Here is a 576716-nt window from a genome sequence, read left to right on the forward strand (position 1 = left end):
CTGGTAGCCAAGGGGCGGTCCAGTAGCCAGCGGGCGGGGTCTAGTGGCTAGGGGGTGGGGGCCAGCAGGCAGTGGGCGGGGTCTGGTGACCAGGAGCGGTCTGTTGCTGGGGGCGATGCCCGGCAGGCAGTGGGCGGGGTCCGGCAGGCAGTGGGCGGGGACTGGTGAGCAGGGGCAGTCTGTTGCTAGGGGCGGTGTCCGGCAGGCAGTGGGCGGGGACTGGTGAGAAGGGGGCGGGGTCTTTTGCCAGGGGCGGGGGTCAGGCAGGCAGTGGGCGGGATCTGGTGACCAGGGATCGGGTTCCGGCAGGAAGGGGGCGGGGTCTTGTAGCCAGGGGCGGGGTTTGGTGGCAATGTCCCCACCTTCTCCAAAAACGACGAGTACCGCCTCTATATCGAGCTCGATTATTGGCTAGAAATTGAGACGGACAGAGATAGTGTTGAACCCGCTGATTGGACAGAAAATGTAATTAGCTGTTCTCCGTGAAGGGCACAAGGAAAATGGCGGCGCTGAGGAATCTTTTTCGTGGTGGGAAGGTAGGAGGGAAACAGTATTGATTCGGGGCGGCGGTCAGCGCGGGTTTTGTCCGGGCAGTAACTCTGAGTTGTCTTTGTTTATGCAGAATGTTTTCGGTGTGTTGTCACGGAGGGAGTTCCATCGATCGGTTCCTGCTGCTGTCCAGGTAAAACAGGGTCACCTTCGGTCACTGCCTTTCCACAGGCGGGTTCCGCCACACGGATCCCTGCTCCTCGTTTAGTTAGGAATTGTGGGACATGTTTATTCAATATAAACATTCACATGTTTATAGACACTGCCATCAATCTGGGCATTCGGGACTCTTGTCCACCGCCGGAAAATTGGAATCGGAAATAATTTGTTGTAGTTTTGTGGCTGTCCTTTTGCTTTTTGCAACCCAATTCTGTCCTAATGGAAAAGTAGTCACATAACTGCTACGATAACTCTCGGGCAGGCTTGTTGCTGCTTTAGCTTTTGCACTGAATTTTAATTATAACCTAGGCCTCAACAAAAGCCACGTCTGAGACGGGCGTCGGCGGAAGTCCGCAAACATCACCAAGGACATTATTTTGGCAAGGAATCTGAAAGCGGTTGTTTTTTGTAGGACTCGGTGTGGATAAGTCTTCCACAGCGGTCAAAATGGATATACAATTGGCTTGATGGTCGTAAGCAGAGGGTAAAGGTGGAAGAAGGATGCTTGTCGGACTGGGGACCTGTGACTAGTGGTGTGCCTCAGGGGTCAGTGCTGGGCCCATTGTTGTTTGTTATCTATGTCAACGATTTGGATGAGAATGTACAAGGCATGATCTGTAAGTTTGCAGATGACACTAAAATAGGTGGTATTGTAGACAGTGAGTAAGGTTTTCAAAAATTGCAGCGGTACCTTGATCAGCTGGGGAAGTGGGCTGAGAAATGGCAAATGTTAATTGTGAGGTGTTGCATTTTGGAAAGTCAAATCAAGGTATGACTTTGACGGTGAACGGTAGGACCTTGGAGAGCACGGTTCTGTAAAGGTGGAGTCACAGGTAGATAGGGTAGTGAAGAAGGCTTTTGGCATGCTATCCTTCATCAGTCAGGGCATTGGGTATAGAAGTTGGGAAGTTATGTTGCAATTGTACAGGGCATTGGTGAGGCCGCACCTGGAGTATTGTGTTCAGTTTTGGTCGCCTTGCTATAGGAAAGATGTTATTAAACTGGAGAGAGTGCAGAAGAGATTTGCAAGGATGTTGCCAGAACTTGAGGCACTGAGCTAAAGGGAGAGATTGGACAGGCTAGGACTTTTTTTTTTAGGAGCGTAGAAAACTGAGGGGTGATTATCATCATAGATTATCATAGAATTTACAGTGCAGAAGGAGGCCATTCAGCCATCGAGACTGCACCGGCTCTTGGAAAGAGCGCCCTACCCAAGGTCAACACCTCTACCCTATCCCCATAACCCAGTAACCCCACCCAACACTAAGGGCAATTTTGGACACTAAGGGCAATTTATCATGGCCAATCCACCTAACCTGCACATCTTGGAAACCCACGCACACACGGGGAGAATGTGCAGACTCCGCACAGACAGTAACCCAAGCCGGAATCGAACCTGGGACCCTGGAGCTGTGAAGCAATTGTGCTATCCACAATGCTACCGTGCTGCCCGTGATCTTAGAGGTGTATAAGGTCACGAGAGGCATGGTTAGGGTGAATGCACTCAGTCTTTTTCTGAGGGTTGGGGAATCAAGAAGTAGAGGGCATAGTTTTTTAAAATTAAATTCAGAGTACTCAATTACTTTTTTCCAATTAATGGGTAATTTTAGAGTGGCCAATCCACCTAACCTGCACATCTTTTGGTTGTGGGGGTGAAACCCACACAGACACTCCGAGAATGTGGAAACTTCATACAGACAGTGACCAGGGGTCGTGGTTTAAGCCAGGTCCTCAGCATTAACTAACCACTGTGCCACAGTGCTGCCCTCGAGGGCATAGGTTTAAGTTAAGAGGGGAAAGAATTAATGGGAACCTGAAGAGCAACATTTTTACACAAAGGGTAGTATATATGTGTAATGAGCTGCCGGTGGAAGTGGTTGAGGTAGGGACATTGACAACATTTAAAAGGCATTTGAACAGATACATGGATAGCAAAGGTTTAGAGGGATATGGGCCAAATGCAGGCAAATGGGGTTAGCTTAGATGGGCTTTTTGGTTGGCATGGACCAGTTTGGGCTGAAGAGCCTGTCTCCGTGCTGTAGATTCTCCCATTTGACGATAATTTAAAACCATTTCCCTTCCAGTAATGTTGCTTTAAAACATGGACTCCCCTAACAGTCAACATAAAGTTACTTCGATTACATGAAAAATTTTCATGTAATCGAAGTTTCATGTAATCGAAGTAACTTTATGTTGACTGTTAGGGGAGTCCATGTTTTAAAAACCGATAATTATTAAAATAATTATTTAAAAAGTAACAAATTGGGAAGTTTGCCTTGGTGTGAAGTATATCCTGCCACTCTAGATTTTGCAAAGCCTCCTTCATGTCGGAGTCAATAGCATTTTTGGTGTGGGATTTAGCACATAGATATAGACAGTTTGTCCCAGGTGTCTGTGCCAATTCGATTTCCCTGCATTCTTCCTATATGTTTTTTTTGCAATTGTTTGCTTTCAATTCCAATTTTCCAGGGATGGGCAGGCGTTCAAAAATGCAGAGATTAATGGCAGCATCTAAAACAATGAATCTTCTTGTGTCATTTCTAGCCTGAAGAGAGAATTTGCATTTGTCCAGTGCTGTTAGTCTGTATTTCAGTCTGCAAAGTTCCACAAAACTGTTTTACCCCATGAGAGAGGCTGATTTTTGATGTACTGTTCATAAAACACAATTATATATGAAAAGGTGTGGAAGGGACTTAACATGGAAAGGGAAGAGTAACTAGCTAAAAAGCACTATCACTTTTACGTACGTGATCCAAAATTTGAACAAATATGAAATGTACCAAGGGATATATTTCCTTGACCTGACACCAGGCAGATGAACAGCAGTTTTCTTTTCCTATCCTGTGTTGCTGTATTTTTAGACTCCTTGGGTACTCTATCCATTGATGACTAAACCAGTTCAAAATTCTACTTACTTGTAACCAGAAAGAATAATTTTTCATACCATTCTAGCTGACCTATCGAGATGCTCTGACCCAGGCCATGGACGAAGAGATTGAAAGAGATGAAACTGTGTTTCTTCTGGGAGAAGAGGTTGCACAGTATGATGGTGCATACAAGGTGAGACCTAGACTATAGGCATTGGAGCAGAAGTAGGTCATTCGGTTCTTCGAGTCTGCTCTGCCATTCAATGCGATCATGACTGATCTGATATAATCCAAACTCCACATTCTCACCTTAACCCTTGATTCCCTTACTGATTAAAAATCTGTCTAACTCCGCTTCGTCCCAGCCTCTAAAGACCTCTGCGGAAAAGAATTCTGCAGTTTCGCCACCCTCTGAGCAGAGAGATTTTTCCTCTTCATGTCCTAAATGGGCGTCTGTAGATGTCATAGACATTCCCACAATGGGACACAACCTCTCAGCATTCACTCTTGTCAAGTCCCCAGTGAATCGTATAAGTCTCAATAAGGTCACCTCTCATTCTTCTGAACTCCAATGAGTACAGGCCCAACTTACTCCACCTTTCCTCATAAGGAAATCACTCTTTATCTGGGATCAAGCTAGTGAATCTTCTCTGGACTGTCTACAATGCCACTATATCTTTCATTAGATAAGGGGACCAAATCTGTTCACCGTATTCCAAATGCGGCTTAACTAGTGCTTTGTATAGTTTTTGCATGACCTTTTATTATTTTTATACTCCATTCATTTGCCTTCTCAATTACCCGCTGAGCTTGCATGCTAGCTTTTTATGATTTATGCATGAGGACCCCCAAATCCCTCTTGTGCTGCAGCTTTCTGCAACCTTTTTCCATTTAAATAATATTCGGTTCCTTTATTCTTCTCAACCAAAGTGCATCACTTCACATTTTCCTCCATTATATTCCATCTGCCAAGTTTTTGCCCACTCACTTAACTTGTCTATATCCTTCTGTAGACTGTATCAGCCTCGCCTATTGCTGCGGGTGATGAATCCGTAACTCTTCAAAACTTTAGCATTGAAATTAGCTGTACATATTCATGGTTTTGTTTTATTGCAGGTGAGCCGTGGATTGTGGAAGAAATGGGGAGACAAGAGAATCATAGACACTCCTATTTCAGAGGTATGTTTCATTAGGCAACACTCCGTCTAATTTGTGATTCATAACTTCAAATGTTAAAATCACTTTGCCTTTCTTTCAGATGGGTTTTGCAGGAATTGCAGTTGGTGCTGCCATGGTATGTACTTTGGATTTATTTGTGTAACTTGCTGTGTCAAGTGTATGGAATTAATATATGGAACAGCGAATATTCTTCTTAAACAGGTTTGTTTACCATTAAAATGATCACATGCATTCATTCTTGCAACAGCAAGAACATTATTAGAGCTTCATCATTATGATAAAGGGAAAAATTATAAATTACTCATCAATAAAATAATGCTGTAAACATAAAAGATTGAAACATTACCAGGCATGTTAGAGTAAAGATTAAAAATTCAAAATATTGCATATTCTATAGATCTCAAAACTAGTGCATGTGAACATGCCTTGTTGTGATATGCCCATGGGAAAATAAGGTCAGATTCTTAATAACTCTTCACTAACTTCTTAGGCTGGCTTGAGGCCCATCTGTGAATTCATGACCTTCAATTTCTCACTGCAAGCCATTGACCAAGTTATAAATTCTGCTGCCAAAACATACTACATGTCGGCAGGTGCAGTTCCTGTTCCTATTGTCTTCAGAGGTCCAAATGGTTCTTCAGCTGGCGTGGCAGCTCAGCATTCACAGTGCTTCGCAGCATGGTATAGCCACTGTCCTGGGCTAAAAGTGCTGAGTCCTTGGAGTGCTGAAGATGCTAAAGGGTTGCTGAAATCTGCTATCCGAGATGATAACCCCGGTAAGTTTCAAATAAAAATATATTTTAAAAGCAGGTAGTTTTTCAGATATGTTGTTGACATATATTAAATTACCTGCAATTGCCATTCTGTTGGTCAATGAACAGACTCTACTTCTAATATGGCACTATCCGATCTGATTTTATTGCCTTTTAGTTCATTTTTTAAAATGGAAATATTAGATGCAAATACTTTGAATGTTAAAAGAGAAATTAAAAATGGGGGTAGAAATTTTTCTGATCTCCACTAACTGACCTGTCAGATCAGCAGCGGCAGAGCCCACCATTATTTGTTATCCTCTACGGTCCTGAATGTTGATTAATCCAAGGTTGAACACTTTCTGATCAATACTGACTTAATACACAGCAGTAGTCACTGTTATTTTACTCCACTTGAGGCCTGTAAGTAGTTCATGGACGTGCTTCATTTTTTTTCAGCCAAGAGACCATTAGCTTTGTACTTTGATTTTCTCTCAAACTTGTTTTAATTTCTCGCCCCCCCCCTCCCCTCCCTTTGGAATTTGATAAATATGATTTTTAACCTGTAATCATGTTGGAAAACAGTTTAAGGTGCACCTTTTGTTTTGTACATGTAAAGAAAACAATACTCACAATATCCATTAATCCTGCAGTTATTTTTTTGGAAAATGAACTGATGTATGGTGTGCCTTTTGAAGTCTCTGAGGAAGTCCAGTCAAAGGACTTTGTTATTCCAATAGGAAAAGCCAAAGTAGAAAAAGAAGGTAAGAAATTGCTAAAAAGCTTCTCTTTGAATGTTAACATTAATGTAAACTTGCTTTTATATTTTCATTCTAAATCAGTTCAATAACTTTGTATTCTAACAATGAAAGCTTCCTCTCACTGCAGGATAGAATCCTGTTCTTTCCTTCAGCCATCACATCTATACTCTGATATTCTTTCAAAATGCCTCTGGCTTAATACTGCTCTTCCCCACCGTCAAAATAATTCTCCCTCCATGTCTTCAGTCATCTCTGACTTCATGGTTTAGTAGATGTTTATATTTTGGAGGTGATTATTTCTTTTTTTTTTTAAATAATATTTTATTGAAAATTTTTGGTCAACCAACACAGTACATTGTGCATCCTTTACACAACATTGTAACAATACAGATAATAATGACCTTTTTTATTTAAACAAAAACACCAACAAATAAATAAATATTAAATAACAAAAAATAAAAACTAGCCCTAATTGGCAACTGCCTTGTCTCAGGCCACCCCCCCCCCCCAATCCCTCTCTTCCCCCCCCCCCCCCCCCCCCCATCCCTCTCCCCCCCCCCCCCCCCCCCCCCAAAGTCCTGGGCCGCTGCTGCTGCCTTCTTTGTTCTCCCCCATCTATCTTTCCGCAAGATATTCGACGAACGGTTGCCACCGCCTAGTAAACCCTTGAGCCGACCCCCTTAGGACGAACTTAATCCGCTCTAACTTTATGAACCCCGCCATATCATTTATCCAGGTCTCCACCCCCGGGGGCTTGGCTTCTTTCCACATTAGCAATATTCTGCGCCGGGCTACTAGGGACGCAAAGGCCAAAACATCGGCCTCTTTCGCCTCCTGCACTCCCGGCTCTTGTGCAACCCCAAATATAGCCAACCCCCAGCTTGGTTCGACCCGGACTCCTACTACTTTCGAAAGCACCTTTGTCACCCCCATCCAAAACCCCTGTAGTGCCGGGCATGACCAAAACATATGGGTATGATTCGCTGGGCTTCTCGAGCACCTCGCACACCTATCCTCCACCCCAAAAAATTTACTGAGCCGTGTTCCAGTCATATGTGCCCTGTGTAATACCTTAAACTGAATCAGGCTTAGCCTGGCGCACGAGGACGACGAGTTTACCCTGTTTAGGGCATCTGCCCACATCCCCTCCTCAATCTCCTCCCCTAGCTCTTCTTCCCATTTCCCTTTTAGTTCGTCCATCATAGTCTCCCCTTCGTCTCTCATTTCCCTATATATATCCGACACCTTACCGTCCCCCACCCATTTCTTTGAGATGACTCTGTCCTGCACCTCTTGTGTCGGGAGCTGCGGGAATTCCCTCACCTGTTGCCTCGCAAAAGCCCTCAATTGCATGTACCTGAATGCATTCCCTTGGGGCAACCCATATTTCTCGGTCAGCGCTCCCAGACTCGCAAACTTCCCATCCACAAATAGATCTTTCAATTGCGTTATACCTGCTCTTTGCCACATTCCATATCCCCCATCCATTCCCCCCGGGGCAAACCTATGGTTGTTTCTTATCGGGGACCCCCCCAGTGCTCCGGTCTTTCCCCTATGTCGTCTCCACTGTCCCCAAATCTTCAGTGTAGCTACCACCACCGGACTCGTGGTATAGTTCCTTGGTGAGAACGGCAATGGGGCTGTCACCATAGCCTGCAGGCTGGTCCCCCTACAGGACGCCCTCTCTAATCTCTTCCACGCCGCTCCTTCCTCCTCTCCCATCCACTTACTCACCATTGAAATATTAGCGGCCCAATAATACTCACTTAGGCTCGGTAGTGCCAGCCCCCCTCTATCCCTACTACGCTGTAAGAATCCCTTCCTCACTCTCGGAGTCTTCCCGGCCCAAACAAAACCCATGATACTCTTTTCTATCCTTTTGAAAAAAGCCTTCGTGATCACCACCGGGAGGCACTGAAACACAAAGAGGAATCTCGGGAGGACCACCATCTTAACCGCCTGCACCCTCCCTGCCATTGACAATGCTACCATATCCCATCTCTTGAAATCTTCCTCCATCTGTTCCACCAACCGCGTCAAATTTAGCCTGTGCAATGTGCCCCAATTCTTAGCTATCTGGATCCCCAGGTAACGAAAGTCTCTTGTTACCTTCCTCAACTGTAGGTCTTCTATTTCTCTACTCTGCTCCCCTGGATGCACCACAAACAGCTCACTCTTCCCCATGTTCAATTTATACCCTGAAAAATCCCCAAACTCCCCAAGTATCCGCATTATTTCTGGCATCCCCTCCGCTGGATCCGCCACATATAGTAGCAGATCATCCGCATATAAAGATACCCAGTGTTCTTCTCCTCCCCTAAGTATTCCCCTCCATCTCTTGGAACCTCTCAGCGCTATCGCCAGGGGCTCAATCGCCAGTGCAAACAGTAATGGGGACAGAGGACATCCCTGCCTTGTCCCTCTATGGAGCCGAAAATATGCCGATCCCCGTCCATTCGTGACCACACTCGCCACTGGGGCCCTATACAACAGCTGCACCCATCTAACATACCCCTCTCCGAACCCAAATCTCCTCAACACCTCCCACAGATAATCCCACTCCACTCTATCAAATGCTTTCTCGGCATCCATCGCCACTACTATCTCCGTTTCACCCTCTGGTGGGGCCATCATCATTACCCCTAACAACCTCCGTATGTTCGTGTTCAGCTGTCTCCCCTTCACAAACCCAGTTTGGTCCTCATGAACCACCCCCGGGACACATTCCTCTATTCTCATTGCCATTACCTTGGCCAGGACCTTGGCATCTACATTGAGGAGGGAGATTGGTCTGTAGGACCCGCATTGTAGCGGATCCTTTTCCTTCTTTAAAAGAAGCGATATCGTTGCTTCTGACATAGTCGGGGGCAGTTGTCCCCTTTCCTTTGCCTCGTTAAAGGTCCTCGTCAGTAGCGGGGCGAGCAAGTCCAAATATTTTCTGTAAAATTCAACTGGGAATCCGTCCGGTCCCGGGGCCTTTCCCGTCTGCATGTTCCTAATTCCTTTCACCACTTCTTCTACCGTGATCTGTGCTCCCAATCCCATCCTTTCCTGCTCTTCCACCTTGGGAATTTCCAGCCGATCCAAAAACTCCATCATTCTCTCCCTCCCATCCGGGGGTTGAGCTTCATACAATTTTTTATAAAATGTCTTGAACACTCTCTCCGCTCCCCGCTCCGTCTCTCCATCTTCGTCTCTCACCCCCCCTATTTCCCTCGCTGCTCCCCTTTTCCTCAATTGGTGTGCCAGCAATCTGCTCGCCTTCTCTCCATATTCATACTGTACACCCTGCGCCTTCCTCCATTGTGCCTCTGCAGTGCCTGTGGTCAGCAAGTCAAATTCCACATGCAGCCTTTGCCTTTCCCTATACAGTCCCTCCTCCGGTGCTTCCGCATACTGTCTGTCCACCCTCAAAAGTTCTTGCAGCAACCGCTCCCGTTCCTTACACTCCTGCTTCCCTTTATGTGTCCTTATTGATATCAGCTCCCCCCTAACCACCGCCTTCAACGCCTCCCAGACCACTCCCACCTGAACCTCCCCATTGTCATTGAGTTCCAAGTACTTTTCAATGCATCCCCTCACCCTTAAGCACACCCCCTCATCCGCCATTAGTCCCATGTCCATTCTCCAGGGTGGACGCCCTCTCGTTTCCTCCCCTATCTCCAAGTCTACCCAGTGTGGGGCATGATCCGAAATGGCTATAGCCGTATATTCCGTTCCCCTCACCCTCGGGATCAATGCCCTACCCAACACAAAAAAGTCTATGCGTGAATAGACTTTATGGACATAGGATAAAAACGAGAACTCCTTACTCCTAGGTCTACTGAATCTCCACTGGTCCACCCCTCCCATCTGCTCCATAAAATCCTTAAGCACCTTGGCTGCTGCCGGCCTCCTACCAGTCCTGGACTTCGACCTATCCAGCCTTGGTTCCAACACCGTGTTGAAGTCTCCCCCCATTATCAACTTTCCGGTCTCTAGGTCTGGGATGCGTCCTAGCATTCGCCTCATAAAATTGGCATCGTCCCAATTCGGGGCATACACGTTTACCAACACCACTATCTCTCCCTGTAATTTGCCACTCACCATCACGTATCTGCCCCCGTTATCCGCCACTATAGTCTTTGCCTCGAACATTACCCGCTTCCCCACTAATATAGCCACCCCCCTGTTTTTCGCATCCAGCCCCGAATGGAACACCTGCCCTACCCATCCTTTGCGCAACCTAACCTGATCTATCAGTTTCAGGTGCGTTTCCTGTAACATGACCACATCTGCTTTAAGTTTCTTAAGGTGTGCGAGTACTCGTGCCCTCTTTATCGGCCCGTTAAGCCCCCTCACGTTCCACGTGATCAGCCGAGTTGGGGGGCTTCCCACCCCCCCCCCTTGCCGGTTAGCCATCATCTTTTTCCAGCTTCTCACCCAGTTCCCACGCAGCTGTATTTCTCCCAGACGGTGCCCCCCGCCCATCCTTTCCCGTACCCACTCCCCCCTTTCCCCAGCAGCAGCAACCCAGTAATTCCCCCCTCCCCCCCCCCCCCCGCTAGACCCCCCGCTAGCGTAATTACTCCCCCCATGTTGCTCCCAGAAGTCAGCAAACTCTGGCTGACCTCGGCTTCCCCCCGTGATCACGGCTCGCCCCGTGCGGCGCCCCCTCCTTCCTGCTTCTCTATTCCCGCCATAATTATCATAGCGCGGGAACCAAGCCCGCGCCTCTCCCTCGGCCCCGCCTCCCATGGCCAACGCCCCATCTCCTCTCCCTCCCCACCTCCCCCCATCACCACCTGTGGGAGAAAGAAAAGTTACCATACCGCAGGATTAATCGTACAATCCCTCTTCGCCCCCCCCCCCCCCCCCCCACTCGTCCCACCACTTTGTCCAAACGTTCATTTTCGTAGTCCAATCATTCCAATTTTTCTTCTACAATAAAAGTCCACGCTTCATCCGCCGTCTCAAAGTAGTGGTGCCTCCCTTGATATGTGACCCACAGTCTTGCCGGTTGCAGCATTCCAAATTTTATCTTCTTTTTGTGAAGTACCGCTTTGGCCCGATTAAAGCTCGCCCTCCTTCTCGCCACCTCCGCACTCCAATCTTGATAGACGCGGATCACCGCGTTCTCCCATTTACTACACCGAGTTTTCTTCGCCCATCTAAGGACCATTTCTCTATCCTTAAAACGGAGAAATCTCACCACTATGGCTCTGGGAGCTTCTCCTGCTCTCGATCCTCGCACCATAACTCGGTATGCTCCCTCCACCTCCAACGGACCCGTCGGGGCCTCCACTCCCATTAACGAGTGCAGCATCGTGCTCACATATGCCCCGACGTCCGCCCCCTCCACACCTTCAGGAAGGCCAAGAATCCTCAAGTTGTTCCTCCTTGCGTTGTTTTCCAGTGCCTCCAACCTCTCCACAGATCGTTTCTGGTGTGCCTCCTGTATCTCCGACTTCACCACCAGGCCCTGTATATCGTTTTCATTCTCTGCTGCTTTCGCCTTCACGACCCGAAGCTCCTGCTCCTGGGTCTTTTGTTCCTCTTTCAGCCCTTCAATCGCCTGTCATATCGGGGCCAACAACTCTTTCTTCATTTCCTTTTTTATCTCCTCCACGCAGCGTTTCAAAAACTCTTGTTGTTCAGGGCCCCATATGAAACTGCCACCTTCCGACGCCATCTTGGTTTCTGCTTGCCTTCCTTGCCGTTGTTCCAAAGGATCCGCTGCAATCCGGCCACTTTCCTCTCCTTTTTCCATCCGTGTCCAGGGGGAACACCCTTCTGGTTTACCGCACGGTGTTTTTAGCCGTTAAAATTGCCGTTGGGGCTCCTATCAAGAGCCCAAAAGTCCGTTCCACCGGGAGCTGCCGAAACGTGCGACTTAGCTGGTCATCGCCGCACCCGGAAGTCCCCCGAGGTGATTATTTCTGGGACGATTAACCTGTCACTGTAGAAAATGGGATAAATGCAATTAATAGCAGCTTGGGGTGTATTACACTAAAAACATTGGGCCCAAGTTGACTTAAGGAGTTAACAGCTAGAAAGTTAAGAGCCATAAAACAGCAGATGGGCTGACTTGGCTGGGGATGAGGTGTCTACACTGCTTGCAAAGAAGTGCAGTCCAAAAAGTGGTTTTGGGAGTTAGAGCTAACATAGCCGTTCAGGGTTCACTGAATGCTTTGTCCTGGAGTTGGGTGGAGCTTAAGTTTCTCTGGTTTCCATTTATCTGTGTTTCTTGGGAGAGTGAATGTTCTGCAGCAGGGCAAGAGATTAGATGCTGAAAAGGTGCTGCTGTTGGCAGGCTCCCAATAGTTAAGGTTCAGAGAAGTCCTGGGGACCCGAGAAGGTGGCAAAAGGTACCCGGTTCCATGCTGGAGGCGGTTAGGGTTCAGCAGAAGCCATTTATAGTTCAGTTCAGCCTAGAGACTGAGTTGAAGAAACCTGGGGGGCAGTGCCAGCTTAGTGAAGGTAGCAACCTGCAAAAGAACTGGAATTGTGCTGGTAGAGGTGAGTGCGGCTTTGTCAATCTCACGGAATGCAGACTCAGAACAGCTGAACCATCTGAGTTGTGCAGTCGTTGATATAGTCCAGACTTTCTAGGGACTTCAAGGGATCGATCTTTGAAAGCGAGTTTGAAATCCCTTGAAGACTAGCGTTTTAACAAGAATTTGTGACTTGTCACTGACGCTGGGTTGGTCGCTGAGAAATCTGTGGGATGTGTCTTGGCCACATCTGTCATGTGCACTGTGGTGTGTTTTGATCACAGTTCATCTATCAATTCACATTTACCTTGCGTTAATTCTGAATGTTGATGTATCAGCTAATTAGTGTAACTTGTTTTACTTTTATGACTTTTGTGTAGCAATAATACAATAAAAGTATTGTTTTACTTTTATGATCATAATAACTCCTGAGTGGCTTCTCAACTTCAGCATGGTGTCCATTTATATTTTTGCTTCAAGTGATAATGTAATATATCTATAATATTAGGAAGCTGATTGAATGAAAATGTTGGTCAACTTTTTTCAATTTGCAAGTGCAACTTGTATAGGGCTCCTGTTAGTAGCAAAGATAAATGGACACCAGTTGGAGAAATGAAGGAGAAGATTTGAGGAGGCTCGGTAGATAGGAAGAGAATTATTAGAGGATTGCAAAGGGTGGGAACGGAATGGCTGGATGATTAACTACCACAGCAGAAGAGATGAGAAATCTGATATTAAAAGGATGTATGACGGGTTGGGGAGGGTGTGGAGAGAGTTCCTAGGAGTGTAAGATGGGGGGAGACGATCATTAGGTGTGTCAGTCAGTGGGATTGGGGGGGGGGAGAAAGACCATTGGGAGTGATATTCAGAGGTGAGACAGCAAGGAGTATAAAGCAGGGGGGCGGTTGAGTAAGGTCATGGATAGATTCTGGGAAATATAAAAAGGGATGAACATTTTGAAATCTGCACTTCTACCTGAAACAAAATGTCCCTTATAACAGTGATAGACATTGGAAGCATTTGATGAGGGGCTTTATTTAGCACTCTGGCTAAATGAACTACACTGACATTCTTCAAATGTTGGTCAGTGTAGTATAATCCCTGATTGGGAGTAACTGATTCCTGCCCAAGACCTCTTGGATAGCTTCCGTTACAATTTCTGCCCTTCTAAATTGAGCCAAAGGTTCTGACCTTTGAACTAGCATCCCCATGTATGTATATCTCCAGATATTGTGTAACATGCAACATTGCATGTACTCTGCATTCCATCCTTACCTTAAAAAAATGTCAGGTTTTGTGTACGCAACGTAAAATTGTTTTGGAGGAAAAGTACTCAATTTAAGGATTTAAAAACTCAGTTAAAACCCCAAGGCTGACAGTAGAAGTTCTAAAATATTTTAAAAGGATAAGAGAGATTAATTTTGAGGTCAGTCAGGTGAACAACATTGTCTTTTTCGGTCTTCAACTTAGTGACAAATAATGAATAGGTGTGACAAATAATGACTTGGTTAAAGCCAATCTGTTCTGTAAGTGCCCATAGTGCAAGAGGAATGATCTGGACTTGACCAATGTCACAATTTGCAGTTACCAAATTGTTAGTATAACTAACCCTGATCACGATGCAAGATAAACATTAGCAAACTTGTGTGTTGTTGCAATAGTAATCCTGCTCAGTACGAGAGGAACCGCAGGTTGACATTTGGTGAATGTGCTTGATTGAGGAGCCAAAGGTGCAAAGCTACCACTTGTGGGATTATGACTGAAAGCCTCGAAGTTGGAATCCTCCCTAAAAGTGAATTTTGATGGGTAAATATGAGGTGAATCACTTTGTTAGAAAAAGTAGAAACACCATCTACTACACTGTAGAAAATAAGAAACTAGAAGAGTAAAATTTAAAAATGAGCAAAAACAAATGTGGGTCCATTACAAATGGAAACAGGATAATTTATAATGAGAAACAATGAAATGGTAGAGGCACTAAACAACTACTTAATCTGTCTTTTCAGAGGAAACCTCCCAGAAATAATGGAGAATCAATGGACTAAGTGTAAATGAGGAACTACAAGATATTAATGAGTTTAAAAAAAAAAATAGTACTAAAGAAACTAATGGAGCTTAAAAGTAACTGAATCCCTAGACCTGATCATCTACGTTCCAGAATGTTGAAAGAGGTAGCAGCTGAGATAGATGCATTAGTGAACATCTTTCAATGCTAGAGTATGTAATAAAGGATGTGATAATAGGACACTTAGATTGAGCAGAGTCGATATGAATTTATAAAAGGGAAATAATATTTAACAAACCTGTTTGAGTTTTGAGATTGTAACGAGCAAAATCAATAAGGAGGAACCAATGGATATGATATGTTTAGATTTTCAGAGTTTTTGATAAGGTCCCACATAAGAGGTTAATAAGCAAAATTTAGAGCCTGTGTGCAGGAGGGTTTCCTGACAGAGTATGTAGATAGGCCAACGAGAGGCGAGGCCGTATTGGATTTGGTACTGGGTAATGAACCAGGACAGGTGTTAGATTTGGAGGTAGGTGAGCACTTTGGTGATAGTGACCACAATTCGATTATGTTTACTTTAGTGATGGAAAGGGATAGGTATATACCGCAGGGCAAGAGTTATATCTGGGGGAAAGGCAATTATGATGCGATGAGGCCAGACTTAGGATGCATCGGATGGAGAGGAAAACTGCAGGGGATGGGCACAATGGAAATGTGGAGCTTGTTCAAGGAACAGCTACTGCGTGTCCTTGATAAGTATGTACCTGTCAGGCAGGGAGGAAGTGGTCGAGCAAGGGAACCGTGGTTTACTAAGGCAGTCAAAACACTTGTCAAGAGGAAGAAGGAGGCTTATGTAAAGATGAGACATGAAGGTTCAGTTCGGGTGCTCGAGAGTTACAAGTTGGCTAGGAAGGACCTAAAGAGAGAGCTAAGACGAGCCAGGAGGGGACATGAGAAGCCTTTGGCAGGTAGGATCAAGGATAACCCTAAAGCTTTCTATAGATATGTCAGGAATAAACGAATGACTAGGGTAAGAGTAGGGCCAGTCAAGGACAGGAGTGGGAAGTTGTGCTTGGAGTCCGAGGAGATAGGAAAGGTGCTAAATGAATATTTTTCGTCAGTATTCACAAAGGAAAAAGACAATGTTGTCGAGAATACTGAGATTCAGGCTACTAGACTAGAAGGGCTTGAGGTTCATAAGGAGGAGGTGTTAACAATTCTGGAAAGTGTGAAAATAGATAAGTGACCTGGGCCGGATGGGATTTATCCTAGGATTCTCTGGGAAGCTAGGGAGGAGATTGCTGAGCCTTTGGCTACAGGAATAGTGCCAGAAGACTGGAGGATAGCAAATGTTGTCCCCTTGTTCAAGAAGGGGAGTAGAGACAACCCTGGTAACTATAGACCAGTGAGCCTTACTTCTGTTGTGGGCAAAATCTTGGAAAGGTTTGTAAGAGATAGGGTGTATAATCATCTGGAAAGGAATAATTTGATTAGAGATAGTCAATACGGTTTTGTGAAGGGTAGGTCGTGCCTCACAAACCTTATTGAGTTATTTGAGAAGGTGACCAAACAGGTGGATGAGGGTAAAGCAGTTGATGTGGTGTATATGGATTTCAGTAAAGCGTTTGAGAAGGTTCCCCACGGTAGGCTACTGCAGAAAATACGGAGGCATAGGATTCAGGGTGATTTAGCAGTTTGGATCAGAAATTGGCTAGCTGGAAGAAGACAAAGGGTGGTGGTTGATGGGAAATGCTCAGACTGGAGTCTAGTTACTAGTGATGTACCATAAAGATCTGTTTTGGGGCCACTGCTGTTTGTCATTTTTATAAATGACCTGGAGGAGGACGTAGAAGGATGGGTGAGTAAATTTGCAGATGACACTAAAGTCGGTGGAGTTGTGGACCATGCGGAAGGATGTTACAAGTTACAGTGGGACATAGATAAGCTGCAGCGCTGGGCTGAGAGGTGGCAAATGGAGTTTAATGCAGAAAAGTGAGAGGTGATTCATTTTGGAAGGAATAACAGGAAGACAGAGTACTGGGCTAATGGTAAGATTCTTGGTAGTGTGGATGAGCAGAGAGATCTCGGTGGAATGCCCTGCCTGCAACAGTAGTGGACTCGCCAACACTAAGGGCATTCAAATGGTCATTGGATAGACATATGGACGATAAGGGAATAGTGTAGATGGGCTTTAGAGTGGTTTCACAGGTCGGCGCAACATAGAGGGCCGAAGGGCCTGTACTGCGCTGTAATGTTCTATTATTAGTTTGAGAATGTTACATTCACTTTTGTCACTAATCTTAGTATGCTGGAAAAGGGATTGGTGCAACGTAGGTACACTATCGAGATGTGGAATAATTTTGGGGATATTCATGAAGCCATCTTCTTCAATGCTAAATCACAATTACATTGTTTTCTGCACTGTTTCCAAGCAGTAACTATAAACAGGCGACAAAACAGATTATCTGAACATAATTGTCAATTGGCATTGAGAAAATTGGTAAATATCTCTTTATTCTTTTTTCCCCTCCGCTCTTACACCATCATGCACCCTTGCCACTAAAATGAAACAGACTTTAATCGCACCAGGGAATGATGATTCCATTTGAACATGGTGACTCATGGTGTCCTTTTCTGTAATTGTTTATGAATTCCAATTAACTTTAGTAGTGCTCTACATAACAGGTACACTAGAATTATTTTTGATAAAACTCAGCAGCTGTTTCTTTGCTGCCTACTTATTAACATGACGACAGAATTTTTGATGAATCCATGTATCCATTGCTAAGCTCATGCTTTGTAATTTTAGATTCAGACTTCAACTTTCTCCTATTTGGCTCCTGTTTATTGCACCTGATTTTGAAACTAACTTGATCTATATTGTTTTTATAGAATAATCATAGTTAATTTTACTTTTTTGTAGGAATGAATATTACTTTAGTTGCACACTCCAAAAGTGTAGGGCATTGCCTGGATGCAGCTGCTGCTCTTGCAAAGGAAGGGATTGATTGTGAGGTAGGTGACTGGGGAGAAAATAAGACTACTATACAAAAACTGAAATGGAAGGAAGTATTTATAGCAAACATAAATTGTGAATATAAATTATTAAAATATTGAATTTAAACATTATTTTCAGCTGATTTTTAGTGCACATTCCAGTCACTTCAGTTGATTAAATAATCAAAGCCAAGAATAGTCTAGTTTTTAAAAAATTCCTCTGCCCAGCCAATTCTTGTACATTCCTTTGGAGACAATACTCAAGATATTTTTGTCTATTTATGTTTTGGGCATTCTATTAAATGACGCATCTGTCTTTCAACTCTGGTCACAGATCTGGAGGAATAAGCGTAGTACAATACCTTTCAAGGATTTGATTTTTCTTTAAGTGCTTGCTTCAAATGACCTAAATTAAATACTAACTAGTTTTGTGCAGATGGATGGGTGAACTAACTTGGAAATTATTGTGTGGCAGTGTGAAGAGTGGAGATACAAAGTAGCTGGAACATCCTAATCAAATGATTACCTGCAATAATGATCAGCTCCCTCAAGTGTTTATACTGGTATCACTAGTAATTAAAATGAGTCTTGCAAATATTCAAATCAAAATTAGGATGATAAAGGGAAGAGAAATTGCTCAAAGTGGTTTCACAAATATTTTGAGGAATTTGCATCAAGGTGCTAACATCTCAATAAAACCCAAGACGTTTGACTAAATAAATTAACTCAACAGGACCTGGCATACATACTTTTGAAAATGCAGATTAAAATTTGTTTGAACAGTGTTCTCATCTAAATACAGTTTGAACTTAAATTTGCAGGTCTGCTTCATGGCTGGTAATATTCCACCAAACAATTGTCCAAACCGTTGAGCGCATCCTATGTTACTAAATTTAATTTATTCCTCAGCAGCTTGCCCAGATTTATTTTATATTTAATAGCTATAATTTCATTTTTAAAACATTGAGTCTCGAGCTTTTTCATCCAAGGAAGTTGCTTTGTATAAGAGTACTTTTGAATTTCAGGTGCTAATTCTCAGAAGATAATGTCACAATTTGTATTATTTCAGGTCATTAATATGCGTACCATCAGACCCCTGGATATTGAAACAATTGAAGCTAGTGTGATGAAGACCAATCACCTGGTAACAGTTGAGGGTGGTTGGCCCCAGTTTGGAGTAGGTGCTGAAGTCTGTGCTAGAATTATGGAAGGTAAAACACTGGAAAAGTAATAATGTGCAAGACATTAGTTTTCTAACTTTTTTCACATCCGTTAAAATTTTAAAAATAATTTAGAGTACCCAATTTTTCTCTCTCTCCCCCGCCCAATTAAGGGGCAATTTACTTACCCTGCACATCTTTTTGGGTTGTGGGGGCGAGACCCAAGCAAAATTTATTTTTGTAGACTGTTGAAATGGTTTTAATGTTAGTGAAGCCAATTTGCAACATTTAATGAATTATATGATAAAATACTTGCTTGCAGTCTTGCTGAAATAAGATTTCTTTACAGGACCTGCATTTAACTACTTGGATGCCCCAGCTGTCCGTGTCACAGGTGCTGATATCCCTATGCCTTATGCGAAGATCTTGGAAGACAACTGCGTACCTCAGATTAAAGATATAATTTTTTCAGTCAAGAAAGTGCTCAATGTGTAATTGCACTTGCTGCTGTTTCCCCCCACTCCACGTCATTTAAATCCTTTCACTGATGGTGTATATATATATATATATATATATATATATATACTTAATAGCTGCTGTATCATCCTACAGGAAGGGCAGGACATCCAAAATATTTTGTAGCATAAACGTTGTTGGGGAAATTGTCCTACGGTCAAAATAATCTGGGCAGAACATCCAAAATGTTTTGTAGCATAAATGTTGTTGGGGAAATTGTCTACGGTCAAAATAATCTGTGGGAAAGCTTATTTTGAGTGGAAATTTCTACTGCTGGTCTGGAGACAGTACTCAGTGCTGCAAATAATAAGCATATCTAATTTAATGCCATGTTCAAGTGTTAAAAATAATTTGGATGCCTTTTAAAAAAAAAAAAAGATCATGCGGCTGCATGTTTCTTAATGGGTAGGTCCAGCTAGGAACGCAGGCAGTCTGAACCAGCACCTTTTATTTAAGCAATATTATGCCCATCTGTAAAGTGATTGTTATAAAAACTTGTATATTATTTGATGCTCAGTTGATGGGTCCTGCTGAGTTTTAAAACATTCAAATTTCTGTAACTGGTCACTTGAGAGTTTTATGGAAATGCCACAGCATTAATGCTCTCAACTATTTATAAACTTTTATTTTGGTTATTTTACAAATAGATTAACCTCATGCTATGTTTTTTTTTTTGTATGCCAGTGTCAATTACAGTAAACTTTCCTTAAGGCATTCTTTGAAAGATTGTGTATAACCAGCAAACCTAATTGAATGAAATTAAAGTTTAAACAAACCAAGTCTATTTGGAAAGTGACTCTTCCTGCCTTTTAGCAACTACTACTGGACAATTCTTGTTGCCCCGTAGAGCAGGATCTAAACATAAAGGACATGTAGTTTGACTTGAGACAAAGATAGTTCAAATCGCATAATCTTTACAATGCAGGAGGCTATTTCGCCCATTTTTGAGTCTGAACTGGCACTTTGAAAGAGCATTCTATGTAGTCCCACTCCCCTGCCTTATTCCCATAACCATGCACACTTTCAGTTAGCAATGAGTATCTCTATCGAAACTGCCTCCACTACCCTCTTGGGATGTTTGTTTCTGACTCCAACCACCTTTTGGGTGAAACAATATTTCCTCAACACTTTTCCTTTTGCCATTTTTGAATCTGTGCTTTCTAGTTCTTGGTGTATTCTTCAAAGGAACTGTTTCTCACTATTTACCCCTGTCCCTTACCCTCAAATCCTTAATTCTAGCATGTCTCCACTCTAGCCTCATAGCCACAATTTATTTCTGGAATCATTCTTGTGAATCTCCTCTGTCCTTTCCAATACCTTCTAGTATGGGGCCAAGAGCTTGATGCAGTACTCCAGTTGAGGTCTTACATCACATGATCTACTTTTGTTAATGGTTCAGAGTAATGAGTTTAAAACAGATTATTTTTGTTGCCTAGTTATTGATTCAGTGACCGTTATTAATATTCAGCAGGAAGTGTCACTAGATTAGTGTGTGCATTTTAATTAGTAGAGCTTCTGACACTGGGCAGAAATCAGATTGTGGGTTTACGTATCAGATTATGGATCATACTACCATTGAGTCAACTCTGGCTGGCTACCAAATTTCAATGGCTATATAGTCATTACAAGTGTTTTCACATTTAAAAAAAAAAAATGAGCGGTAGCAGTTCAGTACCATAAACGCAAGTTTTTAAGCAAAATACTCAGCATATATTACATTCCAAAGAGGGCTTTGAAACTTTTAAAAGGCTTGGCTTAAATTAGGAGGAGGTTGGAGAATTGCTACTAAGATGTCCCAGTGTACCTCACTAGTATCAGGTGTGGTGAAACCCACAGTGTTATTTTTTATTCTGCACCGGGTCACTATCCATGTGGAGTTTGCCCATTCTCAGTGTCTGCAACCCAAAGATGAGAGGTTTAGTAGACTGGGACTGTACTCGTTGGAATTTAGAAGGATGAGGGGGGATCTTATAGAAACATATAAAATTATGAAGGGAATAGATAGGATAGATGCGGGCAGGTTGTTTCCACTGGCGGGTGAAAGCAGAACTAGGGGAAGTAGATTTAGGACTGAGTTTAGGAGGAACTTCTTCACCCAAAGGGTTGTGAATCTATGGAATTCCTTGCCCAGTGAAGTAGAGACTCCTTCATTAATTGTTTTTAAGATTAAGGGTTATGATGTTCGGGCCGGAAAGTGGAGCTGAGTCCACAAGATCAGCCATGATCTCATTGAATGGTGGAGCAGGCTTGAGGGGCCAGATAGCCTACTCCTGTGCAGGGTAGGTGGATTGGCTATGCTAAATTGCCCCTTAATTGGAATTTTAAAAAACTTTTACTCTGCATCAAGAACTGTGACACTCTGGAGGAATAGAAACTTGAAATGAATGTGCAACAATAATAAGTAAATCTCATGTATTCACAGTAAAAGTAAATATTGTCTAAGGGATAAGTGATTCCTGGGCATTGTTCAGCATTCTTAATGGAATTAAAGTAGATACACAAGATTTTGAGTTTGCATTTTCAGAGATACCCAAAATGGTGAACAGAACAATTATTTTAATAAAAATATTAAAACAATATCTAGTCATTGTTTACAAGAAAATTTGTACAGATATTACATGAAATTTTTTCTGCATAGAAACCGCTGTTTCTTAAGGTAAAACACAATGGTATCTTTAAAGTGCACTTTCTTCAGAATTTCAAGATTATTAGGGGATTATGGTCAAACTATATCTAGTTCTTTTAAGATACATTATTGCAAACAGACATTTGCCATTTTTGTACTGCCTCAAATATAAAATTATTGCAGAACATTGGCTCCACAGGTAAGTTTACAGACAAATGCTAAATGAAAATAAGTCTACTTTAGAATCAGCCATATCCTTGAGGGGCACAGCAGGCCCATAAGTAAACCAATAACATTGGCTGCAACACATGGTAGATTTGTGAAAAGCAAATGCTTAAAAAAAAAAAGGAATGATTGTCCTGTACAAGAGCTCCACAAAAAATACATAGATGACGTACAATTTCCTTTACTCATCAGTATTTCATGTTTGGTATTCAAAACTGTTCAGTAAACATTTTGTATTATTTGATTGTAGGGGTGCTGCGGTCATTTGCAAGTGCAGGCTTCAAATGTCCTTTTTTAAAGCTTTGAATTGAGCTGAGTAAGGCTCCTCTACCTGCCCCATTGGCAGTAGCAATGGATTGTGATGGAACATCAATCTCTGACTTTGGAGGTGGGGGTGCAGCTGGTGGAGGAACTGGTGAAACCCCTGCAAGTAAGAAAGGAAAAAAAACTTTAATGAAGAGATTTCTTTCTCTTTCCTCACCTGCACCCCACCCCCCCCAACTTATGCAATGTTGAAAATACACACGAGCCAGCCTCTATAAAGAAAAATAGTTAACATGCCGGGTGTCACTTCAACAGAACTGTATGAATTTTAGCTGATTTTTTTTTTTTTTGTTGCAGATACTGACATTCTTCCAGCATTTTGTATTTTTGTATCACATTTGACAAAATATTCACAAACTTCAATATTCACATTTTCTTAATAACTACTCTCGGCTCCAATATGTTCAACTGATCAGAAAGCATTTCTGCACTCTCTTTAATCCAATGCCTTAAAATGGATTGCTGCCCCCCACTCCTGACCCATCAGTATGCATACTAAGTAACTATATTTTAAGTTTAATAACATGTTATAAAAACAATTTGACAAGGAATCATACAAAGTTCCATACCATTCAGTGACAGCACTTGTTTGGTATTCTAGTTTACAGTAGAGGACCTGGGATTTGGTTTACTAGCCAGACAAATGGAGTTGAACAAGGATTCCAATTACACTTTTTGCCTTGGAGATTGAACTCAAATATGGGTCTACAGTATAAAGCAAAAACACCTGTTTTTGCACTACCATTTTCAGTCAGAAGACATGGATATGGCCAGTGCAAGAAATGGAATAATGAAAATAGTGCAATTGGTTGTGCTTCGGAGGTTTTGCCTAGGATAAATTATTGGCACAGTGCAATATGGAACCACAGAATACACAGGTTGCAAAATTGGGAAAACGTTCCATTCCCTATTGGTGGTATCTCACTTGAATGATGATGAAAATTCACAAAGCAAAAAGCAGTTCTTGGTTTCCCATAGCTGCCTTTTTCAATTTGTCTATGCAGAAGCATCAGATACAGCCAGAAGCAGACATGAAGAAAAAGTGTAATCTTTGTCAGCAAAGGCTGTGTTCTTTATATGAGTAATGGCTGTTTGTGTGCCTAACAACCATCATAGTAACCAATAAAAGAATGTTTATGGTACAGCCTGAAACAGGTTTCACATTAAAACATATGACCGTGTTCATTCATGCACCATTCCTATACAAGAAAACAGATTTAGTGGTCACAGCCTGAACAAGGTAAATAAGAAACTCTATCCCCACATAAGAGGATAATTTTAGTTTTAAGATTGGATATGAATTTACCCACCCCATTAGGTATCAACATTTTAATAAGCAAGAGAAAACCTGATGAGAATGCTTTATGCTAGTATTTTATCGTGTTAAAAAAAAAACTATTGTACCAACACATTTCACAAAATGTTTCACAGAATTGTAGTCTTTATGAATTTCACCCTACTCAGTACTAAGGTCATAGGGATATTTGACTAGATTTACAATTTAATCACCGCATTTAAAATAAATTTCAGAATACCAAAAATCCTAACCGCAGTAATAGTACTGAGACATTTATACGTATTTTGATATGTGGTATTACTGCTTGCACAATGTTCAACTAGAAACACTCATTTGCAAAATATAATGAAGGCAAAGATGCAAACAGCTCATAATTAAACACAGAGGGTGGGATTTTCCAGCACTGCCAGCTGCCAGGATATCTGGTCATGCCGAATGTCAGTGGACTTTTGGCTGGGCTGCCACATTCCCTCCCCCAACCGTGCAGGTCCAGAAGGGCAGTATGGCAGCACAGTGGTTAGCACTATTGCTTTACAGCGCCAAGGACCCGGGTTCGATTCCTAGCTTGGGTCACTGTGTGGAGACTGCACGTTCTCCCTGTGTCTGCGTGGGTTTCCTCCCACACGGCCCGAAAGGCGTGCTGTTAGGTAATTTCGACATTATGATTTCTCCCTCGGTACCCGAACAGGTGCCATAGTGTGGCTTTTCACAGTAACTTCATTGCAGTGTTAATGTAAGCCTACTTGTAACACTAATAAAGATTATTATTAAAGTCCCAGCTATAGCTTGTAGAATAGACTAATCTTTGATGACTTGTCTTCACCTCCGCTCTCCTTGCCCTCTCTTATCAACTCAACTGTAAGATAGGACTGTTAATAATACTACAGTATGGACGAGTTCTTGAACAACATGGGAGAGACATTTCAAATGAACAAAATTAGAAGGGCTCAATCTGGTTCTTGCAGAATGCATCACAGAATTCCTGATCAGGGTCAGAGCGGAGAAACAATCCAAGTGTTTCTCCCAGAGAAATACATTTCAGAATTCACTCCAGTCTATTCTCATAGAAGTCCTAATAATTGATTATGCTATCAGTGATTTAGAAGCTGTATTCACAGGTATAAAACATCCAATTAGTAATATTGTAAATGTTCTTTAGATAACATATGATCCATTGTGCAAACAATGTTTGAAGCATTCAAGGAAAAACACAACAGAAGTGACTATACAGAAAAACAGGAAATATAATGCTGCTCAGTTGGATGCTGTCACAGGATGGTCTTTCCAGACCATGTCTCATCCTTACCTATTATCATAGAATTAACAGTGCAGTAGGAGGCTATTTGGCCCATCGAGTCTGCACCGGCCCTTGGAAAGAGCACCCTACTTAAGCCCACGCCTCCACCCTACCCCCATAATCCAGCAACACCAGTTAACCTTTTGGACACTAAGGGGCAATTTAGCATAGCCAATCCCACCTAACCTGCAGAGGATCAATATACTGTATTGTAGCACTCAGCCATGTAGACAAGAGTCCCAAGTTTGAAGTAGGGTCTGTGCTGAATTAGCCATTGTGGGATGTTGCAATGATCCTATAGCCAGCCAGAAATTGCCACCATTCAGTCACTACTACTGGAAGTACTCAAGTGGATGTTGGCTGAAAATGAAATCAGGTTGTGAACCAAGTTCATTCCTTCTCTTTTTTTTCCTTCCTCCCTCAAATGCCACCCAAACATATTTTTCATTACTCCTCTGCCTTCCTTCTCTGCAGTTTTCCCACCCCTGTATAGAGTGCCCATGGTTAATTCAAGAGTTCCCTTTTTGCCATTCTCCAACAAACCAAATTGCTGCAGTGGCAATTCAGCTCTTGCCATGTGGCATCTTTTTTTGATCATTCACCTTATTTCATCCTCTCATTGTGCCATTAAAATCCTGGTTGTCTACTGCCCCATTCCCAAATTTCTTCAAGATATTCTTCCTGTCCTCCATTAAATTCTGCAAAATAGACTAATCTTTGATGACTTGTCTTCACCTCAGCTCTCCTTGCCCTCTCCACTTCTACCCATAGCCACAGCTACCACCTTGAAGCTCAGATTAGTTATATTCTGTCAATTCCCGTGATTTTGATTAACAAGGCCATATCAGATCATTTCCTTATATCCATCTCTACTCGTGTCTCCCACCCGGTTTCAAAACTATTTGTGATTTGCCTATTGAAAAACATTCATCTCCAATTCATTTAACCGTCAACTGCTTCTGGCCTTCTATTCAATACAATACTACAGCAGTTTTTGGTTTGCTCAATCACTTCTGCAACATCCCAAGCAAAATCCTTACTTCTCATCTCAGATGTTCCCCTGGTATGGTCCTGATCTTATTTCAAGGCACACAACCATCTACCCTTAGACTGGTTGGGCATCAATCTTTACCAAGCCACATTATTCCCTGTCAAAATCACACACTACTCAAAAATTATGCTGGAATGTAAAGTTAACCCTGGGTTCCACTTCAGTGCCAACCGCTTTATAAAATCCCACTTCCCTGTCCCCTCTGCCAAATGAAGGAGCTCATAGATTTACTTGCTACCTTCTCCAATCCAGCCAACCTAATGCTGAACACCATCTTTCTTGTTCTCTTTGCTCATGCTTTCTCCAAGCCCATATTGTGCTTGGGACCAGCTTCTAACCCCCCACCCCCCCAATAAACTGAAAATTCTAAATTCCTTCCTGGTCCCATGCTAGCTTACCATTGTTAATAGTTCTTTCACATGGTCGTTCATCCTTTCAAAACTATTGTCATCACCCAACCCCTCCAAACATAAACCCTCAATCTCTCGGTCCTTGGAACTAACCATGCCAGCCTCCCTCTCCAAAATTACATCCGATTCCACACCAAGTTCTGCTTGCTCTTCTCTGTTCCTGCTGATTTATATTGGCTCCTAACCCACAAAGTTTAAATCTTATGCTGAAATCTTTCCATGGTCTCACTCTCTCCTATCTTTACTATTGCCCCCCAGCCTACAAACCTCTCCAATCCACTGTTCCTTTGATTCCTACCTCCTATGCAGTTTCCTACCCTCCATCACAGCACGGTGGCTATGGTTTCAGACACCTGGGCATCACATTATGGAATTCCCTTTCTAGTCTCCATCCATTTCTCTACCCCACTCACTTCCTTAAGTCCCATCTCCACTCCAATCCTTTATCAGCAACCGCCCATTTTTTCACTTACACATCTGAAGAACCCTGGGACATTTTCTCTGTTAAAGCTGCTACATTATTGCATGTTACTGTTAGTACTCCGTGTAAACTCAAACTAAGAACTGCTACTCAGGAAGTGCCTCAGGAACGTTGAGAAACCCTTGCAAGTGTATCTGAGCATGGGTTATTGCTTTCAAAACAATGGGTAAAGGCAAGAAAATCAACTGGAAAAATAGAACAGATATTAAAAAGAATCTCGTAGCCAGGAATTCCAATTATATAAATTATCTGCTTAGAAAAGAATCACCCCCACACACCCCATTCTTTTCCTTCCCCCACCAAAAGTGATTGCAATTGTTAAGAGCAAACTGATTCACCTTGATGACTGTGACCTCTTTCTGCAACCTTAAGTTTTAGGGTGGTCTACATTACCCCAAAGTCAGGCTCAAAATGGTGTGTGCTCTACAGCAAAGACAGCATAGAAAGAAAGAAGCAATAAGTCATTACCAAAAGGCATTCTGGACAAAGTACAAAATAAAAGTCATGACTTTCAGACAACTGATAGACACATTAAAGATAAAAGATACACAGTTACTTATTAAATGAAATGTCATACAGTTCTGATGTCTCTTCCTATCACATTTTACCACAACATTAAAAACATTAAGTGTTCTTAAAGGCAGACAACATAATTTGAAGCAAGACATTATGGATGGTGGAACTCTGAAATAAAAATAGTGGATATTGGAAACACTCAGCAAGTTGAGTTAACATTTTAGGTCGATAACCTTTTGTTCTGATTAAAGTTTTTTTTACCTGAAACATTAACTCTATTTCTCTCTCCACACATACTACCAGACCTGCCGAGTATTACCACGATTTTGTTTTTATCCCAGCAAGTAATGTCACTTTTAGAAAAGAAATGAAGAAAACCAGAAGAAAAAGGACATACAAAACATTTCCCCACACACACAAAAACAAACACAAGTTATCATAATGATGCAATAGGCTGTCATATACAATTCCTCACAACACTACCATAATCTCAACTCCAGCGCATCAAGATTAACAGCGGAGAACATACTAAAAAAACTGCTCTTCCCCCAGCCCATAGGCTCCGATATCTCTATGCTATGATGCTCCATGTAGAACTTTAAATTCACAAAACTTCCACTCCCCCCTGCAAAAATCCTTCTGGTCACTTTAATCTTTTTCTTGCCAAACCTGCACATCTTTGGCAACCGGAACATCCAGGGGAAACCCACGCAGGCATGGGGAGAACGTGCAAACTCCACACAATCACTCAGCGCCAGAATTGAACCCAGGTCCCTGGCGCTGAGGCAGCAGATCTAACCACTGTGCCACCATGCCGCCCATTCTTCGAAACTCTAGAGAAAACAGGCCCAGTTTCCCCAATCTCCCTTCGTAGGACAGTCCTGCCATCCGGGAACAAGTCTGGTGAACCTTCGTTGCACCCACTCTATGACAATAAGACGACCAAAACTGCATACAGTAGTCAAGTGCAGTCTAACCAAGGTTCTATACAATTGAAGTAAGACTTCACTATCTCCTGTACTCAAATCCTCTTACAATAAAGGCTAGAGTACCATTAGTCTTCCCAAGTGTCTGCTGCACCTGCATGTTATCCTTCATTGACTTGATGAGGACACCCAGATCTTTTGGTACACCTACACTTTAATCTCTTATCATTGAAGAAATACTCTGCGCATCTGTTCCTCCTACCAAAGTTGATAACCTCATATTTTTCCACATTATATTCTACTGTCATGTTCTTTCCCATTCACTAGGTCTGTCCAAATCTTCTTGAAGCCGATTCCCATCTTCCTCACACCACGCATTCCTACCTAGCTTTGTGTCCTTTGCAAACTTGGAAATATTACATTTGGACTCCACATTCAAATCATTGATATATTTTGTGAACAGCCTGAGGACTGATCCATACGGTATCCCATTAGTCGCAATCTGCCAAAGCAAGAATGACCTCTTTATTCCTATTCTTTGTTTTCTGCCTGTTAACCAATCCTTAATCCATGCCAGTATATTACCTCCCTTCCGATGTGCTTTAATTCTGCAAACCAAGCTTCTGAGGGGGACTTATCAAAAGCCCAATTCTGTTAGTAACATCCCCCAAAATACCCCTACAGGTCCGTCAAACAGGATTTCCCATTCATAATCCTTGTTGACTATGCCCAATCAGAACATTATTATCCGGGCAGCACAGTGGCGCAGTGGGTTAGTCCTGCTGCCTCACCGTGCTGAGGTCCCAGGTTCGATCCCAGCTCTGTCTGTGTGGAGTTTGCACATTCTCCCCGTGCTTGCGTGGGTTTCGCCCCCACAACCCAAAGATGTGCAGGGTAGGTGGATTGGCCATGCTAAATTGCCCCTTAATTGGAAAAAATGAATTGGGCACTCTAAATTTAAAAAAAAAAGATTATTATCCAAGTGCCCATTTATCACATCCTTTATAATAGATTCAAACATTTTCCCTACTACTGATGTACGGCTAACAGGTCTGTAGTTCCCTGATTTTTCTCTCTCCCTTTTTAAGTAGTGCAGTGACATTTGTCAACTTCCAATCTGCAGATACCATTTCAGAATCTGTAGAATTTTGGAAGATGATCGCCAATGCATCCCCTATCTCCATAGCTACCTCTTTCAATGTTCTGGGATGTAGGCCATCAGGTCCTGGGGACTTAGCAACATTTAGTCCCATTAGCTTTTCCAATACAACCTTCTCCATTATAAATTTCCATCAATTCCTAATTCTCTATTCGTAGTCCATTTACACATTACAGAACTAACGTAAAATATAATTAGATTGAAGAAACACGATACGAACAATGGGATGGGACGTATCCTATTACTAAACTGTCTGCTAACCCAAGAACAATAAGTTGCATGGTTATTAAATTATAGAACACTTTAGTTTTCTCATTTTTAATATTGCTTGTCGAGATTCCTGCTAAGCCAAAGTGATCAAAGAGCCACTAGAAAGGAAAAGCAATTAGAAGAGGGGAAAAAGGAAGCAAATGCATTGTTTAAAATTTGCTACGGTCAGATTTTCGGAAGTATTTGGTTTGCTGAAGGAATTATGCCATTAGGGTTACATGAAGCCAAATCTTATCGTTTACCATGAACAATGAAGGTCATAAAATGCAACTGCAGTAATTGCAATTATGGTGATTCCAACATGACTTTGAAAATTACAGTAAACCCTAAGGACTATATCAATGCTTTAACACGAGTATTATAGGAGAGTGACCAATAAAATTAATCATTTGAGCACCAACACAAACTGTGTTTTCAGTGGGGCAATGTGTGGTGGATTTGTGCAGTAACAGGCTTTGTGAAATGGTGGGATAATGCACCTATTCACACCATACTCTGCACACAACATGTTCCCTAATCAAGCTTGGTCATAAAACAGACACAGAAGAGACATACTCACCCTGGGCTATTCTCAATAGCAACGTCCTTTATTATAGAACAACATCCCAAGGTTTTTCAAGCAGGCATAGTCACAAATTCTGATGCCAAACCAGAGGAGCAGGGATGACAAAAGCTTAGTCAAAAAGGCGGATTTTGAATAGAGGAATAAAAGGCGGAGGTATTCAAGGCTGAATAGGATGCAAAGATTGCAAAGCATGGTTCAAAGTTAGCTGGGGAGGAATCAGTGGCAAAAATATTGTATTTGCGCCAAGAGCTGAAGACTATAGCCCAGTGTTCCCAATGTTTAATTTGAGAAAGTCACAGCTCATCCAATATTGAATGTTAAACAAGCAATCTGGCAGCATAGAGGCAGCGGAGGGGTCAAGAGGGGTGGTGGAAAGGTAAAACTGGGTGTTGTCAGAACGTACGTGGAAGCTGACCCAGGTTTTCAGATGATGTTGCCGGGGTAGCACGCCAATGAGAAAAAGAGCGGTGCAAGGTTCCGAGAAGGTTAAAAGTAAAAGTCATGGAAGTGAGATAAGCAGCCGCTAACAATGAAACCAAGCAAAGGCAGACCAACTAAGCATGACAACGGAGGAGAGCCATTGCAGAACCGGTGTTTAATTTTATGTTAGACTGCATCACAGTCAAACAGTATGTCATTTGATTAGGACCATTTCAGTGTAATAGCAAGAGACAGAAACCTGATCGGAGAGATTCAAACATAATGGGTGGAATCTTCCGGTCTCGTTACACTCACGCTCGAGCCAAACGAGGCCAGTGAATAGCAGTAGGGGCCAAAAATGAGAAACGCGCCAGGCACCAAACAGTTTGCGATGCAACCGGTCCGCTCCCGTAGGCAAAATCGGAATCTCGCCGTAGCGAGGCGAGAAACCAATAATCATCACTTAAGACCAATTTCCATACAATTAACAAGAGCCACCCCTTATCCAACAGCCTCCTGTCATTCAGCGACCCCCCAAGTGCTCATGCTGGCACAGATTAGTACACCTTTTGAAAAACGTGAACCTGACAGAAGGGCTTTTGTAGGTAGCCGAGAAGGTGTGCAGCCATCTTTGCTCACAGGCAAAGAGCCCAGGGGTGCTGGGATTGCCGCCTCAGTGGGAGGTGGGGGACCCTCCGCAGGGGTGGGGAGGGTCCTGGTTGGCAACTGGGGGTCGACCACTCATGGCACCAGCATGCCAACCCTTGGATTGTTTACCTGTTCTGGGGGCAACCCTTGTCGCTGCCCGTCTGCCCCACTGACCACCCATAACCCCCGTCGACTGCCGAGGCCTCTGGCTGTGCGGCTGAAGGCTATTGCTGATAGGGAATTGGCAATCGTAGTTAAGTGAGCACTTCACACATCCCAAGTGGATTCCTGTGGGTGGGCGGGCCATGTAACATGTGGGAGTCATTGCCTAGAATCCCAATCACACCTTGTTGCCTGGACACTGTGGTTGAACACTGCAGGAGGAAACACCACACACGCAGCAGCCAACATCCGAACACACAGGGGATGGGACACAGCTCCGAGGTCTTGTCGGAGGGTGGGTCGGCGGCACGGGGAGGGGGGATACTTGGCGAGAAGGGCCAAACGTTCGGCGGTCAGCTCGCATTGCGGAAGAACGTGGCAGAGGCACAATAATGGTTGTGCACAAAGGTGTTTAATGTGTGATACAATCATTCACTCTCCCGATGGTGCAGCGTTATCAGAGGGGGCCAGCAACTCAATTCAACATTAAATGGTCCTCTTAACGAGGCCTCACAGGCCTCGCGCCGCAAATGAAGCCTCGGCAGCTGACGCTGGGACCGCACACGCCAGCCCCCCGCTAACAGGGTCAAGCAGCACTTAAGCGGACTCGGTCAGCCAACCCCAGCCATTTCACATCACTGGCGTCCCTTCACACCCCCCTCCCCAAGGGAGCATTCAACCCCAACTCCCGATGTGACCCCCAACCCTCCCTCCAGCCCCTCCCCTTTCAAACCTCTCTCCCCAACACCACTGTGAACCACGCGTGTGGCTAACAATGCCCTCTCTGTGTCTCCTCCGGAAAAGCTGTCCCATAATTGTCAGAAGAGGGCCCAGTCTGGCGGAGGGGTGCCGGACTAAAAAATCCTCACCTCTTTCAAGGACCAGGCCCTGGAGGTGACTGGGGTGGCCGAGGACAGATCGCTCACCCAAGCGGAGACTGGCAGACGCCGCTGAGGTGAGAAACCACCCAGGAGACCTATCGAACACGAGTTCTTATTGCCTTACTGACTGACCCACCCCTCTCACTGGCCACATATCCATTCCCCCGCAGATTCTCCAGCCGACAGCGCCGGCCCATCCCAAACTCGGAGTGGCGGCTGCGGACTCTGTCCAGCGCTGCCACAGTCAGTGGAGGGCCGATCCGCGGGTGGGGGGACATTATTCAGGGCTGGGGGCACTGTGGGGGTTGGTTCGGGGCGTGCCAGCTGGCCAAAGGGGGACTATTTCGCAGACCGGATCCGCAAGCGGCTGGCGCCAGATAGCCCAAGAATCGGAGATCTGTCCTCGGCCACCCCAGTCACCTCCAGGGCCTGGTCCTTGAAAGAGGTGAGGATTTGTTAGTCCGGCACCCCTCCACCAGACTGAGCCCTCTTCTGACAATTATGGGACAGCTTTTCCGGAGGAGACACAGAGAGGGCATTGTTAGCCACACGCGTGGTTCACAGTGGTGTTGGGGAGAGAGGTTTGAAAGGGGAGGGGCTGGAGGGAGGGTTGGGGGTCACATCGGGAGTTGGGGTTGAATGCTCCCTTGGGGAGGGGGCGTGAAGGGACGCCATTGGTGCGAAATGGCTGGGGTTGGCTGACCAAGTCAGCGTCAGTGCTGCTCGACCTTGTTAGCGGGGGGTGGGCGTGTGCGGTCCCAGCGTCAGCTGCCGAGGCTTCATTTGCGTCGAGAGGCCTGTGAGGCCTCGTTAAGAGGACCATTTAATGTTGAATTGAGTTGCCGACCTCGCTGGGCCAAGTACCGGGAAGCTTGCGGCAATTCCCGCTCGCTGCCACACTTAGAAATGTTTCCGGAGGATTGCGCCCAATATGGGAAAAATGAACACAGGAGGTGCAACATGTTAAAGGACTTGAAAGAAAGGTGAACTTGGAAAAACTGTTTCTGAGTTTCATTAAACATATACTTATCTTTGTCAGTCCAACCCAAGCAATGACATTTACTTCTCTGACTGCCACTGCAATAGCAGACGGCTTGTTAGCAATTAAGTAGTCATAATTTATTTTAAAGTTCAGAGGTCCTGATATTGTTTTATATTTGTAAACAGTAATGCCTAACCAGTAAGCATGATTTGGTGCAATTGTAACAAAATTGACCTCTAGTGACTACAGTAAGCTCATGATGACTTAGAGAATTTGTATCAGGGGGCTGGATTCTCTGGTCGCCGATGCAGAAATTGCATTCGGCGATCGGTCGGAGTACCTTGAGTTCCCGCCTCCTCCAAACCGACTAGGAGTACGCCGCGCCACGTATCGACGGCCTCAGGACGTTGCCCGAGGCCCGTCCCCCGATCCTCTGCCCCCGACCAACCGAGTTCACGACGGCGTGGGAGTGGCGGCTGCGGACTCTGTCCAGCGCTGCCACAGTCAGTGGAGGACCGATCCGTGGGCGGGGGGGGGGACATTATTCAGGGCTGGGGGCACTGTGGGGGTTGGTTCGGGGGGTGCCAGCTGGCCAAAGGGGGACTATTTTGCAGACCGGATCCGCAAGCGGCTGGCGCCAGGTAGCCCCAGAATCGGAGAATCCAGTCCCAGGTTCCCATCAAGTTTTTTATCATGACAGAATACATGTTGTAACAGCTAATTCAGTAACTACTTGTTAACGCAACATCACCTCTGTGTCCAAGGTACTAAAGTTTTAGAGACGGGAAAAGCAGTGCAAAATGTTGTTGCTGGTCTTCCATTAGTATGGGAAGTTTTTTTTTAAATTTCAAGTATCCAATTTATTTTTCCCAATTAAGGGGCAATTTAGCATGGCCAATCCAGCTACCCAGCACATCTTTGGGTTGTGGGGCGAAACCCACGCAAACAGGGGGAGAATGTGCAAATTCCACATGGACAGTGACCCAGAGCTGGGATCGAACCTGGGACCTCGGCGCCATGAGGCACCAGTGCTAACCACTGCGCCACCGTGCTGCCCTATTAGTATAGGAAGTATAGCAGCTTATTATGTTCCTGACATAAATGTGTAGTTCTGGTTCAACAGAATGTCTACAGCAATGAAGAAGCAATGATTTTTCAAACTGCTTCCACAGTCTGAACAGCTCCAGTTTAGTTAAAAACCTGTCAACAGAAAAATAATTACCCAGATTTACTCAACTAAGCTGAAAGTGCGGAATTCTGCAAAGTTGGTGTGTTTGATTGGCAGAAGTGGTGTCCTTAAAATTGTTCACTCAATGGTGAACTTAGGATATATCCACCAATGAGAATGTAGTGCTGAAATTAGGCCTTTGCAGATAAAAACTGCCCCTTCCCACCTAATATAGGAACAGAAGTAGGCTATTCAGCATATTATGGGCCAGGGTTTAGAGAACACCAAAGTATATCATGGAGTTCACCTGATCCACAACTTTGAATAAAATTTGATTATGGGGAGCACAAGGGCCCACTTTACAGGTGTGATGGAACAGAGAACTAAAGTATTTTTAAACAAAAACAATTTTTATTCTATGAATCCAGTTAACATTTTATAAACACCCAGTAAACATCTTATCAACTACCAACACTGATAACCCCCCCTAAAAAGATACTGTACTCTATAAGTAACCCTTAGGAACCCACCAAAAAGATACAGTACTCTATAAGTAACCCGTAGTAACTTTCCTAACAACATATAAGCCAAAACACTTTTTAACAAAGCCGGGGGGGGGGGGGGGGGGGGTTGAATTCTCTACATAAACAGGTATTACTTTGAAATTATCAAATGATTTGGAGACATTCTTCAGAGAGATATATACGCCTTCTTGCTTGAATGCAGCTCTCCAACTACAAGCGAAACTAAAACGCGGAGCCAAAAAGAGCTTCCAGCTCAAAAACAAAAGTAAAAAGCAGAATCACATTCCAGCTCCATCCACACAATGACATCACTGCAGCCATTTGATAAAACACACTTTTCTTAAAGGGACTCTCGCCTGACAAGCCTCACAAGAATGTCGCACCATTCAGTTAGATCATGCCTGATCTGTACTTTAACTTAATTTATCCATCTTTGTCATATCTCCCGGAATACACTTACTGAACAAAAAAAATCAATCTCAAGTCTTGAAAAATTCAATTTACCCAGCCTTTAAAGGAAGGGGTTCCAGATTTTCACTCCTTGCGTGAGTAAATGCTTCATCACTTCACTCATAAATTCACTCCTTTTGTCCCAAAATCTTTACCAGAGGAAGTAGATTCTCTTAACTGAACACCATTATCATTCCAACACTTTGATTAGGTCACTCCTCAAACATTCTAAACTAAAGGGCGTACAAACAAAGTTTAAGCAACCAGTGATGAATATAGAAATAGTTATATATATTTTACATTCTGTATTATATATTGCTGGAGATTCCCTGGAGAGGTAAATAATTTATGAGCGATTGTATTTAGTCCTAGCAGGCCATGGAACTTAGTGGGATATAGATGATGTAATTAATGGGAGGAGCCAGATCTGTCTGTAGCTTTGTAGTCTGTTACAGGATTTTATGTTGAACAGCAGTTTTACCAAATGCTGCTAGGTTGAGCAGAAGTGTGTTGGATTTGTTCTTGAAAGGATCTCTCTCCAAAAGTCTCTACACAGATGAGTAAGTTACCTGTTTTCTTAACTTTATTTATAAGAGGCATATGGGTTGCTTAATTGGAATTTGTGGCAGGTGTAGCTAACAAGTTCAAGTTTTTCCTTTTATTTAAGAACTGTTTAACTGTTAATTGTGAACCTATTTATTTGCCGTTAATGTGGTTAAGTTGGTGCTTAAATTTAATTTTGTTTAAACATAAAAGATACCTATTGGTCAGAATCATTACTCCTCGGGTGAAGTATCCTTTCCTCACAGTTTCACAAATTAAAAAAATTGTTTGAAGTTCTTGTCTGGTGTCCGAACAAAGTTGGTGTCTGTGCTGGTACCTAACAAACCTGTTCTCATCCTTTAAACCCTGGTTTCATTCTGGTAAATCTGCATTGTATCAGTTTCCATTCAATACTGATTAATCCTGAATAAAACCATATATGCAGAAAGATGAGAAAGAGTGGGAGCGAAAGAGAGCATGAATGAGTACCAGAACCCAGCTCCCAATTCCACAGGTTCGCCTTTAAACTCTACTTAGTGTCCAGTGAGACAACCATTGCATAATAGATTGAGCTTCAATAAGTTCACTATTTAGACTGGATGCATTCTCTAAGCTGGCACGGTAATTTGGCAGATGCTTCTGAGCTACCCTTGAAGGCAATTATGATCCCAAAACAACTTCCTTTCAACTTAGTAATGTCAATATTAAACATTCGCAAAGATTACCATACTGATTATTCACAATTATTTATACAACAAAAAGAAAAATCATTTATGTAACATGCTTATGCTCTAGGTGGAGAAATTCTACTATAATTTTATAACTGTAAACATTGAAACAACATTTCAATGTCTTTCGAGTCATAATATTGAACTGATGATATTGAGCTGCGCTTTTCAATTAAAAAGTTCATATCTTGCTAAATGCATGGTTGTAGCAGACAGTAACTATTAACAACACGATTATACTTGTCACTTTCATGTTAAGAAACACATTTACTTACCAGTTGATGGAGGAGTAGGCGAAGATGGTGATGTTAAAGGAGAACTAGCGCCAGAGCCTGAAGGGAAAATCATGTTGTAAAGGGGTGAGTAAAACGGTTTTGTTTACAAAGCAATTTGATAAAGTGAATATTTTGATCTGTAATAAATTTCCAACATGCTGAAGGAACAATCCACATTTCTCCCCGTACTTCACAATGCCACAATTCAGTATAATGGTGAATTTTGTCTGAGGAGGTACTATTTTATATGTTGTGCCCCTTGCAGTTCATTGCATCTTGTTCATAGCATGTGCAAGGCTGAATTCTGTACAGGTAAAATACTTGACTACATATCGGCTGATGTTTGTAAAAATCTTTTTGATTGGCAATGAAAAATGGACCACAAAAAAGTTTAATTCATTACCAACAAAAAGCAGAACAAAAGCTTTATTCAATGGTCGGTGCCTCTATTGTCATCAAATGACCTTCTTTAGATCAGCATCATGTACCCTTCCTACGCCACCATGTGCTGCACATATTAACTTCTGGACAATAATTAATCTACAAAAATAAAGATGACCATTAATTGCTTTTTTGACTCTTTGCCTTTCAGAAAAATATTTAGAAGTCAAAGTTTTGGTTTCATAAGTAAAAGTATGGACTTCAAATTAGAACTAAAACTCATTCTTGGACTTTTAAGATGGAGTGTTTTTATTTTTTTGCTCCTTCTTAAAATAAATCATTTTTAAAGATGTACTGAAGAAAAAAGTTTTTAAAAACCCTCAAAGAATACTTTAAATGTCAATACCTCAATTGTCAGCTGTGGCACACTTGCTAGCATTCTCACCTCAGAAGATGGTCAGATCAAATCCCACTCTGGGATTTGAGCACAAAATTAAATGCTGACTGAGCAGTACTGAGGGAGTGCTGAACAGACAGACTTTGATGTAATCTTTCAGATTAGATGTTATACCATGGCCCGGTCTATCTCACAGGTGGACATAAAAGATCCCTCAGAACTATTTTGAAGAGAGGCTGACATTTTGGCCTTTGCCTCCTTTGTAGCTCGGAGACGGATCTTATTAGCGTGGAGGGACTCGGAGCCCCTGAAATCGGTGGTACAGGTTAGTGACATGGCAGGGTTTCTCAGGCTTGAGAAAATTAAGTTCGCCCTGAGAGGATCAATGTTAGGGTTCATCCGGAGGTGGCAGCCGTTTATCGACTTCTTCGGGGATAACTAAACTATTGGCAGATACAATAACAAAAAGTTAGTGAATGAGGGGGGTAGAGGGAGTTAGTTTAGTTTAGGTGGGATCAGCGAGAGGAGATGGAGGGACTTGGGAGTTGTGTATATAATCTATGTTGGCGAGGTATGGTTGTTGGTTGGGGGGGGGGGTTACGCACTGAATTATGTTTACATTTTATTGGTATATTTTGTTGTTATAAAACCATAACTGCCATAATAAAATATTGGTTTAAAAAAAGCTATTTTGAAGAGGAGTGTGTGCCACGGTGTCCAGGACACTATCCATCCTTCAATTAAAATCACTAACATAGGTTTATCTGATCATGATCACATTTCTGTTTGGGCTGGGTGGGGGGGGTTGGTGTGCGAAAATTGCCTGCTCCTACATTCACAACAACGACTACACTTCTTAATGATAATCTTTATTGTCACAAGTAGGCTTACATTAACACTGCAGTGAGGTTACGGTGAAAAGTCCTAGTCGCCACATTCTGGCACCTGTTCGGGTAAACAGAGGGTGAATTCAGAATGTCCAAATTACCTAACAGCACGTCTTTCGGGACTTGTGGGAGGAAACCAGAGCACCCGGAGGAAACCCACGCAGACAAGGGGAGGACGTACAGACTCCACACAGACAGCGACCCAAGCCGGGAATCGAACCTGGGACCCTGAAACTGTGAAGCAACAGTGCTACCCACTGTGCTACCGTGCGCCCTCCCAAAGTGTTGAAAAGCACTCGAGACACCCGGAGGTCATGAAAGGCAGTATAGAATTGCAAGTCCTTCTTTAAATTAATGAAGCATTTGAAATACTTTCTTCAATTTTACTGAAGTAAACTTTACTACTATTCACGCAAGTTGGTTAACAAAGGAATGGTAACAACTATTAACGTTGGCACGAACTATGCTGATATCGCCGCGGGTACCCCAACACTTCTGTCAATGGAGATGTATAGTTTTGCTTTTGGAATGGTGTGAGGATTCAAGTGAAACTCCAGTGAGAATAAACAGCCCAGTCATCATGTCACAATTTATTAAAATTTAGTGTACCAAATTCTTTTTTTTCCAATTAAAGGGCAGTTTAGCATGGCCCATCCACATACCCTGCACATCTTTGGGTTGTGGGGGTGAGACCAAGGCGGACACGGCGAGAATGTGCAAACCCCACAATGACCTGCACGCCTAGATCCCTCTGCATGTTAATGTTCCCAAGGGTTCTGTCATTTACAGTATAATTCATACCTAGATTTGATCCTCCAAAATGCATCACCTCGTATTTGCCAGATTAAACTCCACCTGCCATTTCTGTGCCCAAGTCCCCAATCTATCAATATCCTATTGTATCCTCTGACAATCGTCGGCACTATCAGTAACTCCGCCAATCTTCATATCATCCACAAACTTATTAATCAGACCATCCAGTTTTTCTCCAGATCATTTATATATACTACAAACAACAGAGGTCCCAGCACTGATTGCTGTGGAACACCACTAGTTACAGATCTCCATTCTGAAAAACAGTCTTCCACCGTTACTCTGTCTTCTATAGCCAAGCCAGTTCTGCATCCATCTAGTCAGCCCACCCCAAATCCCACGTGATTTTAATTTTTGTACCAGTCTGCCATGTGGGACCTTGTCAAATGCCTTACCAAAGTCCATATAAACTACATCCAAAACCTTTCCCTCATCAGTTTTCTTTGTCACCTCTTCAAAAAACTCAATCAAGTTGGTGAGACATGACCTTCCCTGTACAAAACCATGCTGCCTGTCACTAACTAGTCCAATTTCCTCCAAATGTGCATATATCCTGTCCCTCAGTATATTACTAGGCATACCTTTGTTCCTCTTTGATTCTGCCTTCTGTGTATTTGGCTGTCTGTCCCGATCAAATTCCTTGACTCTAGACATTAACACAACCTCATTGATCTCCCAATCATCAAGGTTTCTACGAATAAGCTATTCACATCTGATTCTATCTATGCCTTTTAATCCCATTACTGGGAGAGGCGCATCTCATACTGCCTTTTGAATATGGCTACCGCTGTCGCTAGGCAGATTCCTACTGGTTGCTGGACAGGTTGCATCTTATTATCTCTTGTTAAATTCGTGTTCCAGCTATTACTAGGCAAATCAAAGACAATATAAGAAATGTTGGGAGAGGAGTAGATCACATGGCCCATCAAGCATGCTCCACCATTCAATACAATCATGGCTGATCTTGGGCCTCAACTCATTTTTCCGTCTGCTCCCCAGATCCCTTAATTCCGAGTCACCAGAAATCTGTGTACCCCAGCCTTAAATCTAATCCTCCATGAAGCATCTACAACCCTCCGGCGTAGACAATTCCTAGGATTCATATCTCATTGAGTGAAGTAATTTATCCGCATCTCAGTCCTAAATGTTTTGCCACTTATTCTGAGACAGTGCACGTGTTTTAGGTTCTCTGACCAATGTAAACAATCTCTGTGTCCAACCTATCAAGTCCCTTCAGAACTTTGTATGTTTCAATGAGATCACCTGTCACTCTTCTAAACACCAAAGAAAATAAGCCCAATTTATTCAGCCTCTGATCATAGGACAAACCTCTCACCCCAGGGACTAATTTGGTGACAAATCACTGACTCCAATCCAGGCATACCCTTTCTTAAATGTGGAGACCAAAATTGCACACACTACTCCAGATACGGTCTCACCGAAGCCCTGTACAACTGCAAAAAGACCACTTTGTTCTTGTATTCCAATCCTTTTGCAAAGACCAAAATGCTATTTGCCTTCCTGCAACTTGCTTGCTGCAACTGCATGCCGCATGGCGGCACAGTGGTTAACACTGCTGCCTCACAGCACCAGGGACCCGGTTTAATTCTGGTCTTGGGTGATTGTGTGGAGTTTGCACCTACTCCCAGCGTCTGTGTGGGTTTCCTCCGGGTGCTTTGGTTTCCTCCCACAGTCCAAAGATGAGCAGGTTAGGTGGATTGGCCATGCTAAATTTACCCCTTGGTGTTCGGGGATGTGCAGTTTAGGTTATGGGGATAGGGTGGGGTTGGGTGGGCAGGAGAGTGTACCTGGGTAGAGTGTTCCTATGGAGGGTTGGTGCAGACTCAATGGGTTGAATGGCCTGCTTCTACACTGTAGAAATTCCATGACTGTGTTCCTTGTAAAACACATCCAAATCCCTTTGAACATGGACACTTCTAAGTTTCTCACCTTGTAAATAATATTCTGCTTTCCTATTCTTAAGACCAAAGTGAATAACTTCACACTTACCTATAGTATATATTCCATCTACCATCCTGTTGCCCACTCTCCCACCTGTCTCCATCTCTTTGCAGCCTCTGTGTCCTCCCTGCAGCTTACCTTTCCACCTAGCTTGGTACTACGGATTGAGCATCCCTTATTCAAAATGCTTGGGGCCGAGAGTTTCTCAGAGTCTGGAATTTTTGAATATGAAGCTGCAAAGACGCTCGTACACTGCTCAGAGACACCAGTCGGTGCTGTGTTTGACGGGTGGGGTGGGAGTCCGCGACTTCCCTCCCGACAGGGAATCAGGTTCCGGGTTCAACTCTTTTGGTGCAACATACTTGTGCCGTCAATTGGAAGGATACACACACGCATGTGTGTTCGGACACAGTGCAAGGAAAACTAGGCGCTCAAAACATGATTTCAGCGCTCGAGAAAAAGTGTGGGGTTCAGAGCTTTTTGATTTTCGAATAAGGGCTACTCAACCTGTATCATCAAATATAAATACATTACTCTGTTTCTTCATCTAAGTCATTAATGGAGATCATAAATGGCTGATGTCCTAGCACTGATATGTGTGACACTCCACTATTCATTGCCTGCCAGTGGAAAATCCCCATTTAAAGTCTGTTTTCTATCCGTAAACTAATCCTCAATCCATTAAACAAAAAGAGGCAGCACAGTAGCACAGTGGTTAGCACAGTTGCTTCACAGCTCCAGGGTCCCAGGTTCAATTCCCGGTTTGGGTCACTGTCTGTGAGGAGTCTGCACGTTCTCCCGTGTCTGCGTGGGTTTCCTCCCACAGTCCAAAGGTGTGCAGGTTAGGTGGATTGGCGATGCTAAATTGTCCTTAGTGCCATGAAAGGTTAAGTGGGGTTACTGTGGGCTTAATTGGGCTGCTCTTTCCAAGGGCCAATGCAGACTCGATGGGCCACATGGCTTCCATCTGTACTGTAAATTCTATGATTCCATGAAAGATTTTGGTCCAATACAAGAAGCACATAACAGGAACCAGGGCAACTGTATTTTAATGACTGGTCACTTCAATACTTACACAACGCATTTGGTATTTGAACTTGAAAGTGGGAATCTCCCATGGAGCTAAAACATAATGAAAAAATTCTGATGGTTCAAACAAATGTAGCCAATGACCTTTTGAGAACTGTGTTCAGAGAAAACATTTGCAGCAAGAAATATTCAGTTCTTCGAGATTTCTTTCTGCCAATATTGCTTCCTCTTAAAGACAGGACAGTGAGAAAAGTTGGCTCACAACAGATTTCTCCTTTTCATTCAGAAATGACTGGCAAACGGTCAGGACTGGCACGAACAATATTTTCTCCTTCCCGGCATGGGACATTTCAATGATGTATTTTACACATCAAAAGCCATGACAAAACAAAAAATCTACCCAGTCAGGGAGGAGGAGTCCAAATCAGCAGAATGTGAGTGTTACATTGACCAAATCAGCAGAATGTGAGTGTTACATTGACCTATCATTCAAATCCCTGCACCTCTTATGATCCGAGTTAGAATCTAGCCCAGATTGATGACATGAAGACTTCCTCTGACTGCTTGAGAATGAGGGAACCAACACAACGTGAAATTGTGTTGTCTCATCTAAATTCCTTGTGGATGTGGTCATAGCACAAAATTTCCCTTAAATTGACAAAAGTAATGGAAACTTGACATTAATATATGGCTTGTTATTGAGTGCACAACTAATGCAGAGTATGAGGAAAATAAGGACAGCTTTATTATGCTGCTGGCCAGGCTATAACTGACTTGTAATGCTTAAAATGGGAAAGTTTTCCATGGTTCACACCCTTATCCTTTAAGTTGATGCCCAAGAAAGCCCCCTGCCTCCCTCCCAACACCACATAAAGCTAGCTACAATTTTAATGTGAGCATCCATGTTCTTCCTCACTTAAAATTTTGCAAGAAGCAGTGCAAAGGTGTATGTTAATTTTCTATTTACTTATACTGCCCAAGGCACCAAATGGTGCCATCTGACAATTGTCATGTAACATTAAATGAATATACTGGTGCTTAAGATCTCAGACGAACCCCAACACATCTTGTCTACATGGTCCATATAACCTGGCATCATTCCCTTAACTCTATTCAACAAGTCACCAGTTTGGAAAACCTATTTCTTCTTTTGGTAAATAAAATTTCACCATTCACTAAAATTCTGGCACATTATTTCACTTGTGGATGTTATATTGCATTGCCAATCTCTACCTTTTGAGAAAGGATTCTCATTTAGGTTAGTAGACAATATGCATTGAGAATGATCTGTTCTGTAAAAATTTTTTGCATTTAATTAAAGCCAATATGGTCAGTAACTCCATTTAAACATTATCCTAAGAGGTTGAAGAATTCTTCAGTGTTTTAACTGTTGAAAATAACTCCTGAACAGAGATCTTTCTTGACTGAACTTGAATTGATTACCAATGTAATTTCAGTTAAGGCGGCACAATGGCGCAGTGGTTAGCACTGCTGCCTCACGGCGCCGAGGACCCGGGTTCGATCCGGACCTGAGTCACTGTCCATGTGGAGTTTGCGTGAGTCTCACCTCCACAACCCAAAGATGTGTAGGGTAGGTGGATTGGCCATGCTAAGTTGCATGGAAAAAAATGATAATTGGGTATTCTAAATTTAAAGAGTAAAAGAAAAAGTAATTTCAATTAAAATAAATCTTACCAGAGTTTACATTGTTTGAGTTGCTGCTTTTAGCTGAGATATCCACTTCACTCTCAGTTACAGACTGTTTTGACTTCTGCTTGTAAGAAAAGCATTTATTTAAAACAAATGCAAAACACCTATGTAGAACTATACCATACTTCATTCATGCAACCAAAGAAACAGCAAGCTTCAATGTATCGTGCAATGCTCATTAAAAATGAACATGCAGTAAAGCAGATGAAAATATAAAGTACAGATAGCTGCAACTTAATTCAAAAAGCTTTCAAAGAACAAGAAAAGCAATGTAACTAGACCTCTCTTGAACCAATTTTTGTTACCTTCGCTTGCTACAATAAAAGAACAGAAGAGTTTCATTATTTAATAGACAAAGCCATAGCTTCATAGGACTAAGACTGATATAATTATTTAATTATATTGTGCAAGCAAAATATTAAATATAATCATAATTGAAGAATGACATCATTGCCTTATTTATAATTCTAGTAAACAGAGCATAAATTCTAAAATTTATCTTAGCAAGATGTTCAGTTCTAATTATATTTTTACTAAATCATACATATGTATCTTAGATATGTACAATTCTGTAACAGAGACAGTAATCAAAACCTCACGAAATATAATTTACCTTTCGTGCTAAAATCTTCCTCCTCTTCTTCTCTTCCTCTGATCCATGATGAGACTGTGCCCGTGCCAGCCTTTTATGCCGATGAATCTTTTGGAATAAAGACAAATGGAAAATTTAGTTCTTGGTGGCATTAAAGGGCAGCACAGTAGCACAGTGGGTAGCATAGTTGCTTCACAGCCCCAGGGTCCCAGGTTCGATTCCCGGCTTGGCTCACTGTCTGTGTGGAGTCTGCATGTTCTCCGTGTCTGCGTGGGTTTCTTCCAGGTGCTCCAATTTCTCTCCACAAACCATAACCCTAACTTTCCCGAAAGACATGCTGTTAGATCAGTTGGACATTCTGAATTCTTTCTCCGTGTGCCCGAACAGGCGCCGGAATGTGGCGACTAGGGGCTTTTCATAGTGGCTTTGTTGCAGTGTTAAAGGAATGCTTGCCTTGATACTTTATCACTTTAGATATGGATTGTAATATCAGAGATTTAGATGAGGCTGTTACACACAGCATGATGCAAATATAATCTGACCTAGTCATATGGTACTCAGGCAAAGACCAAGCACATCATTGATAACCTGATGCCCTTTAACATTGCTCCCAAAAACACAATCTAAAAACGGAAAGAAAAGTGCAGATACAATCAAAATTATACTTCTAAATATTATGAGTAACTTTCGACAGTAGGTTCCAAGGTAGACATGCACTTTAGGTTTGAAATGACAATTGCTCTTGTAGTCGTGGCATAATTGAGATTTCTGGACATATTATTGATTTGTAACATTATAGTTTGTGTTGTTTTATTTAAAACGTGGAGATGCCGGCGTTGGACTGGGGTGGGCACAGGAAGAAGTCTTATAACACCAGGTTAAAGTCCAACAGGTTTGTTTTGAATCACTAGCTTTCGGAGTGCAGCTCCTTCCTCAGGTGAATGAAGAGGTGGTTTCCACAAACACATATACAGACAAATTCAATGATGCAAGATGATACTTTGAATAAAACAAAGTAAGGGCTTGCTTAACTCACAGCTTTCTGTTCTTCATTTAGCCTTTTCTCCATGCACTCTTTTGCTGCTTTTAAAGCCTCCTTCAGCTTAGTAGGCATCTGCCACAAAAAATAACATTTCTAAATAAGTGGTCTGGTTCCTTTATCAGCCTTTACATATATAAATGACATCAATTTAAGCTGCTTTCCTGGGGAAAAACCTATTTCCCCAAAAATAAATAAATAAAAATTAAGTTACTCTTTTGACCATTTTTGTAACTCATTAACTGAAATTGAATTGTTTCACATCCACATGCTTTTTAAAAGCAAAAAGCATAGGAACAGGAACATGCCATTCTTTCCCTCGAGCTTCAATTAAGTAATGGTAGATCTGTACATAAACTCCATTCATAATGTAAATTGAATGTTTAGTAGCGGCTTCATAAGATTTATACAGAACCCTGCAACCAATATGAGGAACATGGCTCCATGCGATAATTATGAGCAATGTTAAAAAAGTTGATAAGTTTTACTGCATGCAAGGAAATATTATTGGAAACTGAAGCAATCTTTGAATATTATATACTACATGGATAGCCATTCAAAATTAGTGCTTCAATTTTCCTGAAAGTAATATTAGAACAAAGATAATTAGAGGAGATCCTCTGAACTTATTTTCTGCAAAATATGAGCAATTGCCAAGAAAAAGTCATTCCTAGTACATAGTGAGAGCTCAAATTGCCTTTAAGTTAAATTATTTTACTAGAGTGTACCAGAAACATATTAAATCTCATAAAGAATTAAAAGCAACAAATGTACCAACATAGAAATGATTCAAACAAAACAACAGCTAGCAATTATGAAAAGCAATGATGCCTCAAACTTACAGGCTCATCTTCAAGCACTTATACGTCTGACCTTGACTTCATAATACTTGGGATACTATTTCAGCAGGAAACAGCACAGCAAGAGTAACAGAGAATTCACCATACATGCATCTACCTCTTTAATAATTTCTAACCTGCCTTCATTTCTATGGGGAGAACAAGGGAACTAAAATGCAAGAAATAAAAATAAAAATGCTGCAAATACTCAGCAGGTCAGGCAGCATCTATGGAAAAAGAGCGTTAACATTTCAGCTCGAGATGACCTTATATTAGAACTGAAGAAAAATAGAAATGTAACAATTTTTAAGCCATTGGTAGTGGGGAGGGAACAAGAAGAACAAAAGAAAAGGTATGAGATAGGGTGGCGGGTAGGAGAGAATTTTACAAAAGATTGCATGATGAAAAAGCCAGAGAGTGATAATGGGTATAGAAAAGAAACAAAGGCTGTGTTCAAATGAGGCATCAATGGCTATATAACAATAATCTGAATGCAACATGAAGGGATAATGAAACAAGACAAGGCCAACCCCAGCAAAACAAAGAGAAAACAACACATGGAACAAGATGGAGGCCGAGTTGTTCTATCTAAAGTTGTTGAATGTGTGGAGTTCAGAAGGATGTAGGGTGCCAAGCCAAAAGAGAAGATGGCGTTCCTCGTGAGCTTGTGTTGGCTTCACTGAAACACCGTTCATGCAGGACATGGATAGAAAGATCAGAGTAGGAGCAAGATGGAGAATTAAAACAAAATGAAGAAATTAGAAATGCAAGAAAGAATGCAAAAGAGAATGCTTTCCAAAGGGAAGTGGAAATGCAGAAGTTAGCAATGGCAGAGAGAGAGAGAGAGAGAGAGGGTAAGAGAGAGAGAGAGAGAGAGAGAGAGGGATCAAACTAAAATGCAATGAATTGCAGCCAGGACAACAGAACTGGATGAGGAGGAAAGTAGTGGGGAGATGTTTAGATTTGTAAAGGCATTTCAAAATTTAATGAAAAGGACGCCAAGGCATTTTTTAATGCCTTGGGAAAATAGTTCAACAGATGAAATGGTCATAAGATATTTGGATACTGCTCTTACAAGGTAAATTTGTAGGTAGGGCTAGTGAAGTAATTCCATGTCGATAGATTAGAACGGGGAAAGATATTAGAGATACAGGCATGAGTCAATTTCTAATGATGTGGGATAAAGATATTTGTTGTCCAGAAAGGAAATTGAAGGAAGAGGTTCTGATCAGCAGTATTCATGGTGAAACAATAAAAATTCCTTTGATAAAAATAAACTGGAGTAGCTTGAAGATGGGCGTCCATTGCAGGGATTCATTTCAATCTAGGGAATGGTATAACAGGATCACAGATAGTGCAAAGATGTGCAGGTTAGGTGGATTGGCCATGATCAATGCGCGGGGTTATGGGAATTGGGCAGTGGAGTGGGCCTGGGTACAGTGCTCTTTCGGAGGTTTGGTGCAGACTCATTGGGCCAAATAACCTCCTTCTGCACTGTAGAGACTCTATGGATCCAAAGTAGTGGTGTCTACTGTGTTTGAACAGCCGATAGAAAACTAAACTATAGAGAAATTGCAAACTAACGGGGGGTTTTCCTGACTGTGGAGTGAAGAGATCACAGGCTCATAAGACAAAAGAGGGTGGAGTTGCGAGCACAGGATGAGACAAATGAGATCAGGGTATGGAATGGAATGGAAACAGACAACGGGAAAGAGACAGATGTGTTTAATTCAAAGAGACTGATCGAATTACATCAGGGTGATTCCAAATTAAAACAAATCTATCAGACAGCTTACTCATTGGAAGTTCAGTGTATTCCTGAATGTAAAGTTGTCCAGGAACAAATACTAATGAGAATATGGCGCCCACCTCATGTTAGTGCAGAGGACAAATGGGCAGAAATACACCAAATTGTATTACCTCCTGAATATAGGAAAGAGACTCGAAGGATAGCTCATGAAATTCCATCTTGGGATAAAGAAAACACAAAGATCCAAAAAAAGTTTTACTAGCCCGGACTACATAAAGATGCTGAATTACATAAAGATGTTGAACCGGTGACACTTAGCAAGTAATAGGGAAACCAAGCTGAAATATAACCAGCACATATGATCCTTACCAGTTTTTGAAGAACCTTTTACAAGAGTTTCTAATCGACTGCGTATGACCGTTGCTGGGATTGCGAGGTATAAATCGATACTGGTTAACTATTGTGGACATATTCACTAGGTTTCTTGAAGCCATGCCATTAAGAACCATTACAGCCAGGAAAGTGGTAGAGGAATTAACCAAGTTCTTTACTAGATACGGCTTACCAAAGGAGATACAAATTTAATGTCATGATTATTTTTCAAAGGCCATGATGAGCCTGGAGGTAAACAGTACAAATGTCATCCAGAGTCACAGGGAGCATTAGAGAGGTGGCATCAAACTTTGAAAACTATGATGAGAGTGTAAAGCCTAGATTACTCTAATAATTGGGACAAACGGATTTCATTTTTATAATTTTTTATTATGGATGCACTGAATGATTCTACCAAAGTTAGTCCTTTTGAATTGGTCTACAGACATGAAGTTAGAAAACCACTGAAATAAATCCAAGAAAAATTCTTAAACAAGTCATAGACTACGCTTATTAACTATGTCTCGAATTTCAGAGAAAGACTGAATGGAGCTTGTGACCGGGCACGGAAATATTTAAAGACATCACAGCAGGGAACGAAAGCAATGGCTGATAGGAAAGCACAGATTATTCAAATTTGCGTGCAACAGCCACAGCAGCGCTTTGTAGTTTTGTAGCAGGAGAAAAAGTGCTTGTGTTTGAACCCATGTCAGGCAAACCACTGACAGCCAGATCTAGTGGGCCATGTCAAATCAAGAGAAAGTTGAGCGGGGTAAATTATCTTGCACGCATACCAGATAGACTTAAATTGCACAGACTTAAATAGCATAGACTGTGTCATATCAACATGCTTAAGTAATATTGGGATAGAGATGAGGACAAGCATGAGGTCCTGATAATAATGAAACAGGGAGAAACATGGTGACACATTGGTTAGCACTGCTGCCTCACAGTGCCAAGGACCCGGGTTCAATTCCGGCCTTGGGTGACTGTGTGGAATTTGCACATTTCCCCCATGTCTGCATGGGTTTCCTCCGGTTTCCTTCCACAGCCCAAAGATGTGCAGGTTAGGTGAATTGGCCATGCTAAATTGTGTCCAAAGGTTAGGTGGAGTTACGGGGATGGGGGTGGGCCTGGGTGGGGTGCTCTTTCGAAGGGTCATTGCAGACTTGGTGGGCACTGCAGGGATTCTATGATTCAACGAAGAAGAGGATTAAATTTTGACAATGACCTCCCTAAAATTCATTTTAAACTTTTAAACTAAGACTTGAAAAATTTAAACAACTGGTTAAGTTATCTTCCAAAGACCAATGTGAATTGAAAGCGTTACTGCAGTTCTATAAATATATTGTGGGGAAAATTAGGTAGAATGGAGGGAGCAATGCATGATGTAGATGTGGGGGGCACAGTTCCGATAAAGCAACATCCATATAGGTTAAATACAGAAGTGCAGTGGTTAGCACTGCAGTCCCATGGCGTCTAGGCCCCAGGTTCGATCCCAGCTCTAGGTCACTGTCCATGTGGAGTTTGCGTGGGTTTCGCCCCCACAACACAAAGATGTGCAAGATAGGTGGATTGGCCACGCTAAATTGCCCCTTAATTGGAAAAAATGAATTGAGTATTCTAAATTTAAAACAAAAAAATCCAGAAGTACAGGAGAATGAATACCATTACCAAGAGGGACTTGTTTCCTATTCCACAATCACAAAGATAGACTTGCTAAAGGGTTATGGGCAAGTATCTTTGACCAAGTGAACAAAGGAGATCTCCACATTTGAGACACTGAATGGGCTTTATCAATTCAAAGTTATGCCATTCAGGATGAAGAGCATTCCTGCAACTTTTCAGAGACTCACAAATAAAGTTATTCAAGGTCTGAGTCACTGTCGTATATGTTAAGTCAATGTTGGGAAGAACATCTGCACCACTTAAAAGAAGCCAATCTCGTCATGAATCTAGCAAATTTGCTGGAGCCCAAATTTCAAATCTGGGACACATCATGGGACATGGTCAAACGACCACACAAGATGCAAAAATACTGGCCGTTTGGAATTTTCCGGAACCCGCCACAAGAAAAGAAATATTACGGTCTGTGGATTGAGTTCCTGCCGAACCTTAACAGTGTGGTAGCACCACTTGGAGCTCTTAAAGAGGAGCAAGCTCTCTAAATGGGCGGAGGACAGCAAAACAGCATTCAAACATTTAACAAAACAAGTGTTTGCTGTACCAAATTACAAGCAATTAAAATGGCTGTGGATGCTAGCAACATTGGTATGGGAGCCGTATTGTGGCAAAAGGCGAATTTGGTATTGAGAAATCTGGAGGCCGTTTTTCGAGGAAATTAAATCGTCACCAACAAAAATATTCCATCATTGAAAAGGAGACTTTAAGCTGGGTACTGGCATTACAACATTGAGATTAACGTTGCCAGTAATCCTGCAGAAACAATCATATATACAGGACATAACCCCCTAACGTTTCTGGAAAAATTTCAAGATCGGAATACAAGATTATTCCAATGGAACCTGTTGTTTAAACAATTTCATTTCAAAATCATTAATGTGGCCGGGAGAGCGAACATCATTGCAGACACTTTATCACAAGGATAAGAGAGACTTTTGGGAACATTGGGGAAAATTTTCTCTGCAGTATAATTTTATTCTTAACTCATGCTCTTAAATCTTTGTAATGATTATGAGATAGAACGGCCAAGAAATAATTGAGAAATGAAAGCATCTTCCAAATTAAAACATTTTATTTTTAAAAAGAGAGGATGTGAGGTTAGCAGTGAACGCAAGATGCAAACAAAATAACAGACCAGTAACAAGACTAGCAGGTGTCCAGACAAAATACGAGATGCAAAATGCCCAGTAACTAGAGTCTAGAGACACTGGGCGCGATTCTCTGAAATGGAGACAGAGTGTTTGCGCCGTCGTGAATGCCGTCGAGGTTCACGACGGCGCAAAACGGCCCCTATCCCGACCGATTCAGGGCCCGATAATGGGCTAGGAGCGGCACCGCGTCATTTACGCGCGCCAGGCCTTGGCGCCGCGTAAAGGCAGCGGCACATACATGACATGGCCGGCGCTGCATAACTGGCGTCACCCGCGCATGCGTGGTTGCCATCCTTTCCGAGTCTGCCCCGCAAGAAGATGTCCGACGGATCTTGCGGGGCTGCGGAAGAAAGGAGGTCCTCTTTCAGAGAGGCCGGTCCGACGATCGGTGGGCACCGATCACGGGCCAGACCCCATTTGAGGCCCCCCCCCCCCGGTGCTGGATCCCCCCTCCTCCCCCCGCAGGCCACCCCCCCCCCCAGCGTTCCTGCGCTGTTCCCACCGGCAGCGACCACGTGTGGACGCCGCCGGGGGGAACCCGCCGTTTTGGGCAGGCCGCTCGGCCCATCCGGCACTGAGCATTGCGGGGATACCGGTGAATCGCCATTTTGGCTGTCTCGGGCGATTCACTGGACCGCGCTGCGCAAAACACAATTGTGCCGATCTGGCCGCTGGAGTGCATCGGACCGGCGTGGTGGGAAAATTTGGTGACCCAGGCGATTCTCCCAACCGGCGCGGGAGCGGAGAATCGCGCCCACTGAGTATTGAATGGCCATATCAGAAACAATGTTTACCAGAGATCAATGGGGCTATATAAATGGCAACTTTTAACGGCAAGGAATTTGAGAGAGGTAGTCAGCCGAATCCATAGCATGGGATATCAAAGACACTGAACAGTATAACTGCTAGCACCCTCATTGGGCAAGGTGGTTAGTTCTTCATGCAACAGTCAGTTTTACCTATTATCCGAACCACGGAGGCCTATTCCATCTAACATTTAGAGCCATGGCAGATTGGAGATATTCTCTTGAAAAGATGCAGTTTTGTGCCTTCGCTGAATCAAGAAGAGGCATATTTTCCCAGACTTGGTCACCTAAGTGTGGCAACTATTAGCTGGATTTGACCCTATGGAGCTACTAAAATAAATATACATAGAACATAGAAAAATACAGCACAGAACAGGCCCTTCGGCCCACGATGTTGTGCCGAACCTTTGTCCTAGATTAATCATAGATTATTATTGAATCTACAGTGCAGAAGGAGGCCATTTGGCCCATTGAGTCTGCACCGGCTCTTGGAAAGAGCACCCTACCCAAAGTCAACACCTCCACCCAACACTAAGGGCAATTTTGGACACTAAGGGCAATTTTATTATGGCCAATCCACCTAACCTGCACATCTTTGGACTGTGGGAGGAAACCGGAGCACCTGGGAGGAAACCCACGCAGACACGGGGAGGATGTGCAGACTCCGCACAGACAGTGACCCAAGCCGGAATCGAACCTGGGACCCTGGAGCTGTGAAGCAATTGTGCTATCCACAATGCTACCGTGCTGCCCTTAAGAACAAATAAATCTACACTATATCATTTTACCGTAATCCATGTACCTATCCAATAGCTGCTTGAAGGTTCCTATTGTTTCCGACTCAACCAATTCCACAGGCAGTGCATTCCATGCCCCCACTACTCTCTGGGTAAAGAACCTACCTCTGACATCCCCCCATATCTTCCACCATTCACCTTAAATTTATGTCCCCTTGTAATGGTTTGTTCCACCGGGGGAAAAAGTCTCTGACTGTCTCCTCTATCTATTCCCCATATCATCTTATAAACCTCTATCAAGTCGCCCCTCATCCTTCTCCGTTCTAATGAGAAAAGGCCTAGCACCCTCAACCTTTCCTCGTAAGACCTACTCTCCATTCCAGGCAACATCCTGGTAAATCTCCATTGCACCTTTTCCAAAGCTTCCACATCCTTCCAAAAATGAGGCGACCAGAACTGTACACAGTACTCCAAATGTGGCCTTACCAAAGTTTTGTACAGCTGCATCATCACCTTACGGCTCTTAAATTCAATCCCTCTGTTAATGAACGCTAGCACACCATAGGCCTTCTTCACAGCTCTATCCGCTTGAGTGGCAACTTTCAAAGATGTATGAACATACGTAACAGCCTCCCCGAACAGGCGCCGGAATGTGGCGACTAGGGACTTTTCACAGTAACTTCATTTGAAGCCTACTTGTGACAATAAGCGATTTTCATTTTTCATTTTCAACATAGACCCCAAGATCTCTCTGCTCCTCCACATTGCAAAGAACTCTACCGTTAACCCTGTATTCCACATTCATATTTGTCCTTCCAAAATGGACAACCTCACACTTTTCAGGGTTAAACTCCATCTGCCACTTCTCAGCCCAGCTCTGCATCCTATCTATGTCTCTTTGCAGCTGACAACAGCCCTCCTCACTATCCACAACTCCACCAATCTTCTTATCGTCTGCAAATTTACTGACCCACCCTTCAACTCCCTCATCCAAGTCATTAATGAAAATCACAAACACCAGAGGACCCAGAACTGATCCCTGCGGTACGCCACTGGTAACTGGGATCCAGGCTGAATATTTGCCATCCACCACCACTCTCTGACTTCTATCGGTTAGCCAGTTTGTTATCCAACTGGCCAAATTTCCCACTATCCAATGCCTCCTTACTTTCTGCAGAAGCCTACCATGGGGAACCTTATCAAATGCCTTACTAAAATCCATGTACACTACATCCACTGCTTTACCTTCATCCACATGCTTGGTCACCTCCTCAAAGAATTCAATAAGACCTACCCCTCACAAATCCGTGCTGACTATCCCTAATCAAGCAGTGTCTTTCCAGATGCTCAGAAATCCTATCCTTCAGTACCCTTTCCATGACTTTGCCTACCACCGAAGTAAGACTAACTGGCCTGTAATTCCCAGGGTTATCCCTAGTCCCTTTTTTGAACAGGGGCACGACATTCGCCACTCTCCAATCCCCTGGTACCACCCCTGTTGACAGTGAGGACGAAAAGATCATTGCCAACGGCTCTGCAATTTCATCTCTTACTTCCCATAGAATCCTTGGATACACCACTAAGAACCAGTGTTTCAAGTTATCCTTCAGGGTTTTGAGATACCCTCGGAGGCAACATCAGCGGGGTTCTTAGTATTAAGGAAGGAAGTAACAAAGATTTCTAATGCCTTTACACTGGATCAATCGTTATTATATTTACATTTAAAAAAGTCACAGCTAGCACGTCTTTCCCAATGTCCTAGCAGATAATTTTAAACTTGTAAAGAACCTAGAATGTATAGGAAGTGGAATATACTACGACAAGGAATAGTTGAGGCAAATAGTATAGATTCAAATAAATGCTGGCACAACCTGAGATGTCCACATCCCATGAACAAATAAAACATTTTTTAAGGGGAAATAAGGTAAGCACAAGGGAAAACGGAATAGACGGTTATGATTATAGGGTTTGAATAAGAGGGACTACAGGAGCTTCGTCTGAAGCATAAGAACTGGTGTAGTGCAGTTGGGCCAAAAGGCCTGCTTCAGGGTTGCAGACTTGATGTAACTTGTCAAAACTGATTGGAAAACAATCCATCAAAGTGTTTAAGAGGGGGCACTTAGATTTGATTCAATTCTACCTAAAAATGTTGCATTCAGCAAATAATGTCACATTATAGTATTTAACAACATTGAAACAGTTTCTTTATTAAACTTGTATCGATTTTTTTTTCTATTTTCCTATATTCTCAAACAGACATTTCTTCAGTAAAGTGTATAATGGCCCTACCTTAAATTGGGGCTTCTCAGCATTAAGCAGCAGAACATCAGAAAATAACCTGAAAGATGGGAATAACATCAGTTGTTAAACGACAACAAATAGGTAATGAGTTTCATTACGAAGATTTACATCAGTTCTGCATTAAGTGATTGCTGCTATTCCTTGGCTCAATAAGACCAAACATTGGGGCAGCACGGTAGCCTTGTGGATAGCACAATTGCTTCACAGCTCCAGGGTCCCAGGTTCGATTCCAGCTTGGGTCACTGTCTGTGCGGAGTCTGCACATCCTCCCCGTGTGTGCGTGGGTTTCCTCCGGGTGCTCCGGTTTCCTCCCACAGTCCAAAGATGTGCGGGTTAGGTGGATTGGCCATGATAAATTGCCCTTAGTGTCCAAAATTGCCCTTAGTGTTGGGTGGGGTTATTGGGTTATGGGGATAGGGTGGCGGTGTTGACCTTGGGTAGGGTGCTCTTTCCAAGAGCCGGTGCAGACTCGATGGGCCGAATGGCCTCCTTCTGCACTGTAAATTCTATGATACCTAGAGTATGCAAGTATTTAAAGAAAAATATTGCAATGGTTTCCTTTAAAATGTAAAGGAGTAAGCACATTATTACTTACTTCCAACACATGTTTAATCTTAAACACCTAGTACTCCTTTATGATTTCCCCAAAGGGAGGGGCAGTTATCCTCATTGCTTGGCTGCAGAGTTTAATACAATCATGCTGGGATACTGATGGATGAAATCACTTCAGTTATGGGCACAGGAGCATTCAATGCGATGCTACAGTGTTGCCCAACTGCTGTGCCTCAACCCCAACTGTCCTGTAGCCAATGAGTGATGACCTAGAGGTGATGCCGATGGGGAGAGTCAATCACCTTACTCATGGCAAGGGCATGCATAACCCAGTTTTGGGGGGGGGGGGGGGGGGGGGGGGGGGGCCTCCCTTCCAATTACACACTGAGAAAGTAAAGGTGGGCATCTGGAAGGAGATACTTGTTCAAAGCTCTTCCAAGTATGTTGAAATTGTATAAAGGGACTTCCGGGTGCGGCGATGACCAGCTGAGTCGCACGTTTCGGCAGCTCCCGGTGGAACGGACTTTTGGGCTCTTAATAAGAGCCCCAACGGCAATTTTAACGGCTAAAAGTACTGTGCGGTGAACCAGAAGGGAATCCCCCCTGGATACGGATGAAAAAAGGAGAGGAAGGTGGCCGGATTGCGGTGGATCCTTTAGAGCAGCGGCAAGGAAGGCAACCAAAAACCAAGATGGCGTCGGAAGGTGGCAGTTTAATATGGGGCCCTGAACAACACGAGTTTTTGAAACGCTGCGTGGAAGAACTCAAAAAGGAAATGAAGAAGGAGCTGTTGGCCCCGATATTACAGGCGATCGAAGGGCTAAAGGAGGAGCAAAAGACCCAGGAGCGGGAGCTTCAGGTCGTGAAGGCAAAGGCTGCCGAGAATGAGGACGACATACAGGGCCTGGTGGTGAAGACGGAGATGCACGAGGCACACCATAAACGATGTGTGGAAAGGCTGGAGGCGCTGGAGAACAACGCGAGGAGGAACAACCTAAGGATTCTTGCTCTTCCTGAAGGTGCGGAGGGAGCGGACGTCGGGGCATATGTGAGCACGATGCTGCACTCGTTAATGGGAGCGGAGGCCCCGGCGGGTCCGCTGGAGGTGGAGGGAGCATACCGAGTGATGGCGCGAGGACCGAGAGCAGGAGAAATTCCTAGAGCCATAGTGGTGAGATTCCTCCGTTTTAAGGACAGAGAGATGGTCCTTAGATGGGCAAAGAAAACTCGGAGCAGTAAGTGGGAGAACGCGGTGATCCGCGTATACCAAGACTGGAGTGCGGAGGTGGCGAGAAGGAGGGCGAGCTTTAATCGGGCCAAGGCGGTGCTTCACAAAAAGAAGATAAAATTCGGAATGCTGCAACCGGCAAGACTGTGGGTCACATATCAAGGGAGGCACCACTACTTTGAGACGGCGGATGAGGCGTGGACTTTTATCGTGGAAGAAAAATTGGAATGAGCGGGTTATTAAACAAAAAAAGAACGTTTGAAACAAAGTGGTGGGGCGAGTATGGGGGGCGAAGAGGGGGGTAAAAAGGGGGGAAAGAGGAGTTTTATGTTATTAATCCTGCGATGTGGTAACTTTTCTCTCTTCCACAGGAGGTGGTGGGGGGAGGAAAGGAGGTGGAAAAGATGGGGCGTTGGCCATTGGGGGCGGGGCCAAGGGGGAAGCGCGGGCTCGGTTCCTGCGCTATGATAATCATGGCGGGAATAGGGAAGCAGGAAGGAGGGGGCGTCGCACGGTGCGAGCCGAGGTCACGGGGGGAAGCCGAGGTCGGCCAGTGTTTGCTGACTTCTGGGAGCAACATGGGGGGTGTAACTACACTAGTGGGGGATCTAGCGGGGGGGGTGGGAGGGGGGAATTATTGGGCTGCTGCTGCTGGGGAGAGGGGGGAGCTGGTATGGGGTGGGATGGGTGGGGGGGGCACCGCCTGGGGGGGACACAGCTGCGTGGTAACCGGGTGAGGAGCTGGAAAAAGGGGATGGCTAATCGACAAGGGGGGGGGTAGGAAGCCCCCCAACCCGGCTGATCACGTGGAACGCGAGAGGGCTGAACGGGCCGATAAAGAGGGCACGGGTACTCGCACACCTTAAGAAACTTAAGGCAGACGTGGTTATGTTACAGGAAACGCACTTGAAACTGATAGACCAGGTGAGACTACGCAAAGGTTGGGTGGGGCAGGTGTTCCATTCGGGGCTAGATGCGAAAAACAGGGGGGTGGCTATATTAGTGGGGAAGCGGGTAATGTTTGAGGCAAAGACTATAGTGGCGGATAGCGGGGGCAGATACGTGATGGTGAGTGGCAAACTACAGGGGGAGACGGTGGTTTTGGTAAACATATATGCCCCGAACTGGGATGATGCCAATTTTATGAGGCGTATGCTGGGACGCATCCCTGACCTAGAGGTGGGAAAGTTGGTAATGGGGGGAGATTTCAATACGGTGTTGGAACCAGGGCTGGACAGGTCGAGGTCCAGGACTGGAAGGAGGCCGGCAGCAGCCAAGGTGCTTAAAGATTTTATGGAGCAGATGGGAGGAGTAGACCCGTGGAGATTTAGCAGACCTAGGAGTAAGGAGTTTTTGTTTTTCTCCTATGTCCACAAAGTCTATTCGCGAATAGACTTTTTTGTTTTGGGAAGGGCGTTGATCCCGAAGGTGAGGGGAACGGAGTATACGGCTATAGCCATTTCGGATCACGCTCCACATTGGGTGGACTTGGAGATAGGGGAGGAAACAGAAGGGCGCCCACCCTGGAGAATGGACATGGGACTAATGGCAGATGAGGGGGGGGGTGTCTAAGGGTGAGGGGGTGCATTGAAAAGTACTTGGAACTCAATGATAATGGGGAGGTCCAGGTGAGAGTGGTCTGGGAGGCGCTGAAGGCAGTGGTTAGAGGGGAGCTGATATCAATAAGGGCACATAAAGGAAAGCAGGAGAGTAGGGAACGGGAACGGTTGCTGCAAGAACTTCTGAAGGTGGACAGGCAATATGCGGAGGCACCGGAGGAGGGACTGTACAGGGAAAGGCAAAGGCTACACGTAGAATTTGACTTGCTGACAACAGGTACTGCAGAGGCACAGTGGAGGAAGGCACAGGGTGTACAGTACGAATATGGGGAGAAGGCGAGCAGGTGCTGGCCCACCAATTAAGGAAAAGGGGAGCAGCGAGGGAAATAGGGGGAGTGAGGGATGAGGAAGGAGAGATGGAGCGGGGAGCGGAGAGAGTGAATGGAGTGTTCAAGGCATTTTACAAAAAATTATACGAAGCTCAACCCCCGGATGGGAGGGAGAGAATGATGGGCTTTCTGGACCGGCTGGAATTTCCCACGGTGGAGGAGCAGGAAAGGGTGGGACTGGGAGCACAGATTGAAATAGAGGAAGTAGTGAAAGGAATTAGGAGCATGCAAGCGGGGAAGGCTCCGGGACCGGATGGATTCCCAGTTGAATTTTACAGGAAATATGTGGACTTGCTCGCCCCGCTACTGATGAGGACCTTTAATGAGGCAAAGGAAAGGGGACAGCTGGCCCCGACTATGTCTGAGGCAATTATATCGTTTCTCCTAAAGAAGGAAAAGGACCCGCTGCAATGCGGGTCCCATAGGCCTATTTCCCTCCTAAATGTAGACGCTAAGATTCTGGCCAAGGTAATGGCAATGATGATAGAGGATTGTGTCCCGAGGGTGGTCCATGAGGACCAAACTGGGTTTGTGAAGGGGAGACAGCTGAATACGAATATACGGAGGCTGCTAGGGGTAATGATGATGCCCCCACCAGAGGGGGAAGCGGAGATAGTGGTGGCGATGGATGCCGAGAAAGCATTTGATAGAGTGGAGTGGGATTATTTGTGGGAGGTGCTGAGGAGATTTGATTTTGGAGATGAGTATGTTGGATGGGTGCAGCTGTTGTATAGGGCCCCAGTGGCGAGTGTGGTCACGAATGGACGGGGATCTGCATACTTTCGGCTCCATAGAGGGACAAGGCAGGGATGCCCTCTGTCCCCGTTACTGTTTGCACTGGCGATTGAGCCCCTGGCAATAGCATTGAGGGGTTCCAAGAAGTGGAGGGGTGTACTTAGAGGAGGAGAAGAACACCGGGTATCTCTGTATGCGGATGATTTGTTGTTATATGTAGCGGACCCGGCGGAGGGGATGCCAGAGATAATGCGGACACTTCGGGAGTTTGGAGAATTCTCAGGATATAAACTGAACATGGGGAAAAGTGAGTTGTTTGTGGTGCATCCAGGGGAGCAGAGCAGAGAAATAGAGGACTTTCCGCTGAGGAAGGTAACAAGGGACTTTCGTTACTTGGGGATCCAGATAGCCAAGAATTGGGGTACATTGCATAGGTTAAATTTAACGCGATTGGTGGAACAAATGGAGGAGGACTTCAAGAGATGGGACATGGTATCCCTGTCACTGGCAGGGAGGGTGCAGGCGGTTAAAATGGTAGTCCTCCCGAGATTCCTCTTTGTGTTTCAGTGCCTCCCGGTGGTGATTACGAAGGCTTTTTTCAAAAGGATCGAAAAGAGTATCATGAGTTTTGTGTGGGCCGGGAAGACCCCGAGAGTGAGGAAGGGATTCTTACAGCGTAGTAGGGATGGGGGGGGCTGGCACTACCAAGCCTAAGTGAGTACTACTGGGCCGCCAATATCTCAATGGTGAGTAAGTGGATGGGAGAAGAGGAGGGAGCGGCGTGGAAGAGATTGGAGAGGGCGTCCTGTAGGGGGACTAGCCTACAAGCTATGGTGACGGCCCCACTGCCGTTCTCACCGAAGAAATACACCACAAGCCCGGTGGTGGTGGCGACTTTGAAAATTTGGGGACAGTGGAGACGGCATAGGGGAAAGACGGGAGCCTTGGTGGGGTCCCCGATAAGAAATAACCATAGGTTTGCCCCGGGGAGAATGGATGGGGGATTTGGAATATGGCAAAGAGCAGGAGTAACGCAACTGAAAGATCTGTTTGTGGATGGGAAGTTCGCAAGTCTGGGAACGCTGACCGAGAAATATGGGTTGCCCCAAGGGAATGCATTCCGGTATATGCAACTGAGGGCTTTTGCGAGGCAGCAGGTGAGGGAATTCCCGCAGCTCCTGACGCATGAGGTGCAGGACAGAGTAATCTCAAAGACATGGGTGGGGGACGGTAAGGTGTCAGATATATATAGGGAAATGAGGGACGAGGGGGAGATTATGGCAGATGAGCTGAAAGGGAAATGGGAAGAAGAGCTGGGGGAGGAGATTGAGGAGGGGCTGTGGGTGGATGCCCTAAGTAGGGTAAACCCATCGTCCTCGTGTGCCAGGCTAAGCCTGATTCAATTTAAGGTGTTACACAGGGCGCATATGACTGAAGCACGGCTCAGTAAATTTTTTGGGGTAGAGGATAGGTGTGCGAGATGCTCGAGTAGCCCAGCGAATCACACCCACATGTTCTGGTCATGTCCGGCACTACAGGGGTTCTGGGTGGGGGTGACAAAGGTGCTTTCGAAAGTAGTGGGGGTCCAGGTCGAACCAAGCTGGGGGTTGGCTGTATTTGGGGTTGCACAAGAGCCGGGAGTGCAGGAGGCGAGAGAGGCCGATGTTTTGGCCTTTGCGTCCCTAGTAGCCCGGCGCAGGATACTGTTGATGTGGAAGGAAGCCAAGCCCCCGGGGGTGGAGACCTGGATAAATGACATGGCAGGGTTTATAAAGCTGGAACGGATTAAGTTCGTCCTAAGGGGATCGGCTCAAGGGTTCACCAGGCGGTGGCAACCGTTCGTCGAATACCTCACAGAAAGATAGAGGGAATGGAAAAGAAGGCAGCAGCAGCAGCAGCCCGGGGGGGGGGGGGGGGGGGGGAGGAGGAACCAGAAGGAGTCTCAGGGTTATTAATATATATGTATAATATGTATAGGTCGTTGCTATAAATAATTGTATATTGGACTGTTAAATCATATTTTTGGAGAGTGTTTGTCTGAGACAAGGCAGTTGCCATTTAGTTTTAGTTTTAGTTTTTGTTACATATTACTTATTCTTTGTTTATAAAACAGGTCATTGTTATCTATACTGTTATATTATTGTGTAAAGGATACACAATGTACTGTGATGGTTGACCAAAAATTTTCAATAAAATATTTTTAAAAAAAAAAGAAATTGTATAAAGGAATAATTTGGAGATTGGTGCTGCAACCTCCATAGCCACAGTTTTAGTATTCACGGTGGATGTTCCCATCTGTCACGTGATTTGTAGCAGCCATCTTGTTGGGTACAGCAGAAAGTCCATTTTAAAAATAGCAACAACAAAAAAGCCTGGTGTCCACAGCTTAGTTTTATTTTATGTATTATTGGCGTAATATAAGAAAAGCCTCAGAATCTGAATCTATAGGTCCTGTAGGGCAGGTTTTATGTTGAACCTCTGCCTGGTACAAATGTATGGTCTTTTGTCCATACACATAGTTTTCACCTGTACTTCTTCATCTAATTCACTACCTTGGCTGTTCGTATCTGGCTATCACCATGTTGGTACTGGGCTGTGGCAGTCTAGGAGGCAATTGCAGTGGCTTCACCCAGTTTCTTTATTTGTGCAGGGAAGTATTAGTACTCAAAATTATGGTGGCATACTGGAGTCACTACACAGTGTTTGTCATATAACAGGCTAGTCTGTCACAAGATGTGCTACAATATCTTACATTAAATGTAAAGTATGAAGGTCCTAGCCATTAACTCTTCAGTGGCCTACTATTTCACCATTTCTTATGTATTCTCATTTAAAATTAACTCCTTTAAGGGGTTGATATTCTCTTGGTCATCCCCCTGCAAAGGTTTCTTTCCCTCTACTGACTGCAGTCCCTACATGTTATAGAAGATGACATTCAGGAAAGGGTTCAAAGAACATAAATAATTCACCATTTCAGGAAGGCGCATAATTGGTGTAGCACTCCATCATATGGCTGGGGAAGCAGTTACAGTTCAACGTCAAGGTTAACAATCCATTCAATGACTTCAACTGTCGCAAGTTGCAATGGTTCCTTTGCCACCAGCAGTCGATCTCTCATGTGTTGGTAATGGTCTGCTACAGTCACTATTTGAGTGTTTGTATTGCCAATACAATGCTTGATAAAGTGTCCAACTGGAAAGTGCCTGGTTACATAGAGTATTTCAAGTGTACTTACAAGTTGCTTCTTTCTGAAACACTGCTCGCTGCATTCAAGGAATTCTAGCAGTGTCCCAATGTTAATATCAGCACTGCAATGGTTAAAGTCAAAATAGATTACTGCATGGCTAAGCAGCAAAAGGTAAGAGGCTGGGCTGGATAATTTTTACTCATACTCATGATAAATGCTGAGCATAGATAGAAATCCTTTAGACAAGCTTTGGTCAATCACTTTAGAGCTGTCATTTTCTGCAGATTCCGGAAATTCCATTCATCATGAAAATGTTTTCCCGCTCTCAGAAAACGAGTTAATTCTAGGACAGGGATGGTGCCCTCTCAGCTATGTATGGTTTTGCTTTGTTCTCTCACTCTCTGAACCAGTGTCGAGTCAATTGCTTTTTTACTGCTTTCTAGGCTCAGTATCCATTCCGAAAACTCTGGCCGTAATCACACGCTTTTGTATGCGTTTTCAACGAATGTCAAAACTCAGTACGGCCCTTGAAATGAAGATAAAGCACAGACTGCACACGGCACTGAAGTGCATTGACTGACAAGCACTGCTAAAATAGGAAGATCACAAGTTCAGACACATGCTCAGCATCACACAAAAGCAAAATTTATGCAGTTAAGTATCTTGGTTGCCACCAAGCTAGCTGGGCGGGCTAGCTCACGGAAGCACAGTGGGGGGGGGTGCATATGTTCGGTTTATCACAAGGGTTGGGTTACAGAGTGTTGTTACTGGCGGGGGGGGGGGGGGGGGGAAGAAATGTTCTGCTGACGAGGGAGGGACTTGGGCCAAAAAAGGGGGATGGCTGATCGGCGGGGGGGGGGGGGGGGGGGGGGGCAATGAGCCCTCCAACTAGGCTGATCACCTGGAATGTTCGAGGGTTAAATCGGCCGGTCAAGAGGGCACGTGTGTTCGTGCATCTTAAGGGACTTAAGGCGGACGTGATAATGTTGCAGGAGACGCACCTTACAGTAACTGACCAGATCAGATTGAGGAAAGGCTTGGTCAGTCAGGTTTTTCACTCGGATCTGGATTCAAAGACTAGAGGGGTCGCGATCCTGATCAATAAGCGGGTGGTGTTTGAGGCGGGTAGATAGTTTCGGATGTGGGAGGTCGGTACATTATGGTCAGTGGGAAACTGGAGGGGGTGCAGGTGGTATTCGTAAATGTGTATGCGCCAAATTGGGATGATGTGGAGTTTATAAAAAGGATGCTGGGGAAGATACCGGACCTGGACTCGCACAGGTTGGTCATGGGAAGGGACTTCAACACAGTTATTGACCCTGGCTTGGACCGGTCAAGCTCAAAAATAGGCAGGTTGCCAGCAATGGCAAAGAAACTAAAAGGGTTCATGGAGCAGATGGGGTTGGGGGGGGGGGGGGACGACGACCCATGGAGATTTGGGCAGCCGAGGGTGAAGGAGTTCTCCTTCTACACACATGTGCATAAAGTGTACTCCCGGATCGATTTTGAGCAGGGCCTTACTGGCAGGTGTGGTGGACACGGGGTACTCGGCGATCACAATCTTAGACCATGCTCCGCACTGGAGGTTAGATGTGGGACTTTTGGCTGACGAAGCTGCTGAGGAAATGTATTCAGAACTATCTGCAGGTCAACGACACGGGGGAAATTTCAGCAGCGATGGTCTGGGAAGCACTGAAGGCGGTGGTCAGAGGGGAGCTGATCTAGATATGGGCCCATAGGGAGAAGGTGGACAGGGCAGAGACGGACCGACTGGTTAAGGAGATACTACAGATAAATAGGAGGTATGCGGAGACCCCAGAGGCAGAGCTTTTAAGGGAATGGCGGAGGCTACAGGCGGAGTTCGGCTTGTTAACCACAGGGAGGGCGGTGGAGCAGCTGAGAAAGGCGAGGGGGGCAATCTATGAGTATGGAGAGAAGGCCAACAGAATGTTTGCACAGCAGCTTAGAAAGAGGGAGGCAGCCAGGGAGATAGGGAAAGTAAATGACGGAGATGGGAACCTGGTTGGAGATTCAGCAGGGGTGAATAAGACGTTTAGGGATTTCTACAATAGGCTATACAGGTCGGAACCCCCTACGGGGCCGGAAGGGATGAGGCACTTCTTGGGGGGCTGAATTTCCCAAACGTGGATGGGGAGCTGGAAGAAGGGCTGGGGGCTCCAGTTGGGTTGGAAGAGTTAATGGAGGGTCTGAAGACCATGCAGGCAGGTAAAGCCCTGGGGCCGGCCGGGTACCCAGTGGAGTTTTATAAAAACTTCTCTGGGATATTGGGGATGGTGTTGTTGAGGATGATCAATGAGGCAAAGGAGAGAGGGGTGCTGCCCCCAATGATGTCACTGGCCACGATTTCGCTGATTCTGAAACGGGACAAGAACCCAGAGCTTTGTGGGTCCTACAGGCCGATATCCCTGTTGAATGTGGACGCCAAACTGCTGGCCAAAGTTTTGTCCTCCAGTATTGAGGATTGTGTTCCGGGAGTGTGTGGAGCACAAGAGTCTCGCTCTATGCAGGCGACCTGCTTCTGTATGTGTCGGACCCGTCAGAGGTGATGGAAGAAATCATGAGGATTCTAGGGGGATTTGGCCGGTTTTCGGGGTATAAGCTAAATATGGGGAAAAGTGAGATGTTTGCAGTCCAGGCGAGGGGACAGGAGAGGCGATGGGGGGAGCTGCCGTTTATATTAGTATGGGGAAGCTTTAGGTACCTCAGCATTCAAGTGGTGTGGGAATGGGACCGGCTGCATAAATTAAATCTGGCCCGGATGGTAGACCAAATGAAGGATGATTTTCGGAGATGGGACGCGCTCCCGTTGTCATTAGCTGGGAGGGTGCAGACGGTGAAGATGACGGTCCTCCCGAGATTCCTGTTCATGTTTCAATGTCTCCCCATCTTTATCCTGCGGTCCTTTTTTAAACGGGTCAACAAAGTAACTGGCTTAGTTTGGGTGGACATGACCCTGCGGGTAAGGAAGGTAATGCTTGAGCGGTGTCAGGGAGAGGGCAGGCTGGCGCTGCCAAATTTTAGTAACTATTACTGGGTGGCGAATAGAGTCATGATCAGGAAGTGGGTGGTGGGGGAGGGGTCGGAATAGGAGCGTATGGAGGCGGCTTCATGCAAGGGCACCAGTTTGGGGGCGTTGGTAACTGCGCCTCTGACGTTTCCGCGAGCACGGTACTCCACCAGCCCCGTGGTGGTGGTGGCCGTGAGCGTCTGGGGGCAATGGAGGAGACATGTGGGAGCAGAGGGAGCCTCGGTCTGGTCCCCAATCTGTAATAATCACCGGTTTGCCCTGGGAAGTATGGATGGGGGGTTCCGGATATGGCGGAGAGCAGGGATGAGAGGATGGGGGATATGTTTATAGAGGGGTGCTTTCCGAGTATGAGGGCGCCGGGTGAGAAGTTTGGGTTGGCGAGGGGAAACAAATTTAAATATCTGCAGGTGCGGGACTTCCTACGTAAACAAGTGTTAACCTTCCCGCTCCTACCGCTAAGGGGGATTCAGGACAGGATAGTTTCCAGTGGGTGGGTAGGAGAAGGGAGTGTCTCGGACATTTACAAGGAACGTATGGGGTCAGAGGAGACGCAGACCGAGGAGCTGAAGCACAAGTGGGAGGGGGAGCTGGGAGGTGAGATAGAGGATGGTCTATGGGCGGACGCATTGAGTAGTGTCAACGCGTCCGCAACATGTGCCAGGCTCAGCCTGATACAATTTAAGGTCGTTCATCGGGCTCACATGACAGTGGCCCGGATGAGCAGATTCTTTGGGATGGAAGACAAGTGTGCAAAATGTGCAGGAGGACCAGCGAACCATGTCAACATGTTCTGGGCATGTCCGAAACTTGGGGGACTTTGGCAGGGGTTTGCAGATGTCATGTCCACAGTGTTAAAAACAAAGGTGGCACTGAGTCCAGAGGTGGCGATTTCCGGGGTGTCGGAAAACCCGGGAATCCAGGAGAAAGAGGCAGACGTTCTGGCCTTTTGCTTCCCTGGTAGCCCGGAGACGGATACTATTAGCTTGGAGGGACTCAAAGCCCCCGAAGTCAGAGACCTGGCTATCGGACATGGCTAGCTTTCGCTGTTTGGAGAAAATCAAGTTCGCCTTGAGAGGGTCACTGTTGGGGTTCGCCCGGAGGTGGCAACCGTTCGTCGACTTCTTCGCGGAAAATTAATCGTCAGCACAAGGGGGAAGGGGTTAGTTTAGCTTAGAGTAGGGGGTTAATAAAGGTGGGGAGGGAGGCGGCTTTTGCACTATGTTTATAGTTTCATGTACATTGTTTATTGTGTTGTTGTTATACCAAAAAATACCTCAATAAAATGTTTATTTAAAAAAAAGTATCTTGGTTGCATACAAATAGTAACTCACACTAATACTTTTTGGAAATCAACTCCACCACAAAAATATTAAAATCAAAAGAACAGAGTGAAATATAAAAAAGCAACATAATTAGTGCAACTTTATGTTATGTTGAAGAGATAGTACCAAATTTGTTTGCCTTTTCTAATTACATTGTTTAAAGAAAAGCAATAAAACAAACATGTCAAATATTGTAAAATGTCAATGAAAATAAATTGCACCTTAAAGTTTAGTACAACCGCACAGACCTTGTGGAGACCAAGTCCGGTCTTCACATTGAAGATACTCTCCATCGTGTTGTGTAGCACTACCATCATGTTAAATGAGAAAGATTTCAAATAGATCTAGCAACCTAAAACGGGTGATCCGTGGGGTGCCACGGGCCATCAGCAGCAGCAGAATTGCATACAACCACAATCATAACCTGTAACTTCATGGCCAGATATATCGCACACTCTACCATTACCTTACAGCTGGGAGATCAACCCTGGCTCAATGAAAAGTGCAGGAAGGCATGCCAGGAGCAACACTAGACATACTTAAAAATGTGGTGTCAACCTTGTGAACCCACAACACAGGACTATTTCCATGTAACAGAAGCAGCATGTGATTGACAGAGCAAAGTGATCACAACCAACAGAAGAGATCTAAGCTCTGCAGTCCTGCTACATCCAGTCATTAATGGTGGTGGACAATTAAACAACTGGAGGAGTAGGCTCCACAAAAAATCCATCAGGAATCCAGCACGAGGCTGAAGAAGCAGTTGCAACAATCTTCAGCCAGAAATGTTGCGTGGATGATCCATCTTGGCCTCCTCCCAAGGTCCTCAGAATCACAGATACCGTCTTCACCCAATTTGATTCATTTCACACAACATCAGGGAACAGTTGAAGGCACTGGTTACTGCAAAGGCTATGAACCCTGACAACATTCCAGCAACTTGTACTCCACAATTAGCTGCACCCCTAGTCATGCTGTTCCAGTACATCTACAGTAGAAAATTACTTCTCCACAAAAAGCAGGACAAATCCAACCCATTCAATTACCACCTCATCAGTCGACCCGCGATCATCAGTAAGTGATGGAAAGTGTCGTCGACAGTGATAACAAGCGGCACTTATTCAGCAACAACCTGCTCTCTGACACCCAGTTTAGGTTCCACCAGGGCCACTCAGCTCCATAACTCTTTACTTGTCCACGTTTTGCCGAGGCTGTAGAACTGAACTCGAGGAGAAGTGAGAGTGACAGCCCTTGACATCAAGGCAGCATTTGACCAAGTGTGGCATCAAGGAGCCCTAGCAAAACTGGAGTCAATGGAAATCGGGGGGGGAAACTCTCTGCTGGTTGAAAACATACCTCGCACAAAGGTAGATGATTATGGCTGTTGGAGGTCAATCATCTCAGCCCTGGGACATTGCTGCAGGAGTTCCTGCAGGTGGTGTACTAAGCCTAGCCATCTTCAGCTGCTTCATCAATGACCTTCCCTCCATCAGAAGTGGGGATGTTCGCATATACTGCACAAAGTTTCAGCACCATTCACAACTCCTCAGACACTAAAGCAGTCCATGTCCATATGCAGCAGGACCTGAACAATATCCAGGCTTGGGCTTATAAGTGACAAAAAACATTTGCACCACACAAGTGCCAGGTAATGACCATCTCCAACATAAGAGAATCTAACCGCTCCTTGACATTCAATGGCATTACCATTGCTGAATCGTCCCCACTAACAACATCCTGGGGGTTACCATTGACCAGAAACTGAACTAGACCAGCCGTATAAATGCGTTTGACTATCAGAGCAGGTCAGAGGCTAGAAATTCTGCAGAGACTAACACATCCTGACTCCCCAAATCCTGTCGACATCTACAAGACAAAAGTCTGGAGCATGATGGAATACTCTCCACTTGTCTGGATGAGTGCAGCTCCAACAACACTCAAGAGCTTCAGCACCATCCAGAACAAAGCAGCCTGCTTGATTGGCACCCTCACTCCCTCCACCAAAGTACAGTATCAGCAGTGTACACCATCTACAAGATGCACTGCATCAACTCACCAAGGTTTCTTCAACAGCACCTTTCAAATCTGCGACCTCTTATCACCTAGAAGGACAAGGGCAGCAGATGTGTGGGAACACCATCACCTACAAGTTCCTCTCCAAGCCCCACACTATATCATTGTTCCTTCACTGTCCTTGGATCAAACTCCTGGAACTCCCTTCCCAATAGCACTGTGGGTGTTCCTTCATCACGAGGATTGCAGCAGTTCAAGACGGCAGTTCACACCACCTTTTCAAGAGCAATTAGAGATGGACAACAAATGCTGGCCGGGCCAGTAACACCCACATCCCATGGACGAATTAACACTTGCAATTAATCCCAAGCAGTTTGGCCCAGGGCCAAACACTCAGGAGTACAGGGTAGATCCATGTCCATAATTTCTCATATTGTGAGTTCCTCACTTTGATCATGTGCAACCACTTCACTGCAGTCCTTTGAATTCGGTTGACAGCAATGCTGACTCTCAACTTGACAGCTAGGAAGGCTATGAATTAAGGTCCAGGGGCATATTGATCAGGTGTCTGTCAAAGGCAGTGGTACCACATCATATTGATGCAATATATTGTGCATTTGAGTGTTAGTTTGAGAGTGTGCATTTTGTTTTAAGAGCAGTACAGCTTATATTTCCGTTATTATTTTGCGCTGAGATCATCATAGAACCAACAGTGCCGAAGGAGGCCATTCGGCCCATCGAGTCTGCACCGACCCACATAACCCCTCCAAACCTTTTTGGACACCAAGGGCAATTTAGCATGGCCAATCCACCTAACCTGCATGTCTTTGGGCTGTGGGAGGAAACCGGAGCAACTGGAGGAAACCCACGCAGACATGGGGAGAACGTGCAGACTCCACACAGACAGTGATTCAGTGGGGAATCAAACCTGGGACCCTGGCGCTGTGAAGCCACAGTGCTAGCCACTTGTGCTACCGTGCTGCCCATCATACTGATCTACACATGGTTTGTACTTGCTTCTTTTGTAAATCCAGTAAGAAGTCTTATAACAGCAGGTTAAAGTCCAACAGGTTTGTTTCGAATCACTAGCTTTCAGAGCACCGCTCCATCCTCAGGTGAATTATTCGCCTGAGGAAGGAGCAGTGCTCCGAAAGCTAGCGAATCGAAACAAACCTGTTGGAACTTTAACCTGGTGTTGTAAGACTTCTTAGTGCTCACCCCAGTCCAACGCCGGCATCTCCACATAATGGCTACTTCTGTAAATATACAGACAATCCCCAAGTTCAGAACAGTACATTGCTTAAATCTTCCAAAACAACATTAACCAACAAAACAAATCCTTGTCCAAACAACTCTCATTTTATCATGCACTTATAAAAATAATTGCTGCATTTCTACGAAATTTCCTAAAACAGGACGACTAAATCAAGTGGTTTTCCACTTACGGTGTCTCCAGTAGCTGGGCAACTGTTGGCATGCTTGTTTTCCAGGCATCTGCAGAAAGGATAGACTGCAACACAGATACTGTAAAAAAAAAAAAGAAAGAAAATTCAGGTCCCATTGTTTAGAATCAGCCTACTTCCTGTGCACTTTTTATTTAGTCAAAGCAACCAACAAAACTTGAGTATGCAACTGAAAAACTGTACATCATGTAAATCAATAAAAAAGGAAATTGAAAAAGTAATCAGCAAAAGCTGATAATTCAGTAACTTGCATCTGGCTAATACAGAATTGTAGAAATCACAGTACAGAAAGAAAAAGCCATTTCGCCCATCACATCTGTGTTGGTGCTCACTTTTCAAATGCTGTTTCTTATCCTGCCTTCAAAAGGATTAGAGGCGCTTGCTGGAAAGATATGAATATCCAGCTTTGTGCAGGGTAGGTGAATTGGCCACGCTAAATTGTTCCTCAATTGCAAAAAAAGAATTGGATACTCTAAATTTATTTTTAAAAAAGAATATGCAGCTCAAGGGGTATAAGCAGATACTGGACGATAAAAGTCTAATCTAGCATACATGAAAAGACACAACCGTACGCAATATGGTTTCAACAGCAGACCCAAATGTACAACACCCTTACACACATCGATCCAGTATTGAACTAACACTAACATTTGAACAATTGGTCAGTGGATAAATGCATTGTACAGCCCTGGGCCCTAAAACCAATAATTCCCAAGTAAAGTTGTGTTAGATAGCTACTGGAGTAGTAGCTAAACTGGTACAATACACTACAGTTTTCTCAAGCCGGGGAGGAGGAAGTAATTGATAGTGACTTTGCTTTTGATGATTACCTAAGGATTCTCCAGTTCAAATTGGCTGTGAATATCAGATGAATACAAGATCCGAATCAACAGTTAAATAGCTTTCTGATATTCACTGTATAATGATACAAATGAACACAGGCTGTGCCCCTGAATAAGTCACAGGCTCTAGGAATGTGGCAGTATGGGGAAAAAGGACAAGGAAAAAATATCTTTATTTTTATCAATATAAATTTAGAGTACCCAATTATTGTTTTCCAATTAAAGGGCAATTTAGCGTGGCCAATCCACCAAGCCTGCGCATCTTTGGGTTGTGGGGGCGAAACTCATGCAAACACGGGGAGAACGTGCAAACTTCACACGGACAGTGACCCAGAGCCGGGATCGAACCTGGGACCTCGGCACCGTGAGGCTGCAGGGCTAACCCATTGCGCCACCGTGCTGCCCTAAGGAAAAAATATTTAATTCAAATACTTATGGAAACTCCCAAATTACAGTACGAAGTCTTACAACACCAGGTTAAAGTCCAACAGGTTTGTTTCGATGTCACTAGCTTTCGGAGCGCTGCTCCTTCCTCAGGTGAATGAAGAGGTATGTTCCAGGAACATATATATATATATATAGAGACAGATTCAAAGATGCCAGACAATGCTTGGAATGCGAGCATTAGCAGGTGATTAAATCTTTACAGATCCAGAGATGGGGTAACCCCAGGTTAAAGAGGTGTGAATTGTGTCAAGCCAGGACAGTTGGTAGGATTTCGCAGGCCAGATGGTGGGGGATGAGTGTAATGCGACATGAATCCCAGGTCCCGATTGAGGCCGCACTCATGTGCGGAACTTAGGCTGAGGAAAGATTTTTCCGGGCTCTAAAGGTAATGATTCCAGAGCAGGAAAAGCAAAACGATTTGGATAGGTAGGAGTGGATTTTGGCGCGGAGAATCCCAGCCTTTGAGTTCACAATGACTGCCTACATACAGAAGTGAATCCAAAATAAGTGTTATTTGTGGTTGCTTTCCCCCCCAAAACCCTGCTTTAAGAATAACAAAATTGCTAAATCAAGATATCCCGGCAGAAAACAAATATGAAATGTTCCAAAATTAAATCTCATTTAGTTCATTATTCAGACTACAACTAGTTAATAACATTTAGAATGGGAAATTGTCCCAGTTGCCACACCCCAACAAATAAACACAGAGTACCATGTGGGCAGATATCTGGCATCCTATGTAAATACAAAATGTACTCAGCCCTATAAGATGGAGGTGTGGGCTTAGGTAGGGTGCTCTTTCCAAGGGCTGGTGCAGACTTGATGGACCGAATGGACTCCTTCCCCACTGTAAATTCTATGAAACATCAAAATTGGATTTTGACCTAGCAACTATAAAGTAATGGCAATATATGCCCAAGTCATGAAGGTCTTTACTTGGAGCGGAACTCCCATGCATTGGCTGCCCTGATCTTTCTGGGCAATGGCGGCTACAGGATTGGGAAAAGTAGCCAAAGAAGCATTGGCAAGTTACCATAGTGCATCTTGTAGACAGTACACATGGCAGTCATGATGTATTAATGGTTAAAGGGGGGGAATTTATAACTGGAAAGAGTTTGCAAATCACACCCTCACCATCCCCAATATCCACTGACTTCAGTTTCACTGGGCCTCCTTCGTGCCAAACTTAGGGAAAATGATTATTACATAAATATGTAAAACTAGCCTGTATGCAATTTGCATTGCTCCTCAGGCTGGACTGCCACTAGCAAAAGTGGAAAATTCATTTTAGGACGTTTAGATTCCTCTGGGGCAATAATACTACCCGAGTTGTCAAATGGTATTGCACTAGAGTGAGGGTTGCCTTGCAGCAATAGTCTTATGAGATATATACAAATCTTGAACTACTCATGTTACAACCTCATCAGCTTGTAAGTTTTGCAAGTTAAGAACTGAATTTAATTAATTAATCCCAGTCATCAGGAAAAAGCAATATTCAAATACTTTGATAATTCAAACAAGTGATCTGCATCCTGTCAAGGTCAAAAGACTCCTTGTACTAGGATAATGGAAGCAAGACAAATGAATGCAGAACCTGGAGCAGCAGTCTTTCTTCTCCACATGCATATGCCCGAGAACAGTGACAAGGTCAATAAAATCACAAAAGCTCATGGTATAATTGAACTCGGAAAGAATCAAAATTCAAGATTGTAAGAGAAAAATATGCACAGGCACATCAACATAACCATATTAACCAGGTTTGTAAACATACCAGTAATAGTCAATAAATAAAGGTGAGATATTTTAAAATTCTAACCTAAATCTGACGAGGGAGCAGATGGAAAGCTGTCCACTGGCACAGAATCTGGAGGCCTCCCATATGTAATTTCATATAGTAAATGGCCGAAGGAATATACATCAATAGCTTCTGTAGTCTATAAAGTACACAACAATACAGAACAAATTTATTATACATAATCCAATATGAAAACTAAACATTTTTCTACTTTCTGAAAGTTTTGTGCCAAGGACGGAACAAAGATGCATCACACAGTCGACTGGCCCCTTCTGTTTCCCCTTTTTCCTTATTTCTCAGGAAACAACTTCACCTCTCTTTCTTCCCCAAACCCCTACCCACCACTGCTCCATGGACCGACATCTTCACCAGAAAACAAGAGCTTCAGATGTAGAGAACTAAAACTTGAACGCAAATCCTGCTGCTCTATGGGAATCAACCACCAGCCCACCTTCACACAGGAATTCTTAGGTGTGTTTGAGAATTATTTCCACAAATATGAACGATTAAGTGATTACTTCGCTTTTTCAAACATCAACTGTGAAACCAACTAAATAATTTGCAATTGTTATTCAATATGACAAATTACTGAGGCAAAATTCCACCTTGCTGAAAATGTAAAATGGGCGGTAGCAAATCAGTCACCTATTACACACCCACCCAGTTCTCCTATTCGTTAATGGAATGATGGGGTGTGTAGCTGACTTGTTACTGCACAACTTACGCACCTCCTGAAGTTAAATTTTACCCCATATCCACCAGAAGCAATAATGTTTCAACAAATTACTTGGGAAACTATCTTAACTATCTTGAGAAACATATAAGATTATGAAGGGAATAGATAGGATAGATGCGGGCAGGTTGTTTCCACTGGCGGGTGAAAGCAGAACTAGGGGGCATAGCCTCAAAATAAGGGGAAGTAGATTTAGGACTGAGTTTAGGAGGAACTTCTCCACCCAAAGGGTTGTGAATCTATGGAATTCCTTGCCCAGTGAAGCAGTAGAGGCTCCTTCATTAAATGTTTTTAAGATAAAGATAGATAGTTTTTTGAAGAATAAAGGGATTAAGGGTTATTGTGTTCGGGCTGGAAAGTGGAGCTGAGTCCACAAAAGATCAGCCATGATCTCATTGAATGGTGGAGCAGGCTCGAGGGGCCAGATGGCCTACTCCTGCTCCTAGTTCTTATGTTCTAATGAGTCTCAGAATAGTTACCTGGTATTGCACTTCATAGAATCATTGAATTTACAGGGCAGAAGGAGGCCATCAAGTCTGCACCGGCTCTTGGAAAGAGCACCCCACTTAAGCCCACACTTCCACCCTATCCCTATAACCCCATCTAACCTAAGGCCAATCCATCAAACCTGCACATCTTTGGACTGTGTGAAGAAACCGCAGCTCCCGGAGGAAACCTACGCAGACACGGGGAAAACGTGCAGACTCTGCACAGACAGTGGCCCAAGCCGGGAATTGAACCTGGGACTGTGGAGCAACTGTGCTAACCACTGTGCTATCGTGCCTCCCTGAACTGAGCTTGTGAGCTTGGGTTGGATACTTGTGCGGGTGAACATAAAAGAATCCAGTCTTCATAACAATAGTAGTATTTTTAGGTTTAACCTACCATTATGAACTCTGAACATTAAATTTATTCCAATTTCTATTCCGCAACATTGTAATTTCTATGTAGCCAACCCAAAGGGTTAAAAAAAACAAATCTCAGCCTTAATTGGCATTCAATTAACCTAGCCTGAGTGAATTGCACCTGTTCTAACTAGGGACCGCTAGATAAGGTACTTCCTTTCCTAAGAGAGGAATAACGAAGGCTATAAAAGTTCATTCTTTAGATCATCTAAATAGCATTAAGCAGGTTATCATAGCTCTTCAACTGCAAGCAAAAGTGATGCAACACAAACCAATGAAAGATTACATGAAGCAAAAACAATAAAGGATAACAACTTTGAACGAATCAAAACATTATTTACATTGATTTTCCTGGATTGGGTATAATAAGATCTATAATAGCTGGGCAATCCTAGTAATGCATTTTCTAAATCCAGTAATTTACATGTATCTCCATCAAGCATCACATTTGAAGGGTGAAGATGTCCATATGGAATTCTTTTCTCGTGAAGAAACTTCAATACCTGGAATTAAAACCAAACTGATCATTATGGTGTGTACTTACCAAAACAGAACAAAATATGTACACAAAAGTCATTTGAAATTGTTTAAAAAATAAAACAAGTTTTAGAGAGCAAGAGCAAAGACGATTTACCTCAAGTATTTGTCTTCCAAAAGTTTTTATCTGTTGAAGGTCAAGCCCTTGAATTTTCTTTGGGCTGCAGTATTTCTTCATAAAAGGATCTTTTGGTTTAGCCTTTATGCAAAATAAATCACTACTTTTAGCAAAATTACTATTTCTCAGTGATTAATTATCACATTTTGGAATGTTCTGTAAGTGATCCAAAGAACAGACACATTACTAGTTTGTATTTGGCAGCATTCTTAGCAAGGTAGCGATTAAGGACAGACTTGCCACAAGAGCCAAAACAGTTAATATTGGATATTCTTTGTAACCATATATAAACTGAATTAGATTGCAACTACTTCAAAAGGTTTGGTCTAGCAGGACTGAAGATGCAAAAAAAAAAAAGCTTTAGTCTATATTCACAATTATCTAAAATCCCAACTAAATTTTTTGTGCAAATACATTTCCAAATAAATTTATTAAGCCGGTTACAAGAGTATGCAACAGAACATTCAAGTGCCTATAAATCAACCAATGGGTAACATTTGAAGAAGTATATGATTCATGGCTTTTAGCTTTCACTAATCTGACTGAATCGCCAATTCACAGCTTCACCAATAGACAACGAATGTATAATACTGCTCACAATATAATCCAAATGAACTGCAAAATGGATTCTTGTTTAGTGAGGTCCTCAACTTAGAATGGTGAATTATTTACATAATACTTTTGTACATTATTTTCAGCATGACATTTCTTGTTTCTAAAGGTGTCCTCATCAATCTTCTGGCTCTCCAGTGGTTAACGGATTAATGTGGCTTTACTTTCAACTACATTTAGTTGATTAATATGAAAATATCTGGTTGACACACCAGCTCAGTTATTGATTGCCTTTACAGTTGAGCAGAACTTCAAATGTGAGCTTGATCATAGTTTTCTGAAGAAACAAAACAGACTGAAAGCAATTTATATGCCAATACACTGCAATATTTGATACCCGTAGCCTGTCAGAGACAAGTTAGAACTATCAACATTGAGACAAGATCAAATCCTGTCAGAAAATTCTACCAGAAAAGATTTTAAAAACTGCAAAATAGCTTGTCTAATTTAATATTTGTATTTGATAGGGTGTACCTTGCAGATATAATCTCTTAGTGTTCCTTTTTCATTATACATTCGAATTACAAGTCCTGAAGATTCACTAGCTGTGGCAAAGGTGACAGGATAGATGTACGGATGCTAGAGGTTAAAACAAAACAGTCTTTCTCAGCCAAGAATTCAACTTACACTTAAAGTTTACCAGCAGCTGTGTAGTAATAAAAATATCCACTACTGACACCTGCCCACAATGGTTTAAGGGTCAAATCCGTGTTGGACCATACAGAATAAGTATCCCCAATCTGATGATACTTTATCCTACAATCTACCTCAGCAGAGTGCCAGAAAAATGGTGAGAACTAGATTCACGCTTGATGAGAACATCACCTGGGAGAATTTAGAAAGTTAAACCAGAGCTTCACCTATTTGGTTTTGAAGAAGTGAAACCTTTTTGTCTCAAATAGTTTATCCAAAGAATTTTCAAAAGGGCAATCTTAAATGAGGCACTGATCAAATTCACATCTGTGTGTATACAAAACAAAAAAGACTGCCTGGAAAGTGTTGGTGGTGTGAGAATAAAGATGATGACCATTCAAGCCCAGGCTCTTCAGCATAGAAGAAGCAGTATTCCCTTAAAATGTCAGGAAACATGGCCTCAGAACTGCATTATTTTAATTTGGTAATAAAATGGGCAGCCAAGATCAGGAGAAATTGAAATCAGGATCGAACTTAGTAATAGCTTTAATAATATATCTTTCTTCTTCAGACAAGTAATTTTTCATCAAAAAAAACATGATATGGTGGGGCCACGGGGAACAGCATTAATTTTGTAAATGTGCATCTTTACTTTATCCATACCTTGCTTGCCAAAAGGAATTGCACAATATTAAACACTGCAACTTGTAGGCTTTGGTATTAATTGATCAAATTATTCAGTAAAACATATTTATAAAACAATGGTAACACTTTTTTAAAAAATCTTATAAACCATAGGGAATTCTCTTCTGCCGGATTGATTTCCTTTAGCTGGAAGAACTTTGCTCTTTCCTTCACTTCTCCATCAATTTCTCGGAAGCAACAGGGAGATTTTGTTTAAAATAGCCAGATCTTCGAGTGAAATTTGTTCTCAAACCTCATGGTTTTCCTTTTTCCCCAACTACCTAGTTTGTTAACAAGTATTTCATTTAAAATTCACAAGAGTTTTCCACTTAGCACTGCAGCCAAGTTATGGTGGAATTTTAGCCACTGAAGGCAGTACAAAAATCTCCTCACTGCAGAGATGCATGTATGACAGTTTGATTCTAATGTCTGCTGGTTAGGTACAACACTAGTTACACTATCGTACATTAACTGCAAATGTTCAGCAAATTCCCAAACCTTTTGGACTCTGTTTTGCATTGAATTCATTCTAAATGATTACTTACAGACCAAGAAGGTAGAAGCTTCATCGCTAATTGAAGATCTTTATCAGAGAGAAACATATCAGGACCAAGGTCAGCCTGTAAAGCAGATCACAAAACAAATAAAAGTAAAGACCATGGAATCTACCCGAGCTCATCCATCTAGAAAGACCCAACGGGTCCCTAGTCATTAGCCAATGCAGTCAGCTAGCTCTCAAATGTTTCCATTATTCCTCCAATTGTAACCAATAAGTTCAAACTTTAATACTCTACATTAAATTCCACCATAAAAATCAACCTACTGAATAGACCCATAAGTATGTCAATATTTTAATATGTATTAGCATTGAAACCATGGGCTGGATTCTCCGTTTTTGAGGCTAAGCGCCAGTGCGAACGGAGAATCCGCAGGAGGTTTACGATAGGAAAATCGGCGCGAAGCCCTCACCGATTCCGGTACCGGTGAGGGGCTAGCACCAGCGCTGAGTAAAACTCCCGCGGATCGCAACAAAAACAGCCAGAGAATGGCCAGATCCCGGGCCGCGCATGAGCACGGCTGATGACCTGCGTCGCGGGTGGGCCAACCGATGACACGGCAACGGCGTTGAAACGGCGCGTGGCACGATGATGTCAGTTTGGAGGGGGCGGAGCATGGCGGACTGGCGTCAAACCGGCACTGCCCCAGATTCTGGCATCGGAATCTATTCTCTGCCCGATCAGCAATCACGATTTTGTCATTGGGCTACGGAGAATCCCTTCCCATATGTCTGGAGTGCACTTCAACGTGAACATTTCTAAAATACATTCTTTATTTTAAAAAATTAGTGTATCCAATTTTTTCCCCCCAATTAAGGGGCAATTTGGCGTGGCCAATTCACCTACCTTGCGCATCTTTTTGGGTTGTGGGGGTGAGACATGGGGAGAATGTGCAAACTCCACATGGACAGTGATGTCCACATTTTCACTAGAAATGGATTATGCCAACTTGCCACGCTGTAATTAAACTGTCAAAAATGAATTTGAAAAGGCGGCGTGCAGCGCAGTGGTTATCACTGGGACTGCGGCGCCGAGGACCCGGGTTCGAATCCAGGCCCTGGGTCACTGTCCGATTGGAGTTTGCACATTCTCCCCATGTCTGCATGGGTTTCACCCCCACAACCCAAAGATGTGCAGATAGGGTGGATGGGCCATGCTAAATTGCCCCTTAATTGAAAAATAAATAATTGGGTACTCTAAATTTATAATTTAAAAATGAATTTTAATTGTTGTTTTGAAATCTTATAAAGACAGTGCAGAGATTGCCAATAAAATAGCGAAATGTCTGAGCAATTTTTAATTATTGTTATAACCCTCACAAAGACCACTGGGGATCGTGGATTGATCTCCCTGTGGGCTTCGTAGAATATGTTCCCACGTTGAGCGAGCGACCTGCCCAATAGGGGCTCACCAACAGGGTCTTAAAGAGCGACCTGGACTGGCAGTTCCCAATAGTCCTGGGCTGGGACATTTGTTTTGTATGCCATAGCTGCAACTTTGTGTTGGAGAATAAACCCGCTTTGTCGTTAGGCTCATGCCTCCTAGAATTATTATATTGTCAATGAGGATCAAGCATGGGATTCTGAGCAGTTTTTTATAACTTCAGAAGACAACTCCAATATAAAAAAAAACCCGAAATGCCTTTCTTTGGAAGACTTGAACCGTATGATGCAAACGTAGAGGACTGGGGTCAGGATGCTGAGCGCATGTGCTTTTTTTTTTATGCCACCGGCATTGAAGGAGATGAGAGACAAAAGGTAATCCTCCTAACAGCATGCAGAGCCCCGACATTTAGCATGATCAGAAGCTTAACCGATCCAGGGGCCCCTAAAACATTCAATGAGCTTGTGGACCTGGTGCGAACCAATATGACCCAAAGCAGTCCATAATCCTCCAAAGCTACCGGTTTAACACAGCTGGGAGGACCCTGGGGAACCAGTTGCAATCTTGCTAGATTGCGGAAGTTGGCAGTGTATTGCGATTTTGGCCCGTCCCTATCGGAGATGCTATGCGATAGGCTAGTGTGTGGGATTAACAATGTTACAACCCAGAAAAAGTTACTGGTGGAACCCAACCTAGACCGCAAAAAGGCTAATAAATATCTTTGTCCCTGGAGAAGGGACACATGAACTTCAAGGGATGACAGATTGTAGTTTCCTCAGATTGGACGGAGGGTCCTTGCATAGAGAAGTCAGCATATCCAGTGAAGGCACCTACATGTCTCGCCCACCATCAACCCAACATTCCGAAAGGGCAGTCTGGTCCTTTAAAAAAATGGCCAGGTAATCCCAGAAGTACCTGAGGAACCTCCCCGGGGGATCACAAATGTCAACCACAGGGCTCCTATAGGTGCTGTTAAAGGGCACGACGCAGGCAAGGCTGTTGAGTGGGCCAAGTCCCGTCCAATGGCGGCTCATCAATGGGGCCTTAAATATCGATCCCCAGTCCCAGACTAACAATGTCCGTTAGTTCCGCGCGAGGACTGTATGCTGTGGATTTGTGTGTATTCGAGAATAAACCTGCTTTGCCTGTTAACCTGCGCCTCCTGGAATTATTACAATTATTTTTAAAAAGCCTTTACCATTACTTGACCAGACAACAGAAAGTTAAGCTCAGCAGTGCAATTTTCACACTGTAAGCCCTTTATACCTTATGTTTAAATCAGGGCGAACTTACATACAAATAAGGAGCAGTAGACCATTCAGCCTTCGAGCCTGCTTCGCCATTCAATAAGATCATGACTTATCTGCCAGCAGCCTCAATTCTGAAATCTGTTTACTCCCGATACCCTATCACCCCCTTTCTTACCAAGAATCTATCTACCTCTGTCTTAATAATATTCAAAGACTCCGCTTCCACAACCTTTACAGCAAGAGAGTGCCAAAGACTCACGATCTTCTCCATGAAAGAAATTCACCTCATCTCAGTTTCAATTGGGCAACAGCTTATTTATAACAGTGACTCCTAACTCTAGATTCTCCCACAAGAGGAAACATTCTCTCCACATCCACCCTGTCAAGACCCCTGGGGATCTGATATGTTACAATCAAGTCGCCTCTTACTCTTCTAAACTCCAGCAGATACAATCCTGGCCTGTCTAACTTTCCCTAATAAGACAACCAATCCATTCCAGATATTAGTCTGCTAATGCTTCCGTGAATTGCTTCCAATGCATTTATATCTTTCTTTAAATAAGGTGACAAATACTGGACACAGTGCTCCAAATGTGGTCTCACGTGTGCCCTGTACAATTGAAGCATAACCTCCCTACTCTTGTATTCAATTCCCCTCACAATAAATGATAACATTCTATTAACTTTCTTAATTACTTGCTTTGCATGCATACTAGCTTTTGTGATTCACGCACAAGGACACCTAGATTCCTCTGCACCTCCAAGCTTTGAAATCTCGCACCATTTAGATAATGCTTTTTAAAAATTCTTCCTCCAAAATGGACAATTTCACATTTTCCGACATTATACTCCATTTGCTAGATCTTTGCCCATTCACTTACCAACTGTATATTTTTGAGGCCTCCAATGTCCTCTTCACAACTTCCTTTCTTACCTATCTTTGTGTCATCAGCAAATTTGGCAACCATCTCATCAATCCCTTCATCCAAGTCATTTATATAAATTGTAAAAAGTTGATATCCCAGGACTGATCCCTGTGGCACACCACTCATTACATTTCACCAACCTGAAAAAGACCCATTTATGCCTACTCTTTGCTTCCTGTCAACCAACTAATCTTCTATCCATGCCAATATCTTACCCCCTGTAATATGAGCTTTTATTTTCCACAATAGCCTTTGACGTTGCACTTTATCCAATGCCTTCTGAAAATTCACTGGTTCCCCTTTATCCATAGCTCAGGTTACTTTCTCAAAGAACTCCAATAAGTTGTTTAAACATGATTTATCTCTCAGAAAACCATGTTTACTCGCCTGATTACCGTTGCTTTATCCAAATGCCCTGCCAGGACTTCTTATTATAGCTTCTAACATTTTCCCTATGAATGTTAAGGCAACTGGTCTATAGTTTCCCGCTTTCTGTCTCCTTCCCTTTTTGAATAATGGAGTTACATTTGCTATTTTCCAATCTAACAGGAGCTTCCCCGAATCTAGGGAATTTTGGAAAATTAACCAATGCATCAACTATCTCACAATACATTTTGATTAAGGCTCTAGGATGAAGTCCATCAGGACCCAGGCTCTTATCAGTCCCAGATCCAACAATTTACGCAGTACTATGTAGCCATCTGGGATGGCCGCTTCCAGAATACAAACTGGACGCTCGCAAAGAATGTAGGGAACTGTGGACAATGTTAAGAAAACAAGCAGGCACAGAGCCTGTATGCATATTGGAGAAACAGCTCCCAGACGGAATTGAAACTATAGGGCTGTTTAGCACAGGGCTAAATCGCTGGCTTTGAAAGCAGACCAAGACAGGCCAGCAGCACGGTTCAATTCCCGTAACAGCCTCCCCGTACAGGCGTGGAATGTGGCGACTAGGGGCTTTTCACAGTAACTTCATTGAAGCCTACTTGTGACAATAAGCGATTTTCATTTCATTTCATTTCATATAGGTCAATTAGCATACCGATGGCCCATCTCCGGGAACAAAGGAAAGACACTCAAGCAACCGATACTGTTTCAGACATCCCGGCGCCAGTTCCCCAACTGAAAGCACAAACAAGCAAGGTCAACGGCAACCAAAGACACGCCCAGCCATCAGGGCACTCACCCCTTTATTGGTCAAGATCAATACCAGTGATCGAGAAGCGGCCCAATTAATTGGGGCCAAAGTTTAAGGCCCGCCCAAAAGCCCCTCCGGGTATAAGAAGAAACCTCCGAGAATCGCTCTCTTGGATTTGGCTCTCAAAGCGGAGAGACCCATCCACCAGCTGCACCAGAAGCAAGTAAGTCCAAGGTCAAAGCTCGCTACCAGACGGATGACCTTAGCTGTTCTCCTGTACCATTTCGAACCCAACAACCTCAGATCCGAACAACGGCCATTGTTCCTCTGACTGAGTGGGCATCCGAAGCTAAGTATAGGCGTTGACGGTAGAGATAGTTTAGTTTGTAGTACTTTGTGCATGTGTAGATCTTACTGTGTGTATAAATAAATAGTATTGACTTTGAACTAACTGGTGTATTGACTCTTTGATCAGTATTCGGGTTTGAACCTTGTGGCAGTATCGGGAGATACATGGCGACTCTAAAGCAAACATAATTAGGATTAAGGAAGACGACCATATTGACCGCCATATTCATAACCAGAGAAACAGAGCAACAACTACATCTCTGGTGATTGTAAGTTTCCTGAGTTTCTACCTGCCTTCCATTTCCTAATTTTTAGCTGCTTCTGGAATGCTACTTGTATACTCTATAGTGTACACAGATGCAAAATCCCCATTGAATTCATCTGCCATCACCTTGTTTCTTCCATTATCAATTCTCCAGACTCACTTTCCATCGGGCCAATGCTCTTTTCTAAAAATATTTAGAAAAACTCCTACTAGCTGTTTTTTCTGGCTAGCTTTCTCTCGGGCTTTAATTGTTCTCTCATTATTAATGTTTTAGTCATCCTTTGCTCTCTTCCTTAGACTCGGTCCAACCTTCTGACTCGTCACCTGTCTTTGCACAATTATATGCTTTTTCTCTAACTTTGATACCATCTTTAACCTTACTAGTTAACCATGGATAGTGGATCCATCCCTTGGGACTTTTTCTTACTCGTTGGAATGCATCAATTCCCTGCTTTCTAAAATACCTCCTTAAACGTTTGCCATTGTATCCTTATTGCCCCACCCCTTAACTTAATTTTCCAATTCACTTTTGCCAGTTCAGCTTTCATGCCCTCATAATTGCCCTTATTTAAGTCTAAAAACATAGTCTCATATCGACTCCTCTCTCCCTCAAACTAAATAGAAAATCCCATCACATTATGGTCACTGCTACCAAGGGGCGCCTTCACTATGAGTAATCATTGATTACTCCCATCGCGTTGTACAATACCAGGTTTTGTACAGCATGAAGAAGCTTTTTGAATTATTGGCCAATTGTTCAATGAAAGACTTTAAAAGTGAAAAAGCCAGGGAATAACAATCCACAACTTGCAACACTTTAGCGGTCTCAAACAGAGGAATTTTGCGAATGAATCCTATATGAGCATTCTGCTCAAACTCCAGTTCCTTTGCATGTTGTGTTCCATTACCCCAAATAGGCCAAAATGGAGTGAAATTAATAAAATTAATATGAGGTAGGTATCTCAGTAATTTGAAATCAGACTTACCCAACTTAATACTTGCCGCTCTTTGGGCTGATCCTTACTTTTAATTAAAAGATGCCGTTTTCTTAATCTCCAACCTTGGAGGGAAAAAACAATGAATGCTCTAGATTTGCAATAAATCAGCTACAAAAGACTGGTGTTATCATCTTGTTTACAGTACAATACATTTTAAAAACTGCACAGTCATAATGGAAAAGTATCACATTTTAAACCTTTCTTCAGAACTACAGTATTTTCCAGAACTACATTCCCCGAAATTAATTCCATTCAATCACATGACGGACAAAAATGGAAAAGTATATCTAACAAAACATTTGGCATGGCAGCACAATGGTTAGCACTGTTGATTTTCAGCGCCAGAATCCCTGGTTTGATTCCTGGCTTGGGTCACTGTCTATGCGGAGTCTGTCTGCACGTTCTCCAAGTGTTTGCGTGCGTTTCCTTCCAGGAGCTCCGGTTTCCCCCATAAGTCCCGAAAGACGTGCTGTTAGGTGAATTGGAAATTCTGAATTCTTCCTGTGTTTACGAACAGGTGCTGGAATGTGGCAACTACAGGATTTTCACAGTAACTTCATTGCTGTGTTAATATAAGCCTACGTGTGGCAATAAAGATTATTATTATAAGGTTCAAACCGAGTGTCCTTTATTAAATATGTTTTCTGAAGCAGGGAATCAATGTGTGCTGTTTGATATAAAATGATGGAGAGATTATCTGCAAAGCCCGAGTTTCAAATCCAAGCATAACTGTTTATATAATCACTCAAGAATTGGTCAACACCAGTCACAAATGTATTGCTAGCAATCATCAGTACATGTTATACAAAGGGTTGCCAGTAAAGATAGGACGAAGCACTTCTTCTGAACCAGGGAAATTTTTGCAATCCTGTTAAAATTCTCTTAGGATATTTACAATAAGAAAATAGAACTCCTATTAATCTTACATACATTCTTAAGCTATATCCCTAATTATTGAGCTCAGGTGGTAATTCAAAAACCCTCTAAATATTAATATTGGTGGTTCTGCTGCATTGTCCACAAGCTGAAAATTAAGTTGGCCTGCATGTCTCATGCAGCTAGAAGAATGAAAGTTAGTGTGAAACTTGAGAGTAAAAATAGAAGATGCAGAGATTTGCACTGTATGGGTAATGGGGCCAGGTTTTATGGGCAAAGTTGCTACAAGTAAACTTAATTAAATAACATGAAATTTGAGAATGGAGCACAGGTGTTAGTAGCAGAGAAGGGTATGAGTGTGGACTCTAGTCAATTCCAAGACATGTAGAAGAAGCCCAAGCAAATGTACACAGTGTGTTAGCGAAGATTTGCCAGGTCTTTTCAGGTTGTGTTTTTTCTAGTTTATGCCAAAGGGCATATAAATCCATTCACCTCAGATTGTGCATTTAATGAGGGCAGCTCGGTGGCGCAGTATTAGCATTGCTGCTCGTGTGAGTCTTACCCCCCCAACGCAAAGTTGTGCAGGGTAGGTGAATTGGCCACGCTAAATTGCCCCTTAATTGGAAAAAAAAAATTGGTACTCTATAAATTTATTTTTAAAAATAAACAACTGACGAAAATTCACAATTCGTATTAAGCTTATGCACAGGGTACATACGATAAGCACAAAGCAAGATTTTAAAAATGATCAATGGGGATATTTACCATCACCAGGGCTCATCTGCCTGAATGATGAGATAAAAGTTTTCTTTTTGCAGCTGTTAATGCCCCGTTTCTTTTTTGCAGCTGTTAAGGCCCTATGTAAACAAACTGGGGAAGTCTCGACCTACAACTATAATAAAAAAACTACTTTCAATTTAGTACTAGTCAGAAAGGCTACAAGCAAAATAAAAATGTCATTGCAGCTGGGGATAAGAATATTGCCAGGAAAGAACAGAGATGCTGACACCAAATCTGCAGAGCTATCTGGATATACTAGAGACAAGAGGAACCTTAACTGTGACACATCTCTCCTCAACAAGCAGAACTATTCACAAAATATATGCATAGACTACACTGTAGATTTTACTCACCTATTTCCTTTAGTGGTTCTACCACCTCCCAGTTAGGTTCAGAACGGAAGAACATCGACACCTGCTGTAAGGCTATTTCTGTTTAGTAAGTTAAAGAGAGGGAAAAATAGACTGTAAACTATTGCATATAAATGTTCAATTCGGAACATTGAAAAATAAGAAACTCATATAAAACAGATAAATTAACAAACAATAACTTTTTAAAATGTCTTCCAGCAATTAGTCTGCCATACCGGACAGGAATATGGGACATGTAGTAATTAACAACTTTGATGTCATGGTTACTATTTATGGAAACATTTTTGCAAACTTCTTGTTTTGATAATTGATTCAGCTGCAAGAGCCTAAAATACTTCACATATTCTCTTAATTCCACTCAATTGTAAGCAGTAAATAGAATCATAGAATTTACAGTGCAGAAGGAGACCATTTGGCCCATCAAGTCTGCACCAGCCCTTGGAAAGAGCACCCCTTGAAAAGGTAATTTTGACTGGATCGATGAAAATAACTTTTGTAACCTGTACTGCTCAGATAGAACATATTTAATAATTTCAAATTTGATCCTTGTGTGTGCTGGATTAACCAATCTCAGCTAGGATAACAGAGGAGGCATGGGGCTACAATTGGACTTGGGTTCCCAATCTAGTTACGAGCCAAAGTTCTTGAGCTTCTGATTGCCCTCTAGAAATCTGTTGGTGACAGATGTGAACAGACGATATGACAGCATTGCCCAAGGCTCAGTCAGTGGTGACTGCTTCACAGACATTTAAGTTCTCCAGTTCAAATACAAATAACTGTCACTTGCACAAAGTACTGGATGGCTGTTGCCATTTGCGAGATCAAAGTCCAGAATGAATCATCGTCTTTACTAGAGGAGCCTTTGAACAGAGAAACTTAAATCGAAAAAAGGAAAAAAGACCATTTAAAAAATGAAATCTTTTACTGTTTTCACCTTAATTTTAAACATGATAGACATTCGTAACGGTGATGTTGCTGTGTGCAGGTTAATTAGTTACTAATATTTTTGAACCATATTTACATTTTGAGAGTTTTGCTATTTTGCTACATACTATTTTGTAGAAGATGCAATTTGCAATAAACAAACTTATTAAACCATATATCTGTAAAGCACAAAAGTATGTTTCTACGGTACTGACCAGTATAGTTAGATGAGTAGTTGATGGGATCAAGAAATTTTTTAACCAGTTCACAGTTGGATAGCATATGCTGTGTTGTGATGAAATTCAGGTAATTCTGAAGTCCTCGTTGTCTTTCTGCTATGAACTCACGATCCATATTTCCAATTAGTTTTTTGGGAGGTAGAGGTAGGGCCAGACCTGAGATCTGCAATAAACTCAAATTTAGTGTAACTGTAAGCATATTGATCACTTGACATACTTACTTTATTCTATGTTTATGATTTTTTAAAACAAGTTTGAAACAAATTTGACTTTGTTGTATGCTTTCCAACAGCTCATAACTTAATAGTCTTTAAAAACTCACCGTTGTAAGATTTTGAAATTGGAATATATTTCTAGGGGTTTTGTATAGGGGGGACTAATAGTTACGAACTTGAGTTAGCCACTTTTAAAATAAGTTAATTTTAATTTCCGTTAAGACAATTAACAATCAAGATAATTGGGGAACAGGAAAGCAGCTGCTTGTGAGAGACTATACTTGATGAATTTGTGACCTCAATGGTGCCGCTAAGTCTGAATTCCAGGGGTTTTCTGCTTTGAAAGAAAAGTTAACAGTATTGAGTTCAAAGTTTGAACTTAGGATGACACCTTATGTTTAAACAAACCATGCATTATTTTAACTGACCTGCACCAGAAGGAGGCCTTTATTTTCTGGTATTATGATAGGATGTGTTCTTAACTTTTGATCTTAATGGCTTTAGTATCAGTTGGGTTGAGGTTAAGATATGTTGACAAGACAATATGACTTTATTTATGACTGCACTGTGTCGAAAGGAAATGCATCATTTATTTGCAATGAATGTAAACTTCTGGGGTCTAAGGAAGTAAGAGATACAGCTGTGCCTCAGTTTATGACTCACAAAGCAGGGGTTGCAAAGGTAGGGTATCACAAAATGTCTTCAACCCAATGGCCAATAGAAGTGAACCAGACTATTTCTAAAATAAATCCCAGAATAATGAATTGTGGGGACAAAAGTTGGAGAATTACTGTCTTTGTTGGCATAGTTTGTACCATCACTTCAATGGTAGATTTATTCTGAGACATAATAATAATCTTTATTATTATCGCAAGTAGGCTTACGTTAACACTGCAATGAAGTTACTGTGAAAATCCCCTAGTCACCAAACTCCAGCACCTGTTCGGATGCTGAGGGAGAATTCAGAATGTCCAAATTACCTAACAGTACTTCTTTCAGGACTTGTGGGAGGAAACTGGAGCACCCCGAGGAATCCCACTCAAACACGGGGAGAACATGCAGACTCCGCACAGACAGTGACCCAAGCGGGAATTGAACCTGGGACCCTGGCGCTATGCAGCAACTGTGCTACCGTGCCGCATAGATCATCATTACCTCTGAGATAGAAGATAACAGACCTTGGCTGTGCTGTCAGGTAAGGAATTTACAGGCTGTCTTCACTGCTTCTTGTTAAGTATATTTACATGTTATTTAATAAATTCTGCTCAACTCACAAATACCAGTTGTCCATACCTTGTTAGGTCAAGCACAGCTGAGGACCCTAGTACTAGAAATTACAAATTCGCACCTTGGAGATTTAATTAGAAGAGTTTTATACATCGGAATCATCAAATGTTTACCTTGTCACATCATTTACATTTTAACTAACTCCTTTTTAATTTCTAACCACTGTCACTGCTGTAATGAACAACATTCTCAACTTTATATTTTATTAAAGTGCTTTATGTCTACCAAAGCAAATGACAAACATCCGATCAATGAATTCAAACAAAACCCTAAAATGTAGCAACATTAGAGAACTGCAGCATGTGTCAAAGACCAGGACAATTGTGAGCTCTTAAAAAGTTTTTTTTAAAATATTTTATTCCAAACACAGTCAAATACAGACAACAAATAACACATCAAAATAAACATGTCACAGTTTGTCAAATCCCCCCCAGGTGATGAACAGGTCTTCAAAGACAGACAGAAATGGTTTCCACTGTGCGTAAAACTCCTCTTTCAACCCCCGAAAGGCAAACTTAATCTTTTCCAACCTCAAGAATTCATACAGATCCCCCAACCTTGCCACGACCTTCGGCAGCACTGCTGACCTCCAACTCAGCAATACCCGTCGCCGGGCAATCAGAGAGGCGATGGCCACAACATCGGTCCCCTTCCTCTCCAGCAGCCCTGGCAATTTCGATACCCCAAAAATTCCCACCAAAGGGCACAGCATCATCCTAACCTCTATTCTCGACACAAAATATTGCCTCCCAGAAAATGTACAGCTTTCCACACCCCCAGAACATATGGTCATGGTTCACCGGCCCCCTCCCACCTCTCACAGACATCCTCCACTCCCAGGAAAAACCCATTCATCCAGGTCCGTGTTATATGGACCCTGTGCACCAACTTGCATTGTAGAAGGCTCATCCTCGCACAAGAGGAGGAGGCTGAGTTGACCCGATGCATTATTTCAATCAAGGCCCCGAAGCTCATCCTTCCACTTCCGCTTAATCCCTTCAACTAGTACCTTCTCCTTCCTCCTCCCCCACCCCCCCCCCCACCCATAGGTATCCCCGATCATTCAATCCCCCCACTCATCCGAATCCAACAACATATACTCCAGTAACTGTGGAAACAAAGGTAACTCCTTCCATGCAAAGTCCCGCACCTGCAAATATCTAAACTTGCTCCCCCTCGGCAACTCAAACCTCTCCTGCAGTGCCTCCAACCATACAAACGTACCCTCCACTAGCAGGTCCCTTACCCACTTCTAAATCTTCACCATGCCATCTCCCATACTTCGCATCTATCCTTCCAGGTATAAATCTGCGGTTCCCGCATAGTGGGGCCAATACTGACATATGTCCTAGCTTAAAATGCCTCCTCAACTGGTTCTAAATGTTGATCAATGACACCACCATGGGATTACTAGTACAGTCCCTCAGAGAAAACGGGAGCAGAGGCATTGCCAGGACCATCAAACCCATCCCCCTGCACGAAGCACCCACCATCTGCACCCATTCTGACTCACCTTCTCGGCGCTTGCCACCCAATAATAATGCAACAGGTTTAGGAGTGCCAGCCTCCCCCCACCGCCCCCCAAACCCACCTGCCCTCCCTCTGCAAAAAAGCCCTACTAGATCGGTGCAGACTCGATGAACCGAATGCCCTCCTTCTGCACTGTAAATTCTATGATTTTATGAATCCTCTGCATCTTGCCAGCCCAAACATATTCAGAGATCAATTTATTCACCCTCCGGAAAAACGCCTGAGGAAGGAAAATTGGAAGAGATTGAAAGATAAACGATTCGCACTTCTCCACTTGGCATTCATGGCAAGACCTCGCTTTTTCCCACATTTAATTTATACCCAGAAAATGCTCCAAATTTCCAGCAAGTCCAGAATTCTCTCATACTCTCCAATTGATTTGCAACATACAACAATAAATCATCGGTGTACAACGAGACCCCATGCTCTCGGTCCCCACCTCACAATCCCCTGCCACTCAGTCGAGGCTCGGAGTGCAATCACCAAAAGCTCAACAGCTGACACAAATAACAGAGACAACAGGCATCCCTGCCTTGTCCCCCTATGCAACCTAAATTACCCCAAAATTTATTGCATTCGTCTTCACACTCGCCATGGGGGATACATATAATAACCATATCCATTCAACGAATGTCAGCCCAAACCCAAACATCCTAAGAATCTTGAACAAGTACCACCACTCAACTCGATCAAAGACCTTCTCCGCATCCATTGAAACGATCACCTCTGGTACTTTACTCGGCGACAGGATCATAACCGCATTCAATAGTCTCCTGATATTACTGGACCAACTGCCGGCCCTTAACAAACCCTGTCTGATCTTCTAGGACCACATCCAACACACATCCCTCCAACTGCCTCGCCAACAGCTTGGCCAGAACCTTCATATTCAATAACGAAACGGGCATGTAGGACCCACACGCAGGGTGGCCTGTGGTGCAGTGAATAGCACTGGGACTGCGGCGCTGAGGACCCGGGTTCGAATCCCGGCCCCTGGGTCACTGTCCGTGTGGAGTTTGCACATTCTCCCCATGTCTGCATGGGTTTCACCCCCACAACCCAAAGATGGGTAGGTTAGGTGGATTGGCCACGCTAAATTGACCCTTAAATTGGAAAAAAAAAATAATTGGGTACTCTAAATTTATGAGGGCAGGCGGGTCCTTATCCTTCTTGAGGATGAAAGAGATAGAAGCCTATGCCTGTGATTCATTAAACACACTCAAAGATGAGGTGCCAACTCCACCAAAAACTGCTAATAAAATTTAACCGAGAAGCCATCCGGTCCCGGCGCCTTCCCCGATTGCATCAGGCCCACATATTCCATTATGCCCTGCACCCCAATGGTGCCTCCAATGCCTGATGCTTCTCCTCCTTCACCTCTGGAAATATCCAAAAAGTGCTCCATATCTGCGCCCTACCTCCTGGCTTCAGATCTATACAGCCCCTGGTAAAAGGCCTCAAGCGCCTCATTGATTTTCTCTGGTGCTATCACCAACCTCCCTCCCTGCCGCCCTCACTTGCACAATTTCCTGTACTACTGCCTGTTGCCTCAGCTGGTGGGCTAGCAGGCGACTAGCCTTTTCCACATACTCATACTGAACCCCACTTAACCGGAGAAGCTGACCCACCGCCTTCCCCGTTGTCAATCAATCAAACTGCTCCTGAAATGTATTTATTTCCACCAACAACTCCCTAGTAAGGGGCACCAAATACCTACGATCCACATCCACGTAACTTCCAACAACCTCTGCCTCTCCTCCCTTTCAACTTTATCCCTGTAGGCCTTATAAGAAATAACCTCCCCCGAACTACTGCCTTCAGAACCTCCCTGAGGCCGCAGAGCCCGCCACGTAATACTTTATCGCCAATGCCACCTTATGACAAAACATTTTATCTTCCAAAAGCATTGAATCAAAACTTCACCCCGATCTCTGCACCTGGCCCATCTCAAACCTCACGGCCACCCAATGCGGCTCATGGTCCAAAATAACGATCCTTGTGTACAACTCCGCCTCCACGACACTCACCTTCCTCACCACAAAGAAATCGATGTGGGAGTATACCCGACGCAATTGCAAGGAGTATTCCCTCTCCTCCAAGTGCCTAAACCTCCAAAAAGGTCCAAATAACACCCCCCCCTCTGATTCATAATTACTCCCAACGCTCTCGTCATCCCCGTTCTAGCCATTGACTTTGGGACTTGATCTATCCACCCTAGGGTCCAATACACTATCAAAATCGCTCCCCATAATCAACTGATGGGAATCCAAGTCCGGGATGGACACAAACGACTTCTTAAAATAAAGTCCGTGTTGTCCCAGCTGATCGCGTATATATTCACTAGAACCACTGATGCCCCCACTAAAACCCCATGCACCATCACAAACCTACTGCTCCTTCAATCGCACTAGACCAGCATCTCCTTACGCTGTTAACAAAATTCCCCCTCAATAAAGTCCATCAACTGCTCTAATAGCAGCGTGGCAGACAACGACGACCCTCCCCCCTCCGCCATTTTTCATTAAGGTCCTGCGCCACCAGCGTCCTCCAACTCCTGAACGAAGGCTCTCACCGACTTTTGCCAGATCTGGAACCCGGCCGACTTTCCACTCTGGGGGGAGAAACCCTCCTCTCACGTCACACTTTATCCACAACAGTCACCCATTAAATGGACAGAAAGGTCCAAAACCAACACCTCCAAGCGAGAGCCACTGTGTGTGTGACCAATCAGATCATGGCTGCCACCGGAAGTAAAAAAGATTGTTTTTAAATCCATTGCAGCAAGCTAGCAACTTATTTATTTGAAAACGAAACAATTCAAATATGGTTGGAACATCAATAGGCTGACTTTACACAGTAGTAGATAGATTTCTTTGATGCCATATTATAATGACACCCTTTAAGCTTGTACGGAAATCAGCATTCAAAATATTCGTAAGCAATTAAATCCTTATGACAAAATATGACTTCAAATATGCAGCTTTGTGACAATATTTATTCTGCAGTTTCAAGATATGAAATTAGTGTAAAACTTATGACAATTTGGATCTCTGTCCAATAAACTGTAATAACTCCTTTTGGGAGTCACATTCTAAATTTTACAAGCATTTTATTTCCATAATCTGGGCAGTATTTAAGATTTGATTTCAATGTCTTTCCTGAATAGGTCTCCATTTTTTCAAATTCCATAAAACAGTTTTGCTCCTACAACACATTGAAAAGAAAGGCAAAAGCAATACTTGAGATACCTGTAAACTAGTATTCAGGACATCAAAGTCACTGTATCTTCTGATAATCTGCAAAATATAAAACAATGTCTTCACTATATGTCAGTAATTTGTAGCTTCTAAAGTTCTACAACTAGATTGCAGAGATATTTAATAATAATCTTTATTATTATCACAACTAGCCTTACATTAACACTGCAATGAAGTTACTGTGAAAATCTCCTTGCTGCCACATTCCGGCACCTGTGCACGGAGGGCGAATTCAGAATGTCCAATTCACCTAATAGCACATTTTTCGGGACTTGTGGGAACACCCTGAGGAAACCCACACAGGCACAGGGAGAACATGCAGATTCCGCACAGACAGTGACCCAAGCCAGGAATTGAACCTGGGTCCCTGGCGCTGTGAAGCAACAGTGCTAACCACTGTGCTACCGTGCCACCCTTCATAATTAAGATAAAAATTGTTAGGTTCAATAAATGATTGCTTTTCTGATTTTTTTGAAAGAAAAATCTACATTTCACCTCAATGATAAACTACTATGCTGGTAATGATATTCCCAGGAGTGAAAATGGCACCAACTCTAATATCTGCCCAGGAAATGGGTGATGCAGTGGACTGATGGGGCAAAAAACCTATCTCTGCCCAGTAGACATGCCAGGACCAAACTGCCCTCAATTTGGCACTAATTGGTATCCAAATACTACAGCACATTTAGTGTGGGAAATGGAAAATGCCACACTGACACAACAGGAGGTGTTTATGGGACAAAGGCATATTGTTACAGAAGAGTATGAACAGTGTTTGATTCTGAAAATGATTGCCTTAAATGGAAAGTGTTCCATTTCCAGCATTAACATCCCTCATCTTGATCACAATTCAAAAAAGACATCAATCATCAATGGTTAGTTAACAGTGCTAGTTTTATTATGCAAAATATTCTGGGTTATATAAACGAACATACACATGTATCAAGACAGTTACATCTGTCTCTGGCAGCATGTCTGAAATTCCAAAAGCTATTTCCTGCACACGTCAAAATGATAGTAACAGTAATGTGTAAAATCTCTTATACTTCAAATTTATAGTGAGGCAGGAAGTAAAAATGGTTACTGAAAAGGTACTATTTTTAGTCACTTGTAATAAGTAAAGCTGATAGTGTATGATAACTAACAGATATCCACAAATGGCAGAGCTACAAAAACTCGCAGAGCTCTACAAGAGTCTGTCGAAATTATTTTTGTGAATATATGTGCAGTGGGTTGCTTTGTTCATGGACAAAAATTGAATAACGTTAATTAGAACACAGACCAATTGATTAGTAACTATGAACCAAATAAGTCTAATTTCATTATATGCATTTTATATATGGTGGAGGTGGTGATGTAGTGATAATGTCACTGGGTTGGCAATCCAGAGGCCTAGACTATTGCTCTGGGGACACCATTGTAGCTGGTGAAATTTAAATACAACTGTTTTTTAAAATCTGGAATTGAAAGCTGGTGACTATAAAACTATTACCATTGTCATAAACACTCATCGAGGGCAGCACGATGGCCCAGTGGGTTAGCCCTGCTGCCTCACCGCGCCAAGGTCCCTGGTTTGATCCCGGCTCTGGGTCACTGTCCGTGTGGAATTTGCACATTCTCCCCGTGTTTGCGTGGGTTTCGCCCCCACATCCCAAAGATGTGCAGGCTAGGTGGATTGGCCACGGTAAATTGCTTCTTAATTGGAAAAATGAATTTTGTACTCTAAATGTAAAAAATAATAATAAATAAATACCCATCTAGTTCACTCATGTCCTTTAGGGAAGGAAATCTGCCATCCTTCCCTAGTTCGGCCTACATAGGACTCCAGACCTACAGCACTCTTAACTGCCCTCTGAAATGGCCCAGCAAACTACTCAGTTCAAGGAATTAAGGATGGGCAACAAATGCTGGCCTTGCCAGTGATGTCTACATTCCATGGACAAAGATATAAACTACCAGCAAAGTCAATATAATTATTTGAGCCTGTAAAGAAACATTATTCTCACATGCAGAAACACAATCATTTGTTTTTTCAAGCTGTGCGCATCTGTAAAAGCCTCATAGTGCGAACAATATTACATTGGTGACCATAAATGGTCAGCACAACATCATGCCTGTACTGTGCTGGAATGTTCTATGTAACTACAAGAGTGTCATAAAAACCCATTTGCATCATAAATGTGATTGAGGGAAGGAAATCTGCCATCTTTACCCTGCCTGGTCCACAAGTGGCTCCAGATCCATATATCTCTCTTAACTCTCAAGTGCCTTCAGAAATTTCCAGCTCAGTTGTACTAAACTGTTATGATACAGTATGATCACAAGATCTGCAGCAGTTTAGGATGGCAGCTCACAGCTGTCTCAAGGAGTTGCGATAAATGCTGGTCTTTCCAACAATACCCCATGAATGAACAAAAATTCCAACCTCTTTTACCAATTTCTCTTTAAGGGATTTTTAGAGCAGCAGCTAGAAAGGGATGGATGAAAATGGCTTAGAGTGTTATTAGACCAAGCTCTGTTATTCTTTAATTGATTATTGTTCAAGGGGCTAAAAGGTATATATCATAATAATCGCTTATTGTAACTTCAATGAAGTTACTGTGAAAAGTCCCTAGTCGCCTGTTCGGGGAGGCCGGTACGGCACTGCTGGTCTTGTTCTGCATTACAAGCCAGCTGTTTAGCCTACTGTGCTAAACCAGCCCTCAATAGAATAAAGGAAGAAAGAAGAAAGAATTTGCACTTCTATAGCAACATCATCGAATGCCTTGGAATGGCCCAAGAGCTTTATAGCTGCTGGCTCAATTGCCCTTGAGAAAGTTGTGGTGAGCCAACTTCTTGAGCACTGCAATCCACATGGTATAGGTACCCCGCAGTGTGTCTTTCTGTAGTGGTTTGATACAACTGACTAGCTTGTTAGGCTACTTCAGAGGACTGTCAAGAGTCAACCGCATTGCTGGCGGTGTGGAGGCACATGTAATCCAGACCAGGCAAGAATGGCAAATTTTCTCCCTGAAAAATATTGGTTAAACCAAATGGGTTTTTAAATGACAATCCGATGATTTCATGATCGTTGTTGAGACTAGCATTTTCTTTCAGATTTATCAGTTAGTTGATATTATACCCCTCAGTTGCCATGGTAGAATTGGAACTCGGGTCCAAAAGCATTAGTCTAGGTCTCTGGTCTACTAATCCAGTGACAATAATACTTTGCTACCACCCTCACTGTGCAGAAAATGCATCCTCAGAATACAGCACATGAAACACCTTTAATGTAAAAGAAATGTTTGCAAAGTGCTTTGCAGTGCCAATAGCAAAAATGCAGATATAATTCAACCCTGGGCAAAAAGAAAACTTCACATAGAATGTTTTTATAGAAAGAAAATTTCATTCAGAAAACCCATCACATGATTTGAACTTAATTTCTAGAAGCAAGGTGGCTAATGAGACATCCGAGGTATGGTAGTTCAGTGGTTATATTACTGGATTAGCAGTGCAGAGAGCTAGACCAATGATCAAGGGCATGAGTTCAAATCCCACTATGTAATTGAGAAATTTAAATTTAATTAGTTAAATCAAATCTGGATTTATGGTTGACTAGATTGTCATTTAACGGGCGGCACGGCAGTTAGCATGGCTTTCTCAACAGTGCCAGGAACCCAGGTTCGATTCCATCCTTGGGTGACTGATGTGGAGTTTGCATATTCTTCCCATGTCTGCGTGGGTTTCCTCTGGTGCTATGGTTTCCTCCCATAGTCCAAAGATGTATAGATTAGGTGGATTGGCCATAATCTATGCAGGGGTTACGGGGATAGAGCAGGGGAGTGGGCCTAGACAGAGTGCTGTTTAGGAGGGTCGGTGCAGACCTGATGGGCCGAATAGTCTCCTTCTGCACTGTAGGGGTTCTATGGGCTTTATCATTCATAAGTGACAAGACTGTCTTTACTTGTTTTTTTTTGCTCCTCTATGTGAAGCAACCCATTTGGGATCAGAGAAAATAAATCAATTCAGAATTCAGCTGCATTTCAATACCTGCTGTATAGAAAAATACCCAACAAACATTCCAAGAGTGCAATTGTTTTACAACAATTAGCACATTAGATCATTTATCCTCTTGTTGTCAAGTACACATATATTAATATATCAACTCAGTACTGTCCTTGTATTCATCTAGTAAGGCTGACATAAATAAAGAGCAATTATTGTTCTTGGGTGACTGTTCTTCACAAGGAGATAACAGATGATTAGTTTTATTTAATTTTACCAATTATGGGGCAATTTAGCAGACATGGGGAGAATGTGTAAACTCCACACGGACACTGACCCGGGGCGCGATCAAACCCATGTCCTTGACGCCGTGAGATAGCAGTGCTAACCACTTCGCCACCATGCCGCCCAATTAGTTGCCTTTTAAGTCCTGCACAGAGTTAACTGATAAAACATAACAGGTTAGAAAAAAATTACACTGAAATAGTATACCTGCCAACTGTTTTCTGCTGAAACTCCACGTTGTACACGAATAATATATTCCTATAAAAGTAAAGAAGACACTTGAATTAGAGCAACATCAGAACAGAATACCTCATACCTTTAACCAACTCAGCACAATAGCCTGAAACAATTAGAATTTCAGTTAGAACTGCAGATTTATTTTTAAATTGGTCTGGTGATTAAAGGCACCGTTTGGTGTAGTATTTAAGTCATATTGACAAGAAGGTTACAAGTTCAAATTCCAATTCCAGTCTTTTGAGTTAGCAGTTGGGCCACTACAATTGGCTTTTATACCTCGGGAAAAGGAGAGAATAAAAATCAGCCAGGCTTTTAACTTCTGATTACTATCAAGGCAAGACACTCAACTGGATTTTTCCTGAAGGAATGACAACAAAGGCCAACTGCATCATCAACATTATGGTGTAAATCAGCTTCTAGCATCTACACGTACACAGTCAATCAAAGAAATTAAGAAGCTGCTGCACAGTTTTCCCTCCTCAAGCTTCATCACAGAGGTATCTCACCGATACGTTCAGTGTTAAAATCCATGATATATGCGAGGTTGTAGTACTTACTCAGTATGGTAGAAGACTTTGAGGCTGATTCATTTAGGGAAAAGTGATTTTTTTTTTTTTTACCAGCGTAATGTATCTTAATTATTGCTATCTTTCTGGCCCTGAAGTTATTTTGCATATGTGGAGATTTATTCCTTCAGAATGTAATTATTTCTAGACACCTAAAAATGTTTTTACTTTTTATTTGTCTCTTCGGTCTCTTTCGATCCGAGCTTTCTTTTCCTCTCTATTTTCACTCTAAATTAAATATTCTAATCTATACCTCCTCATTTAGACTATATGTCTCAGTGAGGATTTCAGTCTAACTGGTGGAACAGATACACTGCTGTATGCCCTGGTCAAACAGATTCCAGACTACCTGTAGGACCATAAGTTACCATTCAAAAATCCACAAAGGTCTGTGTGAAGCTCTAAACATAGTAAAAGGCACCAGTCCTTAGCTGCTGACCACAAAATCAAGGCCATTCAATTTTGAAAAGTCTGAATGCTATGTTGTTTGTCAGCATTGGGCATCCTAATTTAGTTGATTTCACAGCAGATATAAAGTCTAGTTGTATCTCAACACTGATTCAACATGAAGCTTAAAATCATTCTTCTGTGCACCACTATGATCTTTCCATGTCAGCAATCATAGCTACATCGTAAAAAGAGATCTGCACTGCGGACATGTATCTATTAAGAAGCAGGTGGAGATTATCCTTGCAAACAGCAGAAAATTGTGACTCTCATCCCATCATTCTGGCCTTCATCAGGCCCCAAGGCGAATGTAACTGTTTTTCTAGCTCACTGAGGAACTCATTCTCCCTACTGCACAGTTAACAATCAAGCATAGTGCAATGTTGCCCTGTAATCCAACAAATTCAACAATTAAGTTCATTTTGTCAAAGACTGAGACAAAGGAGAGAAATATAATGCATTCATAGAAAATTAAGACAATAAATTGAACTTAATAGGTCAATACTCCAAGAAAATATATTGTCAAAAAGATCTTAAAATATTCAGAAATCAATTTATCCCAAATAAAAGAATTCTGTTCCAAGTCTAAAAAGAATACCACTGGTGAAAGATGATAAAAAAATAAACAAAAAGGTTGAATAATCCAGTGGAGTGGGTGATGTTAATATGAAGCATCCAACAGGAGAGTTTGGTTATTTTGTGCATGAAGGAAATTCTTGTAAACTTGGAGGGAACTTTTAAACTTTCCCGATGTCAATGAACTGGTCTGATGTGTTGCCACACTCCTCTATCTTGAAAACTCCCAAACAATAATTAAGTCCACAATGAGGCATGGGGCTAACAAAAATTGCTGAGATTGCAAGATACACTGAAAATTGTAAGATTTTAAAATTAGACTTCCACATGAAATGTAGCTCCTATATTTCAGTTCCATACACTAAATGGTATCAATGCAATCTGGATGAATATGCCAAAATCATAACAGTGGTACTCTATTTATAGGATATGCCAGAGAAAATATGTCTCTCCTCCCCATATAGTAGTTACGAATATTCAATTTTAGTGTAGTTCATCTGTGTACCACTGCTTTCTTTTGTCTTTTTGCCAATTTACTCTTTCAACTTCTCTTGTCCTCGTTTGATGTTCACTAGGGAGTTAGAGAGTGAGATGAAGCAGAAAAAAACAGAAGTCAGGTTGATAACAAAAATATTGAATATAAAAAGTTCAGAAGGAAAATGAGAAAGGAAATCAGGGAGGTAAAAAAAAGATTATATTCTTGATATATATTTATATATATTTTTTAATGACTGAGACTTGGATAAGCAGGGTACAATCTCAAAATTTGTAAATAACATAAAATTAGAAGTACTCTGAGCGGTGAGGAGCATAGTCATAGACTTCAAAAGGGCCTAGATAGGCTGACGGAATGGACAGACACGTGGCAAGCGAAACATTTAATCAGAGAGGTGTTAAGTGATACATTGCAGCAGGAAGGACAAAGGAAGGAAATACAAGATAAAGGGTACAATTCTAAAGTGAATGTAGGTACAGAGAGATCTGGGGGTATATAAATCATTGAAGATGTCAGAGTAGGTTGAGGAAGTGGTTGAAAAAGCATACTGGACCCTGGGCTGTATATTGGTAAAGGATACAAATGTATGGAACTTATTTTGAACCTTTATAAAGCTTCAACTTTGGTTTCAACTGGAGCACTGGACCCAATTCTGGGTCCACACTTTAAGGAGGAAGTGAAGGCAATAGAGAGGGTGCAGAAATGGTTTACGAGAATGGCCCCATGGACAAGGGAATGATATTTACAATGTGTAAGATTCAAACTACAATTACTCTATTTTACCTCTGATGTATTTGTGCAATTTCTCAGCTTTAAAATATTTGTGTTAATGAATTGATAACCGGCTAAAAGCAGGTGCTAAGTTTGGTAGTGAAATTTGCTAAAGATAAAAACAGGGCATGTTACATTTTACACGATAACCCCTGAAATGAAAATGTTTTCCCGGAAACATTTCAATAGAAGGCTTTTTTTACTCGCACATGTGGCATTTTCGCCCAATTTTCTTTTTGAGTTTAGCATAAACACAAACATATCGAATGAGAGTAAACAGTGCAGGAGAAAAGGAAAAGAAAAACACACAATGAATATAGAAAGTTGGTAAACAGGAAACAAAATTCAACTGGCTGCTTGACAGATGATGCTGCCCAACAACAAAATCACATGGAATACTCCCTCTGATGACTGGGAGGTAAAATTACTCTACATTAAACAATTACTTTAGGGTGCATCACAGGATGAACTATCAACAAAATATGACATCAAACCACATAAGGAAATAATAGGACAGGGTAGGTTTTAGGAAGGCTGTCTTCAACGAGGGGTAGCACGGTGGAATAGTGATTAGCACTGCTGTCTCACAGCTCCAGGGACCCGGGTTCAATTCCAGTCTTGGGTGACTGTCTGTGTGGAGTTTGCACGTTCTCCCCATGTCTACGGGGCTTTCTTCGGGCGCTCCGGTTTCCTCCTACAATCTAAGGATGTGCAGAATTGGCCATGCTAAGTTGCCCCTTAGGTATCCAGGGATGTGCAGGTGAGGTTACGGGGATAGGGCTGGGCAGTGGACCTGGGTAGTGTGCTCTTTCGGAGGATCGGTGCAGACCTTATAGGCCGAATGGCCTCCTTCTGCACTATAGGGATTCTACAAGAGGTAAAGAGGCAGAGTGGTTAAGGGAGGGAATTCAGAACTTACGACCTAACAGATTTGGACACAAGTAAAGACAAAACACATGTAGTGAAAAATACAAAACAAAATTAAAAAAGGGTGCAAGAGTTTTCACATGGAACATAGAAGCAAAATACTCTTATGCTTGTTTCAGGTTTTGAAGGCTACTTTCAAACAGGAACTTATAAATCTTGCCCCGAGTTCCTGAGGATTCCTTAGGCAATGATGTGGTGCATATAGAGCAACTTGATTGATTTTTATTAAAAATTTCAAATTACATTCCCACAAATAAACTTTTTGAAATGTTTTCTATTACTTCAGTAACTTTTGGCTCCGGAGACCAATATTTCAGAAAACACCTAGATGGTGCAAAATTGCAACCTGGCATGGGATAAAGGAACACAAAACAAGTCACATGTCAAGAGGTCACTAAAGAAAATGTGTAGATTGTGTGCCCAACCAGTTCCATTGTAGAGAACAGGCACATTTCATAGTCAGAAACCTCTAGTTCTAGTTCATATCCAACAATAGATAGGAAACTGAAAATGACTTGAGTCAGTTGAACAGGACACAATAGCCTCCTTCTATGCTGTAACCATTCTGCGATTCTTCCTCCTTTTCATACTATAAATAACATCTTAAAAGAGGAAGTTCATTTTTAAAAACTTTATTAATAGAATAATCTAGAAACCAAAATAATGCATATGATGAACGTGGTGATTAATTTATAGCAAGGTTGGTGGGTGAGTGCTTCATTGGGATGGTGCGAGAAGACTGAGTCGCGTGGGGTAATGTCTATTTAATTGTTATTATATATTCTCTTTTTGCACTATGTCAATGGTCACTCTATTTTGTTTTGTTATTATTGTTACGACTGTTTTATGAAAACTTCTGCAAAACCTTAATAAAAATATATATATTTTTTTTATAGCAAGGTTAAAAATATTGGGTGGCATGCTCTGCAGTAGCATAATTAAAAGCAGTCAGGATGTTTCTCAAGGAAAAGATGTGGCCATGAGTGTCATGAAACTGAGAATCATTCACATGAACTCCAGTAATCCAGCCAACAAATATGGTAATAGAAGAATCTTAAGTCACGTCTAAAATGGAACTTTGTTTGCTGTAAGAAAAGCTAAAAGTTGGTTGTTCACCTCAATTCTTTGCTCTTACTGGTCAAGCACTGATTCAGTGTCAAATACTGTGCCAAGTCTCACTCAAACCCATTTTTTGGCATCAAACTTCAACCCTCCTTAGATGGACTATATTTCATAGAACCACAGTATGGTTACAACATAGAGGGCCACTGTGTCTGTGCTGACTCTACAAATGCACTTTACCCGGAACAAATCGGTGATGGTTTTCCTTAAATAATCCACACTTGTTCAGATAGCAATAATAGTTAATAGCATTTCAGCACCAAAACACTTTGCTAATTGTGGGCACAGGTTCATGTTTGCAATTTACTTCACAAGAGTTGGGGACAGGTCACTATCTACACAGTTGCCAAGTCACCCAGGTCATTCTTACAAGTTTCCTAGAGATCACCTCAACGGAAACACTGACTGGGGTCTTAAAGCAGATCATTTGGTCACCCCACCAGTGTGGTAGCATGGGTAACTCAAAGTTGAGAAAAGGGTGGAGGAAGAAATTAAATACTTGACGTCATTTTTGCTTCCTTAGACATGTACACTGAATACAAATTTATTGATAAACAGAAACAATGTTTTGAAAAGGCAGTTTAGCATTCAGGTGAATGAAGTTCAAATTTCAGAAGAATTCTCCATACTTATATGGAACTAACTGGTTAGAATCATTCTGACCACTTATTTTATGTTTTTCATTCGGTCTTATTGGTAAATGCCTGTTTCACTTTCAATTCTGCAACACTTCTGCAGCTCACATTGAAGCAGAACAGAACGGAAATGCCTTGGGCAACTATATCATGATACATACGATGCAGTGCCTAATATTCCATTTTGTGTGGTTTAAGAAAGGCATGAGAAACTGAATTTTCACCGCAAAGTAATACAACCTAGTTGTTAATTCCGTATAGCAACCTTTTAGTGATTTTTAAGGTATTTCTGTACTCTAGCACCCAAGCATTGATGTAAAGCTCATTTTGCCAAGTCTCCAAAACACATAACACCCCCCCCCCCCAACTTTGTCAGCACATACATGAAATTTGATCCCGTATCTTTGGAAGTGTTGATGTGGAGATGCCAGCGTTGGACTGGGGTGAGCACAATAAGAAGTATAACAACACCAGGTTAAAGTCCAACAGGTTTGTTTCGATGTCACTAGCTTTCGGAGCGCTGCTCCTTCCTCAGGTGAATGAAGAGGTATGTTCCAGGAACATATATATACATATATAGACAGATTCAAAGATGCCAGACAATGCTTGGAATGCGAGCATTAGCAGGTGATTAAATCTTTACAGATCCAGAGATGGGGTAACCCCAGGTTAAAGAGGTGTGAATTGTGTCAAGCCAGGACAGTTGGTAGGATTTCGCAGGCCAGATGGTGGGGGATGAGTGTAATGCGACATGAATCCCAGGTCCCGATTGAGGCCGCACTCATGTGCGGAACTTGGGCTGAGGAAAGATTTTTCCGGGCTCTAAAGGTAATGATTCCAGAGCAGGAAAAGCAAAACGATTTGGATAGGTAGGAGTGGAACCAGAAGAGGTCAAACTGGACAACGAAGGAGAAGTGTTTTGGGGAGAATGGTGTGATCAACAATATCAAAGATTGTAAATGCCCCACTTCAGCAGTGGTGTTTTTATTGCTGTGCATGTGAAATTATACACTCCTTATACAACCGAAGTTACTATGACTACTCAACAGCTTTTGTGATATCTGTTTTTATCCAGTAAGAAGCCGATGGCAAAACTACAAATGTCTGAATAAACACATAGCGGTTGGCGTGACTCTAATAATGAACGGAGTGTGTTAAATTATACCAGTGGATGTTGTAACCCTTTGGCAGTGTCAGTCCAGGGATTGTGCAACGCGGTGAGACAGCAGTTACTGATCACCGAGAGCAATTCCCCAGTAACCCAGACTCAGGCTGCTCTCCCGGGGGGGAAGCGGGCCCGGTAACCGCCCAGGGGACAATCCCCGTCCCTGCGCCACCGCCTTCTCAATCACCTCGCAACCGGCATCACCCCCGGGCTGCCAGCCCGGCGCCGCGGCCTAACCACCTCCCCCATCCCCGGAGCAGCTCTCCGCACTCACCGTGTGCGACTGCAGGTTTTGACTGGCTTCGATCATGCACGACAGCGGCACCGTGTCGTCCAGCAGCACTTTGCCCGGGCTCTTCTTCTCCATGAACGCCATTGCAGGGGCGGGGAGGCTGGGTGCTCGGCGGGCATGTGAGGGAAGAGCGGCCACCGCCTGGGAGCTGCTTCACCGGAGCCTCCAGCCGGCACGGCACGGCACGCAGAGTCCGCGGGGTCCTACACTCCACTGCTTCCAAGCCCTGAGACAGCTGCCGCTGGCTGGCACCTTCCAGCCGCCGGGGCACCGCTGCTGGCACCTTCCAGCCGCCGGGTTAGCGCTGCCGCTTTGTGAAACAGACAGATACACAGTGGAAAGTTGCCAAGTCACGCTGCAGAGTTGCCGCAATGACCCAGGGAGAATTCTGCGTACATCATTAAAATACGTGTTTGAAAGTACTTGAGAAGTAACACCCGAAGTTACGCCCAGATCATGTGCCATCTTGCTGAACTGTCAATGTACTGTCAGTGTACTGCTAATTTCAATAGCATACAGTAATAAAAAAAAATGTAAACAAGCAGAAATCACCTGAACGACCAGGACCAAAGAAAGCTGTTCCCACACATCGAACCATCATTCATGCATATTAAGCACAGCATGTTGAAGAACAGGAGAACGTGGAATCTTTTAATCTTTTCAATGCTTAATGTAACTCATTCTGATGACATAATAATCTATGATAATCTATGATAATAGGCATTCTAATGCAACAAAATGAAATGACAAATACACTAGTGAGACTCCATGGATGAATGAAGACATAAGGGAACAATTGAAGGTGAAGAAAGAGGCATTCGTATAGTACACAAACAGTGGAGAGCATGATAAGAGAGAATACCAAACCAGTCGAAGAGAAGTAAAACAAAAGAATTAGAAAGGCAAAGAAATTAGGTTATCAAGGAACATAAAACAAAATAGTAAAATATTTTGCAAACACATGGATACAAAAGGAAGGCTGTGATGAAATGCGACCATTAAGGGGTAGACTGGATAATACCACAGGTAACAATAGAGCGATGGCTGAATTATTAAAATAATTATTTCATTTTGGTATTTACCAGGGGAATAAAACAGGTTCAAATGGCATTGACTGATGAGATGAGCAATGAGGTTAAGTGTATTTAAAATTAAAATGGGGATGTAGTGAATAAAATAAAACTCAGAGGATAAAATCCCCTGATCCAGATGGATTGAATAACATATTTTGAAATAATTTAGAGGGGCAACACGGTGGGGGTTAGCATTGCTGCCTCACAGTGCCAGGGATCCTGGTTCAATTCCGGCCTTGGGATGACTGTGTGGATCACTGTGTGGAGTTTGCACATTCTCCCTGTGTCTGCGTGAGTTTCTTCCGGGTGCTCTTGTTTCCTTCCACAGTCCAAATATGAGCCAGTTAGGTGGACTGGCCATGCTAACTTGCCCCTTAGTGTCCAAAGATTAGGTGGGGTTATGGGTTTGTGGGGGAGTTTGTAGGGTGCTCTTTAAGCAGGCCAGTGCAGGCCTGATGGGCCAAATGGCCTCCTTCTGCACTATAGGGATTCTATGATGAGAGAAAGCAGAGGCATTATTATTCGTTTTAATAATTTGCTGGAATAAGATTTAATGCCAGAGGACCGAAGGGTAGCCAATGTAATTTCTGTATTTAAGGCGGAGAACAATTACGAAAAATAATGGAATCCTTACTGTAGGAGAGCAGAAGAATATCTAGAATTGAGAAGTATAATAATGAATAGTCAGCATTGATTTAGAGTAGGAAAACCATGCTTGACCAACTTTATTGAAGACTTTGAAGAGGTAACATAGAGTGTAGTTGATGGTAATGCTGTAGGTGTGCTTTAGCTAGAATTTCAAAAGGCTTTTGATAAGGTACACCATATATACTAATGAATAAAGTTAGAGAATGTGGCATTCCGGACAAGCAGTAAAATGGATTCAAGACAGAAAGAAGAGGGTGGAAATAAAGGGTAATTATTTAGAGTGGCAGAAGATGGGAAGTGGTATTTCACAAGGATCAGAACTAGGACCACTGCTGTTCACAATTTATATCAATGATTTGGAACCAAAAACACAATTTCTAAATTTGCAAAAAGCCTCAAATTGGAGGGCTGAATACTCAATCTTTAGGAGGACTGTAGCAAGCTGGGAGTTACAATGGTGTAATGGTAATGTCACTAAACTAATAACCCATAAGCTCTAGTGACATGGGTACAAAAAAAAACTGGAATCGAAAGCTAGTTTCAGTAATAGTGACAATGAGACTAACATGAATTGTTGTAAAAACCCATATAATTCACAAATCTCCTTTGGGAACAAAATCTGCAATACTTACTTATCAGTCACTAAACGTTGTACCATAGGTTAACAAGGCGATGAAAAGGCAAACCAAGCACTAGACTTTATATCTAAGGGGATAGGATTGAAAAGTGGGGAAGTTATGATAAACATACTTGGAGTATTGCAGCATTTCTGGGTCACCATATCATAAAAAGCACTGATGAGGGGGCAGTGAAGATTTGCAAGGATGATATCAGAAATGCGTGAGCATACATGTCAGGATTCATAGGCCGGGTCTCTTTTCTCTCAAAAAAAGAAGGCTGAGGGGGTAACCTATTAAGAGGACTTTAAAATTATGAAGTTTTGACTGAGTGGATATAAAGAAAATATTCCCTCTTGATGGGGAAGAGCACAACAAGGCCATTAATACAAGATAGTCACAAAGAAATCCAATAAGGAATTCAGAAGAAACTTTTTTACCCAAACAGTGATGAGAATGCAGAACCTGCTCCTGCGGGAGCTGTTGAAGCAAATAATATAGACGCATTTAAGAGGAAGCTAGACAAGCATTTGAGGGAGAAGGGACTGGATGATTACAATGATAGATTTAGATGAGGAAAAATGGGAGGATACGATTGAAGCAAAAACACCAGAGTGGATTGGTCGGGGCTGATTAGTCCATTTCTACACCATATATCCTGTGTAATATAATCCTATGCAAAAATGAATGTCTCAATGAAGAAATATATGTTCAATAGCTTCAAATCAATAAAACACCTGAACATTACTTTGCTTCTTCCTGCACCTAAAACTCAAAGTCATTTTACACTTCTTTTGAACTGTTTTCACTTTCTTACAGAAGCACAATTGTTACAACACAGGTTTAAGATGCAAGGGGAAAAGTTTAGAAATGTGCGAGGCAAGTTTTTTTTTTTACACAGAGGGTAGAGAGTGCCTGGAATGCACTGCCGGGTCAGGTGGTTGAAGCAGAGACGATAGCGACGTTCAAGAGGCATCTTGACGAATACATGAATAGGATGGGAATAGAGGGATCAGGACCCCAGAAGTGCAGAAGGTTTTAGTTCAGACAGGCATCATGATCGACGTAGGGCCTGTTCCTGTGCTGTTCTGTGTTCTTCAGAAGGAGATCACCTGGCCCATCACATTTGCACTGGCCCCCTGAATGAGCAATTCACCTAGTGCCCTTCCATAGCCTTCTCCCCGTAATCTTGTGCATTCTTATATTTCAGATGTCTAATTCCATTGAATGCCTCGATTGAACGTGCCTCCTGTAAGATTTTGATAATAGTATTTTATTTCTAGAGATTTTTGTCTAGGATCGACTAATGTTTCCTAATGTTTAAGTTAGTCACTTTTAAAATAGGTTAGTTTGAATTTCTGTTAGACCTTTAACAATCAAGGTAATTGCAGAACAGGAGGGCAGTTGCTTGTGAGAACCCATACTTAATATATTTATGACCTCAATGGTGCTGCTAAGTCTGAATTTAAAGAGTTTCTGCTTTGCAAAAAGTGTTTTTAAAATCATTTTTCCAATTATGGGGCAATTTAACATGGCCAATCCACCTACCCTACACATCTTTGGAGTGTGGGGGTGAGACTCATGCAATATGGGGAGAATGTGCAAACTTTTCAGTGGCCCGGGGCTGGGATCAAACTCGGGTCCTTGGTGCTGTGAGGCAATAGTGCTAACCACTTGAAAAAATAGTTAACAGTATTGAGTTCAATGGTTTGAACTTAGGATGACACCTTATGGTTCAATAAACCATGCATTATTTTAATTAATATGTACCAGGAGGCCTTTATTTTCTGATATTATGGTAGGACGTGTTCTTGGGAACTTCCGGTGATGGTGGGCGGGAGGCAGCTGCACACTGGAGGGCTCCCGCTCGGGAATAGAAACTTCAGGGTTTAATGCCCGGTCCCAGGGGCAACAGAGGCTGAAAAAGCTGTAAGAGGGCACAAGGAGGAGACATATCCAAGTTTGGGAGAAAAACGGCCGTGAAAAAGGGGGTTAATGAAAGTCTGCCGGTGAGTGGAAAAGTCAGCGCAGGAACTGTAAGGAAAGCGGAGGCTGGGGCACCAGGGGAGGCCGCATTGCTCACAGCAGAAGAAATGACCAGGTAGATGGCTGTGGAACTTGAAAAAAAGTTCACAAAGCACATGGAAATGATGAAGGAGGAGATGGGGCGGTATCGAAAGTGCTGGTGGAGGAGGCGATTACCCCGCTGAGGGCGGCGGTATTGAGCGCAGCGGCGGAGGTGCGGGAGCAAGGTGAGACACTGAAGGAAGTGGAAGAGGCATTATTGCAGCAAAGTGATCAACTCACCTCGATGGGTGTGGGCAAGTAAGACCCCGAGGGTAACGATATATCGTTTAGTAGTGAGGACAGTTTTCTCTTAGCCACTCTGTCCAGATCCCTTATGATCTTAAATACCCCTATCAAATCTCCTTTCGGCCTTCTCTTCTCCATGGGAAATAGTCTCAACTTCTTCAATCTATCTTCAAAACTGAAGTTCCTCATTCCTTCAAGCAAAGCTATTATAATGATCCAACATGCGTTCAGACCTGGATCATGAGGTTGGCATTAAAGAACATAAATGGAAAGTCTGCATAATACAATGCTTATCATATTTTCCACAAGTTTCATGCCAAGCATCTGCTTCAAGTCTGTCTATGGGCAGAAATACACCGGAATCACAAGAATATATAAAAATTAGTGCCAATTGTATTCAGAATTACTGTTTCTAGCAAGAACTTATGGAGTCCAGTCATGAGACAAAAACCTTCTTGGATCATTGATCTGCAATTTTATGCTACCAGTATCATCCACCAAGAAAGCATCAGAATAATCAATGCTGAATCATTGTTCAGCAAAGAACCATCAATGCAAAATTTGAGAACCAAAACAAGACTATTTACAAAGTATTCAGTACTAAACAGTACATGGGTAGGGAGTAAGTGCATTGTTATTGGAATGGAATTCATGTGTTTCATACCGTATAACTGGAGCAAGTTATTTGTCCTTTAAACCCTACAACAAGGCTGAAATTAAAATAGAAGTCATTGGTTTGTCATGAACTTCAAGAACTATACATTATTCCCACTGCAAGGATCAGTGAAAATGTTCAGTCTTATCCAGTTGGGACTAACAGAGTTTTTAAACAGTATTAAGTCGTAACTAATGTGGAACAGTCTCTGGCCCCTTACATCTATTTTACAAGTATGCTGCATTATTGAAGTTGTTTTATTGTTTTAAATTTGCATTCTGGCATATATATTTCTCCTTTAACTTCATATGTATGTTCCAATTTGTATTTCATTTTCTATACAGTAATTTAATGTGGTTCACATTCTGTTTTTACTTCCTGCTTGCCATTCATAAGATTTCTTCAATCTGATTGGCTAGTCATCCTGTCTGCTGTATGCCCTGTTGCTCGATGCCACAGATTCCTTGTAGAAGTCGGCAAATTAAGAGCAACTTTGCAATAAAGGAAGGACATGCACTCGATTCCACAAAAACTTTGTGGTCAGTTTTTTCAATATCAGTGGCAAACACTATACCTTCATCGCTGACTGAACAATCCTGGCCATGTAGGGTACAATTTGTAAGCCAATTCAGGAACTGATAACGTGTTGTTCACAATGAACAAATCCATTAGAAAGATAAGAAGAAATATCCTTACTCAGAGTGGTTACAGTACAGACCATGGAACAATAGAAAATATTCAAGACAATGTCCCAGATGCTTTCAGAAGGAAATTAGATGAGTGCACAAGAGAAAAGGGAATAGAACGATGTGTTAGAACAAAGATCAAAGAAAAGTACAGCACAGGAACAGGCCCTTCGGCCCTCCAAGCCCGTGCCGACCATGCTGCCCGTCTAAACTAAAATCTTCTACACTTCCTGGGTCTGTATCCCTCTATTCCCATCCTATTCATGTATTTGTCAAGATGCCCCTTAAATGTCCCTGCTTCCACCACTTCCTCCGGCAGCGAGTTCCAGGCACCCACTACCCTCTGTGTAAAAAAACTTGCCTTGTACATCTCCACTAAACCTTGCCCCTCGCACCTTAAACCTATGCCCCCCCATAATTGGCCCCTCTACCCTGGGAAAAAGCCTCTGACTATCCACTCTGTCTATGCCCCGCATAATTCTGTAGACCTCTATCAGGTCGCCCCTCAACCTCTGTCGTTCCAGTGAGAACAAACCAAGTTTATTCAACCGCTCCTCACAGCTAATGCCCTCCATACCAGGCAACATCTTGGTAAATCTCTTCTGCACCCTCTCTAAAGCCTCCACATCCTTCTGGTAGTGTGACGACCAGAATTGAACACTATACTCCAAGTGTGGCCTAACTAAGGTTCTATACAGCTGCAATATGTGTTGCCAATTCTTATACTCAATGCCCCAGCCAATGAAGGCAAGCATGCCGTATGCCTTCTTGACTACCTTCTCCACCTGTGTTGCCACTTTCAGTGACCTGTGGACCATGAGGTTTTAACGTGTTAAAATGTAGCCGAATGAATAGGATATTTATGTAGAGCATATACACCAGCAGAGTAGTTGGCCTCATTAACCTGTGTTGTATATGCTATATAATTCTATGTACACTATCATTCCAATGCAGAAGTACTATGAAATTAGGCAGCACGGTGGCGCTGTGGTTAACACTGCTGCCTACAGCACTGAAAAATGAAATGAAATGGAGGACCCGGTTTCGATCCTGGCCCTGAGTCACTGTCTGTGTCTCCCCGTGTCTGCGTGGATTTCACCCCCACAACCCAAGATGTGCAGGGTAGGTGGATTGGTCACGCTAAATTGCCCCTTAATGGGAAAAAATAATTAGGTACTCTAATTTATTTTTTAAAAGTACTATGAAATCATGACACAAGCCAAGAACAAAGCCACAAAGTCAAGACCTCTGGCAGGGACGAAGGGCCTCAGGATAAAATGGGGGCCGGCCAAGGCCAAACCACCTGGTACAGGTAGGTGCACCAACTCCCACACTCAGGCAGAAAGGTCCATACCAACGGGCAGACCAATAGAGCCAGCTACGGGACCTAGAGCCCGGATGAGGCGGGTACAAGCAAAGTAAACAAAATAGAACAAGACCCTAAAGGAACACCAAAAACATGGGGGGAACGACTATACACGTATAAATACATGACAATCACGTTTTGTAGACTTTTTGTATCCCAATAAAAATATTTCAAAATAACATAAAAAGGAAAGGGGGGTTAGGGTTTTGGGGTGAGAAGGGGGGTATTTCCATTGTTGGGCTTTTGTAAATTGTACCTGGTCCACATAGATTTATTTATTTTGTATTGTTTAAAATGAAAAACTTTAATAAAAACATTTTAAAAATAAATTATGACAAATTAATTTTCCTAGATTTTACACAACACCAACATTTTCTGACCTATTAGTGCCACATCATCAAAACTCTCATTGCAACAGGTATAAGTTAATTATAATGAGTCTTAATTTGCGGTCAATATGACAGTTAAACAAATGGCACTCGCCATTATTTATGCACAAATATGCAGTAACTACAAGAGGCAGGTTACAAAAATCTGGTAGCTGTTAATCCTAACTGAGCCACTCTGCCATTAGCTTTACAAAGATGGCATTCTTTTCTTCCAAGTTGCTGTATTTGCACAGTAGACACAAACTAAACTCTTCACAGATTTTCATATCCATTTCAGACAACTTACTTTTTTTAAACAGTGCAATAAATGCTAACTACTGCCATTCAACAAGAATTATGACTTAATTAGGTATATTTAGCCATACTTAATTAAGCCTGGATTAGCATCAGAGATCCTTTCAACAATGTGCTGAGTAGTAATTTTTATGAATGAACTGGCATAAAAAATTAGCTGTTATAAATATGGAGTCTAATTTCTTCAAGTTTTGATTTTTAAAATGTTAGGAATTTTTAAATGATGAAATTCCTTGATTCAAATTTGTTTTCTCAATGAGTGTAGGGCCCATATGCTTCAATCATCGAAACAGATCGTCAAGGTTGGAACTGACCTATCCAATTGGGAAATGGAAGCGGCTTTCCATTCTTGCAATGTTTTTATAGCAGCTCGAGTGAAGAATTAAATTCCCATTTGGTCAGCTGGTCATTGTAGAATTGTCAGTGAAATAATGTTCCACTAGTACTAGTACAGAATAGCAGCTGAGCATGCAATATTGTATCTACAGATAATATGTTGGCAGATTCAATATTAGTAATGCCGTTGAATATTAATGGGGGATGGTTAGATTCTCTCTTGCGGGAGAGGGTGATTACCTGGCACTAATGTGGCATGAATTTGCCACTTATCAGTCCAAGTCTGACTGTTTTCCAGGTCATGTTGCATGCGGGCATTGATTGCCTCATTGCTTTATCTGACAAATAATCTGATCGTTTGCTGATCAACATTAGTCATGCTAACTTTTTATTTAATAGCTATGAAAATGTATGTTATTTTTCCTTAATCATATGAAGTTTTCTTCTGTCGCCTCTTCCCCAAAGAAAGACAATGGGCATGATCGAGGAGGCCCATTACCATTGGGCACCAATCCCGTCATGGCCACTAAATATCATGAGAAGCCAAAAATGGGATTCGCGCCGGCGAGATTTCAAAACACAATTGTTCCAGACCCTGCCCAATGATGTGATGAGGTTCATGCCCAGGGAGGGCTGAAATCTGATCAGCATGAATTCAAATCTATTAGCATTTGGGGGGATGGGGGGGGGGGGGGGGGGGGTGGGAAAGAGTCCAGGTAAGTGAGAGAAAGAAGAGGGTCGCTGTCTCTGGCATAAGTCTCTACTCGAGGGGCGGGTTGGGGGTCACGGTATGTGTACGTGGTCTTGGACTGCTTTCAGTGCTGTGCAAGTCTCCTGTGAGTTTGCTGTCTGTGGCATGGGAGTCTGAAGTGGGGGCAGCTGCGAGGCGCTTGATGAGAGCCATGGAGCCAGGCCCAATGGGCTGGGTGGATGAGATCCTGAAAGAGAAAGCAACCCGGTTCTCACCCAGTGGACAGGGGCACAGCCTATGGATTAACTGTCCAGGAGGCTTAAGTGTTGACGCATGACGATAAAAGCTCTCAGAATTACGCAGCCTCACTAAGAAGAGTGCCTATAGCAGAATCTCCCTGGAGGAGAAAGCAATTGTGCTTGACTACATATTGCCAAAATAGCTCAGTTGGGAAAGCGGTAGATTAAGATCTAAAGGTTCTTGATTCAATCCCGGGTTTTGTCATCAGCCATTCGCAGGCTTTCCTCGCTATCTGTGAAATTCCTGAGACTCATGCCTGTGACACGAATTGACCATCAAGAGTTAAACTTTCGTAATGTCAGCTCCCCACAGTATTAAAGTCAAGGAATAGGATGATCCTCCGGTTTCAGGGCTTAAAGCTTGGTGGCACAGGATTAAGAAGCAATGGGGTTACTTCTCTGCCGGGATCCCAACACCTGCCAGTCAGGATCCCTCATGCTCACCTCCTACCAAGGCAACCATAACCATCCAGTTGACCGTGGCCAGTTGGGATGAGCAAGCACATAACCCTCCTTCAAGAACCCCCAGTAGTAGCGAGCTTAAGGGAGGGGAAACCCAGACTGAAGGTTCAGGCGAGTTTAATGGGCATGGACCTATGCCGGGGCCAGCCTTATTCTGGAGATGGGAGGGCACCCAAGCGGAGTATGCGCAATTGCTGCTAGCGAAGCTCTGGGCCTGGCTATTTTCAGGTCAGGAAATCCATTGGGTCATCGGAAATATTGGCCAGAGGCTGTGATCCCAACCTGACTCTCTCTCACTCCTATCCCTCAAGATTCGGATCGATATCGGGATGGACCCATGTCTTACTTAGCACAGTGCTGGAAGAGCACAGACTCCAGCAGCAACGTGTGGCAGCTTTGAGTAAAGACCTTGCAGAACAAGACCAGGACGCTGCAAGGAAGGATCAAGGGCTAGAGGCTGCACAAGCCAAGCAGGAAGCATGAAAAGGCTGAAGAGGACCATCTACCAGACTCATGCGTCCTTCGTGGAGCTGTCCGACACTATGTGCCGTCGAAACCTCCGCCTTATGAAGGAGACTGTGCAGCACCTATCACATGTCCAAGTGGACTTGGCGCAACGTGGTGGCGGAGGACACCCCACTTCTTGTGGCCATCAAGGACATGACAGCTCTCAACTTCTGTGCCACGGAGTCCCTCCAAGGTTCCACAGGAGAATCTCTGTGGCATTTCACAAGCATCTGCCCATCAGGTGGCTGATGTACTGTATGCACGGGCTCTGGACTGCACCCAGTTTAACCTGGACCAGGCCTGGCAGCATGAGAGGGCTAAGGGATTTGGGCACATAGCTGGTCTGCCACAGGTGCAGGGGGCAATTGACTGCACCCATATCACTCTCCGCATAGCCACTTCAACAACCGGAAGGAGTTCCACTCCCTCAATGTCTAACTGGTGTGCCACCACCAGATGCATTTCATGCACATATATGGCCATTTTCCAGAGTGTGCACGATAGCTACATATTCGGCCAGTTGCAGATCCCGAGGGACATCCCAGGCTACAGGGATAGCTTCTTTGGGACAAGGGGTGTCCCCTCATGTCGTGGCTGATGACGCCACTGCGGAGGCCACAGACCACTGCAGATACCAGGTACAATGAGGTGCACAGTGCAACATAAGCTGCCATCGAGCAGTGCATTGGCCTGTTAAAGATACCTTGACAGGTCCAGCGGGGCCGTATAAACAGCCCCCCACATTGTTGTGGTCTACTGTGCCTCCACAGCCTGGCTCTGCAGCAGGGCGATCAGCTTCCTGACGACGACCTCAAAGAGTGGCATCTACAAGCAACAATCCTGGACTGTGATTAATTACTTTTCAATGCCCTGGATAGGTGCAGCTGTAACAACACAAGAAACAAAATGTCAGCCAGGCCAGAGTTGTCCAACTGCAGGGCATTTCATTAACCAGCCTAAACATTCACTTGTTCAATACCAGCATTCTGTGGCTGCACAGGAACATAGGACTTAGGAGCAGGGATAAAAGTAGGCCATTTGGCCCTTCAAGTCTGCTCTACTATTTGATAAGATCATGGTCTCAACTCCATTTTCCGTCTGCTCCTTAACTCCATTATCGATCAAACATTTATCTACCTCAGCCTTGAATAAATTAAATGACACAGCCTCTACTGCTTTCTGGGGAAGACAATTTCACAGATTAATGACCCTCAGAGAAAAGGTTTTTCTTATCTCCAACTTAAAAGGGAGATCTCTTATACTGTGTCCCCTAGTTCTTAGTCTCCCCACACAAGAGGGGATTCCCTCTTAGCATCTAACCTGTTGAGTCTGCTCAGGATCTTGCATTTCAATAAGGTCACCTCTCATTTTCCAAACTCCAACGGATATAGGCTCAAACGGTTTAACTTTTCTTCATAATACCCTCATCCCAGGAATGACCGAATGGCTTTTAACGGTTATATCCTTTTTCAAATAAGGAGACCAAATATGTACATAGTACTCCAGATGTGGACTCACTAAGGCTCTTCGACCCAACGAGTCTGCACCGATGCATCACTTGGCCCATAGCCTTGAATATTATGACGTGCCAAGTACTCATCCAGGTACTTTTTAAAGGATGAGGCAACCCGCCTCTACCACCCTCCCAGACAGTGCGTTCCAGACCATCACCATCCTCGGGTAAAAATGTTTTTCCTCAAATTCCCCCTAAACCTCCTGACCCTCACCTTGAACTGTTCCCTAGAAACTGACCCTTCAACTAAGGTAAACAGATGCTCCCTATCCACCCTGTCCATGCGCCTCATAATATTGTACACCTTGATCAGGTCACCTCCCCCCCCCCCCCCCCAAACCCCCCAGTCTTCTCTAATCCAGCGAAAACAAACCAAGCCTATCCAACCTCTCTTCACAACTAAAATGTTCCATCCCAGACAACATCCTGGTGAATCGCCTCTGCACCCACTCCAGTGCAACCACATCCTTCCAATAATGTGGTGACCAAAATTGCAAATACTCCAGCTGTGGCCTCACCAAAGTTCTATACAACTTGAGCAAGACTTCATTGCTTTTGTAATCTATGCCTCAATTGATAAATGCAAGTGTCCCATATGTCTTTTTCACCACCCTATTAACCTGCCCTTCTGCCTTCAGAGATTTATGGACAAACCGGCCAAGGTCCCTTTGTTCCTCGGAACTTACCAGTGTCATGCCATACATTGAATACTTCCTGGTCACATTACTCCTTCCAAAATTTTCTATAAATGACAAACAATGGGGGACCCCAGCACAGATCCCTGTGGTATACTGGTTTCCAGTCATTAAAGCGGCCGTCTGTCATCACCCTCCGTCTCCTACAGCTAAGTAGATTTTGAATCCACCGTATCAAGTTATTCTGTATCCCACTTCTTTATAAATCTTCCATATGGGACCTTGTCAAAGGCTTTGCTGAAATCCATGTAAACTGCATCAACTGCACTACCCTCATCTACATAACTGGTCACGTGCTCAAAAACATCTGTTATGCATGAACTCCCTCTGACAAAGCCATGCTGACTATTCCTGATCAAACCTTGCCTCTCCAAGTGGAGATAGATTCTCTCCTTCAGAATTTTCTACAACAATTTCCCTACTACTAATACGAGACTCACCGGTCTGTATCTCTCTGGTTTATCTCTACAACCTTTCTTAAAAAGTGGGGGATTAGCTATTCGCCAGTCCTCTGGCATCTCCCCCGAGGCCAGAGAGGAATAAAAAATTTGGGTCAGAGTCCCTGCAATCTCCCCCCTCGCTTCCCATAGCATCCTAGGACACAATTCATCGAGACTTGGAGATGTGCCCACTTTTAAGCCTGCCAACTGCTCCAATACCTTGTCACTCCCTATGACAATTTGCTCAATAATCGCACAGTCTCTCTCTGGCTTCTATATCTACCTCCTCCTTCTCTTGGGTGAAGACAGATAGGAGGCTGGATTCTCCGCCCCGCCGTATTTCTGCCTAGACCCGCTGGCGGGATTCTTCATTACACCGGCCGGTCAATGGGGTTTCCCATTGTGGGGCAGCCCCATGCCATCGGGAAACCCCTGGGCGCCAGCAAAACGGAGAATCCCACCCATGAAGTATTTGCTCAACACCCTACCAATGTCTTCTGGCTCCACCCACAGATTTCCCTGTTGGTCCCTAATAGATCCTATTCTTTCCCTGGTTACCCTTTTCCAATTGATACACTTGGCACTTCCCCTACTTTTACCAGCCAGAGCTTTCTCATTACCCCTCTTTGCACTAATTGCTTTCTTACAGCTGTAGTAAAACTTCCCTGCTGTTATATTCCATTCCCCTTGCAATAAATGCCAACATTCCACTTACTGTACCCACTCACTAAATCTTTATGGTTCATGTGCCGGGACACTGAAATCCCTTTGTACTAATAGGTTTTGTACTAATAGTATACTGCTTTTCCATTCTTCCTACCAAAGTGGACAAGTTCACATTTTACCCCATTATACTCCAGTTGCCAATTTTTGCCCACTCACTTAACTTACCTATATCCCATTGTAGACTTTTTACTTCCTCTTGCCAATTTTCCTACCTACCTTGGTATCATTGGCAAATTTAGCTATCATACATGTGGCTCCTTTTTCTAGTTACTGATATAGTTTGCAAATAGTTGACACCCGAACACGGATCCTTGCGGCACTCCATTAGGTACAGCTTGCTAACTCAAAAACTCATTTAATCCTCTGCTTCCTGTTAACTAACCAATCCTTTATCCATGCTAATATGTTACGCCCAACACCCTGAGCTCCTATTTGTGTAATAGCCTTTGATGTGGCACCTTATCAAGTGCCTTTTGGAAATCCAAATACAGCACATCTACTGGTTCCCCTTTATCTACGTTACTTGTTACTTCCTCAAAGAACTCAATTTCCCTTGCACGAAACTATGCTAACTCTGTCTGATCTACAATATGCATTGCAGTAAGTTGTCAAGACCTTTTCAGAATCTCCCAAACCAGTAGCCTCTACCACCAAGTAGGTCGAGAGCAGCAGATGCACTGGAACATCACCTCCAAGTCGCATATCACCCTGACTTTTACACTCACAATTTCAAGGATGATAAGCTTAAGAATATCTGCTGCAAGTATCCATTATGACATCTGGCTAGGCCACATGAAGCAGTCTCAAGCACACCATGCTTTGCCTAAATCAGGTACTATTCCAGAATCAGCCTGGACTTAAATGTCCCCATTTACTTCACCAGAAGTCTCTTTAACCCTTCATCTGCCCTCACCTCCAAAAGACAAGGAGTTCATAATTCTTTGCCTAAAAATACCATCCGTTCAGCTTTCTCTGCTGCTTTCCAATACAGAGACAAAGTCAATACTCTCCACCAACTATGAGACTACTCTAGCCTCATGTCCATATCCAGTTTCTCTCCATTACTCATGTATACTCTCCAAGCTCGTCTTGTGTGCAAAGCCCATCCTGCTCTTTTAAATCTTCCTACTGAACTGCTGACTAACCTCCTTTCCTATGCTACCTGACATTTTATGATTCCCTCTCCTCATGTACTATCACACTTTCCTTCGAATCCTGTCTGTACCACCCTGAGAAAATCCATCCTTTGTTCCTCTGTCCAGGAACTACCTCATTTCCACACTCCCTCTTCTCTTAGTTTTTGAAGGTCGTCACTTCCCATATCTGTTCCAATCTTTCCCATTCATCCATGTTTCAATCTTTCCAATCAGATTTGTGTCAATGGCACAACACTGAAATGGCTCTTATCAAAATCGCAAACACTATTTTCAGTAGCTGTGACAGCAATGCATTTCCCTTCTCCTCTCTGGTCTTTGACACACTCAACATCAGTCGCCAATGCATTTCCTCAGTATCCAGCTCAGTGGAATTGGCCTCATTTAACCGTCTAATTATAATCCGAACATCTCAAGCCTCTCCACCCCTTTTCCCTCCCACCAACAGCAAATGTGGTTTCCCTCCCACCAACAGCAAATGTGGGATCAGCATCCACGTGAACACTAACAATACACATCTCTATTTCTGCAGTTGGTTAGGATTTATATTTTAAATTTCTGGCTGTGAACCTTCTTTGATATTGATGATAATGGGTTTGCAGCCTCCAAAGGTCAAACTTCAAGTTACATTTAATGAGAAAAATGCATTCCTTTATAGTCAAGTGAAACGTTTTGGAGTGCTGCTCTAGTGTTGAAAGCTGCAGTGAAATCCAACCCGTCTTTCAACATATACTGAAAATTATACGGGGAAACAAAGTATTTGAATTCTCAAACTGCAGGCTACATTGCAACCTAACCAGCATTTTATTCAATTTATAACATACAAAATCTGAAACTTCAGTGATCCTTAGTGCCATCATGTTTTATGTATTACAATGACCAAAAAATACATTTTCTATTTAAAAACCATTGCAAATAATGTTATTGCGCACTGGCCTGTTTGTAGTTTTCCATTTCACATTATAGACTAGGAGCACTGAAACCTTAAAACAAAGAGTAGTAGTAAACTAAGAATGCTTGATAAACTGTAACAAGCATTTGGAACAAAATTTCACTTTAAATAATTTCAGCTGGAATTAATGTGGAATGGAGCAGTACAGTGGGTTATATTTTGGATTTAACAACCCTGGGAGCTAGGTTCAAAATCATTCAATTGAAAAAAAACATTTCTGAAAGGGGCCTTTGTGAAATAAATTGGGCCATCTCACTCCAATTTTTAGTATGCAGAGGAGCACAATGCAAATTGCCTTCCCCTTTTTTAAAGCTAATCTGATGCAAGTCACAAAATAGCCAATGTGTAGAATAGAAAAATGTCACAAGTATAATAGGAGGTGCTCCCGTACGGTTGGGGCTGAGGCACTATCTTGGACCAAAGTACATGAATTCTGACTATATCACCATGCTGTACCTGACTTTACTTGCCTCAAAATCAGTAGGTTCTGGGCTCAAGTACCATTCCAGAAATGTGATCATCGTGCTGTACTGTTAGGGGCTCCATCTCCAGGTAAGGTGTTAAATGAAAGTCTTCTCAGATGCCACAACAGACCCCATTGCATTATTTAAGGATTGGCAGGGGAGTCCTATTGGTGTTCTGGCCAATATATATCCCGCAAACAACATAACTGAAAACAGGTGATCTGATCACTAATTTTTGCAAGGAATTCTAATTTGTGTAAACTGGCTACATAACACTCCTACATTACACCAGTGGCAACACTTCATTGGCAGTAAAGAAGTTTTGAATATCCTGAAACCGTGAAAGGTATGATACAAATGCAAGTTCCTTTCTTTGACGTTGACACTGGATGGTAAAAGTGGGAAATGTTTAATACCCCAGCATGAACACCATTCACATTGACGAGGACCAAGTTGAAAGAAAAATATTTCTGAATAACAAAAGCAGAGACACTCCTTTGAAACAAAAGTTTATCAAATAAAATTCTGTGCTGTCATTACAAGGGAGCCTTTATAGTCACAGAGATCTGTTATTACAAACATACCAGTCAAACAATATTGTTTGAAAACATAGCATTCATTTTCAAAATATTTTACGAGTTTTTCAGTAGTTTCCATAAAACATGCACTTAAAAAATGGCAGTATCCGATGAAAACGTTTTCCAAGTTATTTTCCAGTTTCAATGATAAGAATCATACATTTTGATTTCTACCTTCTGGCAGCATAATCTTCACTTCTCCTTTCATTATAACCTTCTCAGTTTCTTTGACAATACATGAAACAGCAATCCAAGCTATGGACCTCCTTACTTTAATAACATCCGCAATTGCTGAGACCCGCTCACCTATATACAAAGGTGCTAGATAACGGAGGTCCTGGGACAGAAGAACACATCCAGGCATCTTGGTTCCCAGAACTGCAGACATTAATCCACAAACCAGTACACCGTGTACAACTGGCTTTCCAAACTTGTTGGCTTTGGCAAAATCTTCACTGAAATGTAGTGGGTTCATATCACCTGTTAATTCTGAAAAGGCGAATACATCATTTTGGGTAAAAGCTTTGGTAAGCTCAAGTCTCTCGCCAACCTGAAGATGCATTGACCGAAGAAAAGCATTCTGTAGCGTCAAGATGCTGCCTGCGTGCCACTGACTCATTTTTAAAGGGCTCTGAAAGATACTACGGATAACTCTTTGAGCACCAAAAGGCATTTTCTCTAATTTTACAATCCAGTTTTTCCAAGAAGAGTAGTGGGTCACTTTAAACACCTGTGATTTGTCAGGGATTTCAGTTCAACACCAATTCTCTACTGTTGCCCGATAGTGCAAGAAGAAATGGGGAGACCTATACAATAGAAAGATAAAAAGGCAATTAATTTACACATGAAACAAACAAGCTGAATGTTTCAGAATCAGTTTGATACATTTGAAGATCAAGAATACAACCAAAAATTAGTTCCCATCAAGGGTGACATTTTCATGGGTTTTGACCTCAATTACAGAATCCATAGAAACCCTACAGTGTGGAAGGAGGCCATTCAGTCCATCAAGTCTGCACCAACAAACAGCACTCCACCCAGGCCCACTCCCTTGCCCTATCCCTACAACCCCATGCATGATCATGGCCAAGCCACCTAACCTGCACATCTCTGGACTGTGGGAGGAAACCGGAGCACCCGGAGGAAACTCTCACAGACACGGGGAGAACGTGCAAACTCCACAAAGATGTCAACCAAGGCCGGAATCGAACTCGGGTCCCTTGCACTGAGGCAGTAGTGCTAACTGTGCCACCCTCTAACTGGGAGGTACAAAGTTAAAATCAACATCGAAGGGCCTCCATATCAATGCACCTTTCTGCAAGATCTGCTCCAGTGATCGATCCAACAGGATGTATCTCCAGATAAGAGTTTTGTCCTACTTCTCCTGCTCAGTCCATAGACATTGTGCTTCATTCGGTCACAGGATGCTGTGAGAAGGCGGACTGTCACCAGCCTTACCTCAGCTTTGAAACCAGTATATTGTCTATAGTGAAATGGAATAAGTAGAGTGGCAGGACAGTCTAGGTTATTTTTATGAGAGTAACAAGATCTATTTGCCGAGATAGGCTTGGTTAGAGAGAGACACTGAGATGAGAGTAAAAGCAAATAATATCAAGCATCGTAGAAAGGGGGAAATTATAGGTAGATTAATTAAATAGCCACGGTACAGCAAAGACCAGCTCAAGCTAGTTTCCTTAATTAACTATTTCAGCTGATGGCCAGTGGATAGCTGCTCTCCCTGCTTAGGACCCTGGATGAGACTTGGTACTTGGAGCTAAATGTAAAATACAAACAATATTTAAGTTTCCCTCACTCAACAAACTCTCATGGTCCATTGAGGTTGCTCAACCATTAGATAACTGATGAATCTACAGTTTTCTAATTAAAAAATAAATTGAAAAGGTTAACTATTATTTTATAGCAACTACATACAATACCTGTGTCACTCTGAAAGCACATTTCTGATTTTGATAGGATCCCAGAAGGGTCAATGCACTCCATAGCTTCACAAGGCCACTGTAAACAGAGACATTCTCAACAAATCTTTTAAGAGTATGCAGTGACATTTATTTTACTATTCATTTACAGCATCTTGAATTTACATAGCAGCCTTAAAAATACGATTCCCAAGTACTTCAGCGACAGAATCAAACAAAAATGCTGACAAAAAGGAGCTTTTTTGGTGATGACCTGATGTTTTGCTGAAGAGTTGAGTTTTACAGAAAGGATTTAAAGCAAGGGAGGTGTAAAGCCGAGAGATTTAGCAAGGGAATTCTAGCGTATATGTCAAGATTTGGGTGGGTGGGGAATGCACAAGAGGCAGGAGTCAGAGGAACAGGCAGTTCAATGCAGGCTTGTTGTAAGGTTAAAGAAGGTAACAGAGAAGGGAAAAGTTATAACAGAATTTAAACATAAAGATAATAATTTAAAATTTGGGGGAATTTGGTGACCTGGAGCCAATATAGGTCAGTGAAGGCATGGAATATGTGAGAGCACAACTGGGTGCCGATAGGATACTGGCAGCAGTTTTGGATGAGCTGAACTTTGCAGTGGATAGAGAATGGAGCTAGCCAGAAGAGCATTGGAATAATCAAAGCTGGAGGTGACAAAGGTATAGATCAGGTCTTTCATCTTTTGGATGGGACATTAAACCGAGACCCCCATCTGCCTGCTCATATGGATTACACGGTTCTACTTTGAAGAGGAGGAGGTTAGTTATCCTGTGTCCTGGCTAACATTAAACCACATGGACTGCAGTGGTTCAAGAAGATGGATACCAACCACCTTCTCAAAGATAATTAGAGAGAGGCATTAAATGCTAGCCTTGCCAGTGATGCCCACATCCCAAGAGTATAGATGTTTTTAAAAAATCAGGTTCTAGCAGATGGATTGAGGCAGGGATCTAGGTGGGAGGCATTAAAGAGTGAGATTAGATGGTTTCTATGATGGAGACACCATTTTTATTTGTTCATGGGATGTGAGTGTCACTGGCAAAGCCAACATTTATACTCCAGAGTTTTGACCCAGCGACAGTGAAGGAACATCAATATAGTTCCAAGTCAGGATTGTGTGTGGTTGGTGGTGTTTGCATGCATCCGCTGCCCTGAGTCTTCTAGGTGGTAGAGGTTGTGTGTTTGGACCAGTTCAGTTTCTAGTTAATAGCAGCCCCAAGATATTGATGGTGATTGAAACTTTGTTCAGCATCAAAATAGCTCACTGAAATTGCAAACAATCTGGTTCAACCTGAAAGAATAGCCAGAGAAGAGTTTGGGATCACTGGCAAGGGCCGAATGACAATGGCTTATATCAGGCTTGTTGAAGGTAATACCCGTGGGCCAGGCTGCCCCAATCCAGTTTTTAAAATTCTTGTCAAAGAGGCAGGTTTCAATGAAAGAATCCACTGGGATCTGTTCCTCCAATCACTGACCAGTTCTCTCCCACATTTGTTACTAATAGACAGTAGCATTGGTGAGTGTTTAGAGAGCTGCTAGGCTAAAAGAAGCAAAGGTATGGTAAGCCCAGGGAGGGTAAGGCCACGGTGGGCCTAGGGAAGGCAAGTAGTGCGGGAGTGAGTGAGTGTGACTGAATGAATGTGCGCATGGGAATGAGTGTGATTGGCTATGTGTGGGAGTGAGTGAGTGACAGAATATGCGCGCCCTGCTCCACCATTTAATAAGATCGTGGCTGATCTGATAGTAACCTCAAATCTGCGTCATGTCAAACCCTGACAACCTATCTCCCGCTTGCTTACCAAGAATCTATCCACTGCTGTCTTAAAAATATTCAAACTTTTCTTCCACCGTCTTTTCAGGAAGAAAGTTCCAAAGATGCATGACCCTCGAGTGAAAAAATTTTGCCTCATCTGTTTTAAATGAGCACCCCGTTATTTTTAAACAGTTATCCCTAGTTCTAGATTCTCTCACAAGAGGAACTATCCTCTGCAAATCCACCTTGTCAAGGCTTCCAAGATCTTGTATGTTTCAATCAAGTCACCTCTTAATCTTCTAAACTCCAGCTGACACAAGCCTAGCTTGTCCAATCTTTCCTCAAAAGATAATCCGCCCATTTCAGATATTAGTCTGGTAAACCCCCTGAATTACTTCCAACGCATTTACATTCTTCCTTAAATAGGATGACCAACACTGCACACAGCACTCCAAATGTGGTCTCACCAATGTCCCGTGCAACTGAAACATAACCTCCCTACTTCTGCATTCAATTTCCCTCGTAATAAATTATAATATTCTATTTCTTAGCTTTCCTAATTACTTGCTGGAACAGCAGAGAAAGCGGATCGAATAATGTCAACCTTCATGACAAAGCTGTCCATGAGCTTCACACTGGTTGGAAATGAGGGTGGTGATGAGGGGGCAAGGAGGCAGGGGGAGAGAAGCGATTAAAGAGAGGGTTGATATTGCAGAAAATAAATTAGGAATTATTGTTTCTCTCATGATATCAGAGAATTTACAGTGAAGGAGGCCATTAAGCCCATCAAGGCTACACCGGCCCTTGGAAAGAGCACCCTACTTCAGCCCACACCTCCACCCTGTCCTCGTAACCCAGTGACCCCACCTAACCTTTAGGATACTAAGGGCCAATCCACCTAACCTGTACATCTTTGAACTGTGGGAGGAAACCAGAGCACCCGGAGGAAACCCACAAGACATGGGAAGTACAAACTCCACACAGACAGTCGCCCGAGGCCGGAATTGAACCCGGGTCCCTGGAGCTGTGAGGAAGCAGTGCTAACCACTGTGCCACCCACATCAGAATAATATCTGATTCTGGCTGAGGATAGTGCAGGCAGATAGCACTTGATCTGGTGATGGATGTGAAAACTAGTTCTGCACTAGTAATGTCCTACCTGTATTATGGCCCTGTAACATGCAAATGACTCTGTTATTTAGCTTATATGTTTGAAAAGGCTTTTAAAAAATAAAATGCACTACCAATGTTTAAAAAAAATTAAATTCTCCATACTGTATTATGAAGTGCCTTTAAATTGTTAATATGCACACCTACTTGCTTTTAACTCTCAATATAGATGTCAATGTTTCTCCTTCAAATCTCAATACATCAACAGGCAAGGCAGCTCCAATCTGCAAAATTAACATTTTCAGAACATGTGTGTCAGGTGTGAATTTTGAAGGTATATCCAAGCACACTTTCAAAAGGCAAAAGAGTAATAATGGCTACATGATTAATAAATTCCACCTGGGGGCCGTCACGAGCAGCCAGCGGGGCCGGTTTAAAAACCAGCGAAGAACCTCGCGCGGGTGTCGGGCGGCAGGCTGAGGCGCTGGGCCCGGCGTTGAGGTCAGAGCAGCGGGGGCGGAGCTACGAGGAGGCCGAGGCGGCAGGCCCGAGGCCAGGGCACCATGTAGGGAGGGTGCTCCACGTCGGATGGCTCCCACCTAGGAGGAAGAAAGAAGGCTGTAGCCTGATCCCAGGGGAGCTCTGGGAGAATGCAGAGGAGAAAGAAAGAAGGTTTAAGGAAGTTTGGTAAAAGTTTTTTTTTCTCTCCCCTTTTTTTTCAAAAAAAGAATAAGTCAGATTGATGAAGGACAGGAGGGTGAAGGGGAGAGAGGAGAAAAGAAAGAAGATAAAAAACAATAAGCCGTTAAAGGATGCGAAGAGCAGCGTCGAAGAAAGGAGGAAACGCGGGTTCGCCACTGAAGGAGAAGACGAGCAAAAGTGTTGACAGGATGGCGGAAGCCGAACTGCAAGGCGGGGCCGCACTACTTTTGGTGGAGAAGATGACCGAGGTGATGGCGGTGGAGCTGGCAAAACAGTTTGTGAGGCACATGGAGGCCTTGAGGAAGGAGACGGCGGTCGTGTAGAAGTCATTGGTGGAGGAGGCAATCGGCCCGATGAGGGTGGAGGTGGCAAAGGCATCGGCCGAGGTGAGAGAGCAGGGCGAGAAGATGAAGGAGGTGGAGGGGGCCGTGTCACGACACAGCGACCAGGTCACCTCGATGGGGTACGAGCTGCGGAGGGTGGTGGAGGTTAACAGAGGACTCCGAACAAAGCTGGAAGACTTGGAAAACCACTCAAGGCGGCACAATTTGAGAATTGTGGGCTTGCTCGAAGGGACAGAGGGCCCAAGGCCAACGCAATACTTCGCTAAGAAGTTGGCAGAGCTGATGGGGGAGGGGGAGAGCCCCCACCATGTACGAGCTAGACCAAGCTCATCGGTCATTAAGGCCGAAGCCCAAAGTGAACGAGCCGCCAAGGGCAGTAATTATCTGCTTCCATAAGTTTTGCATGAAGAAGAAGGTATTAAGCTGGGCGAAGCAGAAGCGTGAGGTGCTGTGGGATGGTACTGCGGTTCGGATCTACCAGGACTGGACGGTGGAGTTGGCAAAAAGACGAGCGGCGTTTGAGCGCGTGAAGGCGGTTTTGTACAAGAAGGGGGTGCGATTTGGTGTGGTGTACCCGGCGAAGTTGAGAGTAAAATATAACGCCAAAGACTTTTATTTTGAGACAGCGAAGGCGGCTGAGGCGTTCGTGAGGGCAGAAGGCTTGGGACAGACATGAAGAGCGGAACTGGAAGAGAGACTGTGGACTGTGTTTGAGCAGCTGGAAAATGTATAAATGTTACAACTTTCTTTTTACTGATTTGTATTGAAATTTACTTCTCTTTGCATTGTTACAGTGTTCAAGTTAATGGCGTTCTTTGTTGCGACGGTTAAATGTTATGTTAGTGAATTGTAGGGGTTGGATTGTTGGGTTTGTTTTGGTGCTTCTTTCTCTGGAACTGGGTGGAAGGGGGGCGAGAGGTCCTGGCGGGGGGAGCCACTAAGTCAGTTAGTGAACGGGGGTGAGGTGAGAGGAGGGCGTTGGAGCCTGGATAGCAGGCTTTAATGGGCCTATGAGGCGTGCGGGGTGGGGGGGGGGGGGCGGGGGGAGAAGGGATGGATGTTGGGGGAAGCTTTTGTAGGGGGGAGGGGTTCTTGGGAGGGGGGGGGGGGGGAGGGGTTCGATGTTAACAATGGACAGGGGCGGGTCAGGCTTATGGGGCAGGGCCCGGTGGTATGGTGATGGTGGATAAGAAAGTTGGGGGGGGGGGGGGGGGTGAGAGACCCCCAGTAAGGATAGTCACGTGGAACGTGAGAGGGCTAGGAGGTCCAGTCAAGAGGTCAAGGGTGCTTGCACATCTTAAACGTTTGAAAGCCGATGTAGCAATGCTGCAGGAGACTCACTTGAGGGTGAAGGACCAGGTGAGACTTAAAAAAGGGCTGGGTTAGCCAAGTGTTTCACTCCGGATTTGATGGAAGGGCTCGAGGGGTAGCGGTGCTGGTCAGCAAAAGGGTACGCTTCCAGATGGAGAAGGTGGTGGCAGATCAGGGGGGTAGATATGTGATTGTGGCAGGGGAGCTGGAGGGGAGATTAGTGGCGCTGTTAAGTGTATACGGTCCCAATTGGGACGATGTGGGATTCGCGAGGAACGTGTTTGGGGCCATTCCCGACTTGGACACGCATGAGCTGATTGTGGGGGGGGGGGGGGAGACTGGAACTTGGTGCAGGAGCCAAGTTTGGACAGATCACGGCCGTGCTCGCTGGTCCCATCAGGGGGGATGAAGGCACTGGCTGGGCTAATGGTGGAAATGGGAGGGGTGGACCCTTGAAGGTTCCTGCACCCAAGGGAACGGGAGTACTCGTTTTTCTCAGCGGTCCATAAGGTATACTCGCGGATTGACTTTTTTGTGGTAGGGAAGGCTTTGCTGGCTACAGTCAAGGGGTCGGAATACTCTGCAATTGCAGTGTCAGATCACGCTCCTCACTGGGTGGATATGGTGCTGGAGAAGGGGGTAGCGCAGAGACCGGGGTGGAAACTGGATGTGGGGCTTTTGGGGAACCAAGTGTTCTGTAAGGAAATTGAAAAGGTAATTAAGGAATATGCAGGTTTTCAATTGTACGGGTGAGGTGTCGAAGGCAGTCGTCTGGGAGGCTCTAAAGGCGGTGGTGAGGGGAGAGGTCATTTTGTTTAAGGCCAGGGTGGACAAAGAAGCGAGGTTGGAGAGGCAGAGGGTAATAGATGTTGGAGGTAGATAGGAGGTATGCAGAGGATGGGGACCCGACGAAGCTGGAAAAGAGGAAGGAACTACAGGCGAGCTTCGACCGACTGTCCACCAGGAAGGCGGTGCACCAACTGAGACGAGGAAGGGGTGCAGTTTATGACCATGGAGATAAGGGGGTATATGTTAGCAGGTCAGCTCTGGAGGGAGGCAGCAGCAAGGGAAATTCTTCAGGTGAGGGATAGGGCAGGGAAGTTGGTGGTGGCTCCAGTGCTGATTAACAAGGTTTTTGAGGAGTTTTATGAGAGGTTGTACAAGTCAGAGCCACCCGGGGGAGACCGTGAGGTGCAGGAATCTCTAGACGGGTTGGAGTACCCGAGGCTAGGGGAGGGGGACAGGGCTACATTAGAAGGAGCAATAGTGGAGCAGGAGATAAAGGATGCGATTGGGAGGATGCAGTCGGGGAAGGTGGCAGGGCCGGATGGGTTTCTGGTGGAATATTATAAAAAATGCAAGATAGGTTGGCACCCCTTATGGTGGGGATGTTTGAGGAGGCGATAGGGAAGGGGGTGTTGCCACAAACCTTGGGGCAGGCATCAATTTAACTGTTGCTAAAAAAAGATAAGGATCCGACGGAGTGTGGGTCGTATCGGCCCATATCACTTCTGAATGTGGACGCAAAAGTGTTGGCGAAGGTACTGGCGGGTAGGCTGGAGGAGTGCCTCCCGAAGGTGATAGGGGAGGATCAGACGGGGTTCGTGAAAGGGAGGCAGCTGTTTTCGAACATTAGGAGGGTTTTGAACTTCGTTATGACACCGGCGGAAGGGAAGGAAACAAGAGGTAGTTGTGGCATTGGACGCGGTTTGGGATTGGACCAAGATTTGTGAACTGGGTAAAGCTATTATATAAGGCGCCGAAGGCGAGTGTCCGCACAAATAATATCAGTTTGAGATACTTTTCTCTCCACCGTGGGACGAGACAGGGATGTCCTATGTCCCCCCTGCTGTTTGCACGTGTGATTGAGCCATTGGCCATCGCATTGAGAAGTTCGGGAGCATAGAAAGGAATAGTGCGGGGGGGATAGAGCATAGGGTGTCCTTATATGCCGACGACTTGCTGCTGTATGTGTCGGAACCGAGTGCGTCGATAGGAGGAATATTGGAGCTACTGCGGGTATTTGGGTTTTTCTCGGGGTACAAGCTGAACCCGGACAAGAGTGAGTATTTTGTGGTGTCTCGGCCGGGGATGGGGGGCAGGGGTGGGGGGGCTGCCATTCCGTAGGGCAGGGACTGATTTTAGGTATCTGGGGGTGCATGTTGCCCGGGAGTGGGGGAGGCTTCGCAGGTACAACATCACTAGTTTGGTGGGGAGATTGAAAGCCGATCTGGCAAGGTGGGATGGCCTGCCTCTGTCACTGGCGGGTCGGGTACAGGCGGTTAAAATGAATGTGTTGCCACAATTCCTGTTTATTTTTCAATGCCTACAGATTTTCCTGCCAAAGTCTTTTTTTAGGGAGATTGAGGGGAGGATTACCTCATTCATATGGGGAGGGAAGGTGGCCAGAGTGAGAAAGGTGCTGCTACAGAGGGGAAGGCAGGCAGGGGGTTTGGGTCTCCCGAACCTGTTGTACTACTACTGGGCGGCGAATGTGGGAGAGGTGCGGAGCTGGATCAGAGGGGTTGATTCTCAGTGGGTCAGAATGGAGGAGAGTTTGTGCAGGGGGTCGGGGCTGAAGGCACCAGCAACAGCGCCGCTCCCGATAGCTCCAGGGAAATATTCAGGGAGTCCGGTAATAATAGCTTCATTGAAAATCTGGAGGCAGTTTCGCCAACACTTCGGGTTGGGGGTAGGGTCAAGGGAAATGCCGATTCGGGGGAACCACAGATTTGAGCCAGGGAGGTGGGATGGAAGTTTTCGGAAATGGGAAGAGAAGGGGATTAAGACGCTAAAAAATGTGTTTCTTCGGGGTCGGTTTGCAGGATTGAGGGATCTGGAAGCGAAGTATGGGCTAGAGCAGGGAGAAGTCTTTAGGTACATGCAGGTTCGGGATTTTGCCAGGAAGGAGACACAGAGCTTCCCAGAGGAACCGGGCCTCCACATTGCTGGAGGTGGTGACGACGACAGGGGACTGGAGAAGGGGGCAGTGTCAGCGGTGTACGGAGCTATTTTGGAAGAGGATAAGGCACCACTGGAAGGGATCAAAGCAAAGTGGGAGGAAGAACTGGGAGAAGTTATAGAGGAGGGGGTCTGGTGTGAGGTGCTCCGGAGAGTGAATGCCTCTACCTCACATGCGAGGTTGGGGCTGATACAGCTGAAGGTGGTATATAGAGCGCACCTAACGAGGGCGAGGATGAGCTGATTTTTTGAAGGAGTAGAGGATGTGCGGAGCGCGTTGCGGGGGGAGGGGCTGCTCATCACATTCATATGTTTTGGTCCTGTCCAAAGCTAGGGGAGTACTGGAAGGAGGTGTTTAGGGTAATTTCCAAGGTGGTGCGCCTGAAACCATATTCGGGGTGTCGGACCAGCCAGGGTTGGAAACGGGTGCAGAGGCAGATATCATAGCCTTCGCCTCGTTGATCGCCCTGAGGCGAATCCTGCTGGGATGGAGAGCAGCCTCTCCACCCAGTGTGTGTGTGTGTGTGTGTGTGTGTGGGGTGTGGAGACCTGTTGGAATACTTGACCCTTGAGAAGGTTAAGTTCGAACACGGTTAAGGGGAAGCGCGGAGGGGTTCTACAAATCATGGGCACTATTTATTATGCACTGTCAAGAACTGGATAACATTGAACATTAGTTGGGGCGGGTTGGGTGGGACGGTTGGGGGATGGGAGGGGGGCTGTGTAGATGAAGGGTGACTATGGGTAATCCCTGATTCCTTTTTGTCATTTGTTTATGTAAACATGCGGGCTGATGTTTGGGGGGCTGGTGGGAGGATGGGATCGTTGTTATTGTTATGGGGATTGACATATCTTGCTGATTATTGTTTATTGTTGATGGGTGTAAATGTGGGAGAAAATGTGAAAAAGGAGAATAAAAATATTTTTTTAAAAATAAAAATTCCACCTTAGATTTGTTTGCGCTGCCACTTAATGGATGTTTCTGGCTCATGTTTAAAAGTAATTCAAAAGTCTCATGTACAGCAAACCATCAAAGTTTTTAGTTTGAAAATATCAACTCTGATTTTGGATGCCTCAGGGTTAAAAAAAAAAAAATTTTTTTTAAATCGATGTTGCCTCAAACAACATAAACATAAACAATCTACTTGACAGGATCCGACGCTGCATGAAGGGAGCTGAGAGGACTTCCGGTTGCGGCTATGCCTAGGTAGGTCACATGTTCGGCAGCTCCCGCCAAGAACTGACTTTTGGGCCCTTTTGAGGAGCCCCAGCGGCACTTGTACGACGGTTCCCAGTGTGGGAAGGTGATAGTAAGGTTCCCCCAGCACTGTATGGAGTGGACCAGGAGTGGAGCGATCAAAAAAGTGGTTTTGGAGCAGCGAAGAGAGCTGGGGAGGAAAAGCAAGATGGCGGCGGGTGGCGATCAAGCAGCGTGGGCGCAGTGGTCGCGGGAGCAGCAAGAGTTCCTTAAAAACTGCTTTGCGGAGCTGAGAGCAGAAATGCTGGTGTCAATGAAGGCGTCGATCGAAAGGCTGGTGCAGACCTAGAAGGCCCAAGGGGCGGCGATTCGAGAGGTGCGGCAGAGGGCCTCAGAGAACGAGGATGAGATTTGGGGCCTGGCGGTAAAGGTGGAGGCGCACGAGGCGCTACACAAGTGGCCGGAGAGGTTTGAGGACCTGGAGAACAGGTTGAGGAGGAAGAATCTTCGGAGTCTGGGTGTCCCTGAAGGAGTGGAGAGGTCCGACGCTGGGGCATATGTAGCTACAATGCTGAACACGCTGATGAGTGCGGGAGCTTTCCCGAAGCCCCTGGAGCTGGATGGGGCTGATCGAGTCCTGGCAAGGAGGCCTAAAGCCAACGAGCCGCCAAGGCTGTAGTGGTGAGGTTCCACCGCTTTATGGACAAAGAGTGCATCCTGAGATGGGCGAAGAAAGAACGGAGCAGCAGGTGGGAGAATACGGAGATCCGTGTCTACTAGGACTGGAGTGCGGAGGTGGCCAAGAAGAGGGCTGATTTTAATCGGGCCAAGGCGGTTCTCCATCGGAAGGGGGTGACGTTTGGAATGCTGCAGCCAGCGCGATTGTGGGTCACGTTTCATGACCGTCACCACTACTTTGAGACGCCAGATAAGGCGTGGACCTTTATTCAGACTGAAAAGCTGGACTCGAACTGTGGTGGGGTGTTTACTGTATTTTGGGGGTGTTCTTCTTATGGTTTCAGGTTGGGAAGAGGGGAAATGGGAAGGGGTGAGTGGATATGATGTGGGGGTGGTGTGGGAGTGTGGGTGCCGGTACTTTAGGGGCAGGTCCTCGCTGATGAAGGGGGGGGGGGGGGGGTGGAAGCCCGGGGATGGGGAGCTGGGGCGAGGTCACAGAAAAAGGAGCTGCGCCGTAGGAGGCGGGGCCAGCTCAGATGGAAAGCGTGGGCTTTTTCCCGTGCTATGGGAGGGGCAGGGCCTTGGGGGAAGGGTGGTGCTGGAGGAGAACGCACATTGATCGACGGGGGGTGGGGGGGATTCCCACACTGGGGGGTCGTTGGTATGGCGGGAGTGGCCGGGGTCAGCAGGAGTCAGCTGACTTACGGGAGTGTAATGGGGGGAGCAAAATGGCTGGACAGGTGATCTGGCTGGGGGTGGGTGTGGGGGGGGAACTGGGTTGCTGCTGTATTGGCCAAAGGGGAGCTGGAGGTAGTAGAGGGAGTCGGGGCGGGGGTCCGCCGCCTGGGGAACTGGAGAATGCGGGAGGCGCGGGCGCGTGGCTGGCCTAAAAAAGGGGATGGCTAGTCGGCGGGGGGGGGGGGCGAGTAACCTGCTGATTCGGCTGATAACATGGAATGTGAGGGGCCTGAATGGGCCGGTCAAGAGGGCCCGGGTGTTCGCGCACTTAAAGGGACAGAAGGCAGACGTGGTCATGCTCCAGGAGACACACTTGAAGGTGGCAGATCAGGTCAGGCTGAGAAAGGGATGGGTAGGGCAGGTCTTTCACTCGGGGCTGGATGCGAAGAATAGAGGGGTTGCGATACTGGTGGGGAAGCGGATGTCGTTTGTGGCGATGAATATTGTGGCGGATAATGGAGGTCGATACGTGATGGTGAGTGGTAGGTTGCAGGGGACGCGGGTGGTACTGGTGAACGTATATGCCCCGAATTGGGATGATGCCGGATTTATGAAACGTAGCCTCCAAATAGAATTTGATCTATTGACCACGGGAAAAGCAGAGGTGCAGTGGAGGGAAATGCAGGGTGCGGTATAGGAGTATGGGGAGAAGGCGAGCCGGATGCTGGCACATTAGCTTCGTAAGAGGGAGGCAGCAAGGGAGATTGGTGGAATTAGAGATAGAGGGGGGGGAAATACGGTGCAGAGTGCGGTGAGAATAAACGAGGTATTTAGGGACTTCTATGGGGATCTATATAGGTCTGAGCCCCCGGAGTGGGGGTAGGGGGATGCGGCGATGCGGCGATTCTTGGATCAACTGAGGTTCCCGAGGGTGGAGGAGGAGCAGGTGGCTGGTTTGGGGGCGCTGATTGGGCTGGAGGAGCTGGTTAAAGGATTGGGGAGCATGCAGGCAGGGATGGCCCCGGGACCGGATGGGTTCCCGGTTGAATTTTACAGAAAGTATGGGGACCTGCTGGGCCCGTTGCTGGTGAGAACTTTCAATGAGGCGAGGGAGGAGGGGACGCTGCCCCCGACAATGTCCCGGGCGCTGATCTCGCTGATTTTGAAGTGGGATAAGGATCCATTGCAATGTGGATCGCATAGGCCGATTTCGCTCCTCAATGTAGACGGTTTGGGTTCGGGGAAGGGTTTATAAGATGGGTCAGGCTCTTATATAGGGCCCCAGTAGCGAGTGTGGCTACGAACCGGCGGAGGTGGGAGTACTTTAGGTTGTACTGTGGGACGAGGCAGGGGTGTCCCTAATGCCCCTTGTTGTTTGCACAGGGAATTGAGCCGCTGGCCATGGCACTGAGGGAGTCTAGGAGTTGAAGGGCATTGGTCCGGGGGGGGGGGGGGGGGGGGAGAGAGAGACGGACGGACACCGGGTGTCGTTATATGCTGATGATCTGTTGTTATATGTTACAGACCCAGTGGAGGGGATGGCGGAGATTATGCGGATCCTTAGGGAGTTTGGGGATTTCTCGGGCTATAAACTCAACGTGGGGAAAAGTGAGCTCTTTGTGGTGCATGCGGGGGACCAGGGAAGGGGGATAGACGAGCTACCGCTGAAGTGGGCGGAGAGGAGCTTCTAATACATGGGGATCCAGGTAGCTAGGAGGTGGGGGGCCCCGCACAAGCTCAATTTGACACGGTTGGTGGAGCAGATGGAGGGGGACTTCAAGAGATGGGATATGCTGCCACTCTCTCTGGCGGGTAGGGTGCAGTCGGTCAAGATGACGGTCCTCCCGAGGTTCCTGTTTGTGTTCCAGTGCCTGCCCATCCTAATCCCCAAGGCTTTTTTTAAACAGGGAAGCAGGAGTATTATGGGATTCGTATGGGCGAATAAGACCCTGAGGGTGAAGAGGGTGTTTTGGGAGTGTAGCAGGGACAGGGGGGGGGGGGGGGGCCTGGCACTGCCGAGTCTATGTGGCTATTATTGGGCAGCTAATGTGGCGATGATCCATAAGTGGGTAATGGAGGGAGAGGGGGTGACGTGGGAGAGGCTAGAGGTGGCGTCTTGTGTGGGTACGGGTCTGGGGGCGCTTGTGACGGCACCATTGCTGCTTCCGCCGACAAGGTACACCACGAGTCCGGTGGTGGTGGCGACTCTGAAGATCTGGGGGCAGTGGAGGCGACATAGGGGCGAGGTGGGGGCCTCAGTCTGGTCCCCGATACGAGAGAACCACAGGTGAATTCCGGGTAGGATGGATGGGGGGGATTCTGAGCTGGCATCGGGCTGGGATTAAAAGAATGGGGGACCTATTCATCAATGGCACTTTTGCGAGCCTCGGGGCGCTAGAGGAGAAATTTGGGTTACCTCCCGGGAATGTTTTTAGGTACATGCAAGTGAGAGCTTTTGTGAGACGGCATGTGAGGGACTTTCCGCTGCTCCCAGCACGAAGGATTCAGGACAGGGTGATCTCAGGTGTATGGGTTGGAGAAGGCAAGGTCTCGGCGATCTAACAGGAGCTGCAGGAGGCGGAGGAGGCCTCGGTGGAGGAGTTAAAGGGTAAGTGGGAGGAGGAGCTGGGGGAGGAGCTGGATGAAGATCTGTGGACTGATGCCCTGAGTAGGGTTCATTCTTCCTCCCCCTGCGCCAGGCTCAGTCTAATACAGTTCAAAGTTGTCCATAGGGCGCATATGACAGGGGCGAGGATGAGTGGGTTTTTGGGGGGGGGGGGGGGGGAGAGAGGACAGGTGTGTGAGGTGCTCGGGGAGCCCAGCAAATCACGCCCATATGTTCTGGGGCGTGCCCGACGCTGGAGGGGGTTCTGGAGGGGCTTTGCGAGGACTATGTCCAAAGTGGTGAACACCCGGGTCAAGCCGAGCTGGGGGATAGCATTATTTGGGGTATCGGACGAGCCAGGAGTGCAGGAGCCGAAAGAGGTTGGTGTTCTGGCCTTTGCGTCCCTGGTAGCCCGGCGAAGGATCCTGCTAATGTGGAGGGATGCGAAGCCCCAAGCGTGGAAGCTTGGATTAACGATATGGCAGGGTTCATCAAGCTGGAAAGGATAAAGTTTGCCTTGCGAGGGTCTGTGCAGGGGTCCTCCAGGCGGTGGCAACCGTTCCTAGATTTTCTCGCGGAACGTTAGGTGGAGGTCAACAGCAGCAGCAACCCAGAGGGGGGAGGGGGGTGGGGGGGTTTCTGTTTTGTTTAGGTTACAGTGGGGCGTTTTTCCTTACTGGCGTGTTTATTTGTTAAATGGGGGTTATTGTATTTTGTTGGAAATCTCATGTATAATCTTTGCTTGTTTTGTGCTTTATTCTTTTTTTCTCTGGTTGGAGTGTTTTGTTGAAAATCGTTGAAAATTTGAATAAATATATATTTTTTTGAAAAATGAATGGGGCTGATATGCATTGTGCAATGATGCGTAGAAGATCTTTTTTGATGTGCAGGGGGAGGCAAATTCCTTTGTAAAGAAGAATGGTCTGACGCGGGGTGATTGAGGGCTTTGAGGTTTTTGGATATTGGAGTTGGGCATGTTGATATGTGGATTTGCTGGGATTGAATGTTTTGCAAGTTGGGCTTTGGATAGGGGATTTAGTTTTGTCAGTTTGTGTTCCATTTATTCTTTTGTGAAATTATATAGTTCCTTGCTGTAACACTATGTTTTTAAAAAATATTTTTATTCTCCTTTTTTCACATTTTCTCCCGCATTTACACCGATCAACAATAAACAATAATCAGCAAGATATGTCAATCCCCATAACAATTACAACGATCCCATCCGCCCACCAACCCCCAAACATCAGCCCGCATGTTTACATAAACAAATGACAAAAAGGAATCAGGGATTACCCATAGTCACCCTTCATCTACACAGCCCCCCTCCCACCCCCCAACCGTCCCACCCAACCCGCCCCAACTAATGTTCGATGTTATCCAGTTCTTGACAGTGCATAATAAATAGTGCCCATGATTTGTAGTACCCCCTCCGTGCTTCCCCTCAGTTCGAACTTAACCTTCTCAAGGGTCAAGTATTCCAACAGATCCCCCTGCCACGCCAGGGCACTGGGTGGAGAGGCTGCTCTCCATCCCATCAGGATCCGCCTTAGGGCAATCAACGAGGCTAAGGCTATGATATCTGCCTCCGCACCCGTTTCCAACCCTGGCTGGTCCGACACCCCGAATATGGCCTCCTGGGTCCAGTTTCAGACGCACCACCTTGGAAATTACCCGAAACACCTCCTTCCAGTACTCCCCTAGCTTTGGACAGGACCAAAACATATGAATGTGATGAGCAACCCCTCCCCCCGCAACGCGCTCACACATCCTCTACTCCTTCAAAAAATCAGCTCATCCTCGCCCTCGTTAGGTGCGCTCTATATACCACCTTCAGCTGTATCAGCCCCAACCTCGCATGTGAGGTAGAGGCATTCACTCTCCGGAGCACCTCACACCAGACCCCCTCCTCTATAACTTCTCCCAGTTCTTCCTCCCACTTTGCTTTGATCCCTTCCAGTGGTGCCCTATCCTCTTCCAAAATAGCTCCATAAACCGCTGACACTGCCCTCTTCTCCAGTCCCCTGTCGTCATCACCACCTCCAGCAATGTGGAGGCCGGTTCCTCTGGGAAGCTCTGTATCTCCTTCCTGGCAAAATCCCGAACCTGCATGTACCTAAAGACTTCTCCCTGCTCTAGCCCATACTTCGCTTCCAGCTCCCTCAATCCTGCAAACCGACCCCGAAGAAACAAATCTTTTAGCGTCTTAATCCCCTTCTCTTCCCATTTCCGAAAACTTCCATCCCACCTCCCTGGCTCAAATCTGTGGTTCCCCCGAATCGGCATTTCTCTTGACCCAACCCCCAACCCGAAGTGTTGGCGAAACTACCTCCAGATTTTCAATGAAGCTATTATTACCGGACTCCCTGAATATTTCCCTGGAGCTATCAGGAGCGGCGCTGTTGCTAGTCCGACCCCCTGCACAAACTCTCCTCCATTCTGACCCACTGAGAATCAACCCCTCTGACCCAGCTCGTAACACTATGTTTTAAGGATTTTTATATTGTGTTTTTTTTCTGTACACACTTTTCTTTGCTCCGACAAAGATTTAGAAAATCGGAATGGTGCTGCGTGGTTGATTGCAGCTCATGACATTATTTCTCTTTTATATAATGAGCTTAGTGTTTTTGTTTGGTTTAGCATTAAGCTTATCAGAAGTAGGTTTTCATGGTTTATGTTCACCGTACTATGTTCTGTATGTGTATTTGGGTGTATTAGCGTCCGAGTGTGGGGTTGAGGGGGAAAAGGGTAGTTTGCTGATGGTGATTACAGATTTCTCTCTGTTTAATCTTGTTAGTGGGTTTGCCAGCCATCTTGGGTGGGCCTGGTTGCTGTACTTTCTAAATAACTGTTGGATAATCCTTCTTGGTGGAAATGGCTGACTCCAGATCCTGGAGGGGGGTGTAGGCCTCCAATTAATTTTGTCAGCTGGAATGTCAGGGGGTTGAATCCCAGTGAGAAGGTTGAGGGTATTTATTCATCTTAAAGGTTTAAATGCCGATGTGGTGTTTCTGCAAGAGGCTTATTTGTGTGTCAGAGACCAGATAAGGTTGCAGAATAGGTGGGTGGGACAAGCTTTTCATTCGGGCCTTGATAGTAGGTCCCGGGGTGCAGCAATTTCAATAAATAAACAGGTTACGTTTTCTGCGAAGATTTTGGCTGACCCCAATGGTAGACATGTTATTGCCTGTGGGCACCTCGGTACCGGGTCCTGGGTAATGTCTATGCTATAAACTGGAATGTTACGGATTTTATTAACAAGCTGCTGGCCTCCATCCCTAATTTGCATTCACATCAGCTTATTTTGGGGGTGACTTAAACTGTGTTCTGAACCCCAAAATGAATCGGTCCAGGGCCAAACCTCTGACTCAATCCGGGGTGGCCAGGGCTTTGTTGGTTTTTATGAACAGATGGGAAGGTGGGCAGATCCATGGTGGTTCTTGCACCCGAGTGATAAGGATTCTTCCTTTTTCTCCCATGTGCACCAGGTATACTCGCGTATCAACTTTTGTGGTGAATAGGCCTCTCCTCTCTTTGGTGGCTGGGGGGGGGTTACTTGCCATTGTGATTTCAGACCATGCCACACATTTTGTTGATTTGGCACTAGAGTCAGGTCCCTCCCAGCCTCTGCCATGAAGATTGGATATGGCATTATTAGAGGACAAGAGATTTTGTGAACATATGTCCCCCGCCCTTGGGGAATATCTTAAATTTAATAAAAGTGACTTTACCTCATCTTCCAGCCCTTAAGGTGGTTATGGGGGTGGGAAAGAGATAATCACCTACAACGTGCACATGGAAAAGACAGCAAGGGCGGAGCGCCAGAAGCTGGTGGATTGCATCCTCGAGGTGGACTATCAGTACTCACATGCCCCAACCCCGGAATTGTTGGCAAGTAGGAAAATGCTGCAGACACAATTTGAATTATCAACAAATAAGGGGGTAGGCCAGCTGTGACGTTTGAGGGTGTATTTTATGAACATGGGGAGAAGGCCAGTCACCTCTTCGCTCACCAGCTAAGACAGCAGGCGGCTTCCTGGGAGATTATGCAAGTATGGTACTCAAAGTGGCAGCCTGATTTCTGCCCCGCCTCAGTCAATGTGGATTTTGAAACATTTTACCAGGATCACTATAGATTGGAGCCCCGGATAGATCGATCATGACTGATTTTTAGGGCAGCACGGTAGAACGGTGGTTAGCACTGTTGCTTCACAGCACCCGGGTCCTGGGTTCGATTCACGGCTTTGTCACTGTCTGTGTGGAGTCTGCACATTCTCCCTCTTTCTGCATGGGTTTCCTCTGGGTGCTCCGGTTTCCCCCCACAAGTCCCGAAAGACGTGCTTATTAGGTGAATTGGACATTCTGAATTCTCCCTCTGTGTACCCGAACAGGCGCCGGAATGTGGCGACTAGGGGCTTTTCACAATAAGTTCATTGCAGTGTTAATTTAAGCCTACTTGTGACACTAATAAAGATTATTATAATTATTAACCATCTCAGTGGCAGAGAGGGAGAGGCGTGAAGAGTTGGAACCCCTGTTGGGTCCAGAGGAAATGCACTTAGGTTGATGCAGACGGGGTAAAGCCCCTGCCCCTTTCCCATTGAGATTTATAAGACGTTTGCAGAGCAATTGGCACATCCAATTTTAGATATGTTTAACGACTCCCTGACCCGCGGTTCGTTGCCCGTTGCACTTGCACAGGCCTCTATTTCCTTGATCCTTAAGAAAGTCAAGGACCCTACAAAGTGTGGATTGTACCGACCTATTTCACTTGATGCGAAGTTACTTGCAAAAGTGCTGGCGCTGCGGTTGGAGCCCTGCCTCCCAGAGGTGAGCTCGGAAGACCAGGCAGCCTTCGTCAGTGGTCGTCAATTGTCGGCCAATATACGGTTTCTATTAAATGTTGTCGTCTCCCCCTCTTCGGTGCCCGAACCGGAGGTGATTGTTTCCCTAGATGCTTAAAAGCCATTTGATAGGGTAGAGTGGGAGATTTTTGGGAGGTTTTGATTTGGACAAAAGTTTATATTCTGGATTTGTTTATTGTGTAAGGCCTCCACTGCAAGGGTTAGCACGGATGTTTTGAATTTTGGTTACTTTCCGCTGAATAGGAGCACAAGGCAAGGATTTCCATTGTCTCCACTCCGGTTTGCTCTGGCAATAGAACCACTTGCCACCGTGCTGCTGTACCCAAACAGGCGCCATCGTGTCGCGACCATGGGATTTTCACAGTAACTTCATTGCAGTGTAATGTAAGCCTACTTGTGACACTAATAAAGAGCATTATGATTATTATCTTCCAGTAAGTCGAAGAAGAATGGAAAATAGGGTGTCCTTCTACGCAGATGACCTGCTTCTTTATATTACGGACCCAGTATCTACTATGTATGGATGAGATAATGAGGCTGCTTGGGAGTTTTGGCTTCTTTTCGGGTATAATTTGATTTTGGAGAAGAACAAATACTTCCCAGTTAACTCATCTGGGTATATTACCTTTTTACCTTGCCAGATCTACCTTTCGTTATCTGGGAATTCAGGTGTCCTACGATTGGGCCTCACTTCTTAAATTAAATTATGCTAGTCTGGTTACTGGGGTCAAATCGGACTTGCAGAAATGGGATTGCTTCCCACAGTCCTTGGCGGGCACGGTTCAGACTATCAAGATGAATGTGCTCCTGAGATTTTTACTTCTTTTTCAATGTCTCCCCACTTTTATCCCTAAGCCTTTCTTTGTCAAAATTAATAAATTAGTGTCCTCATTTATTTGGGCAGGTAAGACCCGCGTTCCTCCAGAGAGATAAGAAAATCAGGAGGCTAGGCTTTACGTAATTTATTCTTTTACTATTGGGCAGCCAATATTCAGAAGATACTGGGATGGTTTAGTGATCCGGGTTCCATATGGGGGCAAATGGAGGCGAGTTCTTGTAAGGGTTCCAGCCGTGGTACATTAGTAACCACACCGTTGCCGTTCTCTCCGGCAAGATTTTCTTAGAATTCGGTAGTGGTGTCCACGCTGAGAGAGTCTGGAATCAGTTCAGACAGCATTTTAAACATAGATCCATGTCTTTGCTGTCCTGATCTGCAATAATCACCTTTTTTTTGCCAGCGGGTTTCGACTTGGATTTAGGTCATGGGAGGGGAAGGATTTGGAGACTTGTTCATGGAGGGATAGTTTGCCAGCTCTAAGGAAATGTCGGAGAAATTTCAAGCCCCCGGTTCCAATCTGTTTAGATACTTTGAGATTCGTGATCTTCATGCAAGGCTTTTCCCTCTTTCCCTTGGCTCCACCCTCCTCCCTGAAGAGGATTCTGTCTTGGGCCAGTTCTGGTGGTAGTGGTTTTGTGGGGGGGGGGGTATATCGTGCGTATACAGCCAGATCTTATCAGTGGAGTCAGCTCCGTTAAATAAGGTAAAGGTGAAATGGTTTGGGGGGAGTGGGGGGGGGGGGGGGGGGGGTTGGTAAAAGAGTTCTACCCAAGATAGCAGCCATTAATTTCCTTTTGTAAAGAGCTAGACACTGTCAGTTGTTAAGGAGTTTGGGGGGTGGGGTTAAGTTTTTTTTTTAAATAAATATATTTTATTAAAGTTTTCAAACACAATTTTTTCCCTTACAAATCAAAGAAATAAAGATAAAAGTAACATGATAACTGCAATATAACATTTTGTAACTAACATGGTAAACTAACCAAATAACACGAAGTAATACTCCCCCGCCCCCTCCAAAAACCCAAACAATTTACCCCCCCTCCCCCTGGGTTGCTGCTGCTGGTCATCTATCTTCCCTCTAACGTTCCGCTAGGTAGTCGAGGAACGGTTGCCACCGCCTGGTGAACCCTTGAGCCGATCCTCTCAGCGCAAACTTCATCTGCTCCAGTTTTATGAACCCCGCCATATCGTTTATCCAGGCCTCCAGCCCGGGGGGGGGGGGGGTTTTCGCTTCCTTCCACGAGTAAAATCCTACGCCGGGCTACTAGGGACGCAAAGGCCACGACATCGGCCTCTTTCGCCTCCTGCACTCCCGGCTCATCCGCAACTCCAAATAAAGCTAACCCCCAACCTGGCTTGACCCGGACCTTCACCACCTTCGAGATCACCCCCGTCACTCCCCTCCAATACCCCTCCAGTGCCGGACACAACCAAAACATATGTGTGTGGTTCGCCGGGCTTCCCCCGCACCTCCCACACTTGTCCTCCACTCCGAAGAACCTGCTCAACCTTGTTCCCGTTATGTGTGCTCTACGCAGCACCTTAAATTGGATCAGGCTAAGCCTGGCACACGAGGAAGAGGAATTTACCCTGCTTAGGGCATCAGCCCACAAACCCTCCTCAGTTTCCTTCCTGAGCTCTTCTTCCCATTTTCCCTTCAGTTCGCCCACCAACTCCTCCCCCTCTTCTCTCATCTCCCGGTATATCTCTGACACTTTGCCCTCCCCAACCCCCCCCCCCCCCCCGAAAGCACCCTGTCCTGGATCCCTTGTGTCGGGAGCAGCGGAAATTCCCTCACCAGTTGTTTTGTGAACGCTCTCACCTGCATATGTCGAAATACATTTCCCCGGGGCAGCTTATACTTTTCCTCAAGCGCTCCCAAGCTCGCAAACGTCCCGTCTATAAATAAATCTCCCACTCTCCTGATTCCTACCCAGTGCCAGCTCTGGAATCCTCCGTCCAGCCTCCCTAGGGCAAACCTATGGTTGTTCCTGATCAGGGACCACACCGAGGCTCCCAGCACACCCCTCTGTCACCTCCATTGCCCCCAGATACTTAATGTTGCCGCCACCACTGGGTTCGTGGTAAATCTTTTTGGTGAGAGCGGTAGTGGCGCCGTCACCAGCGCTTTTAAACGCGTCCCTTTGCAGGACTTCATCTCCAATCTTTTCCACGCCGCTCCCTCTCCCTCTATCATCCATTTACGAATCATTGGCGGCCCAGTAGTAGTCTCCCAAATTCGGCAACGCCAGTCCCCCTCTGTCTCTACTACGTTGTAGGAACCCCCTCCTTACCCTCGGGACCTACCCTGCCCACACGAAGCTCGTGATGCTCCTATCTATTTTTTAAAAAAAGGCCTTAGTGATCAGTATAGGGAGACATTGGAACACAAATAGGAACCTCGGGAGAACCATCATCTTAATTGCCTGCACTCTGCCCACCAGTGACAGCGGCTGCATGTCCCACCTTTTGAAATCCTCTTCCATTTGTTCCACCAGTCGTGTCAGATTAAGTCTGTGTAAGGTTCCCCAGCTCCTGGCTATCTGAATCCCCAGGTATCGGAAGTTTCTTTCCACTCTCCTTAGCGGTAGGCCATCTATCCCTCTACTCTGGTCCCCAGGGTGTATCACAAAAAGCTCACTCTTTCCCATGTTAAGCCTATATCCCGAGAAATCTCCAAACTCCCTCAATATCTGCATGACCTCTGTCATCCCCCCCACTGGGTCCGTCACATACAGCAGCAGGTCATCTGCGTAGAGTGACACTCGGTGTTCCTCTCCCCCTCTAATCACCCCTCTCCATTTTCTGGAGTCTCTCAGCGCTATGGCCAGTGGTTCAATTGCCAACGCGAACAGTAATGGGGACAACGGGCATCCCTGTCTTGTTCCCCTGTATAGTCGAAAATACTCCAACCTTTGCCGACCTGTGACCACACTTGCCGTTGGGGCCCCATAGAGGAGTTTAACCCAGCTGACAAACCCGTCCCCGAACCTCCTCAGCACCTCCCATAGATACTCCCACTCCACCCTATCAAATGCCTTCTCTGCATCCATTGCCGCCACTATCTCTGCCTCCCCCTCAACTGGGGGCATAATTATCACCCCTAATAGCCGTCGCACGTTGACATTTAGTTGCCTCCCCTTTACGAACCCTGTCTGGTCTTCGTGCACCACCCCCGGGACACAATCCTCTATCCTCGTTGCCAGCACCTTTGCTAGCAACTTGCCGTCCACATTTAGCAGTGAGATAGGCCTATAGGACCCACACTGCAGCGGATCTTTATCCCGCTTCAAGATTAGCGATATCGTCGCCTCCGACATTGTCGGGGGTAGGGTCCCACCTTCTCTGGCCTCGTTAAAGTTCCTTACCAGCAGCGGGGCCAACAAGTCCACATATTTTCTATAGAATTCCACCGGGAACCCATCTGGTCCCGGGGCCTTCCCTGCCTGCATGTTCCCCAGCCCCTTGGTAACCTCGTCCACCCCAATCGGCGCCCCCAGGTCTTCCACCTCCTGCTCCTCCACTCTCGGGAACCTTAATTGGTCCAAAAACTGCCGCATCTCCTCTTTTCCCTCCAGGGGTTGGGACCTATAAAGTCTCTCGTAAAAGGTCTTAAACACCTCGTTTATCTTCCCTGCTCTCCGCACCGTAGCTTCCTTTTTATCCCTAATTCCCCCTATCTCCCTCGCCGCTGTCCTCTTTCGCAGCTGATGGGCCAACAGGCGACTCGCCTTTTCCCCATATTCATATCTCATCCACTGTGCCTCCGCCCTCCTCGTGGTCAACAGGTCGAACTCCGTCTGGAGTCGTCGCCTCTCCCTGTATAATCCTTCCTCCGGGGCCTCCGCGTATTCTTTATCTACCCTCAAAATCTCCCCCCGTAGTCTTTCCCTTTCCTTCGCCTCTATTTTCCCCTTGTGGGCCCTGATGGAGATCAGCTCTCCTCTGACCACCCCCTTTAGTGCTTCCCATACTACTCCCACTCAGACCTCCCCGTCGTCATTGGCCTCCAGGTATCTCTCGATACATCCCCGCACCCTTCCGCAGACTCCCTCATCCGCCAGTAATCCCACATCCAGTCGCCAGAGTGAACGCTGCTCCCTCTCCTCTCCTAGTTCCAGGTCCACCCAGTGTGGGGCATGATCTGAAACAGCTATGGCTGAGTACTCAGTTCCTTCCACCCTTGAGATCAGTGACCTTCCCAAAACAAAGAAATCTATCCGGGAATACACCTTGTGAACATGGGAGAAGAAGGAGAACTCTTTGGCCTTACAAATCGCCACGGATCCACTCCCCCCATTTGGTCCATAAACCCCCTAAGCACCTTGGCCGCTGCCGGCCTTCTTCCGGTCCTAGATCTAGATCTATCTAACCCTGGGTCCAACACGGTGTTGAAGACCCCCCCATTATCAGGTTTCCTACCTCCAGGTCCGGGATACATCCCAGCATCCGCTTCATAAATCCCGCATCATCCCAATTCGGGGCATATACATTAACCAACACGACCTCCATTCCCTCCAGTCTGCCACTCACCATCACATATCTGCCTCCGCTGTCTGTTACAATGTTCCTAGCTTCGAATGACACCCGTTTTCCCACCAGTATGGCCACCCCTCTATTCTTTGCATCCAGCCCGGAGTGGAACACCTGTCCCACCCATCCTTTCCTTAACCTAACTTGGTCCGCCACCTTCAAGTGCGTCTCCTGAAGCATGGCCACGTCTGCCCTCAGTCCTTTCAAGTGCACTCGGGCCCTTTAGGCCTCTCACGTTCCACGTGATCACCCGAACTGGGGGGGCTGCCTGCCCCCCTCCCCTGTCGACTAGCCATCACCCTCTCTAGGCCAGTCCCACGTCCTGATTCCGCGCACCCACCCGTTCCCCAGGTGGCGCATTCCCGCCCCGACCACCATTTCTTTTGGGCGGGGTTGTTAAATAGTCATTTGATTGTTGTCATGTTCTTTGTCATTGTAACTTGAATTAATTGTTTTACGCTATTTTGCTTATAATGAAATATTTTAAATAAACATATTAAAAATAATTAAATTTTGTCTCGGATGGTCTAAGACAATGCCTTAGCAGTTTTCCAAACTTTCTCCATAGCCTCAGCTTTGATGAAAGTCTGTATCCCTGCAAGTAAAGCACCATTTTGTTGCATGAACTGCCCATGTCAAGGTGGTCATGAACTTGAAGTCCGGTTTTACCAGCTAAGTTTTATGCACTATTTCATGATCACCACATGATTCCTTTCATAAAGTCCAATGCTGAAAGACTTCCAGCTGTGGTATTCATGAACACAAAGTTAATCTTTTCATAGGTCTCTGAACTCAGTATTGGTTAATTCCTTTCCATTATTAATCAAATATTTGCTGGTGTCCCAAGTTCCGATACATTGCTCCATGATTTTGTCTAAAATAAACCTTATGTCCTTACTATGTATTATGGAGAAAGGCTTTATCTGGTTGTCAGGTCTACAAAATATAGAATGGAAATATTTCCATCACTGTCCCATACCTTTACACCAACTACTTCATTAGTCTTATGAAGATGGAAGGTTTGCAATCAAACCTGGTGGCATTCTCCAATACATTTTACAAATTTCACACTTATTACTAATCTTTTATTCACCTTATATACTCATCTAAACCACAGCTGAATCTTTTAGGTGGATTTTTAATCAACAGGCTCACCCTCTCAGAGAATCGAATACCAGTTAGAACCAGGACCCTGACCAAATGAGACAATTCGGCAATTTAAATGCTAATCCAGGGATACCCAAATTAAATTGTCAGTCATTTTTATAATATACTGAAGTCTATGATTTAGCTCTCCATGGAATGACCGTTTAGATTCTGAAATTTGTCAAAGTCCAGTCATGCTTTCTTTTTAGTTTCATCTAAGAATTTTAAGGGGTGCCTAAACTGTGGGTCGCAACCCCCATTGGGGTCACAAGCAGCAATGCCATAATGAGTGTAGTGGAATGGAAACACTGTCAGGAAAGTCCGGGGGCTGATTCCAAGGCCACATGACACCTGTGTCTGATATTTTTTGATTCACTGCTTGCTGAAGAGGAAGGGAGTGAACAAGTTTTGCAGAAGCAGCCTCAGTGTTTATCTTGAGCACGCCCGATTTATTTTCCTCTGGTCGAAGTTTGCTGGGAAACGAGGGGAGCTATCAGATTGCACAAGCCATGACGCCTCAGCTGCAATCAAAATGCCTAACATAAGGTTTGGGGAGGCAGAGGTAAATAGGCTTGAAATTGATTATTCTCCCTGTGTCTGCGTGGGTCTCACCCCCACAACCCAAAGATGTGCAGGGTAGGTGAATTGGCCATATTAAATTGCCCCCTTAATTGGAAAATAAGAATTGGGTAAAGCTGTTTTGCTTTATTCTGGAACCCCATATCTTGCTGAAGGCCACCCCACCCCACACACAAATTTTCATTCTTGTGTCACATCAGGTGTGGGACATTAAAATGGGTTCACATCAGCATGTTTTGGGGAGTACTGATCTAACAGAAGGTCCAAGCCTTCATCACCATCTAACTGGCAGACATCCAGTTCAGAAAATCTTTCTCTTCTAATTTTACTTCATGTAAGACGTGACAATGCCCAGGCTTTATCTTGTTTCCTCTTTGATTGGGACATAGCATATCCATAAATTCTTCTACTGTTCATATAGCTCAGACTCCGAGAACAGTAAAAGGTAATCATATCCTGACAACTTACATTTGCTTTTTGTCATATTCAAAGAACAAAGAAAAGTACAGCACAGGAACAGGCCCTTCGGCCCTCCAAGCCTGCGCCGACCATGCTGCCAGTCTATCAGCTCATCTATGTTTTCTTAAATCGGGGCTCAAGTGCATGCCTCCCACTTGCATACAATTGCAAGGAGCACACTGCACATAATTTTCCTCTATCCTTTTTGCCATTGTCTACCAAGTCCCTCCACAATATTCTAAACATAGTTCTGCTCTTACAAGCCAAAAACAGAAAACTTGAAATTCTTGCATTCATGCAATTTCTGAACATGTTTTTGGTGCAGAATGACTCAAAGCCTCAGTAGAATCATAGAGGTTTACAGCATGGAAACAGGCCCTTCGGTCCAACCAGTCCATGCCGCCCAGTTTTTACCATTAAGCTAGTCCCAGTTGCCCGCACTTGGCCCATAACCCTCTATAGAATCATAGAAGTTTACAGCATGGAAACATTATTCTTAGTGCTTTCCCTCTGTCATTTTTTTAGTTCTCTTCACTAAGACCACTGTATTTTACGTATGAGAATACAGTTTCATAACAGAGTGAGTGACATTTAAAAAAAAGCTTCCACTATTGCATTTGCTTCAACCTGCCATGTCCAATTGTTTGAACTTTGAGTCATTTTGTGCGTATGATAATTACAAAGGGGACAGAGCTTACATTTCACAATGCTCTCCTCTTGATTATTTAAGTGGATTTTTGCTGTCTCCATTGGTTTTCACATTCTGGCCTACCACAGAATGGTCCTGGTACAGGAGACCATTTGACCCATCATGCCCTTTCCAATTCTCGGCAAGAGCCACTCAGCTAGTCCCACTCCCCTTTCCCGTCAACCTGTAATATTTTCCCCTCCAGGGACTTCTCAAATGCCCTTTCAAAAGCTGACTGAACCTGCCTCCAGCAAACTCTCAAGACAGTGCATTCCAGATCCTACCATTTGCCATGTAAAAAAAATGTCCCTCATGTCACTATTGGTTCATTTGCCATTCGTTTTAAATCGGGATCCTCTGGTTCAGAATCCTTGTGCCAATGAGATAGTTTCTCTCGATCTATTGGTTTCCATGTCTCATGATTTTGAACACTTCAACCAAATCTTCTGTAAGAAGAATAACCCCATCTTCTCAAATATATCCATACAAGTCCTTCATCGCTGGAGTTCTCAATTTTTTTCTGCACCATCCCTCAAAGCTTTCGCACCGTTCCGAAGTTTGGTGTCCAGAATTGGACCCAATAATTCAAAATGACCCAAATAATAATGAAGCTAATAATATTCCCATACAATCTTAGTGTAAATTGTCAAATTGCACAAATTTGGACAAAACTTGAATATTATACCATTTCATTAACTCCGGCCCAATTTGTTGGAAACCTAAAACTGCATACCCCGCCTTAACGAAAACTTCCTAACTAATCCACCTATAACGCCATTGCGGTCATGTGTTTACTAAATCACTTCAGTTTTCAGTGAATTCATATCCCGTTTCACTTCAAAATCGTCTTTCTAATTCGAGCTTTAATGTGGCAGCGTGTCCGTCCCTTCGTTGCTAAACGGCTGCTTGCTGCATCCTGTCCGTTTTGAAAGTTTACTCCTTGATTTAATCATCAGCTGCCGAGAGCACGGTGACATTGCTCGGATAGCGGCAACGATTTGGAATGGAAGCGGCTGTGAGTGTCACCCCGAGATACCGCACTCCTACCTCTCCGTGCAAATCCTTCAGCGCCGAAACGATCAGCTGTTTAAAGTGGGCAGCGTTCAGCCTGAACCCAGGCCTCGTTTCCTCGAATGCGCTGTTTGACAAAAGAGAACCAGAACTGAGTGAGCGAGCCGAGCAGGAGGAGCTCAAAAAGAACGCTCTGTTAACGGGGAATCTGCTTTTCACTCACAGGCCGACCTTCAGGTAGTGATAGTCGCAGGTGTTTCTGGAAACGTGCCGTTCGTAGGCTGCGTCCTCCCCTGGGTGGATCATACCGATGAGCGGCGACAAACTGACAGCAGGCGTGAAGCCCCGAGCAAACGGCAGGCGACTCACTTCCGGCCGCCGTCGCCGGGTAACCGATGATCACGTGATCGTCACTTCCGGTCACTTCCTCAACCGTCCCCGTTTTCTCCCCTGCGACTGTCAGTTCCGTTTCCTCGTCACCTGGCAACCGCTGCTCACCCATCGTTAAGGCGCATGCGCTACGCCTCTTGGACCGCGCTGTCGAACCTAAACATGAGGGACATCCTTTTTACATGGCAATTGGAAGGATCTGGAATGCACTGTCTGGTAGACTGGAGGCCATTATTGAACCTGTAACAGTAGTGAGAAGGGAATTATTGAACTAGCAAAAGCATATCGCTCTGTTTTAGTAAGATTTAAAAAAAATGTTTTTAGAGTATTCAATTCATTTTTTCCAATTTAGGGGCAATTTCGCGTGGCCATCTACCTAGCCTGCACATCTTTGGGTTGTGGGGGCAAAACACACGGAAAAACGGGAAGAATGTGCAAACATCACCCGGACAGTGACCCAGGGCCGGGATTCGAACCCGGGTCCTCAGCGCCGTATCCCTTCAGGGGTGCCACAACCCCTTTGATGGCCTTTGAGCAATCCTCCTGCATCTCCTTCCTCTGTTGGCGTAATTCTTGATGAAGGGCATCAACTGTTTCACCTGGGGCTGTGCTACTTGCGCTGGCCCTTCCCCCTTCGCCATCCTTCCACTGGCTGCTGTGCCACAGGTCCCTTCCAACTCCTTGGCCAAGTCCTTCACCTTCTTCTGCCGGTTTGATAACTAGCAAATATACCATTCCCCGGAGGGAACTTCTCCTCCAACCTTCAGTTACACTTTTCCGTCGAAGTTGCACCTGATTTCAGGTAAAAAGAGCTCTTTTCTAAGCCTTCAAGCAGGAGCTGCCCTGTGTTCAACTACTCACAGCATGGCCGCCATCGGAAGTGACAGAGAAGATTGATAAGGGTGATGCTGTTGATGTGATGTGCGTGGACTTCCAGAAGGCATTTGAAAAAGGAGCACTTAGCAGGCTTATGAGCAAAGGTATAGCTCAAGAAATAAAAGAGATAGTGGGTGCGTGGATATGAAATAAAAAAAGAAAATGCTGGAAATACTCAACAAATCAAGTGACAGTTGTGGAGAGAGACAGTTAACATACCCACAATTAACTAATTCTGGAACTACACTGTTGGAAGAATGTGAAGACATTGGAAAGGGTCTAGAAGATTTGAGAATGGTTCTGGGGATTATAGACGTCAGTTATGTGAATAGATTGGAGAAGTTTGGTTTGTCCTCCTTTGAGGAGAGAAAGTTAAAAGATTTGATGGTGGTGTTCAAAATCATGAGGGGCCCCCAGAGAGTGGACAGGGAGAACCTTCTCATTGGTGGAAGGGTCAAGAACAAGATGACATAGATTTAAAGTGATTGACAAAAGCTTTTTGGTTAGAATCTGAAATGTCCTGCCTGAATGCGATGGAGGCATGGCTTTCACAAGGGAACTGGATAATTATCTGAAGAAAAAAAGATTTGCAGGTCTAGGGAGAAATGACAACTCCTGGGGATGGGGGTGGGTGGGATTAGCTGAACTGCTCTCACAAAGCAACCTCTGCTGCAGATTGCACCTTTCCCAACTTCAACTTAATTCTGGTGCTAGAGTAATCAGATCAAGCAGGATAACCAGTCAATTATATTGAAAACCTTTCAGACACCAAACCAAGTAAAACTAATTATGCTTCCCTTTTTAATCATTTTACAGCCAGAGGGTGGTGAATCTGTGGAACACTTTGTCACAGAAGGCTGTGGAGGCCAAATCACTGAGTGTCTTTAAGACAGCGATAGATAGGGGCAGCACGGTGGCGCAGTGGTTAGCACTGGGATTACAGCACTGAGGACCCGGGTTCGAATCCCGGCCCTGGGTCACTGTCCATGTGGAGTTTGCACATTCTCCCCATGTCTGCGTGGGTCTCACCCCCACAACCCAAAGATGTGCAGGTTAGGTGGATTGGCCATGCTAAATTGTCCCTTAATTGGAAAAGAAATAATTGGGTACTCTAAATTTATTTTAAAAAAGACAGAGATGGATAGGTTCCTGATTAATAAGGGGATCAAGGGTTATGGGGAGAAGGCAAGAGAATGGGGATGAGAAAAATATCAGCCATGATTGAATTGCAGAGCAGACTCGATGGGCCGAGTGGCTTAATTCTGCTCCTATGTCTTATGTAAAGGTGAAGGTCAGAAACCAGCTGAGGAGGCACTTTTGGATAGAGGGGATGTCGGTGTTAATGCCATTGTGGGAAAACACGGTTTGGAGCCGGGGAGGTGGTTGGGGGGAATAGATGCCATGTAAAGGAGGTGAAGAGAAGTGGGGCTGGTTAAGATGAGGGATTTGTACCTGTAAGAAGGGTTTGCCAGTAAAGAGGAACTGAAAGAGAGGGTGCAGCTTCCGAGAAGAAGTGAGTTTAGGTACCCGTAAGTAAGGGGCTTCGCGCGGAAGGTTTGGAAAGAGTTCCCCAGGTTGTCGAGGTACACTCTGTTGGAGCGACTGCTGCTTCCAGATGTGGAAGTGGAGGCCAGGATCATAGACGTATACGGGTGGCTGGGAGAGCAGGGAGGTGAACAGGTGGTGAAGATTAGGAGAAGTGGGAGGGGAGATAAACTGGGGAGAATGGAGTGAGGTGCTACGAAGGGTAAATGCGACATTCTCATGCGCAAGGATGAGCCTGATACAGTTCAAGGTGGTACACAGGGTACATATGACTCAGGCAAAAATGAGTGATTCTTCCAGGGAGTGACAGCCGAGTGGTGAGTATGAATGGTGTGGGCGGGAACTAGCGAATCATGCACATATGTTCTGGGGTAGCGAAAAGTTGGGGAGATTTTTGGCGGCGCGAATAAGCATCGTGGAGGTTGAGCCAGACCCATTGGTGGCGATATTTGGGATATCGGAGAAGTCGGAGCTGATGGAGGGCAGGAAGGCCGATATTGTGGCCTTTCCCTCTCTGATTGCCCGGCGAAGAATTCTGCTGGAGTGGTGGTCAGCAGCGCCTTTGGTGGTGGCGGCTTGGCTGGGGGACTTACATGACTTTCTTCGGCTGGAAAAGATTAAGTACGAATTAAGGGGTTCAGCGGAGGGCAATGTTCGTTGTCGTGTTTGAGGAGCTGTTCATCGTGCAGGGGGGTGAGGGAGGAGGGGGAGAAAAAGGGGAAAATTTGTGCAAACTATATAGTTGTGTGTTGGGGAGTTTGTTCCCCAAGGTAATCTTTTATATACGTTTGGAATAAAAAACATTAAAAAAAAAACAATCTTCTCTGTTACCCCATCAAATAACTCGATCAAGTTAGTTGAACATAATGTACCCGTACCACATCTGTGCTGGCTTTCCTTATCAATCCACGTTTGTCCAAGTGACTGTTAATTCCCACTAAAGTTAAATTGACTATCCTGCAGTTTCTAGGCTTATCCTCACATTCATTTTGAATAAGAATGTAACATTTCCAATTTTCAAGTGCTCTGCACAATCTCTGTATCTAAGGAGGATTGAAAGATTATGGCCGGTGCCTCTGCAGTTTCCTCAGTCTCCTGGGATGTATCTGATCCAATCCTCGTACTTACAAAATTTAAGTACAGCCAACCTTTCAAATACCTTCTCTTTTCAACTATTAGCTCATGACTCAACTACCACTTCTTTCACTGAGCCTTTGACAGCATCTTCCTCCTTGGTGTAGACAGATGCTCTCTGCTGTCCTGCATAAATTCTCCTTTTTGGTCCCTAATCACCTCTATCCCTCCTTGGGTCACCAATTTACTATTTATATGCTCAGAGAAAACGTTTAGATTTTTTACTAGTGATTGCAGTTATTCTGGTACTTAAAAATGAACAGCCATACTGCAAACGTGTAGGCTTATCAATATCTTTACCTACTTAAGATGGTTGATGAAAAGCAACGTTAATGCATCCTGACACCCTGGCACACATATTCTTTAAACATCTCCTGAAATAGCATACTTAGTGAATCTCTCCATGGTTCAATAATCTGCTAAGAACATGCAGGGCTGGATTCTTGTGCCCCGCCAGTCGCAAGATCGCCATGGGTGGGACGCGGACCATATAAAGGTCCAGTGACATCGGACGGGAATTTCCAGTCGCCGGGCATGGCTGGAGAATCCCGCCCGTAGAGTATTAGACTGCATAGCTACTATTGTCACGAAGCACACTGATGTTATTTGCTAGGGTATCCCAACCTGGAACACCCGTTCATGGAGTGTATAAGTTTTGTTTAGTTGTTGAGGAGACAAGTGAAATCCCAGTGAGAATAAACAGCCCAGTCATCGTGTAACAATTATTAAACACTATTTATTAAAGTAAAGACAAATACACACAAATCGGACTACTCTCAAGCAATTAAATACAGTTTCTATAGAAATGACCCATGTTACAAAATATATCTATGATACCTGAACTCGGTAAGACTTCCCCTATTCCCCCAAACAACATTCAAATTGAATAGCAAGCTACAGTTACCACACAATACAGGGATGCTACTACAGTCTGGGAACCGTTTGTTTCTTGGTCCAGCGAAGATATTTTAAAACTGCTGTTCCAAAGGTTTTCTGCACTGCTTTGGCTCTGAGACTTAGAAGCTTGTCCGCTGTAAACTTGGCCTTTTGGTGACTGGAAACTGGCCTGTCCACTTTCTGAGACTGCTAGATGATAACTGCCTCCCTTCCTTCTTAAGGTCTGGGAAATTATCCCTTTGTTGTTCTTTGATTATGCCTTCTGAGTATTCGCAGATCTGCCCCATCAACATCCTTGCCTAAAGATTAACATGTATATATATATATATATATACATATATATATATATATACATATCTCAGGGCCCTTTCCCAATCATCTATAATCTGTTTCTCCTCCATAAACTATTCAAAATTAATTATTATGTAAACTGCTGTTCTAAACTGATTACTGGGAGAGATACATATCAGTTGAGGTCCTTTGAATACTATGTACTGCTGTCTCCAGGCAGATTCATGATACCCCCCTTTTTTTAAATGAAATGTCTTAATTTGAGACACGCTTCATTTCTCTTTTTAGTTCCACCTTATCAAATATTACAAAATTTAAAAGCTTTCATTAAGAGAAAAATACCCTATAAAGTTTCTCACTGTTCCGAAAAGATTATTTTGCACTCGAGATAAAGCATCAGCATTGACTTTTTCTCTCCTGGCTAGATGAAAGATTTTTGAGTTACATGGTTGCAATAGCAAACTCCATCAGAATAACTCAATGATCCAGTCATGAAATTTCTCCAGAAAGTTTGGAAGGGTTGTGGTCCATATACATGATTGCAGGGTTGCTGGCAATATAAATTTCAATGCTGTAATGCCAGTTCTGGCCTTAAAGTCTCTTTTCTGGTGGTGGGTTCCAGGAAGTCCCACATGGCCTGTATTTTTGCATCTTGTGGTGCCGCCTGACCTCTACGTGTCATAGATATGACTGTTTGGAACTTGGCAAATTTGCTTTTTGCTTGGTTCCTCACAAAATTGGTTTTGTCTTAAGCAGTCAAATAGTTCCTTTATGTAATGTAGGTGATCTTCCCGCTTCTGGCTGAACACCACTAAGTCATTACTGTATATGGAACAGTGACTCCATCCTCCAATAACTCTGTGTGCCTTTGAACAGTTCTGGGGGCATTCTTCCTTGGGGCTACAGCATTTCCCCACCTGTAGTCCACACCCAGTCTCTGGTTTCCATCCAGTTCAAGCACAATGGCAAACGAGTCCAGGTCAGTCCTGCATTAAACTGTACATGTGATAACGTAGTTGGATTGAACCTAGATGGATGTTGTTTAATTGGAACCACGTTCCCCCACATCTATGGCATGCATTGCTAACCCTGTTCTACCTAGGTTATTCCCGGCAATACGTTTCTGGAATTGCAGTAACTGTCAGTTTGCTCTGGCTCTTATTTGGAAGATGACTTAACCATTGGTTTAAATGTTCCAATCTTCATCATTGTCCAAATGAATTGTAGGGAAGCTAGTCAGAATTTGACCCCTCGTTTTCTCCCTGCTTCATTACGAACAAGACCTCCTGCTTGTTCTCATCTCCTCTAACCCACCCCTTTTTTTAATGTGTTCACTTGACACACACTGTGAGATTTGGGTCTATCTGGGGTATGTACCAGATAGTTTTCACTCACTTTCCTTTCAATGTACCAAGGCCCACTGAATCTAGCTTTCAGGGGTTCACCTGATGCAGTTAACAATGCAAGCACTCCCTCACCTGTTAGAAAACTCTTGGAGTCTGGGCCTTTGTATTAGCCTTTGGTTTTACTCCGTGTTGGGATGTCTTTAAATGTGTCAACCTCTTTGAATTGCCTAATTCCCTGGGCTGGATTCTCTGATTCTGGGGCTATGTCCCCATGCCGGCTTGAGAACGGTGAGGAACTGGCGCAAAACGGCCCCGTGCGGCTTTCTCCATTTCCCTTTTAAACTCTCTCTCTCTTCGCATTCCCGTTGAAACGCGCTCTCCCACTCTTTTTCCTGCATCTCTAACTTCTTAATTTCTACATCTCTTTGTAATTGAAGCTTCGCCAATTTAAAATCCTCAGTCCTTGAAATTTTGGGTCTGGATAGCCCCCCTCGTATATTTAAATGTGTTGCTAGCCTTTCAATTATTTCAGCCTTCTTGGCTCCTGTAGATAAGACTGCATCCAATTTATCTGCCAATTCTCTCAATTTGGTTTTAGACACACTTTTCAAACATGCTTCGGTTACACTGTCTACACCCAGATAAGACTGAGCTAGATCAAGAGCCATTCTCTGCAGCCTTCTTACTTAATAGAACACATTCTTACTTGGTTCCACTTGTCTCTCACTCTCGTTACACTCAAAAGTCACAAATTCCCTACAGCCAAATAATTAAGCCCTTTCAAAACCACAGACAAGAAACCCCAATTTTCTGTCCCAATACAAGCTATGTTATTTGCGAGGGTATCCCAACTTGGAACACCGGTTTGTGGGGGTGTATAGTTTTGTTTAGGTGTGAGGAGACAAGTGAAACCGCAATGAAAATAAACAGCCCAGTTGTTGTGTAACAATTATTAAAGGCTATTTATTGAAGTAAAAAGACACATACATACAAATCAGACTACTCTCATGCAATTAAGATGTATGAATTATTAAACACTGTTTGTATGGAATGTACCCCTTCTTACAAAATATAACTACAATACGTGAACAATCTGCGTATTCAGCTGTCTGCCCTCTCAACTTCCTTGACTATACATTAAAATATGTATATCTCAGGGACTTTCCCAATCATCTATAATCTGGTTCTCCTCCATAAGCTATTCACACCAATGATCTAAACTGCTGTTCTAAAGTTGTTACCAAGAGAGACTCATACCAATTGAAGCCCTTTGAATACTGTTTACTGCTGTCTCCAGGCAGATTCATGATACTCTGAACAGTTCATTAACAGATTTTATGAGCAGCTCTGAGCACAAATAACCAAAACAGACAAATATGAATATTGAAACCCCTGAAAGTTAGTTTGAAGGTGGAAATGGGAGTTTTAGAGGGAGCTGTGGAACTGATTAAGGAGAAGAGCATTGGATGAGATAAGGGAAGTTGATATAAAGGCCTGGTTGATCAAAGTCTGAAGCAAAGGCAAAATAACTTAAAGTCCTATTGGAAGTTTTATATTAAGAACTTTTACAGGCCAGTTAAGTTCTGTCAATATAACACCCAGGTCCACTCCAAAAAAAAGTATATAGGATTAGTTTTTGAAAGAAGCCGCTGCAGAGGGTGGTGGAGAGATATTCCTAAGGTTACATCCATGCTAACAATCTTTCGCAGTTTGAGAAGACATGAAGATGTGAGGCATCGGGAAGAAAAGAGAACAATAAAGAGCACAGGAATAAAGTCATTTGTTAGGACAGGACTTGAGTATTTCTGAAAAGGTTACATGCTGTCAAAGCTTTTTATCTTGCATTCATCAGGATAGATTCACAAGAATACCAGTTCTAAAGGAAACAACAATTTGTACTACATGAGAAGAGTGCGCGGATTGGTTGGCAAGTAGGCAATCAGTATTCTCTTCTCGTTCCCTTTTGAATTGGTACCCTTGCAAATCTGTCCTGAGAGTGCAGGAGAAAAGCTTCGACAACATGTATCTTTTTGCTGCAATACCCAAGAACAGAATTGCTAGGGTCTAAAGATACTTGAAATTGAATGAAAATGAAGTGCAAGGAGTGCATGATAGCGAGCAACAACATTGGTCAGAAGATTTATTTTATTTTTATCCTATAACATGCATATTTTAGATTCTTACTTTACATTAATCTGTATTGGATGTAGTCAAAATGGAAGAGGTTTAAAAAAAAAAGTTTATTTTCATCCCTCTTTACAATCAGCTTCTTTACTCTATGACAGCATTTATTTGCTCATGTATCTAAATAATACAAATGTCAGCCAGGGGACCAAAATACTTGCTGCAACCACAACATATTTGAATTATTAGGTTGAACAATTACCTTTTCAAAGAAACCATATTAATCAAATCTGCTCTTGTGAAAATTAACTAATTTTCCCCCCCATTAGATTCCAGCAGGCATGGTGATTTGAATAAGTCTATTGGAATTTTTTTTTCAGTTTTACCTTTGCCTTACTCACGATCTACAATAAATAGAGGCTACTTAATTATACGCAGGCTGGATTCTTCACTTAATGGTCCAATACTATTTATACTTTTTTTCAGTATTTTCAGCCAGAAAAATGTTTTAAAAATGAAGGATATTAATCATTTTATTATATTTTGCACCTATGCTGAGAAAGATAAGTAAAACCAAGAAATGACACATGCACTCACTTTATAGGTAGTAACACAATTTAACATGTCCAAGGTTAAACAGAACAAACTTTGAAAATGCAAAACTTACCCAATTCACCCAAATAGATGCATTAGCTCCAGAAAATCATCCCCATTGGATGCATTCTTTTCCATGATGTATAAATCTTCATGGACTGTAAGTGAGCCTGCCCATTATATCACATTTGAAAGCAGTTTGCTGTTGCAAAGTCATATTACTGATCAATTAACTAAGCCTACTTCAATTCATTACACTGAGATCCCTTAACAGCGAGAGAAAGGGAGACAAAAACAGATAGAGGAATAAGAAGGAAACTATTTTTCTGACAGTTTTGTATTTAACCCCTGGTCATAGAGATGGAAGGATATTGTTGAATCCAATCCTGGAGAATAATGTCAATATTAACATATTTACAATGCTTTCAGTGAAATAATTTTCTTGGTAAAATGGATATCAGGCTGTGGATGGTTACCTTGGTCTTAAAATATCCACTAACAAGACACTTCCGGCTCAGCCATAAGTAACAGTATCCACAGTAAACCATACTATCTCTCTTCATCCACTAACACTATCATCCAGCAGGGTTCAGTACCATAAACGTCTCCACAGACATCAACCTCTGAGCAGAAGCATGCTCGAATGGAGCAGAATGGATGCTGCTTTTTTACCTCTCTTTAGAGATGGAACACTCCATATTTATAATCTGAGAGTTCAAGAGTTAGTGCAACTTGTTGAATGGCTGTAGGCAAACTGAACTGACAGTTAAGAGTACGATTAAAATCTGGGTGTTTCCTTTTGAACCCCAATGGGATTCCTGCACTTGACTGATAGAATAATTAAACTTCAAACTTCCAGAATTAAAAAAAAAATTGTCTATCATCGGAATACTTATGCATTACCAATATTTCATCAAGTATAATTATTACATTAACAATAGAATTCACAGAATTCATTAATCAGAATAAAGAAATAATAGCCAGGACATCATCATCATTTCTAAAAACAGCTTTAGCCTATTTATGTAGTGATCTACAATCATCACAGTTGAGCTTGATAATGGGGAGGGGGGAACAAAGAAAAGACTAGACAATGAACTGAACCAGTGTGGATAAAGCAACATCTTACTTATTGGTAACATTCTTCACAAAGATTTATCTATAAAATTAAAACTTAATATGAGAGTCTTGCATTTTTGAAATGTCTTGATTGAATTTTTTTCATTGTTTAATCCACTTATTTATTTAAATCTCTTTGCCCAGCTCTAATTTATTTTTAAAATATTAAATTGAACCAATGTGTTCCACTTCAAATAAATGTTCCAAAGTTAATATTCCTTATTTATTTCTGTTATCTCTGTCAAAGCAGATGATATTGTGCAGAATTGTGTTCACAATGGTTATTATTGTAGTGGCTTTTAGCAACTGTTTTATAGATACATTTTTAGAATGGTACATTGTTACAATTAGCCACACAAGTGCAATTCCCTTATCAAAACTACAAGAAAATCTCCACTAAACAGTATTGATAGCAACTGTACTTTCCCTACAACATAATTGTTGAAAGAGTTACTACTGACCACAAAAGCTTTGGAACCACCTTCCACAGATTTAAATGTAAGAACTGAGCAATCAAAAAGAAAAAAAATGCAATCACTTTAACTTCAAAAATATAAATTATACATTTAATAAATTATGTTAATAATTTCTGCATTTTATGAATCTAGCCTTGAACTGAAAATGGGAATGTATTGCATTGCTAATGCCATTAAATGGCACAACATAAATTGCCAAAATGAAGATTTGACTAGTGTGGGAAATCTGGTAGAGAATAGTGCTTTTATGTTAATTTTCCTTTTTATATACTGCATGCGTTTATGTGCTGGCAATATTCTGTGTCTTTCAAAATCTTGTTTATGTAATTTGAAAGCATCACCAAAAATTGTTAACTAATGCTCTTAATAGATGTAATTGGGGCATCAGCATTCAGTCAAGTCATATTGTTTCCTGGGAAATTATCACAGCATCTCATTTTATTTGCAATCCAAAGCAATACAGCTTTCATTTATAAATGTTAGGCTAATTTCTTATTGCTTTCTGATCTTGTGTTTTGCAGAGAACTTGAAAATTCCAGGATAATTTTAGCACTTTTGCGGGGCCGCTCCATGACCACAGAATGGCCACAATTTTCCAACAGATCCACTCGACAGCCGGGAATACCATCAGCAAGGACTCCAGCTCCAGAAACATCCAGTACCTAGGCACAAGAAGGGAAATTAACAGAAATATTTAGATCAGCACTGTTACAATCCCAGTGTAGGAAAAATATAATCAAAATAACTACATCTACTGAATGACATCCAGATGAAGAAATTACCAACATTACAGTTTTTGTACCTTTTACATGAATGTGAATCAAAACCATTGCAATTAAACATGAATCCATGGGCAAATGATACAAATAGTTGATACAACAAAGATACGTCTTATGCAACCACGCACCACTTCCTGGTACTAGGTAGCTATATAGTTCCACTGTCTGCTGTTCTTTATTCCTGAAGGGTAAGTCAGGAGTCCTATCCGACAACAGCTTTCACCTCTGTGTTGTCGACAACGATTACCATCAGTAAAGCATACATGTATGAAACCACTCTTCCTCGGATCGCAACAATCTTGGAGTACGTTTCCAGAGTTCCTTTTCAACCGACCAACCAACAACACCCCGGTTCACGGTTTGGTCACTTCAGGGAAAACATCCAGGTTTTCAGCGACTCTGAGCTATTCTATTCACACAGCTTTCCAGGTTCTTGACCATTTTAGCCAATTTGCACAGTACCTCCAAGAACTCTTTTCTCCTTTTCTGCCAGAAAAAGAACTAACCTCTTCCTGAGAGTGATTCTCACAAGAATTCTATCTCTTCATGTCTTTGTCTGCTTCCTCTCTGTCTGCATTTCACACTACAGCTCCTTTTCTTTGTTTGTCTCAGCCACTTTCTTAGCTTGCTTCTTGTTAGTACTGCTTCCAGGTTAAGGGTCGCCAGCAGTCACATGGATCAATAATTTCTCATTCAAGAAAATTAATCCCATCACAATTGATGCAAACTCTCAAAAATCCTTTTCAAACATTCTTAAAAACTCTTACTTAAGACTTCCGGGTGCGGCTATGCAGAGCTAGGTCGCATATTCGGTAGCTCCCGCTTGGAACGGACTTTTGGGCTCTTTTGCAGGGCTCCCACGGCATTTGTTTGACATTTCCCGGTGCGGCAATAGGACTGCAACACTCCCCTGACGGTGTCCCCCAGGAGTGTTGTGTCTTTTGGCTGCCAGGCCCGGCAGAAGCAGTGGAAGATTTGGCTGCAACAGGATAAACAGGGCCCCTTCCAGCATGCAAGCGGGGGAAGGGCAAGCTTAAAGCTGCAAACTGACCTGAGGACCTTTATCAAAAGTGAATTCTAACAGCAGAGGGAACAACTGTGAAAAGATCTCACCAGGGCCACTGAAGAAGCGGGGACGAGGCTTCCGGTGGCTGCCATGGAGGAGTAGGTCACGCATTCGGCAGCTCCCGCCTGGAGCCGACTCTCAGACCTTTTTCAGGAGTTTCCACGGACATTTTGGGGCAGATTGGTGAAGCGAATACTGCTAAAAGGATTCCCTCTCGAGACTTTTGGGCTCTTTTCAGGGCCCCCAAGGGCACTTTTTCGACGTTTCCCGGTGTGGGAAGGAGTTAATAATAGTTCCCCGTCAGTATATGGCTTTAACTAGGAGCGGGGTGACAAAAAAAGGTGGTGGTGGACCAGAAGAAGGGAGGGAAGAAGGACAAAATGGCGGCGGGCGGAGACCAGGCAGCATGGAGGCAGTGGGCGGAGGAGCAACAGGAGGGTATCCAGCGCTGCCTCAGAGAGATTAAAAAGGACCTGCTAGAGCCGATGAAGGCTTCTATTGATAAGCTGCTGGAGACACAGACGGCCCAGGGGGTGGCGATCCGAGAGGCTCAACAAAAGATATCTGACACTGAGGACGAGATCTTAGTCCTGGCGGTAAAGGTGGAGGCGCACGAGGCGCTCCACAAGAAATGGCAGGAGCGGTTCGAGGAGATGGAGAATCGGTCGAGGCAGAAGAATCTGCGGATTCTGGGCCTCCCGGAGGGGCTGGAGGGGCCGGACGTGGGGGCCTATGTGGTCACCGTGTTAAACTCGCTGATGGGAGCGGGGTCCTTCCAGGGGCCCCTGGAGCTGGAAGGGACCCATAGAGTGTTGGCGAGGAGGCCCAAGGCTAACAAGCCTCCGCGGGCGGTGCTGGTGCGGTTCCATCGGTTCGTCGAGCGGGAGTGTGTGCTCAGGTGGGCCAAGAAGGAGAGGAGCAACAGGTGGGAGAACGCGGAGGTTCGGATATATCAGGACTGGAGTGCGGAGGTGGCGAAGAGGAGGGCCGGGTACAATCGAGCGAAGGCGGTGCTGCACAGGAGGGGGGTGAAGTTTGGCATGTTGCAGCCGGCGTGATTGTGGGTTACCTACAAGGACCGACACCATTATTTTGAGTCTCCGGAGGAGGCGTGGGCCTTTGTTCAGGCCGAGAAGCTGGACACAGACTGAGGGTCGGGCTGGGCGATTGGGGACTGCGGTGGATATGTTATGCCTATTTTTGGTTCGGGGGGGTGGGGGGCCTTTGCATTGTTTTGGGTTTCTTTTTCTCTGTGTTTTTCTCTTTCGGGTTGGGGAGGGTGGATGGGGCGGGTTGGGCACTGTTTTGGTTGGTGGCGGGGCCTGGTAGGTGGAGAGCGCGGGATTTTTTTCCCCGCGCCAAAGACTGGGGGGGGGGGGGGGGGTGGGACCGGGGCGGGGAAGCAAGGATTGTTTCCCGCGCTGAGAACGGAGGGGGAGAGCCTGTGAATGGGGAGCGGGAGAGGAGGGTGTGCCACACAATGGGAGGAGTCGAATGGGAGGCGGGAGTGGCCGGGGTCAGCAGGAGTCAGCTGACTTGCGGAAGTGCAATGGGGGGAGTAAACCAGCTAGGATGGGTCCTAGCCGGGGGGGGGGGGGGGGGGATCGAGTTGCTGCTGCTAAGATCAAGGAGGAGCTGGAGTGCGTGGGGTGGGTCAAGACGGGGGTATGCCGCTGTGGGGAACGGGTGTGGGGTGCGGGCGCGTGGCTGGCCGAGGAGGGGTCATGGCTAGTCGGCGGGGGAGGGGGGCGGGTAGCCCCCTAATCCGGCTGATAACCTGGAATGTAAGGGGACTGAATGGGCCGGTTAAGCGGGCCCGCGTGTTCGCGCACCTGAAGGGGCTCAAGGCGGATGTGGTTATGCTCCAGGAGACACACCTGAAGGTGGCAGACCAGGTAAGACTGAGGAAAGGGTGGGTAGGTCAGGTGTTTCACTCGGGGCTAGATGCCAAAAATCGAGGGGTGGCGATCTTGGTGGGAAAGAAGGTGTTATTCGAGGCGTCGAGCATTGTGGCAGATAATGGCGGTAGGTACATAATGGTAAGTGGTAAGTTGCAGGGATAGAGGGTGGTACTGGTCAATGTGTATGCTCCGAACTGGGACGATGTGGGTTTTATGCGGCGTATGTTGAGTCGGATCCCAGACTTGGAAGTGGGGGGCCTGATAATGGGGGGAGACTTTAACACGGTGTTGGATCCTGCACTGGATCGCTCCAGGTCTAGGACAGGTAGGAAGCCGGCGGCGGCTAGAGTGTTGAGGGGATTTATGGACCAAATGGGAGGGGTGGACCCTTGGAGATTTGCAAGGCCGGGGGCTAGAGAATTTTCATTCTTCTCACATGTCCATAAGGCTTATTCTCGAATCGACTTTTTCATTTTGAGTAGGGCGCTGATAGCGAGAGTAGAGGATACCGAGTATTCGGCAATAGCCATTTCGGACCACGCCCCGCATTGGGTGGACTTGGAGATGGGGGAGGAGAGGGACCAGCGCCCGCTGTGGCGCTTGGAGGTGGGGCTCTTGGCGGACAAGGAAGTGAGCGAGCGGGTCCAAGGAAGTATAGAGAGGTACTTGGAGACCAACGACAACGGGCAGGTCCGAGTGGGGATGGTATGGGAGGCACTGAAGGCGGTGGTGAGGGGAGAGCTGATCTCCATCAGGGCCCACAAGGAGCGGGGGGAGAGGGAGAGGCTGGTGGGGGAGATGGTGAGGGTAGACAGAAGGTATGCGGAAGAACCTGAGGAAGGATTGTTGAGGAAGAGGCGCAGCCTCCAGGCCGAATTCGACCTGGTGACCACCAGGAAGGCGGAGGTGCAGTGGAGCAAGGCCCAGGGGGCGGTCTACGAGTATGGGGAAAAGTCAAGCCGGATGCTGGGGCATCTGCTTCGGAAGCGGGACGCTGCTAGGGAGATCGGGGGAGTTAAGGACAGGGGAGGGAGCGTGGTGCGGAGTGGGGTTGGCATCAATGGGGTCTTCAGGGACTTCTACGAGGAATTGTACCGATCCGAGCCCCCACGGGAGGAGGGAGGGATGGGCCGTTTCCTGGACCAATTGAGGTTTCCAAAGGTGGAAGAGGGACTGGTGGTGGGACTGGGAGTCCCGATTGGGCTGGAGGAGCTGATCAAATGGATAGGAAGCATGTAGGCGGGGAAGGCACCGGGGCCGGACGGTTTCCCGGTCGTGTTGTATAAAAAATATATGGACCTGTTGGGCACGCTGTTAGTTAGGACCTTTAATGAGGCAAGGGAGGGGGGGGCTTTACCCCCGACGATGTCCCGGGCACTGATCTCCTTGATCCTGAAGCGGGACAAGGATCCCCTGCAATGTGGGTCTTACAGACCGATTTCCTTGCTAAATGTAGATGCCAAGGTGCTGGTGAAGGTCTTAGCCACGAGGATTGAGGATTGTGTGCCGCAGATCATCCATGAAGACCAGACGGGGTTTGTGAAGGGGAGACAGTTGAACGCGAATGTGCGGAGGCTTTTGAACGTTATCATGATGCCGGCGAGGGAGGGGGAGGCGGAGATAGTGGTGGCGATGGACGCTGAGAAAGCCTTCGATAGGGTAGAGTGGGGGTACCTGTGGGAGGTGTTGAAGAGGTTTGGGTTTGGGGAGGGGTTTGTCAGGTGGGTTAGGCTGTTGTACGAGGTCCCGATGGCGAGTGTGACCACAAATAGGAGGAGGTCCGAGTACTTTCGGTTGCACCGAGGGACGAGACAGGGGTGTCCCCTGTCCCCCCTGCTCTTCGCACTGGCGATTGAACCCCTGGCTATGGCACTGAGAGAGTGAAGGAACTGGAGGGTGTTGGTGCGGGGTGGGGAGGAGCATAGGGTGTCGCTTTATGCGGACGACCTGCTGCTGTATGTGGCGGACCCGGTGGGAGGAATGCCAGAGGTAATGAGGATGCTTAGGGAATTCGGGGACTTTTCGGGGTACAAGCTCAATATGGGGAAGAGCGAGCTGTTCGTAGTTCAGCTAGGGGACCAGGAGAGGGGGATTGGCAAGCTCCCACTAAAAAGGGCGGAGAGGTGTGTGGTAGTATGTATTGGGGGTCATGTGGGACTGGAAGCCCTAATGTCATTGGCTGACAGATCCCGGGTCCTGGTTGGCCGTTGACCTCTAGCTCCGCCCTGAAGGCGGAGTATAAGAAGCCGGAGTCTTCCCCCGCAGGCCAGTTTACTATCGAGCTGCGGGGGAACAGACACGCTTAATAAAGCCTCATCGACTTCACTCTATTCGTCTCACGGAGTCTTTGTGCGCTACAATTTATTAAGCGTGCCTAAAAAGGACTATGGAGCTCAGGATCATTCCGGAATGCCTGAGGATCAGCCCCCACGCAGTGAACGCGGCAGTAGCCTTCAAGCACTGGCAGACTTGCTTCGAGGCCTACCTCAGAACGACCACCGGCCGGGTCACAGAAGACCAAAAACTGCAGGTCCTGCACTCGAGGGTGAGCATGGAGATTTTCTCCCTCATCGAAGACTCGGAGGATTTCCAGACGGCGTTCGCAGCACTGAAAAGTCTCTATGTCCGCCCAGTTAACCAAATCTACGCTCGCTACCAGCTCGCGACGAGACGGCAAGCTCCCGGAGAATCGATGGACGAATTCTACGCCGCGCTGCTGATTTTGGGACGAGCCTGCAGCTGCCCGTCGGTGAACGCAAACGAACACACGGACATGTTAATGCGCGATGCTTTTGTGGCAGGTATGCAATCCTCCCAAATCCGCCAAACACTTCTGGACAAAAGAGTTGCTAGGACTCTCAGAGGCACGGGCCCTAGCAGCCTCCCAAGACGTGGCCGCGCGTAATATCCGCGCCTACGGCCCCGACCGCGCGGCAACCCATTGGGCCCCGTACGTACCCGTCGCGGCAAACCCCCTACCCCCCCCCCCCGGACACCCCACAAGCTTGCGCGGTCCAAACGCCGAGTCGCACCGGGGGCGCCCGCTGTTATTTCTGCGGCCAGGCGAAACACCCCCGACAGCGCTGCCCGGCCCGCGCAGCTATCTGCAAAAGCGGCGGGAAAAAGGGCCATTATGCGGTTGTGTGCCGGTCCCGTGAGGTCGCCGCTGTCCCGGGAGCACAGGGAGCCCTGCAAGCAGTTTACGCGCCCCAACCCCCCCAGCACACCATGTACGACCCGCAGGCGCAGCCGCTCTGGGTCCCAACCACCGCGGTCCCGGGAGAACTGGGAGCTCTGCACGCCGCTCACGCTCCCCAACCCCCCTCCCCGCAGCCCATGTATGACCCGCCGCCGGCGTTACCGCTTTGGGTCCCGGCCAACACTCTCCACGGAGAGGAGGGAGTTTTGCGCGTCCCTAACGCCACCCTAACCCCCACCCCACGCCTGACCCGCCGGCGCCACCTACTTGGGCCCTGACCACCGCTGTCCCCGGTGAGGGAGCTCCGCGCGGTCCTAGCGCTCGCGGTCCTAGCGCTCGCGGTCCTAGCGCTCCCCAGCCCCCCCAGCACACCATGTGCGACCCGCAGATGCCGCCATTTTGGGCCCCGGCCACCACGAGGGGAGGAGGGGCGCCGATGTGCGACCCGCAGACGCCGCCATTTTGGGTCCCGGCCACCACGAGGGGAGGAGGGGCGCCGCCATCTTGGACCGCCCCAGACCTGTACGACGCGTGGGGGTGGCCATTTTGTCCACCCCCGCCGCCATCTTGTGACCCCCAGCCACGTGCGATGTATGGGGCGGCCATTTTGTCCATCCCCGACGCCATCTTGGACGGCAACAACGGACCCCACTCCATTACTACAACCACGTCTCGCTTCAATCACGCTCGATCAAGCTCGGCCCCGGACACTCCAGACGACGACGGCAACGGTGCTAATAAATGGCCACGAGATGCCATGCCTAGTAGACTCCGGGAGCACGGAGAGCTTTATACACCCCGACACGGTAAGACGCTGTTCCTTGACCACCTATCCCAGCGCACAAAAGATTTCCCTAGCTGCAGGATCCCACTCCGTACAGATCCAGGGATTCTGCATAGTTACCCTAACGGTGCAGGGGAGGGAGTTCAAAAACTACAAACTAAACGTCCTTCCCCAACTCTGTGCCCCCACCTTGCTGGGATTAGATTTCCAATGCAATCTACAGAGCCTTACGTTCAAATTCGGCGGCCCAATACCCCCACTTACTATCTGCGGCCTCGCAACCCTCAAGGTGCAACCCCCGTCCTTGTTTGCGAACCTCACCCCGGATTGCAAACCCGTCGCCACTAGGAGCAGACGGTACAGCGCCCAGGACCGGACCTTCATTCGGTCCGAAGTCCAGCGGCTACTAAAGGAGGGCATAATCCAGGCCAGCAATAGTCCCTGGAGAGCGCAGGTGGTAGTAGTGAAGACAGGGGAGAAACAAAGGATGGTCATTGACTATAGCCAGACCATCAACAGGTACACACAACTAGACGCGTACCCTCTCCCCCGCATATCCGACATGGTCAACCGGATTGCCCAATATAAAGTCTTCTCCACCGTGGACCTCAAGTCCGCCTACCATCAGCTCCCCATCCGCCCAAGTGACCGCAAGTACACAGCCTGCGAGGCAGACGGGCGATTATACCATTTCCTACGGGTCCCTTTTGGCGTCACAAACGGGGTCTCGGTCTTCCAATGGGAGATGGACCGAATGGTTGATCAACATGGGTTGCGGGCCACGTTCCCGTATCTCGACAATGTAACCATCTGCGGCCACGATCAGCAGGACCGCGACGCCAACCTCCAAAAATTCCTCCAGACTGCCAAAGCCTTGAACCTCGCGTACAACGAGGACAAGTGCGTTTTTAGCACCAATCGGCTAGCCATTCTGGGCTACGTAGTGCGCAATGGGATAATAGGCCCCGACCCCGAACGTATGCGCGCACTCATGGAATTTCCCCTCCCGCACTGCCCAAAAGCCCTGAAACGCTGCTTGGGGTTCTTTTCATACTACGCCCAGTGGGTCCCCCAGTACGCAGACAAGGACCGCCCCCTAATACAGACCACGACCTTCCCTCTGTCGACAGAGGCTTGCCAGGCCTTCAGCCGCATCAAAGCGGATATCGCAAAGGCCACGATGCGCGCCATCGACGAGTCCCTCCCCTTCCAGGTCGAGAGCGACGCCTCCGACGTAGCTCTAGCGGCCACCCTTAACCAAGCGGGCAGACCCGTGGCCTTTTTCTCCCGGACCCTCCACGCCTCAGAAATCCGCCACTCTTCAGTAGAAAAGGAAGCCCAAGCCATAGTGGAAGCTGTGCGACATTGGAGGCATTACCTGGCCGGCAGGAGATTCACTCTCCTCACGGACCAACGGTCGGTAGCCTTCATGTTCGATAATGCACAGCGGGGCAAAATCAAAAACGACAAGATCTTAAGGTGGAGGATCGAGCTCTCCACCTTCAACTATGAGATTTTGTATCGTCCCGGAAAGCTGAACGAGCCGTCCGATGCCCTATCCCGCGGCACATGTGCCAACGCACAAATTAACCGCCTCCAAACCCTCCACGAGGACCTCTGCCACCCGGGGGTCACTCGGTTTTACCACTTCATCAAGTCCCGCAATCTCCCATACTCTTTAGAGGAGGTCCGTACAGTCACAAGGGACTGCCACATCTGCGCGGAATGCAAGCCGCATTTTTTCAGGCCAGATGGAGCGCACCTGATTAAGGCTTCCCGCCCCTTTGAACGCCTCAGTCTCGATTTCAAAGGGCCCCTCCCCTCCACCGGCCGCAACGCATATTTTCTTAATGTGGTGGACGAATACTCCCGCTTCCCTTTTGCCATTCCCTGTTCTGACATGACCGCGGCCACAGTCAATAAAGCCCTGAACAGCATCTTCACACTGTTCGGTTACCCCGCTTACGTCCACAGCGACAGGGGGTCCTCTTTCATGAGTGACGAGCTGCGCCAGTTCCTGCTCAGCAAGGGCATAGCCTCAAGCAGGACGACCAGCTACAACCCCCGGGGGAACGGGCAAGTAGAGAGGGAGAACGGCACGGTCTGGAAGGCCGTCCTACTGGCCCTACGGTCCAGGGACCTCCCAGTTTCACGGTGGCAGGAGGTCCTCCCGGACGCTCTCCACTCCATCCGGTCGTTATTATGTACAAGCACTAATCAAACGCCTCATGAGCGTCTCCTTGTTTTCCCTAGGAGGTCCTCCTCTGGAACGTCGCTGCCGACCTGGCTGGCGGCCCCAGGACCCATCCTGCTCCGAAAGCATGTGCGGGCACATAAGGCGGACCCGATGGTCGAAAGGGTTCACCTCCTCCATGCGAGCCCCAGTACGCCTACGTGGAGTACCCCGACGGCAGACAGGACACGGTCTCCCTGCGCGATCTGGCGCCCGCCGGCAACAAGCACACCCCCCCGACACCATCAACCCAACCCCCCCCCTTCCTGCCCCCACCGCACCCCGCGACCGCCCCCTTCCCAGGAGGATCGGTTCCCCTCCCCTCAGCACCGACCAAGAATAAAGCCCAAGCTGAAACCGTAAGGCTCCTGGAGGCGACAACACCGGTACAAGCACCACCACCACCGGGGCCGAGGCGATCGACACGGACGACCAGACCGCCCGACCGACTCGTGGCGTCGATCTAACAGTACAATATGGACTTTTCACAAGAACATTTTGCTTTTCTTCCCATACCCTCTGTAAATAGTTGCAACAGGACAAAATTGTACAATACTGTATTGCCTTGTGAATGTTTTTTTCCTCCCAGGACCAGCCCTGTAAACCCTTACCACCATACGAAGCGTCACCCCGCCGGGTTCATTTTTGACAAGGGGTGAATGTGGTAGTATGTATTGGGGGTCATGTGGGACTGGAAGCCCTAATGTCATTGGCTGACAGATCCCGGGTCCTGGTTGGCCGTTGACCTCTAGCTCCGCCCTGAAGGCGGAGTATAAGAAGCCGGAGTCTTCCCCCGCAGGCCAGTTTACTATCGAGCTGCGGGGGAACAGACAAGCTTAATAAAGCCTCATCGACTTCACTCTATTCGTCTCACGGAGTCTTTGTGCGCTACAAGGTGTTTCAGATATTTGGGGGTCCAGGTGGCCAGGAGCTGGGGGGCCCAGCATAGGCTTAACTTTACAAGGCTGGTGGAGCAAATGGAGGAGGAGTTCAAGAGGTGGGACGCGTTGCCGCTGTCCCTGGCGGGTAGGGTGCAGTCAATCAAAATGACGGTGCTCCCAAGGTTTTTGTTCCTGTTCCAGTGCCTCCCCGTGTTTATCCCGAAGGCTTTTTTCAGGCGGGTTAACAGGAGTATAATGGGGTTTGTGTGGGCACGAGGGACTCCGAGGGTGAGAAGGGTGTTCCTGGAGCGGAGTAGAGATGGGGGGGGCTGGCGCTGCCTAACCTCTGTGGGTACTACTGGGCCGCCAATGCGACAATGGTGCGCAAGTGGGTGATGAAGGGGGAGGGGGCTGCATGGAAGAGGCTGGAGACGGCGTCCTGTGTGGGTACGAGTCTGGGGGCGCTGGCAACGGCACCGCTGCCGCTCCCTCCAAGGAGGTATACCACGAGCCCGGTGGTGGTGGCAGCCCTCAGAATTTGGGGGCAGTGGAGATGGCATAGGGGGGAAGCTAGGGCCTCGGCGTGGACCCCATTAGGGGGAACCACCGGTTCGCCCCAGGAAGAACAGGTGGAGGGTTTTCGGGGTGGCACAGGGCAGGCATACGAAAGTTGGGGGACCTGTTTGTGGACGGGAAGTTCGCGAGCTTGGGTGAGCTGGAGGAGAAGTACGGGCTCCCCCCGGGGAACACCTTCAGGTACTTACAGGTAAGGGCGTTTGCCAGGCGGCAGGTGGTGGAATTCCCACGGCTACTGCCACACACAGTACAGGACAGGGTGCTCTCGGGGGGGTGGGTGGGAGTGGGGAAGATCTCGGAAACTTACCAGGTGATGCAGGAGGAGGAGGAGGCCTCGGTGGTGGAGTTGAAAGGTAAGTGGGAGGAGGAGTTGGGAGAGGAGATCGAAGAGGGGATGTGGGCAGATGCCCTAGGGAGGGTGAACTCTTCCTCTTCATGCGCGAGGCTCAGCCTCATACAGTTTAAGGTGCTGCACAGGGCACACATGACCGGGACAAGGATGAGCAGGTTCTTTGGGGGTGAGGACAGGTGTGTTAGGTGCTCAGGGAGCCCAGCAAATCACACCCATATGTTCTGGGCATGCCCAGCGCTGGAGGACCTTTGGAAGGGCAGAGCGAGGACGGTGTCGAGGGTGGTAGGATCCAGGATCAAACCGGGCTGAGGGCTCGCAATATTTGGGGTGGCAGAGGAGCCGGGAGTGGAGGAGGCGAAAGAGGCCGGAATTCTGGCCTTTGCGTCCCTGGTAGCCCGGCGGAGGATTCTCCTTCAGTGGAAAGATACGAGGCCCCCAAGCGTGGAATCCTGGATCAGCGATATGGCAGGGTTCATTAAATTGGAGAGGGTGAAATTCGCCTTGAGAGGGTCGGTACAAGGGTTCTTTAGGCGGTGGCAACCATTCTTAGACTTTCTGGCAGAACGCTAGACATTGGTCAATGGCAGCAGCAGCTCGGGGGGGGGGGGGGTTTACTTTATTTTTGTTTATGTTATTTACACTGGAAGGGTCTGAGGGGGTGTATACACCTGTTGTCTTAAGTCGGGGTATTAATGTTAATTTATTATTGAGGTACGGGGGGAGGGGTTTGGGGGTTGCTTTTTTAGATTGTGTTTTGTACTTACCCCTGTTGGGTTCTTTTTTCTTTCTCATTTTGTTATTGATATTTTATGAAAACCTTTAATAACAATTATTTTTTTTTTAAAACTCTTACTTACTCCTCAAGCCATTTCAGGTATATTAAATTAATCCAAATCTAAATTATGAAAAATTATAGATCTGTTATTTAAATATCTACACATTCTCAATTCTTAAAAATGTACCTTTGATTTTACTTTCAAATTTATGCTGCTCCAATTACTTTTAATTGATTCTACCACAAGGTCCTACTCCACCAGATTATCTCGGATCATAATGATAGCATGAGCACTTGGCTACAATACTTACAGAATTGTACCCCAACAGGATTCAATTTATTCAGGAGAACAGGAGAGAAAAATTGGAGGAAAAAAAATGATTAATCCATTAATTATGTCATGATTGGGCTCTGGATAATGTTCCTCATCATAATTTTGTTTGAGCGTTGGTATTATCAAGTGATGTCAGCTTTGGCTTAGTGGTAGCATTCTCACCTCATGAACCATTAAAGTTATAGGTTCAAGCCCTACTCCAAGACTTGAACTTGTAATCCAGGCCGCTATTTCAGTGCAGTACTGAGGAAGTATTCCCATCTGCTTTCTAAGGTGGATGTAAAAGTTCTCTGGCATTATTTGGGGAATAGGGGAATTCTCCCAGTGTTCTGGCCAACGTTTATTCATCAATAAACATTATTTCACCGATTGGCTGTCTTTCTATCTCGTTGCTGTTTCTGAGACCTAGCTGTGCATAAATTGGTTGCCAGGCTTTCCTTTTGAACACCCTAGGGTTGTGAAGACGACTGTAAAGAAGTGAATGTATTCCTTCTAAGAAAAACATTGCCAATAATTTCTGCATTAGAATTAAAGTTATAAATTTAGGTAGCCGAAAAGTGCGTTTCAACAAGAGACTCATATCCTATTAGATCAGTGATATAGCTGCAAAAGAATATAAAAATAATATTTTCAGATTTTTACCTGATCTTGTTTTCCCCAAATGACCTGAGTTGGAGATCTGATTCGTTTCATGTTTTCCTGCAAAGTGTGTCTTGAGTTTTCTCCAACTATTTCCAGGAACACTATCCAGTCATAGGAGAAAGAATTAAACAGGTCACAAAGTTAAAAACTTAACTGTGAGGTTTTTGACCCAAGCCAAGGGCTTTTTAAAAATCATAGATAAAAATACTTCTTGGTGGCAGCATTCAAAAGTATTTGAACTTCATCTAATAACGAAGCCCGTTCCAAAAATTCTAGTGTATGATATAAAAAGCAGTAAACCATGATGTGACAAAATAGCTGCGAGGCTAACAGGGCTCACAAATGATAGAGCAACTTCAGGTGAGGGGCAAATGCTTGGTTAAAAGCAGAAATACAAAAGTTGCTGCTCGAGATGCCTGCTGGAGTGTTAGCTTTGCGAAAACACCATCTTGCTGTTTGGCTCACTATTGAAATGTATTGAATAGTGTGAAATTGTTGGGCAATAGATACAAACTAAACTTGTACCAGAAAGGTAGAGCGGGCTGGTCTAAAGTGATGCAAAAGTGCCATTTTTGGAGCCATTTAAGATCACTTCATATATAATTAAGTTTGGATTATCAAAGATTCTTTTAACAATGTGTTCAGTGTTAAATACTGCCTAGACACTTCACTGCTACGGAAAATTAACTACTTGTAGTGTCAAGTCTTATTGTTTCAGGTTTTAATTGACGAGAGATTTGAAAATGTTTTTTCTACTTTCCCTTAGTCTCTTTTCTCGCTCTTTTTCTAATTTATCTTGCCCTCTTTACTTTTCTTTACCGGATTTGGGGCGCAATCTAACCAAAAAAAAAAATCTGTTCTTGGCGGGATTAGAGGGGTCATTCCCAGCGCTTGTAGCACAGAGAACGACCCTGTTTTTTTTCCCGGGCCTCAAAGGAGAACGCCCCCCAAGGCAGGCCGCACATAGGGTCATTCATGCTCTCAGGAGCTCCAATGAGCAGAGCTCCTCAGTGCCGGAAGAGATCGGCCGCCACTTTGGATTTCTCAAACCCCCCACCAGCGTAACCCCCAGACCCAACACCCCAACTCACCTGTCCTCAAGCCCCCTGCACCCCACCTCATACAGACAGGGCACCCAAGGGCCTGATCCGTGACATGGGCAAATTCCACCAGGTCCAGTTTGTGGGACCAGTGATAAACGGCACCCAGCTGGAGTCTCTTCAGCGAGGCCAGTAGATCCCAGGAGCCGATTCGATCTGGTGTCGACAGAGTTTCTGAACTCACTTAACTCTGTAAGTCTGGGTCCCACCCGTTGTGTGTGGGATCCAGATCATGACGTCTCACAAGATCTTGTTAGATCTCGCGAGGCCTAATGACCCTCGGGAATCCTGGAAGAGGCCTCTCCCGGGATCTACTGGCTGCTTCCAGTCTGATTTCAGTGGGAGGCGGCCAGTAAATCATGCCTTTGATGTTGAATTCATCCACTCTAATTTACACTTCCTTCTCAGTTATTGCATTGTTAATTTCACAATCCTTCAAATCTTATTTGTTATTATAGTTGCTTTTCCTATTCACTCAGGTTCCAGGTGCCCAGTTTCCTTCACCACCATGTTATCAACTCACACAGTTTATCAACTTGCCATGCAAAAAAAGTGGGAAAAAAACATAAGTGGAGCAAGTCTAAATAATGGCAGACGCCAAGAGTTGCCCTGCCACAGAAAACTATGAACCAATGTAGCAGTATCAATGGAAAGCTGGTTTATGTACAAAATAAAAAACATTAGGGTTAATAGATATTGCCAGATTGAAGAAGGGTCCGACGTAATCTACCCCACGGTCTACTTTGGTTCTCAATAGGATGGACTTGGATATAAAAAGCAAAATGTCCAAATTTGCTCATGACATAAACACAGGGGCGAAATTCTCCGGAAACGGCGCGATGTCCGCCGACTGGCGCCCAAAACGGCGCAAATCAGACGGGCATCGCGCCGCCCCAAAGGTGCGGAATGCTCTGCATCTTTGGGGGCCGAGCCCCAACCTTAAGGGGCTAGGTCGGCGCCGGACGAATTTCCGCCCCGCCAGCTGGCGGAAAAGGCCTTTGGTGCCCCGCCAGCTGGCGCGGAAATGACATCTCCGGGCTGCGCATGCACGGGAGCGTTAGCGGCCGCTGACGGCATTCCCGCGCATGCGCAGTGGAGGGAGTCTCTTCTGCCTCCGCCATGGTGGAGACCGTGGCGGAGGCGGAAGGGAAAGAGTGCCCCTACGGCACAGGCCCGCCCGCAGATCGGTGGGCCCCGATCGCGGGCCAGGCCACCGTGGGGGCACCCCCCGGGGCCAGATCGCCCCGCACCCCCTCCAGGACCCCGGAGCCCGCCCGCGCCACCTTGTCCCGCTGGTAAGGTAGGTGGTTTAATTTACGCCTGCGGGACAGGAATTTTAGCGGCGGGTCTTCGGCCCATTCGGGCCGGAGAATCGAGCGGGGGGGCCCGCCAACCGGCGCGATTCTCGCCCCCGCCGAATATCCGGTGCCGGAGACTTCGGCAACCATCGGGGGCGGGATTCATGCCAGCCCCCGCCGATTCTCCGACCCGGCGGGGGGTCGGAGAATTTCGCCCAGGGTTTGGCAAATGGCAAGGTGATGAAACAATTCAGGAAGAACTAGACTTGTTAATAGAATGGTCAGGTAAACTGCAGGTATAATTAACTTGGGGAAATAGGAGGCAGTGCACTTTGGGAGGAAAGATTAAGAATGAAAGTATATACTCAACGAAAAGACGCTGCAAGGTGCAGAGGAACAAGAACAACTCGGGGTTTAAGTAAGTAATTGGCTTAAAAAAAGACTGCAGCTGGATAAAGCCATAAAAAATGCTGAAAGAGCAAACAGGCAATAATATGGAAATAAGTCATAGTTTAAAAGTTGTTTATTTTTGGGGATGTGGTGATTTTTTTGGAAAGAGTGGCATTTATTGTCTGTTCCTTGCTGCACTTTGAGAATGTGGTGATGGACGTTCTTGAACTTCTGCAGTCCAGGTGGTGAAGGTGCTTCCACAATACTGTTACAACAGGGAACTCCAGGTTTGTGAGCTCGTTTGTGGGTCACCTATGAGGGTCAGGAGCATTATTTTCTTCTGTGTGTTGGGAACTGTGCTGTTTTGAATATGTATGTTCGAGTGGGGATGGGGAGGAAGAACAATAGTGGGTAGGATGTTTGGCGCCATGGGCGATGGCTACCAGGCGAGCTGGGCGGGCTAGCTCACGGAAGCGCAGCGGGGGACGAGCAGGTGATAAATTTGTTGAAGGAAGTTGCGATTATTGAGCTGTTAATAGGGGAGGAGAGGATGGGCGGGGGGGAATTGCTCTGCTGACAGGAGAGGGATTGTTGTAGACAAATTGGAGGTCGAGGACGGTGGGTGCCTGAGGAAGGGTCTGCGGAGGCGTGGGACGCGGGTTGGAGGTTGGCTGAAGAAGGGTGATGGTTAATCGGCATGGGGGCGGCGGGATGCCTCCCGCCCAGGCTGATCACATGGAACGTTAGACGGCTGAATGGGCTGGTTAATGGCCGTGTTCGCGCATTTGAGGGGATTGAAGGCGGATGTGGCAATGCTGCAGGAGACACACCAGAGGGTAATAGATCAAACCAGATTGACGAAGGGGTGGGTCCAGCACGTATTTCACTCGGGGTTGGATTCTGAGACTCGGGGGGGGGGTCACGATCCTGATCAATAGGCGGGTGTCATTTGTGACAGTTAATATAGTTGCGGATGCGGGGGTTAGGTATATCATGAAGGGGATGCTGGTGGTGTTCGTGAATATTTACCCACCTAACTGGGACGATGCGGGGTTTCTGAGGCGGGTGTTAGGGAAGATCCCGGACCTGGACTCGCATAAGTTGATCATGGGGGGGGGGGGACTTTAATACGGTCATTGATCCAAGGTTGGGCTGGTCGAGGTCAAAGACAGGGAGGGTGCCAGCAGTGGCGAAGGAACTAAAGGGGTTCATGGAGCAGCTGGGAGGGGAGGGAGGGGGGGTAGACCCATGGAGGTTCGGACAGCCAAGTGCGAAGGAGTTTTCTTTCTTTTTCCATGGCCACAAAGTATATTCCCGGATCGATTTTTAAAATCTTGAACCGGGCCTTATTGGGGGGGTGGTTGACACCGAGTATTCGCCGATTGCTTTGTCGGACCATGCTCCACATTAGGTGGATCTGCGGGTGAGCAAGGAGGATGGTCAGCGCCCGCAATGGAGATTGGACGTGGACTGTTAGCGGACGAGGGTGTGTGTGGGTGTGTGAGGGAGGCCATCCAGAGCTATCTGGAAATAAATGGCACGGGCCAAGTTTCGGCAGCAACGATTTGGGAAGTGTGGAACCGCTGAAGGCAGTGGTTAGGAGGGAGGTAATATCGATACGGGCCCATAGGGAGAAGGTGGAGCGAGCAGAGATAGATAGGTTGGTTGGGGAAATACTCCAGGTAGATAGGAGATATTCGGAGGCAGGGTTATTGAGGAGTGGCAGAAGCTACAGATGGAGTTTGGTCTGTTGTCTACAAGGAAAGAGGTGGAGCAGTTGAGGAAGGCGAGGGGGGCGATATACGAGTATGGAGAGAAGGCCAGTAGGATGCTTGCACACCAGGAAAAGGGAGGCGGCCAGGGAGATAAGAAGAGTGAAGGACAGAGGAGGGAACTTGGTCTTGGGTGGGGTGTAGGCCTGCAGTCGGGTAAGGCCCCGGGACCGGACGGCTACCCTGTGGAATTATATAAAACCTTTTCTGAGATGCTGGGCCCGCTGATGGTGAGGGCATTTAATGAGGCAAGGGCGCACGGTGTTCTTCCCCCAACAATGTTACAAGCCTCAATCTCACTGATCCTGAAACGGGAGAAGGACCCAGAGCTATGCGGGTCGTACAGGCCAACCTCCCTATTAAATGTTGACGCCAAACTGTTGGCTAAAATCTTGGCCTCAAGGATAGAAGATTGTGTCTCTAAAGGGAAGACCAGAGGGGGCAGGCAGCCAACGGCCAACGTTAGAAGGCTCTTAAATGTGATCACGATGCCCTCGGAGGGAAGGGAGGTGGAGGTAGAGGTTGCGATGGGACGCAGAAAGGGCCTTCAACCGGGTGGAGTGGAACTATTTGTGGGAGGTGTTAGGGCGGGGCTTCATTGATTGGGTTCGGTTGTTGTACCAGGCACCGGTGGTGAGTGTACGAATGAAACGGCTGACGTCGGGCTATTTTAAACTGCACTGAGGAACAAGGCAAGTTTGTCTCCTCTCCCCGCTGCTGTTTGCTTTGGCGATAGAGCCACTGGCGATGTCGCTAAGAGCATCAAGGGACTGGAAGGGGCTGATCCGGGGGGCGGGTTGATACGCTGATGACCTGCTCCTGTATATCTCCGACCCGTTAGGGGGGATGGGGGAGATTATGCGGATCTTACGGGAATTTGGCCGGTTTGTGGGGTACAAATTGAATATGGGAAATGTGAGATGTTTGCGATCCAGGCAAGGGGGCAGGAGAGAAGACTGGGGGAGCTGCCGTTCAGAGTGGCGGGATGGAGTTTCTGCTATTTGCGAATCCAGGTGGCACAGGAATGGGAACTGTTACATAAACTAAATTTGACCCGGCTAGTGGAACAAACGAAGGAGGACGTTTGAAGGTGGGACATGCTCCCGCTGTCACTGGCGGGGAAGGTACAGACCGTGAAAATGACGGTCCACCTGAGATTTCTGTTTGTTTTCCAGTGCCTCCCCATCTTTATCCCAAAGACCTTTTTTTAAATGGGTAAATACGGTGATTTCTGGTTATGTGTGGGCAGGTAAAACCCCGCGAGTGAAGAAAGTGCTGCTGGAGCGTAGTTGGGGGAGGGGGGGGTTTGGCGCTGCCGAACTTTAGCAACTATTACTGGGCGGCAAACATAGCCATGATTAGGAAGTGGGGGAGGGGGGTGGGGGGGTGTGTCAGTGTGGGAGCGAGTGGAGGTGGGATCGTGTAAGGACACATGTCTGGGGGCATTGATAACGGCACCTCTGCCTGGTGGTAGTGGCAGCCCTGAGAGTCTGGGGGCAGTGGAGGAAGCATACGAGAGTGGAGGGAGCATCGGCCTGTGCTCCAATTTGTAAGAATCATCGGTTTGTTCCTGGGAGGCTAGATGGAGTGTTTCGGAGATGGCAGAGAGCAGGGATCGAGAGGATGGGAGATTTATTCATCGATGGGAGCTTTCCCTGTTTGGAGGATTTAGAGGAGAAATTTGAATTGCTGAGAGGGAATGGGTTTAGATATCTGCAGACACGGGATTTTTGCGAAGGCAGATTTTGACCTTTCCGCTCCTACCGCCATGGGGGATACAGGACAGGGTGGTTTCTAGAGCGGGGGTGGGAGAGGGGAAGGTCTTGGATATCTATAAAGAACTCATGGAGTCGGAGGTAACTCAGATACAGGAGCTAAAGTGCAAATGGGAAGAAGAGCTGGGGGGGGGAGAGATAGAGGCGGGTCTGTGGGCGGATGCTTTGAGCAGAGTCAACACATCCTTATCATGTTCTAGGCTTAGCCTGATACAATTTAAGGTCGTTCACCGGGCACACATGACGGTGGCCCGGATGAGCAAGTGTTTTGGGTTGGAGGACAGGTGTGCGATGTGTGCGGGAGAGCAAGCAAACCATGTCCATATGTTCTGGGCATGTCCGAAGCTTAGGGGATTCTGACAGGGATTTGCAGAGGTCATATCCAGGGTGCTAAAAACAAGGGTGTTGCCAAGACGTGGTGATTTTTGGAGTGTCGTAAGATCCGGGAGTCCAGGTGGCGAGAGAGGCTGACCTTTTGGCCTTTGCCTCCTTGGTAGCCCGGAGACGGATATTGCTAGCGTGGAGGGACTCGAAACCCCCAAAATCAGAGATCTGGGTTAGCGACATGGCCGGGTTTCTCAGACTTGAGAAAATAAAGTTTGCCTTGAGAGGGTCAATGCTAGGGTTCGTCTGGAGGTGGCAGCCGTTTGTCGACTTCTTCGGGGGAAACTAAATGTCAGCAGAGGCAATAAGAAAAAGAGGGTGGGGGGGGGGAGTTAGGTTATTTTCTGTTTAGGGTAGGTGGTTTTTGTTCAGGATGGAGATGGTTTATGCACTATGTTTATATTTGTATTTGTACTGTTTACTGTTATTATTATAAAATTATAAATACCTCAATAAAATGTTATACAAAAAAAAGTAAAGGAAAATGAGCCAGGGTGTATGAGTGGCCAATCCAATGTCACCCCTTTTTATACCTCTGCCAAAACTGAAAATTCCACTCAACAAATAAAAACTGAATGAAGTAAGAGAGAAGAACAGACTTGAAGAGAGAGAGACAGTGAGAGAAATACATCAGCAACCAGGGTTAGTGCTTTTCCACACACCAGCCACCAGATGGAGTAAGTGGATAAATTGCATATAAAAGCAAGATATTCTTCCCTGGTTTGACTTAGTTTTCATTCAGTTAATAATCTCATATAGGTTGGAAATGCAGACATTACAGCCGGTTTCAACAATTCCACTGCATTCTTTCTCCTGATTGCTATCCGACGATCCATAGCCAATGCAGAAATCAAGTGAGTACAGGATCAGACACAGTTGTGGTACCCCACGCAATCAAATAGCATAACACAATACCATGCTTACACACAAAGGCTGGGCACGAGTGAGGTATTTGTCACATACCATCATTGCCCATTATTTTACACGAAAACTGTAAATAGGACAGAGAGAGGATTACTACAGTACATCAATTCAATAATCATGTGTTATTAATGAAAGATTATTCACTTGTTTAATGACAGGAAATTCAGCACAAAGATTAATTTGACATTTTCCAATTTCTTTCCAATTAACATGTTACTCGTAGTTTAGTGGTAGCTCAGTGCTTTTATCACCGATCTGAATTGTTGTGGGTTTGTGCCTTACCCACACAACATAAATCTGTGAAAAACACCACCAACAAAATCTACAGAGAATTCCTCGAAAATTAGAGGGATATTATGCAAATTCACTTTGATAACAGCACCACAAGGAGCCAGCAATGCAACATTTGGAAATCTTATTCCACATCAGCAACTTTAAGTGACATCAAAAATGACCCACTTTCTATTGGAACTAAACTATTTTCCAGACTGATATCTGGTAATGGCAATTTTTATGGGTGTTCATCAGGCTCTTAAAAAGATGCATCTACAATAATGGAGGATATATTAACAGTTGGTGCAGTAGTGATGATTAGCATGAATGATCTGCTGACACTCACCACCCACGCTCATTGCCATATGGACAACGCACAGCAAACTATGTCCTAACATGAATCACAGGCAAGAGTGGAGTAAGAGTACGGACAGGAAATTAGAGAAATATTGGAGAGAAAAAGAACTAAAAATGTTGTCACATAGTGTAATAATCTTGAGAGCCAGGACTGTAAGAAAGTGGGGATATAACTCTTACCCCTATGTACAAGGTAAAAGCTGGCAAGTTTAGTCAGAAGAAAGAAATAAACCTGTGGCATGTTTCTTACCTGTCCATGGTTATCATTTATTCTAAAAACATACTCTTACGTATGCAACTCTTCATTGGGTTTGTTTAGAAAATGTTGAAGATTTTAAAAGATTCTGGTTTATTGCAGGTGCGCCAAACTAAATTTTCTTTTTAGCTCCAAAGAAGTCATATGGACTCAAAATGTTAACTCTATTTCTCTCTCCACAGATGCTGCCAGACCCACTAAGTCTTTCCCGCATTTTCTGTTTTTGTTTTACAATCTTCCAAACTACTCGGAATTTGGAAACCATTCCTTTAAATTGCAAAACTGTGCGTGATATTCTGTTATCTAGGATAGGCAGGAGAGGGAAATCTGGGAATTATAGACCTGTTAACCCCAACTCCCTGTTGTTGGGAAATTATTAAAGTCTATATTTACGGCTAGGATGATTGAACACATTGAAGAATTTGATCTGGTGAGAGAAAACCAGCATGGCTTTCTAAAGGGTAGGTTATGCCTAACGAATTTGGTGGCATCATTTGAAGTAGTAATTAAAATAGTGGTTAGGAGAATATCTGCGGATGTTATTTATACGAATGTCCAGAAGGCATTGTTAGATACACGCAAAAGAGACAGCTAGATAAGCTTGAAGCTCAAAATTGAAGGCAAATTTTTGACCTAGTTAAGAAATTTGCTGAATGGAATATAGCGAAGGGATAATATGAAGGTACTCTAATTGACCGATGCTCTAATTGGAAGCATGTCCCTCGTGGTGTCTAATAAGGATCTGTTTTGGAGCCTCAACTATTCACTATATTTAATACCAGCTTAAATGAAAGGATAGGAAGCCACATATTCAAGTTTGCTGATGGCACAAAGATACGTGGCATTGAAAACAATCCAGATGGAAGGGGTGGTGGAAGGGTAACATTATAAATAGCCCTTGGTGGATTTAGTGAATGAAAAAAACTAGCAAATGAATTTCAATTTGTGCAAATATGAGATCATCCAGAATAGAGGTTCAAAGTAGCTTTAAAATGTCATGGACAAATACTGAAATGAATGAAAAAGGTTAATAGAATGCGAGCCTCTTTGTCTAGAGGACTAGGATATGAGGAGGTAGAAGTCATACTTCAGCTGATACAAAGCCTACATTCAGCCACACCTGGTGCATTCAGAGTAGTTTGGGGCACAACACCTTAGGAAGGAAATAGTAGCCTTTGAGGGAGCGCAGTGTAGATTTACCATATTGATAATTGGACTCCAAGGGAAAATTTTAAGGAGTGATTAGACAAAGTAGGATTGTATATCCTGGAATTTAGAAGGCTAAGGGATGATTTGTTCAATGTTTTGGATGTAGTATGGGGATAGATGGTACATACAGAGAGAAGCCACTTCCTCTGATTGGGGAGTCTAGCATCAGAGGACATATCTAATAATTAAAGTCAGACCTTTCAAGGTGAAATTAGGAAACACTTGCACACAAATATGGCAATTGATGCTAGATCAATTGTTAAATTTAAAACTGAGATAAGATTGATAGATTTTATTCACTAAAGATGCACTAAATGACTTGTAAACTTGTATCTATGTGCCTAAGGTTCCACTTTGTGATGCTAATACATGAACCAACAGACTGATCTGCAAAATAGCATTGAAGAAGAGTTATGGGTCTGTAATCGCCCAATGGTGTATTCTTCATGCATCACAACTGTCCATTGTGTAATAAATATTTACACTTTTAAACTTAAGGGAGAGGACAGTTTTCTCCATTAGAATTAATGGAACACTGGTATTTTTTATGTAAGTCTATTCAGCTTCCATTTATAACTAGTCACACAAAAATTACTTCATGGACTTCCGGGTGCGGTGATGACCAACTAAGCCGCACGTTTCGGCAGCTCCCGTTGGAACGGACTTTTGGGCTCTTGATAAGAGCCCCAACGGCAATTTTAAACGGCCAAAATCACTGTGCGGTGAAATAGAAGGGAATCCCCCCGGACGTTGATGGACAAAGGAGAGGATAGCGGCAGGATTGCAGTGGATCCTTCAGAGCAGCGGCAAGGAAGGGAAGCTCGAAGCAAGATGGCGTCGGAAGGTGGCAGTTCAATATGGGGCCCGGAGCAACAAGAGTTCCTGCGGCGCTGTGTGGAAGAGCTGAAGAAGGAGGTGTTGGCCCCGATGCTACAGGCGATTGAAGGGCTAAAGGAGGCGCAGAGGACCCAGGAGCTGGAGCTTCGGGTCATGAAGGCAAAGGCTGCTGAAAATGAAGATGAAATTCAGGGCCTGGTGGTGAAGACAGAGATGCACGAGGCGCAGCACAAGAGGTGTGTGGAGAGGTTGGAAGCCCTGGAGAATAATTCGAGGAGGAAGAATCTAAGAGTCTTAGGTCTTCCCGAGGGCGCAGAGGGGGCGGACGTCGGGGCATATGTGAGCACGATGCTTCACTCGCTAATGGGATCGGAGGCCCCGACGGGCCCTTTGGAGGTGGAGGGAGCTTATCGAGTTATGGCGCGAAGACCAAGGGCAGGAGAAATACCTCGAGCCATAGTGGTGAGGTTTCACCGCTATAATAACAGAGAGATGGTCCTAAGATGGGCGAAGAAAACTCGGAGCTGCTGGTGGGAGAACGCGGTGATCCGCGTATACCAGGATTGGAGTGCGGAGGTGGCGAGAAGGAGGGCAAGTTTCAATCGGGCTAAGGCGGTGCTTCACAAAAAGGTGAAATTTGGAATGCTGCAACCGGCGAGACTGTGGGTCACATATCAAGGGAAGCACCACTACTTTGAGACGGCAGAAGAGGCGTGGACATTTATAGTGGACGAGAAGCTGGAATAGTCTGGCGAGAGAAAGAGCTTCTTGGGCAAAGTGGTGGGGTGACTATGTGGGACGAGGAAGGGGGGGGGGATGATTTTTCAATTGTTAATTCTTTAATCCTGTAAATTTTCTCTCGTCCCCTCGTTTGGAGGTGGGGGGGGGGGGGGGAGTATGAGGAACTGTGGGCGCCGATGGGTAGGAAAGCGGGGCTGAGTGGGAAACACAGGCCTCGTTCCCGCGCTATGGTAAATAAGGCGGGAACAGGGACGCAGGAAGGTGGGGGCCTCGCACAGTGAGAGGCCGAGGGCAAACGGGGAAGCCGAGGTCAGCCAGAGTTCGCTGACTTCTGGGAGCAACATGGGGGGTGTAATTACACTCGAGGGGGATCTAGCGGAGGGGGGGGGGATGGAGCTAACTGGGTTGCTGCTGCTAAGGGGAAGGGGGAGCTGTTATGGGGCGGGGTGGTCGAGGCGGGAGGGCACCGTCGGTGGGATATACGGGTACGTGGGAACCGGGTGAGGAGCTGGGGTAAAAAAGGGGATGGCTAGTCGACAAGGGGGGGGTAAAGAGCCCCCCAACCCGGTTGATCACGTGGAACCTGAGAGGGCTGAATGGGCCGATTAAAAGGGCGCGGGTACTCGCACACCTAAAGAAATTAAAGGCAGATGTGGTTATGTTGCAGGAGACGCACCTGAAATTGACAGATCAGGTCAGACTACGTAAAGGATGGGTGGGACAGGTGTTTCATTCGGGTTTGGATGCGAAGAATAGGGGGGTGGCTATTTTAGTGGGGAAACGGGTACTGTTTGAGGCAAAGACCATAGCGGCGGACAGTGGGGGTAGATACGTGATGGTGAGTGGCAGACTGCAAGGGGAGGCGGTGGTTCTGGTGAACATGTACGCCCCGAACTGGGATGATGCCAACTTCATGAGGTGTATGTTGGGGTGTATCCCAGACCTGGAGGCGGGAAAGTTGATAATGGGGGGAGATTTCAATACAGTGCTTGATCCAGGGCTGGACCGGTCGAGGTCCAGGACCGGGAGGAGGCCGGCAGCGGCCAAGGTGCTTAAGGGCTTCATGGAGCAGATGGGAGGAGTAGATCCTTGGAGATTTATCAGACCTAGGAGTAAGGAGTTATCATTCTTCTCCCATGTTCACAAGGTATATTCACGGATAGACTTTTTTGTCCTGGGAAGAGCACTGATTCCGAAGGTGACAGGGATGGAGTACACGGCCATAGCCATCTCGGACCATGCTCCACACTGGGTAGATCTGGAGGTAGGAGAGGAAAAGGAACAGCACCCACTCTGGAGAATGGATATGGGCCTGTTGGCGGATGAGGGGATATGTCTAAGGGTGAGGGGGTGTATCGAAAGGTACTTGGAGCTTAATGACAATGGAGAGGTCCAGGTGGGAGTGGCCTGGGAGGCGTTGAAGGCGGTGGTCAGAGGGGAACTGATATCCATAAGGGCACATAAAGGGAAGCAAGAGAGTAAAGAAAGGGAGCGATTGCTGAGAGAACGTCTGAGGGTGGACAGGCAATATGCAGAGGCACCGGAGGAGGGACTGTACAGGGAAAGACAAAGGTTACATGTGGAATTTGATCTGCTGACCACGGGTAAGGCAGAGGCACAGTGGGGAGGGCACAGGGAGTGCAGTATGAGTATGGAGAGAAGGCGAGTCGGTTACTGGCCCAACAATTGAGGAAGAGGGGAGCGGCGAGGGAGATAGGTGGGGTGAGGGATGAGGAGGGAGAGATGGAACGGGGAGCGGAGAGAGTGAATGGGGTGTTTAAGACAGTCTATGAGAGGTTGTATAAGGCTCAGCCCCAGGAAGGGAAGGAGGGAATGATGCATTTCCTGGATCAGCTGGAAATCCCGAAGGTGGAGGAACAGGAGAGGGCGGGACTGGGAGCACAGATGGATGTGGAGGAAGTGGTAAAGGGGATTGGGAGCATGCAGGCGGGATAGGCCCCGGGACCGGATGGGTTCCCGGTGGAATTTTATAGGAAATATATAGACCTACTGGCCCCGCTCTTGACGAGAACCTTTAATGAGGCCAGGGAAAGGGGGAAGTTGCCCCCGACTATGTCGGAGGCGACAATATCGTTACTCTTGAAGAAGGATAAAGACCCGCTACAGTGTGGGTCCTACAGGCCCATTTCCCTTTTGAATGTAGATGCTAAGCTCCTGGCTAAGGTAATGGCGACGAGGATAGAGGATTGTGTCCCGGGGGTGGTCCATGAGGATCAAACTGGGTTCGTTAAGGGGAGACAGCTGAACATGAACATACGGAGGCTGCTAGGGGTGATGATGATGCCCCACCAGAGGGGGAGGCGGAGATAGTGGTGGCGATGGATGCCGAGAAAGCATTTGACAGGGTGGAGTGGGACTACCTGTGGGAAGTGTTGAGGAGATTTGGTTTTGGTGAAGGGTTCATTGGATGGGTACAGCTGCTATATAGGGCCCCGGTGGCAAGTGTGATCACGAACAGGCAGAGGTCTGACTACTTCCGTCTTTATAGAGGGACGAGGCAGGGGTGTCCCCTGTCTCCGTTACTTTGCATTGGTAATTGAGCCCCTGGCCATAGCACTGAGGGGCTCCAGGAAGTGGAGGGGAGTACTCAGGGGAGGAGAAGAACACCGGGAATCATTGTATGCAGATGATTTACTGTTGTTTGTTGCGGACCCGGTGGAGGGGATGCCTGAGATAATGCAGACGCTCGGGGAGTTTGGGGAATTCTCGGGGTACAAATTGAACATGGAGAAGAGTGAGTTGTTTGTGGTACATCCGGGGGAGCAGAGCAGGGGAATAGAGGATTTACCGCTGAGGAGGGTAACAAGGGATTTCCGGTACTTGGGGATCCAGATAGCCAGGAGTTGGGGAACCTTACATAGGCTTAATTTAACACGATTGGTGGAACAGATGGAGGAGGATTTTAAGAGATGGGACATGGTGCCCCTGTCACTGGTGGGGAGGGTGCAGGCGGTCAAAATGGTAGTCCTCCCGAGATTCCTTTTTGTGTTCCAGTGCCTCCCGGTGATGGTCACAAAGGCTTTTTTCAAGAAGATCGAGAAAAGCGTCATGAGTTTTGTGTGGGCTGGGAAGACCCCGAGAGTGAGGAGGGGGTTCTTGCAGCGTAGCAGGGAGAGGGGGGGACTGGCACTACCGAGCTTAAGTGAGTACTATTGGGCCGCCAATATTTCAATGGTGTGTAAGTGGATGGGAGAAGGGGAGGGAGCGGCGTGGAAGAGATTGGAGATGGCGTCCTGCAAAGGAACCAGCCTATAAGCACTGGTGACAGCACCCGCTGCCGTTCTCCCCGAAGAAATACACCACAAGTCCAGTGGTGGTGGCAACACTGAAAATTTGGGGGCAGTGGAGACGACATAGGGGAAGGACGGGAGCCTCGGTGCGGTCCCCGATAAGAAATAATCATAGGTTTGTCCCGGGGAGAATAGATGGGGGATTTGGAGCATGGCAGAGAGTTGGGATTGTGCAACTGAGGGATCTGTTCCTGGACGGGACGTTTGCAAGTCTGGGAGCGCTGACGGAAAAATATGGGTTGCCCCAAGGGAATGAATTTCGATACATGCAACTGAGGGCTTTTGCGAGGCAACAGGTGAGGGAATTCCCGCAGCTCCCGACGCAGGAGATTCTGGATAGAGTGATCTCAGGGACATGGGTGGGGGATGGTAGGGTGTCAGATATATACAGGGAAATGAGAGATGAGGGGGAGAACATGGTGGATGAGCTGAAGGGAAAATGGGAGGAAGAGCTGGGGGAAGAGATTGAAGAGGGGCTGTGGGCAGACGCCCTACGTAGGGTAAACTCTTCGTCCTCGTGCGCCAGGCTTAGCCTGATACAATTTAAGGTTTTGCACAGGGCACATATGACCGGAGCAAGGCTCAGTAAATTTTTCGGGGTAGAGGATAGGTGTGGGAGATGCTCGAGAAGCCCAGCAAACCACACCCACACATTTTGGTCAACCCGGCACTGCAGGGGTTCTGGGTGGGGGTGGCGAAGGTGCTTTCAAAGGTGGTGAGGGTCCGGGTCGAGCCAGGCTGGGGGCTGGCTATATTCGGGGTTGCAGAAGAGCCGGGAGTGCAGGAGGCGAGAGAGGCTGATGTTTTGGCCTTTGCGTCCCTAGTAGCCCGGCGAAGGATACTGCTTATGTGGAAGGAAGCCAAGCCTCCGGGCGTGGAGACCTGGATAAACGACATGGCAGGGTTTATAAAACTGGAACGGATAAAGTTTGCACTAAGGGGTTCGGCTCAGGGGTTCACCAGGCGGTGGCAACCGTTCATTAACTACCTCGCAGAACGATAAAGGAAATGGGAAGGTAACAGCAGCAACCCAGGGGGGAGGGGGGGGGGAGAGGAGGGGTGGGGGGTGGGGGGCCCAGGTGGGTCCTCAGGGGTGTTTTTGTAAAGATATTGGTACTTGGTTATGTATATCGAATTGCTGATTTTATTATTTGGAAGAGTTATTATTTTTGTTATGGCAGTTGCCATTTAGTTTATATATTATTTATTTATTTGTTAAAATACGGTCACGGTTATTTATATTGTTTTGCTGTTGTAAAAAGGGGAAAAACCTTTGTACTGTTTTGTTTGGCCGAAAAAGTTGAATAAAATATATTATATAAATTTTTTTTAAAAATTACTTCATGAATTATGTATATGCACAATGAAACCAAGAATTAGAAGAGAAGGTAAAGCCAGATGAGGGAGAAAAAGTATAGGCCATGCTGATAGGGTTAGAGAAGAAGGAAGTAAATCATAAACACTAGCCGGGAACATTTGGACCAAGTGCCTGTGCTGCAAATCAATGTAATTCTTTGTAAGAACTCTGCTTTTACTTTTGGCTTGTATTTAGACAAAAATCATCTTGAATGATGCGGCAGATAAACTTTATTGAAGTATGCTGCTTCCAAGTGTGTGGCGGATAATAATTTGAGTTCCTATTAATTAAATGCTAAAGCACAATGTTGCTGAACTCTTTGGACATTGAAGACATGGAAAGCTGTCCTGAAGGAGAAGCGGGCACACACAGGCACTAATTACCAAGAATCAGAAACAGCACCAGTGTCCTAATTAGTATCCCCCATAGAAAACTGCCACAGAACCACATCGTCTCCACTATCTTAAGCAGTTGTAGATTTAAATGAACTAATTTATGGCAAAGACTGACACACATATTAAATAAAAGTGTCTTACATTCACGGTAAAAGTCATTGTGAGGCAGTCGAACATCCACAAGGCCCTGAAGAATCTAAGAAAGTCACACGGTTAGTAGGGTTAGACACATTCGACAGAATGCACATTCTACAGTTATGTTTGTATCCTAGTGGAGATCCAATTTACTTATAGTTTTATATTTAAACAAGTTATTAAATGCGTGTCCATTTATAACCTGGCAATTGTAAATCTAAAGGTTTCAGAAACTGGCCATTATTTAGATAGCTTCATAATTTTCAATGAGTGGGTTGTTGGCATCATGTAAACTAACTGAGATACAGGTTGGATAAATGAATCTGAGGTCGGATAGAAGAGAAGGATACAAGTGTGCTGGCATGTATTATCGCATAATGATGGACTGTAGGTTTGAACTACCATTCCCCCACAAAGCATAGTTGCAAATTTTAGAGGAGAGTATGAAATAAAGTTGAATTACTATCGTGCTTTCAGCATGCATAAGACATATCAAATCATTTCATAGCCTAAGATCATAAGAAATAAGAGCAAGAGTAGACCATTTGGCCCATCGAGCTGCTCCACCATTCAATTAGTTCATGGCTGATTTGATTGTGGCCTTAATGGCACATTCTTGCCTGTCCCACGTAATCCTTGACTTATTGGGTGCAATTCTCCGACCCCCCACCGGTCGGAGAATCGTCGGGAGCCGGCGTGAATCCTGCCCCCGCCGTGTCGCAAATTCTCCGCTACCGGATATTCAGCGGGGGCGGGAATCGCGCCGTGCTGGTCAGCGGGCATCCCCCGGCGATTCTCCGGTCCGCGATGGGCTGAAGTCCCGCCGCTGTCAACCCACGCCAGCCGGTGTGGATTGAACCACCTTTGGGACGGCAGGACACGGCGGCGTGGGCGGGGCTCCGGGGTTCTGGGGGGGGGGCGCGGGGCGATCTGGCCCCGGGGGAGCCCCCACGGTGGCCTGGCCCGCGATCGGGGCCCACCGATCCGCGGGCGGGCCTGTGCCGTGGGGACACTCTTTTCCTTCCACCTTCGCCATGATCTCCACTATAGCGGAGGCAGAAGCGACCCCCTCCACTGCGCATGCGCGGGGATGCTGTGAGCGGCCGCTGACGCTCCAGCGCATACGCCGCCCGGCAACGTCATTTCCACGCCGGCTGGCGGGGCACCAAAGGCCTTTCCCGCCAGCTGGCGGGGCGGAAATCAGTCCGGCGCGGGCCTAGCCCCTCAAGGTAAGGGCTCGGCCCCTCCGATTACGGAGAATCCCGCCCATTATTTTTTATCATGTATTCGATATTCCGTGGGCAGGACTTTTCGGATATCAGTGTTTCCAACTGACGAGTCGGTGAGGAATGCATCCCCGCCATCCACAGCAACTCCATAGCCATTGGCTGGAGACGAGACTTCCATGCCCCCATCCGGGCAGAGGTCTGGTCACAGAGAGCTACTGGCCAATCTGATTGACCAAAAACTCTGTATTCCAAGCACCAGTGACCAGGAGTGGGATAACGAGCAATCCACAGATTACAAGTCATATGTGAGTGGGGGGGGGGGGGGTCTCACGGCAGGGAGGGGAGGTGAGACCAGGGGTGGGGGTCTGATGGAGAGGGGAGGAGGGAGCACCATGAGGTGACAGACCTGAGGACATGTGCCCAATGTGGAAAGGGGGCTCTTGAGGGAAGCGCACTCTCTTCCAGCTCAAGGCCCAAGCAGGGCACCCTGCCCCTGAACTACTCCCACCAGCCTCAAAATTGGGGCCAGGTGGGGTGGCTTTAGTAAAGGGCCCCATTGAGGCGAGGTGGACTGTCCTAGACCTTGCCCACCTCATGTAAAAATGTGGACAGATCAGGATGGATGGGAGGGTGGCAGGAAGGCCACTGATGAACTTTACAGGTCAGCCTACCAGTAAATCTGCCAGCAGGGCACCTCTCTGAACTTTAAGAGAAGGAAAGGTGATCTCATTGAAGCAGTCACGATTCTGAAGAGGCTTGGCTAGTTAAACCCTGACATTGGGTCGGTTTCTCCGCCGCCCACTGCCAGTTCCGGAGGTCCTGATGCGGCGGAGAATCCAGTTTGGTCCAAAAATTGGAGATGCTCCAATCCCTGTTGGTGGCGGAAATTAGGTTCACGCCCTGCGGCAGCTGGGACCAGATTCTCCACGCCCGCGGTAATCTCCGATCCTGTGGACCGGGATTCACATGGGTGAGAATTGGTTCAGGTATTTTTCAGCATGGCCCGAGCATGGTGGACCTTGTGATGGGCCGAGGGGGTAACTCTTTTAGGAAGTTGCCCCCAAACTCCATTGGGAGGGCTCCCCCACATTTGGAATCCTGCCCACCCCACCCCCACAATTCCCCCCATAAGACCCCCACCATCATAAGAGAAACCCCCATCAAAGAACCCCCGCCTCTCACGTCCTCTTTTTCTCCACAGAAAGCACTTAACTGCCTTTGATGTAGACTAAGAGCTATGAATCATAGTTAGATGCTTATAAACATAAAATCAATTTCACATTGCAGTGAATGAAAGCCTTCCAGATCAAAGATCTGAGGGGGGGATAAAAGCCAGCTGATGTGGGTTTTCCTTTCTGGGAATTTACAGGTGGTGTTTTCTCTGCCTGAGCCAGCAAGTATATTGCACAGCTGAATTTTAAGCGGTAATTTTTTTCACTGTCCCTGTTTGGACTGTTCTCTAGCTTCCAGGCAGGGGTCTCTCTAATTGCGAGCTTCCAGGCACGGGTCCCTGTAATGGGGGCTTCCAGACAGGGGTCCTTGTAATGGGGGCTTTCGGATCAGGGGTCCTTGTAATGGGGGGCTTCCAGTCAAGGGTCTCTGTAATGGGGGGCTTCCACGTGGGCATCTCTGTAATGGGGGGCCTCCAGTTGGCAGCTCTGTAATGGGGGAATTCAGGCAGTGGTCTCTGTTTGGAGGGGGGGGATCGCTGGTGGAAAAGGTCTCGCTTATGGGGATCTCGCGTATGGGTGGTCCAGTCACTCTTGCACTGTGGGGGTGGGGGGTGACCCAGAAAATCCTGTGGTGGGGGGGCGGGGTGGAATTGTGTTGCTGGGGAGGGGCATGGCAAGGGGTAGCGAATCACCTCTGATTTGCACTTCCAGCGCTAGCTCAAATCAGAGGCGATTCATCTCCAGCGGGAGAACATCGGGTGGGATTCTCTGGCTGCGTCTGCTTGGTGACCGGAGAATCCCGGCCCGAGGTCATGGAGTTCTCCCGTAGCTCGCCCGTGGCGTTCTTGCGGTGGGAGGGGCGGGAGAATTCAGCCCAAAGTCTCTCAAACAGAGAATTCCAGCCATTATTTCCCCTGGCTGGGGAATCTAAAACACGAGGGCGCAGCTTCAAGATAATGGCCGATCATTTGGAGCTGCGATGAAGAGAAATTTCTTCACTCAAAGTGTTGTGATTCACCTCCAACTCCATGATAAGCAACCAGATTGTTTTTGGTGTTCAGTCGGACCCCCTACGTCAGCAGCTCCTCAAAATAAAGCAACTCACTCTAGCGACCGCCATCGAGACCTGTGTCCTACATGAAAATGCCACCAGTCGCTACTCCCATATACAAGCGGCTGAAACGGGGCGGCAAGGTCCCCACGAGGCGGACTGGGTCCAAGTGATTGAACACCTCCAGGGCTTCAGCCTGGATGGGGGGGGGGGCCATTTCACGTGGTTTTCACAGACTCCCGCGCTTGTACGCACCAAACGAGGGGACGGCGACATGGTGGAACGTAATGCGCAGGACCGCACCACGCAGGACCGCACCGCGCATGCGTGGTGGTGCAGCGAACGTGCTGACGTCACGACGTGCGGCAACTGTGGCTCCGCCCATTTAAAGTGGCAATGCCCCGCAAAATCTCGACAATGGCTACGATGTGGAAGGATTGGCCACTATGCTGCCTGCTGTCGAGCAGCTCAGCCTTCCAATTCATATCGCTTCAGCCAGCCTCGCAGGAATGTTCGGGCAATTCAACCCACGGTCACCGAGTCCGATTCCGACCTCCCACACAGCAGTGACACCGAGGACCCGAAGGCGCCTTTTCGAGTCGGTGTCGTAACGATAAACAGGTTGTCCCCAAAGCAAAGACACCAGCCGCTGTCGGTATACAGCATCGATCCAGATGATGAGTGGTGTGCCACCTTGACGGTCAACCGGTCCCAAATACGATTCCGCCTGGACACTGGCGCCTCCGCCAATTTCATGGCATGGTCTGCTTTCCAAAGCCTCTGTGTCAAACCAACCATTCTCCCATCGGCCTGCCAGCTATTGGACTACAATGGCAACATCATTCCTGCTACCGGCTCATGCCAACTCGAAGTGACGCACAAGTCACGAAAAGCCATCCTTCCTTTCGAGATCGTGGGCTCCTCGAACGACAATTTGCGCACAGGCATGCAAATTGCTAAACCTCGTTCAAAGAGTTCACTCTCTCTCCTGATGGCACGTCTGCCTTCCAGGATGCTGACTTCAGGGCGCAACTCAACACCATCATCGACCAGCACCGCGATGTCTTCGAAGGCATGGGCACGCTCCCATATACTTACAAGATCATACTCAAACAGAACGCCACGCCTGTGGTGCATGCACCTCGCAGAGTCCCAGCACCCCTCAAGGACCGCCTCAAGCAGCAGCTGCAGGACCTCCAGGACCAAGGAGTGCTCTCCAGAGTTACGGAACCAACCGACTGGGTCAGTTCCATGTTGTGCGTAAAGAAGCCTTCCTGCGAGCTCAGAATCTGCATTGATCCAAAGGATCTGAATCGCAACATAATGAGGGAGCATTACCCAATCCCCAAGTGCGAAGAGATCACATGCGAGATGGCTTGGGCCAAGCTCTTCACCAAACATGACGCCTCGAAAGGATTCTGGCAAATTCAACTAGACAGATCCAGCAGGAAACTGTGTACCTTTAACACCCCTTTTGGCAGATATTGTTACAACATGATGCCGGTTGGGATCATATCGGCGTCAGAAGTATTCCACAGGATCATGGAACAAATGATGGAAGGCATTAAAGGTGTTCGCGTCTATGTTGACGACATAATCATTTGGTCCACCACCCCGCAGGAGCATATCAGTCGCCTCCAGCGCGTGTTCAAACGCATACGGGAGCAGGGCCTACGCCTCAACAGAGCAAAATGCTCCTTCGGCCAGACGGAACTCAAGTTCCTAGGGGACCACATCTCCCAGTTGGGTGTGCGGCCGGATGCGGACAATGTGGCTGCCATCACAGCCATGAAAAAGCCAGAGGACAAGAAGGCGGTCTTCCGATTTCTGGGCATGGTCAACTTCCTAGGGAAGTTCATCCCTAACCTCGCCTCTCATACCACAGCTCTCAGGAACCTGGTCAGGAAGACGACAGACTTCCAATGGCTTCCTGCCCACGAGCGCGAATGGACAGAACTTAAAACCAAACTTACCACGGCCCCGGTATTGGCCTTTTTTGATCCAGCGAAAGAGACAAGAAATTTGACCGATGCCAGCCAATCTGGCATTGGGGCAGTGCTCCTGCAACGCGATGAAGCCTCATCATGGGCCCCCGTTGCATATGCGTCACGCGCCATGACCCCTGCGGAACAGCGCTACGCGCAGATAGAAAAGGAGTGCCTGGGCCTGTTGACCGGTGTCGTCAAATTTCATGATTGTGTGTATGGCCTTCCCCAATTCACCGTCGAAACCGACCATCGCCCGCTGGTCAATATAATACAAAAATACTTGAACGACATGACGCCTCACCTCCAGCGTATTCTGCTCAAACTCCGGCGATACGACTTCCAGCTCGTATACACCCCGGGCAAAGACCGGATCATAGCCGACGCTCTGTCCAGGGCAGTCAACACCCCGTGTGACCCAGCGGGATTCGTCTCCCAGGTTGACGCCCATGTGGCCTTCGTGGCCTCCAATCTACCGGCCACGGATGAACACCTCGTCCAAATTCGCCGCCAGACTGCGACTGACCCCCTGTTACAGCGTGTCATGCGCCACCTAACAGACGGGTGGCTCAAGGGCCAATGCCCGCAGTTCTACAACATCAGAGACGATCTGGCGGTAGTCGATGGTGTCCTCCTGAAGCTGGACCGCATTGTTAACCCGCACAGCATGCGCCAGCTCGTTTTGGAACAGCTACACGAGGGCCATCGTGGCGTAGAGAAGTGCCGCCGACGGGCCCGAGAGGTAGTGTACTGGCCCGGCATCAATGACGACATCGCCGACACAGTGCTCAACTGCCCCACCTGTCAGCGGTTCCAACCAGCACAACCACGTGAGACCCTACAGCCCCATGAGTTGGTCACGTCCCCTTGGTCCAAGGCCGGCATCGACCTGTTCCATGCGCTGGGCAGGGACTATGTTTTGATTGTAGACTATTTTTCAAACTACCCGGAGGTGGTACGTTTCATAGATTATCATAGATTATCGTAGAATTTACAGTGCAGGAGGCCATTCAGCCCATCGAGTCTGCACCGGCTCTTGGAAAGAGCACCCTACCCAAGGTCAACACCTCCACCCTATCCCCATAACCCAGTAACCCCACCCAGCACTAAGGGCAATTTTGGACACTGAGGGCAATTTATCATGGCCAATCCACCTAACCTGCGCATCTTTGGACTGTGGGAGGAAACCGGAGCACCCGGAGGAAACCCACGCACACACGGGGAGGATGTGCAGACTCCGCACAGACAGTGACCCAAGCTGGAATTGAACCTGGGACCCTGGAGCTGTGAAGCAATTGTGCTATCCACAATGCTACCGTACTGCCCGACATCGGGCAGCATGTGATGACGTTTGCACAACATCACATCGTCTGCAGTCATCCGTGCCTGTAAGGACACCTTTGCTCGTCACGGCATCCCACTCACTGTGATGTCGGACAATGGCCCCTGCTTCGCAAGCCAGGAATGGTCCAACTTTGCCAGGAGGTACAACATTGTGCATGTGACATCCAGTCCCCTGTACCCCCAATCCAATGGCAAAGCAGAGATGGGCGTCCACATAGTCAAACGGCTCCTCTGCAAGGCTGCCGATGCAGGATCCGACTTCTACCTCGCCTTACTGGTCTATCGCTCGGCCCCACTGTCCACTGGCCTGTCGCCAGCCCAGCTGCTCATGGGTCGCACCCGGAGGACGACGGTGCCGTCCATTCACGTCCCAGACCTTGACCACGTTCGGGTCCTTCAACAAATGCAACTGTCTCGTGCACAGCACAAGGCGGCTCATGACACCCGTGCAGCTGATCTCCCTGCTCTGGCTCCAGATGACAACGTCCGCATCCATCTTCCGGATGGTGGCTGGTCTGCAACTCCTGTGGTTCTTCGGCAGGTGGCTCCCTGCTCGTTCCTGGTCAACCTCTTGAAGCACTTCATTACAACTGAAGTCAGGGCCACCGGACAGTAGTCATTGAGGCCCGTTGCCTGGTTCTTCTTTGGTACCGGTATGATGGTGGTCTTCTTGAGGCAGGTGGGGACCCCGGAGTGGAGTAGGGACAGGTTAAAGATGTCCGCGAATACCGCTGCCAGCTGGTCCGCGCAGGCTCTGAGTGCACGACCAGGGATCCCGTCCGGGCTCATCGCCTTCCGAGGGTTCACTTTCAGGAAGGCCGATCTGACTTCGGAAGCTGTGATGGTGGGTATGGGTGAATTATGGGCTGCTGGGGCACTCGACAGCGGATTGTTGGTTACCTGCTCGAACCGAGCATAGAATGCATTGAGTTCATCGGAGAGGGGTGCGCTGCTGCCAGAGATACTGTTCGTAGAATGTGTGTGCCAATTAAATGTTTCACTTAACATGTAGGTAAAAATGAAGAAACATTTTCTGTCTACCGCACATCAGTGACACTGCAAACGTCAGACTTAATAGTCTTATTCGTAAATTTGTTTTGAAAACGTTTCCTGCTGTCTTTCTGACCTTGATGTTATGGCCTCACCCCACGTCCAGGTGCCAGTCAGGAATTTATAACCAGCTGATATGTACAGACACTTCCCTCCCAATCAGCCTCGAGGTAATCTCAGGGTATGCTATCTATTGAGCACTAACTTTAAAAAGGGCAGGCCTGATTAAACACAACATCCTTTCAACCCCTAAACATCACCACAATGTTCCAGATCCAAAGTGACCGTCAACAACACCATTGAAGACTGTAGCATTTGAAGTATAAATCAAAAGCAAATTTTTAAAAACCATTACAATGCAATATCAATTCGAAGCCTTATTTTCTCTCGCAAAATGTTTATTTTTAATTCCTAGTTACAAATAAAGCTATTTGGTGTCCTTTGTGGCACACTCAGCTGAGTCACAACACTCCAGGTTCCCACTCCAGGACTTGAGCACAAGAATCAAGGCTGATGTTTCAGTGGGGTATTGAGAGTACTGTTGGAGGCGACGTCTTTCGGATGAGAAATTAAACGGAGGCCTTGTCTGCCTGAGCTGTTAGGTTTATTGGATGCCATGGCACTACTTCAGAGAAGAGTTGAAGAGTTATCCCTAGTGTCCTGGCCCATATTTATCCCTCAAATGATTTTCTGATCATTATCACATTGCTGTTTCGGGGGAGTTTGCTGAAGGCAAATTGGCTCCTGTGTTTCCTGCATTACAACAGCAACTACTGTTCAATTCAAGAAGTACTTCATTGGCTGTGCAGAACAGATTGAGCCATCTGGGGTCATGGAAAGTCTGCTATAAATGTAAGTCTTTCTTTTATTCCTGTTTGCGGTGTAGCGGATGGGTCAGATTGCTTCATGGCACAAGAGATACATCGGCAACATGTCCAGTCAGAATGGATGATGCCGGTTCAGCCTCTTTACAGAAGGAAATCAGGTAAGCTGTGTTTTTAAAAAATATTTCATTTTTCGCCTCCTTTTTCGCATTTTCTCCCAAATTTACACCCACCAACAATAAACAATAATCAGTAATAAACAATAATCAGTAACAAATATGTCAATCCCCATATTGATAACAACGATCCCATGCTCCCACCAAACCCAAAGCATTCGCCCACATGTTCACATAAACAAATGACAAAAAGGAATCACCCATGGCCACCATTAACACCCACCGCCCCCTCCCCCCAACCCTCCCACCCACCCACCACCAACTAATGTTCGATGTTATCCAGTTCTTGAAAGTGCATAATGAATAATGCCCATGAATTGTAGAACCCTTCTGTCCTTCCCCTCAGTTCAAACTTAACCATCTCAAGAGTCAAGAATTCCAACAGATCCCCACCGCCACGCCAGGGCACAGGGTGGAGAGGATCCATCAGGATCCGCCTTTGGGCGATCAACGAGCCGAAGGCTACAACATCTGCCTCCGCAACCGTTTCCAACCCTGGCTGGTACGACACCACGAATATGGCCTCCTGGGGGCCCGGGTCCAGTTTCATGTGCACCACTTTAGAAATTATCCTAAAAACCTCCTTCCAGTAATCCTCTAGCTTTGGACAGGACCAAAACATATGAGCGTGGTTAGCGGGGGCCCCCCTGCAACATTCACACACATCTTCTATTCCTTCAAAGAATCGGCTCATCCTCGCCCTCGTGAGGTGTGCTCTGTATACCACCTTCAGCTGTATCAGCCCCAACCTCGCGCACGAGGTGGAGGCGTTCACTCTCCGGAGCACCTCACACCAGAACCTCTCCTCCATATCCTCTCCCAACTCTTCCTCCCACTTTGCTTTGATCCCTTCCAGCGGTGCCTTCTCCTCCTCCAAAATAGCTCCGTAAACCGCTGACACTACCCCTTCTCCAGTCCCCCTGTAGTCAGCACCTCCTCCTGCAATGTGGAGGCCGGCTCCTCCGGGAAGTTCTGTAGCTCCTTTCTGGCAAAATCTCGAACCTGCATGTATCTATAAACATTTCCTCCCTGCTCCATCCCATACTTCGCTTCCAGCTCCTTCAATCCTGCAAACCGACCCCTAAGACACAAATCCTTCAGTGTCTTAATCCCCTTCTCCTCCCATTTCCGAAAATTTCCATCCCACCTCCCTGGCTCAAATCTGTGGTTCCCCCGAATCGGCATTTCCCTTGACCCTGCCCCAACCCGAAGTGTTGGCGAAACTGCCTCCAAATTTTCAATGAAGCTGTTATTACCGGACTCCCTGAGTACTTCCCCGGGACTATCGGGAGCGGCGCTGTTGCCAGTGCTTTCAATCCCGACCCCCTGCACAAACTCTTCTCCATTCTGACCCACTGGGAATCAACCCCTCTTACCCAGCTCCGCACCTTCTCCACATTCACCGCCCAGTAGTAATACATCAGGTTCGGAAGACCCAAACCCCCTGCCTGCCTTCCCCTCTGTAGTAGCACCTTTCTAACTCTGGCCACCTTCCCTCCCCATATGAACGACCTAATCCTTCCCTCAATCTCTCTGAAAAAAGCCTTTGGCAGGAAAATCGGCAGGCATTGAAAAATAAACCGAAATCGTGGCAACACGTTCATTTTAATCGCCTGTACCCGACACGCCAGTGACAGAGGGAGACCATCCCACCTTGCCAGATCAGCTTTCACTCTCCCCACCAAACTAGAAATGTTGTACCTGCGGAGCCCCCCCCAACTCCCGGGCAACCTGCACCCCCAGGTACCTAAAGTGAGTCCCTGCCTTACGGAATGGCAGCCTCCCCACCCCTGCCCCCACACCCGGCCGAGATACCACAAAATACTCACTCTTGTCTAGATTCTCTTGTACCCAGAGAAAGACCCAAACACTCGAAGCAGCTCCAATATTCCCCCTATCGACACACTCGGTTCCGACACGCACAACAGCAAGTCATCGGCATATAAGGACACCCTGTGCTCTATCCCCCCCCCCCCGCCCGCACTATTCCTTTCCATACCCCTGAACTTCTTAATGCGATGGCCAACGGCTCAATCGCAAGTGCAAGCATCAGGGGGGGACAAGGACATCCCTGCCTAGTCCCACGGTGGAGAGAAAAGTATCTCGAGCTGATGTTGTTTGTGCGGACACTCGCCCTCGGCCCCTTATATAGTAGCTTTACCCAATTCACAAATCGTGGTCCAATAGGTTAGCCGTGTTACTCCAGCTTTCTGTCAAGCAATTGCTTTCCTGCTGATTATATTTTTAAAAATAAAACCGCAGCAAGGACAAATGATGCCAGGCATCAAGATGTGACTTATGAACAGTGCACTAATTCCAGAGATCAAATCTGCAAGGATGCAACAATATTAAAACTTTAACTGAGATGGTTAATTATTTTGAGAACCCTTTGAGAACAACTTCAGGATGGTAAATATGTGCAGTTGAAAGCTGGAGATCTGTACTCAGCTGGCATTGAGGAATAGAAAGGATATCAAACTGCGTTCTCAATGGAAACATTTGTTGGGAAAGAGAACATATGGTTGATGTCAGCTGACCGTATGTCGGAAGCTTCACCTCACATGAAATGTCTGTTCTCATCTCGAGTACAGAATAGTGCTGGTTAAAAAAAAGGTTTCTCAACACAGAGATTTTCATTGTTGAAGCAGGAAGCATTTTGTAACAAATGCACTTTCTTTTGGCCACCTCCATTGCAAGTTGCTAACTTTGAAACAAGGTCACATACCTGCTGAGGTACTTTGAAGCGGACATAGGAACAAAGCTTCAGCATCTTCTCCATCTCCTCAGGGGTAGATGGAATTAGGGAAACTTTACTAACATCTCCCGTTTGTTCCAATGACTTTAGTTCTTTCACAAATTTGCTTTCGTTGGGATACTGCAGCCCTGCACCAAGAATTAAAAATTTCACCTGATTAAAATCAAACAGTGACATTACAGATAAACATTCTGAGCTTGTGCTCCAGTTGAGCTTTGCATGCTCTGTCCCTAGTCAATCATCAGTTAATGTCCTGTAAATGTGGATTCGCCAAAGCTTTGGACCCTCCATGGAGGAAAATACAATTGCAGTCAACAAGAGGACATCAATATTTTAATGCCTGTTTCATTCAGCTTGATTGCTCCCAATCTGTTGTAGTATTGGCCTGAGGCAAAGTCAGATGAAATGAACCATGTGAACTGGATTCATGTGAACTACAATAACCTTCATCAAATCTCAGGTGTCACATTAAATTTTAAATCATTTAAAATTAGTTTCCACGTACATAAAAAGCAAGAGGGTAGCCAGGGAAAGGGTTGGCCCACTGAAGGACAGGCAAGGAAATCTATGTGTGGAGTCAGCGGAAATGAGCGAGGTACTAAATGAATACTTTGCATCAGTATTCACCAAAGAGAAGGAATTGGTGGATGTTGAGTCTGGAGAAGGGTGTGGAGATAGCCTGGGTCACATTGAGATCCAAAAAGACGAGGGGCGCGATTCTCCACTCCCGTGCAGGTTGGGAGAATCGCCTGGGCCGCCAAAATTTCCCGCGACGCCGGTCCGACGCCCTCCCGCAATTCTCCCAAGCGGCGGGAATGGCCCCGTCGAGTTCTGCGGGCCGCAGGCCGGAGAATCGCCCGAGACACCCAAAATGGCGATTCTCCGGCACCCCTGCTATTCTCAGGCCCGGATGGGCCGAGTGGCCAGCCCAAAATGGTGGGATCCCCCGGCGCCGTCCACACCTGGTCACTGCCGTCAGGAACAGCGCGGGAACGCTGGAGGGGGCGGCCTGCGGGAGGTTGAGGGGGGATCCTGCACCGGGGGGTACCTCAAATGTGGGGTGGCCCGCGATCGGTGCCCACCGATCGTCGGGCCATCCTCTCTGAAGTACCTTCCTTCCGCAGCCCCGCAAGATCCGTCCGCCATCTTCTTGCGGGGCGGACTCGGAGAGGACAGCAACCACGCATGCGCGGGTGACGCCAGTTATGCAGCGCCGGCCGCGTCATGTATGCGGCGCCGCCTTTACCCGGCGACAAGGCCTGGCCTGGTGTAGATGACGCGGCCCCGCTCCTAGCCCATTATCGGGCCCTGAATCGGTCGGGATAGGGTCCGTTTCACGCCGTCGTGAATCTCGACGGCGTTCACGCCGGCGTGGGCACATCGCCGCGGGAATGGAGAATCCCGCCCGAGGTGTTGGGCGTCTTGAAAAATATTAAGGTAGATTAGTCACCAGGGTCTGATGGGATCTACCCCAGAATACTGAAGGACGCTGGAGAGGAAATTGCTGAGGCCTTGACAGAAATCTTTGGATCCTCACTGTCTTCAGGTGATGTCCCGGAGGACTGGAGAATAGCCAATGTTGTTCCTCTGTTTAAGAAGGGTAGCAAGGATAATCCAGGGAACTACAGGCCGGTGAGCCTTACGTCAGTGGTCGGGAAATTACTGGAGAGAATTCTTCGAGACAGGATTTACTCCCATTTGGAAGCAAATGGACATATTAGTGAGAGGGAGCACGGTTTGTGATGGGGAGGTCGAGTCTCACTAACTTGACAGAGTTTTTCGAAGAGGTCACAAAGGTGATTGATGCAGGTAGGGCAGAGGATGTTATCTATATGGACTTCAGTAAGGCCTTTGACAAGGTCCCTCATGGCAGACTGGTACAAATGTGGGCAGCACGGTAGCATTGTGGATAGCACAACTGCTTCACAGCTCCAGAGTCCCAGGTTCGATTCCGGCTTGGGTCACTGTCTGTGCGGAGTCTACACATCCTCCCCGTGTGTGCGTGGGTTTCCTCCGGGTGCTCCGGTTTCCTCCCACAGTCCAAAGATGTGCAGGTTAGGTGGATTGGCCATGATAAATTGCCCTTAGTGTCCAAAATTGCCCTTAGCGTTTGGTGGGGTTAAAGGGTTATGGGGGATAGGGTGGAGGTGTTGACCTTGGGTAGGGTGCTCTGTCCAAGAGCCGGTGCAGACTCGATGGGCCGAATGGCCTCCTTCTGCACTGTAAATTCTATGAAAAGTTGGAAGTCACATGGGATCAGGGGTGAGCTGGCAAGATGGATACGGAACTGGTTAGGTCATAGAAGGCAGAGAGTAACAATGGAAGGGTGCTTTTCTGATTGGAGGGCTGTGACTAGTGGTGTTCCACAGGGATCAGTGCTGGAACCTTTGCTGTTCGTAGTATATATAAATGATTTGGAGGAAAATGTAACTGGTCTGATTAGTAAGTTTGCAGACGACACAAAGGTTGGTGGAATTGCGGATAGCGATGAGGACTGTCAGAGGATACAGCAGGATTTAGATCATTTGGAGACTTGGGCGGAGAGATGGCAGATGGAGTTTAATCCGGACAAATGTGAGGTAATGCATTTTGGAAGGTCTAATGCAGGTAGGGAATATACAGTGAATGGTAGAACCCTCAAGAGTATTGACAGTCAGAGAGATCTAGGTGTACAGGTTCACAGGTCACTGAAAGGGGCAACACAGGCGGAGAAGGTAGTCAAGAATGCTTACTGCATGCTTGCCTTCATTGGCTGGGGCATTGAGTGTAAGAATTGGCAAGTCATGTTGCAGCTGTATAGAACCTTAGTTAGGCCACACTTGGAGTATAGTGTTCAATTCTGGTCGCCACACTACCAGAAGGATGTGGAGGCTTTAGAGAGGGTGCAGAAGAGATTTACCAAGATGTTGCCTGGTATGGAGGGCATTAGCTATAAGGAGCGGTTGAATAAACTCGGTTTGTTCTCACTGGAACGGCGGAGGTTGAGGGGCGACCTGATAGAGGTCTACAGAATTATGAGGGGCATAGACAGAGTGGATAGTCAGAGGCTTTTCCCCAGGGTAGAGGGGTCAATTACTAGGGGGCATAGGTTTAAGGTGAGAGGGGCAAGGTTTAGAGGAGATGTACGAGGCAAGTTTTTTATACAGAGGGTAGTGGGTGCCTGGAACTCGCTGCCGGAGGAGGTGGTGGAAGCAGGGACGATAGTGACATTTAAGGGGCATCTTGACAAATACATGAATAGGATGGGAATAGAGGGATACGGACCCAGGAAGTGTAGATGATTTTAGTTTAGACGGGCAGCATGGTCGGAACAGGCTTGAAGGGCCGAAGGGCCTGTTCCTGTGCTGTACTTTTCTTTGTTTTCTTTTGTTCTTTATCTGTTTGCTCTCTTACAATATTGTGGTGAACGTATTACTGCTACCATTCACCATTGTATTGCATTACATTGTATTGTATCATGTTGATGCCCTTGTGGATGTCTCCACCCCCTCGGGGGAGGTATATAGATCTGCAGCCTGTAGGCAGCACTCAGTACAGAGCAGTCGCAGGCAGGCACTGTTCTAGCTGATTAAAACCACTGTTCACTTCTACTCATCGTCTCGTGTGAATTGATGTTCGCATCAATTTAATCAGCTAAGATATCGCTATGGAAGCCGCCCTCAAACCTGTTCAACTGGAACTCGACCCACAGGCAGCTGAAGCCAAAGGAATCTTTTCGCACTGCCTTCGCTGCTTTGAGGCCTACCTCGCCACCTCCTCCTCGCCCGCTGTCACCGAGGCACAGAAGCTGAGTCTCCTCCAAGCCCGGGTGAGCCACCGACTCTCTGTATTAATCGAGGAAGCGACCACGTACGCAGGCGCAGTCGCGATCCTGAAAAGACACTACGTGAGGCCAGTGAACGAAGTGTTCGTGCGGCATCTCCTCACCACTCGTCGTCAATGCCCCGGGGAATCGCTGGAGGAATACCTATGTGACCTGAGGGTACTCACTCGAAACTGCAACTAAAAGGACGTCACGGCCTCGCAGCATCTGGAACTCGCCATCCGGGACACCTATGTGGCTGGAGTCCGATCCAACTATGTCAGACAGCGCCTGCTCGAAAAGGCCGCCTTCGACCTAGAAGAGAGGGTAAAACTATCCACCTCCTTAGAAGTAGCTTTCCAGGGCCTAAATGCTTTCCCCTCCAACCACGCGAGTCCCCCGTGGTCACCCGACCCGAGGGTGTCTCAGGTCTGTGCCGCGCGCCTGCCCGCCCAACCCGGGGCGCCGCCATGCTGTTTTTATTGCCAGAACCAGTACCTCAGGCAGCGTTGCCCGGCCTGGAACGCGACCTGCAGCGACTGTGGCAAGAAAGGACATTTTGCCAAAGTCTGCTTGGCCCTACTCAAAGCTCCTAAATCGCAGGCCCGAATCACAGACTCACAGGCTCGCAGACCCCGCAGCGTGGCTGTGTGCCTGCCGGTATGCCCCCTTCCAAGGCGTCATCCGCCTCGTGCTATCCTTGGGGGCCGCCATCTTTAACTACGCCCAACACGTGTGACTCATGGGGGCCGCAACCTTGGCCGCCATCGTGAACCCAGCCCACCATGTGCGACTCATGGGGGCCGCCATCTTGGCCGTCATCTTCAACGCCGCCCGACACGTGCGACCGATGGGGGCCGCCATCTTGGGACCACCCCACTACCTCCGACCCAGCCGGCTACCCGCAACCCAGCGCTGTCATCCTCGATCAGTCACGAACCTCGCGATACAGGGTGCCGAGTACGCCGATTTTAAACTCTATGTCCTCCCCTATCTCTGCGCTCCCCTCTTGTTAGGACTGGATTTCCAGTGCAACCTCCGAAGCCTGACCCTGAAGTTCGGCGGTCCCCTACCCCCTCTCACCGTATGCAACCTCAGCTCCGACTGTAAACCCGTCGCCACCAGGAGCAGGCGGTACAGTGTCCAGGACAGGACTTTGATCAAGTCGGAGGTCCAGCGGCTCTTGAGGGAGGGGATTATCAAGGCCAGTAATAGCCCCTGGGGAGCCCAAGTCCGTCAAGTCCGGGGAAAAGAACCGGATGGTTGTAGACTACAGCCAGACCATAAATCATTACACGCAACTCGATGAGTACCCCCTCCCCCGCATAGCGGCATGGTTAATCGGATTGCACACTACCGAGTTTTCTCCACGGTAGACCTGAAGTCCGCATACCATTAGCTCCTGATCCGCCCGGAAGACCAACACTACACTGCCTTTGAGGCAGACGGCCACCTCTTCCAATTCCTCAGGGTCCCCTTCGGCGTCACCAATGGGGTCTCGGTGTTCCAAAGAACGATGGACCGAATGGTTGACCAGTACGGGCTGCGGGCCACGTTCCCGTACTTGGATAACGTCACCATCTGCGGCCATGATCAGCAGGACCACGACGCTAACCTTCAGAAGTTTCTCCAAACCGCCCAAGCCCTCAATCTCACCTACAACAAGGAGAAATGCATTTTCCGCACAACCCGACTAGCCATCCTCGGCTATGTCGTGGAAAACGCGGAGTCCTAGGCCTCGACCCCGACCTCATGCGCCCCCTCCTGCAACTCCCCCTTCCCCACTGCCCCAAGGCCCTGAAGCGATGCCTCGGGTTCTTTTCCTATTATGCCCAGTGGGTACCCTACTATGCGGACAAAGCCCACCCACTTATCAAAGCCACCATCTTTCCCCTGATGACTGAGGCCCGCCTGGCCTTCAGCCGCATCAAGGCAGACATCACCAAAGCCGCGATGCACGCGGTGGATGAGTCCATCCCCTTCCATGTGGAGAGCGGCGCGTCAGATGTCGCCCTGGCCGCTATCCTTAACCAGGCAGGCAGGCCCGTGGCCTTTTTTTCCCCGTACCCTCAACGGCTCCGAGATTCGACACTCCTCGGTCGAAAAAGAAGCTCAAGTCATTGTGGAAACTGTGCGGCATTGGAGGCACTACCTGGCTGGTAGGAGGTTCACCCTCGTCACCGACCAACGGTCGGTAGCCTTTATGTTCAACAACACACAGCGGGGCAAGATCAAGAATGATAAAATCTTGAGGTGGAGAATCGAACTCTCCACCTATAATTACGATATCGTGTATCGTCTGGGGAAGCTCAACAAATCCCCAGATGCCCTGTCCCGCGGCACATGTGCCAGCGTGCAAGATGACCGACTCCGGGCCATCCACAATTACCTCTGTCACCCGGGGGTCACCCGGCTTCTCCACTTCATCAAGGCCCGCAACCTGCCCTACTCCACCGAGGAGGTCAGGGCCATGACCAGGGACTGCCAAGTCTGCGCGGAGTGCAAGCCGCACTTCTATCGGCCAGACAAGGCCCACCAGGTGAAGGCATCCCCCACTTTGAACGCCTCAGTGTCGATTTCAAAGGGCCCCTCCCCTCCACTGACCGCAACGTGTATTTTCTTAACGTCGTTGACGAGTACTCCCGTTTCCCCTTTGCCATCCCATGCCCCGACATGACCACGGCCACCGTCATTAAGGCCCTACATAGTATCTTCACCCTGTTCGGTTTCCCCACTTACGTCCACAGTGACCGGGACTCCTCGTTTATGAGCGACGAACTGCATCAGTACTTGCTCGGTAAGAGCATTGCCTCGAGCAGGACTACCAGTTACAACCCTCGTGGAAACGGACAGGTGGAGGAGGGAGAATGCGACGTTATGGAAGGCCGTCCTTCTGGCCCTACGGTCTAGAAGTCTCCCAGTTTCCCGCTGCAGGAGGTCCTCCCCAACGCGCTCCACTCAATTAGGTTTCTCCTCTGCACAGCCACGGACGAGACCCTCATGATCGCCTATTTGTCTTCCCCAGGAAATCCACCTCCGGGGTCTCGTTTCCATCCTGGCTGACAACACTGGGGCCTGTCCTCCTCTGAAAGCACGTGAGGAGCCATAAGTCCTGCGCCCTGGTCGAGAGTGTCCAGCTCCTTCACGCCAACCCTCAGTATGCCTACGTGGCGCACCACGACGGCCAACAAGATACAGTCTCCCTTCGGGATCTGGCACCCGCCCGTTCCCCTGCGACCATCACCTACCCCCCCATCCTACACCGAACACCGCCCCCGCCCCTACATGGCCTACACCCCCTTCCCCCCACCCACCCCCACCCCCTCGGGGGAGGTATATAGATCTGCAGCCTGTAGGCAGCACTCAGTACAGAGCAGTCGCAGGCAGGCACAGTTCTAGCTGATTAAAACCACTGTTCACTTCTACTCATCGTCTCGTGTGAATTGATGGTCCCATCAAATATTGGTCAGAATCCCCCCCCCGCACTGGTAGGCAGAGGGGTAGGGTGGGAGGGGGAGTGCGATTGAACCTCTGTGGGGAAGCCAGGATTACAACAATGCTACATCTCAGGTGGGGATGGAAGGGAACTGGTGCCTCCCCTCTAAGATCTGGTGGTCTCTTCCCAGCCCCACCTTCTACTACAAGATCCTTCATTTCTCTCTCGCAGCAACCCCCCCTTCCCCCCCTCCAACACACGCACACACACACACACAGGCTTTCCCTACCCTCGCCGCCTACAGGCTACATTCCCCCCTCCCCCCCCGGGCCTTCTGCTCTCAGACTTTGTCTGCGACATCTTCTGTCGACTGCAGCGCTGTGGAGAGGACTGGAGAGCTGCTGGCTAATCAACGGGGGACTTCCCCTGAGCGAGGGGTGGAATTCCCACCTGCAGCCAATCACCAAACACTGGATTGACTCTTCGGATCACAGGAAACAAGAGTCTGCCATCTGAAAAATCAGGCTATTGTTTTCTTTTCACTAAAATAAAAGCATACTACTGCTTAATACTGTGGATTAACTACCTGCAAACTCTCTCTGCCTAGTATAGTGGAACTACAGCAAAGGTAATAGAGGAACCTCTCTCACAGGCAGCCTTTTGCTAGAATTAAGCACTTCAGATATACAGTTAACCATTGCCTTTAAATAATCCTGTGAGAATTAGGTCATGAATCATGAAAATGACAAAACATCATGGGTGGGATTCTCCGACCCCCTGACGGGTCGGAGAATTGCCGGGGCGGCGGCGTGAATCTCGCCCCTGCCGGCCGCCAAATTCTCCGGCACCGAAAATTTGGTGGGGGCGGGAATCACGCTGCGCCGGTCGGCGGGCCCCTCCCCCCCGGCGATTCTCCGGCCCGCGATGGGCCGAAGTCCCGCTGCTGTCATGCCAGTCCCATGAGCAAGAGTCAAACCACCTACCTTACCGGCAGGACTGGCGGCGCGGGCAGGCTCTGGGGTGCTGGGGGGGGGGGGCGATCTGGCCCACGATCGGGGGCCCACTGAGCCGCGGGCGGGCCTGTGCCGTGGGAGCACTCTTTTCCTTCTGCCTCGGCCATAGCCTCCGCGATGGCCGGTGTGGAAGTAACCCCCCCCCCCCCTGCGCATGCGCGGGGGGGGGAATGATGTCAGCAGTCGCTGTCGCTCCCGTGCATGCGTGGACTTCCGCTGGCTGGCGGAGTCCCTTCGGCCCCAGCTAGCATGGCGCCAAAGGCCTTTCCCGCCGGCCGAAGGCGCACCAACCACTCCGGCGAGGGCCTAGCCCCTCAAGGTGAGGGCTTGGCCCCTAAAGGTGCGGAGAAATCAGCACCTTTGGGCGGCCCGACGACAGAGTGCTTCCCGCAACTCCATCCCGCCGGGACCCCCCCGCCCCACCGGGTAGGAGAGAATCCCGGCCCATAAGTCAGTGCTCTGATAAAAGGGGCTGGACTCTCCCCTAACCGGCAGGGCAGTCTGTGCCGGCGCCGAAGAGTGGCGTGAACCACTTCGGCTTTGGGCCGCCCGGAAGGTGCGGAATCTGGTGCCGAAGGGCTTGGCTCGGCGCCGAAGGGCCTCCGCCGGCCGGCGCGATTTGGCGCATGTGCGGGAGCGCCAGCATGTGCTGGCGTCATCCCAGCGCATGCGCAGGGTGGTTCTTCTCAGCCCTGGCCATGGCGGACCATTACATCGGCCGGGGCAGAGGGAATGAGTGCCCCCACGGCACAGGCCCGCCCGTGGATCGGTGGGACCCGATCGCGGGACAGGCCACCGTGGGGGACACCCCCGGGGCCAGATCCCCACGTGCCCCCCCGAGGACTCCGCAGGCCGCCCACAGAGCCAGGCCCCGCCGGTAAGGACCTGGTGTATTTCACGCCGATGGGATCCGCCGAAACCGGGCGGCCTCTCGGCCCATCGCCGGGGGTGGGCCGCAGCCAACAGCCCCCGACCGGCGCGCCGCGATTCCTGCCAAAAAGCCGGCGCAGGAGAATCCGGCAGCCAGCATCGGGATGGGATTCACGCCGCCCCCCCCCCCCCCCCCCCCCCCCCCCCCCCGCCCCCCGCCAATTCTCCAGCCCGGCAGGTCTTTGACCTGAAATTTTAACTTGGTTTTCTGTCTCCAATGATGCTGCTTGGCTTGCTGAGTGAACCCCACAATGTTACCAGATGCACCATAGAAAGTGTCCTATCTGGCTGCATCATAGCCTGGTACGACAATTGCTCAGCACAAGACTGTAAGAAACTACAGAGAGTCATGAACACAGCCCAGTCCATTAAGCAAAACTCCCTCCCACCCACTGACTCTGTCTACACCTCCCGCTGCCTTGTCCTTCCCACCCGGGTCATTCTCTCTTCCAACCTCTTCCACCAGGCAAAAGTTTGAGAACATGCACTAACAGTTTCAAAAACAGCTTCTTCCCCGCTGTTACCGGACTCCAGAATGACCCTCTTATGGACTGAACTGATCTCTCGGCACATCTTCTCTACTGAGTAGTACGACACTCCGTATGCTTCACCTGATGCCTGTGCCTATGTATTCACTTTGTGTATTTATGTGTGTCTTATGTTTTTTCATGTATGGAACGATCAGTCTGGACTGTACGCAGAACAATACTTTACACTGTACCCTCGGTACACATGACAATAAACCCAAATATTTTTGTTTTTATTTCAGAGTTACAGCATCCACAGCATTTTGCTTTTGTACAGATCAGTGTTCCATTGTTTTAAACCAAAGTTGTGGTTCAGTAATAATTTACCTGCAGGGCAGATGAGAGTTAGGCCACAGATGTCTGTTGGGTGGCGAGCAGCATAAACACCAGCAACATTACCACCCATTGATGTACCAATTAGATGAAATGGCTTCCGATTTAACCCGATGCATTCAACAAACTGGAGAGAGAGAGGAGAAAAGACATTCAAGCTTTACAGATCAACTCAACTAAGTTGACCTAGATCCTCATGCTCTGTCTTCAGAAACAAGTGTGTTACTTGAAGCATAGTTTCTAAACAGACAAACATGCTTTTGTTTTTACATTCCAAAGATGTGCAGGTTAGGTGCATTGGTCATGCTAAGTTGCCCCTTAGTGTTCAAAGGTTAGGTGGGGTTAGGCCGGGGAAATGGGCCGAGGATTCTATGGAGTCTATCTATGAAATAAATAGGAGCGTGGTTTTGCTTTTGCAAATAAGAGTCAATGAACAAACCCCTCTGGCAAAGTAAATTTGCACAATTTCTAAGCCAAAATATTCAAAAATAAGAATCTGAAGGATTGCAGAATATACAAGGTCGCATGGAAATCCAATCCATTTCCTTTGTGATTTACTGTGAGCTTCCAAGATATTGTGTGTTTTGGAAAATTCATCACATGACTACGAATCAAGGATTATCCTTTTGAAATTTTACTGAAAGGAGAGGTCAGCGTATCAATTTAATCAGCTTCCGAGAGCAGTCGGTTGCTGAGGTTGATGTCCAATTATAAAAAATGTAAGCATTTTGGAGACGTCACCATATTATGCGCGCTTTTTGGTTCCAGTAGTAGTCTCTTAATTAAAAAGTTCACAGGAATAACTGCAACATCTGAAAAGATTATTGTAGCAATTAATTGTATTGATGAAGCCAAAACATGCTCGATTCTGTCAAAGGGAAGATACAAGTTATCATGGCAATAAGCTCATTTACCATGAGCGATTATGTTTGTTTATTCAGAATGTTAATTAAAATCCCATGTCATCAAGCATGAAGAGCTCAAATCAAGAAATAAGTTTCTGTTGAGAATCATTAAGAATATTAGGCAGTGACTGCAGCTTTATAAAATCTGGCAGCTGAGATATGGAGATAGCTCAGAACAGCACAAAAGTGGGTCTTGTATTAATCCATTTAAGGAAAGTACCTTCAGTAACACAAAACCGGAATTAGTATTAAAAATTCTGGCAGGTTCAATCCAACTACTCGACTTCCATTTCTATTTTCAGGAAGCAACCTACCTCATTTGCAGCTGGGACATCATTAACCCATAGAATCTCTACAGTGCAGAAGGAGGCCATTTAGCCCATCAAGTCTGCACCTACCTTCTGAAAGAGCACTCTACCGAGACCTACCCCGCTGTCCCATCCCCGCAACCATACACAACTTGCACATCTCTGGAAACCAAGGGGCCATTTGGCGTGGCCAATCCATCTATCCTGCACATCTTTGGACTGCGGGAGGAAACTGGAGCCCCCAGAGGAAACTCATACAGACACGGGTAGAATGTGCAAACTCCACACAGGCAGTCACCCAAAGACAGATTCGAACATGTCGCTGTAAGGCAGCAATGCTAACCATTGTGCCCCCTAATGTTTGTCATAAGGAGTTTCTAATTCTCCCTCGACTTTGATACTCATAGCGGAGTGCCATTATGACTTTCAATGGGTTTGCAGAGTTATATAGAGACTACTTGTGCTGTACAGGCCAGGAGGGCCCTTGGTGTGATCCTCAGTCAGCACCAAGTTACCTGATCTCATAATAAAATTTATTCAACAGCAACTGTTAGTAGGCTATTTGATCACAGCAATATCACACCTGACCAAGGCATTGACCTCATTCGAGATCCAGCAAGAGATGCAGGATAATGTTTAGGAACAGCAACCTTGGTTGGATTATCTTTCTCTAATCCATGAGTACTCAAACTAAGCCTCAGCATCCCTGGGTTAGAGAAATCTGCCAACATTCGCTGTCAAAGCTCAGGGATGAATAATCAATACTTGGCCTTTGAGGCAACTTAGTGGTTGTGGAACTGTACCCCATTAAGGAATTTACATAGACAAGGAGGGGATAAAACTAGGGAGAAACATTTTTGAAAAAGATTCAAGTTAAGTGGCATTTAAATTATCAAGCTTTCCTTATATCCCTAAGGCTCTTTATACAACAAAGAATTCTAGATGTGGTTGATCTGCCCAATCATCCAGCTTTCTGGATCTGCATTTAAATTTTGAGCAACAGTGTAAGTGCAAATCTTGTTGCAGTCACCATGTCGGAGACACAATATAAAAGGAACACGATCAATACCAAGGGAACAAATAGAAATACTCAAGAATCATAAAGCCATACAGTACAAAAGAGACACTTCAGCGAATCGAGTCTGCACCGACAAAACAACTAAATCTCCACAAATCCCACTTTCCAGCACTTGGCCCATAGCCTTGAATGTTATGACATTTCAAGTGCTCATCCACATACTTTTTAAAGGCTGTGAGGTTTCCTGTCTCTACTACCCTCCAAGGCAGTGCACTCCAGACTCCCACTACTTGCTGGGTGAAAAGACTTTTCCTCACACCCTCCTAAACCTCACAACCCTCACCTTAAAATTGTGCCTCATCATTATTGACCATTCAACTAAGGAGAACAGTTGCTTCCTATCCACCCTGCCCATACCCCTCATAATCATGAACACGTCAATCAGGTCACCCTTCAGCCTTCTCTGCTCAAAAGAAAATAACCTGAGCCTATCCAACCTCCCTTCGTAGCTCAAATGCTCCATCCAAAGCAACATCCTGGTGAATCTCTTCTGCACGCTCGCCAGTGCAATCACTTCCTTCCTATAATATAGCGACCAGAATTGCACACAGAACTCCAGCTGTGGCCTAACCAAAGTACTGTACAGCTTCAACATAACCTCCCTGCTCTTATAATCTGTGCCACAAGTGATAAAGGCAAATGCCTCGTATGCCTTCTTGACCACCTTGGTTCTGAACCTGTCCTGCTGTCTTCAGGGATCTGTGGGTAAGCACCCTGACCCGAGATCCCTCTGTTCCTCTGAACTTCCTAGTGTCCTGCCATTCATTGAGTAATCCCTTGTCTTGTTACTCCTTCCTAAGTGCATCATGTCGCACTTTTCAGGGTTAAATTCCGTCTGCCATTGATCTGCCCATCTGACCAACCTGTCTATTTCTACCTGCAACCCAAGACCTTCTTCCTCACTATTAAACACCCTGCCAATATTTGCGTTATCCCCTTGTCAAAGGCTTTGCTCAAATCTAAATAAATGACATCAACTGCATGACCCTCATCTACACACCTGATCACCTCATCAGAAAATGTAATCAAATTTGTTTGGCATGACCTCTCTCTGACAAAGCTATGCTGACTATCTCTGATCAAACCTTGCCTCTCCATGTGAAGATTAATTCTCTCCTTCAAAACTTTCCCCAATAGTTTCCTATATGAGACTCACTAGTCTGTAATTCCCTCGTTTATCTTTACCACCCACATTAGCTGTCCTCCAATCCTCTGGCACCTCCCATATGGCCAGAGTCTAATGAAAAATTTAGGTGAGAGCCCCTGTAATTCTCTACTCCACTAAGGCCCCCGCTGATTTGTACTTGCTAAAAGCACCTCTTTTCTTTCTTATCCAGTCCAATACTACACTAGCACAGAAAGAACATAAATTTAGGAATGCAGGAAATTGCCCATTCAGTCCCTCAAACCTGGTCTGCCAGTGATTTAGATCATGACTGATCGGTACTCCATTAATCCATCTTAGCTCTATATCCCATTACATCCTATGAAATAAAAATCTTTTGCAGTCTGTCTTGGGAGTTTTGATTATTTCAGCATGCACAGCACATTTGGGAGTCAAAATTCCAGGTTTGTATTTCACTTGGTGTGAAAAAGCGCTTCCTGATTTCCTTTGAAACAGCCTGGCTGTATTTGAAAATTAGAGCCCCTTGTTCTTGATTTCCCCACCAAAGGAATATGTTCTCTATATCAACCTTATAAAATCTTTTTAATATTTTAAGCACCTCAACATAGATTACTCCTCAAGGGAATGCCAGCCATGTTTATGGAAGCTGTCCTTGTAATTTAACCTTCTGAGCTCCAGTAATATTCTGAAATTTTTGAAAGAAACTCTAATTTTGACCTTCAATACCTTGTAAAGCACCACCTGCCCTCTTTTGTGAAAGATCCTGTGGCACTATTCATGGAAGAGTGGGAGCGTTTCCTGATGTCCTGACCAATAATTAACCCTTAACCACATTAACCCATCACCAATATCGATTATCTGGTAATTTATCTATTTTGTTCAAGGGACTTTGCTGTGTGCAAATTGGCTACCATTTAACTATACTTCAAAAGTGTTTAACAGACTGTTAAGCACATTAGGGGATCCTAAAGTCGTGAAATGCACTATCTAAATGTAAGTCCTTCCCTCTCTCTATAAACTGTGTCTGAATTCTGTCCTTAGATTAATTATAAAGCTGAATATTTCTCATTGAACTTAAAGGAATCTCAGTCCAAATACATGAATATGTCTTGACTTGCCGTCTGTCTTATACAGCGCCAACTAATAGAAACAAACCGTAATATTCTTGTAAATAGATAACCGAGCTGACAGAAATCACAGATCAGTAATGTTTGCATGTAAATACTTCCCATATTGGAGACATTCAATCAGATCTGTGCAACAAAGGCTTGCAACAAGAGATAAATGACAATACTCTTCATCTATCACGGACAGCCAATGGTTCTTGAAAGATTCAGGAATAAAAGGTCTTCACGGAAAAGCTGGCATTTCAGCGAAGCCACACTGATTTGATGAAATTCTAATTTCAGTCTCATAACTAATTACATGTTCAAAGCAACAGTAAATGCGCCACTCACCTGGTGAATCCTGTTTACTTGTCCTTCTATGGAATAATCGTCTATAGAAGTACGGGTTGTGCCCTCGTGGCCTGGCATATCAACACAGATCAGGTGCAGGTTCTTAGGCAAAAACTGTTTAAAAGAACAATGCATAATCTAAGCTACTTTTGTTCACGAAACAGAGTGCTATTTGCCATTCAATCATTTCCAGTTGCCTATTGGCTCTTTATGTTGTTTAGTGGTTCTTACAGTACCTATGGCCCAAATTTTCCGATCAGCTTCGGAACTGATCAGACAGAAAACCACCCACTTCCCCGGAGACTTTTCCAGGCCAAATGTCCGATCCACGATGCAGAAGAATTCCCTCAGTGCTAAAATCCACAAAGAAAACAGCGAAGAGAATCATCCCAGAAACTAAACCTCCCTTTTTACACTACTGGCTGCTGTATTCTGGTAGGTGTTTAAAGTTAGTGAATGAGTGCATGACTGAACGGGTGAGTCTGGAAGTGGGTAGAGTGGCAGGTGGGTGAGGTGATAGGGTGACAGGTGGGTAAACGCAACACCATCCAGGACAAAGAAGCTCACTTGATTGACACCCCACCCACTATTTTCAACATACACTCCTTCTACCACCCATGCACAGTGGCAGCATTGCATACCATCTACAGGTTGCACTGCCACTGTGCATCAGGTTGCACTGTGGAAATTCACCAAGGCTCCTTTGATACCACCTTCCAAACCCATAATATGTGCCATCTAGAAGGACAAAGGCAGGGGATGGATGGGAACATCACCATCTGCAAGTTCCCCTCCAAGCCACACACCATCCTGACTTTCCATTCCTTCACTGTTGCTGGGTCAAAATCATGGAAACCCGTCCTTAACAGCACTGTGGGTTTCCGTACAGCACATGGACTGCAGCAGTTCAAGAAGGTGGCTCACCATCATCTTTGAAGCACAATAATGGATGGGCAATAAAAACACTGGCCCAGCCTGCAACACCTACATCCTGGTAAAAGAATTACAAAAAGGGTTGGCTAATTTGAGAGCTGATTTATTTTCCTGTACTCTAAGGTAATCACATAAAAAGGAGTGCACATAGGGAACAACAAATCTGCATCTGAGAAGGAGGAATTTTATCTTTTTCCCCCGCAGAGTGTTGCACCATTTGTGACTTTCTCTGCGGTATTGTTCAGAACATGGTGCAAACAACGTGTCAAGGAGCGGGCCCCACAATGTCACGCAAACTGAAGATCGAGGCACCACTTTTAAAAGATGCCCCGGTGCACAAAAGTTTAAAATCCCAAGAGTATTTCAAGTGCAAAATAAGGAAATCTGGGGCGCTGCTGATCTAACTCTCACTCTAATAAACGCTAAATAGGTGCAGGGGGTGCAGTAGCAGATCACAGCAAGGGCAACATGGCACAAGAATTAGGGTGGATGGGGAAAGATGATTACAGGGCCCAAAGCCAGCAGGAATGGTTTGATGCCCAATATTCCCCCTTTCACATTGCAAGCCCAGCAGGAAGAAATTGCAATGGCTATTGATTCTGAAACAGTGAGCTGTTTCCTAAGATTATACAAGGCAATACATGATGTCGACACCACCACCCAAATGATGCCAAATTTGCACACTGCTCCTTCCTGCATCAACCTTTTAAAAAATCAATTATATTTATTTAACTTTTGCTATAAACCGTCATTTTTGTTGATTAATTCCAATGGAAAGTTGAAAACATTGTTTTGTACTCATGTGTGTAAGTCCACGTGTGGTGTAACATGAAATTTGAATGTTTATCTATGTTGCACTAGCTGTTTTCACCTGCAACAGTTCAGTTGGTTTTACCGTCCCTGGGTAGGTAAAGGGAAGCACATACTCTCATTTGCTAGAATGATAGAATGGTTACAGCCCAGGAGATGGTCATTCGGCCCACCATGTCTGTACCAAGTGCCATTCCCCAACCTTTTCCCCAAAGCCCTGAAAAGTTTTCTTCCTGACCCACTGATCCATTTACTTTTTAAATGTTTGAATCTGCCTCCACCAGTCTCAAGCAGTGCATCATAGATCCCAACCACTCGCTGTGAAACGTGTTCATCTTCAAGTTCCTGCTGCTTCTTTTGCCAATCGACTTAAAATTGGCATCCTCGGGTTCTGGATCTAGATCCTTCCACCAATGAGAACTGTTTCTCTCGATCTACTCTTGTCTTAACCCTTCATGATTTTTAATATCTCTATCAAATCCCCTCTCAATTTTCTCTCCTCTAAGGAGAACAAAGGCAGTTTCTGCACACCCACGTAATTGAAGTACCTCATCCCTGAAACTATTTTTGTGAATCTTGCCTTCACGCCCTTCCAAAAGCATGGTGCCTGATCCTGGCATTGAAACAGGATTGCAACATGGTGCTTCATTCAGTATATTGCAGTTCAACACATTATAACTTCCACAGAGCAAAGCCATTATTTTTGTGCAAATTAATTTGACGATTAGTTTGAATTTGAACAACGTAGTATGATAGTTACTCCGTTTTGATGTGGTGGTCACCCCAAGTAATTCTTGATCTGTAATACCACCCATAAGTCTGAAATATGTATCTTCTTTGTACATTTATCTATCAGATGGGTTAAATTAAGTCTATGCACCATCAAAACATTATGTGATGCTAATCCCTATGGTTGAGAAGCACGGGAAAAAAATCAGACTTGCACAAAGAAGATCAAACCTAAAAGCTCTCTTAAGCTGCTTTTGCATTTATGCTAGCAGAGTACTTGCATTGCTGGTTCCTGTAGCACTTGTGTAGTTAGCAGTAATACCCACCTCCAATCCTCCAGCCCATGTAAACCTGCAAAATCCACAAACACTTAACAGTTCGGGAAACTGCAATGCAAGTACCCCTCTGATATAAATAAAAAACACAGTTTTATTTGTATTTGTGGCAATGTGAGGGTCAGGACTAGACAATGCTCTCACACCTCAGGTGGATCTCAATGTTTTGGGGATTGGGCAAATCTCGCAAATGATGTTTGTTGTGGTGGGCCTCTTTCAACTAACCACAGGAGACTCAGGGGCGGGTTACAGTCATTTATTTGTGATTCAAGCCTGGAGGGAACTACCCCAGATAAGCCAATGGAGCAGCACTCTCTCCTAATACAGCCCTAACACAGCTCTCATAAGGAGAACATTCTAATACGACTCTCTCCTCTAAGTCACAGATATAAACTGCTTATACAATTAGTCAGTGCACAGAACATTGTTTCATTTCCAATCTTGTATTATTAAACCTCTTAGCCAAAAGCCTGGCTGTCATCTCCTAGCTAGAGACTGTCTGTTCTTCTAACAAGTAAAAACAACATGGCTTGCGAGTTCTGCTGATCTTAGATCCTTGAGGTAGAGCATGTGCTCTTTACTCTAATGCAAGGGTATTAGATCTATCCCTCCCCTTTTACTAAATCTATTCATTTACTCATTCAATTTGGAAAAGTGCAGCATTACACAAATGGACAGGGGATATGTTTAACATGCATACACCCTTGAAGGTAAAGCATTAAAGATGGTGGACAGAGAAAGTTACCTGGGCATTTTTGTGCATACATTTCTGAATGTTGATGAGCAATGCCATGAGGCAATAGCTAAGGTGTTGGCTGCATTCATAGGACAACTGATTCTAAGGTAAAGCATACTATTTTGCCCTTGTACAAAATCTTGGCCAGGCCTCAATTGTGATATTGAGAGGAGAGGTGCAAATGAGGGCCATATGCTAGAATCCCAGTTTAAGGCATCTTCGTAAATGGCGGCACGGTGGTTAGCACTGCTGCCTTACAGCGCCAGGGGCCCGGGTTTGGTTGGGGGTGGGTTCTCCCTGTGTCTGCGTGGGTTTCCTCCGGGTGCTCCGGTTTCCTCCCACAGTCCAAAGATGTGCAGATAAGGTGAATTGGCCATGGTAATATTGCTCAAAAATGTTAGGTGGGGTTACAGCGATAGGAGCGAGAATAGGTAGAGTGCTCTATCGGAGCATGGGCTCGATGGGCCAAATGGCCTCCTTCTGCATTGTAGGGATTCTATGATTCTATGAATATGTTGAGCTCCAGTGAATGGCTTGTCCCAATTAATTAGTTTAGGGAGGATCAGAAGTCACAAATATCAGTTGTAACAGTTAAATCTTTGTTCGTTGGTTGGTTGGAGTTTTCTCCCACAGAGATTAATGAATCTCTAGAGCAAGCTGCAGCTTAACAATGGAAATCATATGTATTCCTACACGTGAGAGCTGGATCTGTGTCTGGCTTGGGTGGAGATTATTAGGTACTACAGTGAATCCTATGATCTCCTAGAACAATTTCAATCACCCAGAGAGGTCAGAGAGTAATTGCCTAGAATTGTCCTCTCAAACTGGCCTGGAGTTTTAATAAGTTATTGCCTCTCATAAGATCACATGGCTTTTGTGTGGGGTGGAGACCGTGTTATTTATTGTGATGCACAAGGTATCAATGAATCAGAGGATTTTTTCTTTGAGAAAATGTGGAAGTAATGAAATGAGGAAAGACGCTGCATATATAAACACAGTGGTCACTCGTATTAATTAAAAGGTATTTTCATAATTTTTTAGATATCTTGTAAAATTGAAAAATAAATTTGTGGTTGGAGCCGAGACTAACCTTCACCACAGACAGCCACATGTCCTTGTGAGCTGAAAATCCATGCAACATCAAAATAGAAGGTTTACCACCAAGTTTCCCACGGCATGAATAGCAGAATCGATAGTTGCCATAGTCAGCATATTTAATTTGCATACCTAATGTCGTTCGCCAGTACCTGTGCAAAAAACACAACAGTACAGTATACCTACAAGTCTACCGCACACAATTGAACTGAGATTTTCTGCTACTTTTTGCAAGTTTTTCAATGTGTTCTTGTCAGAAATGACGGAAGAGAATGAGTCTTCATGGGACTACCACAGGACTTCACGTAAGACATGGGTCGCACAGAAAGAAACTGCTTCCTACAGCGAGGTGGAAACTGCAGTAATTGCTCTGTAGTCTAAAGATGTTTGCTATACAGGAGTAATCATGGAGGAATATTCTCAAGTGCAGGGGGAGGTGGCAGAACATTCCGCCCATTCACTCTGTTTCTCATAACAGATGCTGCCTGACCTGCTGAGCGCATTTATTTTTTTGTTTTTTACTTGACATTTCCAGCACCTGCAATATTTTGTTTTTGTATTTCGATTTATAGTCAGTGAGTGAAGCACATGCTAAATTCACTATGATTTTATTCCCGGTGCTCAGTCTCATACAACATCACATGTTCTAAATAACAGTTAGAATTAAATGTTCTTTCTTTTTTTTAAAATAAATTTAGAGTGCCCAATTAATTTTTTCCAATTAAGGGGCAATTTAGCGTGGCCAATCCACCTACCCTGCACATCTTTGCGTTGTGGGGGCGAAACCCACGCAAACACGGGGAGAATGTGCAAACTCCACACGGACAGTGACCCAGAGCCGGGATCGAACCTGGGACCTCGTGGCCGTGAGATAGCAGTTCTAACCACTTTAAATGTTATTTCTATTCACTCGATTTTCCCCATTCCCAATATCTCCTCTTTCATTTTATTTCTAATTATTCAGTCTATTCGGAGAATCCCGCCCTCTTTCCTTAATTTTATCCTGTCTTTTGAGAATTGTGCCCCACCTTGAAAAACTAGGGCTGGATTCTCCATTGCTGAGCCTAAATGTTGATGCCGGGGCAGGATTCCTGGACTTCCACGACAGCAAAACTGCCGCCGCACCTGGTCCAATTCAGCGACCGTGGAGGGGCTGGCACTGGCGCCATGTGGAACACAATCGATTCTAATTGAAAATGGTGCAGGATTCACCGGATCCGTGACTGACACTCAGGAGGCTGACAAGCTGCAGCCACATATACACATTACACTCCCCACAAACACTCATGCCAGTCAACATGATGGAGCACGCCCATCCTGCTGATGGGTTGGCTGGGGCCAGAAGGCACCTAGAGGGGTGGCCTAAGGGGACACCCATACAACCCGTGGCCCTACATTCAGTGGGCAGTCAGGGGTGTGTGCAGCCGCGGCAATGGTGCTCTGTGCCGGTCCACACTGACCCCACAACCCACCTCCTGGCCACCCCCCACCTCCCCCCTCCCTGCACTCCTCCCCCCGGCCCTGGTAGAAGCTTCCCGGCCAGGGGCACAACAGTCAGCAAACTATGGCGATGTTGGACAATTCCCGTACCCCGTCTCTCCCTCAGCAGCCACGGCGCCTATTTCATAATTTTTAAAAGCACAAGTGAACCTCGCCGTACGGAATTCGCCCCAGTGGAGACGGAGAGTCACGGAGGCCCCGGAGAATACCAGGTCAGGCAGGCTAATTATATGCCAACACTATCGAGGCACCAGAAAATTGTGATTTGCTGTGAATCCATCGCTGGTCACGATTTTGGTGTCAAAACCGATTCTCCGCCCAATCGCGTTTCCCGATTCCAGCATCAGCCGACGGAGAAACCCGCCCCCTGGTCTCTGCTTGGCTGAAAACCGCCTGTAAATAATTGTCGATTGAAAATTGATATGCCTATTGGTGTGAACACACCAACCTTTAATGCCTTTTAACTATGATGTATGTGGCTGCAAGTAACATTATGTTCCCCTTCTCCACTCCCATATTATTAATGAAAACATTGACTCGTGACTCCCTGCTGGCAAAGGTGCTGGCTACCGTCTGATCCTTCGCTTAAGTGGCTACAGTGTGCAAGGTGTGAGAGAGTGACTTCCATTAAGAATTCAATCTTAGGCTATGGGCTCGGGGTGGGGGAGAAAAACAGCCAGTATTTATCCTGTCATCACTCAATGTTCATACAATTTAACACTTTTAACAAGAGCTGTGTAGCAATCTAAAGAATAGGAAACATGCCTAATTTTCCCCTCCATATTCAAGTAGGTCACCGGTAGCACCCTTGCTTACTGCCCTGAGATCACCTAACTCAACACAGGCCATAGGTTGACGTGTGATGTAGCATTCACCCTCACCCCCAAATTCCGATCTGCACCATTCACTATTACCTGACGGAGAAGAACGGTGTGCCCTTGCCAAAGTGCACTATGCTTAAAAGAAGAGTGCACCACCAGCTCCAATGAACACTTCTTAATACATTTACAGTTTTTGAATACCTGGGTGTGGTGAAGTATTCCGGCCTCTCCTCACTATTTCTCCTGGGATAGGTCACCCGACAGACCTCCAAAAATGAGCCTTTCTAATGAATTCCCAAATCATCTTCTCTCCCCTTCAAGTCTGACAAAAGTGCAGTGGACTGGCGACAAACTGGCCTGTACTCTTATACGTCCTGTCCTAGTCTTAAATGTGAGTCTGCAGTACAGCCTTACTGGGCAGCATGGTAGCACAACTGGACAGCACTGTGGCTTCACTGCACCAGGGTCCCAGGTTCGATTCCCCACTGGGTCATTGTCTGAGCTGAGTCTCCCCGTGTCTGCGTGGGTTTCCTCCGGGTGCTCCGGTTTCCGGCCACAGTCGAAAGACGTGCAGGTTAGGTGGATAAATTGCCCTTAGTGTCCAAAAAGGTTAGGAGGGGTTATTGGGTTACGAGGATAGGGTGGAAGTGAGGGCTTAAGTGGGTCGGTGCAGACTCGATGGGCCGAATGGCCTCCTTCTGCACTGTATATACTATGTTCTATGAGGTGGACGTATGAGCAGAACAAGGACTTCCTAAATTTGGAGGATTGCAAGGAGTTGGGACCTAGTGCAGTACCAGCACAGATTAGTTTGGTCTCATCAGGCATAGCTGGTTAGTAACGGCAGAAGTTAAATCCCTTAAAGACTGAGGCCAGAGTCATGACCTGGACACTTGAAGACTGGGATGAGTTGGAGGGAGCATGGGGTGAGGAATTTTATTTTACATCTTAAATAGGCTCCATAAATCAGTTGGCCCTGGGGTAACCAGGGGCACGATTCTCTGACCCCCCACCGGGTCGGAGAATCGCCGGGGGCTGGCGTGAATTCCACCCCTGCCGTGTCCCGAATTCTCCGCCACCGGAGATTCGGAGGGGACGGGAATCGCGCCGCGCCGGTCGGCGGAAATCGCGCCGGTCGGCGGGCCCACCCCCGGCGCTTCTCCGGTCCGCGATGAGCCAAAGTCCCGCCGCTGTCAACCCACGCCAGCCGGTGTGCATTGAACCATCTTTCGAACGGCGGGACAAGGCGGCACGGGCGGGCTCCGTGGCCCCGGGGAGTGCCCCCACGGTGGCCTGGCCCGTGATCGGGGCCCACCGATCCGCGGGCGGGCCTGTGCCGTGGGGGCACCCTTTTCCTTCCGCCTTCGCCATGGTCTTCACTATGGCGGAGGCGGAAGAGACCCCCTCCACTGCGCATGCGCGAGGATGCCGTGAGCGGCCGCTGACGCGCCCGCGCATGCGTCGCCCAGCGAAGTCATTTCCGTGCCAGCTGGTGGGGCGGAAATCAGTCCGGCTCGGGCCTAGCCCCTCAAGGTGAGGGCTCGGCCCCTCAAATGTGGAGAATTCCGCACCTTTGGGGTGGTGCGATGCCGGACTGATTCCCGCCGTTTTTGGCACCGGGCGGCGGACATCGGGCTGATTGTGGAGAATCCCGCCCCAGATTCCTCATCTATGGAAGGAAGCCTAACTTCAGTAACTACTTTATGTTGGCAGTTCTGGGGTTCTAAATGTGAAGATGCACCGTCCCCAAAGGTCACTGATAGAGACCCCTCCGCAGGACCTGTAAACCTCTGCACAATCAGCATTACCAACCCTCTGTACCTCTAGGCCTTTGTACATTTTACAGCAATGATAACCAAGTAGCTTATTCTGTGCGAATTAATAAATACAGTTACCTTCACAATATAATCATCACTAAAGCTGAACGAATGTACACTTACCAGTAATAGAATCTGATGAGTGCTGCAGGGCACAGTAGAAATGAAGCTACAAAAGCTAGAATGGGTATAGCAAGTGTACCTCCTGCTAGGACACACATGTTCATTAAATCCAAATCCATTTTCCCACTGTGGCTCCTGAAAGAATGAAGATTAAAAGAAGAAAAACAAGAGTGAAATGCACAGAAAGGAGTTGTTTGCTCTGCATCTACTTTGATCTCTGGGTGTGCTAATATATTTTATCTGGATTATAAGCAGCCGCCTGTCTCAGACATAATTACTGGAACCAAATGCAATAAGAGCACAAAAGCATAACTTTTTGGAACTGATTGTATCTGCTCTTCTTAAAAAAAAAATCACCAATGGGGACACTTAAGTGTGGAACAAATTAACACGCTGGTAGTATAACAGTTCACTGCAACTACTAACAGCAGGGTGATAATATATCAACCAGGGGCCGGTTTAGCTCAGTTGGCTAGACAGCTGGTTCGTGATGCAGAGCTACGTTAACAGCACGGATTCATTTCCTGTACACCCTGAGATTATTCATGAAGGTCCTGTCATGATATGCAGACACACACATAATGATATACAGACAAGCAGCTAATGGACACAGAGAACAGGACATGACCAATAAGCAGGCAGGACACTCAGGGGTGGGATCTGACTAAAGAAGACACGAGGCACTCACACTCCGCCTCTTTCCACTGATGAATATCTAGAGAGTCAGTCAAGGGTGTTGTTACAATCTCACACCTCCACCACGTGGCTAAGAGCTAGTCTGGTTCAGTCAGACAGAGTAACCACACTTAAGTTAGCAGAGAGTCGAACTCACAGAGAACTGTGCTAACTGTGCTATTAGTTCAATAAACCTGATTGAACTAACTTCAAGGCCTGGAGTATCTTTCTGATCTAAGCTGCATCCAGTTGCAGCCAGTGTTAGGCCAGTGTACCTAACACAACACGATACCAGGAGACTACTAATTTTACTAATTTAAGGTGGCTTACCGCAGACCGTTCCGTGACGACCAGCAAATGTATCCTGGCACCATGGAGAAGATTCAGGCTCCTCACCAGCTCAGGACCTCCGGCAATCTCAGTGCCAACTGGCGGACATTCAAGCAAAAGTTTCTGCTGTACATAGCAGCCTCAGACCTCGAGGGTGCAAATGATGCAAGAAAGATCGCGCTTCCCCTCTCAACAACGGGTGATCAAGCCATCGAACTCTTCAACTCGTTTAACTTCACCGAAGGCCAAGACAAGACAAAGTTTCTGACCATCCTGGACAAGTTCGATAGTCACTGTGAAGTGGACACCAATGAAATCTTCGAGCACTACATATTCAAACAACGTCTTCAAGGTAAAGATGAATCTTTCAATGCCTTCTTAACTAGCCTCCGCCTGCTAGCGCTGTCCTGCAACTTTGGCGATATTGGTGACTCCATGATCAGAGACCAAATCGTGTTTGGAGTTCACTCTGATCCTCTGAGAGAGCAGCTCTTAAAAATCAAGCATATGACCCTGCCAGTTGCGATTGAAACATGCACAGTGCATGAGCACGCAACAAATCGGTATTCCCAATACAAATCGGCTGAAAATGAGAAACTTGCCTCCCACGAGGCAGTGAGTGCGCAGGTCATCTACCGGATGCAGCGCCTCCCGGATGCAGCGCCTCAGCATTGTAGACAGCAGACATCTCGCGCGATTTTCCTGGAGCCCCACGCAAGCGCGATGCGAACGGGATAACGAAGCAGCCGACACCCACACTGCGCAGGTGCAGATGTCTGCTGACTGCACTGCACATGTGTGACGACGTACACCGCGTCACGATGCCGACGTCAATATGTGCCCGAACTGTGGCAACGCCCACTTAAAGGGACACTGCCCTGCAACAGCCATGCAATGTTTAAACTGCGGGAAGCCTGGACACTATGCAGCCTTGTGCAGGTCTGCACCACCAGTCAGGCTTCAATCCCGCCCATCAAGGTGCTGTCGTCCCCATCACCACCTCTCCGGCGGTCGATCAGGATCAGACGCAAGCCACAGAGACTGGACTTATGAACATTTGTTCTGTTTGCTATGTTGTGTTTTCGCATTAGACAGCTGTTTTCACATGTACATATGTTCACATCCACTGCATGTATATATGTTAATATTGGCCTATTCTTGTAAATATGTTCACATATGTTATCCAAACATAAAAAAAGGGGAGATGTCATGATATGCAGACATACACATAATGATATACAGACAAGCAGCTAATGGATACAGAGAACAGGACATGACCAATAAGCAGGCAGGACACTCAGGGGTGGGATCTGACTAAAGAAGACACGAGGCACTCACACTCCGCCTCTTTCCACTGATGAATATCTAGAGAGTCAGTCAAGGGTGTTGTTACAATCTCACACCTCCACCACGTGGCTAAGAACTAGTCTGGTTCAGTCAGACAGAGTAACCACACTTAAGTTAGCAGAGAGCTGAACTCACAGAGAACTGTGCTAACTGTGCTATTAGTTCAAAAAACCTGATTGAACTAACTTCAAGGTCTGGAGTATCTTTCTGATCTAAGCTGCATCCAGTTGCAGCCAACGTTAGACCAGTGTACCTAACACGACAGGCCCCGCTTTCTCAATCTTGCCCCTCACCTGAGGTGTGGTAATCCTCAGGTTAAATCACTACCAGTCAGTTCTCCCCCTCAAAGGGGAAAGCAGCCTACGGTCATCTGGGACAATTGCAACTTTACTTACTTACTGAAAATATATAGCATAGGTTTAATGTCACATACTACTCATCCTTTTTAGTAACTAAATGACTAGCATATTGTACTAAAGGTGGCCTCAGAGGCATAAGACCATATGACATAGGAGCAGAATTAGGCCATGCGGCCCATCAGGTCTGCTCCACTATTCAATCATGGCTGATATGTTTCTTAACCCCATTCTCCTGCCTTCTCCCTATAATCCCTGATCCCCTTAGTAATCAAGAACCTATCCATCTCTGACTTAAAGACATGCAGTGATTTGGCCTCCACAGCCTTCTGAGGCAAAAAGTTCCACAGATTCACCAACGTCTGGCTAAAGAAATCCCTCCTCATCTCTGTTTTAAAGGACCGTCCCTTAAGTCTGAGGCTGTGCCCTTGGGTTCTAGTTTTTACTGCTAGTGGAAACATCCTCTCCAGGTCCACTCTACCTAGGCCTCTCAGTATCCTGTAAGCATGATTCTATCCAACAACCTAAACACTTCTTTTTGGGAATATAAGCTCCTTTCAGGTATTTTTACAGCTTAAGCGTTCATATCCTTCAGGAAACCAAACAGAAATGTACATAGGAGCTTGTTGTTATTTTATTGACACATTTGGCCTCATGAGGGCTCACTAATTTGAAAATAATTTGAAAGGAGGAGGAGTCACTTGAAGAGGGCATACTCAGAGATACTTACCTGAGAGAAATCCCAGCCAGTTTAGTAAAATCAAACAGATACATTAATCATCATGAAAAATGCAGTCTGTTTACAGAACTCCTCAGTGGAGTCCTGTGTTCAACCTTTCATCATTAATAGTTGTGCAAAAGTTCTGGGGAGATGCAACTCGAGGAAATGTGCTGCAAACAGGTCCACGCATCACCAGTTCTACTCCAGTGCTTTATCGCGGATTGTTTTTAAAAATAGACGTTTAACAAAAAAACAAACTGTGCAACTGCTGAGGTGCTGCATATTTAACAGTGCAGTGCTTTGTTCTAGAACCTTCTAAATTTGAAACACTGTAATAATTATTACATCACAATGAAGGAAGCTTTAAAAACTGCCCAGAACCATAGCAATACAGCAAGCTTGTGACAGGAGTGAGATATCACAGTGAGCATCTTGCCAGGCTGGATGGGGCCACCACGTGTTTTGAGATACATTAATATTTTATGAAAACGGGCTGAGCTTTCATCTCGAGCTGTAATTTTATAGTGTCCTTTCTCAGTTCTTGCTTAGATACTCTTTGCAGTTGAGCGCAAAGTATGTTTTACTCTGTTTGTAAAACTATTGTACTGAATTCTGACCGATGATCGGGAATTTTTACATAGCCTTTATACAGAGCAAAACGTACCTCACAATCCATTTGCTGCTACCAGACACACAAATGTGAGCGGTGTTTCTCACACAAACAACAAAGAATAGATGACCTCTCACATACAAGTGCTCGCCAGTGGAGTCAAAGGCATTTCAGCCAAATTGCTCGGGAATGGCACAGAGGAAGTGCTTTAATATCCGACCTCATGAATTCAAATGAACAAAAGCAGGGTAATGGTAAACAATGCAAATACCAGAATGATATCTCAGCTCCCTCACACATTAAAGACACAGAAAATACCACGATACACTTTGACCAGGTGATCTCATACTAGGTTCAGACAAATCAGCATGGGAATTTACCCAATTGTTTTCTGCTGTAACAAATTGGGTTACAATGATTTTCTGTAACATGCATTTCATAACTTCAGAACTTTTAATCTGCAACGGTGAACCCCCAGTTGGTTCACACTTCTTCAAAAAGAAGAATAAAAGTTGCATTTATATAGCGCCTACCAGGACCTCAGGAAGCCAAAGCTATTGGCCAATGAAGTGGCTTTGAAAGTGTAGTCATTGTTGTAAATGGAAATGTGGCAATTTCACACAACAATGTCCCATAAAGAGCAATGTGATAATGACCAAATAGTCTGTTAGTTGAGTGATTAATATTGGGACAACTTTGAAATAATGTCCAGGGATATTTTATGCCCACCCAAAAGGGCAGGCAAGGAAAGTGGAGGTGACACCACAACCGGATCAGCCTGCTCCCAAGTCCTATGTTCCCATCTCACTCATAAGATAGCATATCTGGGAGTGTAGCACTCTCTCAATACTGCACTGAAGTATTAGCCTGGATTATACACACAATTCTCCTGAGTGGGGCTTTAACCCACAACATTCTCATTCAGAGCTGACGGTTACACTTTTGGGCTGCTGCAAAGCAGTTCTGTGTGATCAGCAATAGAAAAGGGACAGTGTACCTTGGAGTTAAGATAACGATCTGACTCAGAGCCTCTAAGCATTGCCCCTGCTGCACGAATGCAAAAGGAGTGGTTCTGCAGGAGTCCGATTGCAAACTAGTGCCAATTCAGCTTGCTGCACAGCCAGTCTTTTCAAAATGTTCACAGGATCCTTCCGAACTCTTAACTTACATCTGACATTTTTAATGTCACAAAACAAACATTGCTCCGACCATCTCTTTCAACATAAAAAATCCACCACCCAGGGAGCTGCACAGGCAATGGTCCTGTGTGATTGGACTCAGTGTGAACTGTCTAATTCAGGCCTGCTGGTTGAACACTGTGAAAAACTGGTATCTGCAGCAAAATTGCAACTTCAGGACATTTTTGAAAAGACTCACCCCGCCACTACCAACTATTAACCATTATAATAATAATAACCTTTTATTGTCACAAGTATGAAGTTACTGTGAAAAGCCCCTAGTCGCCACATTCCGGCGCCTGTTCGGGTAAGCTGGTACGGGAATTGAACCCACGCTGCTGGCCTTGTTCTGCATCATAAACCAGCCGTCTAGCCCACTGAGCTAAACCAGCTCACAACAATCGACTATGGGCGCGATCCTCCAGCCACACTGCGCCGGAAAAGCAGCTCGCCGCGCACAGCACAGCATAGCCAGTGAAAGCCAGGAGACACTGCTCCCGGGATCTACCTGGCTCGCAACGCCTCGCAAGAGTCAACGCAATCTCCTGAAACCTTGCAAGGCGAATCCCGCCCACAATGGGCGGGATCACTTTTTAGCAAATCTGCATATTGGAGCGAGACAGTAAGCCTCACTCTAATGTACAGATTCCCGAGGTATTTGAGGCTTTGGGATTCAATCCCTTTACCTCGGGGGCCGTGGGCGAGCATTGTTTAGTACTGGTCCCCACAAATGGGGACCAGACAGAATGGCACTCGTGGGGTCTCCAAGGGGACCAGAGGCCCCCAGCTGCATGCCCTTTGGGAAAGTTGGTGCTCTGGCACTGCTGGTGCCAACAGGTTATGTACCCTGGCACTGTCAGCCTGGTACCCTGGCAGTGCCATCTCGATTCCTGCCTGCCACTGCCATGGTGCCAAGCTGGCATTTTCTGCATGCACGCTATCAGGCTGGGGTTGCCCGGTGTCGGTGTTGGGCGGGCGGGGGACCCTCCCATGTTGCGTTCGGACTGGAGGAGGTCGGGGATTCTTTTCGGTGCCTCGGAGATTGGGATGCCATTTTTAAATGGCGTCCCGATCTCTTGCTACAACGGGAAGTTCCGGTGAGCGGAGCTCCCCATTGGAAAAAATGTGCAACGTGCGGCCTTGGCCGTGCGTTCCCTGTTCAGGCCCCTTATTCAAAGCGATGCGCATTGAATAGCCATGTGTTTCTCGGCACAACAAGTGCCAGGAAACCCACGGCTAAACGCGCTCGCTCGGAAACTTTGTCCCCTTTTACGCCCTTTGTTTTGTTTACCTATTTTCCATTCTATGGAAATAAAATTAACTGCAGGTTAGGTGGGGTTACGGGGATAGGGTGGGGGATTGGGACTGGGTGGAGTGCTCTTTCAGAGGATCGGTGAAGACTCAATGGGTTGAATGACCTCCTTCTGCACTGCATGGATTCTATATCTATGAAATATCAGCCACAAAACCAACAAAATTAACTAAACTCTGTTACAAATTTGAACAACCAGTCTGTAAAGTTTCAGGCAAGCGACCACTCAGAAGCGACGGCTTTAGAAAAAGTTCGCTTTATTTCCTTATATATTTACACCTCCTACTCCCCAAAGGAACTCCCACACCCGGCCTTATTTATATCCCAGCAGTCTTTGGTTTAAAGGGGTAGCTCCGTCCCCCTGGTCTGGTTAGATCGTACTCAGGTGAGGCCATAGGGACTCTGCGGTTGCAGTTCCTCGGGCTTCCTGTAGGGTCATAACACAGTCAAAGGTAAATAATTCCATTTCTAATTTATCACCAAGATTAGCAACACTGGAGATCAAACACATTGACAGCAAAATCCCAATGAGTCGAATCCAAGGCGGTCTATCGAGTAAAGGGTTAACATCAAAAGCACATGATGCTGATTTAACATCACATGATTGAGAAACAGAGATCTGGAGGGAGAAGAGGTTCTAACCTCGTGCATAGGTCCAATATGAATATAGTAGCTGAATAAAAGAGTAATCGCCAACCAGATTGGCCGGCAGATCTCTGAGGTGGTGTTTTCTCCCAAGTGGCCTCCAGCCAATTAACGTTTCAGGGAGAGTGCGGGGCAACCAACAAGTGTGCCGATCTTTTTGGTGGTGGGAACGAAATCCCACTTTCTGTAAAACCCTGAACACTGGATCTACTCTCGAGGAATCCCTGTTAAACACTTCTATCTGCTCCGCCTTTAAGAACCCTCTTAAAACCTCTCTTTAAGACCAAGCTTTCAATCACCTCTCATAATTCTCCCACTTATTTGTATCCATTATTAAATTTTCCTCTGGAAGGAACCCTGGGGAATGTTTTGATATGTTAACGGCAATATATAAATGCAAGTTATCCTCGCCACAAAGATTTATACATAATTTGCTCCATTATGTATGACACCAGTACCTGGGTGGTAAATTGTAATCTTACAAATGGATAACAATACATATATCATTAAAAAAACATGCTCCACAATTGCTTATTCTTGTTAAATGGCTTATAAACTGCTAGATAAGTGTTGAAGGATTATTATCGCAGGCTCATTGTAATTGGCTTCTCAGGAATCATGTCCTCAATCTGTTAATTGCATGTTTCTATTTGTGGCTCATATATTTTGATGAAAAATATATATTATTTATTTCCATTTTCCTTCAATTGAGGAATGTATGGTCCTTGGGATCTTGAGTAACGGAAAGCGAGCAATAAAATTTAAACAATGGAGGTTGGAAGGTTGAATAAACATTCTGGAGATTTGCACGTTTAACCTCTGCAGAACTGAGAAAACTTTACAGAACCTTTTCCCAGGAGACTAAATATATTGGGCAGAATCCATGAAACCAAATTGTACGTAGAACGGCCTTATTATGTACTCAATAATATCACCAATTTTCTCTGTGCTTTTGCTCTCTCCTCCTGGAAAGGTAGGTACAGTGCCAACAGTTACTGCTCTCCTTACCCAATTAGCCATTTTGTAGCAGTAAGCTCAGAAAAGTGAGTGTTTAATCGGCGAGCCATCATAGTCAACTACCAACGTGTTACCTCTCCCGACGTGTATACCTTTACTTCTGAGATGAGAGTGATGAGGAACGCAGCCAGTTATTCCCTTTCCTAACCTTTTTCTTAAACTTCCTGACCAAAGTTGCTGAGACTTCATTGCTATCCTCCCAATTCCACCCTGAATGAGATCAGCCTGGGCACAAACTGATCTTTTTGCACTCCCTGCCCCTCCCCCCCCCCCCCCCACCCCTACCTTGTTACCAGTTCACCTTCTTTTGCAATGGGACATGGACAACCAAATTGGTGATCCATTCCAGACCGACTTTGCTGAATATCTGAGGAAATATATTTAAAAGCTCCACAAGCCTGACTTTCAATTTTAAATTTTACTCTAATCATATTGACATATTTCTCTAATTCCACAATAACATCCTGGAGATGCCTGCAGGTTTTCCTTTACGATATCCATAAAACAGCCGCGGGTTTGCTTTCAGTTGAGTACAATCTATGTTTAGTAAAACAAATTTCAGCAAAAATACCACTCGCTGGAAGTATTATTCAGGCTACAGATATATTTGTTTTGTTTCCATGGCTTTCAATCTGCCTTTCTCTCCGAAAAGTATCAACCAATTGTAATGCAGCTTTCATGTCGATTGATCTACACTCTCATGAAATTGTTGCAAAAAGAGCTAAAAAAACTTTAAGGATTATTTTTCCAGCTGTGGGAGAATCTTCTATAACATTAGTATCATCCAGCAATTAGCCTCACTTTAGCCTTAAAAGTCCCATCCACAAGGACATTTTCAGTACAAATCGAGCCTCACAACATATTTGGTTGACCTTTACCTGGTATCTCACAATAAACTTTAACACTTTCCAACTATCGAACAGCTCCCTTTGTCATTCCTCTCTGGGATTACCTTCAAGTTTAATGGAAGACAAACTTCACAATCATGAGGATTTTTACTTCTTGCTGCTACTTAACTATTCTGTGGTCTTTATTTAATTGTCTAATGTATTCAAGCTATGGATTCTACTTCACTTTCATTTCTGTCAGCATTACTACATGCAAGATCTCCCTCTTGTGCTATGAGAGGCTATTTTTCTGGTATCTGATCATTTACTGATAGAAGAATCATTTCAGAACTCACTTCTCATACTTTCACTGTACTTTCTTACTTTCTACTCTTTCATCCCATTTTGCCAGTCGATGGACTTCTCCTGTTGTCCATCATCCTGAAACCAATATTTCAACTTGCCAGCAGCCCTTCCTGCACACCCCACGGTCGCCACATTCCTCCATTCACTGGAGCCCTCCGTAAAATATATCATCCAAGTATCCACTCTGGACAATATGATTTGAATGTGATAGCTCTGTCCTGTATCTCCTGATCACTCACATTACCACTGGCTAGTCATTGGTATGCTATATGCAGTGCCTTAGGGTCTTCATCACAAAACACAAACATTTGGAGGTACAAAGTGCCTTGTTTACTTCATCAGCTGCTCAGATTCTGAGATTAAGTAATGAATTCCAATTAATCGTGAGGAATGAACCTTAATGAATCGATTACCATGTACTGTCTTACCATCATAACCTGTCCAATTCCTATAACCTTCTCTTTTATGGTATACAAAATCAGCTGAATAAAATTTTACCTCCAATGGTCTTATACCTCAGAGCCTTAGTACTCTCTTGAGTTTTCTCAGAGACCTCAACCTTGACGGAAACCTGGCCTGCATCTAAAGCATTCACCTGTGATCGTAAACGGAACTATTTGTACTACCGTCTAGAGCTGGAGGACAATTGTACTGAGGTGATTTGGGAGTTTACTCATTGACTATTGATAGGGACCATGGGCGCGGTTTAACGGAAATGAAACAGTCCTGTATCGGGCGCATTTAGGCAGCACCGAGAATGACCCCGCTACTAAACGGGACTCTGCTTCATTTCTGGCCCTTGGCAAGGAACGCCCCGCAGAGGCCGCTCTTAGCTCCATTTCCTGCACTAACGTGCTCCATTCACCAGTGCAGGAAGTGATCAGGGCACCAATCTCTCAACCCCTCCTTCCATGGTCTTGGAATCCTACCCAATTCGCCAATAGGGGTCATCGAGCACCCCACCTCATAAGGGCAGGGCACCCCTGGGCCCGATCCTGGCATGGGCAAGATGCAACGTGGGCATCGTGGCACCGTCAGCCTGACCATGGTATATGAGAATCCTGACTCTGCCAGGGTAACACTCGGGTGGCACTGCCAGGGTGCCCAGGTGGCATTGAGGATGCAAGGATACCACGCTGCCCAGAGCCTGACCATCCAGAGGCCACCGATTGTCTGGGAAGCCCCTCAAGTACGCCTTGTTCACGTTTATGTAAATCAGTGCTAAACGGCGCCCACTCGGGGTCTCTGAGGCGAGGCCATTAAGTCCCGGGGGATGGGTAAATCCAGCGTAGACATATTCAAGTGAGATTAACTGCTCACTGAATATGCAAATCTGAATCCCAACCTCAATGGGCGAGATCCAAATTGCGACCCCTCACGAGATCTCATTAGATCTCACAAGGTGTGATAAAAACGGAAAGTCTTGCGAGAGGCCTTTCACCAGATTTACCGGCCTCATCGTGTCCTGAGTCGGTCATGGCGAGGCCGATAGATCGCGTTCCATGTCTTTCAAACAGCTGGTAAACTCTTTACATGAGCACAGATTGGTCTATTGGCAAAAGCTTTATGCACTATTTAATCGATCGCACCACGATTCCTTTCACAAAGTCCACCACTGAAAGGACTTCCAGCTGCAGTCCTTTTTTAAAATTTAGAGTACCCAATTATTTTTTTTCCAATTAAGGGGCAATTTAGCGTGGCCAATCCACCTAACCTGCACATCTTTGGGTTGTGGGGGCGAAACCCACAGACACGGGGAGAATGTGCAAACTCCACACGGACAGTGACCCAGGGCCGGGATTCGAACCCGGGTCCACAGCACCACAGTTCCAGTGCTAACCACTGTGCCACGTGCCGCCACTCCAGCTGCAGTGTTAACGACCATGGTGTTCATATTTCACAAATGCCTCTGAACTTGTCATTGGAAAATTTCCTCCATCATCAGTCAGAAACTTTGCTGATATCCGGTTGCTACGTAGAAAGATTAAACCTGGATACCGGATTTATAAACGTACGATGACAACATTTTCTTTCTTTCTCCGATATCTTTATATCCATAGCAACTCCTCAAGTCGTGTGGCAATAGAAACCTTATAATAGGATATGCCACGTCAACTAGATTTCACTATTCTGACTAATCTCCTCTAATAGCCTTATATGTACTTCATCAAAAACACTTACAACTTTACTCAGGATTTAAAAAAATATATACTTTTATTTGGGCTTTTCCAATTTTACAAAATGCAACAAAAGAAATGTTACAACACAGCATTAGTGCCAGAGCATACACAACTGCAGAAAAAGACAGAGAACAACAACATAGTTGGTTCAACTGAATCAAACTTGGTACCTACGTATGTACCAACAAATATGCTAGAGACAGAGGGAGAAGAAGATAAAACCATGAAAACATGGTAAAATGGCTCACGCCTTCACATGTAGCGGATGTTCATGCAGCCAAAGAAAATATAGGATAAGGCTTTCGCTCCATGTTCGGGCATACACTGTCGGTAGCGGAGTTTCCGATGTGGTAGGGAATCCAGCATCGGGGACAAACAGGATCGAAGCCGACCTGTTTCCGATGTCCCGGTCCCCTGCTAGTGGCGGCATCGATGTTTGTGCTCTGCACTATTAACAGGCTGGAGGATGGATTCTCCACGCCTCCGTGATTCGCTAGCTCTCTGGGCCGGTATTCACATGAGTGCGGATTGGTGCAGGTATTTACCAGCGTGGGCATGAACCTTGCGTTAGGCCAAGGGGTAAGTCTTCAAGCTGGGTCCCCCAAAGTCCATCAGAGGGCCCGCCTCCTCCCCCAACAATGCAAATTTTGCCCACCCCATACCCACCATACCCCCCTCACCAGGGGCCCCCATAAAAGAGCCTCACCAGAGACCCCCCCCCATAACAGAGCCCCAAAAGGGACCCCCCCCCCCCCCAAGAGAGCCACCACATAACAGAGTCCCCCACCAGAGATCGCCCATAACAGAACACCCTGCCTGGGAGCCAGACAGCAATCCAGACAGAGAAGAAAAAAAATACTGCTTTAAAACTCACCTGTGCTCTTCACCAGTTGCCTCAGGCAGATAAAGCAGCAGTTGTAAATTCCTACAATGTGAAAATCACACCTCTAGAGTTTAAACCCCCACAAATCATTGATTGCATGGCTTTCATTCACATCAATAGGAAATTGCATGTACTAGGCTGTGATTGATAGTTTGCACACAGCCAGCTGTCTGAATTGTTTAATTTAATTTTCCTTCATGCTTGAGGCCTGGACAGATGGATTTCAAGTATCCTTCTGTGTAACTAACCGCAATGTTTATAAACATCTAGCTATGATTAACAGCTCTTGTCCACATCAAAAGCAGTAAAGTGCTTTCTGCAGAGAAAAAGAGGAAGTGCAATCATCAGGGGCAGCGGAATCGCGTTGCGAAGGGGGCCAACCAAAGAACAAAGAACAAAGAACAAAGAAATGTACAGCACAGGAACAGGCCCTTCGGCCCTCCAAGCCCATGCCGACCATACTGCCCGACTAAACTACAATCTTCTACACTTCCTGGGTCCGTATCCTTCTATTCCCATCCTATTCATATATTTGTCAAGATGCCCCTTAAATGTCCCTATCGTCCCTGCTTCCACTACCTCCTCCGGTAGTGAGTTCCAGGCACCCACTACCCTCTGCGTAAAAAACTTGCCTCGCACATCTACTCTAAACCTTGCCCCTCTCACCTTAAACCTATGCCCCCTAGTAATTGACCCCTCTACCCTGGGGAAAAGCCTCTGACTATCCACTCTGTCTATGCCCCTCATAATTTTGTATACCTCTATCAGGTCGCCCCTCAACCTCCTTCGTTCCAGTGAGAACAAACCGAGTTTATTCAATCGCTCCTCATAGCTTATGCCCTCCATACCAGGCAACATTCTGGTAAATCTCTTCTGCACCCTCTCTAAAGCCTCCACATCCTTCTGGTAGTGTGACGACCAGAATTGAACACTATACTCCAAGTGTGGCCTAACTAAGGTTCTATACAGCTGCAACATGACTTGCCAATTCTTATACTCAATGCCCCGGCCAACGAAGGCAAGCATGCCGTATGCCTTCTTGACTACCTTCTCCACCTGTGTTGCCCCTTTCAATGACCTGTGGACCTGTACTCCTAGATCTCTTTGACTTTCAATACTCTTGAGGGTTCTACCATTCACTGTATATTCCCTACCTGCATTAGCCCTTCCAAAATGCATTACCTCACATTTGTCCGGATTAAACTCCATCTGCCATCTCTCCGCCCAAGTCTCCAGACAATCTAAATCCTGCTGTATCCTCAGACAGTCCTCATCGCTATCCGCAATTCCACCAACCTTTGTGTCGTCTGCAAACTTACTAATCAGACCAGTTACATTTTCCTCCAAATCATTTATATATACTACAAAGAGCAAAGGTCCCAGCACTGATCCCTGTGGAACACCACTGGTCACAGCCCTCCAATTAGAAAAGCATCCCTCTATTGCTACCCTCTGCCTTCTATGGCCTAGCCAGTTCTGTATCTACCTTGCCAGTTCACCCCTGATCCCGTGTGACTTCACCTTTTGTACTAGTCTACCATGAGGGACCTTGTCAAAGGCCTTACTGAAGTCCATATAGACAACATCTACTGCCCTACCTGCATCAATCATCTTAGTGACCTCCTCGAAAAACTCGATCAAGTTAGTGAGACACGACCTCCCCTTCACAAAACCGTGCTGCCTCTCACTAATACGTCCATTTGCTTCCAAATGGGAGTAGATCCTGTCTCGAAGAATTCTCTCCAGTAATTTCCCTACCACTGAAGTAAGGCTCACCGGCCTGTAGTTCCCGGGATTATCCTTGCTACCCTTCTTAAACAGAGGAACAACATTGGCTATTCTCCAGTCCTCCGGGACATCCCCTGAAGACAGCGAGGATCCAAAGATTTCTGTCAAGGCCTCAGCAATTTCCTCTCCAGCCTCCTTCAGTATTCTGGGGTAGATCCCATCAGGCCCTGGGGACTTATCTACCTTAATATTTTTTAAGACACCCAACACCTCGTCTTTTTGGATCACAATGTGACCCAGGCTATCTACACCCCCTTCTCCAGACTCAACATCTACCAATTCCTTCTCTTTGGTGAATACTGATGCAAAGTATTCATTTAGTACCTCGCCCATTTCCTCTGGCTCCACACATAGATTCCCTTGCCTATCCTTCAGTGGGCCAACCCTTTCCCTGGCTACCCTCTTGCTTTTTATGTACGTGTAAAAAGCCTTGGGATTTTCCTTAACCCTATTTGCCAATGACTTTTCATGACCCCTTCTAGCCCTCCTGACTCCTTGCTTAAGTTCCTTCCTACTTTCCTTATATGCCACACAGGCTTTGTCTGTTCCCAGCCTTTTAGCCCTGACAAATGCCTCCTTTTTCTTTTTGATGAGGCCTACAATATCACTCGTCATCCAAGGTTCCCGAAAATTGCCGTATTTATCTTTCTTCCTCACAGGAACATGCCTGTCCTGTATTCCTTTCAACTGACACTTGAAAGCCTCCCACATGTCAGATGTTGATTTGCCCTCAAACATCCGCCCCCAATCTATGTTCTTCAGTTCCCACCTAATATTGTTATAATTAGCCTTCCCCCAATTTAGCACATTCATCCTCGGACCACTCTTATCCTTGTCCACCAGCACTTTAAAACTTACTGAATTGTGGTCACTGTTACCGAAATGCTCCCCTACTGAAACATCTACCACCTGGCCGGGCTCATTCCCCAATACCAGGTCCAGTACCACCCCTTCCCTAGTTGGACTGTTTACATATTGTTTTAAGAAGCCCTCCTGGATGCTCCTTACAAGCTCCGCCCCGTCTAAGCCCCTGGCACTAAGTGAGTCCCAGTCAATATTGGGGAAGTTAAAGTCTCCCATCACCACAACCCTGTTGTTTTTACTCTTTTCCAAAATCTGTCTACCTATCTGCTCCTCTATCTCCCGCTGGCTGTTGGGAGGCCTGTAGTATACCCCCAACATTGTGACTGCACCCTTCTTATTCCTGATCTCTACCCATATAGCCTCACTGCCCTCTGAGGTGTCCTCTCGCAGTATAGCTGTGATATTCTCCCGAACAAGTAGCGCAACTCCGCCTCCCTTTTTACATCCCCCTCTATCCCGCCTGAAACATCTAAATCCTGGAACGTTTAGCTGCCAATCCTGCCCTTCCCTCAACCAGGTCTCTGTAATGGCAACAACATCATAGTTCCAAGTAGTAATCCAAGCTCTAAGTTCATCTGCCTTACCCGTAATGCTCCTTGCATTAAAACATATGCACTTCAGGCCACCAGACCCGCTGTGTTCAGCAACTTCTCCCCGTCTGCTCTGCCTCAGAGCCACACTGTCCCTATTCCCTAGTTCTCCCTCAATGCTCTCACCTTCTGACCTATTGCTCCCGTGCCCACCCCCCTGCCATACTAGTTTAAACCCTCCCGTGTGACACTAGCAAACCACCGGCCTTGCTATCCGGGCACCTGCTCAAAATGGAGGCCCGATAGCGGGATTCACGACGCAATCCCTCACGATCCCCATCATGCATACATTTGAATGGCAAGGAATAGTGAATCGCCTCTGGGTGACCGCTCCCAGTGCAAGCACAAATCAGAGGCAAATCCTCTTCAGCGTGAGAATATAATCTCCCAAACCGAGAATTGAGCCCCATATCTTCCCCAACTCCAATCATACCACAGAGGCATCATCAGCACATTATGACATCTTTTTCTCTGATACAACACCTGTCTGTATCTTTAAAGCAGCCAGTAAACAATTCTTTAAACCCAAAATAACAAAAATTTGCGAAGATATTCGTTCTAACCATAGAACATAACAAACCCCAGCACAGTACAGAGGGTTTATGATTCCAGACATTGATAAGGAGAAGACCAGCACATATACATACAGTTGGTTCAGAGTGTAATCACTGCGGTTGGTGTCTTCCATCAAACCAACAATGATAGAATAAAAATATACTACCGAGAGCAAAAGATCTCGGAATAACAGGATAACCAGGATATTGCTATGAGCACACGGCTCTATGGCACACACCCGCCAACATAAGACATAAAAGAAAAGAAGCTGCACATTCAAAACCCAAGTCAGCGTCCCGAGACAATCCAGGCAAAGAAGGAATATTCCAAGCAAAGGGGAACAACAGGATACCACCCACAATACAAGGCACAGCTTGACATTGTACAGTCCCGTACACAGGAGCCAGGAAACCAAGGATACACACATCATGCTAAAACTCGCTATGTAACAGACCACACTCCTCTCCAGCCACATCTCCTCTCCAGAGCCAGTAGTCCAGCCCCATCTTTACTGGAAGATTCGCACCATCCTCCACCGAGGAAACCCATCAATCAGGAGAGGAAGAATCATCAAGGCACCCACCAGTTGGGCATCTCGGGAGGGGAATGATTCCCCCCCACCATAAGGGAAATTCCCAAGACACAAATCGGAGCCTATATCAGCGCCCTTCTGACCCACGTAAGGAAGGAAACACCAAAAAGTGAGGAACATCAGGATTATCCAAAGAATGTCAGACCAGGTCTAGTACCTTTGCAAAAAGAATACCAGGGGCAGAACTGTGTAGCCTCCACAGGGGGGTCCAGGCCTCAAGAAGGAGGACAGTCTGGAGGTCTGGACAGTCTAGGGGCAGCACTGTTGCTTCAGAGCTCCAGGGTCCCAGGTCCGATTCCCGGCTTGGGTCACTGTCTGTGCGGAGTCTGCACATCCTCCCCGTGCCTGTGTGGGTTTCCTCCGGGTGCTCCGTTTTCCTCCCACAGTCCAAAGGTGTGCGGGTTAGGTGGAATGGCCATGTTAAATTTCCCTTAGTGTCCAAAAAGGTTAAGTGGGGGTTACTGGGTTAATGGGGATAGGATAGAGGCATGGGCTTGAGCAGGGTGGTCTTTGTAAGGGCCGGTGCAGACTCAATGGGCCGAATGGCCTCCTTCTGCACTGTAAATTCTATGAAATTCAAGAAGTCTCTATGTAAGACCACTTGGAGGAGGGCACCTAACTCTCCCAGCTAACCTACCCTCTAACCAAAGAACCACTCCAACAACGCTGATCACTCAGACTCGCACCCAGACCCTGCAGTCCACAGGTTAGTACCTCCACAATGGAACCCTGTCTAGAGAAGGAGAACAGGCCAGAAGCCCCTAAAAGGGGACGTCTTGGGGACGGTTAACCTACTCCACCACCCAATGTAATCTCCACTCAACCAGGTAAACACAGTTACTATTGCCCTAACATACTCATTCAAGTGACCACTGCCAAGTAAATATTGACGACCAAGCCAAGAAGACCAGCCAATCAAGCATTAACCAACCAAACCCAAGCAAACACCATTATACATTTCCCCCTGCTCCAACAACATCTGAATCACCAACCACAAAAAAGTAATATCGAGGACAAGACAGTGTAGGACCAGTGGTCAAGTCTCCAACTGACCCCAGGCCTCGAAGACCGGATACAATGGGCTCCGTCGACCTTGAAACGGCCAACCTTTAAATCAAGATTGTGAAAGTATGGCAGCCAGTTCTCAAATTCAGCTGGGAACTCATCCCCAGCTCGTCTTACAAGACTGGGTGCACTCTCTGTCCGGCCCCAGCTACTCGAATTGACCAGGATATTCGCCGTACAGGATTTCCACGGACTGAAGGTGAGCCCTCCCAAGGACACTGCCCTATCGACTGACAGGATTCTCTTCTCCGCTTCATCCATTCTCTTAAGGAACTCTCGCAGTTCATCAATGGAGTGCCAACAACCTGCGTCATGGAGCTGAGACCATCGTCCACAACTTCATTCGCAATAGCACCCATCATCTTGATGCCGACAGTATCGTGGATGCGCAGGTCCATTCACCAGCAAAACCGCCACTGTAAGCTGGGCCCCACTCTGCCGCCTCCGACAGCCTAAATCAAACAAGGATATTTTTCACTTAATTCGGTTCCTCATCACCAAGATCTAGCCAGGATCTTCCAGGAACATAGCACAGGACATGAACTCCAGAAAAATAATTACGGGTTGTGCATCAGGATAAAAAACGATCACGTGATGTGAGCATGGGAACAGCTGATTTTGTGAGCTCTGGCTCCACTCGTCTTTTAATCCTTTATATTATCCGAATACACATTCCATAATTACTTTTTTGGGGGGATATATGTCTTGCGCTGTGTCCCTGGATGATCCTGTTCAGGGTTTGGTGGTGAACAGCCAAGTTAAATCAGAGAGACACTTTGTTTGATTGGGGCAGTTGGATGTCTGGGGTGCGGCCTAGCTTGCCGTGGCGGGTTTGCTGGTGAGCGGGCTTACGCCTCGGCGGTGCTGTTTCACCGGGATGCTGCTGCTACTGTGAATGATGTTCTGGATGGTAATCTCGGCTCTGTGGTGCATGTTTTTGGTGTTCACTTTGATGAACTGCAAAGTATCCTTGATGAAGGTTTGACGGAGCACAATGCATCCAGTGTTCGAGGTCTGGGGTCATGTGGAGGACCCGATTATTGGTCTTATGCTGGCCTGTCTTCGATGTTCGTCGTGAGGTGTTGCAGGTGGCTGGCAACGTTGAATCATAGCCCCCCCTCCCACTCCTGCCGGCGCCTGGGATTCTGACTGCCTGAGCGACAGAGTGGCGTAGGTGACAACGCTGTTCAATGGAACCTTTGAGATATCCTGAGTGTTGTTCGGCGATCCTGTCATGGCCTTGGCCTTTCCAAGCGACATAGATGATGTTAATATCCTGCAGTTCATCAATAATCCTGGACTTTGTTCCCTTGTGATTGTGCTGTTGATTTAATTTTGTTGCTTTTGCTCCAGACAAGGGTGTGTGAAGTTTGAGCATGAGGACAAAGGTTGTTTGTTATCCTGTTTCAGCAAAAAGCATAATGAATCGGTAAAGTGATATGTGGTTTGTGCACAGTCTTACCTTTATTAAGTTTACATGAGAGGGGAGTAGATGAAAGGCATCCCTTATCTCATTTATAGAGAAGATGAGGGGAGCCATGGTGGGGTGATAGGTGGATGATTGGTACAATCGTGGATTGTAGGATCAGATTAGTCCTCACTTGGGTTGCGGATAGCCCCCAGTTAGAGCTAATTGTATCAGATTTTCATTTTGTCTTTTTTTCCTGTTGCTTTGAAGTTTGAGAATCCGTGTATGTCTCCTTTGCCTGTGCAGATCATGGGCAGGATTCTCTGGTCCCCAGCCGCATGTTTCTCGACGGGACGCTGTTCACTGGTGGCAGGATTCTATCGTTCCCATTGAAGCCATCCCATGCTGCCGGCAAATCTGCTGGCAGAGGTATGCAGCTTGCGGGAAAAGAGAATCCCAACAGTCGGAGAATTCTGGTCGTCATGTATCCTGGAGAGGACTTGGTTCCTTCTTATTCTTTTTTGTAGTTGCCATTTTTAGGGCAATTGGGGTAGGGGGAAATGAGTGGTGGCGCAGACCTGGGTGTGGTTGGTTTATCCCTGTTCGATTTGTTGGTGAGAGTCTGTATGCGATGCCTCTGCGATGTTGGAGCCCTTCCTCGCTTTGGGGGTAGGCTTGATGGGGGGGGAGTTAGGCGCCCTACTCCAAGTGGTCTTATATACCCGGGTTTGATTCCCGGCTTGGGTCACTGTCTGTGCAGAGTCTGCACGTTCTCCCCATGTCTCAGTGGGTTTCCTCCGGCTGCTCCAGTTTCCTCCCACAAGTCCCGAAAGACGTGCTGTTAGGTGAATTGGACATTCTGATTTCTCCCTCTGTGTACCCGATCAGGCGCCGGAATGTGGCGACTAGGGGATTTTCACAGTAACTTCATTGCAGTGTTAATTTAAGCCTACTTGTGACACTAATAAAGATTAGTATTATTATATTGGTTTCCTGAGTGCCCTCCTTGTTGTGGTTGGATCTTCCATGGTGTTGCTCTTATTAGCCTTAGTTTTATTAGCTCTAATTCTGTCACCTTTGCTCACGAGTCGCCAGGTATCTTTCTGATACCGCCACGTGGTTCAAGCTCATGTAATGATTATTAATGCAGCACACCGCTTAGTAAAAGTTAAATCAACGATCATTTATTATATACAGCAATAAATGCTTATACAATAATCCTACTTCTAGACTACTACCTACCACTAAAGGCCAATACTTAACTTTGGTGATGGCCCACCAGGTCAGGGAAAATGGTCTATCGAATTGGGTCTGGCCTGCGGGATTCAAAAAGGCTGGTACGAGTCGATAGTCTGGAGCACCTATCTGGTAGCGATTGCTGGAGTAAGACTTACTTGTTTCTTTGTCGAAGGGTCTAGAAGATTGCGAGCAGGAAGAGAAGGGTCGATGTGAACTTGGCTCCTATTTGTATAGTCCCTAGGGGCTTCCCGCCTCCCGGGGCGGACCTCGTACCTGGTTCCAAGTGATTGGACTTGGTCCCAATCACTTGGTTCGATATGCTCCAATAATGGGGCGATTCCTTGATCGGGGGGTGGTCGTCTACCTTCCTTTGTCACAGCCACTGCTGGCGCCGAAAGGTCTGGATCGGCTTTATGTTGCTAATGTGTAGCAATTGTTCCCGGGGATGGCTGCTTACTATGCAGATGGCTGGGTTGTTGTGATGTTAATGGCTGCAGGTATCGGTCTGGGCTGACTTCCCCAAAGCCGAATACACTGTTTTACCTGCAGCTGTCCGTTTGAGTCCTGTTGGCTGATTTTCCCATCAGCCTCTTTCGTTCGCCATTTTAGATCGGGGTTTGACCATTCTAATCGGGAATCAGCCATTTTAGATGGCTACATACCCTCCTTGTGATCCTAACGCGAAGCGTGAAGGATCACATAAATTTTGTTATTTCCATTCCCTGACCGGGGGGGGGGGACACCTCCTACATGGCCTCTGCTCTGACCCTAGCTATGCACAAAAAATTTTACCTAGCAATTCTAAGGGCGCTATGTCAGACAGGGACATGCATTTACAAAATAACAAACTTGGAACCTCTAATTTAACCTAAATACACTATACTCACTAAACATTGTATTATCCTATCTTCCTAAAACATACAACAACAATCACAACATTTAATATACTCTTTCCTGGCTTGGCAGTCAAGCTCAGGATCATACATTTTTTTTGTTCATGAAAAGTTTTGTACATCTCTTTATTTACAGTAATAACGCAAGTGAATGCTCTTTATTATTTTGTTATAGATCGCGGGGGTCGGGTGTCTGGTCATAACCGAATATAGGGGATCTGATCCGATATACCGGGGTTCGAGCACGGTACGCTCTCCTTCTCCATTTGCGGAGGCGCATAGTCTGCACTACACAGCAGACTATCGCCAACGCCAACAGTGCTTTGATCACATAGGACAGGGAGTACCAGGTTATGAACCTGGAACACCAGGAAGATGCAGTGTCGCTGGTGACTGGGCTCTGGGTACTGCGGGGCAGTGAAACATTAACGGCTAGGAGGTTTGAAGTAATGGGGTTCGCGTTCCCGTTGCATGGGGATAGTAGGGAGGCGTGCTGTGGCTATCGTCCGAGTCACAGTCGCTGTCTCTGCTGCTGCAGTCTGTGGGCGTTCCGGGGCGGAGTGTATATTTTGGGGGTGGAGTTGAGGTCGAGTCCATGTCTGGGCTGGACGTGGTGGGGGTTGGTCGGGTTACGTTGGCTGTGGGCGGGATGTGGTCTGCTGCGTCAAGCATGACGTGGTGGGTGTGGTTTGACTGTGTTCCATAAGCCTTTAACTAGTTAATATGAAACCACGCAGTCTTACCATTTGAGTATTTTATTTTGTAACCTGATAGGCTTACTTTATCCGCAATGGAGTACGGACCCGAGTATTTTGGAGACAGGAATGTGCTGGGGTTATATACAGACAGCATCACTTGCTGTCCTATATCATACTCCGTTGCATGCACTGCCTTATCGAAACAGGCCTTGCTCTGTTTCTTTTTGGTGCCCAATTTAACTGCGGCTGCTAACTGAGCCGTTTTGACATTAGCAACTAATTGCTCCACGGCTTTCTCGTGCGTGAGGGCCGTTACTTCGGGGCTGGTCAGGTCTAAACCTAACAAGTATTCTGTCCATTTCATGGGGCGTCCGGTCATAAGAGTGTGTGGGGTGTAACCTGTGGAGGTGGAAACAGTGTTACGCAAAAACATCAGCGCAAAAGGGAGGACTGAGTCCCAAGTGGTGTTGTTCTGCTGGACCATTTTTCTGAGGGTGGTTTTTAGGGTCCGATTCATGCGCTCCACTATACCACTCGACTGTGGGTGCTACGCAATGTGGAATTTTTGGGTGATGCCAAATATCGTGAGGACGTTCTGCATGACCCGTCCCGTAAAGTGAGAACCTTGGTCCGATTCAATACTGCGGGGGAGTCCCCATCTTGTAAAGCTGCGGTGGGTTAGGATCTTGGCTGTGGTTTTCACGGTGTTGGTGCGGGCTGGAAATGCTTCCACCCACTTTGTAAAAGTGTCTATGACCACCAGAACATATTTATAGCCATTCCTGCAAGGGGCCAATGGACCTATAAAATCAATCTGGAGGTTAGTCCAGGGGCCGTTAACGGGTCGGGTGTGGCTGAGTTGGGCCTTTTTGGCATATCTATCTGGGTTGTTCTGCGCACAGATAAGGCAATTCTCAATGTAATGGCTTACATCTTCCTTGAGATTTGGCCACCAACAAAGCTGTTTGAGGTGGGCTGTAGTGGGATTGATTCCCTGGTGTCCTTGACCATCATGGAATAAACAAATTAATTGGTTCCTATCCTGCTCAGGAACTACATAAAGGGTGTCCTTTAACACCACACCGTCATGTGTGGTCAGTGTATTTCTGAACCTCTCGTTGGAGGCTGGAAACTTTCCTTTCACAATCTCAGTGAGAGCGCTATCCTGCTTCTGGGCCTCTACTAGATCCTCGATCCTAGTCTGCGTGACCTGAACTGCACTCACTGGCGCACTCACTGGCGTGCTTTCGGGGGGTTTCCAAAAGTACCCATGCCTGGATCCTGCCTGCAGGAAAGGATGTCCCGAAGCGTGGTACATTGGCGAGACCATGCAGACGCTGCGACAACGAATGAACGGACATCGCGCAACAATCACCAGGCAGGAATGTTCCCTTCCAGTCGGGGAACACTTCAGCAGTCAAGGGCATTCAGCCTCTGATCTCCGGGTAAGCGTTCTCCAAGGCGGCCTTCAGGACCCGCGACAACGCAGAATCGCCGAGCAGAAACTTATAGCCAAGTTCCGCACACATGAGTGCGGCCTCAACCGGGACCTGGGATTCATGTCACATTACATTCATCCCCCACCATCTGGCCTGCGAAATCCTACCAACTGTCCTGGCTTGAGACAATTCACACCTCTTTAACCTGGGGTTACCCCATCTCTGGATCTGTAAAGATTTAATCACCTGCTAATGCTCGCATTCCTAGCATTGTTTGGCATCTTTGAATTTGTCTATATATGTGTTTCTGGAACAGACCTCTTCATTCACCTGAGGAAGGAGCAGCACTCCGAAAGCTAGTGACATCGAAACAAACCTGTTGGACTTTAACCTGGTGTTGTAAGACTTCGTACTGGATCCTGCCTTAGCCAGTGCGTCGGCTTTTACATTTCCAGGAGGGGAGGAACGATGGTGGCTGCGGACTTTTATAATGCCAAAAGTCCTGTTCTGGGCTTTTTGTAAAATATGGCGGAGTAATGGGGCTGAGGGGAGGGGTTTCCCGTCCGCGGAAACAAATCCTCTTGTTTCCCAAAGGGGCAGAAATTCTGTGAGGCTGTTACATACATAGAGGCTGTCTGAGTATATGTCTGCTGGGCTGGGGAAGGAATCTGGGTGATCTACTATGTATGCAATGGCCGCAAGCTCTGCTGCCTGCGCGCCTAAGTGTCCGGGGAGTTTTAATGCTATCTCCTCGAGGGCGCGTCCCTGCGCGTCCTCAACATAAATCCCGCAACCTGTTATGCGTTGCCCATCTAAGACTGTGGAAGATCCATCCATGTGAATCTTAATGGGTTCACACGTGTCTGGGTGAGGGGGGCTCTGAGATGGATTACCTATTTTTCTGGGGGGTGTTTTTGCTATAAAGGGGCCTGTGTTGTGGTGTGGAGCGATGATTGCACATTCATGGGGGGTTCCGGGGTACTGCAAATTGTCCGCTAAGTATGTGAGAGTCTTCGTCCGTTTTACTGTGATGTCCCGTCCTTGCAAGAGAAGGGTCCACCTAGCTGCGCGTATTTGGCTGACGGTACCGTCCTTAAAGTCGTCCGTCCAGTAAAAGTTGGGTGGGGGTGTGCTCGGTCAGAATGGTGATGGGGTTCAGTCCGGTAATGTATGAAAAGTACTGGACTGCCCAGAAAACTGCGAGCAGGTGCCTCTCACAGGCTGAAAATCCCTGCTCCACAGCATCTAAAATTCGGGAGGCATAAGCTACGGGTCTTAGCTGGTCGTGCCGTTCCTGCAGGAGCACGGCTGAAAGGGTGCTGTCTGTGGTCGCTACCTCAATGGCGTAAGGGGAAAGCGGGTCTGGAACTTGTAGTGCGGGGGCTGCTCTGAGTGCCTGTTTTAATGATTCCACAGCATCCGTATGCTGCGGAAGCCACTCCCAGGGGGCTCCTTTCTTTAGGAGGTCTGAGAGGGGCACTGCCTTGCTGCCGAAACCGTCAATGTGGTTTCGGCAGTAGCCAACCAGTCCTAAAAACGACCAGAGGGCTGAAACGTTCTGGGGAAGGGGCAATTTAGCGATCGAGTCAATTCTTTTATGCTCGATCTCGCGTTTGCCGTGTGTGATAATTGTACCCAAATATACCACTTTTTTTCCCGTCATCTGGGCCTTTTTGGGGTTGACTTTACAACCAATGGAATGTAATAATTCCAGGAGTTTGGACAGAAGCTCAATGTGCTCTTCCTTCATGTCTGTCTGCAGTAGTAGATCATCTACATACTGTACCAGACATTCGGGGCGAGAAAAGTTTGCTAGTCCATTTGCCAGCTGTCGGTGGAAAATGGAGGGGGAGTTGTGGAAGCGTTGTGGCAGGCATGTCCACGTGTACTGCTGTGCTCTAAAAGTGAAGGCAAATTTGTACTGGCACGCCTTTGCCAATGGAATGGACCAGAATCCATTACTGATGTCCAAACCCGTGAAATAGCGGGAATTGAGTCCCTGTTTGAGCATGGTCTCGGGACTTGTTGCTTCGGTGGGGGCTGCTGCGGGGGTGACTTTATTGAGTTCCCGATAATCAATGGTCAGGCGCCATGATCCGTCGAGCTTTCTTACTGGCCAAATCGGGGCATTATTAGTAGAGGCTACTGATCTTAGTACGCCCTGCTCTAATAAGCTCTCTATAACTTTTAGGATTTCTCCCTCTGCTTCTAGGGGGAATCCGTACTGTTTTGGGGTCTAGGGTCCGGTCCTGTTACTTGTACGGAGCCAGTCATCCGTCCACAGTCGTGTTTGTGGGTCGCGAATGCTGCCCTGTTCTTTTGCAGGACTGCCCTAACCTGCCTGTCCGTGCTGAGTGTGGTGGGGTTGAACCAAAACTCGCCTACTGCGCTAATTTTGATCATATAGTCCCCTATGTTGAGCGTTGCGGGGGCTCTAGCGGATTTTGCCATCTTCCAGACACACTGCTTGGCTGGATCGAAGGATAGGTGGTGGGAATTCATAAAATCAATCCCCAGGATGTGTTCTGCTGTGTGGGGCAGGTCTACTAAAACTAGGGGATGTTTTGTGGTTATGGTTCCGATTTGAATGGGTACAGGGGCCGTGATGTGTCCCTGCTGTGAGTGGCCTGTAAAGCCGCTGAGGGTGATAGTGGCTGTAGTGGGCCACGTGTCCTGAAAAAGGGTGGATGGATTTATGGTGGTGCAGGACCCTCCTGTGTCCCAAAGAAACCCGATAGGCTGTCCCCGAATTTTTGCTGCGACTACGGGTCGGCCTGACCTATCCCAAAGGGTATCGCAGACCCAACTGTGGGAGCCTGTACACCGTCAGTCCATTCCGGTCAAGTCCGTCTGATCCGAACGGGCGCTAACGCTATGGATGGGCTCTGCCTTTTTCTTCATCAGAGTGCCTGTCTGTTGGGCTCTCGGTGGCTTTTTGGGGCCATTGCACTCTTTCGCGAAATGTCCCAAATGTCCGCGGTTGTAACATTCTTGTGATTTTGTTGGGGGGCTGTTCTTTCCCTCATTTACCCAGGCGGGGTTGTGAGGTGTGGCTTTTACTACCTGCATGTCTGCGGCGGCTTGCTTTTCCTCGGTGGTTTTAGCGGCGGGTTTATTGTGAACAGACTGCTCCCAAACGCGGGACAATCTTTTAACCACCCACTTCTCGTTATGAGCCTCCTCCGAGGGATCATAACTATTACAGGCATTCTGTCCTGCCTCCGTGGCATGGGAGATAAGGGTACGGGTCCATTTGGCCATATTGTCTGGGGACAAATGGGCACAGTCTACGTCTCCAAAAACGGCTTCGGAGTGAATCCACAGGCGTCCTGCAAACGCTGTGGGGTGCTCAGACTTCTTCTGCCTACACTTATTTAGGACATCTACGGGGTCACCCCGGTTATACCCGATCGCATCCAGGATCGCGGTATGCAATTCTGCAAGGGTGCCTCCTCCTACGTTCTGTGAGTCGGGAAGGGCTGCTGCTACCGATGGATCCAAACTTAGAACCATGAGCTTTACATGCTCTCTCTCATCCAGGCCGTACATGGTCACCTGATGTTTGACGGTGGCAAATAAATGGTGTGGGTCTGAAGCGGGGAGGAACGGTGTGATTTTTGCTCACATGTCCCGTAATTGGGTCACTGTTAGGGGGGTGGAATATAGGAATTCCGCCTCGTCTGATGTGGCTGTGCGGTGGGTTGTTACAGGGTTCATTGGAGCCTGAACTACCTGCTGTGTGGGGGGTGGGGGTGCTTTTCTCCTTTGGGGCTTTCCCTGCGCACATGTTCATGAACGTATCTATGCGCTGTTTCCTGTAATTCTCCCCAATCAGGGCCGTCTTCCTGGTCTAATTTTTCCCCAAAGGTTTCTTGAAATCCCTTCTGGACAGAAAACAGTGACTGCAGGTCTGCAATTTGCTTCCGACACTTTGCATGGTCTATGGTGCTCTGTCTGTGTTCTGTGGTTGCAGTGTAGAGCGCTCTCAAGGCTGCCTTGAGATCACTACATTGTTTCTGTAGCGTCTCCACCTGCTTCTCTGTTTCTTTCCTCACCAGGACTGCACGCTGCGTGTCCTGATAAGCCTTTTCGTACTGGGACTGGAAACTACTCAAATGCGCCAGACAAGACTGGTGACCCCGTTTGGCGTCAGCCACCTCTTCGTCCTTTGCTGCTAATTTCCTCCTTAGTTCCAGATTCTATTTCTCCACCTCGCATACATCGACTTTACTCATACGATGTATGCCCTCTACTTCTTTGCGGAGCGTCTTGACGACCTCCTCTGTGCCTCGCAATTGTGCCAGACAGGACACAATTGCCATCGGCTTGCGAGCTTTTGCTAAGTTCTTTTTATGGATCTCACTCATGTTCTCCCACCAAGTATGCCCTATACTTCCGGGACCCGAGTCATCATTATTGCAGAAATCATTCCACATGGGCCATCCTTTGCCCTTGAAATATTTCCGAATTTCCTCTTCCCAAATGGGACACTGTCCCACTCTACTGCTGCTGGTCGCTGCGACCGCAAAGTCCTCGGGGTTCATGAGGCGTTGCATTGCCTGCATGGCCATTTTCCTATTCGCTTGCTTCGTTTAAATTTGGAACAGGGGGCTCAGGTGGTGTCGTAGATGCGGGTACGGCTTGCGTTAATTTCCGAAAATACAGACTTCCGACAGTTTTGACGCAACAAAAATCTCTCAGTTTTACCTTATAGCCCTGTTAGTTACGCATGCATACACACACTTCCGAATTATGCATTATTAATCAGAACTGCTTGAACACTTGTGGTTTTTGTTTCCCATTGGATTCTAATTCAAAATTTCTTGGGTTCTCCCGGAGTGGTTTTCCACTTCTAGATTGGGTCCCGGCAGAGTCGCCAAAATGTTGCTCTTATTAGCCTTAGTTTTATTAGCTCTAATTCTGTCACCTTTGCTCACGAGTCGCCAGGTATCTTTCTGATACCGCCACGTGGTTCAAGCTCAAATAATGATTAATAATGCAGCACACCGCTTAGTAAAAGTTAAATCAACGATCATTTAGTATATACAGCAATAAATACTTATACAATAATCCTACTTCTAGACTACTACCTACCATTAAAGGCCAATACTTAACTTTGGTGATGACCCACCAGGTCAGGGAAATGAATGGTCTATCGAATTGGGTCTGGCCTGCGGGATTCAAAAAGGCTGGTACGAGTCGATAGTCTGGAGCACCTATCTGGTAGCGATCGCTGGAGTAAGACTTACTTGTTTCTTTGTCGAAGGGTCTCGAAGGTTGCGAGCAGGAAAAGAAGGGTCGATCTGAACTTGGCCCCTATTTTTATAGTCCCTAGGGGCTTCCCGCCTCTCGGGGCGGACCTCGTACCTGGTTCCAAGTGATTGGACTTGGTCCCAATCACTTGGTTCGATATGCTCCAATAATGGGACGATTCCTTGATCGGGGGGTGGTTGTCTACCTTCTTTTGTCACAGCCACTGCTGGCGCCGAAAGGTCTGGATCGGCTTTATGTTGCTAATGTGTAGCAATTGTTCCCGGGGATGGCTGCTTACTATGCAGATGGCTGGGTTGTTGTGATGTTGATGGCTGCAGGTATCGGTCTGGGCTGACTTCCCCAGAGCCGAATACACTGTTTTACCTGCAGCTGTCCGTTTGAGTCCTGTTGGCTGATTTTCCCACCAGCCTCTTTCGTTCGCCATTTTAGATCGGGGTTTGACCATTCTGATTGGGAATCAGCCATTTTAGGTGGCTACATTGGGTAGACCATGTTTTTCTCTCGGTGGAAGCAGTGCTGCCCTGCTCCCTAATATCCTCCTTGCAATGGCACACAGTGTATCTAATATTCTTGGGTTTATTTGGAGGTTCCTCCTTTAGAGGCTTTTCTTCATCTGGGTGAGCAGTATGCTTGCTGTTCTGGGGTTGGTGGTTTGGCGCGTTGTCCTGGGTGCAGTCAGTGAGGTGCAGGTCCAGCTGGGTAGTGGGTCTTGGCCTGCGCTTGGTATCCTCTGGGTACTGACTCCTTTGTCTCTTGAGTGTGATGGCTGGACTAGGCCAGTCCAGTGCTCTGATTGGTATCCTGTCACCCTTGGGTGTCCCTTCTTGAAGGCTCTTACTGGGGACAGCCTGGGAGGCTGAGTTTTCGATGTGCTTGAATTATTGGTTTATTGACTCCTAAGTGCATGAGGGCGTGGGATTGAGTTGGGTCCCGTGATGTGGTTAATATCCTGTTGCCTCCCCCTCCCTTTATGATTAAACGTTCCTATTTCTGAATCAGCAGCTTTTTTTCTTTTCATCCTTGATAATGGGCTCATGCTGGAGAAAAATGGAACCAGCGTTGTATCTTGGTCTTCTTTTATCCTGAGAACCTTTCTCCTGGTAGCTCCCCTTTCTATCCTGTTTCGTTTAGTGTGTTGGGAAGTGCTGACTGCACTGACCATTATTCAAATTCATAACTGTATAAATATGTGAAACGATGAACGTTCTGTACTGTGCTTGAGGTTGGGATTATGTGGCATTGTGTGGTCTATGTAAAATCACCTTCTAGAACTGGGGTTTTTGCGCAATTTTTTTATAATTTTTTGTTATGGTGATGTTTAAGAATCCATGATTGGTTCCTACAGGGGTAAAGGCGGGTCTGGTATCTGAGGGGATGTGGTTGCAGCCAGTTATTGGTGCCTCTGGTGTTGCTGGATTGAGGAAGATATGTTCTAGTGCGCGGCCGAACATAGCGCATGATGTACCATCAATTCACTACAAGACGATGAGAACAAGTGAACATAGGCTTTATTATCCAAGAACTTGCCTGCCTGCGACCGCTGTAACAATGAATGCCGCCCACTGGCGGCAGGTCCACACACCGCCCCGGGGGGGCAGAGCCAGAGGCGGAGCCCACCAGGGTTCCAGTACAATACATGGAAGGAGATCATATTACCATTCCCTGGCCTTAGGCCACAGTAGAACATACCACAACTTATATTATGGTGAATACATTCACCACAGCGCAATAAATGTATCCTGAATTCCCGTGGCCGTTGCGAGCAATCACCGCGTGGGGAAGGTGTGCCCCATATTACCATGTTTTCACAGCCTTATTTCTTTGCTTTCTGGTGGTCCGCAGAGAAGCACCAAATTGAGTCAAATGATTGCACTGAATCAATTAGATCTCCTGTTACACTCTGTCGATGTCTGTCTTGTGCTAAGCTGTACTTTTGTTGTGTTATTTGTTAAAATGAAAACTTCAATAAAAATATATTTTTTTAAAGTTGACCTTGACAGCCAGAGGGAGTGCTGTCCATACCCAGTGCACAGCTCAAACATTAGCTGCAGCAGGTAACATAACTCAACGACAACCTTCATGATATTTCAAAGATTCCTCAGACATTACTACTAAATAATTTTCCTGTAGTTAAAGTGCTGCCTGAATATCAGCTGTGAATGTGGAGCACCTTTCCCTTCCTGCTCCTCCTGGTCCTCCAATCTCAAAGGAAGCCCTACCTGCAGCCAAACTATTGGAGAGAAAAGGACACTGCACTGCTGAATAGTTAGGCCACAGTGTTAGCAATAGTTAAGCCGCGTACAAGGATATGTATGTATTTACATCTCCTCTAAGGCTAGTCATGGGGTTGTTTGAATTAGACTGGGGACCTACTTAATGGTAGTCATTTGTTGCCATGCTATTGTCAGACAATCAAAAATTATACGCAGGGGACAATTTGGATTTTATTACTGATCTCCAGTAAGATGTCTATTACCTTGCACTAACCTGACTCAAATCGATCACACTAACCTCCATAAACCTAAGACAACTGACAACAAAAAATCAGTTTTAAAATGCAATAATGAATGTGAGGGGATGCCATCTGTACCACCAACCTAATGTCTAAAATGTTAGCAAGGTTCCATGGAGCACAGGTATCTAGTTTAGGATGCTGTTTTAGACAGTTCAGCAATTCTATAAGGGCAGTTCTTTACACTGCGGCACTGTTCTGAAGTCCCGCATTGCTATGCTCCTTAGCAACCTTGATCCTAGCAACAAAGAAACAAAACAGAACAGGCACACTGTAATACCTGTCAGCAGACAAGTTCCTTACACCCAGTCGCAGTCAGAATCATTCTAAACGTATGGAAAAGAGTAAACTGGACACAACTAATAACAAAAACCTTTGAAAAAATGCGTGTCTGAAGTAAACATAACTATTCTTGTTGTGATGATTACAGCGAATCACAATGCGAGATACCTGTATACCTCAGTCTGAGAATCCCCCCGCACCCCAGTGTACAATACTTACCATTCTATACTCCACCTGGAAATGTACTTATTTATTTTATTACTCTTTCAGTTCGGCTGCCCAAGTCGTGGGCCCAAGTGTGGAGCGTGATCCGAAATGGCTATAGCCGTATACTCCGTTCCCCTCACCTTCGGGATCAATGCCCTACCCAGCACAAAAAAGTCTATTCGCGAGTAGACTTTATGGACATAGGAGAAAAACGAGAACTCCTTACTCCTAGGTCTGCTAAATCTCCACGGGTCTACACCTCCCATCTGCTCCATAAAATCTTTAAGTACCTTGGCTGCTGCCGGCCTCCTTCCAGTCCTGGACTTCGACCTATCCAGCCCTGGTTCCAACACCGTATTAAAATCTCCCCCCATTATCAGCTTTCCCATCTCTAGGTCCGGAATGCGTCCTAGCATCCGTCTCATAAAATTGGCATCATCCCAGTTCGGGGCATATACGTTTACCAAAACCACCGTCTCCCCCTGTAGTTTGCCACTCACCATCACGTATCTGCCCCCGTTATCCGCCACTATAGTCTTTGCCTCGAACATTACCCGCTTCCCCACTAATATAGCCACCCCCCTGTTTTTCGCATCTAGCCCCGAATGGAACACCTGCCCCACCCATCCTTTGCGTAGCCTAACCTGGTCTATCAGTTTCAGGTGCGTTTCCTGTAACATAACCACATCTGCCTTAAGTTTCTTAAGGTGTGCGAGTACCCGTGCCCTCTTTATCGGCCCGTTCAGCCCTCTCACGTTCCACGTGATCAGCCGAGTTGGGGGGCTTCCTACCCCCCCCCTTGTCGATTAGCCATCACCTTTTTCCAGCTCCTCACCCGGTTCCCACGCAGCTGTATCACCCCCAGGCGGTGCCCCCCCGCCCATCCTCTCCCATACCAGCTCCCCCCTCTCCCCAGCAGCAGCAACCCAGTAATTCCCCCCTCCCACCCCCCCCCCCGCTAGATCCCCCGCTAGCGTAATTACTCCCCCCATGTTGCTCCCAGAAGTCAGCAAACTCTGGCTGACCCCGGCTTCCCCCCGTGACCTCGGCTCGCACCGTGCGACGCCCCCTCCTTCCTGCTTCTCTATTCCCGCCATGATTATCATAGCGCGGGAACCAAGCCCGCGCTTCTCCCTTGGCCCCGCCCCCAATGGCCAACGCCCCATCTCCTCCACCTCCCCTCCTCCCCCCATCACCACCTGTGGGAGAGAGAAAAGTTACCACATCGCAGGATTAGTACATAAAACCCCTCTCTGCCCCCCCACATTCGCCCCACCACTTTGTTCGAACGTTCTTTTTAATAACCCGCTCATTCCAGTTTTTCTTACACAATAAAAGTCCACGCTTCATCCGCCGTCTCAAAGTAGTGGTGCCTCTCTCGATATGTGACCCACAGTCTTGCCGGTTGCAGCATTCCAAATTTTATCTTCTTTTTATGAAGCACCGCCTTGGCCCGATTAAAGCTCACCCTCCTTCTCGCCACCTCCGCACTCCAGTCTTGATAAACGCGGATCACCGCGTTCTCCCATTTACTACTCCGAGTTTTCTTCGCCCATCTAAGGACCATTTCTCTATCCTTAAAACGGAGGAATCTCACCACTATGGCTCTGGGAATTTCTCCTGCTCTCGGTCCTCGCGCCATCACTCGGTATGCTCCCTCCACCTCCAACGGACCTGCCGGGGCCTCCGCTCCCATTAACGAGTGCAGCATCGTGCTCACATATGCCCCGACGTCCGCTCCCTCCACACCTTCAGGAAGACCAAGAATCCTCAGGTTGTTCCTCCTTGCGTTGTTTTCCAGTGCCTCCAACCTTTCCACACATCGTTTCTGATGTGCCTCCTGCGTCTCCGTCTTCACCACCAGGCCCTGTATATCGTCCTCATTCTCGGCTGCCTTTGCCTTCACGACCCGAAGCTCCCGCTCCTGGGTCTTTTGTTCCTCCTTTAGCCCTTCGATCGCCTGTAGTATCGGGGCTTTCTTCATTTCCTTTTTGATCTCTTCCACACAGCATTTCAAGAACTCTTGTTGTTCAGGGCCCCATGTTAAACTGCCACCTTCCGACGCCATCTTGGTTTTTGCTTGCCTTCCTTGCCGCTGTTCTAAAGGATCCACTGCAATCTGGCCACTTCCCTCTCCTTTTTCCATCCGTATCCAGGGGGGATTCCCTTCTGGTTTACCGCACAGTGTTTTTAGCCGTCAAAATTGCCGTTGGGGCTCCTATCAAGAGCCCAAAAGTCCGTTTCACAGGGAGCTGCCGAAACGTGCGACTCAGCTGGTCATCGCCGCACCCGGAAGTCGGCTTTTAATATCTAATAGCAAAACATCCTGCAAAAATCACTGACTTCCTCATTTTTCATCACCTACGTTTTAATAATATTACTGCAAAAATACAAACTATAAAATACGACCACTCCTTCTGCTAATCACACTGTCTTCTTGCAGTTTAGCAAAAAGGTTAGCCTGAGGCATAACCTGACACACAAGTCATATTTTCCATTCACTGTTGCAAGAGCAGGGATTTCACTGCACTAACCAATCCCAACCAGTGCAAAAGCAGGCAAATCCAAAACAAGAAAGCAGCTCAAATATGATTAATTGATTAACAGTTTCTAGACGTTAGATTTTTAAAAAAAGTTGGTAGCTATTTAAGAGGATCGAGCCTTTGATTATAAAATGGTCGGCCTTAAAATGCATTTCCAGCTGGAATTTTAGTCATTACGTGGGAACAGTATGCAAATACTTTCATTGCGTGGATTCACATGACTTTTAAATGTCAACTGAGCTCAAAGCCACTGCATAATTTCTTTACCCCAATTATATGTAATTTTGTACATCATTATGAAGAGCAAAGCCAAACTAATGTTCCCTTCCCTGATAATGCCATTCAGCTTGCGCAATCATGATTTAAACGCCTATGTTACAAAACACTTATAATGACAGTTAGGCCCAATGTTTTGTTCTAATATCGCGATTCAAGATTATACCAAAAAAGTATTCCTTACTCTAGCAAGAATTGTATTAGGTGATGTCAGCCAAAGTGTTACAGTAGCTTCAGCTAGTGCCAATATATATTTTAAAAGATTAAAACGTATTGGCAAGTGCACTTAAAAACACATTGTTCAGAATATCCAATCCATGTATCTAAAGCCAATTGAGTAACGAGTCGACAGTCTGTTGCTTTGCGCTTAACAATATGTATAGTGGTTTATAGCGTAAAGCAGTTTGCATCAAAGCAGCTTATGGTAATTTAATCATTCTAAGTTGAGAGGATGTTCACAAAGTGATCACCTGGTTCACCTTTCGCTCTTTAGAAAACCGGACTTGAAATCAGAAGTGTTTTTTCTGCATACACATTTGTCTCGGGTCAGATCTCATTCGGGCTATGTTCCAAACATGGGCACAAGACCCAAATCACAGATTGAGCTGCGCTGCATTCCACTTTGTGTGTCACCAATGAGCCCTGGGAAAATTAAAGTCAGTAAGAATTGGGGGAAATTCATCAGCGGCTGGAGTCAGACCTGGAATAAAGGAAGATGGTGGCTGTGGTTGTTAGAGGCTAAACTAGGTGGTGGAAGTCATGTGTGTTGTGGATGTGCTGCAGAGGAAGTGAGTTGCTGCCGTGGAACCTGTGCATAGTACACATTAGTCACAGTACATCGGAGCACAAGACTTGGAACCAGGAGTAGGCCATTCGGCCCTTAAAGCCTGCTCCATCATTCGATAAGGGTGTGGTGAGCCAAGTATGGCTATTGTATATACTCACTGTTGTTCTATTATTACTATTGTCATCAACATCCACTATTGTATATACTTACTGTTGTTGCTGTTACTGTTGCTGTTGAATTGTTGTGTTGATGCTGCTGTGGCTCCGCCTGTGGCCTCCGCCCCTCTGAGGAGGTATATAACTGGCTGATCTGAGACAGGCTCAGGGAGAAGCTACAGGTTGGCACACATCTAGTTGATTAAAGCCACTGTTCTTTGGTACAAACTGTCTCGACTGAATTGATGGTCATCAATTTAATCAACTAGTTTTTTTTTTCACAATGGACGCCGCTCTGAAACCTGATCGTCTTGAACTCAACCCGCAGGCAGCTGAAGCTACGGCTATCTTCGAACATTGGCTCAGTTGCTTCGAGGCCTACCTCGACTCCTCAGTCGCCGTGGTCTCCCCGGTACTCAAAACAGCGTCTCCTCAACGCCCGGGTGAGCCACAGGATTTTTCGGCTAATCAGGGACGCGGCCTCGTACACGGAGGCAGTGGAGCTGCTCAAAGGACAGTTTGTGAGGCCAGTGAACGAGGTACTCGCTCGACACCTCCTGACAACGCGGCGTCGGCGTCAGGGTGAGTCGCTGGCTGAATATCTGCGCGAACTGAGGGTACTCGTCCGGAGTTGTAACTGCCTGACGGTCACGGCAGTACAGCACGCATAGCTGATGATCCAAGATACCTATGTGGCAGGAGTCAGGTCCAGCTACATCCGGCAACGGCTTCCTGAGAAAGGGTCCCTCGGCCTCGAGGAGACGGTGAAACTAGCAACCTCGCTGGAAGTGGCCTTCCAGAGCATGGAGGCCTTTCCATCCGACCATGGGCATCCTCGGGGGCGTCGTAGGTGCAGCCATCACCCACCTGGGCGTGCCCCATACCTGCGCTGTGCGGCAGCCTGCCAGCTCCGGAGGGCCGTATTGTTACTTCTGCGGGCAGGTCCAGCACCCAAGGCAGCATTGCCCAGCTCGAAACGCGACTTGCAACGAGTGTGGTAAGAAAGGGCACTTTGCTAATGTATGCCTGGTCCGATCTAAAGTCCAAAAATCAAAAGCCTGCCAGGCCCGGCCTGAGACTCACAGACCCCACAGCGTGGCATCGTGCCTGCCCTCTTCTGAAGCGTCGTCCGCCTCGTGCGACCGGTGGGGGCCGCCATCTTGGTCGCCATCTTCGACGACGCCCGCCACGTGCGTCTCATCGGGGCCGCCATGTTGGGACCATCCCGCCACTGCCGCTATCAATCGCCCGCAACTCGGCTCGATTCAGCTTGACCAGTCCCGGCCTTATCACCTTCAAAACTCCATGTTGACCGTCCGACTCAATGGACAGGGGACGTCCTGCCTCTTCGGCTCCGGGAGCATAGATATCTTCGTCCACCTGGATATGGTAAGGCGCTGCTCCCTCCGGGTCCTCCCCATCTCACAAACCATCTCCCTTGCTTCCGGATCACACTCCGTGCAGATCCGGGGGTATTGCATCGCTAACCTTGCGATACAGGGCGTCGAGTAATCTGATTTCAAGCTTTACGTCCTCCCCCATCTCTGCGCCCCGCTGCTACTAGATTTAGACTTTCAATGCAACCTCCGAAGCCTGACCTTAAAATTCGGGAGACCCCAGCCCCCTCTCACTGTCTGCAGCCTCACGACCCTGAAGGTCGCCCCTCCCTCGCTCTTCGCGAACCTCACCCCAGACTGTAAACCCATCGCCAACCGGAGCAGACGGTATAGTGCTCAAGAAAAGGCCTTCATCAGGTCAGAGGTCCAGCGGCTCCTGAAGGAAGGGATCATTAAGGCCAGTAACAGCCCCTGGAGTGCACAAGTGGTGGTCGTCAGGACCGGGGAGAAGAACCAGATGGTAGTCGACTACAGTCAGACGATCAACCGGTACACACAGCTCGATGCGTACCCTCTCCCCCGCATATCTGACATGGTCAATCAGATTGCGCGAGTCTCTTCCACAGTAGACTTGAAGTCTGCGAACCACCAGCTCCCTATCTGCCCAGATGACCGCCAATACACTGCCTTTGAGGCAGACGGCCGCCTCTTCCATTTCCTCAGGGTTCCCTTTGGCGTCACCAATGGGGTTTTGGTCTTCCAACGAACGATGGACCGAATGGTTGACCGTACGGGCTGCGGGCCACGTTCCCGTACTTGCATAATGTCACCATCTGCGGCCATCACCTGCAGGACCACGACGCCAATCTTAGAAAATTCCTCTGCACCGCCCAACTCCTTAACTTGACGTACAATAAGGAGAAATGCGTTTTCCGCACACACCGGCTAGCCATCCTCGGCTATGTCGTGGAAACCGGAGACCTAGGGCCTGACCCCAACCGCATGCGCCCCCTCCTGCAGCTCCCCTTTCCCCACTGCCCAAGGCCCTGAAGAGATGCCTGGGGTTCGTTTCTTACTATGCCCAGTGGGTCCCCAATTACGTGGACAAGGCCCGCCCACTTATTAAGTCCACTATTTTTCCCCTGACGGCTGAGGCCCGTCTGGCCTTCAACCGTATCAGAACCGACATTGCCAAGGCCACGATGCACGCAGTGGACGAATCCATCCCGTTCCAAGTGGAGAGCGTTGCGTCAGACTTTGCCTTGGCAGACACTCTTAACCAGGCAGGTAGGCCTGTCGCCTTTTTTTTCCCGTACCCTCCATTCCTCTGAGATTCGACACTCCTCTGTCGAAAAGGAGGCGCAAGCCATTGTGGAAGCTGTGCGACATTGGAGGCATTACCTGGCCTGCAGGAGATTCACTCTCCTCACTGACCAACGGTCGATTGCCTTCATGTTTAACAACACACAGCGGTGCAAAATTAAGAATGACAAGATTTTGCGGTGGAGGATCGAGCTCTCCACCTATAACTACAAGATTTTGTATCGTCCTGGGAAGCTCAATGAGCCCCCAGATGCCCTGTCCCACGGTATCTGCGCCAACGCACAAGCAGACCGGTTACGGGCTATCCAAAATGACCTCTGTCATCCGGGGGTCACCCGGCTTCTCCACTTCGTCAAGGTCCGCAACCTGCCCTACTCCACTGAGGAGGTCAGGGCCATGACCAGGGACTGCCAAATCTGCGCAGAGTGCAAACCGCACTTCTGTAGGCCAGACAAGGCCCACCTGGTGAAGGCCTCCCGCCCCTTTGAACGCCTCAGCATGGATTTCAACGGGCCCCTCCGCTCCACTGACCGTAACGTGTACTTTCTCAATATTGTTGATGCGTACTCACGTTTTCCCTTTGCCATCCCATGCCCCGACATGACCTCTGCCACTGTCATCAAGGCCTTACGCAGCATCTTCACCCTATTCAGTTTCCCTACCTACATACATAGTGATCGGGGCGCCTATTTTATGAGCGATGAGCTGCATCAGTACCTGCTCAGTAAGGGCATCGCTACGAGCAGGACTATCAGCTACAACCCCCGGGGAAACAGGCAGGTGGAGAGGGAGAATGCTACGGTCTGGAAGGCCATCCTTCTGGCCCTATGGTCTAGAAGTCTCTCAGTCTCCCGCTGGCAGGAGGTCTTCCCCAATGCGCTCCACTCCATCCGGTCGCTCTTGTGTACTGCAACTAATGAGACCCCTCACGACCGTCTACTTGTCTTTCCCAGGACTTCGATCTCCGGGGTCTCACTTCCGTCCTGGCTAACAACACCTGGGCCTGTCCTCCTCCGGAAACATGTGAGGAGCCATAAGGCCGACCCCCTGGTCGAGAGGGTCCAGCTCCTCCATGCGAACCCTCAGTATGCCTACGTGGCACACCACGACCGATGGCAGGACACAGTCTCCCTCCGGGACCTGGCTGCCGCTGGTACCCCCGTGCTCACCATCACAGCGCCCCTTCCGTCTACCTCCCCATCTACACTAACATCCCTCCTGGGTCCATTAGCTCCGCCCCTGTGCCGTCGCCCTGTCCGGGACCCTGTTGTGAGGACGACGTGCTCCCGGAGCCGAAGGTCTCGACACCTGTGCCCACACCGCACAATACAGGCTCCTGTGAGACTTAACCTATGAGCCCGCTTCACCCCCGCCGGACTTTTTAATATTTAACAGGGGGTGAATGTGGTGAGCCACGTATGGCTATTGTATATACTCACTGTTGTTCTATTATTACTACTGTCATCGACATCCACTATTGTATATTCTTACTGTTGTTGCTGTTACTATTTCTGTTGAATTGTTGTGTTGATGCTGCTGTTGGCTCTGCCTGTGGCTCCGCCCCTCTGAGGAGGTATGTAACCGGCCGATCTGAGAAAGGCTCTCAGTGTGGGAGAAGCTACAGGTTGGCTCACAGCTAGTTGATTAAAGCCACTGTTCTTTGGTACAAACTGTCTCGACTGAATTGATGGTCATCAAAGTGCATGGCCGATCTGCCTCTGGTCTCAATTCCACCGTCCTGTCTGACCCCCCCCCCCCCCCCCCCCCACCCACCCCTGTTCTTTGCATGAAGGAAATCTCCCGCCATCAACAATTTCTGAAATGTTAACTCGGTTTCTCTCTCCACAGATGCTTCCTGGCCAGCCGAATATTTCCTGCATTTTCCATTTGTATTTCAGATTTTCAGCATCCAGGTTTTTGCTTTTGTTCAGTAGTTGCAGTACGTACTATTTACAAGACGCACTGCAGCAACTCACTGGTGCTTTTTCAGCAACACCAGCAAACCCCATGACCTCAACTACCTAGAAAACCACGGGCAGCAGATAATTGGGAATAAGATCACTCCAAGCTACACACCATCCTGACTTGGACATAAACGCTGTATCTTAATTGTCACTAGGTCAAAATCCTGGACTCGCTATACAAAAATATTGGGCAACTTTCACCACACAGACTAAGGTGGGCCCCACCACGTTAAGTAGGATGGACAATAAATGTCGGCTCTGCTTGTGACATGTATATCCAGAAAATGAATTATTTCTTAATTACTAATCAGCCAATGCAGAACTGGGAGTAGATAAAGAAAGGCACCACTGTAATCCGAAGCGAGGAAGTCAGGAACAGATGCTTGTTTGAATTGAAGGTGGAGGAATGCCAGCGTAAACTAAGGGGATGGGGAAATGGGGAAAAGAGTGCCAATTTGACCTGAAAGTGAGGCATTAACTGAGGGGGAGAGGAGGGGCAGCATGATCTGGGCCTGCATTTTCAGGATGGCGAGCTCTCAGTGCCCCTTACAATTTCACACCCAATTGAGTGTTGATTGGTAGTAGCAGTGCCTGCCTTGGAGAACTGTCTGCCAGTCACAATGGCTGTCAGCTCTCCAGCCCCTCCAGGCACAGCACTGGACTGGTCAGAAGAGGTTCTACAGCACCATGCCTGAGCCTAAGTCCCAGGAGGGGGGCATCCCTTAAGTGAGGCACCCTGATCAAACTGGCATCAGCTGGATCATAGACAGGCTTCCTATCCAAGGCCCTGTCCACCCTACTAGGAAAATGTGTCTGGGTTGTGATTCCCTGGAGGGAATCCCGTCCATGCAATTTTAGGTCCCATCGCCCGCCTCGGAACCTGCCTGACTGAGGGGGTGGGGGGGGGGGCGTAAAATTCTGGCCCTGAAAACTAGTAGCAGGACACTGACATAAACCATAGGGCAAGAGGGAGAATAGTTGCAGCATGGAACTGGGGATTAAAGTGATTAAAAGTACTTCTGCCCACTGGGAGATGGGGAGAAGAGTTTCTCCATCTTACAATGACGCAATACTGCCCTGCCCTGGTCAAAGTGACAATGTTAAACTGTTGCTAAAATACATAAACAAATGAATTACTCTTGCATAATGAATAGGACATAGTTGATGAGTAAACCTAATCCAAGGACTGAAGTACAATACATGCAACAAAACTACCATGTCTTACTAGCTTTAAGTATGAATGAAATGAAATGAAAATCGCTTATTGTCACGAGATGGCTTCAATGAAGTTACTGTGAAAAGCCCCTAGTCGCCACATTCCGGCACCTGTTCGGGGAGGCTGGTACGGGAATTGAACCGTGCTGCTGGCCTGCCTTGGTCTGCTTTAAAAGCCAGCAATTTAGCCCAGTGAGCTAAACCAGCCTCTAACTGGCACGTTCTCCCCGTGTGTGCGTGGGTTTTCTCCGGGTGCTCCGGTTTCCTCCCACACTCCAAAGATGTGCAGGTTAGGTGGCTTGGCCATGCTAAATTGCCCTTAGTGTCCAAAATTGCCCTCAGTGTTGGGTGGGGTTACTGGGTTATGGGATATGGGGATCGGGTGGAGGTGTGGGCTTGGGTAGGGTGCTCTTTCCAAGAGCCGATGCAGACTCGATGGGCCGAATGGCCTCCTTCTGCACTGTAACGTCTATGATGATGGAGACTTTCTTTGACTTGGTCGAAGACTACTCAACTGCTCAGTTTATAATAACAGTTTCAGCAATTTAATCGTCTCAAGGCAATCATTTCTCAAGCACTGAAAGAAGCAGATGGTTCGCCAGATAAAACTTAGCCAGAGTTTACAAAAAATTTAACCATTAACATTTTAATATTCTGCATGCTCACTTGTGAATATTGCAGTAGTTTAGCGTGGGGACAAAGTATGTTTGATGTGAGGAGCTACACACATTTGTGATGACATTAAAAAAACTTTAGCCTATCTTTGTATTTCCTTTTTGGATAGTCATCGATGGTCTAGTCAGATAAGTAACTTTGGTTTTTCATATAATAAGTGGTTGCGTATTTTATTGCTGGAGAGAATGGCTGATATGGTGTGGTTGAGTGTGAATTGAACAGATTGAAGCTCCTGAATCAGATTAATGAGGTTGTCATGTGAGAGTACCTTTAAGAAATGGGTGTTTATAAATGGGTATGTATATAAATATCTGTAGTGAGAGTACCTTTAAGGTGTTTACTACTGAGTGATGCCAGAGAGTGGGTGGAACTGGGCTGTCTGTCAGCTTTTTTACTTTCGTTTAGGCTGTTTGCTGCAGGGTGTGTTTTAGTTTTGTTTTCAGAGCTGGATAGCTGCAGGCACATCCAGAAGGTGTATGAGTCTCTCTCTCTGTAATGTAAAGACTGTAAATCGATCCTTTGGTGATTTAAAACTAATAACTGCTCTCAGTAGTGACTTTAACCTGATGTGCTTCTGTTTAAAGGTTTTTTTCAATCTTATTTTTTTAAGTCTTATGGATGTTAAAAGGAAAGCTTAAAGGATTACTTAGTGTTGTAATCTTTGGGGGTTATATTTGAATTGATGGTTGCTAAGATGTTCACTGTATGTTTTAAAAATGTTAACTTGAGTTCATAGAATAGACATTGTTTTGCTTTAAAAAATACTTTTACATTTCTGCTGTACCAAACCTGTAGAGTGGGTTGTGTGCTCCCCATACCATAATCTAGTAAAAGTTGTGGGTCAGGTGAACTCCATGACGCACTTTGGGGTTCTCTAAACCCTGTCCCATAACAAATTGGGGGCTCGAGGGGGATAAAAGTCTATCTACTGGATTGGCTTAGTGAACTTAAAGACAGTGAGTGTGAGCATATTGTGGTTGCTTTTCAGGTGTGGTATTTTAGTTTAAGTGGGGAGTGTGTTGTGGACAATGGCTCTTTCATGGCTCTGATGTTTTTGGGGATGGAGACGGTCACACGCAGTACATTACGGACAGAGACTAAAAGCAGACTGTTAGATTTGGCAAAAACATTGCAGTTAACATTACTGACAAAATGCGAATAGATGAGGTAATTATGGCGGTGGCTGAGCAGTTAAAGTTGCCTGAGTTACAGTCTGACTCATTAGAAATGGCAAAAATCCAATTGCAGATTAAGCAACTTGAGCATGAAAAAGAATTAAAGCAGCTTGAATATGCAATGAGAGAAAAAGAAAGAGAAAGGGAGATACTGATCAGGGAAAAAGAAAAGGAGAGAGAAGAAAGAAACAAAGAAATATATAGAGAGGTAAATGAAAGAGATAGAGAGGAAAGGGAAAAAGAGAGAGAGTTTGAACTTCAGAAAATGGCTATGAAATATAACAGTCAGTTAAAATTGGCAGACGTAAAGGGAAACGTACAGTTGGAGGATAATGATGATTATAGTGAGAAAGAGCATCATAGTTGAAGGCTTGGTGGGGATCTATTTAAATATGTCCAAGCATTGCCAAGGTTTGACGAGAAGGAGGTAGAAGCCTTTTTCAGTTCATTTGAGAAGGTAGCTAAACAAATGAAATGGCCACAGGACATTTGGGTATTACTGATTCAAACAAAGCTGACAGGTAGAGCTAGTGAAGTGTTTCCATCACTACCGGAGGAGGTTTTAATGATTCTAACTCAAAGTGACGAACCAAATCCAGATGACTGTGAATTTGACATACCTCAAATTAAATTGGAAAATGAGGATGTTCTTAAAAATTGGGATAAATTGTTGAGTTACCTTCCAGAGGAAAAACGAACTGACCTGAAAGAGTTATTGATATCACGTGGGCAAGTTTATAAAGATAAATTCTGAAGTACTAAAATGGCTATACATGATGTAGATGTGGGAAATGCTGTTCCAATCAAACAACATCCATATAAACTTGTCCCTTTAAAATTGGCACTGGTTAACAAAGAGATTGAGAGTATGCTTAAAAATGGCATAATTGAAGTGGGTTGCAGCCAATGGAGCTCACCCATAATGATGGTACCAAAACCGGACGGTACCCAACGGTTGTGTGTGGACTAGAGAAAGGTTAATGCAGTTACAAGAACGGACTCTTATCCTATCCCGCGTTTGGAGGATTGCATTGAGAAAGTGGGACAATGAGCTTTTATTTCCAAATTGGATTTACTTAAAGGTTAAGTACAGGACAGGACAGGCATGTTCCTGTGAGGAAGAAAGATAAATACGGCAATTTTCGGGAACCTTGGATGACGAGTGATATTGTAGGCCTCGTCAAAAAGAAAAAGGAGGCATTTGTCAGGGCTAAAAGGCTGGGAACAGACGAAGCCTGTGTGGCATATAAGGAAAGTAGGAAGGAACTTAAGCAAGGAGTCAGGAGGGCTAGAAGGGGTCATGAAAAGGCATTGGCAAATAGGGTTAAGGAAAATCCCAAGGCTTTTTACACTTACATAAAAAGTAAGAGGGTAGCCAGGGAAAGGGTTGGCCCACTGAAGGATAGGCAAGGGAATCTATGTGTGGAGCCAGAGGAAATGGGCGAGGTACTAAATGAATACTTTGCATCAGTATTCACCAAAGAGAAGGAATTGGTAGATGTTGAGTCTGGAGAAGGGTGTGTAGATAGCCTGGGTCACATTGTGATCCAAAAAGACGAGGTGTTGGGTGTCTTAAAAAATATTAAGGTAGATAAGTCCCCAGGGCCGGATGGGATCTACCCCAGAATACTGAAGGAGGCTGGAGAGGAAATTGCTGAGGCCTTGACAGAAATCTTTGGATCCTCGCTGTCTTCAGGGGATGTCCCGGAGGACTGGAGAATAGCCAATGTTGTTCCTCTGTTTAAGAAGGGTGGCAGGGATAATCCCGGGAACTACAGGCCGGTGAGCCTTACTTCAGTGGTAGGGAAATTACTGGAGAGAATTCTTCGAGACAGGATCTACTCCCATTTGGAAGCAAATGGACGTATTAGTGAGAGGCAGCACGGTTTTGTGAAGGGGAGGTCGTGTCTCACTAACTTGATAGAGTTTTTCGAGGAGGTCACTAAGATGATTGATGCAGGTAGGGCAGTAGATGTTGTCTATATGGACTTCAGTAAGGCCTTTGACAAGGTCCCTCATGGTAGACTGGTACAAAAGGTGAAGTCACACGGGATCAGGGGTGAACTGGCAAGGTGGATACAGAACTGGCTAGGCCATAGAAGGCAGAGGGTAGCAATGGAGGGATGCTTTTCTAATTGGAGGGCTGTGACCAGTGGTGTTCCACAGGGATCAGTGCTGGGACCTTTGCTCTTTGTAGTATATATAAATGATTTGGAGGAAAATGTAACTGGTCTGATTAGTAAGTTTGCAGACGACACAAAGGTTGGTGGAATTGCGGATAGCGATGAGGACTGTCTGAGGATACAGCAGGATTTAGATTGTCTGGAGACTTGGGCGGAGAGATGGCAGATGGAGTTTAACCTGGACAAATGTGAGGTAATGCATTTTGGAAGGGCTAATGCAGGTAGGGAATATACAGTGAATGGTAGAACCCTCAAGAGTATTGAAAGTCAAAGAGATCTAGGAGTACAGGTCCACAGATCACTAAAAGGGGCTACACAGGTGGAGAAGGTAGTCAAGAAGGCATACGGCATGCTTGCCTTCATTGGCCGGGGCATTGAGTATAAGAATTGGCAAGTCATGTTGCAGCTGTATAGAACCTTAGTTAGGCCACACTTGGAGTATAGTGTTCAATTCTGGTCGCCACACTACCAGAAGGATGTGGAGGCTTTAGAGAGGGTGCAGAAGAGATTTACCAGAATGTTGCCTGGTATGGAGGGCATAAGCTATGAGGAGCGATTGAATAAACTCGGTTTGTTCTCACTGGAACGAAGGAGGTTGAGGGGCGACCTGATAGAGGTATACAAAATTATGAGGGGCATAGACAGAGTGGATAGTCAGAGGCTTTTCCCCAGGGTAGAGGGGTCAATTACTAGGGGGCATAGGTTTAAGGTGAGAGGGGCAAAGTTTAGAGTAGATGTACGAGGCAAGTTTTTTACGCAGAGGGTAGTGGGTGCCTGGAACTCACTACCGGAGGAGGTAGTGGAGGCAGGGACGATAGGGACATTTAAGGGGCATCTTGACAAATATATGAATAGGATGGGAATAGAAGGATACGGACCCAGGAAGTGTAGAAGATTGTAGTTTAGTCGGGCAGTATGGTCGGCACGGGCTTGGAGGGCCGAAGGGCCTGTTCCTGTGCTGTACATTTCTTTGTTCTTTGTTCTTTGTTTGTTACTGGCAGGTACATTTACCGAAAGGGTGAAGGAGATTTCAGCTTTTGTGACTCCAGATGGTATATACCAATTCAAAGTTATGCCATTTGGCATGAAAAACGCCCTAGCCACATTTCAACGGTTAACTAACAAAGTTGTTTCAGGATTACCCAATTGTGCGGTATATATCGACGATCTGGTAATTTTCAGCCAGACATGGAAAGAACATTTGAAACATCTGATGGAGTTATGCGATCGACTTCAGGAGGCGGGTTTGGTGATAAACCTAGCCAAAAGTGAATTTGGAAATGCCCAAGTCACTTTCCTTGGCCATACAATCGGACAGGGTTGAATGGTCACACGGGATATGAAACCAACAGTTATTGAGGAGTTTACGATACCCTCAAGACAAAGGGAAATAATACGATTTCTTGGCATGAGTGGATTTGATCGAACATTTGTGAAACATTTTTGTAGTGTGTTGCTCCACTCATAGACTTGCTGAAGAAATGTCAAAAATTTCAGTGGACAGCGGATTTTCAACAGGCACTTGACTGCCTGAATGCTGTGATAACCAATGCTCCTGTGTTGGAGAATTACAAGGGACTCTGTGATCAGATTGAACTAAAGTATCTGACTTTAAAGAGAATTACCGAGGCGCAGAGAAATGGATGGATCGGGCAGGGACCTTCTTGTTCAAAGACACTGTCAATCGAGAAGGATTCCAGTTGGAGGAAGAAGAAAAGAAAAAGGACTATATTATTATACCTGTTTGCGTGTGTTGGTTTTTTAAAAATGAAAAGTATATTTACTGTGTGCATTTCTTAAAGGATAGTGAAAAGGTGAAAAATGAAACCATCTTGAAGTTGATGGTTTTTTTTTTTCTTGGGGGAGGTGTCATGTGAGAGTACCTTTAGGAAATGGGTGTTTATACATGGGTATGTATATAAATATCTGTAGTGAGAGTACCTTTTAAGAAATGGGTGTTTACTACTGCAGTGATGTCAGAGAGTGTGTGGAGCTGGGCTGTCTGTCAGCTTTTTACTTTCGTTTTAGGCTGTTTGCTTCAGGGTGTGTTTTAGTTTCATTTTCAGAGCTGGATAGCTGCAGTCACAGCCAGAAGGTGTATGAGTCTCTCTCTCTGTAATCTAAAGACTGTAAATCGATCCTTTGGTGATTTAAAACTAATAACTGCTCTCAGTAGTGACTTTATCCTGATGTGCTTCTGTTTAAAGGTTTTTTTCAATCTTATGGATGTTAAAAGGACAGTTTACGGATTACATAGTGTTGTACTCTTTGGCGGTTATATTTGAATTGTTATGGGCGAGGCTTTTCAGAACCCCAAAATGTATCATGGAGTTCAACCAACTTCTCCCTTTCATGGATTTGTTGCTTTTCCGAGCACACAGCTTTTTCCCGAGGTGTGGGATTACAATTATGGACCCGTGGGTTTTTAAACACAAAACACTGTTTATTCCATGAATTCAATTTAACATCTTAAATAAACATTGGATCTCTTAACACCCCTTACTTCAAAGATAACTCAAAAATATTGCAACAGTAAATAATTCCTTAAAATGTTCCTTCTAACTTCCAAGAGACTCGACACCTTTAAACAGTATCACATCGGGTTAAAGGATATATATTTTTTCTGTAGAATGGCAGAGACTGTCGCAAACTGGCTTTCTACTTTTAAACTGCTCTCAGCAAAACCAAACTGCAAAATTTGCAGCTCTCTGGAAACACACAGACACTGCTTTTTAACTGAAACTAAAAACCTGCAAAATCTATGACATCACTGTTTTCTTAAAGGTACATTGCTTAAACATCCATGTCTTAAAGGCACTCTCGCATGACAGAATTGATGATTGCTAAGATGTTCACTGTATGTTTTAAAAAGATTAACTTGAGTTCCTAGAATAAACATTGTTTGCTTTAAAAAATACTTTTCCATTTTTGCTGTACTACACCTGTAGAGTGGGCCGTATGCTCCCCATACCACAATCTATTAAAAGTTGTGGGTCAGGTGAACTCCATGATACACTTTGGGGTTCTCTAAACCCTGGCCCATAACAAGGTGTGTACATTAGATTTATGCAATGTTTAAAAATCAACTAGTCCTCTAATTATTGAAGAACAGATACTTTGTTCACATCGAACTTCCAATGCTTTCCAGTGTAAATGCACACTTCTGCATAATCCACTTATCAATAGTGTATTGCACAATTAGGTTGTTGCTCAATTAGATAATACCAAATGATGAGTGGATTTGAATGCAGGAGAACTACATTAATGCAAAAAAAATAATAATAGCCAACTCAACCACCTTGTAGCAACATTCATGATCTAATGAAATTAGTGAAAAATCTAAGTGCTCATCTTTGGTTGCTTTTGACCTTATCTTAAATTAAATTTTCTGAAAGACTAATGGTAGGTAACAGGTGAATCTTGGTCTACATATCTTCTAAATCCTTATCACATTTTTTGAAATGAAGGACTATTTCAAAAAGTATTACAGCTTTTCTTTTAGTATAACACACTGGGTAAAATCCAAACGAGCGATTTTTACACTGTAAACTGATTCCATTTCCATATCCTCTGATTTAATGCAGACACACTGGGCAGGATTCTCCGGTCCTCCAGATGTGTATTTCTTGGCAGCGCGCCATTCGCTGCCGGTGGGAATCTCTACCACCATCACTTCGGCCCATCAAGTCTGCACCGGCCTTTGGAAAGAGCACCCTATCCAAGCCCACATCTCCACCTAGCCCAGTAACCCAGCAACCCCTCCTAACCTTTTTGGACACTAAGGGCAATTTAGCATGGCCAATCCACCTAACCTGCACATTTTTGGGCTGTGGGAGGAATCCGAAGCACCCGGAGGAAACCCACACAGACACGGGGAGAACACACAGACAGTGACCAAAGCTGGGAATCGAACCTGGGACCCTGGAGCTGTGAAGGAACAGCGCTAACCACTGTGCTACCATGCCAGCCCAATGGGATTTCCCATTGAAACCACCCCACTCAGATGGGAAACCCACGGGCGGGGGTGCGCTGCCTGCAGGTAAAGAGAATCCCAAAGGCTGGAGAATTCCGGCCACTTTGTTCCCATGCAGTCCAAAAAGTTATTCAAGGAAATTTACGAGGCAGGAAAATGTCAAGATCCAAGAAAGAAGCAGTTTGAAGGCCTGGTTTGGGGTAAATGCAAGTTGATTTTAGGTGCGTATCAAGATGATGAGCGAGAGCATAATCACAAATTGATTCCCTATCACTCTAAAGCCAGGTGTTGACATCCTTTCTAAGAGGTTATCTCACGCTGCAGTTAGTTCACTAATATAACAGTCATCCCCAGGGATCCGGTGAAACTTCTAAAGCTTCTTATTCAGTTATTTTAATTATAGATCTTGTTCTATTACCATCTAATCATTAAGACAGAAAAAGTGCAGCAAATAACTAAGCACATATGCTCAAAGTGTGCAGATTGTTACATCACAGTGCAGTCAAACTGAGTTCAGTGTGCAGCATAAAAAGGGGTTGGTCATACTCATCGAAACCAGAACTGCAACATTTTTGCATTCATATAATGTCTATAACATTGTTAAATCATCCAAAGGCACTGCCTGGAAGCATTATCAAATAAAATATGACGCTCATGTTTCACTTTTTTAGGTTGCCGTAGAGTAAAGGAAACAAGAGTTTATGCTTCTCCACAAAACACCTTTATTTCTTTGGTCCAACTTCACACACAAATCTCCACCAACAAATGGTGCCACCTTTACCCCTTTATATATCAGAGACCTCTATTGGATCATTGACATCAAATTAGTATTTAATTGGAAGGTCTGTTAACCCATTCCTAACAGCTGAAACATATAAGGAGGTATTAGGGCAGACTTGGTCAAAGAGGTAGGTTTTCATTGAGCATCTTAAAGGAGGAAAGAGTTATTGAGGTTGAGGGCAAAGCGAGGTATTACTAGAGAGAACCTCAACAGCTAAGAGCATTGCTGCTAACACTGGTGTGAGTGAAATTTTGCAAGAGGCAAGAGGACAGAATTGCAGCAGCGCAGTTATTTCAGTGTTATCGGGCCAGAGGAGATTACAGGAATGGGCAGGGGCTTGGTCATGGATGGATTTAAAAATAAGGGTGAGAATCTACAAACTCAGATGTTGCTCAACCAGCAGACAATGTAGGTCAGTGACAGCGAGCAGAGGTCTGAGTTAGGGAACAGGCATCAGAGTTTTGGATGAGATCCAGTTTATGCAGGGTGGAAGATGGGAGTCCAGCCAGGAGTGGATTGGAATGATTACATCTAGAGGTAACAAAAGCTTGAATGTTTCAGCAGCAGATGAGGAGAGGTAGGTGCAATGACAGACAAATGTAATGGAAGTGGATGTATGCAGTTTTGATGATGGCACAGATATGTGCTGATAAGCTCAGATCTGGGTCAACTATGATATCATCTTGCAAACAATCTGGTGCAGCCTCAGAAGACAGTTGCCATGGAGTGGGATAGAGTTGGTGGCTTGGGAAAGAAGCTTATAGTGGGGAACAAAGGCAATGGGCGCAATCTATTGGTGTGCGCGCTCTGGCGTGAGCGTAAAGCAGCTGGTAGAGGCCTGCCGTGGGCTTCCCGACAGACGTCACACCTCGTGGGATGTACCCAAGTACCGCGAGATGTCAGAATCACACCCAAAAGGGGAGTGACCAAGCAGCGTGCGCCTAAGCAGGGTTTAAGCCTACTTAGGCGCACTTACCCGAGATCTACCGGCCTCCCAGGATCTGCCGGCCTCCCCAGGGAGGCTGCAGCCACGTGTTGTTCAGTACTGGTCGACACAAACATGGACCAAGCAGAGTGGCACCAGGCCATCGGATGCCCCTGGGTGATCAGATACAGGGCAAGGTGGCATCCTGGCCCTCCCCCTGGAATACGGGCACCATGGCACAATCCAGCTGGCACCTTGGCGCTGCCAAGCTGCCCAGGTGCCACTGTCCAACTGGAAGGAGAACCTCCAGGGTGGCAGTGCGAAGGGTGCTGGGTGTCAGGGTGGCACTGCCTAGGGGTGAGGGCTTGAAGGGAGCCATACCCATGAAAGGAGAGTGGAGGGGGGTTTTGAAGGATGAGGTATATTGATGCCTCTGGGAGGTGGAGGGGGGGTGGGGGGGTGGGGTGGGGGGGCCTAAAAGGGGGCACCCCAAGGGACCCCATTGTGGGGTGTCCTCACTTGGGGGAGTGTCGGGTAGTGCCTATGAATGTGGTGGGGGGGGGGGTGACATTGCCTATGAGTGGGGGTGTAGGGGACCCACAAACTCACCCTTTCAAAATGGTGGCCCGATCTCGGAGTTCAGCTCCCCAATGTTGAAAAAAATTCTAGGGGCTGGATTCTTAAGACCGCCACAGGCGAGACGTGGACAATGGAGAAGTCCATTGACCTCAGGCGGGATTCTTTGGTCACCGGGCTGGCGCGGCCGGAGAATCCAGTGAGAATCTCCTTAGGGCCCAAAAAGTGACTATGGGTCATCGGATAGCAGTGGTCAACCCGCCCGGACTCCCTGGAAAACCCGGCATAAATGAACTTGGAAATTTTTCCATTACCTTCCCCCCCAATGGCTTTGGTTTTCCCAATATTTAGTTGGAACAAATGTCTGCTCAAGCCTTACAGGATTTTGGATAAGCAGTCTGGCAATCTAGAGGCGGCGAAGGGATTGAGAAAGGCAGTGATGAAATAAAGCTGGGTGTCATCAGTTTATATATGGAACCTGATGTGTTCAGATGATGTTGTAGAGGGTCAGCATGCAGATGAGAAACATCCCAGCCATGAATACAACAATGGGGCATCCACAACCGTCTGGGGTAGAGAACAATGGGGCATCCACAACCGTCTGGGGTAGAGAACAATGGGGCATCCACAACCGTCTGGGGTAGAGAACAATGGGGCATCCACAAACGCCTGGGGTAGAGAACAATGGGGCATCCACAAACGTCTGGGGTAGAGAACAATGGGGCATCCACAACCGCCTGGGGTAGAGAACTCCAAAGATTACCAACCCTCTGAGTGAAGAAAGTTTTCCGCACATCAGATCACCTCAGACCTAAATAGTCTACCTTTTGTCATGAGGTTATTGCTCCCATATTCCAAGAGAAACAGTCTCTCAGAATCTAAGCTGTCAAACACTTTCAGAATCTTGTATAAAGGAGATCATCTCTCATTCTAAACTCCAGAGAGTATTGGCCTAATTTATTCATGGGCCTTTCCTCATAGGACAATCCTCTCATCCCAGGTACCAACCTGGTGAACCTTCACTGTACAACCTCCAAGGCAAGTATATCCTTCCTTTTATATGGAGTTCAAAGCTGTGTACAGTTCTCCAGGTGTGGTCCCACCAACGCCCTATACAATCCTAGCAAAATGTCCTTATTCCTGTAATCCAATCTCCTTGTAAAAAAAGGCATGCTAACTTTGTGTTTTATGTACAAACACGAATAAGGCTCTCTAAAAATCGAAATTTAAAAGCTGCACTTTTAAAAAAAAAAAGTTTTTCTATTCCTATTTCCAAAGTGAATAACCTCAGTTAGCCAAATTATACTCCACCTACCAGCTTGTTACCCAATCATTTAACATGTCTATATCTCTTTGCAGCCTCTCTGTGTCCTCTTCACGCTTACATTTCCACCTAGCTATGTATCATCATAAAACTTAAATACATTAACCTTTCTCACTTCACCAAAGTCATTAATATAGATTGTAAATTGCTGAAGGCCCAGCACTGATCCTTGCAACACTGCGCTAGTTGCAGTCTGCCAACTTGCCCCTTTATCCCTATACTCTAGGGCGGTACGGTAGCACAGTGGCTACCACTGTTGCTTCACAGCGCCAGAGACCTGGGTTTGATTCCCGGCTTGGGTCACTGTCTGTGCGGAGATTGCACATTCTTCCCGTGTGTGCGTGGGCTTCTTCTGGGTGCTCCGGTTTCCTCCCACAGTCCAAAGATTTGCAGCTTAGGTGGATTGGCCATGATAAATTGCCCCCAGTGTTCAAAAAGGTTAGGTGGGATTACTGGGTTACAGGGTAGGGTGGCGGTGTGGACTCAAGTAGGGTGCTCTTTCCAAGGGCTGGTGCAGACTCGGGCTGAATGGCCTCCTTCTGCACTGTAAATTCTAGATTCTATGATAATTCTACTTCTCAGGAGACGATGGACTGCACCCAGGGGGTATGTCACTTCTGTATTGAAAATAGTCTGTTGCAGAGACCGATTTGTGAGTGGTAGTCCCTTCCGCAGCTTGCACAGATGAATAGTATTGTCGGAAGTCGACTAATGTTTTTTCCTCCTGGCAGGATCTCAGGATCTGGTCATTTCTGTCCTCTGTTTTTTTCACACCCTTCCTGGCTGCTTGTCTCAGGCACTCCGGTCAACATTGACTCAGATCCTGGTCAACTTGAAGTCTCTCTTGTAGATATACTTGTATTGCAGACGTGGCGACCTGTTGGTTTTGTACAGCTGGCAAGCTCACCATAGAACACGTCTTTGGAGATACAGCCATCACTGATTCAGCTCACATGACCCAGCCAGTATCTGGTTTCAGAAGGCAAACATGCTGGGGATCCCTGCAACCTGTTGTACTTCCATGTTCGCCACTCTGTCTTGCCAAGAGATGCCCAATATTCATCAGAGGCAGCGGACGTGGAACTGTTCAGCTGCTTTTCTTGACTTGCATAAGTTGTCCATGACTTGTCACTGAAAGGGAGGGTGCTGAGAGCATAAGTCTGGTACACTTGGAGCTTTGTATTTATGTTAGTTTGCTGTTGATTCACACTCGGGTTCTCAACTTTGACATGACAGCTGTGGACTTGGCAAATCTGATGCGGATTTCGGCATCAATGGACAGGGTTGCTGGAATCTGTTGATCCAAGCTGTCAGCAATCTCCAGAGTGATGGAAGTGGTCCATAACATTGGACTTCCTGATGCTGACTGTCAGTCCAAACTCTTTGCAGGTCCAGGTGAACCAATCTACAAGCTGTTGCAAGTGGACTTCAGTATGGGAAACAGCGCAGCATCATCAGTAAACTGCAACTTACGGACTGGGACACTGAGCAATTCCGTCTTGGGGCACAGTCTTGCCAAGTTAAACAGCTTGCCACTGTATCTGGCATGCAGGTAGACACCTTACTTGAATCACTGAAAATATACAACAGCAGCACGGAGGAAAATATGCCAAACGGTTGGCGTCAGGGTGCAGCCCTGCTTTACCCCGATGCTGATCTTGAAAGCGTCCGATGATGCTCCATTGTAACTGATGAATCTGTGCATGTTCTCGTCAAAAGAAGAAATGACCCCAGGAGTCCAGGTGGGCAGCCTATTTTCCACAGCAGTTTGAAGAGTCTCCTCTGCTAACAATGTTAAGGCCTTGGCGAGGTCAATGAAGGCAATACATCATGGTCTGCTCTGTTCACGGCCCTTCTCTTGTAACTGACAAAGTTAGAACATCATATCAACTGTCGATCTGCAGGCGCTGAAGCCGCACTGGCACCCAGGGTAGATTTATGATCCCAGTGTCTGCAATCTGGTCACACCAACACCCCACAATACTTAAGAGGCTGGTTTAGCACGCTGGGCTAAATAGCTGACTTGTAATGCAGAACAAGGCAGCAGCGCGGGTTCAATTCCCGTACCAGCCTCCCCGAACAGGCGCCGGAATGTGGCGACTAGGGGCTTTTCATTGACGACTACTTATGACAATAAGCTATTATTATTATTAACAAGGTGATGCCTTGGTAATTTCTGCAGTAACTTTGTTTGTGTGCAAGATTACTATTTTTACATCATGCATGCATTAAAGCACCATTTCAGTCCAGCAGAGATTCAAACATTCATGGAGGTGCTGCAGCAGCTTTCTGCTTTTGATAATTTCAGGTGGATGCCATCATTTCCTGGGATTTTACCATTGGTAAGATGGTCAATGGACTTGTTGAGCTCTACTATGGTGGACTCACTGTCCAGCTCCTTCATGACAAGAAAGTCTGGAATGACACTGAGAGCTTACTCCGCCTCAATGTTCCCCCTTGAGTAGAGTTCAAGGTACTGCTCCAGCCACCTTTCACTCAGCTTGCTAGGTTTTGCAATGATCGTTCCTCTCTTGGTCTTCAGGGGGGCTGTTTTGGTTGCTGCTGGGCCTGTGGCTTTCTTGATTCCTTCATACATTTCTCTAACATCCCCAATTCAGAAGCTGATTGTATGCTATTGCAGAGTTTCAACCAGTATTGAATGGCGCAGTGCTGAGCAGTGTTTTGCTACTTCATTCTGGCAACTCTGGGAGCATCAAGATTTTTGTTTGTTGAGGACTTGCTTGTAGTTCATGAATGCTGTCCTCTTGGTTTCAGTAACTGACTCCATTTCAGTCACCATCTCTCCGAAATAAAAACAGAAAGTGCTGGGAAAACTCAGAAGAGTCATACTGGATTCGAAATGTTAACTGTTTGTCTCTCCACAGATGTTACCTGAGTTCTTCCAGCATTTTCTGTTTTTTATTTCCAGTAGTCACAGTATTTGCTTTCGTCTCGGCATCTCTCTGATCTCTTTTCATGTACGCAGTAAGTGCAGAGTTGTAGATGGTGTTGTGCAGATGATCCCACTTTGACACTGTACTTCAGTTTGGAGATTTGCTGCCTGAAAAAACCTGATGGAGGGTGCTGAGGAACTCCGGGGTCCTTTCTGAAACAGTGGAATGGTAAGTGTTGATCAGGGGATGTCCTTTCTTCTTGGAGTGGTATAGTTTCCTTCGTTGAAGCCTAATCTTGCTCCACACCCAGGGTGTGGTCAGTGCCACAGTCAGCACTGTGATAGCTACAAGTGATGAGGATACTGTTGAGGGTGGTACATCTGGTGATGTGGAGATCTGGCAGCACAGTGGTTAGCACTGTTGCTTCACAGCGGCAGGTTCGATTCCCGCTTGGGTCACTGCCTGTGTGGAGTCTGCACATTCTCCCCGTGTCTGCGTGGGTTTCCTCCGGGTACTCTGGTTTCCTCCCACAAGTCCCGAAAGACTTACTTGTTAGATAATTTGGACATTCTGCATTCTCCCTCACTGTACCCGAATAGGCGCCGGAGTGTGGCGACTAGGGGATTTTCACAGTAACTTCATTGCAGTGTTAATGTATGCCTACTTGTGACAATAATAATAATTATTATTATTATTATGCCAGTGGTGTTATCTTAGATGTCGTCAGGACACCTTGTGACGTGGCTTGGGTTGGAAGCAGCTGTTTGTTACCCAGAGTTCATGAAAACATCATAGCTGCTCCAGCAATTTCTGTCCATTTCTGTTCACCTTGCTGATTATCCGATACCCTTTGTACATTGCCAAGCTGTGTAATCGGTACACAGCCTTGTGTCGAAGCACCTAGAAGCTACAGCTCCTTGGTGCTGGAAAGAATTGGTCTTTGACATCTGGAGTGAGGGTGAGCGTCAGGGCATAGATTCATATGGGTTTAACTGGACCTGCACTTGTTGACTGGTCAAGTGTAAGAAGTCTCTCTCTGAGCCTTCTGTTGGGGGAGGGGGGATTCAACCATCGCGGTAGAGTCTTTTCACTGAAAAACCCATTTCATGCTCATGTGTTGCCTCTCGTGTTTCCCCTGCCAGAAGAATGTGTAGTATTTCTCTTTAAGGGACACGCTTTGATGGCGTCTTGTTTCTTGCAGTGCAGCATCATCTACACTGAGCCTTATGAGATCATCTTGTCGTTCTCAGCTCTCTTGCATGTGTCATCAACCTTTAGGGGCAGCATGGTGGCACAGTGGTTAGCACTGCTGCCTCAGCACTCGGGATCGAGTTCAGTTCCAGTCTTGGGTGACTGCCTGTGTGGAGTTTTTAGGTCTCTCCATGTCTTTGTGGGTTTCCTCCGGGTGCTCCGGTTTCTTCCCACAGTCCAAAGATGTGCAGGTTAGGTGGGATTACGGGGATTGGGCGGGGGGGGGGGTAGTGGGCCTCGGTAGGATGCACTTTCAGAGAGTTGGTGTAGACCCAATGGGCCGAATGGCCTCTTTCTGCACTGTAGGAATTCTATGATTCTATGAGAAGGTCATCAGTAAGGCCAGGTTTCATAACTCTTCCATTCCAGCTTGGACTGTGAATGAGCTTTGACAAAGAGTCATCTGAACTCGAAACGTTAGCTCTTTTCCCGCCCTACAGCTGCTTACAGACCTGCTGAGAATTCCCAGCATTTTCTCTTTGGTTTCAGATTCCAGCATCCGCAGTAATTTGCTTTTACATATTGGGGTGTGAATGACTTTTTATTTTTGTCTTGCCTGGTGCATTGACTAACAACCCACCTGAGGAGAGAAGACTCTCTGAGCTCCAATCACCCATTGAAGCAAGCACACTATGACAGGACCACACCTAACTGAATGGAGGCTGCCCAGCTTGATAAAGGCTGTAACTATCCAACGAGACACGATGACCTTTCCCACTGCTGCGAGTATTTCCTGGTGTTTGTGCTCTACACCAATAAAGTGAGAGCTGATAGCCAGTAACTGTTTCTTTGCCTGCCGTACCAAGGTAAACCATGAAGCTGGAGTGTCCTCTAGGGTAGAGGCCTGTGTGAATCGTATGGAGATGGTGAGCTACCCAAGCGTCAGCCACCCCCCCCCCCCCCCAGCATTGCTAGTGTTGTCTAAACTAAGGAAGTGTCTCCACCTTATGCTAATAGATTACTGCCAACTCCATGAGCCCTTATCATACATATTAACCTTTGGTGTCAAAACTAATCAAATGTCTTGAGTAAATTCAAGGACAGTTCGTCGATTGGTTTTCCTTTATCTGACCTATTAATGAGGAGTCTCTAAGGAGGAAAGAAAAACAGAAGCAAAAAAGTGGGAACTGGAACCACAGCCTTCCACGGTCCAGGAAAAACTCAAAAAGCCTGGCAACAGGATCTGCAGAATAAGTGCAGACTTTCGTTCCAAATTCTTATGAAGCCCAACATTCCGCACTCCTCGAATTCGGCGCAGGCCAATTTACTAAGATGCAGCCAACACTTCTCACAGAAATGACTGCGAGCTGACTGATGCGGTTATAGGGGACAGCAATGGGACCTGGTCAAAGCAGTGTCTCTAAATCAGGTGGATCTGAACGAACTCCTGGATGGATTTTGCACTTGGCTGCATTGTATTGAACAACGCTATCCCTCTGGAATAATCCAACAAACCCGCACAAAAACTATGTAAATACCATCGACCTAGATAACAGGTGCAGGTTGCCGGCAGAGCGTACCAGATCCTCCCAGCAAGGTCAATCAGGAAACGATCATGTCAACACATAAAGAACCATTAGTGGAACAGTGAAATCAGGACACATGCACACACCACCCTGCCTGCCCTTGGCAGATTCCAATGGGAGGAATTAGCCCTGGTGTTGAAATTGTGCGATGGAGCCGCACATACACACACAAATGCAAAGACACTGATCGGTGTGCCGTGCAGCACATTGCCAAAGGCAGCGAGCTGACTATTGCGCTTTGTCGTCAGTTATGTAACCATTGTGCGGTGTAGACTGTAACATTGCGGGGTAGTCAGTAATGGGGAAAGGCACTAACCGCTTCTCCTGTTCAGATCACTGCGGCGAAACCGGCTCCAGAGTCCGAATCTGGGTTAAATATCCTCCTGATCAGAATGTCTTGCAACAATTTCAAAACACTTCCGGGGCAGAACTAATGTTGTCGGCGGATTGAACGCTGCACCGCGGGCAGAGTCTTCAGGAGACAGCAGTGGCCGCCTGCACCGTGCTCCATCCCTGGGCACAGCTCTCTTTCTCTCTGCTTCCCGGGGAATCTGCTCTCCGATTTAATCCTCATTCCAGCGCTGATTCACTCCCAGAGCCGTCAATCAGCCCGGGCTCAGGGGTGACATTATCATCGCTGCGAGTGACACATTGCAAACCCCTTCAAGCTACCTTGAAATTTGACGCATCCCAGGGTACATGCATCTTTAGTCACACATCTTTAACCAAACTTCAGTTCGGGAAAGTATTTTAGACCCCCTGGTGGAAATCTTAATTTTGAAAACTATCTTTATCAATATGCAGCACCCTCCCCCGTTTTCACTGGAGCACCCCCCCACCCTCCCCACTAATACAGAGAGTCCCCATGGAGTGAGTGCCCACTGCTTTCAGAGATGGTTTCTGAAAGGGTGGTGCCCATTGTTTGGCAATGGCCTGGATTCTGTGGCCAGTGGCAAAGGGGCAATGGTCACCATTGACCTAAAAAAAATGACCCACAAAGAATTATTGGACCAGAGAGAACCTGTGTAACCTCTGCCTAGTGATGTCATCAATCAGCTGGATCAACCAATCAAATGGAAGAATTCTCACAGACAGCAAATCAAGAAGTTAAAAAGCTTCGCCTATAATTCACTTTTTAATCATTTTGTGGAAACTGAAGTAAAAGTTTGGGCATATACATGCGATTAAGTTAGAAACTGAAAAGTTTGAACAAACTTTTAGAAAGTTCAATTGTGTTTCAAGTTATAGAATTGTTATCATGGAATTGAGGGAATAAAGTTCCACATCTATTAACCGCACCTACCAAATTTTATTTTCATTGCAAGTCAATGAAAATGCAGGTGTTATATACAACAGGCAGCTGTTCTGCTGCCATCTGTCCTGTGCCTCTGCAACATTTGAACTTTACCCCCGGTCAATCCAAAAACATAATCCAGGTTAAAGGAGAATGGAAGAAATCTCCAACATTACCAATTGTAATGTTGAAAAGCGAGACATGCTTTTCATCTTGGACTCATTCTGGCAGATGAAAGATTACCAATTTCAAAGCAAACAACAATTTATACTACATGAGAAAATGTGCTGATTGGTTGGTCAGTGTACTCTGACTGGTTGACGTGTTGCCATAGAAACTGATGAGTGCAAGTTGAAAAACTTTGATTGTATATCCCTCTTTTCTTTTCTTTTTAAATATATTTTATTGAAAATTTTCGATCACAATTTTTTCCCCTTACACATCAAACATAAGAAAAAGAAAATTTAACAGTGCATGTAACATAGTAACCACAGTCTAATAACAAATAGCTAACCAACATGGTAACCTAATCATTTAACATAAAATAAAACTTTCTCCCCCCTCCCCCCCTCCCCCCTCCCCCCTGGGTTGCTGCTGCTGGTCATCTATCTTCCCTCTAACGTTCCCCTAGGTAGTCGAGGAATGGCTGCCACCGCCTGGTGAACCCTTGAGCCGATCCTCTCAGCGCAAACTTCATCTGCTCCAGTTTTATGAACCCTGCCATATCGTTTATCCAGGCCTCCAGTCCGGGGGGTTTCGCTTCCTTCCACATGAGTAAAATCCTACGCCGGGCTACTAGGGACGCAAAGGCCACAACATCGGCCTCTTTCGCCTCCTGCACTCCCGGCTCATCCGCAACTCCAAATAAAGCTAACCCCCAGCCTGGTTTGACCCGGACCTTCACCACCTTCGAAATCACTCCCGTCACTCCCTTCCAGTACCCCTCCAGTGCCGGGCACGACCAAAACATATGTGCATGGTTTGCCGGGCTTCCGCCGCCCCTCCCACACTTGTCCTCAACTCCGAAGAACCTGCTCAACCTTTCTCCCGTTATGTGTGCTCTATGTAGCACCTTAAATTGAATCAGGCTAAGCCTGGCGCACGAGGAAGAGGAATTTACCCTGCTTAGGGCATCAGCCCACATACCCTCCTCTATATCCTCCCCGAGCTCTTCTTCCCACTTTCCTTTTAGTTCGCCCACCAGCTCCTCTCATCTCTCGGTATATCTCTGACACCTTGCCCTCCCCGACCCACACCCCCGAGAGCATTCTATCCTGGATCCCCTGTGTCGGGAGCAATGGAAATTCCCTCACCTATTGTCTTGTGAACGCCCTCACCTGCATATACCTAAAGAAGTTTCCCCGGGGCAGCTTATACTTTTCCTCCAATGCTCCCAAGCTCGCAAACGTCCCATCTATAAATAAATCTCCCACCCTCCTAATTCCTAACTGGTGCCAGCTCTGGAATCCTCCATCCTCCCTGGGGCAAACCTGTGGTTGTTCCTGATTGGGGACCCCACCAGGGCTCCCCGCACACCTCTCTGTCGCCTCCATTATCCCCAAATATTTAATGTTGCCGCCACCACTGGGTTCATGGTAAACTTTTTTGGTGAGAGCGGTAGCGGCGCCATCACCAGCGCCTCTAGACTCGTCCCTTTACAGGACTTTCTCTCCAGTCTTTTCCACGCCGCTCCCTCTCCCTCCATCATCCATTTACGGATCATCGCCACATTGGCGGTCCAATAGTAGTCGCCCAAATCCAGCAGCGCCAATCCTCCTCTGTCTCTGCTACGTTGTAAGAACCCCCTCCTTACCCTTGGGACTTTCCCTGCCCACACGAAGCTCGTGATGTTCCTGTCTATTTTTTTAAAGAAGGCCTTAGTGATTAGTATAGGGAGACATTGGAATACAAATAAGAACCTCGGGAGGACCATCATTTTAATTGCCTGCACTCTGCCCGCCAACGACAGTGGCTGCATGTCCCACCTTTTGAAATCCTCCTCCATTTGTTCTACCAATCGTGTCAGATTAAGTCTGTGCAAAGTTCCCCAGCTCCTGGCGATCTGAATCCCCAGGTATCGGAAGTTTCTTTCCACTTTCCTTAGAGGCAGGCCTTCTATCCCTCTACTCTGGTCCCCAGGGTGTATCACGAAAAGTTCACTCTTCCCCATGTTAAGCCTATATCCCGAGAAATCTCCAAACTCCCTCAATATCTGCATGACCTCTGTCATCCCCCCCACTGGGTCCGTCTCATACAACAGTAGGTCATCCGCGTAGAGCGACACTCGGTGTTCTTCTCCCCCTCTAATCACCCCTCTCCATTTCCTGGAGTCTCTCAGCGCCATGGCCAGTGGTTCAATTGCCAACGCGAACAGCAATGGAGATAGCGGGCATCCCTGTCTTGTTCCCCTGTATAGTCGGAAATACTCCGATCTTTGCCGACCCGTGACCACACTCGCCGTTGGGGCCCCATAAAGGAGTTTGACCCAGCTCATAAACCCGTTCCCGAACCCAAGCCCCCTTAGCACCTCCCATAAGTACTCCCACTCCACCCTGTCAAATGCCTTCTCTGCATCCATTGCCGCCACTATCTCTGCCTCCCCCTCTACTGGGGGCATCATTATCACCCCTAATAGCCGTCGCACGTTGACATTCAGTTGTCTCCCCTTTACGAACCCTGTCTGGTCTTCGTGCACCACCCCCGGGACACAGTCCTCTATCCTCGATGCCAGTACCTTTGCCAGCAATTTGGCGTCCACATTCAATCGTGAGAATGGTCTATAGGACCCGCACTGCAGCGGATCTTTATCCCGCTTCAAAATTAGCGATATCGTCGCCTCCGACATTGTCGGGGGTAGAGTCCCTCCTTCCCTGGCCTCGTTAAAAGTCCTCGTATATCCTTCTTTTCTACAATATTCCAGTTCTGTACTACCAGGCAAGTAACCATAACAATTTGACATTTTTAAAGAAAAATCCACAGTTATGGCTTTCAGGAGTTGGTTAAGGCCAAGTGGGAGGAAGAGCTGGGATGGGACTGGAGGAGGGGCTGTGGTGTGAGGTGCTGCAGAGGATGAATGCCTCAACGTTGTGCGTGAGGCTGGGTTTGATACAACTAAAGGTAATACACAGAGCACACGTGATGAAGTCGAGGATGCGGCATTTGTTTGATGGGGTGGACGATATTTGGGAGTGGTGTGGGAGGGCCCCAGCCAATCACGCACATATGTTCTGGTCTTGCCGAAGTTGGAGACATTTTGGAGGTTGTTTTTCAGCACCATGTCAGCGATTTTGCATGCGGATTTAGAGACCAGTCCCCTGGGGGCCATATTCGGGGTGTCAGACTTGCCGGAGATGCAGATGGGAGCCAGGGCAGATGTTTTAGTCTTTGCCTTGTTGATCGCTCGCAGGTGGGTCCTGTTGCGGTGGGGGTCAGTTTCTCCAACCTGTGCCTTGGTGTTGCTGGGAGATTTAATGGAGATCTTGGGCTGGATTCTTCTGGTGGGGGGGCGGGGGGATCAGACATGGGGCGGGGCCAGTATCCGCAGCTAGAGCTGCGTGAATTACTCCGGGTCCCTGCAGGGCATTGAATTGGCACAAACGTTCTTCAGGAGTCTTCGGAGTGAAATGCCAGCGTTTTTACGCCGGCATGGGGACATGACCCCATTTTGGGAAAATCCAGCCCAAGCTGTACTTGTAAAAGGTTAAATTTGTTCTGAGGGGGGTGAGTGAGGGGTTCCATAAGAGATGGGGTTTATTTATACTACATTTCAAGGAGTTAGTTACCATCAACTGCTAGGGTGGAGAGGAGGGGCAAGGTGGGGAGGTTGGTTAGGGTATAAGGGGGGGCGGGCTTGGGGTTTGAATTGGGTTTACTTTGTAATGTTATGTGTTTTAAATGTTAAAATGTGAAAAACGTGAAGAAAAATAATTTAAAAACAAGAAAAATGCAAAGACTTGATGCAGTTTTAAGTGTTAATTTAAATGTCATAAAGCAATTCCATATTTTCCTTGGGATGATTGCCTATCTATTCAAAATTTAAGCTCAGCCCCAATAATAACTTGGGAGAGGGTAGATCCAATGTGGAAAACTTGAAACATATATGGCACATCTGCTTGTGGCATTTTAATGGAACTGCCTCATTGTTTTGACTATTGTTGAAAAAAGACATTTTGATGAATCTTTTGAAAATTACACTGTTGACGTTTAAGATTGTCAGTCAGCTTCGCAGTGTGGCACATTTGCCTGTGCTGGAGGCAACAAATATTAATACACAGGGCCTTGTTCTTTGCAGACAGAAATAATGTGTACTTACATTGTGCCTGTTTCAGCTAAACAAATATGTGACAGCCATTTGCTACTTCATTCCTCAAAGTCAAACTGCCTGGTTTACATTTTCAAACAATGCTTGGTAGTTAACTTTCAGTCATCATTCTCCATGGTAATGCTTCTACCAGAGTCCACTTGCCAACCAATCAGCACTCTTTTCTAATATGGTATAAAGTTGTTGTTTCCCTGACATTGGTATTCTTGCGATTGTCCTGATGAGTGTTTGGCGAAAAGCTTTGACAAAGTGTATTTTTTCAGCAATACCTCGTTATCAATATATTTCCAGGTTTGTCATTGATTGTTTCACAATGGGTGTGATGAGGGCCAGCATAGCACAAACTCAACTGGACTTTTAAAGGGTCAATATAAAGATGGAATTTAGAAGCATAGGGAGTTAGAGACAAGAGAAGACAGACCGTGAGAATGGATTCAGCCAGTTAAAGGGTGCTTCAATGGCAGATCCCTTGCTGGTTTACTGAGGCCAATCAGGAGTTGGAGAGACAAACTCTTCCCAACAATGGGGGAAGAAACTTGCTGTAGCCACAAAAAATATGCAGCTGGAGATGACCCAGCAGTCCAGCAGTGGGAGCATTATACCACACTCATGGATTCAGTGCATGAAGTGCTTTAGTGACTTAAACAGTTCAGGAAAGGTAAATGCACTTACACATTCAATTACATCTGCTGTGTGAATCATCCCTCCCCCTTTACTCTATCAAGTTAGGGCAGCATGGTAGCCTTGTGGATAGCACAATTGCTTCACAGCTCCAGGGTCCCAGGTTCGATTCTGGCTTGGGTCACTGTCTGTGCGGAGTCTGCACATCCTCCCCGTGTGTGCGTGGGTTTCCTCCGGGTGCTCCGGTTTCCTCCCACAGTCCAAAGATGTGCGGGTTAGGTGGATTGACATGATAAATTGCCCTTAATGTCCAAAATTGCCCTTAGTGTTGGGTGGGGTTACTGGGTTATGGGGATAGGGTGGCGGTGTTGACCTTGGGTAGGGTGCTCTTTCCAAGAGCCGGTGCAGACTCGATGGGCTGAATGGCCTCCTTCTGCTCTGTAAATTCTATGAAGTCTCTGCCATCGCATTACTCCTTACATCTACCTATGTTGCAAATGCAGGGCGGCACAGTGGTGAAGTGGTGCCTCAATCCACCAAGGACCTGGGTTCGATCCCGACCCCAGGTCACTGTCCGTATGGAGTTTGCACATTCTCCCCGTGTCTGCGTGGGTCTCACACCCACAACCCAAAGATGGGCAGGGTAGATGCATTGGCCATGTTAAATTGCCCCTTAATTGGAAACATTTTTAAAAAACACTTCTATTTCTATGCAGTTCTTCACATTCCAATCTACCCTTCTCTGATACTCACCCTCAACCTGGCGTACATGGTTGTCAAATAGCATTCAGTCATGCTGACCTCATCTTAGCAGGGAGTGAAACATGATAAGTTACAACATTGTCACCTTGCCAGTGCTAATTCATATATTTTATCTCCAACAGGACCTTCACACATGCCGTAAGAGCCCACAGACCTTGCAGATGATGATTCTCTACAGAAGCTCATTTGTTCTGAGGGTGCACAGCAGCAAACTCATGTTTATCCTGGACCAGCTCAGCTCAGATATTCAAACTTTACTGGGGCCAGGCAAAGTCTAATCACATCGCCTGGACATTTAATGGCTTTACTTTCATCAAATCTGCCACTGTTAACATCCTGGGGATCACCATTGAATCGAAATGTAACTGGGCCACCAGCATAAATACTGTAACTACAAGATCAGGTCAGAGGCTGGTAATTCTGTGGAGAGTAACTCATTTCCAGATGCCCTAAGGCATATCCGCTATCTAAAAGGAACAAGTCAGGAGTGTGATGGAATATTCTCCTCTAGCCTGTGTGAGTGTGGCTCCAACTTCACTCATGAAGATTGGTACCTTGTGGTACAAAGCAGTTAGCTTGAGTGGCAGACCATATACCACTTCAAACATTCCCTCCACCATTGGCACACATTGGTTGCAGTTTGTACCGCCACAAGAAGTACTGCAGAAATTTGGCAAGACTTCTTTGACAAACACATTATGTGGGAGGACAAGAGCAGAAGACTCTGGGGGACAACACAGTCTCCAGGTTCTCAACAAGAACAATTAAGAATGGGCATTGAATACTCGCCGTGCCAGTTTCACCCACATCCCACAAATGAATAAAAATAAATATTTGAGTTTTAATCTGGTGATTCAGACTTCACAGTTAAACAAGAGCAGGTGCTGGTTGCAGGGGCAACAGTAGTATGCCTCCAGTCGAAAACAGAGTCGTCTCCAGGTTCTGTCCAGCTGGACACAGATACTATGGGTGGGATTCTCCCCTACCCGGCGGGGCGGGGGATTCCGGCGTAATGGAGTGGCGGGAACCACTCTGGCATCGGGCTGCACCTTTAGGGGCCAAGCCCTCACCTTGAGGGGCTAGGCCTGCACCGTAGTGGTTTCCGCTCCGCCGGCTGGCAAGAAAGGCTATTGGCACCATGCCAGCCGGCGCCGAAAGGACTTCGCTGGGCAACGCATGCGCGGGAGCGCCAGGGGAGGGGGTCTCTTCCGCCTCCGCCATAGTGAAGACCATGGTGAAGGCGGAAGAAAAAGAGTGCCCCCGCGGCAGAGGCCCGCCCACCGATCGGTGGGCCCCGATCGCGGGCCAGGCCACCGTGGGGGCACCCCCCCCCGGGGCCAGATCCCCCCGCGCCCCCCCCCCCCAGGACCCCGGAGCCCACCCGCACCGCCTTGTCCCACCGTTCACAAGGTGGTTCAATCCACGCCGGCTGGCGAGGGTTGACAGCGGCGGGACTTCGGCCCATCGTGGAGCTGGGCCCGCCGACCGGCGCGATTCCCGCCCCCGTCGATTCTCTGGTGGCAGAGAATTCGGGACACGGCGGGGGCGGGATTCACGCCAGCCCCCGGCGATTCTCTGACCCGGCGGGGGGTCGGAGAATCGAGCCCCATCCCGGAAAGCACGATGAGTAGGGTAATCATCGAAGAGTAGCAGAGAATGTGTGATATACTGACAAGCCTTGCAACTGATAAAGATTGCAGAGAGAATGGTGCATTCCATTTCAAACATAAATGAGATAATCTCACAGGACATTGCAACAATGTCTTCTTGTACTACTTGGGTGACTAATTCTGTGGCAATAAAATTAATGTATTGACACCTACCAATGCACACCTGATACTGATATGTCTGGTGACCGAAATAGAATGACAAATATCTTAGCCTTGTCTTTATCAGGCCGCAGTGATCTCCAACAAAGTGGCCTCTAGCAGAGTGCCAGCAGTGAAGGGCTGTTGGACCATGAGAGGCTAATAGCAAAAGGGGACATGGGAGTGGAAACGCCACTCAAATCATTTGTGCTATGCTGGTCCTCATCACCCATTGCTTCTCTGCATGCCCCTTCTCCAATCAGTTATCCGACATGCTCCTCATGCGGCTTGGTCAGTCCTGCACTGGAGCAGGGGGAGGAGTGTGTTGACGCCCATTGGTTCCAAAACCCAGAGCTCACTGGACAAGGGCATCTTGGCAGTCAGAGCAGGAAATTGAGCAGCTGCCCTTCCCTCTACTTCCACAAGGGCCACATCATGTAGGAGGGGTTGAAAAAGGAAGAGAAGAGCCTTGTGGTTGCATAAGGGTGGGCGTGAAAATGTTCTGTTGTGAAGTTTCTGTTCTTTAATTGAATCACAAATATTATTAGTTGAAACCACTTCCCCGCCTTTCCCATTCCTGTCTTTCCCATTCCTGGTTACCAGCTAGTAATTTGCTTTTTAATTTATCTTAGTGGTGAATGAAAAGCTATGAATTATTGGGGCCCAATGGGAGGATAGGCAAGGTGGAGGTGAAGGATTAGTTGTTTACAAGGCTACTGCTGGTGAAATCTTAGTGCTGTTACATTATTAAGGGCCTTTCTGGCATCCTGGACAACAATACAAACTGCTACTACTGCTGCTGCATTGCCTTCATCACTTCTCTCCTCAATAAAATTGGCTACAGGTAATCCATGCCCTGTGCTTTCATCCTCATCCAAGTTAAAACCTTGCTGCTACACAATGTCATTCAGAGCGCAGAAAACAAGAGCATCGCACTTCTCTGCATTCAATTTCATCTGCTACATGTCTGTCCATTCCACCAACCTGTCTATGTCCTCTTGAATTCTATCAGAATAGGTAGCGTGGAGGATGGAAGATTATAGCAATGTTATAAATGTTGTCAGGATAGACATTGGTCAATGGCAGCAGCAGCTCGGGCGGGGGGTGGGGGGGGGGGGGGGGGGGTTACTTTAATTTTGTTTATGTTATTTACACTGGAAGGGTCTGAGGGGGTGTATACACCTGTTGTCTTAAGTCAGGGTGTTAATGTTAATTTATTATTTAGGTACAGGGGGGGGAGGGTTTTGAGGGGTTGCTTTTTTAGATTGTGTTTTGTACTTAACCCTATTGGGTTCTTTTTCTTTCTCATTTTGTTATTGATATTTTATGAAAACCTTTAATAAAAATTATTTAAAAAAATAAATAAATGTTGTCAGAAAGAAAAATCATTAGTGCTCTTAACAGCACAGTGTGTGGCTTGCTAATTAATATAATCAAATTGGACCCAATAATTCTTATTTTCACTTTCATTAGATTTTAACTCTTCAAATGTTCAGGGGACATGAAAATATGAGAGAAATGTGAGCAGTGAGATTGTTGTCACACTCTCTTAAAGAATAGAAAGAACAAACTTGTAGTTAGTTATGGGCGGCACAGTAGCACAGTGGTTAGCACTATCGCTTCACAGCGCCAGGGTCCCAGGTTCGATTCCCAGCTTGGGTCACTCTCTGTGCGGAGTCAGCACGTTCTCCCCGTGGCTGCGTGGGTTTCCTCCGGGTGCTCCGGTTTCCTCCCACAAGTTCCAAAAGATGCGCTGTTAGGTAATTTGGACATTCTGAATTCTCCATCTGTGTGTCCGAACAGGCACCGGAATGTGACGACTTGGGGCTTTTCACAGTAACTTCATTGCAGTGTTAATGTAAGCCGACTTGTGGCACTAATAAAACGTATTATTATTATAGTTGGTGTCTTTCACATTCGCAAGACATCCAAAAGCACTTCGCAACCAATTAATTCTTTTGAAGTGTGGTTATTATTGCTGTGGATTAGACACAGGAGCCAGTGTGATGGTTCTGTTAGATCAGCAAATGTGGCTAAAAGACCCCTGGCTACAGATGACAGACACACCTCTGTATGGTCCCAGAGGAATCGACTACCAATCAAGATAGGATTCACAAGCCATTCCAGTATGGCAAAAAGCAAATAATCGATATTCTGTATGTCATCCACATTCAACCCTTTTCTCTCCTGAGCAGAGATGTGTAGATAGTAAGAAACTTTTTCCCTCAGTAGAGGGGTCAATAACAAGCGGGCATAGATTTAAGATGAGGGGTCGGAGATATAGAGGAGGTTTGAGGAAAAACCTTTTCACCCAGAGGGTAGTGGGAATCTGAAACTCATTGCCTGAAAGCAGAGGCGGGTTTACACTTTTGGGGGCCCTGCACTCTCCTTCTTTGCGGAGCCCCTACATCACGCCCCTTGGGGTCGAGTCTCCCCTGTAGCTGCACCCTTCGATAACCTACGTTGGCAGGTGTGCTAGTGGTGGCTCACTGGCTGCTGCTGCTGGCTATCTGGCCTGGTCTCTTCTCTCTCGTCCTCGTCGGTCCAGCTGCTACCTAGCATCCTCACTCTCAACTCTGGCATCTGGCTCTGGTGGAGTTGCCCCACTGGCCACTGCTCCCCAAAATCCATGACATTGGTGCTTATCTGGCCCTTGCACCTCCCGACTGCTCACCTCTCACTCTGGTGGCCGGACCTCGAGCCACAACAATTGCTTCTGGCCTCTGTTCTTCGGTTGTTTGGCTGTTTGGCTGCCCGCCCACCCTCTTGAGCCCTTTCCTGGAGGTTGCTCCACTCGACACCCGTTGGCTAGCGACTCCTCCTCACCTTGCTGAAGGCTTTGCAGGCTCGCACCCCGATGTTAGGTCGGCGAGGTCACTTTACCTCAGGCTGCCTGCCAGACCGAATGTCAGAAACATGGCTGCTGCGTCATTCAATGGAAGCTCAGAAACTTCACCCCAATCAGGAGATCCTTCTGAACTGCTCAAAGTCTCCACCACCTTTCAATGTCTGGAAAGCTGTTGACCCTCTCTAAAGGAGAATCCATCAATCAAAGCCCGGTGTTGTTCTGTGTTGCCTGCTGATAGGCCCAGGAATGAGCCAAGCCCACATACTTTGCACAGGTATGGTTACTACATGCACCCTCCATGGCAAGTGTGAGGACGAATGGGGTGAATTCAGGGTATTTTAAGTAGTATAGGGGACAAAACAGGGATGCCCACTGTCTCCATTATTGTTTGTGTTGGCCATTGAGCCTCTGGTGATTGCACTACGGGCTTCAAATGAGTGGCAAGGGATCGTAGGGGTGGAGAGCACAGGATATTGTTGTACGCTGGCAATTTATTATTGTACATTGAGAATCCATTGTATGGGGAGAATTATGGACCTGTTGGGGAAACTAGGGGCATTTTCAGGGTATAAATTAAATGTGGGAAAAAGTTAGGGTTTTCCTGGTGAATGTCCAGGCGAGAAGTGTGGACCTCAGGGCCTTGCCATTCAAGGTGGCTCATGACTAGACAACTATGCACAAGGGGAATCTGACCAGGCTGGTAAGGGGGTTAATGAAGACCTGAAGAGTTAATGGCGCTCTGCCGATATCGCTGGCGGGGAGGGTACAGTCCATGAAAATGAACGATTTTTATTTACTTTTCAATCACTGCCAATATTTCTTCTCTAGCCGTTTTTCCAGAGGGCATATATTGATCTGTGAGTTGGTGTGGGCTGGCAAGATGCCATAGGATAGTAGGGCCTATTTGCAGAGGGCAAGGTGGGTGGGGTGCCGGCGCTTCCAAACCTGTTGCATTACTATTAGGCGACAAATACCAAGGTGATGGTGGGGAGGGGGGGGGGGGGTCGGAGTGGGTTCAGATGGAGGAGGCCTCTTGCAGGGGTATGTGTTTGAGGGCCTTGGCGATGGCTCCGCTCTCGGTTTATCCAGGGAGGTGCACTGGCAGTCCACTGGTGGTGTCCTCGATCAGAATGTGGAACCAGTTGAGGAGGCACTTTAAGTTAAGGCATATGTCTGTACTGCCGCCTATATGTGGGAACCATAGATTTTTACTGGAGAGATGGATGCGATGTATGGGAGATAGCGGGGGGGAGGGATGGAGCAGATACGGAACATGCTCTGCGAGACTAATCTTTTCGGGCTGGAGGAGCTGCGGGAGAAGTTTGAGTTGCTGATGGGGAGTGAGTTTAAGTATTTACAGGGGCGGGATTTTGCACGAAAGGAGTTGCCCCCGTTTCCTCAGTTCCGGATAATACACTGTTGGAAAAGTTGTTTGTTCCGGATGAGTGTGAGGGGGGAGGGGGGGGGGAGTGGGTGCGGGAGGAGAGTGGGGAGGGGGGGAGATCGTGGGTATCTACGGTTGGCTGGGAGGGAAGGAGAAGATGCTTTTGGAAGGAATAAAGCGGAAGTAAGAGGAAGAGTTGGGGATCGAGTTGGGGTGGGGGATATGGAGCTAGATACTTGGCCTCCTCTTGTGCAAGGATGAGCCTTATACAATTTAAGGAGGTACACAGGATTCATATGACACAGAGTCGGGTGAGTGGGATTTTTCCAGTAGTGGAGAATGCGTGTGAGAGGCATGGGCGGTGGGGGGGGGGAAGCTGGGCAGATCACACTCATATGTTTTGGGGTGTGCATAGCTGGAGGATGTTTGGGAGGTGTGGTTCGAGACTGTCACGAACATGGGGGTCAAGATGGCGCCATGCCCTCTGGTGGTGATATTTGGAGTGTCGGACGTGCAGGAGCTGATGGAGGGGAAGGGAGTGGCGATGTTGTTGCCTTCACCTCTCTGATCAGATTTTAATGAGGTGGAGGTCGGCAGCGCCACCAGGGGCTGCAACATGGCTGGGGGATTTGTACAAGTGTTTGAGCTTGGAGAAAATAAAGTTCACCCTTAGAGGGTCGGAAGAGGGGTTTTACATGCAGTGGAGACCGTTTCTGACAATGTGTGAAGACTTGTTTGTCACCAGTGGAGAGGAGTGGGGTTTAAGGGTGAAAGGGGAAAAAAATGTACAAACTGTGTGTAGTTTGTGTATTTTGAGATGTTGGCCTGGATTCGCCAAAAATGGGCTATGTCCCCACGCCGCCGTAAAATCACTGGCATTTCACTCCCCAGTTTCCTGCAAAATATAGAGACATTCACTTACCTGCAGGGGGCGAGCAGGGACCTGGGGAGCTTCAGGCAGTTATGGCTGTGGATATGGGCTCCCGCACTTCCGGTTCCGAGTCCGTGCATGCGCACAGCGGCGGCCTCCAGTGGCCATGGCGGACTCCGAGCGCAGACCATCACCAAAAAACAAGGTTTCCCCGATCGTCCCCTCGCTCCTCCAACGGACCGGATCGCTGCCCTGGCTGCCCATAAGGCCGCCTACCGGTGCTGGATCCCCCTGCCCCCTCACCAGGGCAGCCGCGGAGTGAGTATCTGCCAATGGCCTCCCAGCCGCGCGGCGTGATTCGCGGGCGAGCGCTTCTCCGGGGACCGGAGAATCGCCAGAGCGGTGCCGGTCGCGATACAGTCGGGAATGGCGATTCTTCGCCCCCGCGCCAAACGCGATTTCGGCATGGGGCTGCGGAGAATCCAGCCGGTTATTTTTTTTGGTTGTATCTGTCTGTGTTTGGAATAAAAAATGTTTTTTAAAAACGAATTGAGCCCATCAGCAAATTCAGAGCAACCAGCTTCTGATTGGTGCTCCCACACCACATTCACCTCTCAATCTGGGGCCCTTATTGACTTGGGCCCCATAATGCAGTGCTGTATGTTACATTGCAAGTGCGCCTCTGTCTGAAAGGGTCTTGGAGGTGGGAACCCTCACAACATTAAAGAAGCATTTCGATGAGCACATCAAATACCATAGGCTGGATTCTCCGATTCTGGGGCTTTGCCCCCACCCCGTTATGGGAATGGTGGCGTTTTATGCCAGAAAAACTAGTGCAAAATGGCCACTGATTCCCCATTTTGCTGGGGCCAGCAGGACGGCAGCCTAGAGCACCCGGCTCTAGCTGCTAATTAGCCCTGGAGAATTGCCGGGTCCGTGGCCACACATGTGCACAGCGGCGGCCTACAGCGGCCGCGCCGTGCAACATGGCGGCGGCCTCTCGCGGACCCGGCACCCGAAATAGTCCCCCCCCCCTTCGGCCGGCTCACACGCCCTGGACCGCCCCACCACAGTGCTCCCTGCCCGTGGATCGGCCCTCCCCTGGCTGTGGCAGCGCTAGACTGAGTCCACAGCCGCCACGCCGAGTTCCAGACGAATGAGATCACACGCGACCCACGCCGTCAGGAACTCAGTCGGTCGGGGGCGGAGCATCAGGGGGCAGGCCTCAGGCAATGTCCTGGGGCCGTCAATACATGGCGTGGCGTACTCCTCGAGTACGCTACTTTGGAGGGGGCGGAGCATGCGAAAGCACCGCCGCCCCCATTTCGGTCGGGAACTTGGATTCTCCAGCCGTTCGCCGAAGGCAATTTCAGCGTCGCTGACCGGTGAATCCAGCCCCATAGCAGACAAGGCTACGCACCAAGTGTTGGAAAATAGGATTAGAATAGATAGGTGTGCTTCCGGTGACAGCCAAGAGGTGAGTGATCACACACAAGGTGGTTTCCGCTTGGAGACTTGGTTTTTGGCCTTTTTTGCCTGGTGAACGGACACAGTTTTGGGAAGATAGATGGAGTAATTGAAGTTTGTTGGTTTGTCCTCCAGTGTGGGATGTCCACAGGATACTACATGAGACAGAAGTCGCGTAATGGCTCCTCATCAGACTCAGAAGGTCCTCCTGGCAAGAGGGAAGAGAAAATGGAGGAGCCCTCCTGTGGTAGTAACCACTGTTGCATATATCACATACAAAATGTAATACGGTAAGGCTCCTGTACTACAGGAACTGGGCTAGATCCCTGCCTGCTGGCACCGCCCAGTAGGCGGAGTATAAATGTGTGTGCTCACCGAGCTGCAGCCATTTCGGCAGCAGCTGCAGGAGGCTACACATCTCTGCTTAATAAAGCCTCGATTATACTCTACTCTCGTCTCGTCATAGATTATCATAGAATTTACAGTGCAGAAGGAGGCCATTCAGCCCATCGAGTCTGCACCGGCTCTTGGAAAGAGCACCCTACCCAAGGTCAACACCTCCACCCTATCCCCATAACCCAGTAACCCCAGCCAACACTAAGGGCAATTTTGGACACTAAGGGCAATTTATCATGGCCAATCCACCTAACCTGTACATCTTTGGACTGTGGGAGGAAATCGGAGCACCCGGAGGAAACCCACGCACACACGAGGAGGATGTGCAGACTCTGCACAGACAGTGACCCAAGCCGGAATCGAACCTGGGACCCTGGAGCTGTGAAGCAATTGTGCTATCCACAATGCTACCGTGCTGCCTCCGTGTCGTTGACGCCCTCCCAATGGACAGCGGAGAAGATCATGGAATTCCTTGCGGTGGAATTCCAGAAGCAAAGACTGGCGATGGTGGAGGACCTGTCCGAAGCGATTGAGGTGGCGGTGGCGCCCATTCACATGACTTTGGATAAGGTGGCGCAGCGGTTGAAATTGCAGGGCATGACGATTCGGGAGTTGGAAGAGACGGTGACAGACCACAGTGACTGGATTGCCTCTTTGGAGGCAGAAGTGGCATTATTGGCGGAGGCAAGGTATTGAAGGTCAAGGTGGATAACCCGGAGAATCGGTCCAGGTGCCAGAACCTGACGATTGTTGGGCTGCCAGAGGACATTGGAGGTATGAATGCCTCAGAGTACACGGCAAAAATGTTCGAAAAGTTGTTGGGGGAGGGGCGACCCCTTCCAAGGTGGACCCGCCGCACCGGCTGTTGTGACAGAAGCCGAGATCTGGGGATCGACTGTGAGCAGTCATACTCCGCTTCCATAGGTATCTGCACAAGAAGTGGATATTAAAATGGGTGATGGCCAGGCAAGAGAGTGGATGGGAGGGCCATCCCGTTCGAATTCATCAAGACATTGGGGCAGGACTGGCAAAATGACGAGCTGGGTTCAACAAGGCCTTGGCGGCGCTCTACAAGAGTAAGGTGTAGGCCGGAGTGGTGTACCTGGCTTGGTTGTTGTAGCACCGTCAATATGACGCGAGGCAGGTTGAGGTAATGTCAATTGAAGGCTTTATTAAGCAGAACTTTATCCCCAGCAGCGTGGTTACAGAATGTAACTGCTGAGGGAAATGGAGGGAAAAACTGGGTTCTTATCCCGGCATTTCTGGGTGGAGTCCAGTAGGTGGCAGATCCTATCAGGACCTGGCATCCCTCCACCAATAGCCTGTCGACACGTGGTGTACCGTATTACCCCTAATACATACCACCACAGTTGTGGGTCAAGTTCAAGGACAGAGACCATTACTTTAATACACCAGAGAGGGCAAATGACATTGTGAGGAAGAAATGGGCTGGGAGAGGTTGTTGTTGGATGTTATGGACTTTTGAATGTTACATGTTCACATTCACCTTTCCTGCCTGTTTCAGTGTTCTTGCTATTTTGTTTTTCTTTCCTATGGTAGTATGGGGTTAGTTTGTTTCATCGACGGGGGTACAGGTTCTTTCTTCCCAGTATGCACGATATTTAATGCGGGATTGGGAAAAGGGGGAGTTTGTTTTTTTCTTGCTTGTTTTTTTTCTTGTTCCCCAAGTGCGGGCCAGACTGCTAGCAGGTCTGCTAGTTAACGGGAGCGAAGTGGGCGAGAGGGCTGAGGCTGGTTACCTGCGGGGGGGGGGGGGGGGGGGGGAATTTCTGTTTTGTTTGTGAGGCAAGGTAACAAGCCTGAATGGTTGGGTTTTCTTTATTTGGGGTGGGGTGGAGAGAAGATGAGTTTTGGAGGTGGGTGGGTTGGTTATCTGTCGTTCGAAGGGGGGAGGGAGGTGGCGATGGGGGAGAGTTTTTGGGTGGGAAGTCGAGGGGGGCAGGAGTGATGGGGAGGGTAGAGTGCTGGCAATGATGGTTTCTTTGTTTATGGGTTTATGAAAGGGTGGCCTTTTTGGGTGGGCCTGAAATCGGGGTAGATCCTAGAAGGAGATACCCCCCAGTTAGTGTAACATGAGGGTGTTAAACGGTCCAATTGAAAGGCCCTGGGTGTTTGTCCATTTGAAGAATTTGAAGACAGATGTAGAGCGGGATTCATCATTCCCCATCCCGGATTTCGTAATCAGCGATCAGGCGGAAAATCTCTTCTGACGCCAAAATCGGGGGCGGTGCCTGTTTGACACAGGTTTCGTATCCTCCACCCCCTCTGAAATGGCCTCATCGCGTCGCGCGGCGGATGCCGTTGAAACGACGTTAGCGCATCACCTGAAAGCCCTCCTCCAATGCTCCTCCCCAGATGGGCCGAGTTCCCGACCCCGCGTTGGCGTAAGGTCTCAGCTGTGCAGGAACCCGTGGCATGGCGGCTGTGGACTGTGTCCAGCAAAGCCACAGTCGGGTGGGAGCAGTGCTGCTGGCTGGGGGGGGAGGGGCTTCTGCGAGGGCTGGGGGTACTGGTTGGGGGTGACCAGGGGGTGGCCAGGTTGGCACTATCTGGCAGGTTGGGTCCACGCTTGGCCGGCCATTCTCCAGCCATTATATTGTGGGAGCCGGGAATTTTACTCGGCGCGGCTGCTAGCCCCTCACCGGCCATAGGATCGGTGAGGGGTAGGCGCCGATGTTTTGACGTAAAACACCACGGTTTCTCTGCACTTAGTCTCAAAAAGTGAATCAGGCCCGTAGTCTTTTTGCAGGAGACGCATTTGAGGGATAGGGGTCTGACGAGGCAAGGAAGGGTTGGTGGGGCAGGTGTTCCATTTGAATTTTGATGTGAAGATGAGGGGGTGGTGGTGCTAATTAACAGGAGAATGGCCTTTACAGGCAGTATTTTGACACACCTGTGGGGTGGGGGGGGGGGATACATGATAGTGAGTGGGGTGTTGGCAGGTTCTCCAGTGGTTATAGTGAACATATATGCAACAAATTGGGATGACGGGAACTTTATTAAGGTGTTGCCGGCCATCTTCAAGCTAAATTCACAACAATTGACCTTGGGGGGGTGGGGGGGGGGGGGAGATTTCAATTGTGTCTTAGACCCAAGGATGGATAGGTCGAGGGGGGGTGGAGGGGGGTAGATCATTGGAGGTTTAGATATCCGAGGGAAGGGGAGTTTTCCTTCTTCTTGCATGTGCACTGGGTCTACTCCTGAATAGATTTTTTTTGTGGTGGGGAAATTGTTACTCTCAGGGGTGTTGGGGGCTGGGTACTGTCATATCTTAAATAATTACTTATCTAAAATATATATATCACTCTTGAATCCACCAGGATGATAAAATGACCACTGGTCTTCTTGTTGAAAGATGAACTATTTAATGAGTACTAAAATAACAAACTGTGAGTCCTTTTACTCAATACTAAACTAATAAAGAATTAAAGTACAATACAGACATCTACATAACTATACACTATTATAACAATCTAGCTCTAACTTCTCTCACTCTAGCTATTCGATGTCTTGCTTGTTCACTGTTCTGAATCAGATCATCATGTCATCATCATCTACATCACCCATCATCTGCATCGTCTGACTTAGAAAAGGCGGGAAATCAGTTCTTATAGTATCTGACTGTGAGCCATCTAGTGTTGAAATGACTGTACTACATTTACATACATTGATCATGTATATTGATATCTGAATATCACTACAGGTACTTGCTGATTGTAATATCAGCCCATGCCCTATTATATGGATATACGGCTGGAGGTCGGTCGTGCCCCCCCCACCCCCCCCCCCCCCCCTCCCTCAGCCTCCGCCATCGGGAACTATGTAGGTTTTAACAAGAATGGGGAGGTTTCACCCTGCATGTTCTGGGAAACATTGAAGCCGGTGGTCAGGGGGGAGATAATTTTATATACGACCCACAGGGATAAATCTGGGAGGGCAGAAAGGCAGAGGTCAGTTGACTCCATTTTGGAGGTGGGCTGGCAATACTCCGCGTCCTCGATGGCAGAGTTATTAGCGGAGAGAAAGAGGCTACAGATGGAGTTTGAACTTGAATCGATGGGGAAGGTGGTGAGCCAACTTCGTCGCTCGCGAGGAGCATTTTATGAACACAGTGAGAAGGCTAGTCGGTTATTGGCTCACCAGTTGAGGCGGCAGGTAGCCGCACGGGAGGTAGCCCAGGTAAAGGACAAGTGGGGAGAGCTGGTTACTGCTCCGGATAAGATTAATGGGGCATTTGAGGCTTTCTACCAGGGGCTACGCACATCTGAGCCTCCAGAGGATGACTTGGGGTTGCAGCAGATTTTGGATGGGTTGGGCTTCCCGGTAGAGAAGAGGGAGTGGCCGGAGACACCACTGGGATTGGATGACTTCCCGGTGGAACTCTATGAACAGTTTGCAGCTTTGTTGGCACCACACTTATTGGGAGTGTTTAATGAATCTCTGTCTCGGGGGGAGCTGCCAGCCACATTGGCGCAGGCGTGGAATCTTTGATCCCGAAGAAGGACAAGGATCCCGTGGAGTGTGGGACCTACAGGCCTATCTCACTGTTGAATGCTGACACAAAAGTATTAGCTAAGGTGCTGGCTACGTGTCTGGAGGGAGGGGAGCTTGCTGGAGGTCATCTCTGAGGACCAGACAGGGTTAGTCAAGGGCCAACAATTGTCAGCCAACATCAGGAGACTTTTAAATGTGGTCCTGTCACGCTCTTTGGGGAAGGTTCCGGAGGTAATCATCTCCATGGATGCAGTGAAGGCATTTGATCATGTGGAGTGGAGTATCTCTTCGAGACTTTGGGGCGATTTGGGTTTGGGACAACATATATCTCCTGGGTGAGACTGTTGGATCGCGCCCCCCCCCCCCCTCCTACCCCCCTCCCCCCTGGCTAGTGTCCAGACCAGTGCAGGGAGTTACATAGATTTTACAGTGCAGAAGGAGGCTATTTGGCCCATCGAGTCTGCACCAGCTCTTGGAAAGAGCACCCTACCCAAGGTCAACACCTCCACCCTATCCCCATAACCCAGTAACCTCACCCAACACTAAGGGCAATTTTGGACACTAAGGGCAATTTAGCATGGCCAATCCACCTACCCTGCACATCCACATCTTTGGACTGTGGGAGGAAACTGGAGCACCCGGAGGAAACCCATGCAGACAAGAGGAGAACGAGCAGACTCTACACAGACAGCGACCCAAGCCGGGAATCAAACCTGGGATTCTAGTGTTATGAAGCAGTTGTGCTAACCACTGTGCTACCGTGCTGCACATATCTACCGAGTTCAGGGTACTTCCAGTTGTATAGGGCAACAAGGCATGGATACCCGTTGTCCCCAATGTTGTTTGCACTGACGATTGAGCCATTGGTCACCGTGCTTAGATCCCCAGGTGGGTGCAGGGTATAGAGAGGGGGGGGGGGATAAGGATAAGGTGTCCCTTTACGTGGAAGACCTGCTGTTATACGTTTTAGATCGTTGCTCTAGGGTAATGGAGCAGTTGAGGAAGTTTGGGTTCTTCTCAGGGTACAAGTTGAATGTGAGCAAGTGCGAGATCTTCTCAGTGAATCCCCTGAGGAAAGAGGAGGGTCTGGGGAGGCTGCCGTTTAGTCTAGCCAGGGCCCGGTTTAGGTGTTTAGGGATTCAGGTGGTTCATGACTGGGCCTTGCTGCATAAGTTGAACCTGGCCAGTCTGGTAGAGGAAGTGAAGGGGGATTTGAAGAGGCGGGATGCTCTCCTGTTGTCCTTGGTGGGGAGAGTGCAGACCATCAAATTGAACTTCTGTCAAGGTTCTTATTTGTGTTCCAGTGTCTCCCGATCTTCCTCGTAAATATTTTATCGTTAGGCTTGAGATGTTAATCTCGGCCTTTGTCTGGGTGGGTAAGACTCCCAGGATTCAAAGCGCTTTCCTGCAGAGAGAGCGCCAATCGGGAGCGTTGGCCCTACCAAATCTGTTGTTCTATTTCACGGGCCAGGTCCGCGAGCAGCATCCGCCATGAAGCACGGCGGCGGCCTGCATGCGCGGCCACGGACCCGGCAATCCTCCGGGGCGTATCGGCAGCTAGAACCAGGTGCTCTACGCTGCCTCCCTGCTAGCCCCCAGCAAAACGGGGAATCGGTGGCCATTTTGCGCCAGCTTTCGTGTCTCAACTGAAAGACAGCACTTCCAGCCAGGTACCGCAATGTCATGTTTGCCTAAATTATCTGTCCAAAGCCCGAGGACAGAGTTTGAATTTATAACCAGCTGACACAAAAGTCAGAGTCATGTTGACACTTATTCTGAGTCTTCAGGTCCTTTAGTTTCTCTTTTCTGTGTAGGTGAGCTTGAATATCTCAGCAAATACCAAGTTCAGACAGCAGACAATTCTTGGATTTTTATTATTGCTACGGCAATACTAATGCCTGCCTGATTATAGGATAAACAAAGATGTGCTAAGCAGAGGCAATTAGAGAACAATGCTGCTACAGTAGGAGCTAAAGTGAAGATGGCAGGAATCTGCACCAATACAACAGCAAAGTGTGGCACAGGAACACTGGCAATAAGTTCATCTTGCGTTTCAATTGACAAACAAGTCACCTGCACTTTGCAACTTTATGCCAATCGCTTGATTATTGCCTCAGTTGCACCCTTGTAAGTCGTAAACCATCTGCCTTCTCATGAGTGAAGTGCAGAATCACTTTTTTTTTGGTTATCTTAAAGCTGGGTAAGTCAACATTAACAAGGTGATGAATCAGTGACTACGGAAGCCATCTGAAAATGATATGTAATTATGGGACAAACAAATAATGCAAGTACTTTTCAAGTTACTTTGCAGGAAAGAAAACATTTTATAAATTAAGATTTTACAGTAATGGTTTTTTCAATGACAACATATTCTTTACAGCATCCAGCAAGTGAGAGATTTGTTCAAAAATCCCTTCTGACGTATTGGTGCTAATACGAGACACATGAATGGGTGTAAGGAAGTCACAGTTACATCTTGTTTCTCAGAATCAATCTGGCAGATAGTTTCACTACCTGGTGCCGAGTGAATGGGGAAACCAATAAAGAACCAATAAAGTGCAGAATTACCCTAAGAGTTTCTTTTCTCATTTTCAACCTACATGTATATTTTCTTCTATTCCGGTAATTAACATACAATCATTCAACTTGGAAACTTTCAGTAATCACACTGTTTTAACCAAAGCCTATTTTGTGTGGTAGAGAAGTTGAAACTTGTATTTACTTTTCAAAGTTATGTCTTTATTCAAAAAAAGTGCTTATATTTCTCTCACAGCTTCTCAGAGGCTGCATTTACACTGCGAAGCAGTTGAAATAAAATGAAATGAAAATTGCTTATTGTCACATGTAGGCTTCAAATTAAGTTACTGTGAAAAGCCCCTAGTCGCCACATTCCGGCGCCTGTTCGGGGAGGCTGGTACGGGAATTGAACCGTGCTGCTGGCCTGCCTTGGTCTGCTTTAATAGCCAGCTCTTTAGCCCTGTGCTAAACCAGCCCCTATAATAATAATCGCTTAGTAGCACTGCTTCAATGAAGTTACTGTGAAACACCCCTAGTCGCCACATTCCGGCGCCTGTTCGGGAAGGCCGGTACGGGAATTGAACCCGCGCTGCTCCCTTGTTCTGCATTACAAGTCAGCTATTTAGCCCAGTGTGCTAAACCAGCCCCTATTTTAAACCTACATGCACATTTTCTTCTATTCCGGTATTTAACATACAATCATTCAACTTGGAAACTTTCAGTAATCACACTGTTTTAACCACAGCCTATTTTGTGTGGTAGAGAAGTTGAAACTTGTTCCACCACAGTACAACAGGGAAGTGTGACACAGGACCATAGGCTTAACTTAACCTTGAGAGTTAGTTGACAAACACGTCACCTGAACTTTTCTACTTCACTCCTTAGTCTCGATTATAGCCTAAGATATACACGCATGTGTGACATTATGTGTAATGTCTGGCACATTAAGAGTTAATATGATACATTATTCTACCACCAGATGGAGCTGGGGAGCAGACCTATAAAAGTGAATGCCTCTTAGGCTTCTGAAAGAGTGTAGAAAAAGCGATAGAAGGTTAGAGAGACAAGGAGCAGAGCAGAGTTCAATTTAAGGTAGTGTGCATGAGACAAGAGTTAGCATAGTGTAGATTGTAGTTTAGTTATAATATTGCTTGCTTTAAGAATAGTGAATGAACTCGATGATAAATAGTGTAATAAATATTAGCTTTGTTTATTTGACTTAGCCTTTTGTGGACTTTGTGTACACTACAAGTCCATCCTGAGTATAAGCAACACAAAGAACACCACAGTATGGTCATGTACCATCTGGTTTGGGCTGGGTCAACGTATAAACCCTTTTCCTTGTTATCGTTTCCCGGTGTGGGAAGGAGTTAATAATAGCTCTCCGTCAGTATATGTCTTTAACTAGGAGCGGGGCGACATAAAAGGTGGTGGTGGACCAGAAGAAGGGAGGGCAGAAGGACAAAATGGTGGCGGGCGGAGACCAGGCAGCATGGAGGCAGTGGGCGGAGGAGCAACAGGAGGGTATCCAGCGCTGCCTCAGAGAGATTAAAACAGACCTGCTAGAGCCGAAGAAGGCTTCTATTGATAAGCTGCTGGAGACACAGACGGCCCAGGTGGTGGCAATCCGAGAGGCTCGACAAAAGATCTCTGACAATGAGGACGAGATCTTAGGCCTGGCGGTAAAGGTGGAGGCGCACGAGGCGCTCCACAAGAAATGGCAGGAGCGGTTCGAGGAGATGGAGAATCGGTCGAGGCGGAAGAATCTGCGGATTCTGGGCCTCCCGGAGGGGCTGGAGGGGCTGGACGTGGGGACCTATGTGGTCACCATGTTGAACTCGCTGATGGGAGCGGGGTCCTTCCAGGGGCCCCTGGAACTGGAAGGGGCCCATAGAGTGTTGGCGAGGAGGCCCAAGGCTACGAGCCTCCGCGGGCAGTGCTGGTGCGGTTCCATCAGTTCGTCGATCGGGAGTGTGTGCTCAGGTGGGCCAAGAAGGAGAGGAGCAGCAGGTGGGAGAACGCGGAGGTTCGAATATACCAGAACTGGAGTGCGGAGGTGGCGAAGAGGAGGGCCGGGTACAATCGAGCGAAGGCGGTGCTGCACAGGAAGGGGGTGAAGTTTGGCATGTTGCAGCCGGCGCGACTGTGGGTTACCTACAAGGACCGGCACCATTATTTTGAGATTCCGGAGGAGGCGTGGGCCTTTGTTCGGGCCGAGAAGCTGGACACAGACTGAGGGTCGGGATGGGCGATTGGGGACTGCGGTGGATATGTTATGCCTATTTTTTGTTCGGGTGGGGGGGCCTTTGCATTGTTTTGGGTTTCTTTTTCTCTGTGTTTTTCTCTTTCGGGTTGGGGAGGGTGGATGGGGCGTGTTGAGCACTATTTTGGTTGGTGGCGGGGGCTGGTAGGTGGGGAGCGCGGGCTTTTTTCCTGCGCCGAAGACTGGGGGGGGCGGGGCCGGGGCAGGGAAGCGAGGATTGTTTCCCGTGGTTAGAACGGAGGGGGGAGGGGGAGAGCCTGTGGATGGGGTGCGGGAGAGGAGGGTGTGCTACACAATGGGAGGAGTCGAAGGGGAGGCGGGAGTGGCCGGGGTCAGCAGGAGTCAGCTGACTTGCGGAAATGCAATGGGGGGAGTAAACCAGCTAGGATAGGTCCCAGCCCGGGGGGGGGGGGGGGGGGGGGGGGGGGGGGGGGATCGAGTTGCTGCTGGTACTGGTCAATGTGTATGCTCCAAACTGGGACGATGCAGGTTTTATGCGGTGTATGCGGCGTATGTTGAGTCGGATCCCAGACTTGGAAGTGGGGGGCCTGATAATGGGGGGAGGCTTTAACATGGTGTTGGATCCGGCACTGGATCGCTCCAGGTCTAGGACGGGTAGGAAGCCGACGGCGGCTAGAGTGTTGAGGGGATTTATGGACCAAATGGGAGGGGTGGACCCTTGGAGATTTGCAAGGCCGGGGGCTAGGGAATTTTCATTCTTCTCACATGTCCATAAGGCTTATTCTCAAATCGACTTTTTCATTTTGAGTAGGGCGCTGATAGCGAGAGTAGAGGATACTGAGTATTCGGCAATAGCCATTTCGGACTACGCCCCGCATTGGGTGGACTTGGAGATGGGGGAGGAGAGGGACCAGCGCCCGCTGTGGCGCTTGGAGGTGGGGCTGTTGGCGGACGAGGAGGTGAGCGAGCGGGTCCGAGGAAGTATAGAGAGGTACCTGGAGACCAATGACAACGGGGAGGTCTGAGTGGGGATGGTATGGGAGGCACTAAAGGCGGTGGTGAGGGGAGAGCTGATCTCCATCAGGGCCCACAAGGAGCGGAGGGAGCGGGGGGGGGGGGGGGGGGGAGGGAGAGGCTGGTGGGGGAGATGCTGAGGGTAGACAGGAGGTATACGGAAGAGCCTGAGGAAGGATTGTTGAGGAAGAGGCGCAGCCTTCAGGCAGAATTCAACCTGGTGACCACCAGGAAGGCGGAGGTGCAGTGGAGGAAGGCCCAGGGGGCGGTCTACGAGTATGGGGAAAAGGCAAGCCGGATGCTGGCGCATCAGCTTCGGAAGCGGGACGCAGCTAGGGAGATTGGGCGAGTTAAGGACAGGGGAGGGAGCGTGGTGCGGAGTGAGGTTGGCATCAATGGGATCTTCAGGGACTTCTACGAGGAATTGTACCGATCCGAGCCCCGACGGGAGGAGGGAGGGACGGGCCGTTTCCTGGACCAATTGAGGTTTCCAAGGGTGGAAGAGGGACTGGTGGCCCCGATTGGGCTGGAGGAGCTGATCAAAGGGATAGGAAGCATGCAGGCAGGGAAGGCACCGGGTCGATACGGTTTCCGGTCGAGTTCTATAGAAAATATATGGGCCTGTTGGGCCTGCTGTTAGTTAGGACCTTTAATGAGACAAGGGAGGGAGGGGCTTTACCCCTGACGATGTCATCATAGAATTTACAGTGCAGAAGGAGGCCATTCGGCCCATCGAGTCTGCACCGGCTCTTGGAAGGACACCCTACCCAAAGTCAACACTCCCACCCTATCCCCATAACCCAGTAATCCCACCCAACACTAAGGGCAATTTTGGACACTAAGGGCAATTTATCATGGCCAATCCACCTAACCTGCACATCTTTGGACTGTGGGAGGAAACCGGAGCACCCGGAGGAAACCCATGCACACACGGGGAGGACGTGCAGACTCCGCACAGACAGTGACCCAAGCCGGAATCGAACCTGGGACCCTGGAGCTGTGAAGCATTTGTGCTATCCACAAGGCTACCGTGCTCTGTACCGGGCACTGATCTCCTTGATCCTGAAGCGGGACAAGGATCCCCTGCAATGTGGGTCTTACAGACCGATTTCCTTGCTAAATGTAGATGCCAAGGTGCTGGCGAAGGTCTTAGCCACGAGGATTGAGGATTGTGTGCCACAGATCATCCATGAAGACCAGACGGGGTTTGTGAAGGGGGGAAAGTTGAACGCGAATATGTGGAGGCTTTTGAACGTTATCATGATGCCGGCGAGGGAGGGGGAGGCGGAAATAGTGGTGGCGATGGACGCTGAGAAAGCCTTTGATAGGGTAGAGTGGGGGTACCTGTGCGAGGTGCTGAAGAGGTTTGGGTTTGGGGAGGGGTTTGTCAGATGGGTTAGGCTGTTGTATGAGGTCCCGATGGCGAGTGTGGCCACAAATAGGAGGAGGTCCGAGTACTTTTGGTTGCACCGAGGGACGAGACAGGGGTTCTCCCCTGTCCCCCCTGCTCTTCGCACTGGCGATTGAACCCCTGGCTATGGCACTGAGAGAGTCGAGGAACTGGAGGGGGTTGGTGCGGGGTGAGGAGGAGCATAGGGTGTCGCTTTATGCGGACGACCTGCTGCTGTATGTGGCGGACCCGGTGGGAGGAATGCCAGAGGTAATGAGGATCCTTAGGGAATTCGGGGACTTTTCGGGGTACAAACTCAATATGGGGAAGAGCGAGCTGTTCGTAGTTCAGCTAGGGGACCAGGAGAGGGGGATTGGCGAGCTCCCACTAAACAAGGCGGAGATATTTGGGGGTCCAGGTGGCCAGCAGCTGGGGGGCCCTGCATAGGCTTAACTTTACAAGGCTGGTGGAGCAAATGGAGGAGGAGTTCAAGAGCTGGGACGGGTTGCTGCTGTCCTTGGCGGGTAAGGTGCAGTCAATCAAAATGGTGCTACCAAGGTTTTTATTCCTGATTCAGTGCCTCCCCGTGTTTATCCCGCAAGCTTTTTTCAGGCGGGTTAACAGGAGTATAATGGGGTTTGTGTGGGCGCGAGGGACTCCGAGGGTGAGAAGGGTGTTCCTGGAGCGGAGTAGAGATAGGGGGGGATCTCAGAAACTTACCAGGTGATGCAGGAGGAGGAGGAGGCCTCGGTGGTGGAGTTGAAAGGTAAGTAGGAGGAGGAGTTGGGAGAGGAGATCGAAGAGGGGACATGGGCAGATGCCCTAGGGAGGGTGAACTCTTCCTCTTCATGCGCGAGGCTCAGCCTCATACAGTTTAAGGTGCCGCACAGGGCACACATGACCGGGACAAGGATAAGCCGGTTCTTTGGGGGTGAGGACAGGTGTGTTAGGTACTCATGGAGCCCAGCAAACCACATCCATATGTTCTGGGCATGCCCAGCGCTGGAGGAATTTTGGAAGGGCGTAGCGAGGACGGTGTTGAGCGTGGTAAGATCCAGGGTCAAACCGGGCTGGGGGCTCGCAATATTTGGGGTGGCAGAGGAGCTGGGAGTGCAGGAGGCGAACGAGGCCGGAATTCTGGCCTTTGCGCACCTGGTAGCCCGGCGAAGGATTCTCCTTCAGTGGAACGATGCGAGGCCCCAAAGCGTGGAATCCTGGATCAGCGATATGGCAGGGTTCATTAAATTGGAGAGGGTGAAATTCGCCTTGAGAGGGTAGGTACAAGGGTTCTTTAGGCGGTGGCAACCGTTCTTAGAATTTCTGGCAGAACGATAGACATTGGTCAATGGCAGCAGCAGCTCGGGGGGTGGGGGGGGGGGTTACTTTATTTTTGTTTATGTTATTTACACTGGAGGGTCTGAGTTGATACACCTGTTGTGTTAAGTCGGGGTGTTAATGTTAATTTAGTATTTATGTCCGGGGGGGGAGGGGTTTGGGGGTTGCTTTTTTAGATTGTGTTTTGTACTTAACCCTGTTTTTCTCATTTTGTTATTGATATTTTATGAAAACATTTAATAAAAATTATTTTTAAAAAAATATAAAAACTGAAATTGCAGAAAAAATACAGCCGATCTGGCAGCATCAATGGAAAGAGTTAACATTTGGAGTGCAAGAAAATCTTTTGCAGGACATTCGTCCTCATTTACCCGATTACAGTGTTGGCTGCATGTGTGAGCTCTAGAAATGGGGCACCAGGGAAGAGAATGATATCCTAGGTGCCCAGATGTAGCACTGGAGGCACTAGTCATGGAGCTTAAGAGATGAAGAATTCCTCTTTTGGGGTGGCCCTCAAGGACCATCCTCTGAGGAGAATGGGAGCAGAGACCACAGAGGTCAAGCGGTCTGTCTAAGAGAGCCTGGCAGTAGCTCCACAAGATGTTTAATGACCACTGTTTTTGAAAACTCACCACTATTCTTAGAAGTCCCCCCATACCAAAAAGCGCCGACATTCTACATGGTGATCAGGGATTCTCACTCCCCGACTCCGATACAGGCTTCAGTGGGTGCTATTCAGGTCAAACTATATTTTCAAGTTATCCCCAATATAACCCATACCTTCACCGAAGATTTAATCTACTTACCACTTAGTAGCATCGATCCTGGGTCCCGCATTGCTAAGTAAGTAAAGTAGACTAATAACCACTGTTTCAGGTTAAAACTTTGAAGTTATTTTATTATTATAGATTTTTCCCTCTTTTTAAAAGATGCAATCACTGTCTTTACAGAAAAAGTAAAAAGATCTTGCTTCTAGATCCTTCTGATTGGTTGAAGGGACCTTCAGGCCCAACTTGACAATCAATTTTCTTTAAAGTCTGGTCTTCTTTAGATGTATTCGCTGATGAGCTCAGTTGCTGTGTCCTATCTTTCCCATGTACAGAGCTGTGAGAGTTATCTCTGAGCTGACTCTGAGCTGAATCTGGCTACTCTTTAAATTCTAGTCTTCCTTAGATGTATCAGCTATTTTAGCTCGGCTGCTTTGCCCTGTCTCTTTCCCATGACCGAGCTGACTGTAATCTGTCTCTGCTTCTCCTCTCTCTCTCTCTCTCTCTCTCTCTGAGTTCTGGTTCTGGTTCTCGTTCTTCCTGCCCTGGTCTCTTGGTTTATATTTGCTTTCTAACAATTAAGTTTTTATGACGTTATTGTAAAGTAACTCTTATTTTCTTTGATTGTAAAAAGTACCTTTGATCTAAACCTTTTAATCCAACTAAGTATACATTTTGACATGACTTCATCTCATAGATCTGATTACATTGTTTTCTTTGTGATGTTCAAAATGCTTTGACTTCAAGAGGTGTTACTTTTAATTCCTGTCATTTCTATAGTTTTATTTTCCAATTGTGTCCTCAGCTCAATTTTGACTTTAATTTTGGCTTTGAATTATGTTTCTCGTGGACTGATAAACCTGGTATTAGCAAATTTTCACACTTAGAATTATCATCAAATTCAACTGAACTCATCCATTCTTTTCCAGATCCTTACTAAGATAGTTACTTTCAATGAAGGTGTGAGCCATTGTCTTTGGCTTCATTCAAAATCCTGTTTGTCTTGTTTGCTAAGCCTGCTTGACCAAGGATATCTGCATTTTACAATCCTTCCCTGACAGCTGCTGTTAACCCTTTGTGGGATCTTGCCCTGTATCCTCTCATGTTTCTCTCAGACCAGATATTGCCAGACTTCCATGTTTCAAATGGCACATTTTTCCATATTTTCAATAACACCACCCGTGGATAGTTAAAGTCAGTGAGTGCATATTAAAAGGACTTCGTACTCATCACAACACCAACCTTTGTAACTGCATTGCACCCCAATTACTCACCCAGCAGCTGTCCATGGCATTCAGAACTTACCTAATATCTACATTAATATCACTTCAATCTCACACACAATTGTGCCAGCCTAACTCAGCTCCTGTTGCTTTGAGATACCTTCAACTATTCAACTGCGCCAGACACAGTGGGACATAACCACCGACATTCCCCTCGCTCTCTCTTTGAGTACTAATTCACTAATAACCACTTGGTGCAGAGCAGAGCCAATGTGGGACATGGACGCTTACATCATCTGAGTCCTGTGAAGGAGCTGAGAAATGGTTCTCTGCATCATGGGGCCGGCTGCAACAGAGCCTGTAGCATCTGACATTGCTGAGACCATTGACCCCTGATCTGGCGTGAAGAGCAAGCTGCTGATGGTGTGGTCTTGTTTCCCACTCCACCTCACTTCCCTCATCCTAATCTTCCATTTCTGAGTTTCAGCTCTCAAACACCATAAGTGCTATCTGCCCAGCTGGAAGACACACAGGAGGAAGGGAAAGAGCAACAGCACAGCACTGATGAAGAGGCACCATCACGTGACCAGGCACATACAGTCCCCATTTGAGATACCTTTTTTCATTGGTTAGGGCAGCATTTGTTGCCCATCCCTAATTGTCCTTCAGAAGGTGGTGGTGAACCGCTTACTTGAACCATTGCAGTCAATGTGGTGCAAGTACAGCCACAGTGCTCTCAGGAATTTGATGCAGCAACAATCATAGAATCCCAGTGCAGAAGGAGGCCATTTGGTCCATCGAGCCTGCACCGACCCGCTGAAAGGGTACCTTAGGCCCACTCTCAAGCCCTATCCCCACCTAACCTTGGTACACACTAAGGGCCAATTTAGCATGGCCAATCCACCTAACCTGCATATCTTTGGACTGTGGGAGGAAAGTGGAGCACTGGGAGGAAACCCACGTGTTGAATTGGTTTCCAGCCAATCCTTGTTTTGGACACTGCCTTAGACCTTTTTGGGTGGGTTGGCTAAGCTGTTACAAAGGTCTTAGATCCTGATGCATGATCAATTGCACAAAGACTAAAGTTGGGTACAACTGTGGCTTTATTACAGTCAGATGCGTGGCCTCCTGCTGCAGCTGGCGAAATGGCAGGGCACTGGAGGTCATGCATATTTATACAGTTCTCCGTGGGCGGAGCCAGCTGGCAGGAGCTACCGGTGAAGCTGTAGCGCAGGTCCTACCTTACATCTCCTATTACAGTGGATCACCACATTCACCCCTTGTTAAAATGAGTCTGGCGGGGGTGACGTGAAACTATATACAATTAGTGGAATTATGTATAGTGGTAGGGAAAGAAAAGTCCATGTTGACGGTACGGAGTTCGTCAATGGTTCAGCCGGTCCGGTGCTTTGGTGCTTCGTTGGGATCGGTGGCGGTGGTGGAGGTAGCACCGATGGTGGTGGTGGCGGTGCTGATGCTGGCCAGTCATCGGGGAACTCCGGGAGCCTCCAGAAGTCCTCTTTGTCCTCTTGTGCGGAAAAGGGGAGGGGGGGAGTTGTCTGGTGGGGTCAATATTGGCAGCGCAGTGGTGGGAGGTGGGGGGGGGAGGGCGCATTGATGGGGGGGGGGGGGGTGTTGGGGTGGAACCTGATGGTGCCAGGTCCCTGAGTGAGACAGTATCTTGGCTGCCGTCGGGGAACTCAACATAGGCATATTGAGGGTTGGCGTGCAGCAGGTGAACCCTGTCCACCAAGGGGTCCGCCTTGTGGAGTCGAACGTGCCTATGGAGAAGGACCGGTCCTGGAGCAGCGAGCCAAGTCAGGAGCGACACCCCAGATGTGGACTTCCTGGGGAAGGTAAAAACACGGTCATGGGATGTGTTATTAGTGGCGGTGCACAATAGTGACCGGATGGGGTGTAGAGCGTCAGGGAGGACTTCTTGCCAGCGAGAGGCTGGGAGGTTCCTGGACCAGAGAGCCAGCTGGACGGCCCTCCAAACCGTCCCATTCTCCCGTTCTACTTGCCCGTTTCCCCGGGGGTTGTAGCTAGTCATCCTGCTGGAGGCTATACCCCTGCTGAGCAGGAACTGACGCAGTTCATCGCTCATGAATGAGGATCCCCTGTCACTGTGGATGTAGATGGGGAAACCAAACAGAACGAAGATGGTGCTGAGGGCCTTGATGACGGTGGCAGACATCGGGCATCATTCTCCGGCCCCCCAGCGGGTCGGAGAATGGCCGTTGGCCGCCGTGAATCCCGCCCCAGCCGGTTGCCGAAGTCTCCGAAGGGAGAAAGGTCGGCGGGGCGTTAATGGCGCCGCTGACGTCGGAGAATGGCACGGGTCTGCGCAAGGCAGACGATTTTGGGCCTGCCGATATTCTCCCTTCCGGATGGGCTGAAGTCCCGTCGACGTGGTGACCGTTCACGTTGACGTAAATCAAACCTCCTTTTCATCGGAGTGAACCTGTGCTCCAGGTTCATGCCGACCAGCGTGGAGGTGAGTGACGGCCTGGGGGGTTGGACGCTGGGCATGCGATGGCGTGGCCGCAGTCTGAATGTGTGGGGAGAGGTGTGTCTCGGGTTGTGTGTGTGTGTGTGCGGCGGGGGTGGGTGGTTAGAGTGGGCTGGGCTCCGGGGGAGTGCCGGGAGGGGGGTCCGTGCCGGGGAGGAGGATGGGGGGTCCGTGCCGGGGAGGAGGTTGGGGTCCGTGCCGGGGAGGAGGATGGGAGGTCCGTGCAGGGGAGGGGGATGGAGAGGGGGGGTCCCTGCCGGGGAGGGGGATGGGGGGTCCGTGCCGGTGAGGGGGATGGGGGGTCCGTGCCGGGGAGGGGGATGGGGGGTCCGTGCCGGGGAGGGGGATGGAGGGGGGGGTCCGCACCGGGGAGGGGGATGGGGGGTCCGTGCCGGGGAAGGGGATGGGGGGGTCCGTGCCGGGGAGGGGATGGGGGGGTCCGTGCCGGGGAGGGGGATGGGGAGTCCGTGCTGGGGAGGGGGATGGGGGGGGTCCGTGCCGGGGAGGGGGATGGGGGGGGGTTCCGTGCCGGGGAGGAGGATGGGGGGGGTCCGTGCCGGGGAGGAGGATGGGGGGGGGGGGTCCGTGCCGGGGTGGTGGATGGGGGGGTCCATGCCGGGGAGGAGGATGGGGGGGGTCCGTGCCGGGGAGGGGGATGGGGGGTCCGTGCCAGGGAGGGGGATGGGGGGGGGGTCCGTGCCGGGGAGGAGGATGGGGGGTCCGTGCCGGGGAGGAGGATGGGGGGATCCATGCCGGGGAGCAGGTTGGGGTCCGTGCCGGGGAGGGGGATGGGAGGTCCGTGCAGGGGAGGGGGATGGAGGGGGGTGTCCGTGCCGGGGAGGGGGATGGGTGGTCCGTGCCGGGGAGGGGGATGGGGGGTCCGTGCCGGGGAGGGGGATGGGGGGGGTCCGTGCCGGGGAGGAGGATGGGGGGGTCCGTGCCGGGGAGGAGGATGGGGGGGCCCGTGCTGGGGAGGTGGATGGGGGGTCCGTGCCGGGGAGGGGGGTCCGTGACGGAAAGGGGGGATGGGGGGTCCGTGCCGGGGAGAGGGATGGGGGGTCCGTGCCGGGGAGGGGGATGGGGGGGGGGGTCCGTGCCGGGGAGGTGTTGGGGGGTCCGTGCCGGGGAGGGGGATGGGGGGGGGTCCGTGCCGGGGAGGAGGATGGGGGGTCCGTGCCGGGGAGGAGGATGGGGGGTCCGTGCCGGGGAGGAGGTTGGGGTCCGTGCGGGGGAGGGGGATTGGGGGTCCGTGCCGGGGAGGGGGATGCGGGGGGGGTCCGTGCCGGGGAGGGGGATGGGGGGTCCGTGCCGGGGAGGGGGATGGGGGGTCCGTGCCGGGGAGGGGGATGGGGGGTGTCCGTGCCGGGGAGGAGGTTGGGGTCCGTGCCGGGGAGGAGGATGGGGGGGTCCGTGCCGGGAGGGGGATGGGGGGGGGTCCGTGCCGGGGAGGAGGATGGGGGTGTCCGTGCCGGGGAGGAGGATGGGTGGGGGTCCGTGCCGGTGAGGGGGATGGGGGGTCCGTGCCGGGGAGGGGGATGGGGGGGTCCGTGCCGGGGAGGGGGATGTGGGTCCGTGCCGGGGAGGGGGATGGGGGGGGGCAAGTGAGTTGATCCACCTGGCCAGATGCCAGCCTCCAACAGTTGGACCCATGCGGTCCTTGCCATCTGGCTGGTGGGAAGGAGGGGATATGGGCAATGATGACATGTCGTCGTTCCCCTCCCGCCCCCCCCCCCCCCCCCCCCCAAACAGGCCGTCATGTTTTCCGATCATCCAACGATGTTGGCCGCCGTGGCGACAGCCGCTAGTGTCCATGTTGCCCTGGATGAGGATGAGGAGGAGGAGGAGCGTGCCAGAGAGGCGGTGCAGGCTGCCGCGGAGGGGCAGGCGGCAGCCGCCCAGGCTGGAGGGACACCTGACCGACAGGATGAGGAGGGGGAGAAATACGTCGCGGCCTCACGGCAGCGGAGGCACCCGAGGACGCCCCGTGTGTACCGGCCCCGGCAGTCATACCAGGACCTCACGGACCGGGAATGCAGGAGGAGACTCCGGATGAGGCGGGAAACCGTGGCACACATCTGCCACCTGCTGGCACACCTGTCACCGCGTGGCACTGGCGGGGGACACCCTCGCCCCGTGTCCGTCAAGGTTACGGTTGCCCTGAACTTTTATGCAACGGGGTCATTCCAGGCACCGAGTGGGGACCTGTCCGGCATATCGCAGACATCGGTGCATCGGTGCATCCGGGCAGTGACAGATGCCCTATATGCCATGGCGCACCGCTACATCCGCTTCCCTGTGGACTTCCCGGGCCGTGGGCTTCTCTGCCGTGGCCGGGTTCCCCATGGTCCAGGGCGCGATCGATGGGATGCACGTCGCCGTGCGGCCACCTGCAGATAACAGGGCCGTATTCACTAATAGGAAGGGGACCTATTCGATGAACATACAGGTGGTCTGCGACCACCGCATGATGATCCTGCACGCCTGCGCCCGTTACCCAGGCAGTGTACATGACTCATACGTGTTGTCGCGGTCATCCATCCCCGGCATGTACGAGGGACGCCATCCCCGGCTGAGGGGCTGGTTGCTGGGTGACAGGGGCTATCCATTGCGATCGTGGCTGATGACGCCTGTACGGAGGCCACGCAATGAGTCGGAGAACCGCTACAATGATGCCCATGTTGCGACAAAGGGAGTGATAGAGAGGTGCTTTGGCGTGCTGAAGATGTTTTTCAGGTGCCTGGACCTCTCTGGGGGCGCCCTCCAGTATCGGTCAGATAGGGTCGGCCGCATCATTGTGGTGTGCTGCGTCCTGCACAACATAGCCCAGCAGAGGGGCGATGTGCCGCAGGCAGAGGAGGGCAGAGTGGAGGAGCAGCAGAAAGAGGCGCAGTCCTCCCAGATGAGGGGGATGGAGGCAATGGTCAGGGCAGACGGGCTAGACACAGGCGGGTGGCTGTCCACCGTTACCGGCTGGCCCAGCGGGCACGGGACAGACTGATAGCCGCCCGCTTCACTGCCTCGATGGGCGTGGGAATCGGGTAGTATGGCCACAGACCGCACACCATGGCAACAGCCGACCACCCACACCCCCCACCCATCCACCCACCCAGCACCCTCACCCCCCTCCCCAACCCCACCCACCCCACCCGCATGCACACCACCCCCCCCCATTGCCGATCCACCTGCGGCACAACGGCCAGGCTCACACAGTTGCGGGTGAACGCGTGTCTATTGCAGGCCATGGAGGATGATGACAACCCGCCCTGCGGTGAGCTCCTGGCTCCACATCGTTGGACTATGTCTGACCCATGGCCACAGTACCACCATCCACCCGGACCATCCCTGCATGCGGCTGTGACACTGCAGCGCACTGTCCCGTCCTCTGCCCGGGGGGATGTTGATGGCGGCCCAGGGGGAACGGGGCAGACTCATCTGGGGCTGAGGTAAGACCACCCCTCACACACACACTTGCGCTCAACGTACATGACAACCCCGCACGCTTTGGACAGAGCACAAAGGCAGCTTCTGTAGGTGTAACATTGACTTTAATAACCAAACGAGTTCATGCACATGCCCTAGCCCCTAAAACTCATCTGTGCCCTGCACCCGTGCCAACTTACTCAGTGTCTAATTGTTTGGCCTTACGGGCCCTTTGACTACGTCTACGTGGTTCCCCAGACGGTACAGCAGAACTGGAGGTGGACTCCTGTGATTCCTGCCCTCTGACACTGGATCCCTTTGGCGGCCGTTTCCTGGGGCGTCCTGGCCTAGATGGGCCAGGCTGCGGCCCGGGCGACTGGGATGGCGAGCTGCCAGCCTGTCCTGCCCGTTGCCCACCCGATGCACCTGGGACGGAAGGGGGGGAGTCCGAGGTGTCGCGGTGTTCCCGGACCTCCCCTACAGGGGGACCCGGGACGGACCACACCACCTCCTCCTCCCTCGGGGTGCCCGATGGCCCCCAGGCCTCTACATGGGTGGGGGATGCGAACGGACTGGCCATCCGACGCCCCCCGGCATCTGGCGCTGCCAGTCCTGGAGGCCCGTGCTGGTATCGACAGGGGTCTGCAGGTTTGCAGCCATGGAGCCCAGGGGGTTGGCAAACCCTGTCTGTGACAGTGCGACGCCGGCTCGCACATGGCCACTGGCACCGATGCCCTCAGCGATGGCCTGCAGAGACTGGGCCATGGCCTGCAGAGACTGGGCCATGGCCTGCTGAGACTGGGCTATGGCCTGCTGAGACTGGGCTATGGCCTGCTGAGACTGGGCCATGGCCTGCTGAGACTGGGCTATGGTGTTGAGCGCCTCTGCCATCTGGCGCTGGCACTGGCTCATGGCCTCCTGTGAGAGGGCAGCCATGTCCTGGGCCACAGGCGCCGCCTGCACGGAAAGCCCCAGGCCTCGCAAACCGTTCCCCATGTCTGACACCGTCGCACCCATTGCCTCCACCGCGGACGCCACCCGTGCGGTGTCGGCCTGGGTGGCACGCATGACAGGCACCACTTCCAGCTCCTGGACGCGGGTGGACTCCTCCACCTGCGACTGCAGCCGCCGCAAGCCGGCCGTCACCCTCTTCGCTCGTCTCCGGGTCGGTGGTTGCATCGGATCTATGTGTGGGTGTGGAAACTCCAGGAACCTGGGATCCATCTGGGCGGCAGATGTTCGCTTGGGCTGGGCTGCCCTACGACCGCCCGGCCCCTCTGCTGCTCCTACCTCCACCTGCTGTACCAGGACGGCTGTGTTGTGCGCACCAGTGAGTGTACCAGACACCTCATCGCTAAAGTGCCCAACCGAGGTGAGTGTTTCTGCGATGGTGGAGGGTGTTGGTGACAGCAGTGGCGTTGTGTCGTGCTCTTCGTCCCACTCTGAGTCCATGGCACTTTGGGGTGGGGGTTCGTCTCCACCCATCCACTCTGAGTCACTGTCCGGTATTTCGTCTTCCTGGGTAGTGCTGTCCCAGGTAGGGGTGTCCTGGGTAGTGCTGTCCCGGGTAGGATTGTCCTGGGTAGTGGTGTCCTGGGTAGTGATGACCTGGGTAGTGGTGTCCTGGGTCGGATGTGACGGGGGCCTGTGGCTGTCCCCCTCGTCGCTGGGTGGCACACGCCTGCGTCGTCGCTCCCGCACGTGACGGGGGTGTCGTCTCCCTGTTGCTCCAGGTCTCTCTGTCTCCCGTGGTGTGCGAGGGGCATCCTGCAGGCGCCGCATGCCGGAGGGTCCGGGTCTCTCCGTCTCCCGTGGTGTGCGAGGGGCATCCTGCGGGCGTCGCATGCCGGAGGGTCCGGGTCTCTCCGTCTCCCGTGGTGTGCGAGGGGCATCCTGCGGGCGTCGCATGCCGGAGGGTCCGGGTCTCTCCGTCTCCAGTGGTGTGCGAGGGGCATCCTGCGGGCGTCGCATGCCGGTGGGTCCGGGTCTCTCCGTCTCCCGTGGCCTCCGAGGGGCATCCTGCGGGCGGTCTGCATCTGCGGGGATGGGTGCCTCGACGTTTGCTCCTGCGATACACAATGAAGCATGCATGGTTAGACACGCAGGCAGTGATCAGGTGATACGGGGGAGGGGGATATAGGGGAGGGGGGATATGGGGACGGGCTGTCGGTGGCTCACTTGCTAGTACGCCCCCGACCTCTGCATCAGCAACCTCCCGGTCCTCAGGTCCGCCAGCCAGTTCCAGGCCCGTTTCCTCGTGTTCGGTCAGTGGCCTCTCATCAGCGGGGCCTCCTCCAGTCCTCACATGCTCCCTATTGTTGTGTGCGCGCTTCTCCTGTTGCGGGGGGGTGGGTGGGGGTGGTGGCAGGGGTAAAAGGCAACAGTGTTAGGCAGGTATATGAATGCACGCCATCGGTTGCGCGTGCATTGCAGAGGTTAAGGTTAGGGCTGGATTCACTTGGGGATATGGGGGTGGGGGGATATGGGGGATATGGGGGAGGGGGGATATGGGGGAGGGGGGATATGGGGGAGGGGGGATATGGGGGAGGGGGGATATGGGGGATATGGGGGAGGGGGGATATGGGGGAGGGGGATATGGGGGAGGGGGGATATGGGGGAGGGGGGATATGGGGGAGGGGGGATATGGGGGAGGGGGGATATGGAGGATATGGGGGAGGGGGGATATGGGGAGGGGGGATATGGGGGAGGGGGTCTGGGGGATATGGGGGAGGGGGGATATGGGGAGGGCGGATATGGGGGAGGGGGGATATGGGGGATATGGATATCGGCAGGGCGGGGGTGGGGGGAGGCTCACCCTGCCTGCTCTGACGAGGTTGTTCACCTTCTTGTGGCACTGGGTGCCTGTCCGTGGTGTCAGGGCCGCAGCGGTGACGGCCTCTGCCACCTCCCTCCACAGACGCCGGCTGTGGCTGGGGCAACTCTGCGGCCGTGCCCGGGATATAGGGCATCCCTCCTCTGCTCCACTGCGTCCAGGAGCGCCTCCACATCCCGTGACTGGAACCTCGGGGCTGAGCGGTGCCAGCCATCCAGTCGGGTGTTGTGGTCGGGTGTTCCGGTCGGGTGGGGGGGAGCAGCATGGCCTTATGAGCCGTCACGCCGTGCAGCGCGTATGACGCTGCACGGCGTGAACCACGTGCGCAAGCGCAGATCCCGTCACGTCACTGCTAGCCCATTTTTCCGGCGTGACGCAAGTCAGATTTGCGCCGTTTTTTGCGCCGATCGGTGGAATTTGCGCCGATAACGGAGAATTTTGCCCGTCATATCAGGGCATGGGATGGCGAAGGGGAATCTGGAGTACTCATCGACCACACTGAGAATATACGTGTTACGGTCATTGGAGGGGAGGGGCCCCTTGAAATCCAGGCTGAGGTGTTCAAAGGGGTGGGAAGCCTTCACCAGGCGCGCACGGTCTGGCCGGTAGAAGTGCAGCTTGCACTCCGCACAGACCTGCCAGTCCCTGGTGACTGTCCTTACTTCCTCGACGGAGTAGGGCAGATTGCGAACTTTGACCAGATGGTACAATCGAGTGACCCCCGGGTGTCAAAGGCTGTCGTGTAGGGCCCGGAGTTGGTCCACATGTGCGCTGGCACATGTACCTCGGGAGAGGGCGTCTGGGGGCACGTTGAGTTTACCGGGGCGATACAAGATCTCGTAATTATAGGTGGAGAGCTCGAGTCTCCACCGCAAGATTTTATCATTTTTGATCTTGCCCCGCTGTGTGTTATTGAACATGAAGGCTACCGAATCGAACATGAAGGCTACCGACCGTTGGTCCGTAAGGAGAATGAATCTCTTACCGGCCAGGTAATGCCTCCAATGCCGCACAGCTTCAACGATAGCTTGGGCCTCCTTCTCGACGGATGAATGTCGAATTTCAGAGGCATGAAGGGTGCAGGAAAAGAATGCCACGGGTCTGCCTGCCTGGTTTAGAGTGGCGGCAAGGGCGACATCTGAAGCGTCGCTTTCTACTTGGAAAGACAGTGACTCGTCCACTGTGCGCATCCCGGCCTTGCCGATGTCTGCTCTGATGCGGGCGAAAGCGTGTTGTGCCTCGGCCGCGAGGGGGAATTGGGTGGACTGAATGAGTGGGCGGGCCTTGTCCGCATAGTTTGGGACCCACTGAGCGTAGTAGGAAAAGAACCCCAGGCAGCGTTTGAGGGCCTTGGGGCAGTGGGGGAGGGGAAGTTCCATGAGGGGGCGCATGCGCTTGGGGTCGGGCCTGAGAAGGCCATTTTGGACTACATAGCCGAGAATGGCTAATCGGGTTGTGCTGAAGACACACTTCTCTTTGTTGTAGGTCAGGTTGAGAAGGGTGGCAGTGCGGAGGAATTTATTGAGGTTGGCATCGTGGTCCTGCTGGTCATGGCCGCAGATGGTGACATTATCTAAATACGGAAAGGTGGCCCGCAAACCGTACTGGTCGACCATTCGGTCCATCTCCTTTGGAAGACCGAGACCCCATTTGTGACACCGAAAGGGACCCTAAGGAAGTGGTAGAGGCGACTGTCCGCCTTGAAGGCAGTGTATGGCCGGTCCGATTTCCGGATGGGGAGCTGGTGGTAGGCGGATTTCAGGTCAATTGTTGAGAAGACCCGGTACTGCGCAATCTGATTGACCGTATCAGATATGCGTGGGAGGGGGTACGCGTCGAGCTGCGTGTACCGATTGATGGTCTGGCTGTAGTCCACGACCATCCTGTGTTTCTCCCCAGTTTTAACCACTACCACTTGGGCTCTCCAGGGGCTGTTGCTGGCCTCAATAATACCCTCGTTAAGCAGCCGCTGGACTTCGGACCTGATGAAGGTCTTGTCCTGGGGGCTGTAGCGTCTGCTCCTAGTGGCAACGGGCTTGCAATCCGCAGTTAGGTTTGCAAAAAGGGAGGGGGGATCGACTGTGAGGGTCGCAAGGCCGCAAACGGTAAAGGGGGGTAAGGGCCCGGCGAGTTTGAGGGTGAGGCTCTGGAGGTTGCACTGGAAGTCCAGGCCCAACAGGAGTGCAGCGCAGAGATTAGGAAGGACATAGAGGCGGAAGTTACTAAATTCTACGCCCTGGACCGTGAGGGTGACTGTACAAAAGCCTTGGATCGGGACGGAGTGGGATCCGGAGGCTAGGGAGATCCTTTGATTGGCAGGGTGGACCGCGAGGGAGTAGCGCCTTACCGTATCTGGGTGAACGAAGCTTTCGGTGCTCCCGGAGTCCAGCAGGCACGAGGTCGCGTGGCCGTTGACTTTAACCGTCGTCGACGCGGTGGCCAGGTTGTGCGGGCGAGATTGGTCCAGCGTCATCGAAGCTAACTGCGGGTAGCCATCGGATGCTTCGGGTGGCGAGCGGGTGCGGTTCCGATGTCGAGATGTCCGGGGACCCTGTGGGGAACAAGATGGTGGCGCCCATGGTGCGCACAATGCGGGGTCGGGACAAGATGGCGGCGCCCATGGTGCGCACATTGCGGGGTCGGGACAAGATGGTGCCGCCCATTGGTCGCACATGAAGCCGGGAGGGGGAGATGGCGGCTCCCATTGTGCGTCTGGTGTGGGGGAGGGGACGATAGCGGGCGCGATCGCAGCGACTGCGCGTGCCTGGCACACAGCCGCGAAGTGGCCCTTTTTACTGCAGGCTTTACAAACTGCAGTGCGGGCCGGGCAGTGTTGGCGGGGGTGCTTCTGCTGACCGTAGAAGTAGCAGCGGGGACCCCCGGGGTGCGCGGATCGGCGTGCGGCGCAGGCGCATTGGGAAGGCAGGGCCCCAGCTGAGGAGGTCGTCGGCGGGGTCCAGGAGGGGTAGAAGGGTGGGCAGCACGGCGGGAGAGGTACGTTTGTACGTTACGGGATGCGACCGTCATGGAGAGCGCCAAGGTTTTCATCTCCGCCAGTTCGAGCATGGCCCCTTCCAGCAATAGTTCTCGGATGCGGTCCAACGCAATCCCCGTCACGAAGGCATCGCGCCTGAGGAGATTTGCGTGTTCGGCGGCCGTGACGGCCTCACAGTCACAGTCCCAGACAAGTGGAATTAGGACCCGCCAGGAGTCTTCGATGGACTCACCAGGTAGCTGCGAGTGGGTGGTGAGTACAAGCCTGGTGAAGAGCGTGTTCGCCTTCTATGTGTAGTTCCTTTGGAGGAATTCCATCGCTTTTGTGTAAGTCATGGCATCTTGGATCAACGGGAACATGCTGGAGCTCAGTCTGGAGTACAGGACATTTATCTTCTGAGCCTCCGTTGGCGTGCGGTCCGCCGCGTTGAGGTAAGCCTCGAAACATGCTAGCCAGTGAGTAAAGTCTTTCCTGGCGTCGGGCGAGTGCGGATCCAACTGCAGGCGATCGGGCTTAATTCTGATATCCATTCTGTGGAAAATCTGACTGTAATAAATTGATACACGATCAATTGCACAAAGACTAAAGTTGGGTACAACTGTGGCTTTATTACACACCGATGCGATGCCTCCTGCTGCAGCTGGTGAAATGGCAGGGCACTGGAGGTCATGCACATTTATACAGTTCTCCCTGGGCGGAGCCAGCCGGCAGGAGCTACCGGCGAACCTGTAGTGCAGGTCCTACCTTACATCTCCTATTACAGAAGATCACCACACATCCTGAAACCGAACTGTGGTAAATATAACTAAATGTTGATTGGATGTCTTAACCCAAGGAACCCCTGCTATGCCAGGAATTTGACGTTGTCAGGCCAGCAAGTTTTATAAGAATGTAGCAATTTGAAACTGAAAAATCCTCTGATATTACAGAAAAATGCCACATGGCTGCCATAAGATCACTGAGACCCTAGCACTATACATTGCCAAAGTAAATACTATCTTAAGCATTACTAAGTTCTTATAGCCTCTGGGGGTTGAATTGGATAACACCCAAAAAAGGGCACCAGGATTACGATGTGTGATTAGCCCACGCCCAGAGATTGAAATGCAGGCAGGTGGCAATTTTCTGCTGCCTGTACATTACCATCATTTCTACAAGCATGCAGCGCACCTCATGCCAGTCATTGGCTGCAGACATTAGCTGGGTTCGCAGCATGATGAATGCCCAGCACTGCTTTAAGCTTTCCCACCACGTCGAGCTAGCCTGAACTATTTAAAGGGGAAGTGCATTGTGGCTTTTGGAGGTGCTGAGACCATCGGGAATAGTGTGCTGTGCAACAATCAACAATGGCTGATGACGGGAGAGCATAGTGGACAAGACCTTCAGATGCTGCAGTTCTTCATTGCTCATCTCTTGCCCACCCTCTCTTCCATTTTCAATATTTTATTATATTTCTATTCCCTAAGTTTTGACGTTTTTTATTTTTAATTATTTTACCTTTAAAGTTCAATAGAGCAATACAGCACAGAAAGTGTGTGGTGGTGGGGGGGGTTATTTAGCCTATTGTGCTTGCGCTGAATCTTTAAAAGAGTTGTTGTATTAGTTCTCCCCCGCAACATTTTCCTTTTCAAATATATATCCAATTCCTTTTTTACAATAAATATTTTTATTCTCCTTCTTTTTCACATTGTCATCCAGATTTACACCCACCAACAATCAATGGTAACAAATACAATGTCAATCCCCTGACCAACAATTCCTCCCTCCTACCAACTGGATTCAGGAATCCACCATCCACCCATACGTAGTCAACAACATACACAGTCCAACTCCCTCCCCACCCCAACCTCGCCTCGCCCCCCCCTCCCCACCACCCCAAACCCCCTTATGTTCGATGTCATCCAATTGTTGAAAGTGCATAATAAACAAAGCCCATGAATTGTAGAACCCTTCCATCCTTCCCCTCAACTCCAATTCCTTTTTGAAGTTTATTCCTAAATCTGCAGGGTGGCACGGTGACCATTGCTGCCTCACAGCGCCTATGTTCTTGGGTCATTCAGCAGAATGTTGGTGAATCTTTGAACTCCAGAAATATTCAAAATCTGATCCACCAAAATTGCCTTTTCAGAAGTAAACATATGTCAGTGATGAAATGCCAAACATAGATAAAGTAGAAAACAGCCTGGCCACCTTTTGTATATTAAGAGGATAAAGGGAAGCAGCTTGCAACTGAGTTTGAACTCAAACTTCCTCTTTACTCTGACTTTGCAAAGATCATCAAGTTCACACCATCTATCTTTGCAATGTGACACAGCCTATTTACAACAGCAGATCACAATCTGATGTCTTTGTTGACTGTTGGTTAGATATATTGATGCTGTCTGAATAGCCTAGCAACAGTGAGGAAACTGTAGGTGGAACATTCCCAGACAGTTGGAGGCAGGGTTTGTGGTGGGTGTGAAATTGCATTACATTCTCCACCCTACAAGCGAGCATCTAGACTCATCCCACTCCCACAGACAAGGTGGCATTGGAAATAAAGGGCACTGTTACACTTCCCAGGGATAGCAAACATGGCTCTTCGAAATAAAATATTAGCATCCCTCTAGCAGTTGCACCCAAGTGAAGTCTTTTCTTCCACTAAGACTCTTTCAGTCTGCTCTTTTCTAGGCACTGACACGTAGTGGAACTCCTGAGGGCCTCTTCAAAGATTTCCCTTCCTTCATCTATGCAGAGGCAACATTAGTCATGGGGTTAGGTGTCAGCTGTTGAGCCTTTCTCAGGGGAACCGCTGTGAAGGGCTATATCGGCCTTGAGGAAAGCCCACAATGCTATCATCGCTGTCCACCTATTCCCTCGCAGAGCCCACCTGCACCTCCTTGCTACCCAAGTGTAGGGGGTTCCTGGATGCATTTGAAAGCAATTTAAGTTATCAAGGCAACTGTTTACTCAATGCTTTCTTAAGTAAGTGCCATTATATCAAAACCAATGTTGTTTGGTTGCACCCATGTTGGCCTGCTGAATTTGACTCTCTGTTAGAATGGTCATTCTTTCAGTGGACGTCATGGGCTCAAATGATGGCACACATGACCTCAATGGACTCCTCCATCTTCAGCGCAGATCGGACATGCTCTGGGAATTCAGATAGATGAAGATGAGACATTGTTCCACAAGTACCTGCTTAGTCAATGGGCACGATCTACCAGCCGAGTCGCCCCTGAAAGCCAGTGCAGCACTGCCGGTAGATACCAAGAGATCCCGCTTCTGGGATCTACCAACTGACCGCGCCTTGTGAGATCTAACGTGATCTCGCGAGACATCGGGATGTGTATCTGAACCACTTTTTAGCAAATCTGCTAATTGGAGTGAGACAGCCAGTCTCCACACAGACAGTCACCCGGGGCCAGGATCGAACCTGGGTTCTCAGCGCCGTGAGGCAGCAGTGCTAACCACTTCACCACCGTGCCACCCCGAGGACCCCCTTATAGGTGGGATGGGGCTTTTGGGGGTTGCATCGGGCGTCCCAATCTCCTTCTGCACTGAGGAGTTCCGGCAAGTGGAAAATGGGACTAAGTGCAACCTTGCTGGGACATTCCCCGCTGTGGCCCCATATATACCCGAATAGGCGTTCAATAGCGTGGTGTTTCTCGGCGCTCCGAGCGCCTCGAAACACCCGGCTAAATGCCCTCATTACGGGACTTTATTTCTATTCGGGTAGATCGCGTGCTATGAGTCTTGAAGCTCAGCATCTGTGCCTGGCTGAGTATAACTGATTCCACAGGCCTCCAATGGGGATTCCACACAGCAACTTCTATCACCTAGTGGTACCGGATAGCAGTCTGGAAATTGCTGTCAAAGGAATCTTGGCAAGTTGCTGCATATCCAGTAGACGGGCAGCTCGGTGGAGCAGTGGGTTAGCCCTGCTGCCTCACGGCGTCGAGGTCCCAGTTCGATCCCGGCTCTGGGTCACTGTCCGTGCCCCTTAATTGGAAAAATGAATTGGATACTCGAAATTTATTTTTTTTTAATTTAAAATTTAAAAAAGAATATGTGGAAGGCTGGAAATCCTGTGGTAAGTAACTCACTATCTTACTCACCAAAATCTGTCTACAAGGCACATGACAGGAGCGTCACGCGATGCCATCCACTTGCCTGGATGAGTACAGCTCCCACAACACACAAGAAGCTCAATACCATCCAGAACAAAGTAGCCCGCTTGATCGGCACCAATGCACCACCTTAAACATTCATTGCCTCCACCACCTTTGCACACTGGCACCCATGTATACAGCCTACTGGATATACTTTAAAAAAAAATTTAGAGTACCCAATTAATTTTTTTCAATTAAGGGGCAATTTAGCGTGACCAATCCACCTACCCTGCACATCTTTTGGGTTGTGGGGGCGAAACCCACACAAACACGGGGAGAATGTGCAAACTCCACACCGACAGTGACCCAGAGCCGGGATCGAACCTAGGACCTCGGTGCCATGAGGCTGAAGTGCTAACCTCTGCGCCACTGTGCTGCCCCACCTCCAACATATTCTTGAAGACACAGCATTTATGTGGTTGCTCCAATTAAATTTATGGTCAATATCCAGGCTTTAGTGGTGAGGTATTCAGCAAATGGTAATGCCATTGAATGTTATGGGGAGATGGTTAGACTCTCTTTTGTTGGAGGTGGTCTTTGCCTAGCACTTGTGTGGTGTGAATATTACTTGTCACGTATCAACCCAAGCCTGAATGTTGTTCAGCTCTTACTGTACTGAGCACACACTGCTTCAGTTTCTGACAAATTGCAAATGGTACTACACAATCATCAGCTAACATCCCCAGTTCTGACTTAATGTTGGAAGGAAGGTCATTGATGAAGCAGTTGAAAGTGATTGAATCAACACACAACCTTGAGGAAACTTCTGGAGTGAAGTCCTGGGCTAAGGTGATTGGCCTCAAACAACTGTGCTCGGCTTGACTACAAACAGTGAAGTGCTTTCCTCAATACCCAATGACTCCAGTTTTACTCGTGCTCCTTGGTACTACATTCAATCAAAAGCTGCTTTGATGTCCAAGAGAGTGACTCTACCTCACCGATGAAATTCAGCTCTTTTGTCCATGTGAAGGCTGTAACAAGGGCCGGAATTCTACCCTACCCAGCGGGGCGGGGGTTCCCGGCGGAATGGAGTGGCGGGAACCACTCCAGTGTCGGGCCGCCCCAAAGTTGCGTATTTCTCCGCTCATTTAGGGGCCAAGCCCTCACCTTGAGGGGCTAGGCCCACGCCGGAGTGGTTGGCGCGCCGCTGGCCGGCGGGAAAGGCCTTTGGCGCCACGCCAGCCGGGGCCGAAGGGACTCCGCCGGACGGCGGAAGTCCGCGCATTCACGGGAGCGTCAGCGTCTGCTGACGTCATCCCCGCGCATGCGCAGGCGGGGTCACTTCTGCGTCGGCCATAGCGGAGGGAAAAGAGTGCCCCACGGCACAGGCCCGCCCGCGGATCGGTGGGCCCCGATCGCGGGCCAAGCCACCGTGGGGGCACCCCCTGGAGCCAGATCGCCCCGCGCCCTCCCCCCCCAGGACCCCGGAGCCCGCCCGCGCCGCCAGCCCGCCGGTAAGAGAGGTGGTTTAATTCCCGCCGGCGGGACTGGCATGACAGCAGCGGGACTTCGGCCCATCACGGGCCGGAGAATCGCCGTGGGGGGCCCGCCGATTCTCCGACCCGGCGGGGAGGTCGGAGAATCCCGCCCAAGGTCTGGAGCTGAATGGCCCTGGTGGAACCCAAACTTAGTACCATAAGCAGGTTATTGCTTTGTAAGTTCCGCTGATAGTTGGCTATACCTTTATCATTTTCTGATGATTGAGAGTCGATTGATGGGGTGCTGATTGGTTGGATTGGATTTTGTGGGCAGGCCATATCTGGGTCATTTTCTACATTGTCAGGTAGATGCTCGTGTTGTAACTGTATTGAAACAACTTGGCTGGAGGTGTGATTAGTTCTGGGACACAAGTCTCTACTACAGCCTGGATGTTTTCAGGGCCTTAAACCTTTGCTTTGTTGAATGCCTTCATCTGTTTCTTGATCTCATGTGGAGTGAATCAAGAGATAAGGGGCGAAATTCTCCCCCAACGGCGGGATGTCCGCTGACTGGCGCCAAAGCCGGCGCCAATCAGACGGGCATCGCGCCGGCCCAAAGGTGCGGAAGGCTCCGCATCTTTGGCGGCCTAGCCCCAACATTGAGGGGCTAGGCCGACGCCGGAGTGATTTCCGCCCCGCCAGCTGGCGGAAATGGCGTTTGTTTCCCCGCCAGCTGGCACGGAAATGCAGCGCATGCGCGGGAGCGTCAGCGGCCGCTGTCAGTTTCCCAGCGCATGCGCAGTGGGGAGAGTCTCTTCCGCCTCCGCCATGGTGGAGGCCGTAGCGGAGACGGAAGGGAAAGAGTGCCCCCACGGCACAGGCCCGCCCGCGGATCGGTGGGCCCCGATCGCGGGCCAGGCCACCGTGGGGGCACCCCCCGGGGTCAGATCGCCCCGCGCCCCCCCCAGGACCCCGGAGCCCGCCCACGCTGCCTGGTCCTGCCGGTAAATACCAGGTTTGATTTACGTCGGCGGGACAGGCAATTCCTGGGCGGGACTTCGGCCCATTCGGGCCGGAGAATCCAGCGGGGGGTCCCGCCAACCGGCGCGGCCGGATTCCCGCCCCCGCCCAATCTCCGGGAGCGGAGACTTCGGCGGGGGCGGGGGCGGGATTCATGGCGGCCAACGGCCATTCTCTGACCCGGCGGGGGGTCGGAGAATGACGCCCCTGATGACTGGCATCTATGATGGTGGGGGCCTCAGGAGGAGATTAACATGGGTCCTCCACTTGACCCTTCTGACTGAAGATGGTTGCAAATGCTTTAGCCTTGTCTTTAGCATTGACATGCTGAGAGCACCTGCCAAATTCCCCTCCAACCCACACACCATCCTGATTTGTAACTATATGATTGTGCCTTCTCTCTCACTGGGTCAGAGTCCTGGAACTGCCCTCCCTAATAGCACTGCTTTACACCTACACCACGTGGACTACAGTGGTTCAAGAAGGCAGCTCACAACCATCTGCTGAAGGGCGATTAGGGACGGGCTATAATCCTGACCTCATGGGCAATTCCCGCGCTCCAAGAACGAATAAGCTCAACAAGAGCAGCACACATCAGATTCCATTCGATGCTGGATCTGATCAGATGGCATTTACTCCAGGGGAAATTCCACGTTAAAAATAGACAACTAAAAAATAAATGTGCAAAAACCCTTCTACTTAATGAAGATGCTAGCAATGCTCATTATTTCACGGGTGTAAATTATATAGCTGATGGATTCTTTTGAGGTCCAATGATTTTCATCTGATGTAAATAAAATAAATGTAGAGTGATTCCACTGTTTTCATTTAACCTGCCTGAGCCTGAGGAAACAAACAAAAAAAGGGAAAATCTTAGAGATGTTTTTAGGTTATCTGACAGAATATGCAGGAGTTTCTGAATTCTCCCTGCAAGGTAGTCATTCATTCCTGAGTCAACTGGATAGTAATCTAATAATGGACCATTGAAACATACCACTGACAATAAAACCAGACAATATTTCAGTAGCATGCCACCTCTGAACAACTTGCTTCAAATTATATTTTGACATAAAATATTTTAGCGACACGTATATTTTTATGTTGCCTTAATCCAAAATTTATGATAACATTTTAAAAGCCATCTCAGTCAATCACGTGGATCAATCTGCAGCTCAGTAAAAATGACACAAATGGCACCATTAGCTGTTTTTATGTAAAAGCACCACAGAACTGAATGGTAAAACGTACAAGATTTTTAACTCCAAAACCTCCCACACAGGCTGCACAGACGGTGGGTTTGTGAATCCACCCTAACAGGATCATCAGTCCACCTTGATATCCCAGAGAAATCTTGGTTTTTGGTTTAACAATGACAAATCACACAAATTAATAATCATATACAACCCATCTTGGAGCTTTCAAGTGCACCTTGTTGATCGGATTATCCAATGGATAATTTTAACTATAATTCCTCCTTAGTCTTCAATTGTCCAAAATTAATTGTTAACTCAAAGGAACCCAACCCTAAATTTAGTTTCAATCAATCTAACAGGTATCAGTGTGTCTGTCTGAAGATAGAAATTGGTCTTCTTCTTCAGGTGGGTACATGTTGAGGTGAGTATCTTGGCCTACCTATCAACTCCAACTCCAGGCCAACCACAATGTGTTAATTCTGCCAGATGGGCGAAAATAATAGTTAGGGGAAATTAATTTTGCCCAATTGTCTACCATTGCTAAATATTAATGGTGGACGGTTGGCTCTTGAGCTCTTCAACTTTCTTAGAGGTTAGGGCAGCTGCTTTTGCAGCTTTTTCAGTCCAATCAAATCCTTTTATTTCTGTCACGTTTCTCTGTGCTCAACAACTTGCCTCTCAAGGCTGCAATGCATTAACTGTACTTTCTCCTTCAAAAGAACAGTTTCTCTCACAAGCTGCATTATCTATTCTTCCTACTCTGCTGTTTTTTGTTCAGCCACCCTGACCACAGAGTGTAGGTTTTCACCGACTTGTTTCGGACAAGAAATGAACTTCCTCCTTTCAGTCTCCTCTCAAGTATATATTTTTTCACAGATACACATCCAACTCCATGACAATTGTTTGGCATGTATTCAGGTCTTTAATGGATATGAAGCAAACAATCATGAATGCAACAATTACTGCCGGTCTTTAATCAGAGAATGTTCATGTTTTCTCATTTTGTTTATATGAGTAGTTTTGGTTTTGTGGCTATTTCTGCACAGACTGTCTTTAAGTTCACAATGTCCCAGAAATATAAATGTCCAATGTCCCAAGGATCACTGTTAATTCCATTTAGCTCTTCCATGAAGTCACTCTTGTCAGATTGGCAAACTGATTCATTTTATATACCTTAAGCATTGATTTTGTTTGGGAGAATTTTTGAGGGGACTGTAATCCCCACTCTGGCTAGTGGCAGGGCCCTGGGGTGGCATTTTGCTGACTGTAGCCATTTAAGAGGCATCCACCGGGGCTGCTGTCCAAATGAGGCAGCCCACTCCCAAGAGCTGCAAGCCCAAACAGAGGTGACCATTGCTGAGGCTGCATCACTAGGGAGAGGGCACTTCAGTGGTAAGTTGGCCCCGAAGAGTTGCAAGTTTGATAAGGGGAAGCCAGGGCCAATAAGGCAGGCCCCAGCAATCAGGGGGCAAATGGCGAGGGGCGGTTGTTGTAAACAGGGCCTGCCATCAGCCCCGCCATCGGATATCGAGTACCTATCAGGGAGGCTCCCCTCTGAGAACCAGTTGGGCAGCGACCAGAACTTATCTGGTGGTTTCCCCGTGTGGCTGCCCTTCCTAAGTGGGCAAAATACCTGAAGGTGAGCGGAATGGCTCTTAATTGGCCACTTAAATGGCTCAATTGGCCACACAGCAGGCGGTCGGACCTGGACGGTTCCAGTTACTCACGATATGCCATGTCAACACGAAGGTATAAGGCATCGTTCCTGATCCTTCCCCTGCCATATTACCAACCCACCCACCAGCCTGACACCAATGAGGCAGGAAAATTCATCCCATTGTATTAGATTACACATAAGAACATTATTTTTTAAAAATATATTTTTATTCTCCTCCTTTTTCACATTTTCGTCCAAATTTAAACCCACCAACAAACAATCAACAATAACAAATGCAATGTCAAACGCCTGGTCAACAATCCCCTCCTTCCACGAACCCCCAAACAGCCCCCAACATTTTAAATCCAAACATCAAAGAAAAGGAATCAGGAATCCATCATCCACCCGTACATAGTCATTAACAACATACACAGTCCAAATCCCCCCCACCTACCCCAACCCCCCCTAATGTTCAATGTCATCCAATTCTTGAAAGTGCATAATGAACAAAGCTCATGAATTGTAGAACCCCTCCATCCTTCCCCTCAACTCAAACTTCACCTTCTTGAGTGTTAAAAACCCCAACAGATCCCCCCCCCCCCCCCCCCGCCATGCCAGGGCACAGGCTGGAGCGACTGACCTCCCCCCCCCCCAACAGGACCCGCCTTCAGGCGATCAGCGAGGCGAAACCTAAAACATCTGCCTCTGACACATAGAACATTATTATAACAAGTACTAGAATACATTGTGTCCATTTTAGACTCATACTAATTATTCTAATGTACAGTTGTCGAACATTATAACTCATTTTCCACCATGGTTCAGAGAGGGAAAATCAGACTAGATCCTACAGAAAGATAAAATGGACCAAATGCACAAGAAATTGTGGACTTAACCAGCTCTCCCTTCATTCTCATCCACCATGAGTGTAACAACCCGCAAAGGGCCTAGGGTTGGGAATGATTATCTCCCCCATGGTACTTGCAGAGTACAAGCTCTATTAACCTTTGTACAAAAGGTCAGCCAGTAAGGCACCGACCTGTGTAGGAATCCTATAGGGATCTACTGGGCAGTGTATATATCGTGTTGTAAATAAAACTACGTTTCTTTATTTTGGTTGGTGTGGACTCCCTGGTGAATCTCTGTGTCTATTCGGAACCCTGGATATCCGTTATCCCTTCTTAATTCCCAAATAACAGAGATCAAGTCTGTGTTTATTGGCAAAGCTCAGTTGAACTTTATTTGTCAGCTTGTGGTGCCCACTGGTAACTTCATTTTCAATACAACATTAAGAGAATTCCGACTAGCCCTTTAGGAGGCTAGTCAGGTTGATTGTTTTTAGCGAATACGGTGGTTTGAGTTTAAAATACAAATCGTGGTAATTCTTCAAATCATAATACACGGTATAAAAAGACTGAGTGATTTAAACAAAAGAAAGATGGCGATTTAGCAAAAGCAAGCCAAGGAAATAGGTTTCAGAAAGAGATAGATTGATTCCGGAATGGATTTTTCCATCCCGACAAATGATTCTTAAGGAGATTATAATCTTAAGGTTTCGCCTTCTTTACGGCTATGATTGGCTTCAACTAATTTATAATTCACTCAATTCGGCCAAAGTGTCTGTCCATCAATTTAAAAGAGATATGTATTTAAATATATCGGTGTGAATTTCCCATACCATCGCTTGCCAATTTCCCAACTTATCGACTGTATCTCAACATAGACTGGCTGTTACTATAGAAACGGAACTGCCCATACTGGGCAGCCGTCCAGTTTTAACCAAACAATAGGGTCTTTTAGCTAGTTGAGTCACTGACCTTGCAGGCCTCAAGCAACTTGTGAAATGTGAAAATACAGTGTCTTATCTGATTAATTCCCAGCTATAGTTGCACTGAATTAATGCTTATTATGATTTCAGTTAATTATTCTTAATGAGTTCTCAATTAAACCTTTTACCTATATCATCTATAGCTAACAAGAAATGCCAATTTCTATCACTCCCCATGTCTTTATTAAAATGAGAATAATCCTTGCTAAGTATTATTTCTTCCAAGTTTGCAGTTGTCCCAATTTCATTGTTAACTCTAAAGAACCCAACTTTGAATTTTCTAAGGCCTAATTTTGTGTTTCGCTTTTCTTCAATCTCAATCCCTTGGATAGGGGCCCGGTATCTACCTCCGACCAGACTGTTTCATCAGTTAGTTGGTGTCTTTACGGAATATGTGTTCACTGTCTTGATTTAGAATGTTTTCTCACTCTCACAATAGTCATATCATACTGTGCTGTTATCAGATAACTGAGCATGTCTGAGGTTCATTCTTCGGTGCATCTTGAGCAAACATTTGCACACGCTCGTTGCCTCACACACAACAAACCACATTTGCTCACATTTGTATCCCAATATTATGCCACACATGACTTTGGGCACTAGCCTTCATTGGGCTTTCAGGTGATCTAATCGAAGATTGGAGTGGGGGTGTGATGGTTGGTATGTGGAGGTCTTTGCTTATTTCACCTACATGGATCAGATTATCTTGGATAATGGCTATATTAGCACATGCAATTCCTTATTGTTTAGTCTGGGCAAACATACAAATATTTCCAAAAGAATGCTAACAATTAACTATTCTTACTGACCTAAAATTAAAGAAAAACATAATGGCGTGATTCTCCCCCCCCCCACGCCGGGAGGGAGAATCGCCGGGGCGCCGCGCGAATCGCACCACGCCGCCCCGACCCCCGCCCGTGATTTCCCCCTGCCCCCCCCCGAAACCAGCGTGGCGCGATTCACGCCGGGCCGCTCAGAGAATCGCCGCAAATGACGAGCGCCGATTCTCCAGCCTGGATGGGCCGAGCGGCCGCTACGCACGACAGGTTCCCGCCGGCGCCGTCCACCCCTGGTCGCTGCCGGCGGGAACTCTGCGGGAACGCTGACTGGGCGGCCTATGGGGGGGAGGGGGGCTCCTTCACCGGGGGTCTGGCCTGCGAACGGGGCCATCTGATCGGCGGGCCGGCCTCTCCCCCCCTGGGCCTACCTCCTTCCGCGCGTGGCCCCAGAACACCGGCGCGCGTAAGAAGTTCCCCACGCATGCGCAGGATGGCACGGCGCATGCGCAGGATTTGGCTGCCCCAACTGCACATGCGCGGGTTGGTGCGGCGCCCATTTGGTGCTGCATAAGGACGCTGGAGTGGCGTGAACCGCTCCAGCATCGTGCTAACCCCCTGCGGGGGCCAGAATAGGTCGTGCCCGGGCCCTGTTCGCGCCGTCATGAAACGCGACGGCGTTCACGACGGCGCGGGCACTTAGTCCCGGGAGCATAGAATCCCGCCCCTAAGATTACACATTCCCACTTGGACAATGCTATTAACACATTTGCTCTATTTATTTTACTTAACTGATTCTTTCTGATTCTTTTTATTTCCCAAAGCAACCTGTTATTTGAGTCCATTTGATCATTTCAAAATTATCCCAAATGCAAAACATATTATTGTTGAACTGACAGGTATTGTCAATGTTCAATTTTAATTCCGCAAATTCTACTACCTTGATAGATAGGGGCCACCCAGTCTGCACTCCTCTCTTCTCTTTTATTGAAAGCGTAATTATCCCCATAAACTTCAGGGGCTGGATTCTCTGGTCCCCAGCCACATGTTTTTCGGTGATCCGCAATTCGCTGGCAGCAGGATTCTCTCTTCTCGCCATTTGTCAATGGGATTTCCCATTGAAGCCACCCCAATCCGCCAGGAAACCCAAGGGGGGGGGAGTATGGGGTGCACCATGAGAACAGAAAATCCCAACATCCGGAGAATTCAGGCCCAGGTTAATTTCCTCTTCACCTATAAGGACAGTTCATATCAAATTCTTTTAACAATTCAAATTTCATAAACAAATGACGCCTAGGCTTGATGATTTTACGTTGGAGACAGGTGCTTACCTCTGGAGGTATTATTACCTTTGGAGATAACACTCCCATACCTCCCCTTCTCGAACACTCTGGACAGAAACTTACTAGTCCCACTGGGGTGGCTCTGACCACAGGGAAGCTAGGATAGTGGCCGCAGGCAGCAAATCTGAGTGCGTAAATGTCCATTTGTGAGCAAATTAGACTTGTTGCTGGGATTTCCCTCGTGGCAGATAGCTTTCCATCGGCACAAAGGTCTTGCAACTGCCTGGAGGTAGCTTACAGTGGCTGACCAGGCAGTCCATGAGGCCTCCCACATTAACCCCTCCTCCTCAAAGCTGTAGGGATCAGTGGCTTACAGCTGATGCTCAGGCCATTCCCAGGAGGGAGGAGCAGAGCCAATACTGTCTGGTATCATTGAGAACATTGAGGCTGAATGAAAGTTCCTGCCATATGCCCCTTCTCAACTCCCAATTCATCCTCATCCTGCTATTGGGCATCATTTTCAATCTGCAGATGGTATCCCCATGGACCCCTTGCTTCCCATCCCAAACCCTTCATCCCAACCTCACCCTTCTGATTTCCTACTTTCAGACATCAAAGAACTGTCACCTCTCCAGACACAGCAGCCCAAGGAGGAAGAGAGAGAGCATCAGTGCAGAACTAATGAAGGGGCCCTGTCACTTCATCTAACATCAACACCCATCGCAACCAACTCAGACCTCGGCACTGCATATACCTTGGAAACTAGTATAGGGTTGGAACCAACACATGGTGAGTCATGTCGGCATAAATGGGCTGCAGCCAGGCCAGGGTTAAAGGATGGTTTGTTTGCTAGCTTACCAGAAGGTAGAAACTCAGAAAGGGACCTCAAAGAGGCAGCACTGATGGGAATGCACAACCACATGCTCGGCACAATAGCTGGCCTAGCACACTGCCACTGTTGAGGAGCATGGAAGAGGGAGGTTTGATAAGATGCAGAATTTTCCCTCTCCGCAGCCTCTTCTCCAGCTCCATGTTGTGCTGCTGACCCAGAGGCACCAGCACCCCTGCCACCATACCTATGGCAGTGTGACTAGGCTGCCAACTCCTCTGCCACCCCTGTGAGGATAAGGTAACACTCTCTGGTAAATCCAGGAACTCTCCCATATTCCTCAAAGATCACTCCAGAGAACATCCAGGCACTTTGCAATTTGAGCGCCTGGCCGTTAAAAGAACACGAGTGCACACCCCATTTTCCAGCTTCATGCTTGTTGTGAACAATTGATGAATTCATTTACTGGAGCTGTGTGGCGAAAATTTGGTATGCTCGTGTTACATCAGCAGTTTGGCCAGTGCGGATTCAGGATACCATGGAACCACAGGCTTCAGGCACACCCTGGCGATATCCCCGCTGGCACCATTTTACTGTTAGGACGCCATGCGAACCATGCAGGAAATGGCCAGCGGTACATCATGGCCCCAGCAAAGTGGCACTAGGGCAATACTGTGCCCTGACATTTTCTGTCTGCTTCTTACTTGTCAAACCTTTAGGAGTTGGGGAGGAGTCAATCATAAAAGCAGGTCTCAGATTTGAACAGATCAAATTAAGAAAATGGTGCTTTATAAAAGTTTGCATTGATTTAAAATGAATTAATTTAAACGGCATGAAGAAATAGCAGTGCCGCTTTATCTGTAATCTAATTTAAGCAACGTGCTTTGAAAAACTCTGACTGATCTACCATCAGGCACCATAGCAACTGTAACTTGAAGGTCAATCTTAGCGTTTTTAAATCAAACTCCCTCTGCTTTTCACAGTTGCTTAAGCAAGCTTTCGTCAAAAAGTACAATAACAGTCTTTAACTTTAGATGTAAGTCACAAAACCTCTCCCACTTCTGGCTGCACAATTTTAAATAGAAATGATTATACTCAATAACAATCTGCATATTTTTATATATCTTAGAAAATGATGATCCATGTAAATGTTGTGCTGTTAGTATTCTATTGCTTTGTATATTTGTCTACACACTAGATTCCAAGTGAAATGTAGTTTAATTCAGTTCAACAATAAAAACATCTCGGAAGAAGTACACTTGTATACATAAATAGAGAAAAAAATCAACAAAATGGAACTTGTGGAAAAGGCAGTCTAAAATGCTTAAAATACTTCCAAGATCAAAGACTACAGATGTCAAACATTCATAGGTTAACAAACCTCCACACATTCACACCCATTTTCAGACAAGGTTGCTGAGGGAAGGTTAAAGAATCCCACATCAGTGCATGCTATATTCATTTTTAATACCTATTTGGGTCACATCACTATTTGGGGAGCTTGGTGCATGTCAGGAGGTCCTGCTTGGGAATCCTAATCGTTGCACTCCCTGTCTCAGTTGTCGTCATACTAAAAGCCTCCACTAGAACGCTAGACTTTACCTTTTCTTTGTTCAATATTCACCATCACTCTCTTCATCGCCATTCATCAGACAGATAATCTTCACGTTGTCTTTACCTTTTCCTTCAAACGAACAATAATTTTGTTAGGTTTCGCATGGGAGATACCATTTGCGTTCCTCTGATGTTTCTGTGCTATCATTTATCTGATTGTTTGATGCTCTCCTCGTAAAGCAGACTACAGACAACCTGTCATTCCGTTGAATTCACCAAAAGGTGAGTGATATACCTTCAATTCACCAAGAGGCCGAGAGAGCGAGTGAACATAAGGCTTTATTAGTCGTGAACTTGCCTAGCCAGAGTCGGTTGTGCAGATGAGTGCCACCCACAGGTGGCCAGGTTATATATGGCCCCGGTGAGGGCGGAGCCCACCGGGGTTACAGTACAGTACCTGGAAGCAGCTCGTATCACACTTCCAGGTCAAAGGTTACATTAGGTGGATACAATGGTTACAGTGTCATGCATTATGGTGAATACATTCACCACAGTGAGTACAGAGCTCAGTATAACTACTCAATTTATCAAGACAAGCACACAATAGAATGCAAAGGTAGGGAGGGGACAGGTTCATTTACAAGGACTTTGGTGCAAAAATGACACAATAAACTCAGTAACGCACAAGTATAACACAAAAACTCTGATTTTCATATTCATCTGGCACAGCATAATGTGACTTCAATGTTCAAGCAGAAGTCACTTTTACCATGATGTGTGATGCTCTTTGCTACATCAAAAACAGCACCAGTTCGAATACTGAATGAAGATGCATTCCTTCAATCAGAACGTGTGGGCACATGTTTTGCATCATCAGAGGTGAGTCACACCCTGGTTTCTTAGCATTAAATTCTTTCCAACAGAACATTCCTAGAATTATAGCTTACAGCTACGCAATCATTTCACAACAAGATATAGCTTGTTTCTTCGCAGTTTGACAAGATATTGTGAATCTACCATCTTAGGGCAGTCCGGTGGTGCAGTGGGTTAGCACTGCTGTCTACGGCGCTGAGGTCCCGGGTTCGAATCCCAACCCCGGGTCACTGTCTGGGTGGAGCTTGCACAATCTCCCTGTGTCTACGTGGGTTCCACCCCCACAACCCAAAGTTGTGCATGGTTAGGTGGATTGGCCATGCTAAATTGCCCCTTAATTGGGAAAAAATATAATTGGGTACTCTAAATTTTAAAAAAAGTGCATCTACACATGCTTGTGCGTTACTGAGTTTATTGTGTCATTTTTGCACCAAAGTCCTTGTAAATGAACCTGTCCCCTCCCTACCTTTGCATTCTATTGTGTGCTTGTCTTGATAAATTGAGTAGTTATACTGAGCTGTGTACTCACCTTTTGGTGAATTCAATGGAATGACAGGTTGTCTGTAGTCCGCTTTACGAGAAGAATCATAGAATCATAGAATCATAGAATTTACAGTGCAGAAGGAGGCCATTCGGCCCATCGAGTCTGCACCGGCTCTTGGAAAGAGCACCCTACCCAAGGAGCATCAAACAATCAGATAAATGATAGCACAGAAACATCAGAGATGTTTTAGATGATTTAGTTGCGATCTGAGATGTCAGGAAATATGCAAAGCACTTCTCCAATCCAAACTTACAACTACTTGCTGTTGGTCATCTCCACCCATTGGCTAACAAAGCAAAGGGAGGAAGGAACAGGGTAGTACTATCAGTATAATTAAAGGCAAACTGTGCTAGGGAGTTCTCATCATACCAACGCATTGCATTCTGACACTAGTTGGTGTCTCTCTCTAATAGCTGAAGATGGTAAATATGCTGTTTCTCCATGGTGTTCTCCTTCTTGCCAGTTTTCATGGGATTCAGTCACTTAAAATTTGTTCCTTTAATGTGAGGACGTTTGGAAAATCAAAAGTAGCCAAGGAAGGAATCCTGGATGTGCTTGTGAGGGTGAGTTTGAGACATTTCACTTTAGAGAATTTTTTACTTTGAATTTTTAACCTTGAATTTCAGTATGATTTAAAACTGATTCAATTTGTAACAGATTTTACTGATCTTGACTGGGTCAAATTAAGTCAGTTCTGTATCCTTCTGATACATACAAAATTCCTCTATTAAGTATAATTTACCAAATTGAAAGAACATTTAAAGAATGATCAGATTCCAATGCACAGGCTGAGTTGTGAATCACTTATGGTCTCCTCCAATTATTTCTGTGTAAGAAGCTTCTAAGTTATATAGGATGAAAAACATGAGTTATTTCCATAAATTGGTTTGACAAGAGTAATGATTAAAATATCAAAGAAGAATTAATGTGGTGCAAATAAATCCCTATGTTCTGAACTAAAAAATGCTTCCATACCAAATGTTTAGTGACTGCTAAAGTCTCAATAACGTTAACAAATAAAACAAATCTCTGATTTCACATTGACTTTTAACTCATGCTGTCCAGGGTAATTGTTATAAAAGCAAAATACTGTGGGTGCTGGGAATCTGAAATAAAAATAGAAAATGCTGGATAAACTCAGCAGGTCTGGCAGCATCTGTAAAGAGAGAAACAGAGTTAACACTTCGAGTCCAGTATGACTCGTCTTAGAAGAGTCATACTGGACTCCAAACATTAACTCTGTTTCTCTCCCTACAGATGCTGCCAGACTTGCTGAGTTTGTCCAGCTTTTTCGGATAATTGTTATCTTGTTCTGGTGCAGTTTCTTTAGTTCAAACACTTGCCCAGTAACTTGATACAGTGGCCGTCCTTCATGCAACCTAGATAGTGAATTTCAGAAAGCTGTTCCATTGTTGAGAGCATTTCAGACGAAATCAAGCCTGTACTCACTCACCACCCTTGTATGCGTATCCTCCAGTCACTGGCTAGCAACCAGAAGTACCAAATGACATTTCTTTTTGCCAGCTTTAGAACTCAAGAGTAATTGTAACATCAGCGTTCTGCAGTTAACCATAAATGGGAAGAGTTAAAGTTTCCGTTCAGAGTACAACTTTCAATCCAAAGCTGTCAGGTCTAGTTATGTAAGCAGAAAAGTTGATTACATTTATGTTGACACTGAGATCACCATTTCATTTTTATACTTGAAGAAAACGCCTTATAAAATTTGGCGTGTCGGGAACATTTGTACATTTTGTTTGTACACTTTATATGTTCTGCAGTTAGCGAAATATGCTTCAAGGGATATCCCGTGAATGGAATTTCAGGGAACAGCTTCAAGAGGAAGTTTAGGAAATCCAAACTGAATGATCAAAGCAGCAGCATTTAAAAATAATCTCCAAAGTAATAGCAGTTTAAATGACAGATTTATCGGTAGATTCAGGTTTCACATTTGCTTGAGCTCACATCTAATCATGCTGCTCTCAGACTGGAAGTTGTAGAGCTGCAATTCACAAGATTGCATGTCCAGAATTGATAGACAGACTGTGCAGAAAGAAATGGACCATCATTTGCTGTGGGACTGACTCTAATTGTCTTGAAACCTGCCCTTGCATATTTCGGATTTGAAGATTTACTGTGTGGCTAATTACTGAGAATGCAGTGAGGGAAACCAGGCAGCTGGGGTGTGAATGAACAGGTCATGAAAATGCCTGGCTCTTTAACCGACCAGGGTGAAGAATTGTTGAATTAACGGTGCAGGATCTGAAGGAATTGCACATTTGAATGGGTGAATTCAATGTCAAATCAGAGAAATAAAGTGTGAAAAGGGGAGATTGCCTTGAGAGAGAGAAAAATACAGAACAGGAATGTCAATTATAGGTAAATTAATCTTTTCTTCAATGGTTTCTAACCAGTTGGTTTTGTTACGATGGGTTTAGCAAAGAGGTTAATATTTGTTTTAATTCAACATTTTATGGAAAGTTTCAATCAATCCAATGGTCACGCTGAGCCTGAAAAGCAGCTCGCCGTGGCGCAGCGTGGCCAGTAAAAGCTCCAGGATCTACCTGGCTTGCAACACCTCATGAGATCCAAAGCGATCTCGCGAGACATTGCAATGTAAATCACTTTTGGCAAATCTGCATATTAAAGCGAGACAGGTAGTCTCACTCTAATGCGCTGATTCCTGAGTTACCACATGTGGGATCTATCCCCGTCACCTCGGAGACCTCGGGCGAGTGCCGTTCAGCACTGATGGGGACCAGATGGAACGGCACTCGTGGGAGTCTCCCAAGTGATCAGAAGCACCTATCTGCATGCCCTTTGGGCAGGGTGTTGCCCTGGCACTGCTGGTACCACCTAGGCACCCTGGCAGTGCACAGGTGGCATTGCCAGCTGGCATGGGCACTGCCAGGATGGAATTTGTTACATGCGCGATCGGGCCAGGGGTGCCCTGCGTGGGTGTTGGGGGCGGTGGGGAGGAGGGGGGGTTGCGGACCCTCCCATAGTGTGTTTGGGCTGGGAGGGGATGGGGATTGCTTCGGGGGCCTTGGAGATTGGGACACCATTTAAAAATGACGTCCCGATCTCTCGCTGCACTGGGGAGTTCCGGCGAGCAGAGCTCCCCAGTGTATAAAACGGGGCCTCGGCCGCACATTCCCCACTGAGGCAACTCACAGCAACAATGCGAGTTGCTGTGAGCGTCGTGAAACACGTGGCTAAACACACTCGCTATGGGACTTGAATCAAGTTGAATGAAGCCCTATGTATTTTACGAAAATAAGATTGCCTTAAATGTAATGCTCAAATCACTGGGTCAAGAAGTTATGAGGCACTAAACCTACACCCCCACCTCCTCTAAGGTGGATAAAAAAATCCTTCAGCATTATTCAAAGGAGAACAGGGAGTTGTTTGCAGTGCACTGGACAATATTTCTCCCTCAACCAACTTCACTAAACAGATTATCTGGTCACATGTCTTGTTGCTGTGTGTGGGACCTGTCTGTGCACAAATTGGCCACCTTGTTTCCCTACACTTGTGACTATGCTTCAAAAAGTACTTAATTAGGTACAAAGTACTGTGGGATGTCCCAAGGTCATATATATTGTGGATATAAATAAAGGAAAAAAACATGCATTTATAAAGTGTAATTCAAGTTCTTGCTTCCTTGAAATAGTGTTGTAATCTGAGTAGGATCTGGTTGGTGAAAGAGGAAATTGGTAAACAATGCTCAGCATGCAATGACACAGTCAACAAAGACAATAATCACTTCCCCAAACTTCATTCTGCTTTTCACTCTTAATGGAGTCTATTTACTTCCTTGTGCTGCCACTGCAGCTGTTTTTCCTGTTAGCTGTTAAGCTTCTGTGCAGAGTAGGTTAGAATGGAGGAGCTTTTATGCAGGGGGTCGGGGTTGAGGGTGTTGGCAACAGCGCCGCTCCCGATGGCCCCAGAGGAATACTCAGGGAGTCCGGTGATGTGGCAACGTTCAAGATCTGGAGGCAGTTGCGCCAGCATTTTAGGTTGTGGGCAGGTCAAGGGAAATGCCGAATCGAGGAAATCGTAGATTTGAACCAGGGAGGTGGGATGGGAATTTCCGGAGATGGGAGGAGAGGGGAGTTAGGGTATTAAAGGATTTGTTTCTGGGAGGCTGTAGAAGTCAACTATTTTTTGAGAAGTTGGTAGAGCTGAAGGGGAGATGTGGGTTGGGGCAGGGGGAGAGGTTTAGGTATATGCAGGTCCGGAAATTTGTCAGGAAGGAGGTACAGAGCTTTCCGATTGCACCGTCCCCCACACTGTTGGAAAAGATATTGATGGCGAGGGGATTGGAGAAAGGGGTGGTGTCGGCGATTTATGGGGTTATTCAGGGAGAAGATAAGGTATCACTGGATGGGATTAAGGCAAAGTGGGAGGAAGAGTTGGGGGAGGGCATGGAGGAGGGGTTGTGGTGTCAGGTGCTACGGAGGGTGAATACGTCAACTTCATGCGCGAGGTTGGGGCTGATACAGTTGAAGGTGATGTATAGGGCACACCTCACAAGGGCGAGGTTGAGCTGACTTTTTGAGGGGATGGAGGATGTTTGCGAATGCTGTGGGGTGGCCCCCGCAAATCACATTCATATGTTTTAGTCCTGCCCAAAACTGGAGGGGTACTGGAGGGAGGTCTTTAGGGTAATCTCAAAGGTGGTGCACATGAGACTCGAATCAGGTCCCCTAGAAACCATGGGCAGAATTCTCCGACCCCCCCCACCTGGCCGGAGAATTGGCACGGCGCCGCGCGAATCACGGCACGCGGCCCCGATGCCGGGACGCAATTCTCCGCTGTGCGGAGAATCGGCACCACCAGCGCCGACGTGGTTGGCACGGCGCCGGTCGGCGTATGCGGTGACTCTCCGGCAAGGGCCGGCGCGCCAATTCTCCGGCCACGACGTGCCGAGTGGCCGTCATTAAAATGCTGAGTCCCGTCTGCGCCGTTCTAACATCCTCTAAGCCGACGGTACCTCGGCGTTGAAGGGTCCGGGGGCGGCCTGTGGGTGGGAGGGGAGGTCCGACCCCGGGGGAAGCCTCTGTAGTGGCTTGGCCAGCGAACGGGGCCCACCGATCGGCGGGCCAGCCTCTCTGCCCCCCCGGCCTCCTTTCCTCCGCGACGGCTCCTGTAGCCCTTGCGCCATTTGGCATCGGGGCCAGCACGGGGAAAAAGGCCACTGCGCATGTGCTAGTTGGCGCCGGCCGAACTGCGCATGCGCGGACACCGCGGCGCCGGGTTCAGGCATATGCCGCTCCAGCACTGTCCTAGACCCCTGTGGGCTGCAAAATGGGGTCCTGGAACGGGCACCGATGCCGGAGTAAAGCACTCCCATTTTTACTCCGGCGTCGGCACTTGGCCGTCCATTGGGAGTATCCCGCCCCATATTCGGGGTGTCAGATCGGCCGGGGTTGGAAGCAGGTACGGAGGCAGATGTCTTGGCCTTCGCCTCGCTGATTGCCCGAAGACGTATTCTTTTGGGGTGGAGGTCAGCTTCTACGCCCTGTGCCTCGGTGTGGCGGGGGGATCTGCTGGAGTTATTAACGCTTGAGAAAGTAAAGTTCGAGTTGAGGGGAAGGATGGAAGGTTTCTACAACTCATGGGCCTTGTTCATCAAGCATTTTCATGAATTGGATGACATCGAACATTAGAGGGGTTGGGGGGTGTTTGGAATGTATAAATGAATGATGATTCTTTTTCATTGATGTTTTGTATTCGAAATGTTGGGAGCTGTTTGAGGGTGGGTGGGATGAGGGGGTTATTGGCTATTTGTTGTTATTGTTAATTATTTGTTGTTGTAAATATGGTAAATGTGAAAAAGGAGTAGAATAAAAATATATTTTTTGAAAAGGTTCTGTGCAGAGCCTATGCCTGGTAAGTGCTCATGATGTACTGGCCACAGTGCCAAGTTGCCACAAGCAGGATGCCCATCAGGGTGCCAGTAATCATTGGTGCCCTTTTCTGCACTTCTAATCATTCCGCATTCTAACCAAGGGATACATTCCCCAAGGGAGATCCACAAAGTTTGCTCAATAAATCGTTAAAAGAGCAATGTAGCATCAACTAACTGCAATTATACAGGGCCTTGGTGAGGCCACACCTGGAATATTGTGTGCAGTTCTTGTCTCCTTATCTGAGGAAGGATGTTGTTGCCCTAGAGGGAGTGCAGCAAACGTTTACCAGACTGATTCCCGGGATGGCGGGACTGACGTATGAGAAGAGATTGAATTGGTTTGAATTGTATTCACTGAAGTTCAGAAGAATGGGGGACGGGGGAATCTCATACAAACCGATAAAATTCACAGAATGACCATTGAGTCTGCTGCCCCCCTTTGAAAGGGCCCACTTCCTTGCCCTATCCCAATAACCCCTTAATCTAACCTACACATCCCTTGACACTAAGAGGCAATTTAGCATGGCCAATCCACCAAACCTGCACATCTTACGACTGTGGGAGAAAACAGGAGCACCCGGAGGAAACCCACACAGATATGGGAGAAAGTGCAAACTCCACAAGACAGCCATCCAAGGCTGGAATTGAACCCAGGGGCGAAATTCTCCGGAAACGGCGCGATGTCCACCGACTGGCGCCCAAAACGGCGCAAATCAGACGGGCATCGCGCCGCCCCAAAGGTGCAGAATTCTCCGCATCTTTGGGGGCCGAGCCCCAACATTGAGGGGCTAGGCCGGCGGCGGACGAATTTCCGCCCCGCCAGCTGGCGGAAAAGGCCTTTGGTGCCCCGCCAGCTGGAGCGGAAATGACATCTCCGGGCGGCGCATGCGCGGGAGCGTCAGCGGCCGCTGACAGCATTCCCGCGCATGCGCAGTGGAGGGAGTCTCTTCCGCCTCCGCCATGGTGGAGACCGTGGCGGAGGCGGAAGGGAAAGAGTGCCCCCACGGCACAGGCCCGCCCGCGGATCGGTGGGCCCCGATCGCGGGCCAGGCCACCGTGGGGGCACCCTCCGGGGCCAGATCGCCCCGCGACCCCCCCAGGATCCCGGAGCCCGCCCGCGCCGCCTTGTCCCGCCGGTAAGGTAGGTGATTTAATTTACGCCGGCGGGACAGGCATTTTAGCGGCGGGACTTCGGCCCATCCGGGCTGGAGAATCGAGCGGGGCAGCCTGCCAACCGGCGCGGCGCGATTCCCGCCCCCGCCGAATATCTGGTGCCGGACACTTCGGCAACCAGCGAGGGCGGGATTCACGCCAGTCCCCGGCGATTCCCCGACCCGGCGGGGGGGAGGGTCGGAGAATTTCGCCCCTGGTCTCTGGCGCCCTGAGGCAGCAGTACTACCCACTGTTCCATCGTGTAGCCCATTTTCTAACAGGATTAGACAGGGTTGATGCAGGAAGAATGTTCCCAATGGTGGGTGTGTCCAGAACCACGAGTCACAGTCTGAGGATACAGGGTAGATCATTTGGGACAGAGGTGAGGAGAAATTCCTTCACCCACAGAGTGGTGAACCTGTGGAATTTGTTACCACAGGAAGTAATTGAGGCCAAAATATTGCATGTTTCAAGAAGCAATTAGATATAGCAATTGGGGCAAAGGGGATCAAAGGATATAGAGGGAAAGCGGGATTTGGCTATTGAGTTGGATAATCAGCCATGATCATAATGAGGGGAGTCAATGGCTTAGTACTATTGTCACTGGACTCGTAATCCAGAGACCCAAAGTCATGCTCAGGGAACTCGGATTCGAATCCCGCCATGGCAGATGGTGAAATTTGAATTCAATAAAAATGAAAACATTGTCAATTGTTGTAAAAACCTATCTGGTTCACTAATGCCCTTTAGGGAAGGAAATCTGTTGTCCTTACCTGGTCTGGCCTACATGTGACTCCAGATCCACAGCAATGTGGTTGACTCTTAAATCCGCTGAGAGATGGACAATAAATGTGGGCCCAGCCAGCAACGCGCACAACCCATGAACAAATAAAAAAAAGAATGGCGGAGGAGGCTCAAAGGGCCAAATTTGTTTTAAATTTATTTACAAGATGTGGGCGATGCTGGCTAGGCCAGCATTTATTGCCCATCCCTAGTTGCTCTTCAGAAGGTGGTGGTGAGTTGCCTTCTTGAACTGCGGCAGTCCTTGAGGTGTAGGTACGTGTACTGTGCTGTTAGGGAGGGGGTTCCAGGATGTTGCCCCAGCGACAGTGAAGGAACAGCAATCTATTTCCAAATCAGGGTGGTGAGTGACTTGGAGGGGAACCTCCAGGTGGTGGGGCTCTCAGGTATCTGCTGCTCTTGTCCTTCTAGATGGTAATGGTCATGGGTTTGGAAGATGCTGCCTAAGGAACCTTGGTGAGTTACTGCAGTGTATCTTGTGGATGGTACACATGGCTGCCACTGTTCGTCGGTGGTGGAGGGAGTGAATGTTTGTGGACGGAGGAGCAATCAAGCGGGCTGCATTGTCCTGGATGGTGTCAAGCTTCTTGAGTATTGTTGGAGTTGCACTCATCCAGGCAAGTGGAGAGTATTCCATTACACTCCTGACTTGTGCCTTGCAGATGGAGGACAGGCTTTGGGGGGGTCAGGAGGTGAGTTACTCGCCATAGGATTCCTAGCCTTTGACCTGCCATGATAGCCACAGTATTAATATGGCTAATCCAGTTCAGTTTCTCATCAATGGTAACCCCCAGGATGTTGATTGTGGGGGATTCAGCGATGGTAATATCATTGAATGTCAAGGGTCGGTGGTTAGATCCTCTCTTGTAGGAGATGGTCATTGCCTGCCTCTTGTATGGCGCGAATGTAACTTTCCACTTGTCAGCCTAAGCCTGGATATTGTCCAGATCTTGTTGCATTTAGACATAGACTGCTTCAATATCAGAGGAGTCACGAACATTGTCCAGTCACCCGCAAACATCCCCAGTTCTGACCTTATGGTGGAAGGGAAGTCATTGATGAAGCAACTGAAGATGGTTGGGCCGAGGGCACTACCCTGAGGAATTCCTGCAGTGATGTCCTGGAGCTGAGATGATTGACCACCACAACCAGGTATATGCCGAGTATGACTCCAACCAATGGAGAATTTCCCCCCTGATTCCCATTGACTCCAGTTTAAACAGGGCTCCTTGATGCCACACTGGGTCAAATGCTGCCTTGATGTTATGGGCAGCCACTCTCACCTCATCTCTGGCATTTTGTCCACATTCGAATGACCTGCTCCTGCTCCCATTTTCTATGTTTCTAACCCTTTTTGCAGATATTTATACAGAATCCACTCAGCATCCCTCTTGTTTTCTGCAGATAATTTCACGTTGTGATCTATTGCTGATGATGGAAATCAAGGATTCAAGAAACCAAGCCTTTCCTATATTAATGAAAAGATTGAACAAGTAAGATCACAAACGTGCTTTTGCTTCTCTAAACAGTACAGGTGCGCACAGTGAATATGAGCTGCCTTTTTAGTTTCAGTGCTGTTGTCCACTGTAGCAACTCCGGGAATTATGTTCCGTAATCTAGGAAAACAACAAGCTCAAGATAGAATAGTCCTCCATGGGTTGTAGGCGGCACAGGCTTGATGGATTGAGGAGCCGTTCCAGAATTTCTTATGTTCATACAAAGCTTCCTTTTTGTCCCTTTAAAATGAGTCATGGTTGCAATTGTTGCCGATTCCTCTTTACTACGCTCTTTACTCTGGCTCTGTCCCAATTAGGGCAATCAGTGAATTGACCTTCTTTCTATATTGTCTATGTCCGAATGCTTAGAGTCGCCAGGTATCGAATGATACCACCACAAGTTTCAACCGGCTATCGATCAAAGAGCCAAACACCAGTTAGTTAGTTCAAGGTCAAGGGTACTTTATTTACAGACAATCAATCATGCAACATAAACACTACTAGCCAATTACACCTATTACTAAGACAACCTGTACTTAACTTCGGGCACCCGGCTTAGGTCAGGAAACAGTGGCGGCTGTTCAATTCTGGATCTCTTGTGTTCGAAGTGGTAACTGCTGCTCAGCTGGGCTCATCCATCTGGTAGTGGGTGTTGAAGTCGAACTTGCTTCTGGTGTTGCTGCAGTTGGCAATGGCCGTGACCGGGGGTAGCAAGGCCAAAAGAGAGCAAACATATGGCGAACTCTTCCTTTATACTCGGGGGGGTGCTTTCGCGCACTTTTGGGCGGTCCTTCGATTTGGGCCTTACTAATTGGGTGATCCCTGATCATTCCGTTCAATTCCTTAGCCAATAAGTGGGTGGGGATCTGGATGACTGGGCATGTCCAAAGTGGTCATTGACCCCGTTGTTTGTGTTTCCCTTGGACAGGGAGTGACGCCGAAATGTCTGGGACTGTCCCGGTAGCTGGAGTACCAGTCCTTTGTGTTGGGGGAGATGGGCCATCACTTGCTAATCGGCCTGATTAACATGCTAATGGAACGGGGTTTCAATACCGTCTGGACTTTGCTGACAAATATGCATTTCAGGCTCAGAACCTGCCTGACTCTTGGCTTGTCCATTTTACCCATCAGTCTTTGAGAGTTGCTCTGTGCTTAGTTGGAAGTGGCCATCCCAGATGCCTACACAATGTTAAGATTATGCTTGATATTAATTATTGGAAATAATATATGGAACTATCCATTCAGAGCAGTCAATAGAAAACAAGTACCATCTAAAAATAGAAGGTACGCACCCTGGGCATAGTTTAGTATTTAGATTAGAGATTGACTTTCTATTGTAAAATAAAGCCATTTAATAGTGCACTGAACCTGAACAATAACAATTTCAATATTTTACCTCAGTCAAAGCAACAGAAACGAATACAAATCCATCATTAGTGAACGTTTGGGAAGACAAACCTACAAAGAACAGTATGCTTTCATTTACAGGTATCTTTGAAGCTTATTTCTATTTTTAAAGATAAATGAATAATACCTGGGTTCTAAAGGTGCAAACACCTAACAACTCCGTTACATTGAGAATACTCCCAGTATTTAGTCTGACTTTTGAAACGTTTCATCCGCCCACTTAAAGCAAGTTTCAGACTTGGATTTATTTTCGGATGTTTCCTACCGAGTGTTTGTGCTGGACAACCTCAAGCGCAAACATAATGAGCTGCAAAATTCTGTAAATACATAATCTGCCTGCTGGAACATTTGAGAAATGTTCATTGCAATTATCCTTTTTCACTTTAGAAAATGTTACAAGCCTACATTCAATCTCCAGTAAATCTTTTCATCTTCCCAATTATTTTCATTTTTAAAAGATCTATGGAAATGAAATAAAGGTATTGTGGCAGAGTAGGTAGCGTCCCTAGCTCTGGGCCAAGAAACTCTAGGTTCAAGTCCCACTTCTAGGGCGTCATTCTCCGACCCCCCGCCGGGTCGGAGAATGGCCGTTGGCCGCCGTGAATCCCGCCCCCGCCGAAGTCTCCGGTACCGGAGATTGGGCGGGGGCGGGAATCGGGCCGCGCCGGTTGGCGGGACCCCCCGCTCAATTCTCCGGCCTGGATGGGCCGAAGTCCCGCCCAGAAATTGCCTGTCCCGCCGGCGTAAATCAAAGCTGGTATTTACCGGCGGGACCAGGCGGCGTGGGCGGGCTCCGGGGTCCTGGGGGGGGCGTGGGGCGATCTGACCCCAGGGGGTGCCCCCACGGTGGCCTGGCCCGCGATCGGGGCCCACCGATCCGCGGGTGGGCCTGTGCCGTGGGGGCACTCTTTCCCTTCCGCCTCCGCCACGATCTCCACCATGGCGGAGGCGGAAGAGACTCTCCCCACTGCGCATGCGCGGGAAACTGTCGGCGGCCGCTGACGCTCCCGCGCATGCGCCGCATTTCCGCGCCAGCTGGCGGGGCAACAAATGCCATTTCCGCCAGCTGGCGGGCCGGAAATCCTTCCGGCGCCGGCCTAGCCCCTCAATGTTGGGGCTCGGCCCCCAAAGATGCGGAGCATTCTGCATCTTTGGGCTGGCGCGATGCCCGTCTGATTGGCGCCGTTTTTGGCACCAGTCGGCGGACATCGCGCCGTTGGGGGAGAATTTCGCCCCTGGACTTGATGGCTACAGAAGGTGCACTCGTAATATGGCCAAACAGGTTGAGTTTCAGGCTGTAAATCTTTCCAATGTGCCTGGTGGCAAGAGCAGGACAGCTCCCTGGTCAGGTGCAGAAGGCAACAGCAAACCATTGTGGCACTTTGCCAAGCATAATCATGGGCCAATCCAGTGGAAGCCACTGAGCGCGATTCTCCACTCCCACGCCGGTTGGGAGAATCGCCTGGGCTGCCAAAATTTCCGGGGACGCCGGTCTGACGCCCTCCCGTGATTCTCCCAAGCGGCAGGAACGGCCCGGTCGAGTTTCGCGGGCCGCAGGCCGGAGAATCGCAGGAGACACCGAAAATGATCACCAATGTCCTTTAGGGGGTGGTACCTAAAGGAGGAGGAGGAGGAAGAGAATGAAAGTGTCTGTAATGTTTTAATGATTGTGATAAATCACAGAAAATAAACTCAGACATTTCCTTGTTTCGGATATTCTCAGAACAAAGTTAAGAATTTTGTAAAGTTTTTAAATGCCTCTAAATTTCACACATAGCCTCCAAAGGGTTAAGGCTGTGCAGAGGAGGAATGCACGCATAGTTTTGCTCCGATTTCCACATTTCAATTTCTTGAGATCGTGTTCAGAGTAAAGCATTTCTAGATGGGGGGAAGAAGAAAATGAGAGGCAGTACATCCCTGTTGACTCATGTGCGCTTCCTTCAGGGTAATTAGGGAGCGGTAGCACCTTGAACAAGGAGCTGCCTTCTCAGCCAGAGAGATTTGACTGACACGGGAATATCACTAAAAGAGCCAGAGAGAAATATTCATTGGACAGTCAACTGAAGGATTTTTTAAAAATACATCTGAGTAGTTCCTCTTTTTCTTCCATTTTTGAAAAAAATTATATATTTTGGTGAACTTGATCACTCACCACCTTGCAGAATCGCGGTATTAAAGCATGTTCAGGTGAAATATAAAATGGCTTAAACGCAGAATAAAGTTGTCTCTCTATTGTGCTAATTAGCACCACTTCCTACAGCTACTTGATTCATTATCTATAATGCATACATCAGACACTTTGAGTAACTTCCTGAAGATAATTATGAATTCCATTTCAACTAAGGCTGAATAATGGCTGTGTTGAAATGATCAAATTTATTTTATGTTACAGCAGACAAACAGATTGCATCCTGTACTTTGGTGTAGGTTGCGAGATGAAAGGGCACCAGTCCAATATGCCACTTAATCTCCCAAGACTCTTGATTATTGAGCAATGTTCTTCCGTTCCTTATCATATGTCATCTCAGCTCGATCCCTCTTTCCTTGGATGAATTGCACCCAAACATGCATGAATGCTATTCAGAAACTGGTACCTAAAAATGTACATATACCCTAGGGTAGGTAATATGCTACTAATCTACTTTCTCATCCAATGAATATCTCCTTCCTCTGCTCAACAAGGACACCGCTGAGGTTGGAAACTTAATGCGTGGAAGGTCGAGACACCAAACAAAGTATCAGACCACTTTGTGGTGCAGATAATTCTAACGTTATTATTGCCGCGAAGTGCGGTGACAAAGTACTTTAAATCACACATCAGGGGCTGGGTTCCTGCACCCCGATGGCAAAATCGTGTTCGGCGACGGGACGGAGATACCGTTTTCCTGCACGAAATTGGGACCGGAGCAGATTCCGCTATTCTCCGCCCCCTGAAAAGCGGCGTACTCCCCATTGCCTTAGGCCTGCCCCGCTATTCTCCATCCCCGACCGGCCGAATTCCCCACAGCGTGGTTCTAACATAGTCCTGTCATTCGCGAACCTCGTGAGGCGGCTGCGGACTCAGTCCGGGGCCGCCACAGTTAGGGGAGGGACGATCGGAGGGCAGGGGGGCTTCATTCGGGACTGGGGGCTATGTGTGCGGGCAGTCTAGGGTGCACGAGCGGCCGATGCGGGGCACTATTTTGGCAGTCCAGGTCTGTGGGCTGAGTCCGCCATGGAGCACTGCGCGGCCGCTGGAGGCTGCCGCTGTGCGCATGCGGGGCCACTGCCCCAGAAGTGCGAGGGGGTCCGTATCAGCAGCTAGAGCTGCGAGTTCTAAGACAGCTGCCTGCTAGCCCCTTGAAGACGGTGAATATGTGGCCTTTTGACGCCAGTTTTCCTAGCATAAAAAAAAGTTTTCACGACGGCATGGGGACATAGTCCCAAAAACAGAGAATCCAGCCCCAGATATTCACTGGGTCAAGCTACAGTTTTAAGAAAGCACCAAGTGTGGTGATGTGCATCAATGTAAATGCATATAGGCTAGCTAGACACTAGAGGGAGCACCAAAGACATCACACACACACTCAACCAATAGATCAGGTAGATAGGACACGACCAATGGACATTCACGATACACACGGAGGTGACACGACCACAGGGGGGCATTACACCAACCCATATATAAAGGACACCACACACATAATCTGCCTCTTTCCAGTGGAGACAGTCAGTGAGTACAGACACAGGGTTGATTCAATATTACACCGACCACGTGGATTGCAGCAACTGGTTAGTCAGTTTGGGTAGCTATAGTAGGATTAGCAGTAGTGTCGAACCCGAGTAATGGAAGTGTAAATAGTTTAATAAACATGTTGAAGGTATCTCCACGTCTGAAATTTCCTTTGTCAAGTTGCTTATGTTGCTTATGAAGCTGCTTATGTTACACCTACAACATAACAAATCACCAAGAATTCAATTTCTTTTTGAAGTAACTTTTTTTTAAGGATAAACATCAGCCTTCTGCTGTTCAGGAGGTAATATTTTTTGCAAAGTAAACCGGTCAATGGAAGGTGTGTTCATAATGTGGCCAATCAGACTGATTACCAGCCTGTAAATCCTTCCGATAGGCCTGACCGCATGCGGTAAGAGCTGGAGGATTACCTGGTCAGCCACATTGCAGAAGGCAACAGCAAACCACTGCAAGCACAATCACGGATCAATTCAATGGAAGTCCAAGGTCACCAATGAGCTCTTAGGGCATGGTACCTTAAGGAGGAGGAGACCGGCCAAACGATAAGGCAATCTACTCAGTTTGTTACCCAAACGTTAAGCCTTAAAGGTTTGTCTCAGTTTCTGTTTAAAGTGAAATATTAGACTGTGGACAATGACCTTATTGTTTCTATGTCTATTTTAGACATAAACTATTATCAGTGAAAAGAAGTTATCAATATCCTGATGACCAGACAGATGTTTTTGCAAGAGAACCATTTGTTGTGTGGTTTTCATCTCCTTTTACCAGTAAGTTACTCTTTTTCTTTCACATACAAAATAGTTATGTTCATGTAGAAGTAAAAAGATGAGGAATATCTCTGGGCAGATCAGGCTGATTGCTCGATGACGCCCACAATAATTTTGTTCTTGATTTTAGGGGAATAAATAACATGGTTTCCTGCACTTTGATATTTCCCTGCAGTGTTTCCTCAGGACCATTTATTAGCTGTCCAGATATGGAGGAATTCTGATGTCACATGCAAATTATAGAATCCCGATAGTGCAGAAGAGGATATTTGGTCCATCAAGACTGCCCCAATCCTCCGAAAGAGCACCCTACCTGGGTCCACTCCCCTGCCCCATCTTCGTACTCAATTTGTCTCACTTGGCTAGACAACTGGTTCGTGATGCAGAGTAAGGCCAGCAGCGTGGGTTCATATCCACGGTTATTCATGAAGACCTCGTCTTTTCAACCTTGCCCCTGTGGTGATCCTTGGGTTAAATCACCACCAGTCAGCTCTCCCCCTCAAAGGGGAAAGCAGCCTCTGGTCATCTGGGACTACGGTGACTTTACCTTGCCTATCTCATAACCCCGCACATTGATCATGGCCAATCCACTTAACCTGTACATCTTTGGATTGAGAGGAATCCAGAGTACCCGGAGGAAACCCACGCAGACACGGGGAGAAATTGCAAACTCCACACAGACAGTCGCCCAAGGCTGGAATTGAACTCAGGTCCCTTGCTCTCTGAGGCAGCAGTACTAACCACTGTGCCACCGTGTCGCCCCTATCTGATCTGATCTGAAGATATCTAAATTCACTCAATTCAATTTTGACAATTTGGTAGAACTGAGGTAAAGCCAGATGGGAAGTGGGTGGTGAGGGTGGTGTTTATTTATTACCCAAGCAGAAAGAAATGATATTTTTTGTATTGGTTTATGCTTATAATTACATAATTAGTTAAATGAAACAGTATAAATTAAGCAGGACAGAAAGGGAAGATGCCGGGTGGGATTTTCCATCCCGGGACGCCCAGAATGCATTCCCCGATGGGACAGAGAATTGGGCATCGGGCACTGACCTGAACACCATGCTCCCACCACAACTGGCGACATGAACACCTGTATATCAAGTATCATGAGAATAACCAGTCAGAGAATCAACACATGCTGTATTTGACATTTTGAAAGGTTACTTAATTAAACCTGGATTTCACACACTTTGGTTTCATTCCAATCCCCAGAGAGACTGGTGACTTTGAAAAAGAGGTTTGAATTCCCAAATGCTGACTTAAAGGAATCTCCCAACAGGATTTCAAGTTTTAACACACAAAACTAAAAGGAACAGGACGGCATGGTGACACAGTGGTTAGCACTGCTGCCTCACGGCACCAAGGACCCAGGTTTGATCCCGGCCCTGGGTCACTGTATGTGTGGAGTTTGCACATTCTCCCCATGTCTGCGTGGGTCTCACCCCCACAACCCAAACACATGCAGTGTAGGTGAAATGGCCACGCTAAATTGCTGCCCCTTAATTGGAAAACAGAATCAAATACTCTAAATTTATTTAAAAAACACAAACTAAAAGGGACATCAAGAAACAATACTTAATAGGCAACTAAAACACTGAATAAAAGAAAAGTTATCCCACTTTTAACTGTTAACATGACAGAAAACGCCATCTCAGTTATACTTTTGTCCCAAACTCCACAGAATAACAGGACCAAGTCCAAAATCACTCTCATCTTCCAATAGGTTTTCTCCTCCCTGTTTCGCCAGGTTGTAACATCAGATGGCCATCAAAAGACGCTTCTCTCAGTTTTTGGAGAATTTCCAAACCAACTGCCATTAGTGAGGCCTATCCCTGGTGATTCCGTCCCTGGTCACGCCAGGACACTAGGCGAGGCTTTTATCTCTCTGCGAGGTCACTCACTCTCTCTTATGTCACAAAGAAAGTCTGTCCACAATTAACCTAGCTACTCTTGCCTTTGTTACAGGATACATTGCACCCCTTGCTCCCATCAAGTCTCTATCCCCATGGCAACCAATCCACCCAGGCTTGTTGTTGGACACAATTTGAAGCAGATCACATGACCCTCTTCAGTCCTCCATTTTATCTTGAATTAAAGTGACAGTCCAAAACATAGTTGTTTTATAAAACCGTCCATTCATAATTATTTTTATTTTCCTTCCGAAGCTCTGCCGCATTTCAAAAGAGAATTGGATAAGCGCCTGAAGAGAACTAAAATTGCAGGACGACGGGAAAAGGGCAGGGGAGTGGGACTCGTTGAGCTGATCTTGCAGAGAGAGCTAGCATTCACACAGCAGGTTGAACGGCTTCCTTCTGTGCTTCTATGATTTGACATTAATGGGTTTGATCATTTCTTTCTATTTCAATAAGGCACAATTGCCATATCTAAAAATGTGTAATTAACAGATACATAAAATTTTTGTAATAATTCAATGCTTTTGACATTCCTCAAGCTGTAAAAGATTTTGTCATTATCCCTCAACACACATCGCCAGAATCATCAGTCAGTGAAATTAACGCTTTATACGATGTTTACACGGAGATGAAGGCGCGCTGGAGAGCAAAGGTACTTGTAAATTGTTTCTTAAATGGACTAGTGACAATGATGATTGGACTTTGATCATATTATTCATAAGAACAGGAGGCCATTGGTTCCTTGAACCTGCTCCATTATGCAATAAGAACATAGCCAAACCTCTACATCAATACCATCTTCTCACACATAGTTCTTGACTCTCTAATGTGTCCAAAGTCTATTGACCTCAGTCTTGAATTTACTCATTGACCAGTCGTCTGGGGCAGAGAATTCCAAAGATTAACAACCCTCTGAGTGAAGAAAATCCTCCTCATCTCTGTCATACATGCCTCACCCATTTGCTGACACTGCGACCCCCTAGTTCAAGGCTTTCCAGCCAGTGAAAACAACCTCCAGGATCCATCCTGTGAAGCTGCAATTTACTAAAAAGATGGCAATAGAGGCAAAATCTGACTTCAGAAGCTCATTCCACAGAACAAGATGACTGATATTTCACAAAAACGACAGTGAATGACAACTGCAGATGTAAAATTTGTACCAAACGTTGCCATAACAAATTGGGCGGAGAAGAGTTTACACAGACAGAGGTGGGCGGAGGGACAGACCGATGGAGGGACAAACAAACAAAGGGATGGATGGAGGGATGGAGAAAATGTATTTATAAAGGGCTTGCCTCAAGCACGTCTGCCTCATAGTTACACTTCAAAATGATTCATTTTACTACACAACGCAGAGTGTGTCATATTTAGGAAGGATCAAACAGTCATGATCAACCAGAGGTTGTGGTCGACATTGGTACCAATGACATAGGTAGTAAAGGAATTAAGCCCTGAAAGTATATTTCAGTGAGCTAGGAAAGAAATAAAAAAGCAGAACTTCAAAATCTTAGGATTACTTCCATTGCCACATCCTAGTGAGTACAAAGTCAATGAGCATGTAGCTGTTGAGATGGTGCAGGAGGGAAGGCTTTAGATTTCTGAGGCATTGTGACTTGTTCTGGGCAGTTGGTGCCTGTACAAGGAGGATGGGTGTCGAGGAAATTATCAATCAGTACTTCAAGTTTTCGCCAAGGGTCTTTTAATTAAGCATGAATTCATGGAGGGCTGGATAGACTCAAGTCATTCCAAAATGCCCTGCCTTACAGAGCTAAAAGCACATATTTATATGATGCAGTAAACAGTATCTGGGACAAAGCCACGGCTTTAGAGTAGAGAGAGAGAGAGAGACAGAAAACAAGCAGCCGGAGCCATGTTTTAATAATAAACCTTGGGAAATGAGCTGTCCCTTTCCTAAGCAAGATAGAAATTAAAAATCATGGTGTCAGCAAAACAATGTGCAGCTGTACATTGTTTACATTGTATGACTTTCTGACTATTTCATGCAGAACTCTTGGCTGAAATAAGGCTAAATATCCATCATACTTTGCCAAGTGCCTATTCTCATGAAATGTAGTCAAGTAGCTAGTGAAAATGAATACCCTTAAGCAGGCAACTAATCCGCACATTAAAGTCCCTTCCACAATTCCCTCCTTGTTGATCTTACTGTTAGTACATTACCGTGTCCTCCGCAGCAAAGGGTGGGTTATAATGTAAGGATAATGGATGTATGACAGGCTCTTGATTGTTAAGATTCTGGGACCACGGAGGCAATGCTGACATACGCGCCCCTATACCCTGAAAGCATCCTGAGCAACATTTAAATAGTAACCTTACGACAATCAGGATTACAACGGTGATTATAATCCAAAACACAATCCTCTGTCTTCACGATCCCAACCACTCACAGCTAAAGTCACATCCCACATCCTCATGTAATCGTGCTACCTCTCTACGAATGTGATCCACCAGGTTATCAATTTTCTCTGAGTTATCAGGGATGTATGTGCAGCAGTCACTTCCAATCAGGGCACAAGTACCTCCCTTTTCAGCTAGCAAGAAGTCAAGGGCCATTCTATTCTGCAGGGCAACCACCCTCATAGCAACCATCTCAGTTTCTATCTGGTGAACAGCTTCTGCAGTATCATTAGCTACCTGCTCAAGAATGTCTCGTAGCTCGTGTAGTTCGCATGCATTAGTGGTTATCCCTAATGGTGGTATCATTATTCCCAGCATTTGTGCCCATGTCATAATACTTTGTGTCGTCCTGTGATGGGGATGGTCCTGCAATTGCTGAATGTGATGCACATAAGGGACTACATATCCCAAATAGCATGAGCTTTCCAATTTTCTGGTAACCATGGGTAAGCCTTATGGCCACAGATAAAATGCGTGCTGTTATATGCGGTCAGGTTTCCTTTACTATCAGTCATCTTTAGTCTAATCTGATCCCCTCCCCAGGAGCCTCCACTAGTTCGATTTTCAACTCCTGACCAGTCAAAGTTGAATAGTCCTTTAGCTGTAAGGTGGAGCATAGGGGGTTGCCAATTCAAGTCTGATCACACTGACTCGAGCCTACTGAGCGGGTCCCATATGTTTTATGTTTCCGAAAGCATATGCTACCCTTTGGGACTCCAGTGTAATTGGGAAGGATCAAACAGGGCGGCTGGCGTGTTACATTAAACCTAAGCCACCACCATCCTTTAAACCTATTCATATCATATCCAGCTGATCTCCAATCTAGCATATCTTGTGTATTTTCACCACACCCTGTATTATTTCATCTTAGGGCCCATTCTGCTATCTCGTTACTAATAATAATAATAAAATAATAATTGCTTATTGTCACAAATAGGCTTCAATGAAGTTGCTGTGAAAAGCCCCTAGTCGCCACATAACGGTGCCTGTTCGCGGAGGCCGGTACGGGAATTGAACCCCGTGCTGCTGGCCTTGTTCTGCATTAAAAGGCAGCTGTTTAGCCCACTGTGCTAAACCAGCCCCAGACTAGTGAATGGGATAGGTCGCACAGGGATGCCCTCTGCCGAGCATCTAGGAATTTGTGTACAAACCCAACAACAGGATTTATTTACCCTCTCTACGTATGAGTGGGACATGTATATTAAGGTGTTAGTATGCAGTTTACCCTCTACATGATGTTGGATTAATATGAAAATACATAAAAACAGCAGCGCCGTCATTCTCTTCGGGGCAGCGTTTCACTAATGCTCTCAACGTTCAGAATTATGTAGTTTACATCGAGTTGCGTGGATCCAATCTGGCTTTTCTTTTACTTTAACGGCTGTTCAGGTTTTAGCAGCACTTGGTAGGGTCCTTTCCACCTAGGAGAAAAAGAATCTTTGTTTAATGCTTTCACATGTACTTGATCTCCAGGTTTAAAAGTGTGTATATTTCCCTCTTTTGGATGCATCTGAGCCTGTCGCACCTTTTCATGTATTTTTCCAATGGTTTCACACATGGCCTGGGCATATTTGAGAGATGCCTCATCTGCCCATATTAAGGCTACTGCCGCCGGAGTCATTGGGGGTTTTGTTCCAGTTGTCATGGGACGTCCCATTAATATCTCATAGGCGATTAAGCCCATATTGCGATTCTTCTGATTTCTCAGGGCATACATTACTATAGGTATGGTAACTGGCCATGGCAGTCCATTTTGTTGACACACTTTTGTAACTGCAGTTTTAATTATTTCATTCGCCCTTTCCACCATCCCTGAGGATTGCGGCTGATATGGGATATGCAATTTCCAATCGTATCCCATAGCTTCTGTGAGGGCTTTGGTCAATTTGCTAGTGAAATGAGTTCCCCTGTCACTGTTAATACCGATTGATATCCCAAACCTAGGTATTATTTCCTTCAACAGAATATTTACCACTGTTCTAGCATCATCTCTTTTGGTTGGAAAAGCCTTTACCCACTGTGAAAACATGTCCACTATCACCAGCATGTATTTAAATCCCTTAGCCGTCGGCATGTGTACAAAATCTATCTGCACATTTTCAAAAGGCATTTTGGGCTGTGGGAGATGATCAAAGACAGCGGGTGTTTTGCCCCGATTATTCCTCTGACAAATCATACATGTACGGGCTACTTTTTCAATTGTTACCGTAATACCTGGAGCATACCATTGTTGACATATGGCATGTGTCATCCCTCCTTTGCCCACATGAGCCTGCCCATGAGCAAGGCGTCATAGTGGCAAAAACAGACTTCTGGGGCATACTGCACGGGTATTTCTTGGCTGAAATGAGGCTAAATAACCATCATGCTTTGCCAAGTGCCTATTCTCATGAAATATAGTCAAGCAGCTAGTTAAAACGAATACCCTTAAGCAGGCAACTAATCCGCATACTAAAGTCTCTTCTACAATGGGTTAAGCCTTAACAAAACCAGGACCAATATCCTCACAGGCAGATTTGCTGGTGCTATTGGGAGGGTTTAAACTAGCTTGGCAGGGGTGTGAGAACACGAGAGGGAAATCACATAAGAGAGAAACAAAGTTAAAATTGGTAGTGTTTCGATCCAAGTTGATGTTACTACTGGACCGGAAAATCCCAGAATGGAACCATGGCTCAAAAAACTATCTTTTATTATTTTAGAAAATGTGGAAAAACCGAGTCACAGGACTGCCAATTAGCTTTTAACAACAAGAAAAACCATTCATTATACATGAAACGTTTGACTATAATACATTCCAACTTGTCTTCACAAATGTTCACAGATTTTAAGGATAACACAAGTTACAAAATATGTCTTATGCTATAACATTCTCTGTAAATACAGAGTCCCTTTAATCAGGTCGCCTGAGGTCAGACACACTCCACTCTGAAACCAAGTGGCCGATGTCATCTAATCAAACTTCTGTGGATTTCTCCACAAATCCCCCCAAATAATTCTTACACCATGAGCCAACTAATCTCACTGGACCCCGGCTTCCACATGAGTGATTTCAAGCTCCATTTTCAATAAGACATTCTTCAGAAGCTTCTTTCAAACAGGGCTTTCTCTCAACTGTTCCCAACAAGGATCCATCTCCAGGTTTTCCAACTATCCTTTCAAACAAACATTTTTCTCAGCCGTTTTAGTAAGGAAATTCCTCTAGGTTTTCCAAATCTCCTTTCAGTATTCTTTTGTCTGGAATACATTCAAGCTTTCACAAAAAATCTCAGAGATCCAGGCACATTTGCTTCAACTATGACTTCACAAGATATCAGAAACCTTAAAAATACTGAAAATATCTCTCTGGCTTCTCACAAGCCAACCCATTCTTAGCTCTGTCTGTGGCTTCACTGAAAAGTATCCTGTTCCAGTTTCTTCTGTTCTTTTAACTTCAGGCTTCCTTCTCTCCTCTAGTCTCTTCTCTCCTCTAGTTTTACCAGCTATTCTTTCTGCATTTGCTTCATAGGATCCTTACAGTGCAGAAGGAGGCCATCCTGCCCATTGAGTCTCCACCAACCCACAAAAAGAGCACTCTACCTACGCCCACTCCCCCGCCCTATCCCCATAACCCCGTGCATTGGCCATGGCCAATCCATCTAACCTGCACATCGTTGGACTGGAGGAGGAAACCGGAGCACCCAGAGGAAACTTATGCAGACACAAGAAGAACGTGCAAACTCCACACAATCACCCAAGGCTGGAATTGAACCAAGGTCCCTGACACCGTGAGGCAGCAGTGCTAGCCACTGTGCCACTGTGACACCTTCCTTGCCCCTTACTCCATTGTATGAGTTTTCTTCTGGCAAAGCTGTGAAAGATGTTCTCTCTCTCACTAAGCGTCTTATACCCTGGTTTCCTGTTAAAACTAAACTTAATAAGGCCTTTTCCCTAAAAGTGGCCCCTTGTTGGTAAGCAACAGCTCATTCTTTTTCCGATCTCTTATTTACTTTACACTCCGTAAACTCTCTCAGCACAATAGAAACACAGTTTGAACTGAAACCAAAAACCCCATATATGCCTTTGTCTAACTAGAGTTTTACCCTTATACAAAAACACCAAATTAAACTCACTTAAATCCTTATCTTATTTCAAATATCCAACAATACAAACATATATCACTTAAGACTATATCTGATTCATGGCAGTAGAAAGCAAAGTGATAAGTGAAATTGAAACATAGCGGAAACAAAGGCCAGCATCAAATAAAATCAAAATATGGAAAAGTGTTAAACAGGCAACACTACAGGCACTCTATCTGAATACACACAGCATTTAAAACAAGGTAGATGAATTGACAACAGAAACAGGTATGATATCATTGCCTTTATGGAAAGGTGACTCCAGGCTGACTAAGGCAGGGAACTGAATATTCAACTGTGTTTGATCCATCGAAGGACAAGCAAAAAAGGGAAAGGAAGATCAAGATGTAGAATCAGCTTGGGTTGAGCTAAGAAACAGCAAGGGACAACAGCCATTTATGTTTGGGATTATTTAAAAGCCACAAAACAGTGGTCATAATCATGCTAATTAATAATATAATTGTTAAAGAGTTTTTAGGAAAGAGTGACCATAATATGCTGGAATTTTACATTAAGTTTAAAAGTAGCATGCTTCAAACCGATCTAGGGTCTGTAAACTAAACAACAGAAACTATGAAGATTTGTGGAGCAAGTTGCTGTGGTAAATCTGGAAAATAAATTAAAAGATATGATAGAAAAGCAATGGCTAGCCTTTAAAGAATTAAGTCATGGTTTACAACAAATTTACATTCCTTTGAGGCACCCAATAGGAAAAATGATCCACTAGGGGTTAACAAGATAATTTAAAGATACTATCAGATCAAAGAAACAGGATTATAAAATTGACACAAAAAATGCCTGAGAATTGGGAGCATTTTAAAATTCAGCAAGGAGGACCAATAAACTGATAAAGACAGGGAAAATAGAATATGAAAATAAACTAGTGAAAAACATAAAATGAACTGTAAAATCTTCAAACGTATGCAAAAATGAAAAGATTAGCAAAGAGAAATATGGGCCCATTACAGGGAGAGACAGGATAATCTATAATGGGGAATAAGGAAATGGCAGAAAAACTAAACCATTATTTTGTCTCGATCTTTACAGAGGAAAATGCAAAAAGCCTCCCAAAAATACTAGGGAACCAAGGGACTAGTAAGAATGGAAGAACTGAAAGAAATTAGTATTAGTATAAAAATAGTACTGGGTAAATTAATGGAACAGAAAGTTTGTAAATCCCTGGGCCTGATTATCAACATCTCAGAATGTTGAAAGTGGTGACTGTAGAATGCATTGGTGATTATCTTCCAAAACATGATAGATTTTGGAACCGTTCTTGTAGGTTGGCAGATAGCAATTGGAACCCCACTACTTCAGAAAGGAAGGAGAGAGAAAACAGGATTTAAACGCCACTTAGCCCAACATCAGTAGTAGGGAAAATGCCAGAATCTATTATTGTTACAGACAGGAGGGGGGTTAATTTAAACAGCACTCATTTCTGCTCTCACCACTTGTCTATAAGCAACAGCTGTTCTGATTTGCTTCCCCCTTCATGAGCAATGATATATTTCCCAACCCCTCAGTTGTGGTGTGATTCAATTTTCTATTAATAACACAACAGCAAACCCGAAATAGGATGAACTCAAAGTTTATTTGCACACACTCAAAATGTGGGAGGTGGGTGATGTGTTGGGATCACAAACAGGTCACCAACACTGGAAGTGGTGAAACTCTATTTTATTATAAGGTTAACTATATTAACATACTTGAACTGTGGGTAAACACAATACCAGCTTTAACTGTTGACCCTTGCCTAGTCCTAACCAGGTGATGCACTCAGCACATGGTGAATGTCTGTGTTGCAGGCTGTGAGCTCTGTGCTCCGAGCTGGCTGCTACTAGAATGAGCGGGAACTCTCCTATCCCCTGTCTTTATGGTGCGTGTGCTCTCACTGGTGATTGGCTACGATGTTGTGTATGCTGATTGGTTCCACTGCATGTCCATCAGTGTGTGTGTGTGTGTCTGCACCATAATATACTGGTGTATATTATGACATCCCCCCTTTTATATAAAGAACATGTGCCTGCATGAAAATAAATATCGTGTAGTGAATGTACCTGACTGTGCGTGCGTGATATTTACATGACTATTTTACACGAGGCTAATCTATTTACACGGGAAGGTGCCTGGTGCAGAGAAACAGGGTGTCACATCAACAGCGCAATGAACATTATATACAAACTACTGGAACGATGAAACAGGATAACAGAACAGATCAAAGAGTCCAACATTGTAAAACTCATAAGTCAAGTCTCTGAGGTGGGCGACGAATTCTGGTTGACCGCCTCAAGGGTTGGTCAGGAGCCACCGGCTGAGGAACGGGCTGGGCCGCGGCAGAGTGAGGAGGATGCAGAGTATTCGGAATCTCCACATATTCCAGGTTGGGGACAACAGGAGGGCATGGCACCAGTGGAGGATCACGTAGCGAGCGTGGAACGAGATGAAGGGCACGCCGATTGCGGCGGCGAATGGAACCATCTGGCAGACGAACCAGGAACGAGCGGGGAGACACCTGCCGAAGAATCACAGCAGTTGCAGACCAGCCACCCTCCAGAAGATGGATGCGGACGTTGTCAACCAGCGCCAGAGCAGGGAGATCAGTCGCCCGAGCGTCATGCGCTGCCTTGTGTTGTGCACGAGACTGTTGCATCCGCTGAAGGACCGGAACATGGTCGAGGTCTGGGACGTGAATGGACGGCACCGTGGTCCTGAGGGTGCGACCCATAAGCAGCTGGGCTGGCGACAGGCCCGTGGAGAGTGGGGCCGAACGATAGGCCAGCAAGGTGAGGTAGAAGTCGGATCCTGCATTGGCAGCTTTGCAGAGGAGCCGTTTGACGATGTGGACGCCCTTTTCCGCTTTGCCATTGGATTGGGGGTGCAGGGGATTGGATGTCACATGCACAAAGTTGTACCTGCTGGCAAAGTTGGACCATTCCTGGCTCGCGAAGCAGGGGCCATTGTCCGACATCACAGTGAGTGGGATGCCGTGACGAGCAAAGGTCTCCTTGCAGGCACGGATGACCGCCGATGATGTGATGTCGTGCAGGCGTACGACCTCCGGGTAGTTCGAAAAATAGTCAACAATCAGAACACAGTCCCTGCCGAGCGCATGGAACAGGTCAACGCCTACCTCAGACCAAGGGGACGTGATCAACTCATGGGGCTGTAGGGTCTCACGTGGTTGGGCCGGCTGGAACCGCTGACAGGTGGGGCAGTTGAGCACTGTGTTGGCGATGTTCTCATTGATGCCAGGCCAGTACACAGCCTCTCGGGCCCTCCGTCGGCACTTCTCCACGCCAAGATGGCCCTTGTGTAGCTGTTCCAAAACGAGAAGGCGCATGCTGTGCGGGATCACGAGGACACCATCGATTACTGCCAGATCGTCTCTGATATTGTAGAACTGCGGGCATTGGCCCTTGAGCCACCCGTCCGTCATGTGGCACATGACACGCTGTAGTAGGGGGTCATCCGCAGTCTCACGGCGAATGTGGATAAGGCGTTCATCCGTGGCCGGCAGATTGGAGGCCGTGAAGGCCACATGGGCCTCAACCTGGCAGACAAACCCCTCTGGGTCACACGGGGTGTTGACTGCCCTGGACAGAGCGTCAGCTATGATCAGGTCCTTGCGCGGGGTGTATAGGAGCTGGAAATCGTACCACTGGAGTTTAAGCAGAATGCGCTGGAGGCGAGGGGTCATATCATTCAGGTCTTTTTGTTAATGTTGACCAGCGGGCGATGGTCGGTCTCGACAGTGAATGGGGGGAGGCCGTACAAGTAATCATGCAATTTGTCGACCCCAGTCAACAGGCCCAGGCACTCCTTTTCGATCTGCGCGTAGCGCTGTTCCGTGGGGGTCATGGCACGTGACGCATAAGCAACGGGGGCCCATGATGAGGCCTCATCACGTTGCAGGAGCACCGCCCCAATGCCGGATTGGCTGGCATCCGTTGAAATTTTTGTTTCCTTTGTGGGATCAAAAAATGCCAATACCGGGTCCGTGGTAAACTTGGTCTTAAGCTCCTCCCATTCACGCTCGTGGGCGGGAAGCCATTGGAAGTCTGTCGTCTTCCTGACCAGGTTCCGGAGAGCTGTGGTATGGGATGCGAGGTTGGGGATGAACTTCCCCAGGAAGTTGACCATGCCCCAAAATCGGAGGATCGCCTTCTTATCCGCTGCTTCTGCATGGCCGTGATAGCTGCCACCTTGTCCGCATCCGGCCGCACACCCAACCGGGAGATGTGGTCCCCGAGGAACTTGAGTTCCGTCTGACCGAAGGAACATTTGGCTTTGTTGAGACGAAGGCCTTGGTCCCGTATTCATTTGAAAATGCGCTGGAGGTGACTGATATGCTCCTGCGGGGTGGTGGACCAAATGATGATGTCGTCAACATAGGCGCGCACACCCTCAATGCCCTCCATCATTTACTCCATGATCCGGTGGAATACTTCTGATGCCGATATTATCCCAAACGGCATCCTGTTGTAGCAGTATCTGCCAAACGGGGTATTAAAGGTACACAGCTTTCTGCTGGACCTGTCTAGTTGAATTTGCCAGAATCCTTTCGAGGCGTCAAGTTTGGTGAAGATGTTGGCCTGAGCCATCTCGCACGTGATCTCCTCGCGCTTGGGGATAGGGTAATGCTCCCTCATTATGTTGCGATTCAGATCCTTTGGGTCAATGCAGATCCGGAGCTCGCCTGAAGGCTTCTTTACGCACACCATGGAACTGACCCAGTCGGTTGGTTCTGTCACTCTGGAGAGCACTCTTTGGTCTTGGCGGACCTGCAGCTGCTGCTTGAGGCGGTCCGTGAGGGGTGCTGGGACTCTGCGAGGTGCATGAACCACAGGCGTGGCGTCTTGTTTGAGCAGAATTTTGTAAGTGTATGGAAGCGGCGTGCCCATGCCTTCAAAAACATTGCGGTGCTGGTCGATGATGGCATTGAGTTGCGCCCTGAAGTCTGCATCCTGGAAGGCAGATGTATCCTCTGGAGAGAGAGAGTGTACTCGTTGAACGAGGTTTGGGAGTTTGCACGCCTGTGCGCCTAGCAGAGAGTCCTGCGAGGAGCCCACGATCTCGAAGGAAAGGATGGCTTTTCGCGAGATGTGCGTCACTTCGAGTTGGCATGAACCGGTAGCAGGAATGACGTTGCCATTGTAGTCTACTAGTTGGCAGGTTGACAGAAGAATGGTTGGTTTAACCCCAAGGGTCTGAAAGGCTGACCACGCTAGGAGATTAGCGGAAGTACCAGTGTCCAGGCGGAATCATATCTGGGACCTGTTGACAGTCAGGGCGGCACACCACTCGTCGTCTGGATCAATGCTGTGCACCGACAGCGGCTGGTGGTTTTGATTCGGGGACAGCCTGTTCTTTGTTATAACAGCCACTCGAAAAGGCTCCCTCGGGTCCTCGGTGTCACTGATCTGTGGGAAGTCGGAATCGGACTCGGTGAACGTGGGTTGAATTGCCCGAACATTCCTGCGAGGCTGGCTGAAGCGATGCGAATTGGCAGGCTGAGCTGCTCGACAGCAGGCAGCATAGTGGCCAAGTCCGCCACATTGTAGGCATTGTTGTGATTTTGCAGGAAATTGACGCTTTAAATGGGCGGAGCCACAGTTGCCGCACGTCGTGACGTCAGTATGCTCGTCAGTATGGTCCTGTGTGGTGCGCGCCTGCGCATCACGTTCCTCCACGTCACCGTCCCCTCGTTTGGCGCGTACAAGTGCGGGAGGCCGTGAAAAGCGCGCGAAATGGCCGCCCTCATCCAGGCTGCAGCCTTGGAGGTGTTCAATTGTTTGGACCCGTTCCACCTCGTGGGGACCTTGCCGCGCCGTTTCAGCTGCCTGTATGTGGGAGTACCGGCTGGTGGCATTTTCATGCAGGACACAGGTCTCGATGGCAGTCACTAGGGTGAGTTGCTTAATTTTGAGGAGCTGCTGATGCATGGGGTCCGACAGAACACCAAATACGATCTGGTCACGTATCATGGAGTCGGAGGTGGGCCCGTAGCCGCAGGACTGCGCAAGGATGCGGAGGTGTGTTAGAAAGGATTGGAAAGGTTTTGTACTTAACCCTGTTGGGTTATTTTTTCTTTCTCATTATGTTATTGATATTTTATGAAAACCTTTAATAAAAATTATTTTTTAAAAAAAAGAAAGGATTGGAAAGGCTCGTCCTTACCCTGCAAGCGCTGCTGGAACAAGTATCTTTCGAAGCTTTCATTGACCTCTATGCTGAAGTGGGTATCGAATTTGAGGAGAACCGTCTTGTACTTTGTCTTGTCCTCGTCGTCTGTGAATGTGAGGGAGTTGACGATGTGGATGGTGTGTTGCCCGGCCGTGGAGAAGAGCAGAGCAATCTTCCTGGTGTCCGAGGCGTTCTCCATGTCCGTGGCTTCGAGGAAGAGCTGGAAGCGCTGTTTAGAAATCTTCCAATTGACCCCCAGATTGCCGGTGATGCGGAGCGGCGGCGGCGGGTTGATGTTCTCCATACTTCAGGATGCCGGAATGCTGATTAGTTGCAGGTGGGTCTCAGAGGTGCTAGTATGCAGCCACTCCTTGTACCATGATGTGTTGGGTGTTCTGGATCACAAACAGGTCACCAACACTGGAAGTGGTGCAAGTCTATTTTATTATAAGGTTAACTATATTAACATACTTGAACTGTGGGTAAACACAATACCAGCTTTAACTGTTGACCCTTGCCTAGCCCTAACCAGGTGATGCACTCAGCACATGGTGAATGTCTGTGTTGCAGGTTGTGAGCTCTGTGCTCCAAGCTGGCTGCTACTAGAATGAGCGGGAACTCTCCTGTCCCCTGTCTTTATGGTGCATGTGCTCTCACTGGTGATTGGCTGCGGTGTTGTGTATGCTGATTGGTCCCACTGCATGCCCATCAGTGTGTGTATGTCTGCACCATAATATACTGGTGTATATTATGACAGTGGGTTGTCACCTTTCCTCATTTATATTTGTATAGTAAAAGAGGGATAGAGAAAATAACAATTGACAATGCAGAGACTTCTGAGAAAAAAACTATTATTTTGTGTGGGTTTCAGAGTTCAGAATCAAATTCCAATGAAGTATTCCTTCATGTAGTTCAGTGGGTTGAAAACCGTTGCTGTATAATTCACTGAAGGGGTGTTCACTTCAAACAGTGTGATAGGTATGCAGAGATTAATCAGTCTTATAATTAAATTAAATGAAATGAAAATCGCTTATTGTCACAAGTAGGCTTCAAATGAAGTTACTGTGAAATGCCCCTAATCACCACATTCCGGCGCCTGTTCGGGGAGGCTGGCACGGGAATTGAACCGTGCTGCTGGCCTTTCTTGGTCTGCTTTCAAAGCCAGCGATTTAGCTCCGTGCTAAACCAGCCCTTCATTTCAGTCTTATAAGTGATGGTACAGAAGCTCCAGCAAAAACAGTGTAGAAAGGGCCAGGTCTTCAACCTGGGCTGAGATTCTCTTCTGTGAGGTTGCTTATAGGATTTTAGACTGGGATTTTGCAGTCCAACAAGGGAATATTACCGGTTACACTAGAGGTCCCTGCGACATGACTCCACATTTTCTTTGAAAGGGAATATGTATCCCTTATCTGGGTCCCGAGATTGTTAAATGTCCCAACCATTAAGAAATGATCGGAAGGTTGCGAGATCCTTTGTCTTAGCAGACAATAAGCCTCCTGTTGGCCAGCTTCCATTATGAAGTGCAGATGGCCTTTGTATAGTTCTCTTTCAATCTGATCTGTTCAGCTCAGAAGGGGGGTCATTAGTGTTTCTTCAGAGATAATGAGGTGCAGGTTTCTTCAATACTGCCAAGGCTCTATATAATTGGTAGCTTCGAAACTAATGGTAGTATTGGGCAGAAAAAACATGGATTTATGAGAGGGAAATCATATTCATTTTTTTAAGGGTGTAACTAACAGAATAGATAAGGAGAAACAGAACAGTAGATGTGGACTATAATGCGGAAAAATGTGATCAAAAACAGAGATCATTCAATTTCTAGATATTAAAGACATCAAGGGGTACATAGATGGTGCAGGAAAATGGCAGTTAAGTAGAAGAACGGCCATGAACTAGCTTAATAGAAAATCTCTCTGGCCACAGTTCCAGGAGTCCCTCTGCTCCTGCTCTCAGTCAGAAGGATGCCTCTGCATACTTAATACCCTGAACGCTAATGTTCCTATTTGCCAAATACCAACTTCAGCTCAGACCTTATTTCCTGCTACAGCTTCCCTTCACTCAACTGCCTCCAAACACATGTTATATTTCTCAGCTTCTGGTACTTTCCAATGCTAATCAAAAAAGAGGAAATAGATCCGCAGAAAAAATATGGATTTATTTTACCTACATTTTCTGTAGCCATTTTCAGTTTCAATAGGAACATCTAATAACTATCAATCTAGGCTTGTGTTAATACCTAAATCATTATTTACAAAGGCCGCAAGCAACTTACTAATAAAAACCCATTGGCTTTATCCTGTGGCTGCTCATGAGGTATAAAGAGTAGTTATTGCTGTTACACCATGAAATATCTGAACTCAAGCCTCTTTAAAAGGGTGAATTGGTCAATCAGACTTTGAAGTTTGACTTCCTATTAGGGGTCTCCCACATGTTGCTGCTAACTTTAGCCTTAGTTTGATTGCTCTGTTCTATTACCTTTGCTCTTGAGTCGCCAGGTATCTTTCTGATACCGCCACGTGGTTCAAGTCCGAGTAATGATCAATAACCCAACACACCGCTTAGTAAGAGTTAAATCAACGCACATTTATTATATACTTATGCATAAATTCTACGTCTAAGCTACTTCCTACAACTAACAGGCCAATACTTAACTTGGAAATGGCCCACCAGGTCAGGGAAACAAATGGCCTTCCGTTCCGATTCTGAGCCTGCGGGATTCGAAGCTGGTACAGATTGATAGCTAGAAGCGCCTATCTCATAGCGAGCGTTGAAGTAAGACTTACGATTTGAGCGGCTGTTGAAGAGTGCAGAGGGCTAGCAGAAGGGTGCGGAAGGGTGGTAGAAGGGTCGATTTGAACTTGAACTCTATTCTTATAGTCCCCAGTTGCTTCCCGCCTTTCGGGGCGGACCCTATACCTGGTTCCAAGTGATTCGACTTTGTCCCAATCACTTTGATTCGATATTCTCGAATGCTGGAGCGATTCCTTAATCGATGGGCGGTCTTGAGGTGGTCGTTCACCTCCCTTTGTGTCGCCTTCTGTTGGCGCCAAAGAGTCTGGGTTGGCTTTGTGTGTCTAAATTGTTGCACATTGTTCCTGGGGATTGCTCATTAGTATTCAGATGGCTGGTGTTTTGTTGTGCTGATGGCGACAGGTATCGATCTTGTCTGGCCTTCCCAGAGGTGAATACACAGTTTACCTGTTGCTGATTGTTTTAGTCCTGTTGGCTGATTTTCCCATCAGCCTTTGACGTTCGCCATTTTAAATCGGGGTTAGCCATTCTAAATTGGGAGTTAGCCATTTTAACTGGCTACAGTCCCTCCTTGTGATCCTCACGCGAAGCGTGAAGGATCACATCACTATGTTGCTTTCCATTCCCTGACCTGGGGAGGAACACTTCCTTCATGGCCTCTGCACTGACCATAGCTATGCAAACATTTTTTTAAAAAAATATGTTTTATTGAATTTTTTTTCCCAAACAACAATTTTTCCCCTCTTACAAAGCAAACGCAACAATAACAATACAGAAATTTTTAACAATACACAAGTAACAAAACCCCTTTATCTTTGACCCAAACTAAACTAAACCCCCCCTCCCCCCTTCCCCCTGGGTTGCTGCTGCTGGTCATCTGTCTTCCCTCTAACGTTCCCCTAGGTAGTCGAGGAATGGCTGCCACCGCCTGGTGAACCCTTGAGCCGATCCTCTCAGGGCAAACTTTATCTGCTCCAGTTTAAAGAACCCCGCCATATCATTTACCCAGGCCTCCAGTCCAGGGGGTTTCGCCTCCTTCCACATGAGTAGGATCCTGCGCCGGGCTACTAGGGACGCAAAGGCCACAACGTCGGCCTCTTTCGCCTCCTGCACTCCCGGCTCTTCCGCAACTCCAAATAGAGCTAACCCCCAGCCTGGTTTGACCCGGGCCTTCACCACCCGCGAAATCACTCCCGTCACTCCCTTCCAATACCCTTCCAGTGCCGGGCACGCCCAAAACATATGTGCGTGGTTTGCCGGGCTCCCGCCACACCTCCCACATTTGTCCTCCACTCCAAAGAACCTGCTCAATCTTGCTCCCGTTATGTGTGCTCTATGTAGCACCTTAAATTGAATCAGGCTAAGCCTGGCGCATGAGGAAGAGGAATTTACCCTGCTTAGGGCATCAGCCCACATACCCTCCTCTATCTCCTCCCCTAGTTCTTCTTCCCACTTTCCTTTTAGTTCGCCCACCGACTCCTCCCCCTCTTCCCTCATCTCTCGGTAAATCTCTGCCACCTTGCCCTCTCCGACCCACACCCCTGAAAGCACCCTGTCCTGTATCCCCTGTGTCGGGAGCAACGGAAATTCCCTCACCTGTTGTCTAGTAAACGCCCTCACCTGCATACATCTCAAGAAATTTCCCCGGGGCAACTTATACTTTTCCTCCAATGCTCCCAAGCTCGCAAAAGTCCCATCTATAAATAAATCTCCCACCCTCCTAATTCCCAACTGGTACCAGCTCTGAAATCCTCCATCCATTCTTCCTGGGGCGAATCTATGGTTGTTCCTGATTGGGGACCCCACCAGGGCGCCCCGCACCCCTCTCTGTCGCCTCCACTGTCCCCAGATATTCAATGTTGCCGCCACCACCGGGTTCGTGGTAAACCTTTTAGGTGAGATCGGTAGCGGCGCCGTCACCAGCGCCTCTAAACTCGTCCCTTTACAGGACTTTCTCTCCAGTCTTTTCCACGCCGCTCCCTCACCCTCCATCATCCATTTACGTATCATTGCCACATTGGCGGCCCAATAGTAATCGCCCAAGTTCGGTAGTGCCAATCCTCCTCTGTCCCTACTACGCTGAAGGAACCCCCTCCTTACTCTCGGAACTTTCCCTGCCCACACGAAGCTCGTGATGCTCCTGTCTATTTTATTAAAAAAGGTCTTGGTGATTAGTATAGGGAGACATTGAAATACAAATAAGAACCTCGGGAGGACCATCATCTTAATTGCTTGCACCCTGCCCGCCAGCGATAGAGGCTGCATGTCCCACCTCTTGAAGCCCTCCTCCATTTGTTCTACCAACCATGTCAGATTAAGTCTGTGCAAGGTTCCCCAGCTCCTAGCGATCTGAATCCCCAGGTATCGGAAGTTTCTTTCCACTTTCCTTAGAGGCAAGCCTTCTATCTCTCTACTCTGGTCCCCTGGATGTATCACAAATAATTCACTCTTCCCCATGTTTAGCCTATACCCCGAGAAATCCCCGAACCCCCTCAAAATTCGCATAACCTCTATCATCCCCCCCGCTGGGTCCGACACGTATAACAATAGGTCATCCGCGTAAAACGAGACTCGGTGTTCTTCTCCCCCTCTAATCACCCCTCTCCATTTCCTGGAGTCTCTCAACGCCATGGCCAGAGGTTCAATTGCCAACGCGAACAACAATGGAGACAGCGGGCATCCCTGTCTTGTTCCCCTATATAGTCGGAAATACTCCGATCTATGTCGACCTGTAACTACGCTTGCCGTTGGAGCCCCATAAAGAAGTCTAACCCAGCTAATAAACCCGTTCCCAAACCCAAACCTCCTTAACACTTCCCATAAATACTCCCACTCCACCCTATCAAATGCCTTCTCTACGTCCATTGCCGCCACTATCTCTGCCTCCCCCTCCACTGGGGGCATCATTATCACCCCTAATAGTCGTCGCACGTTAACATTCAGTTGTCTCCCTTTTACGAACCCTGTCTGGTCTTCGTGCATCACCCCCGGGACACAGTCCTCTATCCTCGATGCCAGTACCTTTGCCAACAATTTGGCGTCCACGTTCAATAATGAAATGGGTCTATAGGATCCGCACTGCAACGGATCGTTATCCCTCTTCAAAATTAACGATATCGTCGCCTCCGACATCGTCGGGGGTAGAGTCCCCCCTTTCCTGGCCTCATTGAACGTCCTCACCATCAACGGGGCCAACAAGTCCACATATTTTCTGTAATACTCCACCGGGAACCCGTCTGGTCCTGGGGCCTTCCCTGCTTGCATGCTTCCCAGTCCCTTAATAACCTCGTCCACCCCAATCGGTGCCCCCAGGCCTACCACCCCCCGCTCCTCCACTTTCGGGAACCTCAATTGGTCCAGGAACTGCCGCATCCCCTCCTCTCCCTCTGGGGGTTGAGACCTATACAGTTCCTCATAGAAGGTCTTGAACACCTCATTTATCTTTCCTGCCCTTCGCACCGTGTCTCCCCTTTCGTCTCTAATTCCTCCTATCTCCCTCGCTGCTGCCCTCTTTAGCAATTGATGAGCCTACAGGCGACTCGCCTTTTCCCCATATTCATACCTCCTCCCCTGTGCCTTCCTCCACAGTACCTCCGCCTTTCTGGTGGTCAGAAGGTCAAATTCCGTCTGGAGTCGTCTCCTCTCCCTGTACAATTCCTCCTCCGGGGTCTCTGCAAATTCCCTATCCACCCTTAAAATCTCCCCCAGTAATCTTTCCCTTTCCTTGGCCTCTGTTTTCCTTTTGTGGGCCCCAATGGAGATCAGCTCTCCTCTGACCACCACTTTTAGTGTTTCCCATACCACTCCCACAGGGACCTCGCCGTCGTCATTGACCTCCAGGTATCTCTCAATACACCCCCGCACTCTTGCACACACTCCCTCATCCGCCATCAGTCCCACATCTAATCGCCAGAGTGTTCTCTGCTCCCTTTCCTCTCCTAATTCCAGGTCCACCCAATGTGGGGCATGATCCGAAACCGCTATGGCTGAGTACTCAGCTTCTTCCACCCTAGAGATCAACGACCTTCCCAAAACAAAAAAATCTATCCGGGAGTACACTTTATGGACATGGGAGAAGAAGGAAAACTCCCTAGCCCTAGGTCTAAGAAATCGCCATGGATCCACTCCCCCCATTTGGTCCATAAACCCCTTAAGTACCTTGGCCGCTGCCGGCCTTCTTCCGGTCCTTGAGCTGGATCTATCTAGCCCCGGGTCCAGCACCGTATTAAAGTCCCCTCCTAAAATCAAGTTTCCTACCTCCAGGTCCGGTATACGCCCCAGCATCCGTCTCATAAATCCCGCATCGTCCCAGTTTGGGGCATACACATTAACCAACACGACCTCCATTCCCTCCAGCCTGCCACTCACCATTACATATCTACCTCCGCTATCTGCTACGATGTTCTTTGCTTCAAATGCTACCCGTTTCCCCACCAAAATGGCCACCCCTCTATTCTTTGTGTCCAGTCCTGAGTGGAACACCTGTCCCACCCATCCTTTCCTTAGCCTAACTTGGTCCGCCACCTTTAGGTGCGTCTCTTGGAGCATAACCACGTCTGCCCTTAGTCCTTTCAAATGCGCGAGCACTCGGGCCCTTTTTAATCGGTCCGTTCAGGCCTCTCACGTTCCACGTGATCAGCCTCACTAGGGGGCTACCTGCCCCCCCTCCCGTGTCGACTAGCCATTACCTTCTCTAGGCCAGTCCCATATCCCGCCTCCGCGCTCGCTCCCCCAGCGTCGCACACCATCCCCGCCCACCCACTCTTTAGCCATTTCCTTTTGGATTTCCGCAGCAGCAACCCAGTTGTCCCCCCCCCCCCTCCCCCTCCCTCCCCGCTAGATCTTTTTCTAGCATGATTGCTCCCCCCATATTACTTCCGTAAGTCAGCTGACTTCAACTGACCCCGGCTACTCCTGCTCACTCCTCGACCCCCCCGTGTGGGGAACTCCCATCCGCCTTGCGCCTGTCTTCCTGCCTTATTCTTTCTGGCGCGGGAACATCCTTTTACCTGACCCGCCTCTTATGGCGCAGCTCCCTTTTCCCTTCCCCTCCCCTTCCCCATTCTCCAACTATGTCCCGTCTTTCCCCCCTCACCGGCGCCCACATTTCCCCAATGTCTCCCCCCTTCCCAATTTACTTCTCAATTAACTTCAACCATAACATTAACAATAACATTTCCTGCAGCATCAGTCCCTCAGTTCCGATCCAATTTCTCTTCTTTGATGAAGGTCCATGCTTCCTCCGCCGTCTCGAAATAATGGTGTCTCTCCTGATACGTGACCCATAGTCTTGCCGGCTGCAGCATCCCGAACTTCACCTTCCTTTTATGCAACACCTCTTTGGCTCGGTTGAAGCTCGCCCTCCTTCTCGCCACCTCCGCACTCAAATCCTGGTATACCCGTACCACTGCATTCTCCCATCTGCTACTCCGCACCTTTTTAGCCCATCTCAGGACCTCTTCTCTATCCTTAAGGCGGTAAAATCGCACGATTATCGCCCTGGGTGGTTCTCCCGCTTTTGGTCTTCTCGCCAGAATCCGATTTGCCCACTCCACCTCCAAGGGGCCCGTAGGGGCCTCAGCACCCATCAGTGAGCTCAGCATCGTACTTGCGTACGCTCCACAGTCCACTCCTTCCACACCCTCAGGGAGACCCAGTATCCGAAGGTTCTTCCTTCGCGCTCCATTTTCTAGGGCTTCGATCCTTTCAGTACACTTTTTATGAAGTGCCTCGTGCGTCTGTGTCTTAACCGCCAGGCCCAGGATCTCGTCCTCAATATCTGTCACCTTCTGCTCCACCACGCGGAGCTCTGTCTCCTGGGTCTTTAATGTCTCCTTGAGCCCCTCAATTGCCTGTAGCAACGGGGTCAGCACCTCCCTCTTCAGCAGCTCCACGCACCGTCTCACAATTTCATCCTGCTCAGGCCCCCATGTCGCCTGCGCTTTCTCCGCCGCCATCTTGTACTTCTCTCTTTCTGACCCTTTGGTCGACGATTCCTCGCGCTGCAGCCGCCGCTGCCGGTTTTTTCCTCCTTTGTTTGTGGGGGACTCCCTTCTCACACACCCCACACTGGGTTGCGTCGTCGAAAAATTCCCCGTTGGGGCTCTTAAAAGAGCCCGAAGGTCCGTCGGAGCTGGAGCCGCCGAAGCGTGCGGCTAGCTAGGCATCACCGCAACCGGAAGTCCCTTCAGTGGCCTTGATGAGGTCTTTTCACAGTTGTTCCCTCTGCTGCTAGAATTCACCTTTGATACAGGCCCTCAGGTCAGCTTGCAGCTTTAAGCTTGCCCTTCCCCCGCCTGCATGCTGGAAGAGGCCCTGTTTATCCTGCAGTTGCAGCCAAATGTTTTCCTGTTTCTGCCGTGTCTGGCAACCCAGAGACATACCCTTCCTGGGGGACACTGTCGGGGGAATATTGCAGCCTTCTTCCCACACCGGGAAATGTCAAACAAATGCCGTGGGGGCCCTGTAAAAGAGCCCAAAAGTCTGTTCCAAGCAGGAGCTGCCGAATATGCGACCTAGCTCTGCATAGCCGCACCCGGAAGTCCGCAAACATTTTTTAACTAACAATTCTAAGGGCGCTATGTCAGACAGGGACATACATTTACAAAACAATAAACTGGGAACCTCTAACTTATTCTTAATATACTACACTCACTTAAACATTCCATTATCCTACCTTCCTCAATCATACAACAAAATCATAGCATTTCATACAGTCTTTCCTGGCTTGGCAGTCAAGCTCAGGATCATACAATTTGCTCATGAAAAAGTTCTTTACAGTTCTTTATTTACAATAACAATAAACGCAAGTGAATGCACTTTATTATAGATCGTGGTGGTCAAGGATCTGGTCGTATCCGAACATAGGGGATCTGATCCTATATACCGGGGTTCGAGCGCGGTAGGCTCTCCTTCTCCATTTCCGTAGACGCAGTCTGCACAACGCAGCAGAGTATCGCTAATGCTAGTAATGTTTCGATTACATAGGACAGGGAATACCAGGTTATAAACCTGGCACACCAAGATGCTGTAGTGTCGCTGGTGACTGGGCTCTGGGTACTGCGAGGCAGTGAAACATTAACGGCTGGGGGTCTTGAAGTCATGGGGTTCGCGGTCACGTGCAACCAAATGTCCAAAAGCACAAGGGTGATCCACTTGAAGGAAGTCCTCATGGCTCTTCTCTCTCCTTTTCTATCTTTGTCTTCTCCGGTCCTGGAACTTTTGGAGTTCTGTAGAAACAAGCACAGTGTCTGTAACTATCTTTGTTTAATATCTTGTACGCTAGCGTGTCTGTCCTTTGGTGCCAATTATTCCCTTTATAATTGGTCACTATGTGTGACTCCCTCATTTTTTTTCAAAAACAAATTTGAGGACACGGCACACTTCCCAATAATGAACCAGTGCTGATTTATCATCCAAATGTTTCAGGATGTAAATAGCAGATGGCCGGCAACCTAAAGGTTACCTAAACAAAACAAAACTTTTTGAACTGAAAAAGGCCAAAATGAGGTGCGTATGGGCCGCGACGGGTAAGAGTTGGATGGAGTCCCCGGATAGGATGACTACCAATGCTGTGTCTCTCCTACCCGAGCGTAGTTGACCAGAGGGGGGTTCCCAGGCAGGGCGGGTCCCAAGCCGTTTCTCCACTGTCTCAGCAACCGACAAGAACGGGCAAAAGAAATGTAGTCATCGTGGTGGGGCTACCGTAGTGGTTCTATCCTTCAAACCAGAAGGGCAGTTACGAATGGGCGTCTGGTTCCGTAACCAGTCTCTGCAGACAAGTCCTCAGAGGTTTCTGCTGAACTAGTGTCTGGCAATGGTGAGTCTCTGTAGGCAAGTCCTCAGAGGTTTCAGCCGAATAGGCGTGGGGCAGTGAGAAAACATTCTCCTGTCGGACATACAACATTTAACAAACTTACAAACAACATAAAACATTCTGCAGGTTCCATCAGAATACGGGACATCGTAAATAACATTTGGGCTGGGGTGTAACTAGCATATGGAGGGAGTGCAGCGTGACCGAAGAGAGGAAGGAGGAGTGAAACAAAAATGAAGTGGCCTTGCTGAGGTAACGCTGCCATGAGAAGTGGTGGATAAGCGCTCACAGTTTGCATGGGGCAGCTGGGACCTTGTAGCTGCTGTGGGTGGTGTTCTCTTTCATATCTGGGGGCTAGTCTAGCTGGTGGGTGTCTCCTGCAATCTCGGGCGAAGTGTCCTGGCTGCCCACATTTGCAACATGACACCTGGGGCACATAAGGTGGAGCAGGCTCTCTGGTGCATTGTTCCCTTGGGTGTGGTTCCCTGGGTGGGGGATCGGGGCTGTTGGTGTCTTCACTGGTTCGGGGGGCATTTGTGGGCTAATTCCGTTGCAGTTTCAGGGGGGCTTGACATTCTCGTGCGTAATGTCCTAATTGTCCGCAATTATAACATTCCGGTGGTTTCTGCTGCCTTTAGATCGCTACACTGTCTCTGTAACGCTTCTACCTGTTTCCTCACGTACCAGGACTGCACGTTGCGTGTCCTGATAGGCCTTTTCGTATTGAGACTGGAAGCTGCTTAAATGCGCCAGACAAGACTGGTGAGCCCTTTTGGCGTCAGCCACCTCTCCATCTTTTGCTGCCAATTTCCTTCTCAAGTCTAAATTCTCCTTTTCTACCTCACTTACATTGACCTTACTCATCCGATGTATGCCTTCTACTTCTTTCCGGAGGGTCCTATCGACCTCCTCTGTGCCTCGCAATTGTGCCAAGCGGACACGATTGCCATCGGCTTGCGAGCTTTCCCTAAGCTCTTTTGTGGATCTCGCTCAGGTTCTCCCACCAAGTATGTCATATACACCCGGGACCTGATTCCTCATTATCACAGAAATCATTCCAAAGGGGCCATCCTTTCCCTTTGAGATATTTCCTGATTTCTTCCTCCCAAATGGGACATTGTCCCACTCTACTGCTGCTGGTCGCTGTGACCGCAAATTCCTCTGGGTTCATGAGGCGCTGCATTGCCTGCATTGCCATCTTTCCTATCTGAATGCTTCTTTTAAATTTGGAACAGAGGAGCTAAGGCGGTGCTGTAAATACGGGTACGGCTTTCGCTACTTTCCGATATACAAACTTCCGACAGTTTTGACGCAACAAAAATCTATCAGTTTTACCTTATAGCCCTGTTAGTTACGCATGCATACACACACTTCCGAATTATGACTATTGATCAGAACTGCTTGAACATTTGTGGTTTTCTGTTTCCAATTGGATCTCTAATTCAAATTCTTGGATTCTCCCGGAGTGGTTTTCCACTTCTAGATCGGGTCCCGTCAGGATGTCGCCAAATGTTGCTGCTAACGTTAGCCTTAGTTTAATTGCTCTGTTCTATCACCTTTGCTCTTGAGTCGCCAGGTATCTTTCTGATACCGCCACGTGGTTCAAGTCCGAGTAATGATCAATAATCCAACACACCGCTTAGTGAGAGTTAAATCAACGCACATTTATTGTATACAGTAATCAATACTTATGCATAAATTCTACGTCTAAGCTACTTCCTACAACTAACAGGCCAATACTTAACTTGGAAATGGGACTTCCGGTTGCGGCGATGACCAGCTAAGCCGCACGTTTCGGCGGCTCCAGCTCGAACGGACCTTCGGGCTCTTTTAAGAGCCCCAACGGGGAATTTTTTCGGGACGAAACCCGGTGTGGGGTGAGACAACAGGGAGTCCCCCCCAACGAAAAAGAAAAATATCGGCGGCGGCGGCCAGATCGCGAAGAATCCTCGAGGACAGGGGCAGAAGGAAAAAGGAGCAAGATGGCGGCGGAAAGAGCCCAGGCGACATGGGGGCCGGACCAAGACGAATTTTTGAGACGGTGTGTGGAGCTGCTTAAGAAGGAGGTGCTGGCCCGATGCTACAAGCAATTGAGGGACTTAAGGAGGCACAAAAGACCCAGGAGATGGAACTCCGCGTGGTGGAGCAGAAGGTGTCGGACAACGAGGACGAGATCCTGGGCCTGGCGGTCAAAACGCAGACGCACGAGGCGCTCCACAAAAAGTGCATTGAAAGGATTGAAGTCATGGAAAACAGATCACGGAGAAAGAACCTTCGGATCCTGGGTCTCCCCGAGGGAGTGGAAGGAGCGGACGGCGGGGCTTACGTGAGCACGATGCTACGCTCGCTAATGGGAGCTGAGGCCCCCTCGGGCCCCTTGGAAATGGAAGGGGCCCCATCGGGTCCCTGCGAGGAGACCAAAGGTGGGAGAAACACCTAGGGCGACGATCGTGCGATTTCATCGCTTCAATGACAGAGAGGTGGTTCTGAGATGGGCCAAAAAGGTACAAAGTAGTAGATGGGAGAATGCGGTGGTACGGGTGTACCAGGACTGGAGTGCGGAGGTGGCGAGAAGGAGGGCGAGTTTTAATCGAGCCAAGGAGGTGCTACACAAGAAGAAGGTGAAGTTCGGGATGTTGCAGCCGGCGTGACTGTGGGTCACGCACCAGGAGAGGCATCACTACTTCGAAACGGCGGAAGAAGCATGGACCTTCATTAAAAACGAGAAACTGGATCAGAACTGAGGGACTGATGTTGGAGGGGAAACGACAATGCTGATGTATATAGAGATGTAAATTGGGGAGGGGGGGACACTAAGAAATGTGGGCGCCGGTGAGGGGGAAGAAGAGTCATAGGCGGGGGATGGGGAATGGAAGTGGGGCGGCAGAGGGAGCTGCGCCACAAGGGGCGGGACGGCTCTAGAGAACACGGGGCTTATTGCTCTTGTTCCCGCGCCAGAAAGATGATGGCGGGAAGATAGGCGCAAGGTAGATGGGAGTTCCCCACACGGGGGGGGTCAAGGAGAGAACGGGAGAAGCCAGGGTCAGTTGAAGTCAGCTGAATTTCGGAAGCAATATGGGGGGAGTAATCATGCTAGATGGGGATCTAGCGGGGGGGGGGGGATAACTGCTGCTGCAGAGATCGAAGAGGAACTGGGAAAAGAAAAGGTGGTCGGGGCGGGAATGCGCCGCCTGGGGAACGGGTGGGTGCGCGGAACCGGGACGTGGGACTGGCCTAGAGAGGGTGATGGCTAGTCGACAGGGGAGGGGGGCAGGCAGCCCCCCAGTTTGGCTGATCACGTGAAACGTGAGAGGCCTAAATGGGCCGATTAAAAGGGCCCGAGTGTTCGCGCACTTGAAAGGACTGAGTGCCATGCTTCAGGAGACGCACCTGAAGGTGGCGGACCAAGTTAGGTTAAGGAAAGGATGGGTGGGACAGGTGTTCCACTCAGGGTTGGATGCAAAGAACAGAGGGGTGGCCATACTGGTGGGGAAACGGGTGTCATTCGAAGCTAGGAACATTGTAGCAGACAGCAGAGGCAGATATGTGATGGTGAGTGGCAGACTGGAGGGAATGGAGGTCATGTTGGTTAACGTATATGCCCCGAATTGGGATGATGCGGGATTTATGAAGCGGATGCTGGGACGTATCCCGGACCTGGAGGTAGGAAACCTGATAATGGGGGGGGGACTGCAACACCGTGTTGGACCCAGGGTTAGATAGATCTAGATCTAGGACCGGAAGAAGGCCGGCAGCGGCCAAGGTGCTTAGGGGGTTTATGGACCAAATGGGGGAGTGGTTCCGTGGCGATTTGTTAGGCCGATGGCCAAAGAGTTCTCCTTCTTCTCCCATGTTCACAAGGTGTACTCCCGGATAGATTTCTTTGTTTTGGGAAGGTCACTGATCTCGAGGGTGGAAGGAACTGAGTACTCAGCCATAGCTGTTTCAGATCATGCCCCACACTGGGTGGACCTGGAACTAGGAGAGGAGAGGGAGCAGCGTTCACTCTGGCGACTGGATGTGGGGTTACTGGCGGATGAGGGAGTCTGCGGAAGGGTGCGGGATGTATCGAAAGGTACCTGGAGGCCAATGACGACGGGGAGGTCCGAGTGGGAGTAGTATGGGAAGCACTAAAGGCGGTGGTCAGAGGAGAGCTGATCTCCATCAGGGCCCACAAGGGGAAAATAGAGGCCAAGGAAAGGGAAAGACTACTGGGGGAGATTTTGAGGGTAGATAAAGAATACGCGGAGGCCCCGGAGGAAGGACTATACAGGGAGAGGCGACGACTCCAGACGGAGTTCGACCTGTTGACCACAAGGAGGGCAGAGGCACAGTGGAGGAAGGCACAGGGGATGAGATATGAATATGGGGAAAAGGCGAGTCGCCTGTTGGCCCATCAGCTGCGAAGGAGGACAGCGGCGAGGGAGATAGGGATGAAAAGGGAGCTACGGTGCGGAGAGCAGGGAAGATAAACGAGGTGTTTAAGACCTTTTATGAGAGACTATATAGGTCCCAACCCCCGGAGGGAAAAGAGGAGATGCGGCAGTTTTTGGACCAATTAAGGTTCCCGAGGGTGGAGGAGCAGGAGGTGGAAGGCCTGATGGCGCCGATTGGGGTGGACGAGGTTACCAAGGGGCTGGGGAACATGCAGGCAGGGAAGGCCCCGGGACCAGATGTGTTCCCGGTGGAATTCTATAGAAAATATGTGGACTTGTTGGCCCCGCTGCTGGTAAGGACCTTTAACGAGGCCAGAGAAGGAGGGACCCTACCCCCGACAATGTCGGAGGCGACGATATCGCTAATCTTGAAGCGGGATAAAGATCCGCTGCAGTGCGGGTCCTATAGGCCTATCTCACTGCTAAATGTGGACGCCAAGTTGCGAGGATAGAGGATTGTGTCCTGGGGGTGGTGCATGAAGACCAGACAGGGTTCGTAAAGGGGAGACAACTAAATGTCAACGTGCGACGGCTATTAGGGGTGATAATGATGCCCCCAGGAGAGGGGGAGGCAGAGATAGTGGCGGCAACGGATGCAGAGAAGGCATTTGATAGGGTGGAGTGGGAGTATCTATGGGAGGTGCTGAGGAGGTTCGGGTTCGGGGACGGGTTTGTCAGCTGGGTTAAACTCCTCTATGGGGCCCCAACGGCAAGTGTGGTCACAGTTCGGCAAAGGTCGGAGTATTTTCGACTACACAGGGGAACAAGACAGGGATGCCCGTTGTCCCCATTACTGTTCGCGTTGGCAATTGAACCACTGGCCATAGCGCTGAGAGACTCCAGAAAATGGAGAGGAGTATTAGAGGGGGAGAGGAACACCGAGTGTCACTCTACGCGGATGACCTACTGCTGTATATGATGGACCCAGTGGGGGGGATGACAGAGGTCATGCAGATATTGAGGGGGTTTGGAGATTTCTCGGGATATAGGCTTAACATGGGAAAGAGTGAGCTTTTTGTGATACACCCCGGGGACCAGAGTAGAGGGATGGATGGCCTACCACTAAGGAGAGTGGAAAGAAACTTCCGATACCTGGGGATTCAGATAGCCAGGAGCTGAGGAACCTTACACAGACTCAATCTGACACGACTGGTGGAACAAATGGAAGAGGATTTCAAAAGGTGGGACATGCAGCCGCTGTCATTGGCGGGCAGAGTGCAGGCAATTAAGATGATGGTCCTCCCGAGGTTCCTATTTGTGTTCCAATGTCTCCCTATACTGATCACTAAGGCCTTCTTTAAAAAAATAGATAGGAGCATCACGAGCTTCGTGTGGGCAGGGAAGGCCCCGAGGGTAAGGAGGGGGTTCCTACAACGTAGCAGAGACAGAGGGGGACTGGCGTTGCCGAATTTGGGTGACTACTACTGGGCCGCCAACGTGGCGATGATTCGTAAATGGATGATAGAGGGAGCGGGAGCGGCGTGGAAAAGGTTGGAGATGAAGTCCTGCAAAGGGACGAGTTTAAAAGCGCTGGTGACGGCGCCACTACCGCTCTCCCCAAAAAGATTTACCACGAACCCAGTGGTGGCGGCAACATTAAGTATCTGGGGGCAATGGTGGCGACAGAGGGGTGTGCTGGGAGCCTTGGTGTGGTCCCCGATCAGGAACAACCATAGGTTTGCCCCAGGGAGGCTGGACGGAGGATTCCAGAGCTGGCACCGGGTAGGAATCAGGAGAGTGGGAGATTTATTTATAGACGGGACGTTTGCGAGCTTGGGAGCGCTTGAGGAAAAGTATGAGCTGCCCCGGGGAAATTTCTTTAGATATATGCAGGTGAGAGCGTTCACGAAACAACTGGTGAGGGAATTTCCGCTGCTCCCGACACAAGGGATCCAGGACAGGGTGCTTTCGGGGGTGTGGGTCGGGGAGGGCAAAGTGTCAGAGATATACCGGGAGATGAGTGAAGAGGGGGAGGAGTTGGTGGGCAAACTGAAGGGAAAATGGGAAGAAGAGCTCGGGGAGGAGATTGAGGACTGATGCCCTAAGCAGGGTAAATTCCTCTTCCTCGTGTGCCAGGCTTAGCCTGATCCAATTTAAGGTGCTGCATAGAGCACACATAACGGGAGCAAGGTTGAGCAGGTTCTTCGGAGTGGAGGACAAATGTGGGAGGTGTGGCGGGAGCCCGGCAAACCACACACATATGTTTTGGTTGTGTCCGGCACTGGAGGGGTATTGGAGGGGAGTGACGGGAGTGATCTCGAAGGTGGTGAAGGTCCGGGTCAAGCCAGGCTGTGGGTTAGCTATATTTGGAGTAGCGGATGAGCCGGGAGTGCAGGAGGCGAAAGAGGCCGATGTCGTGGCCTTTGCATCCCTAGTAGCCCAGCGTAGGATTTTACTCGTGTGGAAGGAAGCGAAACCCCCCGGACTGGAGGCCTGGATAAACAATATGGCGGTGTTCATAAAACTAGAGCAGATGAAGTTGCGCTGAGAGGATCGGCTCAAGGGTTCACCAGACGGTGGCAATCGTTCCTCGACTACCTAGCGGAACGTTAGAGGGAAGATAGATGGCCAGCAGCAGCAATTTCCCGATTTCCCATCAGCCTTTGACGTTCGCCATTTTAAATCGGGGGTTGGCATTCTAAATCGGGAGTTAGCTATTTTAACTGGCTACACACATCATTTAGGTGCATTTCCTCTTAAGGGGCAGAGCAACCGTGTGTATGCAAACTCATGAGGAGAGATGGAATTGGTTAGGATTATTTAGCACTGTTGCTTTACAGCGCCAGGGTCCCAGTTTCGATTCCCAGCTTGGGTGACTGTCTGTGCAAAGTTTGCACGTTCTCCCCATGTCTGTGTGGGTTTCCTCCGGGTGCTCCGGTTTCCTCCCACAAGTCCCGAAAAATGTGCTGTTCGGTAATGTGGACATTCTGAATCCTCCCTCTGTGTACCCGAGCAGACGCCGGAGTGTGGCAACGAGGGGCTTTTCACAGTAACTTCATTGCAGTGTAAATGTAAGCCTACTGGTGACAATAAAGATTATTAATATTATATTCGCTGGAGTTCAGAAGAATGAGGGGGGATCTCATCGAAACCTATAAAATTCTGACAGGACTAGACAGGGTAGATGCAGGATGTTCCCGATGGTGGGGGTGTCCAGAACCAGGGATCATTGTCTCAGGATCCAGATGTCATGTGAGAGTACCTTTAAGAAATGGGTGGTTATCAGTGATGTCAGAGTGTGGGTGGAGCTGGGCTGTCTGTTAGCTTTTTACTTTCATTTTAGGCTGTTTGCTGCAGGGTGTGTTTTAGTTTCGTTTTCAGAGCTGGATAGCTGCAGTCACAGCCAGAAGGTGTATTAGTCTCTCTCTCTGTAATCTAAAGACTGTAAATCGATCCTTTGATTGTCTTTAATGTCTGATGCCACCTTCTAACGCTCCCTGTGATTCTGGATGGCACGCAGTTGATTTAAATTGTTTTATTCCTAAGCTATCCATAACTTCTTTGAATAACCTTGAGGTAAAATTTGATCCTTTATCTGATTGTATTTCTGTGGGTAGTCTATATCTAGTAAAGAATTTAAGTAACAGTTCCACAATCTTTTTAGCTGTAATATTACCTACTGGAATGGCCTCTGGAAACCTAGTAGACACATCCATTTTCGTCAAAAGATATTGATTCCCACTTTTCATTTTAGGAAGCGGTCCTACGCAATCAATTAGGACCCTTGTAAAAGGTTCCTCAAATGCTGGAATGGGTATTAAGGGTGCTGGTTTTATCACTGTTTGAGGTTTCCCTATCACTTGACATGTGTGACATGATTGACAAAATTTTACTGCACCTTTATGTAGTCCAGGCCAATAAAAATGTTTCTGGATTTTAGCTTGAGTTTTCCTTATTCCCAAATGATCTCCCACTGGTACCTCATGTGCAACTCGCAACACCTCCTTTCTATACCCTACCGGCAGTACTACTTGATGAACTTCTGCCCACTTTGCATCCGCCTGCATATGTAAAGGTCTCCATTTTCTCATCAAGACATTACTTTTACGGTAATAACACTCTGGTATACACGCAAATTCCTCTTCCGTGTATGCTTTCTAAACATCCGTTTTATTTCTACTTTTTGTTGTAACTCCGCCAATTTCCTGAACTAAAAATATCTGCCTCGTCCTCCACCTGTTCTTGTTCGTTTTCAACCATCTGATAAAAAATCGTTTCTGATAATTGCACTTCAACTTCATCTTCACTCTTTGATTTCTCCTCTTGTCTTAACCTGTGACTTTGCGACCTTGTTACTACACAATCAGGAAAAATCCCAGGATACTCATCCTTCAACACTTCAGTTGTCTGATTTTCCACTGGCTTATCAACCACAGTAGGCTTCACTCCCACCTGTGATCCAGCTATATCATTACCCAAGATAAACTGTATTCCTGGACAAGATAGTTTCTCTATTACTCCTATTACCACTTCACCACTCTTCACTGGACTTTCCAACCTTACTTTATAAAATGGAACACTACTCCTCTCACCCTGAATTCCACATATTACCACCTTTTATGCTAATATTCTTCCCAAATTACATAACTCCCCATCTCTTACCATTAAAGATTGACTAGCTCCCGTATCTCTTAAAAGTGTGACTTCTTTACCTGCTCCTCCTGATACACATGAGTAAACATTACCCACACAAGTAAATTATTTAAAGAGATCTGGCACCTTATCAATCACCTCTTGATCAGGCTGTACAATCTTTAGCACCTCCTTCGCTTCACTTGGGCTTTCCTTTACCACTTTAACAAACCCCACTGTCTTATCCTGTTTTACCACATCAGCTTTCCCAGTGCTTTTCTTCAAACACCAACACTGTGACTTTACATGGCCTAGTTTGTCACAGTGAAAACATTTGAAACGTTTCATGTCTCTTCCACCCTCCTGGAGTTCTTTTTAAATCTGAGGTACACTCTCTTTATTATGTCCCATCAGATCACCTTTACCTTTACCACTTGAGTATTTCTCATGTCCCCAGTTTCTATCCCTCACAGGTTGAAACTGATGTCGGAAACCAAGCTTTGATTTATGAACTAATTCATAATCATCTGCCATTTCTGCTGCTAATCTCACAGTTTAAACCCTCTGTTCTTCCACATTATTTCTCACTACATCAGGAATTGAATTTTTAAACTCCTCCAAAAGAATAATTTCTCTGAGAGCTTCATACGTTTGGTCTATTTTCAAAGCCTCGTCCACCTATCAAAATTACTCTGTTTGATCCTTTCAAACTCGATGTATGTTTAACCAAATTCTTTCCTTAAATTTCTAAACCTTTGTCTGTAGGCTTCAGGCACTAATTCATATGAACTAATTTATATCCATAAGATGTATTTTTTCAGCTCTTACATCCCAGATGCCTCCTCCAGTAGTGATGCAAACACTTGAATAGCCCTATGTCCCAGCTTTGTTTGAATCAGTAATACCCACATGTCCTGTGGCCATTTCATGTGTTAGCTACCTTCTCAAATGAAATGAAAAAGGCTTCCACCTCCTTCTCATCAAACCTTGGCAATGCTCAGACATATTTAAATAGATCCCCACCAAGCCTTCGACTATTGTCATGTGAGAGTACCTTTAAGAAATGGATGTTTAAGCAATGTACATTTGAGGAATGGAGATGATCATATTACTGAAGTGATGTCAGAGGTTGGGGGGAGCTGAGTTCATTTCTGCTTTTGGTTTCAGTTTTGCGGAGAGCAGCTGAAAAGTGCCTGGCTGGTTTTGCTGAGAGCAGCTGAAAAGTGCCTGGCGGGTTTTGCTGAGGGCAGCTTAAAAGTGCCAGGCTGGTTTGCTGTGAGCTGCTTGAAGGGAGAAAGCCAGTTTGAGAGAGCAGCTTGAGGTGTGTCCGTGTGTTTCCAGAGAGCTGCAGGAAGAAAAGCAAGGTGCTGGAGCTGAAGTAAACCAAGCTGATATATCTCTGCCATCAAACAGAAAATATATATATTCTGTGACCTGGTGTGTTACTGTTTTGAAGGTTTGAAGCCTTTTGGATGTTTGAAGGAACATTTTGAGGGATTATTTAGTGTTGTATTATTTTCGGGGATATCTTTGAAGTAAGGAGTGTTAAGAGATCCAATGTTTATTTAATAGGTTAATTTGAGTTCATGGAATAAACATTGTTTTGTCTTAAAAACCACGTGTCCATAATTGTAATATATCAGACCTGGGGAACAAGCCGTGTGCTTCAAAAGCAACAATCCATTAAAGGGAGAGGTTGGTTGAACTCCATGATACATTTTGGGGTTCTGAAAACACCTCGCCCATAACACTATGATGCTTTTTCTCACTATCCTCATCACTATCTTCCAACTGTACATTTCCCTTTACGTCTGCCAATTTTAACTGACTGTTATGTTTCATAGCCATTTTCTGAAGTTCAAACTCTCTCACTGTATATTCCCTACCTGCAATAAACCTTCCAAAATGCATTACCTCACATTTGTCCGGATTAAACTCCATCTGCCATCTCTCCGCCCAAGTCTCCAAACAATCTAAATCCTGCTGTATCCTATGACAGTCCTCATCGCTATCCGCAATTCCACCAACCTTTGTGTCATCTGCAAACTTACTAATCAGACCAGTTACATTTTCCTCCAAATCATTTATATATACTACAAAGAGCAAAGGTCCCAGCACTGATCTCTGCAGAACACCACTAGTCACAGCCCTCCAATCAGAAAAGCACCCTTTCATTGTTACTCTCTGCCTTCTATGACCTAGCCAGTTCTGTATCCATCTTGCCAGCTCACCCCTGATCCCGTGTGGCTTCACCTTTTGTACCAGTCTGCTATGAGGGACCTTGTCAAAGGCCTTACTGAAGTCCATATAGACAACATCCAGTGCCCTGCCTGCATCAATCATCTTTGTGACCTCTTCGAAAAACTCGATCAAGTTAGTGAGACACGGCCTCCCCTTCACAAAACCATGCTGCCTCTCGGTAATACGTCCATTTGCTTCCAAAAGGGTGTAGATCCTGTCTTGAAGAATTCTCTCCCTACCACTGACGTAAGGCTCACCGGCCTATAATTCCCTGGATTATCCTTGCTACCCTTCTTAAACAAAGGAACAACATTGGCTATTCTCCAGTCCTCCAGGACATCACCTGAAGACAGTGAGGATCCAAAGATTTCTGTCAAGGCCTCAGCAATTTCCTCTCTCGCCTCCTTCAGTATTCTGGGATAGATCCCATCAGGCCCTGAGGACTTATCTACCTTAATATTTTTCAAGATGCCCAACACCTCGTCTTTTTGGATCTCAATGTGACCCAGGCTATCTACACACCCTTCTCCAGACTCAACATCCACCAATTCCTTCTCTTTGGTGAATACTGATGCAAAGTATTCATTTAGTACCTTGCCCATTTCCTCTAGCTCCACACATAGATTCCCTTGCCTATCCTTCTGTGGGTCAATCCTTTCCCTGGCTACCCTCTTGCTTTTTATGTACGTGTAAAAAGCCTTGGGATTTTCCTTAACAAATTCTTTTTCATGTTGAAGTTGCTTAATTTGCAGCTGGATCATTGCCATTTCTAATGAGTCAGACTGTATCTCAGGCAATTTTAAATGCTCAGCTACCACGGTAAGTACCTCATGGTGCTTAAGGATGGTAAAAGGAAAGCTTAAAGGATTACTTAATGTTGTATTCTTTGGGGGTTGTATTTAAATTAATGGTTGCTAAGATGTTCACTGTATGTTTTTAAAAGGTTAACTTGAGTTCATAGAATAAACATTGTTTTGCTTTAAAAAATACTTTTCCATTTCTGCTGTGCCACACCTGTAGAGTGGGCCGTGTGCTCCCCATACCACAATCTGTTAAAGTTGTGGGTCAGGTGAACTCCATGATATACTTTGGGGTTCTCTAAACCCTGGCCCATAACACAGGATAAACCTTTAAGGACTGAGACAGGAGAAACATCTTCATCCAGAGAGTGGTGAGCCTGTGGAATTTGTTATCACAGGAAGCAGTTGAGGCCAAAACATTGTATGTTTTCAAGAAGCCATTAGATATAGCTCTTGAGATGAAGGGGGTCAAAGGATATGGGGGAAGGCGGGTATTGAGTTGGGTGGTCAGCCATGATCATAATGAATGGCGGAGCAGACTCGAAGGGTGAATGGCCTCCTCCTGCTCCCTTTTCTATGGTTCTATGTTTCATCTGAATGGATCATCACCTGAGCTAATGATGCAATGGTATCCATGATACTCACAGGATCCTCCCAATTGTGACAGTCGGTCTGATGTGACTAAAGATGAAAGCTGTGAAATCAGACAGCATGGATAGAAGAAAGGAAGAAATTGTGCTCAAAAGATTCAGTGCCTTTTCTGGAACACTAACGTTCAAAGCAGGTTAATTTTTTAAATTACTGTGACCACAGGTAAGTTACAAATTCGAGGTGGTAGCCTAGAACCAACTGATATTTGAAAACAATTAGTGCATTTTACCAACACCAGCACTGGTAGGGAATAGCAACAATTTACTTCAACATTAGAACATAGATTGCCCTTAAACCTTTCAACATTGAAATGAAATGAAATGAAAATTGCTTATTGTCACAAGTAGGCTTCAATGAAGTTACTGTGAAAAGCCCCTAGTCGCTTTCCGGCGCCTGTTCGGGGAACATTACTAAGAGCTGTGTGAGAGTCGGAAAGATTGTGAAACACGACTGTCCTGTCTATTCAGATAGAGATGATTCGCTCTTTGTAATACCATTTCCTTTTGTCTCCAACAGTACTTTATACTTATGGGCGACTTCAATGCAGATTGCGACTATGTTCGCAAGAAGGAATGGCCAAATATCAGGTTGCGAAATGATACCAATTTTGTTTGGCTCATTGAAGATAATAATGACACAACAGTGAGAGAGAGCACACATTGTGCATATGACAGGTGAGACGATAGATTAACTTGGGAAGGAGTAAGGTGAAAATGTTTCAAGCAGAATCTGGCTAGCAAGTACGCTGGAGAGAGGGAGGCATATGTTATAGTACAAGAAGTAATGGAATATAAAATTCTGCAATGGATAGGAACTTATTATTTTTCTTTGTTCCTTTTATTTTTAATAAGGACAATGTGAACCATGAAACATTCTATTTAGTAACAAAATGTAACAATCTTATCCCTCACTCCCCTAAAAATAGGAACAATGGTATCTCAACAAGGCAGTAGATATAATTAATTAAACTGACACCTAATCAAACATCCTGCATCGAGGAAAGTATCAAAATTGACATCCAGTTACATAAAATCATAGATATTTATGGCATTGATAGATGCCATTCAGCCTCTGCAGCTCAAAAAATATCTATTCAGCCTACACCAACTTTGTAGCTTTTGGTCCATAGTCCCAATAGGAAAAAATAGTTCAGACCAGTATTCTTATATTCCCGTTTCTACTGTTTTTCCCTTCTGGAGTCTTGTAGGTTTAACCATTCCAAGTGCATATTCAAATATTTTTTAAGTGTGATTAAGTTTTCTGCCTCTACGGTCCTTTCAGATAGTAAACATCACCATATTTGGATGAAAAAGTAATTTCAATTCCCTCCAGGCCTTTTACCAATTAGCTATGATCCCAAGTTATTTACACTTCAGCTAAGACAAATAGGCCCTTCTGACATACTCTCTCTAGGCTCCTCAAAATTTTATACACGTCAATCAAATCTTCCCTCGGCCTCTTCTGTCACAACGACAACACAGCCTATCCAATCTTTCCTCAGGCATTGGAGAGAGTACAGGGGAGATTCACAAGAATGATTCCAGGAATAAAAGAACTGTAGCTATGAGGATAAATTGGAAAGGATGGGACTGCTTTACTTGGAGAAAAGAAGACTGATAGGAGACTTGATAGTGGTATTCAAGATGCTTAGGGGTACAGCCAGGGCAAATAGTGAGGAACTGTTACCACTCAAGAGAGCATCAAGAACTAGAGGGCACAAATTCAAAATAATGGGCAAAAGGAGTAGAAGTGATGTGAGGAAACAAATTTTCACCCAGAGGATGGTTGGAGTCTGGAAATAACTTACTAAGAGGGTGGTAGATGCAGTTTGATTGCGGTATCAAAAGGGAATTGGATTGCTATCTGAAAAGAAAGAACGTGTAAGGTTATGGGGATAGGACAGGGGAGTGGGATTTGGTAGAATGCACTTTCAGCGAGCCAGTACAGACTTGATGGGCAAAATGGCCTCCTTTTGCACTGTAAGGATTCTGTGATTCTGAAAATGAAAATGAAAATCGCTTATTCTCACAAGTAAGCTTCAAATGAAGTTACTGTGAAAAGCCCCGAGTCGCCACATTCCGCCGCCTGTTCGGGGAGGCTGGTACGGCAATTGAACCATGTTGCTGGCCTGCCTTGGTCTGCTTTAAAAGCCAGCTATTTAGCCCTGTGCTAAACCAGTCCCTCTGTAAAGTTCTGTAAAGTTATCCACTCCTGGCAGCATTCTTATAAATCTCTTCCGTGCTCTCTCTCGTGTGGCCTTCCTGTAATGTGCTGACCACTTAATGAGAGCTTTGAAGTACAGCAGTATCAGTCTCTCTATAATGTAGAAAGTGGGAAGGAGGAAACTCGGACAGCACAACAGTGGGGAGAAACCACCTAATTGCACCAAAAATAATAATCCTTTTAATGAGAAATTGGCATCGTACATTATATAAAATAATCGTACTGAGGTAAGAACAACTCATCAGAAAAAACAAAAACAGGCTGACTCATTCAACATGAACAATCGATGCACAAAGAAATAAGGGAACGAAAGGAGAAAATAATTTTACCCTAACATAATTTTACACAAATAAAAGCAAAATATTGCGGACGCTGGAAATCTGAAATAAAAACAGAAAATGCTGAATAAACTCAGCAGATCAGGTAGCATCTGAGGAGAGGAACAGCGGGGGGGGGAATTCTCCGAACCGGCGGATAAGTGTTGACACCGGCGTAAACACCGGAGCGTTTCACGCCGGCGTCAATGGACCCCTTGGCCCAGCGATTCACTTAGCTGAAGGGGGCCAGCAGGGCGCCGGAGTAGTCCACGCAGCTCCGGCTGCCGAAACGGGCCCCTGCACTTCTGGCCGCGGGTCCGCGCATGTGTGCGGCGGCTGCCTGCGGCGGCGGCCCCCACAACATAGGCACCCACTGATCGGTGGCCCCCGGTCGGAACCCTGGCCGTTCTGGAGGACCGCCCCGGTGACAGATCCCCCATCGCCCCCAACCAGGGCGGCCGCGGCAGCCGCCACTCCGAGTGCCCACCGGGTGGAACCATGAGGGAACCACACCGGCGGGAACTCGGCCAGCTGCCAGCGGAGAATCGCTTTGGGTCCTCTTTCAATGGCCCCCGACCAGCGCCATGTCGACTGCGCTCACGCGACTGGCGGCGATTCTCCAGTCCACGGAGAATCGTGGGAAGGTGTCGGACCCATTCTTCGTCCGCTGGCCAGGATTCTCCGAGCCTCCGCCCCGAAATCGTGCTCGGCGCGGAGGCTCGGAGAATCCTGGCTAGCGCATTTCGTGTCTAGATTGATATAAATCTGATCTGTACGGTAAGTTTTTAAATCAGCAAAAGCCGATTTATTTACCCTTATGTTTATCATTGGGGATGTGCACAAGTGAGTGAATCTGTTCTGCGTCACACATGTATGATCAGACATCTTTGATATTTGTCAATGTGTGATTGACAGTTTGATGTTTTATATACACATTTGGACTGATTTTGATGGACAGAATGTCTTTTTTAAATGCCCAGTCTGCTCCTGTTTTTCAACAGTCAAGAATCTTCTAGTTACATTGGTAAAGTTTATCCAACAACGTACATTAGAGATTTTATAACCACATTTCTTTCTATTTAAAAAAAACAGGATTGTATTTCATGGAGAAAAATTAGTAAAGGCAGTCATTCCAAATTCAGTCAATATATTCAACTACAAAGAGGCTTATGGCATGACTGAAGCACAGGTAATTCGATGGTTTCATGTCTGTATGGGAATTCTGTACACTTTCAGGGAAACACAGCATTCGGAAACAGCACACACCAACTGGCTGAAGGTGATATTTTCAAAATAATCTTGAAGATTTACTCGTGAAATATCCACCATGCACCATCCACCTGCAATAGCAGCAATAACAGTTTGAAATTTTATAATAACTCCAACGCAGTAAAACACCCCAATACAATTAAAAAATCCAAAGTCTTTACGAGGTAAAAACAAAATCACTGAGTAGTGATGAGGGAAGGGGGAGGTGAGTGAATGTAGGAAAGATCAAAGTAAGTTTTGAAGTAAGGGATAAAGATTGCAAAGGTGGAAGGGCTTAGAGGAAGCATTCCAGAATGTGGGTCCGAGATAACCAAAGGCTGATGCAAAGGTGGAGTCAGGAAGGAGGATGCAAAGGAGGCCGGAGAGGAAGGAATGCTGGAACATCACAGTGAAAGCACGGTAGAGGTTGGGAGACTGAGGCAGGAACTTATGGACAAGGGCATATAAAATCCTGATGGGACTGGACAGGCTAGATGCAGGAAGAATGTTCCCGATGTTGGGGGCGTCCAGAACTAGGGGTCACAGCCTAAGAATAAGGGGTAAGCCATTCAGGACTGAGATGAGGAAGAACCTCTTCTCTCAGAGAGGTGTGAACTTGTGGGATTCTCTACCACAGACAGCTGCTGGGGCCAGTGTGTTGGATATATTCAAAAGGTTTGCTGGACATGGCCCTCATGGCTAACGGAATCAAGGGGTGTAGAGAGAAAGTGGGAGTGGGATACTAAAGTTGCATGATCAGCCATGATCATATTGAATGGTACTGCAGGCTCGAATGGCCGACTCCTGTCTCTATTTTCTATGTTTCTATGACAAGGCTTGACAATGAGAGCCATAGCATTTTAATGATTAAGGCAAGAAACAAGTTCAATGTGTAACGAGTGATATGTCTTCAGCAAGGGAATCGTCACAATTGGAAATTAAACATTTTCTGCTGCTGTTTAAGATTTTGGTCACTGCATAAAGAGGACAAAGTAAAACACAACATTGTGATTTAAATCATAAGTATGTCATAATAGAAACTGAGAGATTTAGAAACTGAGAGATTTATGGATTCATTTTCTACCCGAGTAATTCCACATTGAGTGTGCAAATAACCGGCATTTCCAATTTTGCTTCTTACTAGATCAACAAACATATACATAGTAGATATTACTTTCTCACAAATTTCTTCAGTTATATTTACTCTTTTAGAAAGAAGATATATTTCTCTTTCCCAAATATCAGAAAGGACACATTGATTTAGTGATTCATCACAGCTACTGTGATAACCACTGGAATTGCACATGTATGGACATTGAATGAGGACAGTAATGTGTTGGGTACTCTGCTACACAGGCAAACCAACACGGTTGCGAATGGTACAACTCAGTTTTATTACTAACATTTATTTACAGTTGTATACTGTTTACTGAGGTTCGATCATAACCCTAGAATCTGTGGACCTATTCCTAATACTATCTTGGAGTGGCACTCAGCACATGGTGGATGTCTGAGTGGCTTGCTGTGAGCTCTGTGCCCTGAGCTGTCTCCTGCTGGAATGCCCGGGAAGTGTCATGTTCCCTGTTTTGTCCTGTGTATGCTCTTGCCTGTGATTGGCTGTGGTGTTGTGTGTGTGTTGATTGGTCCCTTGATCTGCCCATCAGTAGGTATGTATGTATGTTTGTACCATGATGTTTACCTGAATATCATGACAGACAGATTAGGCTTGGCTGGCGTGTCCTTCATCGCCAGACAGCCTACTGATACTCACTGTCAAGTTTTTCGTATGAGGTACTAGAGAATTACTGCCAACTGTGGAAGTGTACCCCAATGGGAAATGAAGACTTTCACAAAGCATCACTTTTTCTCCTCCCTGTGAGAAAGTGCCTAGCTTATCCTCAGCATCAGAAAATCACCGAGTGGAAGATTGTGGGAAAAATCCATTTTGTATTACTCTACCCTATCATTTGTTGATGCCGCAACATGCTGAACCACCATGCCACCCCATATAACAAATTTTTAAGCAAACTCATTGGGTTGGTGACAGAGGATAAAACACTACTCTGGAACGTTACTTGAGATTAAACACTGTATATGTTTCTCCACCATGGTTAAATCAAAACTGACAGTCTCCTCTTTTTCTAACTTCACAGGCCCTGGAAGTAAGTGACCACTTTCCTGTGGAAGTAGATCTGCAGGAATCCCATGGCTACTTTTACTGGTTAAGATCTTTCAAAGGTTCGAAAGGGTAGAAGAACATTAAGTACCGGTTCCATTAATCCTAAATGGAATGACAGCACCTTGCCTCTGACATCATTTTAACCTGAAAATGATTTCATTTTCCATTACATTGAAATATGACATCCAAAGTTTTGTATAAACATTATATGAAATTTGTATACCTCAAAGGAGCCATTTAATTTACACTTTTGTCACATTCTTCCATTTGCCTACCTCCTCTCATCCACCCTGAATAAATTTCAATCCAAAACATAGATCTTGCAATCTCCTATACGATCACCTTAACCTCTATTGACTCTCTATTCCTCGCGTTGACTCTGCAAGGTTCTCATTCTATTTTTGGATTGCCTCCACAGTTACATTCCACATTATCTGACCGACCTTCTCCAATTATACATCCCAACCCACTCCTCTTGTGATTCTGGATTGCTGCATGTCCCTTGCTGCCCCCACCCACCACCTCACCCACAGAAGCCAATCTTTTACTTACAGTTGCCCCAATATGACTGGAGTAAGAAGTAAGATTCAGGCATTAAACTGCTCTCCCCGCTACCCCCACCACCACCACCACCACCACCACCACCATCCCCATCCCATGCAGGAAGTGCAGGGGATTTAGAATAAGAATCTTTATTAGTGTCACAGGTAGGCTTAAATTAACACTGCAATGAAGGTACTGTGAAAATCCCCTAGTCGCCATACTCTGGCGCTAGTTCGGGTACACTGAGGGAGAATTCAAAATGCCCAATTAACCTAACAAGCAATCTTTCGGGACTTGTGGGAGGAAACTGGAGTGCCCGGAGGAAACCCATGCAGACACAGGGAGAACGTGCTGACTCTCCACTCTGACAGTGACCCAAGTTGGGAATCGAACCAGGGTCTCTGGCGCTGTGAAGCAATAGTGCGAAACACTATGCATTGTACTTAATGTGAGTATTTTATCTGCATAAGTACCTGTCTACCTGTAATGGGTGGGAAACAGCAGATGGCCAGTGAAGCCTTGGACGACATGAATTCACTCCTGGTGAATTTACAGAGTAAGATGTAAATTTTGACCAATATGGAGGGGGATATTACGTGGACAAGGAATCAAACCAGGCACCAGTTGCAATGACAAGGGAGGAAGTCTATGTTGGGCATAACACCAAAAATGTATATTTTATCATGTTACATCCGCGTCAAAACAGATCCTGGTACTCTGGGGCAGGAAATGGTTGCTAAAATATAACCAATAACAAATGACTTCAAATAGCTTGATAAATTGACAATAATATTGAAATAAAAAGGTTTGAACAATACCGCCAATGATTTTTGTCAAGTCATAAAATGCTGAAATGTTTCAATAAGCTACATAAACTATCGCGGCAATGCTTCCACACTGTATACATGATGTGCTTTCGGTGAGATAAGACCTTGTCAAATACAATTGAATGAAATAAATCATTTACTGCAGTCAAGACAGAAATTTTCTATGACTGTCAAAGGCAAATCCATCTTCAATTCAATGACCTGTCATGCAGAGAAGAGCCAGAATCAGAAGTAAGCATTACAACTAAAGATGAATGCATGCCATAGTGCACTGACAATCTGCTGTTCCAGCCTCAGTGGTCTGAACATCCTCATTAAATTGTTGAAAGCACAGCTTACATTTCCTGAATTTTACAAATCTCTTCCAGAGTACTGTATGTATATGTGAGAGTTAAAATTCTATTTATGAATCAGCAAGATAATGCCAGATGACAATCTATTAACACAGATGTTAAAATCCTGGGTACAAAATACTGTTGATGAGGTAAGTGATGAAAAAAAACTTTAGTGACTCCAGGACATAAAAGGGAAAGAGTGTTCAAGGAATCCAAAGCCATGAACAACATTTTGTTGTGACTATGATGATAATGCATTGACTGTCCTAGTGCAGGCTGATCACTGTTCTCTTCCAATGCCTCTCATCCATCGTCCAGCTTGGTGGGCATTTCACACACGCCTCTGAAGAGCATCTCCAGAAATGGTTACCTTTCAAGACCCCCAAACCATTACCTCGGCATTCTCCCAATGATCTAAACTTGACACCATCCTCATGTTTATACTGGCCTTGGCAACATCATCTACAAACATAAGGTTAGCTTCCACATGTATACTGGTAACACACACCTTAACCTCTCCACCACCTTTATGTGGTCAGGCTATTTATCCAATCTTCATTCATGGTTGAGCAGTAGTTTTCTTCAGTTAAACGTTGGAAAGATTGAATTCATCCATCTTTGACCCGGCCACAAATTTTCATAACTTAACCATGCTTCCTTCCCTCCCTGGCCATTGTCATCTGCAAAAGCAGACTACTTGCAGTCTTGCATCCTATTCAATCCCAACTTGAGTTTCAAACATGCAACCCCCTCCAACAGTAGTCTAATCGTCCCTTAGTCTTTATTATTCCAGGGAATGCAATCTCTTTTCATAACCTAAACCTTGGAACTCTAATAGCATTCCACTGAAAGTCGCCAAACCATCACATTTCAGCTGAGAGGTCGGAGTTGGTGTGATGAAGGGAAGGTGCACTCTTGGGCTGGAGGATTGAGGGGCAGAGTAGAATGAGCTTTACTGTCAGCCCAGCCAACTGTACACCTGAGTTAGGAGTCCTCAATACTGCCAATTGGTGTAAAAGTAACTTAGTGATGTATCGGGTATCGCAAAAGATCAGTGCGCAGGATTAGCAAGTAATGAGGAAAGCTAATAGAATGTTATAGTTTATTGCAAGAGGAATTGAATACAAAAATAGGAAGGTTATGTTTCAGTTCTACAGGATGTGGAGATGTCAGCGCTGGATTGGGGTGTGCACAGTGAGAAGGCTCGCAACACCAGGTTAAAGTCCAAAGGTTTATTTGAAGTCACAAACTTTCGGAGCGCTGCTCCTTCATCAGGTGAATTGGAGGCAGGCTCACAATCACAGCATATATTGGGGAGACACAATTGCAAGATAATTACAGATTGGAATGTGAAGAACAGTTGGAATGTGAGTCTTTACAGGAACAAACAGTGTGAGTGGAGTGAGTGATAATCACAGGTAATTGAGGTGAGAACTGTCTTAAGCCAGGACAGTTAGTAGGATTCTGCAAACCCAGGCAGTATGGTGGGTGGTGTGATACGCCTGTGAATAGTATTTTACATAGTTAGTAATGCGACCTCCAACCAGCTGGTGGCATCAGACATCAGTCATGTGACATGAGACACTTGCCAGTTGGTAGCAAGGCGTACAACAGGACAGTCGCACATAAGGGTAGTTCCAAGAGAGTTCACGGAACTCAAATAGTAACTTTGTCTGTATGGTATTCTGTTTGCTATCCTTCCACGTGTTCATCAATAAATCATGATTCTAGTTATGTAACCAGATGTTCTGTGAATATCATTGCAACGGCAGCGGGGGTTACATGTAATGTGACATGAACCCGAGATCCCGGTTGAGGCCGTTCTCATGCGGCGGAACTTGGCTACCAGTTTCTGCTTGGTGATTCTGCATAGTTGTGACACAGTTTGTTCCTGTAAAGACTCACATTCCAACCATTCTTCACATTCCAATCTGTAAGAGAAAAGATAACAGCACTGGATTCAACAATGTGTGTTTTCTGATGCCATTGGTTTGGGCACTTTATACCAGTTAGTGGGGTAGCTCTGGCAGGACGGTGGTGCAGAACGTATAGAGGGAGAGGTTCTCCCCAGGATTGCTATGTCGACTGGCTGCCAACCCAGCAAAAGACAGTCAAAGACCTGGCTAAGGAACTGGAGGAGACCTGTGGTGCAGCAAAAATTGTGACAATGGAGGAGGGGGTGGGCCGACGTCAGTGGGAAAGGCCCAGATGAAACAGTTGATGGCCGTCCTCAAAGATGAATTTCCTTTTTAAAAAAAATATTTTTATTAAGGCGTTTATATATAAACGTCAAACACAACCAAACCCAAAAAGAGAATAAACAGGAAATCCCACAACAAACATACAACCAACACCTCCGCGCCCCACCTTCCCTGGTGTTACCCTCCACCCACTCAGCCTCCTTTTATAACCCCAACAAGATCTGTCTCCAGGCTACCAAAGAGGCAATGTGCCTTTAGGTCACAAGGGGTGAAGATACGAGACATGGAGACGGTGGTGTCTGACTAGAGGTCGTATGTTTGGAGGCAGAGGTGGGTGTCCTGGATGACTTATGCAAGTCGCTGAGGGTGAACGTGGAGGAGCAAGACAACAGGTCCAGACGGCAGAGCCTATGGATTGTGGGTCTGCCGGAGGGCGTGGAAGGAATGAGTGCCACAAAATATGTGCCAAGGATGTTCATAGAATCATAGAATTTACAGTGCAGAAGGAGGCCATTCAGCCCATCCAGTCTGCACCGGCCCTTTGAAAGAGCACCCTACTTACGCCCACACCTCTACCCTATCCCCGGAACCCAGTAGCCCCACCTAACGTTTTTGGACACGAAGGGCAATTTAGCATGGCCAATCCACCTAATCTGTACATCTTTGGACAGTGGCAGGAAATTGGAGCACCCGGTGGAAACCCACGCAGACATGGGGAGAACGTGCAGACTCCGCACAGGCAGTGACCCAAGCTGGTAGTCGAACCTGAGACCCTGGAGCTGTGAGCAACAGTGCTAACCACTGTTGACTAGGCTGGTAAAGCAGGGAGTGCTATACAAGGCCCGAGAGTTGGATAGGGCCCACAGGTCTTTAAGGCAGAGGCTGAGAGTGGGGAGCCGCCGCGGGCAGTGATTGTGTGGATGTATACATTTGTGAACAAGGAAAAGATCCTACAATGGGCCAGGGAGAAGCAAGACTGTGAATGGGAAGAGAACCGTGTCCGAATACGTCAGGACATTGGTGTGGAGCTGCCGAAGAGGCATTCAGGATTCAAAAAGGCAAAGGCGCTGTTGTACCGAAGGCAGGTCCAGCTTGGGGTGTTGTACCCGGCAAAATTGTGGGTCACCTTTGAAGACCAGGAGTACTATTTTGAAACACCAGAAGAGGCTAATGGCTTCATAAGAGACCATAAACTGGGGGAGAACCTAGAGTTGGTGTGAGATGGAGGAGCTGCCCGGGGGGGGGGGGGGGGGGGGGGAGAAGAGACAAGAGTTGGAGATTATACATGGTCATGGACGTAGAGGGGGGGGCCATCTTGGATGGGCCTGAATCAGAGTGGTTTTAGAAGAGGCGGACCCGGAGGGGGATGATGGTGGATGGTAGAGGGGAGTGGAGGCATAAGCCTCCAGTAAGAATTGTAATGTGGAACGTCCATGTGTTAAATGGGCCGATTAATAGGTCCCAGGTTTTCGTGCACCTGAGGAGTTTGAAGGTGGAGGTGATCTTCTTACAGATGTACCTCCGAGTGAAGGACCAGGTTAGGTTGAGGAAGGAATGGATGGGACAAGTATTCCACTCGGGGTTTGACTCAAAGTCACGGGGGTGGCCATTTGTTGAATAAAAGAACAGGGTATGTGGGGGCCAAGAAAGTACGGGACCCGGGGTGTAGATATGTGATAGTGAGTGAGGTCTGGAGGGGACGCCGGTGGTGCTAATCAATGTATATGTGCCGAATTGGGATTATGAGGGGTTTGCTGAGACTGATCTCAGATCTGGATGCGCACCAATTAATTATGGATGGAGATTTTAATTGTGTTATGGAACCGAGGGTGGACAGGTCGAGCCCCAAGTCAATGGGAAGGTTGAGGATGATGAAGGAGTTGGGAGGGTGTATGAATGTATGGGAATGGTTGACCCATGGAGGTTTAAGAACCCGGGAGTACTCCTTCTTCTCACACGGGTACAAGGCGTACTCGAGAATTGATATCTTCGTGGTGAACCAAGCGATGTTGTAGAGGGTGGGGGGGGCAGAGTATGCGGGAATTGTGATATCCGATCACACGCTGCATTGGTTGGAGGTGAGGCTGAGTGAGGGGCAGTGTAGAGGCCGAAATGGACACTGGATTCTGGTTGTTGGCGGAAAGGGGTTCTGTGAAAAGGTGAGGTCAGCGATCGGGGAGTATGTGGAAATCAGAGGAGGGAAGTGTCAGCGGCCACATTCTGGGAAGTGTGGAAGATAGTGGTTCGAGGAGAGATTATCTCATTCAAGGCACACAGAGACAGGAGGAGGGAGGAGCATGGACAGTTGTTGGATGAGATAGTGAAGGTGGATAGAAGATACGCAGAGGTCCCCACTAAAGAATTTCTGGCAAAGGAAGATGTTGAGAGGGAGGTTCAATATGAATATGGGGCGAAGGTGAGCCGCATGCTGGCCCACCAGCTGAGGAGGCGGGCTGAGTCCAGGGAAATTTTAAAGGTGCAAATGGAGAGGGGGAAGTAGTGACAGAGCCGGGAAAGATAAATGAGGTGTTCCTGGGGTACTATGAAAAGTTATACAAGGCTGAGCGGCATGGTGGTACAGTGGTTAGCACTGCTGCCTCATGGTGCTGAGGGATATTCAGTGTGCTCACACCAACGCACCCCCCCCTTCGATCCCAACTCTGGGTCCTTGCCGTGTGGTGTTTGCACATTCTCCCCATGCCTGCATGGGTCTCATCCCCACAACCCAAAAAATGTGCAGGGTCAGTGAATTGGCCACGCTACATTGCCCCTTAATTGGAAAAAAATAATTGAGTGCTCTAAATTTCTGTAAAAAAGACAAGTTATACAGGGCAGAGCCGTGTGGAGAGGAAGGGGATATGGGATGGTTCCTCAATGGATTGGAGTTTCCAAGGTTGGAGGAAGAGAGGAGGTGCTGAAGCTGAGGGAGGTGATCGATAGCATTAGGGGGATGAAGTCGAGGAAGGCTCCAGGGGCCGGATGGCTTTCCGGCAGAGTTCTTTCAGGAGTCTGCAACGGAGTTGGCACCGCATCTGTTGGGGCTGTTTAGTGAGACAGTGGAGGTTGGACTGGAGATGGTGAGGGCAGTTTGCGTGCCTGGATAAGTTGTGGGAGAGGTTTATGTTGCCGAGGGGGGGGTGAATTTAGATAAATGCAGGTGAAGGACTTTGCAAGAAAGAAGTGGAGGACATTGCCTACGTTGCCGGGCTATATATCCTACCTGAGCAACTGCTGTTCCTGGATGAGTATGGTGAGGGTAGGATTGAGGAAATATATGGGTGGTTGGGGGAGCTGGGGGGGGGGGGGGGGGGGGGGGGGGGGGGGGCAAGTGGTGAGGATTGAGAGCAAGTGGGAGGAGGAGTTGTGGAGGGAAATATACTGGGGTCTGTAGTGTGAGGCGATGCGTAGGGTGAATTCAACCTCCTCTTTTGCGAGCATGAGTTTGATTCAGTTCAAGGTAGTGCACAGGGTGCTTCTGACCCGTGTGAGGATGAGTGGGTTCATTCAAGGGTTGGCTGACGAGTGCGAGAAGTGTGAGCGAGGGCCAGCGAATCACCCGCATATGCTCTGGGGTTGCGGGAAGCTGGAGAGCTACTGGGAAGTGCTTTTTGGGATGCTGTCTAATATTGTGGGGGTGGAGGTCAGGCTGGACCCGATGGTGGCGATCTTTGGAGTGTTGCAAATGCCGGAGCTGCTGTCGCGGAAGGGGGCCGACTTTGTGGCCTTCGCCTCTCTAATTACCCGGTGAAGGATCTTGCTGAACTGCAGGTCAGATACGCCACTGGGTGTGGTGGCCTGGCTGGGGGACCTGTGTGACGTTCTCCAGTTGGAAAAGATCAAATTTGGGTTGAGGGGGTCGGCGGAGGGCTTGGAGACGAGGTGGGGGTTATTCATCACACGGTTTTGAGGAACTGTTCACCATGGGGGATGGGGTATAAAGGGGAAAAATTGTACAAACTGTGGATCGTGAGGTTGTGGTGTGTGCTATTGTACATGTTGTTGATTTTACACATGTTTGTAATAAAATACATTTTTTTTTAAAGTGTATTCGTTGCAAAGCATATTTTTTTTGAAAGAGAGGGTGCGCTTTCAATGAATTAGTCATATGGTAACTTGATTCATATTGTGAAATAGTTTCTAAATATGCCCCTTTAGCAGCTTATTTTTCTTGGGATGATGCATGGCTCGCAGAGTTGATTAGCTCCTGCACCAGTTGATTGCTAAGGTACCGGAAATCTTCCTCGCTGTCCAATTTCCCATCCTTATAGATGTGTGTTCCATCTGCAGCATCACTAAAATTCAGCAGTGTGTGTACCACGGCCATCAACTCATGCTTCAGTATTTATGGCACTTTGCTTTGGATCTCCAACACATCATCAAAATGTTCAGAATTTTATCAGAACTAGGGAAATGATACAGCCATAACTTAAAACTCCAGAGTAAACACAATAAACAAAGCTCTTATATATTTACAGATATTTATAAAAGTAGATTGAAAGACACTGGGCTGGATTCTCCGATTGCCGACCCCGGAGAATCCATTTTTATGCTGGAATCGGGGGCGGCACCATTTTTCCGATGCTCCGCCCCCTCAAAAACAGCATACTCATGCTGTCAGGATGGCCTCAGGACGTCATGAGGCCCTCCCTTGATGCTCCGCCCCCGATGGGCTGAGTCCCCGACAGGGTGGGGCACGTGTCCTCACAACTTTCGGGGACCTAGCGTGACGGCTGCGGACTGTGTCCAGCGCTGCCACAGTCGGGGGCGGGGGGGGCCATTCCGCTGGCAGGGGGCTTTGGCGGAGGCTGGGGGGGGGGGGGGGGGGGGGCGGTCCGGGGGTTGTAGGGGGAAAGTTTTTGGCATTCCGGATCTGCGCGTGGCCGGCGCCATGCTGTACGGCACAGCCGCCACAGGCCGCCGGCTCGCGCATGTGCAGCCACAGCCCTGGCCATTCTGCGGCCGTATCCGCAGGTAAAGGAGGCTTTAGGCGGCCCGGCTGCTAGCGCCTCACCAGGCAGAGGATCGATGCAGACTTTCTGGTCGTGACATCCTGCGGACATAGCTGCAGAATCGGAGAATCCAGGCCACTATTTCCGTGTGTTGTGATTAATATTTAAATGTTTTGTAATTGTGATTTAACCAAAAAGACTCATTGAGGGTACAAAAGAAATGAGGTATGAGGAAAAGTTGTGCAAGTTTGAGTTTTAGGGTCTAGAATGAAAGGCTAAAGGAAGATCTGAATGAAAAACCATGGTTGGATATTATGATGGGAGGGACAAGAGCTTAAGGAGAAGAAGGGGGGGTGCGTTGGTGTGAGCACACTGAATATCCCAACAACAAATACATGCCAAAGGAGGAGATAAATCATGTAATACTCACCTTAACTCTTCACTAATAAACCTCCACGGGTCAACTATTCCATCCATTCATACATAATAAAACAGTCTGGGGTTTAAGGCTACCCTTGAAAGAACTCTCACGTGGTTTGCTGAACCATCTTACATTCACCAGCTTTCGCCCTCTTGGTGTTTATTTCACCAACCCTCTGTTTGCTAACTACTAAATGAATTAACTTTTTCTTGATGAATCAAGGAGAAGTTAGATGACAAATCATGCCCTAACAATGATTAATTGCGCAGAAAATGACAACCGAAAGCTGAACAGCAAGCATACAAACCGAAAGCTGAACAGCAAGCATACAAGCAATAAATAGATATGGCAGGTTTAGTCAAGGTCAGCTAGCAGTTTGAATAGCAAATTATTAATAGGCAACGTTATTTAGCAACATCAGGTCATAAAAGGTAGTTCAGTGCACCACTGTAATTCAGCAATAACTGGACGCTTAAAGTAAACACTAATGAGAGCATTGTCTTAAATTAGTGGAGTAAAATTATGATTAAAGATAGCTGACAAGTCAACAGCATTAGATAGCCAGACTATAGGATAGGTAAAGTCTAGTGTCGATTACCACTTTTTCCAGAGCTTATCTGATCTTATCTTTATGAGTGGAGCCATTGATTCACTCTCCTTCCTTCATCAGTGTTAAATTCTGAATCACTGAGTTGATGAGTGCCTTTGATGAAGCAAGGGGTTGTCTTTTCCTTTATTTTCCGGCTACCCACTTCTGCACACTCAATGATATCTGTTAGCTGACTTAACTGCTGCCTTTCTTCATCTCAGACATTTGTACGGTTAAGTGGCACACTTATCTGACTGTAACTGGTTGTCATTGTCATAATTTAACGTCATCCTCTGATACTCTGCCCTTTGGATTTGTATAAGTGCCATTTTGCATCTGCCATCGAGAAATCACAGAAAATGAATCTTCTTTTAACTGCAAATACCTTAATATAAAATCTCTGCTTCTATAACTACAGACTGTAAAGAGAGATACTACTTGAGGTGAGCTACCTTTTTTTGTACCTTTACAGAGAAGTTTCCCACATTTCCTTGACCAACTTGAGTGACACGTTCAATCACAAAGTTTTATCCCTATTGCTGCCAATTGTCTCCAACAAACATGGAAGATCAAAGGCATCTGCACAAGCTTTGAGGCATATCCTATAAATTAGTGAAATATAATACCTTGGACAGCGATGCAGATAATTTTCTTTCCGCTAAAGTTGGAGATCATTGGAATTATCTTCCTCAAAAGGCAGTAGAAGCAGAGTCTTTGAATATTTAAGATGTAGATAGATTCTTGATAAGCAGGGGGATGAAAGGTTATAGGAGATAGGCAGCAATGTAGAGTTGAGGTTACAATAAGACCAGCCATGACCTTAATGAATGATGGAGCAGGCTCAAGGGGCCTACCCCTGCTCATAATTTATATGTTAATACATTCAACGCTGTGCTTCAATTTTACAACCCACCTTGCCTATCGATCAACATTACACATATGCGAGGCTATTTGATATCTTTAAGTCCACATAGGTGCCAATATGTGGGTTCGTCCATAGCTTCACAGTTTCCTCTACTCTTGATGAGGTGTTTAATGTTGGTGTCCCAAATGGCTTCCCAACACTAACAAAAAATGCCCCTCTTATATACACAAACATTTATGTTTTTCAGCTTAGAAGTTTTCTGTAGGAGCTTAAAAGCCTAAGATTCAATTAGCTTGTAAAACGGTTTCTGACTGCCAGAGAACTTTTTATTCCAGTCATTTCCCAGCATCCAGTACAACCACTGGCTCCACTTTGTTGACAGCTTTTAAGCTAAATCTCCATAATGAACACAGCTTTGGCAGTTTACAAGATATTTTCCTCACAAACTGTGATGGTGAACTTCAGGTAATTTGCAGCATATGTTTACTACGGAAACAGAGCTTTAATGGTTTGAGCAGCCTCTCAGCCCACACTTTATTCTCCCTTATGCAAAGGTGTATTATAATTATAAAGCCAGTTTTAGTCTGACAATTTTTATCCCAAAATAAACTGCTTTTAAGAGCAGTAAATCCTATGCAATACATAAGATCATTTGAAAGAGGTCCCTTTGATCTACATATTCAGCTGATACTAAATGGAATGCTGAATTACACAGCATCACGAGATTGCAGTATTTGAAGCGCACTTCGGACATAATAGTAACAGACCGATTCAAAAATTACTGCAGGTTTCTAATGAATTATTTCAGCAATGAATGGTAAATCAGAAATATTCCAAAAAAGGCCACGGATCAGAAGCTCTACGGGATTACTTCAGTATGAGAGAGAGAAAGCGGGACAAAAACATTGTTGCAGGAATGCTGTCGACGTTCTCAGTTTGGTTTAGCAAGTGCATCTGTTGCAGATATCTTGGAGAAGACACCATTTCTCGAAAAGAAAGTATTGTCTACAGTCCTCAATCGACCATGAACTGGTAACTGGAGCTCCTCTATAACATCACCTGCCCAAACAAGTTTGAAAATAAACATTTAAATATTTTGTTAACATTGAACCAAATGGTTTACAATATTAATTAATGGTAAATTTGAAAGTCACATTTTCTGTTACAGATTAGTCATCTATGCATTCCACCAAAAATAGGTTGGGTTTAAAGGATGTGGTTGCTCTTCTAGTTGCAAAATAGACTCCTTGCTGAAAGTTGGTGTAGTAACATAATACCTTGCACTTGCAAAAACATCTCAAAGCATTTCAGAATGAGAAAGATTGGGTTATGATTGTTCTGTGCAATCTTTTGTATCAATGCTTTCTGTCCTTCTGTCATGGTGCAAGATCTGTCCTATACATATAGGAGAGCAGGGGCCATCGAACTCAGCAACCAGAAAGATTGTGCGTGCATACATATTGCACATGTTAGCATAACTTCAAAGAAATCCTAAATATTCAAGGTTGTCATTCTGGGCACACCCGACTGTGGTCCTGGGTTGGTTGACCTCTAAAACCCATCAAGCCATGTGCCAGATCCAATATGAGTGACTGGGTTGGTGGCTATTTAATACTGGCCTTGACCATCTGAGGCAACCATTGGAGCTTCAACAATTTCAGTACTGCCAATTAGAACTGTTATCTGTGCTGTAGGTGATGGAGGTAAAGTGGCATTGGAAGGTATTAGGCTCTCATTCACAAACTGGAAGTATTATGCAGGAATGGGCCTGCCATGATTGGCTCTGCACCAACAATTCAAAATGGTGAAGCCAAGCTCTTTCCAGAAGTATTTTTAATATGGCCCAATGACCATGGGGAGAAAAACAAAACATGTAGCTAAAGTTCCACTGGAAAAATGCAAAATAAAGTTCAGTAGAAAGGGAATGAAGGAGCAGGCCCAATGGATCGCAAGGCCTACTCCTAGTTCTTATTCAGAAGCCAGTTAAACAGAAAGTTTGGGTTTTGGAGGAGGGTACAGTCAGGGAGGAACAAGGCTATTAGCTTTGCTACGGTGATACAGGATGTTGCTGTGAACACATCAGGAGTTTAGTGTACAGTTTTGATTTTCTCACTTAAGAAAGGATATGATTGCATTGTAAACCCATGTGCATTGTAAACCCATGTGTTGCAAACTAGGCCTTGAGCTTTTCAATTGTCGATGCTGTGCTTGCCGCGTTTACCCGCTGGACGTCCAACCATTTGGAGTGGGCGTCCACTATCACAAAACATTGAGCCCATGAAAGGGCCGGCATGGTCAATATGCAGGCGGGTCTGCCTGGCCATTTCCACGGGTGCAATGGCGCAGCTGGTGGCACTCTTTGCCCCTGTTAGCAGCCTTGGTACGTCGGTGCCAGGAGTGCTATGTCTGTGTCCAATCCTGGCCACCAAACGTAGCTTCCGAGCTAGCATCTTCATTTTAGACACCCCTGGGTGTCCGTGGTGTAACTCGGTTAAGATTGCCCGACGGCCCTGAGCTGGGGCTATTACCCGGGCTCCCCATAATACCGTCTTCTACGGTTATTTGGTCCCTTCTGCTCTGGGTGTATGTATGGGTGCATCTGGGGCTCCACTGGTCTCTCCAGTTCCCCTGTTAGCAGTAAATGCTTCATCGTGGCTAAAACTGGGTCTTTTTGCGTCCACAACCGAATATGTTGTGCGTCCACTGGTAGGGTGTCCAAAAAATTTAGAGTCATTACTGTCTCCTCTACTTTCGGTATTAGAGGCGTGGTGTCTGTGAGGGGAAGTCTGCTCAAGGCATCTGCATTTGCTACTCGCGTTCCTGGTCTGTGCTCCAGAACGGATCTATACGCCGCCAGTAGCAACGCCCAGTGTTGGATTCTAGCTGATGCAATCGGGGGTATTGACTTGTCTTCTTTTAATAACCCTAATAACGGTTTATGGTCCGTCACTATGGTGAATTTCCGCCCGTACAGATACTGGTGAAATTTTTTTACTGCAAATATCACCGCCAGTCCTTCCTTCTCGATTTGGGCGTACTTTCTCTCAGCCATCGCCAAGGTCCTGGAAGCATACGCTATTGGTCGTTCTTCCCCATTCCTTCCTCTATGGGCTAAAACAGCTCCTACCCCATAAGGTGATGCGTCACACGTGACCACCAACTCCTTCCTTGGGTCATAATGCTCTAGAACATTTTCGGATGACAGCTGTTCCTTAATGTCCCTAAATGCTCGGTTTTGGCGGGCGGCCCATTTCCATTCTTGTCCCGTTTTTAGTAGCCGGTGGAGGGGTTCTAGGATGGACGCCCTATTTTCAATAAATTTGCCATAATATGTTACCAACCCTAGAAACGATCGTAGCTCCTGGACCGTGGTGGGAGCTGGGGCTTCTTTTATTGCCCTTACCCTGTCTTCCAATGGGTGTAAACCCGACTTGTCTACTTTATATCCCAGGTACGTCACTGGTGGGGCCAGAAAAACACATTTTTCTCTTTTCAGCCGTACGCCTGCCTGAGCACTTCCTCCAGGTTCCTTAAGTGTTCCCCCTTTGTCCTACACGTGATTAAGACATCGTCCAAATAAATCGCCACCCGCGGTAGTCCCTGCAGAATATTTTCCATCGTACGCTGGAATATAGCACAGGCTGATGACACTCTGAAGGGTAGCCTAGTTAACGAAAAAGTCCCTTCAGGGTGTTGATCGTAGCGAACTTCTGGGAGTCCTTGTCCAGTTTTAACTGCAGGTAGGCGTGGCTCATGTCCAGTTTCGTGAACAAAAGCCCACCTGCCAATTTGGCATATAGGTCGTCTATTTTCAGGATCGGGTATTTGTCCAGCAGTGCGTAATTGTTTACCGTCTGTTTGAAATTTCTACAGGGACGTATCGAGCCGTCTGGCTTCAAAATTGGTACCACCGGCGCTACCCATTCCGAGAACTGTACTGGTCTGATAATGCCGTCACGCCGTAACCTTTCTATTTCGACATCTACTTTCTTCCTTAATGCAAAAGGTACCGGCCTGGCCTTACAACATTTCAGAAGGGCTTCTGGGTCCACGTGCAAAGTTGCTTTGGCGCCTCGAATTTCCCCCAAATCTTCTTGGAAGATCTCCAGGTATTTTTGGAGTACTCCACTCAACTGCCCGCTTCCACTCTGGAAAATTTTCATCCAATCGAAGTTTAGGTCTTTCAGCCAGTTCCGTCCTATTAAGTTCGATACGTTTACTATCGTCAATGGTAATCGGAGCAATTGTTTGTCATATTCCACAGGTACACGAGTCGTGCATAGAACTTCCAGGGGTTCCCCAGAGTAGGTTTTAAGTTTCATCAATGTTTTTGTTAGGGTTAGTGGCTGGAGTACATCTTTGATTTTTAAAAAATGCTGCCACTCCCATTACTGATACGGCCACACCCGTGTCTATCTCCATTATTGTCGGCCGACCGTTCACCCGTGGGGTAATCTTGATAGGTTCTGCTTTCTTCGTCGCAATATTATATAACTGTTCCCCTTCGGAGGAGGATGGGGCATCTAGGTTGTGTACTTCCCTGCATCCTCACCTGCTATTCCTCTTTTGCCACCTCCTTCTAGGGTTTCTGTCGCTGTTACCCCACTCTGTCTGGTGCCAGAAACGGTCCTGCTCTGTTGGGGGAGCCTCAGCCAGTAGTTCTCTCTGTCTCCAGTTAGTCCTAGCAAACTTGGGGGCAGTTCTGGGGTTTTCCTTTGGCCCTCTATTCCTCAGGCTTTCCCGGAGGGCGGCTATCAGGTAGTTGGACCCCTTGTGGTAGTCCCTCTCCCAGGTATCTACCTCCATTGGCGTGCCCTGTAGTTCCTCCGCCCCACTTGCTGCCTTTTCTAGGGACAGTGTGAGCTGTAACGCTCGCCTGCAGTCTAGCTGAGTTTCCGCCAACAGGCGCTTCTGTATTGTGAGGTCGTTTATGCCACACACTAACTGGTCCCGAAGCATTTCATTTAGCGTCGGGCCGAACTCACATTTTTCCGCCAGCCTTCTTAGGCGGGTCAAGAAATTTGTGACTGACTCTCTGTCTTCCCGCTTCGTTGTGTAGAATCTGTACCTACGCAAAATGAGGGGTGGTTTTGGGTCATAGTGCTCTTCCACCAATTTCATTAATTCTTGGAAAGGTATCGTGTCCGGCGTATCGGGATACATTAGACTACGTAAAATGGCAAAGGCTGAGGGTCCGCACGCCGACAGCAGTATAACCCATTTCCTTCCGTCCTCCATTATCTCATTGGCCTGGAAGAAGTAACACATTCTCTCCACATACTGGGACCAGCCCTCAATAGTCGGGTCGAATGCATCGAACTTCCCAAAAGGCGGCATTTTTGAAAGAGCAAGGCATACCCTCCGAGTGCGGCAGCTGGTCTCCGCAAGGTTCTTTGTCTACCTCGTCACCACTGTAATAATCCACAGGAGGCAGGGGTTCCGTCACCACACCAGTATTTATTTGCAATAACTTATATACAAGAGCAGCTCCAAACCGTGCTGCTAGCATTCCAGTCAACTTAAGACTCCTCACAAAGCCTACACAGGTGCTTATATGGGTCCCCTCAACGAGCTATCATTGAGGGAGCTCATACTCCAATTGGCCAACCAATAATGCCAATTGGAGGTCATTACAGTTAGTCTGTTGAATTCTCTTCCCCAGAGAGCACTAGGAGCAGGGTCACTGAATATCTCCAAGGCTGAGTTACGTAAATTCTACACTGACAAGTGGTCAAAAGATATGGTGGGTAGAAAGGAAAGTGGAGGCCACAATCGTTTCAAATGGTGGAGCAGGTCAAGTGACCGAGTTGTCTACTCCTTCTCCTAATTTGTATATTCATAGTAAGGAATGTACACGCTGAGAATTTTGAACTATTAAGAACCAGGAGGTAGATTAGCAAAAATGGATAGGTGTGCAAGAGAGGCAGGGCTGTTTAGTTGAAGGCCCTGCCTTCTTAACCTTGGCCATCACCTGAGGTGTGGTGGTCCTCAGGTTAAATCACCACCAGTCAGCTCTCCCCCTCAAAGGGGAAAGCGGCCTATGATCTTCTGGGACTATGGCGACTTTACCTTACCTATAGATAGAGGAAATGTTGGTAAACTGAAGGTGGGGAATGGGAAATTGGCAAATGGGATTTGGATTAATTGATTGTGAAAGTGACATAGGCATTGATTAGGGTTTCAGCAGCAGACTGGTTGAAACAAGAGCAGATATGGCGGTGGAATCAGTCAGCCCTATATGGGGGGCTATGGAAGTGGAAAACCAGCTCACAGTTGAATAGCAGTCTGGTTCAGCCACATATAGTGGTCATAAAAGGACCTAGTAACAAGGGTAGAGTATTTGTATCAGGGCTGAAGAGTTTGACTTCTGTATAAAGGAAGTTACAGCTCATAAAAGACTAAATGTTGGCCAAGTAGTCTGGCAGTACAAGCCAAGTGGAGTGGCCAAGAGAGAGCAAAGTTGAGCTGGATGTGATTGTGCATGTGGAAGCTGACCCTACACTTGTGAATCATGTCCCAAGGATAAGCATGCTGATGAGAACATCTAGGATGGGACCCAGAAGGCTGGAAGTACCAGTTCCCCGAGTAACAGTGATATACCGGGGTCCACATCACTGATAGCACCTAAATTTCATTCACGGCTGCTGAAGATGACAATTCACTGATGAAAAGTGGGGCTGCATGTGCTTAGCTAGTTTAGATAGCTCACACATCAAACCCAGAGAAATAACATCAATATCCCAACTGAGGATGGACAGAATATCCAAACTTATGGAAACATGTTATTGGAATAGATTAATGATTTAATATACATCTTCACAGATGCTGCATAATTATTTTTTCTTTATTCTTTCATGGGATGTGGGCATTGCTGGCAAGGCCAGCATTTGTTACCCATCCCAATTGACCTCAAACTGAGCGGCTTGCTGTTTCAGAGGGCAGTCAATCACATTTATGTTGGTTGGAGTCACGTGTAGATCAGACCAGGTAAGGAGGGCAGATTTCCTTCCTCAAGGACATTACTGAGCCAATTGGGTTTTTACAACAATGAACAATAGTTTCATGCTCAGTATTACAGAAGGAGCTTTCAATTCCAGATTTTATTAACTGAATTTAAGTTCCACCAGCTGCCGTGCCTAGATTTGAACCCTCGACCCGGACTAGATTGCTACTTCAGTGCTATTACTATTACACCACCATCTCCCTCTCATAGTACCTGTAATCACTCACTACGCTGCCTTATTCATCATGTGGAGGGCATCACTCTTGCATGACAATACATCATTTATCAATCTTAGTTGATAAATATTGACCAGCACAGTAACAGCAATCCTTACTTTAGATTTGAGAACATTCAAAGCAATTATGCTGTTTTAAAAAGGAAGGGTAATCTCGAACAGAAACTGACCTCAACAGGTGTTTGGTATAATGATGAATATGTAAAAAGCAGCTGGAAAAACATTTAGTACTAGTTAAATGTCTCTAATCCTCGAGTAAAGTTCTTGAATCACATCAGATATCTCATAGGATAATTAAAAGGGGATGTGAGAATTTTTAAAAAAACCTCTGTGATCAATTCAATCATTAAAATGTTTCTATTTTATAAGGGCTGATTTTCTGGGTCATGGATGTATTTCGCTCACCCTGTCTCCAGCCATACTCCCAGGAGGATAGAATAGGATATTGGAATTTTTCCTCTGGCTGTTTTGCCTTCCTCTTTTCCAGGTACAGATACCGGCCTTTTTGCTCTTTAGAAAATCCATCGTACAGCAAAGTTCGGATCTGAGGAGTTACTGGCCGCATCTCCTGGAACTCCTCAGGTTTGGAAGGTGCTTCCTGAGCTGGTTTCTTTGTTTTTTCCTGTTGTCTTGGAACGTGAATTGCCGGAAGGGTATAATTCCTGGCAGGAAGTTTGGGAACTTCACTCTTCTTCTTGAGAATAGTGGGTGGAAACCTGGAATATTTCGCCCCATACTTGTCTCTCCAGGCTATACGAGTATAGGCTTCTTTTTCAATAAGTTCCGTCCAGCACTTCTGAGTGCGTGTATCAAAGAGATGTTTCATCTTTCTTAATTACTTTGACAAGAGACCAATGTCAATCTGATGAAAAAGAGAGCTTTGATTTTGAATGCTGGCATACGCTGCAATTGGCACGGCAATTTTATACTGAAAGCTTCCGTCTATTACCATGGTTACAATCAACATGCTCAAAGCCCCAACACACTTGTAAATCCTTGGGGACCCCTACTGGATGGAGGACTTTTGTTATGTGAGTAATTCCAGTGATTCTGAATCGGAAGCTTTGAACTGTCTAAAGGAGCAGAGAACCCAGCTTTTGTAGCTATGCCAAGAATTACTTGCTCTGTAATCTCAAGCACAGTTTACCATGGTAAAGTGGTGACCCTACAGCACTGCACCTTTACAATATCATTTCCAAATTATTCATTTTTAACCAGCAGATTGGCAGTGGCATTGTTACTTAATTGACCAATCATATTCTCAAGCTTTGTCATTTGCAAATGTCCTTTTAGTACCAAACCTCGAGAACCTGCAGTCATTGAAGGATCAAAAAGATAATGTTTTATATAGGTTCACAAGTAACAAATTTCACCATCATCCTTCCCATGAGAAATGTTTAAATTGATAATCTTACTGCTTAGGTTCAAGCACTGTAACCCATTAATGTTAAAATGGATTTAAACGTCATATTAATTACATTTTTTCCACAACAATAGCACAAGCTGTCATTTCCATTCAGAGTGACGGTTGCAATAGTGGTAAACTCAAGAGCATTAGGTAATAGGAACAGAAATAATGCGTTTTAACCATTACTACATTTTTAAAATGTCTGGCAAAGGTCTTGTTGTTTAACACTAATTTGGACCATTCCTCCAAAAACCAGTTCTTGAAGTGGCATGATTTAAATAGAAGCACAAAGATAAAGCATAAAATGTTACCTTTTACTGATTAAAAATCTACCTCAACCTTGAACATACTTAACTACAGCCCTCTGCGGTAAAGAATTCCACAGATTCACGAATAATAATCTTTATTAGTGTCACAAGTAGGCTTACATTAACACTGTAATGAAGTTATTGTGAAAATCCCCTTGTCCTTTGAGAGAAGAAATTCCTCTTAATCTCTGTCTTAAATGAACAAAGAACAAAGAAAAGTACAGCACAGGAACAGGTCCTTCGGCCCGCCAAGCCTGCACCGACCATGCTGCCCATCTAAACTAAAATCTTCTACACTTCTGGGGTCTGTATCCCTCTATTCCCATCCTATTCATGTATTTGTCAAGATGCCCCTTAAATGTCACTATTGTGCCTGCTTCCACCACCTCCTCCGGCAGCGAGTACCAGGCACCCACTACCCTCTGTGTAAAAAAACTTGCCTTGTACATCTCCTCTAAACCTTGCTCCTCGCACCTTAAACCTATGCCCCCTAGTAATTGACCCCTCTACCCTGGGGAAAAAGTCTCTGACTATCCACCCTGTCTATGCCCTTCATAATTTTGTAGACCTCTATCAGGTCGCCCCTCAACCTCCGTTGTTCCAGTGCGAACAAACCGAGTTATTCAACCTCTCCTCATAGCTAATGCCCTCCTTACCAGGCAACATCCTGATAAATCTCTTCTGCACCCTCTCTAAAGCCTCCACATCCTTCTGGTAGTGTGGCGACCAGAATTGAACACTATACTCCAAGTGTGGCCTAACTAATTGCAACATGACTTGCCAATTTTTATACTCAATGCCCTGGCCAATGAAGGCAAGCATGCCGTCTGCCTTCTTGACTACCTTCTCCACCTGTGTTGCCCCTTTCAGTGACCTGTGGACCTGTACACCTAGATCTCTCTGACTGTCAATACTCTTGAGGGTTCTACCATTCACTGTATATTCCCTACTTGTATTAGACCTTCCAAAATTCATTACCTCACATTTGTCTGGATTAAACTCCATCTGCCATCTCTCCGCCCAAGTCTCCAAATGATCTAAATCCTGCTGTAGCCTCTGACAGTCCTCATCGCTATCCGCAATTCCACCAATCTTTGTGTCGTCCGCAAACTTACTAATCAGAGCAGTTACATTTTCCTCCAAATCATTTGTATATACTATGAACAGCAAAGGTCCCAGCACTGATCCCTGCGGAACACCACTAATCACAGCCCTGCAATCAGAAAAGCACCCTTCCATTGCTACTCTCTGCCTTCTATGACTGAGCCAGTTCTGTATCCATCTTGCCAGCTCACCTCTGATCCCATGTGACTTTACCTTTTGTACCAGTCTGCCATGAGGGACCTTGTCAAAGGCCTTACTGAAGTCCATATGGACAACGTCCACTGCCCTACCTGCATCAATCATTTTTGTGACCTGCTCGAAAAACTCTATCAAGTTAGTGAGACACGGCCTCCCCTTCTCAAAATCATGCTGCCTCGCGCTAATATATCCACTTGCTTCCAAATGGGAGTAGATCCTGTCTCGAAGAATTCTCTCCAGTAATTTCCCTACCACTGACATAAGGCTCACCGGCCTGTAGTTCCCTGGATTATCCTTGCTACCTTTCTTAAACAAAGGAACAACCTTGGCTATTCTCCAGTCCTCCGGGACATCACCGGAAAACAGTGAGGATCCAAAGATTTCTGTCAAGGCCTCAGCAATTTCCTCTCTTGCCTTCTTCAGTATTCTGGGGTAGATCCCATCAGGCCCTGGGGACTTATCTATCTTAATATTTTTCAAGATGCCCAACACCTCGTCTTTTTGGATCTCAATGTGACCCAGGCTATCGACACACCCTTCTCCAGACTCAACATCCACTAATTCCTTCTCTTTGGTGAATACTGATGCAAAGTATTCATTTAGTGCCTCGCCCATTTCCTCTGGCTCCACACATAGATTCCCTCCCCTGTCCTTCAGTGGGCCAACCCTTTCCCTAGCTACCCTCTTGCTTTTTATGTACGTGTAAAAAGCCAATGAGTGACCCTTTACTCTGAGATTATGCCCCCTGGTCCTAGACTCTCACGCAAGGTGAAACAATCTTTCCGCATCTAACCTGTCAAGCCCCCTGAGAATTTTATATGTTTCAGTAAGGTTACCTCTCATTCTTCTAAACTCCAATGAGAACAGGCCCAACCTACTCAACCTCTCCTCAGAAGAAAATCCCTCCATACCTGGGCTCAATATAGTGAACCTTCTCTAGACTGCCTCCAATGCCAGTATATCTTTCCTTAGATATGGGGAACGAAACAGTTCACAGTATTCCAGGTGTGGTCCAACAAGTGTCTTGCATAGTTTTAGCAAGACTTCCCTATTTTTGTACTGCATGCAATTTTGTGATTCATGCAAAAGGACCCCAAATCCCTCTGTGCTGCAACTTTCTGAAGATTTCTCCACTTGGGTCAGTGGTGGGCAATGCCTAAGCTAGTGAGTGGGCCACATGAGTGGTCCTCCTTCATCTCAGTGGGCTGCAAGATTGAAATTGGCCATGTTCACTAACCATGACCCCATTGAATAAAATTGAATACCTTTAAAACACGCTGAAGATTTCACAACAATTTATAGAAATGCTTCATTATTCATACATTTATAGAACTATCAACTTAAAATGGTAAAAACAAAATAAATATTTATGCTTTGATTGGACGCAGAAGGGAACACAATTCTCACAGTGAATGCTGTGTGCAATCAGCATTCGCCTCACTTGCCTTTCCACCAAGTTGTGTCATCTGCACACTTGGTAATAGTACATTCACTTCCTTTTTTCCAGTCATTAACATATATTGTAAATTATTGTGGCACTAACACTGATCTCTGTGGCACTCACTCGTTACAGGTTTCCATCCTGAAAATGCCCCTCTTATCGCAACTCTCTGTCTTCTATCGGTTAGCCAATCCTCTAAATATGCTAATACACTGCCCCATCATGATGGGCTCTTATTGAACGCTTTTTGGAAATCGAAGTATATTACATCTACTGGTTCCCCTTTATTTATCCTGCTTATTGCCACATGAAAGAATTTTAATAAATTTGTCAGGTATAATTTCCCCTTCATGAAGCCATGACCCTACTTGATTATATTCTGTATTTCCCAAACTCTGCTGTTATGAACGTGATTCTCCTGTTTGCAGACTAAGTGCTCCCACCCGCGGGAAAACTGGAGTGATTCCCACTGGCGCTAGGAGCGATGCTGACCTGCCATTTTATGGCCCTTTTTTTCACAGGATCAGGCTTTATGTGGCCCTGAGAAGGATGGGGCTTAACCCGCTGACAAGTCCCGTTCCTCAGATATTGGGGCATCAATATTAATCGGTCCTTCTCCCTCAGGTGGGTCTCATGGAGGAAGACTACATCAGCTCTTTTGAAGACTTTTGAGGTGAGCGAAGACTCTGGATCATTTCATTTGGGCCGTTAAGTCCCCTGACATTCCAGGTGACTTCTGACGCGGGGTTTCTATCCTACTCCCCCTCCTGCGGGATCAAACATACTTACCCTGTGGACGTGCCCCTCCATCAGGGTTTCCCTTTGTTAGGGGACCATCCATTACCCCCACTCTTCCCTACAAGTTTCCCCCCAGCTTTTTTCCCTCTGTTTACCCCACCTATTTTCCACCCATCTAGAGTTTTCTCTCCCCTTGTCGCCAGGCATCCTCTGCCCATTGGGAGTAGTTTTGCGGTCCTCCCCTTGCCCATACTTCCCTGTGCTAGCTCACCCACTAGTGTGGAGCATCCCCCCCCCTCCCGCCACCCTCGGGCTGATCTATACCTCTCCCTGACCGATGCGTGTCTCTCTCTCCTTTCCTGCATCCTACTGCACTCACCCCCTCCTTTCTGAGACTCAACGTCAGATTTGAAGACGAGGTGGTTCAGTCAAGTGCAAATGGTCTGTACATTTTTTTGACCAATACGATTAAATGTCTGGTTCACTGCTGGTTTTGTTGCCTACCCAGCCCATGTTTGTGCATTAATTCATCTGCTTCCGCTGGTGCGGAGAAATAGTACAGAGCTTGGCGGGTTACAACATCCGAAACTGCTCACTGTTCTTATAAAGGGCCACCTTGGCTTTGTTAAATTCCGCCCCACACTTGGCCAGGTCTACCACAATGTCCTGGTACATCCGGATTGAGTGCCCCTCCCAATTACCGGACCTCGTATGTCTTTCCCAGTTCAGGATCTTTTCCAGGTCTTGGTACTGGTGCAGTTTCGCGATGATGGCCCACGGCTGCTCCCTGGCCTTGGGCTTTGGCCGGAGTGGCTTGTGGGCTCTGACCACTTCTGGGGGATTGGGGTTGTGGAAGCTTTCCCCTCCAACCAGTAGCCCAGCAATTGGGCCACATACTCCGAAAGGGTTCCTGCCCTCAGTGCCCTCCAGTAGGCCTACAATGCGGAGGTTTTGACGGCGCGATTGACTTTCTTGGTCCTTGACCTTCCCCCTTAGCGTCCTTTGCATCGCCACCAACCTTGCCATCTCTATCTCCAGTGAGGCGATCCGATCGCTCTGGTCAGTCATGGCCTTCTCCAGCTCTCCGATCATCACCTCCTGCATCTCTAGATACCATTCTGTCTTTTCCAGCACTGCTTGCAGGGTGACCAGTGCCTTCGCTATCACCACTTTAATCGTTGCCATCGTTTCAATGGAGAGAGCTGACGTCCATGAGCTCTTGGAGTTCCTGCGTGGTAGCACAGTATTTAGCACTGTTGCTTCACAGCGCCAGGGTCCTAGGTTTGATTCCCTGCTTGGGTCACTCTCTGTGTGGAGTCTGCACGTTCTCCCTGCGTCTGTGGGTTTCCTGTTAAGCCATTTGGACATTTTGAGTTCTCCCTCTGTGTACCCGAACAGGTGCCGGAATGTGGCGACTAGGAGCTTTTCACAGTAACTGCATTGCAGTGTTAAAGTAAGCCTACTTATGACAATCAAGATTATTATTATTATTAGGCATTCCCTCCCGACACATGTTCTTGCGGTCCATCCAGTTCAGGTGTGACCGGGACCTCGTCGCCCCGTGTGTTCACCACCACCTCAGTCTTTCTCTCCTGGCTTTTACTGCTTTGCCATCTCTTCAGCTCCTCAGGTTGTTGTTGCCTGGCATGTTTTGTTCATTGTGGTGGTTCGTTGGAGGAGAGTGTTTTTTTTTTACAGGTTTAGGGGGCTATTTTGTGTTAAAAATAGGAGAGCCACCTTTCTTGTGTCCACTCAGCACATCCCCGTCACCGGAGGTCCTCATTGCCCATGACTGACCTTATGCCATGAGACCTCATGGGATCTGGAGTTGATGTTGAGGACTCCCAGGGCAACTGCCTTCTGACTGTATGGGCGGGATTCTCCAACCCTCCGCCAGGTCGGAGAATCACCGGGGGGTGGCGTGAATCCCACCCCTGCCGGCTGCCGAATTCTCCGGCGCCGGTGTTTTGGCGGGGGCGGGAATCGCGGCGCACTGGTCGGCGGCTGCTGGCAGCGGTCCACCCGGCGATTCCCTGGCCCACGATGGGCCAAGTGACCACCCGTATTCGGCGGGTCCTGCCGGCGTAAATCACAACAGGTTCTTACCGCGGGACCTGGCTCCACGGGCGGCCTGCAGAGTCCCCGGGAGGGGGCGAGGGGTTGCGCGGGGAGATCTGGCCCCGGGGGATGCCCCCACGGTGGTCTGGCCCGCGATCGGGGCCCACCGATCCACGGGCGGGCCTGTGCCGTGGGGGAATTCTTTCCCTCCGCACCGGCTGCTGTCAAGCTCCACGATGGCCAGTGCGGAGAAGATTCCGCACTTTTGGGGCGGCCTGACGCCGGAGTGGTTCACACCACTCCTCGGCGCCGGAGTGGCCCAACCCGCCGGTTCACGGAGAATCCCGCCCTATATCTCTGTGCCACCACCTATGCTGACTCTGTCCTGCCGGTGGGACATGACAATGTTTGCGCCATTGTCTGTAATGTATGATTCCGGGACTATGACCATTTCAGGCTGTTGCTTGCCTACTGTGAGACAGCTCTCCCAATATTGGCACAAACCTCCAGGAGGACTTTTCAGGGTTGACAGGGCAGGGTTTGCCGTTGCTCCTGGTGCCGAGATTGATGCCAAATGGTCCATTCAGTTTAATTTCTCATTGACTTTTGTGGCTTGATAGAACGGAGTAGCTTGCTAGGCCATTTCTGAGGGCAATTAAGAGCCAACCACATTTCTGTGGACCTGGAGTCACATGCAAGCCAAACCTGGTGAGGACTCCATATTTCCTTCTCTGAAGGACATTAGTGAACCAGATGTTTTTCTTAACAACAATTGACAATGGTGTCACGGCTTTTAATTCCAGACATTCACTGCATTCAAATTCCACCAAAGTTGGCTAGCTCAGTTGGCTGGACAGCTGGTTCATGATGCGGACCAATAAAAGAAGTTCAATTCCAGTACAGGCTGAGGGTATTCGTGAAGGCCCCACATTCTTAACCTTGCCCCTGGCCTGAGATGTGGTGATCCTCAGGTTAAATCACCACCAGTCAGCCCTCTCTCAAAGGGGAGAGTATCCTCTGGGACTGTGCTGACGTTACATTTCATATGCAGGACAGTCCTCTGCAAGCAGAAAGCGCATTGTCACAAAAATATCCCCTGATTTTTGAAAAACATTTTTTTTAAACTTTGGTACTTTAAAACTGAGACAGCAACCTGCTTTAAAATGTGAGACCACCTTCCAAGGTGAAGGTAAGCAAAGCAGCAGCAAACCCCTCTGAAAGCAAGGGTGAAGAGAGAGACATTTCATGGGAAACCTGCAGAGATAAAAACCCAGCACTATAACTAAAGAGATTTCTGGAGCAGCACGGCAGCACAATGGTTAGCACTGTGGCTTTACTGCGCCAGGGTCCCAGGTTCGATTCCCAGCTGGGTCACTGGCTGTGCGGAGACTGCACGTTCTCCCCGTGTCGGAGTGGGTAATTTGGACATTCTGAATTCTCCCTCTGTGTATCTTTGCAGGTGCCGGAGTGTGACGACTAGGGGCTTTTCACATTAACTTCATTGCAATGTAAGCCTTCTTGTGAGAATAAAGATTATAAAATATAAAATTGCAAGTGCTGAATTTCAAACAACAGTAAAGATAATGGGAACTGCTAATGAGACAAATACACCCAAGAGACACTCAAATCTACTTGTGGAAGATGAAATAACCCCCATCTCCTGTTATCTTGAAATGTGCCAAAGGTTTCTGAGATAATGTGATTATTTGTTCTACAACAATGGCTGCAAAACACCTTAATCAAATTTCTTTTTGGGAATATACCGACAGGCGAGGTTTTTTTCTCAATTAAGGGCCAATTTAGCATGGCCAATCCACGTACCTGGCACACCCTTGGGTTGTGGGGTGTGAGACCCACACAGACACGGGGAGAATGTGCAAACTCCACACAGAAGTAACCCGGGGCCGGGATCAAATATGGATCCTCTGCGCCGTGAGGCAGCAGTGCTAACCACTGTGCCACCCTTCGACAGGAGGTTTTCAAGAACTGATTTTACCAAGCCAGACACAAAGGGAAGTCATCAAAGTCATTTGGAAAAACTACTGATGGGAGCAGTAAGGAATTTCTCTCACACAAGTTTAGACACACTTTACCTCTATAAAAATCCAATCCAAGAGATAGTGACTGCAATATTCAACACTCTATGCCTCAAGGACAAGCAAAGGACTTAATTGTATATTCTTTAACTTTTATTTGGACTCCATCTTTTCTTACTTCTGATATATATATGCGTGTGTGTCCAGCATCTTTTATTATTTTTCCTCAGGTTTAATGACTAATAAACTTACTCTTGACTCATGGTAACCTGGTTTGATTAGCTCCTTGTTTAAAAAGTAAATATATTTGGATTGGAAAAGGCATCTCTCCGAAAGAGAAATTTAGAAACCTTTGTTGCAAACAATGAGGAGGCGGAATAACGGGGAGCCAGTTTGTCCTGCTTCACCTGGTTGTAACAGACATTGCGCCTGTTTTAATTAAACAAAAGCATAGTGAACAATAGCTCCATGGTGAATTCTCCATGGCAATGCCTCAACCAATCAGCTGACTGGCTAACCAACCAGTATCCTTTTCTCTTGCAGTATAAATTGTTGCTCCCTTTGAAATTGGACATTCTTGCATCTGGCCTGATGAGATCAAGACGAAAATCTTTGCTCTATCGCTATTTTCAGTAAAATGTTCTTGTAGTTTGATAGCATTAAAGGTGCATGGAAATGAAGGAAAGTACAGTAACTATTAACAATGCAAGCTGTAGCCTAAAGGTTGATAATCTGGGATCTAGAGAGCAGGGATTGGGAGAATCACATCATCAGTGACAGCTTCATTAGCGACCTCCGATGTGTAGACCATAAACAGTGCAGGAGCATCATGAATCTTCCATTGCTGCTCCAGGCTCCAAACTCCAACACAGTCATGGCTGGCTTCACTTTACTTAAGACAAGAGTAAAATCACGTTTCGGTCTTTTGGCTAAGATGAGCGTGAGGTCAGGTGTAATGCCTGGACCTGGTATGTCTCTCTTGTGGGGACCATGAATTGGATTCAATTTGAATTGGTTTTCGGAGCAGGCAAGGAGCTGGATTAGGGGTTTGCCCCTGCCACACTCTGAGCTCTGGCTTTGTAAACTCTGATAAAGTAATTTAAAAAAAGACAAGAGTAAAGAACATGACAGAGATCTAATATTCCAGTCACATAGACTTCATGGGGAGATGCCCTTAACCAATAGCGTTTGTGGAATTTTAACCAGCTAACATTCATATCAACCTCAGTTCTCAGTCATCATGCCCAATGATAGGGATCATCCCTTAAAGCAATGAGCTCACAGTGAATATCATGACAAAGATCCTTGGAATTGATGAAGAATTATCAAGGGGAATTAGAGATACATTTTGTATCCTTTGTAACTCACCAGTTGGCTCTAGGACCATGCACTAGGACTATCCTTAATAATGTATATTCACAACTAAGACAGATTTCAAAAGTCAGATATGACTGCCAAATACATTAAATGCATAGGCAACTGCTGAGCGAAAACAAAGTTAAAACAAGTATATGTAAATAAGTTAGGCACTATTACACCGAACAATTTTTAAACAATACACCAATTAATATAGGGTTTCAAATATTGCTTATTAAATAATTTAATAATTAGATTAACAGTTTAAGCAAATGAAGTCATTTGGATTCCTTCTAGAATTAGCATTGGAAATGCAACCAATTCTGATAGAGATTATTATTTCAGAAAGTACAAGAGGCTAGCACTGTGGCTTCACAGCAGCAGGGTCCCAGGTTCAATTCCCCGCTGGGTCACTGGATGTGCGGAGTCTGCACGTTCTCCCCATGTCTGCGTGAGTTTCCTCCGGGTGCTCCGGTTTCCTCCTACAGTCCAAAGACGTGCAGTTTAGGTGGATTGGCCATGCTAAATTGCCCTTAATGTCCCCCAAAAAAGTGTAGGAGATAGGGTGGAAGTGAGGGCTTAAGTTGGTTCCACAACTGCAGTGCTTTGTATAAAGTGACATTTCAGTTGGCCAGCAGGTGGAGCTCTTAGTACACAAAAGATGGCAGCTGTTAATCATAGATTATCATAGAATTTACAGTGCAGAAGGAGGCCATTCGGCCCATCGAGTCTGCAACGGCTCTTGGAAAGAGCATCCTACCCAAGATCCACATCTCCACCCTATCCCCATAACCCAGCAACCCCACCCAACCCTAAGGGCTGTCATAAATGGCTGCAATGCCTTTATAATAATCATGAATCCAGGGTTGTTTGTTAGCCCATTTTCATACTTTTCTCTCTATTCAACATAATCGCTAAACTAGTTTGTTCATGACTTCTTTAGAATTCCTTGCTGTGACTCGTGTTGATTGTGTCACAGAACAAATGCCATAACATAAAGGTGCAGTGCATAATGTGGCCACTTTAATACAGGATCTGAACCTCCCTATTGTATCTGGTGCCTTATTCTAGCGCTTACATCACTGATAGCTGGGATTTGACATTGATACTACACCAATGTAAAATACCCGAGGTAATCATTTTGGTGAAAATGTAATTTTTTTGTTGCTGCCCGGCGGGGAATTGAACCCCCGTCTCTTGTGTGACAGGTGAGGATACTGACCACCATACTACCGGGAACCGATCTCCTGAGGTAATCATAATGACCTGGATTTTGTGGGGCCGGATGGAAGATGTGCATCAAGACCACACCATTCTGATGTGCTGATGGAGGTGAGAATTGCCTGAGAAGTTTAAACTTTCAATGGGTAATTCCCGATTGCCTTGAGCCAGACCCTTGGTGTGTGCGTACCAAGGATCTACGCACAGCTTAATGGAGCCACACACAAAAGGTGGCCATCAAAATTAGGGCCATGTTGAGCAGCACTTTTCCTCCCTTATCTTGAGGGAACTTCAAAGGAAGTTCATTTTTGACCCCGAGGTGAAGCAGAAAATACCTTGAGTAATCGCCACAGCACAGGAATGGGCCAGACCAGCACCACGTACAGCAACACAGAGTGCCTTGCACCTGTTGACCAGATTCTTATTTGCAATGGAGAGGGAGTGCCGCTCCCACATACGTGGGGCAGCAGGGGGGCACAGTGGTTAGCACTGCTGCCTCACAGCGTCAAGGACCCGGGTTCAATTCCGGCCTTGGGTGACTGTGTGGAGTTTGCACCTTCTCCCTGTGTCTGCATGGGTTTCCTCCGGGTGCTCCAGTTTCCTCCCACAGTGTGCAGGTTAGGCGGATTGGCCATGATAAAATTGCCCCTTAAAATGTCCAAAGATGTGCAGGTTAAGTGGGGTAACGGGGATAGGGAGTGGGGTAGGATGCTCTTTCAGAGGGTCGATGTGGACTCGATGGGCCGAATGGCCTATTTCTCCACTGTAGGGATTCAATGTTCTATACCCAGTTTTTGGCTCATTATACCTACTCGTTCCTTCCAGTTTCTAAGGCATGCCTTGGTCCCTCCAAACCATATCCCAATGTCCATTTACGAACACAATTTTTCAGCATAGAACAATAGATACAGATAAAAAGCAAGCATCATAGCTTAGGCTAAAGATACTGAGAACACTTCTGGCTGACATTGGATAAGACAATCGCTTGTGAGTTGAGCCTAGGAGCTCACTGGCTTATGACTCAGTACCGCAGCATCATGTAAACTACATGTTGAAGTGGTTACACCTTTTGCTAACATAGAACATAGAACATTACAGCGCAGTACAGGCCCTTTGGTCCTCGGTGTTGCGCCGACCTGTGAAACCACTCTAAAGCCCATCTACACTATTCCCTTATCGCCCATATGTCTATCCAATGACCATTTGAATGCCCTTAGTGTTGGCGAGTCCACTACTGTTGCAGGCAGGGCATTCCACGCCCTTACTACTCTCTGAGTAAAGAACCTACCTTTGACATCTGTCCTATATCTATCTCTCCTCAATTTAAAGCTATGTCCCCTCGTGCTAGACATCACCATCCGAGGAAAATGGCTCTCACTGTCCACCCTATCCAATCCTCTGATCATCTTGTATGCCTCAATTAAGTCACCTCTTAACCTTCTTCTCTCTAACAAAAACAGCCTCAAGGCCCTCAGCCTTTCCTCATAAGATCTTCCCTCCATACCAGGCAACATTCTGGTAAATCTCCTCTGCACCCTTTCCAATGCTTCCACATCCTTCCTATAATGCGGCGACCAGAATTGCACGCAATACTCCAAATGCGGCCGCACCAGAGTTTTGTACAGCTGCAACATGACCTCATGGCTCCGAAACTCAATCCCTCTACCAATAAAAAGTAACACACCGTACGCCTTCTTAACAACCCTCTCAACCTGGGTGGCAACTTTCAAGGATCTATGTACATGGACACCGAGATCTCGCTGCTCATCCACACTGCCAAGAATCTTACCATTAGCCCAGTACTCTGTCTTCCTGTTATTCCTTCCAAAATGAATCACCTCACAGTTTTCTGCATTAAACTCCATTTGCCACCTCTCAGCCCAGCGCTGCAGCTTATCTATGTCCCTCCCTATGTATACACCACATCAACTGCTTTATCCTCATCCACCTGTTTGGTCACCTTCTCAAAGAACACAATAAGGTTTGTGAGGCACGACCTACCCTTCACAAAACCGTGATGACTATCTCTAATCAAATTATTCCTTTCCAGATGATTATACATCCTATCTCTTATAAACCTTTCCAAGATTTTGCCCACAACAGAAGTAAGGCTCACTGGTCTATAGTTACTGGGTTTGTCTACTCCCCTTCTTGAACAAGGGGACAACATTTGCTATCCTCCAGTCTTCTGGCACTATTCCTGTAGACAAAGATGACTTAAAGATCAAAGCAAAAGGCTCAGCAATCTCCTCCCGAGCTTCCCAGAGAATCCTAGGATAAATCCCATCTGGCCCAGGGGACTTAACTATTTTCACACTTTCCAGAATTGCTAACATCTCCTCCTTATGAATCTCAAGCCCTTCTAGTCTAGTAGCCTGAATCTCAGTATTCTCCTCAACAACATTGTCTTTTTCCTGTGTGAATACTGACAAAAAATATTCATTCAGCACCTCTCTTATCTCCTCGGACTCCACGCACAACTTCCCACTACTGTCCTTGACTGGCCCTACTCTTACCCTAGTCATTCGTTTATTCCTGACATATCTATAGAAAGCTTTAGGGTTATCCTTGATCCTACCTGCCAAAGACTTCCCATGTCCCCTCCTGGCTCTTCTTAGCTCTCTCTTTAGGTCCTTCCTAGCTAACTTGTAACTCTCGAGCGCCCTAACTGAACCTTCATGTCTCATCTTTACATAAGCCTCCTTCTTCCTCTTGACAAGTGTTTCGACTGCTTTAGTAAACCACGGTTCCCTCGCTCGACCACTTCCTCCCTGCCTGACAGGTACATACTTATCAAGGACACGCAGTAGCTGTTCCTTGAACAAGCTCCACATTTCCATTGTGCCCATCCCCTGCAGTTTTCCTCTCCATCCGATGCATCCTAAGTCTTGCCTCATCGCATCATAATTGCCTTTCCCCCAGATATAACTCTTGCCCTGCGGTATATACCTATCCCTTTCCTCACTAAAGTAAACGTAATCGAATTGTGGTCACTATCACCAAAGTGCTCACCTACCTCCAAATCTAACACCTGTCCTGGTTCATTACCCAGTACCAAATCCAATATGGCCTCGCTTCTCGTTGGCCTATCTACATACTGTGTCAGGAAACCCTCCTGCACACATTGGACAAAAACGGACCCATCTAAAGTACTCGAACTATAGCGTTTCCAGTCAATATTTGGAAAGTTAAAGTCCCCCATAACAACTACCCTGTTGCTTTCGCTCCTATCTAGAAGCATCTTTGCAATCCTTTCCTCTACATCTCTGGAACTTTTCGGAGGCCTATAGAAAACCCCTAACAGGGTGACACCTGTTTCTAACCTCAGCCCATACTACCTCAGTAGCCGAGTCCTTATCAAACGTCCTTTCTGCCACCGTAATACTGTCCTTGACTAACAATGCCACCCCTCCCCCTCTTTTACCACCTTCCCTGAGCTTACTGAAATACCTAAACCCCGGCACCTGCAACAACCATTCCTGTCCCTGCTCTATCCATGTCTCGAAAATGGCCACAACATCGAAGTCCCAGGTACCAACCCATGCCACAAGTTCACCCACCTTATTCCGGATGCTCCTGGCATTGAAGAAGACACACTTTAAACCACCTTCCTGCCTGCCGGTACAGTCCTGCAACTTTGAAACCTTACCCATGACCTCACTGCTCTCAACCTCCTGTATACTGGAGCTACAATTCAGGTTCCCAAGCCCCTGCTGAACTAGTTTAAACCCTCCCGAAGAGCATTAGCAAATTTCCCCCCCAGGATATTGGTACCCCTCTGGTCCAGGTGTAGACCATTCCGTTTGTAGAGGTCCCACCGACCCCAGAATTAGCCCCAATTATCCAGAAATCTGAAACCCTCCCTCCTGCACCATCCCTGTAGCCACGTGTTCAACTCCTCTCTCCCCCTATTCCTCAACTCGCTAGCACATGGCACGGGTAACAACCCAGAGATAATAACTGTTTGTCCTAGATCTAAGTTTCCACCCTAGCTCCCTGAATTCCTGCCTTACATCCCTCTCCCTTTTCCTACCTATGTCGTTGGTACCTATGTGGACCACGACTTGGGGCTGCTCCCCTCCCCCTTAAGGATCCCGAAAACACGATCCGAGACATCACGCACCCTGGCACCTTGGAGGCAACACACCAATCGTGAGTCTCTCTCGTTCCCACAGAATCTCCTATCTATCCCCCTAACTATGGACTCTCCAATGACTAATGCTCTACTCCTCTCCCCCCTTCCCTTCTGAGCAACAGGGACAGATTCTATGCCAGAGACCTGTACCCCATGGCTTACCCCTGGTAAGTACCCCCCCAACAGTATCCAAAGTGGTATACTTGTTACTAAGGGGAACGACCACAGGGGATCCCTGTACTAACTGCTTCCTCCCAGCCCCTCTCACCGTCACCCATCTATCTTTATTCTTCGGAGTAACTACATCCCTGAAGCTTCTATCTATGACCACCTCTGCCTCCCGAATGATCCGAAGTTCATCCAGCTCCAGCTCCAGTTCCCTAACGCGGTTTCTGAGGAGCTGGAGATGGGAGCACTTCCCACGGATGAAATCAGCAGGGACACTGACGGCGTCCCTCATCTCAAACATTCTGCAGGAGGAACATTTCACTACCTTCCCTGCCATCCCCTCTAGATAAAAAAAGAAAAAGAAAGAAAGAGCTTACCTGTTATTCACTCCCCTTCTCGGAAAGCACGCACTCAGCAACCTCTGCGCCCCGCACGATAACACCTGAGGGAAAATAAAAGAAACACTACTTACCAGTCACCAGCCAATCCCTTACCTGCAGGCTGTGACGTCACGGTTCAACTTCTTTCTTGATCTTTACAGCGGTTGGTTTTTTTTGGTTAGAGGAGGGGGTAGGGAGGGAAACACTGAAGAAGTGTTTCGGGTTTAAGTGTCACTTGACAACAGCTCCTCCACAAACCACCTTCAAGTTAGGATGATTACAATGCACGTATACAAATTTCCCCCGCGACAGCCAATCAGCAGCTCCGCTCTACTGCCCTCTGCTGGATCAGAAATATTACAGATGTAAACAGATGATCGGTTTGTATGGTTCCATATACCAATGGCAGATCCCCACCCCTAATCTCTCCCCAGCAGTCATCATTGGCAGATCTCTCCTCCCCACCCCACAATTGAATATTCTTCGATTCTCTCCGGATTTTAAGGCCACGCCAATTTTCTCATGGACAGAGGTAGCTGGGCTCAAAAATCACCCCTGATATGTTTAGGGATCAAATTTATTTTGGCAGTAGCCATGGGGGTGCGGAGCATTAGCAGGTAGTAAAATGAGTCTTTTGAAATAATGGAAAGACAAGAGGGCAGATTTACATTATTGTGCTAAGGTGTTAGTTTCCTTTCATTTATTCTGCTAACTACACATAAAATAACCATCAAGACCTCATTTACTTTGGGTGTCAGAGTGGATACCACCTCACTGAGTACATTGAATTTATAGGTACATAGTGCGCAGATGGTGTGAACATCTTGATTTTTTTCCTCTCATTCTCTTGCCTCAAACCTGAAGATAACAGGTGTACCTCTACAAAGACAAAATGATCAGCCCCCTCCAGTCATTACCTAATATAAGTGAAAGAAAAAAGGTTCAATTGAGGTTTTGAGGGACTAAGAGCTAATGCTGCTCATTGACGGAGTGGCAGTAGGGTGCAGAGTTCTGGATAAACTGAGATTTAAAGAGGGCACATGGCAGGACGCTGCCCAGCAGATCAGAACAAAGGTGATATCCCAGCAACAGATAGGCCAAATATTGTTACAGATGTGGAAGCAGGCAGCAGGTGTTGGAAAGGATATGTCGTTGGAAGGTCAAATAGGATACTAAGGTTGCAAACTGCCCAATTCAGCCTGAGAGAGTGGCAGAGTTGGTGGTGAGAGGACTGAGGATCTTCCCAATGTTTCACTCATTCAGGACTGAATTTCAGACGTGGCCCGGCCACTCAGAGATAATGAAGGGCGGAGGTGAAATGGAGCCTTTTTTCAATAGGTTTCATATGGAAACTGTTTCCTTTTGTTTGCATGACATTAAAATGGGGCGGCATGCAATGAAGATTCATCCAGGATAGATACCTGGGGATCTCCAAGCAATTATGTCGGAAGAAGGGGATGAATCAGTGCTTCTCCACTATGAACACCACTTGGAGGAAACACCGAGGGTGGCAAGGGCAGAGAATACACTCTGGGTGGGGGACTTTCCACCACCAAGAGTGGCTCGGTCGTACCGCCACAGACCGAGCTGGCGGGGTCCTAAAGGACATAACTGCTAGACTGGGACTGCAGCAGGTGGCGAGGGAACCAAGAAGGAAAAACATACTTGACCTCATCCTCACCAAGCAATTGGAGGTTCCCCTCCAAGTCACTCACAACCCTGAATTGGAAATATATCGCCGTTCCTTCATGGTCGCAGGAGCAGAATCCTGGAACTCCCTCGCTAACAGCACAGTGGGTGTACCTACACCTCAGGGACTGCAGCTGTTCAAGAAAGCAACTCATCACCACCTTCTGAAGAGCAACTAGAGATGGGCAATAAATGCATCACGTCCCGTGAATAAATTTTTAAAAAAGCTATCGGACATGATTTGGCTACAAGTGGAAGACAAGAATGGCACTAAGTAAGAAAAGACCCATCAAGCTAGGAGAATGAAGTAATTAAACATATTAGAGACTGCAGATAAGTAAAGGAGCTACAGTCAAGCAGGCAGTCAGAAAATGGTGTTTATCATTTGGATTAGGACACAATTTGTTCCTGTAAGAGCATCAGAGACATACTAGGATGGCAGCAAAGGCTGAGGGAAAGTTGATCACTGATCTGAGAAACCACAATATATTAAGACCATAAGACATAGGAGCGGAAGTAAGGCCATTCGGCCCATCGAGTCCACTCCACCATTCAATCATGGCTGATTTCAACTCCATTTACCCGCTCTCTCTCCATAGCCCTTAATTCCTCAAGAATTCAAGAATTTATCAACTTCTGTCTTAAAGACACTCAAAGTCCCGGCCTCCACCGCCCTCTGTGGCAATGAATTCCACAGACCCACCACTCTCTGGCTGAAGGCATTTCTCCTCATCTCTGTTCTAAGATGACTCCCTTTTATTCTATGGCTGTGCCCCCGGGTCCTAGTCTCCCCTGCTAATGCAAACAACTTCCCTACGTCCACCCTATCTAAGCCATTCATTACCTTGTAAGTTTCTATTAGATCTCCCCTCAACCTCCTAAACTCCAATGAATATAATCCCATAATCCTCAGACGTTCGTCGTATGTTAGGCCTACCATTCCTGGGATCATCCGTGTGAATCTCCGCTGGACCCGCTCCAGTGCCAGTATGTCCTTCCTGAGGTGTGGGGCCCAAAATTGCTCACAGTATTCTAAATGGGGCCTAACTAATACTTTATAAAGCTTCAGAAGTACATCCCTGCTTTTATATTCCAAGCCTCTTGAGATAAATGACAACATTGCATTTGCTTTCTTAATTACGGACTCAAACTGGAAGTTTACCTTTAGAGAATCCTGGACTAGGACTCCCAAGTCCCTTTGCACTTCAGCATTATGAATTTTGTCACCGTTTAGAAAATAGTCCATGCCTCTATTCTTTTTTCCAAAGTGCAAGACCTCGCACTTGCCCACGTTGAATTTCATCAGCCATTTCTTGGACCACTCTCCTAAACTGTCTAAATCTTTCTGCAGCCTTCCCACCTCCTCCATACTACCTGCCCCTCCACCTATCTTTGTATCATCGGCAAACTTAGCCAGAATGCCCCCAGTCCCGTCATCTAGATCGTTAATATATAAAGAGAACAGCTGTGGCCCCAACACTGAACCCTGCGGGACATCACTCGTCACCGGTTGCCATTCCGAAAAATAACCTTTTATCCCAACTCTCTGCCTTCTACCTGACAGCCAATCGTCAATCCATGTTAGTACCTTGCCTCGAATACCATGGGCCTTTATTTTACTCAGCAGTCTCCCGTGAGGCACCTTATCAAAGGCCTTTTGGAAGTCAAGATAGATAACATCCATTGGCTCTCCTTGGTCTAACCTATTTGTTATCTCTTCAAAGAACTCTAACAGGTTTGTCAGGCACGACCTCCCCTTACTAAATCCATGCTGACTTGTCCTAATCCGACCCTGCACTTCCAAGAATTTAGAAATCTCATCCTTAACAATAGATTCTAGAATCTTGCCAACAACCGAGGTTAGGCTAATTGGCCTATAATTTTCCATCTTTTTCCTTGTTCCCTTCTTGAACAGGGGGGTTACAACAGCGATTTTCCAATCCTCTGGGACTTTCCCTGACTCCAGTGACTTTTGAAAGATCATAACTAACGCCTCCACTATTTCGTCAGCTATCTCCTTTAGAACTCTAGGATGTAGCCCATCTGGGCCCAGAGATTTATCAATTTTTAGACCTCTTAGTTTCTCTAGCACTTTCTCCTTTGTGATGGCTACCATATTCAACTCTGCCCCCTGATTCTCCTGAATTGTTGGGATATTACTCATGTCTTCTACTGTGAAGACTGACGCAAAGTACTTATTTAGTTCCTCAGCTATTTCCTTGTCTCCCATCACTAGATTACCAGCGTCATTTTGGAGTGGCCCAATGTCTACTTTTGCCTCCCGTTTGTTTTTAATGTATTTAAAGAAACTTTTACTATCATTCCTAATGTTACTGGCTAGCCTACCTTCATAATTGATCCTCTCTTTCCTTATTTCTCTCTTTGTTATCCTCTGTTTGTTTTTGTAGCCTTCCCAATCTTCTGACTTCCCACTACTCTTTGCCACATTATAGGCTTTCTCTTTTGCTTTGATGCATTCCCTAACTTCCTTTGTCAGCCATGGCTGCCTAATTCCCCCTCTGATAACCTTTATTTTCTTTGGGATGAACCTCTGTACTGTGTCCTCAATTACTCCTAGAAACTCCTGCCATTGCTGTTCTACTGTCTTTCCCACTAGGCTCTGCTCCCAGTCGATTTTCGTCAGTTCCTCCCTCATGCCCCTGTAGTTACCTTTATTTAACTGTAACACCTTTACATCTGATTCTACCTTCTTTCTTTCAAATTGGAGATTGAATTCTACCATATTATGATCACTGCCTCCTAAGTGTTCCCTTACTTTAAGATCTTTAATCAAGTCTGGCTCATTACATAACACTAAGTCCAGAATGGCCTGTCCCCTCGTGGGCTCCATCACAAGCTGTTCCAAAAAGCCCTCCTGTAAACATTCAATGAATTCCCTTTCCTTGGGTCCACTGGCAGCATTATTTACCCAGTCCACATGCATATTGAAGTCCCCCATGATCACTGTGACCTTGCCTTTCTGACATGCACTTTCTATTTTGTGGTGCATTTTGTGCCCCTGGTCCTGACCACTGTTAGGAGGCCTGTACATAACTCCCATTATGTTTTTTTTGCCTTTGTGGTTCCTCAACTCTACCCACACAGACTCCACATCATCTGACCCTATGTCGTTTAGTGCTATTGATTTAATTTCATTCCTAATTAACAAGGCAACCCCGCCCCCTCTGCCCACCTCTCTGTCTTTTCGATAGGTTGTGAATCCCTGGATGTTTAAATGCCAGTCCTGAACCCCCTGCAACCACGTCTCTGTGATGCCTACCACATCATACCTGCCAGTCACAATCTGGGCCACAAGCTCATCTACCTTGTTCCGTACACTGCACGCATTTAAATATAGCACCTTTAATTCTCTATTGACCGTCCCTTTTTGTTTTCTTAGTGTGGTGGACCTTAGTTTACTGAGCCTTTCCATACACTGTGTCATATTTTGTGGGATGGGGACTATCGTAACCTCTCCTGAGTTCTGTCTTTTCGTGCTTTTTTGTATTCCTAAGCAGCTACGCTTCCCACTGATTACTTCACCTCTTGGTTCCCTGACTTTCCCTTCCCCCCCCAATCTCTAGTTTAAAGTCCTATTGACCACCCTATTTACTCTTTTCGCCAGAACACTGGTCCCAGCTCGGTTCAGGTGGAGACCATCCCAACGGTATAGGTCCCCCCTGTCCCAAAACTGATGCCAGTGTCCCATGAAAAGGAACCCCTCTTTCCCACACCACTCTTTCAGCCACGTGTTAACTTCCCTTATTCTTGCCTCCCTATGCCAATTTGCACGTGGCTCGGGCAGTAATCCGGAGATTATGACCCTTGAGGACCTGTTTTTTAATTTGAATCCTAGCTTTTTATAATCTCGAAACAGGTCCTCTTTTCTAGACTTGCCTATGTTGTTGGTACCGACATGGACCACAATAACTGGATCCTCCCCACATTTTGGTAAGAGAAAGGCAGGTTGAAGTAGGGGGCAGTAGTTTGCAATGACGAAGCAGGGATTTGGAAGAGACAAGTGATAATAGCAGCATTGAAAAAGAAAGAACAGTGCCAAAAGAGGGAACTATTTACAATGACACCACAGGTACAGCAAAAGGAGACATCCAATAGGCAGAAGGTAGAAGAATGGAGATTCTGAAATCAGGGCACAGAGATAAAAGCTGCAGATATAGGATGGAGCAGAACTAAGAAGGAGATGTGATTTTACACAACCAGTGAAAATATCTATATTCAAATTCTTAAATTTGCATGTGTTTCCTACTTCCAAAACACATTTTGTCAAACTTGTACATGAACGTTTTCTTCTCTAAATGGGTGTACCTACATTTGTAATGGAAACTGCATGTGTAAATATTACAGCTTCCCACTGCCATGGTGCTACCTCAATCCTGTTTTATACCTTCCAGCTCTACAGCTAGGACTGCAGAGAAAACCTTATGCAGTCACCCTACCTGCTTCTCAAAACTGTCCCACGTTTTGCTGTTTGACTATAAAATGGTAAAATCAATTTATGTAAATATGACAGAATACTATGACTGTAAAGTGCACGCCCCTGTTCCAGGTTGGTATTGGTTCCAAAAGCAAACTATCTTACATTTATCATTCATCATTGGCCAGCTGTTGTTTTGTTCGGTTTTCCTTTTGTTCCTTTTTGAGAGATGACCTGCCATCACATCACAATAAATAGACGACACAAGGGAAGCAGCTGTCGATGGTGTGTGAACTCCCAGGTGCTGCAACACAATAGGTAGCTGACATCAAGAGGTGCCATATTACAGAGAATTCACTGTTAATCTTGAGGGAATACGGCTGTCATTTGTGGGGGGGGGGGGGGGGGGGGGGGGGGAGAGAGTACCTTAACTTTTAGTGCAGTAGGCTGCATCATTATGTTTGCAATGGTACAAAGTATCCAAATAATTCTGAAATACAATGTAGTTGATTCTCTTTCGGTCTCTAAATGACTCACAGCAAGATACAAGCAGGTTCATGCATATGGCGAACAGAATAAGTGCCAAATGTAAGCTCCTGGCACTGACATTGGACCTGACTGATGTGTTGGGTGCTCTGGATCCGTGGAACACATACAGGCCACCAACACTTAAAATAGTACAACACTATTTTATTAAGTTAGAAACTGTTGAACATACTTTCACTGTGGGTTAACATGATGTTAGATTAAACTAAAGACCTATGCCTGTCCGAACCAGTCTATGCACTCAGCACATTGTGAGGACCTGTGCTGTAAGCTCTGTCCTTGTAGGAGGCTGCATCCCGAATGTGCAGGAACTCTGATGCTCCCTGTCTTTATAGCGAGTGTGCTCTAACTGGTGATTGGCTACGGTGTTGTGTGTGTTAATTGGTCCCACTGTGTGTCCATCAGTGTGTGTGTATCTGCACCATGATATACTGGTGTCTATCATGACACTGACTAAATATCAACCAATATATTATTCCACACCAGTGTTGTGGTAATTTGTGAAATCTTACAGACACCCTCTGGGTTTGGGTGGAGGTGAATTGCATCACCATGGTGGGGAGCCATGGGAAGATGCAAAGATAGCCAATGAGCTTGTGGCTTGAGCAGAACTTGTCTTTGTTTGGTTAAGTGGTTGATGTCAGGAGACTGGAATGCTGCTGATGAAAGATGGTTCACTGAATGAGACTCTTGTTTTCCCGAATGTGTGGCAGGCATGCTGCAGGTTGCTGTGCATTGACCCACACACTAGCACACATTCCTGCTGCTGGAAAAGTGCCATTTCCCAAAAAATAATTAGCACCAGGGAAGTTGCAATTGAAGACTCTTTCTTCGATAATACTGATCAGAATTCCAATTTCCTCTTCAACAAAGACTCCCATTTTCTTGTAAAAATGCCTTCATGGAACATGTCATATTGCTTGCAAAACAAACATAAGCATTTCCACCAGCAGAGTGCAGAACTGTTACACTCAACTCAACTGTGTTTTCATCGAATCACAACAGTGCAGGAGGCCATTCGCCCATCTAGTCTGCAACGACCCTCTGAAAGGGTAGGGTAAGGGCCCCACCCTAGCCTCTTAACACAGTCACCCACCTAACCTTTTGGTTAACCCTAAGGAGGACATGGTAGCACAGTGGTTAGCACAGTTGATTCACAGCTCCAGGGTCCCAGGTTCGATTCCCGGCTTGGGTCACTGTCTGTGCGGATTCTGCACGTTCTCCCTGTGTGTCCGTGGGTTTCCTTCTGCACTGTAAATTCTATGATTCTATGAACTAAGGGATAATGGGCCCTGGCCAATCCACCTGACTTGCATATCTTTGGACTGTGGGAGAAAACCGGAGCACGCAGACGAAACCCAAGCTTTGAGTGACCTTAAGCAGCAAGAGTACCTGCTGAGACATTTTGATATCATTGTGAAGAAATTTCCCTGCACCTATCCATGTGAATTATGTACATTCATCTTTGAAACACAAAATGAAAAATGTATTTGTCCCCATGACTTGAGATAAGCAATTAGAACTTTCACTCAATATGGACTCTGCTTTTAACCATTTCTAAAGACGAAAGCAACAGTTTATATTGATTTACTAAGAACAGACAAACTGGACCAGTCTGTCAACTGTTAAGATACTTAATGATAGAGATTTATCATTTTGTACTGTTAAATATTAATTGTTACTGGCCTGGAATTTCGTTCCAAGCCATTGTTCGGAAATCAACTACATAGCTCATTATCTCCAAATTGACACATTAAAAACATTGAATATAAACAAGGTTTTGCCCCCTAATCATGCACCAATTTATTTACTTGTTATGTAGAAGAACATACACCATTTTTTTTCTTTAAAATGTGTTGGGTTTGGTGTTTTTTTGTTGAAATTTGACTGAACATTTTCCCACTGTACATGAAACATTGAAAGCCCTTCTATTACTAGCCTCCCCAAATGATGAAATAATTAATATTGTATAGTGCCGTTAATTTTGTTTTGCAGCTCCAGTCTTTTTTGTCCAGTATCTTGTGTTAATGATTGCAGTGATTTGTTTTAACTCGTCAGAATGGTTTACGTAATTGGGAAAGGAACCAGTTTTATTCAAGAAACGTATTGATCCTTCATTGCTAAAAGTCTAAGCTTTCCTCTTTCATGCTGAACACTCTCCGTCAGTAGTTTTCAACTCATTAAAAAAATTTTTTTTAGAGTACCCAATTATTTTTTCCAATTAAGGGGAAATTTAGCATGGCCAATCCACTTAACCTGCGCATCTTTTGAGTTGTGGGGGCGAAACTCATGCAATCACTGGGAGAATGTGCAAACTCCACATGGACAGTGACCCAGAGCCAGGATCGAACTTGGGACTTGGCGCCGTGAGGCAGCACTATTAACCACTGTGCCACCGTGCTGCCCTCTCAACTCATTTTAAAGGATGTCCCATCAAAACGACCTACATTTGTGAAAACACAACATCCAGTTTGAGGGCTTGGAGCCATTAGAAATAAAGGCAATATTTAATTTCAATACAGCTGTCCTTGTATAAGTCAAACATTCCCACATTTTTGGAATAAAGCTGACCAGAAAGTTTAAAAGATTAATTAATTCCCAGTATACACCAGTTGGTATGGTGCAGTATTGGATGGCATCTACCCCTGGAACACAGTGGACAGCACGGTAGCATAGTGATTAGCACAATTGCTTCACAGCTCCAGGGTCCCAGGTTCGATTCCCGGCTTGGGTCACTGGCTGTGTGGAGTCTGCACATTCTCCCCAGTTGTGCGTGGGTTTCCTCCGGGTGCTCCGGTTTCCTCCCACAGTCCAAAGATGTGCAGGTTAGGTGGACAGGACATGATAAATTGTCCTCAGTGTCCAAAACTGCCCTTAGTGTTGGGTGGGGTAACTGGGTTATGGGGATAGGGTGGGATGTGTGCGGTTAGAAAGGGTGCTCTTTCCAAGAGCCAGTGCAGACTCGATGGGCCGAATGGCCTCCTTCTGCACTGTAAATTCTATGAATCTATGAAACAACACATCTTGGAATCAGTGAAAATTTTGACAGGACTCCGGAGGATCTGGAATTAATTATTAATAATACATACTCTTTTTTTTATAAGGACATCTGGCAATTGGCAGATTTTTTAAAAAGCAGTGTTAATATTTTCTAATTTGCCTGGTCTTCTCTTTAACTTGTATTAACCTTATTGACATCTTTAACTAGGGGCCTTGGCACTTCATTCCCTCAAAAACATTTGTTATTTTTATGTTTTTCCAACAGTAGCTCAACAACTTAGCAGTAGTTCTTGAAACAAATGAAGTTAGTGGACAACTTAATCAATCACAAAATAGTCCTGTTCAGCATAACCTTCTATTCCGCTAGAGATGGAAACCACGGTTGTAATTGGAATCATTATGTAACACAAACCTCTGAAGGTTGTGGCCACATATTCAAAGTGTGGCCACTGCACGTTGATACATTGCCTTCTGAAGAGTTCATGCTGGTCAGGTACTCCAATTGTTTGGCTGCTTTTGGCAGCAGGTAAAAACAAAAAGACCTTCTACTAAAATATGCCAATTCCATTCCTTCAACTTAAGGGTTTTTAAAACTGGAAGTCGGGTGAAAAATGAATAACTAACTTTTAGTTCTGAAAGGAGAGACTGGCATCAACAAGGGGAGAAGTGCATTGGGCTTGGAAACAAAAACAGAAAATGCTGGACAATCTCAGCAGGTCTGACAGCATCCGTGGAGAGAGAAGGGAGCTAACATTTCGAGTCTGGATAACTCTTTGGCAAAGCATTGGGCTAATGCTCATTGGGCAAATGCTCAAGTACAGCTTTCTCTGATGCTCCGGAGTCCTGTCAAAATGTTTTACAGATTCCAAGATGTGTGGTGTTCCAGAGGTAAATGCCACACTACACCACAAACACACACTCCACTCCCAACTGACGTATACAATAGGGAATGAATTCAGCTACTCCCACAGCATTAATTATAAAAATGTGCAAACATTTGATTGATACAATCACAGCTCTGTTAAAATCAAATTTTTATCTTTACCTCTAATGATTCCAGTGCCTCAACTGCAGGCTATCCCAAGCACCTCCTTCACCTCTTACCGTACCAGTCTACTGCTTGTCCTGTTCTCTTCAACCCATGAGGCTGACCTCAAACATTGCTCCCAAAATCGCCTCCTGCTTTCCCTTTCAAAAACATTCTGAACATTTTCCCACTCACCCTCGTCAACCTGATCTTCGCTACCTCCTCGCTCACCCTTTCCAATGGCAAAGGGAGTTACTTAAAATATATATTGAGGGAACTGTTACAAACTCAGCTGGTAGGCATCAAAAGTATTGCCCCAAATTCCTCCATTTGGAAATAAATATTTGGAGCTTGTTCCCCCACAATTCTTTCTTAACTCTAAAAATCTCATTCTGACTCACCCACTCTCCCTGTGCTATCTGCATTCCGGCTCCACCTAATCCACTTATACAATAACTCCCAAATGTCAGCATCAACTGATCCTTCGCCCACAATAAAGTTCAGTTGATATTATACATCAGCCCTGACGTTATATTCCATTAAGCAGGTTTGATTAATGTTTCCACTCTCGGTAAAAAATGAAAATATTTTACTGCTTTCCAATGCCATGCACTACAGTTAACATTGTCCAAACTTGCAAGTTTGTGCCCTTTGCATAAAGGGCCATCCCTGATGGCAACCCCAACTTCAGCAATGTGGTAATGTATTAGAAGGCAGAACTACTACATCTGAAACAGAGATGTTTGCCCAGAATCTGCAGGGATAGACTGCACAGTAACAAGTAGTGATCACATGTGGGAGTGTGCTACACATCCACTGGTCCATCTTTATCTATCCTACCTGTCGCATCTTTAAAAAACAAATAAATGTGTCAAACACGCTTTACCATTTCTTTGTCTGATCACGCTATGATTTACTCAGTACATTATTAAGACTTCCTTATTCATGGATTTAACATTTTCCCAATCATTTATCTTTATTTGACCTTTAGTTCCCTGCTTTAGCATTCCCTCCATGCCTGAAGAGCTGTGTTATATTTGCTAACGCCCTGCTAACTATCTGTTTCAACTTTTCTCGGATTTAGGGATTTATAACCATCACATCCATTATCTCGGCAGCTACCTCATTGTAGGCCATCAGGTCCTTGGGATTGTTTTTCAAGGGATTTTATTTCCTTACATTTCCCCATTGCTTTCTCTCTGCTGATATTAATTACACATAATTTGTTTCTTCTATTTGTTCACAGCCTCTTCTAATTCCTCATTCTCCAGAATAGTTGCTCCCGTCTCTGCTTCCGAGTGACCATCATTTACTTTAGCTATTCTCCTCTTTATACATTTGTGAAAGCTCTTACAATGTGTTTTTATACTCTTGGCTAATTCACTCAAATTTTATTTTTTCCTTTATCATCTTTTTGGTGGTCCATTGCTGGTTTCTAAAACACTCCCAATATTCAGGCTATTATTCTGTGCAATATTATAACCCACTTCTTTCATTTTAATGCCATCCTTAATTTCCCTAGTAAACCACAAATCAACGAGTCTTGCTGAGTGTTTTTGTTAATGGATTGCATTTTTGTTGAACAAATAGAGGGGAACTTATTCATCACCATACTTTATCCATATACATAAATAACCTTAGCCAGCTCTTTGCTCTCATACCTATGTAATTGACTTTGTTTACATTTAAAATTCTTGTTTGGGACTCTCAAACTTAATATGGAATTTATAATCACTTTTTCCCTTCAGTGAATTTTGAACTCACTAATTAATCCTGTTTCAATGTACAATACTAGATTTTAAAAAGCTTTTATCCCGAGTTAATTCTCAATGTATTTGTTCTCGGAATGCCTCACACATTCAGTAAGAAGTCTTACCACACCAGGTTAAAGTCCAACAGGTTTGTTTCAAACACTAGCTTTCGGAGCAGCGCTCCGAAAGCTAGTGTTTGAAACAAACCTGTTGGACTTTAACCTGGTGTTGTAAGGCTTCTTACCATGCTCACCCAAATCCAACGCCGGCATCTCCACATCATCAAACATTCAGATAAAGAGCCTTTAATTTTATTTATTTTCAAAATAGGTTACTAGAGTTATTTTTCATAATAATCAACACAAACCAGAACAAATGAATGCAAACATCACAAGCAAATATGAAAGTTAAAAAACCTAACTCATAATTAACTTAAATACTAAAACTAACATAAAGCACCTAACATCTGACAGTGACTGAATCCTTAAAAAAGGAAATGCATGGTTGCCATCTTGGTAGAAACTCTCCACTGACCCCCTGATAGTGAATTTGACTTACTAGGAATGAAATTAAGTCACCCAGCCACGCAGAGGCACTGGGCGCTCCGACCAAGCAATATTCACCTCCGGGCTATCAGTGAGGGCAAAGGTAACAACATCCACCTCTACCCCAGACTGAACCACTGGCGAATCAAATACCCCAAATATGGCCATCAGTAAGCATGGGTCTAAATTCACATGGAGTACCTCAGAGCTGGTACTAAAGAAGGAAGTCCAAAAGCCTACAAGTTTGGAGCAGGACCAGAACATAAGCGTGCGGCTTGCCGGACCACAAGAACAACAATCACACCTATCCTCAATATTTGTGAAAAACCCACTCATCCTTGTCCTAGTCGAATGCATCCTGTGTAGCACCTTAAACTGAATTAGGCTCATCCGAGCACATGAGGAAGTGGAGTTGATTCTGTGAAAGGCCTCACTCCAAACCTAACTAGTATAAGGCCCAATTCACCTTTCCATTTCACCCTCAGCGCTTAGAGCAGATCCGACGTGTGAATATGGCCATAGAGATCTGAAATAGATCCCTTGCCAGGCTGAGCCAGGGAGAGAATCCTCTTCATCAAGGAAGAAGGTGATGCCAAGGAAAGGAAGAAAAAGCCTTACGCGGGAAGTCGCGAACTGGAAAATACTGATAAAGGCTGGAGTTGGGTAGCTGGAATTTATCAGCTAACGTCCTAAAACTGGCAAATCTCCCCTCCACAAACAGGTCCCCAAATCAGTCCTTCACTTCTCAAAATTTAAATGTCGGGTCCAAACCAGAAGGTAGGAGAAGGTGATTGTTACAAATAGGGGCCAGTAAAAAGGGAAAGGAGTTTAAAATGCTGTCTAAACCTTTTCCAAATTCTGAGAGGAGAGCACCACTGAGTTTGAGGAGAAACTAACGGGGGAACAGGGCAATGGAGCAGTGACTACGGTAAGAACAGTAGAAGTAGTGCAGGAGCAAACCTCCGTTTATCCCCAAATAGAATCGGAGTCAACATTTATTGAATGTTAGTGATGCAGTAATAAGACAACAAATTGGGGAGGTCAAGCCACCCGACGGTCTTGCCCTTTGGGTAGGTAATAAATCACGGAATCCGTAGTGTTCTGCTCCAAATAAATTATGATGTGGAGATGCCGGTATTGGACTGGGGTGAGCACAGTAAGAAGTCTTACAACCCAGTCGATTTCAGCGGGAGCGGAGCAGGCTAGTCAATTTCAGCGGGAGCAGTGCACAAGTGATTTCTGGGAGGTAAGTCTCTCCTTTAAAAACACTTGTCTTTGCAGGAGCAGGCCAGTCGATTTCAGCGGGAGCGGAGCAGGTTAGTCAATTTCAGTGGGACCAGTGCGCAAGTGATTTCTGGGAGGTACGTTTCTCCTTTAAAAACACTTGTCTTTGCAGGAGCAGGCCAGTCGATTTCAGCGGGAGCGGAGCAGGTTAGTCAATTTCAGCGGGAGCAATGCGCAAGTGATTTCTGGGAGGTAAGTTTCTCCTTTAAAAACACTTGTCTTTGCAGGAGCAGGCCAGTCGATTTCAGCGGGAGCGGAGCAGGCTAGTCAATTTCAGCGGGAGCAGTACGCAAGTGATTTCTGGGAGGTAAGTTTCTCCTTTAAAAACACTTGTCTTTGCAGGAGCAGGCCAGTCGATTTCAGCGGGAGCGGAGCAGGCTAGTCAATTTCAGCGGGAGCAGTGCGCAAGTGTTTTCTGGGAGGTAAGTTTCTCCTTTAAAAACACTTCTCTTTGCAGGAGCAGGCCAGTCGATTTCAGCGGGAGCGGAGCAGGTCAGTCAATTTCAGCGGGAGCAGTGCGCAAGTGATATCTGGGAGGTAAGTTTCTCCTTTAAAAACACTTGTCTTTGCAGGAGCAGGCCAGTCGATTTCAGCGGGAGCGGTGCGTTAGTGATTTCTGGGAGACCTTCACAGGAGCAGGCTAGTCAATTTCAGCGGTAAACACTTACCTGGTCCCGTTTTCAGGCCCTCTTTGCTGTTTTTTTTTTAATTTTAGTGTTTAAGGCGGGAACAGGAAGTTCGACCCGCGGACTTCTGGGAAGACCCTCACCAATAAATTCTGGTGGAGAGGAAACCCGAGACACTACACGTGTAGTGTCTCCCACCCGCCCTCCACTCTAACCTAATAATAAAACCCATTGGTGTGAGGTAAGTACCATATTTTATTATTATTATTATTTTATTTGTTTAATTTAATTTAGTTGTTAGCCAGATCTTGGTAGAAAGTTAGAGGGATGGCAGGGAAGGGAGTGCAATGTTCCTCCTGCAGGATGTTTGAGGTGAGGGATGCCGTTAGTGTCCCTGCTGATTTTGCCTGCAGGAAGTGCTGCCATCTCCAGCTCCTCCAAGACCGAGTTAGGGAACTGGAGCTGGAGTTGGAAGAACTTCGGATCATTCGGGAGGCAGAGGGGGTCATAGATAGCAGCTTCAGGGAATTAGTTACACCAAAGATTGGAGATAGATGGGTAACTGTAAGAGGGACTGGGAAGAAGCAGTCAGTGCAGGGATCCCCTGCGGTCGTTCCCCTGAGAAACAAGTATACCGCTTTGGATACTTGTGGGGGGGACGACTTACCAGGGTTAAGCCATGGGGTACGGCCTCTGGCACGGAGTCTGTCCCTGTTGCTCAGAAGGGAAGGGGGGAGAGGAGCAGAGCATTAGTAATTGGGGACTCGATAGTCAGGGGCACAGATAGGAGATTTTTTGGGAGCGTGAGAGACTCACGTTTGGTATGTTGCCTCCCAGGTGCAAGGGTACGTGATGTCTCGGATCGTGTTTTCTGGGTCCTTAGGGGGGAGGGGGAGCAGCCCCAAGTCGTGGTCCACATTGGCACTAACGACATAGGTAGGAAAGGGGACAAGGATGTCAGGCAGGCTTTCAGGGAGCTAGGATGGAAGCTCAGAACTAGAACAAACAGAGTTGTTATCTCTGGGTTGTTGCCCGTGCCACGTGATAGTGAGATGAGGAATAGGGAGAGAGAGCAATTAAACACGTGGCTACAGGGATGGTGCAGACGGGAGGGATTCAGATTTCTGGATAACTGGGGCTCTTTCTGGGGAAGGTGGGACCTCTACAGACAGGATGGTCTACATCTGAACCTGAGGGGCACAAATATCCTGGGGGGGAGATTTGTTAGTGCTCTTTGGGGGGGTTTAAACTAATGCAGCAGGGGCATGGGAACCTGGATTGTAGTTTTAGGGTAAGGGAGAATGAGAGTATAGAGGTCAGGAGCACAGATTTGACGTCGCAAGAGGGGGCCAGTGTTCAGGTAGGTGGTTTGAAGTGTGTCTACTTCAATGCCAGGAGTATACGAAATAAGGTAGGGGAACTGGCAGCATGGGTTGGTACCTGGGACTTCGATGTTGTGGCCATTTCGGAGACATGGATAGAGCAGGGACAGGAATGGATGTTGCAGGTTCCGGGGTTTAGGTGTTTTAGTAAGCTCAGAGAAGGAGGCAAAAGAGGGGGAGGTGTGGCGCTGCTAGTTAAGAGCAGTATTACGGTGGTGGAGAGGATGCTAGATGGGGACTCCTCTTCCGAGGTAGTATGGGCTGAGGTTAGAAACATGAAAGGAAAGGTCACCCTGTTGGGAGTCTTCTATAGGCCTCCAAATAGTTCTAGGGATGTAGAGGAAAGGATGGCGAGGATGATCCTGGATAAGAGCGAAAGTAACAGGGTAGTTATTATGGGAGACTTTAACTTTCCAAATATTGACTGGAAAAGATATAGTTCGAGTACATTAGATGGGTCGTTTTTTGTACAGTGTGTGCAGGAGGGTTTCCTGACACAATATGTTGACAGGCCAACAAGAGGCGAGGCCACGTTGGATTTGGTTTTGGGTAATGAACCAGGCCAGGTGTTGGATTTAGAGGTAGGAGAGCACTTTGGGGACAGTGACCACAATTCGGTGACGTTTACGTTAATGATGGAAAGGGATAAGTATACACCGCAGGGCAAGAGTTATAGCTGGGGGAAGGGCAATTATGATGCCATTAGACGTGACTTGGGGGGGGATAAGGTGGAGAAGTAGGCTGCAAGTGTTGGGCACACTCGATAAGTGGAGCTTGTTCAAGGATCAGCTACTGCGTGTTCTTGATCAGTATGTACCGGTCAGGCAAGGAGGAAGGCGTCGAGCGAGGGAACCGTGGTTTACCAAAGAAGTGGAATCTCTTGTTAAGAGGAAGAAGGAGGCCTATGTGAAGATGAGGTGTGAAGTTTCAGTTGGGGCGATGGATAGTTACAAGGTAGCGAGGAAGGATCTAAAGAGAGAGCTAAGACGAGCAAGGAGGGGACATGAGAAGTATTTGGCAGGTAGGATCAAGGAAAACCCAAAAGCTTTCTATAGGTATGTCAGGAATAAGCGAATGACTAGGGAAAGAGTAGGACCAGTCAAGGACAGGGATGGGAAGTTGTGTGTGGAGTCTGAAGAGATAGGCGAGATACTAAATGAATATTTTTCGTCAGTATTCACTCAGGAAAAAGATAATGTTGTGGAGGAGAATGCTGAGACCCAGGCTAATAGAATAGATGGCATTGAGGTACGTAGGGAAGAGGTGTTGACAATTCTGGACAGGCTGAAAATAGATAAGTCCCCGGGTCCTGATGGGAGTTATCCTAGGATTCTCTGGGAGGCCAGGGAAGAGATTGCTGGACCTTTGGCTTTGATTTTTATGTCATCATTGGCTACAGGAATAGTGCCAGAGGACTGGAGGATAGCAAATGTGGTCCCTTTGTTCAAAAAGGGGAGCAGAGACAACCCCGGCAACTATAGACCGGTGAGCCTCACGTCTGTAGTGGGTAAAGTCTTGGAGGGGATTATAAGAGACAAGATTTATAATCATCTAGATAGGAATAATATGATCAGGGATAGTCAGCATGGCTTTGTGAAGGGTAGGTCATGCCTCACAAACCTTATCGAGTTCTTTGAGAAGGTGACTGAACAGGTAGACGAGGGTAGAGCAGTTGATGTGGTGTATATGGATTTCAGCAAAGCGTTTGATAAGGTTCCCCACGGTAGGCTATTGCAGAAAATACGGAGGCTGGGGATTGAGGGTGATTTAGAGATGTGGATCAGAAATTGGCTAGCTGAAAGAAGACAGAGGGTGGTGGTTGATGGGAAATGTTCAGAATGGAGTTCAGTTACAAGTGGAGTACCACAAGGATCTGTTCTGGGGCCGTTGCTGTTTGTCATTTTTATCAATGACCTAGAGGAAGGCGTAGAAGGGTGGGTGAGTAAATTTGCAGACGATACTAAAGTCGGTGGTGTTGTCGATAGTGTGGAAGGATGTAGCAGGTTACAGAGGGATATAGATAAGCTGCAGAGCTGGGCTGAGAGGTGGCAAATGGAGTTTAATGTAGAGAAGTGTGAGGTGATTCACTTTGGAAGGAATAACAGGAATGCAGAATATTTGGCTAATGGTAAAGTTCTTGGAAGTGTGGATGAGCAGAGGGATCTAGGTGTCCATGTACATAGATCCCTGAAAGTTGCCACCCAGGTTGATAGGGTTGTGAAGAAGGCCTATGGAGTGTTGGCCTTTATTGGTAGAGGGATTGAGTTCCGGAGTCAGGAGGTCATGTTGCAGCTGTACAGAACTCTGGTACGGCCGCATTTGGAGTATTGCGTACAGTTCTGGTCACCGCATTATAGGAAGGACGTGGAGGCTTTGGAGCGGGTGCAGAGAAGATTTACCAGGATGTTGCCTGGTATGGAGGGAAAATCTTATGAGGAAAGGCTGATGGACTTGAGGTTGTTTTCGTTGGAGAGAAGAAGGTTAAGAGGAGACTTAATAGAGGCATACAAAATGATCAGGGGGTTAAATAGGGTGGACAGTGAGAGCCTTCTCCCGCGGATGGAAATGGCTGGCACGAGGGGACATAGCTTTAAACTGAGGGGTAATAGATATAGGACAGAGGTCAGAGATAGGTTCTTTACGCAAAGAGTAGTGAGGCCGTGGAATGCCCTACCTGCTACAGTAGTGAACTCGCCAACATTGAGGGCATTTAAAAGTTTATTGGATAAACATATGGATGATAATGGCATAGTGTAGGTTAGATGGCTTTTGTTTCGGTGCAACATCGTGGGCCGAAGGGCCTGTACTGCGCTGTATCGTTCTATGTTCTATGTTCTAACACCAGGTTACAGTCCAACAGGCTTGTTTCAAACACTAGCTTTCGGAGCACTGCTCCTTCCTCCTGAGGAAGGAGCAATGCTCCGAAAGCTAGTGTTTGAAACAAACCTCTTGGACTTTAACCTGGTGTTGTAAGACTTCTTACTGGACCAAATAAATTAGATAAATTTGTTAGCCTTGCGTAGGGACGCTTATTTTACCTTTTAATCAGAATCGGTAGTCCGGTTGGTGGGAAGTGTCAAAAATGCGACTTTATTGCTAATTACTCACTGGTATACACTTGAATAAGAACTGAATAAAAATGTAGAAATGAAATATCAAACAATACATAACAACGTCACGCACATGGCAAAAAGCAGAAGCACAAAAAGAAATCACTATACACAACAAACAAATAGATGATTCAAGAATTCAGGAACAAAAGACCTTGACCTCAAGGTTCTATTTTTTTGTTTAAATATTTCTATTTCTCCTTTTTCACATTTCCTCCCAAATTTACACCCACCAACAATAATCAGTAACAAATATGTCAATCCCCATATCAATAACAACGATCACATCCTCCCACCAAACCCAAAGCATTCGCCCACATGTTCACATAAACAACTGACAAAAAGGAATCACCCATAGCCACCATTAACACCCACCGCCCCCTCCCCCCAACCCACCCACCCACCCACCCCCAACTAATGTTCGATGTTATCCAGTTCTTGAAAGTGCATAATGAATAATGCCCATGAATTGTAGAACCCCTCCATCCTTCCCCTCAGTTCAAACTTAACCTTCTCAAGAGTCAAGAATTCCAATAGGTCCCCCAGCCACGCCAGGGCACAGGGTGGAGAGGTTGCTCTCCAACCCATCAGGATCCGCCTTCGGGCGATCAACGAGGCGAAGGCTACAACATCTGCTTCCGCACCCGTTTCCAACCCTAGCTGGTCCGATACCCCGAATATGGCCTCTCGGGGGCCCGGGTCCAGTTTCACATGCACCACTTTAGAAATTACACCAAAAACCTCCTTCCAGTAATCCTCTAGCTTTGGACAGGACCAAAACATATGAACGTGATTAGCCCCCCCCCCCCCCCCCCCCCCCCCCCCCCCCCCCCCGCAACGTTCACGCACATCTTCTACTCCTTCAAAGAATTGGCTCATCCTCGCCCTCGTGAGGTGTGCTCTGTATACCACCTTCAGCTGTATCAGCCCCAACCTCACGCACGAGGTGGAGGCGTTCACTCTCCGGAGCACCTCACACCAGAACCCCTCCTCCATATCCTCTCCCAACTCTTCCTCCCACTTTGCTTTGATCCCTTCCAGCGGTGCCTTCTCCTCTTCCAAAATAGCCCCGTAAACCGCTGACACTACCCCTTCTCCAGTCCCCCTGTAGTCAGCACCTCCTCCTGCAATGTGGAGGCCGGCTCCTCCGGGATGTTCTGTATCTCCTTTCTGGCAAAATCTCGAACCTGCATGTATCTAAACATTTCCCCCTGCTCCAGCCCATACTTCACTTCCAGCTCCTTCAGTCTTTCAAAACGACCCCTAAGAAACAAATCTTTTGGTGTCTTAATCCCCTTCTCCTCCCATTTCTGAAAACTTCCATCCCACCTCCCTGGCTCAAATCTGTGGTTCCCCCGAATCGCCATTTCCCTTGACCCAACCCCCAACCCGAAGTGTTGCCGATGCGAAACTGCCTCCAAATTCTCAATGAAGCTATTATTACCGGACTCCCTGAGTATTTCCCCGGGGCTATCGGGAGCGGCGCTGTTGCTAATGCTTTCAATCCCGACCCCCTGCACAAACTCTTCTCCATTCTGACCCACTGGGAATCAACCCCTCTTACCCAGCTCCACATTTGCCGCCCAGTAGGAATACATCAGGTTTGGAAGACCCAAACCCCCTGCCTGACTTCCCCTCTGTAGCAGCACCTTTCAAACTCTGGCCACCTTCCCTCCCCATATGAACAACGTAATCCTTCCCTCAATCTCTCTGAAAAAAGTAAGAAGTTTTACAACACCAGGTTAAAGTCCAACAGGTTTGTTTCGATGTCACTAGCTTACGGAGCGCTGCTCCTTCCTCAGGTGAATGAAGAGGTATGTTCCAGAAACATGTATATAGACAGATTCAAAGATGCCAGACAATGTTTGGAATGTGAGCATTAGCAGGTGATTAAATCTTTACAGATCCAGAGATGGGGTAACCCCAGGTTAAAGAGGTGTGAATTGTGTCAAGCCAGGACAGTTGGTGGGGGATGAATGTAATGCAACATGAATCCCAGGTCCCGGTTGAGGCCGCACTCATGTGTGCGGAACTTGGCTATAAGCTTCTGCTCGGCGATTCTGCGTTGTCGCGCGTCCTCAACCGGGACCTGGGATTCATGTTGCATTACATTCATCCCCCACCATCTGGCCTGCGAAATCCTACCAACTGTCCTGGCTTGACACAATTCACACCTCTTTAACCTGGGGTTACCCCATCTCTGGATCTGTAAAGATTTAATCACCTGCTAATGCTCGCATTCCAAGCATTGTCTGGCATCTTTGAATCTGTCTATATACATGTTTCTGGAACATACCTCTTCATTCACCTGAGGAAGGAGCAGCGCTCCGAAAGCGAGTGACATCGAAACAAACCTGTTGGACTTTAACCTGGTGTTGTAAAACTTCGTACTGTGCTCACCCCAGTCCAACGCCGGCATCTCCACATCATCTCTGAAAAAAGCCTTTGGCAGAAAAATCAGCAGGCATTGAAAAATAAACAGGAATAACAATGTTCTTGATGCACTATCAATTACTACTATACGAGATGAGAGAATAATCAAGGCTTTAGTCAGCAGAGATGTGTGGCCTCCTCCAGCTGCTACCGAAATGGGAGCAGCTCCGGTGTGCACATACATTTATACACCGCCTACTGGGCGCAGCCAGCAGGCAGAGATTTACCCCCGTACCTCTAGTACAGGAGCCTTACCGTACTACATCTAATATACAGTTAGTGGTGACTATCACATTCACACCCTGTTTAAAAAAAAGAGTCCAGCGGGGGTGGTGGAAAGATGTACAGTTCAGGCAAAATTTACAAGTTCAGGCAAACTCTACAGGTTCAGTCGGTTGGGTGCCTTGATCCTCCGCTATGATTGCCTCGGTCCCGGTGGTGATGCGGGCGGCGACTTGTTCGCCTGTGACTCCGGGAGCGTGTTGTCCCCGTCTTCATCCCCGAGTGGAACCAGTGGGAGGATGGATTGTCCTGGGGCGGGGGCTGTGGTGAGGTGCGCTGGGGGGGAGCGGGAGTGGCACCGGGGCAATCGGAGGGGAGGGTGTCGGGTGGTGGGCCGTGGGTGGGATCCAGCTGGTGCCAGGTCCCGGAGGGAGACTGTGTCCTGGTGCCCGTCGGGGTACGCCATGTAGGCGTACAGTGGGTTCGCGTGTAATAGTTGTACTCTTTCGACCAACGGGTCTACCTTGTGGGTCCGCACTTGTTTGCGGAGGAGGACAGGTCCAGGAGCTGCCAGCCATGTTGGGAGCAAAACCCCGGAGGTAGACTTCCTTGGGAAGGCAAGGAGACGTTCATGGCGGGTTTTGTTAGTTGCAGTGCAGAGGAGTGATCGGATAGAGTGAAGTGCGTTGGGGAGGACATCCTGCCAGTGGGAGACTGGGAGATTTTTAGATCGTAGGGCCAGCAGGACGGCCTTCCAGACTGTCCCATTCTCCCTCTCCACCTGCCCGTTTCCCCAGGGGTTGTAGCTGGTCGTCATGCTCGAGGCAATGCCCTTGCTGAGCAGGAACTGACGCAGCTCATCGCTCATAAAGGAGGATCCCTGGTCGCTGTAGACGTAAGCGGGGAAACCGAACAGGGCGAAGATGCTGTTGAGCGCTTTAATGACCGTGGCAGAAGTCATATCGGGGCATGGGATGGCGAAGGGAAATCGGGAGGACTCATCGACCACGTTCAGGAAGTACGTGTTTCGGTCGGCCATGCGAGGAGTTCAAAGGGGAGACTGTGTCCTGGCGCCCGTCGGGGTACGCCACGTAGGCGTACAGTGGGTTCACAGTGGCATACAGTGGGCACCAGGTGCGCTCGGTCTGGCCGGTAGAAGTGCGGTTTGCACTCTGCGCAGACCTGGCAGTCTCTGGTGACAGCCCTGACCTCCGCAATGGAGTAGGGCAGGTTGCGGGCCTTTATGAAGTGAAAGAACCGGGTGACCCCCGGGTGACAGAGACTACCGTGTAGAGCCTGGAGTCCGTCCACTTGTGCGCTGGCACATGTACCTCAGGATAGGGCATCGGGGGGCTCGTTGAGCTTCCCTGCGATACAAAATCCCGTAATTGTAGATGGAGAGCTTGATCCTCCACCGTAAGATTTTATCATTTTTGATCTTGCCCCGCTGTGTATTAATTGAACATGAAGGCAACTGACCATTGGTCAGTGAGGAGAGCGAATCTCCTGCCGGCCAGGTAATGCCTCCAATGCCGCACAGCTTCCATGATGGCTTGGGCCTCCTTTACGACAGAGGAGTGCTGAATTTCAGAGGCATGGAGGGTGCGGGAAAAGAATGTCACGGGCCTGCCTGCCTGGTTGAGGGTGGCGGCCAGAGCATCGCTCTTGACCTGAAAAGGGAGGGACTCGTCGACCGCGTGCATCGTGGCCTTGGCGATGTCTACCTTGATGCGGTTGAAGGCCTGGCGGGCCTCAGCTGTCAGGGGGAAACCTGTGGAGTGAATGAGTGGGCGGGGCCTTGTCCGCATAGTTAGGGACCCACTGGGCATAATAGGAGAAAAATCTATTTCCACAACATAGCCAAGGATGGCTGAGCGGTTGGTGCGGAACACGCACTTCTCCTTATTGTACGTGAGATTAAGGAGTTTGGCGGTGTGGAGAAATTTGAGAAGGTTAGCGTCGTGGTCCTGCTGATTATGGCCGCAGATGGTAACGTTATCTAGGTACGGGACGGTGGCATGCAGTCCGTACCGGTCAACCATTCGGTCCATCTTACGTTGGAAGTCCCAGACCCCGTTAGTGACGCCAAAGGGAACCCTAAGGAAATGATAGAGGCGGCCATCTGCTTCGAACGCAGTGTATTGGCGGTCCGCCTTGCGGATGAGGATCTGGTGGTAGGCAGTTTTCAGGTCCACTGTAGAAAAGACCCGGTACTGTGCAATCTGATTGACCATATCAGATATGCGTGGGAGGGGGTACGCGTCGAGCTGCGTGTACCGATTGATGGTCTGACTGTAGTCAATGACCATCCTGTGTTTCTCCCCAGTCTTTACTACTATCACTTGGGCTCTCCAGGGGCTGTTGCTGGCCTCGATGATGCCTTCCCGCAGCAGCCGCTGGACCTCCGACCTGATGAAGGTCCGGTCCTGGGCGCTGTACCGTCTGCTCCTAGTGACGACGGGTTTGCAATCCGGGGTGAGGTTTGCAAACAAGGAAGGTGGATCGACCTTAAGGGTCGTGAGGCTGCATACGGTGAGGGGTGGTAGGGGTCCACCGAATTTTAAAGTTAAGCATTGGAGATTGCATTGGAAATCCAGACCGAGTAACAGGGCAGCGCAGAGGTTGGGGAGGACGTAGAGTCGGAAGTTGCTGAACTCTACGCCCTGGATGATGAGGGTCGCAATGCAGTACGCCCGGATTTCCACGGAATAGGATGCGGAGGCCAGGGAGATTCTCTGGGTAACGGGGTGTACCGCGAGGGAGCAGCGCCTTACCGTAGAGGGATGGATGAAGCTTTCTGTGCTCTCGCAGTCAAGAAGGCAGGAAGTCTTGTGCCCATCGATTTTCACCGTAGTCGGCGCGGTTGCGAGGTTGTGAGACCAGGACTGGTCGAGGGTGATCGAGGCGAACTGCGGCTGGTAGGCCCCGGGCTGGTCGGCTGTGGTGGCAGGCAATGAACGGCCAGACAAAGCTCCCGACTAGCAGGGGTCCTGATACGCCGTCCAAAATGGTGTTGAGGATGGCGGCACCTACGGGTCGCACATGGCGGGCGGCGTTAAAGATGGCGGCGCCCATGAGCCGCACATGGTCTGTAGAGACGAAGATGGTGGCGCCCATGGGCCACGCGTGGTCTGCGGGGATGAAAATGGCGGCGCCCACGGGTTGCACATAGGAAAGCTGGGCCTAGAAACAGCAGCGATCGACCGGGCCTGGCACACGGCAGCAAAATGTCCCTTCTTTCCGCAGGTCTTGCAGGTTGTGTCGGGCAGCGCTGCCGGGGGTGTTTGGTCTGCCTGCAGAAGTAGCATTTGGGCACCCCGGGTTGGCTGGCTTCCACGCGGCGCAGGCTTGGGGTGGGCTGGGGGCGGTAGCTGGAGGGGCCAATGATGTCCATGAGGGTGCCGTGCGGTCAGGGGCGTACGACTGTACATTATGGAAAGCTACTGTTAGCGAATTCGAAGCTGCCTGGTTGCCGCAAGGTCAAGCGTACCCCCTTCCAGTAGGCGCTGGCGGATGTACGCCGACCCCATGCCCGTAACAAAGGTGTCTCTGATTAAAAGTTTTGTATGCTCGACTGCCGAAAGTGCCTGGCAGTCACAGTTCCTCGCCAGGATGTGCAGGGCATGCCAGAAATCGTCTAAGGACTCACCGGGGATTGCTGTCTCGTGGAAGGAGGTGCCTGGAGTAGAGTTTGTTAACCGGCCGAACGTAACGTCCTTTCAGGAGCTCCATTGCCTCAGTGTAAGTGGCCGCATCCCGGATAAGGGGAAAAATATCAGAGCTCACCTGTGAATAAAGGACCTGGAGCTTCTGTGCGTCCGAGGGTTGTTCAGCCAATGATCGGAGGTAGCTTTCGAAGCTGGCTAGCCAGTGGCCGAAGGCCGATGTGGCGTTGGCTGCTTGAGGGTGCAGCTGTAGGTGATCAGACTTGATACGAAGTTCCATCGCTGTAAAACCTTTGCTTAATAAATTGATGCACGATCAATTACTACAAGACGAGAGTAGAGAATAATCGAGGCTTTATTAAGCAGAGATGTATGGCCTCCTGCAGCTGCTGCCAGATTGGGAGCAGCTCCGGTGTGCACACACATTCATACACCGCCTACTGGGCGGAGCCAGCAGGCAGGGATTTACCCCCGTACCTGTAATACAGGAGCCTTACTGTACTACATCTAATATACAGTTAGTGGTGACTACCACAGTTCTGTTTTTAAGAGAATTCCTATCTCTGGTTTAACCCCTCATTTACATTCATTGGCTTCTAATTTCCAGCTGAGACCTCCTGGTTTGTTGAAATGAATGTTTGTTACTTAGAGGATGATTTGTTAATCAAACAGTGGACATTACTTAAGATTGACTGCTGCCAATCAAAACTAGCTTAGCGTCTGCGTGCGCCTTCTTAGGAAAAGTACTGGATATGTTTTCTCACATTTTGCTATGTCTCATAGTTTGGTAGAGACCTTAAGAATTGATTAGTTGATTAGACAGAGAACAATACGTTCTCAGTGCTGAATGCACTGGAGTACAATGGTTAATTCATTATATGAGAAAATGACTGGGTTCCCAGAGTCAAGACACTTTTAATATTTTGCTTCTTTAGTAGTAGGCATTCAACTAGCCCCTATATGAATAAACTATGAATAAAACTAGATAAAAAGGGATTGGGGGAAAAAAATGGGAAGACATTGAAAGAAAAAGAAAATCCTTGGCAACACATTCATTTTAATAGTTTGAATACGACCTGCCAAAGATAGAGGAAGGTTTGTCCATCTCTGCAAATCCATTTTGACACTATTAATCAGGTTTGTGTAATTCAACGTATGAAGTGAGGCCCATTAGTGGGCCACCCAGACCCTCAGATAGCGAAAGCTTGCATGAGAATGGCAACATCCCTAATTGGGCTCGCCTCCCATGGGGGTTAACCGGGAAACATTCACTCAATTTACTCACTTAATTCAATTTATACTCAGAGAAGGAGCCAAAGGTATAAAGCAACTTTATCATGCCATTGATGGAGGTGGCTAGCAGAGACACCCAATGCTCCACCCCCATCTTGGCTAATACCCTTCATTGACGAAGATCTCAACGCGATAGAGAGTGGCTCTATTGCCAGGGAGAAGAACGGAGAAAGTGGGCAACCCTGCCTAGTGCCTGTATTCAAGGGAAAATAATCAGAGTTCAAAGTGATTGTAAAACACTGGCAGTAGGGGCATTAGATAACAGGCGAATCCGAGAAACAAACGTGTGAGCCAATCCAAATCTCAGTCCAACAGAATGTCCCTTTAATTTTATTTTGAACTATCATTTGCATGTGCCTTATTTACCGATGCCCTATTACCATTAACTATCTCTACCTGTCCACTCTGCTAGTCTTTCTCCAAATTGATCTATTGCCTTGGCCTCTCTTTAGCTTTCTAAGTTAGTTACCCTTAACCTGACCTCTCGCTCGTCCAGTTTAGTTTAAAGCCCTAATCACAGCCTGAGTTAAACAATTCACCAAGATGCCTAACCCAGCCCAACCCATCCAAGATATGTTGTTACTGCAGGAGCCCAATCATGTCAAATTAAACATTGTACGAAGTCTTACAACACCAGGTTAAAGTCCAACAGGTTTGTTTCGATGTCACTAGCTTTCGGAGCGCTGCTCTTTCCTCAGGTGAATGCAGAGGTCTGTTCCAGAAACATATATATAGACAAATTCAAAGATGCCAAACAATGCTAGGAATGCGAGCATTAGCAGATGATTAAATCTTTACAGATCCAGAGATGGGGTAACCCCAGGTTAAAGAGGTGTGAATTGTATGAGCAGGTGAATTGTCACCTGCTAATGCTCGCATTCCTAGCATTGTTTGGCATCTTTGAATTTGTCTATATATGTGTTTCTGGAACAGACCTCTTCATTCACCTGAGGAAGGAGCAGCGCTCCGAAAGCTAGTGACATCGAAACAAACCTGTTGGACTTTATCATAGAATTTACAGTGCACAAGGAGGCCATTCGGCCCATCAAGTCTGCACCGGCTCTTGGAAAGAGCACCCTACCCAAGATCAACGCCTCCACCCTACCCCCATAATCCAGTAACCCCACCCAACACTAAGGGCAATTTTGGACACTAAGGGCAATTTATCATGGCCAATCCACCTAACCTGCACATCTTTGGGCTGTGGGAGGAAACCGGAGCACCCGGAGGAAACCCACGCACACACAGGGAGGATGTGCAGACTCCACACAGACAGTGACCCAAGCCGGAATTGAACCTGGGACCCTGGAGCTGTGAAGCAATTGTGCTAACCACCATGCTACCGTGCTGCCCGTTTAACCTGGTGTTGTAAGACTTCGTACTGTGCTCACCCCAGTCCAACGCCGGCATCTCCACATCAAATTAAACATTGGCAGAATCTATAAAATTGAAAAAAAAAAATCAATATTATAATAAGCCATTTGAGCACCAAAAGGTTATTTTCTAATTCAGACAGTACATTTCCCCTGTCTTTTCAGATGTGAGCAGACCTGTTTACCTTGAGTATATGGCGTTTTAACCCAAATACATGGTCTGTTTAAAGTAGCCAATTGAAATTTTTTATTTTTTTTAGAAAATCTTTTATTGAGGCATTTATAATTTTTACATTTTAACATATTAACATTCTAAATAACAGAGCGGCCTGACACATGCAAAAACCCCACAGTAACATACCCAACTTCCCCCCGCCCTAACTCCTAGCTACCCATATATTAGGTTCCCTGCCTTATTTTCCACTTCCATGCCCCCCACCCCCATCCCCCCGCCATTACCCTCCCCTTTTTCTGCTGACGGTCAGTTTTCCTTAAAGAAGTCGATGAACGGCTGCCACCTCCGAGTGAACCCCTGTATTGAACCCCGTATGGCAAACTTAATCTTCTTTAGTCTGAGAAACCCTACCATGTCACTGACCCACATCCCCGGCTTTGGAGGCTCCAAGTCCCTCCATCTTGGCAAAATCCATCTCCAGGCCAGCAGGGAGGCAAAGGCCAAAACGTCGGCCTCTCTACCACCCCCCCCCCCACCCCCCACCCACCCCCCGGCTCCCAGATCTTCCGACACTCCAAATATTGCCACTTCTGGACTCGGAGTCACCCTCCCTTCCAGGACCTCTCACATAACATCTGAGAATCCCTGCCAAAATCCCCTCAGCTTCGGACATGCCCAAAACATATGTACATGATTCGCTGGACTTCCCCCTCCCACATCTGTCCTCTGCCCCCTCAAAAAACCTACTCATCTGGGCATAGCCAATTGAAATTAACCAGCCTGTTAGGTCAGATGATTTTTCATAGACTGTTTCAATCCATATTGTACTTTGGACCATTGGGCCAGAGCCAGAAACTAATTTGAATCAGTTACTCCGCCTCAGATTCAGTACAGCTTCGACAACTTAAAACTAAAAATGCTGAAAATCTGAGAAAAGAAATTGGTACAAAAATAGCATGAAATTTTAACAAAAGGTGTGGCTGATAAGTAATTGAAATATTTAATATTTACACAGTCACAAACACCACATTTGGTTTTAATGTTATGAACAAATAAATGCAGTTAATGCTTGGAAAGGTGGGAAATTTCCAGTGTTGCATTGCTCAGGTTGCAAATGAAACAGATATAAACAGGTATGCAACCTTTCTTTCCATGTGATCAGTGCTCTCCACCCGGTAACCAAGACAAAAACAGTGTTAAGTAACACTTTGGAAAGTACCTGGCAAGTGATTGTCAGATTAGAAACAGAAAATGCTGGGAATATTCAGCAGGTCTGACAGTATCTACAGAGGGAGAAAGAATTGTTTCAGGTCATTGAGCCAACGTCCGTAGTATTAGGTCCTGATAATCGGCTGATGTCCAATCAGAATTCCTCATGCAACACCAACAAAAGAAAGAGTTGACTTTACAAGTTGGAGCGCAGTTGAATATCATTAGTTCTCCCGTGATACCAAGGAAAAAGAATGATGTAAAAACACGCTAGGACAAGTTTATAGTGCTTATGCAGACTATCCATGGTAGACTGCAATAGGTTGGGCACAATCTATGCAGCAGCAATCAGGCTAGCGTGGAACGAACAAGTCAGCCCCATCATTGTTGCTAAGATGACAGGTGGGAATTAAGCCGTGGTAATTGCAGCTTGATGTACAAGAGTCTCAATGTTTGTTTTTCTCCAATACTTATATATTTACAATATCTCCTAGTTTGGAGAGATGTGGGGAGGAGCTTCAATTCCAACAACTTAGATTTATCAGCAAATTACAACATGAACAAAACGCCTACATGGAGTATACCACGATATAGCAGGAAAAGGCTCCAAACCTCTCCAGTATTCCCATGAACCAACACACGGTAGCACAGTGGTTGGGCCACTGTCTGTGCGTTGTCTGCACGTTCTCCCCATGTCTGCGTGGGTTTCCTCTGGGTGCTCCGGTTTCCTCCCACAAGTCCCAAAAGATGTGCTGTTAGGTGAATTGGCCATTCTGAATTTTCCCCTCTGTATACCCGAACAGGTGCTGGAATGTGCCAGCTAGGGGATTTTCACAGTAACATCATTGCAGTGTTAATGTAAGCCTACTTGTGACAATAATAAACATTATTATAAATTATTCAGACTTTTGGAATGCGAGTAACCTCACAAAGCAGGTCAAATTAGAATCAGTTTTCTAAAATAAGATAGAAGTTTGTTCAATTTCAAAAAGTAGCTGTTTGAGTCTGAAAAGTATCAGCTGCAAAACTATTTGACCAGGGAAATGGGTTGGTGGAGGAAGGAGAGAAATCTCAACCATGTAAAGAAACTCACTTGCCAGAAGGTGATCATTGTAGAGCAATCAGAAGCAGAAACCTTCCCCCCTCTCCTTAGCCAGAGACTCAGCTAATTGTGATGCCCCAGCATTAGTTAACACAGCATAGGACTGGATTTCATAAATCTTGACCCGCCAACATTATACAGTGAACTTACTGAGCCTCCAGCATGTAACAACTTGTGCTTTTCTTTTGTAGGAGGGGACAATGAATGCACAGTGTCTCAAGTATTCTCTAACTCTCAATGTTGAAACACAGACAGTTTTGCTATAGAAATGTTGTTGCAGTACTCAACATGTTGTTAGATCAGAACATTGTGGTAAGACCAATTATTTGCACTTGCCAAGCATTTCTGATGTAAAATTGCATGGACAATTGCCAGTTAAACTTTCCATGCTGGTATTCATCGTCTGCCAAACATAAAATATATTTTATTGTAATGCCATTATTTACATTACATCATTTATCTGGCATTTAGGGCATTTTTTTTTAAAGTTGTGTGCTTTGAAAAAGATAATTTAATTTGTGTAATATTGTGTGTGGTCTAAACTCATTGCAGCTGTTGCACATTATGTCTTGTGCAACACTGCTTCAGTATTTTCAGTGATAGCAGTGTAGAAATTAATCCTAACGTGGTTACATTTTGATACTTTTAATGGACAAGTATAACAGCTGTAGCAAAGCAGACTACCTCAATACTTTTAGTCATGCTTGCTGCAAAAGTCAGCTTCCCTGGGCAAGAACTTAATATGAACCAAACTTTCACCTTACATATCAGATGTCTGGGATAGCGTTGCCACAACATGAACCTTTCCTCTGTTGAGATATACTCATGTGGTTATGAATATTTCCAAAGTCAACAGCACAAAGTGGACAAAGACTAGAGTTTAGGCTTAAAAGCTAATAACTATTCAAAGCAAAACATCATATAGTAGCGAGAATAGTCAGATTAAATAAAACACTTTCACTGTTTAAAAAAGTTTCACAAACTGCTAACCAAATATCTTAGCTACACACCACTGCACTCATATCTTACTGCAAATGGACTTTTGCATGAACTGAATTGGGGGGGGGGGGGGGGGGGGGTGAAGAAAACTAATACTCAAGTTGCCTGAATCCACAATGGTCAGTCACTAAAATGCCTGATCAATGAGAGTGTAAAGTGGGACAAGGACAAAGAGGAGAGAAAATCTGTGGCGTTCTCTACTGAGAGCAGTTATCACTTTGAAATCACCCAAATGATCTGGAGACAGTCTTTAGATTGCAGAGAGATCCTTATACAACTGCTTGCTTTTCCTTCAGCTATCCAGCTCTCAAAGCGAAACTAAAATACACCCTGTAGCAGACAGCCCAAAGCAAAAGTAAAAGCAGACAGACAGCCCAGCTCCACCCAAACTCTGACATCACCGTTAAACACCCATTTCTTAAAGGTACATCCACTACAGCTATTTTATAAACACCCATTTCTTAAAGCTACTCTCACATGACACCTCCCCCCAAGAACAAAAAATGAACCATCAACTTCAGGATGGTTTCATTTTTCACCTTTTCACTTTCCTTTAAGAAATATTGACAGTGAATATATGTTTTTTTTAACAAAAAACACGCAAACATTTATAATAACATAGTCCATTTCAATTCTTCTTCCTCCAACTGAACTCCTTCTTGATTGACAGTCTCTTTGAACAAGAAGGTCTCTGCACGATCCATCCATTTCTCTACGCCTCAGCATTTCTCTTTAAAGTCAGATACTTTAGTTCAATCTGATCACAGAGCCTCTTGGAATTCTCCAACACAGGAGCATTGGTTAACACAGCCTTCAGGCAGTCAAATGCCTGTTGACACTCCGCTGTCCACTGATATTTTCAACGTTTCTTCAGCAAGTCCGTTAGTGAAGCAACCACACTGCTAAAATTTGACACAAATGTTCGATCAAATCCACTCATGCCAAGAAATCGCATTGTTTCCCTTCGCGTCGAGGGTATTGGAAACTCCCCAATAACTTTTGTTTTCACATCCCATGGGACCATACGACCCTGTCCGATTGTATGGCCAAGGAAAGTGACTTGGGCTTTTCCAAATTCACTTTTGGCTAGGTTTACCACCAAACCCGCCTCCTGAAGTCAATCGAATAACTCCATCAGATGCTTTTAATGTTCTTTCCATGTCTGGCTGAAAATTACCAGATCGTCGATGTATACCGCACAAATTGGGTAATCCTGAAATGACTTTGTTAGTTAACCGTTGAAATGTGGCTGGGGACTTCCGGGTGCGGCGATGACCAGCTGAGTCGCACGTTTCGGCAGCTCCCGGTGGAACGGACTTTTGGGCTCTTAAAATTGCCGTTGGGGCTCTTATTAACGGCTAAAAGTACTGTGCGGTGAACCAGAAGGGAATCCCCCCTGGATACGGATGGAAAAAGGAGAGGAAGGTGGCCGGATTGCGGTGGATCCTTTAGAGCAGCGGCAAGGAAGGCAACCAAAAACCAAGATGGCGTCGGAAGGTGGCAGTTTAATATGGGGCCCTGAACAACACGAGTTTTTGAAACGCTGCGTGGAAGAACTCAGAAAGGAAATGAAGAAGGAGCTGTTGGCCCCGATATTACAGGCGATCGAAGGGCTAAAGGAGGAGCAAAAGACCCAGGAGCGGGAGCTTCGGATCGTGAAGGCAAAGGCTGCTGAGAATGAGGACGACATACAGGGCCTAGTGGTGAAGACAGAGATGCACGAGGCACACCATAAACGATGTGTGGAAAGGCTGGAGGTGCTGGAGAACAACGCGAGGAGGAACAACCTAAGGATTCTTGGTCTTCCTGAAGGTGCGGAGGGAGCGGACGTCGGGGCATATGTGAGCACGATGCTGCACTCGTTAATGGGAGCGGAGGCCCCGGCGTGTCTGCTGGAGGTGGAGGGAGCATACCGAGTGATGGCGCGAGGACCGAGAGCAGGAGAAATTCCTAGAGCCATAGTGGTGAGATTCCTCCGTTTTAAGGATAGAGAAATGGTCCTTAGATGGGCAAAGAAAACTCGGAGCAGTAAGTGGGAGAACGCGGTGATCCGCGTATACCAAGACTGGAGTGCGGAGGTGGCGAGAAGGAGGGCGAGCTTTAATCGGGCCAAGGTGGTGCTTCACAAAAAGAAGATAAAATTCGGAATGCTGCAACCGGCAAGACTGTGGGTCACATATCAAGGGAGGCACCACTACTTTGAGACGGCAGATGAGGCGTGGACTTTTATCGTGGAAGAAAAATTGGAATGAGCGGGTTATTAAAAAAAGAACGTTTGAAACAAAGTGGTGGGGCGAGTATGGGGGGCGAAGAGGGGGGTAAAAGGGGGGAAAGAGAAGTTTTATGTTATTAATCCTGCGATGTGGTAACTTTTCTTTCTTCCACAGGAGGTGGTGGGGGGAGGAAAGGAGGTGGAGGAGATGGGGCGTTGCCATTGGGGGCGGGGCCAAGGGGGAAGCGCGGGCTCGGTTCCCGCGCTATGATAATCATGGCGTGAATAGGGAAGCAGGAAGGAGGGGGCGTCGCACGGTGCGAGCAAAGGTCACGGGGGAAGCCGAGGTCGGCCAGAGTTTGCTGACTTCTGGGAGCAACATGGGGGGTGTAACTACGCTAGTGGGGGATCTAGCGGGGGGGGTGGGAGGGAGGAATTATTAGGCTGCTGCTGCTGGGGAGAGGGGGGAGCTGGCATGGGGTGGGATGGGCGGGGGGGCACCTCCTGGGGGGGACACAGCTGCGTGGGAACCGGGTGAGGAGCTGGAAAAAGGGGATGGCTAATCGACAAAGGGGGGCGAAAAAGCCCCCCAACCCGGCTGATCACGTGGAACGTGAGAGGGCTGAACGGGCCGATAAAGAGGGCACGGGTACTCGCACACCTCAAGAAACTTAAGGCAGACGTGGTTATGTTACAGGAAACGCACTTGAAACTGATAGACCAGGTGAGACTACGCAAAGGTTGGGTGGGGCAGGTGTTCCATTCGGGACTAGATGCGAAAAACAGGGGGGTGGCTATATTAGTGGGGAAGCGGATAATGTTTGAGGCAAAGACCATAGTGGCGGATAGCGGGGGCAGATACGTGATGGTGAGTGGCAAACTACAGGGGGAGACGGTGGTTTTGGTAAACGTATATGCCCCGAACTGGGATGATGCCAATTTTATGAGGCGTATGCTAGGACGCATCCCGGACCTAGAGGTGGGAAAGTTGGTAATGGGGGGAGATTTCAATACGGTGTTGGAACCAGGGCTGGACAGGTCGAGGTCCAGGACTGGAAGGAGGCCGGCAGCAGCCAAGGTGCTTAAAGATTTTATGGAGCAGATGGGAGGAGTAGACCCGTGTAGATTCAGCAGACCTAGGAGTAAGGAGTTTTCGTTTTTCTCCTATGTCCACAAAGTCTATTCGCGAATAGACTTTTTTGTTTTGGGAAGGGCGTTGATCCCGAAGGTGAGGGGAACGGAGTATACGGCTATAGCTATTTCGGATCACGCTCCACATTGGGTGGACTAGGAGATAGGGGAGGAAACAGAAGGGCGCCCACCCTGGAGAATGGACATGGGACTAATGGCAGATGAGGGTGTGTGTCTAAGGGTGAGGGGGTGCATTGAAAAGTACTTGGAACTCAATGATAATGGGGGGGTTCTGGTGGGAGTGGTCTGGGAGGCGCTGAAGGCAGTGGTTAGAGGGGAGTTGATATCAATAAGGGCATATAAAGGAAAGCAGGAGAGTAGGGAACGGGAGCGGTTGCTGCAAGAACCTCTGAGGGTGGACAGGCAATATGCGGAGGCACCGGAGGAGGGACTGTACAGGGAAAGGCAAAGGCTACATGTAGAATTTGACTTGCTGACAACGGGTACTGCAGAGGCACAGTGGAGGAAGGCACAGGGTGTACAGTACGAATATGGGGAGAAGGCGAGCAGGTTGCTGGCCCACCAATTGAGGAAAAGGGGAGCAGCGGGGGAAATAGGGGGAGTGAGGGATGAGGAAGGAGAGATGGAGCGGGGAGCGGAGAGAGTGAATGGAGTGTTCAAGGCATTTTATAAAAAATTACACGAAGCTCAACCCCCGGATGGGAGGGAGAGAATGATGGGCTTTCTGGACCGGCTGGAATTTCCCAAGATGGAGGAGCAGGAAAGGGTGGGACTGGGAGCACAGATTGAAATAGAGGAAGTAGTGAAAGGAATTAGGAGCATGCAGGCGGGGAACGCTCCGGGACTGGATGGATTCCCAGTTGAATTTTATAGGAAATATGTGGACTTGCTTGCCCTGCTATTGATGAGGACCTTTAATGAGGCAAAGGAAAGGGGACAGCTGCCCCCGACTATGTCATAGGCAACGATATCGCTTCTCCTAAAGAAGGAAAAGGACCCGCTGCAATGCGGGTCCTATAGACCTATTTCCCTCCTAAATGTAGACGCTAAGATTCTGGCCAAGGTAATGGCAATGAGGATAGAGGACTGTGTCCCGAGGGTGGTCCATTAGGACCAAACTGGGTTTGTGAAGGGGAGACAGCTGAATACGAATATACGGAGGCTGCTAGGGGTAATGATGATGCCCCCACCAGAGGGGAAAGCGGAGTTAGTGGTGGCGATGGATGCCGAGAAAGCATTTGATAGAGTGGAGTGGGATTATCTGTGGGAGGTGCTGAGGAGATTTGGTTTTGGAGATGAGTATGTTGGATGGGTGCAGCTGTTGTATAGGGCCCCAGTGGCGAGTGTGGTCACGAATGGACGGGGATCTGCATACTTTCGGCTCCATAGAGGGACAAGGCAGGGATGCCCTCTGTCCCCATTATTGTTTGCACTGGCGATTGAGCCCCTGGCGATAGCATTGAGGTGTTCCAAGAAGTGGAGGGGAGTACTTAGAGGAGGAGAAGAACACCGGGTATCTCTATATGCGGATGATTTGTTGTTATATGTAGCGGACCCGGCGGAGGGGATGCCAGAGATAATGCGGACACTTCGGGAGTTTGGAGAATTCTCAGGATATAAACTGAACATGGGGAAAAGTGAGTTGTTTGTGGTGCATCCAGGGGAGCAGAGCAGAGAAATAGAGGACTTTCCGCTGAGGAAGGTAACAAGGAACTTTCGTTACTTGGGGATCCAGATAGCCAAGAATTGGGGTACATTGCATAGGTTAAATTTAACGCGATTGGTGGAACAAATGGAGGAGGACTTCAAGAGATGGGACATGTTATCCCTGTCACTGGCAGGGAGGGTGCAGGCGGTTAAAATGGTAGTCCTCCCGAGATTCCTCTTTGTGTTTCAGTGCCTCCCGGTGGTGATCACGAAGGCTTTCTTCAAAAGGATCGAAAAGAGTATCATGAGCTTTGTGTGGGCCGGGAAGACCCCGAGAGTGAGGAAGGGATTCTTACAGCGTAGTAGGGATAGGGGGGGCTGGCATTACCGAGCCTAAGTGAGTACTACTGGGCCGCCAATATCTCAATGGTGAGTAAGTGGATGGGAGAAGAGGAGGGAGCGGCGTGGAAGAGATTGGAGAGGGCGTCCTGTAGGGGGACTAGCCTACAAGCTATGGTAACGGCCCCATTGCCGTTCTCACCGAAGAAATACACCACAAGCCCGGTGGTGGTGGCGACTTTGAAAATTTGGGGACAGTGGAGACGGCATAGGGGAAAGACGGGAGCCTTGGTGGGGTCCCTGATAAGAAATAACCATAGGTTTGCCCCGGGGAGAATGGATGGGGGATTTGGAATATGGCAAAGAGCAGGAGTAACGCAACTGAAAGATCTGTTTGTGGATGGGAAGTTCGCAAGTCTGGGAGCGCTGACCGAGAAATATGGGTTGCCCCAAGGGAATGCATTCCTGTATATGCAACTGAGGGCTTTTGCGAGGCAACAGGTGAGGGAATTCCCGCAGCTCCCGACGCATGAGGTGCAGGACAGAGTGATCTCAAAGACATGGGTGGGGGACGGTAAGGTGTCAGGTATATATAGGGAAATGAGGGACGAGGGGGAGATTATGGTAGATGAGCTGAAAGGGAAATGGGAAGAAGAGCTGGGGGAGGAGATTGAGGAGGTGCTGTGGGCGGATGCCCTAAGTAGGGTAAACACATCGTCCTCGTGTGCCAGGCTAAGCCTGATTCAATTTGAGGTGTTACACAGGGCGCATATGACTGGAGCACGGCTCAGTAAATTTTTGGGGGTAGAGGATAGGTGTGCGAGATGCTCGAGAAGCCCAGCGAATCACACCCACATGTTCTGGTCATGTCCAGGGGTTCTGGATGGGGGTGACAAAGGTGCTTTCGAAAGTAGTGGGGGTCCAGGTCGAACCAAGCTGGGGGTTGGCTATATTTGGGGTTGCACAAGAGCCGTGAGTACAGGAGGCGAGAGAGGCCGATGTTTTGGCCTTTGCGTCCCTAGTAGCCCGGCGCAGGATACTGTTGATGTGGAAGGAAGCCAAGCCCCCGGGGGGTGGAGACCTGGATAAATGACATGGCAGGGTTTATAAAGCTGGAATGGATTAAGTTCATCCTAAGGGGATCGGCTCAAGGGTTCACCAGGCGGTGGCAACCGTTCGTCGAATACCTTACAGAAAGATAGAGGGAATGGAAAAGAAGAAGGTAGCAGCAGCAGCCCAGGAGGGGGGAGGGGGAGGAACCAGAAGGACTCTCAGGTCCGTTAATATATATGTATAATATGTATAGGTCGTTGCTATAAATAATTGTATATTGGGCTGTTAAATCATATTTTTGGAGTGTGTTTATCTGAGACAAGGCAGTTGCCATTTAGTTTTAGTTTTAGTTTTTGTTATATATTATTTATTCTTTGTTTATAAAACAGGTCATTGTTATTTATACTGTTATATTATTGTGTAAAGGATACACAATGTACTGTGATGGTTGACCAAAAATTTTCAATAAAATATTTTTTAAAAAAAAGAGAAATGTGGCTGGGACGTTTTTCATGCCAGATGTCATAACTTTGAATTGGTATATACCACCTGGAGCCACAGAAGCTGAAATCTCCTTCGCCCTTTCGGATAAAGGTATCTGCCAGTAACCTTGAAGTAAATCCAGTTTGGAAATAAAAGCTGATTGTCCCACCTTCTCAATGCAATCCTCCAAACGTGGGATAGGATAAGAGTCTGTTCTTGTAACTGCATTAACTTTTATATAGCCCACACACAACTGTTGGGTACCGTCCGGTTTTGGTACCATCACTATGGGTGAGCTCCATTGGCTGCAACCCACTTCAATTATGCCATTTTTAAGCACAGTTTCAATTTCCTTTTTAACCTGTGCCAATTTTAAAGGGTTAAATCTGTATGGATGTTGTTTAATTGGAACAGCATTTCCCACATCTACATCATGTATAGCCATTTTAGTGCTTCCCAACTTATCTCCACAAACTTGCCCATGTGATATCAATAACTCTTTCAAGTCAGTTTGTTTTTCCTCTGGAAGGTAACTCAACAATTTATCCCAATTTTTAAGAAAATTCACATTTTTCAATTTAATTTGAGGCATGTCAAATTCAAAGTCATCTGGATTTGGTTCATCACTTTGAGTTAGAATCATTAAAACCTCCTCCTTTTACTCTCCTTCCCTTTCAAAGTACCTTTTAAACATATTCACATGACACACTCGGCAAGTTTTCCTTCTATATGGTGTTTTTACCATATAATTCACCTCACTTAAGTTCCTTTTAATCTGATAAGGTCCACAAAACCTTGCTTTTAAAGGTTCACCTACCACTGGTAACAATACTAAAACTTTATCTCCACTGGCAAAACTACGAACTTTTGCTTTTTTGTCCGCTTCCCGTTTCACCACATTTTGTGCAACTTTTAAATGTTGTCTGGCCAATTCCCCTGTTCTATTTAATCGTTCCCTAAAATTTGACACGTAATCCAATAATGTAAGTTCCGATTTCTCACTCACCAATTTTTCCTTTATCAATTTAGGTGGTCCTCTTACCTCATGTCCAAAAATTAGTTCAAAAGGACTGAATTTGGTTGACTCATTAGGTGCATCCCTAATTGCAAACAGTACGAATGGAATTCCTTTATCCCAATCCTTTGGATAATCATGACAATAAGCCCTCAACATTGTCTTTAGTGTCTGATGCCACCTTTCTAATGCTCCCTCCGATTCTGGATGGTACGCAGTTGATTTAAATTGTTTTATTCCTAAGCTATCCATAACTTCTTTGAATAACTTTGAGGTAAAATTTGATCCTAGATCCGTTTGTATTTCTGTGAGTAGTCCATATCTAGTAAAGAATTTAAGTAACTCCTCCACAATCCTTTTAGCTCTAATATTACGTACTGGAATGGCCTCTGGAAACCTAGTAAATACATGCATTATAGCCAAAAGATATTGATTCCCACTTTTTGTTTTAGGAAGCGGTCCTACACAATCGATTAGGACCCTTGTAAAAGGTTCCTCAAATGCTGGAATGGGTATTAAGGGCGCTTGGTTTTATCACTGCTTGAGGTTTCCCTATCACTTGACATGTGTGACATGATCGACAACATTTAACTACATCTGTATGTACTCCAGGCCAATAAAAATGTTTTTGTATTTTAGCTTGAGTTTTCCTTACTCCCAAATTACATTCCACTGGTACCTCATGTGCAACTCGCAACACCTCCTTTCTATACCCTACCTGCAATACCACTTGATGAACTTCTGCCCACTTTTCATCCGCCTGCATATGTAAAGGTCTCCATTTTCACATCAAGACATCATTATTACGGTAATAACAGTCTGGTATACATGCAGATTCCTCTTCCATGTATGCTTTCTGGTACATCCGTTTTATTTCTATATCTTTCTGTTGTAACTCCGCCAATTTTCCTGAACTAAAAATATCCGCCTCATCCTCCACCTGTTCTTGTTCTTTTTCAACCATCTGATCAAAAATCGCTTCTGATAATTGAACTTCAACTTTATCTTCACTCTTTGATTTCTCCTCTTGTCTTAACCTGTGACTTTGCGACCTTGTTACTACACAATCCGGAAAAATCCCAGGATATTAGTCCTTCAACACTTCAGTTGTCTGATTTTCCACTGGTTTATCAACCACAGTAGGCATTACTCCCACCTGTGATCCAGCTATATCATTACCCAAGATAAACTGTATTCCTGGACAAGATAGTTTCTCTCTTACTCCTTGTTGCCCTTTCTAAACCACAGTGTGTTTTAACTCGTATATGGTGGACAAATGACTATGAGACTCAGTTTAGAAAACAGAACAATATTTATTCACGTGCACACAATGGTTATGGTTATTCAATCACACACTCCCAATCATAGGTTACACTATACCCCAATAGGTCCAAGATCTTAACTTAACTTGGCAGTGACTGACAAGTACTGAGCAGATGCAGGCCTGTTATCTGCAGCTCCAGTCTTTTAGGCCTCTGTTAGTTGGTTATCAATCTGGTTCTGTTCTGGCTCTGGTCTTCCTTCTGTTGCGAGTGTGGATGGTCTCCTTCGCTGGCCGGTGGAAGTCACCTTTGTTAGTTACTGCTGCTCCAGAGAAAGAATGAATCTGTGCAGTAACTTATGCTGTTTGAATTTCGTGACTCTTTCGGTGGGTGGTCTCTGGGTCATTTGTCAATCAATTATCAGGGCTCAATCAGTCTGATCGATGAAATCCAATCAGGGGCTGCCATATCAATTTTGGGGTGGGCACTGAGTGGCCATACTTGAATGTGTTGGAAACATGTAGGCCCTTCCAAATAAGGAAGTTAGGTGCTGCTGTCTCTGGTAAACAATTGTGAGTAACAAGACACCTCAAACGTTCCTCATACGACAAGTTCTTCATTCCAGGGATCATTCTTGTGAATCAAGCATTGGTCTCATATCCTGTTCTTGAGTGACTTTCGATTGCCATCGGCAAAATTTGACTGTAAGGATTATGAGGTAGACTAACATGAACAGGATCAGTATGATAGCCAAATGTGAGATGAGCCGAATGAATGGATGCACTTGTATATTTGAGCCCCTGTTCCAAACATCATCCCACCAGTTGGTGGCTTTAATTTCAGCAATTTGCCTTTGTAAGTCCTGGGTTTGTTGGACTATGTTGGCGAAGGTTCCGTGGGCGGTAGCCAATTCCAGCCAAATTTGGTTTAGTTCTTCTGGCAGAGGTTTTAATTTTGTATCGTATGCCTCATAATAGTCCCCCACGTGCTGCTGGAGCTCATCAGTAGCGTCCACCCTGTCTCTTTTATGTATGTCAATTAATTGTATAAGATCCATCCGGACTGGTATGTCTGGTTTAATACGAAACGTGCTGTTAGTTCTGTCACAGTGTGTGTTCCCGCACTGGCATTGTGTCAAGGAGGTCATCAGGCAGTATTCTCCTGCTCCCTTGTATGCGACCCGAGTGATGTCTGTGTCCAAGCTGCGAGCTTCTACTGTGCAGTTCAGAGTGGTGTTGGTTTGGGCGCCACATAATGCATGCTCATTTAGATCGACTCGGTATGGGCATGCAATAATTTCATCAGTTTGCTGACATCTGTCGAGAGTGGTCCCTATGTGCCTCCCTTCCTTTTCTACTGCGTACGGTAAAGTTCCGTCATGTCCTATCTAAATGTCCTCCTGTATGGTCCCTATATTGTCTACCTCGAAAACTCTGAACCCTTCTTGGTCACTGGTGATGATGGGGAGCCCTAAGATAATTCCCAGAGCCTTCCCTGGGGTTCCTCTGCAGTCATCATTGAACCAAACTTTAGTCTGTTGCGTTGGGCGCTCTGGATCCGTGGAACACATACAGGTCACCAACACTTGAAATAGTGCAACACTATTTTATTGAGTCATTAACAGTTTAACACACTCACTGTGGGTTAACACGATACTAGCTTTAACTAAAGACCTTTGCCTTGTCCTAACCAGTTGATGCACTCAGCACATGGTGAATGTCTGTGCTGCAGGCTGTGAGCTCTGTCCTACTAGGAAGCTGCAGCTCGAATGAGCGGGAACTCTGATGCCCCCTGTCTTTATAGTGCGTGTGCTAACTGGTGATTGGCTGTGGTGTTGTGTGTGTTGATTGGTCCCACTGTGTGTCCATCAGTGTGTGTGTCTGCACCATGATATACTGGTGTATATTATGACATCCCCCCTTTTATAAAAGAATGTACATGTGTGGCAATAAATAATGTATGGTGAGAATGTCCCTAACTATGTGAGTGCGAAAGACATATTTACAGGACTATGTACAGAGAACTAAGCTATTTACATGGGAAGGTGCCTGGTGCAGAAAAACAGTATGCAACGAGAATAATGAGATGAACACTATATACAAACCATGTAAACGATCAAACGGAAGAACAGAACAATTCAGAAAGTCTATAAGTCCACAAAGTTCCCAAATTAAGTCTCTGAGGTGGGCGACGAATTCTTGTTGACCGCCTCAAGAATGGATCGGGAGCCGCCGGCTGAGGAGCGGGCTGGATTGCGTCAGAGTGAGGAGGATGCAGAGTGACAGGGATCTCTGCATAGTCCATGGCCGGGTCAGCAGGAGGGCGAGGCGACAGTGGATGATCATGTAGCGAGCGTGGAATGAGACGAAGGGCGTGTCGATTGTGGCGCAGAATGGAGCCATCCGGTAGATGAACCAGGAACAAGTTGGGGGGGCCACCTGCCGAAGGACAACAGCAGTTGCAGAACAGCCACCATCCGGAAGATGGATGCGGACGTTGTCACCTGGAGCCAGAGCAGGGAGATCAGCTGCACGGGAGTCATGAGCTGCCTTGTGCTGTGCACGAGACAGCTGCATCTGTCGAAGGACCGGAACGTGGTCGAGGTCTGGGACATGAATGGACGGCACCGTCGTCCTCAGGGTACGACCCATGAGCAATTGGGCTGGTGACAGGCCAGTGGACAGTGGGGCGGAGCGATAGGCCAGCAAGGCGAGGTAGAAATCGGACCCAGCATTGGCAGCCTTGCAGAGGAGCCGTTTCACTATATGGACTCCCTTCTCCGCTTTGCCGTTGGATTGGGGGTACAGGGGATTGGATGTCACATGGGCAAAATTGTACCGTCTGGCAAAGTTGGACCATTCCTGGCTTGCGAAGCAGGGGCCATTGTCCGACATAACCGTGAGTGGGATGCCGTGTCGAGCAAAGGTGTCCTTACAGGCACGGATGACTTCCGACGATGTGATATCGTGCAACCGTATCACCTCCGGGTAATTTGAAAAGTAGTCCATGATCAGGATATAGTCTCTACCCAGCGCGTGGAACAGGTCGATGCCCACCTTGGTCCAAAGTGACGTGACCAACTCATGGGGATGCAGGGTCTCACGTGGTTGGGCCGGCTGGAAGTGCTGACAAGTGGGGCAGTTGAGCGCTGTGTTGGCTATGTCTTCATTAATGCCGGGCCAGTACACTGCCTCTCGGGCCCGTCGGCGGCACTTTTCCACGCCAAGATGGCCCTCGTGTAGCTGTTCCAGGACGAGCTGGCGCATGCTATGCGGGATGACAATGCGTTCCAGTTTCAGAAGAACCCTGTCTACTACCGCCTGATCATCTCTGACATTATAGAACTGAGGGCATTGGCCCTTGAGCCACCCGTCTGTTAGGTGGAGCATGACACGCTGTAGCAAAGGGTCAGCTGCCGTCTCGCAGCGAATTTGGACGAGGCGTTTATCCGTGGCAGGTAGATTTAAGGCCACATGGGCGTCAACCTGGCAGACAAATCCCGCTGGGTCACATGGAATGTTGACTGACCTGGAGAGAGCATCAGCAATGATGACGTCTGTGCCTGGGGTGTATACCAACTGGAAGTCATATTGCCGGAGCTTGAGAAGAATACGCTGGAGGCGAGGCGTCATGTCGTTCAAGTCTTTCTGTATTATATTGACCAGCGGGCGATGGTCGGTCTCGACGGTGAATTGAGGAAGTCCGTACACATAATCGTGAAACTTAACCACACCGGTCAGAAGGCCCAGGCACTCCTTTCCTATCTGCGCGTAGCGCTTCTCCGTGGAGGTCATGGCGCGTGACGCTTATGCAACGGGGGCCCATGATGAGGCCTCATCGCGTTGCAGGAGCACTGCCCCAATGCCAGATTGGCTGGCATCGATCAAAATTTTGGTCTCTTTTGCTGGATCAAAGAAAGCTAAGACCGGGGCCGTGGTGAGTTTGGTTTTGAGTTCTCTCCATTCGGCTCGTGGGCAGGGAGCCATTGGAAGTCTGTCGTCTTCCTGACCAGGTTCCTGAGAGCCGTGGTATGAGAGGCGAGGTTAGGGATGAACTTCCCTAAAAGGTTGACCATGCCCAGAAATCGGAGGACCGCCTTCTTGTCCTCTGGCGTTTTCATGACTGTGATAGCAGCTACCTTGTCCGCATCTGGCCGCACACCCAACTGGGAGATGTGGTCCCTGACGAACTTGAGTTCCGTCTGACCAAAAGAGCATTTGGCCCTGTTGAAGCGGAGGCCCTGCTCACGTATACGTTTGAATACGCGCTGGAGGTGACTGACATGCTCCTGCGGGGTGGTGGACCAAATGATTATGTCGTCGACATAGACGCGAACACCTTCAATGCCTTCCATCATTTGTTCCATAATCCTATGGAACACTTCTGAAGCAGATATGATCCCAAACAGCATCCTGTTGTAACAATATCTGCCAAAGGGGATATTAAATGTACACAGTTTCCTGCTGGATTTGTCGAGCTGGAAAGTCTTTGAAGTTGAGGAGAGCACCACTCTGGCAGTTGGGTCCCAGCTATGTCCACCACCACATGTACCAATTTGTGGTGGATGTTATCATACAGGATTTTCCCTGTGTGTTTTAGGACTAACCAATTTGTGGTCCGGGAGTGGCTCCGGGACAAACAGAGTGTGGTGTGTCAGGTGCTGGCTTTGGTCCTGTCCTGGTCTCATATAGGGCAAAATTACCCTCTATCAATGTCCCAGGGCACCTCTGCCCAAGTTCCGATCCTTTCCAGGGGCTATTAGCTAAACGTCCAATTGCAGGTCACCCTTTATTTGAAAAACCCCATCAATCCCCTTCAATGGTGATGCTCAGTTAGCATTCGACTGAGCTTCCGTTTGGCTTTTTGTAAATAAGCCTCTGATTATTACACCCAAACATGATACTTTTATTGGGGTATATCCGTAATACACCATCTTCACATTCCCCTGCGACAGGTGCAGCAAACCATAAATAACCCGGATATAAAAAGTTCATCAGATTTGGAGTGTCCTGAGTCCGGTGAATCGGATGAAAAGTAGATCGATGATGGTGTAAGGTTCCATCTCGTCATGGTTCTGCTTCTGGTGGTATTCTGAGGAAATGAAGCATAGTTTCTGTTGTTATCGCATGCTTAATATCTGCAGTTATATTATCACTACACGTGACCCTCCCCCCCCGTTTTCTTTTAATAAACCAAAGGAGACAACACACTTATCATATCTTTAAACGCAACCGATTGTGGTCGATGTTTAGAGTGGTCGGAGTGCAACCTGCTTAACTGGCCGAATTGTAGGGTGGTCAGTTTTATAATGTTTCATCCCGGGAGCAAGGAGGTTTGTATCAGGCCAAAAGCAGGGCAATCAGATGGGTCCATTTAGACAGCACATGTTTTGGAATGTAAAAACAGCTAACACCAAAACAAGTGAAAGTGTTTTGACATTTCCACTGCAGTGTAACGCAAGCGCCGGTGGCGATGGCTGTGTGGGGCAAGCACTATCAGAAATTCTGCCTCCTGAGGATTGTGAAGAGGTAGGCCGAACATCATCATCTGGACACCTCAATAATCCGTGTGCCACGTTACATTCTGTAGTTCACCCAGGAGAGGCTCATCCGCAGAATCACTGGACTCGCCTGGTTCCCAAACCTGCAATTGGTCATTATCCTCCTGAGCGGAACTGGTCTGTTCAGTGTCATCATCAGATATATGAACAAGACGACTGGTATGATCCCTTGCCCAAGAGGGGGATGGGGCGGGAGTGAACGTACTAGAGGTCTGGTGAAGTACAGGGAAATCAGGACGTTGCTGACCAGAGGCCACAGGAACAACACGTCCAGGTGAGGGAAGAATAACCGACACAATACGGCCATCCTCAAATGTACAGAGTTTTCGTGTTACGCCCAAGTCAGATGGACGGACGTGGATTACGTTAGGTCAAGGCAGAACGCCACTGGAGAGACGGAACCGTGAAGGGATGTAAGCAGAGGCATCATCTGCACCCAATGCTAACGTAAGATGATGGGCATGGCTATGTTGGGTCCAGTAAGCTTTGAGCTGATTAACATGGAACCAACCAATCTTTCCATGAGTATGAAGGATTTTAAAAATATATATTTTTATTAGAGTATTTGCAAGTTTTTATAATAATAACAATAACAATGCCATGAACATGGTACAATAAACATTTCCCCCCCATCCCAATCTTCACACACCCCAACCATAAAACAACAATCCCGCCCTCTCCCCCCCTTTGGAATTCTGCTTCCGCTGTCATTTAAATTTTCTCCGAGAAAGTCGACGAATGGCTGCCACCTCCGGGTGAACCCGATCATTGACCCTCTTAAGGTGAACTTTATTTTCTCGAGACTGAGAAACCCAGCCATGTCACTAATCCAGGTCTCTACACTCGGGGGCTTCGAGTCCCTCCACATTAATAAGATCCGTCTCCGGGCTACCAGGGAGGCAAAGGCCAAGACGTCGGCCTCTTTCGCCCCCTGAACTCCCGGCTCTTCCGACACTCCAAAGATCGCCACCACCGGACTGGGCACCACCCGTGTTTTGAGTACTGTGGACATTGCCTGAGCAAAACTCTGCCAGAACCCTCTAAGCTTTGGGCATGCCCAAAACATGTGGACATGATTTCCTGGACTTCCCGCTCACCTTACACACCTGTCCTCTACCCCGGAAAACCTGCACATCCGGGCCACTGTCATGTGTGCCCGGTGGACTACCTTGAATTGTATCAGGCTAAGCCTGGCACATGATGAGGATGTATTAACCCTGCTTAGGGCACCCACCCACAGACCCGCCTCTATCTCGCCTCCTAGCTTGTCCTCCCACTTGCCCTTGAGCTCCTCCACCGGGGTTTCCTCCGCCTCCCAAAGCTCCTGACAAATATCGGATGCCTTCCCCTCTCCCACCCAGGTACTGGAGACAACTCTGTCTTGTATCCCCCGTGGCGGCAGCAGCGGAAAAGCCGGAACCTGCTTTCTCAGGAAGTCTCGTACCTGCAAATACCTAAACCCGTTCCCTAATGGCAATTCAAATTTATCCTCCAAGGCTTTCAAGCTGGGGAAGCTCCCATCTTTAAATAGATCCCCCATCCTTCTAATTCCTGCCCTTTGCCATCTCCGGAACCCAGCATCCAGCCTACCTGGTACAAACCGATGATTATTATAAATCGGGGTCCAAACCGATGCCCTCTCCAATCTCTTATATCTCCTCCATTGCCCCCAGATTCTCAGAGCCGCCACCACCACCGGACTGGTGGAGTATCGGGCCGGCGAGAACAGAAGAAGTGCCGTTATCAGTGCTCCCAAACTTGTGTCTTTGCATGACGCCGCCTCCATCCGCTCCCACACTGACCCCTCCCCCACTACCCACTTCCTAATCATGACTATATTAGCCACCCAGTAGTAATTGCAGAAGTTCAGCAGCGCCAACCCACCCTCCCCACGACTGCGCTCCAGCAACACTTTCTTCACTCGCGGGGTTTTACCCTCCCACACAAAGCCCGAAATATCCTTATTCACCCGCTTGAAAAAAGCCCTTGGGATGAAGATGGGGAGGCACTGAAAGACAAATAGGAATCTGGGGAGGACCGTAATTTTCACGGTCTGTACCCTCCCCGCCAGTGATAGCGGGAGGTTCCATCTCTTAAAGTTCTCTTTCATTTGTTCTACCAGCCGGGATAGGTTTAACTTGTGTCGTGCCTCCCATTCCCGGGCCACCTGGATTCCCAGATACCGAATGCTCTTTCCTACCATTCTAAGTGGCAGCTCTCCCTGTCTCTTCTCCTGTCCGCTTGCCTGGATCGCGAACATCTGGCTTTACCCCATGTTCAATTTATACCCAGAAAAATTGCCAAATTCCCCAGGATTTGCATTACTTCCCCCATCCCCTTCAACGGGTCTGAAATATACAAGAGCAGGTCATCTGCGTAAAGCGAGACCCGGTGGGGACCACCTCCTCTCCTTCTGAGGGCATCATAATAACATTCAAAAGCCTTCGAACATTGGCCTTGAGTTGCCTGCCCTTTACAAATCCTGTCTGGTCTTCCCCTATCACTCCCGGGACACATTCCTCTATCCTTGTGGCCAGTATCTTAGTCAGCAGTTTGGCATTCACATTCAGTCGAGAAATTGGCCTGTATGACCCGCATCGCTTTGTAGTATATATAAACTCTTTGTAGTATATATAAATGATTTGGAGGAAAATGTAACTGGTCTGATTAGTAAGTTTGCAGACGACACAAAGGTTGGTGGAATTGCGGATAGCGATGAGGACTGTCAGAGGATACAGCAGGATTTAGATTGTTTGGAGACTTGGGCGGAGAGATGGCAGATGGAGTTTAATCCGGACAAATGTGAGGTAATGTATTTTGGAAGGTCTAATGCAGGTAGGGAATATACAGTGAATGGTAGAACCCTCAAGAGTAGTGAAAGTCAAAGAGATCTAGGAGTACAGGTCCACAGGTCATTGAAAGGGGCAACACAGGTGGAGAAGGTAGTCAAGAAGGCATACGGCATGCTTGCCTTCATTGGCCGGGGCATTGAGTATAAGAATTGGCAAGTCATGTTGCAGCTGTATAGAACCTTAGTTAGGCCACACTTGGAGTATAGTGTTCAATTCTGGTCGCCACACTACCAGAAGGATGTGGAGGCTTTAGAGAGGGTGCAGAAGAGATTTACCAGAATGTTGCCTGGTATGGAGGGCATTAGCTATGACGAGCGGTTGAATAAACTCGGTTTGTTCTCACTAGAACGAAGGAGGTTGAGGGGAGACCTGATAGAGGTCTACAAAATTATGAGGGGCATAGACAGAGTGGACAGTCAGAGGCTTTTCCCCAGGGTAGAGGGGTCAATTACTAGGGAGCATAGGTTTAAGGTGAGAGGGGCAAGGTTTAGAGTAGATGTACGAGGCAAGTTTTTTACGCAGAGGGTAGTGGGTGCGTGGAACTCGCTACCGGAGGAGGTGGTGGAAGCAGGGACGATAGTGACATTTAAGGGGCATCTTGACAAATACATGAATAGGATGGGAATAGAGGGATACGGACCCAGGAAGTGTAGAGATTGTAGTTTAGTCGGGCAGCATGGTCGGCACGGGCTTGGAGGGCCGAAGGGTCTGTTCCTGTGCTGTACATTTCTTTGTTTTTGTTCTTTGTTGCTCCGGAACCTTCTCCCGTTTCAGGATCCATGAAATCGAGGCCTGCGACATTGTTGGGGGGAGGACTCCCTTCTCTCTTACTTAAATGTCTTCACCAGCAGTGGGCTCAATATCTCTGAAAACGTCTTATAGAATTCCACCGGATAGCCGTCAGGCCCCGGGGCCTTGCCTGACTGCATGCCCTCCAGCCCCTCGATTATTTCCTCAATCTCATTCGGGGCTCCCAGCCCATCTACCCTCAGGAACCTCAACTGATCCAAAAACTGCATCATCCCCTCCACCCCAGCCAGGGGTTCCGACTCATATAATTTACTGTAAAAGTCGTTGAACACCTCATTCACCCCCACTGGGTCCAGGACAGTATTCCCACCTCTACTTTTTACTCTCCCTATCTCCCTGGCCACCTCACGTTTTCTGAGCTGATGTGCTAACATTCTGCTTGCCTTTTCCCCGTACTCATAAATCACCCCCCCTTGCCTTCCTCAACTGTTCCACTGCTTTCCCTGTAGTCAACAACCCAAACTCCGCCTGTAACCTCTGCAGCTCCCTCAGTAGTCCCGCGTCTGGGGCCTCCGAGTATCTCCTGTCCACCTGGAGTATCTCCTCCACTCACCTATCCCTCTCAGCCGGTTCCATCTTTTCTCTGTGGGCCCATATTGACCTTAAAGAATTTTGTATAGGGAGGGACTAGCTTTGTCCAATATAGTGTAAGGACCTACAAATTTTGGGGAGAGGAAGGAACTGGGATTGTAGAGAGTGACCATCACTTGCTGTGTATTCGACCGGGTGCACTTGCTTATCAAAATAGGCTTTACTCTGCTTCTTCCGAGCCCCTAGTCGGACTGCAGCAGCTAATTGGGCTGCTTTAATATTGTCGGTTAGTTGCTGGGCAGCCTTCTCATGTGTCAGGGCTGTAATAGTGGGGTCGGCAAGATCGAGCGCTAACAGGTATTCAACACACTTCATAGGTCGACCCGTCATAAGCGTGTGTGGGGTGAATCCTGTGGAGCTGGAAACAGTATTTCTAATGATAATCAGGGCAAAGGGAAGCACTGTGTCGCAGGTGGTTTTATTCTGCTGCACTGTCTTCCTAATGATAGCCTTTAAAGTGCGGTTCATCTGCTCCACAATTCCACTGGACTGGGGGTGGTATGTAATATGGAACTTTTGTTTAATGCCAAACATGGCCGTAATGTTTTGCATCACGCGCCCGGTAAAATGTGTTCCCTGGTCGGACTCTATACTGCGGGGAAGACCCCCATCGCATAAAGATTTGGTGGGTCTAGATTTTTGCGGTGGCCTTGGCTGTGTTGAACCAGGTAGGAAATGCTTCAACCCATTGAGTGAAGGTATCAATAACTACCAACACATACGTAAAACCATTCCTGCATTGCGGGAACGGGCCGATATAGTCCACCTGTAGATTTGTCCAAGGACCTTCAACGGGGCAAATGTGTCTCAATTGTCCCTTCCTGACATATCTGTCGGGGTTATTCTGGATGCAGATGAGACAATTTTCAACATAATGCGTGACGTTGTCCCGAAGTTCCGGCCACCAACAGAGAACCGTAAGGTGGTCTAATGCGGCATCTATGCCTTGGTGTCCCTGTCCATCGTGGAACTGGTAAATAAGCTGGTTCCGATCCTGAGTGGGGACCACATAATTACCATCTTTCAAAATCAGTCTATCCCTGATATCAAGTTTATCTCTCCACTTGTCATATGGGACCAGGTATGTTCCGTCTAGGACTGCTTTGAGATCTTTGTCAGTGCGCTGGGCCTGGGCTAAGTCAGCGATATTGGTCTGTGAAACGGTGACTGCACTGATCGGTTCACCTACGGGTGGTTGCCAGATGTACCGGCTTTGGCTAAGACGCCAGCCTTAGTTACCGCGTGGGGAGGTACGGTGGTGACTCTTAACTTTAACAATGCCATATGTGTGATAAGCAGCCTCGTGTAAAATATTTTTTAACAAAGGGGCTGATGACAGAGGTTTGCCGTCCACAGAGACAAAACCTCGGGATTGTCATAGGGGAAGGAACTCTGTAGGGCAGTTACAGACATACATGCTATCAGAATGTATGTTGGCTGGAGTGGGAAACGAATCGGGGTGGGTAACCACATAAGCTACTGCAGCTAGCTCGGCTGCTTGTGCACCAAGGTGTCCAGGTAGTTTGAGGACTATTTCCTCTAATGGGCGTCCCTGTTCGTCCTCTACATAAATCCCAGAACCAGTTATTTTCTTACCGTCCTCTATTGCGGATGAACCGTCCAGATAAATTTGTAGGGCATGGTCGCTGTGCGGGGTGGCCGTCTGTTTGTCAGGTGTCCGTCGCTCTAGAGGTTTGGGAATAAACGGACCTGTTGGGTGTTGGTTGCTACAATCTGGCACTCATGTGGAGCTCCCCCGTACTGCAAATTGTCAGCCAGAAAAGTGGGGACCTTAGTTTGTTTCACCGTAATATCCCTACCCTGCAGTAATAATGTCCAACGTGCAGCACGAACCTGACTTACTGACCCATCTTTCAGTCTCCCATCGAAGAGGAGTTGGGTTGGAGTGTGCTCTGTAAGAATGGTAACTGGATTGAGTCCAATAATATAGGCAAAATATTGTATGGCCCAGAATACAGCTAGCAAGTGCCGCTCGCAGCCAGAGAAGCCTTGCTCTACGGGATTTAGTACTCGGGAGGCATATGCCATGGGACCTAGCTTGCCATGTCGTTCCTGTAATAATACAGCTGAAAGTGTACGGTCGGTGGCAGCTACCTCTAAAGCGTAGGGTAAATCAGGGTCAGGGACAAACAGCTGGTGCGGTTGCTAAGGTTCGTTTTAATTCAGTTACTGCGGCTGTGTGCTGCAGGGTCCAATTCCATGGGGCGTTTTTCTTTCAAAGTCCTGACAATGGGGCAGCCTTGGTAGCGAACCCATCAATATAGTTCCTACAGTACCCTACCAGTCCTAAAAAGGATCGGAGGGTACTTACATTTTGGGGTAGGGGCAGCTGTAATATCGTGTCTATCCTCTTTTGCTCAATTTCTCTTTTCCCATCAGTTATTATGGTCCCTAAGTATAAAACCTTTGATTTCATTATCTGCGCCTTTTTCGGGTTAACTTTACATCCGAGAAAGTGAAGCAGTGCTAACAATTCATCTAATAAAGCCACGTGCCCCTCTCTAGTGTTAGTTTGCTGCAATAAATGATCTACATACTGAACCAGACAATTGGGTCGGGGAAATGTGGATAATCCTGCAGCTAGTTGACGGTGGAATATTGAAGGGGAATTGTGAAAACCCTGTGGAAGGCACGTCCAAGTATATTGTTGGCCTTGGAACGTGAAGGCGAACTTATACTGCCAGGCTCGGTCTAGAGGAATGGACCAAACCCCATTGCGCGTTTGGTATGGTTATTTCTGGGGGTTGCGGTGGGGGGTCCCAACTCTCGGTCTTCATGATGTACATTTTTGCCCTTTCATGAAGATCTGCCCAATCTGCCCTCTCTTCCTCTCCTAACTCAACTGTCCCGAAGGTACACATAAATCCGTCTTGGACCAAGAGCAATGATTTTAAGTTATTAATTTCGCGCTGGCAGTTAGAATGGTCAGCGGTTGCTTGTTGCTGTTCCTGACTGGTCTGATGGAGTGCTTTTAATGCTGCCTGCAGATTGGTGCACTTCACTTCTAAGCGGGTGACCTTCTGCTCGGGTTCATCTCTTACCACGGAAACCCGTTGGGTGACTTGGTAAGCTTTGTCACATTGTGTTTGAAAGCTGCCTAGATGCACCAGGTTAGCCTGGTTTGAACGTTTTAGATCACAAATCACCCTGTCTTTTTCAGCTCTCATCTGATCAAATCTCTCCCGCTGCTCCTTTTGTAATCTTTTTATCTGTCTGTTGTTCCTCTTTAAATTTTTTCACCTCCTCCTGCCTCTCACCTTTTAATTTTGACACCTCCTTTTGCCCTTCCTCTTTTAATTTTGATATCGCCTCCTGCACCTTTGCTATCTCCTGCTGGTGTACGTTGTTTACCCTATCGACTTCTCCTTACCAGGCACATTTTGCTCTTCTTTATTCTATCTGCCTCTCCCTGCCAAGCGCTGCTTACCTTCCCTACTCCTTCCTTCCAGGCATTTGTTACTTGAATTAACTCCTGCTGATGTGCTTCATTTAAATGCTTTATTTCCTTTCTGAATGCTTCTATCTCCTCCTGTGATTTCCTTACTTCCTCTTTTCTGTCTGCTAGTTGCATGTGAACGGTCGCTAAGACCGCCTCGGTTCCCACTAGTCCCGCCAAGCAGCACACTACTGCAATTGCTTTCTCATACTTTAGCGCACGCTTTCCCTGCGCTTTATTCAGGTCCTCCCAATAGGTTTGTCCTATTGTTCCAGGACCTGTCTCTGTATTCTCATAAAATTCTGCCCATAGGGGCCATCCCTTTCTCTTTATATATTCTCTAATTTTCTCCTGCCATATGGGACACTTTGCTACCTGCGAATTCCGGTCGTTCATCTCTGGCTACGGGGGGTGGGGGGGGGGGGGGGGGGGTAGGGAGTCGATTGGACTAAGGGTACGGTTTATGGGCTATTTTACAGTCCTAATCCCTCTGAATTTGAGTGCAAACTAATGGAGTTTGCCCTATTCTCCATGTTAATAACGCATGCAATTAGTACAACCCGAAATTAGCGATTTGTCCAATACAGAGTATAGACCTGTGGTTTTTGATTTTTAATTAGATTTGTGGGATCTTTTGGAGCAACAATCATGACTGCTAATCGCGTCCCATCTGGTGATGCCAAAATGTTGCCCTTTCTAATCCACAGTGTGTCTTAACTCGTACACGGCGGACAAATGACTATGAGACTCAGTTTCGAAAACAGAACAATATTTATTCACGCGCACACAATGGTTATGGTTATTCAATCACACACTCCCAATCATAGGTTACACTATACCCCAATAGGTCCAAGATCTTAACTTAACTTGGCAGTGACTGACAAGTACTGAGCAGATGCAGGCCTGTTATCTGCAGTTCCAGTCTTTTAGGCCTCTGTTAGTTGGTTATCAATCTGGTTCTCTTCTGGCTCTGGTCTTCCTTCTGTTGCGAGTGTGGGTGGTCTCCTTTGCCGGCCGGTGGAAGTCACCTTTGTTAGTTACTGCTGCTCCAGAGAAAGAATGAATCTGTGCAGTAACTTATGCTGTTTGAATTTCGTGACTCTTTCGGTGGGTGGTCTCTGGGTCATTTGTCAATCAATTGATCAGGGCTCAATCAGTCTGATCGATGAAATCCAATCAGGGGCTGCCACATCAATTTTGGGGTGGGCACTGAGTGGCCATACTTGAATGTGTTGGAAACATGTAGGCCCTTCCAAATAAGGAAGTTAGGTGCCGTTGTGTCTGGTAAACAATTGTGATTAACAAGACAGCTCTATTGATCCTATTGGTGGCCTGGAGATAGCCCTTTACTTACGTTATTTGCATCAAACTGTGAATTTGTTTGAAGTCTGCAAAGCCTTTTCCTGTAGTTTTATTTGATCTGCCTGTACCTTGCTTGTCCATACACTTAATCACTTTTTCCCAGCATCCCTTGCTGGATACCATTTTAGGTGGATCCTACTACCACTTCACCACTCTTCACTGGACTTTCCAACCTTACCTTGTATAATGGAACACTACGACTTCTCACCCTGAATTCCACATATTACCACCTTTTCTGGCAATATTCTTCCTAAACTACATAACTCCTCATCTCTTACCATTAAAGATTGACTAGCTCACGTACCTTTTAAAATTGTGACTTCTTTACCTGCTCCTTCTGATACACGAGTAAACTTTACCCACACAAGTTAATTCTTTAAAGAGATCTGGCACCTTCTTATCAATCACCTCTTGATCAGGCTGTATAATCTTTTGCACTTCCTTCGCTTCACTTGGGCTTTCCTTTACCACTTTAACAAACCCCACTATCTCATCCTGTTTTACCACATCAGCTTTCCCAGTGCTTTTCTTCAACCACCAACACTGTGACTTTACATGGCCTATTTTATTACAGTGAAAATATTTGAAACTTTTCATTTCTCTTCCACCCTCCTATATTTTTTTTAAAATCTGAGGTACACTCTCCTTATTATCTCCCATCAGATCACCTTTACTTTTACCACTTCAGTATTTCTCATGTCCTCAGTTTCTATCCCTCACAGACTGAAACTGATGTCAGAAACCAAGCTTTGATTTATGAACTAATTCATAATCATCTGCCATTTCTGTTGCTAACTTCGCAGTTTTAACCCTCTGCTCTTCTCACTACATCAGGAATTGAATATTTAAACTCCTCCAAAAGTATAATTTCTCTGAGAGCTTCTTACGTTTGCTCTATTTTCAAATCCCTTATCCACCTATCAAAATTACTCTGTTTGATCCTTTCAAACTCCATGTATGTTTGACCATGTTCTTTCCTTAAATTTCTAAACCTTTGTCTGTAGGCTTCAGGCACTAGTTCATATGCACCTAAGCTGGATTTTTTTCACCACCTCATACGTCCCAGATACCTCCTCTGATAGTGATGCAAACACTTCACTAGCCCTAACTACCAGCTTTGTTTGAATCAGTAATACACACATGTCCAGTGGCCATTTCATTTGTTTAGCCACCTTCTCAAATGAAATGATAAAGGCTTCTACCCCCTTCTCATTAAATCTGGGCAATGCTTGGACACATTTAAATAGGTTCCCACCAAGCCTTTGACTATGATGCTCTTTCTCTTTATCCTCATCACTATCCTCCAACCTTACGTTCCCCTTTACATCCACCAATTTTAACTAACTGTCATGTTTCATGGCCATTTTCTGAAGTTCAAACTCGCTCTCTTTTTCCCTTTCCTCCCTTTCTCTTTCTTTTTGTTCTGCTCGGGCTATTCTTTCTTTGTTTCTTTCTTCTCTCTCCTTTTCCTTTTCCCTGATCTGTATCTCCCTTTCTCTCTTTTTCTCTTTCCTCTCTCTATTTTTCTTTGTCCCTCATTGCGTATTCAGGCTGCTTTAATTCTTTCTCATGTTCCAGTTCTTTAATCTGTAACTGAATTTTTGCCAGTTCTAATGAGTCAGACTGTATCTCAGGCAATTTTAAATGCTCAGCGAGTGCCGTAAGTACTTCTTCTTTTCGCATGCTGTCAGGTAACGTTAACTGCAATGTTTTTGCCAAATCTAAAAGCCTGTTTTTAGTCCCTGTTCGTAAGGTACTGCATGTGACCTTTTCCACCCCCAAAAACCTCAGAGCCTCTGAAAGAGTCATTGTCCACAACACATTCCCTACTTAAACTGAAATACCACACCGGAAAAGCAACCACAATATGCTCACCCCTCACTGTCTTTAAGTTCACAAAGCCAGCCCAATAGATAGACTTTTATCCCCCTCGAACCCCCAATTTGTTATGGACCAGGGTTTAGAGAACCCCAAAGTGTATCATGGATTTCATATGACCCACAACTTTTAATAGATTTTGGTTGTGGGGAGCACACGGGCCTACTTTACAGGTGTGATGCAACAGAGATCTAAAGTACTTTTAAATTAAAACAATGTTTATTTATGAAACCAGTTAACACTTTATAAACCCACAGATACAATATTCTATAAGTAACCCTTAATCTTTCCTTGCAACATCCATAAGACAAAAGACCCTTTTTAAACACGGAGATCAGGTTTAAATTCTCTACTGAGAGCAGTTATCACTTTGAAATCACTCAAATGATCTGGAGACAGTCCTTAGATTGCAGAGAGATCCTTATACAGCTGCTTGCTTTTCCTGCAGCTATCCAGCTCTCAAAACAAAACTACGATACACCCTGTAGCAGACAGTCCAAAACGAAAGTAAAAGCAGACAGACAGCCCAGCTCCACCCACACTCTGACAACACTGATAAACACCCATTTCTTAAAGGTACATCCACTACAGTTATTTTATAAACACCCAGTTCTTAAAGGTACTGTCACATGACAGTAGGTGCAAATTAAAAATGCAGATATTCAAAAGGTAATAGTCTCTGGATTGTTAACTCAGCCACAACACCAATTAGCATAGGGTACAGAAATTTAAAAAATAAAGAATGTGGAAGGAAGGGGTTTTAATACAGGCACCAGAACTGCACAAATAGGGAGCTTTTAATTAGAATCTTAATTTAATAATCTTTATTACATTAACACTGCAATGAAGTTACTATGAAAAGCCCCTAGTCGGCACATTCCGCCTGTTCAGGTACACTGAGGGAGAATTCAGAATGTCCAATTCACCTAACAGCACGTCTTTCAGGACTTGTGGGAGGATACCGGAGCACTCGGAGGAAACCCACGGGGAGAACATGCAGACTCCGCACAGTGACCCAAGCCGGGGATCGAACCTGGGATCCTGGCACTGTGAAGCAACAGTGTGAGTAGGACAGGGCGAGACAGAGTTTAAACAGTAAAAATGAATCACTGAATCAAAAGTCCATGCAACAAATAGTAGCAAAAAATTGAATAAGTGAAGCATTCACAGCAAGATAGATGAACTAATCGGGCGGCACAGTGGCACAGTGGTTAGCACTGCTGCCTATTGGCATTGAGGTCCCAGGTTCGATCCCGGCCCTGGGTCACTGTCCGTGTGGAGTTTCACCTCCACAACCCAAAGATCTGCTGGTTGGTGGATAGGCCACAGTAAATTGCCCCTTAATTGGGAAAAAAAGAATTGGGCACTTTAAATTAAAAAAAAAGATAGCTGAACTGGTGGCACAAAGAAATAAATAATGGTTTGTTTCTGTGGCAACCACGGAGTGAGTGATCGCACACAGGGCAGCTCCAGCTCAAAGGCCTTGGCTTGGGCACTTCATACCCGTTAGTCAGGTAGCTCCGGCAGGATGGTGGTGCTTGTCGTGTTATGTACTCTGGGATAACACAGGCTGCAACTGGATGCAGCTTTTACCAAAAGATACTCCAAACCTTGAAGTTAGTTCAATCTGATTTATTAAACCAGTAGCACAGTTAGCACAGTTCTCTATGAGTTCGACTCTCTGCTGACCTAAGTGTGGTTACTCTGTCTGACTGAACCAGAGTAGCTGGAGGTGTGATACTGTACATACACCCTGACTCACTCTGTAGATGTTCATCAGTGGAAAGAGGCGGAGTGTGAGTGCCTCGTGCCTATTATAGTGAGATACCACCCGAGTGTCCTGCCTGCTCATTGGTCATGTCCTGTTCTCTGTGTTCATTAGCTGCCTGTCTGTGCCTGTCTGTATATCATTATCTGCATGTCTGCATATCATGATATCTCCCCTTTTAAAAAAAAAAATGTTTTGTTGGCATATGGGAACGTACTTACATGTGGTGGCATAGATTAACATATTTACAAGCGGTGGCATATGTGGACGTATTTACATGTGAAGACAGCTGTCTAATGTGAGAAAACAGAACATAGCAAACAAAACAAATGCTCCCAAGTCCAGTCTCTGGGGCTTGCGTCTGATTCTTGTCGACCGCCGGAGAGGTGGTGGTGGGGACGACGGTGCCTTGACAGGCGGGATGGAAGCCTGACTGGTGGCCTCGTAGTTCGAGGTATCAGGAGGTGGCAAAACAACAGACGGAAACGGAGAAGAAAGCGGTTGCGGGCAGGCAACTTTGCGCAGTGCCCGTCTGTTTCGTCGCACAACAGAACCATCAACCAAACATACAACATACGAGCGGGGCATAGCCTGTCGAACAACGACAGCTGGAGCACACCAGCCACCATCCGGTATCTTGATCCTGACTGTGTCTGCCGGGGGTAACACGGGCAAATCGGTGGCATGAGCATCATAGCCCTGCTTTTGCTGGTTTCGGAGCTGCTGCACCTTTGCAGCACCGGGAGGTGATCCAGGTTGGGCAAGTGTATGGCTGGAAGTGTCGTCCGCAGGTCCTTGTTCATCAGGAGGTGAGCCGGTGACAAGCAGCGCGAGGTAGATGTTAGAAGCAGAATCCGCGGCCTTGCAGATGAGCTGTTTCACAATGTGCACCCCTTTTTCAACCTTCCCATTGGACAGCAGATAGTGTGGGCTGGAAGTGACGTGTTTGAAATGGTATGACTTGGCAAACATAGACCACTCGTGGCTGTTGAAGCACGGACCACTGCCACTCATGACAGTGAGTGGGATACCATGCCTGGAGAATGTCTCCTTACAGGACTTGATGACGGTCCGAGGTGTGAGGTCTGAGAGATTCACGACTTCAGAAAATGGAGAAATAGTCAATAATCAACACGTAGTCACGACCATTCGCACAAAAGAGGCCGATGCCAACCTTGGACCACGGGGAGGCCGCGATTTCATGCTGCTGGAGCGTCTCCTTGCTCTGCGCTGGCTGGAAGCGTTGACAGGTCGCACAGTTGAGGACCATGTTTGAGATGTCCTCGCTAATACCGGGCCAGTAGACAGCCTGCCTGGCTCTGCGTCTGCACTTCTCGATGCCCAGGTGTCCCTCATGGATTTGGCGGAGCACCAAGCTCTGGAGACTGAGTGGAATGACAATCCGGTCCAGCTTGAGGAGGATACCATCAATCACCGTCAGGTTGTCCTTTACATTGTAAAATTGAGGGCACTGCCCTTTCTGCCAGCCATTGGCGAGGTGGTGCATGACACACTGCAAGAGGGGGTCTTTGGCTGTCTCCTCGCGGATACGAACCACCTTCTCATCAGACGCCGGGAGGGTGCTAGCACACAGCTGCACCTGTGATTCAATCTGCCGGATTATTTCCAGCGGTTCACTAGGCAATGTGATGGAACGGGACAATGCATCAGCGATGATGAGCTCCTTGCCAGGCGTGTACACTAAGTCAAAGTCATACCTTCTGAGTTTGAGGAGGATGCGCTGCAACCGAGGCGTCATGTCGCTCAGGTCCTTGTGGATAATGTAGACCAGAGGCCTTTGATCCGTCTCGACAGTGAATGTTGGCAGGCCGAAGACATAGTCGTGAAACTTGAGAATGCCAGTGAGAAGACCCAGGCATTCCTTCTCTATTTGCGCATACCTTGTTTCGGTGGGCATCATAGCCCTCGATGTGTAGGCTACCGGTACCCAGGATGAAGTGTCACCGCGTTGAAGCAGCACCGCACCAATGCCATCCTGGCTCGCATCTGTCGAGATCTTCGTCTCCCTGTCTGGGTCGAAAAATGCCAAGACGGTTGCAGTGGTGAGCTTGGCTTTCAGCTCCAACCACTCTGCCCGATGTGCTGCCTTCCATTCAAAGACAGTGGACTTTTTCACCAGGTTTCGTAGGGCCGTGGTGTGTGAGGCTAGGTTTGGGATGAACCTGCCCAGAAAATTGACCATGCCCAGGAAGCGCAACACCGCCTTCTTGTCTTCAGGGACCTTCATGGCTTTGATGGCCTTGACCTTGTTTGTGTCCGGGCGCACGCCCTGCTGAGAGATCTGGTCTCCTAGGAACTTGTGTCGACATGCCATAGCAACATTTGGACCTGTTCAGCTTCAGGCCAGTGGCATGGACACGGCGGCTCCTGCTGGAGACGGGAAACATGCTCTTCAGGGGTCATGGACCATATGATGATGTCGTCCACGTACACACAAACCCCTTCAATGCCCTCCATCATCTGCTCCATGATGCGATGGAAGATCTACGATGCCGAGGCAATGCCTAATAGCATGCGATTATAGCAGTATCGTATAGCAGTGTGTTGAAGGTGCAGAGCCTTCTGCTGGACTCATCCAGCTGGATTTGCCAAAATCCATGTGACGCATCTAACTTGGTGAAAAAACGTGCGTGTGCCATCTCACTGGTGAGTTCCTCCCGCTTCGGGATGGGGTAGTGTTCACGCATTATATTCTTATTGAGGTCCTTGGGATCAATGCAGATGCGCAGGTCTCCCGAAGGCTTTCTAACACATACCATCGAGCTGACCCAGTCAGTCGGTTCGGTTACCTTGGAAATTATGCCCTGTTGCTGAAGATCCTCGAGCTGTGCCTTCAGGCTCTCCCTCAGCGGAGCCGGGACCCGGTGTGGTGCGTGGACCACTGGCGTGGCATCAGGTCGTAGCAGAATCTTGTATCGATATGGCAGCGTGCCCATCCCGTCGAACACATCCAGATACTGAGCGTCAATGCCGGTCTGAAGATCCACATTGGAGGATGTCGTTGTGTAAACCCGCTGCACGAGGTTCAGCTTCTTGCAGGCCTGCGCGCCAAGTAGGGATGCCCTGTCTGGCTTGACAATTTCAAAACGTAACCGTGCATGGGTGCTCCGGTTGAAGACGAATAGATGGCAGAATCCCAGTGCCGTGATGGGATTTCCATTGTAGTCCAAGAGCCTGCAGGCTGCTTGAAGGACCTTGGGGGGCTTCATGATGCGTTTGAAATCTGCCTATGAGAGGAGGTTGGCAGAAGCACCTGTGTCCAGCTTAAACTGGATGGAGCAGTGGTTGACCTGCATCACCGCACGCCATTCGTCCACAGAATCCACAGCGAGGATGGATTGAATTTGTGACGAGTTGGATGTGGCATATTCACATTTGGTACTGATGCCCACACAGTAGGCGGAGTCCAGGCATTCTTCCTCTGGATCCGTTGTGCTGCCAGGATCAAAATCCTGTTATCACTGTTGCACACTCTGAACGCGCCGTCGTCGGAATTGGGAGCGCTGGCCCCTGACTGGTGGTGCAGACCTGCACAAGATCCAGGCTTCCCACAGTTTTGACATCACCTGCCTCTTGCATGGCAGTATTTCTTTAAGTGGGCGTTGTCGCAGTTCGAGCTTGTCATGACGTCGGCGTCCTGACACTCCGCGCGTCGTCGCACACGCGTAGTGCGGGTGTCGGCCGCTTCGTTATCCCGTTCGCATCACGCATGCGTGGGGCCCCGGGAAAAGCGTGCAAAATGGCCGCTTTCATCAATGCTGAGGCGCTGCATCCGGGAGATAGCCTGCACACTCTCTGCCTCGTGGGAGGCCAGTTTCTCATTTTCAGCCGATTTGTACTGGGCATAGCGATTTTTGGTGTGCTCATGCACTGTGCATGTTTCAATCGCGACTGGCAGGGTCATATGCTTGATTTTCAGTAGCTGCTCTCTAAGGATCAGAGCGAACTCCAAAAACGATCTGATCTCTGATCATGGAGTCAGCAATATCATCAAAGTTAAAGGACAGCGCTAACAGGCGGAGGTTAGGTAAGAAGGAGTTGAAAGATTCATTTTTCCTTGTAGACGCTCGAAGGTTTCATTGGTGTCCACTTCACAGTGACTGTCAAACTTGTCCAGGATGGTCTGAAACTTTGTCTTGTGCCGGGATACATTCGCTGGTCGTCACGGAACAAACTGAGGTAAACCACCTAGATTAAGCAGTCTCCTGGTAGCATGTTGTGTTATGTACTCTGGGATAACACAGGCTGCAACTGGATGTAGCTTTAACCAAAGGATACTCCAGACCTTGAAGTTAGTTCAATCTGATTTATTGAACCAGTAGCACAGTTAGCACAGTTCTCTATGAGTTCGACTCTCTGCTAACGCAAGTGTGGTTACTCTGTCTGACTGAACCAGACTAGCTCTTAGCCACGTGCTGGAGGTGTGATACTGTACATACACCCTGACTCAATCTATAGGTGTTCATCAGTGGAAAGAGGCAGAGTGTGAGTGCCTTGTGCCTTTTATAGTGTGGAGGGGTGTGGAGGCGCAAGCCTCCGGTAAGAATTGTTACGTGGAATGTCCGGAGGTTAAATCGGTCGTTTAAGGGGTCCCAGGTTTTTGTGCATCTGAAGAGTTTGAAGGCAGTGGTGATCTTCTTACAGGAGACGACCTCTGACTGACGGACCAGGTTAGGTTGAGGAAGGGATGGGTGGGCAGGTATTCCACTCGGAGTTTGATACAAAGTCACGGGGTGTGGCCATTTTGTTGAACATAAGAATGGGGTTTGTCGGGGCCAAGGTACGGGCCGGGGGGCGGAGACATGTGATAGTAAGTGTGGGGTGCTGGAGGGGACGCCAGTGGTGCTAGTTAATGTGGATGCGCCAAATTGGGATGATGTGGGGTTTGTGAAGGGTTTGCAGGGAGCGTTCCTGGATCAGGATACGCACCGATTGATTACGGATGGTTGGCCCCAAGTCAATGGGAAGGTTGAGGATGGTGAAGGAGTTGGGAGGGTTTATGAAGCGGATGGGAATGGTTGATCCGTGGAGGTTTAAGAACCCAGGGTCGTGGGAGTACTCCTCCTTCTCACAGGTGTACAAGGTGTACTCGAGAATTGATTTTTTTTTGTGGTGAGTGTCTGAGTATGGGGGAATTATAATATCTTATTTTTTAAAAATATGTTTTTATTAAGAAATTTTCAACAATTTTTTCGACCATATAAACAACCCCCCCCCCCCCCCCCCCCCGCCCCCACCCCAGTAACAAAGAAAAGAAATAAAGCTCGTGTGGCAAGACATGAACATGGCCAGTCAATACGATACATAACTTTGTACATGGATTCTTCCCGTACATGTCAGTTTCCGGATCATTCATGTATTTTCTTGCTCAAATGCCCCTCAGAGAAACCCGAGGAAGAGGAATTAACCCTACTTAGGGCATCAGCCCACAGCCCCTCCTCAATCTCCTCCCCCAACTCCTCGTCCCATTTACCCTTCAGCTCCTCGTGGTGTACCTTGTCGGCGAGAGCGGCAGCGGTGCCGTCACCAGCGCCCCCAGGCTCGTTCCTTTGCAGGACGCCATCTCCAGCCTCTTCCATGCTGCCCCCTCTCCCTCCATCACCCATTTACGGATCATTGCCACGTTGGCTGCCCAACAGTAACCACCCAAATTTGGCAGCGCCAGCCCTCCTCTATCTCTGCTACGCTCCAGGAACCCCCTCCTTACCCTCTGGGTCTTACCCGCCCACACAAATCCCATAATGCTCCTACTTACCCTCTTAAAGAAGGCCTTAGTAATTACAATTGGGAGGCATTGGAATACAAAAAGAAACCTCGGGAGGACCACCATTTTAACCGACTGTATCCTACCCGCCAGCGAGAGTGGCAGCATGTCCCACCTTTTAAAGTCCTCCTCCATCTGTTCCACCAGCTGCGTCAAATTAAGCTTGTGCAGTGCCCCCCAGCTCCTAGCTACCGGAATCCCCAAGTATCGAAAGCTCCCTTCCGCCCTCCTCAACGGTAGGTCGTCTAACCCTCTTCCCTGGTCCCCCGGGTGGATCACAAAGAGCTCGCTCTTTCCCACATTGAGCTTATAGCCCGAAAAGTCTCCAAAGTCCCGTAGGATCTGCAATACCTCAACCATCCCCTCCACTGGATCTGCCACGTACAGCAACAGGTCGTCTGCGTACAGCGACACTCAATGTTCCTCTCCCTCCTCGAACCACCCCTTTCCATTTCCCCGACTCCCTTAACGCCATGGCCAAAGGTTCAATTGCTAATGCAAACAGCAGAGGGGACAAGGGGCACCCCTGCCTCGTCCCTCGATACAGCCGGAAATACTCCGACCTCCGCCGGTTCGTGACCACACTCGCCACCGGGGCTCTGTACAGGAGCTTAACCCAACTGATAAACCCTCCCCCGAACCCAAACCTCCTCAACACTTCCCAGAGATACTCCCACTCTACCCGGTCAAGGGCCTTCTCCGCATCCATGGCTGTCACTATCTCCGCTTCTCCCTCCAACGATGGCATCATTATCACATTTAGGAGCCTTCGCACATTAGTATTTAACTGTCTACCCTTTACGAATCCCATCTGGTCCTCGTGAATCACCCCCAGGACACAGTCCTCAATCCTCGTGGCCAACATTATTGCCAGCAACTTAGCATCCACATTAAGGAGCGAGATCAGTCTATACGACCCACATTGCAGTGGGTCCTTATCCCGCTTCAAGATCAAAGAGATCGTCGCCCCCTCCCTTGCTTCATTGAAGGTCCTTACCAACAACGGGGCTAACAGGTCTACATACTTCCTATAAAACTCCACCGGGAACCCATCCGGCCCCGGGGCCTTCCCTGCCTGCATGCTCCCCAGTCCTTTAACCAGCTCCTCCACCCCAATTGGCGCCCCCAAACCAAGCACCTCCTGCTCCTCCACCCCTGGGAACCTCAATTTGTCCAGAAATCGCCGCATCCCCTCTTTTCCCCGAGGGTTGGGACCTATACAACTCCTCGTAAAAGGCCTTAAAAGCCTCATTCACTTTCCCCGCACTCCGCACCGTAGTTCCCCTGTCATCTTTGACTCCGCCTATTTCCCTCACTGCCGTCCTCTTACGGAGCTGGTGTGCCAGCATCCGACTCGCCTTCTCCCCATATTCATATGTCGCCCCCGTGCCTTCCTCCACTGTGCCTCTGCCTTCCCGGTGGTCAACAGGTCGAACTCCGTCTGGAGACTTTGTCTCTCCCTGAGTAGTCCCTCATCAGGAGCCTCTGCATAGCTCCGATCCACCCTTAAAATCTCCCCTACTAACCTCTCCCTTTCCCTGCCCTCCCTCTTCACCCTATGAGCCCTGATGGAGATTAACTCTCCCCTAACCACCGTCTTCAGCGCCTCCCATACTACTCCCACCTGCACCTCCCCGTTGTCGTTGGCCTCCAGATACCTTTCAATGGACCCCCGCACACTTCCTAGTCTGCCAGCAGTCCCACATCCAACCTCCACAACGGGCATTGGTCCCTCTCCTCATCCAGCTCTAGCTCCACCCAATGCGGGGCATGGTCTGAAATGGCTATGGCCGAATATTCCATTCCCTCTACTTTCGGGATCAGTGCCCTGCACAGAACAAAAAAATCTATCCGGGAGTAGGCCTTATGAACGTGGGAGAAAAAAGAAAATTCTCTGGCCAAAGGCCCGGCAAATCTCCACAGATCTACGCCCCCCCATCTGGTCCATAAACCCCCTAAGCACCTTGGCCGCAGCCGGCCTCTTCCCCGTCCTAGATCTGGAGCGATTTAATGCTGGGTCCAGCACAGTGTTAAAATCCCCACCCATTATCAAGCTCCCTACTTCCAGGTCTGGAATACGCCCCAACATCCTTTTCATGAATCCAGCATCATCCCAGTTTGGGGCATATACATTCACCAGTATAAGACATATACATTCACCATTTAAGGTAGCTAGGGAAAGGTTCAGGTACTTGGAGATCCAGGTGAGGGAGTGGGTTATGATACACAAGTGGAATTTGACAACCATCTCCGTCCCCTGCAACCTACCACTCACCATCACGTATCGGCCTCCCTTGTCCGCTACTATGTTCTGGGCCTCGAACGACACCCGCTTTCCCACCAGTATTGCCACCCCTCTGTTCTTCGCATCTAGTCCTGAATGGAACACCGGTCATACCCAACCCTTCCTTAACCTGACCTGGTCTGCCACCTTCAGATGTGTCTCCTGAAGCATCACCACGACTGCCTTCAGTCCCTTTAGGTGCGCGAACACTCGGGCCCTCTTAACCGGCCCATTTAGGCCTCTCACATTCCACGTGATCAGCCGGATCGGGGGGTTACTCCCCGCCGACTAGCCATCTCCTATCTTAGGCCAGTCCCGTGCCTCCCGCACCCTCCAGTCCCCCAGGCGGGGAACCCCCGTCCCGACCACCTCTTCCATTTTCACTTCCCTCTCGGACAGTGTGCAGCAGCAACCCTAACCACCCCCCCCCCACACCCCATCCCGCTAGATCCCCGTCTAGCTCTTTTGCTCCTCCCCCCATATTGCTTCTGTGAGTCTGCTGACTTCTGCTGACCCCGGATTCCCCCGCCTCCCCGTTGATCTCCCCGTGTGGGAGTCTCCTCCGCCTTACCTTCCTCCACCCACCACCCTCTTTGTGCGCGGGAAAAAGCCCACGCTTCCCTGAACCAGACCCGCCCCCCCGTGTCGCAGCTCCTTTTGCGGCCATTATCCCAGTTCCCTCATCCCCGAGTCCCACCTCCCTCCAGCACCGACGCCCACATTCCCCATCATTATGATCTCGTCTACAGAAAAGAAAAAAGGACTTTTAGGAATTTTAACCAGAGCTCTACTCACATCCCCACCCATGAAGTGTTCTTTGCCCCTATTTACAGCCCCCATTGACAACCAACATCTCCCCCACACAACCACCTCCCCTCAGTTCGAGTCCAGTTTTTCAGTCTGGATAAAGGTCCAAGCCTCTTCTGGCGTTTCAAAATCATGGTTTCAGTCCTGATAGGTGACCCACAGTCACGCAGGCTGCAACATGCCGAACCTGACTCTTTTTTTATGCAGCACCGCCTTGGCCAGATTGAAGCCAGCTCTCCTCCTTGCCACCTCCACGCTCCAACCGCTGATCAATGACAACATTGGTGGAGGGGGTGGGGGGTGGGGGGAGATTTTAAGAGATGGGACACATTACACTTGGACACTGGCAGGGAGGGTGCCGGTCGTGAAAATGAATGTGCTGCCAAGGTTCCGGTTCGTTTTCCAGACCGTCCCAATCTTTCTCCCGAAAGCCTTCTTTTGGAAATCGGAGACGGTGATCTCAAAGTTTGTATGGGCGGGGAAGGTGCCAAGGGTAAAGAGGGCCCTGCTACAGAGGCAGAAAGGGGGTTGGCACTTCTAAACCTGCTACCCTATCATTGGCCAACGAACGTGCGATGGTGTTAGGGCAGAGTTAGAATGGAGGAGGAATCCTGTGGGGGATCCAGCTTGAGGGCCATGGTGATGACTCCATGTCGTGAGCTCCGGAGAAGTATACAGGGAACCCGATGGTATGGTAGACGGTCAGGAGATACTCGAACTGGAGGGCATGGCGCTGTTGATGCCACTGTGTGGGAACCATAGATTTAAGCTGGGCGGTGATGGGTGGTATGCAAGTGGTGATCCAATGAAGCGTTTTTAGGGGGTGGGGGTGGAGAAAATAGACTGGGGTCTGTGGTGTGAAGTGCTGTGGAGGGTGAACTCTACCTCATATTGGGCAGAGATGAGCTTGATTCAGTTCAAGGTAGTGCATAGGGTGCATGTATTTGGGCAAAGATGAGTGGATTCTTTGATTCTTTCAAGGGGGGGGGGTCGACGAGTGTGAGAAGTACGGGCGGGGGCTGGCGAATCATACGCACATGTTCTGGGGTTGCGAGAAGCTGGAGGGTTACGAAAAAGTGTTTGGAACATTGTCCAAAATTGTGGGGGTGGACGTTAGACTGGATCCAATGGTGGCAATCTTTGGGGTATCAAAAATGCCGGAGCTGATGGAGGCGAAGAGGGCTGGAAGGGGGCCAGTGTTGTGGCCTTCGCTTCTCTACTTGCCTGGTAAAGGATCTTGCTGAATTGGGAGATGGGATAAGCCACCAGAGGTGGTGATCTGGTTGGGGGACTAGTATGACTCTCTGGTTATAAAAATCAAATTCTAGTGGAGGGGGATGGAGGAGGTCTTCGAAACACGGTTTCAATGACAATGTTTGAGGAACTGTTCGTCGTGGGAGATGGAGACGGGGAGGGAGGATGGGGGAAAAAGGGGGGAAAACTGTACAAAGTGTGATTGTGAGGTTGTTAGGTTGTTGTTATGCATGTTATTTTTATACATTTGGAATAAAATACATTTTTTAAAAATTAATAGTTTGGATCTAATCTATGGTTGCAAAGTGACCAAGGGTAGGAAATAAATATTCCAGGGTACTAACTTTGAAAACAGGGGCAGGGGAGGATTAGCTCAGACAGTAAAAGGAGGACATCAAGCCAAGTCGTGAAAAAACAATTAGAAGGCAGAGTATGGTTGAAGATTTTTTATTTGTAAAAAGGGTCAGAAAATGTAGGCCCCCAGCAATAATTTTGCAAGAGATCATTGGAACATGTCATAGATTATCATAGAATTTACAATGCAGAAGTAGCAAAGACATGGTGGCAGTGGTTAGCACTGCTACCTCACAGCACCAGGGACCAGTGTTCAATTCCGGCCTTGGGTGACTGGAGTTTGCACGTCCTCCCAGTGCCTGCGTGGGTTTCCTCTAGTTTCCTCCCTGTAAGATCTCTTCTTCTTCGATCTTCTAATAAGAGACAATTGTCCAGTTGTTTGGCGGTGTCCAAAACACAACTTTAACACACTTGCATAAGAACTGAATCAAAACTGACACAAAATCTTTAAATACATGGCAGAGTTCATTAATCATAAAACAAAGAGACTTTCGATGGTGGCCATGGAGGAGTAGGTCACACATTTGATAGCTCCGACTTCCGGGTGCGGCTATGCAGAGCTAGGTCGCATATTCGGTAGCTCCTGCTTGGAACAGACTTTTGGGCTCTTTTACAGGGCCCCCACGGCATTTTTGCGACATTTCCCGGTGTGGGAAGAAGACTGCAACATTCCCCTGACAGTGTCCCCCAGGAATGGTATGTCTCTTGGTTACCAGACCCAGCAGAAACAGTAAAAGATTTGTCGGTAACTGCAGGATAACCAAAGCCTCTTCCAGCAGGCAGGCGGGGGAAGGGCAAGCTTAAAGGCTGCAAGCTGACTTGAGGGCCTTTATTAAAGGTGAATTCTAGCAGCAGAGGGAAGAACTGTGAAAAGATCTACCAAGGCCATTGAAGAAGCAGGGACGAGGCTTCCGGTGGCGGCCATGGAGGAGTAGGGCACGCATTCGGCAGCTCCAGTCTGGAACGGACTCACAGACCTTTTTCAGGAGTTTCCACAGACTTTTGGGGGCAGATTGGTGAAGCGAACAGTGCCAAAAGGATTCCCTCTCGAGACTTCCGGTTGCGGCTATGCGGAGCTAAGTCGCACATTCGGCGGCTCCCGCAAAAACTGACTTTTGGGCTCTTTTCAGGGCCCCCAAGGGCACTTTTTCGACGTTTCCCGATGTGGGAAGGAGTTAATAAAGCCATATACTGCAGGGGAGCGATTTACTAGGACTGGGGCGACAAAAAAGGTGGTGGTGGACCAGAAGGGAGGGAAGAAGGACAAAATGGCGGCAGGCGGCGACCAGGCAGCGTGGAGGCAGTGGGCGGAGGAGCAACAGGAGGGTATCCAGCGCTGCCTCAGAGAGATTAAAACGGACCTGCTAGAGCCAATGAAGGCTTCTATTGATAAGCTGCTGGAGACACAGATGGCCCAGGGGGTAGCGATCAGAGAGGCTCGACAAAAGATCTCTGACAATGAGGACGAGATCTTAGGCCTGGCGGTAAAGGTGGAGGCGCACGAGGCGCTCCACAACAAATGGCAGGAGCGGTTCGAGGAGATGGAGAATCGGTCGAGGCGGAAGAATCTGCGGATTCTGGGCCTCCCGAAGGGGCCGGACGTGGGGGCCTATGTAGTCACCATGTTGAACTCGCTGATGGGAGCGGGGTCCTTGCAGGGGCCCCTGGAGCTGGAAGGGGCCCATAGAGTGTTGGCGAGGAGGCCCAAGGCCAACGAGCCTCCGCGGGCGGTGCTGGTGGGGTTCCATCGGTTCGTCGATCGGGAGTGTGTGGTCAGGTGGGCCAAGAAGGAGAGGAGCAGCAGGTGGGAGAACGCGGAGGTTCGGATATACCAAGTACAATCAAGCGAAGGCGGTGCTGCACAGGAAGGGGGTGAAGTTTGGCATGTTGCAGCCGGCGCGACTGTGGGTTACCTACAAGGACTGGCACCATTATTTTGAGTCTCCGGAGGACAAAGGGCCTTTGTTCAGGCCGAGAAGCTGGACACAGACTGAGGGTCGGGATGGGCGATTGGGGGCTGCGGTGGAGATGTTATGCCAATTTTTGGTTCGGGAGGGGGGGCCTTTGCATTGTTTGGGGTTTCTCTTTCTCTGTTTTTCTCTTTCGGTCGGGGCGGGTGGGGCACTGTTTTGGTTGGTGGCGGGGCCTGGTAGATGGAGAGCGCGCTTTTTTCCCCGCGCCGAAGACTTGGGGGGGCGGGGAATGCGAGGATTGTTTCCCGCGCTTAGAACGGAGGGGGGGGGGGGAAAAGAGAGCCTGTGGATGGGGAGCGGGAGAGGCGGGTGTGCCACACAATGGGAGGAGTCAAAGGGGAGGCAGGAGTGGCCGGGGTCAGCAGGAGTCAGCTGACTTGCGGAAGTGCAATGAGGGGAGTAAACCAGCTAGGATGGGTCCTAGCCCCGGGGGGGGGGGGGGGGGGGGGGGAGGAATCGAGATGCTGCTGCTAAGGTCAAGGAGGAGCTGGAGCGAGTGGGGGGGTCGAGACGGGGGTATGCCGCTGTGGGGAACGGGCCAGGTGTGGGGTGCGGGCATGTGGCTGGCCGAGGAGGGGTCATGGCTAGTCGGCGGGGGAGGGGGGCGGGTAGCCCCCTGATCCGGCTGATAACCTGGAATGTAAGGGGACTGAATGGGCCGGTTAAGCGGGCCCGCGTGTTCGCGCCCCTGAAGGGGCTCAAGGCGGATGTGGTTATGCTCCAGGAGACACACCTGAAGGTGGCAGACCAGTAAGACGGAGGAAAAGGTGGGTAGGTCAGGTGTTTCACTCGGGGAGAGATGCCAAAAATCGAGGGGTGGCGATCTTGGTGGGAAAGAAGGTGTCATTCGAGGCGTCGAGCATTGTGTCAGATAACGGTGGTAGGTACATAATGGTAAGTGGTAAGTTGCAGGGAGAGAGGGTGGTACTGGTCAATGTGTATGCTCCAAACTGGGACGATGCGGGTTTTATGCGGCGTATGTTGGGTCGGATCCCAGACTTGGAAGTGGGGTGCCTGATAATGGGGGGAGGCTTTAACATGGTGTTGGATCCGGCACTGAATCGCTCCAGGTCTTGGACGGGTAGGAAGCCGACGGCGGCTAGAGTGTTGAGGGGATTTATGGACCAAATGGGAGGGGTGGACCCTTGGAGATTTGCAAGGCCGGGAGCTAGGGAATTTTCATTCTTCTCACATGTCCATAAGGCTTATTCTCAAATCGACTTTTTCATTTTGAGTAGGGCGCTGATAGAGAGAGTAGAGGATACCGAGTATTCGGCAATAGCCATTTTGGACCACGCCCCGCATTGGGTGGACTTGGAGATGGGGGAGGAGAGGGATCAGCGCCCGCTGTGGCGCTTGGAGGTGGGGCTGTTGGCGGACGAGGAGGGGAGCGAGTGGGTCCGAGGAAGTATAGAGAGGTACTTGGAGACCAACGACAACGGGGAGGTCCGAGTGGGGATGGTATGGGAGGCACTGAAGGCGGTGGTGAGGGGAGAGCCGATCTCCATTAGGGCCCACAAGGAGTGGAGGGAGTGGGGGGAGAGGGAGGTGCTCGTGGGGGAGATGGTGAGGGTAGACAGGGGGTATGCGGAGGAGCCCGAGGAAGGATTGTTGAAGAAGAGGCGCAGGCTCCAGGCCGAATTCGACCTGGTGACCACCAGGAAGGCGGAGATGCAGTGGAGGAAGGCCCAGGGGGCGGTCTACGAGTATGGGGAAAAGGCTAGCCGGATGCTGGCGCATCAGCTTCGGAAGCAGGACACAGCCAGGGAGATCGGGGGAGTTAAGGACAGGGGAGGGAGCGTGGTTGGCATCAATGTGGTCTTCAGGGACTTCTACGAGGAATTGTACCGATCCGAGCCCCCACGGGAGGGAGGGATGGGCCGTTTCCTGGACCAATTGAGGTTTCCAAAGGTGGAAGAGGGACTGGTGGCAGGACTGGGGGCCCCGATTGGGCTGGAGGAGCTGATCAGAGGGATAGGAAGCATGCAGGCGGGGAAGGCACCACGGCCGGATGGTTTCCCGGTCGAGTTCTATAAAAATTATATGGACCTGTTGGGCCCACTGTTAGTTAGGACCTTTAATGAGGGAATGGAGGGGGCGGGGGGCTTTATTCCCGACGATGTCCCGGGCACTAATCTCCTTGATCCTGAAGCGGGACAAGGATCCCCTGCAATGTGGGTCTTACAGACCGATTTCCTTGCTAAATGTAGATGCCAAGGTGCTGGCGAAGGTCTTAGCCACGAGGATTGAGGATTGTGTGCCGCAGATCATCCATGAAGACCAGACGGGGTTTGTGAAGGGGAGACAGTTGAACGCGAATGTGCGGCAGCTTTTGAACGTTATCATGATGCCGGCGAGGGAGGGGGAGGCGGAGATAGTGGTGGCGATGGACGCTGAGAAAGCCTTCGATAGGGTAGAGTGGGGGTACCTGTGGGAGGTGCTGAAGAGGTTCGGGTTTGGGGAGGGGTTTGTCAGGTGGGTTAGGCTGTTGTACGAGGTCCCGATGGAGAGTGTGGCCACAAATAGGAGGAGGTTCGAGTACTTTCGGTTGCACCGAGGGACGATACAGGGGTGTCCCCTGTCCCCCCCTGCTCTTTGCACTGGCGATTGAACCCCTGGCTATGGCACTGAGAGAGTCGAGGAACTGGAGGGGTTGGTGCGGGGTGGGGAGGAGCACAGGGTGTTGCTTTATGCGGACGACCTGCTGCTGTATGTGGCGGACCCGGTGGGAGGAATGCCAGAGGTAATGAGGATCCTTAGGGAATTCGGGGACTTTTCGGGGTACAAGCTCAATATGGGGAAGAGTGAGCTGGCGCTGCCCAACCTCTGGGTACTACTGGGCCGCCAATGCGACGATGGTGCGCAAGTGGGTGGTGGAGGGAGAGGGGGCTGCATGGAAGAGGCTGGAGACGGGGTCCTGTGTGGGTACGAGTCTGGGGGCGCTGGCAACGGCACCGCTGCCACTCCTTCCAAGGAGGTATACCACAAGCACGGTGGTGGCGGCCCTCAAAATTTGGGGGCAGTGGAGGCGGCATATGGGGGCGGGGGGGGGGGGGGGGGAAAGAGTTGGGGCCTCGGCGTGGACCCCATTACGGGGGAACCACCGGTTCGCCCCAGGAAGAACAGGTGGAGGGTTTTCAGGGTGGCACAGGGCAGGGATACGAAAGTTGGGGACCTGTTTGTGGACGGGAAGTTTGTGAGCTTGGGTGAGCTGAAGAAGTACGGGCTCCCCCTGGGGAACACCCCGTTTGGGGGGGGGGGGTTGCTTTTTTAGATTGTGTTTTGTACTGAACACTGTTGGGTTCTTTTTTCTCTCATTTTGTTATTGATATTTTATGAAAACCTTCAATAAAAATTATTTCAAAAAACAAACATTTGATAGCTCCCACCTGTGACAGACGTTTGGACCCTTTTCCCCTGTTTTTTCCCGGATTTTATGGGATAAATCGGTGAAGAGTGAGACAGTGAGGAGAAATCCCCCTCGTGTCTGGAGAATTGGACCAGAAGTGGCCGTGTGAGAAGACAAAGTCCTTTAAGGAAGACACGAGCAGAGCTGGAAACGCGGGAAAGCATGGTGGAGAGCAAGGGCCACGGGGAGACGGCAGTGGTCGACGGAGCAGCTGGTGACATTTTTCGAAGATTGCTTCGCCCAGCTGAAGGAGGACACGCTGGACCTGATTAAGGCTTTGATTGATCAAGTTGTGGAGAATCAAGAGACCGACGGAAGAGCGATCCTGGAGGTGGAGAGAAAGGTGTCAGAGCACAAGGAATACATAACCGTGCTGGAGACGATGAATGACCGCCAGAAAAGAATGCAGGACAAGCTGGAGGACAGGTCCAGGAGGCAGAATCTTAGAATTGTCGGCCTCCCTGAAGGCAGTGAGGGCCTCCCTGAAGGCAGTGAGGGCCTCCCTGAAGGCAGTGAGGGCCTCCCTGAAGGCAGTGAGGGCCTCCCTGAAGGCAGTGAGGGCCTCCCTGAAGGCAGTGAGGGCCTCCCTGAAGGCAGTGAGGGCCTCCCTGAAGGCAGTGAGGGCCTCCCTGAAGGCAGTGAGGGCCTCCCTGAAGGCAGTGAGGGATTGGATGCGAGGGCTTAGGTGACGGACATGTTGAAGAAGTTGATGGGGGCTGAGGGGTTCCCTCAGCCTCTGGAAGTGGATAGAGCACACAGAGCCCTCAAGAAGAAGCCCTGAGCAAACGAGTCGCTGAGGGCGATGGCGGTGCGCTTTCACCAATTCCTGGACAAGGAACACGTTCTGCAGGGGGCCAAGAAGGAACGGAGCAGCAAGTGGGAGAATTGTGAGCTGCGCATTTATCAGGACCTGGGCCCGGATTTGGCCAAGGGGCAAGCTGGGTTTAACCGGGCAAAAATGGCCCTCTTTAAGAAGGGGGTGAAGTTCAGGATGTTGTACCCAGCCCATCTGTGGGTCACACATGAGGAACGGGACTTCTACTTCGAAACACCAGACAAAGTATGGACTTCTTTAAAGAAAAAAGGCTGGAGGTGAATTAAAAGACACTGGAGTCTCAGAGTACTGCAGTGGTGATTTGTTGTGCTGGGTTGTAGTTTGTTGTGCTGGGCTGTAGAGTATAAGTAGTGTTACGCATAATAAGGGGCAGTTTTGATGGCTCAAGTTAACTTTGTCTTGCAGGGAGCTGGTTAGAGGGGGGTGGTCTTTGGGGCTGGTTCTGTTTTTGGGTGGTTTTTTTTTCTAAAGTGGCTGTTTCTTCACTGTTTTTTCGATGTTTGTTTACTGGGTATGTGATGCTTTCAATATGTTTGTCCAAGTGGAGGAAGAGAACAATGGGGGGGACGGGGGGGGGGGGACAGACTGCTTGCTGCCATGGGCAGGTGCTACCAAGTCAGCATAGGTCAGCTGACTCCTGGAAGCACAGTGTGGGGCGAGCAGGTGTTAAGCTGAAGCTTGACTTGGGGGGTTGGGTTTCTAGTGTTGTTGCGGGGGGGGGGGGGAAAGAGAGCTGCTTTGCTGACAGGAGAGGAACTGTTACTAGCGGACAAATGGTAGGTCAGGAACGGTGAACGCCTGAAGGGCGGGGGGGGGGGGGGGGGGCTCGAGGAGGCAGAGGGCGCGAGGTAGAGGCTGGCCTAAAAAAAGAATGATGGCTAGTTAACAGGGGGGGGGGTGCAGGAAGCCCCCCCCCGACTAGGCCGATTACATGGAACGTCAGAGGGTTGAATGGGTCGGTCAAGAGGCTCGCGTGTTTGCGCATTTGAGGGGGCTGAAGGCGGACGTGGCAATGCTACAAGAGACACATCTAAAGCTTACAGACCAGACGAGATTGAGAAAGGGGTGGGTTGGCCAAGTGTTCCACTCCGGGGTGGACTCAAAGACCAGGGGGTAGCGATCTTGATCAATAAACGAGTGACATTCGAGGCAGGAAGAATAGTGTCAGACAAGGGGGGTAGGTACATAATGGAGAGTGGGAAGCTGGAGGGGGTGCGGATGGTACTCGTGAACGTACAGGCTCCGAATTGGGACGATGTGGAATTTATGAGGCGGGTGTTAGGCAAGATCCCAGACTTAGAGTCTCATAACTTGATCATCGGAGGAGATTTTAACATAGTCATTGATCCGGAATTGGACTGGTCAAAATCCAGGACAGGGAGGCCGGCCACGGCAAAGGAATTGAAGGGGTTTATGGAGCAGGTGTGGAGTAGACCCATGGAGGTTTGCATGGCCAAGGGCGAAGGAGTTTTCTTTTATCTCACATGTCCACAAGGTATACTCTCGCATCGACTTTTTTGTTCTGAGCAGGGCACTGATACCAGGGGGGGGGGGCGGGGGGTACTGAGTACTCGGCAATCGCAGTGTTGGATCATGCCCCACATTGGGTGATCTACGGGTTAGTCTGGAGAGAGGGCAACACCCGCTGTGGAGACTGGATGTGGGGTTACTAGCAGATGATGCGATCTGTGGGCAGGTTAACAAGTCCATCCAGAACTACCTGGAAACAAATGGTACAGGGGAGGTCTCCGCAGCGACGGTTGGGGAAGCTTTGAAGGCAGTGGGCAGAGGAGAATTAATCTCGATACGGGCCCACAGAGAATAGGCGGAACGAGCTGAGAGGGATAGGGTAGTGGAGGAGATACTCCAGGTGGACAGAAGATACTCGGAGGCCCCGGACGCAGGGCTACTGGGGGAGCGGCGGAGGTTACAGGCGGAGTTTGGGCTGTTGACCACAGGGAAAGCGGTGGAACAGTTGAGGAAGGCATTGGGGGGGGGGGGGGGGGGGGGGGTGATTTAAGAGTACGGGGAAAAGGCAAGCAGAATGTTAGCGCATCCGCTCAGGAAAAGGGAGGCGGCCAGGGATATCGGGAAAGTAAAGAGTAGAGGCGGGAATACTGTCCTGGACCCAGTGGGGGTGATGACGTGTTTAAGGACTTCTTTAGTAAATTATATGAGTCGGAACCCTCGGCTGGGGTGGAGGGGGATGAGGCAGTTTTTTGATCAGTTGAGGTTTCCGAGGGTAGATGAGGATCTGGTGGAAGGGCTGGGAATCCCAATTGAGATAATAATCGAGGGGCTGCAGGGCATGCAGTCGGACAAGGCCCCAGGGCCTGACGGCTATCCGGTGGAATTCTATAAGAAGTTTTCAGAGATATTGAGCCCACTGCTGAAGGACATTTAATGAAGCAAGAGAGAAGGGAGTTATCCCCCCAACAATGTTCTAGGCCTCGATTTCATGGATCCTGAAACGGGAGAAGGATCCGGAGCAAAGCGGGTCATACAGGCCAATTTCTCTACTGAATGTGGACGCCAAACTGCTGGCTAAGATACTGGCCACAAGGATAGAGGGCTGTGTCCCGGGGGTAGACTAGATGGGATTTGTAAAGGGCAGGCAATTCAAGGCCAATTTTCGAAGGCATTTAAATGTTAAGATGATGCCCTCAAAGGAGAGGAGGTGGAGGTGGCGGTAGCGATGGATGCGGAGAAGGCTTTTGATTGGGTGGAGTGGAATTACCTGTGGGAGGAGCTGGGAAGGTTTGGGTTTGGTGAGGGCTTTATGGACTGGGTGCGGTTACTCTATCAGGCACCAGTAGCGATGTGCGCACGAACCGGCTGAGGTTGGGATATTTTAAACTACACCGAGGGAAGAGGCAAGGGTTCCCCATCTCCCAGTTACTGTTTGCTCCTGCCATAGAGGCATTGGCCATGGCGTTAAGAGCCTCTAGGAATGGCAAGGGCTGGTTTGTGGGGGGTGGAGCACCGGGTCTCGCTTTACGCAGATGACTTGCTCTTGTATATTTCAGACCCGTTGGAGGGGATGGGGAAAGTAATGCGAATCCTGGGGGAATTTGGCAATTTTACGGGGTATAAATTGAACATGGGGAAAAGCAGGATGTTTGTGATCCAGGCAAAAGAGAAGAGACTGGGAGAGCTGCCGCTTAGAATGTTAGGAAAGAGCTTTCTGTATCAGGGAATCCAGGAGGCCCGGGAATGGGAGGCACTGCACAAGTTAAACCTATCCCGGCTGGTAGAACAAATGGAAGGGGACTTTAAGAGATGGGACATGCTCCCGCTATCACTGGCGGGGAGGGTACAGACCGTGAAATTGACGGTCCTCTCCAGATTTCTGTTTGTCTTTCAGTGCCTCCCCATCTTCATCCCAAAGGCCTTTTTCAAGTGGGTGAATAAGGATATTTCGGGCTGTGTGTGAGCGGGTAAAACTCCGTGAGTGCAGAAAGTGTTGCTGGAGCGCAGTCGGCTGGGGTTGGGGGGGTGGGCGGGGGGAGGGGGGGGGGGGGGTGGTGCTGCCGAACGTCAGCAATTACTATTGGGCAGCTAATATTGCCATGATTAGGAAGTGGGGGAGGAGTCAGCATGGGAACGGATGGAGGCGGCGTCATGCAAAGACACAAGTTTGGGAGCACTGATAACGGCACCTCTTCCGTTCTCGCCGGCCCGATACTCCACAAGTCCGGTGGTGGTGGCGGCTCTGAGAATCTGAGGGCAGTGGAGGAGATATGAGAGAGTGGACGGAGCATCGGTTTGGACCCCGATTTATAATAATCTTCGGTTTGCACCGGGTAGGCTGGATGGTGGGTTCCGGAGATGGCAAAGGACAGGAATTAGAAGGATGGGGAATCTATTTATAGACGGGAGCTTTTCCAGCTTGAAAGCCTTGGAGGATAAATTTGAATTGCCGTCAGGAAATGGTTTAGGTATTTGTAGGTGCGAGGCTTCCTGAGAAAACAGGTTCCGGCCTTTCCGCTGCTGCCGCCACGGGGGATACAGGATAGAGTAGTCCCCAGTACCTGGATGGGAGAGGGCAAGATATCGGATATTTACCAGATGCTTTCGGAGGCAGAGGAAACTCCGGTGGAGGAGCTTACGGGCAAGTGGGAGGACGAGCTAGGAGGAGGTAGTATGGAGGAGGTGGGGAGGCTGCAGAAAGATTTAGACAGTTTAGGAGAATGGTCCAAGAAATGGCTGATGAAATTCAACGTGGGCAAGTGCGAGGTCTTTCACTTTGGAAAAATGAATAGAGGCATGGACTATTTTCTAAACGGTGACAAAATTCATAATGCTGAAGTGCAAAGGGACTTGGGAGTCCTAGTCCAGGATTCTCTAAAGGTAAACTTGCAGGTTGAGTCCGTAATTAAGAAAGCAAATGCAATGTTGTCATTCATCTCAAGAGGCTTGGAATATAAAAGCAGGGATGTACTTCTGAAGCTTTATAAAGCATTAGTTAGGCCCCATTTAGAATACTTTTGAGCCCCACCCCACACCTCAGGAAGGACATACTGGCACTGGAGCGGGTCCAGCGGAGATTCACACGGATGATCCCAGGAATGGAAGGCCTAACATACAATGAACGTCTGAGGATCCTGGGATTATATTCATTGGAGTTTAGGAGGTTGAGGGGAGATCTAATAGAAACTTACAAGATAATGAATGGCTTAGATAGGGTGGACGTAGGGAAGTTGTTTGCATTAGCAGGGGAGACTAGGACCCGGGGGCACAGCCTTAGAATAAAAGGGAGTCACCTTAGAACAGAGATGAGGAGAAATTCCTTCAGCCAGAGAGTGGTGGGTCTGTGGAATTCATTGCCACAGAGGGCGGTGGAGGCCGGGACGTTGAGTGTCTTTAAGACAGAGGTTGATAAATTCTTGATTTCTCGAGGAATTAAGGGCTATGGAGAGAGAGCGGGTAAATGGAGTTGAAATCAGCCATGATTGAATGGTGGCGTGGACTCAATGGGCTGAATGGCCTTACTTCCGCTCCTATGTCTTATGGTCTTATGGAGTGAGAGAGGCAGGGCACGTCTGTGGGCTGATGCCCTAAGCAGGGTTAATACATCCTCATCATGTGCCAGGCTTAGCCTGATATAATTTAAGGTAGTCCACCGGGCACACATGACAGTCACTAGGATGAGCAAGTTTTTTGGGGATGAGGACAGGTGTGCGAGGTGCAAGGGAAGCCAAGCAAATCATGTCCACATGTTTTGGGCATGCCCGAAGCTGAGAGGATTTTGGCAGGGTTTTGCTAAGGCAATGTCCACGGTGCTAAAATCACGGGTGGTGGCGAGTCCAGAGGTCGCGATCTTTGGAGTGCCAGGAGTTCAGGGAGTGAAAGAGGCCGACATCTTGGCCGTTGCCTCCCTGGTAGCCTGGAGACAGATCTAGTTAATGTGGAGGGATTCGAAGCCCCCCCACCCAGAGTGTAGGGACCTGGGTTAGTGACACGGCTGGGATTTTCTGTCTCGAGGAGATAAAGTTCGCCTTAAGAGGGTCAATGGCTGGGTTCACCCGGAGGTGGCAGCCATTTGTCGATTTTCTCGGGGAAAATTAAAACACCGGCAGATGAAGTATTCCGGGGGAGGAAAGAAGAGGGCGGGATTGTTGTTTTATGGTTGGGGTGTGTGAAGATTGGGATTGGGATGGAAATGTTTCTTACACAATGTTTCTGGCATTGTTATTGTTATTAAAACTTTCAAATACCTTAATAAAATATATATATATTTTTTAAACTTAAAACAAAGAAATCACTTTAAAATAAATGAATGGAATGATTCAGGAAGGTAGGAACTCACGAACAAGTCCTTGATCACGAGGTTTTATTTTTATGGGAATCCTTATCTATAGTCTAATCTGTCATTTACTCTCATTGATTTCTAATTCTCAGCTGAGACCTCCCGATTTGTTCAAATAGGTGTCTGAAGACAATTTTTAAAAGAATCAAACATTAGCCATTACTTAAGATTGACTGGTATCCGTCACATGCGGCACCTTACAAGAGGGGATTCTCACACCACGGCGAGCCATCAACCTTGCTGCAACTACTTATTGTTACATTTCTATTACTCTATGCATTGGAATACAATGGCTTATTCATTATATGCAACATTCGTTGAGACAAATGTCTCAATTTCTGCAAACATGACCTGAAAGTAAAATAGTTTATTTATTATCATAAACAATGTCTATCTTTACACAGTCATGGCTTTTTGAATAATTCCATTATCTAGCTATGCACTAAAATCAGTACCTAAAGACACCAATGAATCAACAAATCAATAAACTATCACTGCCCAAAGATGTGCAGGTTAGGTGGATTGGCCGTGCTAAATTACCCCTCATGTCTGACGGTTAGGTGGGTTATGGAGATAGAGTGGGCCTAGGTAGGGCACTCTGAGGGTTGGTAGAGACTTGGACTGAATGGCCTCCTTCTGCACTGTAGGGATTTTACATGAAAGGCAATTGCGGGCAGCGGGGGGGGGGCATTAATTCTTCAGACTGGACAGCTTACGTTGGCAAAGGTAGCCTGGAAAATGAATCTGTAGAATGCTTTGCAGTTTCCTGGAACAAAACATTATGCGATGAAATGAAAAGAAAATCGTATTGTCACAAGTAGGCTTCAAATGAAGTTACTGTGAAAAGCTCCTAGTCGCCACATTCCAGCGCCTATTCGGGGAGGCTGGTACGGGAATTGAACCTGCGCTGCTGGCCTTGGTCTGCTGTACAAGCCAGCTATTTAGCCTACTATGCTAAACTAGCCACTGTGCTAGCCAGATTATAGAAATCATTAGGGATAAAGCCATTTTAATATTTAATATGGTGTAATGAGGTATGCGTAAGAAAGATTTAATTAGCAAATCTTTTGTCAAAAAAACATTACTGAAAAATGCATTAAGTTTGAAAGTACGCTAATCCCAAACAAGAATCTTGAACTCAGGAAAAACCTGTTACACAGGTATCAGAGGAGGCGAGTGCAGAGCCCCAGGACCCGGGATGCACCATGTGCTCCATCAGAAGGTGTTTGTCAGGAGTCGATAGCAGTCACAGTTTAAAGTAGCTCTGTTGTATTTTAGTGCAAGTTGATGAGTGACGTTATTCCCAACTGTATTCATCTTAGATATTTTAGTTATTCGTTAATGTAGTGATAGTAATAAATAGCTTTGTTCACATCAGCCCAATCAAAGAACATTATAGGGTTAAGAAACAATTGTTTGACAAAAATACATTCCATTAAAAAAAACTCAGCATGATCGATCCACACCAAAGAATTTAAGGATTGTATTAAAAGAGGCGGATACTAGTACAGGTAGGGAATGTTTTAGAAACCAAAGGACACTTAAAAAGCTGAGACAGGAAAGTAATATGGGAGCAAACTAGCCAGGAATACAGAAAGATTGAAAGAGCTTTAACAAGCAGATTAAAACAAGCTGAGTAAATAGGGTTTATCCCCAATAATTCAAAGGGAACAAGAAAATGACAGATTAAAAATATTTTGTGCATCTTTACAGTGGAGGACAAATTATACAGCAGAAATGAGGGTCAACAAGTGGCGTATAAATTTTACCCCCCATATTTTTTTTAAATTATAAACGAAAAGTAGCAAAACAAATCAGGGCAAAACAGGGACAGAACAGAGTTATAGCAAACATGGGAACAGGCAAGACAGGATAAATTCAGAACAGTATGCTTAAGGAACCAACAAATTAATTCAACAGATTAACAACTTGGAGGAAAAAGGAACAGTTCTGGATGCATGCCTTTATGCATTGTGATATCAAGACTAACAAAATGAAATGAAATTAATTAGCTCATGGAAATCCCAGCAGGAGTAAGTCAGCCAAGGAGGAGCCTATGAATTTAAGATGGGGTCCCACTTTCCAGAATGTGTCAGAACAGATCAGAGATTAGAAATTCCATGGGGTGCATTCCATAATTAGCCTGTGTCAGTTTTAAATTGGGATATTGGTCACTAATCCAGGAGCATAGGGTATTCTTCGGAGCTAAAGGGCAGGATCATGATCAGCAATTTTCCCATCTAGAAGACCCAGAATCAAGAACCACAGGATTATACTCGACTATCAATAATCCTCTCCAGCTCCCCAATACCAGACCATTAGGACTGAATCTTAACACAGGTCCATAAGCAATGTATATAATCACCCTTGACTATCAGGCACAATGGGGATATAGCAGGATCAAACTTATGCCTAAGACTGTTATATGCAGACAGTATAGTATCTTTCTTGCAAACCAAAATTTTACTGGCATAGTTCCCTCATCAATATTGATTGCCAAATCCTTTGCCCAAGACTGCAAAACACCCAACATGCTAATCCTGGATCTGGAATTTAAAGTATCGTAGAACTTACTAATTAATTGTTTAGGCGCCACAGAATTTATAATTCTTGTCACTGGGGAAATTATGGATCAAGACACAGGGAAATGGAAATGGAAATTGCTTGTTGTCACAAGTAGGCTTCGAATGAAGTTACTGTGAAAAGCCCCTAGTCGCCACATTCCGGCACCTGTTCGGGGAGGCTGGTACAGTTGTCTTAAGAATAAAGCCCAAGTACTTAAGTGCTCCAGGGTGTCAATTTATTGGCATAGCTGCTCAAAGGATGACAAGGAAGCATCTCTGAACAAATGACCAACTCCCCAAGTGTTGAATCCATGGTCAATTAGACCAAAGTTTGGACAGCCTTGGATGGGAGAGGACATGGAAGTCAGTTTAGATCTCCCTTCTAATCGAAGAACCAATCTTCATGTTTTAGGGTTATCTCACTTAACAGACCCTGCATTAAAGTCACCATAAAACAATACCTGTGGAGGGAAACTCACTGGTCTGCTTCAATATCGAGCCAAATAGGTGAAGGGTCCTTTAGACCTTAAAATGAGGCTACCTGATATTCAGGATACCCAAACACCCCTGGTAGCTGGAGCTTAAAACTAAAGGCAAGTTTTCTTATTACAGATAAATGAACGAATCATTCTGTTGATTTCCTCAACAACTCTAGCCAATAGTAGAAGCAACATCTGCAGGGGAGGCAACAATCTAGGCACTGTGAGGCAACAGTGTTAACCACTGTGCCATCCAAAATTCTTCTACCTTAAAACCATTCGTGATCACTGCCACCACAGGCCTATGATATACTTGAATCCACATCCTCCTCAAGCTGAATACGTATACACCAGTCTTTTCCACATCCAGATTCCCCACCCATCCAGTGCCCATTTCTGAAAAGCTCAAATCATATTCAGCATTGTTACAGAGAATCTGCCCTAAATAAACCAGGTCTGGATCAGAAGAAATCTTCCAAGCTTCGCCAGAACTATAGACAACAATTTCAGATCAACATTCAGGAGAGAAATTGGCCTGTACGAGACATTTCTCCAGATCTTTACCTGCTTTCAAAACCAAAAGAAATTAGACTCAAAGTGTCAGCAGCAACAACAGTTCTGCAAAATAATGATAATACATGCCAGTTCCAAGAACAAATCTTTAAACTCCCTACAGAAATCACGCCCAAAACCAATCTGCCCCGGGGCCTTACCCAGCCAAAGCTTTTTAATGGCTGCAGCCGACTCATCTTTGGTGATCGGAGCATTAGGAACCAGGCGCTGGTTCTCCATAGACTGTGGAAGCCCAAGAGAAAAGAAAAAAAAAGATCCATACCGGTTATCACATCCCCAGACAGATTTGAAATCTATATTCCACATAAAAATCAAAAGCCTCATTAATCTCCTCCATCCTCATAATCCTCGCACCCCACACCCCCTCCCCCAATGATGTACAATGCCAAATATTTACTCTGCTTATTCCCAAACTTATACAACTATTACCTTGCAAACTTGGCACCTAGCCTGCTGAGCCAATAAGGAACAGAGAGCCACTCTTGCTGTGTTAACCTTCAATATTTGCCTTTTAGGAGTCTGCCTATTAGCATCCCCCACCCCTCTTGCTTCTGCTGAACAGACTGCCAGTGGCGCTGGTACTCCTGCACCCGGTCTTTTCTTGGCCAGGCAATCAGCCCTCTAATTATAGGCCTTACACATCTCCCATAAAATGGAAGGAGAAACATCAGGCATAGAGTTAACGGAGAAAAAAACCCAACTAACTCTTCCTTGAAATTAGTAAATTAAATATCTCTCGGCAGAGAGGCATCAATCCACCATGACCTAGGCCTGGAAGGTACCCAGGTGTAGGATCAAAACAAAACAATTAATTCTAGTGTAGGACTGATGAAAGACTGAGAAGAACATTATAAAGGCTTGATCCATAGGCTCTGGGCCCTCCAAGCATCCCCATATCCCATCTCCTCACATGCAGAGGCCAATGCCTTAGCTTGCAGTGTGGGAGGAGTCCTGGTAACCAAGGGTTCAGGTAACCAAGGGTTCAGGTGGCAGTTAGCTGAAGCCAACTCTGCAGTGTCCAAAAAAGCCTCCATGATAAACTCCAAACTCCAGAGAGTAATTTGGCAGTCTGTACACATTCATTACCGGGACAGTGTCTCCATGCACTGGAACTCTAATGATTTACATATCTACCACACCTGTCCTTTGCCCAAGTCTCAACTGTCAAGGGATGTTCTTGTTGATCAGGATTGCCTACCGTTCTGCTACTCGATGAAAAAGAGGTACGAAAGCCTGCCTCATCCTGTCCAGTTGCCTTCGAACTTCATCGAAGCTTCAATGTTTTATCGCTGCCGAAAAGTCTTGACAGGGGGAAATCTTCACTCCCTCTTGGAGCCAGGTCCCACCACACCATGTCATCTACAGGACCTTCTGGCTATCTTTAAAGTTGTGGAAGTGAATGATTATAGGCCTGGGATGAAGATTGTCCCTTGGCCTTAACAACAGGATATAGTGTGCCCTTTCCAAATTGAAACACAGTCTGAACCAGTAGTTTTAGTATACTTGGTTTTCCAAATGGCATTTGATAAAAGGCTGCTGCTTGGTGTGTGTGTGTGTGTGGAGGGGGTGGGGCAATATTTCATAGAATTTACAGAGGAGGCCATTCGGCCCATCGAGTCTGCACCAGCTCTTGGAAAGAGCACACTACCCAAGCCCACACCGCTAACCTATCCCCATAACCCAGTAACCCACCCAATAGTAAGGGCAATTTAGCAGGGTCAATCCACCTAACCTGCACATCTTTGGACTGCGTGAGGAAGCCGGAGAACCCGGAGGAAACCCACGCGCACACGGGGAGAACGTGCAGACTCTGCACAGACAGTGACCCATGCCAGGAATCGAACCTGGGACCCTGGAGCTGTGAAGCAATTGTGCTAACCACTATGCTACCGTGCATGGCATTGGAGGGTAATATATTAGCTTAGAAAGAGGATTGGTTATTAGACAGGAAACAAAAAGGTCTAGAGATAAAAAGGATCACTTTCATATTGGCAGGCGGTAACTAGTGGAATGACGAGGATTAGTGCTGGGATGTCAGTATTCAGAACTCATACCAATGACTTAGACAAAGAAAAGTGATGCATCAATAATGGTTGCTGACAACAGAATGCTATGTGGGAATTAAGTGGCAAGGAGGATACAGAGGCTGCAAACAGAAATAGCCAGGATAGGGGAGTAGGCAACAAGGTGGCAGATGGAACATAAATGTGGGAAGTGTAAGGTTATTCAATTCAGTAGTAAGAGAAAATCAACAATTTTTTTCCTGTTCAGAAATTCTTGGTTATACTTCGAGAAGGAACATGTTTGGGATACAGGTACTGCAAACAGGCATGCTGATACTTTTTTTTCAGGACTATAGATTTAACAAGTGTTAAGCAGTTGCTAGGATACCCTCAGCAAAAAGTTATTGAATCAGGGACAGACTATGATTATTTGCTGGAACAAAAGACTACTTGTTGGAAACGCAATTTAAAAATAAACTCATTTACGGGGTGTGGGCATTGTTGGTTAGGCCAGCATTTAATGCCCATCCCTAGTTGCCCTTTAGAAGGTGGCGGTGAGCACCTTCTTGAACCGCTGCAGTACTGGAAGTGTAGGTGCACCCACTATGCTCCTAGGGAACTTCCAGGATGTTGCCCCAGCAACAGTGAAGGAACAGCTATATATTTCCAAGTCAGGATGGTGAGTGACTTGGGGGGGCGGGGACCTTCAGGTGGTGGGGTTCCAGGTATCTGCTGCTCGTCCTTCTAGATGGTAGTGGTCGTGGGTTTGTAAAGTGTTGTCTGAGGAACCTTAATAAGTTACTGCAGTGCACCTTGTAGATGGTGCACATGGCTGCCACTGTTTTTGTCAGTGGTGAAGAGTTTGAATTTTTGCGCGAGGAGGAGCACTGCTTTGTCCTGGATGGTATCGAGCTTGTGTTGTTGGAGCTGCACTCATCCAGGCAAGCGCAGTGTATTCCATTACACTCTGGACTTGTGCCTTGTAGATGGTGGACAGGCTTTGGGGAGGGTCAGGAGGCAAGTTACTCATTTTGACCTGCCCTGGTAGCCACAGTATTAATATGGCTGTTCCAGTTCAGTTTCTGATCAATGGTAAGCTCCAGGTTGATTTGGGGGGGGATTCAGCAATGGTAATACCATTGAATGTCAAGGGGCAATGGTTAGGATCATTTCTTGTAGGAGATGATCATTGCCTGGCCCTGGTGTGGCACAAAAGTAACTAGTCACTGGTCAGCCCAAGCCTGGATATTGTCCAGGTCTTGCTGCATTTGGACACGGTTCATTATCTGTGGACTCACGATTGGTGCTAGACGTTAACATCCACATTGTATACAAAGTATTTCAAACACCTGAAAATTGTACATTTATTGAAGTTTATTGAGTCAGTTCTCAGGTACATTAAGCTTTTCACAGTAAGGCACAAAGCATTGTAAAAATGACAATCCATCCTTCCCCATGTTTTAAACTCAACTACAATGTCCAATAACAAAAATCAGCTCCAAGAAAAATATTTTTGTAAGATTTAAGGCCAGAGTATAAATAGATTTTAGAAGTTCAGTTTTTAAAAAAGTTGTGCAATTTAGTAGCTTTTAATTTCAGTTTAAAACAAAAATATTCAGCTGTACAACAAACTGACCTATTCATGTTTTACCCAAATATTATGCACTAGTCAGGTGAGCAACCTTTAACATTGCTTTTTGGGGCCAGTTCATTTTGGCTGAAGTACCAAGACCAAATATCCACATACATCTAAAATTGTAGCACTACTGATTGATAAAGGAGAAAGGAAAAATATCCTTAAGAGGCCGAATATTTCCAACAAGGACGCTGGTCTGGTTTGCTGATTATCCCAGGTTTACCCTATTTGAACATTTGAAGCAGCACTGGCTTCAGGGGGAGGTAGGACCAATTGGCATTTACCAGTTGGATGCTCACAAAAAGCTTACCTTGCCTAACATTCTTATTCCAATCAGTCCTCTCCTTAGATGATACTGATGTTACGGAGCTTACAATAGACAATGAAACTTGTGATAAAGACAACCACAGCAGCATGGTTTTCCCCCAGCAGCAAATAATTTAAGATCAGTGTTTATGCGATGGACAATATCTGCAGAAATGGAGGCCAGAGTTCTGGAGTCTCCACCGATTAGCCAATAATATTGTAAAACCTTTTGAGCTGCTCCCACATTCTTGTGGAAAATCTTCCAAGATAGTGCTCAAGTCCCCCCTAATCAAATGGCACCAAGAAGCTCGGCTGGCTCCTGTTTCATTGTTATACTAAAGCATGGCATCGAATAAACCATTTCAGAATGGGATTCCCTCTTTCCACATTTGAGCTTGAGTCCATCTGAAACCCAGGCAGCTATATGGCTTTGACCAAAACTCAGGGCTGGCAAAAAGAAATCCCAATACATTAATCCAGTTTTATAATTGACCCAGTTTAGTTCATATTTATATATAAATCCATACAATCTTCAGTTTCTACATACAATAGCTGTGGCATTTCTACTCAATTACCCAATCCATTCTTTGCAGCTGATTCAGCAGCATTTTTGAAAAATGGCATCCATTTTGTAACGTTTAAGCTGTCATGCAATTGCAGTGTCCTTTGAAAACTCAAGATACTGAAGTGGAGCGTTGAATTTGAAGTAGCCAGATTGAGAGAGACGGAGGGAGGGCGAGAGACGGCCTGTTTTAAGGAACTGTAATATGGAATGGACTTCCAGGAATATGCTCGTCACCCCATTTTACAACAAGAGTATAGCTTCCGCTCTCCTTCACTACATAGGCTACATTATATTGCTCATTTCCAACATGTTTCACGGATACCTCCTCACATGGAATGGTGGGTCCGTGAACACCAACCAGTAGTACATTTGAACCTAAAGAAAAGAGAAAGTCGGTTATTTATTAAACAGTTAGTTTCATAAACAGTGGAATTATGTTCAACTAAAACAGGTACAGATCCAACTGCACAAAGATTCAAACAGCACCCTACTCAGCACATTTAGCAAGAGAGAAAATTCAAACAGTTACACAATTGAATTTTAAAAAAACTCCCCCAATTCAAAGTACTTCGTTTGAAAAAACAACTTTTTGGACCTCAGTTAGAGCATTCTGAATTGTGCATAAAGCACTTTTAAGAGACTGCATTGCACATTGTTCCCCATCTTATTACTTCTGACCCATCCTGCAAAAAACAAAACAGTACAATGGATACAGTAAATGGTATGCAAAAAACATAGCAAGGGCACCAGCCTGAAAAACTGTGAAAGCATTTTTATTTCTCCCATTGGCAGGCCACTTTAGACCCAAATTTCCCCATTTGAAATTTAACATATATTCCTTATATTTTGGCTATTTTCTCTACCACCAGTTCAAATTAAATAAATTGAATTAGCAGATGACAAGGAGGGCAAGGGACCCAGAAAAAGGAGGTAATGGATAGCCCGAAAACTGATTCCAACAAAATCAGTGCATCATAATTAAATACTCAATGCAATAAAAAGACATCAAGCATTTCATCTGCTCCAAACATCATGAGCATAAATTCAACACCAAGATGGCACAGTGGTTAGCACTGCTGCCTCAGCACAAGGGACCCAGGTTTAATTCCTGTCGTGGTGACTGTCTGTGGGGAGTTTACACTTGCTCCCAGTGTTCGTGGGTTTCCTCCAGGTGGCTCCAGTTTCGTCCCACGATCCAAAGTAGTGCAGGTTAGATGGAGTTTTGGGGATAGGACAGGGTAGGGGTGGGGAAAAGAAGAAACGTGGGCCTACGTAGGGTCGGCACAGTCACTAAGGCCGAATGACCTCCTTTTGCACTCAATTCTATGGTTCTAAGACCACACAGGTGTGCCACTCCACTCATTTACTTAAATCCCCACGTCACTGGCTTGGATGAGTCACCAAGGCATAAAACCAGACAGACATTCTGAAAATAGCTTATATTTCAAATCATAAAGCTACCAAGAACATTATATAATCAACAAATACAAGAGAATACCCATAGAGAACTGATATTGTGGCTATGAAAATCAGATGTGCTGGTATTACAGCTATTTAATAGATGATCTACCCAATTTGCAACTCTTCACCAGTTTCTGCCCCTGCCTCAAATTAAGGTTTCAGCAGCAGATAAGCTCCGACTTTGACCTCATCATGTACCCTTATCCAAAGTTCGGCTAGCCACATCCTAATTCAGTGTTTGCTGACCAGAATTTGTTTGTAGCCCGAATGCCTCAATTTTGAAACTCCCATCTTTGTTCTCTTGCCCCTCCCCCATCTCTCCAAAACTGCCCCAGCCTGACGGTACCAATTTATCACTAACCATTACTATGTCTTCAGTTGCTTCAGCCCCAAGCTCCAGAATACTAGGCTTAAATCATGCTGCTTCCAAGATGCTCCTTCAAACCTACATTTTCTTTGACTAAACTGGTCAATAGCTCATGTAACTGTCAAATTCTGTTCGACAATGTTAATGTAATGAAGCTCACTAAAGTGCTTCATATGTTAAATTTGTGGTCTTCCTCAAACTGGAACATGCTTACAAACCAAAAAAAAACAACTTAATAATAAATCAGTATGTCTGGTTTTATGTGCTTCGATGACTCCAAGCCAGCAATGCGGGAATTTAAGTAAAGGGAGTGGCATTGTTCACCTGTGCAATCGAATTGGTTTATTTTTGAACATTCATTCATTGGATGCGAGCCTTGCTGGCTAGGCCAGCATTTGTTGTCCATCCCCAATTGCCCTCAAGAAGGTGGTGGTGAGCTGCCTTCATGAACCACTGCAGTCCCATGTGGTGTAGGCACACCTACAGTGCTGTTAAGGTGGGAGTTTGATCCAGTGAGTGAAGGAATGGTGATATGGTTTCAAGTCAGGATGGGGAATGACTTGAGGGAAGCTGCAGGTCAGTGTTCCTATCGTCATGATAGGGACTTTAGGTTTTGGGTCCAGAAATCAAAGATGTAGCAGGCAATTTAAGGGTTAAATAAGACTGAAAAGAAAAGACGGTTAGCCTAATAGACCCGCACTTGGCTGAGTCACAGCATCCCAAGAATGCATGCACAAGATGATCCATCGCCATTCGGGACAACCTTGTTTGACCAGCATCAGCCCATCAGAGTCTGATAATCTATTTGTCAATCAATGGAAGGATAGATGCATATGAATGGCATAGCGCTGTCTGTTCTTTTGTATAAATAAGAGTAGGCAATCAGTCAAGTTCGTTAAGGGATTAAAGTCTAGCCACCTCAGGGAAGAACCTTTTTCTGAGGGAGTGGCAGAATAGAGAAAGAAAGAAGTGCTTCTTTGAATAATTACAGCAGAAGGCAGTGGAGGTCACCCAGAGTTCGAAGAAAACTGTTCCAGACATAGACTTCCGAAAAGGGCTCCTAAAGGAACTAGAATTATTTTTGCTTGCCTATGTAAGTGGAAACAGAGCCGTGTGTTCAATGAGAACGGATTGAGTTAAGGTTAAGAAACTACATGTAATCTATTAGTGGTAGAATTGAAGTTCAAGAGTTTAAATATGGTTTTATTTTCTTTCAATAAAGTTGGTTTATAAAATAACCAAACCCCATTTTTTGATAACTACTGGGTCGATCTTTCTGCACCATCTTAAAAACTTTAAAATATTAGACATCTGGTTTAATCTCTTAGCCATTGTCGAGGGCTGACCAGGCGTCTGTAACACCATGTCCTTCTTGATGGTTTGAAGAGGTTTGCTAGTGTCACACGGGAGGGTTTAAACTAGTATGGCAGGGGAGTGGGCACGGGAGCAATAGGTCAGAAGGTGAGAGCATTGAGGGAGAACTAGGGAATAGGGACAGTGTGGCTCTGAGGAGAGCAGACAGGGATAAGTTGCTGAACATAGCGGGTCTGGTGGCCTGAAGTGCATATGTTTTAATGCAAGAAGCATTACGGGTAAGGCAGATGAACTTAGAGCTTGGAACTATGATGTTGTTTCCATTACAGAGACCTGGTTGAGGGAAGGGCAGGATTGGCAGCTAAACGTTCCAGGATTTAGATGTTTCAGGCAGGTAGAGGGGGATGTAAAAGGGGTGGCGGAGTTGCGCTACTGGTTAGGGAGAATATCACAGCTGTACTACGGGAGGACACCTCAGAGGGCAGTGAGGCTATATGGGTAGAGATCAGGAATAAGAAGGGTGCAGTCACAACGTTGGGGGTTTACTACAGGCCTCCCAACAGCCAGCAGGAGATAGGTAGACAGATTTTGGAAAAGAGTAAAAACAACAGGGTTGTGGTGATGGGAGACTTCAACTTCCCCAATATTGACTGGGACTCACTTCGTGCCAGGGGCTTGGACGGGGCAGAGTTTGTAAGGAGCATCCAGGAGGGCTTCTTAAGACAATATGTAGACAGTCCAACTAGGGAAGGGGCGGTACTGGACGTGGTATTGGGGAACGAGCCCGGCCAGGTGGTAGAAGTTTCAGTAGGGGAGCATTTCGGGAACAGTGACCACAATTCAGTAAGTTTTAAAGTGGTGGACAAGGATAAGAGTGGTCCTAGGATGAATGTGCTAAATTGGGGGAAGGCTAATTATAACAATATTAGGCGGGAACTGAAGAACCTAGATTGGGGGGCGGATGTTTGAGGGCAAATCAACATCTGACATGTGGGAGGCTTTCAAGTGTCAGTTGAAAGGAATTCAGGACCGGCATGTTCCTGTGAAGAAGGATAAATGCGGCAATTTTCGGAAACCTTGGATAACGAGAGATATTGTAGGCCTCGTCAAAAAGAAAAAGGAGGCATTTGTCAGGGCTAAAAGGCTGGGAACAGACAAAGCCTGTGTGGAATATAAGGAAAGTAGGAAGGAACTTAAGCAAGGAGTCAGGAGGGCTCGAAGGGGTCACGAAAAGTCATTGGCAAATAGGGTTAAGGAAAATCCCAAGGCTTTTTACACATACATAAAAAGCAAGAGGGTAGCCAGGGAAAGGGTTGGTCCACTAAAGGATAGGCAAGGGAATCTATGTGTGGAGCCAGAGGAAATGGGCGATGTACTAAATGAATACTTTGCATCAGTCTTCACCAAAGAGAAGGAATTGGTAGATGTTGAGTCTGGAGAAGGGTGTGTAGATAGCCTGGGTCACATTGAGATCCAAAAAGACGAGGTGTTGGGAGTCTTAAAAAATATTAAGGTAGATAAGTCCCCAGGGCCTGATGGGATCTACCCCAGAATACTGAAGGAGGCTGGAGAGGAAATTGCTGAGGCCTTGACAGAAATCTTTGGATCCTCACTGTCTTCAGGGGATGTCCCGGAGGACTGGAGAATAGCCAATGTTGTTCCTCTGTTTAAAAAGGGTAGCAAGGATAATCCAGGGAACTACAGGCCGGTGAGCCTTACGTCAGTGGTAGGGAAATTACTGGAGAGAATTTTTTGAGACAGGATCTACTCCCATTTGGAAGCAAATGGACGTAGTAGTGACAGGCAGCATGGTTTTGTAAAGGGGAGGTCATGTCTCACTAACTTGATAGAGTTTTTTGAGGAGGTCACAAAGATGATTGATGCAGGTAGGGCAGTGGATGTTGTCTATATGGACTTTATTAAGGCCTTTGACAAGGTCCCTCATGGCAGACTAGTACAAAAGGTGAAGTCACACGGGATCAGGGGTGAGCTGGCAAGGTGGATACAGAACTGGCTAGGTCATAGAAGGCAGAGAGTAGCAATGGAAGGATGCTTTTCTAATTGGAGGGCTGTGACCAGTGGTGTTCCGCAGGGATCAGTGCTGGGACCTTTGCGGTTTGTAGTATATATAAACGACTTGGAGGAAAATGTAACTGGTCTGATTAGTAAGTTTGTAGACGACAAAGGTTGGTGGAATTGCAGATAGCGATGAGGACTGTCGGAGGATACAGCAGGATTTAGATTGTTTGGAGACTTGGGCGGAGAGATGGCAGATGGAGTTTAATCCGGACAAATGTGAGGTAATGCATTTTGGAAGGTCTAATGCAGGTAGGGAATATACAGTGAATGGTAGAACCCTCAAGAGTATAGAAAGTCAGAGAGATCTAGGAGTACAGGTCCACAGGTCACTGAAAGGGGCAACACAGGTGGAGAAGGTAGTCAAGGCGGCATACGGCATGCTTGCCTTCATTGGCCGGGGCATTGAGTATAAGAATTGGCAAGTCATGTTGCAGCTGTATAGAACCTTAGTTAGGCCACACTTGGAGTAGTGTTCAATTCTGGTCGCCACACTACCAGAAGGATGTGGAGGCTTTAGAGAGGGTGCAGAAGAGATTTACCAGAATGTTGCCTGGTATGGAGGGCAATGGCTATGAAGAGAGGTTGAATAAACTCGGTTTGTTCTCACTGGAACGACGGAGGTTGAGGGGCGACCTGATAAGAGGTCTACAAAATTATGAGGGGCATAGACAGAGTGGATAGTCAGAGGCGTTTCCCCAAGGTAGAGGGGTCCATTACTAGGGGGCATAGGTTTAAGGTGAGAGGGGCAATGTTTAGAGTAGATGTACGAGGCAAGTTTTTTTTTTTAATATACACACACAGGGTAGTGGGTGCCTGGAACTCGCGACCGGAGGAGGTGGTAGAAGCAGGACGATAGTGACAAATACATGAATAGGATGGGAATAGAGGGATACGGACCCAGGAAGTGTAGAAGATTGTAGTTTAGTCAGACAGCATGGTCGGCATGGGCTTGGAGGGCCGAAGGGCCTGTTCCTGTGCTGTACATTTTTTTGTTCTTTGTATGTTATTGAAAGAAGCTTGGTGAACTGTTGTTGCCATGCAGGTTATAGTTAATACAGACTGCTGTCATTGTCCACCAGTGCAGAGGAAGTGAATGGGATGTCAAGTCCTGGATAATGTAGTTGGTGTTGCACTCATCCAGGCAAGCGCGAGTGTATTCCATCACATGCCTGACTTGAGCCTGTAGATGGTGGACAAGCAATGAGGAGCAAGGACTGGAGTTACACTGCTGCAGGAATTCCAGCCTCTATATGCAAGTTTATATGGCTTGTCTAGTTAAATTCTCGTCAAAGGTGATCCCAAGAGTATAATGAGGGCTCTGGTGATGGTTAAATTCAGTCTTGTTAGAAATGATAATTGCCTGCCACGTTTACTACTTATTAGCCCTCGCCCAAGTCTGAATATTGTCCAGGAGCTGCTGCATGCACAGGATGCTGCAGGAACTGACAAGTTACAGAGGTACTAAATGCTGATCATCCCCATTTCTGACCTTATGACTGGAGTGAAAACAATTGAACCAGTTGAAAGGTGGTTTGGCCTAGGAAAGTACCTAGAGGATGCCCTGGGGTTGAGATATTCAGCCTCCCAACAGTCACAAACATCTTCCTTTGTGCGAGGAATGATTCCAACCAGAAGTTTATCTCCCCTGGACTCCCAATTCTCATGACTGAAGTTTGCTCAGGCTTCTTGATGCCACAAGGTAAAAGGCTGTCACTCTCACCTCACCGCTGGAATGCAGCTCTTCTGTCTAAGTCTGGACCAAGATTATGACTAGGCCGGGGATTGTTTTGGGGGTCTTGGAGATTAATTTAAAAATGGCACCCCGATCTCTCACTACAATTGAAGAGTTCTGGCAAGCGGAGCTCCCCACTCTACAAAACGGGGCTCTGTGCGGCCTCGGTCACGCGTTCCCCGATCAGGCCCCTTATAAAACACGAATGGCGTTGAATAGCCATGTGTTTCTCGGCCCTAGGAGTGCTGGAAAACACGCTTGCTAGGGGACTTTCTTCCTTTTGGGAGAATCATGCCCATTAAGCTTGCACTCTTCAAAGCTTTAAAAAAAAAAAAAAAAAAAAAAAAAAAAAAAAAAAAAAAAAAAAAAAACTTGTAATGAGCAAGTATAAAAGAAAATCACATTTTAAATCAGACTTCAATAGAATTTGAAACTGCCTTAATTTGTAATCTTTAACACAGAACTTTGAAAAAACCTGTCCAAATATCCATAACAGTCCCAGGCAGAATACAAGAGGCTAGTCAATGGACAAAGCAAATAACTGAACTGCTTATTCCATTTTATTTAGCTGAAAACCAGGAGAAGCACAAATGCTGCAAGACATTCAAACCACCTACATGTGAAGCCAAAGTATGCTCTCCACACACCAAGTAGATGACAGGATCAATTACAAAAGACAAAATTAATATACAGCAGTCTTGGGCCTCAATATTAGGCTACAATGGTACGATTCAGGTTTTAGAGCTAGTATTACCTGCTCTGCTACAATTCACTGAGAAGCAGTTCTTCTGGTCAAGATTTGCAATAGAAAGACCTGCACCACTGGACACCACTTTGCTGCTATCAGATGAAAATTGTGGGACAGCACTAAAAGAGCTGACTGTTGTAGATTTGGTCACAGATTCTACCATAATAGACGAGCTTTCATGTGTATTGCCACCACCAATCAGTCGAGCACCTGGGGGAGGTTGAAGAGGAAAAAAAAAGGTAAAATTAATAATTTACCTTGAGATCGCAAAACATCATCATTCAATAAAACAGATGCCACATCTTCAGTCTGGTAGGACCTCAACAAGGCACCTTTGCTACTGGTTACATGCATCAATCAATCAATTAGGTATACGTGAAGGCATTATTAATGTAAAATAATTGGCTATTTTAACAAATCAATTCCACAAGAAATTAAGTGCTTCATTGCGTTAGCAAATTGTAAGACAGAATAATTAAAAAAAAATGTAAAGCCATAATTCCACCCTTCATTCTTGATACCGCACAAACAGAGACCATTACTTTTCCCTCAATTTTTAACACTTTTAAGCGACCAATTATATTTTTGAAAATTAAGTCAGCACACTTGCCAACAGTTTCTGCTGCTGTGTTGCCGAATAGATACCAGGATATGCCTGCACGGAGCTAACATTTACTATACAGCCTAACCAGATCATTTCAGGAACAAAATGAAAATTCAACTGGTTGAGCATTTGAAGTCATACTGTATAGTTATTTTAAAATGCCAAGCTTTTCTTCAATTCCTGGAAGGAATACATTTAATTCCTCCCAAAATTAACAGCCGAATATTCTTAACAGCTTCCCAAATTCATGTTTCCATGATAACTGCCAAGTGATTTCCTGTGATTAGCAGCAATCTTAAACCAATTTGAAATTAGTTTCAGTATCAAAACTCTTGTAGACCTCACATGCTCTTAATGCATGGGTTGTAAATGACAAATGAGCCAAGTTCTCACTTCGATAACCCAATTTGGAAAATTGATCTGCCCACCTTTGAATGTCAATTGTGCTTAAAATGGCAGTATATTTTCTACAAAGATAAATCTTCTTCTTGCAAGTACGTCAAAATACCATTTTGTTTCATCAAGATTTCTGCAGCAATAGCCTATAATATTCGTCGGCATCACTTGGTTACTCAAGATAAACATATAGAGTTATACACTAACAAAATTGTATTCAGGATATTTTTAGGATATGCAGTTCTCTCTAATGCTTAATGTAATGTTTTGGGCAACACTTCTGCTGTGGCAATACACATCAGTTCAAAAAAAATATTCTATAACACTGCTTCCAGCCATCACTCCTACACCAAGAGTATGAAGCATATTAAATGCAAAGCAAAGCTCCCTCTAGGCCTTCACCCCCAACTTAGAGAAAACCACATTACAAAATAAATAATTTTCCAAAATTAGATTATCTGTAAAGATCTGCATTGCTGTACAAATGAAAGTCCTTTAATTATTCCAACAGGAGTATAACATCCACTGCCCTTTCAAACAAAGATTTAGGGCTCCTAAACCATAAATGCCAAGCATTAATGGTGGCAAGCAATGATGTTCATAATGCAATAAGCTACATCAGCAGGACATATTTATATAATTTGACCCATTTCAACCTAGATGGATCTAAGATTTTGGTATTAGATTTTATTTTTAGGCTATCTACTGTAGACTACTTTTCCAGCTGGGATACCAAGTACCCATTGTATGGAAATCCAGATTATATTACCTGTAACATTTGCCTTGAAAGGACTTCCCTGAATGTGATAGGGTCCTCCATATTTAATTCCAATTTGGTAGTCTCCTGGTGCCATAGGAGTGTACAAAACCTTGTATCCTTCAGGGTAGTCACGACAGTCCATTTTTACTTTAGATGGCCCATCAATTGCAACACTAAGTGAGCCTGGGCTGGCATTAACTGTTTTGACAATAAATTCAGATTGGACACCTGCAATCACAAAAAATGATCATTTATTTTATCTTGTGAATTGCATCACATGTCAGCTGTGGCTCAGTGGCAGCACGCTGGCTTCGGTGTCAGAAGATTCTGGGTTTAAATCCTTCTCCACGACTGGAACAGCGGAGATATCGTCTTGCACGGATGTTAAACTGAGACACTATCTGCCTGCCCTGGTGGATGTAAAGATAGCACCATTTCCAGGAGAAGAGAGTTATCCCCAGTGTCCTGACCAATATTTACCTCTCAAATCAACATCAAAACAGATTATCTGGTCATTAGCACATTACTGTAAGCAATATTGGTTTCCGGTTTCACAACAGAGACAATGCTTACTTCATTAACTGTACAGCACTAGACATATCCAGTGATCTGCAAAAAGCACTACACAATTTGTTTTTTAAAAAGTGGAAGCCAAGGATCATACTCTGCAACATTAGCCAAAATATCACTGTCCCCAAGTGAGATACCCAAATGCACCACAGGCTAGTAAAAATGTCCAATCACAAATATCTTCTTATAGCATTACAGCTGCATTTAGGGAATCACGTGTGTGTGCATGTGTGTATATGTGCGTGTGAGTGAGAGTGTGTGTGTGAGAGAGAGAGAGAGGTGGGGGGGGGGGGGGGGTGGGCAGAGAATTACTGGCAGGAATCTTTTGTTCAGGATGTGTTACACAAAACACGAGTCACCTTTAGCCTTTCAGTCCCTTGTCAGCCTTCAGTGCATGCTGGTTTGATAATCGGGTCAAACCAATTAATGATGTAGTAACAGGAGACTCTGATTGCAACAGGAAAAAACAGCCATCATCTGGAATTTTCCCCGAGGGAGGAATACAGGAGCACAAACTTCCTATCTGAAAATCCAAGCTAACCACCGATTCAAACCAGTCACCAGGCAAATAATTCACATTAAAAAAAAAATCTTTATTCTGAACTACAAAGGCCACTCTAAGAGAAAGTGTTGTCTCCAAGAGTTATTGTCATAAACTGCAGTGTTCCAACAATCTCAACCCACTTGCCCACTAAATAAATTCACAAGCAGTGCAGCCCTTTACAAAATAAACAACCATTTGAATGATAGCAGCGTTTTGCTTTTCCATGCTGGTGTGTCGCACTAGATTTATAACCAGTGCTTCAACAATGAAGATCAGTTTACAATAAGCTATTCAAATAATGCATGTCAATGCCATAAGAAACGCAGCCTTTAAAATTAACAAAGTGGCATTGTATTGCTGTAAAGCTCTATTGTTCACTGCCATATCCAACCTGTAACTTTTTGTAAACAGCTCTACCATGCCCACTGATTGAGCTGAACCACAAGTCATGAGATAGGAAGTTTAACTGTCAGCTTAGTCATAGGAGCTGCAGCCTGTTTAGAAGAGATAAGTCACAATGGGACAGAGGCAAAGATATGTCCAAAATGCATTAGTTTTCAAGGCAACTGTAATGTTTTATAAAATAAATCAAGTCCAACAAACACACTAACCAGTATTCAGATTTGCACAACCTCCAATTAACATGCACTTGCAGGATAGAAAGTCACATTCTAATAGATTGTACGGTGTTGCAATTTGCAGATACCTCCAATCAGGATTATAGCTAATACATATGGAAGACTATGCTGAAGCACAGGGAGAGAAACATGTAGGAGAGTGTGAGAAACATGTAGGACAGTGTGAGTGGACAAATGATTTCCCCAATCTTAGATGATATTTAACATGTGTAAAGGCCGTTCCTGTTGCTTTCCCCTTACTTTATTTTGCGGTCATCATTTTGATCCATGGATGCTTAAATCGACCTTTAAGCTGAGCAGGGGAAGGCGAGGAATTCAAAAGTTACAACAACAAAAAAAAAAAAACACTTTCGGCACCCATCAGTGGGACGGTGTTTGATTGGTTGGTGGCCAATAAATTGGCCCAAAGACTGTATTCTGCCAAGTAACAGGCAGTCATCCGCCTGTACCCCAGAGAACAAAGGATGGACAGTCAGGTCTCTGGGGGCTTTTTATCTCTTTCCCCCCGCCCCCCCCCCCCCCAAACACAACAAAGGAAGGGTCCTGGAGGAAAGTTGCGCACTCCCGTTCTGGTTTTCTCCAGAAATGCTGCTGTATTTCTGAAACTGCAGAGACCCGAATTAATCTACAATGAAAATCATTACAGATGGAAAGGAGAAACTGTGGTGGTATGTATTAGGGGTAATATGGTACCTGTGTAGCCGAGAGGCTATTGGCTGACAGGCCCCGGGTCCTGGTTGGATCTGCCGACTTCTGGCTCCGCCCTTAAGAGCTCGAGTTCACCCAGCAGCCGCATTCTGTAACTGAGCTGCTGGGGAACAAGTCTTGCGTAATAAAGCCTCGATAGACTTCATCACTTCTCGACTTGTGTAAGTCATTGCGCGCTACAGAAACCTTGAACTGAAAGCCTAAATTGGAGGGCGTGCGAGAAGACCAACCCTCTGTTTGTATAGGGTGGGGCGTGTTAGGAATTAGATAGACAATAGTTAACATAATAGAATTCTGTGCAGGAGGCCATTCAGCCCATCGAATCTGCACCAGCCCACATCTCCACCCTATCCCTACTACCCAGTTACCCCATCTAACATTTTTGGACACTTGAAGTGCAATTTAGCATGGCCAATCCACCTAGCCTGCACATCTTTAGACTAAGAGGAAACTCGAGCACCCGGAAGAAACCCCACGCAGACAAGGGGAGAACGTGCAGACTCCGCACAGACTGACCCAAGTCAGGAATCGAACCTGGGACCCTGGAGCTGTGAAGAAACAGTGATAACCACTGTACTACAGCGCCGCCTGTAACCTGCTGTATTTACTACATATTTAATTATAGATATTATTAATAAAATGGTGTTTAAATTTACAAACCTGGGTGACTATTTATTTGGTAGTGTTATTGAAAATATGGAAAGGTGTGTAATTTGAAACATGGAAGCCTGGCAATACCTGGTCTGAGAGAAACATGAGGATACTGGGAAAGATCCCACAAAGGGTTAACAGCAGCTGCCAGGGAAGGATTGTAAAATGCAGATAGCCTTGGTCAAGCAGGCTTAGCAAACAAGACAAACAGGATTTTGAATGAAGCCAAAAACAATGGCTCACACCTTCATTGAAAGTAATTATCTTAGTAAAGATCTGGAAAGAAAAGGATGAGGTTCAGTTGAATTTGGTGATAATTCGAAGTGTGAAAATTTGCCAAACTAGGTAAATTAAAGAAAACTGGAGACTATCAGTCTACGAGAAACAGTCCAAAGCCAAAATCAAAGTCAAAATTATGAGCTGAGGACACAATTGGAAAATAAAACAATAGAAATTACTGGAATTAAAAGTAACACCTCCAAGTCAAAGCATTTTGAACATTACAAAGGAAATAATGTAATCAGATCTAGGAGATGAAGTCATGTCAAAATGAATACTTAGTTGGATTAGAAGGTTTAGATCAAAGATACTATTTACAATCAAAGAAAATAAGAGCTACTTTACAATAACGTCATAAAAACTTAATTGTTAGAAAGAGAATATAAACCAAGAGACCAGGGCAGGAAGAACGAGAACCAGAACTCAGAGGGAGAGAGAGAGAGAGAGAGAGAGAGAGAGAGAGAGAGAGAGAGAGAAGCAGAGAAGGAACAAGCAGCTAGAGTCAGATTACAGTCAGCTCGGTCATGGGAGAGAGACAGGGCAGAGCAGCAGAGCTAAAATAGCTACTACATCTAAGGAAGACTAGAATTTAAAGAGGAGCCAGAGTCAGCTCAGAGTGACCTCTCATAGCTCTGTACATGGGAAAGATAGGACACAGCAACCAAGCTCATCAGCGAATACACCTAAAGAAGACCAGACTTTAAAGAAGATGTATTGTCAAGTTGGGCCTGAAGGTCCCTTCAACCAACCGGAAGGATCCAGAAGCAAGATCTTTTTACTTTTTCTGTAAAGACAGTGATTGCACCTTTTAAAAAGAGGGAAAAATCTATAATAATAAAATAACTTCAAAGTTTTAACCTGAAACAGTGGTTATTAGTCTACTTTACTTACTTAGTAATGCGGGACCCAGGATCGATGCTACTAAGTGGTAAGTAGATGAAATCTTCGGTGAAGGTATGGGTTATACTGGGGGATAACTTGAAAATATAGTTTGACCTGAATAGCACCCACTGAAGCCTGTATCGGAGTCGGGGAGTGAGAATCCCTGATCACCATTTAGAATGTCGGCCCTTTTTGGTATAGGGGGACTTCTAAGAGTAGTGATGAGTTTTCAAAAACAGTAGCCAAGGGCCAAGACTTTGGGTGTGCGTCTAAGAATTTATTCATTTGAATTGTGTTGTAACTCCGGGTCAAGTGGGACTGGAACTGACCATGGTGATCGTAATCCTCCATACCAAGATAATATTTAACTCAATACCAACATTACAAGCAGATCATAACCATGGGTTCTTGTGCTACTTTTTTAGATTCCCCTGCATGATAATATAGACCACACCTCAAAAGTAAAAGTGATTTGGAAGTCCTGAAAAGTACACGTCGTTATTCTGAACCCTATTTGCTGAAGTGTGACATGGCTCTTTTGATTGGAAAAATAAGGAACTTTCAGTCCTTGGAAGGCAAGAAATCAAATGGGGTAGAAGAGCAAATAGATCTGAGAGTACAAATGCATGGATCACTAAAGTAGTTGGGCCATGATGCAAACCAAATAGAGGTTGAGAGAAATTGAACATCCGTACTGTCCTGGAATACATACTCAAAATATAGAAAAGACAAAGTGCTTAAGAGATTGACAAACATGTTACATCAATGATATATTATGGGCCAGGGTTTAGAGAACACCAAAGTATATCATGGGAGTTCACCAGACCCACAACTTTGAATAGATTTTGGTTATGGGGAGCACAAGGGCCCACTTTACTGGTGTGATGCAACAGAGATCTAAAGTATTTTTTTTCAAAACAAAAACTATGTTTATTCTATGAATCCAGTTAACATTTTATAAACACAGTAAACATCTTAACAACAAACACTGATAATCCCCACAGATACAATACTCCATAGATAACCCTTAATAAGTTTCTTAACAACATTCATAAGTCAATGACCCTTTTAAACAAAGACAGTACGTTTGTAGAGAAAGCAGGTATCACTTCTAAATTATCAAGTGATCTGGAGACATTCTTTAGCCTGCAGAGAGAGAAATCAAAATACACCTTCTTGCTTGAATGCAGCTCCCCAACTGAAAACGAAACTAAAACTCAAGAGCCAAAAACAGCTTCCAGCTCAAAATGAAAGTAAAAAGCAGAGCCCCAGCTCCACCCACACACTGACATCATTAGAGCCACTTGAGAAGACAAACATTTCTTAAAGTAACATTCCTATGACAATGTAGCCATCAGGAAAGATGGGGCAAGTTGGGACTCTGACCCCAATAGAAATCTTTAAAATTATGAAGAGAATTGATCATTTCCCATATCTACCCTGTTTCTACTAGTGAACAAGTCCAGAACAAAAAAGATACATAAATACAAGACAGCCACCAAAATATCAAATAAATAATTCTAGAGTTTGTTAATATGGAGAGAGCTGCAAGAACCAACGTTCAGGAACTCATTGCCACAGTGATTAAACAAGACACCATTGATTCAAGGTTTGAGGCAATTGAGAGAGAGTAGGAAAGGGTGACACAGGAGTAGGGTTGGAAGCGAGGATTGAATTTGGGCAGAGGGGACTTGGATGGAGCATAAACATTGGCATAAACCATTTGGGCCTGCTTTGTAATGTACATTTTATATTTTAAGGCTTCAAGAGAAATGCAACCAAATGATATTTTTCTTAACCCGAGAAAGAGAGTGCCTTTAATGTTTCAGTATCTGTCATTCCACAAGGAATAAAAAAAATGATACACATCCGAATCCAAAACCAAAAGGGAGATGGAAGGGTACATCTGGAAGACGAACACCACAAAAAAGTGGCAGGTAATCAATGTTCTGCTTTCACCCATACACACAGGGGAACTCCTTAGGTGGAGCTCAGAGCCATGTTCCGTGAATAGACTAATTAGAGAAATAATGCAATTTACTGTTGCGAACGTAACAGGTTAGACCAGATTTACTTGGAAAGAGCCAACAGTGATCTGGCTGAATTCTAACTTGCACCGAACCAGCAGGAACAGTTAAGTAGGTACTGTGGAAGGGAGAATGTTCAACTTTAGAACTCACTGGAGACAGGCAGTACACAAACAGTTACTGATCAGACTAAAACTAGTGTGGAAAATATTTCCTTCAACAGCTGAAGCGGTCACGAAATACTGTAAAGAAAAATGTGCAGAATGCTACAGCATGTATAAAGACTTTACACAAGTGTTTTTGTTTCTAAAACAATGAAAGGGCACCCTGTGATGTGATTAATCATCGGGAAAGGACCAACGTCCAGAAGCTTTTCAGCTTTGGAAGAATGGAGCTACTTCTGTGATACTTGAGGCATGAATTGAACACATTATCATGAATGTTGTGGGTGCCTGTCAGAGGCAAGGATAATTAATGTTTACACTACTACTTAGGTCAATATCTTGGTTATTTTCCCCCAGTGAGTCACAGCCTTTTGTAGGAGGACTTCATACTCTTCATATTCTTTGAGAGTCGGTGCAGATTCAATGTGCCGAAAAGCGCCCTTCAGCACTGTAGGAATTCTGAAAACTCAGTTGGTTAAAGTATTCCCTCCAGATTAGAATACTGGTAAAGCCTGGTTAAAAAGAATTAATGAAAGGCCTTCACCCTTTATGGTCCGAAATAAAATTAATAGACCAAACAAAATAAAATGGTCCATAAACTAGAACTGAATTTGCAGTGTCTGAAGCGACATGCATTGGGTTTGGGTGTGAGAGAAGAGAGTCATATGGATTCAGTAGGAAATCAAGTTGATTGATTTACAATTACTCTGATTTATTTTAAAGGCATCACTGGACCAAAATGAAGGAAACTCAACTGCTCAATGCATTAATTAACTTGCACACAAACAGATGTAGACACAAGGAGCATTGGCAATACAACATCTTGAGCACCCATTTTCTTTGCATCAAAATTCTACCATGGAGCAAATTGGCAGAATATTCTGGAACTGGTTATTTCTGAAGGTCACATTGCAGGGAACATATTGGCGAGTTATCAGGTAGGTACAAACTGCCACAAATATGAAGATAAGCACCTTAATTGTCAGATTAATTTCTGAACTGAAGAGTTTGAGGGATATATTGAGAAATTAGATTATGGTTTGGGTGGACACGTTCATTGAGCACACTAGTATATTTCCCCCCATAAAGCACTAAATGTTTGCTCTGAATTTAATTGTGGAAGGAACTGTTGTTTTCTAGATTTTGCTAAAAGCAACCTTGTAGAGAAACAGCAAGTACATTCAATATTTATTTGCAACATGTACTGGGACATTATATTTCTGATGCAAGAAATTTTAACAATTGATTTCTTGAAATAGGGCTAGTAAATAGTGCTGCCAGAATTCTCCTGTCTGTCTGAAGGGAAAGAGAAATTTAAATGACTTTCATTAAATGGACAGTTCGGTGGCTGGAATCAAAATTTGATGGAATACCTAGGAGCATCTTTTAATACAAGAAACACACATTAAACTTGACAACACTATAGGGAAACCTGCAAGGGAAAAAGTAGAATGTACCAGCACCATACCTGTAGTTCCTTTTTCAAGGCCTAATCCATAAGCAGAAACAAGACTTGTGTCGCCTGTCTGTCCAGGTTCCCCAACTCGAACCTTGAATGGACTGCCAGTGATGTGATTGCCATTGAATTTGACATCAATAGAGTGGACACCATTCTCATGAGGAATGAAACGAATGGCATACTTGCCTGCAACAAACATCATTAAAAGCTCCACTATTAGTGTATATTTAGCAATGTGCAAGCAACACTTCTACTCATTGTGTTATTCCTATAAAGGGTATACAAAATGGGCACATGCACACATACCCATAAAACCTGAAGCTCTGCCATACCAAACATCTAGGCAAGTACAACCCAGGAAGCCCTGCTCATACAGTAACACGGTTAGAAGTACACAAAAGGAGCCATTCAAGCCTTGGCAATAATTTAGAAGAGATGTGTATGAACCTCATTCAGTCTTACTTTTTCCTTCCTTTCTTCCCCACCCACACCTGCAGGACAACAGTCACCAGGGGTGATCAGGATTGGGGTGAGGAGAAGAAGGGAAGAAGAGGAAAGAGAATTTGCACAGGAGTGCAGAAAAAAAAAAAAGGAGTAGACTCAAGCAGAAAGTTTATAAATATCACCCAGATGTGTTCCCGAATCCTTACCTGGCTCAATTTCAGATACATGGGTATCCTCCACTGCCCCTGATGGGCTGTGAACTTTGGAGTCAATCAAACCTTTAGCACCATTCAGTCTCACAGCGAAAGATACAGGCTGATTTACTTTTAATCCTGACTCCTGGAGATTGAATAGCAAACACTTTATTGCACACTTAGAACAACCTATCTGTTCCACTCAAGCTCGAGAACAGGAAAATGCAAGTTAGGCCAGAAGGCACCATACCTGCTTCACTTCCCCCAGCTGCTGATAGTTTTATCAAATACTTCATAGTAGTGGATAACAAAAGAACTAATATGGAGTGAATTCACCCAATGCCACAGGGGTGAGTTAAAGTCAATGAGCCTTGAAAAATGAATGGAGCAGAATTCAACCAGCTTAGTTGAGGTACTCAGTTTTCTACTACGACGAGTAAATAGTTTAGTGGAATATCAAGTGTCAAGATTTTAAAAAATACAACACATAGTTCTCTTATTAAGAAAGCCCTGGGAACAAAGTAGTCAAGCACACATAACAGATTAACTTCAGGAATAAAAGCATACAATGGAGCTATGCAATGGACCCATTTTGAAATTTGTGGCAGAATGTAGGTTTTCCATTGATGGTTAATATAAATTGGAATGAAGTTGAACCACAATAACTGAATGTCTTGACAGTCAGATGTAATGTAATGGAATTTCGTGCTCGTTGGTATATTACTACAGAAAAGAGAAGCATGTTAAACCAGGGAAACTGAAAAAATGACCAACTTATATAAAATAACTTGAACCAAAAAATGTTTTAAAACCCTTTTCTATAACCGAACAGAAAACCCTCAAGTGCCTGGCCCGATAAGGCCATTTCCTCTAGGACCAAAGTTCAGCAATTCAATGTGGCCGATAAATGAAATCCAGATCCAAAATAAAACTTCAGCTTCAGTTTCCAAGCTTGCTTAGACTTTGCATGTTTAGTGAGGATGTCAATTTGGTTGACAAGGCACACATGGATGGGATTTAATCGGTTTGAGGGGTCCCATGCATTGATCAGAGAACCAGTCAATTCCATGGGGGTGGGAGGAAAGAGGCTCAACTGTTCGGAATGCACTTCAAGCATTTAAGTAGCCACCTTTGGGCTAATCCCAGGGGAAAAAAAGGACCCTGGTGGCAGAGATTGTTCCTGCTGAGATGGCCAGCAACTCACCACTGCAAACGGCACCAACAGGGGCAGCAGCTGATAATGCACCCACCAGAGGCCTAGAATTGCCAAGGGATCCCCGAGCCAAAAAGGAGTGCGAGATAAGAGTTGGAGATTGTGGAGTACAAGTCGTGGGAAGGGGGGGGCAAAATATTTGCGAAATCTCATTACAGACTAAAAATTCACTTAAATCCAGTAACCTGTGTTCATCAGAATTCATATCAAACCTGGTTGGAGGTTAAATCACAATTAATACAAAATGAAAAGATTGAATGGAATTTCCACATTACCTGTTACCATTAATTACTGCTAAAGACCTGAAGAGGGAGTGCCACCTTGTTTTCATTAAGTACCAAACCATACAACTGACTAAAGCAGTTTTGACATAATTCACCCCAAAACCACTATCAACAGGAATAGCATGTTCACTTTCAGCCACCAACAACAACTAAAAGAACATCAGCATAAAAAAAAGGTTGGACTCTTGAACCTCTTCAACCTTTAACTTGTGGGTAACATGCATCTTGCAGGTATGCTGTCACAAACCTTTAAATGAGACACAAGAAAAACATCCTAAATTTAAAGTGGCAGATGGTGAACCCCAGCTTACACATGCAAAGGCCACACTGATATATTTGTCCCCTTTTTTCATACACATGGTACAGAGTTGCAACCAGTGTTCTCAGTAGGTTGGATCCAAAAATTAGAATGGATCATGTTGCCCATTGAGAGAAAGAATTAACTCCGGTCTTCTGGGAGACAAATTGGAAATAGGAGGTTCCACGCGATTTGAAGTCCCCCCTGGGAAAAATTAAGTAATCTAGAAGAAGGCCATTCTACAATTATGGTTGCAAGTACAGCCCAAGATACGGATCAAACAAATTAAGCTGATTAAATGTGGAATTCCAACATACTGAGGCAATGACGCAATTTTTTTTCATGCAAACTGAACTATTTTCTTCACTCAAAAATCCAATTGTGTTCACTAATTCGGTTATAGAATGATTTCATTCACGTATTTAATTCTCAAAGCACCACTTCCAGAACATGTATTGTCCATTGTAATAATTACAAATTAAACTATTTTATATCTTGCAAATAATTCTCAACCTGTGGCATGCAAAATTTCTTAAAGTGCTGAATTAAGATAGCCTGGGAAGACTATCACATTAGCCTAACGGTCTTTTTGCTGGTTCAAATGGGAGACATTTATCCTTGAACTCTATTGCAGAGAAGTTTTAAAGCCATCTTTATTTATTTTCATCAACTTAGTTCCTTTTCTGTTATGACCCAGGGAGCAGCTGAATTTCACAAAGAATCAGCATTAAAAAGGGTATTTTTAATACAGCAGTGGTTAGCACTGCTGCCTACAGCACGGAGGACTCGCGTTCGATCCCAGCCCACTGTCTGTGTGGAGTTTGCACATTCTCCTCATGTCCATGTGGGTTTCACCCCCACAACAATTGCCCCTTATTTGGAAAAAAGGTTTTGTTTTTTTTAAAAGAGGGCGTGTACTTTAAATGTAAGAGACCTCTGCCAGCTTCACTTCATCCCAATAGTTATGGTGCAACTACACCATAACCATGAACTGTGATTCTGTGTATTAGAGGGGGGTGGTTTTATTCTGCTATGGAATTAAAGGCCAAAATACATAACAATTGTATTAAGTCAAGCAGTTGCTGCGAATGCAAGTGGTAATCAATTTCTTACATTCCCTTGCTTCTGCATTCTTCTCCCTCCAACATTTTCACATTCATATACCACAAAACGGATGACTGCTTTCTAGGCAAAATACACAACCATTTTAATGGAGACACTGTGTGTGACCTCTGAGTGCGCAGCAGGAGACCCAGCCAGTAAGCCGATATTTTCTTATGTCTCACCTGAAGACTAGCAACAGTAGGTCTGCTTGCATCCTCTGATGAAGCCATGATGGGAACAACAAAGGGACTGCTGGGGATGTACTCATCGTTGAACTTGATTGCCACCTCGTAATCCCCTGCAATATAAAACATATATAGATCAGTGCTCAATTATATGACATGTAGAATCTACTAAAAAATTCAAAATGAGATTTATTTACTGCTCCAGACCATTTAAAATGTTGCCACTTGCCAGGTGAGGAATGTATCCTGATTAAGTTTAAATAATCAACAAATTATTTTCACATCAAATATTTTATAAATAAAGTGAGATAGGGTGGTGCAATTCCTTTATTAGACACTCTGAACAGTGGATCACTAGAGAAGCACATTGGATGCTATTCATAGTGTGATCCTCATCAAATCCAACTGCAGGATACATGAAGTTAAAAATGTTCCGCACATGTAAACCTATTTGCAATGGGTCACACACACCGTGTAGTCGCTCAGGGCTGTAGAATATGGTCATAGACCAAGGCAGAAATGCCCATAACCATCTACTATGCAATCAGAAAACATCTACACAGAAAGCTAGCAGGATCACAATCAAGTGGGCCCCCACGTTAAATGCAAGCAAAATGAGTGCTTTTAAAAACAGGGCGATTTGGAAAATAGGAGGTTCAGTGGGACTTCGCAACAGAACTTCAAAACAGGACAAAAAGAGTACAACAAAACAAGTGTCAGAGAAAGAGGTGGGGCAGGACATGTGGTTCCCTTGCAGGCTTCAGATATTGAAGGTCCACAACTACCACAAATAACACTGAATGTTTAAATGCAGCACCTTCACCAGCTGCAAGGAGATGGCTGGGTTGAGTAGAGAATTATTTTTATTCACAAGTGCTCAAATATTTCAGTCACTAGCGTTGCATTAATGGCAGCATACCGAAAAAACACAAGTTTAATAAGTGTTTTAAAAAAAAAAAACTGCTGTGACTTTGACATGGCATATAACAGTTTACAAGAATGAAAAGGTCGGCACGGTGGCACAGTGGCTAGCACTGCTGCCTCAGTGCCAGGGACACAGGTTCGATTACAACCTCATGTGACGGTCGGTGTGGAGTTTGCACTCTCCCAGCGTCTGCGTGGGTTTCCTCCGGATACTCCGGTTTCCTCAGTCCAAAGATGTGCAGGTTAGGTGGATTGGCTATGCTAAATTGGCCCATGGAGGAGTTATGGGGATAGGGAGGGGTTTGGGCCTAGGTAGGGTGCATTTTCAGCGGTCGGTGTAGACCCAATGGGCCGAATACCCTCTTTCTGCATGGTAGGGATTCTATGAAAATACATCTGGGTTTACTGGAGGATGCTTTCTAATGTTACAGACAGGCAAAGTGGATGTTTTATTCGGCCTTTGTTCGAATAGGCATTTTGTGATGTATGTGGACTTCAAAACATGCCTGACCAGATGAAGATGGCACAAAAATCCAAATGGGGAGATGGGGCTCCAAATATCAATTAGATTACACGCCGAGGGGCTGCGTGCGAGAGGTCCCAGGTTCAGTCCCCGGCATCTCCAGAAAGCTGCATTTTGGGGTGGCGGACAGGGCCAGGGTCCGAGGTTCGACTATGACCTCGGGTGACTGTCTGTCACCCATCTCCCAGTGTCTGCGTGGGTTTCCTCCCACGGTACAAAGATGTGCAGGTTAGATGAATTGGCCATGTTAAATCGCCCAAAACATTATGTGGGGTTAGGAGTGGGGATTGGGCCTTGGTACGGTGCTCTATCGGAGCAAGGGCCAGTGCAGGCTCAATGGACTGAATGGCCTCTTTCTGTCCTGAAAGGATTCAATGTTCACCACAAGGATGAACTGTGTAGGAATTTGTATTTTCACTTTCAAAGGTGAAGAAGATAGTTAACCGTTGACCATGGGAAGATTAATGGCGAGACTTGTAATGAAATGAGACAAGTTGGAGATCTCCATACTGCTGAAGAGGAAATGCTGGAAGCACAGCTCGCCCAGTTATGGATAGAGAAGATTTGCTCAGAGAATGAAATCTGCCTTTTTGAAAGCCATTTAGCAATGCAGGAGTCCGAGCAGCATCTTGAACCCAGGTTCAATTCCAACCTTGGGTGACTGTGTGGAGTTTGTATGTTCTTTCATGACTGCGTAGGATTCCTCCAGGTGCACTGGTCTCCTCCCCCCAGTCCAAAGATGTGCAGGTTAGGTAGATCGGCCATGCTAAATTGCCGCTTAGTATCCAAAAGGTTATGTAGGGTTACAACAGAACAGTGGGTCTAGGCATGGTGCCCTTTCAGAGGGTCTGTGCAGATTTGATGGGCTGAATGGCCTCCATGATAAAGGATGGACCAAGACTGGATCATAGATCGCATCCAGACATTTGTGAAAACCTTGGGCTAAACTTCACACTCCCCTGTTGATTTTATTATGGGTTTTAAGGGTGAAGCATGAAATTGAAGGACAGGACTTCCTCCCGATTCCCACCCGCAGCAATTTATCCTGGGGTGGACAGGATGCCCACCCTTGCCCCAGTTGAGCCAAGTGGCCAATTCCATTTCCCCACCCAACCACAATTTCTAGGTTGGTGAGGATTTCAAACAGATTTTGATAGAGGCATACCCTTCCCCGATCAAGGCCCCTTCTAACTGCAGGCACTCCCGCCCCCTTAAGGGTTAGTGGCCACTGGACCTCCCCTCCCCGCCTGGCCTTGCCACTGACACCCCGATCGTCCTAACTTTACCTTCTCAAATTGACTCATTGAAGCACAAAATGCAGGGCTCGGAGTCAGTAGGGATGATGGTTGGTTAGGGAGATCCCACCATCTGAAAAATTCAGGCCTTAGTTTTAATGTCCTTCAGTGACATGGAGAGGAACAAGATAGTGATTTAAACCAGTGGAAATGGAGTTGGTACAAGAGCCTCTAATTTGATGTTGAATGTGCAGAATGTTAGTGTTGACACAGTAACAGCAACATTATTTTTTAAAAATTCATGGGATGTGAGCAGCACTTATTGGCTATCCCTCTTGAACTACTGCATAATGCTGTTCTCACCACCTCGGGGGGGAGGGGGGGGGGGAAGAGAGAGAGAGGGAGGAAGAGGAGGAAGAGGAGGAAGAGGAAGAAGAGAAGACTCCCCACAACCAGCAAGCAACATGTCGTCAGGATTTCTGCACTCACCAGGTTCTTGTGCAATGTACGACACACCACAGGATCCATCCTTCCGATCTTCAAATGAAATTTCTGCCCTGCTGGGTCCTTCCACAGCAATGGATAGGCCACCGGCACCAGCTTCCCGTGTCCAGATACTGAATTCAGCTACAAGTGCGAGCAAAAATCCTCAATAAAAGGTACCATTAACAGTTACTTGCTATTTTGGAAAACTTTATATTTGGAAAGTTTAGTCATAACTGAAGGAGGCCTGTATTCAACTTGTGAAATAGTTTGCATCAAGTTTAGATAATTCCATTTCCTAATGCATCCTGAAGGTTTAGTTCAAAGCAAATAATTCATTTCTATACAACTCCCATGAACCTTGTATTTGGTACAAAAAAAGGTTTCAACAAGGAAGTTTAAATTTTTTTTTTTTTTTTTAAGAGTAACCATTCTCCCTCTTTCTCTCCCCCCCCCCCCCCCCCCCCCCCCCCCCCCCCCCCCCCCACCCAATCATTCTCCCTCTCCCAATCCCATCACTTGGTAGGATAATCACTGTCCTCTCTACTCCAGCCACCAGTAAAAACGATAGCCAGGTCACAATAAGGTCATTGGGACTTAATGGGTGAGGGAAGAAGGGCACCATACAAAGACTTTGAACAGGTGTCCTAGCAGTGCGCTCAGGTTAACAATTTGGAACCATGGGTACATGGCAGTTATCCACCTTGGTTTCGGAGAAGGGACAGGGTAGGTTAAAAACACCCTCCCTAAATTTAGTTCACCAGCTATACTAATGTAATAATAAATCCAGAACTGTTGTTGGTCAAGGATCAAAAGTCTTAACTGGAGAAGCAAATTGGTAGGATGACCGTAAAAGTCACTGTTCCTCATTCAAAACATATTCCACATGTAGCATTGACACCATCCACACACATATTGCAAAGTTATATTTACCATAATTTTTCCCACAGAAATCAGGGAAACCCATAGTAGAAGAGAAATACATTTTCAATAAATTACCTGGGACTCCGACTTCTCCTTGCTCAAGACCAGGGCCACCAGCTCGCACTTTCAGAGCTCCTCCTTCACCAAGTGGCCCCACGGTAAATTGGAATGGACTGCCTGGGACATGCCGGTTCCGATACATTACGCTAACTGTATGTACACCCATCTCATGCGGCACAAATCTGACACAGTACGTGTGGTTGTCACTTTCTGTGATCTCAGCATCTTCCAACTTTCCAGAGGGACTGGTCACTTGAGCAGACATGTCGTGGACATCAATTTCTATGGAGGGACAGCCAGTGTTAGAGGTACTAAAATAACAGAAACCCAATAAAAATCAAGTTTAGCCAAGTAGCCACATTTGCCTTAAACCCAAAAACGAGTTGATTGCGCAGGAGTTCAGGTTTACTGGCATTTAATTGTACATTATACAGCTTAGTGCTTTTGATACCAAGGCCATTATGCAGCTTAGTGCTTTTGATACCAAGGCCATTATGCAGCTTAGTGCTTTTGATACCATCAGTTACAAGTGTTTTTCTGCTATTCCTTTTAGCAGATCAGAAAGCAGAGCTTGAATTTCCAATTGCAGTGCTTAACCAGGGCTCCAGATGACAACTGACAAGAACAGCTACATTTATAAATAAACCACGAGCCATTGGCGAAGGTGAAACAAACTTTGATCAAAACTTAAGTTGGTTGTTTGCTACCACAACGATGATTTTATAGAACAGGCCAGATCATGGAACATATTAACTAACAAAAAAAATACTTATCAAGTTAAAACTTGACATCAAATTGTTGGTAAATTAGGTAATCTATAATAAGAGTAAAGTCAGATTAGTAGAAGGAAATTGTACACTTTGACCACATATACATATACACACATTTATTGGGACTCACGAAATTGATGGAGTACCCTCATTTCCAATTTTATTACTCAGCTACATGCCTTCTCCTTTTGGCTGCCATCTAAGTTACTGCATATTTACCTGCGAATGGTGGGATTTTGAGCAGAGAAGATTGCTTTTCCTCCTCTCCCAAGATGTCAAGTCTCTATATAGCATTATTTCCCCACTAGTTAGTCATAATTTCTATCACTTGCCCCTCCAACATGGTAATTCCACCCAAATGTGGTCAGTACATCTGTGGGGAAAAAGGGTCAGTAGGACCCAGTGCCATTTCATCACTGATTGGTAGTTGCCTTGAAGGTGACATGTACTATCTGCAGTATTTATCTTAAAACTTACTTTGTAAATTATTTATGACATCTCAATTTTTCTCCCAAGTCTAAAAATGAAGTTTCTCTTGGGAATACTAAACTCCTACCACAGCTACCGAAATAACATATGGTATAATGCAAAGCCAGGAGATGGCAGAATACTTTTGTACAGTACAAAGTAGACACCCTGTTCTATATCCAGTTTGCATTTCATGCTTAAGCTATAGTAAGCAAATATGCAACATCATACAACAATACAGTTGACCATTTTGGTTGCAAGTTGGACAGTTCTCAGCAATTTTAAAAACAGACAAATGAAGGCAATTCTTACTCATGCAACTACCATCGACAAAAGCATGCTGGCTAATTTAAAATAAGCACATTTCTGCCGACCTCAGAGTCCACATGCCCAGTGCTGAAACGCACCATCCGGCCTTAATGGCCATGCACTGAACAATTTGTATTCCTCCTGGCCGAAGAGGCCAAACAGGGGCGGGTTAGGTCGATTTTGAACACTAGCAGGGTCCTTGGATTTTTCAAACCGATTCTGTCGAATCTCCATTTGTTCTGCACACAAGAAAGTGCAACTTGTCTGAAAATCTGAATGTGTACAACAGAGGTGCTCCCGAGCCACCGTTAGTTGGAACCAAGTCACTGAGTGGAATAGGAAAAGAAAAAAAGGAAAGAGACAGGAAACAGTTGTATTCCAGAAGAAAAATTTAGATACAAATATCTGCATTTCAGTTTTCTACATTTTTATGCATTAAATAAATGTACTAGCTACACAAAACATGACACTCCCTTTATCTCCCACCAAGAACTCATTTGATATTAATTTAAATCATTTGACTTTAGCCTAGAACAGTCCAAATTGCATAATGCTGAAGAAACTGAATTTACACTGCCCACATGCAATGCTATGAATGAGGGGGTGAAGTTGGGCATCATTTTGCACATGAGTCCCATAAAACATAAAGGCAGTGCCACACGAGTGCCAATAATGATCAACAATTACATTGTTCATTATGAATAAATTGCCAAACAGCTGACAAAACTAGTGGTCAGCAGCAACTTGCATGTTTCCACGGCAGCAATGTGTTCTCCATTGCTCTCACCACCCCTCTGCCATTCCCCACCAAATTTTGGCAGGGCTTTAGAGAGTGTGAAAGACCCAATTTTTAAAATTGAAATAGTCGAACATAGAAACCATTAAATGTGATTTATGGTATTATCATTTGAGATCTTTACAGCTCACGAGCTATAGATTTAACACTGTTTTCAACGCTGACCAACTAATTTAGTGATAAGGGACAATTAATCTCCCAATCTATTTTTACTACAATGGCTGAAATGATTCAAGTTACATAAACCTTTGCAATCATGCCAAGTCTTTTATACTAATACTGAAATGACAAATAGTTTTCCCAAGATCAGTGGAAAGGAAAAATAGCCTGGACAGTAGTCAGAATTGCAGGAAAGACTAATGCTACAACAGCACATTCCTCAAAACTGAAAACATGAGCTAATTCTTCACATCATTTGTGCTCTTTAGAGAGATTTCAATGAGCTGCATTCAGAAATAAATACAACAATTAATTCATTTAACCTATTAACCATAGGCTGGATTGAGTTATTAGAGCTAGCGTTGGAGGATTAGAATACCATAGCACTGCACTTTTAAAGTTTCTCTTTGTGAAAAGATTCAACTGCACAAATTGAGAGAGAGAGAGAGAGAGAGAGAGAGAGAGAGAGAGATGATTCTGCATCAGCCATCATTGTATTTATAATTCAGCCAACATTTAAAAGAAGCAATGACCAACAGCCAACTCAATAAAACATTTACTTTTGTTGACTCTTAAAAATTATATAATTTTCACAGCAATCCAAATACTGGAGAACAGATTCCAATAAACATTGAATTTCTTTTTCAATATTACCAGGAATCTTCAAGCTCAGATCACAGATGCTTCCAACGGTGGCTTCAGATGCAGCCTGCCTTCTGCGAGTGATGCTCTCTCTCATTCGTCCTTCGCCAGTTATCTTCACTGTGAATGGACTCCCTGAAAACATTTATACAGATTTTAAAATATATATATATATTTTTAAAGATCAGTTTCTTCAACAGTAGGTTCTTCACCAATTCTCAATCAAATAAGAGATCATAAGAATGTAGTTCTGGGGATAAGGTTTGCAAATAGAATATTTTAGAAAAACAGTGGCTTTTCTTCTTTAAAAAAAAGAGAGAAATAAAGAGCAATTAGCTAATAAAATAAAAGCAATTAGCTGCACCTTGTTGCTCACCATTATAGCAGTCTTACTTGACTTTTCAAACAAAGTCAGAGAGACATCAAGACCAGAAGGCCATATAGGGTCAGAAATAGGTCATTCGGCCCATCAATTCTGCTCCGCCATTCAATTATGGCTGATGTTTCTCATCCCCATTCTCCTGCCTTCTCCCCATAACCCCTGAACCTCTTAATCAAGAACCTAGCGATGTCGTCAAGATAGCGATTTGGCCCCCACAGCCTTGTGCAGCAGTCCAGATGGTTCTAGTATTTCCTGCTAGTGGAAACATCCTCTCCATGTTCACTCTATCTAGGCCTCAGTATCCCATAGGTTTCAATAAGATCCCCCTCATCCTTCTAAACGCCAACACCAATGAGTACAGAGTCCTCAAGCTCTTCATTCCAGGCATCATTCTTGTGAACCTCCTCTGGGCCCAACAAAGGCTAGCACATCACTCCTTGCATAACAGGGCCCAAAATTGCTCACTACATTCCAAATGGGGTCTGACCAGAGCCTTATACAAGACTAATAACCAAACTCCACAATCTTGGACTTGACCCATCCCTGTACAGCTGGATACTTTACTTCCTCACCCATCTGTCAGGATAGGCAACAAGCACCTACTCCACAATAGTCCTCAACACCGGGGTCCCGGAAGGATGTGCTCAGTCCTCTACTGCACTCCCTATACACACGACTGTGTGGCAAGATTTAACTCCAACTCAATTTCCAAGTTTGCGGATGACACGGCTGTGGGGGGCCGTATCTCAAACAACAATGAATCAGACTACAGAAGGGAGATAAATCACTTGGTTGCATGGTGTACCGAAAACCTCTCTAAATGTCAGAAAGACCAAGGAACGGATCATCAACTTCAGGAAGCATAGCATGACTCACACTCCCATCTGCATCAATGGCTCCGAAGTGGAGATGGTCGATAGCTTTAAGTTCCTGGGGGTCATCATCACCAACAGTCAGTCCTGATCCACTCACGTTGATGCAGTCAAGAAAGCCCAACAACGTCTCTACTTCCTACGGAAGCTAAGAAATTTGGCATGTCTGCATCGACTCTCACAAACTCCTACAGATATGCCATAGAGAGCATCTTATCCAGCTGCATCACAGCTTGATATGGCAACTGCTCGGTCCAAGATCACAAGAAACTGCAGTGTGGTTTCAGCCACAACGCATCACACAAGCTTGCCACCGTCACATTGATTCTGTATATACCTCCCACTGCCTCAGGAAGGCAGACAGCATTATCAGAGACCCCTCCCACCCAGGCATTGCCTTCTTCCATACCCTCCCATCAGGCAGAAGGTACAGAAGTCTGAAGACCCGCACATCCAGGCATAGGAATAGCTTCTTCTCCACAGCTACAAGACTCCTCAACAACTCTCCCTCAGACTGATTTGTTACCTGTAAGAACACTATTCACGATGCCCTGTGCTGCTCTTGCTCATGTATTTGCTTTGTTTGGCCCCTTGTTCTGCACTGTAACCAATCACTGTTCATCGATGTACCATTTGTCAATGTCCTCTGTTGATTATTCTTTTTTGTCTACTATGTACGTGCTGTGTACGTTCCCTTGGCCACAGAAAAACACTTTTCACTGGTACATGTGACAACAAAATCAAAATCAAAATCAAAATCTCAGAAATACATCCCTGGTCTTGTATCCTAGCCCTCTCGACATGGATGCTAACATGGCATTTGCCTTCCTAACTGCCAACTGAACCTGCACGTTAACCTTAAGAGAATCTTGAACTAGGACTCTTTGTACTTCCGATTTCCAAAGCCGCCCCCACCCCATTTAGAAAATAGACTATGCTACCACTCTTCCTACCAGTGCACAACTCACTTTTCCACATTGTATTCCATCTGCCATTTCTTTGCCCACTCTCCTAGCCTGCCCAGCTCCTTCTGCAGCCCCCCTGCTTCCTCAATACAACCAGTCTCTCTGCATATCTTTGTATCATCCGCAAACTTAGCAACAGTGCCCACAGTTCCTTCTTTCAGATAGTTAATGTATATTGCAAAAAGTTATGGTCCCAGCACCAATCCCTGAGGCACACCACTAGTCACCAGCTGCCAGCCTGAAAAAGACTTTTATCCCCACTCTCTCCCTTCTGCCAGTCAGCCAATCCACCAGTATCTTCAACACCATGGATTCTTATTTAACAGCCTGGTACCTTGTCAAAAGGCCATCTGGAAATCTAAATAAATGACGTCCACCTGGTTATTTGTCTAACTTTCTTGCGACTTCCTCAAACAATTCTAAGATTTGTCAGACATGACCTCCCTTTGACCAGTTCTATTTTATCATGCACTTCCAAGTACTCTGCGATCTCATAATAATGCACTCTAAAATCTTACCAATAATACACTCTAAAATCTTACCAAAGTCAGGCTAACCGGCCTATAATTTCTCCCTCCCTCCCTCCTTAAACAGGGGTGCCAGTTCTCTGGGATCCTCCATGCCTCTCCTGAACAATCACCACCAATGTCTCCACAATCTCCTCAGCTATCTCCTTTAGAACCATGGATGTAGTCCATCCAGTCCAGGTGACATATCCACCTTCAGACCTTTCAGTTTCCCCAGAACCTTCTCCTTAGTGATATCCACCATTCACCTCTGCCCCCTGATTCTCCTGAAGTTCTGGTATCTTCCACCCTGAAGACTGATGCAAAGTAACTCTTCAGATCCTCTGCCATTTCTTTAATCCCCATTACTACTTTTCAATCCTGGCCCCAGGTCACTGTCCGTGTAGAGTTTGCACATTTTCCAGTTTCAGCATGGGCTTCACCCACAGAACCCAAAAAGATGTGCAGGGTAGGCGAATTGGCTACGCTAAATAATTGGCCCTTAATTGGAAAAATAATAATTATGCCTCCTGCATAACCCCCAAAACTCCTGCCATTGCTGTTCCACTGCCTGCTAGGCTCCACTACCAATCAACTCTGGCCAGCTCCTCCCTCATTCCTTTGTAATTACCTTTATTCAATTATATTACTGCTGCATCCAATTCCAGCTTCTCCCTCTCAAACTGCAGGGTGACTTCGATCAGATTGTGGCCACTGGCCCCAATGGTTCTTTCACCTCAAGTTCCCTAATCAAGGCTGCCTCATTACACATCACCAAAACCAGAATTTCCTGCTCTACCACAAGCTGCTCCAAAAAAATCATCTTGGACACTCTACAAATTCCTCTTCTTGGGATCCACTACCAACCGGATTTCCCCAGTCCACCTACATATTGAAGTCCCTCATGTTACTGTAATATTGCTTTTTAAAAAAATGCCTTTTCTATCTACGGATTTATTTTCTGCCCCACATCCTGACTACTGGTAGGGGGCCCGTACAACTGCCATCAGGGTCTTTTCCTTTGAGATTTCTCAACTCTACCCACACAGATTCTATGCCTTACGATCCTATATTGCTTCTCGCTATGGATTTAACTTCATTCCTTACTAACAATACACCCCTGCCCTCTCTGCCCATCGTCTTGATAGGCTACATATCCTTGTCTATTCGGATACCAGCCCCTTGCAGCCATTTCTCTGATGCCCACAACATTGTATCAGCCAATATCAATGTATACTGCATGCATTTAGGAACAACACCCTCAGTCCTGCATTGATCGTCCGTCCCCTTCTTTCCCTCCCCCCCCCCCCCCCCCCACCGATATTGGTCCCCATTTGTGCTCTGCCTGAAGTTAGATTCCTGACATCTTCTATACTCTGTTCTATTGCATGTTCTGGAAGCTTTACTAACCTCTCCTGAGCACTCGGCCCCTTTAACTAATTTAAAGTCCTCTTCATTAACCTGCACTTCTACCTTCTCCTTTAACTTTCTATGATGGGGAGATGCCATCGTTGGACTTGGGTGAGCACAGTAAGAAGTCTTACAACACCAGGTTAAAGTCCAACAGGTTTTTTTCAAATCACTAGCTTTCGGAGCACTGCTCCTTCCTCAGGTGATCACAGAACAGTATCAGTGCCCCGAACTAGATCATCTAACCAACAACTTAAGCGTCAAGTAAACCTTCACGATTTAGTCTTGTACTGCATCAATTCAGAACAAAACGCAGTGGTATTGGAGCATCATGCCGGATCCAAATACAATACAATAGAAAATATGTTTGATGAGAAGTAGTGTCTCTCTATGTCCAATAAGAATTCAAGTAGAAAATCCAAGAGTTCATTATCGGCTACTCAATTAGTGCACTGCGTCGACTTTTTAAAAATACATCCAAGGACTATTACTGAAAAGTATTGAGCCCCGTTCATCAAATGAAGAGATAGATTTCAATTTCTTCACTAGATACCGAGAGACTAGGTTTCAACAGCAAGAACTTTCACCCCAGTTATTATTTTGACATGGATTCTGCAAAAAACATTCAGCACTATCAAATTATTGCATTACATTTTCTTTTTTTTTAATAAAATATATTTTATTGAAAATTTTTTCCCAAACAACAATTTTTCCCCTCTTACAAAACAAATGCATCAATAACAATACAGAAATTTATCAATACACAAGTAACAAAACCCCATTATCTTTTGACCTAAACTAAACTAACCCCCCCCCCCCCCACCCTTCCCCCTGGGTTGCTGCTGCTGGTCATCTGTCTTCCCTCTAACGTTCCCCTAGGTAGTCGAGAAATGGCTGCCACCGCCTGGTGAACCCTTGAGCCGATCCTCTCAGGGCAAACGTTATCTGCTCCAGTTTAATGAACCCCGCCATATCATTTACCCAGGCCTCCAGTCTTTTCCACGCCGCTCCCTCACCCTCCATCATCCATTCACGTATCATTGCCACATTGGCGGCCCAATAGTAATCTCCCAAGTTCAGTAGTGCCAGTCCTCCTCTGTCCCTACTACGCTGAAGGAACGCCCTCCTTACTCTCGGAACTTTCCCTGCCCACACGAAGCTAGTGATGCTCCTGTCTATTTTATTAAAAAAAAGGTCTTGGTGATTAGTATAGGGAGACATTGAAATACAAATAAGAACCTCGGGAGGACCATCACCTTAATTGCTTGCACCCTGCCCGCCAGCGATAGAGGCTGCATGTCCCACCTCTTAAAGTCCTCCTCCATTTGTTCTACCAGCCGTGTCAGATTAAGTCTGTGCAAGGTTCCCCAGCTCCTAGCGATCTGAATCCCCAGGTATCGGAAGTGTCTTTCCACTTTCCTTAGAGGCAAGCCTTCTATCTCTCTACTCTGGTCCCCTGGATGTATCACAAATAATTCATTCTTCCCCAAGTTTAGCCTATACCCAGAGAAATCCCCGAACCCCCTCAAAATTCGCATAACCTCTATCATCCCCCCCGCTGGGTCCGACACGTATAACAATAGGTCATCCGCGTATAACGAGACTCGGTGTTCTTCTCCCCCTCTAATCACCCCTCTCCATTTCCTGGAGTCTCTCAACGCCATGGCCAGAGGTTCAATTGCCAACGCGAACAACAATGGAGACAGCGGGCATCCCGGTCTTGTTCCCCTATATAGTCGGAAATACTCCGATCTATGTCGACCTGTAACTACGCTTGCCGTTGGAGCCCCATAAAGACTAACCCAGCTAATAAACCCGTTCCCAAACCCAAACCTCCTTAACACTTCCCATAAATACTCCCACTCCACCCTATCAAATGCCTTCTCTGCGTCCATTGCCGCCACTATCTCTGCCTCCCCCTCCACTGGGGGCATCATTATCACCCCTAATAGTCGTCGCACGTTAACATTCAGTTGTCTCCCTTTTACGAACCCTGTCTGGTCTTCGTGCACCACCCCCGGGACACAGTCCTCTATCCTCAATGCCAGTACCTTTGCCAGCAATTTGGCATCCACGTTCAATAATGAAATAGGTCTATAGGACCCGCACTGCAACGGATCTTTATCCCTCTTCAAAATTAGCGATATCGTCGCCTCTGACATTGTCGGGGGTAAAGTCCCTCCTTCCCTGGCCTCATTAAACGTCCTCACCAACAACGGGGCCAACAAGTCCACATATTTTCTGTAAAATTCCACCGGGAACCAGTCTGGTCCCAGAGCCTTCCCTGCTTGCATATTCCCCAGTCCCTTAATAACCTTATCCACCCCAATCGGTGCCCCCAGGCCTACCACCTCCTGCTCCTCCACTTTCGGGAACCTCAATTGGTCCAGGAACTGCCGCATCCCCTCCTCTCCCTCTGGGGGTTGAGACCTATACAGTTCCTCATAGAAGGTCTTGAACACCTCATTTATCTTTCCTGCCCTTCGCACCGTGTCTCCCCTTTAGTCTCTAATTCCTCCCATCTCCCTCGCTGCTGCCCACTTTCGCAATTGATGAGCCAACAGGCGACTAGCCTTTTCCCCATATTCATACCTCCTCCCCTGTGCCTTCCTCCACAGTACCTCCACCTTTCTGGTGGTCAGAAGGTCAAACTCCGTCTGGAGTCATCTCCTCTCCCTGTACAATTCCTCCTCCGGGGTCTCTGCAAATTCCCTATCCACCCTTAAAATCTCCCCCAGTAATCTCCCTTTCCTTGGCCTCTGTTTTCCTTTTGTGGGCCCCAATGGAGATCAGCTCTCCTCTGACCACCGCTTTTAGTGCTTCCCATACCACTCCCACAGGGACCTCGCCATCGTAATTGACCTCCAGGTATCTCTCAATACACCCCCGTACTCTTGCACACACTCCCTCATCCGCCATCAGTCCCACATCTAATCGCCAGAGTGTTCTCTGCTCCCTTTCCTCTCCTAATTCCAGGTCCACCCAATGTGTGGCATGATCCGAAACCGCTATGGCTGAGTACTCAGCTTCTTCCACCCTAGAGATCAACGACCTTCCCAAAACAAAAAAAATCTATCCGGGAGTACACTTTATGGACATGGGAGAAGGAGGAGAACTCCCTAGCCCTAGGTCTAAGAAATCGCCATGGATCCACTCCCCCCATTTGGTCCATAAACCCCTTAAGTACCTTGGCCGCTGCCGGCCTTCTTCCAGTCCTTGAGCTGGATCTATCTAGCCCCGGGTCCAGCACCGTATTAAAGTCCCCTCCTAAAATCAAGTTTCCTACCTCCAGGTCCGGTATACGCCCCAGCATCCGTCTCATAAACCCCGCATTGTCCCAGTTTGGGGCATACACATGAACCAACACTACCTCCATTCCCTCCAGCCTGCCACTCACCATTACATATCTACCTCCGCTATCTGCTACGATGTTCTTTGCTTCAAATGCTACCCGTTTCCCCACCAAAATGGCCACCCCTCTATTCTTTGCATCCAGTCCTGAGTGGAACACCTGTCCCACCCATCCTTTCCTTAACCTAACTTGGTCCGCCACCTTTAGGTGCGCCTCTTGGAGCATAACCACATCTGCCCTTAGTCCTTTCAAATGCGCGAGCACTCGGGCCCTTTTTATCAGTCCGTTCAGGCCTCACGTTCCACGTGATCAGCCTCACTAGGGGGCTACCTGCCCCCCTCCCGTGTCGACTAGCCATTACCTTCTCTAGGCCAGTCCCATATCCCACCTCCGCGCTCCCGCTCGCTCCCCCAGCGTCGCACACCATCCCCGCCCACCCACTCTTTAGCCATTTCCTTTTGAATTTCCGCAGCAGCAACCCAGTTGTCCCCCCCCTCCCCCTCTTCCCCCCGCTAGATCTCTTCTTAGCATGATTGCTCCCCCCATATTACTTCCGTAAGTCAGCTGACTTCAACTGACCCCGGCTACTCCTGCTCACTCCTCGACCCCCCCGTGTGGGGAACTCCCATCCGCCTTGCGCCTGTCTTCCCGCCTTATTCTTTCTGGCGCGGGAACATCCCTTTACCTGACCCACCTCTTATGGCGCAGATCCCTTTCCCCTCCTCCAACTATGTCCCGTCTTTCCCCCTCACCGGCGCCCACATTTCCCCAATGTCTCCCCCCTGCCCAATTTACTTCTCAATTAACTTCAACCATAACATTAACAATAACATTTCCTGCAGCATCAGTCCCTCAGTTCCGATCCAATTTCTCTTCTTTGATGAAGGTCCATGCTTCCTCCGCCGTCTCGAAATAATGGTGTCTCTCCTGATACGTGACCCATAGTCTTGCCGGCTGCAGCATCCCGAACTTCAGCTTCCTTTTATGCAACACCTCTTTGGCTCGGTTGAAGCTCGCCCTCCTTCTCGCCACCTCCGCACTCCAATCCTGGTATACCCGTACCACTGCATTCTCCCATCTGCTACTCCGCACCTTTTTAGCCCATCTCAGGACCTCTTCTCTATCCTTCAGGCGGTAAAATCGCACGATTATCGCCCTGGGTGGTTCTCCTGCTTTTGGTCTTCTCGCCGGAATCCGATTTGCCCACTCCACCTCCAAGGGGCCCGTCGGGGCCTCAGCACCCATCAGTCAGCTCAGCATCGTACTTGCATAAGCTCCACAGTCCACACCCTCAGGGAGACCCAGTATCCGAAGGTTCTTCCTTCACGCTCCGTTTTCTAGGGCCTCGATCCTTTCAGTGCACTTTTTATGAAGTGTCTCGTGCGTCTGTGTCTTAACCGCCAGGCCCAGGATCTCGTCCTCAATATCTGTCACCTTCTGCTCCACCACGCGGAGCTCTGTCTCTTGGGTCTTTAATGTCTCCTTGAGCCCCTCAATTGCCTGTAGTATCGGGGTCAGCACCTCCCTCTTCAGCAGCTCCACGCACCGTCTCACAATTTCATCCTGCTCAGGCCCCCATGTCGCCTGCACTTTCTCCGCCGCCATCTTGTACTTCTCTCTTTCTGACCCTTTGGTCGACGATTCCTCGCGCTGCAGCCGCCGCCGGTTTTTTCCTCCTTCGTTGGGGGGGGGGGGGGGGGGGGGGGGGGGAGACACTCCCTTCTCACACACCCCACACCGGGTTGCGTCGTCAAATTCCCCCGTTGGGGCTCTTAAAAGAGCCCGAAGGTCAGTCGGAGCTGGAGCCGCCGAAACGTGCGGCTAGCTAGGCATCACCACAACCGGAAGTCGCATTACATTTTCAATGCAATAAAAGGAACTGTTTCCAAGAGTAAGGCTACACGTCCATTATGCCTGCAAGTGGTGGCAGAAAATAAAACTGCACTTTTACTTCACTTTTGTCATACCTGGTACATGTTCATCAGCAAATTTGATGTAAATAATGTAAGTGCCTGGCTCAGTTGGACAGTAGAAAACTTTGCAAGCACCTTCCTCAGTCTCTTCTGTATTAATGTCCACCTTACTTGGGCCTTCAATTGATAATGCAAGACCACCATAACCTGAAACATTTAAGGGTAATTTATAACTCATACCAATTTGGATTTAAAAATTCAAAATGTACATTTTATTAACATGTTGCAGTCAATGGAACAATTTAACATAGGGCTGTTCTGTTAGGGTGGATTGATGGTCCATTAAGCTTAGCTACAAGTTTAAGGCTACACTTATTGTACCAGTCATAGAATTTACAGTGCAGGAGGAGGCCATTTGGCCCATCGAGTCTGCACTCTTGGAAAGAGCACCCTACTCAAGCCCACACCTCCACCCTATCCCCGCAACCCAGTAACCCCACTTAACCTTTTTGGACACCAAGGGTAATTTAGCAAGGCCAATCCACCTAACCCGCATATCTGGAGTGTGGGAGGAAACTGGAGCACCCGGAGGAAACACACGCAGACGCTTACTAAATGTGTATACACAGCACCTGCCAGCTCAAGATGGCTAGTTCTCTCCATGGAACAGAAATATTTAATGACCGGTTTGTAAAGGGAGTTCGTGAAAGAAGAATGAGAGTCCAGCAGTCAAGACATCAACAGCCTGCGTCTTTACTGCAAGGTTCTATGATTGTTATAGAGAACTGGTATCAGGTGTCCTCAGAAGCGCAAGTTTGCAAAGGCCCATCTTACCTGCATCTCTTGTGTCCACAATGAAGTCAGACATTTCAAATGTACGTCCTTCCATCAAACCTTGTCCAAAGACCTTAACTCTGCTGGCATCTCCAATTTCAGACTGGCCAACCATAATGGCAATTGGACTACTTGCCACATGCCTACCATTTTTCTTAATGCTGACAAGATGTTCGCCTACTTCCCGTGGGATAAAGGAAATACCTATTGGTCAAAAGATATTGCATTTTTGAGTTGACCATAATTCAGAAAACTCCCTCTCCATCTCTCTTGCACTACAAATCCTCCAATCCTGAAGAAATGTTATGCATACATCTCCCTCGCCTACTCCCATTGACCCCACTAGTACCAGATATACCCTTGCATTCAGTGCCCTCTACAATTTAAAACTTCCTTCATAAACCTCCACACCTCCTATTTTCTTCTTTCCCTCACCTATTAGTTCCTTATTTGGCTCAAAGCCCATTTTCTCCCTCTTACATTTGGAGAATAAAATGTATTCCACATATGCATGTTGTAAATACACAGCTCAAGTTGTGCTATCAAATTCCATGCTCCGTGAAGAATCAAGATATTAAATTCAGCATTCTTTTTTGGAGAACTTGGCACAGAATCCTGCACAGTCAAGGTGCACTTCAAATTACTATTCAATTAAAAACAAAATTGCACCGGTATTCTTAAATGTTTGATTATCTTGAGGAACAGAATATAAATTTTGGCACTTACCAATGCGGTTGTTTGGCAGTCTCTTCAGTAGGCATGGCTCATCTTGGCCAGAAGGAGATTTAATGCTGGCAGATAGCAAAGTAAGGTCACTTTCATTGATGTCCAGGGAGATGTCAGCAGATGAACCAACCTTAACTTGTGATCTTCGTCTGCTATCATCTGAAACAGCGAAGTGAATTTACTTCAGATATTGTTCCGAAGACACTGAGCTGATCTTTTCCATAGGTTAAGATTCTGTATTAAAGCAGTGCTAAAGTGCATCATAATGAAGTTTGATATTCCGTAAAAAATAAAATTCACTTATGCCCAATGACTGTTTAGAAGCAGTAATAAAATTAGTATACCACCAACAACCTAGTCCAGCAGTATATTGCCAATTAAGATTTTGCATTGGGCGGCGGTGGGGGTAAATTTTCTGTGATCCAGTTATCCCCGACCCAGTTAACCCCCATACTAATTCCTGCTCAACCCATGAACAAACAAGATGTACACAGTAACTATGACAGTCAATTCAGGAATGTCCAATTGTAATTGAATTCATTAGCTATAAATGTTGCAACTCGAATAGGGTCCAAAACAAAATAATTAAGCACAAGCAAAATTTGTTAGCCCAATTAAGCCATTACTGTAATTAAATGCACTCAATGATAATATAGTTCAGAATTCTCATAATCTACAATAATCTTCTGGAACTCAGATCTACTGTACAACTGTAAATTTTCTCAAAGCATTTATGTTAATATGGTACATAATTAGTAGTAGACTTGGGTTTGTGTTGTAGTCCATTTCATTAGCATTAGAAACAGTATATAGGTTTACTCTATCTGAAATTCTCTTTCTACTTGCAACTTCATGGCAGATAATTTTTTTTTTTTATTATTACCTGTAACTTTGGCAGTGAAAGGGCTTCCAGGAATATGTTTTTCATTGTACTTGACAAGGATACTGTAATCACCAGGCAGGGTCGGGAGGTAAGAGACTGTACAGGTACCATCCTTGTTATCTACACAATTGATATCCGCCTTAGAAGGCCCCTCAATCGCCAAGTCCAGACCTCCTATGTAGTGGGGGAGGAATATACCACTTTAGAACACTCGGACTGATCTTGTATAGTAATCTTGCTGAAGTCTGCTTTAGCACCTACATTGCATGTTCTTGTGGGGCAACATCAATATGGATTATAGGAGACAGAATTTGAAAATACAGAAGAAAAATCAGGAGGTAGTTCATGTTACTTCCACAAAATTGATGCCAGAATGCAATTATTGGAGGAAAAAAAATAGCAATCCAAATCAGTTTTATTGGTTTGTTTAAAAAATGACCTGCGTTGTAAAGCAGTTGAACACCAATTAACCATCAGTGGTTTCATAGCAAACTACTACATGTATTCTCCAACATTCTGTAAAACAAAACTAGTGTTAAGAGTTTGATGCTCACCTTCTCCAGCATCTTCAGTTACAATTGTAAAAGTAGCTGGTTTGTTGACAACACCATAGACAAGCCCTGGGCCATATGCCGACACATGTCCACTACCTCCATAGTTTACAAAGAACTGTAGTGGACTCTCTGAAAGTAATCAAATACATTGCCAATTGAGTAAAGTAGATAATTAGTATTTATTTAGCTCCACTAAAGGCAGTGCCACAAGATGTTAAAGAATAACAATTCTATAGAGCAGATATAGGCCGGAATTCTCAGGCGGTTTGGATTCTCTGTTCCTGTCAGCAGTGCACCCCCGCCTTCAGGTTTCCTGGTGGCCTGGGTGGCTTCAAATCCCATTGATAAGTGGCAGGAATAGAGAATCCTGCTGCCAGCAAACACACTGTTGGAGTAGCTTAATTTTGAATGCAGTATTTTTACTCAAACACGTTAGGACATTGATACGAAAGAGAAAATGCTGTAAAATCTCAGCAGGTCTGGCAGCATCTGCAGGGAGAGAAAAGAGCTAACTTTTTGACTCTTTGTCAAAGCTAACAGACAGAGAGTGGGAAATATTTATACTGTGGAATGAGAATGAAAGATGAGCCATAGCCACAGAAACCCAGGGAAACGGGCTGGTAAAAGCCACAGAAACCAAGGGAAAAGAGTGCTAATAGCAGTCCCCAGAGAGAACAATAAGGTGTGAAAGGCCAAACAGCAGAGAAACTATCAGAGGGTAAACTGTGACAGATGTAGATGTGTGGAGGGGGAGAAAGGGTAAGAAAAGGTGGATAGATGGTGGGGGGTTAAATATATATATTAGAAAGAAAGAAATGGTAAAAGACAGATAAAATGAAATGGGATGAAAACAAATGGGTTGAGGTGGGGTAGAGCTAATCATCTGAAGTTGTTGAATTCGATGTTAACCGGAAGATAAGATGTTGTTCCTCCAGTTCGCAATGAGCTTCACTGGAACATTGCAGCAGGCCAAGGACAGACATGTGGGCATGGGAGCAGGGTATTTTGTTAAAATGGCAAGCAATGGGACATTGATAAATGACTTTCTTTATTCAATAAGTTACATTGCAGAGTTCGCTGTACAATCGCAGTCCTTATTTCAGGGTGGATGAGACAAGATCAAAGTCCATGACATCCAAACAACACCAGTGCCATCTGAATTTATAACTTGGAACTTTTATTAATATATCGGCACAATATATTGTCACAACATTTTTTCCATGCAATTGAGATTTGAATTATATGTATGAAAAAAAAAAAGCATTCCAGACAGGTCTAGAAAGAATGAATACCTGGAATATGACTGCCATTGTACTTTATGTGCATCTCATGTAGTCCAGCCTCAGTTGGCGCATATTTGACAGTCACGGTACCATCCTTATTATCAATAATTTCTGGCGTAGCAGTTTTTTTTGAAGGCATGTGAACTTCACCTATATAATAATAATAACCAGTCAAATGCAAGATAACTTCAAAATGCATGTTAAACAAATCCAAATGTTAAAAAAATGCATCAAGCTTAATTGAAAAATGCAACAGGAATCATTCACAATTTCCAAACCACATCACTTGTGAAAACAATCTAGGTATAAATGGCAGAGATTAAAAGATGGTTTTAGAACCACTTTATGCCTTTACAAGATTAAAATACCATTTTCTTACCATTCTGGAGGCATGGAAATTTATTTTAAATGGGGAAGACAAAAAAAATCCTGAAGCTAGTGAGCTTTTCCACCCTGTAGCCACATTAAACAATATACATACTGTAACCATGGCTCCTCTTTTCATTACTATCAAAATACTGGGTACAGTGGTTATTTAGATTAGTACTACCTCTACAATCTGAACATATAATAATAATATTTATTAGTGTCACAAGTAAGCTTAACACTGAAATGAAGTTACTGTGAAAATCCCCAGATTTGATCCCGTGTCATGGCCTACTGTGGGATCACCGTGATCAAGCTGCCAAAATATTGCATATTCCATACTTCCAAGCTATTTCAAAAAGTTCTCCCAACTTGGACAGAAATTAGGCATCAGGTTTGCCTTTACACATTTCAGGACTAAAGGCTGGCTGCAGACATGCGGTTTTCCTAACAGCTAGTGTGGGTAGGATTCAAAGAACATTAGGGGATTGTAATTGGGACATCTGCAAAGTTCTCAATTAAAGAACAGTGGGAAATTTGTCAGTCCTCCATGAAAGGGGAACGCGAAGACAGGATTAGCCTAATGTCGGTCACTGACATTATCCTTAATTATAGGCTCTCGGAGAGGTGTTGAACACCTTGAAAAATTTCAACCATTAGAGTTGGAGTTGTAGGACTTGGTGGTTATACCTAGGTGAACGGAGTTGAATTTTTTTTTGAAGTGGCTACTAAATTAGTGGACAGGGGAATGTCACTGGCCGCCACAAGGAAGAGTATTTGGATGTGGCAAGATATGGGATAGAAAAGCGCAGGACCAAAGTTTGCAAATGAAAAAAGATTACAAAGAGATAGTGAATGGGCAAAAAATTGTGGCAAATGGATTTCAACGTTGCTGAAAAATTGTCTTGCACTCATTACCAATGTCAGCGGAAGCACCAATTTTATACTGTACAAGAGTGCTGATTGGCAAGAACTCTTATTGGTAAAGGTGCCATAATTGAGACTGCACCAGTAGATAGTGACTGACAGCTATCTGCCAAGTATTTTGAAATTTAAACCAGGCAGCTCGACTCTGGTTAAGGCATTGCCCAGTGGGATGTAATTTTTAAACAAAGGATTATTTGGCAAATGTGGTCTAACTACACAATCACATCTAATGTTAAGACACTGTTTTGCATGGGTACAATGTGTACTTCATCAGTTGCGATGAAGGGACATGCCATTTGATACGATCCACCTGTCTTTGGGATGTTCAGCATGCATACCTAGCATTATATAGCACTGAAATTCACTAATATTACATGGCACTGAAATTAGGCAAAATGTCCTTTTGCCTTGACAAACAGCATCTCTCTTCTTTGTTTTCAATGGGCAAAGTACAGGCTGTTCCCAACCCTAGCTTACAAAAAAAAAAGTGTCTAACATTGGACGCAATTCTGCAATTGGCCAAGGTGGGAAAATGGTAGAACAGAGTACTTTTTGAATGTAGGAGTTAGAAACCAGTGCAAGTCTAGGTACATAGATTAAAGGTTAAAATGTCCTAAGTAGGCACAGAAAACGAAAAAGGCAAATAGAACATGCAGTGCAGAAGGAGGCTATTTGGCCCATCGAGCCTGCACCGACCCACTTAAGTCCTCACTTCCACCCTATCCCCGTAACCCAATAACCCCACCTAACCTTTTTGGTCACGAAGGGCAATTTATCATGGCCAATCCACCTAACCTGGACTGTGGGAGGAAACCAAAGCATCTGGAAGAAACCCACACAGACATGGGGAGAACGTGCAGACTCTGCACAGACAGTCACCCAGCGGGGAATCGAACCGGGGACCCTGGCGCTGTGAAGCCACAGTGCTATCCACTTATGTTACAGTGCTGCCCCAAATGGAAGGCTGGCTTTTACCTCTAAAAGGGCCAAGGGATAGCAGTTATGTTACAGCTATAGAAATTACAGAGGAACACGGCACCTGGAATCCTGTATGCAGTTCTGGCACGATACATTAAACTTGGACGGGAGGGCAGCATAAAGTTTACAGAAGGGTTGAATTAAAAGGAGAAAGAACAAAGTAGGGCTGTATTTTCTGGAAGTTCAAAAAAGATAAAGGGGAAACCTGTATCAATGTTTAAGAAACAAGGGAAAGGCAAGGAAGATAAGAGGAAAAATTGCTTGGAGTCTAGGTCTCGGGAACAGAGTCTAAAATTTAAAGTTGAACATTTCAGAGTGACACTGGGAAATACTCCCTTCAGGGTAGTAGAAGTTCTGAACTGAAGCTAGGTCAATTGTCAAGTCTAATCTGCAGTCAACTGATTGTTAACCCAAGGTATGAAATATGGGGCAGGATTCTCCACCCTGCGCTTCGCAGTGGCAGGAGGTCACGCGCCGTTCGTTGCCGGCAGGATTCTCTGCTCCCACCGCTGTCAATTTCCATTAATGCCACCCCACACCATGCCACTGGAGATTTGAGAGAGGGGATGTGCTGCTGGCAGGGCCAGAGAATCCCAGTGGTTTGAATGGCTGGAGAATTCCTGCTATGATCACTGACAAGATGTTTCAAGGACTGAATAGGTTGTTGTTCAGAGGGTATTGCACATCCAACAAATTGCCGACAGGGAGCTATGCAATTTCATTATCTGTCACAGAATCATACCAAGTGTAGAAGGCGGCCATTTGGCCCAACAAGTCTGCACCGACCCTCTGAAAGAGCACTCCATCCAAGTCCACTGCCCGCCCTATCCCAATAACCCGTTAACCTAACCTACATACCCTTGGACATTAAGGGGCAATTGAGTATTTTCAATCATCAATCCAGTGCTAACCACTGTGCAACTAGGACGCCCCTATTCATTTACAACTGGTCTAAGTTGAAAGTGCGTTTGAAAGACACACAATACAGGGCGCGATTTAACAGAAATTAAAATTATTCCCCTGTTGAGCATGTTTAGGCGGGTGTTTCCGACCCCGCTATAACAAACAGTATTTTGGGGCCTCGGCAAGGAAAGCCCCGCCGAGGTCGCACTCAGTCCCATTTCCTACACTACGAACTCTGCTTGTCCCAGTCTTTAGACCCCCACCGCAGCCCCCAGACCCAGACCCCCCCCCCCCCCCCAAAACACCTATAAGGGGGGTCATCACGGTGGGCAGCACGGTAGCTTAGTGATTAGCACAATTGCTTCACAGCTCCAGGGTCCCAGGTTCGATTCCCGGCTTGGGTCACTGTCTGTGCGGAGTCTGCACATTCTCCCAGTGTGTGCGTGGGTTTCCTCCCACAGTCCAAAGATGTGCAGATTAGGTAGATTGGCCATGCTAAATTGCCCTTAGTGTCCAAAATTGCCCTTAGTGTTGGGTGGGGTAAC

At 46.8% G+C, this 576716-nt stretch overlaps 7 protein-coding genes across 25 annotated transcripts in view; 2 read left to right on the forward strand and 5 right to left on the reverse strand.

Moving 5' to 3' along the window:
• Window positions 1–414: 414 nt before the first annotated feature.
• Window positions 415–20200, forward strand: pdhb (pyruvate dehydrogenase E1 subunit beta). Its single transcript, XM_072472388.1, has 10 exons — window positions 415–536; window positions 623–682; window positions 3661–3768; window positions 4692–4754; window positions 4834–4869; window positions 5245–5530; window positions 6160–6270; window positions 17672–17763; window positions 18815–18956; window positions 19255–20200. The coding sequence occupies exons 1-10, from the start codon at window positions 501–503 to the stop codon at window positions 19398–19400; spliced, it is 1080 nt and encodes a 359-aa protein (XP_072328489.1). The 5' UTR covers window positions 415–500; the 3' UTR covers window positions 19401–20200.
• Window positions 20201–21957: 1757 nt separating this feature from the next.
• Window positions 21958–106771, reverse strand: pxk (PX domain containing serine/threonine kinase). 7 transcript variants are annotated; one of them, XR_011934162.1, is made up of 20 exons: window positions 106431–106771; window positions 99422–99472; window positions 94937–94984; window positions 88633–88819; window positions 87476–87553; window positions 85455–85528; window positions 79147–79221; window positions 77759–77863; window positions 76652–76753; window positions 76359–76520; window positions 74401–74518; window positions 71278–71356; window positions 55787–55835; window positions 46157–46234; window positions 45142–45228; window positions 44514–44589; window positions 42865–42911; window positions 37350–37406; window positions 27526–27555; window positions 22580–22696 (listed from the first exon to the last, which is right to left on the reverse strand). XR_011934162.1 is itself a non-coding variant. In XM_072472386.1 (19 exons), the coding sequence occupies exons 1-18, from the start codon at window positions 106530–106532 to the stop codon at window positions 37383–37385; spliced, it is 1542 nt and encodes a 513-aa protein (XP_072328487.1). In that variant the 5' UTR covers window positions 106533–106771; the 3' UTR covers window positions 22540–22696; window positions 37350–37382. The 7 variants fall into 7 exon arrangements, 4 of the variants coding, with proteins under 4 accessions (XP_072328485.1, XP_072328488.1, XP_072328487.1 ...); XR_011934161.1 differs by having other exon boundaries at window positions 22582–22696; window positions 27471–27555; XM_072472386.1 differs by lacking the exon at window positions 27526–27555 and having other exon boundaries at window positions 22540–22696.
• A 16453-nt stretch (window positions 106772–123224) lies between these two features.
• Window positions 123225–153118, reverse strand: rpp14 (ribonuclease P/MRP 14 subunit). Of its 6 annotated transcripts, XM_072472402.1 has the most exons (5): window positions 152938–153118; window positions 152751–152841; window positions 128329–128405; window positions 125244–125322; window positions 123895–124112 (listed from the first exon to the last, which is right to left on the reverse strand). In XM_072472402.1, the coding sequence occupies exons 1-5, from the start codon at window positions 153018–153020 to the stop codon at window positions 124056–124058; spliced, it is 387 nt and encodes a 128-aa protein (XP_072328503.1). In that variant the 5' UTR covers window positions 153021–153118; the 3' UTR covers window positions 123895–124055. The 6 variants fall into 6 exon arrangements, with proteins under 6 accessions (XP_072328498.1, XP_072328499.1, XP_072328501.1 ...); XM_072472397.1 differs by lacking the exon at window positions 128329–128405 and having other exon boundaries at window positions 123225–124112; window positions 152946–153070; XM_072472398.1 differs by lacking the exon at window positions 128329–128405 and having other exon boundaries at window positions 123225–124112; window positions 152938–152954.
• An 8293-nt stretch (window positions 153119–161411) lies between these two features.
• On the reverse strand, window positions 161412–345973 carry abhd6a (abhydrolase domain containing 6, acylglycerol lipase a). Of its 3 annotated transcripts, none has more exons than XM_072472396.1 (9): window positions 345953–345973; window positions 228943–229077; window positions 224677–224833; window positions 220044–220157; window positions 215164–215296; window positions 205099–205256; window positions 193549–193603; window positions 177029–177129; window positions 161412–164168 (listed from the first exon to the last, which is right to left on the reverse strand). In XM_072472396.1, the coding sequence occupies exons 2-9, from the start codon at window positions 229059–229061 to the stop codon at window positions 163986–163988; spliced, it is 1020 nt and encodes a 339-aa protein (XP_072328497.1). In that variant the 5' UTR covers window positions 229062–229077; window positions 345953–345973; the 3' UTR covers window positions 161412–163985. The 3 variants fall into 3 exon arrangements, with proteins under 3 accessions (XP_072328497.1, XP_072328496.1, XP_072328495.1); XM_072472395.1 differs by lacking the exon at window positions 345953–345973 and adding an exon at window positions 287995–288328; XM_072472394.1 differs by lacking the exon at window positions 345953–345973 and adding an exon at window positions 232381–232610.
• A 1718-nt stretch (window positions 345974–347691) lies between these two features.
• On the forward strand, window positions 347692–407987 carry LOC140388363 (deoxyribonuclease gamma-like). The gene is made up of 8 exons (XM_072472409.1): window positions 347692–347884; window positions 356590–356678; window positions 358083–358169; window positions 362485–362588; window positions 365047–365159; window positions 401007–401164; window positions 404123–404219; window positions 406432–407987. The coding sequence occupies exons 1-8, from the start codon at window positions 347741–347743 to the stop codon at window positions 406528–406530; spliced, it is 891 nt and encodes a 296-aa protein (XP_072328510.1). The 5' UTR covers window positions 347692–347740; the 3' UTR covers window positions 406531–407987.
• LOC140388364 (protein SPMIP1) lies at window positions 366157–425364 on the reverse strand. Of its 2 annotated transcripts, none has more exons than XM_072472412.1 (2): window positions 424831–425364; window positions 366157–368343 (listed from the first exon to the last, which is right to left on the reverse strand). In XM_072472412.1, exons 1-2 carry the CDS (start codon window positions 425249–425251, stop codon window positions 368315–368317), a joined length of 450 nt encoding a protein of 149 aa, XP_072328513.1. In that variant the 5' UTR covers window positions 425252–425364; the 3' UTR covers window positions 366157–368314. The 2 variants fall into 2 exon arrangements, with proteins under 2 accessions (XP_072328513.1, XP_072328511.1); XM_072472410.1 differs by lacking the exon at window positions 366157–368343 and adding an exon at window positions 417492–418246.
• A 104404-nt stretch (window positions 425365–529768) lies between these two features.
• flnba (filamin B a) overlaps window positions 529769–576716 on the reverse strand; it is a 218688-nt gene continuing 171740 nt past the window's right edge. For all 5 annotated transcript variants that reach the window (XM_072472407.1, XM_072472408.1, XM_072472406.1 and 2 more), the window contains 15 exons: window positions 573007–573147; window positions 571715–571843; window positions 571161–571334; window positions 570278–570436; window positions 569552–569755; window positions 568772–568924; window positions 559330–559452; window positions 556189–556455; window positions 555196–555333; window positions 552022–552137; window positions 548953–549085; window positions 548312–548488; window positions 540390–540608; window positions 538627–538830; window positions 529769–531294 (listed from right to left, as the gene is read on the reverse strand). In XM_072472407.1, the coding sequence (XP_072328508.1) occupies window positions 531107–531294; window positions 538627–538830; window positions 540390–540608; window positions 548312–548488; window positions 548953–549085; window positions 552022–552137; window positions 555196–555333; window positions 556189–556455; window positions 559330–559452; window positions 568772–568924; window positions 569552–569755; window positions 570278–570436; window positions 571161–571334; window positions 571715–571843; window positions 573007–573147 (2525 nt within the window). In that variant the 3' untranslated portion in view covers window positions 529769–531106. The remainder of the gene's footprint in view (window positions 531295–538626; window positions 538831–540389; window positions 540609–548311; window positions 548489–548952; window positions 549086–552021; window positions 552138–555195; window positions 555334–556188; window positions 556456–559329; window positions 559453–568771; window positions 568925–569551; window positions 569756–570277; window positions 570437–571160; window positions 571335–571714; window positions 571844–573006; window positions 573148–576716) is intronic.

This window comes from Scyliorhinus torazame, chromosome 13 (assembly GCF_047496885.1).
Source record: "Scyliorhinus torazame isolate Kashiwa2021f chromosome 13, sScyTor2.1, whole genome shotgun sequence".
Lineage (NCBI taxonomy): Eukaryota > Metazoa > Chordata > Chondrichthyes > Carcharhiniformes > Scyliorhinidae > Scyliorhinus > Scyliorhinus torazame.

Coding starts and splice junctions, on each gene's coding strand:
- pdhb (XM_072472388.1), top strand. CDS start 501: ATGGCGGCGCTGAGGAATCTTTTTCGTGGTGGGAAG. Junction 537..622: donor ATCTTTTTCGTGGTGGGAAG/GTAGGAGGGAAA, acceptor TTGTTTATGCAG/AATGTTTTCGGTGTGTTGTC. Junction 4,870..5,244: donor TTGCAGTTGGTGCTGCCATG/GTATGTACTTTG, acceptor CTAACTTCTTAG/GCTGGCTTGAGGCCCATCTG.
- pxk (XM_072472384.1), bottom strand. CDS start 106,532: ATGGCGTTCATGGAGAAGAAGAGCCCGGGCAAAGTGCTGCTGGACGAC. Junction 87,554..88,632: donor CTACTCATCTAACTATACTG/GTCAGTACCGTA, acceptor CTTACTAAACAG/AAATAGCCTTACAGCAGGTG. Junction 55,836..71,277: donor GCCCAGCTACTGGAGACACC/GTAAGTGGAAAA, acceptor CCCATCTTTCAG/GTTATTTTCTGATGTTCTGC.
- rpp14 (XM_072472400.1), bottom strand. CDS start 123,979: ATGCCTTTTGGTGCTCAAAGAGTTATCCGTAGTATCTTTCAGAGCCCT.
- abhd6a (XM_072472394.1), bottom strand. CDS start 232,424: ATGTATCTGTTTGATTTTACTAAACTGGCTGGGATTTCTCTCAG. Junction 205,257..215,163: donor AACTCTCATCTGCCCTGCAG/GTAAATTATTAC, acceptor TTCTTGGTGCAG/GGCTGCAGTATCCCAACGAA. Junction 177,130..193,548: donor CAATGACTTTTACCGTGAAT/GTAAGACACTTT, acceptor ATGACTGGATAG/TGTTCCTGGAAATAGTTGGA.
- LOC140388363 (XM_072472409.1), top strand. CDS start 347,741: ATGGTAAATATGCTGTTTCTCCATGGTGTTCTCCTTCTTGCCAGTTTT. Junction 347,885..356,589: donor TCCTGGATGTGCTTGTGAGG/GTGAGTTTGAGA, acceptor TGTTTTCTGCAG/ATAATTTCACGTTGTGATCT. Junction 358,170..362,484: donor CAGTATGCTTTCATTTACAG/GTATCTTTGAAG, acceptor TGTCTATTTTAG/ACATAAACTATTATCAGTGA.
- LOC140388364 (XM_072472410.1), bottom strand. CDS start 425,251: ATGAAACATCTCTTTGATACACGCACTCAGAAGTGCTGGACGGAACTT. Junction 418,247..424,830: donor GGAGTATGGCTGGAGACAGG/GTGAGCGAAATA, acceptor TTGTTTGGGCAG/GTGATGTTATAGAGGAGCTC.